The sequence below is a fragment of the Chironomus tepperi genome, unplaced genomic scaffold (assembly GCF_022539635.2).
Source record: "Chironomus tepperi strain 1889 unplaced genomic scaffold, CSIRO-AGI_Ctep_v1 contig_217, whole genome shotgun sequence".
Lineage (NCBI taxonomy): Eukaryota > Metazoa > Arthropoda > Insecta > Diptera > Chironomidae > Chironomus > Chironomus tepperi.
Window position 1 is genome coordinate 1,372,535 of NW_027226339.1, and position 487,587 is coordinate 1,860,121.

The 487,587-nt window shown below is 31.5% G+C and overlaps 85 protein-coding genes and 4 long non-coding RNA genes across 112 annotated transcripts; 51 read left to right on the plus strand and 38 right to left on the minus strand.

Moving 5' to 3' along the window:
- Window positions 1-30,277: 30,277 nt before the first annotated feature.
- On the plus strand, window positions 30,278-40,500 carry LOC139090343 (uncharacterized). The gene is made up of 11 exons (XM_070640108.1): window positions 30,278-30,685; window positions 31,762-31,874; window positions 32,131-32,222; window positions 32,284-32,985; window positions 33,043-33,260; window positions 33,330-33,624; window positions 33,972-34,064; window positions 36,399-36,467; window positions 37,370-38,458; window positions 38,882-39,397; window positions 39,903-40,500. The coding sequence occupies exons 1-11, from the start codon at window positions 30,278-30,280 to the stop codon at window positions 40,424-40,426; spliced, it is 4,119 nt and encodes a 1,372-aa protein (XP_070496209.1). The 3' UTR covers window positions 40,427-40,500.
- Window positions 40,501-40,665: 165 nt separating this feature from the next.
- LOC139090344 (tubulin glycylase 3B-like) lies at window positions 40,666-42,033 on the plus strand. The gene has a single exon (XM_070640109.1). It carries the CDS (start codon window positions 40,666-40,668, stop codon window positions 42,031-42,033), a length of 1,368 nt encoding a protein of 455 aa, XP_070496210.1.
- Window positions 42,034-42,701: 668 nt separating this feature from the next.
- Apoltp (Apolipoprotein lipid transfer particle) lies at window positions 42,702-58,165 on the minus strand. The gene is made up of 18 exons (XM_070639829.1): window positions 58,071-58,165; window positions 56,746-56,890; window positions 55,959-56,674; window positions 55,844-55,891; window positions 55,631-55,778; window positions 54,469-55,464; window positions 54,066-54,410; window positions 49,804-54,002; window positions 48,638-49,737; window positions 47,818-48,577; window positions 47,552-47,758; window positions 46,626-47,495; window positions 45,826-46,566; window positions 45,479-45,764; window positions 43,913-45,416; window positions 43,402-43,849; window positions 42,933-43,343; window positions 42,702-42,880 (listed from the first exon to the last, which is right to left on the minus strand). The coding sequence occupies exons 2-18, from the start codon at window positions 56,843-56,845 to the stop codon at window positions 42,815-42,817; spliced, it is 12,945 nt and encodes a 4,314-aa protein (XP_070495930.1). The 5' UTR covers window positions 56,846-56,890; window positions 58,071-58,165; the 3' UTR covers window positions 42,702-42,814.
- Window positions 58,166-58,471: 306 nt separating this feature from the next.
- On the minus strand, window positions 58,472-64,161 carry GlcAT-S (Glucuronyltransferase S). The gene is made up of 7 exons (XM_070639974.1): window positions 63,826-64,161; window positions 63,356-63,572; window positions 63,008-63,135; window positions 62,647-62,909; window positions 62,486-62,549; window positions 62,073-62,363; window positions 58,472-61,840 (listed from the first exon to the last, which is right to left on the minus strand). The coding sequence occupies exons 1-7, from the start codon at window positions 63,944-63,946 to the stop codon at window positions 61,773-61,775; spliced, it is 1,152 nt and encodes a 383-aa protein (XP_070496075.1). The 5' UTR covers window positions 63,947-64,161; the 3' UTR covers window positions 58,472-61,772.
- A 666-nt stretch (window positions 64,162-64,827) lies between these two features.
- LOC139090255 (arginine and glutamate-rich protein 1-like) lies at window positions 64,828-67,762 on the plus strand. Its single transcript, XM_070640001.1, has 6 exons — window positions 64,828-64,992; window positions 65,062-65,215; window positions 65,283-65,390; window positions 65,484-65,576; window positions 66,915-66,998; window positions 67,422-67,762. Exons 1-6 carry the CDS (start codon window positions 64,901-64,903, stop codon window positions 67,587-67,589), a joined length of 699 nt encoding a protein of 232 aa, XP_070496102.1. The 5' UTR covers window positions 64,828-64,900; the 3' UTR covers window positions 67,590-67,762.
- Window positions 67,763-68,799: 1,037 nt separating this feature from the next.
- On the plus strand, window positions 68,800-70,943 carry LOC139090254 (protein brambleberry-like). The gene is made up of 3 exons (XM_070640000.1): window positions 68,800-69,096; window positions 69,161-69,426; window positions 69,500-70,943. The coding sequence occupies exons 1-3, from the start codon at window positions 68,982-68,984 to the stop codon at window positions 70,790-70,792; spliced, it is 1,674 nt and encodes a 557-aa protein (XP_070496101.1). The 5' UTR covers window positions 68,800-68,981; the 3' UTR covers window positions 70,793-70,943.
- A 985-nt stretch (window positions 70,944-71,928) lies between these two features.
- Window positions 71,929-81,774, plus strand: LOC139090259 (uncharacterized). The gene is made up of 11 exons (XM_070640005.1): window positions 71,929-72,621; window positions 74,967-75,117; window positions 75,283-75,813; window positions 75,894-75,997; window positions 77,392-77,738; window positions 77,833-78,583; window positions 78,670-78,791; window positions 78,922-78,985; window positions 80,588-80,761; window positions 80,862-80,957; window positions 81,030-81,774. Exons 1-11 carry the CDS (start codon window positions 72,546-72,548, stop codon window positions 81,155-81,157), a joined length of 2,544 nt encoding a protein of 847 aa, XP_070496106.1. The 5' UTR covers window positions 71,929-72,545; the 3' UTR covers window positions 81,158-81,774.
- A 10,647-nt stretch (window positions 81,775-92,421) lies between these two features.
- On the minus strand, window positions 92,422-113,079 carry LOC139090206 (uncharacterized). Its single transcript, XM_070639947.1, has 2 exons — window positions 111,170-113,079; window positions 92,422-94,082 (listed from the first exon to the last, which is right to left on the minus strand). Exons 1-2 carry the CDS (start codon window positions 111,864-111,866, stop codon window positions 93,019-93,021), a joined length of 1,761 nt encoding a protein of 586 aa, XP_070496048.1. The 5' UTR covers window positions 111,867-113,079; the 3' UTR covers window positions 92,422-93,018.
- Window positions 113,080-117,581: 4,502 nt separating this feature from the next.
- LOC139090186 (histone-lysine N-methyltransferase PRDM9-like) lies at window positions 117,582-122,733 on the minus strand. Its single transcript, XM_070639920.1, has 7 exons — window positions 122,671-122,733; window positions 122,413-122,512; window positions 122,239-122,331; window positions 122,013-122,148; window positions 121,661-121,899; window positions 120,808-121,601; window positions 117,582-120,669 (listed from the first exon to the last, which is right to left on the minus strand). Exons 2-7 carry the CDS (start codon window positions 122,452-122,454, stop codon window positions 118,698-118,700), a joined length of 3,276 nt encoding a protein of 1,091 aa, XP_070496021.1. The 5' UTR covers window positions 122,455-122,512; window positions 122,671-122,733; the 3' UTR covers window positions 117,582-118,697.
- A 769-nt stretch (window positions 122,734-123,502) lies between these two features.
- Window positions 123,503-124,144, minus strand: LOC139090213 (putative uncharacterized transmembrane protein DDB_G0285049). The gene is made up of 2 exons (XM_070639955.1): window positions 123,977-124,144; window positions 123,503-123,919 (listed from the first exon to the last, which is right to left on the minus strand). The coding sequence occupies exons 1-2, from the start codon at window positions 124,094-124,096 to the stop codon at window positions 123,614-123,616; spliced, it is 426 nt and encodes a 141-aa protein (XP_070496056.1). The 5' UTR covers window positions 124,097-124,144; the 3' UTR covers window positions 123,503-123,613.
- A 1,417-nt stretch (window positions 124,145-125,561) lies between these two features.
- Window positions 125,562-127,555, plus strand: LOC139090230 (uncharacterized). The gene is made up of 3 exons (XM_070639973.1): window positions 125,562-126,354; window positions 126,447-126,875; window positions 126,936-127,555. Exons 1-3 carry the CDS (start codon window positions 126,258-126,260, stop codon window positions 127,220-127,222), a joined length of 813 nt encoding a protein of 270 aa, XP_070496074.1. The 5' UTR covers window positions 125,562-126,257; the 3' UTR covers window positions 127,223-127,555.
- A 2,265-nt stretch (window positions 127,556-129,820) lies between these two features.
- LOC139090410 (uncharacterized) lies at window positions 129,821-130,864 on the plus strand. Its single transcript, XR_011544375.1, has 2 exons — window positions 129,821-129,924; window positions 130,273-130,864. It is a non-coding gene; the product is annotated as an uncharacterized lncRNA (long non-coding RNA).
- On the minus strand, window positions 130,854-170,272 carry usp (retinoid X receptor ultraspiracle). The gene is made up of 7 exons (XM_070640190.1): window positions 169,533-170,272; window positions 147,851-148,358; window positions 140,976-141,174; window positions 140,745-140,921; window positions 140,510-140,680; window positions 139,333-139,561; window positions 130,854-139,263 (listed from the first exon to the last, which is right to left on the minus strand). The coding sequence occupies exons 1-7, from the start codon at window positions 169,651-169,653 to the stop codon at window positions 139,019-139,021; spliced, it is 1,650 nt and encodes a 549-aa protein (XP_070496291.1). The 5' UTR covers window positions 169,654-170,272; the 3' UTR covers window positions 130,854-139,018.
- A 14,268-nt stretch (window positions 170,273-184,540) lies between these two features.
- On the plus strand, window positions 184,541-186,387 carry LOC139090138 (dnaJ homolog subfamily B member 14). The gene is made up of 7 exons (XM_070639843.1): window positions 184,541-184,950; window positions 185,042-185,157; window positions 185,239-185,525; window positions 185,608-185,711; window positions 185,771-185,934; window positions 185,995-186,091; window positions 186,158-186,387. The coding sequence occupies exons 1-7, from the start codon at window positions 184,622-184,624 to the stop codon at window positions 186,186-186,188; spliced, it is 1,128 nt and encodes a 375-aa protein (XP_070495944.1). The 5' UTR covers window positions 184,541-184,621; the 3' UTR covers window positions 186,189-186,387.
- A 67-nt stretch (window positions 186,388-186,454) lies between these two features.
- On the plus strand, window positions 186,455-187,017 carry ND-B15 (NADH dehydrogenase (ubiquinone) B15 subunit). The gene is made up of 2 exons (XM_070639936.1): window positions 186,455-186,636; window positions 186,721-187,017. Exons 1-2 carry the CDS (start codon window positions 186,520-186,522, stop codon window positions 186,931-186,933), a joined length of 330 nt encoding a protein of 109 aa, XP_070496037.1. The 5' UTR covers window positions 186,455-186,519; the 3' UTR covers window positions 186,934-187,017.
- On the minus strand, window positions 187,002-187,730 carry Trs31 (trafficking protein particle complex subunit 31). The gene is made up of 2 exons (XM_070639935.1): window positions 187,375-187,730; window positions 187,002-187,314 (listed from the first exon to the last, which is right to left on the minus strand). The coding sequence occupies exons 1-2, from the start codon at window positions 187,657-187,659 to the stop codon at window positions 187,039-187,041; spliced, it is 561 nt and encodes a 186-aa protein (XP_070496036.1). The 5' UTR covers window positions 187,660-187,730; the 3' UTR covers window positions 187,002-187,038.
- Window positions 187,731-187,918: 188 nt separating this feature from the next.
- Pbp49 (proximal sequence element A Pbp49) lies at window positions 187,919-189,185 on the plus strand. Its single transcript, XM_070639882.1, has one exon. It carries the CDS (start codon window positions 187,971-187,973, stop codon window positions 189,108-189,110), a length of 1,140 nt encoding a protein of 379 aa, XP_070495983.1. The 5' UTR covers window positions 187,919-187,970; the 3' UTR covers window positions 189,111-189,185.
- A 14-nt stretch (window positions 189,186-189,199) lies between these two features.
- Window positions 189,200-191,217, plus strand: LOC139090156 (SET domain-containing protein SmydA-8-like). Its single transcript, XM_070639880.1, has 4 exons — window positions 189,200-189,463; window positions 189,529-189,811; window positions 189,869-190,034; window positions 190,088-191,217. The coding sequence occupies exons 1-4, from the start codon at window positions 189,326-189,328 to the stop codon at window positions 191,112-191,114; spliced, it is 1,614 nt and encodes a 537-aa protein (XP_070495981.1). The 5' UTR covers window positions 189,200-189,325; the 3' UTR covers window positions 191,115-191,217.
- A 1,352-nt stretch (window positions 191,218-192,569) lies between these two features.
- Window positions 192,570-194,492, plus strand: LOC139090157 (SET domain-containing protein SmydA-8-like). The gene is made up of 4 exons (XM_070639881.1): window positions 192,570-192,742; window positions 192,808-193,090; window positions 193,141-193,306; window positions 193,359-194,492. Exons 1-4 carry the CDS (start codon window positions 192,605-192,607, stop codon window positions 194,383-194,385), a joined length of 1,614 nt encoding a protein of 537 aa, XP_070495982.1. The 5' UTR covers window positions 192,570-192,604; the 3' UTR covers window positions 194,386-194,492.
- A 431-nt stretch (window positions 194,493-194,923) lies between these two features.
- LOC139090345 (helix-loop-helix protein 1-like) lies at window positions 194,924-195,471 on the minus strand. The gene is made up of 2 exons (XM_070640110.1): window positions 195,234-195,471; window positions 194,924-195,126 (listed from the first exon to the last, which is right to left on the minus strand). The coding sequence occupies exons 1-2, from the start codon at window positions 195,469-195,471 to the stop codon at window positions 194,924-194,926; spliced, it is 441 nt and encodes a 146-aa protein (XP_070496211.1).
- Window positions 195,472-196,131: 660 nt separating this feature from the next.
- LOC139090159 (uncharacterized) lies at window positions 196,132-199,959 on the plus strand. The gene is given in 4 exon segments (XM_070639883.1): window positions 196,132-196,466; window positions 198,360-199,609; window positions 199,612-199,689; window positions 199,817-199,959. Coding segments are annotated over 4 exon segments (1,479 nt in total). The 5' UTR covers window positions 196,132-196,430; the 3' UTR covers window positions 199,932-199,959.
- Window positions 199,960-200,001: 42 nt separating this feature from the next.
- Window positions 200,002-202,858, plus strand: LOC139090155 (uncharacterized). Its single transcript, XM_070639879.1, has 5 exons — window positions 200,002-200,497; window positions 200,754-201,244; window positions 201,304-201,877; window positions 201,941-202,428; window positions 202,485-202,858. Exons 1-5 carry the CDS (start codon window positions 200,492-200,494, stop codon window positions 202,813-202,815), a joined length of 1,890 nt encoding a protein of 629 aa, XP_070495980.1. The 5' UTR covers window positions 200,002-200,491; the 3' UTR covers window positions 202,816-202,858.
- Window positions 202,859-203,433: 575 nt separating this feature from the next.
- Window positions 203,434-204,097, plus strand: LOC139090299 (uncharacterized). Its single transcript, XR_011544364.1, has 2 exons — window positions 203,434-203,559; window positions 203,620-204,097. It is a non-coding gene; the product is annotated as an uncharacterized lncRNA (long non-coding RNA).
- Window positions 204,098-208,019: 3,922 nt separating this feature from the next.
- On the plus strand, window positions 208,020-211,020 carry LOC139090303 (pseudouridylate synthase TRUB2, mitochondrial). 2 transcript variants are annotated; one of them, XM_070640064.1, is made up of 6 exons: window positions 208,020-208,175; window positions 208,417-209,477; window positions 209,644-209,850; window positions 209,915-210,106; window positions 210,166-210,519; window positions 210,716-211,020. In XM_070640064.1, exons 3-6 carry the CDS (start codon window positions 209,703-209,705, stop codon window positions 211,000-211,002), a joined length of 981 nt encoding a protein of 326 aa, XP_070496165.1. In that variant the 5' UTR covers window positions 208,020-208,175; window positions 208,417-209,477; window positions 209,644-209,702; the 3' UTR covers window positions 211,003-211,020. The 2 variants fall into 2 exon arrangements, with proteins under 2 accessions (XP_070496165.1, XP_070496166.1); XM_070640065.1 differs by having other exon boundaries at window positions 208,022-208,086; window positions 208,147-208,175; window positions 208,417-209,850.
- Hsc70-4 (Heat shock protein 70 cognate 4) lies at window positions 211,006-214,488 on the minus strand. Its single transcript, XM_070640063.1, has 3 exons — window positions 214,334-214,488; window positions 213,412-213,616; window positions 211,006-213,104 (listed from the first exon to the last, which is right to left on the minus strand). Exons 2-3 carry the CDS (start codon window positions 213,614-213,616, stop codon window positions 211,357-211,359), a joined length of 1,953 nt encoding a protein of 650 aa, XP_070496164.1. The 5' UTR covers window positions 214,334-214,488; the 3' UTR covers window positions 211,006-211,356.
- Window positions 214,489-214,890: 402 nt separating this feature from the next.
- On the plus strand, window positions 214,891-216,780 carry mRpS30 (mitochondrial ribosomal protein S30). Its single transcript, XM_070639848.1, has 2 exons — window positions 214,891-215,333; window positions 215,388-216,780. Exons 1-2 carry the CDS (start codon window positions 214,906-214,908, stop codon window positions 216,715-216,717), a joined length of 1,758 nt encoding a protein of 585 aa, XP_070495949.1. The 5' UTR covers window positions 214,891-214,905; the 3' UTR covers window positions 216,718-216,780.
- Window positions 216,781-217,124: 344 nt separating this feature from the next.
- Window positions 217,125-219,090, plus strand: GluRS-m (putative glutamate--tRNA ligase, mitochondrial). The gene is made up of 4 exons (XM_070639844.1): window positions 217,125-217,302; window positions 217,392-217,755; window positions 217,811-218,637; window positions 218,755-219,090. Exons 1-4 carry the CDS (start codon window positions 217,182-217,184, stop codon window positions 218,991-218,993), a joined length of 1,551 nt encoding a protein of 516 aa, XP_070495945.1. The 5' UTR covers window positions 217,125-217,181; the 3' UTR covers window positions 218,994-219,090.
- Window positions 219,082-219,831, minus strand: LOC139090346 (uroporphyrinogen-III synthase-like). The gene has a single exon (XM_070640111.1). The coding sequence runs from the start codon at window positions 219,829-219,831 to the stop codon at window positions 219,082-219,084; it is 750 nt and encodes a 249-aa protein (XP_070496212.1).
- A 356-nt stretch (window positions 219,832-220,187) lies between these two features.
- dgo (ankyrin repeat domain containing protein 6 diego) lies at window positions 220,188-222,846 on the plus strand. The gene is made up of 2 exons (XM_070639834.1): window positions 220,188-220,522; window positions 220,588-222,846. Exons 1-2 carry the CDS (start codon window positions 220,403-220,405, stop codon window positions 222,730-222,732), a joined length of 2,265 nt encoding a protein of 754 aa, XP_070495935.1. The 5' UTR covers window positions 220,188-220,402; the 3' UTR covers window positions 222,733-222,846.
- On the minus strand, window positions 222,831-223,311 carry Pop5 (POP5 ribonuclease P/MRP subunit). The gene is made up of 2 exons (XM_070640112.1): window positions 223,292-223,311; window positions 222,831-223,233 (listed from the first exon to the last, which is right to left on the minus strand). The coding sequence occupies exons 1-2, from the start codon at window positions 223,309-223,311 to the stop codon at window positions 222,831-222,833; spliced, it is 423 nt and encodes a 140-aa protein (XP_070496213.1).
- A 220-nt stretch (window positions 223,312-223,531) lies between these two features.
- Window positions 223,532-227,135, plus strand: LOC139090134 (uncharacterized). Its single transcript, XR_011544356.1, has 3 exons — window positions 223,532-223,655; window positions 226,675-226,824; window positions 226,901-227,135. It is a non-coding gene; the product is annotated as an uncharacterized lncRNA (long non-coding RNA).
- Window positions 223,565-224,415, plus strand: LOC139090133 (UPF0488 protein CG14286). The gene is made up of 2 exons (XM_070639836.1): window positions 223,565-223,870; window positions 223,940-224,415. The coding sequence occupies exons 1-2, from the start codon at window positions 223,690-223,692 to the stop codon at window positions 224,242-224,244; spliced, it is 486 nt and encodes a 161-aa protein (XP_070495937.1). The 5' UTR covers window positions 223,565-223,689; the 3' UTR covers window positions 224,245-224,415.
- LOC139090132 (FGGY carbohydrate kinase domain-containing protein) lies at window positions 224,368-226,651 on the plus strand. Its single transcript, XM_070639835.1, has 2 exons — window positions 224,368-224,506; window positions 224,567-226,651. Exons 1-2 carry the CDS (start codon window positions 224,492-224,494, stop codon window positions 226,175-226,177), a joined length of 1,626 nt encoding a protein of 541 aa, XP_070495936.1. The 5' UTR covers window positions 224,368-224,491; the 3' UTR covers window positions 226,178-226,651.
- Window positions 227,136-227,889: 754 nt separating the features above from the next.
- LOC139090304 (allatostatin-A receptor-like) lies at window positions 227,890-233,570 on the minus strand. Its single transcript, XM_070640066.1, has 3 exons — window positions 232,810-233,570; window positions 229,698-230,372; window positions 227,890-229,627 (listed from the first exon to the last, which is right to left on the minus strand). Exons 1-3 carry the CDS (start codon window positions 233,074-233,076, stop codon window positions 229,541-229,543), a joined length of 1,029 nt encoding a protein of 342 aa, XP_070496167.1. The 5' UTR covers window positions 233,077-233,570; the 3' UTR covers window positions 227,890-229,540.
- Window positions 233,571-236,578: 3,008 nt separating this feature from the next.
- LOC139090235 (GTP-binding protein 2) lies at window positions 236,579-241,333 on the minus strand. The gene is made up of 3 exons (XM_070639978.1): window positions 241,220-241,333; window positions 238,160-239,701; window positions 236,579-237,492 (listed from the first exon to the last, which is right to left on the minus strand). Exons 2-3 carry the CDS (start codon window positions 239,618-239,620, stop codon window positions 237,223-237,225), a joined length of 1,731 nt encoding a protein of 576 aa, XP_070496079.1. The 5' UTR covers window positions 239,621-239,701; window positions 241,220-241,333; the 3' UTR covers window positions 236,579-237,222.
- A 48-nt stretch (window positions 241,334-241,381) lies between these two features.
- IntS8 (integrator complex subunit 8) lies at window positions 241,382-244,630 on the minus strand. The gene is made up of 3 exons (XM_070639884.1): window positions 244,116-244,630; window positions 243,241-244,054; window positions 241,382-243,177 (listed from the first exon to the last, which is right to left on the minus strand). The coding sequence occupies exons 1-3, from the start codon at window positions 244,574-244,576 to the stop codon at window positions 241,426-241,428; spliced, it is 3,027 nt and encodes a 1,008-aa protein (XP_070495985.1). The 5' UTR covers window positions 244,577-244,630; the 3' UTR covers window positions 241,382-241,425.
- Window positions 244,631-244,705: 75 nt separating this feature from the next.
- Window positions 244,706-249,592, minus strand: RecQ4 (RecQ4 helicase). Its single transcript, XM_070639944.1, has 4 exons — window positions 249,446-249,592; window positions 246,823-249,377; window positions 245,204-246,689; window positions 244,706-245,141 (listed from the first exon to the last, which is right to left on the minus strand). Exons 1-4 carry the CDS (start codon window positions 249,542-249,544, stop codon window positions 244,746-244,748), a joined length of 4,536 nt encoding a protein of 1,511 aa, XP_070496045.1. The 5' UTR covers window positions 249,545-249,592; the 3' UTR covers window positions 244,706-244,745.
- A 2,569-nt stretch (window positions 249,593-252,161) lies between these two features.
- Window positions 252,162-253,929, minus strand: LOC139090194 (pro-resilin-like). Its single transcript, XM_070639932.1, has 2 exons — window positions 253,751-253,929; window positions 252,162-253,517 (listed from the first exon to the last, which is right to left on the minus strand). The coding sequence occupies exons 1-2, from the start codon at window positions 253,766-253,768 to the stop codon at window positions 253,023-253,025; spliced, it is 513 nt and encodes a 170-aa protein (XP_070496033.1). The 5' UTR covers window positions 253,769-253,929; the 3' UTR covers window positions 252,162-253,022.
- Window positions 253,930-258,148: 4,219 nt separating this feature from the next.
- Window positions 258,149-261,492, minus strand: LOC139090125 (enolase-phosphatase E1-like). Its single transcript, XM_070639827.1, has 3 exons — window positions 261,314-261,492; window positions 259,264-260,644; window positions 258,149-259,172 (listed from the first exon to the last, which is right to left on the minus strand). The coding sequence occupies exons 1-3, from the start codon at window positions 261,380-261,382 to the stop codon at window positions 259,138-259,140; spliced, it is 1,485 nt and encodes a 494-aa protein (XP_070495928.1). The 5' UTR covers window positions 261,383-261,492; the 3' UTR covers window positions 258,149-259,137.
- Window positions 261,493-262,072: 580 nt separating this feature from the next.
- On the plus strand, window positions 262,073-263,577 carry CstF50 (cleavage stimulation factor subunit 1 Cst50). The gene is made up of 3 exons (XM_070639828.1): window positions 262,073-262,209; window positions 262,281-262,688; window positions 262,745-263,577. The coding sequence occupies exons 1-3, from the start codon at window positions 262,136-262,138 to the stop codon at window positions 263,544-263,546; spliced, it is 1,284 nt and encodes a 427-aa protein (XP_070495929.1). The 5' UTR covers window positions 262,073-262,135; the 3' UTR covers window positions 263,547-263,577.
- LOC139090124 (putative leucine-rich repeat-containing protein DDB_G0290503) lies at window positions 263,566-265,992 on the minus strand. Of its 2 annotated transcripts, XM_070639826.1 has the most exons (4): window positions 265,679-265,992; window positions 265,284-265,603; window positions 264,752-265,027; window positions 263,566-264,601 (listed from the first exon to the last, which is right to left on the minus strand). In XM_070639826.1, the coding sequence occupies exons 1-4, from the start codon at window positions 265,854-265,856 to the stop codon at window positions 263,948-263,950; spliced, it is 1,428 nt and encodes a 475-aa protein (XP_070495927.1). In that variant the 5' UTR covers window positions 265,857-265,992; the 3' UTR covers window positions 263,566-263,947. The 2 variants fall into 2 exon arrangements, with proteins under 2 accessions (XP_070495927.1, XP_070495926.1); XM_070639825.1 differs by having other exon boundaries at window positions 263,566-265,027.
- An 84-nt stretch (window positions 265,993-266,076) lies between these two features.
- On the minus strand, window positions 266,077-267,677 carry aurA (aurora A). The gene is made up of 4 exons (XM_070639819.1): window positions 267,076-267,677; window positions 266,836-267,015; window positions 266,629-266,775; window positions 266,077-266,567 (listed from the first exon to the last, which is right to left on the minus strand). The coding sequence occupies exons 1-4, from the start codon at window positions 267,575-267,577 to the stop codon at window positions 266,365-266,367; spliced, it is 1,032 nt and encodes a 343-aa protein (XP_070495920.1). The 5' UTR covers window positions 267,578-267,677; the 3' UTR covers window positions 266,077-266,364.
- A 92-nt stretch (window positions 267,678-267,769) lies between these two features.
- On the plus strand, window positions 267,770-270,307 carry bor (ATPase family AAA domain containing bor). The gene is made up of 4 exons (XM_070639818.1): window positions 267,770-268,098; window positions 268,161-269,018; window positions 269,080-269,720; window positions 269,786-270,307. Exons 1-4 carry the CDS (start codon window positions 267,906-267,908, stop codon window positions 269,867-269,869), a joined length of 1,776 nt encoding a protein of 591 aa, XP_070495919.1. The 5' UTR covers window positions 267,770-267,905; the 3' UTR covers window positions 269,870-270,307.
- On the minus strand, window positions 269,755-275,780 carry LOC139090117 (neprilysin-2-like). Its single transcript, XM_070639816.1, has 8 exons — window positions 275,646-275,780; window positions 273,547-273,662; window positions 273,288-273,329; window positions 272,693-272,938; window positions 272,447-272,625; window positions 272,108-272,284; window positions 271,257-272,046; window positions 269,755-271,187 (listed from the first exon to the last, which is right to left on the minus strand). The coding sequence occupies exons 1-8, from the start codon at window positions 275,696-275,698 to the stop codon at window positions 270,595-270,597; spliced, it is 2,196 nt and encodes a 731-aa protein (XP_070495917.1). The 5' UTR covers window positions 275,699-275,780; the 3' UTR covers window positions 269,755-270,594.
- A 1,604-nt stretch (window positions 275,781-277,384) lies between these two features.
- LOC139090123 (deoxynucleoside kinase-like) lies at window positions 277,385-278,297 on the minus strand. Its single transcript, XM_070639824.1, has 2 exons — window positions 278,090-278,297; window positions 277,385-278,022 (listed from the first exon to the last, which is right to left on the minus strand). Exons 1-2 carry the CDS (start codon window positions 278,228-278,230, stop codon window positions 277,519-277,521), a joined length of 645 nt encoding a protein of 214 aa, XP_070495925.1. The 5' UTR covers window positions 278,231-278,297; the 3' UTR covers window positions 277,385-277,518.
- A 272-nt stretch (window positions 278,298-278,569) lies between these two features.
- LOC139090122 (deoxynucleoside kinase-like) lies at window positions 278,570-280,389 on the minus strand. Of its 3 annotated transcripts, none has more exons than XM_070639823.1 (4): window positions 280,313-280,389; window positions 279,545-279,741; window positions 279,059-279,478; window positions 278,570-278,990 (listed from the first exon to the last, which is right to left on the minus strand). In XM_070639823.1, exons 2-4 carry the CDS (start codon window positions 279,695-279,697, stop codon window positions 278,838-278,840), a joined length of 726 nt encoding a protein of 241 aa, XP_070495924.1. In that variant the 5' UTR covers window positions 279,698-279,741; window positions 280,313-280,389; the 3' UTR covers window positions 278,570-278,837. The 3 variants fall into 3 exon arrangements, with proteins under 3 accessions (XP_070495924.1, XP_070495921.1, XP_070495923.1); XM_070639820.1 differs by lacking the exon at window positions 280,313-280,389 and adding an exon at window positions 280,083-280,217; XM_070639822.1 differs by lacking the exon at window positions 280,313-280,389 and adding an exon at window positions 279,831-279,957 and having other exon boundaries at window positions 278,571-278,990.
- Window positions 280,331-282,699, plus strand: LOC139090118 (nucleolar protein 11). Its single transcript, XM_070639817.1, has 2 exons — window positions 280,331-280,623; window positions 280,686-282,699. Exons 1-2 carry the CDS (start codon window positions 280,498-280,500, stop codon window positions 282,648-282,650), a joined length of 2,091 nt encoding a protein of 696 aa, XP_070495918.1. The 5' UTR covers window positions 280,331-280,497; the 3' UTR covers window positions 282,651-282,699.
- A 580-nt stretch (window positions 282,700-283,279) lies between these two features.
- On the plus strand, window positions 283,280-284,638 carry LOC139090201 (UPF0389 protein CG9231). 2 transcript variants are annotated; one of them, XM_070639940.1, is made up of 3 exons: window positions 283,280-283,478; window positions 283,824-284,080; window positions 284,256-284,638. In XM_070639940.1, the coding sequence occupies exons 2-3, from the start codon at window positions 283,845-283,847 to the stop codon at window positions 284,452-284,454; spliced, it is 435 nt and encodes a 144-aa protein (XP_070496041.1). In that variant the 5' UTR covers window positions 283,280-283,478; window positions 283,824-283,844; the 3' UTR covers window positions 284,455-284,638. The 2 variants fall into 2 exon arrangements, with proteins under 2 accessions (XP_070496041.1, XP_070496042.1); XM_070639941.1 differs by having other exon boundaries at window positions 283,289-283,433.
- LOC139090200 (uncharacterized) lies at window positions 284,620-286,394 on the minus strand. Of its 2 annotated transcripts, XM_070639938.1 has the most exons (3): window positions 286,250-286,394; window positions 286,019-286,142; window positions 284,620-285,835 (listed from the first exon to the last, which is right to left on the minus strand). In XM_070639938.1, the coding sequence occupies exons 2-3, from the start codon at window positions 286,087-286,089 to the stop codon at window positions 285,031-285,033; spliced, it is 876 nt and encodes a 291-aa protein (XP_070496039.1). In that variant the 5' UTR covers window positions 286,090-286,142; window positions 286,250-286,394; the 3' UTR covers window positions 284,620-285,030. The 2 variants fall into 2 exon arrangements, with proteins under 2 accessions (XP_070496039.1, XP_070496040.1); XM_070639939.1 differs by lacking the exon at window positions 286,019-286,142 and having other exon boundaries at window positions 286,250-286,393.
- A 359-nt stretch (window positions 286,395-286,753) lies between these two features.
- Window positions 286,754-287,384, plus strand: LOC139090290 (complex III assembly factor LYRM7). Its single transcript, XM_070640050.1, has 2 exons — window positions 286,754-286,979; window positions 287,094-287,384. Exons 1-2 carry the CDS (start codon window positions 286,809-286,811, stop codon window positions 287,271-287,273), a joined length of 351 nt encoding a protein of 116 aa, XP_070496151.1. The 5' UTR covers window positions 286,754-286,808; the 3' UTR covers window positions 287,274-287,384.
- Window positions 287,352-298,858, minus strand: Ltn1 (E3 ubiquitin-protein ligase listerin). Its single transcript, XM_070640046.1, has 9 exons — window positions 298,700-298,858; window positions 298,486-298,635; window positions 298,346-298,419; window positions 294,601-298,283; window positions 290,131-290,509; window positions 289,916-290,075; window positions 289,742-289,856; window positions 287,601-288,167; window positions 287,352-287,541 (listed from the first exon to the last, which is right to left on the minus strand). Exons 1-9 carry the CDS (start codon window positions 298,745-298,747, stop codon window positions 287,471-287,473), a joined length of 5,247 nt encoding a protein of 1,748 aa, XP_070496147.1. The 5' UTR covers window positions 298,748-298,858; the 3' UTR covers window positions 287,352-287,470.
- On the plus strand, window positions 291,290-293,191 carry LOC139090286 (leucine-rich repeat-containing protein 28-like). Its single transcript, XM_070640047.1, has 4 exons — window positions 291,290-291,757; window positions 291,821-292,187; window positions 292,710-292,997; window positions 293,074-293,191. Exons 1-4 carry the CDS (start codon window positions 291,421-291,423, stop codon window positions 293,180-293,182), a joined length of 1,101 nt encoding a protein of 366 aa, XP_070496148.1. The 5' UTR covers window positions 291,290-291,420; the 3' UTR covers window positions 293,183-293,191.
- LOC139090288 (chymotrypsin-1-like) lies at window positions 293,194-294,626 on the plus strand. Its single transcript, XM_070640048.1, has 5 exons — window positions 293,194-293,652; window positions 293,711-293,806; window positions 293,952-294,251; window positions 294,314-294,384; window positions 294,441-294,626. The coding sequence occupies exons 1-5, from the start codon at window positions 293,429-293,431 to the stop codon at window positions 294,512-294,514; spliced, it is 765 nt and encodes a 254-aa protein (XP_070496149.1). The 5' UTR covers window positions 293,194-293,428; the 3' UTR covers window positions 294,515-294,626.
- Window positions 298,859-299,294: 436 nt separating the features above from the next.
- LOC139090289 (chymotrypsin-1-like) lies at window positions 299,295-301,170 on the plus strand. The gene is made up of 6 exons (XM_070640049.1): window positions 299,295-299,548; window positions 299,625-300,203; window positions 300,262-300,357; window positions 300,503-300,802; window positions 300,866-300,936; window positions 300,993-301,170. The coding sequence occupies exons 2-6, from the start codon at window positions 299,980-299,982 to the stop codon at window positions 301,064-301,066; spliced, it is 765 nt and encodes a 254-aa protein (XP_070496150.1). The 5' UTR covers window positions 299,295-299,548; window positions 299,625-299,979; the 3' UTR covers window positions 301,067-301,170.
- A 598-nt stretch (window positions 301,171-301,768) lies between these two features.
- On the minus strand, window positions 301,769-302,760 carry LOC139090248 (uncharacterized). The gene is made up of 3 exons (XM_070639993.1): window positions 302,571-302,760; window positions 302,278-302,514; window positions 301,769-302,222 (listed from the first exon to the last, which is right to left on the minus strand). Exons 1-3 carry the CDS (start codon window positions 302,711-302,713, stop codon window positions 301,826-301,828), a joined length of 777 nt encoding a protein of 258 aa, XP_070496094.1. The 5' UTR covers window positions 302,714-302,760; the 3' UTR covers window positions 301,769-301,825.
- Window positions 302,761-303,468: 708 nt separating this feature from the next.
- On the plus strand, window positions 303,469-305,945 carry LOC139090174 (X-ray repair cross-complementing protein 5-like). The gene is made up of 4 exons (XM_070639903.1): window positions 303,469-303,617; window positions 303,675-304,024; window positions 304,080-304,202; window positions 304,260-305,945. The coding sequence occupies exons 1-4, from the start codon at window positions 303,600-303,602 to the stop codon at window positions 305,875-305,877; spliced, it is 2,109 nt and encodes a 702-aa protein (XP_070496004.1). The 5' UTR covers window positions 303,469-303,599; the 3' UTR covers window positions 305,878-305,945.
- Window positions 305,946-306,129: 184 nt separating this feature from the next.
- Window positions 306,130-307,854, plus strand: LOC139090301 (G2/M phase-specific E3 ubiquitin-protein ligase-like). 2 transcript variants are annotated; one of them, XM_070640062.1, is made up of 4 exons: window positions 306,130-306,227; window positions 306,286-306,424; window positions 306,491-307,233; window positions 307,781-307,854. In XM_070640062.1, the coding sequence occupies exons 1-4, from the start codon at window positions 306,225-306,227 to the stop codon at window positions 307,805-307,807; spliced, it is 912 nt and encodes a 303-aa protein (XP_070496163.1). In that variant the 5' UTR covers window positions 306,130-306,224; the 3' UTR covers window positions 307,808-307,854. The 2 variants fall into 2 exon arrangements, with proteins under 2 accessions (XP_070496163.1, XP_070496161.1); XM_070640060.1 differs by lacking the exon at window positions 307,781-307,854 and having other exon boundaries at window positions 306,491-307,725.
- Window positions 307,855-307,895: 41 nt separating this feature from the next.
- On the plus strand, window positions 307,896-309,821 carry pn (exopolyphosphatase prune). Its single transcript, XM_070639902.1, has 2 exons — window positions 307,896-308,060; window positions 308,121-309,821. Exons 1-2 carry the CDS (start codon window positions 307,943-307,945, stop codon window positions 309,143-309,145), a joined length of 1,143 nt encoding a protein of 380 aa, XP_070496003.1. The 5' UTR covers window positions 307,896-307,942; the 3' UTR covers window positions 309,146-309,821.
- Window positions 309,822-313,409: 3,588 nt separating this feature from the next.
- Spn (protein phosphatase 1 regulatory subunit spinophilin) lies at window positions 313,410-338,657 on the minus strand. 10 transcript variants are annotated; one of them, XM_070640028.1, is made up of 11 exons: window positions 338,182-338,657; window positions 330,523-330,667; window positions 324,549-325,571; window positions 319,322-320,186; window positions 318,565-318,585; window positions 317,172-318,453; window positions 316,928-316,981; window positions 316,613-316,822; window positions 315,508-316,555; window positions 314,254-314,492; window positions 313,410-314,189 (listed from the first exon to the last, which is right to left on the minus strand). In XM_070640028.1, the coding sequence occupies exons 3-11, from the start codon at window positions 325,522-325,524 to the stop codon at window positions 313,914-313,916; spliced, it is 4,971 nt and encodes a 1,656-aa protein (XP_070496129.1). In that variant the 5' UTR covers window positions 325,525-325,571; window positions 330,523-330,667; window positions 338,182-338,657; the 3' UTR covers window positions 313,410-313,913. The 10 variants fall into 10 exon arrangements, with proteins under 10 accessions (XP_070496129.1, XP_070496131.1, XP_070496130.1 ...); XM_070640030.1 differs by having other exon boundaries at window positions 314,254-314,456; window positions 338,182-338,656; XM_070640029.1 differs by lacking the exon at window positions 318,565-318,585.
- LOC139090280 (uncharacterized) lies at window positions 320,338-321,194 on the plus strand. The gene has a single exon (XM_070640039.1). The coding sequence runs from the start codon at window positions 320,405-320,407 to the stop codon at window positions 321,002-321,004; it is 600 nt and encodes a 199-aa protein (XP_070496140.1). The 5' UTR covers window positions 320,338-320,404; the 3' UTR covers window positions 321,005-321,194.
- Window positions 325,008-329,309, plus strand: LOC139090279 (uncharacterized). Its single transcript, XM_070640038.1, has 7 exons — window positions 325,008-325,977; window positions 327,272-327,367; window positions 327,512-327,623; window positions 327,874-328,142; window positions 328,608-328,779; window positions 328,906-328,982; window positions 329,041-329,309. The coding sequence occupies exons 1-7, from the start codon at window positions 325,782-325,784 to the stop codon at window positions 329,259-329,261; spliced, it is 1,143 nt and encodes a 380-aa protein (XP_070496139.1). The 5' UTR covers window positions 325,008-325,781; the 3' UTR covers window positions 329,262-329,309.
- Window positions 338,658-339,348: 691 nt separating the features above from the next.
- On the plus strand, window positions 339,349-344,654 carry bsd (back seat driver). Its single transcript, XM_070639904.1, has 4 exons — window positions 339,349-339,609; window positions 339,728-340,312; window positions 340,379-343,345; window positions 343,594-344,654. Exons 2-4 carry the CDS (start codon window positions 339,937-339,939, stop codon window positions 343,656-343,658), a joined length of 3,408 nt encoding a protein of 1,135 aa, XP_070496005.1. The 5' UTR covers window positions 339,349-339,609; window positions 339,728-339,936; the 3' UTR covers window positions 343,659-344,654.
- Window positions 344,655-345,662: 1,008 nt separating this feature from the next.
- snRNP-U1-70K (small ribonucleoprotein particle U1 subunit 70K) lies at window positions 345,663-348,792 on the minus strand. 2 transcript variants are annotated; one of them, XM_070639927.1, is made up of 7 exons: window positions 348,473-348,792; window positions 348,221-348,403; window positions 348,015-348,156; window positions 346,593-346,826; window positions 346,343-346,517; window positions 346,154-346,278; window positions 345,663-345,908 (listed from the first exon to the last, which is right to left on the minus strand). In XM_070639927.1, exons 1-7 carry the CDS (start codon window positions 348,614-348,616, stop codon window positions 345,784-345,786), a joined length of 1,128 nt encoding a protein of 375 aa, XP_070496028.1. In that variant the 5' UTR covers window positions 348,617-348,792; the 3' UTR covers window positions 345,663-345,783. The 2 variants fall into 2 exon arrangements, with proteins under 2 accessions (XP_070496028.1, XP_070496027.1); XM_070639926.1 differs by having other exon boundaries at window positions 346,343-346,521; window positions 346,591-346,826.
- Window positions 348,793-348,880: 88 nt separating this feature from the next.
- LOC139090364 (PR domain zinc finger protein 5-like) lies at window positions 348,881-351,192 on the minus strand. Its single transcript, XM_070640129.1, has 3 exons — window positions 349,586-351,192; window positions 349,197-349,499; window positions 348,881-349,138 (listed from the first exon to the last, which is right to left on the minus strand). Exons 1-3 carry the CDS (start codon window positions 351,126-351,128, stop codon window positions 348,951-348,953), a joined length of 2,034 nt encoding a protein of 677 aa, XP_070496230.1. The 5' UTR covers window positions 351,129-351,192; the 3' UTR covers window positions 348,881-348,950.
- Window positions 351,193-351,570: 378 nt separating this feature from the next.
- On the plus strand, window positions 351,571-352,670 carry LOC139090349 (RCC1 domain-containing protein 1). The gene is made up of 2 exons (XM_070640113.1): window positions 351,571-351,671; window positions 351,733-352,670. The coding sequence occupies exons 1-2, from the start codon at window positions 351,590-351,592 to the stop codon at window positions 352,668-352,670; spliced, it is 1,020 nt and encodes a 339-aa protein (XP_070496214.1). The 5' UTR covers window positions 351,571-351,589.
- Window positions 352,671-352,736: 66 nt separating this feature from the next.
- IntS9 (integrator complex subunit 9) lies at window positions 352,737-355,220 on the plus strand. The gene is made up of 5 exons (XM_070640130.1): window positions 352,737-352,811; window positions 352,873-352,948; window positions 353,015-353,773; window positions 353,841-354,154; window positions 354,219-355,220. Exons 1-5 carry the CDS (start codon window positions 352,803-352,805, stop codon window positions 355,044-355,046), a joined length of 1,986 nt encoding a protein of 661 aa, XP_070496231.1. The 5' UTR covers window positions 352,737-352,802; the 3' UTR covers window positions 355,047-355,220.
- nito (RNA-binding protein spenito) lies at window positions 353,811-359,828 on the minus strand. Its single transcript, XM_070640128.1, has 4 exons — window positions 359,774-359,828; window positions 358,258-359,272; window positions 357,045-358,194; window positions 353,811-356,861 (listed from the first exon to the last, which is right to left on the minus strand). Exons 2-4 carry the CDS (start codon window positions 359,191-359,193, stop codon window positions 356,731-356,733), a joined length of 2,217 nt encoding a protein of 738 aa, XP_070496229.1. The 5' UTR covers window positions 359,194-359,272; window positions 359,774-359,828; the 3' UTR covers window positions 353,811-356,730.
- Window positions 359,829-360,051: 223 nt separating this feature from the next.
- Window positions 360,052-361,897, plus strand: Orc1 (origin recognition complex subunit 1). Its single transcript, XM_070639976.1, is given in 3 exon segments — window positions 360,052-360,775; window positions 360,840-361,639; window positions 361,642-361,897. Coding segments are annotated over 3 exon segments (1,677 nt in total). The 5' UTR covers window positions 360,052-360,093; the 3' UTR covers window positions 361,837-361,897.
- A 267-nt stretch (window positions 361,898-362,164) lies between these two features.
- Window positions 362,165-364,769, minus strand: spz6 (Spaetzle domain-containing protein 6). Its single transcript, XM_070640059.1, has 6 exons — window positions 364,650-364,769; window positions 363,730-363,973; window positions 363,639-363,669; window positions 362,885-363,322; window positions 362,678-362,823; window positions 362,165-362,622 (listed from the first exon to the last, which is right to left on the minus strand). The coding sequence occupies exons 1-6, from the start codon at window positions 364,668-364,670 to the stop codon at window positions 362,258-362,260; spliced, it is 1,245 nt and encodes a 414-aa protein (XP_070496160.1). The 5' UTR covers window positions 364,671-364,769; the 3' UTR covers window positions 362,165-362,257.
- A 1,339-nt stretch (window positions 364,770-366,108) lies between these two features.
- On the minus strand, window positions 366,109-368,911 carry mei-218 (meiotic 218). Its single transcript, XM_070640077.1, has 6 exons — window positions 368,729-368,911; window positions 368,398-368,665; window positions 368,111-368,343; window positions 366,889-368,025; window positions 366,579-366,817; window positions 366,109-366,408 (listed from the first exon to the last, which is right to left on the minus strand). The coding sequence occupies exons 4-6, from the start codon at window positions 367,917-367,919 to the stop codon at window positions 366,137-366,139; spliced, it is 1,542 nt and encodes a 513-aa protein (XP_070496178.1). The 5' UTR covers window positions 367,920-368,025; window positions 368,111-368,343; window positions 368,398-368,665; window positions 368,729-368,911; the 3' UTR covers window positions 366,109-366,136.
- Window positions 368,912-369,126: 215 nt separating this feature from the next.
- mmm (missing minor mitochondria) lies at window positions 369,127-372,569 on the plus strand. The gene is made up of 4 exons (XM_070640114.1): window positions 369,127-369,317; window positions 369,368-370,043; window positions 370,101-371,914; window positions 372,011-372,569. Exons 1-4 carry the CDS (start codon window positions 369,127-369,129, stop codon window positions 372,567-372,569), a joined length of 3,240 nt encoding a protein of 1,079 aa, XP_070496215.1.
- Window positions 372,570-372,671: 102 nt separating this feature from the next.
- On the plus strand, window positions 372,672-376,145 carry Pi3K59F (phosphatidylinositol 3-kinase 59F). The gene is made up of 3 exons (XM_070640178.1): window positions 372,672-373,513; window positions 373,977-374,526; window positions 374,606-376,145. The coding sequence occupies exons 1-3, from the start codon at window positions 372,734-372,736 to the stop codon at window positions 376,060-376,062; spliced, it is 2,787 nt and encodes a 928-aa protein (XP_070496279.1). The 5' UTR covers window positions 372,672-372,733; the 3' UTR covers window positions 376,063-376,145.
- A 161-nt stretch (window positions 376,146-376,306) lies between these two features.
- On the plus strand, window positions 376,307-377,314 carry ND-23 (NADH dehydrogenase (ubiquinone) 23 kDa subunit). The gene is made up of 3 exons (XM_070640180.1): window positions 376,307-376,427; window positions 376,547-377,007; window positions 377,074-377,314. The coding sequence occupies exons 1-3, from the start codon at window positions 376,391-376,393 to the stop codon at window positions 377,233-377,235; spliced, it is 660 nt and encodes a 219-aa protein (XP_070496281.1). The 5' UTR covers window positions 376,307-376,390; the 3' UTR covers window positions 377,236-377,314.
- Window positions 377,315-377,459: 145 nt separating this feature from the next.
- LOC139090403 (uncharacterized) lies at window positions 377,460-378,231 on the plus strand. The gene is made up of 2 exons (XM_070640181.1): window positions 377,460-377,637; window positions 377,694-378,231. The coding sequence occupies exons 1-2, from the start codon at window positions 377,508-377,510 to the stop codon at window positions 378,128-378,130; spliced, it is 567 nt and encodes a 188-aa protein (XP_070496282.1). The 5' UTR covers window positions 377,460-377,507; the 3' UTR covers window positions 378,131-378,231.
- LOC139090400 (methylmalonic aciduria and homocystinuria type D homolog, mitochondrial) lies at window positions 378,163-379,217 on the minus strand. The gene is made up of 2 exons (XM_070640179.1): window positions 379,031-379,217; window positions 378,163-378,925 (listed from the first exon to the last, which is right to left on the minus strand). The coding sequence occupies exons 1-2, from the start codon at window positions 379,161-379,163 to the stop codon at window positions 378,279-378,281; spliced, it is 780 nt and encodes a 259-aa protein (XP_070496280.1). The 5' UTR covers window positions 379,164-379,217; the 3' UTR covers window positions 378,163-378,278.
- An 83-nt stretch (window positions 379,218-379,300) lies between these two features.
- On the minus strand, window positions 379,301-380,256 carry Arpc3A (Actin-related protein 2/3 complex, subunit 3A). Its single transcript, XM_070640182.1, has 3 exons — window positions 380,098-380,256; window positions 379,622-379,991; window positions 379,301-379,562 (listed from the first exon to the last, which is right to left on the minus strand). Exons 1-3 carry the CDS (start codon window positions 380,101-380,103, stop codon window positions 379,411-379,413), a joined length of 528 nt encoding a protein of 175 aa, XP_070496283.1. The 5' UTR covers window positions 380,104-380,256; the 3' UTR covers window positions 379,301-379,410.
- Window positions 380,257-380,548: 292 nt separating this feature from the next.
- S1P (membrane-bound transcription factor site-1 protease) lies at window positions 380,549-384,343 on the plus strand. The gene is made up of 6 exons (XM_070639967.1): window positions 380,549-380,960; window positions 381,019-381,487; window positions 381,559-381,573; window positions 381,633-382,198; window positions 382,288-383,833; window positions 383,905-384,343. Exons 1-6 carry the CDS (start codon window positions 380,712-380,714, stop codon window positions 384,093-384,095), a joined length of 3,036 nt encoding a protein of 1,011 aa, XP_070496068.1. The 5' UTR covers window positions 380,549-380,711; the 3' UTR covers window positions 384,096-384,343.
- Window positions 384,344-385,070: 727 nt separating this feature from the next.
- On the plus strand, window positions 385,071-387,095 carry LOC139090392 (solute carrier family 25 member 3-like). Its single transcript, XM_070640169.1, has 4 exons — window positions 385,071-385,186; window positions 385,795-385,935; window positions 386,005-386,087; window positions 386,141-387,095. Exons 2-4 carry the CDS (start codon window positions 385,797-385,799, stop codon window positions 386,981-386,983), a joined length of 1,065 nt encoding a protein of 354 aa, XP_070496270.1. The 5' UTR covers window positions 385,071-385,186; window positions 385,795-385,796; the 3' UTR covers window positions 386,984-387,095.
- On the minus strand, window positions 387,096-413,707 carry crb (cell polarity complex component crumbs). Of its 2 annotated transcripts, XM_070640163.1 has the most exons (15): window positions 413,520-413,707; window positions 405,862-406,029; window positions 394,599-395,651; window positions 393,389-393,523; window positions 392,623-393,198; window positions 392,105-392,382; window positions 391,836-392,046; window positions 391,659-391,765; window positions 389,127-391,586; window positions 388,947-389,060; window positions 388,661-388,874; window positions 388,290-388,601; window positions 388,141-388,230; window positions 387,943-388,079; window positions 387,096-387,881 (listed from the first exon to the last, which is right to left on the minus strand). In XM_070640163.1, exons 1-15 carry the CDS (start codon window positions 413,551-413,553, stop codon window positions 387,654-387,656), a joined length of 6,117 nt encoding a protein of 2,038 aa, XP_070496264.1. In that variant the 5' UTR covers window positions 413,554-413,707; the 3' UTR covers window positions 387,096-387,653. The 2 variants fall into 2 exon arrangements, with proteins under 2 accessions (XP_070496264.1, XP_070496265.1); XM_070640164.1 differs by lacking the exon at window positions 393,389-393,523.
- Window positions 413,708-414,887: 1,180 nt separating this feature from the next.
- Uck (Uridine-cytidine kinase) lies at window positions 414,888-419,138 on the minus strand. Of its 4 annotated transcripts, none has more exons than XM_070640170.1 (6): window positions 418,980-419,138; window positions 418,681-418,775; window positions 418,163-418,615; window positions 418,030-418,060; window positions 417,038-417,157; window positions 414,888-415,348 (listed from the first exon to the last, which is right to left on the minus strand). In XM_070640170.1, the coding sequence occupies exons 1-6, from the start codon at window positions 419,008-419,010 to the stop codon at window positions 415,260-415,262; spliced, it is 819 nt and encodes a 272-aa protein (XP_070496271.1). In that variant the 5' UTR covers window positions 419,011-419,138; the 3' UTR covers window positions 414,888-415,259. The 4 variants fall into 4 exon arrangements, with proteins under 4 accessions (XP_070496271.1, XP_070496273.1, XP_070496272.1 ...); XM_070640172.1 differs by lacking the exon at window positions 414,888-415,348 and adding an exon at window positions 415,413-415,664; XM_070640171.1 differs by lacking the exon at window positions 414,888-415,348 and adding an exon at window positions 415,671-416,902.
- A 334-nt stretch (window positions 419,139-419,472) lies between these two features.
- scu (hydroxysteroid 17-beta dehydrogenase 10) lies at window positions 419,473-420,828 on the plus strand. The gene is made up of 5 exons (XM_070640175.1): window positions 419,473-419,629; window positions 419,691-419,948; window positions 420,045-420,326; window positions 420,402-420,511; window positions 420,579-420,828. Exons 1-5 carry the CDS (start codon window positions 419,621-419,623, stop codon window positions 420,685-420,687), a joined length of 768 nt encoding a protein of 255 aa, XP_070496276.1. The 5' UTR covers window positions 419,473-419,620; the 3' UTR covers window positions 420,688-420,828.
- Window positions 420,829-421,487: 659 nt separating this feature from the next.
- Nab2 (Nuclear polyadenosine RNA-binding 2) lies at window positions 421,488-424,769 on the minus strand. The gene is made up of 6 exons (XM_070640165.1): window positions 424,617-424,769; window positions 424,356-424,512; window positions 424,228-424,293; window positions 422,355-424,166; window positions 422,005-422,274; window positions 421,488-421,939 (listed from the first exon to the last, which is right to left on the minus strand). The coding sequence occupies exons 1-6, from the start codon at window positions 424,650-424,652 to the stop codon at window positions 421,719-421,721; spliced, it is 2,562 nt and encodes an 853-aa protein (XP_070496266.1). The 5' UTR covers window positions 424,653-424,769; the 3' UTR covers window positions 421,488-421,718.
- Window positions 424,770-425,046: 277 nt separating this feature from the next.
- Window positions 425,047-427,059, plus strand: Mps1 (Monopolar spindle 1). Its single transcript, XM_070640168.1, has 4 exons — window positions 425,047-425,155; window positions 425,215-425,289; window positions 425,351-426,474; window positions 426,538-427,059. The coding sequence occupies exons 1-4, from the start codon at window positions 425,055-425,057 to the stop codon at window positions 426,996-426,998; spliced, it is 1,761 nt and encodes a 586-aa protein (XP_070496269.1). The 5' UTR covers window positions 425,047-425,054; the 3' UTR covers window positions 426,999-427,059.
- A 51-nt stretch (window positions 427,060-427,110) lies between these two features.
- On the plus strand, window positions 427,111-429,990 carry Gnf1 (germ line transcription factor 1). The gene is made up of 3 exons (XM_070640166.1): window positions 427,111-427,216; window positions 427,277-428,905; window positions 428,998-429,990. The coding sequence occupies exons 1-3, from the start codon at window positions 427,208-427,210 to the stop codon at window positions 429,910-429,912; spliced, it is 2,553 nt and encodes an 850-aa protein (XP_070496267.1). The 5' UTR covers window positions 427,111-427,207; the 3' UTR covers window positions 429,913-429,990.
- Window positions 429,991-429,995: 5 nt separating this feature from the next.
- LOC139090398 (uncharacterized) lies at window positions 429,996-432,458 on the minus strand. 3 transcript variants are annotated; one of them, XR_011544373.1, is made up of 6 exons: window positions 432,374-432,458; window positions 432,180-432,316; window positions 431,365-431,669; window positions 431,022-431,168; window positions 430,874-430,959; window positions 429,996-430,501 (listed from the first exon to the last, which is right to left on the minus strand). It is a non-coding gene; the product is annotated as an uncharacterized lncRNA (long non-coding RNA). The 3 variants fall into 3 exon arrangements; XR_011544374.1 differs by having other exon boundaries at window positions 432,176-432,316; XR_011544372.1 differs by having other exon boundaries at window positions 432,044-432,316.
- Window positions 432,459-433,558: 1,100 nt separating this feature from the next.
- LOC139090396 (zinc finger E-box-binding homeobox 1-like) lies at window positions 433,559-434,401 on the plus strand. Its single transcript, XM_070640176.1, has 2 exons — window positions 433,559-433,886; window positions 433,945-434,401. Exons 1-2 carry the CDS (start codon window positions 433,607-433,609, stop codon window positions 434,343-434,345), a joined length of 681 nt encoding a protein of 226 aa, XP_070496277.1. The 5' UTR covers window positions 433,559-433,606; the 3' UTR covers window positions 434,346-434,401.
- Window positions 434,402-434,496: 95 nt separating this feature from the next.
- On the plus strand, window positions 434,497-435,423 carry LOC139090397 (uncharacterized). The gene is made up of 3 exons (XM_070640177.1): window positions 434,497-434,630; window positions 434,713-435,069; window positions 435,215-435,423. Exons 2-3 carry the CDS (start codon window positions 434,718-434,720, stop codon window positions 435,292-435,294), a joined length of 432 nt encoding a protein of 143 aa, XP_070496278.1. The 5' UTR covers window positions 434,497-434,630; window positions 434,713-434,717; the 3' UTR covers window positions 435,295-435,423.
- On the plus strand, window positions 435,311-435,766 carry LOC139090351 (5,10-methylenetetrahydrofolate reductase). The gene has a single exon (XM_070640115.1). The coding sequence runs from the start codon at window positions 435,311-435,313 to the stop codon at window positions 435,764-435,766; it is 456 nt and encodes a 151-aa protein (XP_070496216.1).
- An 11,918-nt stretch (window positions 435,767-447,684) lies between these two features.
- opa (odd paired) lies at window positions 447,685-484,648 on the minus strand. The gene is made up of 5 exons (XM_070640167.1): window positions 483,257-484,648; window positions 482,330-482,397; window positions 482,064-482,085; window positions 449,403-449,572; window positions 447,685-448,631 (listed from the first exon to the last, which is right to left on the minus strand). Exons 1-5 carry the CDS (start codon window positions 484,254-484,256, stop codon window positions 448,020-448,022), a joined length of 1,872 nt encoding a protein of 623 aa, XP_070496268.1. The 5' UTR covers window positions 484,257-484,648; the 3' UTR covers window positions 447,685-448,019.
- Between the last annotated feature and the right edge of the window lie 2,939 nt (window positions 484,649-487,587).

Genomic DNA, 487,587 nt, shown 5'->3' on the forward strand with positions numbered 1-487,587 from the left:
ACGCAACAAGGGGAAACCAAGTGTGTAACCCAAAGTGAAGAAAGTTGTGGTTTGAACTGAACTCAAATATTTAAAAGGGAATATTTGAAATTTTCGTATGGAAAAATTGTAAAAAATTGAATAATTTTTTTCGAAAATACCCTTCAAACTCGTCTGTCAACAGCTTTGAGAGAACTCCGAGCTACCCACCCCCTCCCCTCTTCTGCGATTATCTTGAATTCAATCCAAGCTACAATACTTTTCTGTACTTCAACCACACAGTTGTTAGCCATAACATCCTTAGCCTGATTGTGGGGATGCAAACCTTAATACTAGGTGTTTCATAAAGGCTCTTGCTCTATCATTAAACGCATTTTTCCCGACACATAGCTCGGTTGCCTACGGTGTATTGAGCGATATCATTAAATACCACGAGAAGTTCTACACTTGACATTTAGTCAGCTTCGGAGTCAGAATTAGGCTTCCTCAATTCTCTAATTAATCCATGATTGTGCATAATAACGTAAATTTTTTGTGAAGTATTTTAAAATTTACTAAACTTGGTAATTGCGCTTCTAATCCCAATCCTAGTTGGCTCCATTACTGGATTGACTTTTTCTTCCACCCAAAAAAACACATCATAAAGATTAAGTCAATGAGAAAAAAAACGGTGTTTATTAATTAAAAAACTTTGTTTCACTTCTTATTCTTTACATCTTCGGCCTATCCCACTCTACCTATTTTTCCGGTTAAGATTCTCACTTACTTTCTGTGTTTAAGTTAATCTTCAGTTCCCACAGTTTTCTTAATTTTTCTTCTTCTTCCATCTATTAATAATTCCTTTAATACTAATTTTCATTCTCATACAACAATTTTATGTCTAATAATTCTTGACCAACAGTAACAATAAAAATTCTTATCGTATTCAATTGTTGTCTAAAATTTCATTGAGATTTCTTCTTTCTTTTCCCAGTGACTACTTTTATTGATTCTTTATGATTCAAGTCTATAAATGTCGATGAAATTTTTTAATTTTTTTAATTTTAATTTTTTATTGAAAGTGGACATTCAACTTTTTTGGTTCATTAATGCCAAATATATGAATTTGATGAATTTGTGTGGCTATTCGTGTCTCAAATGAACTCATATTTCTTCTTTTTTTAGCAATAATTAAGTGCAATTAGTATTGCCCATAAATGTTAATTTATTGAATATCTTTATAAACATATTCGCAAGGTCGCGGAACTCACCGTGAATATTAAATGATATTGCAGCTATTAAAATATTGTGAATGAATTTTCAGTCATCTTGAATGTTGCTGGATAAGGCATGTTAACTTGATGTATAGTTTAGGATCAGTAATATGATGAAAACAACTTTTTTAATTTAAATCTTACTTAAATTTGATCAAAATCCCCAAAAATTTGTCAAAAATACTATTTTCAATGTGCTCACTGAGATTTTCGATTTTAACGAATATTTGAAATTTAAATTTTATAGCAACTTTTCATAATTGATTTCCCCTTTTGTTTACACTTCCATTTTGAAATTTTAGAAAAAAACTCACGAAATTTTCTGTAAATTGATTATTTTAGATTCATTAATGTAAATTAAACTTATTGAAGTCAATATTAAGAAATCAAATTACGTGATAAATGTGATAAAATCAAAGTAAGCTAGTTCAATCAGTGAATGATTTGCAATAATTCTTAATATTTTGTGAAATTCAACATTTATTAGTATGATTTGTGAATTCTGGACAGCAATTTCGATAGTTATGGATGATATATTACGAATGAATAAGATTATTACTTCAGAAGACAAGATTTGTGAACAAAAATCCTTAAAAAGTTAGTTGGAACATAATAAACTCAAAAATCAGCTTACTACGTTCAATTTTCTTCACGACTCAACTCAAAAATGAATTTTCACCCAGTTAGGCATGCAACATCAGAAATTCACCGCGTTTACGAATCCTTAACTTCACATTGTCTTTCAATTTCAATCAAAACCCTTCGTTTTAGCAATATGTCTATTTGAAAAAGCTACAGTTATTTTGGCATATGTAAATATGAGGAACACATATTACAGAAAATCGTATGAGGCAAAGTTGACAAATCCAATATAAAGGAGAGAAAGACGCACATTAAATATTAAATTTCTTCATTATTTCTGTCACATATTCTCTCATTCTGGATTCTCATGTCGATGAGATGATGGTGATGATGATGTTTACATTGCGTCAAGAATAAGCGATAAGAGAGAGCGTGCAAGTAATAATGATCAGGAGTTGATTCGGGTGTATACATTTTTTTTTTTTGTATTGTAACACAAACTCATTTCATTGCTCGAAGCTGCTAATGCATTTTAGATTAGATGAGCTGCATTTCGTAACTCGTTATTATATATCGCTATATATATACATGTGCTCCTTCTCTTCTTAAGTAAACTTATGGCATCGAGTCAACAAAATTTCTCATACAGAACATTACTTGAACTGAACTCATTACATATTTCATATTGCATAGGCAGCAGTGCTCATTTATTAATATTAACATCAACAAAATGAAGAAGAAGAAGATATAAAAAAAAATTCCTCGACGAAGGCATTGTGAATAGCTAAAAAAATTATATACATGGCACGTTAGGAAATTTTTCAATATTTTTCCAGAAATTCTAACTTTTAGTGATTATGATAGACCCTTATGTCTAGTATATGAAACCGCAAAGAAAAAATTTTTTCAACCCATGGCTGACGAGATATAGGGTTTTGAAAATTGGAAAAGTGTATCGACCACTTTTACTAGAAATGCTCTAACTTTTTAAGGTTTATATAAATTTCATTCAAATAACTTTTATTTAGTAGATATAATTAGTAACTATATTTATAGCAACAATTTTGAAAATTTCAAGTTCCTTAGTGCCTCTAAAACTTAGATTTATTGAAAAAATGAGAATTGTTCATACTTACATTCACTTTTCTCAGGTCGTGCCAATAGTGCCGATTTTATTAAAAGTGATTTTGTGTGTTAGGTACTAACAATATCTACCAAAAATTATAAAAATTATTTTTTTCGACTCCGGTTTATGTAGACAAAAATGGACTTTTTCCTCAAAAAATAGCGTTTTTTCGACATTTTCGAGTATAGCTCTAAAATAAGGGTGCATGGTACGGTATATTATTGCAGTTTTGAATAGTTCGTATGTTATGCTACAAGATTATGGAAAAATATGTGCAACTTTATCTGCGCGTTTTCGAGAAAAATGACAAAGTATCTATTTTCTTGCAACATTTTTATAAAAAAATTATTCTAAAATCGCCTAATGACATTTTATGAGGTAATACATATGTTTATTCAACATTTTATGATAGAACTAGATTATATGATAATGATTCTATAAAAAATTTGGAGCTTTTTTCTAACCTATGCTGGTTGCTTAGCTCAGAAATCTATTATGTACTCAAACCTCTACTGTTCAGCACTGCTGCAATATTTTTTAATTTCTGTCTAAAATTATGTTCAGCTAAGGTCAAGAGCTTTCCAACGATATATAATACTTATATGTGTAGTCTTATATTAGTGGCTAAATAGTCAAAAGTTTAAAATTTCAATTTTTCGACCTCATTTTTTAAGTCAAATTTTCATTAATTGATGTTTGGGAAGGTTTTATAAGATAATATGTAATTCTTTTGGCTGCTTGTAACTTAAAATGATCAAAAGTAATGATAAAAATGTTTTGTGCTCATCCCATAGTGTAACTGTGGACTTTGGACCTACGGCCATTCTATGAACTGAAATTTTTTTTATATTCTCTTTCAGTCATTTTATGTCATATTCTGTCGAAAAAATTACATATTATCTTATAAAACCTTCCCAAACATCAATTAATGAAAATTTGACTTAAAAAATGAGGTCGAAAAATTGAAATTTTAAACTTTTGACTATTTAGCCACTAATATAAGACTACACATATAAGTATTATATATCGTTGGAAAGCTCTTGACCTTAGCTGAACATAATTTTAGACAGAAATTAAAAAATATTGCAGCAGTGCTGAACAGTAGAGGTTTGAGTACATAATAGATTTCTGAGCTAAGCAACCAGCATAGGTTAGAAAAAAGCTCCAAATTTTTTATAGAATCATTATCATATAATCTAGTTCTATCATAAAATGTTGAATAAACATATGTATTACCTCATAAAATGTCATTAGGCGATTTTAGAATAATTTTTTTATAAAAATGTTGCAAGAAAATAGATACTTTGTCATTTTTCTCGAAAACGCGCAGATAAAGTTGCACATATTTTTCCATAATCTTGTAGCATAACATACGAACTATTCAAAACTGCAATAATATACCGTACCATGCACCCTTATTTTAGAGCTATACTCGAAAATGTCGAAAAAACGCTATTTTTTGAGGAAAAAGTCCATTTTTGTCTACATAAACCGGAGTCGAAAAAAATAATTTTTATAATTTTTGGTAGATATTGTTAGTACCTAACACACAAAATCACTTTTAATAAAATCGGCACTATTCGACCTGAGAAAAGTGAATGTAAGTATGAACAATTCTCATTTTTTCAATAAATCTAAGTTTTAGAGGCACTAAGGAACTTGAAATTTTCAAAATTGTTGCTATAAATATAGTTACTAATTATATCTACTAAATAAAAGTTATTTGAATGAAATTTATATAAACCTTAAAAAGTTAGAGCATTTCTAGTAAAAGTGGTCGATACACTTTTCAATTTTCAAAACCCTATATCTCGTCAGCCATGGGTTGAAAAAATTTTTTCTTTGCGGTTTCATATACTAGACATAAGGGTCTATCATAATCACTAAAAGTTAGAATTTCTGGAAAAATATTGAAAAATTTCCTAACGTGCATGGAGTTAAAGTACACGAATGAAAGAAATATATGTAATATGCATAAATCATTATTAATGAGATGCCTTTTGTACCTTTTGTGTCATCCTTTCTTACTCACTCACAATCTCTTTTGCTATACATCTATATAAACGATTTTGAACTGCAAGTTAAGAAACTCCAGAACTACATCCAATAGCGCACATTCTTACGGAAATTCCATATTCTTATAGACAGCTCTGATCACAATTCCCTTCAATCAAAGGGAACATCTTGACATACTCATAAGGTATATCCATCCTTAACGTAAATACCAAAGTTCAATTGGATTTTTTCAACCTTTACGAATTAAATTAATCACACTTGTCATAAATATTCTCAAATTAATCGTGACTATGTAATTATTAAATCATCGATCTGCTCATTTTTTTTTTATGTGCTAGAGAATATTTTGATTAAGAACAGTTTGAGAATTTTTTGTTGTGTAATCGTTAATATATTTTATACTTCCTGGAGGAGGTTTGATGGATAGGAATTTTGTTATTTCATATAAAAAAAAAAGCTATTCAGATTTAGAATATCAAAAGCTGCGAAGGTCGTGCACTGCGATACGGCAAAAAATGACTCCCTGCACCCCTCTCAACTGGCCACGACTGATAATAGTATAACGAATGGGGATTCAATAAACCTTTTGCATCGATTGGCCTTTTGCATCGACAGAACTTACGCAGGAATTCTGCATAATTTTCACGCTTTATCAAAAAAAGTTCGCACATGCCAAGACTTTAACCCATGACCTCATGTTGCAATAACCTAAGCTATAACCATTGCGCCGCCAAGACATATCAATTCATATTTGAGTGATGGCAATTGTTGTCGAAAAAGTCACAATCCACCGTACCCAAACTTGAACCTACATTTTATATTATATTCGAGTTACGAGAGCTTCTCGAAGTCTCGTCCTCGACTGCTCTTCGGAATCGACACTGGGATCGAGACCACGAGAAATCATTAAGAACCACCAATTTGATGATGTTGCTATCTCTAGAAAAGAGTCGAATGCATACAGGCACAATTGGCAGGACTTTGGCAGTTCGAACTCCAAATGCCCAAAAAAGCATTTCCATCCCTTCGTGGGCAACTTTATACAAAAAGGAGATAGTCAATACCCGAACAGGCACGGAGCATCCTTATGAGTATGCTCACAGAACTGGGCATGCTCAATTATATTGATTGAGTATACTCAAGAGCATGCTCAATAAGGCTAGTATGCTCAATGTCTGACTAGAGAATCCAGAATCAAAACACCCAAAGTGCACCACAACAGCTTCCACTACATCCAAAAATTATAACCACTTACAAAAAAAAAAGTATTTTTGGTTGATGATTGTCGACGTGATATATGGCTAGTGTCATGGTTTAGACAGAAACTGGATCATCGACTCCTTTTGTAATTTCGAATTTGATAGATTGATGAATTAATGGTCGTTTTTATGGAAATTAATTCAGATTTTTTTTTTCTTGAAAATGTTTATATGATGACGATTATGGTCGTTAAGGTATACGATGTGGATAATAAAAATTAAGAATTAATTAGGCTGATCTTATTTATATATTAATTGCTCAGCCAATAAAGATCTTTTAATGATGATATTTTTGTTTATGTGATAAAAATTGCTTTTTTTGATTTCTTGCCGTGACTTGATTACTGATCATATCATTTTTATTTTGGGAGATTAGTCAATGACATAAAATCATTTCATGTGTTAAATATTTTATTAATATTCATAGTTTGTCAAATTCTAAGGACTGATGTAAGTCAAAGTATAATATTGTACAATGTGGGAAATACCTTATTACTTAACATTTTTAAGGAGGTCTGAAATTTTGTGATAATTTAAGCAATAAGAATTTTTGGAAAAAAAATAAGTTGCACTGCAATTATTATTTAAATTAAATAAATAAAAAAAAAAAAAAACGGATGTAAGGCTCACGGAAATTATCTGAATTAATTAACGAATAGGATTTGAACCTGAAAAAATTTCGTTGATTTTTAACTTGGCTAATTCTGTGAGTTTTCAAAATTGCAAAATGTTAATTTGAATGTTTATAGAAATTCATTCTCGGTATTATCGACATTCAAACAAAAGACTTTCAATTAATCAGATCATTGAGATCCAAAGTTAGGACGTTAGGGCGATTCACGGCTAGTTTGCGATTTATGAATGATCCCTTATCATATATACTAAACTATTCGAATCAATTCATTTAATTTCTCATTCAATCACAACAGAACCTAAAATAACACAAATATAGAGATGACGCAATGCTTAGAATGTCAGCTAATGACAGAACCTGAATATCAAATCTCAATTAACTTAAATCATTCAAAGATAATTTCCACCTCAATAATAATTCACCAGAAAAAGTCTAATTTTACAGGTTCTTGGTCTCATTTGTCTTTCGTTAAAAAATAATAAATCGTTAATTTATGCAGCATTAGTCTAAGATAAAGACGAATAATAATTTTCATGGAATTCTGGCAAAAAAAAAAAAAATTAAAAATAATCAGTCTATACGGAAGATTCTTTGGTTGTAAAACGAAAGTTAAAAAAAAAAAGAATCAGCATGAGAAATCATGTATAACAAGCTATAAGAGACTTTTAATAAAAAAATCATTCGTGTGTATAAATAATTTGTGTTGGTAAGCATCATTAGAGAGTTGATTTACGGGCTGTTATAATAATAAATAGTGTCTGATAAAAAAGCATACCGAAAAGGAGAAATAAATGCCGAAGAAGCGAGAGAAGGAATAAAAAAGTATCAAAACAACTCAATTTCAATTTCCTCTGCAGTGTTCGCCTATTGATTTATTTGATCACAAATGTTCAATAATAACGAAAAATTCATTTATGTAAATTTATTCTAATTTCAATCTTCCCCATTACATCAAAATTTCATTCCAATAAAACATAATAAAAAAAAAATCTAATCGCCGCGCGACGACAACCAAAAATTGAAATATTATGTCTCTAAAATTGAGCACGAGACCCTCACGTATCTAAATTACATTTTTTTTATATATTTTCTTTCAATTTAATTTGATTTCTTCTTCCTGTTCGAAATGTGATAGATATCTATAGAGACATTGCGGAACTAACAATTCCTCCTTTTTTTATTCAACATTCCATTACGAAATCGTATTTCATTTTTGTGGCTTCACGTAAATTTTTTAGAAGATGTTTTTCCATACATACATGCAGATATGAGGATGGAATTGGCATCATGATTCATGAATGATGACATAGCAGAGATTGCTCAAAAAAATAGTTTCAAGTTCACATCTTTTGCCGCATTACTTCATTTTCATTTCCAATTTCTCATCAATGTCTTCTCTCTCTCCCATTACTTCACTCTATTTCAATCATCATAGAATTCCGATGAATATTTCTCTTACATTACACACCACGTGCGTGAAATTAGCCTTTTTTATCTCGTATTTGATTTATTTCTTTTCTTCATTCTTTAACAACGAAATGAATGATAAAGAAAATAGTGAATTTCATTTCTAACCATGAGACATTCAGGTACTTGAACCTTGTCTTGAGACAGAGTGGATTTAGTGATTGTTGTTGAATTTTTATTTTAATTTAAAGTTATGTAGATTCTGTAGATGTAGATTCTGTAGACCTACTGAGCGCAAACTCACTCATTGAACCGTTACTAGTCGTGATCTATTCTAACTCTGGATCTCAACTCCAATGCTTTCTCGAATCCCCAAACTCCAATTACGAAAGCTAGAAAGATTGTGCTCAACCATCAAGTTTTTCATTGTAGCCAGGTAGCGGTCTTACGTCACTCCGAGTATCAATTTTTATGGCAGTTAACACGAAAATTGCCACTTGGTCGCCATATGGCAGCCACTTGGATGCTTATCGTGCAATGATCTGAATAACAAAAGGATTTTCTAACAATAAGGCATCTGTGGACAAGTGGTATCAGTGGATTAAATATGTGAGTAACTTCTTTAAGATTAACGATATGACAAGGATTCGTCAGTGTTCAAGGCACTACATTTCATAGTAAAGCTATAATTGTTGGGCTCCTTCTCCAAGGGATTACTATGAGCTCTTATGTTCAGAAAATATAATTGTCGAGCCTAGAATCACTTTATATCTCAATTTGCAAAGCATTTAACCTCACCTTTTAATTTAGCACCAAAATAACTTGACATACATAAACCTGTCAAATTTTTAGAAATATATGATAAATAAATAAAAATGAATAAAGCCAATGTTCATTGGCAAATTAGTCCAAATCATGAAAAACACGAATAAATTAGTCAAAACACAAGAACAAACCAATGGCAAGCCAATGGTATCCAACAGCCATACGTCAATAAAGCCTATGATTCAGTTCTTACATGAAAAAAATCATTTTAAATCTCAAGCTGTTTAATCTATTTAAAAAAATGAACGATGAATGGAATTATAAAAAAATTACAAGCATAATTTACAACTCTGTCTGTTGAAAAGTACTTACACGGTTCCCCATTCTTTTTATTTCCACTTTTTTTTAAGGTTATATTAAATTATTTTCTTACTTGGCTTACACACAAGTCAAAGGCATTATAAAATGTGAGACTAAATAATTGGACAGCAACATATGCGTAATTATATTTAAATGGTTCCCAGTCATAAAGACGATGCGTGAAAATAAAAAAAGGCGATAGATTTATCAGCATGTTAATCAGATAAAAAAAGAGTTCTTTTATGTGTCTAGAAAGAACAAAAGCAAAGACTGAGTGAGAAGGAAAGAATTTTAATGCTGAAGATTCATTAATTTTGCATTTTAAGTAACTTATTGCAGGTAATTAATTGTGTATAAACAGGAATTAGGAATTAAACCTGTCTTCACGAAAGATTTCATTCCGTATATTTACTTACAGACTTATTGTTCGGTCAATCATAAACATTGAGAGAGTATTTAGTTCTGGTAAATTTGAAAGTGTGCTCGCGAGTCAATTCAATTGTTATGATATTTTCAAGTTCATGAAACCGTGACAACAAAAATAAGCATTGTTATGATGGACAGAATGATAGGAATTCTTATATGATTGTTTTTCATTAGATCGCTTCGGTTCATAGATAGAAATGAGCAGCATAGACATTAAATTATACATTTATGATATGATTACGATCAAATTATGTTTGACTTTTCATTACATGACAATTTTGTGGTATTTGAATGGGGTTTGCTGGAATAAATGGGAAAATTGATTTGATTTTGGAAGTTCTGGATGAAGAAATTTTGACAAATCTTGTTAATTTGAAAAAACTGTCGTTATTTCTTAAATATTCAAATTTCCCGCCATTTTTTAGTATTGATTACAAAAATTTCGTCAATGTTTTGAGACTGCTTAAGCCTTCAAATTGAATAAATAAAGCTTTGCTCACACTCATACATCAATTTGCAATCATTTAATTAGTAAAAATCCATGAATTGATGCCAAATTTCATGATCAAAAACTTCAAGTGGAGAAATAATTTGTGCACGTGTTTTTAATTAAAAAAATTTGAATTTAAAAAGCAAAATGTCGTTAAATATCAAAATTCAAACAAAAAACTGCCAATAAATCAGCTCATGAATAATTTCGGACAATCCCAAAATGAAATGAAATTTATTAGCTTTGATTACCTTCTTTATGCGTATGCATGTCTTCGTACGCATATAATTTGTCGCTCAGAAATTCATCCTGTCTCGTGTTTACCTCAAAAATTACCTTTAACAATTGCAAGCAAAGTGAGTAGTTAATGAAAAGGAAATGAGTGTGCATATGAGGGCAATGTATATAGACATGGCACGAACTTCTAGCATTTTATGACAGACATGCAGACGGAAGTTGAAGCTCTTTAAAGGTTTTGAAATGAATAAAATTATGAAGAGATAAACTCGCTCACACATGCGATATGATTGTCGAGATGATTAACTAAAGATTCACTGAAATAATTTTTTAAATCAAAACGTCACGCCTTATATTCTGCTTAATGGCTTTAAAGCCAGCTTTAATCATTTACTTTCAGATGTAAAGCTCATAATCGCACGATATTATTCAATTTCTTACAGAATAAATCTTATAAAATACACATCAGCATATTAAAATAAGAATCATAGACTTCCAAACAAAAGAGTCTATCTCCGTCTATTTTGAATGAGTGTGGAACAAAATATACACAGTATTTAAGAAAACGAAAACTGTAACTCCAGCAAACAAGCCGAAGAAAAAGCTACAAAAAAAGCGATAACGAGGAGAATGGCTTAGAAATTCAAATTATTTTATGGACACATTTTATGAATTTTTTTTTAAACACACTTTTAAATTGAAAATCATGCGTGTCGAAATGACTTTTCATGTACATACATAATGGCACGTAGAGACCTAGAAAATGAGATTTGTTTCTCTCTCGCGCACACACAAATTCTTGATTTTTTAGGTATTTTACTCTCCTTTCGATTTTTTTTTATTTTTCAATCATTCGATCAGCCTTTTTGGCTTATTTTTGCTGCTGCTACATATTTGAATCTGTTTTGGAAATTTTGAAACGTTGAGTGAAATCTGATTTTGAGATTAGGAACTGATGGATTTTGTGACGGAATATTTGCTTGTGATTATGAATTTTTGAACTATATTTGACTATATTGAAATACTTTGAATGTTTTGAGATGAATTATGCTCAATTTTGTTTGAATTGTATTGAGATATCTAGCTGTTCATCTTGTTTTCAAATAGTAGTTCAAAAGATTATGACAAAAATCCATCTTTAGATCGACGTAAGTCTGGTCTAGTAACAAATTCGGTAAAATCAGACCTCTGATACACACCAACCATACCTTTAAGTTCATCACAGTGCAGAGATTGATCAACACTTGATATTATCAAATTTAGTTCAAATTTGAGCAATCAAACTGTCTTTACGGTAGCCAATTTGACAGTATATTTGGAACCAAATACAGTCTACTTATCGGTAGTAGCCAATTTGCAGTTACTTAATAATAGCCGCTTGGAATGAAGTTCCTAAGTTCTAATTAAACTTTCTAAGTTCTAGTTAAACAATGCTAGTTTTTAGTTGAACTGTCTGTTTGGCTCAATATGCAGGAAATATTTCAATGATTGCAGATCAAGATAAGACAAAAGGTTTGATTCTTGGTATTAGTGAATCTTAAGCCTTTTCAATGTAGTATTCCTTCCATGCTCATATTTACTAACATAAATAATCAAAATCCTGGTTTCCTAAAGTATCAAGCAAAGTGTGGTTTCTCACCTAATTCTTCAGTGACTTCTCGAATATCTCTTGAATATAGACCAGAGCAAACTTAACAAAATTGGCAGCTCTCAAAAGAATAAGAATCATTAACATTAGCCCCACATTCAGCATAGATTCAAGAATCTAATTATCTCTCTAATCGTGCAAACGCCTCACGATGAGATGAGTCAACAATACTCTGCTAAAAAATCCCTGTCCTAACATAATATTGCAACATCAACTCCGAATTAAAGCCACAAAAAAAGTATTTTAATTGAGTTCAATCAAATTACTGGGCCAAGAAGAAGGTAATTAGGTACCATCAAGTTTCATAGCATATACTTAACGAAAATCTGATATGGATAATTTCAAATTGGAGATCGAGAAAAAAAAGTGTCTAAATTATAATTAAACAGCAATCATTTTGCTGATTAGCTGTTATTAGTGTTTGTAACTAACGTTACAGGAACCGAGGCTTAATAAAAAAGTGCAAACTCATATTGAATCTGATATGAATGTGGTGATTAAATTTCTCATAATCGTGGAAAAAAAATATGTGGAACGTCAATAAAACTTTATATTATACTTATGAAAGAGACGAGAAATGAGCCTGAGCAAGCCCTTTTTTAACACGGAATCTATCGCCAATAGAATGAAAATTATAAAGGTAGAAAATATTGTCGGCACATAGCACAAAATTAAATTAAAGTCATACTGAATATATCTAGGATCAGACACTTCAATGCACACAACGATGTGCAGTACTGCATTGCACTGGACTCAAGGCTCTACTGTACTGGCTGTACTGGCTGTTTTGTCTGTACTGACTGTACTGACTGTACTGACTGTACTGACTGTACTGACTGTACTGACTGTACTGACTGTACTGACTGTACTGACTGTACTGACTGTACTGACTGTACTGACTGTACTGACTGTACTGACTGTACTGACTGTACTGACTGTACTGACTGTACTGACTGTACTGACTGTACTGACTATACTGACTGTACTGACTGCACTGACTCTACTGACTGGACTTAATGCATTTTGCTGTACTTGCTGTACTTACCGACTTACTGTCCTTACTTAGTTACTGTCCTTACTGTTCAATCAGCAAGTACTGCTGTACTTACTGTACTTTCACATAAATTCAATAAGTGCACCAAGTACAGTACTGCACTTTTGGAGTGTCTGACCCTTGAAAAATATTCAACTTTCCTAGACATGTTTCATTCCAAATATCAAAAGACTTGATCCGCAGGTTCGATTTTTTTTTTTTAATATTTCATGACGAACATATTTATTACATTTTAATATTTCGCTGGCTCATTGCGTTTTTTTTTTTCACTCCTTCAACTATCCGTGTGCCGTACACAAAAATAAAACTTTTTTTTGTGCTGTGTCAGTGTTAAGTTGTACAGACATTTAATTAAATGTTAAAAATACATATCTGGATAGATGGCAACCGATGGCATATTACATGTTAATGATATTTTAGAATTTCATTCTCAACTGTGCATGGACTTTATATCTGTGCTTTAAATATGAATTTGTTTATGAGAGAATTTGGAATGTGCTGTGTTTTGGTTTGGTCGAATTTTGATATTTGAACTACTTGTTTTAATTAGAATGCCATTTACAGCTGGCTAAACCTGTGTGAAACTAGTCTCTATTTGGCAACTATTTGGCAGCTATTTGGCCTTCAAAATTGTGTCGTTTTGGACCGATTACCGTCAGAGTACCCTTACGTCTTGCTGCCAAACGCTGCCAAATGCTGCCAAACGACGACAAAGCAGCTTTTATACTTAACTTACGCGATTGATACATATTTGTCTTCGCCACATCGCAGGCAAGTAGACAGCACAACCAGTAATCACTTGAAAACTACTTCAATGCTACTACAAAACGGACGGACATAGTTCTAATTATTTATAATTAAGTTAGTTCTAGTTAAAGTGTCCTTTCGAATTTTGTGCGGATTTTTAAGTGTTTGTCAATTAGATAACAAATAACGGTATCCATTTAACATAGCCCCAAGCTGACGTAACTTTGGCTTGATGCCGGATTCAGTTTAAATCCGGACTATGCCAGAGTCAAGCCTGCCATATGCCAAATTTTGAATTGATTAACCGTTGCTGTGCTATTTGAGTTAACTTCACAGTTTTGACAGTATCAACTTGCAAAATTGAAACTTAAATGTTGTCTAGAACAAGACAATTAGAATCTTCAATTGCCAAGCCTTCAAAAATCCCCTAAAAATCCAATATGATGCAATAAACTTATCAGACTACCAAATTCACTGTCAAAGTGTCTAAAATTCACAAAACAACTCATTTGCCAATTTAATCTACCAATTAAAATATATCGTACTGTGATCTATGCTTAAAGGCATATTTTTTTAATTATTGCGGCACCAAGGCAGCTCATCTATCGATTCCAGCTAGACAACAAATGTAAATATTATTTTTTTTTCTGCATGGAACATGAATTTACGTATTTTTGTGACCTCATGCCCCCTGAGGTTTAAAAATTTGATTTTTTTTGACTTCAAGTAAGTACTTAAATTGGAAATATCAGCAGACGGCATACGAATATGAATATGAGCATTTAACAGCAAAAAATTCTAATTTCGTCATACTTCACTCAAAGAATTTTATTTTAATTTTTTGCTACTTTATTTGCTTATATCCCATCCATTATCTCATATTTTCAATCAATGTATCATGTAAGCCTCGCAATTGAATGAACGTGCATAAAAAAAATTGTACTGTATGTCTCTGTCATTTCAAATTATATCATAAACGAGGCTTGTCGTGCTTTATTAATTTATTAATATGTTGTATTTTACAGCACATGTAAGAAGTTGCAAATTATAAATGATTCAAAATTTTTCTTCTCCTTTTTAATGCAGCATGTGTCTCTCTTGGGGTCGTTAGGGAATGAGGTCTGCCAGGAAAGTTAATTCTGGAATTAGAACCCAAGATGTTAAAAAAATCCATGGAAGGAAGCTGTTAACAGAGACAGTATTGAATTTTATATAGGAAATTGGCAAGCGGAAGTTAGCGATAGGGCCAGTTTCAGGCGATATCTGAGGGAGGCCATGAGCTATAGATGACAATTGATCTGGACGGCTGGATAGGTCACACACTCGAAGTAGACTAACGAGCTCATGGGATTGTTGTGTGAGCAACAATGCAAATGTGCAGGGAATTAAAAACTAGCAGAAGTTATCTAAAGATAGCTCTGGAGGAAGTAAGTAAGTAAGATCACAAACTTCGAAAGCGGAATAATGTTGTATCTGGATGAGAGACATAAGCGTGCTATGCTGACCTTGGTTGGAATTCACAAAGCAACAGGCATCCTGGTGCTTGAAGAGCAGGAAGGTAATGAAGGAATGTCATTTAGATGTCAAAACAGAGAATTTATACAAGCTTTGTGATTCGGCCAGCAAAAGAGTCAGATGGAAAGCATTTTGTATCAACCTAGGCTCCATGTCAGAGCAGATCATAGCTTGAGAAACTCTACATCATTTATGAATGACTCTCAATTTTTAAAAATTTCATTTTCTTATGTGTATGATATTTATTTATTCAACAGAGAAGATGTATATTTCATATTATGCAGCGATCAGTAGTCGATATCAAGCTGCGTTTATGTGGATGAAAAATAATAATAAATTGTAATGAAATCGATCTCTCACACTTTATCTCACTTTCATGTCTTTCTCTTTCGTTATTAAAAATAATATTCGCCACCGACAACAATTAACCTCAATGCAATCAAGAATCATCGAGTAATCATCCACAAAAAAAAAAAATACGGCAGAATGAGAGAGAGAGAACCCAAGCCAAGATGAAATATGTGAGAGATTTATGGGATCTTTTCTTTATCATCATCACGATCGCTCAGTGGTGGAAGTCGTCTATAATTTCAATTCGTTTTAGCGCAATTTTGTTGTGTATTCTTAAGAGAATAATTTGCATAAAGTCGGATGTGGTATGTGGGATGATTTGAAGTCATGGATTGATTTATTCATACTTGATGGTCGAGTTACTGAATTATTTTTTATGGCATTTAGCTTTGAGTCTAACAATGTGACTAATAAGAAGTAATCCTTTCTAGTTTCAATTTTGATCTTTTGGTCAATTTTGGTCTTTTAGTCAATTTTGGTCTTATTAATGAACCAATTTAATTTTTTGCTTTCAAAATGGATGTCATTAGGATACTTCCATGTCATTTAGACGTTTAGCTTCTAAAACAGAGCTGTAAAGTTACTCTAAGAATTACCCTGATTGTAGATATCCTAAGATGCAAACTTACCCTGACGGCAACTATAATCTACCATATTGTGATGATCGGCACATTCTATTTAGACCAGAGAATATCTACGGCTATAAAACAGCTATTTACCATTTAACTATCCAGATCATTGGAGATCTAGAACGATTCGTGGCTAATAACTGTTTACCGAGTGAGATTGCGCGCAGGATCACCGCAACTAGTGGACCAGAGAGCTTATATTGGAATCAGAAACCACTCTTTTGATGACATTACTGTCTATAGTCTCAAAAGAAAGGCTGTGGAACCGCAGTTCTACTACATATGATTCGAAAATGGACAAATGAAAAATTTGTCCTATATTGGTCGAGTCTCGAACCTACGATCGCTGGGTCGGTATTGCAATAATTTAGTACCGAACTACTAAACCATTCTGATATCAAGCCACTTCGATTCCTGCTTTTAAAACAGCAAAATTTGCTGTAATATTTAAAACTAGAGTATCGGGAGCGCCCGTGGCGCCCCATCTTCAGAATTTTCAACTTCACATAGCTTCACTTGGCATCACATTACACCCACATTCCCCCTGATACCCCTCTATTTTCGGCTTCACATGGCTTCACACGACTTCACATAACTTCACATAACACCCCCTATTCCCCCTGATACCCCTCAATTTTCGGCTTCACATGACTTCACAAAATGGCTTCACATGGCTTCCGTTCTTGTATCAGCAAAGGAATTGGGTGTTTATAATATAGATTCCATAAATACCTTAAATGCGTCAAAATCCCGTCTCCAAAACCACACAATAAAAAGCACACAATTACTTAACTTACATAGCAAGAAGACAGTTTCTGTGCGATTTAAAGATGTGACCTCACAAGTTGCGTTACATTTGCATAATATAAAAATTTTCATATTCTTCCCAGCAATTTTCAATCTCGTGAAGTTCCATATATTAATAATAATTTTTATTAGTATACATGTATACGTACTAGGTGCTTTTTATATCTCATAAATGCTATCTAATAACAGTGTGGAGTATCATATAACAATCACATCATCTACATAGGAGAAATGAGAGTCGAAAAGGGAAATAAAACAAATAAATTAAATGCCCCAGCAAGATAGAAGGTTAAAGACAGTCGGCAGAAATGATGGCAGCTCAGTCATAAGTTTTATTTTCATAAAATTTATTCAAAAAAAGAATATCTTTTTTCAGTGTCTGAATGTCTATATATCTTCTCATTCCCTAAACGATTTGTTTCGATAATAAAAATTCACATAACATCACACTCATAAGTTAATACGATAGCTACTGTATTTCCATTTCTTTCTTCTCATTCTATTCGTTATTTTTTTTTTTATTTTTGATTATTATTCTTCTTATTATTTTTGTTGTTGTTTATGGGCATTAATATACATGAAAACATGATACTTTGGTTAGCGCTAAATGACTTTTTTTTTCGCTTCCAAACCTAAAGTGCTTCTGGAATATTAGTGGCAATTAATATTACTCTATCTTCATATTTCCATCTATCCATAATGATACTTTTGCGTTTCCAACTCTCACTCCTTATAGACTCGACTCTTTTTTTTTATATTTGACTTACTGTGGGAATGTGAAAGAATGTTTGATAATTTTTTACGCCACTTGTGATTTGTCACAGCAAGGTAAAATTACATAAACGATTCCATCTCTCCGCTCAGATTAGTTACCGGTCTTTAAAGAAAATATTGCTATGTTTATATAATATTTATCAAAATTGTAGAAGATTTCTGAATTCTTAGAAATGAGGATGAATAACGCAGATATACACATATATTTGTAAATGTAAAGGCTGTGAGCCAATGGAATGAATTGTTGGATTTTTTAAGGCAATTTGTTTAATTTAACTAGTAAGCTTTGACATTTTTCGACAGATTTGCGCATAATTCTTGCAAATTTTCACAATTTTATGCATTATTGGTATGAATTTAATCAATTAGTTTACTTTTGCCACTTTTTTCTATCAATTTGAATGTTTAGGTTCTAATTTGAATCTTAATTGATTCAGAAAATTCAAAATTTAAACTTTAAGTGAAGAAAAAAATCACGTGAAATTTTTGAAAAAATTCAAAATTTTTAACAATTTGGATGTGAAACAATGATTAAAACTCAATTGAATTGCTCTTGCCACTTTTTTCTATCAGTTTCAGTATTTAAATCCTATTTTTAATCTGAATTGAGCTGAAAAGTTCATAATTAAAACTTCAAGCGATGAAAAAAACACGTGGTTTTCATTTAAGTTCAAATTTTTGATAAAATAACGTATTTTTTCTTTTATTTATTCTTTTATTCCGTTCAAAATTTTTAAAAATATCAATCCCATTGCTTTGAACTGCTTAAAATTAACAAAACTCTATTGAAAACTTACAAAAAACTGTTATTTCTACACATTTAAAGAATGTTGTCACCTGGCACACCCTAGAATCTCTCTCAATTGGATACTTAAACGACAAATATTCACATATTTCTGCAGAAAGAGTATTATACTTAATATAGTAAGCACATTAGGTAATGTAATTTGTCATTATTTAGTTGCTGTTTGTATTCAAATCGGAATCAAATTATGGGAAAAAATGCCACACACTCAAAGTTTTTACAGCCATCAGATTTGTTTGTTTGTAATTAGATTTACATTTTAGACATTAAAGCTTCAGATATTCTGGTTTAGATGTTCATTCAATACTAAACATAAATCAATTATTTACTAAATTAATTATAGCACACAATAATAGCAATAACCGCAAACATCAACTTAAAATGCAATTGAAAATCATGAAAATAAATAAAAATGTCAGTTCACAAGTTTATAAGTATTTTCGACACTTTTGCCTTAAATTTATGCACCCCTTTTATGCCTCAATATCCTGTGTACTATGTGCTTATGTACACGAACCCCTCGAAATATAATCATGTTAAGTTGAGGACAAACAATAATTGTGTGGGTGTTTCGCACTCAGATTGCATTTATAGTTTTCATCGAACCTTAATCAGACTGTAAAATTTAATTTATGTGAGTTTCTTTATTTCTTGTGTCATGACATAATGCAATCTATGCACATGGGAATTTTGATAAAAAGGGTGATTATGTTCATGATTTTGACCCCTTTTTATTATAATAGATATGCACATATATTGACTTTTGAACATATTTTCCATCAGATTTAAAATTTTAAAATAAATTGCCTGAATTACATAGTAAAATGAAGACATTTAAACTTTGTGACATAGACAGTAACTAGAAATACATCTCAATCAGATTAAGATAAAGTTCATGGAAGGCATGGATGGAATATGAAAATATAAATTAAAGGTACAGACAGAACTTCGGATATGATTCATTAATATTAATATTTGATTTAAATATTTATTAAGACATTACGGTAGTAAGTAGACGACCAAAGAAGGAAAATGTCATAAAGAGAATCATCGAGTCACTTTTTGTCTTCATCTTCATCTTCATCTTTACTTCTCATGCTATATGAAGCCATTGAGGGAGGGCACACATTTGTAATTCTAATTTAATTTATCTTAAATGATGATCATCACTTTTTATGAGTAAGTCACTCCATACTTATTTGTCTTAAAAAATAAATTATTTATGAAAGAGGACGGGATGGGGTTGGACGGAATTTTTGGGAATTTAGATGGAATTATGTGGGAATTCAGAAAATTAAGATGTGCAATAAATTTACCGTATATGGATTCTTCATTGCCACGAATCGATTAATTTTGATAGCATTATGGTTAAGTGTAAGCTTCCAATACAACGGTAGCGGGACGAGAATTTCCTGTCTCATCACGATCCCGTCCCATGTACCATAAATATTGCTGGACTAGGATACCTTGAAACTCAATCAAGGCTATATCCAAACAGCAACATGCGTCAAATTTCGATAGGGTACCTTTATGTTTTGGCATTTACACGGTTAAGTAGCGAGGTCCAAGCATTAATATTCCACTACTCATAATACATATAATTGACAGAACTAGCTCAAATCGTATGAATAGTTTGATACAGTGATGGGCAACCTGTGTAACGCAGTACACTAGTCTAATATCACAGTACTGGTCTAATATCTTACTCTAGGATTCAATATCCTACAGATCTATGACCTACCACAGGAGACGCCTAAAACTGGCTCTATCGTTAGCTTCCACTTATGAATTTCCAATGCCAAGCGAAATGCTTTCTCTATCGAAAGCTTTCTTCAAATATTTATTTGGTTCTTTGGATCCAATATACATAACAAAATATCCCTAAATAGCCTAAAAATGGACAATTGTACAAAAAACGACAACAACCACCTCACATATATTTTTTCTCAAAATAAATCGTGAGTCTATCGTCATGACATGAACATAAATCTATCTATAAACTTCCTAACTTGACACATATATAGACAACTCACATGCGTACCAAAACTTTCATGGATGAATATCAATCAGTCATCTAGAAAATTAATTAAATATTGAAGAAATTACGAGGCTATTTTTCAGCACCATCAGAAATGCGTCAAAATTAAATTACATGTTGTCTTACGCCCGTTTTTCATCTCTACCTTATTCACTTACACATACTGACTGTCTGATATCAGCCCTCAATCAAATCAATTGAAGAGAGAAATGGACAGGGCATATTCACATTTTTTTTTTCGTATATTCTCCTTTAACCATTCTTTCTCTTAATCATATTGTCGAGAGCATGAAATTATGAAATATTTAATAATATAATATAAGACGTCAATATTACAGTTTGTCAATTTTTCTGATATCTTCGATGGGATGTGACTTATCTCTCTCACTCACTCATTCACTCAGAAAAATAAAAATCTCTGACTGATCTGCTCTCGGCAAGCGTTCCGACTTCAAGTTCAAGAGGTGTTAAAAAATATGTATTTAAAGTAAGTGTAAGTGTAAAAAAAAAATGCTGGGGAGAAAGATCGGAGCAACAAACAAATTTTGCCGACATTTTTCTTTTCTTTCTGTCTTGAAACATTCATCATTCAAAAATATATAATATAATATTCATGAATGTGCAGTATTACCTGATGTAGAATAAATTACAATCATTCTTGAATATAATCGGTAACACTAATTTTTTATTTTTTTTTTTCTACGTGGTTATTTTTCTGTGTTAGCATTTTTGTGGCTAGAGAGGTACAATTGGTCTGATTTGGGTGTATTGTGAGAGTGACAAATGAATTAATGTGAATTTATGTAGATTATGTAATGAAATTTAGGGAAAAATTGGAATTTTTAAACAAACGAAATTTTGAATTTTAACGGATTTTTAATTTCTGAAAAATTTGCTTCCGAGATGATAGAATTTTTGAAATGAAATACCATGATGACAAAGTTTTGGCTTTAATTTGAATTTAATAACAATAACGGATTTAAATTTTTTGAAAAATTTTCTTCCGAGACGATACAATTTTTGAGAGATTACCAAGATGACAAAATTTTTGATATAATTTTGAATTTTGAAAATCGAAAAACAACGGTTTTGTAATTTTCAAAACAATAATCACCAAGATGACAAAATTCTAATAAATTCGAATTTTTAAATACCGTTAGAATAATAAAAATGAATAAAAAATCAATTCAAATGCGCCGCTATCGAACAACAATCACACAATAATAAAAAAAAACTGTCTCGCTTTCATTCAAGCATTTTGTAGAGTCATCGTGTTAAAATTGTAACCAAATAAAAATTAATTCCTTTAAATATATCTACAATAACATATATATAGGTATAGATATAATATGAAATGTTATAATATCGAACAGGCAAACTGGCGAGAGAGAGAGAAAATGAGAAGTAAGCCATGAAGTGTTATTAATGATTTGCAGAATTTATTTTTTTTATTTCTTTTTTCCTATGCGGCACAGTCATAAATATCTTGTAATTTTAATGTATCACATTATAAATTTCATGAATGGTTTATGAAAGGGAAAATCGGGCATGAAATAAAAAATTTATTTTTTTTTGTTGGTCATTCGCCGTGACATGTCGTGATATGGAACAACTTTTCATTATATCTACATATGTATGACAAATCACATGATCTGTTTTTTTAGGGACTATTTTGATGTAAACATAAAGTAAATTATTATCTTCCTTTTTAGATCTTCCTGAAGTACTTAACATTGTGGTTAAATTATAAAACATCCAATTGGCATCTGCAACAGCATGTACAATCTGACTGACATGTTATGACTTTCCTAAATTGAGCCCCAACTCAACTTATAATTTCCTAATTCTTAAGTGCAAAGATTCTCAGGAAGATTTTTTATGTCGAGAATGGAACGAACGAAAAAAAAAATTGATTCTAATAAGCTTGCGTGTGCAATCATAAAATCTGTTTCTAACATCAATTTCCTTTTCATTTCCGACAATAACTGACGATTCTTCTTCATTAAATGCCGATCAAAATTATATTTTTTTACTCAAGCTTGTTGTGTAATTTTATCGCACCATTTGAGGATGGCTACTATGTATCACGTCATAATAATAATAATTACTTGAAGATTTCATTATTCTTTATTATATTCAGGCAGAACTGTACTGATTATACATAAATTTGAGGAATAATATTCATGACTGGATGTAATTATCATCGTATCATATGGCAAGAGGATATTGACGTTTAAATGAGCAAATTTAATGTGTGCTAAAACTCTAATTAGTTACACTAGTTTGAATTTTCTTAAAAATGATCTAATTAAATTAATCAGGAACTATGAATATGTTCCATACATTGAACCAATGCCGTTCTTATCAACAAATAATTATTGAACTAATTTTCTAATAAACTAATTTACTTGTTGTAGACTGTACAATTGACTATATCTGAACATGTGTATAATTGGGATAAATTAAATACATTTTGTGAATTAAACAGGTTGTTATGGTTAGATTCTAGTGTTTTCAATCCCGGGATTACATAAATTTTGATCCCGGGATTGAAAACCCTATTAGATTCATACTAACTAAAAGTTTCTGATAATGAGAACAAGACATTCTAGTCTCGATATCAAGAATTTGTCAAAACTGAGGCTTCAAGTAGCACTAATACAAGCCATAGCGGCACATTGTTATAAATCTTAATTTGCTATTTTATAGTGTCATTAACCGAGTTCAAGGAACCAGGCAATAACACAAAAAGGTTACTGCAACCATGTTCCTATGTGAAGCTTAGGTTACAATAGAATGCTTTCCATCTGACACTGTTGCTGGCACAAACTCTCTGTTTTCACTTCCAATTGACATTATCGCACTATTGTTCTACGTCACGTTGCAAATCATATCTACAAAAGTCTATATAATCGGTAGAGAAATTGGTCTCGGATGGGAATCGAACCAACGTACTTAAAATTAGATCAATATAGATATCTGATTTGTTGCCTAACCATTCGACCGCAAAGGCTTAAATCTCGCACTGACAGAATCACCTATAAATAGCTCAATACCCAAGATTCTACTCTGCTTCAAAACCATACGGCACCATACCTAAAATGTCACCGCAATAAATTCCAAAAGACACCATTTTCAAACAACCTTGTCCATCACCATTGTCCAAAAAGATTCATTGTAATCCAAAACATCAGAAAAATCCCCAAAAAAAATCTTCATTCTTAGCTAGTCTATCCAATCCAATCTTCCAAACATGTATAATATGAAATTAATTAACACGATTTAATTACTATATACTGGACATAATTAATGTGATTACTATTATTAATAATAATTCCATTTTTATTATCATAAATACAATAATTTATAAAAGTCTGTGTACTCATGCATATAAAAGGAAGCAGAAAAAAAATATTAAATTATGAGCAGCAGTAAGTATATAGAGACAAACTCACGATGATGATGATGAGGCACATAAAATAAAATAAAAAATCATTGAGTGAAAAACCATTTATTTGTTAGTTAATTAATTCTTAATAGGAGATGATGTTAGGAGATTCTTTTTTTTTCTAATTACACATTATATCAACAAGACATTGCACTGCCCACAGCTAAATGATTTACATTTTTTTTTTATATATCCATCATGCTCGGCTTCAAAATGCCCGTTTTTTTAAAAAAATCATTTCGCTCTTTTTCCATCATATTTAGCATGAATCATCATTAGACAATAATTAATTTGAGAAATATGAAATGAGAAAATAAAAAGAGATATACACATCTTTTCATAATGAATGTTGATCGTTGGATGTCAAGAGTAAAAAAAAATGTCCGAATAACAATGAGCGGCGAGGAGGAGGAGGTGGGGAGGATGAGATGAGAGAAAGAGGAAAGGCAAGTGAATACCAAGTAAAGAGAATTAATATTCTTCTCGCTACCGTCATTATTCACGTATCCCGAGTCGGACAAGAACGGACAACTAATAAGAAAAATGTCCATGATGATATCGCAGATCTGCAAACAGAACAGTGAAACTGTGTAAATTCTGCAACATTAATATACGAGACCAACATTGTGACCCTTTATGCAGAGCTCGGTGTTAACTCATATTTAATATGAAAAAAATTGACTAGACTCTAATCAAAATCTAAAACTTCGAGCTCTGCCTTAAAAGTAAAAATTCCCGAACTATTGGTTTCTATGAATTTACGAGACTGAGACCGGGATTGAGATCGAGACTACTAAAGAATTGTTCGAAACCTTGGTCTCAAGAGCCGTTAGTTTACAGCCGTGTGGACACTATAGACAAAACTCCATAATGCTACCAGGAATCGAAAACGAAGTAAAAATTGCATATTTTTTGTCACTATTAAAGGATGAAGAGTGACCGAAGCCGTGGTCCATCTTTAAGACCTTAACATACAAAAAGCATTCTCACATTAAGGAAAGTACTCAAAGCGTGCTTTTTTCATACAAAGAGCATGCTCACAGAAATGAGTAAACTCAGGGTATGTTCTTTGTCTGTTAGGGAGACATAGACAGTAAAGTGCACCAAAAACTCGTTTGACCGCAAACCTTGCTCATTTTTTCAACAAAAAACTGTGGCAAATTGAAGACATTTTGCAGTAAAACGGACGGGGGAGGAGGTTCGACCAACAAAAAACCCCTGCCTTAATATCGTTTTGATGGCGAAAACATGTGTGTGTCTCATATTCTCAAATAGCACAAATCTGTTAATTGATCAAAAATCCGGCACAAGACTGGTATGGCTCTAACTTGGCTCCAAATTTGATTCAAATCCTGCATCACCCAAAAGTCACTTAGCCTTGGTGTTGGATTTTGGAGCAATTAACCGACTCCTGCCTTTCGGGAATATCAACATAAAATTAACTTACGCTGCTCGGGTTCATAAATATACAAATACCCCTACACACACACAAAGAGCATGAAGGAATATATCTCAATTTATGTCAATTTAGTTAGCGAAAAAATTCTCGTACAGCACAACAGAGAAGGAAAAAGGAAGGTTAATTTAATTATATTTTTGTGCCTCAACCGCAAAACTATTGCATGAACTGCAATAAATATACAAAGTTTATGTAGCTTCAAGCGAAAAACGAAAAAAATGAGAGAAGTCTTACGAGCGATGTGACATGATTTATGATACCGCCGGTGAATTTATAGTCCAAATTCACAAATAGATTTTGCACGGCAGCATCTGATCTGATGGTTATTTGATGAGTTTAACTAATAATTTTAAAAATTTTATGGGATTTTGCTTCTGTTTTATGCTTCCATCGGTGGCTTCATACTTTTATTTTTATTATAAACATTAAATTTCCTTTTAAAGATTTCTTCGTTGCGGTGAATGTACATCAATTATTTTGGTTATTGCTTTATGCATAAATGGTGTGCAATATAGAATTCTACTGTACTGCCTTCAATATTTGGAATTATTGACTTTAATGTTACGTGAACAAATTAGTTCTGTGTTGAGAAATTTTTTTTGGTATTTTTCATAACGGTTTTGAAATTTTTGAATAAATTTGAGCTTTTTTCTAGCAGTTTGAATTTTAGCCGTTATGAAGCTTTTGAGGGTGCTTTTGCAAGAAGGAATAAAAGCAGTAAAATGAATGTTTTGATTTTCTTTAAAATTTATGAGGTTGTTGATAATGAATGTATTGCATTTATTTCCTTGATTTGCTAGTCATCGATATTAATTGTGATTTATGAACTTTCTAAAATGAAGTCCTTTTTCAATTTCTAATAGGAAGCTCAATACTGTCTTAAGGAAGCTATTGATTTTAATGAGTTCTTCAGCCACTCTCGTGATCTGATGCCATCTAAAAAGCCAAATTAATAAACCATAATTAATGGAGCTTTAACAGTTATTCTATGCCCTGCTCATAGAAACCTATTGACATCAATTATCGATTCATATTGAGAATTAGCAATCAATACCCAGCGAAAAAGGCAAATAATCTGCCGGGACATCCAAGCAAGAAAGTAAATCCGTATGAATTTCTGTCAAGTCACTCTCTCGGATAGCACAAATCGGTTCAAAGTCAGAGTGACGTCGGCCTGGTGCTGGATTTTGGACCCATTAACAAACTTGTGCTTATCGGGTATTAATCTGACTAATCTTCAACTTAAAAATCTTCTTACCGTGCTTTGTGGGAGATTATTCTAGTTTTTAGATAAAATTTCAGATTTAAGAAGATGAATGACTCCGTTTTATACCCAAGAAAGTAAATTATTTCAAATATTTAGCAAACATAATTAATCTGCAGTGTCTTTTTTATGAGAATGTGAGCTAACACACTTGGTGTAACTTATCAAGAATACTCAAAGACACATTTGAGGCACATAGCTTGAGAAAGTCGGAAAATACAGACGTAACTCTGGCTTCGAGTCAGAATCGTCAAAATCCAGCACACGCTAGGACAGTTTCTTACGATTTTAGCAAGGAATGTTCTTTTGCAGGATAGCTAAGCATGCATTGGAAAGGAAAATAAATTAAGATAAAGAATCACTAAGCTTTTTAAGGCTTAAATTCATTGTCAAATTAGTTAATAGCCACTTACACTACACACAAAATAATTTATGATCCCAAAAATTTCATTTGCATCCAAAAAAGCTTTTAATCAAAAAAATCTAAATTCTTTGTGCCTGCAAAAAATATGCATCGCAATTCGCATAATTCAGTATTTGCAAAACACCCACTATAAATAATTTCAGACATGTTAAAATATATTGTTCATTTATCCTTGTCTGTAACTGAGTATAGCACACACAGAAAAAAAAGCATTTATCACCTAGACATTTGTTGTTTATTTTGTTGACCTTGGCCCAAACAGAATCACAGCTATTAAAATTGTGAAAATCCAAAAAAAAAAGGAGGTAGGAAGGGGTGTAAGCAGCAGTTCAATAATCTGAAAATGCAGTACGAAGGGCAAAGAAATTTTTATGAATGAAACTTTACGGTTTGTTATGAATGTAGACAATGTGGAAGCTAACGTAAATAAAGTTCTTTTGTATCCATGATACACAATAAAAAAAGATTGTAAAAAAAGACTTTTCATGTCTGGCATAAATGATTCATACAGTCAGTATCGAGTTGATCGTTGAAGTGTTGAGATAGGAATAAGAAAAGGCTTGCTGTGACTGTTAAAGATTTGAAATAGTTATTAAGTCCTAATTTTTTGTGGTATGAATTGTGAATATTACTTAATCTTATGGCTGTTGAGTGCTAGGATTGGAAATTGATAGAAATTTAAAGGAATTTAAGAATTTTACTAGAACTGCTTAAAGCTGTTATGTAATTTGTGAATTGAGGTTCCTCAAAATTGTCATCAAATTTCATTATATTTCAAAAGTTTTTAATGCCTGAACTTACAAACAGCAATCAGTAAACCTATTTTGGATATAGGAATTCCACTTTATTAGATCCAAAACTTAGTCAAACTGTGCTTTTTATGTATTAAGAACATTAATTAGGTCAGGTATTTTGATGTATCGATTTTTTTGGATATGATAAATTCATAAATATTGAATGTTAAATTAATCACGGAATCAACGATGAGCAGCTCCTTCAGGCTTGAAAGCAATCACATTAGGGTCAATTAATCCGGCATATATATCAATTTTTTTGGAATTCCTTTGCTTGATAAGAAGGAAAATATCGTTTTATGAATGAAATTTATTTATTTATTTTAGCTCGCTAGCGATAGTCCGGGATATCTCGCGCATATATACCGAAATAAAACTAGAATACCAAAACATTTTATGTTGCCATCGATACGTCACCAATCATAGTGTAAAGGAATTTCTCATTTTTTAATGTGTTATATATTTTATTTACTATTTATTACGATATAAGGCACAGAAATGCTGGGGAAAAAAAATTTAAATTTTATCACAAACTTGTTGGTTTTTCTTGAAACTTTCTTGGTGGTTTGGGAAGTAATTTTTAATGGAAATTAGAGATTTTTATGCAGTTTGTCTTGGTGTAGAGTTTTAATTTTTGAAATGAATTTTATAAGTTGTGCAGAGTCATGATGGATTTTACAAATTTTGAAATTAAATATCGAGGATTCCTCTTCATTACTTATCTTAATATTAAATTTTCAACCCAATTTTAAAAGTGTTCTTTTTTTTCAAATCGTTTAAGTTTCTAAGAGAATAAACATCCGAGATTCATTTATACCTCTCTCCAATTTCACTACAAATCTTATTCTTAACCGATAATGAGCACTGTCATATGATTCAATCACTGAACCATTTGACATCACGCAGTGTCTGTTAAGGCTTTTCAATATAATGCTAGATATGGAAATTATTTTTAAAAATCATCTTGAAGGAGTTTTTTCGATTTCGTCATAGCTCCATAATTTATAAAGGATTTTAAATTAAGCTGGTCTTTTAAGGATTTTCCATGCTTCAAATCAAAACAATACTCCCAGCAATATTTAGCACTAATCAATCTTTAATCGATTAAAGTCGACTATGGCCGATTTCCACCTCTGCCCCTAATATAACTGAGCATATTTAATTTATTATGAGCATTTTGATGCACTTAAATTTTGAGAATTCATAAGAAATATGTACAAATTAAGGTCAATTTTTAAACCAAGTGGAAATAGGTTAAGTTTTTGCAATTTAGAACTAAACCAAACCATTCTCGATAGGAAATGTTATTTAAAAACTTGAAAAGTATATAGTGAGGGTTCGAATCCTACACATAACGAAGTATTTCAATTGCTTAACTTAATGATTTTTTTTTACTTTTTATTCATTTAAATCTTGTGTTGAAGAATACTCAGAGTCTAAAAATCCAAAAACTGTTTTTAATAAGCCATCCGATCAACCTCATTTTCAAAGAAAACTGCGCTAAATATCTTCAAGTTCCTGTCAACTTTCACCCAACCCACCATAAAAAAAAGCTTCAAGAAAAACTTTTACCTACAACTCAAATCAGCATAATTTGACCTACATTCTCAATAAATTTTTGTGCACTCACTTTTGATCCAACAATAAAAAAATTTGCACATCGAGCATGTGATAATGAAATTCGTACACTGATGTGGTTAGTACCTCAAAACATAGAAAGAGAATGTGGGATGAATGTGCATAATTGAAAGTGAAATTTATAAAAAAAAGGCATAAATAAATTATATGCTCCCCTCGCTTATTTGCTATAATCCATAAAAACTATATATTTTCTTTCTTCCTTACCTATTGACACACATTCGGCACTTATGCTTATTGTCTATATTATCATTTATTTCTTTCGTTTCTTCTTGATATTGCATAATCTATTAAATCCTCACCTACATAAAAAAAATTATCAACATATATACACACAGTGATTATCACATGAACAACAGCAACAGTAATAATAATAATACTAACAATAGTAAACAGCAAAATGCTACCGAACATAATAATGAGAGTATTAAGAAAGAAAAAGAAAAGAAGAAGGAGGATGAAGAAAAGCATATCCAAGAAAAGTTGCATGCCCACGCAATGCAAAAGCTACAAAAGGAAAATGAGAATTTAATTCTTATGACTCAAAATTATCAACGAATGTTTGAGAATACATGTGAATGCAGTACAATAGCTGTTCCATCGAAAATACTCAATAATGCGAAAACAAATTGGATGTCTTCTGAGAAGCTCAATGAATTACGTAAAAAGGCTCACGATGCTGTAAAGAATCATAAAGTTTTCATATTGAAAGGATATTTTCATACCGTACGAAAAGCTTTGATGGATCGTGGATGGGTGAGTTTTGATAAAATTTTAGGGATTGACTAATTTTAGAACTGGGTTGGGATTTTTGTCAGGAAGATGCTTGATTTGTCGACAAATTTCTGATTTAATGACATTGCTAAATCATGTCCTATACTCAAAACCTACTTGAACTTTATATGGAATTGAGTCAATTCGAAAAAATTTTTATATTTGAATACAGAATCCGAGTCGACTTTGAGCTCTGGTCATGTCTAACTCATATGTTAATTCATAAAGTCTGTATTTTTCAACCCGAGTTAACAATGTTTATTTTCCTGTTAACTGTTCTAAGCTGTATGTATACTCGTAAAGCTGATTCTTAAAGCCTTGCAGCATAGAAAAGGCGTACAATGTGGTCTTAGGCCAGCGTAATTCTGGGGTTGAATTAGATTTTAACGAACCCATTATCACTTCTGTCTTAAGCTACATTTTTCATTTTTCAACACCGTCTGCCTTCCGGGAATATCTTTGTGATATGACTGTCTATTCTATGTCCATTTGCCACCAAATGGTTAAAAAACGTATTTTTGTCCATTCTGTTTACTTCCAAATTATGAGTCGACTTCGAGCTCAAACTTACGCAAGCTATATTATTCGACACAAAAGTACTGAACCTTAAAAACATATCGAATAAAAATACCGAAGAAAAATATCAAGGCATTAAATTAAGTTTAGTCATAACTCTTCAATCAAAAATGTCATAACTATGAACACGACATCATAAAGACTTAATAATGTGTGTCATATTTTGACAATAGAAAATTAGTAAATCTAAAAATATTCCTAAATGGATGAATTATAGATTTTCTTGTGTGACACAGAGCCACAGCTAGACGTCGACCCAGATTTTGTATGGAATTGTTGAACTGAGTGTACTTTGATCTCTGCTAAAGGCTAAACCTTACAATTTCTAAATTATATTCACGTTTCCTAACTAACAATGAGCATTCTTATGCTAGATCTAGCATGCTTTTGAGTATACTCAATCAATATTATGGACCATGATAGATTTTGGATGATACTCATGTTCGGGTTGCACATATCTTACTAAATTTACTTCATTGTAGGTTGAAAAGATTGATGTTCACAAAGCGAGAGGAGTTACAAGTAATTCTGGATATCTCCTTGAGGATTTAATTCAAGCTCTACCGCAAAGAAGACCTGGTGAATCAAAGAAAGCGTAAGTATCAAATTTAGGTCAGAGTCATCAAGACTCAATTTTATGATAGAACGGAAGAAGCATTCAAACTGAATTTGCAATTGGCAAAACACCGTCAAATATCATCTAACATAGGCAGTCGATGGCAAAGTTGACCTGCTGTCTTAGACACTTGCTATCGGCCGCCGTTGACTGCCGATTATATGTAAAAGACATCCAGTTACTCTACAATCCTCATTTTTGAACAATACCTTAACTAACTTTGAATCATTTCCAGTCATATCCAGAAATGTGAACGAAGTATCATGTCCCGCTTTCTTGAGCATTCACCAATCGACCTGTTATGGTGTGTACGTCGTGACAAGTCAGGTAAGTATGACTCAAACTAACTACACAGATTAATTCAAATTTTAAAGTTCTTTGACTACAGATTGGACTCATTTGACTAAGAATCAAAACATTCTCATCAATCGCTTCAATAAATCTCCATTTACATCAAAAGAAGGCTTGTGTTCCGCATTAAAGGATTTCCATTGGTACTACGAAGAAGGAAAATCGGAAGCATATTTTCCAAGATGTTTTAATGTGTTCAACCCAGAAGAACTGACAGAATTCGTTGAGAATTTCCGTACGACAGCCTGTATAAGTCTATTGAGATGGCTTGTTGAGCAGCACGAAGAAAAAGGTTCATTTTATTTAATATCCGATGACGGTCGTGTCTCAACAAATTGCATACAATTTGCAATAAACAGATGCAAAGATTTTATTGATTATTGTGTCCACAATGACATTGATGTGGAAGGAGAAGTGAAAATTTGGGAACATGATTGGGATGTCTTCTTAACTCATCATTATCTACTCACTCACGAGAACTTAAAGTTTCAAATGATTGAGGATCCTTATGCATCACTCGATGCCTACGTTGATCAAGCAAAACGAATACTCGAAAAAGTCAAAGTACTTTGGCCTCAATCGTCAATTGACGGCACGCTTAACATTTGGATTATAAAACCCGGAAATAAATGTCGGGGCAGAGGAATTATGCTGATGAATAACATAAAGCAAATAATTCAAACGGTAAATCCGCCAATTTGTGCATCGAAAACGCGATATGTCGTTCAAAAGTATATCGGTAAGAAGCAACAGCCCTGACATTAAACTTTTTTATATCCTATTTCTATTTTTATAGAACGACCTTTGATAATTCATAAAACAAAGTTCGATATACGTCAATGGTTCTTGATAACATCAGTTCAGCCATTGATTATTTGGTTCTATAAGGAAAGCTATTTACGATTCAGCTCACAACAATTCAATTTACAAAATTATCATGAATCAGTTCATTTGACAAATCACGCAATACAGAAGAAATATGCAAATGGAATTAGGGATGAACGACTGCCAGTTGTAAGACTTCCTTTAAAAGAATTTTTACAAATTGATATTGGAATTTCCATTTTTTTTATTCATCCATAGGAAAATATGTGGGATTGTCACACATTTCAAGCTTATTTAAAGCAAATTGGAAAGTATGAGATGTGGAGTGAAAGAATTTATCCTGGAATGCAGCGTGCAATTATCGGAACTATGCTCGCATGTCAAGATAATATGGATAGACGACCAAATACTTTTGAGCTTTACGGAGCTGACTTTATGATTTCTGAAGACTTTTATCCGTGGTTGATTGAGATTAATGCTTCACCTGATTTAGCACCTAGTACAAGTGTTACTGCACGTTTATGTCCTCAGGCTGTTGAGGATACTATTAAAGGTAAGGTTGGTTCTGTCTCGAGCAGCACAATGTAATTACAAGAGTACCTCTACCTTGCTGCATAGATTGCAGTACGTGAGGGTGCCTGAAGTCTACAACATGGCTGATTTCGGATGTAGACATTGTGCTGATTGGTTGACTAAGAGCAGTGGTGGACAACCTGTGTGTCGCGGCCGACTATTGTGCTGCCGAATTTCTTGAAAATGCCACGAACCGCATACCTTGAGTAGCTTTAGTCGAGGCTAACCAACAAGGTGTGCTGCAAAAAATAAAAGGTTGTCCACCACTGACTTATACTTAATCTTCTAGTATCCTTACTTAAATCCTCAATCTCTCTCTACTTCCAGTTGTTATTGATAGAAAAATTGATCAAAATGCGGATACTGGATTCTTCGACATGATATACAAGCAAGTGATTCCGAAGACACCAGCTTATATGGGTAATATAACATTTTATCCTATCCATGACAAACTCATCATCCCTCAAAATTAAAGAATTGCTTAAAAATTCTATTTCGTCAGAAAAATATTGGAACTAAACTGAAAATTTCACAATAGTCCTCGACTAGCTGCGCTGCAAACATGCTGTCACTAAAATTTTCTAGTCTTCTAGACACTTTTTGGTCACAGTGCAGAAATCTCAATAAATTTTATTTATAAACTTATATCTTCACGCGATAATTGGACTTCCATTCATCCTTTAAACTATTTTATAATTTTGCTTTGATATCCAACATGCATGCATGATGGATGATAGCACTAGTTTAAAATACTCACAAATGCACACAATTCATTCATATCATTTAGGTCTAAACTTGTCACTCAAAGGACAGCGGATTGTTCCCAAATTGTCTAAGAAGGTTGAGCCACGTTGTGAACGGACGGAAAATAAATCTATTCAGTCAATTTATACTCTGGCAAGATTAGCATCGTCATCAAATAGGATAAGAAGAAGTGTTGCTGCAGGACCTACGGTACGTTTGAATTTTTAAAGTAGATAGTTGGTAATGTTGTGAACATTGTGGGAATGCTTTTTATAACGACATTCCTCAATTCAATGATTGATAGATCGATCTCTGGTGGGAATCGAACCCACAGACTCACTAAAGAGTGACACAGATATCTAATCTGTTGCCTAATCACTCGACCACATAGGCTTTACTCTAGCACTGGTCGACTCGTTTATATGACTCGATACTCCAGATACTGCTCTAGTCAAATACCACAATACTGGGATATTAGTTTGTTCTCAAATGCTTCCTTTAGTGAGTCGCTCTCTGAAAAGTTTGAGAAACACTGAAGTAGAAGCTTTAGGACTTATACAGTGGGTTGCCTTTTGGATCACTAAAATTTAGAATGAGTGACAATAGTTGATAAGACAAGGGGATACCGAGGGTGCGACTGAGAGTTAAACTAATAACTGAGTGCTCTCTAAGAGAATACTACCTGGGAACTAAGACTGACCTCAATTCCAAAACTTATTATAGCCAAATTCCATTAATTCATTTTAGATAATGGACTTCATGCAGTGCATAAACTTCAAATCCCGCTTAGATCGTGAACGCGAAATGATTCGACGTAAAATTCGTTCATCCACACTTTACAGAAAGCCAAGTTTCAGTAAGTCAGCATTCAACATCTACAATGTAAATGGTGAAGTCGCAAAAGTCTCGTGCATCACAAAGAACTTAAAAATCAACGAGTACAAAGATGAGCCGATAAGAAAAGTCAAGTCACCATTGCTCGTCAATGATGAGCAGGAAGATGAATGCACGAATGAGGAAAAATCAATTTTATGTATCGGCAGTAAATACCTAGACCTAACATCAAACTTAATGGCTCCACCATTGATAAAATCTGTATCAACATCAACGATCAACTTGAATTCACAAGACATGTCAAATGACATCAAGCCCATCCAACAAGATTCAGATTTTGAGCGTGCAATATCACAGTCACATCTATCACCATCGTCGCCATCAATAATGATTAATGGAAATCATCTGTCATCGAGTAAAAAGACGCTAAGTGAAAATAGTATACAGGAAAATTTAAAGAAACACAAAACTGATGTTTTACATTCAGACAACGACAAAACTTCCGAAAACGAAGAAGACGAACTCACAGAAAATAAACGTAAAAATCACAATAATAACTTAATTAAAGCTATTAACCATAATGATACAAGTAAAATTTTCAAAAAAAGTGCACAAACTATTTATTGTGGTGCTGTTGGTCATAATGTCGGTAAATATAGTGATGCTCAAAAGACAGAAGTTGTTCTTGACGACTTATCCAATAGCATTGTAGAACAATCTAATAATATTACAATTAAATATGATCTAATTAATAATAATATAAGTAATAATAAATTATCACATAATTCCACCAATACAGTCACATCAAATGCAACTAGTACGAGTAAGACTGTAAAGAAAAGTGCTGCATCTATGACACGAAAAAAGTCTAAACGATCAGACACAATAAAATGTGAATCTGTAAAGTCATCAACAATGAGAAAACCGGAAAGTTCACAAATAACTTGATCTTATTACTAGTTTTACTATTTAATACCTACTTCCTATTTTTAATCATCATTTAAATCCATCATTTTTGCAAAATCTATTCAGTAATGCAAAAGAAAAGTTGATTAAATCTCATCGCATGCCATCATTTTCATCTATTTTTTGAAATTCTTATATTTACTTAATAAATAAGAACAAATCCCCTTTACAAATCATAAATTTAAACGACTGTATATAACAACGAACTAGATATTGATAGCTCTGACGAACGGGATAGTGAATCGGACATTGAATTGCCTAATATTATCGATATTGAAGGTAAGTTTGAATATTAAGTTTTTTTTTTGGGAAGGTATCTGAACTCTGATTGGTTAATTTGTTGGGGATATACTTGTGGAACTGTTGAGTTACATTATCTTGTGACTTAGACTTAGACTTATACTTATCTGTTCTAAGAGGCACCCTAAGTACCCTAAGAGGCAAAGAGCATGCTTTCATTATACATAAATACCACTAAGGTACCTAAAAGTGATCTCTTTGTCTGTTAGGGTTATTAGTTTACTATTAACATGCCTTGTTCTTAGTAAGGATTCTAGAAAACGAGACCAAGACTTCCCGGTAAGGGTCCTCAATGCCGAGACATAGACTTCCCGGATATAATTACTAGAATTTTTCGAGATCGAGACTTTGACATACTTAAGTTCAAAAGAAGGCTAATCCCATCTAGACGGTATCGAACCGACTTATGTAAGTCGTCCTTGGAATTACTCATGTTGGTCGCAGAGACTCGATGGCGTAGTGGTTTCATTATTGGGGATGTAATTATTATACACCATTAGCCAGGCAGGGTCGAATTGGCAGAAGTTATCGAAAGATAGAGCTGTCTACAAATGTTCATTAAACGCGGCAATGGGCCTCCGTGCACCCCAGCCAAATAAGTAAGTAAGTAAGTACACCCTTAGCTATCATGGGTTCGGGACACAACATTGGAAATTTTTCAGCTTTTTAAAGCCAGTCGAATGTTAACATTAGCTAATTAGTTAGTTTTAGATAGGGTACAGCTAGTCAACAGTAAGTCATAGTTAATTCGGTTATAAATATGTATACCAAAACCCATAATAGTTACAAACTCAACAATCCCCAATTAAAATTCCAAATACTTCCAAGAGTTCAGATGCCTTCCACCTTCAAATCAATAACTCTATTCCTAATTTCTATAGGATATAGTTTAGCTCGTCAAAAAATGGAAAGGAAACGTCTGTTTCGCTCAAAGAAACAACGCAGTAAGGAGCACAAGGAAGGAAAGAAACCACAAATTGATTTCATCAAAAATCCAGTTTTCACCGATGACAAGAATTGTGAAATATTCAAGGAACTTGAGACAAGAGCACGCGAAGCCGTAAACAATAAAAAGATTTTTACAATTATTGGTGGATATGACATCATAAGACAAAGTTTGATAGAAAGGGGCTGGATAGAGAAGTTGCTTGATATTGAGGCTAATAAATGCACCGTAAATGAGAAGCTTATAAGTGAGACAGTATGTGATTATGATGCTAGACGTATAGTTCTGTCGCATCTTGTCAAGTCAAGTCCAACATACTTCATTTGGCAACCAAAGCATTTTGATGGAATTTCATATAAAGGAAGTAATCCTTATAGGAACCGAATTAATCGGATGAGGACATTGGATTATACAGTCAAAGAAGGCTTACATAATATAACAGAGAATATCCAATGGCACATAATTGAGGACTTAACGGAACTTAATTATCCAAGGTCATATCTATTAATGGATCCGTACCAACGAGAATACTTCCAACAGGAATTTCGACGGTCACTAATTGCAAGCTTCATACTTTTTGTCAATGATAATTTCGATACTGTTTTTAGTGAAACTGCTCCTATAGCCAGTGAAGTGATTTTCATATCTTTAAGTCGAATGGAAAAATACATCAAAATTAAGCAAGACTTGTACATTGGATTCGATAAATTACCACATAGCGTTACATTCACCGAATTAATGAAGGATGTCCATCAAGTAATTTATCATGAAAAGAAAATTAAATTTCCTGAATTTTATGATGAAGTTTCCATGGTCAAATTAAAGACAAATATTCAGCTCATGGCAACAGACATAAATATTTATTGGCCGGAAACTAAATACGATGGATATTACAATATTTGGATTTTAAAGCCAATTAATAGATCGAGAGGATTTGGTGTGCTTCTGTTTAAGGAAATTGAGAAGCTTTTCGAGCATGTATTGAAGCATACGGAGAATAAATACATCGTTCAGAAGTATGTCGGTAAGTAGTGGTTGCTTATTGTAAATGTTTAGTTATAGTTCAATGGTTATGTATGCAGGAATCACTTTTAAAAAAAAAGGTTCAGCTTTAAACCGCAGGTCTTCGCTTCCTGCATTTTAGAAGCGCAGTACAGCAGTTTTTAGCTGTACCATATAGTTCGTTTAATGATGCAGGCCTACAGTTTTGAACGAACCCTACTTTAATGCTTTAGATCAGTGATGGACAACCTATGAGTCACGGAACGTTAGTGTGTCACCGAACACTTTTAGACTGCAATGAACTATTTGTCGTGTGCGGTTTCGATCGAGGCTTACCATCAGGATGTGCCACGGTACACAGGTGGTCCACCACTGTCTTAAATGCTGCAGACCTACAAAATGAAGTAAAATCTTAACTAACAACAATCTATTTCTCTCATTCCAGAACGTCCATTGCTTGTCCACAACACCAAGTTTGACATCCGTCAATATTTCCTAACAGTTGTCACTAAGAATAGTGTAAACATTTGGTGCTACAAGGATTGCTACATTAAGTTCTCATCACAAGAATTTTCACTTAAAAATCTCCATGAGTCCATCCATTTAACAAATAATTCAATTCAAAGATTTTATGCAAATGGTGAGAGAAATGATGCCCTTCCTGAACACAACATGTGGCTATTGAAGGAATTTCAGAAGTATCTGCGATCAATTGGAAAGCAGAATGAATGGCCGAATGAAATTTATCCACAAATTAAGAAGAATTTATTAGCAATAGTTTTGGCAAGTTTAGAAGACACAGATTTAGAAGAAAATACATTTGAACTTAATGGAGCTGATTTAATGATCGGAAATGATTTTCAGCCGATTTTATTAGAAATAAATGGAAATCCTGATTTGTCGTATACTACGAAGACAACGCGTGATATTTGTCCACGTGTGATGGAAGATGTTGTTAAAGGTGAGATTAAAGTATTGACTAGATTTGGATTTTTGGAAGGATTTTCTTGATGATTCCTTGGAAATTAGGTTTTTCCTGAGCTTTTCCGACCAAAACATGAGCACAAATTTATCTAATTTCAAGGAATCACTAAATTTGACACTAGATTCATATATCTTGGTGAAATGGACGTGTGCCATTCTAACTTGACGACCGCCAAAAAAATCTTTTTGGTTGATCACTTCCTCTGCTGAAAATAGCTAAAAAACTTCTTGAAGTGGAGCTTACGTAAACATTACGTACGTATTTCTACATAAACATTACGTACGAATTTTTACGTCAATGTTAAAAAGCTTCAAAATTAATTTCACCGTTGTAGATTCATACGATTCTGTTAGTGCAAATTCTCTTTTGTCAATCAATAGTGACCACATTTATACTGCTTTGTTTTTGAATGATTCTTCCACTAGATTTATTCTTAGAATCTATTCAAACTTTCCATAATAAGAGCTTATTTTCATTTCAGTTGTTATAGATTTAGCCAACGATCCATTCTCCCCAACCGGTGAATTTGAATTAATATATGAATGTCAAATAGCACGACTGACCCCACCCCACACTCAAAAAATCCAACTAAACGTCGACGGAAAGAAAATAATGCCACCACTTCGTGCTCCACGTCAATTTTTCCCACTCAAAAATATAACAGAACTTGTTATTCAAGGTGAAAAGATGTTAAATCCATTAAAGACTAAATACTGCCGTCCACAATTGCTCAAAAGTCATAATAAAGTATCAAATGAACCAGATGACGACGACGATGAGGAAGGTTCAAAGCAAAAAAATTCAAAGAAAAATAAGAAATTATTTAAGCCGACAAGATTATATCGTAGTCCACACAAAACCCGTAATATATTTCAAAAAGTTGTTGTTAAGCCTTACTCAAATGATTTTGTTAGTTATGTTAAAAAGCTTCCCACAATATTACAATCAACCAATCGAAGATTTATTAACTTAAATGATTTAATGAGATACTTAAAAGTAGAATAAAATAACAAATATTACATACTGTGATATTGTTAAGGCACTGCCGCGATGTTAGTTCATTTTAATTCTAGACAAAAAATAAATAAATAAATGCAATGTTTATGAAGTAAAATTTAATTAAAGTAGGCTTTGGGAAATTTTATTATTTAGTAAATTTTTGGCATCAAAATTTCCAGTGAACATCAACATCTTTCGGAATGGCTTTTAGATCAGCAAAATTGACAAAACATCAAGACCTAAACATGAAAATAATCGAGGAAAAAGTCAGAAAAGCAAAAGCTGAAAAGAAAATCTTTATAATTATAGGAAAATATGAAGCCATTCGAAAAGGACTAATTGATCGTGGATGGTTGGAAAAGGTTCTTGAGAATCAGATGATGTACATCCTGCCTTCATCAGAACGACTGTTGATAGCTTCATTCTTGAAGAATTCAGACTACAATTTCATTTGGCAGCCAAAGTTACGTCCAATTAAGACAGATGAAGCTAAGAAGCACATTGTTAATTCAATTATTAGACAAAGGATTTATGACTTTACAACTAAGGATGGACTAAAGAACTGCGTTGATTCATTTCCTTGGAATTGTATTTCAGGTGTTACTGAACTTAATTATTATCCACGGACTCATATCCTAATTGATAAATCCGAAAAAGATGACTTTTTTGAAGACTTCAGGCAAATTGCTTTTATAAGCTTCATCAAGTTCCTTAATTCTTTTGAAAATATCTCCGAACTATTCTCAATCGCCGGAAGTATTCCTCTCGAGTCCATTGACTTTGCAATACAAAAGATTGAACTTTTGTTTAAAATTGAAGAACATGAAGACATCGACATGTCAAGGATATTTGATGCTTGTGCCAAATATCCCAAAGATCAACGGAAAGTCCTCAACCATATCCATCAAATGATCAATGGAAATAGAAAATTTATTCTTGTAGATCAATCAATTATTGAACAGTACACAATTGACATAAAAAGTTGTGCAATCGAGATTGAGCAACGATGGCCACATTTAAAGTATGATGGATATACTAATACCTGGATTTTTAAACCTATTGGCAGTTCTAGTGGGAATGGCATTATTTTAGAGAATAATGTCCATAGAATGCGAGAATTTCTATCCACAAATGCTTACAAGACCTTCCTAATTCAAAAGTATATTGAGAGACCTATGCTGATACACGGCAAGAAATTCGACATTAGAATCTACTTGTTAACAACAATACAGAATGGATCTGTGCATGTCTGGCTATACAAGGATTGTTATGTAAAATTCGCGACAAAAAACTTTAAGCTCAACGATCTTCATAAGTCCATTCATGTCACAAATTATGCTGTACAAAAGCATTATATGAATGATCAAGATGCTGTGCCATATGCAGTCGAAAACATGTGGACATTAAGACAATTGATTGAATATTTTGGAACAATAGAACAGCCAAGACTGTGGGAAGCAAAAATATATCCAGCCATTAAGAAAATCTTATTGGCTGTAATAATTCCGAGCCTGGAAGTTACTAAAATTGAAAACAACAATTTTGAACTGAATGGCGCAGACTTCATGGTAATTTGTATCCAAAATTTGATATTTGTTGCAGGAATTAATTGAAGTTTTTATAGATCACTTGTGATTATGAGCCGACGTTGATTGAAGTCAATGCTGTTCCAGCGTTGTTTTTCTCAAAAACTATAGTAGAAATGATGACGAATAAACTTCTGGATGATATAATTAAAGGTATGACAATAGATATTAGACCAGGAGTGGGCAACCTTTTAACTTTTGTGGTATGCCTTGGTAGTAAGCCTTGAGCGAAACCACACACGGCATACGATTCATAGCATTTCCAAAAATTTACAACACACTAGTGTGCCGCAGCACACAGGTTATCCACCACTGCATAGATATTAAGCATACTCACCTAAATGTGGGTGCTCATGGATATACTCAATCAATACAATTGAGCATGCTCTTTGTTTATTCATGGACATTATTACTGATAAATTTAGACTAAATGCCTCACAAAATGAGCCTAGACACAACATTTAATAACCTATCTAAACTAACTTCTCATCTTCTCTAGTCGTCGTCGACCATGCAAGAGACTCAAGTGCATATACAGGAGATTTTGAACTTATTTACTCTCAGTATATGCCAAGACAAGAAAATTTAACTGACTTAACAATTGTGGGCAGAAAAATCAATCGTAATATAATCAGAAGCGGAACTATAACGAGACAAGGCATAGATGTAAAGACGAATACAAAAACAATCGAAGCTTATAAGAAAATAGCTGATAGATTTGTTTATTTGCAGCAAACTTAAAAACAATTAAGAAAGTAATAATTAAAAAATGTATAAAAAATGCTTAAAATTAATCATGAGCTTTAATTTAACTATTTTCGTCGTCATAGTCACTTTCGTCATCTAGATCTAATCCATCATATCCATTCATGCTCTGAAAAATCAAATTATTAGCTTAAATTTAGCAATATAATTCATCTACTCACTTCAATGTCCTTAAATGGCAAATTTTCACAGCTCACACAAGTCAAATAAGCTGTTCCAGAGTTATGTCCCTCACATTCACAAATATGGCAAGGTTTAACATGGACATTTGCAATTCTCTTAGCAAAGACATTGGCTAATATCTTCAAATCATTCACGTTGGATCTTCCTCCGGTTAAAAATATCGATCCTTCTGTTTCATAAGTAAGTGATTCGCATTCACTTATAGCTTTGGGTATCTTGACAGTCTTCCTTAATGTTTCATTACCAGTAAGCTTCGCTTGATCTTTTCTAAGATACGCTTTTGAATTGTCAATTCCTAAAACCTTCTTTGAATTCAAAGCTTCATTTGACAGAATGTGCAGGATGATGTCATTTTCACGTAGGAGTTGTCCAATCGATTTGAAGTCAAACTGTTGAAAGATATAAATTTTTAAGGACATGACTATAGAAGAAAAGAATCAATTTTACCTTCAATGTATCAATTTCACAATTTCCACACAAAGATAGAACGAAGATTTTCAGTGCGCCTGGTCTGAAGATAAGCTTTGAAGCTTTTGTAATAGCTGTAAGAACGTCCATTGTACTTTGATTGCTAGCTTTAATATGATCAAAATATGAATAAATATCTTGAGCTGTAGTGAAGATTTTTCCATTGGAAGTAACGATTTCCGGATGCATAAATTCGTTTGCTCCACCAAATGACATAAGAGCAAACTGAACATCATCGATTGAATTATGCTTAAATTCAGTTGTCATGGAAGATACCAACGTTTTGAGCATACTCTTCTTGAAGGTGTCTGTGTTGCATTCTTTAGCTTCCGCTAGGAAAACTACATCAGCTGTAGGATTGAATGATTCATCCTTTAGCTTTACAAAGGTTCCTTCACTCACATGAGTATCGTTTGGTAGGTTGCAGCTGAAAAAAATACCAAAATTAATTAAATTTAGATCTTCAAGTTATATAATTAAATGTCCTTACTATATGCAGGCATCAGGAATCCTCAGTGGAATATTCTGAATCGAACAAGCTTCAATATACGAGATTACAGAAGTACAAGCAGCCTTTTCAATGCTTTTAGATGATAGTTGATATCTTGGTAAAGTTCCCAAATTAAGGCACATCTCATAGAATGCAGTTGGTTCAATGACACTAAAGCAACTGGCCACATAAGAAGTCTTACGTTTGAAGAATAAATTACACTTTTCCTTAAGGTCTTCATAAAGGTCACTTGAGTTTCCAGCTTGAGAATTTTCAATGCTTTCACAACCTCTTGTTGTTCTCCAACTTTCAATAAAGTCATTCTGATCATTTGTGATTTCATTGTCTGATTTTGTAAGATCATCGAAATTTTCATTGTTCATGGTTCCCAAAATGCCTCCAATTTTTCCAAAATACCAACCACTCAGTTCTATTAGACATACATCAAACTCCAAGTTGCAAGTGACTGCGAAGCCATTCCTTGATTTTACAGTAACAACATTATGATCTCGAGTTACAAGCATATCTCCGCTTTGTTTTGGCAATATTGTCATCAGTTTGTCTCCAATTTTGATTTCTCCTCCTGGATTTCCAAGTTCTATTTCCACTTTAGAATTTTTGGATTTTATTAAAAGAGATTTGGACATGAACTTTTGATCTTTTTCTGTTATTAACGCTGGTTTGAGGATAATTGAGAATCTTTCATCAACAAAATCGTGTGCTAGTAAATAAGAGCATTGATCATTTAGAGCTTCAGAGTTTGATGCATATTCTCCGAATTCAGAAGCATTGATTTCGATGTTCAATTTGTCATAAGTGAAAATGTGTCTGGATCCAATAAGAAGCGCAAATGATTTGAAAGGTGGAACGAAATTTTGCGGTTCACTCAACATCAGTCCATAAAAGAAGTTGAATGATGAGTTTTTACTTGTGAAGAAGAAATCTTGAGTATCAAGGACGAACTTATATTCAGGAATTTCTTCAAACTGCGGTGTTTCATTGAATGCATGCCATGCTACTGGAAGCTTTTGTTCCCATTCTATAACTCCTGTATGTGGATCAAAAATGAACTTAGTCTTAGCTTCTCTGTAAATATCTTCAGTTTCTAATGCACTTTGGGTTATTCGGTTAAGCTTCTTTTTGAGGATCTCAAATAGAGCACCCAGTCGTTTCTCCAGTTGGAACTCATTTATTAACCATTTTATGTTTGCTTCAATTTCATCGAGATGATCAAAGTATTCCTTAACAAACTCAATTTGTTTGATTTCCTTGTAAGCAACAGAAATGTCCTCTGAGATGATTCTTACTTCTTTTCCAAATGGCATAACGCGAAGGATTTTCTCCTTTAAGAATTTGTACATGATTGTCGAATATTTCCTAAAGTTAGTAAACATATCATTTCTCTGAATATCTTGATACAGCACATCCAAGTCATGTGTGATATTTGAAACTTTCACAAAGTATGGAGATTCCATGAACTCATTTGTACGATTGTACATGAAATCTGTTGAAAAGAGAAGAATCTTAATCAAATCACTTAAATAAAGGAAATTGTGCTGTACATACCGAAAATTTCTGCGCTAACTGACCATAAAGTAGTTTCGACATAATGAATACTTCTCAAGATTTGAGGTTCGATGCTCTCCAATATTCTATTCCAATAATTCGACATTGCTTGCGCCATATTATCCCACATTGCTTCAATCGAATTCATAAATGTTATGTGTAGGTTCTTAACAAATCGATCGTAATTCTCAATGATGTTATTGAGGAATTGAGTAACATAATCTGTGAGATTGCCATGAATGAGTTTGTTGAATGTATCGACTGTATCCTTGTATGATGTCTTCATCTATGGAAGAAAGAAATATTTAATAAGAGAAGCTAAAATTATTTAAAACTTCATCTCATACCAAGTTGATGATCCAAAACACAGACTTCTTTAAAGCATCACTTGATTCGTCCAATGCTTCCCATATTTCCTTAAATATCTTTGGAATGCCTGAAATATGATTGGTTATCGACAACTCATCAAGAACAGCAAACGTGTAGTTCATCAATGACTGAACATAGAAGTCATCATTGGAGTAAGATTCGTTTAAGAAATTCTTGAATTTCAATAAATCCTCATCGATGTCTTTCAAAGCAGCCAAATCTTCACGGAATGGAATCAAGTAATCTTTTGTCTCAGCAAAAACTCCAGTAATTGTGTCCTTAGTTTCAGTGTAGTATGTTTTGACCCAATATTCAATTTCTTCGGCTATCGCAAGATATCGAGAGACTATAAAGTTCTTTGTATTTGTTTTTAGTTCCTTTTTCAGTTTCGGTCTCCACAACAGTTTACTAGTGATCAGTCTTGAATGGTTCATTTGAATGAAGTACGACATATCGTCAATCCTAATGTCATCATAATCTCTCCAAATATTTAATGTTGCACTTCGAGTATCTGGAATTATTCCTCGAATCTGGAACTTTTGTGTTTCATCGGCTGAAAGCTTTACATCACTATTAACAGTCTTCTTCTTCAAATCAATTACGAAATCTCCAGCCATTTCATATTCAGGACTATCTATGTAAATTCCTTCAATAGTATATTTTGGGAAGTTTGGCTTCGCAATTGTGTAGATGTCGATGTCTTTGTTTGGTGTGTGACGCTGTATATAAAATTAATTTATAACATATGTTAAGCTATTAAACCTAAAGCAATACTTACATAAAACTTAATTTCCTTCTGATTAAGATCAAGGAAACTCAAAAGTTCAAGTTCCATATCAGGAAGATATCCACGTTTATAATTTCCAGTAGCTTCCATTTTGTAATAATTCTTCTGAAGTCCTAAAGATCCATCCAAGAATAAATTCAGCTCAGATGCTTCATGATTTCCATTAACATGAACTGTATAGTTTTTATATCCAACTTTCTCACTTAGGTTTTCAACAATCGAAACGAATTTGGCATGATGACTTTCATCTTCAGTATAGTCTACATCAATTTCGATTTTTCCAAGTATTTCCTTATTTCTTAAATAACTTCCTTGAACAGTTACATCTTTCTCGAATTTCGGATGTTTCAGGGCAAAAATGACAAACTGATGATTATCACTTGATGAGTTTGAAAGATCATTCCATTGGAAAGATCCCTCAACGGTCTTAAATTCTGATTCTTCTTCCTCTTCATCTTCATTATTCTCATCACTTGGTTTCTTATCCCATTGCAAGTTTACATTCGTTTTTAAAGAATCAGACTTAGTTTCGTAATTGGCACGAGCAGAAACTTTCCTTCCTGGATATGATATAGCAAAACTGACTTGTTGACCGTCTGAATCACCATCAGTTAAGTTTGATAAATTAAAATCATATTCCAACCAAACATCTTCTGAAAGTTCAATTTTAGATCGTTGTTGCGTGCTAGATGTGAGTGATGTATAGTCGGAAGTCCAAGTTATTGTTCGGTTTGGATGAATAGCGACAAATTTATATTTCTGCTTATTATCTCGTATTTCCACCGTAAACTCACTTGTAATATTAAACCTTGCCACATTGTTCTCTTTACTCAGATCAAAGAACTCGAGTCGTTTCATGCTCTGTAAAAATATTACAATAATCATACAAAATTTCTACGGTAAAATGCTTAACTTACATAATCGAGTTTCTCATTTGGATTTTTGTTCAATTCATGTGTATAGTGAATTCCAAGTGGACGCTTTTCATTTTCTAAGCTTAAATCAATAATTTCCTTATTATGGTTTGCAGAAATTTTTTCCGTTTTGCATGTATAGTGGCTGTTAAGGATATTTCTTGAATTGTAATCCACAGTAGCATCTCCAGTTGTTATTAAAGGTTTTTCCTGTAAAGCGTGAAACATTTAAGAAACAAATTTCGGCAATAAAAAATATTCAACCACACCTCTAATCCATAAATCACTTGAATATTGTGCTTAGATTGAAGCGGAATTTCAGCTTTAATTGTTCCCTTCCACTCCTTATGTTTTCCTGCTTCAAGATAAGTGCTTTTAGAATCAATTAAAGCGTGATTATCAGGCCATGTAGCTTTGATAAATTTCGTTGTCTCGCTATCCTGACTGTCAAAATCGAAATCAAAATTAAACCATGAAACATTAAATATTGGAAGAGATGAGTTGATTGCTCCTTTGGTATTTTGCATATCCGTAAAGAGTACATCAGCTATTGTTACTCGTTTTGATTCAGGGTAATTAATATCAGTGTGTATGACTTTAAATACATCCTGCTTAGCATAATTGGCATTGACTATTAAAGTTTTCTCATTCTTATACGATGGAGTCTCCAGTTCCCATTTATAAAACGTTTTGTCATTCTTCTTCGAAACAGTAAAGTCGCTTCCAATCTGATTACGTTCACTTGAATCACCCCATTCTAAATTTATTTCATTGGTCATGTTCGAATAAGAATCAATATCGCCTTTAAATTTCATTTTAGCATTCAATGCTTGATTTGAATAGGTAATAAACCAGTCAGTATTTGATTTCTCTTTAAGTTGTGGAGGGAAATTATTTCCCTTGTAGCGTGCCTCAATTTTATGATTGCCTTCAATTGGTTTCGGAAGACTCAAGTCATAAATAATTGACATGTCTTGTATATTAGCTGATTGATCTTTAACTAAGTTGTATTTTGCGCCGGTGCTTAGTCTTTATTGGAAACGGAATGTTAATTAATTATAGTTAATATTAAATAATGCATATACTTACTTCCACAAGGAATTGATATCAATGAAAAATGATACATCTGCGGGAGCTTTTTGTGGATTGAGGAATGAAAATTCTGTGTTGAAGTGTTTTCCGGTGTCATTGGACTTAACTAAAAGCTTTAATTCGTAATTCTGCTTCTGTTGTTTATCTAGCCATTTCCATGAATATTCGCTATTTCCAGAATGTTGTGATACTACGTAAAATAACTTTGCATTTCCTTCAGCAGGATTCAAATTCACTACAGATGATACGTTTATTTTATCAACTGAATAATCCTTCCACGGCGATGTCATTTCAAATGATGCTTCATATTGATTTTTAGGGATTGGTGTAAGTGATGTAGACAGTTTCATTTCATTTATGTCTTTATGGGATGAAATAACTTTGATGTTATAAGCCCAATCTAGCAGGTCTTGGACAAAAAGTTCACTTTCAAAGTTCACAAAGTCACTGTCCTTTGACAAATTTGCTTTAATTGATCTCTTAAAATCATCCACTGAAATGATGTAATTGAGCTTCGATTGGACATTGTCATTTGTGAAAGTCAAATCTGCATGATGAGGGAAATTACGCTGCAAAACGACATCACCCTCAAAGTCATAGTTTATAGCATCCTTAAAAAGTTTTCCTTTTGCTTTGTATGCTCCTGGTTGTGAATCTTCAATTAAATTACCAACAAAGCTGATTGTTTTCAATTCCTTAAACGGCGTAAGAGCTTCGCCTTCAAATGAGCTTCCATTCTTGCTTATCAAAAATTTAATCTGATTCATAGTTTTATGTTCACATCCATATTGTATTTGAACATCAAATTTAGGTTTAATACCTTCTGATATGTAGACTGATGTGTTGAATTTTTCAATAGGGTATATATTCGATGTGACTGATAAATAACCGTCAATAACATGATTCGAGTCTAATCGATAGAATAAATCAGTATCGAATTTATTTTCAATTCCATCGTCGATGTATAGGAATCCAACATTAATTTGATTGTCTTTCAAAACAGTTGTTTTTTGTGCATATGAACTCAAAACATAATTATTCAAAATAGGCGAGTTAAGCTTCACATTAAAACCAGAATCAAAGTTTTTATCAGTTTTCTGTAAAAAAGGGGGAAAATAATAATTAATGAAATATTCAGCCTAATTATCAAAACAAAATATTACATCAAAAAATCCTGACATGTCTAATCGAGTATTAAATCCATCAAGTGTAAAGTTTGCTTGTTTCAATCCCTTCTTTGATAGTTCTAACCTTGTATTTACATTAATTTTTGATGTATTCATTAAAGGATATAGAATTATTAATGACACGTCATGTATTCTTGATTGCAAAGACTTTGGTAATGCATAATTCAATTTAAACCCGTAATTCTTCCACTTTGCTTTGTTTTTGATTCCTACATCAAATCTAGCAGTTATTCCACCCTCGCTCGGTACTTTTAGTTTGAAATTTGAATTTACGGATTCATATTGCTGTATAGGAGTATCGATTTTAAGACGGTTCATGAAATCTGTTGTGGATTTTATGACTAGTTTATTTGTAACTGTCACGACTCCTTTTGGAATAAATATTGATGCTTCACTGTGATAAGTATCATCAATTTGTTGAATATCATAACGACCAGTGATTGGACTCCAAACTATGGTACACATCTCAAAGTTTCCTGATAAGCTATAATATTTATCCAAGTCTATATCAATTTTGGTTTCATCATTTTCCTCACTATCAAGCTCATCAGTCGATGTCAAATCTTCTCGTATGTATGATGCTTTTTGTAATCCCAATTGAGTAATTAACTGTTTCTTTGGCTCACCAAAACCTTTAATGCCAAGCTTGTGTTTTCCTAATTTAAATGATGCTTCAACGTCAAAGTTCTGAATATCGTCAGCAATAAACTTCATAACTATTCCATTTGTCTCGAAATTTTGAAGCGGTGTAAATACCTGATATGAATATTCAAAATCACTAACATCCGTGAAATGTGAGACTCTTCTGAAACCCAAAGTTACTTTATTCCAAGCACCTTCTATATGCATGATGTTATCTCTTATTTTTCCAATTGCAAGAATTTTCTCTAATGATGGTTGCGGAGTAGCTGCATAAAATTTCATATCAAAGTTTGTTATTGATACAAAGTCAAACAAAACTTCAATTCCAAGTGATTTATTTGGAGTTTTTAAATCAGCAATGAAATACTTTTTATGCTCAACAATTCCAAATTTACCAAGCAGTGATGGAAACGTTTCAATTGGTGTAGAAACATTGAATGATATCATATTGTCGAAAAACTTTTTCAAATATCCTTCAACTGAGAAAGAATACAACCTTGTATCGATGTCCATGTCAATCACTCCATACAAAGATCTATCTTTTGTTAAGGAGAACTTTGTAACTAAAGCACCAGATGTGTAGTTTGAATATGGACTCATAAAGAGCACAGTACCAGATATGTTTCTGTATGTAAGGTCATAATTCCGTTTCCATGCAGATTTCATTGAGTATGTTTGAAACTCGGAATTATTTTTCAAATTCTTGTGCTTAAGCAGAATAACTGTATCTAAATCATCAGTCGTTTGATTGTATTTCAAATTAGCAATGATTGCGGGAATATCAGCTAATGTACTTTGAACTGAAGCACGAAGTTCACATGAAATTTCCTTATCATTCAGTAGGTAGTCATTGAAAAATTCTAATGCAATATTTTGATTCTCAGCCCAGACAGTTCCAAGATTTGCGGAAAATAAATTGCCTTGTTGGAAGATTGTGCCATTAATATTATTGCTCTTCCAGCCAGGGAATGGTGTGTTTATTTGTACAACAGCCCACAACTTATTATAATCCTTAAAGTCAACTCCGATAGAATAACTTGTGTCAATAATTTCATCTGAGCTCCAAGAAATCTTCATTTTTCCATTGTAAGGTCCTTTATTAGATATGTGAATATCTCCATTAACAGTTCTTTCTGGATAGCTCATAAGAATATTTGCAACATAAACGTCTTCTTCAGGTCTATCAACTTGATAACTGCAAATAAATCTTTGTGTCGGATCTCTGTTTGCATCCCACTTGAACTCAATTCCAGCATTTTTGCTAAATGTCTTTGCCATACCCCACATTTCAATATGAACATCGCGAAGTCTATCCAAATGAATTTCAATTTTAGTTCTGCCGCTATCCTTTGAACTCGAATTTGAGTTTATTGAAAATTTCTTATCGTCCCAATTCAGTTCAGTTTTGAAAATCAATATTAATGGCTCGGGTTCTGTTGATTCCAATAAAAATGAATAATTTGCATCATTATATTCTGTTTTGACGTCAATTTTTAGCTCCCGTGTATCCCTAGAATATCGCAGTAGAATATTAACGTCACTAAATTGATTACTGCTGATGATTGCTTTCACTTTATAAAATTGTTTTACATTAGATGTACGATCCTGATAAGACCCCAGGAATTTTATTGATTCATTGCTAAACCATTTTCCTTGAACATCAATCAAATAATTCTTCTGCATTCTTTCTTGAACCTTAATAGACGATGAGCAGGTACCCAAATCCGGAACAGTAAGCAAGAATGTTGCATCAAATCCAAACAAATTTCCCTTTGGTATAAAAACTGAAACTTTTGTTACAATTTCCTTATTTGTGCTATATCGTACAAGAACCACTGCAGTATGCTCTGTTCCATTTTTGTATAGCTCATCATATTTTACATAGAATTTCAAATCAATATCACTCAAAGGTCGTGTAATTTCAATAGCAAATGTTGTTTCCGACACGAGATCAGTGTTTCTAGCTAATGTAATTTTAGTAGACAGCGTATGAGCGGGATTCACAAAATCAGGTGCATTATTGTAATCAACTCGCAATTCCGCATGACCCATTGAAGAAATAAAGGATGAGTTGGAATAGAAGTTGAAGTTTTTGTAAGCTGAAGATTCAAACTTCAGAGATCCAATGTATTCAGTAAGCCGTTGACTTCTGTTTGCCAGTTCCATCAAAATATCGACAGTCTCTTGTTTCTGACCAGCAAACTTATATTGTAATTCAGTATTCAACCGCATTGAAACATCAGTTACAGTTAATGTTCCACTTGCACCTGACTGGATCTTCTTTGTTTCACAATTCAGCTCAAAATCATATTGACGGACGTCATTTTTGTCTAAAACTTCAATAACTCCTTTCATTCCAGCTAGTTTCTGTCCTTGAATTGTAAGGAGGAACTGTGGAACCAACTTTCGTCTTGATTTCGAGATGATTTCTCGTTCCATGCTCATTGCTAGTGACAGATGCTTCTGACCATTTTGTGAGATTGAGAAATCTAATGAGCTCAACTCAGGAGTGTTTTTGTACAGTCCCAAGAACTTCTGAATGTTCTTGCCATTTACAAGCTTCATTGTAAAGTTAGAATCTGTTGGATTCATCAGTACTACTGCTGACAATTTTCTAGGAATTTTCGAATTTGGTGTTTCAAAAATAATTGATCCTTCCGACTTATCCTTCGATGATTTCCAGTTATAGTCAAATGTAAATATTTTCGCACTTAGATCTGCTTTGTCAAGATGTATGTCAAAGATAATTGGTCCACTTAAGATCAAACTTGGATAATTTTTTGATTGATCACTAACATCCGGCAAACTGTAATCAATACACATTTTTAACCCTACAGTTTCATCAATTGTTGGCCAAGTGCAGGAAGAGTTGACAAATCGATTATTGATGCCATTCAAAAAGCTATCACGTCCTTCAATTTTGCTTATAAGCTCAGTTCTTATGCTGAAAATATCATTACGATCTTGTGGTACTTCAACCTTTAATGATGCGTATGTGTAATCCTTAATTTTCAAATTTGAGTCAAGTGCATAATTAGAATACACATTTGACTTGAATTTAACTTCAGTTGTACTATAGAATAAATCCATTTGCATATTCGCGTTCAGTTCCAACGATAAACTTGGTCTCAATTTTCCAGTGAAATCGAGCATTTTATTTTCCCAAACATTGTCATTATTAATTGAAGCAAAGTATGTTATATCCAATGAGTATGCACCAAAACCATTAAGAACAATCGGAAATCCAGTTGAAGACGGCACAGTGTAGGAAACATCAACAAATATTCCACTGTCAATGAAAACTTCCTTTCTGTTTGAGAAAATGTTCTTAACTCTTTCAATTGGCACCAACTTTTGTATCAAATCACTAAGTTCATCTAATCCTTCAAAGCGATAGAAGTTGATATCGTTGCCAAAAATTTTGTGCTCAAAATATCCTTTTGGCTTGTTAAACTCATAATTTGGCTTGAATGAAAATCCTTCTATTTGATTATCTGTTGATCGTCGTGTTCTTAGAATAGCGCCAATAATGTCTGCAAGGAAATGTGATAGCAGATTAATAAGGAATAAATTGAGTATTGTGATCTAAACATTACCTTCGTCTATGTCAATAAAACTTTTGAATTTATCATAGATAAACTTGAAGTTCTGTACCAACTTCTCGAAATTCAAAGGTGCATCAATTCCGAAAATTGATTCAATATAGTTTTCCAATCCTTGCAGTCTTATGTTGAATTCAAAAGGATTCATCGATCCACCGAAAAGATTAACAGTTCCATTAAATGAAATTGATCTCGGGATATACGATTCAATCCCAAAAATGACATTCGATTCTCCAGTTATGCCAAAATTGTATTCATCGAAGAATAAGCTTTGTTCATAATTCTTTGAGAATTTTCGGAAGTCCATTCGGAATTTGTCATTAATTTGGTCTTCATCGACTGTAAAGAATGAAGATGTTAGTTACTATAGTAATCCATAAAATTGATATCAATTTACCCAACAAAGCTTGCAATTCAATTTTTTGCGGAGATGATGTTTTTGCTACATTCATCAAATGCGACCAGACAAATGAACCCACTTGATTCACTTGCTCCTCATATTTCAAAAATGATTTGACATTTTTAATTGTCAAGTATGATGGGCACTGCATCATTTGTAAATATGAAGCAATACGAACTTCTACTGACTGTGTAAAATTCTTGTAAATATCCTTAAAATAATCCCGAGTTCTTTCGCATTCTGCTTTTCTGAATAATTGAATAGCTTGAAGCTTAACATCGTCGCTATATGACTCATCTATCATGATACCCAGCATTTCCTTTTCCAAGTCATCAGAGAAAATTCCAATATTTCCCAGACCTTTCATGGCAACAATTAATTTCTCATAATTTGCCTTATTTGTGAGATCGCCAGCAATATTATTAAAGACCATCTTTTCAAGGTACTTGATAATGTTTTGTATCACATAATTTCCCAAGCAATCGTGTTGATTTTCACAGTATGTATGCGCTACGGATGATGGTATGAGAATATACATCGGATTCGGTTCCTGCTCATAAAACTGAATCAAGCTGAACATTGTCTCAATGATTTTATCGTCAGGTCTTGGCAAATAAAACATCGATATCATCCAAGATTCTTTTATTTCATTCGTCAGTTCCTTAGATTTAATTGTTCCCGTCAATATATTCTTCATTAATTCCACAGATGCTGAACTTTCAATGTATGGTAAACTTTCAAGGACATGCTTTCGTCCATTCTTGCAAATTCCACCAGCACGAGCTAACAATTGAGTCAATCCCTTTTCGCTGAGTTGCTTGGTAGCAGTCAAAAATTTGACAAATTTATCAGGAAATTCTCTTTGGATGTTTGGAAATCCGAGGGTACACATTTGTCTTAAATATTCTCTTGATAATTTTATATCGTTATGCACGGGTTTGGGTGATACTGAATGGTCATACAGCAATGTTCGTCTTGTCTCGATGTAAACGTCTAATGAAAGGTAAAGCAGTTAGTTAAAGTGCTTGAAAATTAAGATCAATGATGTATTCTGGGTAATACAATGGTTTATGCTAGCTTAAAGTACAAGTAAGCCCTAAATCAACACCTCTCGATTGTACACCTCAAGTATAAAAATAAGGAATTCAATTATTATTACCGTCATTATTAGTTGCATTATGTTCGCCTATTAATTTCATTCTCATATAACTTTTGGAAACAGCACCATTGTACTCATTAGAAAATGGAATCAAAACATGACGTTCGTGACATTCGATATTATTGTAAACATAATTATCAATTGAAAGCTGTAAGCATAGGAAAAATTCTTTCAAAGATTGATCTACATAAACATAATTAATTAAGTACATACTTCACAGAAACTTGATGAATTATAAATGGGCCACCAGGATATTCCACTCTGAAAAGCCAAAGAAAATAATTTTTATGTAAATAATATTTATGAATCCATGTTGAGAATGCGATACCTTTCTAAATTCATAAGGTGTTGTTTGAATAATTGATTTGAATTTGTTACGATTTTGACACGACGAAATATCTTTGGTCTTGTTAATCTTGATGCTTGTGCTCACAGCTCCAACAAATTCGTATTTTACATCACATTTTCCTGATACGTCAATCTCATTTGACTTTTGATCCAAATCAAGTCGATACATAGTATTTTGAAGGGCAGACAATACGCCTCGTTTGAAGTTAGTCACCCACACTGACTCCTCATTATCAGGACATATTTCTTGTATAAGACCATCTTGGAAATCAAATCTAATTGCATATTTTTCAAGATCCTTATTAAAGTCAGATGATCTTGAATGTAGGACATTTTTTGCATCTACTTGACTATTTTCATCTTGTTTAATAGATTCTTCCTGTTCTGGTGAGTTGTCTTCATATTCATAATCTCCAGTCTGATGGACATTATTACTAACGGTTAAATTAAAATATTTCAGTTGTGCTGACGAAACCTTCAATAATCCTTGACATTTTGATGGAAATGAAAGCTCTAAATTTGCACTTATATGTAATTCTGATGCCGGATCATTACTATCAGTTCCGTCAAACATTGTATGAAATGATGATTCATACAAGTATTTGTAAACAGTATTAGGGAGATAATGAAACTTTTCATTTTCATTATCAATGTCGCACGTCGGAATTCCGCAAACTGTTGGATCTTTTAATGGGTCTATGAGGTCAATAAAATGATTTTGTTTTAATCATCAACTGTAGCTAATTAATATATTTTTTTTTACTCACTTATCGCATCAATGCCGATACGGCTCGTAAATATTATCACCAAACAAAACGTGACGAAAAGCATTTTGAGTCTACTTCTCATGACACTTAACATGCTCATTATCGGTATTTTCTTTTATTTTTTTGTATGTTTACTCATGTGAATCTATTTGTCATACGAATAAGAAGATAATAAATAATCAATCTCGTCGCCTATACACATTCTGTTTGTTTATTTTATTTAGCACATTGTTAGTAAAATTGAGTCATTTTCAGTCATTGTCCTTTTGAATATGAACAAAAAGTGTGGATTACGATTTTTCTGTAATGATGATGAATTTTCTAGTGTTGACTTTTGAGATGTGATTTATTGACAGATCGCATCGAATTGAGAGTAATACGTATAACTAATGAGAATATATGAATAAGAAAAATAATTTTCAAAACTAGATTTCGAATAAATTTAGGCTCTCGATTCGATCTTCAATTGTCAAAACATGATACTTTCTGGTCTATTCAATCAATCTTCTATTCATAAAATAATCTCTAGACATAGACACCGGATAATTGTCCCGGATGAAATTTCTATTGTTTTTTCATCGGAATTATCTTGCCCATGGCAATCTTGGAGCATTTTTTAAACACTCTATTATATTTCTGTATTTCATGAATAACAATTCAATTTTAGGACACCTAGCCAAAGGCTATTACAACTTAACTTGGAGACGTTCTGATTTCCCAAAATCTGCACCCTTCATGACCCAGGGTATATCAAATGTACTTAACCGTAATTTGTAAAAGCACTCGAGTTCAACTAGAGTTCCACTGGGATCGAGCCCACTTAAAGCTGAAGACTATTTAAAGATAAAGACCTACAATAATTTGATCTAATATCTGTTACACGATTATTTTGTAGGAAAACTCCGCAATTTTCACCCAAATAGCACAAGTCGCCAATTGATCAAAAATCCTGCTCTAGTCCGGATGTGACTATGGCATGGTGCCAGAATTAAACCTAAACTGGCACCAAGTCAGATTCTAGCCGGCATAGGACCGGATTTTTGATCGATTCTATGACTTCGAGTAAATCATATTAATAATCGTTAGAATCCAATAGTTCATGGAAAAATCAACCCGTGATCAATATCATCACTAATCTCTTCAATAGCCTTTATTTGTTTTCATGATCATCTTCACTTTCAAGTTCTAGAATTTTTTTCTCGTCATCATTACAAATTTCATTTCCACTTAATCGATGAGTTGACTCAATCCTTATCAGTCATCTCATGAATAATTTCATTCATTTCTTATTCTCTCCACCGATCACATGATCTTGTATAACTTACACATAATTTTATGGACTTTTGGTGAACTTTACGATGAAATGCTTTCTAAAAAATTTTCACTGACACTAAAACTTATCACTTTATATAATTTTTCCGAGAAAATTCGAAGAAAATTAATGAAAATTAGCAAAATTAAAGAATTTTACATTTTTTACGTCCGATCAGAACGAAAGAAGAGACTAAAATGATGAATTTGAGTAAAAATTCTCAAAAAATGCTCCTTATCAGCACTTGCAGGTCAAAGGTGATTCAGCACTTAGGATTGCATGATGAGAGATTTTAAAAATTTTCTATGATTTATTCTATAAAAAATATCAATCAATAAGACAACACAAATAACTCTACAAGCTGAATATTGCTGAAATAAAATTAATTATATAAAATTTTAATTTCTTAATCTTAATTTCAATTTTATTTTTGCAATTTTTATCCAAAATGATATTATTTTACATCGTAATTTTTTTTTTGTAATTGTCAATGGCAGACAGTATATAGCTCTACTAAGCTCCATATTTTATCCCAGTTTCTCTATCGATTATTATTAAATTTCAAATAAATTAGATTTTTTTTCTTTTCTTTTTTTAAAAATTTCGAGACTAAAAAGTTTTTACTAGCACGAACCAAATATATAAAGTCATAAAATGTTAAACATAAAGTACTACATTAACTACGTAATTGCGTTCTTTAATATCAAAAATGAACTAAATGTTTTTTTTTTTACTTCTTTATCACAGGAAACACCGGGATTCGAGAAAGGATTCTTTATATTTAATTTAATTTGCATCATTCATTCATCATTCATCTCATAATTTTTAATTTGATTTTCTTTTTTTTTTATTATTCGCATAAATTAATGCACTTTCAGAGATTTATCTCTAACTAAAGACTATTTAAATTATGATGAAGGAGTAATATCATTCATTGAGTTTAATTATTTTTATTATTTATTATTATTATCATTGATTATAAATTTTTTTCATGTCTTTTGTGCTTAACACGTTTATTACTTAAGCCAATGACTGGCAAAAAAATCCTCTTTACTGCATTTTTGCATTACTTTTGTGTCCTTTTTCTATATGCATCCATTAATCAACATTGTTTATATTGTTAGATTTTTATCATAAGTATAGAATGGCATGTATTGAAGTACCTAACATAGGCCAATACTTCAATTGTAGACACAAATATAGAGAAATATCAATCAAATGACAGGTTTGAATGTCGTAGGTTATACATTTGAGTTAAGTTCACTATTCTATAGATATGCACAATATATTTTATTTATAAAATTAAATTAAATTAAAGCTTTTTTGGGGTAAATGACTGAAAACTGTTCGATCATAGAATGATTATTAAATATCCAGAATTATTCATAAACTAGTGTATTGGGTAGAAACCCAATCCGGATATATTCACACCGTACCTTTAAAAGTCTCGCGGGTAGGCCAAGCTTACCTAATTCTAGAAATTATTGTGGGCAAAATGGTTTTGTTCTATATTAACCTGCTAACGAGCAGATAAAGTAGTCCAAATGCAATGTGTCCTTTACTGTGGCGTATTCAAACCACTAACCCCTTCTTTCTTCTTTTTTAGGGTTTGTCAAAACCACCTCTAAAGAATTTTAAAAGAAAAAGTTACTCTTGTAATTTGTGACGGCAAACTTATTACATTCCAGCTTTTATGGTATTAAAAGCTTTCATCAGTCTTGAGCGCCGTGCCGCATTATCTCCCGGAAAAAAATGGATTGAAATTAGCCATCACAAAATTATTATGGAAGCCTCGCGTCTTAACCCTAAAACGGCGATGTAGAGGCTTTACGACCCACAATTCAAAACTTTAATAATTTAAGCTGTAGAAATGCAATACTTCCAAACACCCCTTCAAATTTTGAATGACTATAATTTCAAGTAATACTCCACTACGGAAATATTTTATGAACAGATATGAACAGCTCTGATTATAAGGCAATAAATAGATATCATGATCTATAGAAAATGCAACAATGACATATTACAACTCCATAATGACTTTAATTATATGTTTGTTACTTCACGTAAGCAGTATAACAGGAAAATTGCAGTTTTGAATTTAATTCTGGCATGATTCAAACGTATGCAAATTATATTATCAGTAATCTATGTATTTATGTTGATTTTCGTGCAGATTCTTCAGGATTTTCTTGATTATTATTGAATATTTGAGATCCTTAAACAACTTCTTTGTTCGCAAATTACATAATACTAAAAATAGGGATTTTATACTTCCTTCCCCCCACCGTAACTGTTTTGGCCAAAGAAGTAACCGAATGGCCAGGAACATAAACCTGTTCAATCGCTTTATTAACACCCTACGATTCACAGTAAATCAATAGGATCTAATTATCATCAACATAATTTTAAATCCCCTCCCCTTCTCCGTAATTTCCGAATATTCTCTTAATTAAAGTTGTAGTTTGTAGTTGTAAAATATAGCTGCCATTTACAATGACTAGTTATTAAATGAAATTTGATCGTATCGTATCACTTGACAACATTTAAATAATTCAAGTTCAATTCTAAAATCCATAAAGAGCTGTGTACAGCAGAACAGTTGTTTACACAGTTAATACAACCTTGAAACTTTCTATTTGACTGTGACTTTTTGACAAATTTCCAAATTTACCCCAAAAATGATTTTCATAGTGACTTTATGATTGACATTTCTCTTCAGTATCAGCAATGCAAAGATGCTTTCTTATCAGACTTGTTTATGGATTTTTATGCCATCTTATCACTCTCACTTTACTCGTTTAAGTACCCAACCCTTCATTCTACATAAAATTTGCAAATTATTATATTTTTAATGCTCAATTTTGTTGTTATTGTTGTTTTTTTAAAAGCTTTGGTATATGAAATTTGTGTTTATAAAACTATCTAAAGATCTATTGTTAGTTATTACATATTATCGCCATTATTTCAGAAAAAAAAAGTATTGTGCAAAATTAAATCTGTGCCAATCTGTTGCCTGTCAACATGTTAATTTGTTCTATAAATTTATGAAATTTTTGACAAGGCAGCAGGATAGGTGATTATGAAAATTCAAAAACAAATTATTTTGTGCAAATTTTATGCATTTTTTGTTTAAAAAAACTAAATCTGGTATGATTTTAAAAAATATAGGATTTAAAAAATATTTCACTTCCTTTAGAATCTCAATTTAAAATAAAAATAATAAAATAAATTTGTTTTTATCACTTGTACTTGCCAATTACCTTTGTATGACATGCTTCTTTTTTCGATAAATTTTCTATCGTGTCGTAAAAATAGTGATATTAAAAATTAATTGAACTAAATCAAAAAGGTCATTTATGGGGGCAATGCTTGGGTTTCATAAAATTTATAAAAAAAAATTATAAAAGTTGGATTTAAAAAATGCGTTTCTTGTAACTGCTAAGTCATTTCTAATGAAAACTGTGACATAAAAAATTAATTATAATTAAAAAATTCTTAAAGAATTTTCAAAATTTCTTAAAGATTTTTAAAAAATCTGCCTAAGTTCCTCCTTATTTCTTTTGAAGACTAAGTATATTAATTTCAAGCAAATTCAAAAGGTTTTTTTTTGTATAAAGACTCATATTTGCTTCTATGAAGCAGATTTTTAAGGTCTTTATGATAAGGAAACTACCTAAGGAATGAGATATAAAAAATTAACGGGTAATTTGAGCTACTGTGACTTTACCCAATACACTAGCGACTTTGACTTTCCATCTCTACTTACGGAAGCTTTTGCGCCTATTGGAAATTGAATAAAAAATAAATGAAATTTTTTTAATTAAAGACAAGGTTGAATAAATCGATTTAAGGCAGTGGTGGATAATTTTTGTGCTGCGACACACTTTAGTTGTAAGCGGCGACCACAACTGCACGCGACATTTCATTTCATGACGTCACACTAATGTGTCACGCAACACAAGTTTTCCACCACTGATTTTAAAGTAATACAATTAAAAAAATTTTAATTTACCTGCTGCAGGCGATGTATGACTAACGCCCATCTCATCTAAAAATTTCATAAGTGTGTTTAAATTCGTATTCGAATTTTCTAATACATCATTTGCAATTTTAATTAATGGTGCTTTAGTTTTTGTTGTTTGTGTATGCCAAACATAAACTTCTGTACAGTCATTTGCTTTAGGTTCAATATTATCAATTTTCAGTTCAATACTTCTCAAAAAGGCATCCTCTTCATAACCAGCTTTATATGGCATCGTAGCATTTGGATATTTTCTCAAATAGCTTAAATTTATAGCAAAACCTGTTGTCAAAATAAAAACAAAAATATTGGACAGACATGTAATCAAAATCCAGAAAAAATATAATCATGAATATTTTACAACATGTAGCATGTCGTTTGAAATCAATGAATTGTAAACTAACCTGCCATATCAACAGGCCATTTTCTCTTCGCAGGCCACGAGTCGAAAAACGCAACGACTTTTCCCTATGAATTAATGATAGAGGTTTAGGAGGGTAGGGAAGAAAATAAGGAAATAAGAATATTTAATTAAATAAATGTATAAATTTTAAGACAATCTTACATGCTTGACAATTGGAGTACTAATTGAATAATCACCAATAAGGCCAACGGGAAACATTGAAACTCGTTGCGTGTAGCGAATCTCAGAGAATAATCGCAAATCAAACGTATTATCATCATCGCCGAAATAGAGGACGCCATCCTTAATGTTATTATTTTTAATCCACGCTAATGCCGCTCGACGATTTGAGACCCCTCTTGGTATTGTCTTTTGCGATCGATACAAGTATGGCATAGGCGATGATAAGTGTACATATGGGATTCCTGTAGATGATTACATGATGTCGTTACAAGTCAAAATAAGGGTGTGTGTTACACATTATACGATTATATATGAAACATTAATGATTACTCATTCTTACCGAAATTATCAAGTAGTTTATCCAAACGTGCGTTACATACTTCGGAATCATCAGCCACTATCCAAAATAGATTTTGTACGTGCATAAGAGTCTGACCAAGTCGTGTCAATTCGGCTATTTGTTCACGTCTGTAACATATAATAACACAGATAGTCTTTCTTATTTCTTAGTTCTTACAATATATCTCAAAACATTTTGATTTCTTGGCCAAAATTTTTTATGACAATATTTTTTTTTCCTACTTCTTCTTCCTCTTTGTTTCGGTTCTTTCTATGTCTCATGTTATTTTTTTCTTTCTTTTTCTTATTTCTTATTACTGGATCAAGCAAGACAAAACTTTCTACTTACCGTGGATAAGTTGGTGTTACGAAATAGATTATTGGGAGCTTCCCGTTATGACTTTGACTAGATTGCGTTGTTGTTGTGGATGTTGTTGATGTTGTAGGCAATTGTGATGATGCCTCTGATGACGACAAAACAAAGGCTCGTTTATCTCGCTTATTTTCATTGCAAACAGTAAGCGTATCATTCTCAATTAATGATGCAAATTCTTTATTTATTTCATCTACATAAAAATAAAGAGATATAAAATATGACAAAATTGTGTATAAAAGCGAGAAGGAAAACAGCAATTGAATAATATTAAAAAAAAAAACGACGATGAAAAATACAGACAATTAATTATGCATGAATATTATTGCACATTGAATAGAAAATAGGCAATAGTCGAGGCGAGAGAGATATGATAATTATACAATGAACGTCTTATGCTGTTTAATATAAAAATTAACACTTCTTTTTTTTAATAAAATAATCACCTGAAGCGTAAGTGACATAAAGATATAGCATAAAACCAAAACATATGAGGACAATAAACAATTTTCTCGGATGGAGCAGCATTAAAATAGATTTTTTGTGATGTTTTAAAGCAATTTTCATTTCACAAAAATTTTTCCACGGGAAGTTAAACACTATTTCTCGGCGATTTTACATTCACTATCTATTTTTTGTGCACAAACTCATTGAGATTCATTATTAGTTAATTAATACATTATATTTAAAGGTAAATTAATTAATATTTATCCACAGATCCTCAAAAACCTTAAATGACCGAAAATCACTATTTTTCTGATAACTTGACTCTCTTCTTAGCACATTTTAGTAAATTTACTCCATATGCGCTACTGTGGCCACTTTGTCCGTCATGCGAACTTATTTCCGGCTGGCAGTGACTGCTTTACATTACCTAATCGACATGGAATTCAGGATTTCGATTCTTTTGTTTTCCATGATTATGTTGCAGTTATATTTTTGGTCTATACCTGTACAATACACTGATAATCATAAATGCGCTGTCGTACATACACAAACCAAATACTTCTTATTTATTTTCGCAAAGTCTCTGTTTAACGAATTTTTAAGTTTGAATCAAATTTTGCCGGTAATTCATTTTCCAATTTCCCGCCTTCTGAGATTTATTTTGATAACTTAAATGGTTTTTTTGAGTAAATAATTGTTGGTTAATGTCTTAATTGTGTTTACACCTGCTCAAATTAATTAATTTTTGATGTTTAGAAGTAAAATTTCTTTAGGAGTAAGGAATTTGAATTTTAGAAAAACGTTAACCGTTTCACTAAAATCTTTGATTCTTTTGTAATTAACTTAGCAAACCTATTAATTCCAGTTACTTTCAACTTGCTAATCATAAAAAGTTTCAAGATACTTATTATTTAATTAGGTTATAGCTTTAAAATCCAAAAAAGTATTAACACCTTTTAACGGACAAAATTCAAAAAAGTTTTAATGTCTTCCCCTGTATTTAACTTTTAAGCATCAGTCAACTGTGAGCAAAAAAAAATTAAAATTTTAATTTTAAACACAGAAAAACACACAATGGGCCGATCCAGATCACGTAGTAAATCGCCGAGACGTAAGCACAAAAGTAAAAAACATAAATCAAGACGAGATAATAGGGAATATTCAAGGTAAATTAAAAATTAGTAAATTTTCATGTCCTTTTTCTGGTTCTAAACATTGAAAAAAATTATTTTTAGTAATTCCAGACGAAGATCACGCTCATATTCCTCAAGCAATAGTGACGATTCACTGGATCATCGTAGAAACAATAAAAGATCCAGAAAATTAGACGAGGTCGAAAGACTTGCGGAAATTGAGAGATTAAGAAAACAGAGGGAAATTGAGGAAAAGGTAATATAAACAAATTTACAAACATCCAGTAAAGGATAATTTTTAATGAAATTTTATTTTAATCCAGATTGTAGAAGAGGAATCACAAAAAAGAATAGAATTATTAATTAAGAAACGTGTCGATACTATATTAGAAATGAGGAAACAAGAGATTGAGAGTGAGATTAAACAAAGGGTAAGTTTGTGTCTAACTGGATGTTATTAAGTCATTAGCATTTTCCACCCCAAAAACACATTTGAATATGCATTAATTAATTATATACCCTAGGTGGAAATAGCAAAGCAAGAAATGGAACGTGAGTTAATGAAAGAGCTGGAAAAGCGGCGAGAAGAAAGATTGAACGAGGAAAAACGACGCGAGGTATGTAGTGGACTGATCATTAAGCTTAGAATGAGAAGATATGATTACACTTTAGTTTAATTTTGTTTACACAATTATCAAATTCACCAAAAAAAATACAAATGATTCCATATATAAATATGCTTGAGTTATTACTTATTATTATTAGGAATGGATGGAAATTGTACATCGATTTGCATTTTGTCATTAATAATTAATTCAGTCTCAAGCAATGTTGAAGCTTTATTTTTTTACCAATTTTTCCTTTATATTTATACCTAATTAATCAAATTTAATTCAAACTTTTTCAAAACACATTTCACACTGCTCTTTTGAGTTCTAATTTAAAAACCTTTATTTTGGTACCAAAAAAAACCATTTGTCGAACTATAATTAACTACTGCATTGTTAATGAATGGAAGTTCTGAATGTGATAAAGATGGATCCTGGAAGATGATTTTGTAGACATTAGTGTATGTGTGCGTGTCCATTAAAAAGTATCTAGTAACAATGCTTTCAAATATATGAAAGCTTGAAGCAAATATTGGCTATAAAATATGCAGTTGCTAAGAAAGATTTGAATGAAAAAAAAAAGAAAAATGAAAAATAAGAAGGAAAATATTTATCCATAAAAAGAAGACATGAGACATGATGGATTATTGGAAGAGTGAGTTCCTTCAGATGTAGCGAATAACTGTGTTCGGTAAATTTTCTATAGCATCAATCCAAGGTATTCGTTATATTTTTAGTAGTAACATTATTTTTTTTTTTAATTCCTTTTCAAAAACCAAAAAAACTATCAAAATTGGCATATAATCAATTTCTTTTATCCATGTAGCTGAAACATTATCATTTTTACTTATCATTCATGTTTATTATGCTTTATAATTTATACTTTTTTTATTATTTTTAACTTATTCTCTTTTTATTTGTTCAACGTGTAACATTATTTTTAATTATATACATACTCTTTGTATATAAACAAATCTCAAATATTATATAGCTATATACAGATCAATTAATGTATAAATTTTAATGCTAAAAACTACTCTACACAAAAAACTTAACACTAGTTTTTAGCTGGAAAATTTTTTTGTATCTTATATTGTTAAAAAAAAAATGAAAAAAATCAAAAAAATGCTCTATTTTAAGATAATTAAAACTAATAAAACTTATTTTTTTCAGTTTATTGTTATAGAGAAACTCATTACTTATTTATGTAAAGACCAGTTCTATTAGCAGTTTATTATGTCGATCAAAAAAAATTCTTGCAAAAAAAAAAATAATTTTCTTTCATTATAATACAATTGAATGAATGCCTACGATGCATATTAATATTGATATCAAACATTTTTATAGGAAGAAGAAAAGAAAAAAAGAGAAGAACTTGAGCTAATACTTGCAGAGAATAATAGAAAAATTGAAGAGGCACAAAAGAAATTGGTGAGTTGAACATTTATTTATTTATTTTATCAAGTCTCGATGGATTGACTACAAATTGAGTATGCGGCATTCTTTGCAGGCATATCTCAAAATTGCGATTTTTAACGATCAAATTTGAATTAATTTTAAGATTAAATCCTGAGATTAACCTAATCTCAAGATTAAATACTAGTCGTTCAGTAATTCCGTCAATTTCATTTTGGTTCAGTTCAGTTTAAGTTCAGAATACTCATTTCAAATTTTTGAAAGCCGTTAAATTTTGATTGTGCGAAAATTCAAAATTTTGAATTCCGGTAAAATTGAACTTGAAGAATTTTTTGAACCTGATTGAACCGATCAATTATGATTTTTCAAATTTTTGAAAATCGTTAAGTTTTAAATTAAATTCCCAATTAATCCTTAATTTCTCCTCCAATTCAACAGGCTGAAGAAAGGTTACTTATAATAGAAGAACAAAGACGCATGGATGAGGAAAAGCTGAAAATGAAAAAGGAACAAGAAAAGCGACTAAAAGCTGAACAAAAAATGATTCTAGGGAAAGGTAATACAAGACCGAAATTGTCTTTTTCTATAAAACCCGGACTTTCATAATTCGTGGCTTTCCATTAATTTATTTAAGGATTGATAAAAAAAAAAATTTAATTATCTTTAATCATTAAGAGAAAAGCCACATTTCATTTTTCAAATGTGCTAAAAAAAGCTTAAATACTTTAAATTGTTTTTCGAAACTCCTGAAGCATTAAAATAAAAATAACTAGAATAGTTAGTATTTAAACATACAAAAAAACGTCTTTATTCCTTGGTGTAATTACATTTTCAGAAACTTCGTACATCTTCTCCTGCCTTCGTTGTTATAACTTCCCTAATTTCATCTTCCACGATTTTATTGTTACGTACAAGCTTGATTCTCTTACTGGGATTTTCTTCTATTGATGCATTCGACGAATTTAAACTTGTGTCCCTGCTATGGTCTTCGATGCATTTTACGGATAAAAATTCAAACTTTATTAAAGTCAGGATGTCATTTACAATTTTCCGGAATGATGCTTTTTCACTGGACCGCATTTCATCGGATAACATTTGCTTACGCAGTAGTTTTCTGATATTAATGAAAAGTTCTTCATCTTTTTGAGTCAAAATAAACTTGATATTTAAATAGTCATAATCAATAGCACGTGTCAGTATATCCTCAAGCTTCTCAAAATCTTTCTTAGAAATGTAATCTTTTGCCTCAGTATTTAAAATGCTGTTAACAACAGAAATGACATTTTTACATCCATCACTGTTGAGATTAGTATCCATAATATCGTCCGTTTCGTATCCACGGTGACGAAGACATTCAATTTTAAAGACCATTTTTCTCATTTCAATAATTTCCGTAAACTTCAATAACTCTAACTTTGCCTTGAAATAATCATCAAAAAATTCTGCGTAATGATCACAGGTTACAAAGTTCTCGTATTCATCATTGTAAATTGGATGGCATGCTGGACTTGTATGGTATAATTCATACTTTTCAGAAATTGCTTTCTCCTGGATCTGACAACTTGCTTTATATTTTTCCCACAATGTGCTTTCACCTTGATTTTCCTAGTAAATTATTATTACTGTTAGCTTAACTAGAGTTTAACATAGTAATTTATTTACTTACAGTTTTAATAGTTAAGTTATTTAAAATTTTTGATTTTTCAGCCTCCATTTTTGTTGATCTAATTTGATTTCCTTTGAATTTTTAACGACTTTTTAAAATTTAAATTTTTTTTAAACGGTTCAATCAATTCTTAAAATTTGAACTCGAGAATTTTCCCGCAAAAAATTCACGTGGAAAATTTTTGTTTTAGAGAAATCTAAAAAAAAAAGCATTTTCAGCTGTGACTTTAAATATATAAATGTTTAGAGATAAAAATAGATTGAAAAACATACTGAATTCGACGAGAAAACTTATATCTTATTAGTGCGAAAGTAAACCTTGAAAAGAATACAATGAAAATTATTCGGTTAATATTTTTAATAATTTCTGTACTTACTATTACTTCTGATTGTTCATTGATCAATGATTTCTTTGCGGGAGCAAAGAATCTATGGCCAAAACCCAAAGGTATGTAGCAACAAGTCAAATTTTCATAGAAAGTTATTGTTATCAATAAAAACATAAATTTCAGACATAAGCAGCACAAGTCAATTAAATGATTTACCATCATTGCAATTTGAGTTTCCTAAAGAGAATGATGCATTTTTAAAGGAAGGATTAGAACTAATAAATGCACCAAAGGAAACATTTGATTTATGTACACACCAAGTCATACTATCATTGAAGAAAAACTGTAATACATTAAGTTCAGAGGAAATTGGAAAATTGGCAATTATGTTGATGAATTGTCAGTTACGGACTGAAGGAAGATCCATTTATCCTTGCACACCTGAAATGGTAAGTTTCTATTCAAAATCAATCAAGTTTTTGAATACTCTTGAATATGTCAATAAATTTTGATGAATTACAGACATTAGCACAATGTACGATGGGTTTTGACAACTCAATATACCAACTATATAATATTTTGACAAATCGTGCACTATCAATATGCTCAGCCATAAAACAACAACAATATCGAATGTTTACAGAGATTGCTGTGAATCGTTTAATGCATGCTGCTCAAAAACAGGCATTAACAATTCATGATGCACTGCAAAATCAAAAGAGAATCAATGAAATGGGAATTCAAAACATACAAGAATACAAAGAAAATTTTGATAAGATAAAGGAGACACAAGAACTTAATATGGACTTTTTGGTCAATGCAAAGGAACAAATATCGGAACTAAATACTGATTTACATCGTCAATTGGAAATTCACCAACAATCAGAACAAAAACTAATTAAAATTGAACGTTCTGCAGATGAAATAGCTAGACAACTTGAAAGTACAAATGTGAAGATTGTACAGCACTACAATGAAGCTTTAGCATTTTTGGAACATTTTAAGAATATCATGCAAATGATTGCTGTAGTTATGACAACAATTGAACAGGTTTTTGGAAAGATTAAAGAGATAATGAATGAAATTGGGATAGAATTGACATATGAGATGGCCATAACATTAATCTTCAACTTAATTTACTTCACATGCGGAATGATTTTCATAATTTTCGTTAATCTTCAACAAAAGTACAAGAAAGTTCTGATTTTTATGTTCATGTTCAACTGCCTTGCTGCTTTTTATCAATCACAAATTCATTTGCTGGCAACCAACATCTTCGTATGGCTTTCATTGATCGGATATTATCTGGCACAAAAAATTAAGGCAAAACTATTTTCACAGAATTTTAAGCTACTTGGATTTATGAGGCTGAATAATGATGATGATGACGAAGAGTCTAATTCAGGAGATAAAAGCCGAAGTGTATCTAGAGCTCGATCAAAAACTCCATTCTCAAAGCCACCACCGTCCAAAAAGGTATCAGAAAAAGTTCCTAGTAATAAGAACACTGAGGAAGAAGATGCTGAATTGGCAGACCTGTGTGAACGTGAAATGATAAAAATCCAAAAAAACATTCCGCAAACTTCAAATGTAATACTTGTTCAACGACCAGATACGCCAAATAATCGTCCAATGACTCCAACAATAGCTCGCGTAATGAGAACAGATGGTGTCGATGTTAATCGTGCAGGAACGCCTTTTTCTCCGGCAATGTCCGGTCGAATTCAGTGCCAAGCATTTACAAAATTAGGAGCACAATGTCGCAATGCAGCTCTAATTGGCTATGCAAAATGTAAAGTACATAACTATGATTGAGACTTTAATTAATTATTTTTGTTAAGTAAGTTTATGAAATAACAGGAACATTTATTCATAATATTAAGATTTTTTTTGTTTTTTGAAAGACAAGTTTATAGATTTTTAAGACATTTAATAATTAATAATTTCTAAATTTATTTATTTTTATTCCGATGAAGATCATAAAATATTATATATGGAATAAAATCACTTTGAAGACAGACTACATAGATCGTAAAATTTGTAACAAATCTTTGATTGCTTACGATGAATTTTTAGTGGATTGATTTCAGAGCTTAGTTATCATGAGTCGATCAAGTTGTAAAAATTTTAATTTTCCATCGGATTAAAAATAAATCCTTAGGATTTAAAAAATTATTTTCAAAATTCCGAAATATTAAAAGGGTTACTGGTCAAGAATTATTCAGCTAGTCACAAATCAGTGGAAAGTCATCAGCATATTAAAAATGCAACAATAACAATGAAGTCCCATCATAGAAGTTTGGGACGTGCTGTTCATTTATGATTCCAAATGGGTTTTTGTGAGTTAATTTTTGACCTTTTTCGAAAGTCATAAGTGAACGATTCATGAGAAGTGAACATCATTGTTATACCAGGATTGTTCAATAATCCGTTAAACAAATGTTTTAGATTTAAATTCAATTTAAAACGACCCTTAAAGAACTTGATTTAAAATTAATCCTTGAATTTTAAACATAGTATGACACAAATAGACAACCTGATATCGCATTAGATCACAAGCATCCAATGTGACCAATCATATCTAAGGATTTCACCATACCGCAACATCCAAAATCTAGCTATATTTAGAGACGATATATATTTTAATGAATGAATTTCAGTCTTTCTCAACCTCAGTTATTGATACTTCATTTATATTGAATGAACCTGTTTGCTTTGTTTATGCTTCCCTTTAAAGTTTATATATATCAAGCATAACGTGTTTGTGTACACATTCGCTCAAAAAAAATATATATAATAGTATCGCATGCGCACGTTGAGGGTGAATATTTTCTTTATCCCCTAACATTTTTTTTTCTTCTTTGCTTATTTCCTCGCTCACTCTCAATTTTATATTCGACATATTTTATGTTTCTCACATTCTATCGTGAGCCTTTCTAGCGTTTAGAGTTGCAAAAAAAAAATTATTTTACACACGAAAAGATGTAATTTTATAAAATTTATTAATATATATTTCTGCCAAGTTTAAAGTGCTTCTTTGAGTAATTAGAAATGATAGAAAATTCACAAATGGTGCACTAAAATTATTAAAAAGTTTCAAAAAAATTTCGCAAGCGATAGAAGTGATTATTCGCAAAAGTGGTTCAAGGTTTTTCATGTGAAAATAATAAGAAGGCAATGATGAAGTGAAATGTTAAGAAGAAGTACATCCTTCAGTGTTTTCTTCTGCGTGTGTACGGAAAGCATTAACTTCTTCTTCTCTGCTGATATTTCGTAATATACATAAAAAAAATCTAAGGACGATCCATAAGATTATGAATAGAACATAGCCGTGAATATAAAAACGTGATAATGATTGAACATGCGACCACAAAAAGGAAGACATGCCATTGTTATTATCGAACAAATACAAACTTGAAATGAAAGAGAAAGTGAAATAATATTTAAGCATATCAAATGAGTTCAAACAACATAAATAAGAACTAATTTGCAGTTCATTTACGACGTATTTATATTTGTGAATGAAAAAAAAAGTTCATTAAAGGTGAAATTAGATACGTTAAGGAAGATGATCGATAAGAGACAATTTGGTATTGTTATTATTGCTTTTAGACTGTTTACATGTTATGCTGCTATATCTACAGGTAACTAATCCGTCAACTTTATAGTTTTCCCTATTCATACCCTTGAAACAACTGCGTGCGCTGTATACATTTACAAAGATTTTTTCATTTTCATTTATAAATGTCATTTGCATACATACCGTCATACCTGAAAACTTATGCGAAAGAATTTTTCTATAATCACTAAAACGAGAAATGTAGCATGAAAAATTGTGTAATTTGTTGGTTTATCGTTTGTGATTTCTCAACATAGTTGAAGGACTTTTAAGGTGCGTCAAACTTATTCTGCATGATTCTGAGATTTAGGAAGATTGATTAGTGTAGAGAACATTCAAAATTAATGCCGAAAAAAATCAAAATACATAATAGAAAGGTTCTTATGTACATATGTATAAGGAAATTGGGGTAAATGGACGGTATTGATTTCATTACAGGCAACGTCTGTATGAACTAGTTAAAGGAAATGTGCTGCAAAATCTGTGGCAGTGGTTTTTTTCTTCTCTTCTTTTATGGGGAAGAATATACTCAATGATATGGGTACTCTTCTTTTATCTATGATAATGTCATTAGCAAACACAGCTTGGAAATTAATAATTTATCTTTCCAGACCAGGAATTGGTACTTCATCAATTTTGGATTATTTGAGTATTGCGGAGATATTATAAGAATTTATTGAGACACGTACTAATTCCTGCTTTCTTAATCGCTGATTACCGATTGCCAATTACCGATTCCAAGTGTGTTACTATCTCTATCGGCAGTTTCTTCCATGAGCTATCTTTGGTCATCAACCCCTACATTAGACATTAATCTCCTAGAAATCAATGAGTCGTTCTATTATTTCTAGAGCATACCTGCTACATTTACTGACATACATTCTGTGACATTTAGATGAATGACATTAATAGTCAGTAGCAATATTCCTTAAGAGCTACATAATACAATGTATTAGTTAGTTTTAATAAGTATAATGTATTAAGGAATGTAATTCTTCAACCGTAAACAATTAAGATTGAACTAATGTGTCTTAACAAATTTTCTTATCAGCATAAAATGTAAAAGCCGACATTTTTCGTGGCACAGTTTTATTTTATTGGATGTGACACATGGCTCGTTCTACTGTCGCGTTAATGAATAATAATAATAAAGTTCAAGGATAAAGCTGTCGTAAAAAAATATAAATTAAAATCTGAAATTATATGTTGTGAGTTTTCCTAGTCATATCCCCGAGCGGTACGGACCAATTTTGTTGTTGTTGACCAAACAGATGAATTACTATTCATGACCTTTCTTAAATGGAGCCTAGAGCATGTATCTATCGATAGCTTCTATAATCACAACATTCTCCCTAGAAAGAGCTGTCAGCTATCAAAAGATTTTATGGCAAAGAAATTAGATCTGATGCAGTGTACCACACAGGATCGAACATCCTTGATTGTGATTTTAGAAACATTATTTAAATCAGTGTCAAATTATCCAAACAAGTCGTACTTTTTAAAATCTTCTGATATTTTAATGCACTCCCACTCTAATTGACCGCTGATTATGGTTATTCCTATCAGACAAAGATACCGCTTTTAACTAGTGGTTTTTCTGTACAATGAAAACATACTCTTTGTCTTTTAGGGTATGTCGTGAGCATATCGGCAACGCTAAAAGTATGTAATGATTAAAAGATCAGTCTTTGATGGGTGCCAAACCCGTTGTCGTACAAATGAAAAGGTTACGGATTGTTACTCGAACAGAAAAGGACCATTCTCATGAGTATGCTCACAAAATTGAGCATTCTCAATTATATTGATTGAGTTCCGGACAAAAGTACGTTATAACTAGTTGGTTGCATGTTAATAGCCATCTGATGACAAGTTCTTTGTTAGTTTTTTGCCACTTAGGAGTATACTCATAAGCACGGTCATTATGGTGATTATGGTGATTGTCCGTTGTTAGGGAGAGTCTGTTGCCTAGCCACTTGATCACATTGTCCTTATGCTCACACTAGCATAGTAGTCTACATAACATAAAATCTACTCCAACACAATAACTAACGAATTTGCAATTCTACGCAAATAAAATAGCTTTGACATTGAAACTTGCAGAATAACAAATTTTTGATTTATAGAAATTTCAACTCAATTTCCTTTCTAATCAGCACAAAGTCAGTAAATAGTAATGTAATATTATACAGCTCATGAAAGTCAAATAAAAATCAAATTTTATTTCCGTACTTCCAAACAAACAAACACAAAAAAGTAATAAAAAGTGAAAATTTGCAAATCAACGCAAAAAAAAGAATCAAGCATACAGCACAGCAGTGAATTAATGAAATAAAAAAATTACATAATTCTATAACTTCTTATTCGATACAGAATTAGTTGAGGAATGGGGTTGTTACGATAGCGAATTTAAGTTGACATGCAATGATATAGATTCAAAAGTTGGGATATTAGAAGCAACATTTACACCACACTGTGAGAATCAAACTGGCAATCAAAAATGTTTATATTATGATGAGGACAGGTGAGTGAAATTTTTTACAGTTGTTCCTATAAACATAATTTATGGCCACATATATATTATTGTTTGAAATAATAATTTGACGCATTTCACGGGTAGCATAAAGGCTGAATAGAAATTATTTTTTATGGTAGCTAATTTGCTTGTTCCTTCCTTTTTCATTGCCAGTATTATGAAAATTATTGCTCAATCATTGAGCAGAAAAGCGGATACGTATGAAGAAGAATATGCGGCACGAAAGTTGTTGGATGTCTTACGGAATGCGCGATTGAGAGAACAAGAGAGACATGAGACGGAGGAAGCAGAGGCAATCACTAGCGAGTATCGATCTGAGCATCTACAAAGCACAGCCGTTTATGATCCATCAACAATTAATGAACATGCAGAGAATGTGTCGCTGGATTATGATGGTTCTTTAAGAAATGATAAGCAGGTCTTAAGGGATTCTTTAGAAAAATTAATTAGTCTATATCTAACGAAACTCAAAGAGGATAGTATCGAATACAACCTTGATGACAATCATATAAGGCATAGGCGTGATTTGAGCATTTTATTGCCTCATAAGCGTAACAAATTAGAACCAGGGAAATGTACGTCGATGAGACGACGAGTCGGAACTCTCGACCGATTTGAATTGGAAGGAGCCCTTAGAAATCTGACCAATACGGAATTCAACATCCGTAAATTACTTAATTATAGGTCAGTAATTGTCATAAATATCAATTGAGTATATGACATAATAATTTCTCATTCCCATGCTTATTTACGTTCTCATCTAGGTGTTCGGGAAAGAACCACTGCTCATTTATATTCAGTAATGATCATCCATATAGTACATTCTGGGATGAGGGTACTGTACACATTAAATACATTTGTATGGATAGTAAGTATTGATTCCTGAATTAGTAGAATAAAATGTAGCAGTCCATTAAATTATTTGACACACGGCATTCTCGATCTATCTCACTATCTTTAATTTATATTCCATGTGTATGGATTCATTTGAAAATTACGTCATCAGATAATAATAATTGATAACTTATATGCTAACCCCTCCTTCGCTTCCAATATGAGCATTTAAATTTACGATCTGTCATTAAGTTAAATGCAATCAATACCTAATGTGCTGCATACACGAGAAAAAAAATGATATTTTGAGGTTGAAGAATGCAATTGGCGTGATGCAATAGAAATCCTATAAAGAGGGTGGAAACAGCAATTGCTGCATGTTATTCTAATATGAGATAATATTTGGCTTTAATATTAAGCTATAGTAATATTTTTTTTTCTGAGAACCAAACGTGTGTTTATTTGACACAACAATCAAAACAGATGCATGCATTTTTAAATAGCATATTCAGCACATATCCTAACTGCATTTTAACGTAAAAACATATTTTGTGTGACCGTCACGGGGAAGAAGAAGCAATTTTGTTCTCCTTTTGTTTTACGATCTGATAACATGTTATAGACATTAAAAAATTTCAGCTATATGCACTTCCCCTACCATTCATTATAAAATTTCTACCCTTATCGGTGACATAAGCAAGAACATCTCTAAATTTTTAAATAGGTAGACACACCGTGTAAAGAAAAACAATGCAAAGTGCATTAATTCAACTGCATAGTAGTGAAAGACGTGCAGATGAGAATGTTCAAAAGTAGTTCAAGTGGAAGATTAAAGCGCATGTTTAGTGTCTTAGTCATTAACCTGAAAAGTGTCGCATTGAATAATTGATTTGACATATTTAACGTATATTTGAAATTTAAATTTTTTGAACTGAAATGAGATGAAGTTGAATTACTGAACAGTCAAAATACAGGAATTTTATTAAACTTAAATTGCTCAAATAATCAAGTCAAGCAGCATATCAAGTCAAAATGAACATACAAAACCACAGTAACATTGCTAAAATTGCATTTGAAAAATTGCATAATGCGGCAGAGAGAACTGAAAAGAATTTTAAAGAGGGTTGGAGTTGAATAGTGCTTGAATGTTTTGATGATAAATTGCAGTTATGAAAGCAAAACATGTACATGCCGTGAACCTCGAACATAAACACACATCTGAGTCTAATATTTTTGCCAGTTTTTTTTTGACCATATTGCTCATTTAATTCGATGAACTCACAAAGGACAAATAAAGATAGAAAGAGAGTACATAACATAAAAATGAAATTGAATGCTATTTTGTGGGCTAGCTGAAAAATTGCAATTGAGAATTGTACTCTCACATGTTAAATGGGCTGTAATGTATGTTTATAATCTATTTAACAGACTTTCGGGTCAACAAATATTGCGGTGAACTACTTCAAGTTGGCAACGAAGATTGGGATTTAAGGAAGAATATCAACTGGACGGAAATTATTAATAATAAGAAAGATGATGAGGAAGAAGATGAAATTGAGTTAAATGGTCCGAGAACGGCAGCACTACGACATAATAATGATATGAATTTCTATCAAGTAAAGAGTGTAAAAATCTTGAAAGCAGCCAAGAATGAAACCCCAACGGCAGCACCTCAGGCAATCAATCAGACAGAAATGAATTTGAAAATATCCAAGCCAGAAATGATTCCGATTGAAAGGGAAAAGGATAAGGTGAAAAGTAAAGTCTACTCGCAGGTAATTTAAAACGTATTTATATTATTATTACTTTTTTTGCGAATGCCATGTCACTTCCTCCTGTATGCTAACATAATATTTCCATTTCCAACAGGATTTCAGAATATTGAAAATTTTGCCAAATGAAAAGCCAAAACCAGAAATTGAAAAATCAATAAAAACAGAGGAAAGTGAAATGAAAAAACAGACAGAGTTTGAGGAATTAACTACACATCAGATTGATGCGGCAATCGAAACGAATGAGATTGATTCAGTATTATTGACTTCCACTACGAAACCCCAGACAACAAAAATAACGTCAAGTATTATTACACCAACATTGGATATTTTCACAACAGCTCCTGCTATTGCTACTGGCAGTAATGAAGAAATAACGTTTACACAGAAGGTCAATACCGAACAAAGTGCAACTATTATTGTAACAGATGACGATGTGATGATAACAGAATATAAAGACTTGGAGAAGACTGTGACACAGCATGCTACATTGGATATGGATATTCAAACTGATATTATTGATGTTACAAAAAGTGAAAATGATATTGAAATAGTAAATAATACGATAAAGAGTATTGATTCACCAGAAAAGGAGAAGTACGGTGAAGAAGAAGAAAAGAGTGCTGAGAGATCCGATTTTGAGGATTATGATACAGAAACAGAACCATCAAATGTTAAACATAGAGCACATCAACATACACTGCCAAGCAGTACACTTTTACATGGATTTATTGCCAATCCTGGCTATCCATCATATTATATTGGAAGTGATAGGGACTGTAAATGGAAGATAATTATAGCAAAAGGACAGAAAATGATGTTGACTATTCTAGATCTACATTTACGTGGTAAGTAAATAAGAATCTTAATTGAATCAATGCCAAAATCAATAACAATCCAATTGTATCCTTTTCTTCTCATATATGTCATGCAGTAGATGAATATTGCAAAGATACTCTTGAAATAATCGATCTCGAGTACAAAAAGAGCTTGTGGAGAGGATGTTCAGAACTAACACGACCCATACAGCTACAGTCCCTGTCTCATCAAATTGAAGTAAGTTATGGAATTTTTCCGTCTAAATGCCTTCATATTTGAAAAATTTTCCTTTGTATTTTCCCCCTTTTTCAACATCCGCAAAACTTTTTGTGCCATCAACAAATGTGACTGACTGAATCGTGCGTAGATTGTACTCAAAACTAAGTCAAAAAATATTTATCCAAAGAGGGGATTCCTTATTCATTACAAAGGTAAAAAAAAAAAACGCATTGAATTCTTTATTATGGATATAAATTTTTGTTTAAGGAACCGAAAAGAATTCTCTAGAGATTTCTTCAAAGATGTTTACTTCTGTTTGGAGAATAAGACGAAGGAATTAATTTTTCTGTTTTTTTCCTCATTCTCTCTTTTATGCTCTGATTCTATCGACCATACATATCGACGCCAATGAGCGTTCTATTGCCGCAATTCGGCTATGTTGAGTAAAATTTTCAAGGCCTTCACGTTATAAATATAAAAATATTTTTATGAAACTGACTTTCTTTTCTTTTTTATCTCAGCCATTAACTACTATGAAAGAATATATTATATTTTTGCTATGTCAATTTCTACATGCTTGTCGGAAAATGAGGCAAAAAAAAATTTCAAAAAACTGAAAATTATGAGAGTAAAGGAAAAGAAAACATTAAATAGGCAGAAGATGTATGATTATATTTCCTCAACAACCCCACATAAACGTGCTTCATGCTTCCAAGTGTTGTTTCTATTTTTTTCCTCTTTTCATGTGGCAATGACTCGTTCTCAAAAATAAAGTATCTTTTTTTTTGAAATTTGTGAAACATGAGAGAAAATTTATACTTTTTGAGACTATAATTATTGACTGTTGTCTGTCATTACTTTTGTAGTCCTTGGAAGAAACAACAGATAATTAAATTCTTAAATTCAAAGTAACTCATGAATGGTTTAAACCGAGATTTAAATTTAAATCATTGGATTTATTTAAAATCAAAACATTTTTAACCCTATCAGACAAAAAACATGTTTTCATGGTACAGAAATACCAATACGGTACCTAAAAGCAGCATCTTTTTCTGTTAGGGTAAGCTCAATCCTGAGATTACGACCTTGGATTTGAAATGCATCATTCTGTTAGAGTTAAATTATTCAAAATTAATCCAATTTTTCCAAAAAATTAAATCCTTGGATTAAAATTCAAATTTCATCAAAATCCTCACAATTTAAAATGATCACAGCAATCAAAGCAAAAATGAACAAAATTAAGTAAGAATATTCGTTTTAATAAATCATGCGATAGTAAAGTAAGGCACTTAGAAACACAACGAGCACAAAATTCATTTCCGTCAAACTCTCCATATCATGTTCAATAGTATTATGTTTAGCTAAAAGGAAGAAACAGTTTATGTGCAATGCACGAAGAGAGAGAGAAAATTTCACAAATAATATTGCGCTCGAAAACGTTCTTTTTTGGAAGGGGTGACTAGCGGCAACTCAGTCTACATACCTAGACATCCAGAAGTGTATAAAATTATGATAAGTTATTCACTTAATTTGCTTTTTATGATCATAAATTAAATTCTTATCACTTTTATTATTATTCATTGTTGTACAAATGAGTTGAAGTCACACACTAGTCACCAAGACATCTGCTGAAAATAATTGAGAGCAAGTGAGAGAAACGCAGAACAAATAATTCTCAATTATATAAAAAAAATATAAAAATTTTATCTGAAATCTTCAGAAGAAATCTTTCCGGCATAAAACTTTGTTTACTACTTTTGTTCCTTTATGTCTATCAGTTTACTAATATAAATTAATTTGTTTACTGAAATTAGCAATTGGATGTTTAGTTCCACAAATACCTGAGCACGTTAAATTAGTGAATCGCTTGGAAAATCTATTAAGATATACTTGTGAAGAAAACCACGTTTTCCCAGATACGTCGCAAAGCGACCGAACGTTAATCTGCATTAACGAATCTTGGAACGATACATTAACTAAGTGTGTTGGTAAGTTTGATGTGATTAAGTTATCAATTGCTTGATAACAGCACTCTGATTTATAAACTTATTTCTAGTAACTAATTACTTTGTAAAATTGTGATTTCAGCTGTGCACGAAACATTTGGAAGGCATATTAGTCTAGTGAATGAGCAATTAAGAAGAGAAGGAGCAAAAATGACAGCCGAAAATGATATGTTTAGTGGTATGTCCAAATAATCAATCGTCAATATCGATTTTTACATTAATTTATCATATTCTTCTTCCTTCTTTGTAGATATTCTCGTACCAGTTTTTATAATCTCTGGGCTTTTCATCCTCAATGCCATTGTCTTCATTATTATACTTAGATATCGCAAACAACGACGTGATGATAATTTTGATCGGGAATTAGCCGAGTTGTAAGATGTGAAATTTGTGGATGGATACCTAATAACTAGTAAAAACAAACACTTTTCATTCCTCGCTTGATTGAGATGATATTGAATAATAATAGCTATAAACATTGTGAGAAAGCCTTTACGTCTTTTCTCAAATAATTTACGTCTCTTTTAAAATTCACTCTCAATGTCCAATGTATTGAATATTTAGACACAAATTTATCGCTTCTCAAACAAAAAAATATATAATGCATGCAGGCGGGCAAGCAAGAACAAAATTTACACAATTAATAAATAAAAGAAACAACTTGTTAAAGCATTGAATGATCTATATAAGAAAAAAAACTAAAAAGTCACATCTAAATATTTTTGCCATTTATATATTAAATATATTGAATAATAAACACATAGCAATATAGAGAATGAAACTATTGATCAAGAAACTACTGTAGTAGAGGAAGAAATGATATTTACAGCATATTCAAGTGAACTAAAAAAGAAACTGTATTGATAAGGTAGAAATTCAGATTATGAAGAATCTTTTATTTTTTATTGCAATTAAATTTGCTGATATTATAAAATGAAATAAAGAATACATATTCTCAGACATAGCATTTGGGAATCTGTTGCTTCAATTAGACATTTGTCACGTGTTTTAATTATTTTGTCAATTTAAGGAGGATTTTGTTGCAGGATCAAGGATATTTTTCGCTATAATGCAGATGATTCTATAAATATCACGAATTTCATCTCATCACATCCATAACTTTTGTTATTAGAAGCTTACAAGCTGACAAAAACGAATTTTTAATCTGACTTAGTCGGTAAAATTAATAAAATTAATCCACCTGAAAAAAATTTGTTTTTTCCATAACGGTCAAAAAATTTTTGAACTGAAATTTTATTTTGAATTTTTCAAAACCGTTAACATTATTTTGAACACCGACAATAATTATCAGTTAGTTCAAGAGATTACTGCAAGATTTATTGAATTAAAACTTAATCGAGCATGAAATGTTCTTAACTAGGTGATTAATGTCTTTGTTTTCGAATAAAAAATCTAAATTTTTTTTGGAATAATTCTCTCGGGTTACTTAGGTTAAGTTATTTATAGTAAGTTAGCTATTTTTAGGAAATCAGACATTTTTGGTGATATTTCTTTTGAATTTTTTGGGAAATTTTGTTGAATTTTTGGAGGTTTCATGATGAGGGTTTTGATACCAGAGAGGGGTAGGAGGGTGGATTGATCTAAAAACCCTTATTTGGGTACACATTTGCTTCTCATCGTCTATTTGCTTACTTGCTTCGTTGACCGTACATCAATTGTGATTCATGGCCTCCTTTACATATAGGCTCTATCGCTGGCTTCCGTCTGCCAATTGCCAATACCAAATGCTGTATTTATCGACTGCTTCCTTCTAGAAGTTTTTTAATCTTCCACGAGCCCTTTTATCACTACTAGCTTCTCATCATAATTGTCTGCAGTTGGAACTTGAATGGTTATTGACTAATGACACCCAAACTTCAGAGGGAATGAGAAGGCCATAAACAACAGACCTTATATTTCTGGATTCTGAGTGCGCAGGTCTAGAGTTTTCGATAGTACCTTATAGCTCGTAAAATGTTGCAGACCTGGAGTTTCGGATGAACCCTACTTACGAACGATCCCTAAAATATTGCGAACTTTTAACCATCAAATTGACATTGATTACACAAAGATCACTTGATTTTAATGACAATTCATAAATTGATCAACACAATAAAAATTAACAAGACATCCTCAACTTAATAGTGATACAACTAAATTTTGCAAATAATAAAAAAGCACCAAATCATGCATTAAAGTCAAATTTCTCATCGTAAACGTCAAGAAGTAAGATGAAATCGTCAGTGAATATTTTGCAACAAGACACATCAAATCAGCCTTTATGAGGCTTATAAAATAGATTCCATTTAAAATTTTTATAAATTATTTTTTCATAACATCCGTTAAACTCACGACACATTTTCCTCTCGGCTTTATTCTCATCTCATCTCTCTTTCATCATCATCATCACCTTTATTAATAATTTCATTAAAGAAGTGCGTTATTATTGCACAATGTTGCTATGTACAAGACACAACAGATAGATAGACGATTGATTCATCAACAATCACGAGGGAAGTGTCTAATTTATCTAGCATTTACAGCATAATGTCACTTAATTGAGAGCGAAAGATACTGTATGTTGTTGAGGTGCAAGACACTGTGGAATGGATATAAAATAAGTTCAATATCTTATTATTTGAAGAAAAAAAAGAGAATGTTAGGTGAGCGGTATTTATAGTATTTGATAATCTGTTAGTTTTTTTTCTTTCAATGAAATATTAAATAAGTAATGATTCAGATGTACACAACACAATCAACATCTTTATTGATCTTACAATGGTGTTATTCTTGATTTCTTTTGCTTCCATATTTAACACACAAGAAAAATTCATGCCAGAGACTGAAAGTTAAAAATGTGGATATTCTTCAAAGGTTTAATTCGTTTATGACGTTCTGAATGTCATGGAATATGTGATTTGAAGCAATTTTGGTTTTGTAACGTTCATTAAGATTTGAATTAAAATAAAAGTAATTTCATAGTTATTTCCCTTTGAGTTTAGATTTCATAGTTTCAATCCCCTTGATATTCAAATAGGTTAATATTTGGTAAAATTGTTCATTTTTTCGTCAAATTTTATTCAAGTAAGTTGTCATAAGTAAGTATTCCTAAATCATTACTAGATCTTGTAAAAAACCTTCTTTTTCTTGATCTTATAGAATATCATCTCACCAATATAATTTTCTAATTTTTCAGATTTTTGGAATTCTTTTAAAATGCTTTTAATTAATAAAGGAAACACTATTAAATGTGTTGCTACGTCTATTTAACTTTCATCACATTGAAGAGCTGTTTGCTGAGCACATGTCAAGAATTTGAGAACTTGAATTTAATATCGCAAAGTTTGCTGGATAAATAAGTGATTTTGAACTGAGCAGGACTTTGATTTCATTTAGTGGCAATGATGTATTCAATATTGAACTTACTCTACTTCACTGAAAGCATGACTACTTTGATTGACATCACTTCTAAAGTCACCTCAAGATGATCAATGAAACACTTCTTCTGCCTACTTAGATAAAATTCTTAAAGTAATTACATTTATTCATCAATGGATGCTGAGATTTAATACGTTTGACATTTCTTGGAAATGTATTTTAAGGCAAGCCAAAAAACAATTTATTCCATACTCTATTGATGATCTTTTAGTAAACTATTCCAATATACAGAAATAATAATAGCAATATTCCTTTCAAATCTTACAGCTACTTACCTAGATTTTTTACGAGTTAGGAAATTCATACAATGCATAAATAAATGCAACACATCTCTTACTGAAATAATTTAATGGCATTCTTATAGAGATTGAATATAATGGGAAGATTTGTATCGAAATGTTAGAAAGGTATGAAGCACTTGAAATCAATATCATGTAATAAGAATGCCCTTGTCTATCTCTTGACATAACAAGAGCTTTATTTCACACTGATGAGAAGTGTAAGAATTGGAAATAGAAGATGAAAATCTTCAAATGTGGAACTTTCATTATTTTATTACTTTTTGTGCTTAGTAGAATTGCAAGCACTGGATATCTTAGTCCGTTAGAGAGTCCGAGTAACACAAGGTGTTCGTTAGTTAACTTATTGATTGTCGTATTGGCGTAATACACAGAGCTGCTTGACGGCATTGCGATGACTGGTTTTGATTCATTTTTACGGCAAAAAATGCAGTTCTCCGAACTGTGCTGCTCGGGATGAATACCTGCAACTGCAATTTTATGGTAAATTTGAAGCACCGACTAGAAACTTTGCTTGAAATTTCATATCCATCCTCAAAAATTGCTAGAAAATCGATAACAATTGAATCTTTGATGTCTGTACACATCTTCGATATTTTTATGACTCGTGATTAATGTTTCAACACCAGAATGAAATGAAATTATTTAAGATGAACCGAAGAAATACTTAAGATGATGTATTAAACGTCTATTATTAGATGTTATGCTCATTCTCTCTCTTTTATGTTATTTTATATTTTTTTTCTTTGATTTTGTTAGTCATTTTCAGGCATAAATGTTGCAACGAGTTTGTCGGCGATGGAAGAATTTCATGGAATGCTGATTATTTCTAGTTCTCAATTCGTCCAATCTTTTACGGCCATTGAAAAATAAAGTTGAAACACGGAATAAAAAAAAATAAATAAAATAATTCCGAGAAATTTTTAGTGTAATCATCATATGTATATGGACGACTACTCGCCGTAGTGGATCAGGTTGTTTTACAAGCTGTAAGTGGAACTGGTAAGAAAGTCTCTTGTCTCGTTTTGTAATATGATATTACAAACTTGTCATATTTATTTCATTTATTGTTTTAACGGTTTTTAAAAATTTGAATTTTGAACTAGAAAGTTTGGAAAATTTTTGAACTTATTTTGAATTTTGAATCAAAGTAAACAAAGCTAAATTCTAATCCAATCGAGTAAACCTTCAAATTTCTTGAAATCGGATACTAGCCAGCGGTAGTCAGCGAAAGAAGTCACATCTATGGAAGGCCATGGATCAAAATTTATCGAAGTAAGTAAGAAAACATTTTAACCACAGTCCATGACGTCATACTAAAGATCCAGTCAACCAAACTGATCCACATCAACTCATTTCCATTACAATAAACATATTTAAACATTAAGAAATGTGATAGCAATGATCTGAAACTGAAAAATCAGGTTGAAATAGACTTCACATATATAGAGAGTCGATATTATTTCATGACGAAAAAAGTCAACATGCTTCTCATACTCTTTTCAAGCCTTTCTCTCACCTATCTCTCGATTTCGTGTATGAACAGCACGATGCTGTCGATGATAAGCGGAATCTAAAAAAGAAATAGAAGAAGCAACATTTACATATTTTATGGTATTCAAATTAATCAGACTTTGTGCATCCCAAAACTAGAAAATGACAGTATTAAGCTGAATCTGGAAACATCTGGTCGTTTCTGAACTTAAAGCTTAAGTTTATTTTAAAAGTAGAAAATGTCAAACATCCAGCACCAAAATAGACACGATAAAAAAGTCGATTCCATTTCAACGACATCATTTTCGTTGTTTCTATATGCTAAATAGATGTAGTCGGTACCGAAAGAAGCTATTCTTTGTCGCATATTTATGTATATATATTCAGCCTAAACATCCATTCCATTCCACATTCAACATGAAAATATGCTATTTAATTTAATTCAATTTTCCCACATCAAGAACTGCTTCCCATAATTAGCATTTTAATTATCTACCTTCAAAATATATTAAGTTACTTGTGTACACAGAGTAGATATCACGAGAGACAGAGAGAGGAAAATAGCAACCGCAATGGAATGAGCATTCACAAAACAGAACCAAGATTTTTATCTTGAACGTGCAATAAACAGTATTTACAAGTTAAAAGCACTGCTTGCTGTTACGTTCATTTCTTCTACTTTTAAACATCTTGATGTTTGCTAAATTATAATGTTGGACTTACTACCATTGCGTGTCTTTGAACTTGAGCCTAAATTTGATCTTTTCGCGAGTGTGTGTCATTAATGGAAATAATGCTGAATAGAAAGGTTCTCTAAATATTTTTTTTCGTAGCCTGCGTCACAAAATATTCATGAATGTTGTGAGACATGACCGAACAACACACTGAGGTCGCTAGGCTACCACTACGTTGCTGTATTGATGGCAAGACGCGAAGTTTACCTTACTAATTCATGACGGTCGATTTTGGTCCATTTTTAAGGCAAATAATGCAATTTGCCGCATTGTGCTACTCGGGATGCGAGCAAAGCCGTCAGAAAGCATTAAAAGACTTGAAAAAGAAGCCGAAATTCGTAGAGTTCGCTTGTAGAAATATTATGTGCAAATTATTCAGGAATGAATTTTTAATAATATTTTTATAGACGTATAGGATAATAACCTTTTAAGACGTATACGAGATCATTAAATTAGTTGTACTTTAGATCCATTTCAACTACATAAAGCTAAGTTTATGATTCAATTTAGCAAAATCAATGAAATTTAACGGTTTAATTAGTTTTGAAAATTTAACGGTCAAAATAAATTTGAAAATTTAACGGTCAAAATAGTTTTAAAAATTTAAAGGACAAAATTAGTTTGAAAATTTAACGGTAAAAATATTTTTGAAAATTACTTACTTTTGGTAGACAGACAAACAAGACATTTTATTCTTTCCTTCAAAAATTGTGCTAAAAAGAAATGAAATAATTTTAAAAGTTGAAAACTTAACATTTACCTTTTTAATATTGCCATTTATTATAACTTCGATTATTAGCTAGTGACAGTAGATATTAAGAAACCAAACAGACGCGAAGAAGCGGAGTCCAAAAGTAAGACTTTGGTAAATTACTATTTGTCATTTCTCGTTTTCCATAATTATTGCAACAAATAATTCTCATTTTATTGCCTAATCCACACCAGCAAATGACATGGATATGAAGTAATGCAAAAATTTACGTCTGAAAATCTCATGACCGCAATATAGTTTCATTTAATATTTTCATTGCAACAAATATGTAAACTAAACTTTTTGTCTGCATATTACTTTATGGCATGAGAATGAACAATGAATTAGAGTTAGATGGTATGATGATAAAAGAATTCTTTGCAAAATATAAATGATCATAACCTCAAAATGCCTTTTTTTCTGATTAATAATTAATTATGAATTCCATATGTGTACATGAATCTTAAATTCCATGCATGGGAATCAAAACACTTTTAATGAAGATGAATGATTTGAATTATGAAAATGTTAGGCTCTTTATTCTTAAAATGTAATAAATTCTCGATAAGGCTAATATACTGTACGGTTATATTAAAGCACCATTACCTGATTTTCTCATTTCATGATTCTAATTGAACAGAATCTTCATGTAAAAGTATTGATTGCTCACTTAACTTCTGTTCTATTAAGCCCGATCGGCGAGAATTATTCATGGTAGTCAAGTAGCTGTAGGGTTTCTGGAAGCGGTTTTCCTAAAACCGCAAAACCGCACTTTTTGACCCTAAAATGCGGTTTTTTAAAAACCGCGGTTTTGAAAGAAAAAACCGCAGTTTTAGAACTTTGTATGGAAAAATTCACTTAAATCCTCAAAATTGAAATTTTCAAAGATAATTTTTCAAAAATAAATTTAAATTTTCTATTAACTTGAAAAATTGGACTAAAATCTTACAAACTGCTAAGAACAACTTTAATTTCAAAAGTTTTTATAACCGATAATTTTAAGACTATTTTATCAACCAATTTGAAACTAAATCTAAATAAAATGGAGAAAATTAGAAAGATTTAACACTTTTATGCATAAAACTCCAAATTTTATTTTTTAAAAAAATTTCATACATTTGTATGAAAATTGAAAACCGCAAAAAACCGCAAAACCGCGGTTTTTGAAATTTTAGAAAACCGCAAAACCGCGGTTTTGAAAAAACGCGGTTTTTCAGAAACCCTAAGTAGCTGCCATATGCTGTCTAAGTGGCGATTTTCATGATACAAGTTACTTACTTCGGTGACTGTACAGATCAATTGTTCTCCGGGTAAATCGTTTGAGATGGGGCTAGTCATGTATATAGGTGCCCACAGGATGCCTCAATACTTATGGATTCAGGATCGCACTTTGTGGATGCTAATAAATATCGAAGAGGATTCAATAAGATTCTTGGATTGGATGAGTAGAAAATGATGCTAAACTCCTTAACATTCCAAACTAGCAGAACTTCGCGAAGGATAGAGACGGCTTCAAACGTTCTCTCCACGCGGTAATGAGCCCATGAGAGCCCTAGCCAAGGAAGTAAGTAGTAAGTACAGATCAATTATGACCCATGGTCTCTCTCAAAAGTCACCTAAAACTGGCGTTATTGCTGGACGTTCTCACCGCGCGGCTATTGCTGACTACCGCTTGCCAAACCAAATACACTACTGTCTCTGTCATCTGCTTCTTTCCATGAATTAATTGGCTGTACTCATGCCTTATTTGATAACAGTCATGAAAATTGCTAATTGCATTCCATGGGACCACCACTTGGATGCCATATGGTCAACACTTGATATGGCAATTTGAGTTCCATGACAAACTTGTGCTGACCGGTAGACATTCTCTCTACTCAAAATTAAACGAAACAGCATATGGACATAAAACAGGAAATACGAAATATTTGCAGACTTTGCCAATTTTTTAAAGATTAAAGCTTAAAAAGCTCCAATTCTACCTGATTTAAACAACAAGCGTCCTTGTCTTGTTACTATAGTAATTATCTAGTTGTACACATGATTGCTACTCACAGTAAGCATCAACTTCCTGATTAAGAAATTGTATAGCGTTGTGGTATGCAAAAAATATACATTTACAAGATGTCCAATATACAAAGACACATATTATCGTCATGTTCAAATGTTGTTTATTAGTAACGGTATTGACCATCATCATTGCCGCATTTTCTCTTCATTTCTTCGTTGCTGCTTTCCATTCGAATAATAATTTTACTGTAAATTAAACACGTCTTTTTTCATTCATATGTTCGTTGACTTGTTATATTTGACATTATTCGTATACATCATAAACGTATGATTAATACCGCTTAATAAACCTTGTAGACATCTTCAAGATAATTTTAGACTAAAGTTGGTAAATCCTATAAATGTCAAAATGTTGAACGTTATGCCGAAAATAACTTGAAATCGAGTGCCAAGTCTGGCAATTGATGGAGTAATTGCTGTCAATCTGTTTGTCAATATTATACAGAATTTATGATTGCTTACAAGGAGGTAAATATAATAAATTTTCGATTTTATAACATGTTACCTATTAGGGGATTCTTTTTAACCATTTTACCCCTGCAGTTACGAAGATCGTTTCGGGAAGTGGGTGCAGTTTTGAGGCTTTTAGCTCAAAATTTGTCTCGATTGTTAGGAGTATCGACAATGATATACTAGTATCTGGATGATTATCTTGAATCTTACGCACACGAATTGCAACTAGTTGCATTGTAAGGCACATCTGACTGAGCATCTTATGACGCATTCGTGTTCTTGTAATATGTTAAGTTACCAGGTCGTTCGGATTAAAATTTAAAATGTAGGTCAATAGGATGTGATCGCTTCTTTGGTCGCAGACCCTTTAGCTCGTAAGGCTGAACCTCTCAAGGTAATCTGAGAATCCTTGGAATGTAAGAAATGTGAACTGACATTAATTTAAGAAGAACTGTGCTTTTGTAGATAGTCTTAATGATCAATCATTTATAGGATTTGTGAAACTGGATTTCATTCGGCAGATTCTCAAACAACAGCTTGTTAAACATTTTCAATTTTTAGCGAGAAGGAGAATCTGGCCGAGAATGTAGGGTTGGATATTTATAAGATTCAAGAGACAGACTCAATCAGCACAAATTATAAATGGAACACGTCCATTGGGCAAAACCAGTCATCACGACTAAACCATCAGCTCGACAAAAAATAAATGGAACTGGATGGAAGCTTTATGGCAACTTTTTAGGTTCGCAATGTGGCGTTCAAGTGGCAATGTTTTGCTACCAAAATTGCAACTTGGATGCCATGTGACCGCAATCCGACAGCCATAAAGTTCATGTGTCGATTGAGAGAAGATGAAGTCTAGAAATCTTAATTTTCAACACACGGCATTTGTTTACAAACCTTTGATCATTGAAGATGAAAGCGAAATTTCTCTTAAAAATATCAAGCTTAGGTTTCATCACAAATCTAAGCTTTAAATGGGGACATCTGAAATTAACGAAATTTTCTGAAAATTATTATTATTATAAGATTTTGTCATATTCCATACTAATTATTAGTATGATGATGTCTTCTCAAGCATTATCGACAGCAGAGCACATCGCATGCGTGTATGGCAAATGGCAAAAATCATTCAGTATGTTTAATCATGTAAGACTTAAGAAAAGCCAATTATCCATTTGAACGAGTGAAATTACTTCATTGGAATTTAATTCAATGTACATCCAATGGTAGAAAGCTGAAAGCATGTAATCATTATTTGTCAAGTAGTTCCAAAATAAGAGACGCATTGGATATGAATTGTAACATATATTTTTGCATTTTATTTTACAAAATTGGATTTTTTGCAACATTTTTTTTTTTTATTTTTTGTTAATTTCATAACGATATTTTACTTCCATTTGTTAATCCATAAAACCCAAGATTATGATTTTATGCAACAATAAACTTTTAGAATTACATTATGTCACTTTTTTATTTATTTAAATTTTTTTTATTTATCAATAATTTTTTTCATAATTCTTTTTCTTGTTTCACTAATAAGGCACATAAACTTGTTTAACCATTTCTTATTCTTCATTTTCCTCCTTTTTTTACATTAATTAATTTTCTTTGCAATAAATCTACATATTTTTAATTATAACAATATTTCTTATATATCTGATTCTGATTATATAACAATATTTTAAGTGAATTTTTTTAACTTTATTAAATAATTCGAGCCGTAGGCGAATATTTCATAAATGTGACAACTAATTTTAGAGACAAAAATTAGATAAGATTAACATATATTTGGACTGATATGGATTTGAATGATGAACTAAGATATTTAAAAATTTATTATTAGACTTTACAATGTGTGGTTATGGAAGATTTAATTACTGTCATTATTGACAGTAATGATGATTTAACATGATCGCTTGGCTACTTTGATTTCATTGAAAATTGTTAAATTAATTGTTTGAAATTTAACTGATTTTTCAGAATTGAAAAATACATTTTAACGAAGTTTAACTGACAAAATTTTGAAATTAAAATTTTAAGGTTAAAAATTCTCAGAAAATTTATCAATTTTTAGGTTAGGCGAAACTTTCAAATTTGATAAATTACATTTAACGAAGATTTAACGACAAAACTTTGAAATTTGACGAAATTTTCAAATCAAATTTTTACGTTAAAATTCTCAAAACTAAACTAATTTTTTGAAATCAAACGAATTTTTTAAATTTGAAAAAATTCATTTAACGGAAGTTTAACGACAAAATTTTGAAATTTAACGAATCTTTCAAATCAAATTTATACAAATTCTCGAAATGAAACTAATCTTTTGAAATTTAACGGACATTTTAAATTTGAAAAAAAATTCGTTAGAATTCTCAAAACAAAATCAAAGTATCCACAATCTGAAGACCTAAAATGAACTGATTACTGGAAAGAAAATAACGATAATAATAAAATATAAACATTTATACAATATCATATAATTGTGTCAATCTACTAATTAATTGTAACAATCAATTAATCATGTGTGTAAATCGTCAACTCTTAAAACAACAATAATTAAGCTGATGGATCATTTCATGTCAATTCACATAAAAAAGTATGTTTAATTCCAATTTTTAACCTCAACCCATCAATGCTTACTCAGACTAAAATAATAGCGCGCTTCAATATAATTTTTTATGGTACAAAATTAAACTTTTAAAGTCGATGATGCCATTAAAGTAGGCAGTAACTTTATATATTATTAAATAAGTATTTTACTTATCTTTTTTACCCAATTTTATGCTTTCATTTAATTATATCTATTTTATTACATATCCCATAATGGACACATTTGTGATGTCTATGAACTCTGGACATAAAATTTAGACTTTTTTTTGTGACTATTCAAAAGAATTTTGACACTAAAAATTCCTCTCACGTACAATAAAGTCAACACCTTAAATAATTATTTATGCTTCATTCCCTAAAAATGATATTTTCAATAATAATAATAATTTATCTTCGTGGCTTTCCAAATGTGCCCGTTGAACCAGCTGACATTTCACGATTACGTCTTAATGTTGAATCATCATTTATATCCAATGCTGATACCATTTGAATTATTTCACGTTCTTTCTTCATATCTGGTGGATTAAATTGGAGACTGGCCAATGATCCATGACTACGTGATCGATGCTCTTGACGTATGGAATAACTAAATGCACGTTCATTTAAATGACCCTTTCGTCTGTAAATTCCCGTACCGCAAGGCGATTCAGCACCTGAATTTCCAGAGTCATCGAGTGCAGCTGTTGATTGTGCTAATTTTCTACTTCTATTGCTTAGTCCTTGAGGTGATTCCGTTCTGTGCATCATATTTGGATTTGTTGCTGAAGGTGGTGGATAGAACATTGGAGGCACAATTGGCATGGCAACTGGAATCATTTTATCCTTTTTATTCTTCTTTTTGCCTTTCATTGACTGTATTGTCGCATATTGAGGTGGTAGCATGAGTTGCATTTGTTGCATCTGTTGCATTTGCTGCATTTGTGGCATTTGCATCATTTGATGTGGTGGAGGATTTCCTCTATGATGACCAATTGTATGAAATCGTCCATTCATTTGTGGATGTGGCATTGGCATCATTGGAGCCATTGGATTTCCCATTATATGAGGATTTGGCGGACCGTACATCATATGAGGTGGATGTGGTGGTGGACCTCGACCAACAGGATGTATTGGACGCGGTCTTATAAGAGTTCCTGATAAACTTTGACTTCCGACTGATTTTGATGATGACTTTTTACTTTCCTTCTTCTTTTTTATTAGCTCTTCTTTTGGTGGTGGCGGTACAGGAATTGGTGCAGTAATTTGCCGTTGACGACTTGGACGACCTAAAGTGGATGTTCCATTAACAACACCATTTGAATAAAAGTCATAATGATTCTCTCCATTCTGTAGTCCATTAACTCCATTTAATTGCTCATGCGAACCCGTCCAAATTTTGTGATTCTCATCTCCATTATATAAAGAGCTTTCACCATCATCTGTGACATCCAAATCTGCGCTACTAGCATACACTAAAGAAATAGACAAAAGAAGTAAAATTGTTAATGAAATTGAAACTATTACATTGATTATCAATAATAAATGTGAATAGAAATTTACTTCCATTGCATGATCAACAACAAAAGATCGCATAACAAAAGGAATATGCTCAATAAAAATTTAATTTATTTCTAATTTGGGTATAAATGACAAGATGGTGTGCATGTGATGGTCAATTGATTTTCATTTCTTTTGATAATTTAATAAACAACAAAATTTTTGATTAGCATTTGTTTTGATTTATGTAAATTTATTTTGATAATCGGATATTGAATTTTGGAAGTGAAAAGTTTTGAGATTCGAATGATAAAAATTTGAATTTCGAAAGTTAAACATTTGAATTTTGAAGATTAAAAATTCAAATTTTGAAAGTTTAAAGTTCAAAGATGAATTTCAATAATTACAAATTCATGGTTCAAAACTTGAAATTTCAAATTTTTGAAAGTCGTAAATTGAAATTTTGAAAATTGAAAACTCAAATTTTGAAAAATGGAAATTTAAAATTTAAAAGTTGAAAATTCAGATTTTCGAAAGATGAAAGTTTAATTTTTAAATTTAATGTCAAAAGTCAAAATTTTTAATTTCAAAAGTAGAAAATTCAAATTCCGAAAGTTCAAGATTCAAATTTTGAGATTTAAAAATTCAAATTTTGAATGTTGAGTAATAAAATATCTGAAGTTGAAAATTCAAATTTTTAAAATAGAAAATAAAAATTTAAATTTTGAAAATTAATTTTCAACATGTTAGATTCGAATTTTGAAGTTTGAAAAATTAAATTTAAAAATATGAAAATTTGCGTTTCGAAACTAAGATACCTTTGAAAATAGCCATAATTCAGAAATAAATTGCTCGTTAAAATCTTAAATAAATCCTAGAAAATATTCCATAATTCAAAAAACGTCAATAAAACAAGTTATTAAGCGGAATAAAGAACATAAAAGTGTCAAAGATTGTTAGTAAGCTTTCATGTTTTTCGTAATGTCAATACATTATTTACATATTTATGCGATTTCCATTAAACATTCCGTTGTATTATTTTGTATATTTACAAAGGCGCAGCAGAAAAAAATATTTTCACACGATGACATAAAAAAAAGGCAGAATGAATGTGATGATGTTAAGCAAATTATAAATTTTTGGAACGTGCTTCACGTGGCTGCCATCAAAGATTGTTGATGGTAAAGAAAAGCATACAAGAAATTTTTTTCACTTCTCTGAATGAGTCCACTTCAGGCCAGAGATTAACGGTTAATTTTCATCATTTTATCTCTCTATCTCACTCTCTTATCCACTCACTCTTCATAACTTTTTTTTTTGCTTACTTCTTTCAGTTTCATTCTGGTTTCTTTTTCTTTATTCATAAAATTGTAATGTGTTTCCAGCATTATGTATACATAATATTCACAATAAGACTTGGTAGACAACAATTCGAGTTATTAAGCCCAACATTCCAATATAACATTCTTTTTGTTCATACACTAATATGAATTTTTCGAAAATGAAATATCATTGCATTTCACCTGTTTATTTTCGATTGATCTACATACTTTGAATGGATTTTTATTTTTTTGGTTGTTGCGGTACTTTTAGTGCTAATTGTACATTTCATTAAGCATTTTTACAATAAACACATATAATTCAGTCCACATTACATCGACCGCTGGGGTTACTATGATATGCTTAAATACTACTAATGCTATGGCCATTAGTAAGATAAATGGAAAGTTGTAAAATTAAAATTAATTCACATTATTAGTTTTCGATTATTTTTCCCTTTCATCTATTGAACTTGAAAATGCTTGAGTGACTGATTTATTGCAACGTTTCAAAGTCATTAAAACTTGAAGCAATTATGAACGCATGCAAATTGCTTTTAAATGAATATTTTGTTTCTAACGGTCATTTTGAATTCAAATAATATTCATTTCATCATAGTTACTTGCCCCTTGATTACAAGATTTTCAGTCTTTTAAAGAATTCCGAAGAGTAAACATTGCTTTTACTACATCTTGCTGAAAAACTGTTATTTAAATTAGTGCTTTGTATAAAATTAACAATTCACAGCATCAATCGGCTGAGAACTACAAAATTTAAATAGATTAATGGTATTACATCAACAAATAAGAATATTCAGTACAAATTTTTCAACAAAACCAGAGAAATCACCCAAAGTGACCTAGAAAACCCACAAGTTCGTCATTATAGCTTTAAAATACAATTATGTGCTGCTCAATATGCCGCCTATAATACCAAAATTGACGAAGTCAACCAATACACATTTCCATTGTATATTAAAAGTTTTTCTAGGTTAATTAAACTTGCTAATTTATGAAAATAGATTAATGAAATATACATGCATGTTTAGAGAATGTCTCAAATTGGAAGTACATTCCATTGACTACCATCATATTAAAATAATTTATTGCTCCTGTCTTAAATGTCATTAACAAAACATGCATTTAAGATTTACATGTAAATATTCTCTAATTCTATCATAGTGTGACACCCTGTAAGATGTAAATTATTTCGGGTGAGTGTGTGGCTTTCCATAACAAAGTTTACTTCTATTTTCTGGTCAATTAGCTTACTTGAGAGTTTTAAAAATTTATAACAAATACTTTTTAGGAATCAAAGAAATTTTATGGAACTGCAGAAGCAAGAAAACATCGAAATTAATGACTATAACTTGTGCAAAATAAGCACAACGGTACCAAACAAAATTCTTCTTCTATTTTTAGTAAAAAATTATTATTAAACCTCACACATTGTTATTCTCTGTTTTGTAATTCACTGTTGGATTCTTCTTTAAATATTATTGAGTATGATTTTAGCTTAAAAATATGCGAAAATACTTGAATTATTGAAAGACTCAACGTGAAGTTTTCGAGAAATTTTTTTTAAGAATACCTTTTTGTTCTCTTCCATAAATATCATAAAACTGAGACGCAGATCGAATGATGTATAAGCAAGTTCATTTGCATATGAATACATGAGACTCACTTGTATGTTATAAGGTGTTTTATATCATAATGAATTGACACTTGGAATTTACATAACACAAAAAGGTTAGGAATTTTCACAATGTGAACTTTATGGATGGTGGAATTCCAGCTATAAAATGGTGCGATTTTAATAATAAATATTGAGAGATTTAATTTAGAAGTACCCCTCTGAGAAATTAGCAAAGGTTCCTTTGAGCTTATAATGACCGAATTTATAATATTGCAATTTAAGTCAAATATGGATCGTTATCAATTTATTCCAAAGAATCAGAATGACTTAGGTTGACAGAATGACTAAGAGTCTCAGTACCTAATGCAATGTCGACCCTGCGATCATTGGTTAGAGCTTCAACAGGAGAAACTTTTCATTTGTCCTTTTTCAAATCATGGAGTTGAAATGTGGTTTACAATCCTTGATATGTATGCTTACATGTAGTAATGTCATCAAAGGAGAAGTTCTTATCCCATTTTAAACTGTAGGTCTACAGAGTGCAGAGGTCTGGCGCACCCTCACTTATTAAGAAATTGTCAACCGCAAATCGCCTCAATTAAATCTCTGATCCAGAATGATCTGAATAGTCAAAAGGTACATTTTTTCAAGGACGACTAATTGTCATTCAATCTCAGCACTGCTCATATAATCTTATACATTTCCAAAACCAAACATTCAACAAACACTTTACCCACTTCCGTCCACACAATTCTCTTTCATTTAAATCCGTTTCCAATTCATTGCATTTAGTAAATCAAACTATTTCTTTATAGGCAGTAATTAACTGCTTATTTTGGATACTATATCAGGCATCGTGACAAGTAAAAATTTGTCAAGCCATTTGTATTAATAAAGTTGAGGCTTTAAAAATACTATTAACGCTTACTTAAGCCAAAGATTAAATTGATATCCATTTTACAACGTCACTAAGCCACTTATGCTTATCTATTTTCTTAATTACGCATTTTTAATGAAAATATAGAGGAACATTAAAATACTTAAGAACAATGTCAGTCGTTTCACAGAAATAATGAGCAGCACTAACACTAATAGCTGAAGAATTTTATTAAGTTCTTGCAAAATGCAAATTTAAGCTTAAAAATCCTTGACTTTTACTAGTCATTGACTGTGAATTTTTAGAATTTTTTTTCCGATTTCATGACGACTGGCAGTTAAACTTGAACACAGCAAGAAGGATTTTAAGCGCAAAAAAATCGCATGTTAATGCAAATTGGCATGGAAACAGCAAGTTTCCATAATTAACTTAACTATTTTTATTATCATCTGAAATTTTTGTGCTTATGTCATAAAATACTTTTTTCATTAAGAATGTATATTCAGTGAGAACAACAACAATGTTGAGATTCTTGTATTTTTTCCCAACTCGATCGAGAGTTGCCACTCCATTATTGGAATTCTCAGTTTTTCCTTCAGAATCACAATATATATAGAAATACTTTTAACTTGAATTGTATATTATATGAGGTGTGCTAGTGGATGCTTGCTTTAAAATGAAATACAAGGCTAAATGGGTAATGTTCTATACATTTTTTTCAAAGATCAAGCATGGAATTTCTAGAAATTCTGTTGCAAATTGAACTATATTGAGATTTGTCCGGATTCCATAAGAACTTAATAGATGCAAGATCAATCATTTAGAGGTCGATAACTAAAGCAGTCAAAGATTCGCGGAACTCTAAGAGCCATTTAGAACACGATTCTCCATTTCTGACTTGATGGATGAATGAACAACTCAGAATCTATTTCTTAGATTTTGGCATGGCTCTATACCAGTGTTGTCTAAATTGTGTGCAGCCGAAATTGTTTGGAAATGCCATGAACTGCATGTTGTGTGTAGTTTCGGATGTGGTTTACCACCAAGGTGTGCCATGGACAACACTGTTCTATACCTTACTAATTGTTCTATTCCACTGTTTAGTATGATTCCATTAGGCTGCTCAAGTGATCAGCAATAGATTCAGGTGGAAGGCCTTTTGTAATAACCTAGACTCCAAGTCGGAGCATGGTTCGAATAAGTAAGTAAGTATTGCTTGGCATGATTCCACTAAGCTGCTCGAAAAGCGAAATTATACCGAACCATGCCATACCAGAGAAATTGGCAACTGCATAAGCATTTAGTATATTACATTACAGTTTTGCAGCGATTTCAATGAAAGTAAAGGATGGCGAACACATGGCTTTAAGTCAAACTGGTTTAATAAATATGGTTTTAGTCATCAAGTGAGACAAATACCTCACAATTCTCCCATTTCCATTGGCACACACTGGACAACTTAACAATACACATGAAAAAAATGTAATAATAGTACACCAAAATAAGTTGCGGCATGAAGGTTCGTTTGTTCAATAAAATAGCATTACAATGGCTTATAAAAAAGTCAGAAATAAGAATACGAACAGGCTGTTGCAATACTGCTCTGTCTGACGAATAATTTTCCTTTTTTTCTATTATTTTATTTTTCATCTCTCAATTCAGCCATTTATTATTAGTCAACCTTGATTCTATCATTCGCGCTTGATCACAAACAATTTCAAAGTTCGATTTCTTCTGACAAAAAAAGTCAGTTGCATAACAAATTAAATAGACTTTTTGGTATTTCATTGGACGTGTGAAAAATCTAGTTGAAATTGAAGACAGCAAAAAATCACGTTTGGGTTTAATTTGAGGCATGAAATTATCAACGAGCATTTTTTTGGGTAGGAATTGAAATCTGCCTATAGATATGTGGTGGACAACTTGTGTGGTGTGGCATGGAAATGCCATGAAACGAATGCTTTGTGTTCTAGTCGGATTCGGGTGCTCTAGTCGGATTCGGGCAAGATTCGGGTGGTTCTAGACTAGAAGCTAGACTAGAAGTTCTAGTCGGATTCGTGTGTTTCTAGTCAGATTCGGGTGCTTTTTCGCTGTTTCTAGTCACATCAACTAAGTTTGTGTATTCGCGACATACAAATTGTAACTAGGTGCATTGCAACTGTTTGCCACGGCCATGCCACTGTGCAGAGGTGGTTGTCATTTTTGACAAACCATCAAAAAAAAGTTTGTCCTCTTCGGTTTCAGTCGAGGCTCACTACCAAGGTGTGCCACAAAAACTAAAAGGTTCCCAACCACTGCCTATAGATTATAAGATGGCAACAAAACAAAGAATCGTGATTTTTTTGGATATTACAAATAAATTTCATAACATTCAGCCTGCACACTTGTCATCAATTTTTTGTGGGCATTGGATGCGATGTCACGTCACTCAATCAAATTTGATGATGTTCATAAAAATAAACATAAAGACTTACACTTAACTATTGTCTAATTTCAGTAATGTCTTTATGTCTACAATATAAAATTTATGTGTCGAAATTGCCTCTTTGGATGTGTGGGACAACTTAATAGACTTTGCAAATGTCTCGATACCCCGCTTAACTATTAATGCACAAAACATTTAGCAACTATTTTTTTGACGATTTCGTCTTAGACGTGAAGGACAACAAATCAATTACGCGGTGGAGGAATAATTAATTTAATAAATGTAGACATGTGGCTGTACAGCAAAGCACATGGCATTCACTGTCTGCTAAGTTTTTTTTAATGCTCAATTATCAGGCACATAAAATTAGTTAAGTGTCAGTAATTGTGTAGAATATAATTAACTTTAATTTCTTGAAATCAAAACAAGATCACAAGCAGTATGTCAGGTGGCATATTTTAAAGTTCCATGACTTTATGCCTCATTTATGTGCATAGATTATTTTATTGCCGCATTATTCTGTTCATATTCATTATTACAAGATACGTGTGTTGCTTTTCAAAATTATTAGACATGTATGAGAAGAAATCGACACAGTCAGTAGCTGGTAAATTATGAAGAGATGATGGATAATGATCTTGATTCTCTAATCGAATTTTGATGAATGTGAGTTCTCATTTGAATGTAAATTATCTCAAATTTGGTTTAGCAATTTTTTACTATCTGCCCGGGAAAATTTGGTTATGATTATTATATTGGAACGAATTGGAACTAAGTAGTTCTTGCTGTGAAATTTGTGGTGGTTATCTTAATTTTTATCTAGATTACTTGACGAGTTTTGTGTGTCAAATTATGTGAAAATTATATTAGAAATTACTTTGGATATTCTTGGGTTCATGAATGATGTCTAATGCTTTTGTATGAGGCAGTGAAAAATAGACTCTGTATCTTTCCTTGCTTTCCGGTAAGTAACAAGTTAGTACTGAACAGACATCGAAATTGGCTAGAAATTTATATGAAGTCGAGACAACTTTTCCATTCAAATTCTGAGCCTACTTCGAACTCCGGCATAGAAGCTTAAAACTCAAGGAAAGAAATGAGTAATTTTATCACAGCATGAGTTTCTCGGAATAAAGTGGAATCTTGAGTTTCGAACAGTATGCAGCTGAGTGGTTTGCCGATAACCGAATAGTTGTGCAACTCGTTCGTGAAAACGTAAGTTCGATTCGCAACAGAGACAGCCATCTCTCAATCATCACAAAAATTGTTATCAATATTTAAGGATTGCAAAGAACTCATATCAAAGAAACTGTCAATCGAGATAGTATTGCAATTGGAATTGAGAATTGGAAACCCTAACAGGCAAATATAATGCTTTCATGGTACAGAAATACCACTACGACACCTTAAAGCGGTTTTTTTGTTCGTTAGGAAAAGCGATAGCCAACGACAGAGCAAGTTTTAAGTGACATCTATGGGAGGTCATATATTACATTTAGTATGTACAGTCAGCGAAGTAATTAAGTAAGTATGACAAGGATTCGTACAATGCTTACAATGTTACACTAGATTATAGTCAATAATTTGTAGAGATTCAATTTTATTAAGGGAAGATATCCTAAGCTAGCTGAAAAATGAGCTATTTAAAAAGACACAATTTTAAAAAGAATTCAATTTCCCTTAATTAACATAACTTCTTCGAATCTCTACCAAAATAGATCTTTTATAGACATAAAACCTACAAAAAATGTTTATGTCTTATTAATTAAATTCCACTGACTGCAGAAAAATTCTTTGTGAAACTTAATTTAATGAATTAAATTTTCCTGTTTATTCACAAACCTCCGAGTCAGCAACATTAACTGAATTGTTTATTAAATGAACAAGTAAATTGTAGTTTAAGTCGTTCAACCTTTTTTCACATTTTTTTGTCATTGGTCTCGTATTTATGCTGTATTTTTCATGTCACAAATTCATGTCATTCCATTTTCGATGTGAGTAAAAGTTTTTTTCATACTTTAAAGCGTCAAATTTAGGAAATTTAAAATTTTTTTGTGCTTCATTTCCAATTAGACAGACTTCCTCGATAATACAGTGCACATATGTGCATGTTAGAAAATTGCCAGCTTTCTTTTTACACAAAAAATCGTTACATAAAAATATTTATGGAAGCAATGACTGAGGTAGAAAGTGAATTAATTTAGTTCCAATTGCAATTTTCTTACCCTCAAGTGATAGAACTAATAGGAAATGGATGTCTGCAGCTGGTTTGACTTAAGATACAGACTTTCAAGATTTACAGTAAAAAGTTCAAAGCTTTTGAGTTCATTTGCGGCATTTTTACATTGTTCGTCGTTACACCGCTTTGTCTGTGAATGTTGCAGAGTTTGGATCTTGGTGTTGTCTTGGTTTTTGTATTGACAGAGGATGTTGAAACATCCAGAGACTCTTGCTTTAATAATTCAGTGAAAATTTTAATCAAATTCTTTACCTGAACTAACTGTATATTGGTAAATAACTGTACCAAATCCCTAGAATAACACTCTACTTGAAAATGTCACAAAAAGTGATCGTAAGCCATCGTGATTCCAGCATAAAGAAGAATTTGGTCAAATCAGACTCGAAGTCAGAGTTACGCCTGACTATGGACACTTTTTCTCACCTTTTTACGCAATATGCTTTAATTTCTATAAGAATTTAAGCATAAATGCAACCAAATCATCTAAATTGCCCAAAACATACAAATCTGCCTACCTTAATCACCTAAAATACAAGCGATCGAAGTCAACTCAGATTTTGTATGGAAAAGTCAACTAGAGTCGACTTTGAGCTCTGCTAAACATCAACTCTGTAATTCCATACAGTCTACTTCTCTCCAAACAATCCATTCACATTTTCGGTACAATTTTAATGCACAATTTAACGTGTTTATTGTGTATTTTATCACTCTCCACTGATCTTGACACATCAAATATAAATAGAAGCCACATTTAAGCTCCAATTTGAATATATTTGAATGAGAAAGAAAAAGCTTTATGGATCGTTAAGTATATTAAGTAAATATCTCACTCAATCATACAGCAGTCAGACAACAGATACATTTTGTGCACATCTGACACGCGCCTGTCACTCTTGTCAATTTAATGTTGTGCTGAGTATATTTGAAATTATCGGAATATTATGAAGATTTGCACTACATAACACTTTCCATTTAGTCATTTAACACTTTAAAAATTTGATCAGCAAATGCTGAACTCTATTTCTCATCATTTTCGGATGGGAATAAGGCATCAAACAGAAAGTTGAATTAAAATGAAATGAAAATTATGTCGTATGACTTTCTATCTATATCATTTCATATTAATGAGAGAGAAAACATTTTTTTTTCTTAATTTTATTACAATGTTGTTGTTGTTGCAATCTGTAAGAAGCCCTTCTTGTATTACAAATGTGCGCTACGTCGTGATCGTGGAAATGAAATTTCTTTTTTTTTATTATTTTCATTCATTTTTTTCTCCTTTTTATTTCGCATCCGATTTCTGTGAAACTTTTGATTTGATATTTTTTTATTTTGTGCTGTTTGTGACTCTAGGCAGACTATTAAAAATTTATTAGTGCACATTGTGCTTTAATTTAGTTTGGATACAATCTTTTGGAAAGTCATTGAACTTTTTATTGCTTTTTAAATCGCAAGTTTAATAAGTTATATAAATTACTATTGAAGAATGTGTATTCAAAGAGCCGTTTTGAGGCTGCACTTAAGGATCGTCAGTTAAACTCGTTTTAGGGTAAGGAGTAAATGTTCACGGAATACCCTAGGGGTATGTTCAAAAACACAGAAGGCACTAATCAAGTTTTATCATTAGACATGTCACTGCATGGCATATTAGCTATGTATTTCTTAAAGTAGAGCTCGAATTCAACCTCAATTTTACATGAAAAAGTCGACTAGACTCCATATAATATTTGAGTTCACTTCGAGCTCTGTCTTAAAGACATTCCCATTTATACCCGAATAGTAATCTAGCGAATATGTAAATCCAATTTTCTATTGCACCATTGGAATAGAACTGTCTTCAGATATTCCTTCCGCGCGGCAATGGGCCCTCGTGCGCCCCAGCCAAGGAAGTAAGTAAGTAGTATTGATTACGTCATTGAAAGTGTTCACTCTCAGAAAAGTTTGAGAATCTCTGCACTCATATTTTGCAAATCCCCAGCAATAACCAGACTCGAATAAAACTCAACATAATCTGAACATTGTCAAAGGCATACATTAAATAATTCCCACGTTTTATAAGGTCATCGACTTGTTCCTTAATTGTTCATTGTCTCAAATAGGATTTTCAGAGTCGGGAACTGAATTGTATTATGCAAAGATGCTCAGTTCCGTCACTGCATAAATTTTTCCATTAATATTGAAAGGGTAAGTGTTGGCAGCCTGTGCATACTAGTATGCCGACGAAATATTTTGGAAATGTCGAGAATCACATGCTGAGTACGGCTTTAGTTCTATATTTCCATCAAGGTATACCGTGAATCAAAAATGGCTTACTATCCCAAGGATCAAATTTTTTTAGAACTGCCATGAACCGTATTCCATGTGCGATTTTGGTCGAGACTTACCACCAAGGTGTGTCGCAAAAAGATTGCCCACCGCTGCTTAAGGGATTTACAACTCAATCGATTATACAACAGTCAAGTATTGATGTATGAGTAAAGTAACAAGCCTAGACTTTGACTTAATTTTAATAAAATCATTATTCAATTTAAATAATCATAACCAGACCATTCACCTTGAACTGCAGACAATGTTATAAAAACCATAATTAATATTAAGTACAGTAATAATCGAACAACATCCATTTCCTCAATATCTTTAACTCAGTAATAAAATGCACTAATTAGATTAAGCGCTTTTAACGCAAAATGAGGGTCAAATATATTCAAGAAAAAGAGCAAACATAATTTTAAATCAAGAATTCATACTTAATATAAAATGTGAGAAATTCCATTAAAGCTTCATTGTAAAACACAAGCTAGACATAGACTCGGAAAGAGACAATGGATGAATTAAAAAAAAATTTCTCATGAATTTGTTGACGTCGTTGCTAGACGTGGGCACTCGTGACCGACTGGCGGATTGAAAACTTAAGGGAATTTTTGAAAAAAGTTAATTTAATTAACCTTCCGGCGAATCGATCAATTTGGATTTTTGGCAGTCGCCTATCTATACCAAAGCTTAAACTGAAGGAATAGTTGAGTAGCAGATGTACAGACTGACGGACAGACAGACAGACAAAACGCGGACATTATCGTCCCTTTGGGTAAATGCTGCTAAAAATAAATCCAGATGAATCATAAAGGTTTTAAGCCAATTCGTTATGATAAGCATTTTGTAAGACACTAATTCGTTTGGCATAAAAATTGTGACATTTAATCTCTATTAGAAAAGAATGTATTGTTAAGCAATAAAAAGAGATCAACATAAAAGGTTAAGCAGAAATTGAAAAAAATAAGGCAATGGAGATAGTAAATAATTCTAGTTTACAGTTTTGCTATGAGCACGTTCTGCTTATAAAAAAAAGATCTGTGTGCATGAATTGACTACATGAATGCTATGCTATGATTCATGCTTTTTTGCGTTCTGTGCATTAAAACATTTCCTTGATTATTGTAATTTTGTGGTACGAATGTGCTTGTGAATTTTTTTTTATTATTTCTTTCCATTTCTTTGTTTAAACAATTTCGTATACAGTCATACACAGACATACAACCACATGAAGTAGATCAAATTATATTTTGACATAAGAGAATATAGTTATACACATGGGAATACAAGATTAAGAATGTGAGCATGTAAAGTAAATAATAAACATCCAATATTTATATAGGCTTCCGCTTATATAAGGCGCCAAGCTTTAGAACCACTAACAAATCCACCTTCAATGATCCCATTCATCTAGTATATAAATATAAATAAAGTAAGCAGCAGTACATGCATCATCGTAGGATATTGTCAATGAAAATATAGCTATGAATGAATATATTGTGTTACAGCCATACGTGCTCATTTTCTTGTTTACTTAAGCTTTATATTTTGTACACGAAAAATTCCAACCATGCTGACAGTCAGTGTTGTTATCTTGATGAATTAATTTGGGTTTGGTATATTCTGAAGCTGATTTATCTGTGATACGTAAACTATGACCTAGAAGGCTATTTTAAGAGATATATAGTCAGATCTGTCATAGGCTTTTTTAAGAGATATACAGTAAGATCTGTCATAGATCTTTAAGTTAGGCATTTTAAAATGTCTGATTTTAATCTGGATATCTGATTTACTCCATAATTAATTCAGTCATTAAAACAAAGCTTCAATTTTAGACCAATTGAGTGGTAGTTTGCCTGATACACACCCTACTGCACCCATAGCATATAAGAAGACTATTAAAGGAAGTTTAGGAGGTATAAAGACACCAATAAGGCAATCACGGATCCGAGTGGCTCTACATAGCCACAAAGCCAACGCCATATCGTCGACAGAATGTCAAAGTGTTCTGATAATGCCGTGATAGCTGTTTCTAATCGATTTGACGGTCAACAACCCTAACAAACAATGCATACTCAACTAAATGGGCATGATCTTGAGTATATTCAATCAGTACAATCGACAATGCTCAATTTTGTGAGGAAACTCAAAAATACGCTCCATGTCTGCTCGAGCAACAGCAATTTGTCACAACATACCACTATGGACGGACTTAAATCAACAACTCTGTTTTTCCAACTGACGAAGAACTTTCATTCATAAAGGAATTGATTATTCAAGCAATTATTTCTACTTAGCCTTTTATGATTGTGCTAAATTTTACCCATATTTGAGAGTCTTTCACTTGATTATTTACATGCATGATTTTTTTATTATAATTCCATACAGGTATTCAATTTACATACGATAGAAGCCACATAAACGCGGGAAGTTTTCTCAACATGCATACTTATGTAGATATACAATTTTTTAATCTTCTTTTATGCCAATTTATATGGCTGTTCATACAGCATGATTCATTCTCATGTTCGTGCTTAATCTTTAATTTCTTTTGTCTTTTCTTTTAACATGCTGGATAGACGATAAAAAGTGGAAAAGCCGAATTTAATGCTTAATAATTGAGATTTCTTCATCACTGAGTTTTAACATAATTATCACCGAAAGAAATCCAATAAATTCAATTTCTATTAACAGACACCAACATCTAGTCAGTCAGTCAGTCAGTCATGAGTTTCTAGTAAACACAATTGTTGTTGTTGCTGAAAAATCTGGCACATTGTATCGTGAGGAAATTATATGCGGAAAACAATTATAAATACACGATAATAACTTATTTTATGAAGCTTTTATTTTTGAGGAAATTGAGCAATAATGCATGAGTATAAATAAAGCTAAAAAGCATATTCAATGCTATGAATTAATGGAGTGGAAAATGCATTTCATCATCAATATGTTCAAGAAAAATTATTCAATGTACTTAGTAAGTACTTTACGAACAATTGAAGAATAGATCTCATGTATGGACTTGAAAAATAATTAAGGCATTGAAAGTCAATTTGAGGCCTTAAAGTTCACATGATAATTATTATGGAATATTAACGCATTAAAGTTATTGAACAGTGCTAATTACTAATATAAGTACCAAGTATCTGACCCTTTAGTTCAGTGGTAAGCTCCCACTTATTTTTCGCGGGAAACCTTGGTGGAAAGCCTCAAATAGAACTGCATACTGTTGCCATGATTTCCAGAAAATAAAGGATACCCACCACTGTTTTAGTCCATGTACCTAACAAGATTTCAACGAATATTTAAATTTTGAAAAAATGAGGAATTGTAGGGTTTTAAAATGAATTTTGTAGAAATTGAAGGGTTTTTGCAGAAATTTTCAAATTCTACAAAACCGTAAAAATTTTAAAAATAGCCGAACTACCTGAACAGACATAAAACATGCCCGAACATGCTCATGAGTATGTACAATTACATTGACTGAGGATATATGCTCATGAGTGCGGCCATTTAGGTAAGTTTCCCCGCTGTCTGTTTGGGTTAAAATCAATAAACGTAATTCTAGATAAATTTCAACTTAATCGATCCACAACTACTCAATACTTTGAAACTACACAGCACAGATAGGCATAAATACATCTACATTTACAGCGATAAACAAATGTGTCGAAAGCATAAACGAAACACAATAATTATAGTATTGATCCAAAAAGCGAAATCTTTTAATAAATGAGATCTAAATTAACACCCAATCAGCATAAGCTGCTTTTATATGAGAGTAATTCTTTGCATTAAGAAAATGACGTCATTCTCATTGTCTATAAGAGTTAAAAACCATTCCTATGTCTCTATTGTAGACATAATAAATTGATGTAATTTCTCTTCGTGATTTACTCTCGTATATATGCGTACACACCTTAGAATTGACTATACAGCGAAGGAATAAATATTTATTAGCTAACATAAACAGCATAGTTAAAGCCGATAGGCATTATTAGGACATTTAAAACATTCCAACATACATAATAATCACAATTATTGCGTAGATTTGTTAAATGCGTGTAATTGCAAAAAAAAATACTTTTTTCATGTCTTTCACTTTTGGGCGTGCGAAATACACATATATGGATGGTAAAATGAGAACATAACAGGAAACCGCGTATAAATATGATCAAATTACGATTTAATCATGTCGACAATTTAAAAAAGTTATTTAATTTAATCATCTCATCCTCCTGCCTACTAATCATGTGATGAAATCGGAAATTGTTTTGGTTACGTCTAGGGAAGTTCCTCAAATATTTTTCATCGAATTACTTCACTAAATGACTTTTAAGTCTTATTGTCAAGAATACAAAATAAGCAATTAACGATTTTAATGGCTTATCATCATTGCGCGCATTAAAGTCTTTTGATTTGCTTATTTTCTTTATGGATTTTTATTCCATTTAAAAAAATTTATTCCAAAGTCGTAAATAAGAGACGAAAAGTAAGAATGTCTGTATAGAATGGCGATTTAAGTCGACTTTAATGATTTAAAGCTTTTTGCTGTATAAAAATCTCATTTCATTCACATTCTAATGATGAGAGATTAGCTGGATGATGCAAGCAATTGTTTGATGCCTTTCGTTATTGTTCTTTATAGCATGTCGAGATGCAATCAAATGCAATTAATTCCCTTCATTCATTTAAGCCATTTTTCATTAGAAACCCTTCAAAAAAATATTTTGCATGACTTGAATTTCGCTTGATGATGATGATTGAGACAAGAAGCAAAATGAATAAAAAATTTCGTGATGATGTCATCAAGCAGTCAGTCAGTAACAGCTTTTATTTTTGCACTTTTGCCCTTGAAAATTTGATCTTTTCTTTATTTCGTTGTTTTTTTTTTTCGATACTTTTAAGAAGTAAATACGTATTATAATTATTGAACGATGAAAAGTAGTAATTGTGTGAGTCATACAGACTTAATGACAATTGTTGCAAAATCTCTCAAGTTTCTTACTTATTGAACTTTGGTTTTGAGTACTCGATAGATTTATTATACCTTACTAACTGCTTGAATTATTGTTAGACTTTTTTCTTGAGTTGTTTATTTATCTCTATAGAATTGAGATATTGCTTCCATTTTTAACATGAATGATTCACGAAATTTTCATCACTGTGTAATGTCTGTGTTTAAATACTCAATAGAAGTAGCTTTAAGTATTTATTGAATGAAGAAATTTTGGATTGAAAGAATTCATTGTTGCGAATTTTTATAGTTAAAACGTTTCTTTTTGGAACTGATCAGAAGTGATTATAACTTAGGTACAAGTTACGCCTTAAGTTAGTTTGGAATTTGAGTTTAATTCACATTTTTAAGTCATTTAAAGTTTGTTGAAAACTGAGAAATGATAAATTTTGCAATTTTAGTCAATTTTGATGCTGGATCTGGCACTGGATCTGTTAATTTGCTGAATTCTTGATCATATACCTTTGAAATATCAAAACTATAGCTAGAATTCGACTAAATTATTTGAAAAATTCAAAAATTTCAAATCAAAACAAATTGTAAACAAAGATCTTAACCTCAAACTAATTATATCCATCAAGAGTCCAAAAATTATGACATCAATCCATTCAGATCATAGCTCAGTCTAATTGAGTGCTAAATAGCATCTAGTTTAATAAAACAACAACACTGATTTCTACATTCACAGATTCTAATTATTCAAATTTTTAAATCTACAGCATCTAGCACGTTCCCAATAGCATCATTAATTGTTCTTTTCATCAGATTGTTTTGTTTTTCTTTGGGTGGCATTAATTATCTAATTGTTTTTGTGAGTCGATATATATCCACTGTTTTTTTCTTAACTTTCCGACTCAAGATCAATTGAAATAAATTAATTAAATCTCGTTTTACTTGTTCAATTCATTATAATTCCATTAACATGCAGTCACAGACATTAAGTAATTCATGCGTATTTAATTTTAATATTGACATAAAATCAATTTTTTTTTTCGATTTCCGTTATAACTTTGTAAGAAACACAGAAAGTAGTCATGTATGGCATAAAAAAGTATGTCTATAAAAAATCAGATCTGTTGCATGATTATATGAGAGAAGAAAATCAATTTTATATCATATGCACACGTAGTCAGCATGTCATGAAAGAGAAGTGATAATTAGTCCAATTAGCACTAGAATATAAAAATCTTTGTGGATGTGCGCTGGTACTAATATGTAGTAAGAATTGTTACTTACTGTTTTTAACAGTATAGGATTCATCGATTCCATTTCCATTTCCATTTGTTTGATGACGTCCCATACTGTTGAGTGTAGTGGTGCTTCCTGCACGTGATCTCCATCCGTTTGTTACTTCACCATTTGTCATTGTTGACTTTCCGCCTAAAGTTCCATAAACACTACCCGGCGTACTGCCATTTTCAATTTGTTTAGCATATGAATTATCAGCATAAGCATGAAAACAGCATCGGACTAGAGCATTTGCAGCTGCTTCACGTTTACAAATAAATGTATGACATTCTAAAACTTTAATGCCCGTCGTACGTCTTAAAATGGCCGCAAAAATTGGCGGATGTTGTGCACGTGGTGATCGAGCAAAGGGCGAATCAAGTGGTAAGAACTTGGGTTCCGGATGTGCATTACCACGTTCTGGAATTAATACTTGACGTACGGCTGCACAATAATGTAACGATTCAATTGGAAAGAATCTTGTGACTTGCTTTCGATTTTCATCAACATTTTCCAATAAAATTCCATTTGACCAAACACTCAGCCAACTATCAATTCCTTTAAGATTCTCGCCTGCACCTTCAATTGGATACAAACTACGCAATGGCTCTTGAATACCTTGCAATCCATCTTTGCTTTGACGCGGAACTGCACTCCCTAAATATAGCACACGACAACGACAAATGGGCGTTGAATCTGACATCATGGTGCTTTATTAATAGATTTATATTTGGGACTCAAAGGTTCTCTTTGGATATTTATTCAAAGCTATTTTTATTGATAAATCTAGCCTATCAATTTATATATATATGGTATGTAAGTCCTCTTTTCTTTTTTTATGTGTCTTTTATTTTCAACATATACACAAATGACACAAGTCCAACATTCCGATCACGTTCATCGATAATAAATTGAATTTTTATTTTATTTTATTCCTTCTTTTACACACTTTCTTTCTATTCACTTAACTTTTTTTTTTTATTTTTTGGTTGAAGATTATGGCCAGCACTAACACAAGCATAAAAGAACGAAGAAGAAACTAAAGTTGGCTAAACTTGTATTAACATTTTTACTTCTCTTACAATCTCTTTTTTCTTATTCTATATGTAACTTTTTTTTTTTCTCGTCGTCTTCTTATTCCACCTTCTTCTCGTGTATTCTTTTCTGTTCTTTCCTTCTTATTCCTCTTTTTTTCTTACTCGCTTGCTTGGCTTGTTGCTGCTGCTTTATCCCGTTTCTTGAGACTCTTTTTTTTTTTGCTTTTTTTTTTATTTTTTTCACATTTATATATAAATATGGATATACGGCATATGTATATAATATATAAAAAATGATGATTTTTCTTCTCTTTTCTGCTTTGCTTTCAGAATGGAGACTTTCAAGTTCTTCTTTTTTTTAGGTCTTTTTAACTCTTCTTCTGTGTGACTTTTTTTTTTTTGAACAGATTTTTTTATATCAGAATCTTCTTTTTATGTTCGGACGATGAATTTTGCGCACTAAATGCTCCTTAGTTGCAAAATTTACAAAAACCGTATAAAATATGTCTGACTACACGATCTTTCCGCGAATAATAATCGATTCTTAATTTAATACCACGTCAATATATAAATTTTTTTTTTATTTCACTTCTTTTCTTAATTTCTTTGCCTTATTTTACTTAATTTTTATCTATTTTTTTGCACAGAGAATAACACACAAATTCGTTACACTTCCCAGACTCGACCTCTTTCTTTTTTTGCTCTTTGATAATTTTTTTTTATTATTATTATTATTTTCCTTCTTCTTTACTTTTCATTCCACATTGGAATTTTTCTCATTTTCTCTGCATGGGAAAAATTTAATATGGATATGTGAAAAATTGCACGACTTTACACGGCACAGGTTGACTCAAGAATGGATTTTTAATGAATCGCTGCTTAAAGCTGTGAATGTGAACTGTATGAAGTTGAGAAATGTTGCTGAGCAAGTTTTCAAAATCTCCAAGACACCTTTACTCTCCATCCACGAGTGCTGTATACTTATTCATAAGAAACTTCGGCTTTTATGCTTGTGTACGTAAGTTGTGCATTTCTAGACGATCGTGGGCTCGATTAATGCTTAAGACACACAAATACACTTGCGATTATGTATCGACACATTGAAACAGGTAAACTCAACAGGTATCTTTACATTGTGCATGTATTTACCATAAATATTTACCGTGGAATCTTCAAACTGATTAGAAATTTTTCGCATTTTTTCAATTATTTCATTCGCCCGTGATTATTTGTTGAATTATTTTGTAATACTTTTGAGTAAATTTTTCATAATCTATGTAACTAGATCAACATTTTTGCACAACAAGCTTATCATTGCAATTATTTCAAGAAATGGGAGCACTGATGATCATCTACATGTGTGGGTGTAGAGAGAAATGATTAAATTCCTTTACATTTTGCAAAAAAAAAAATCTTGTTTTACCTGCCATTCAGTAACAGTTGTTTTGTAATAACATAAAATGCACTTTGCGTCCATCAATGCCACCCAATAAACTAAATAATAAATAAATAAATTAATCGTTTTGAAATAAAATGAAAGTGTGAATGGAAAGTGCATATCAATAGCCCTGAAAAAAACGGCAGCATATCGTTTCAAAATTCTTTTTTGAGAGACGGCATTCACTGTGCGAATCCGTAATTCAAATTTTTTCGTCATATTTAGATTGATTTTCCTTTCTTCGAAGCCGTAGACAATGTAATTTTTGCGAATATGTCATATAATGGTCAATTGTTGACTGAGCACCTGTTTTTCCATTTATATTGTTGCTGTGAATATTGGAAGGAATGTTGAATGTTAATTTAAATTGAATATTTCTTACCTTTTTTTGGCGATGTTTATTGCTTGAACTTTCAAATCAAAATGATTTGTTTACGAAATTTTTGATCCTTTTATAGTCGAAATTTCCCGCCAAAAATTCCAACCTTTGTTTACCTTTTTTAATTTCTAAGTTCCTAATGCTTATGACCATAACAAATCACATCTACAACTCCAATTAGTCATCAATTTGTAGCAAAGATAATAGCTTCTAATATGTCAACTAATTAAGCTTACATATTTGTCATATTGAGTAGGTTTAATGGAAATGTGCTAAAATTTGTTTATTAATGAAGAGAGAAAAATTAAATAGGCTGGAAGAAGAATGTTGGCGTGTATCTGAAATGAAACTTAAAACTAGAAACAAAATTGAGGACATGAATATTTTAAGTGCTTACCCGGATTCCCTCAATTTTGAAGTAAATTATTGTAAACAAAAACACAAAATTTGATTTAGTTCATTGACTAATTTTTGTGGATTGCATGCACAACATCAACATGTCGCTTATTATAGCTATTTACATGCATTGATACACTTCATTGCAAAATCAAATCAATAAAGTAGCTCTCTTTAAAGTCATAAAAATTTTGCATTTCATGCAGCGTACAATTTCATCATATTTAGTGCTGTAACCACACGAAATACAGAAAAGTCAAGTGATCAGAAGTCTTGTTATTAACAATTTTATACAACTGCGTTAAAATTGTAGTCAGCTACTTCAACCGAATTTTTTTTGGGTATGATAAGAAGAAGAGACAATTTCTACAGTTTTTGACATTATTTTTTGCAGCATTGTTGCTGGTTAAAGAATTCATGGAAATAAAAACTAGGTGATAATAAGTTGTCAGATGATTTGAGGGCATATTTGGGTTATTCTTTGCTAAAAATTGTACATAATTTAAGTTTAATGGACTGTTGAGAAGGTTGTTGACCTTAAAGTCTTCTGTGCTTATCTAGAATTGTTCCAATTCGAGGTTAAGTGAAATTTAATGCTTAAAACTCCTCTGACTTTTAATTTAACGATCGACTTTTATACACCTGCAGAGATTTAAAAATTATGTGACAGTAAACTTTTTGCAACTCTTGTAAAACTCATTCCGAGCTGCACAACTTGTTGGATATCACCACGTTGATAACAAGACCTGAGGGCACCCTGTCAGCTACGTGTCAGGATTTTGACCCATGACTTTTGCATACAAAATTCGAGTCGACTTCGAGCTCTGGGATCAAGAATATGAAGAATTCGAAACGTCGACCAGCAAGTTACCATAGGGGCCGTTCACTAATTACGTGATGCAAAAAAACAATTTCTAGGCCCCCCCTTCCCCTTGTCACAAAATGTCCATGCAAAAAAAATTTTGGCTTAGACTATAACAAAATCCTAAACCGCCCCTCCCCCTTAAAAAGCGAACGGCCCATACTAAATTTAAGCCAAGCGCTTGTCCGTTAATCAATTCCAGAATTTTCTCAAGGCTTCCTTATCGTGTTACAACATGTCCAATTTTATGTAAGAGAACTTTCTTGCTGTAACCTTTCTTCTATGTGGAACTTAGATTAAAACAAACCGCTTTCCATCTACCACTTAGAAATTCTTTCATCACTGTTCTGCGTAATGTAGCTTTTGGAGCTCCAGGAAGTCTTTTCCTTTGCGGATTCCAACCTAAAGCGGTGTAACAAACATGTTCATTTGTCTTGTTGACCTACTAATTAAAGAAGCTTCTAGGAACAACCGAAGAAGAAAATTTTAAACGTTATTGCAAATATTAAATTTATTGCAAAAAATGAAATTTGCCTCATCAAGAACAGCAAGAGTCAGTAATTACTTCCTAAATTTACAATAAATTGAAAAAAAAAATAGTGAATTTACTTTAATAGTTTTTAGAATTACTTTATTGTTACTTATTCCTTCATAAAAATTTAAAAAGAATCAAGATAAAATTCAGTTATGATATAATTAAATAAATTGATTTAATTTTTTTCATTTCTTTTACTTCTTCTTGTTATAAACAATAATTAATAATAAAAAAAAACTCAACACTCGAAAAAGAAGAAAATTTTTTGTTTGTTTATTGTGACTATAAATTCATAAAACATTTTGATTTAGTTAGTTTTAAAAAAAAAACGTTTGTTTTAATTAGTCTCGTACTTAAAAATATTAATCTTTTCATATTTCTTTCATGGAAAATTCAATTTTCCTTATCTCTGAAAATATATAATTCATCTCTAATTGAAAGTTTATTTCTTTAAGGACACTTGACATAGTATAAAAATTTTATATCAAATATTTTCTTTTTATGCACCATTTTTTGGAGCTAATGTCAAATATAGAAAAGAAAAAAATTATAATTTTGTACCACTATGTATAATCATATCAGAAATTCCTAAACTTTTTTTCTTCTCTCTTTTTTGTTTCTCATGATAAAATGCAAATCTAAAAAAATTAAAGCTTTCTTATTCAAATTTTGCTAGCCTATTTTTTTTGTTGTGTGTGGACTGAGACAATGAAATTTTATGAGAGCTATGGTAAGGTAAATTCACTATATCAATATCTGTTCAAACTGTGTTTAATTATTAGACTTTTATGATTAAGTAGACATTTTTTTAATTATCTGTGATGTAAATTATGTAGGTAATTCTGTCGGACAGAATATAATAAAAGCATCCAAAAATGACTAGAACACTTTTTTATTGTTTTGGGTAACATCAGTGATTGTATGAATTTTTTAAACATTTAATATGAGAAATACTTTTAGCGGAATTATTAAATTTAACGGACTTTTTGGAATTTAAATGAATTTAAATATTTTTGAAGTGTTGATTCAACCGACTTTTTAAATTCAAATGGAATATAGTACGCTTCAAGAACTATACAATTCCAAATGAAACATTTGTACGGTTTTCAGACATTTTTCATACAATATTTGAAATTTCAATGTTTGCTTGGAATTTAAACTGGATGTGGTTACTTTCAGAACCTTCCAAATTCTCAATTATCATTTGTACGGTTATTGTATTTAAAATTTTTCAAAAAATGAAGATTTCTTGAATTTCAACGTATAATTATAATTTAAATTGGATATAAATGTTTCAGAAATCTACAATTCCAAGTGAAACATTTGTACGATTTTTAATTCTCAAATTTTGCACAAATTTAACGGTTTTTTGAAATTTCAACAGATTTCAACAGAAATTTCTGTAGTACGGCAATAAATTCAAATTAAATATGTAACGTATTTTAACAAATTTTTTAAGTAGTGACTCTGAGAACCACATGGCATCATCTTTCCCAACATATTTTTAATTTCCCTTTACAATCTCTCATTAATTAAATTTAATTTATGCTCTACTTTCTATTGATTGATTTTAATCAGACAATAATTATCAGTTCCTCATTATTATGTTCGACCAGATATGGATATATTGAATAATAAAGGGAAGAAAATAAAAAAAAATGAATGAATGCATCAACTAATGCAACTGAATCAAATAAATAATTGCGTGTGTGTATGTAATGTGATTAATGGTGAGTTAAATTAAAAAAACAAAAAAAAAAAACAAAAACGAGAATGTGTTATGTATAATTATAAAAAATAAATTAATGATTATGCAATATAATTAAAACAAACAATTAAAAGGACTTAAACTAATTAATTAAAATCAATGGACCCTCATTCTCATCAGGAATATATTATTCGAGGGGGAGGCTGCGCACACATTTGATAAAATATAAAATCTATTTTTCATATTTTTTTGCTACTTTTCATCTCCTTTTCATTTGGTTTGAATGATAACTTTATGTTATTCGCACATAATTCATAAAATTTGATTATGAATAAAAAAAACTTTATACTTATGAGATAATTTGAGCTTATAAAAATGTTCAGCCATAATAATGGCTCTTATAGAAAATAAAAAATGTTAAGGCACTCGAAAGAAAAAAATTAATCATTTAGTAGATAATAAAATTAAGAGATGAACTTATGAATTGAATTATTTATGTATAAAATATGAAAAAAATTTGTAGTTTCCTTTTTTTTTTAATTCTTACATTTATGGCACTTTGGTTACAACAATTCGATTGTTCTCATATTATTAAAAAAGAAATTCTGATTCCTTTCATGAAGATTAGTGTCAATTATTAACCGTAATTGTATATGATATGAAAAAACACTCTTTTGGTAATCAATAGTTATAAAAAACATTTTCTTTTGTTTCCTTAATAGATCATGTACGAATATAATTCTCACTGTTTACAAGACACAGTGGCTATTGTGGACTTTTTGTAGATTTATTGCTTTTAAATTTGATTTTTCCTAAAAAAGTTTAATTTTTTAATCCGATGGATTTAATTTTAATCCTCGGATTTATTTTTAATTTTAGGATCGACCTTCAATCATTGATCCTCAGTTTAGAGCCACAGTTACTGGCTTTGCTAAAGGCTAAGGTTCCCCAAATTCTCGGCATTGGGAAGTCCTTGCTAAAGGCACACACATTTTATGTCAACGAAATTTTCACTAATAACAAAACTTATAAAGTATCCCCAAAATGTCCACAAAAGCCATCGAATCTTGATGTTAAATTTCTTTATGTATTTAATGTATAAATAGTATGAATATGCCTCATAGAAGTGATGAATGAAGAAAGTCTTTCTTTGGTAAATATTGAAGCACTAAGTTTACTAGTTCATGTCAGCATAAAGCCATTTTTTTGTTTGCTCAATGTTTTTCCAATATCTGATGCTGATAAATTGGATGTACTTTGTGAGGATATAACCGACGATGAGTCATCAAGCTCATCACTCCATTTAATCATTTGATCATTATTAAATTCCAAATCAGCATCCAATTTCTCTTGAATTTCATCAAATGAGCTCTTAAAATTACTAAATTCCGACATTTCATAGCTTTCAATTGATCCTGTATGAGTCATATTCACAACACTCGATTCACCATTATGTCCATTCATGATAAAATCATCTTCACCAGCTAATGTATATTTTATCAGATTATTTTCCTCATCGAGTGTTATGGGATCAAGGAAGAGATTACTTAAAATAATTTGTTGCTGCTGATGTGATGTATCATCGGTATCGATACTTACTTGTGGTAATGGTTGATCATTAATAATTTCACAATGATTATTATTATCTATACTTGATGTCATGTCATTTGATTCAATAATCAATTTTTCCTTCTTTTTCTTACCAACTGTTTCCTTCTTTATGCTGCTTGCTTTTTTATTTTTCTTTGTACTACTGTCTGTTTGAGATTCGTGACTAGATTTCTTAATTTTCTCATACTTTTTTAATAATGTTGACATGAAATTTGACGCTTGCCATGTATCTTGATGTTCCGGATGATCTTTGATGAAATGCTTTCTTAATGAACTACGAGCTTTGACTGGTGCACGCTTACAGAAGGGACAAAAATAGAAGAGATTTTCATGAATTTCTTGATGACGTTTAAGTTGATATTTTTTCTGGAAGACTTTTTCACATTCAGGACATTGATGATGTTCACTGTTATTATCGTCTGGTGTTGTTGATGGTTTCGGTGGTTTTTGAGCCTTTTCGCCTCCTTTATCAATTATAAAAACTTTTGGTGATGTATTTGGAAATTTATCTGTAATAATTTCATTATTATTATTATTGCTGGATGTGATGTCATTACAATTATTATCCTTGGATGTGATGTTCTCAAATGTTGTTTGAGTAGTCGTTTTAAGACCTGAAATTGGGACGAGTTTTGGTAATGCAACTGTATTAGCCTGAAAGTTTGTGAATGTATAACCGTTTGTCGTTGCTGGATTTAATTCAACATTCGAGATTATTATGATTGTGTTGCCATTTTCCATGTGTGATGTTTTGTCTGTCGAAATTGGAGTTAATGTACTTCCATTCCATGATGCTTCACTTACTATCGCTTGGACATTCTGAGTTGTGTAATGAGAATTTAATTCAATTTGTGGAGCTGTTAATGTTACCGATGTTGTTGGCTGCTGTTGTTGTTGTTGTTGTTGTTGTTGCTGTTCGGTATTGTGTTGTTGCTGATTCTTCTTATTTAATTTCGATACGAGAGCTTTTGCGACATTTTCTTTAATTGGCTTTTTATTAAGAACAATTCGACGATATTCTGATGACTTTTTAATGCTCGTGGTCAATTCTGGACGAATTATATGAGCTGTATGGACATTTCGTAGGTGCTTGTCTAATGAATTTGGATTTTTAAATACGCGAGCACAGACAATGCATTTATCGTAATTCTGTCCCATATGTCTCATGTCATCTGATTGCTGCATAGATTGATTTAGCATTTGCTGCTGTATTGAGTTGATTTCATCCTGTTTCATTTCATTTTGCTGAAATTGATCAGTTATATCGTCTGACTGATTAAGATCTTCGAATGGATAGCTTGGTGGCAAATCATCGTGATGTTGAGATAATGAATCTTCTAAAGGCCACGATTGTACATCCAGAGGATCAGAGACATTCAAAAAATTTGTAATAACATCATTGTCATCAGATATATTGTCGGTCTGTTTATCAATATCATTTGACATTTCGCAATTTGATTCTATTGTATACAACTCTGGTTCTTGAATCATTAAAGTCTGAGATGTAACAGCTGATAGTATTTCGTCAGAAACTTCATCAGATCTACAATGAAAGTAAAAATGAGTGAATTTGAAATTAACGGTTTTCAAAAATTTGAATTTTATCGGTTCAAAATAAAAAAATAAACTGAAATGAATTGAACATTGAACTGAATTGAATTGAATAAAGCTATTGACTTACTTTTCTTGAGAGCTTGTATCGGGTGTCATCGTGACATTTCTGTGAATTTTCATGTGTCGATTTAACGACCAAGAATTGCTGAGGACTTTCCAACAGATTCCACAATGGAAGAGAGACTTTTTATTTGATGACGATTTCTGCTTGAAGCAATCGTGCTCTTTTAGTTCTTCGGGATTTTGAAACATTTTCATGCAAACGACGCACATGAATAAATCATGGGAGCGCATATGCTTCTCCAAATTTGATTTAGTTATATATTTTCGAGCACACAACTCACATGCATATTTTTGTGTTTCAGTTTCATGCATTTCAGTAAACTTAATTGGCTTTGTTGACGACGATGAGGTTTGACTCATTTTATCTACATCGCTTACTGACGAAGACAATTGATAGTTATCCATATAATCCATTTGATAATTCATATTTGACATTTGCTGTTCATTTTTGGCCATTAAAATGAGATTATCGAAATCGATACTATAGCTTGGTGATGACATATTTTGATTCTTCATTAAACTATTCACTGGCGGTAGAGATATTTCCGATGAAGGCGATGATGTAGTCGGTGCTATTGCAAGATAATTATTATTTGTGATATCTGAGTCTTTATCATCATTTAATTTAATTCCACAATCAAAGGACACTTGACGTACATTTGTACATATATTTGGATCATTTGATGACTCTAATAAGCTTACACCCATGCGACTAGCATATGACGGTGAATACCAAACTTTAAGAATGTCACCCAACTCTATATCACGTGTAGATGTGTAATATATTTGATCATTTTCCTAAAATATAAAGTTTAGTCATTAAAGTTATAAAAGGATTTATATGCTGTATATAATACCTGATATGCCATTAAATTCTGTTCATTAGAATATTTTGAAATGTCAACATGAATCATCCAGTTACATTTATTTTCATCACTTGTATCCAAATAATAATTGCGTACATTAAATAATTCCTTAATGTCATCAGAGAGATCGTCAATAAATGGATCGCCATGCCAAATTTCATTGAAAATGACCAACGGAAATTTGTTTGGACGTGATGGAGGCACATAACTTTTGGGAGCAAGCACTGGACCTGAGAATTATAATACAATTACTCGTGACCTACTTTTTCATCTTTCTAATACACTGGATGTAGTATGTAATGTAATGTGATGTAAAAAAAAGTAGAAAAATAAGAAAACTTACCAAAACGAGTTCCTTTTGCAAACTTTTGAGCAGTTATCACCATAGTATTTTTCATTTCCTCACCACAATCAATAATTAGTAATCCATCAGGCACTGAATATCGCGACAAATTGTCTATATGTGGCTTGTCTGGTATCTAATTTAATACAATTTATTATTTTGAAATGGAGAAATAAAAGGTTTTAAAAACTGGAATTAAACTAGATTTGATCACTTAAAAACTTACAATTTTGTCTGATAGAGCATTACATAAACCAGTGTAATGAGATAAACTGCATATTCCACAAACATTTGGTACTGATTGTGCAAAATTGCTGCTCTGTATTTTCAATTTTTGGTCAAAGAAAAATGGAATCTCTTGTTAATATTAATGAATGTTAATTTAATTAAATTATCATACCTGATTAAAAGGAATCATTAAATTTGCCATCGTTATATCCATTTTGCTTGCATTTATTTAAATTTTTAATTATATTATAGTGTTTAATGCATTACATGTCCTTTGAAAGAAAATTAAAAAAATCCAGATGAGAAATTTTGTAAATTTCATTAACATCACATTAAACTTGATTATTAACTAATCTATTAATTATTTCATATTGTTAGGCACTTGTTTAACATAATCACAATAATTAATATACTTAAAATAATAAAATACCTAGCAATTAATTAATTTTCTATGTTTTCATGAAAAAACTCGTCTAAATGATTTTCGTCTAATTTTCTCGTCGATTTTTGGTAAACATTTTGACTAATTAATTCCTTTATTTCCTTGTGCGACTTAGTTTAATTAAATTTTCCCATTTTCATGGAAATTTTTTGGAATTTTCAAATTTTTAGAATCAAATTTTGAACTAAATTTGGGATTTAAAATCATATTATAAAGCAAGCAATGACTTTTATTCACATAATGATCAGGCACGATCGTGAAAATGGATGGTAATCATACAAAATGAAAATGGTAGGGAAATTGGGAAAATTATTTAATAAAAATCCGTTAAAATTTATTTCATTGTCACGTGTATTGCTGATTTACCTTTTTATTCACTGGATCTTCTCCAGAATTACTTTTTTGATGAAATTCATGTTTTAATGCTCATGGATGTATGTTATATGATTAAGGATATTCTATTTAATACATAATAAGCTTCTGATAACCATAAGGATCAAGCTAACTCTAATTAATACGAATATGCTCAGAACTTGTTGCTCTTATACAATTATATGAATTTCCATACCAAAAAAGGAATTGAGAGTAATGTTGACTAGGATTCTCAAAATACACAATCATTTATCATCATTCCTCAATTAGCAGAATGAAATGATCATTAATGACTTGGTCAAGATCAGTTTCTGAAATCGTCTAAAATTAAATTCCTTGCTCAATTCGCTCAAAAATAAACGATTTAAAATTTAAATGTCCGTTATTTTTAGACGATAACTTCAGCTGTTGTGAATTGTCAATTAATATCCAGCACTAAGCCATAATATTTCTCAAAAATGCAGTATCATGCGATAAATTTTATTAAAACAAATGAAATACAAATCTTCCAAAAAAAAGAGGATATAACTCATAATCCAGACAGTAAAAATCGTATCATTTATTCAGCTCTATATCTTTTGGCATCGCCATATCGATTGTCACGACTGTCACGACTATCGCGGTTATCACGGTCATAATGATTTCTACTCTGATGATTGTAATTTCTATTACGATTTTGTTGATGATAATTTCCACGATTTTGGTGATGATGATTTCCGCGATGTTTATATTGATTTCTATTAAATCCACGATTATTATTCCGGAAAAAGTTATCAAATGGATAGACGATTATAGGAGGCCTAGGCTTTAGCTTACAAAAGTTCATAAATTCCTCATCCCTTTCAGTAAATCGGTCTTTGAATTCCTAGAAGATCAATGAGTCATGAGTATCTAAATAGCCTGTGCATCAAACTATACTTACTTCCTCGAATTCTTTGACCAACTGGACATGCTCTTCATTCAAGACGTCTTCTTCTGATGATGAAGAAGAATCCTCGTCCGATTGCAAGTCAATATTGATTTTACGATTTGGATCAACCATTTTTCGTTAACTAGAGTTTGCTTCGACACACAGAGACAATTTAATTAATTAATTAATTCTGTAAAATTTTATCTAACATCAAAAGTGAATCAGCGTCTGAAAAAGACATGACATGTAATTAATATATTGATAAATAATATTTATAAATGCTGTTCATTTTACATGATTCAGATATAACAGAGTCAAGGATAATTCCGTAAAAGCCTGATTCGCCGGGAAAGATTGGATTGTACTTGAGGACTAAGTCAGTAAGTTCAAACATCCATCCAATGTGTGTTTTACACGAAGGACACTGGCACAGTTTCCACGAATAATTATCAAACCAGCTTCCTCCTACATTTTTATATCAATTAATAACTACTTAATTTAATTAAGACATATCGAACTTACCAGAATACCAACCACCTTTAGTTTTAAAGCAGTTTGCCTTCTTGGTTAGTACAACTTTGAATTTTATTCCTAAAGGATTTGTCAGTTCTTGTACAATAATCGATTTATTGCTCACAGTGAGATTATGAACATTTACAGCCTGCTCACTAATTCGGTTATTGATAATTAAATTTAAAACACTTTCATCGGCTCCGCAACTTTTACACAATAAGTACCCTATATGCATGCAATTATTATCAGTTACATTTTATCATAATGTTTAATTCCACTTCTCTTACCTTCAATTTGTGTCGTGTCTTTCGAATTATCCTCTTCTATAGAAAAATTAATTAAAACTGCAAAAATTATCAAAAGTTGACATTTCATCGATGATTATTTAATGATAAAACAATGATTTCTTTGAATTAAAATGATTTATTTGCTTTTACAAATTTTTATGCAGTTCAATTAGCTTTAATTTAATTAAATTAACTTGCTATGAAGAGATTTTGAAAACAAATTGCAGGGGTTTTCAATTTAAATAATTGTGTAAATTTCGAAATTTCTGATAAAATTGAATAATTTCAATTTGAGGACCCCCAGTAGTTGGTTAAATCTGCATGTTTTGAGACCCCGTTTGTCAGACTGTCACTTTTTTGAATTTTCCGTTGTAAAAGAATTGATTTCAATGAAATTTTGGAAGGAGTTAAATTAATTATCCTCCTAATATCAATCCTGAATGTCTATAATTAAAGAATTATTAGAGAAACCACGGAAAACCAGAAGAAAATACAATTCATGAAGCTACAGAGGTAGCAAAGCAAACAGGTTGCACAAGAAAATAAACAAGAGAGAAAAATCTCAATGAAAAATTTAATTAAACTAGTTTTAAGGTGAGGAAAGTCACGTAAAAGTGAATTTTAAGACTAGTGAGGATAAGCAATATTAAAAGTATTAATTTGTGAAGCAGGAATCGTGCTAAAATGTGATAAAATAAAGATATCAACTGCATTGATTTTTGTGGTGAAAAAAAATTTAAAATATTCAAATTTCCATAAAATTAGGAAGTTAACAAGGTAAGCAAAGTAATCCAATTAACAAAATCAACAAGAATGAAACCTAAATAAGTGATTCCGTAAATCCAATGAAGCCATTAAAGTTTGTTTAGATTTGCTTTATCTAAATTGCTGTATGTTCGAAATAATTCATGCAAAATACAATGTTTAATCACGTGAACGGCTAACTAACAAGCACCGATAGGTCCCCCCATCCATTCAATAATTCTCACAGCAATCATAAAAGAAAATGAAACAATGAATAAAAAAAAATCTATTGTTGTATGCGAAAGTTACTATTTTTGGATGGAAGTAAGCAATAATTCATTTACTAGCATTGCCTGCTTAGTTGTTTAGTGTATTTCCGATCGTTTAAACGTTCTCCATTTACTGTGTGATAATATAAATAATAAAATATTACATTGTGGTCACTGATAACGCTGTATTATTATTATTGTGTCCATGTCAAACAATACAGTTGTCCATTAATAAGGAATGGATGTCAATGCTATCATAAATGATGACTGAAAGATTATAATAATAATTAAAAGTCTGTTTTACGTTCGTTAAGAAAACACACAAAAAAAGTATGAATATTCAATAAAAAATAGCAGTTGAACATATCGATTGAGTCGCGATATACAGGCAAGAACGTACATTGTAGGGAAATAAAGTAGAAACAAAATTGAGTTAATAACGTGATATGTCAAATAATACACGATAAATTTCTTTTATGAATGGAGAAAAGTACATCAAATGAAAACTTTCCGAAAGTATCAGAAGTTGACTTTGGATACAATCATGTGAATGATGGAACGCGTGTTGTATATCCAGGTCTTAACATAAATACATAATTGCATTATTATTGTTATTTATAAGCATTCATGTTTAAAATCCTTCATTTAAATTTTTTGATCTAATTTAAGGCGTTGAGGACTCAACAAGTACAAAGTTTGCTAATGGAGACTTCATAAATCATCGATCGACAGTTACGCTTGTTGTCAAAGGAAGTGGATCAAATAATACATTACCATTTCTAAGTTGGATACTCATTCTTGTGCTTTTATTCTCGATTATTGTTTCAATCGTTGTTATCCTTTGTGTCTGCATTAAGGCTAAAAGTACACGACGTAAACAAGAAAGTAGAATTGCTACGCATATCAACGGCTTTGCATCGCCTGTAAACAACCTTCATTATTCTAATCATCCACGTCATTCCATCGAAATGTTACCAAAATATGTCCCATCACCAGCTCAAAGCTATTCAACACAAAAGCTTTATCAGTGGTGTCAACAACGTGAATTACAGCAACAATATAAATCGTTGTGGACTGTCAATCCACAAAATGACACAGGTATGCATGACATCATTATAAAGCTGTAATGAAGTTAACTTACTTATGCAAATATTTTAGAACAAATACACACAGTGGAACCAAGCGAGAATCCAAATGCCTACAAAACAAGATCTCTACCGTCGAAGAATAAGCAACGTCCTGTGAGTTCCATTGAAGATTTGGATGAGCTTTACAGTAAAGTTAACTTTAGTAAAAAATTGCGAAATCGCATGACCAATAATGAGGCGAAAATCATAGCTTTTTGTCGATCTCGTTCACAAAATTTATCTCAATATTCAGGCAGTAGTGGCGGTGTGGCAAAGGAAGAAGCGTTTGTGGTTTACGACGAAAGAACCGCATTGTAATTAAATATTTGAAATGATGTAATCTTTGATCTTTCAATATTGTCTCATGAATAATGTCGCATTTTTCAATCAGGAAGTGAGTTTTGTGGTTTCTTTTGCTGGAACTAACCAGAAATGATAAAAAGATTTTGTAACGGTTTTTGAAAAATTTGAAATTTTTTGAATTTTAGAGAAAATATTTTGACCGCAACATTTTAATTTTTTTTTAACCGTTTTAAGTCGTTGAAACGCAGTTAAATAATTTTCAACAAATTAAGCGATGCCCAGTAATAGCACCGACGTGGAATAATGTCGAATCGCGAGTCGGGAATAATGTCGAAGTTTTATTTTGCACCGGGCGGTAATAATTTCTCAAAATGTAAGTGAAGTTATTCCGGCACCACGACGGAATAAATTCACCTGTAAAATATAAGTGAAGTTATTACCGCAATATTGGGTTTCTTTAATATAATGAAAAAATTGTTGTTATCATTCTTGCGAAGTGCGGTAATAACTTCACTTATATATTTCAAGTGAAGTTATTCCTTCGCCGCGTCGGATTAAATAATCAAAATTTTTATTTTCGATATTATTCCATCATGGTGTAGGAATAACTTCACTTGGAATTTTTCAGGATTTCGATGGTTTTAACAAGTTTTTAATTATTTTTGTTTCTCCAAAGTATGATTTGTTGATTTTGTAAAGTGTTTTTGAAAATTTCTCAATCTTTTTGAAGCATGTCTGTGAAGAACGTGGGAATAGGTTGTTAGACCTCCATGAAGCTTGGCCAAAATTGCATTCATATTACGTTCATTTACGTCTTGCATTTAAATATTTTCATCCTCTCTCAGACAGAAGATGTGATTTCTCAAAGTAATTACTGTGTGCAGGCCATAATAAAGCCTGCCCTATCGTTGACTACCGTTTGGCAATTTCCGATTCCTAATACAATACTTTATTGATTGTCTTTTCTTTCCATTAGTTCTAACGTCGTCCACGTGACATTTTACTATCTACAAAGTCTGCCTTTAAGGCCTTATTTACTTGAGCTACCACAATACCGAAATGATTATTGATAACAGCCCCAAGTTAGACAAAGTCATTAATTCACCTTTGTCTTGTCTTCATTGACTCGAAGCCCGATTTTATTGGACTCTTAAAGTTCAAGACCAGATCTCCTGAATACTCCTTCCAGCAGGATTTTGAAAAACATGACATTGTGCCTTGGACCTTTACACCAAACAGGACTGTCGCATAAGTCGCTTTGAGCAGTCTAATCAGCTTATATATAAATATAGTCTCATCTCAAAGCTCTTCAGGACAACTTGTCTGAGGCGAAATAATTAATTCAAAGTTGATCGAATGATATTCACGCAAGAAAATGATCAAATGCAGTTTCAAATGGACTTAAAAAAACTTTAGCTATATAGATTATTGAGATCTAGAGTTTCGTCAGGGCATTTAGCAGCTAATGCGGCTAATGATTGTTTAACGAGTGAGGGTGCGCTATACCTGCACACTCAATAGACCTTTCGTTTATAATGGGATCAGAACCACTCTTTTTATGACTGCATTGTCAACCTTTTGTCTCTGGTGTTCAAAGAAAAGCTGTGATCTGCGTTTTCACTGCATTTGATTTTAAAAATGAAAGATGAAAAATTTTCACAGACATGCTTCAATAATGTTTGAGAAATTTTCAAAATCACCAAATCATACTTTGGAGAAACAAAAATAATTAAAAACTTGTTACAATTAAGTTATTCCTACACCAATTAGGAAAATAGGGAATAAGAGTTTTAAGCTTCTGTTACAAATTTAGAATAACTTCACTTACATTTTGTAGGTGAAATTATTACCGCCCGGTGCAAAATAAAATTTCGACATTATTCCCGACTCGCGATTACCTCTCCAAGTGAAGTTATTCCACGTCGGTGCTATTACTGGGCATCAATTAAGCATGTAATTAGCTAATCATTTTCATGAGACGAGATTGAAAGATCGACCAGAGCCTTAATTTTAATGGTTTTTGTATCATTATGTTTCCGCTATTTAATAGTGTTTTTCTAGTCAACAAAATATTAAAACAAATTTATGTATTTTTGTCGTTTAATGTTCAAAGAAGTAGCATAGAAGGTGTGATGGACAAGATGATTTTTTTAGGATAACAAGAAAAGTTTTTCACAATTCGAGTGTTTTTCTTCCAAAGACTGAGTTGGTGCATTTTCCAAAGAATAGACGAAACTGTAAAGTAATTAATTCCCGAGTATTCATAGAATGACATTGCATCCATAATTTCATTAATTTCATATTCATCATTAGAATCAAATATTCATTAACATTAATCCTATGAAAATTTTACATCCATTGGAACTAGCTAATAAAGGTGAATTAATTTAATGAAATTATGCTGCAATGACTTCCAGACAAATCACAGAAATTGTTACATAGAATAATTCAATACTTTTTCTCGAATAAAGTCAGTACCTAGATGAATAAAATTGAAATTTTGAGATTATCACTTCCTTTACTTTTCAGAAACTTTTTCGATTGAAATAATTGTTAACGTATACTGAATATTTGAAATTTATCAAATTTTGATCTTTTTGAAAAGTAACCTTGGAAATTTCTTTTCATTGAAATTGTGAGAATTACGTCGTGGAAATTTTATTAATTTGTGCAGCACATACGAAGACATATCAAGGAAAAATCCGGAGCATTTGCAGGTAAGGAGATAGTAATTATAGAATAGAGAAAATGTGATTTGAACAAATTTCTAAAACAATTCAGAAATTGATAATTGCTGAATCATCAAGATTAAGTTACAGGAACTATCCTTATTGCCAAGCGTATCAATAACCTAAACGTTTACTAAACAATTTATAGCTGACTTAATCAAACTTTACTTTAAAAAGAGTGATTTTGCAATTTTAGTTCCTGTATTTGAGTTATTACTTTGTCGTGAATGAGCAGCTACTAAGGCAGTTACTGATTGTGTGCTTTGAAGTTTAGTCTGTCATGTTTTGACATTCCGAACTAGTTCAGGATTTATTATTATTTTACAAAATTTTCAGCATTAGATAGAAGCAATGGACTTAATAAACAACAACGGCACGGCCAATGGTGGTCAAGGTCCATCAATTTCGAAATCAGATGATTTGTCGATAATTGATATTCTTACACCTGATGAGGAACTGGAACTGAAAGAAAAATTGAAGAAGCTTTTTGCAAATAAGGAAATATCAAAGGAAGATAAGCTGAAAATTATGCAGGATACTCATAACATCATCAATGAAGAAATCTTGGCGCTTAGAAGAGAATTGGATGAAAAATTTGAAACTACTAGACTCTATATGAAAAGCTTTGCTTCGATTTCGAACCCTCGAGATGCCAAGAGATTGCTGGAAGAAGTGGACAATAGAAGAAAACTGAAGTTAAGTGCTAAAAAATGAGGAATTAAGTCAAACAAGCTTTCTTTTCTTGAAATATAATAGAGCTTTTTTATTTTTACTTTCTATGCATCTTTTTCATTCTTTCTTTCAATATATAATTTAATAATATACTTCATTCTTCAATCATATTACAGTAAAGTGTATCTGTGTATGTGGTTTAAAGTAATTTAAATTTGGATCATGGATTTATTTATACAAACGCATTTATTTTTTATTATCATTTTTTTTATTAACTTCTCTTCTTATTTTCTATTCATATATTATTTTAACTTCTTTCTGTTAGTGATTTTAAGGATTTAATTAAACTCTTTTTCATGCTTTTTTTATTCCTTTACCATTCGGATGTATTTTGTTTTTATATGTTTGACAAAAATTAAAATAATGTTTATGTCTTGCCAGAGTTTGTTTATAGAAATGCATAATTAAAGACGAGGAAAGGATAAGAAAATAATATTTGAAAGATTCAGAAGGAAAAAACCTTAATTAATTTAATTTTTTTTTTATTCATAAAATTTTCTCATTAAAGCATTTTTTTCGGTTCTTTTTAGAATTGTTAAAGAAAAAATTTCTCAGTTTAAAATCGTTTTTGAGTCTCCTGTGCGTTGCCAAACACGAGCATCATCAATGATTAATGATTCTATATCCTTTGCTGATGCTCATATTCGATATAAAATAATTTTTTTTAAAAAATGTTTTACAATTCTTTCAGTCTTATAATCAAGAAACATCTTTTTTTTGTTTGCTTTAAAGTGCTGCCAATTTCCTACAATTTTAATTCATTTAATTTTTATTATTTTTGAATGTAAGAAAAATTTTTGTGTGAGACATTTAGGATGCTACGCAAGGGAGAACAATTATTTTTTGCTGGACATTAACATTGGATACTATAGTTGTAAAAGTTTTATAGGCAGTGTCAATTGTGTCACAAATTATTTATTATTTTTTATTATTATTAAATAGTCTAATTTCCGAATACAAACTATTCTATTTCCTTTTAATTTTCTGAAAGTCTCGCTTTTATAAATTGATACCCAAAATTTACTGCCTTTAATTTGTTCAGTTTTATCGATCGATCGTTAAGTATTTTAGAGAAAATTCCGTTATGAACTTTTTTGAATTTTGAGTTCTTCATAGTTTCGTTAAAAAATATTCAAAATTTTGAAAGACGTTATAATTCGTTAAATTTTGAACTTCAATGAATTCGTTAAATTTGAAATTCAAAAAATTCGCTAAAGAATTCGTTAAATTTCGAATTTCAATTATTCTATCAAAATTCAACGTCTTTCTAAAATTTAAATTCCTTTTAACAAAATTAAAGTAGAACTCTTAATAACATCAATTTTCTCATTATTGTTCCCCCGTTTTGCAATTTTATTCTTATTGGTTTTCATTCTAATGAAGTCAATTGTGAGCATAATTCAAAGTTAAAGTTGTTCAATTGAAATTTAAATATCAATTGTTGATATTTTCTGATGATTTGCTGAAGGATAGAGTTTTGTGGTCGATTGAAAAAGTTTCTAGACTTTGCTTTGTGAGTCTTTTGTACTGTATTTAACTAAAAGTACTTTAAAGTTCTATTAAATTGAAGAGTAAGCAATGAAAAAATAACGGAAATTTTAAATTCAAAAATATTTTTGAGAGGGGCTTGCAATTTGTTCGTTAAAAAATTCAAATTTTTTTCGACCGTTAAAAATTTAAAAATTAATTTCCAACTATGCAATATTAATTTCAATAACTCTATCCAATGTCTAATGCAAATCATACAATTTTATGCTTTTGTGTTGCTTCAGTCATGTTATGATCTTTCAATATTTTTTTTTGTTCAACCATTGTTACGTCCACTTATGATTCTAATAATAAAAATTCTTTTATAATCATTAATAATTTTAATATTTTTTTAAACTCGTAGTAATACTTCGATTAATTTTCTTCATCCAATAATTTTTTTTAAATTTTTTAATTTTTTTTTTTTTTCAAGATTATAAACTCCTGTAATGCAATGTAATTTAGTGTATTACTATCAACTACTTTTAAAATTCAAATTTTTTTATACAAGTGAATTTTTTTAAAAAAAAAATTTTAATGGAAATAAGGATCTTTTTGTCTCATTTAAAAGTCAGAATCTCTAAGGCATAACACTTTTTTTTCTCATATTACAAAAAGAGAGATCTGGCCACATTTACCCATCATGGTCAGTTCTGGTCAACTGATTAAATTTTCTTTAACATATAATTTTTTTGATATAAAAAAAGTTATAACCGAAATGTAAAATTTGAGTTAAAATTGATTAAAATTTGAGATTTTCGCTCCAAAAAAGGTTCGACAAGTTTGTGATGGAAGTGATGTAAATTTATAGGAATTTTGGGACTTATTAATGAATTTTTTGAGTACAAAAATTTTAAATTTTGTGCGTGAAATTTTCCAATTGTCTTTTTAAGCTTAAAAAAAGGTACGAACAGCATTTATCCAATAAACATGAAATTAAGGATGTAAATTTACATCACTTCCATTACAATCGAGTCATGTCACATATTCACAATTTTTTTGGGGGTCCTCGATTTGAAAATTTTCAATTAAAATCAACATTTTTCAAACCTGAGACCCCCTTAAATTTTTTTAATAAAAATCTCTACACATAAAGTATTAAGAAATTTTACTCGAATTTTTTTATATCATAATTCCTAACAAATATTTGTTTTTAGTTAGTTTAGAAAACTTTTAAATTGCCTAAAAATGATTTTTTTTTACTTTAATTTAAAAAAATTTCTTCTCCGTCAGTTTATTAATAATCTTTGATACGTTGCACATAATTTACCATCGGATTTGATTTTATAAATAAACAAAAAAAAATTCAATAAATACACGAATTTTTGTTATTTTGGTTCAGTGGTGGGCAACCTGTTGTGTTTTTCGCGAGACACCTTGCCTCGACCGAAACCGTACACAATATATGGTTCATGGCATTTCGAGACACATTTTTGTTGCAAGCCTCGACTAAAACTGTACACGATAAACGGCTCATGGTATTTCGAGGCACACCTCGACCAAAACCGTACAATTTCTTGAAAATGTGTATGGTTTTGTAAGAAAAACCATACAAATTATCAAGAAATTGTACGGTTTTTGCCTGTGTCAGGTGCCTGTTTGGCAATTCTGCTCATGTCATTTCCGGCACACTAGTATGTCGCACCACATAGGTTGCCCACCACTGATTTCCTCGCATGTCACACAGTAATGAATGCACTAAGGAGAGTTAAAAGGAAAAGGTAAAGAATGTTAAAAAAATGAAAATAAAGTTGAGAATATGAAAAATTTGTTAGTAGTTTATGGAATGATTCTTGCATGATCTCATATCATTTGTTGTATTAATTCTCTGGCTAATCTTTTGTCATATTTATTTTAATTTGAATTATCATTATTTTCTCAACCATAAATTAACTCTTAGCCAATATTGATTAAAAGTATTTTTTTTTTCTCATATTTTTATTTAAAAAAAAGTTTTTTTTTGCACCATAAATTTTAATAATAAACCTTATTCGCTTGAAGGTAAGTCAAGGATGCTGTACTGACTTTTATTGCTGGGGATGTTGTTAAACAATTTTTTTCAAGTATTTATCTGGAAATGTTGTGTATGTTTGTAATTTTTTATTGATATGAGCTATAAAATATTCATGTCAGTTGATTTATGACTTGGAAAATCCAATGTGATTGACATATTCAAGGCTTTAATATTTTGAATTGATAATAACTGATATTTCAAATTTGAACTTTTAAAACATTTGAATGGTTTTGAATATTTTGAAATTTGTAAGGTTTTGAAAAGGATTTAATAACATTTTTAAGGTTTTAGACGAAAGTTTAAGAACATTTGTAGGGTTTTTGAATAGAATTTTCAAAATTTGTAAGGTTTTGAACAGAATGTAGGATAATTTGTAGAGTTTTGAAGTATAATTTTTGAGGTTTTACACATTTTTGAATTTTTCAAATCTTTTACGATCGTTAAAAATTCAATTTGTTGAAATTTTGACAATCTTTAATATTCTAAGCCTAGATAACCTTAAATTGTTATTTCCAAAGAATATATAAACACAAAGAAGTCATAAAGGACTTCACTTTCCAGAAAATGACTTGAAAAAATGTTTTTCATCCACTTTTTTAATTTATAAATTTCCATAAAAAAAATTTTCTCGCTTATTTTTTCCATTTCAATGGCATTTTTATATCCATTGAAAATATAATAAAAATAAGAAATAAACAGAAAGCTTTTTTTTTTTTTCAATAATTGTTCTTCTTTCCAGATTCCTCAGCTTAATAGAGAAGAAAAATAAAGTAAATTTAAATTTTTTGTAATTTTGCCTTTAAATTTGATTTATCATCAACAAATATTTTCTAAAATCTGAACTAAACTAACTTTTTTCTCATTCATCCGTAAATAGTTAATCATTAATAATATGGTGATCAAACATCAGGCAATTTATAATCACAACAGAAATTATTTTTTCATCTTTTTTATTAATCATATTTAATGAGTGTCGAATTCATTACTTCCTTTTTAATTAATATTAATTAATAATTAGTTATATTCATTATATTTATAGTTTTTGCATGTCTATCACCATTTTCATAATATTTTTTCTTTTTTTTTTATCATGAATATCCTTAACATATAATTGAAACTGCTTAAAACCTAGCAAAAAAAGATTTTTTTTTATTATTTTCTCTCTTTGAATTAATTCTAAAGATCTAATGTTGCAAGATTTTGGATTGGGGGGAAAATAGAAAAAGAATGCTACAAAAAATTTATGCTACAGATTTAAAAACATGTAAAGAGAAAAAAATCATTGGATTTAAATAAATTTCACCCTAAGAACCCTTCTTTTGCAACAAATGAAAAATGATAAACTTATCGAATTAATTCAATAATTATTAATCTAAAAACAACAACATATTTCCTTTATAAAAAGTTAATGGAGAAAAATTTTGTTTAGATTCAAGCTTATGGGCTGTACAGTCATTAACTTCTGTTACAACAATTACATTGAAGATTGATGACGAAACATTTGTTCTTTAATACTTGGAGTTGATTGAACTTTTCTGATATAATTCTATTTTTGTCCTTTAATCGGTTATTTGGAATCTTGTTTAACTTGTTGGACTTTAATGGAATTAAAGTTTTTATGAATTAATCTACAACTCTGAATTAATCTAGCTCAGCACTCAGCTAGATGAACTGATCAAGTTCAAAATTAAAGCTTTATCTGAAGTAATCTGGTGTTAAGATTGGAATCTAGGGTAACAAACTTGATTGCTACATAAAGCTTATCTTTTCAATCATGACATAAAGTGTTATTGACATATTACATATTAATGATCTAGATTGAATTCTATGTATTGGAAAAGTTTTTTTAACTTAGCTTTTTGACTTGGTCATTACTAAAAATCTAAGTTTACTTGATTTTCATATGAAATCAAATTGAGTTTTTGAAACAAAATCCGATTCGACTTTCAAATTTTAATTGAATGGAAATGAATTCCATTTGAACGACTTAAGGATCCAATGCAACCAGAATGTTACATTAAATTAATTCCTTAGGAACCTCAATGTATACATATGGAACATTTTAGTTACATGGAATAGATTTGATGCAAATTTAATGTAAATTAGTATCAACCCGATGCAATTTCTAATTTCCATTATCATCTAATTTATAGATCTTTTGATTTTAAATTATAGAGTATTTTGTTAAAGACTAGCCTAATCAAGTGAGATTTGATCTTCTTACAGAAATTTTGGAATCCAAGTTTTCTGCCAGATGATCGAACTTCTCACTAATTTAAAGTATTTGTCATTTTTGGATAAGCTTTCGCAAAATCCCGGTCTCGGAAGATTTTCGTAACTTTTCTGGAATTTCCCGGTCCCGATATCGAGAAAGCATATTTTTGGGTAATTTAAAAGTCTAAAGTTTTGTAGATAAAGCTTCAATAATTGTAAAACATAAAGTTATACCAGTAACAATTGTGTGGAACTAACTCGAATAAGACATCGGATATTTGATCAAAAATCCGGTCCCAGATCGACAAGACTCTGACTTGATGCCAGATTCGGTTTAGTCCTGATGCCGAAATTAGGATCGATTTGGTTTTCAAGAGCTCAAAGTCCGAATTTTGAATGGAAAAGTCAACTAAAGTTGACTCGACTTTATATAAGATTTGAGTAAACTTGGAATTTTGAATTATTCGAGTGATCAAAATGTTGAAAATCTGACAAATCAGTTCCACACCCTTAATCAAAAACATTCAAAAACCATATTCATGTTCCATCAAATCAATCAACAATCTCCTTCATCTGATCATGTAATTATTCCATTCAGTAAATCTCCATACAGCCCTTAAGCTTGAAGTAAGTATAAGATATAGATTTTTCTTCATTCATCCGTTCATTCGAATATAGTCAATACTTTAAACTGCATTATTGATACAATTTTTTTTTAATTTATTTGTCTTATACATTAGCTGTGTATCTCAAAAATGAAAGATTTGAGTAAGAAGTTCTGTGCATGTTCTATTTTTCTATGAAAACTTGATTTCATCTCTTTTTTTTTTACAATATAAATGTGTTGTGAAACTTTAGGTAAAAAAATTAAGTGCATTTTATAGTGTGAATTTCCATAATTTTCTCTTAAAATTTTCTGTCCAGTAATTCTGTATTAACAAATAATGTTATGTCTGAATCTGCTAATAGTTATGTAGATAATATTTATTATTTTTTTTTTTCTTTTTTATTTCATGCCATTATTACATTTATTAGGTTTTTTGTAACTGTATTTGCACTTTATTTTGTACTTTTCGAAGGATTCAAGAAAGTCAGTTTGGTTGCTGAAAATAGGAAGAAACCTTTTTTGAGCAGCCTTGTGACATTCCTAGACATCCTCAAGTTCCCGAGCAAATTTTTTATTTATTTTTCATACTTTTCAATCATTTAAAAAAAATTAATTTTGTTCAAAAATTTCGATAATTTTTTTGAAAGGGGCGTTCAACTTGAAATTTTTGTTAAATTTGACATACTTTGATTATTTGCTATCTTATGTTGTGATTAACGACAGCAAAGTTATAATCTGTGATAAAACTTTAATCAGGTTGAATCACAGTCATATCTGTGAATCGTTTAGTCAGATCTGTTACTGGTGTTGCTCTAGTTTTAACAACTTAGCTGGGCAACATCTGGGACTGGTTCGTCATCAGGTTGTGCAATGACTTGTTCTAAGAGAACGTTCGGAAATTACGTAATTCTTAATAAGCCCTTTCCTTAAATTGTTTAAATCGTAACAAAATGTCGATCCCCTCCCTAAGGGCGTTATTATAGATTCCGTCGGGAGGGGAACCGGAGGCTTCCTTTTCAGCGTTTCATAATTTCCGAATGTCCCCTATGCGTATTGTCTTTTGGATCATATCTAATAACTACGCTTAGAATTACGTAACGTTGACAATATCCTTTTTAATCCCTCCCATTGTTCCCTGTCGTAAACTTCCTCGTGGGTATGCTCACAAAATTGAGCATAATCAGTTATGTTTCCTGAGGAAACTCATAAACATGCTTATTTATGTAAGTATGCTCATTGTATATTAGGGCTGAAGATTCAAAAGCACACTAGTGTAATTTATAATTCAACATCTCAAAAATACGTATGGTTCGGTCTGGTACTGTATTATTTTAGATACCTGCTTTTTGGACGAATCCTAGATTTTATCTTAAGATAGTTGCTTAGAATAGACACAAAACTGAGTATAACCCCAAAATTTCAACGAATCTTGACATCAAAGTAAGCAATATTTTCCCAAAAAAAGCTTCCAAGTTGATTGCCCCGCTCGATATTTTTTTCATTGTTAAGAGAAGGAAAATTTCATAAAAATAATAAATTAAGATCAAGAGCTAAAAATATATATATATTGTATATGTAAAATAAAAAAACAAAAAAGGGTCCAGTCTCAATCATTTACTAAAAGTTTTAGAGGTGATGAAAAAGTCAATTTTTCAACCTCTCATCATTCAAATATCCTTCAATAATTTTTCCTTTAAATTACCAATTACACTAAAGCCCGCAGTCAAAGAAGAATAAAAATAAATGATTTTTTTGTCTAATTAATATCGATAGTTTTTGTTTAGAAAATTTAGAGTTAATTCTTGTATTTAATATAATTAATTAAAAAAAAATTTGCAATAAACGATACGAATCATTGTAAGCGTAAAGAAATTAAACACGATATTTCATCATTGGCTGCCTCAAACATGTACACAATATTAAAATACATGAGTTTTTACTCCCTTCTGTTCCTATATATAACTGCTTGCTTGTCCATCTTAACCATATTAATTAAGTCTATGGAATTCCTCAATAACTGAATTTTCAACATTCTTGTCGTCGATCAATTGGAAATAAAACAAATGATCTAAGCACTTCAGACTAATGGAACGGAGGGCGGGCAGTCGCAATAACAGTTGAGCGAAGCGTCCATCTTCATTCGGATGTTTTTGTCGACAATAATCATCTAATGATGCGTAGATTTTTGATCGAAGTAAATCAATACTTTTTCGATCATCAAGTGTTCGTACATCTGTGAATGCATAGCAAATTCATTAGTGATATCATGCATATATTTTTGTCAATTGTTATGGCTAATTACCTGGGTTAAAGACAACTATAGATTTAAGTAAACATAATTCAGTAGCATCCAGATCCAATCGTTTCATTTTAACACTTAATTCCGATAAGATTCTATCAAATATTTGCACAACACCCGCTTGAACGGCCATATTACGGCCAAGTGTATAATTACGTGTGAGACACATTTGCTGTGAAATTTGCCGCCTCTCGAGTGATCCGTCAGCGTTCCGTCGATCAGGCTCAACATACTGTTTGGAGGAGAAATTAAGAGGTTATGACTTAGAATTGGTACAATTTAAGGTAGGAACAGTGTTTCTCAAAATTTTTAGATGACAGCACACTAAACCGTCTATTCAGTGATGAACAACCTATTCTGTGCTACGGCACATCTTGAAGTAAGTCTTGACCAAAACCACATATGGTTCATGGCATTTTCAAACATTTTTCGTGTCACATTAATGTGCCACAGCATACAAGTTGCTCAATACTAAACTAGAGTGTCACGGCACACAGGATGCACTGTTGCAACAGTGTGTCGCGGCACACAGGATTCGCTACTGCACTAGTGTGTCGTGGCACACAGGTTGCCCATTACTGCTCTAGTATGACACAGCACAGGTTGCCTACGACTGTCACTAGTGTGTCGCGACACACAAGTTGCCCACCACTGATTAAGTGTGTTGCCATCCTTTAACAACTGTTCAGTGTCTCGTGAGACAAAGTTTGAGAATCATCAAGGTAAAGATTTTCAAAGGAAATTCCCGTCCCGATCGGAGCATGCTGCGATTAGTTAATCTCATGTTTATCTGATTACAAACTTGACATTTGTGGAAATTACCATGAAATGTCAAGTTATTTACAAAACATAAGATCAATTAATCATAGCCTATTCCATTCGGGCGCTGTCCTGGTCTTGACATTCTTTTAAGATTGAGTCATTCCTGTCAGTAATCATGATATCATCTTTGACCTTAACATTTGGAATTTACTATCACTAGATGACGAGATCAAGTTACTCTGAGGGAATCTCAATCTCGATATCAGGAATCAACCAGAAACCTAAACAGACAATGAGCATGCATTTAATCTTCAAATTGAGTATGCTCAATTGTATTAGTACAAGAGCAACCTCATTAAGATGAGTATGCTTATTTTCTGTCAGGAATCAACCCAATATCTTAGCAATCACAACTTACTTGAATACTCATGTAAGCTATATTAAGTATCAGCAACTCATTTAAACTTTGTTTCAGAAGATACATCTGATCATTGTGAGGTAATTTCGTGAAATGAGGCAGTCTTCGACAGAAATCCATATGTTGAAAAACTTGTTTATTAATCATTGCACATATCGCTGAAACAGGCGCCTGGACAAAAAGATGGATATTAGATTAGTATTTGCAAGTTGTCATTATGGATTGTGGATCTTACCCGGTATTCAGGTGGAATCATTGTGTTTGTCGCAGATACTCGTAAATATTGTATAGACTTATCACCACATCTTGTTTCACTCATTTGATCAGCTTCCATCAATCGTTCAACTGTGATGTCACGTCCAGGTCCATTATTTACAAGTGATTGTGTTGACGATATACTCATGTCATCTCCCTGTGAATGGAATCAAGTTAGAATTGGACACAAAGAGTATCAAGTTGATCTTACCTTGTGTGATTTTCCTCCCCTCTGCCTCTCTTCCTGTACAGCTTCACGCTTCATCCCACAATTAAGACATTTCTGGTAACGACAATATTGACAACGATTCCTCTGCTTCTTATCAATCACACAGTTCCTCTCCTCTCGACATGCATATGATAGATCTTTACGTACTGTGCGCTTAAAGAATCCTTTACATCCCTCACAACTATATCGGATATAAATAGAAATAATATAGAAATTAAGTTACATATGTAAAGTCATTCTCATGTGACTATGAATCAAATTGTCATCAACAGTACATAATAGAATGGAATATAGTGCCAGAGTTGTAAAACAGGCAAAAACCGTACAATTTCTTGATAATTTGTATGGTTTTGTAAGAAAACAGACAAAACCATACAATTTCCCATTTTTTTTTGATAATTTGTATGGTTTTGAAAGAATTTTTGTAGGAAAACATACAAAAACTGTACATTTTTTGATAATTTGTATGGTTTTGTAAACAAAATAGGCAAAAACCGTACAATATCTTGATAATTTGTAAGGTTTTATAAGTGGCTTTATAAATTTGCCTTTGACAGGTGCCAATTCAGCAACTCTGCCCTAGTGCGTGTGCATTAATTAAATTCAACACCATAGCAATTATGAAAATGAAGAAAGAATTACTCAACAACTTTTTTTTTTGGCTATGATGATGAATTAAGTTCGAAATAGTGAGGAAGATAGAGAGATGGAAACGTGTAGAGGGCAACGTTCCGAAACAAACACACGAAACGAAACAAAAAAATAATAAAACGTCAAAACACACACTTTTGTTGCCCCGGTGTCCTTGAAAAATCTTTTTTTTTTTCAAATGCTTCCACAGTGTGACTACTTATTAGAGGGAAATATATAAAGCCGGAAGAATGAATGGAAATTTATTTTTTCTGTCAACTATATTTTCAATTGCTATCAAGAGTCATTCTTTCTTATGGATATACCCATATTTACATCGGGTAAATAAATATGTTTTAAAATATAATGATAAGTGTAAGCAATTCTATTATTTGAATACCTAAAAAAATGTTCAGGTGTGTGTTGAGAACGCAAAAGAACAAAAAAAGTTAATTCTGCACGTTTTTAGAGGGTTTAATAGATGTATTTTTTTTTATTATTGTATAATAATAATCAGAGGCATAACAACTGAAATTTTATGGTTTATGAAAACAGATGAATAATGAATATACATTTTTATATGACGATAAAATCATTTATTTACGGCATTTATCAGCGTGGAACTGAATTAAAACTAATGGATGATCGGGAACTAATTACTTTGTCTATTTGCTGTGGATTGATGTTCTATCCCGAAAGAGCACACGATGTGAATAAATTGTAAAATAGTGTTCCTAAGCCCACGAGACGGCTAAACAGACTTCGTGTCAGATTCGGTAAAATTCGGCTCAACGAAAGAGAAACGCTCGATTGGCACATATTGAAACATTGCCACTACCGTCAACGAGGCGACAACATGGTGTGAGAAAGTCGGAAATTAGTGTCCCTGGGCCGTCAAGACGACTTAACTAAGATTGTGAGTCGACGTCAAGATTCGGTAAGATCTGGTTCAACGCCAAAGTCACGCTCGATCGGCACATTTCGAAATGTTCCAACAACCTCGGCGAGGTGGCAACATATTGAGAAACAGCCGTAAAATAGTATCCCTAGGCCGGAGTGAGGACTTAAATAGGCTTCGAGTCGGATTCGGTACAATTCGGCTCAACGACAGGGTCACGCTCGATTGGCACATATTAAAATGTTGACAATACCGCGACGAAGCAACAGTATACATGGAACCAGCCAGCTGGTGAAATTAACTGAATTTGCCAAGAGGATCTAAGTATGCTGTTACTTCGTCTCCATGGTGACAACATTTCAAACTATGCCGATCGAGCGTGACTCAGCGTTGAATCGGATTTAACTGAATCTGACTCAAAACTTGATTCACGCCGGTTTAAGGACAACGACCATGTGCTTTATTTTTTTTTTATCACGCCATGTGCTTTTCAGGTATGTTCAAAAATATCTTGAATAATTCAAAAAATTACTGCCAAATTAAATTTGAATTTCTAGGTTAAAAAATTCAAAAATTAAATTTAACAGTCAATTTGAAGCATTTCAAAATTTTTAACAATTTCATTAAAATACTGGGAATTCCCTTAAGCATTTCATCTCTACGCAATAATATTCAAAAGAATTTAAAATATGCGTCAGTTCTAAAACCTTCAGCATGAAAAAATAGTCACATAAATTATGATGTAACAGACCATAAACTAGTCAAGTCCAATATATAAATGGATCTAGTCTAAATATAAAAAATACACAAATGCCCATGACGTCATAAATTATGAAAATGTGAATTGAACGAGATGAGGGAGTGAGTGAGAAACAAAATTAATAAATCGATTGACTACAAACACTACAACAACAATGTATAAAAATGCCGACTGACCAGTTGAATTATTTCACGGGTACTTGAACTTTAACTACTATAATATTTCCATACACAACAAATCTACAGTGTATTTATAATAGAAATATAGTAATTTTAAATGTATTTTCATATTTTTCATTGCCAAACACATCGACTTCATCGTGACGACTTTTTTTTTTGTAGACAGATAGACAGTAAATTAGTCGCAACTTCTGATGAACTTAATGGAAACTTGTCTATATTTATTCTCATCAACATCACAGTCATGCATAAACATTTATTCTTTAAGCTGAAAAAGTGCGTGGTTGACTTTCTTCGGCTTCTTAAAAATCCTCCCTTTATTTTTAAAGGGGATGTTCTTAAGTGACGTCAATTTTAGATTTGGAGCGTTAGGTTTACGTGTTTCAAGTCATGACGAAGGGTACATAATACTGAAACCGAGACTTCCCGATGCCGAGACCGAGATTTCCCGAAGCTGAGAACGAGACTTCCCGATGCCGAAGTCAAGACTTCTCGGGGAGTCGAAAATTTGTCTTGAAGCCGAGACTTCGAGGAACCCTAGTCATGGGTTCAACCCCAGGTCATGTGTAATTTTCATAGATCTTTTTCCATTTCCCTGTTCTATTTACTAAGCTTAGTTCATGTATTGGATGCAGTTTTGGGGTCTCAGACGCATAAAGTGTCTTCTTGCAAGGTTAATCCACAAGTTACATTGTAGCGTGCATCGGGTCTTATGATGTACTCGTGCACTTGCAATGTGCAAAGCTTACAAGTGGTTAGAATACCAATATAAACTTTTGATCTTAAGCAGTGGTATCCAAACTTTTTTGCGCCATGGTACACCTTGCTGGTAATATTGACATAAATTGGACACGGCATACTGCTCATGGCATTTCGTCATAGGGCGCACCCTAGTGAGCCACGGTCCACATGTTGCCACTTTATTACCCTAATCTAGTTAATGACCAAAACCTGATATCTATATTCATCTGCTTTACTAAACCACAGATCCCCCCGCCCGTAACTGTTGAACAAATCCCTCATCTCACCAAGACAATTTTTTTTCTTCATATCTGCCTGCCTGTCATGATTGAACTAAAGTTTTTTTTTCTATTTCATTTGCAATGCCCACGAAAAAAATGGAAATTGAGACAATATTTACGCGCCTGTCACTATGAAGAATAGAAGAAAATAATGATGATGAATTTTGACATATCCAAGATGTCAAGCACAAGCGAGAAAGCTTCGATATGGTAAAGGTTTGAGTGCCTGCTGTTTATCACATATAATAAACAATTTAATATTAAATAAACAAAAAAAGAAGCATAAAAAAGAAAGAAAATGTGTCTTGTATCTATGACCGAGTGACTTCATTCAGCCTGCATGTTTTTATATACATATTCTATGTTTCTCTATTTTATTTTCTTCTCATCTCTCAAAATTTGCATCTATCTTTTCTCTATGTATTGTACACATGTTATCATTTCTCTCTCTTTCTTTTGCCTTACTTTCGAGCATTAGAAATTGTTTGTTTTCATTTTTTTCATGTGTTCTTTTGGCATGTTACTCAATTTTAAAGTTTCACTATCATTAGAGGTGTGGAGCTAAATGAGAAAATGTTTATTCATGAACAGAGATTGTGGAAGGAAATAGTTTGTCCGATATTCGGTTTTGTTCTTTAAATATTTATAGGTTAGATCAAATATTTAAAGTTTGAAGAACTTTATCTGCTGATAATCTATGAATGACAAGTATTTAAGCATTTTAAAGGAGGATTTCCCGAAGTTTCGGTATTGACAAAACACGAGACCAAGACCGAATCCGGGAAGTCTCGTTCAGATATCAAGGAACTCTTGCTTCAAAGGCATATACCAAAGATTAAAGGGATAAACGATGATGGACAACTTATGTGTCGCAGTACACTAGTGTGTCTCCAAAATTTTTTGGAATGCTATGAACCGTAGGTCGTGTATGGTTTCGATCGAGGCTTTTCACCAAGGTGTGCCATGAATAATAAATAGTTGTCCACCAATGTCCCAAAATCAAAGTATTTTAGGAATCCAACCGGCATGTTATGACAGTTTGGGATTTTACATGTGCTCGAATCGAAGGAAGCGCAATCGAATATATGGTATAGGTTGGTATACATACTATGAGCCAGTATTGTTGGAGTATCGTTCCTTGCAGTTTCAACTTCGAGTTTTTCGACATTCGATTGTCGAAAAATTCGAACATTTCGAACTCAACTCATTTTAAAAATCAAAATTTACGGCAATTTATGACAGTAAAATTTTTTGGCTTGATAACTGAGCTTACTCTACGGCACACCAGTATGTCGCGGCACACAGTTTAGACAATACTGCTCTAGCTATATCCCACAAAATTATTCTTACAACGAATTTAATTTCCGAATTTTCAATGCAACCCTTTCCATATCAACACAATGTATTCGTGAGAGCACAGCTACGAACTCTATTAACGGTAACACGCTAACTTGTCCTGAAGGCAACGTGACGAAGGGGTTTCGACCCATTTTTCCTAGGAAATTGTATCGCTTGAGTTTGAAGCCTAGACTAACTTTCCAATTAGCAATTCTTAGTTAATTATTGAATTGAAGCTACAAAATCTGAGCAATTTGAAGAAATAACATCAGATTTAAACTTTATTCATCATTCCAAGCATTTAAATCATTAGAGTCTCATTAAAAATACTTTTTTTTTGTTATGCAAATTCTATTTTATGAGTCATTAGACTAGAATCAACATACTTAGTAACTTAAAGTTATTAGAACAATTTCCTGTATTTTTCCTGTTTCCTCAAACATGAAAGCATTATGAAATTCCGTCTATATATCATCATCATTATCACCTACCGTAATATTGAGCGTGACATTAAGTAAACTATATTTTTTTTTTCCTCGTACGACAATGTTGATGTGCTGATTTTGCAAATTAATAAGTTTTTACTATTTGTGAAAAAAATATGAAAATTGAGCTGCTTAAAATCGGGCAATCTCAGCATTATTTCGAAATATTTCCATGCATTTTAAGTATATTCTATTTCTCAATTTCATTATTATTCCTTTAACTTTTTTCCACATTTGTTTACCCAACTCTATATATTTTATTTTATACTTTTTATAGATATATTAATAGCTTCAATTTTCAAGGTTATGTGAACGGTTAAGGTAATAAAATAACAAAAAAAAAAAAAAAAAGAATTCAATATCATGGCTTTAAATCGAGACACGATAGCATGGAAATAAAAAGATTGCAAATAGTTTACGCTTGCACATGCAGTATTAGTCTTATTACCGGTTTTCTTGCCTGTTATTTAATAAGTTTGTGCACTATATATAATGTCGTATATAACTCACGACGTAGTGCTGAATGAACAAGTTCTTCGTTACTTAAATAATGAAATAGCGCTTATTTATTTTATATTTACATACGTATGGTGATATTTAGTATAAAACTCGTGTATAATACACAAGCATTTATTATTTAAAAACGCAATAAGCCCAGTATATATATTATATTTATGTGATTCACGTTCTTAGCATGATATGATTTAATGGATTCCTTTTGTTTAAGTGCTTAAATTTTAATTCTTATCACCATATACTCCCACGTAAACATGACCTTAAAAGAATCTTGACATTTCTACACGTTCTTACTTTAAAACCTTTTTGAAATAACAAGTCAATAATCATTAAAATGTGAATAGCTCAGGTTACTTAATGCATTTTTTCTCCCATTCGATTAATAGAAGCGTCAATGTATGATCTCATTTATGACTTAGATCTTCTAAGTTCTCTTGAATTTATTGATAGTTGCTGAGAATATATTAACGGCCATTTAAAATTTAATATGAGTTTTCAACTACACTTAGTTGAATGCCCTTTCATAGTTGTATGCCCTTTCTTTGGAATACGATAATCGGTTAATCGATCAAAAATCCAGCACAGGTTGACGTGAATTTGACTTAATGCTAGATTCGGTTTAAATCTGGCACAACTCAGCCATAGTTTAAATCTGGCACAACTCAGCCATAATTTAAATCTGGCACAACTCAGTCATAATTAAAATCTGGCATGACTGACATAGTTTAAATCTGACATTACTCAGCCATAGTTTTAAGCTTGTATGATTCCGCCATAGTTTGAATCTGGCATGACTCAGCCATAGTGCCAGATTTATACCGATTCTTGCATTAAGTCAGAGCCACTCCTGTTGTTGGATTATGGATCGATTAACCGATCTTTACTATTCGGGTCATCTTGTTCTCTTAGACTCTTCTTAAAAACACACAATTACGCCACGTTCCAATTGTTTCTCGTCTAGTCTTTCTCAATATTTTGCATCAAAAAATATTAAACATAATTTAATCATCAACATGATTGAATTCTTACCTGTAAACCCCGTAATGTTTGCCACTAGCCCGATCACCACATATAGAACAGAGATGTTTTGATCCACTTAACGGATGATTGGGCGGATATTGACTTTGTTTACCATTTGCTGTACCACCATTACCCATTCCCAGAATATTATTTGCATTTGTTGCTGGAGGTGTTGTTGTTAGAGGTCCACTGAGTGTTGATGAGGATGATGCGTTTGAGGGAGACGGTGACTGTAGTTTGATCTGATTAAATGTACATATCGTACCACTCCCATTACCAATTGAACTGAGCGGACTACTTGGTCCATTATTGTTCAGAGATTGTATTGGCGAGAATGTATTCGCACCAAGAACTGGTATGGGTGATGTATTGTGATGATTTAAGTTATTATGACTACTGTTACTATTATTATTATTTGTGTTATTATTATTATTATTGCAATTCAAAAGTGAAATGTCTGGTTTAAGATCTGGCGGAGATAGAGGACCCATATGTCCTAATAATGATGAATCTATGCCTGTAAAGACAGAAAAAGAAAAGAAAGGTCAGAAATTAATTACCATAAAAAATTGTATGATATTAAATTAAATTGTTCTACATGTGATGCGAATTATTTCATGTGTGGGTTTTGTTAGACTTGAACAACAGAGGAAGGAATCAACGATTTGTGAGATTTATAATTTTTTCTCCAGATGTCGAAAAAAGGTAATGTAAAATGATTGCAAGAAAAGTAACAAAGAAATAAAAGCTAGTAAGAGATGTTAAAATTAATTCGAACTGAGTCACATACATTCATTATTTAACTCATGACTTGACGGCTTGACTTGTCTTTGCTTCTTTTTGTGGATGAAAATAACAAGAGTATAGAGAGAGTAAAGGCAATCAAAATCGATTTTTGCCACCGCCATAAAAGGATGTGAACTTTAAATCTTTTAAAAGATTGTGAAAAATTATTGATCATAAATAATTTGCATCGCCGACTTTAACCAAATAAACTTTCATTCTGTTATATTATCACATATATGCATGTCTCACAATATTCCACGAATGGAATGCTGAGGAAATATGAGAGTATCATACAAAAAAAAAAGTCCAAGATCATGCACAGTCCATGAATCAACTGATTGACTCGTACACGAGCAAACAAGTGAATAAGAAGGTTGGAATTAGAATTGTGGGACAAGTTCGTAAATTACGGTTGAAAAATTTTTAAGATTCCTCGGTGTAGAACAGCAACTTTTGTGATGGAATCCCCAAATGAGGTCTACAATACTATTTTATATAGACGTCTGAAAGAATAATGAATCCGGAGTGGGACTTGAACCCTCAACCTACGATTTTCAATCGCATGCTCTTACCACTGAGCTATCGAGTGTTAGTCGACTATATGACAAAGTGCCATTTATAAACTATACCTCCTCTATTTCCCCCTAACTACTGAACTTCTAATGCGAATTATTACGATTATCATGACTAATGGGGCAAACGTACCATTGGGTAAAAAGCCAGTGAGCAAAAGTATAAGTGGACAATCAAAACCAAATCCTTCCGAATAATATACCGTCGAAAGACCATTGACAGGAATTTTTTTCTCAAATTTGCACGATTCATGACCCACGGTATATTAATGCAACGTACCTAACCACAATTTGTGTGTCGCGAATACACAAACCGAGTTGACGTGACTAAAACAAGGAAAAAGCACTCGAATCCGACTAGTCTTTCTCTGGGATCGAACCCGCGTCGTCAGAATAATAGGCCGATACTCTAACCACTACGTCAATGCTTATTTTTTGCTGCTTATTGACAGAAATCCAATCGCACCACATCATTCATCAACAACCCCAACAACCATTCAAACCTAGAATTTTTAAGTCACCTTCTCATGTCAAAAGGAGAAAAAATAAAGCTTCAAATTGAAATATCGAGATTATTATAATTCTAATATTGAGACTATTGTTGTATAGAATAGAATAGAATCTATCAACATCACGCCATTAAAAGAACAAGCAGAATCAATTACGAACCGAGAAATATTTATATATTCGCGAAATATTTGAATAGAACGCCGAGAGAAGTCATCACGTGTTGTAAATGGATTGTGGATGCAAAAAACAACAATTTCTAGCAGTGTTAATGATCTCAAATTTCCTTTTCCTTTTTTTGGTGTGCTGCATTATAAATCAGGCTGTTTGGGATTGTTCATTAGGCATCTTGTATTTGGAAGACATAATTTGAGGTAAATTAATGGATGCAACAAAGTGACCTTCCGAAATTAAAATTTATTCTTTGACAACTGTCTGGAAAATCAGCATGAAACAGACTTGCTAAAAATAAATAAAAAATTCTACATTTATTCCATCGCAGCTAATCCAACTGAGGCCAAAAGGTTCTCAGTCGTTCTTCTTTCCTACATTTATAATGAGCACACACACTCAATATAAATTCATAAATTTTTCAACAACTCTTTGTCGAATATTTTAAGTAACAAGAGAGAAGAAAATATAAAGTCTGAAATCCCCCCTTAATCTCTCATCCCGAATCTCCAGACATATGAGGCAGAATTTTGTTACTTTTTTTTTTGTTATTTTCGTATGCAGTTCTTATTTTTACATCTTGTGCTGTTTGTCTTTTTTTTTGAAGCACTTTTCTGTCTTCTTCATCTTTCCCCCTCATCATTTTGAAGTCAAAATCCATTATCAAAATTCACAAAATCTTCCAACTTTTTTTGTCGTACATTTTCAATTCCATATGAAAATTTATAGTGATTGACATAATTTTCCATTTTCACATTTCTAAGTTAATTTCAATGTTTTCTTGAGTTTAATATTTTTCATCACGCATTTTCACTAAAAAATGAAAAGTGTCTGAAAAACTATTCCTTAACTATCAGAAATTAAATTTTTAAAGCTCATATATAAATTTCTTGATAATATTAATAATTATAATAATAATATCAAATAATTACTTTTTATTAATATTATAAATTGCCACTTGAAAAATATAATTAATATGCCGTGGTGGTGTAATGGTTAAGTTGACTAATAAACAAGATCAAGCCTAGGTATGAGTGGTTTCCTTTTTTAGCATTTTCTTTTTTTTGATAATATTGTGTTCGTTCATAAAATTTAAATGATTCTGTACAGGATTCTGTCCGGCCATGATCTAACTTAGTTCTTTAAACTTATGCCAAACAAAGCTTGGTTTTTATTTGGAAAATTAGTGACATAATTACTTTTAATGCTACTTATTGAACAGAAATAAATCTCAGATTTACAAAAATCCATTTCAAAACAATCAGCGTGGAGTTAAATGGACTCCGACACTACTCTGACCTAATAACAGTCGGGCGAACGAAGCGAAGCGAAGTGGAGTCCGACATTACTGTGACCTAAAAACAGTCGGGCGAACTCGAAGCAGTCCGAAACTGTGACCTAATAACAGTCGAAGCAGTGGAGTCCGACATTACTGTGACCTAATAAGAGTGAACGAAGAAGCGAAGTGGAGTCCGACATTACTGTGACCTAATAACAGTCGGGCGAACGAAAATGGAGTCCGACATTACTGTGACCTAAAACACTCGGGCGAACGAATCGAAGCGAGTGGAGTCCGACATTACTGTACCTAATAACAGTCGGGCGAAAAGCGAAGCTTTTATGTGACCTTCAGTCGGGCGAACGAAAACGAAGTATTACTGTGACCTAATAACAGTCGGGCTAACGAAGCGAAGCGAAGTGGAGTCCGACACTACTGTGACCTAATAACAGTCGGGCGAACGAAGCGAAAAAAAGTCCGACATTACTGTGACCTAATAACAGTCGGGGAAGCGGAGCGAAGTGGAGTCCGACACTACTGTGACCTAATACGAACGAAGCGAAGCGAAGTGGAGTCCGACATTACTGTGACCTAATAACAGTCGGGCGAACGAAGCGAAGCGAAGTGGAGTCCGACATTACTGTGACCTAATAACAGTCGGGCGAACGAAGCGAAGCGAAGTGGAGTCCGACATTACTGTGACCTAATAACAGTCGGGGCGAACGAAGCGAAGCGAAGTGGAGTCCGACATTACTGTGACCTAATAACAGTCGGGCGAACGAAGCGGAGCGAAGTGGAGTCCGACATTACTGTGACCTAATAACAGTCGGGCGAACGAAGCGAAGTGGAGTCCGACATTACTGTGACCTAATAACAGTCGGGCGAACGAAGCGAAGCGAAGTGGAGTCCGACACTACTGTGACCTAATAACAGTCGGGCGAACGAAGCGAAGCGAAGTGGAGTCCGACATTACTGTGACCTAATAACAGTCGGGCGAACGAAGCGGAGCGAAGTGGAGTCCGACACTACTGTGACCTAATAACAGTCGGGCGAACGAAGCGAAGCGAAGTGGAGTCCGACATTACTGTGATCTAATTCGAGCGAAGCTCGAACATTAACAGTTCGAACGCAGTTCGGCCTTAGTTGAGCGAAGCTCACAAATTTTTATGACCTGAACGGAGCGAAGCGAGTGAAGGCGTGAAAATTTTCCGCACCCGTTACAACACTACGATTTATGAGATAATGCTATGCTAATCGAGCTAATCGTAAAAGACTGAATGAAAATCAAAATAACATATCAATTTGTTTGGACTAAAAAGTTGAAAATAAAATACTTTATAAAAAAAACTTTTTAAAAAATCATCGTTTTTCGCGTGGACTAAAAAGTAAAAAATAACTTTTATTTTGTGCTGTAGAGAAATTGGTTTGAAAAGACCACCCATGAATTACAAACATGCACCTTGACTTTATCGTAAAGTTCTACAACAAAAAACGAGGGCGCGAATCTTTGATGAAGTTTTGATACCAGGCGCCCTCGTTTTTTTGTTGTAGAACTATACGATAAAGTCAAGGTGCATGTTTGTAATTCATGGGTGGTCTCAACTTTCAAACCAATTTCTCTACAGCACAAAATAAAAGTTATTTTTTACTTTTTAGTCCACGCGAAAAACGATGATTTTTTAAAAAGTTTTTTTTATAAAGTATTTACATCTTGTGCTTTTTTTTTGAAGCACTTTTCTGTCTTCTTCATCTTTCCCCCCTCATCATTTTGAAGTCAAAATCCATTATCAAAATTCACAAAATCTTCGCCTCCATTTTTTGTGTTCTCAATTTCAATTCCATATGAAAGACTGCACATTTTCACATTTCTTTTCACTTTTTTTTTGTTTTGCATTATTTTAATACATAAATCATCTAGAAATGCAAGTGCCCATGAAAAATGTGTACATATCTCTGTCTTTAAACACATACAGGAGAATGACGGTTGAGAGGCATAAGAATTATTTTCCTCCACCAAATGTTTCCAGTTGACGTCAAGAATGAAAGAGAAAAACAAAAAAAAATCGGCGCGGTAAAAGCTGAATCAGAAGAATGTAAATAACATGAAACATCTTTTATTTGTTCTAAACATATTATCAAACGGACAAAAAAAGAACATGACTAAAACAGGGGCAATTTAGAAATGATGGGCAATTGAAGTGTTGAATTGAGTAAACTTACTGCATCTCTATTGCATGTTAGGTCAAGTAGTTTAGTGATGTTATTGATTTATTGGAAAATTGGGATGAAAGCTTGTCATTTATCGTATCATAAGAACTAGACTTATAGATCCTTAGCCTATAATCCCAAACTACAACGATCATGCTCATAGCAGTGCTATCCAGCTCTGAGAAGTCATTTCACTGTCTGTCTGTCGAACTTGAAGAATTTAATCAAAAATGTCACAAATGACTCCAATCTCAATTTAAACCATTAGTATCAGCCGCAAGGGGCAAATTCACCTTGAATTCGCTTTAGTGCGATAAAACCGATTGAAATTTGTATCAAATCTAATACTTCACAAGAAGATGTGGAAAAAATTCCATACAACTTTGAATTGATTTTTGAACAAACTGAAGCAAATTCAAGTTGACATCTGTTGGAACTGGATTTCTAGTGATGGACTTTCAACTTAGTACTTCGTCATATAGTCGAGTGTTAGATCCCCAGTAGCGCAGTGGTAGAAGAGACCAGAAATAGTAGAACTTCTGATCCAATCAAGATCTGTTTTACTATTTCTGTTAGGCCAACAACATTGATACTTCTGATCAAGTACATCAAATGTCCCAATTACATCATAACCTCAAAAATATCAAACATCACATCAGAACAACTCCCATAGAAGTGAAAAGAATGAAGAAAACAGCAAAGCAATTTGAAGCAACAAAAAAAAATGCAATTTTGTGCAATAATAACACATGCATGTGTATAATAGATGGAAAGAAAGACAGCAGTGAAATGTGTGGATAAAAAAGGGTAGAAAGATAAGACGCAGAAAATGAGTGTGTTGCATCATGATATCCAATTTCATCTTTCTGTGAATCTCTTGGTTCTGTTTTAGCAAGAATATGTATTTATGCTGAATTCTAACGAAGTATGTGTGATGCACATGCATTATCTTTTAGAACGAAAGTGTTTTATACTCTAAAAAATTGTAAATCCTTCTTATTAAAATGTACTGTAGATCTAAATCTTATCATGTATTAGAAGTAAGAATCCATTGTACATATAATTAATTTTGCTAATTACAGTGAAAATGTGCAATTTTAAAGAAGGGGGAACTAGCTACGATTAAAATTGAAAGGAAAATCTCACAACCGGCATGAGAGAATGGCAAACAAAAAGAAGAAGAAGGCACGAAAGAAAAAAAAAATCAAGGTCACCTTATTCTTCATCGAGCTATTCCTACACAATAAACATATTCTTCGTTCAATTTTAAAACCTCTATGGACATTCTTATTCTGTGTTCATTCTTACTTCGTTTTACATACGCTTTTATAGCATCATAGAATTGCTATAGTTATAGTGGTGGTTGTGTAGATCAGCAAAGTAGTTAAATTTTTTTTATATTTTTTTATATTCATGGAGGTAACTAAGGGGTTGTTTAGTTGTTACGTCCTTCAAAATATGGAATTTTAGATTCATATCCTCTTCCTATTTAACTGTTAAATTATCACAGTTAGACATTTGATTTGAAATTTAAATCGCAGAGCTCTTCATCTGTTTCTTGATGTATTATGAATTCAATGTAATGCCGTGAGTTTCGTACGATTCCTTACCATACCGAGGATAATTTATTGAATTTTATAGTTGAGTGATCGACTTCTCTAGGGAATATTTCAAGAATATTTATTATTCGTACTCTAGGAAAGGCCTGAATATTTTCAATCTGCTGTTCAACTTTTCAGTAATAGATGCAATACTTGCTGAATGAATATTTTGCACTGAAAGATTCTTTAATAGCTGCTGTCATTGCATACTACGTATTAATAATAAGCTCTGTATTTAGCTAAATAATATTCGATGTTTATTGTTCGGAATTTAAAATAAACTAAATGTTTGTATGAAAAAGGGGATTTCAACTATGCACAAAAAATATTTTTCAAATCTCAAATGAACGTTAAAACAGATTTGCATACAAACGATGCAATTCCTCTAAATTCATCCTTTTAGACTAAATAGAAGCTTAAGATATTCTTAAATTCATTAAAAACATTACAAAGAATATCCAGAAAACAGAATATTCGCTTAAAAATGTCACAATGCAACAGAAGCGTTCATAATCATAAGTATTGCCACTTGACTTGATAAGTAGATAAGACGCCAATTTTTAAAACGATAAAACCTATCCAAAAAAATGCATTAAGAGTATTATTGTTGTGGTTTAGATACTAAATGCAGTAATTTTCCGATTGCGACCTTAATGATGTCATGCACAAGTACATTAGTAAATGTAATGGATTTCAAATGATCAAAATAACTTGAAAGTTGTGACTGACAGCTAAGTCCCACGTTTTAAGAGAAAAAAAGAATCTTAAGTCGTCAAGAATTCAGAACAAATTTAATGCAACAGAATGAATAAGAATACAAATATAATTTCTTCAGTTCCCAATGTGATTTATATTATTTTTGACTTCTTCTTTCATGACTTCTCACAATGTGCAAAAATTCTAATTCTCCAAGATGAGCAATAAGAAGAACTGTTTTTTGTAAATCGATCCAAAAGGAATTCCTCAACACGAGCAGAATTTTGCAGGAAAAACACAGCACAAATATAAAATCTTTCTTATTTTTTTGTTGTTTGCTAAGCATTAAGAAGTTCACAGTGTGTAATAAATTTTATTTCAAATATTCTTCTTTTTTGCATCTCTTTTGACTGTGCTGTGTACAATAAAAAATGCAGAGAAATTTTAAGCAATTTAATACAATTTTTTTCTTTTATTTTGTTTTGTTTTTTTTTTCGCTCTTATAATTTTTATTCGTTCTTCTTGCTTTACACAACTTGTGCAGCAGATTTAATTAATACATTTCGACGAAATGATTTAAAAATGTTTGAGTCCACAAAAGAAGGGAAAAGAGATATTTTACTTAAAAATAATGTTTAAAGTCCTTGTTGTTATTATTAGAGGAACTTTGGCGCATTTTTGTCCAGCAATCAGTATTAGGATTGCAAAAAGTATACAATAAATAGAATTCGCAACAAAAATTTCATGAAAAATAACGGTCAAAATATTTTTGAAAATTAACGGTCAAAGAAAATTCAAATTGTTGTCGAAGGGGAAATTTTCAAAGTGTTTTGTAAATAAATCAGAAAAATCATTAATTAAAGCATTTTGCAATATTTTTAAGATAGAAAGCCAAACGATAAGCAAGGAATTCAATAGTACTGAGCTAATACTTCAAACCCGAGGTCTCAACGATCCCTTGTTGCTAAGAACTCACGCCTCACCCAGCCACCCAACCAGCTAATCAAAGTGAAATTATAAAACTCATCATTTCTCTTCAAAAATGCACTAAAAAATCATAAAGCAACAGCATTCAGTAATACAATATATATGACGACTAAAAATTGCATTCAATTAGGGTTGTGTAATAATGAATTAATGGATATTTTTTTCAAGTGACAACACAAGTTTATCATTCATTGATACTTGAATCATCAGGGTCGAAATCCTTGATAGTTCAATAAACTTTACCTATCTGCACAACTTTCTTCACAAACACAAACGCGTCATCGCTTTAAAATATGTGCATCACATTTCATCATCAGCATAACACAAATTCCAGGTATGGACTTAAGCATTCATTGTTAAAATTAAAATTTACAACGTGAACTTTATACGAAGAATTGCACGAATGCACATCGTGTGACCCCCAAATTTTTTATTATTTATTAACAGTCAGTCGATCACACAAAACAAATGAAAAATAAAAAGAAACGGGCATGAAACACACAATTTTTTTTCAGTGACGTCCATTGACTCTTTTACCTTCATTTAAATCAACGACTTTTCGGAATATTTTTTTCTACACATCAAAAAAAAAATGAAATCATAAATAAATAAGCAAGTTTTTTTTACATAACACAGACAGCAATACAGCGAGAACGGAGCACATCGGAAATCGGTGAGTCACTTAACACACAAAAAATGAGTTTTTTTGAAATTGAAATAAAATAAAAATTAAGTGAACAGCAGTTCAACTAATGAGCTGTGAATGTCACATTTACGCATGTGATTTGAGGAACTTGGCACCTGATACTTTATTATTATTCTGTATTATTCTTATAAACACATCACAAGCAACATTCGCATGTTACAAAATACCATCTCCCGAACGACACAAATGAGGAAGGCTTTGTTGTGGAACTATTAAGGCTCCGAGCGATATGAACATTGTGAGTCGTGGTGGCTCGGTGGCGGAATGGTTTCGTACTTCGGCATCTAATTATTGTGATATCGACCAAGCGGACATGGGTTTGAGACTCGGCAAGAGCAACTTTCTTCTTGTCCTTTTTCGAATTATATGCAGTTGGAATTGCAACTCACAGCCTCCATTTGTAATCACATGCATCAAGCAACATATGGTGTAGGACGGTAATGAAGGAGAATACCAGTTAGATGTCAAAACTAAGAATTTGTAGAAGCTTTTAAGCCAGCAAAATAGTCAGATGGAAAGCATTTTGTGGCAACCAAGGCTCCAAGTCGGAGCATGGTTCCGGAATGGAAGTAAGCCGGAAAACGCACTAGCACAGCTTTGGGATCATCTATGATCGGAATAGCAAAAGGTGATTAATATGGACGTTAAACAGACTCACATATATGACGCCTTCTACATATATGTCATTCGGGTCTCGAGCGTCAATCTATGTGAAAATTGCTGAATAGAGACACAAATTTTTTCACATTGTAATAAAGTCATAAATTTGATCATCATCAATGTCATTGAAAGATGCTTGTGCCTTGCTTGTAATCGTGAATAAAATATTAAATTTCGCATTTTATACAACAAAAAAGCGATCATTTCATCAATCATAATAAATGATAATGATTTTCATATTTTTTTAAAAAGGAACAAGCAATCAAATTATCTGTGCCTTAAGCCTGTTTGTTGTTGTTACCGCTCATTTCTCTTTTACTTCCATCAAAACACATTTTTGCCAAAAATTCATTCTTTTTTTGTTGTTGGGTTGTGTCTATCTATTTTTGGATTCTCACTCGCTTAACAACAATAGGAAAATAATTTTCTAAACAGCAATAATATTAAGGAGATTCTAGTTCTTCTTCGTGCGGCTTGTTTATGGAATTTTTTATATATTATGTATAATATATTTAGGAATATCCACATTCACTTTATGGTTGTGGTAAGATGAGATCAAAGATTAAGAATTTTTTGATATCTAGTAATCACTTCTAGTCTAACAATGTAATACAAATAATAAGAAGCATGTCAAAAAAGAGTTGTAATTCGTTGACGTAATTGTATGTAATGTAACATTATATTAATAGTAACAGATAGTATGACATCATTTTTGCATGCATATATATTGTACATGCACTTTTGCAGCTATGAAAATTATCAGCCTTGAACTCTTTTTTTTTTCGTATTTATTTTACTGTGTATAAACGTAAATTAAATTAAACTTAACTAGCGTACCTCTTATTTCATTCATTTAAGTCGCACGATTGTCTGATTAAATAATGCAAACTATTGCGGAAAAGTCATTAAAAACATCTTAATATGGATTCAAGATGAAGATTTCAATTAAATTTATCCATTTTTGGGGATTCATTAAGGAATGGGGATTGTTTAAAAGTTATGTCTGCTACTATATTGTAGAATTTATTAACTGGGATACACAGAAGTATTGAGGATTCTTTAATTACATCAAATTTAATGAATTTTGGTTTTTGTGCTTAAATTACCCAAACAAGTTACTATGAAGAGCTTATTCTACTTAAATATACTATTAAGTATGCTCGCGAGCGCTACTCTAACCTTACTCTGCGTTTAGCTCTACCATGCTCTCTGCCTTCTTGGGTTAATTACTAGTAAGGTGCAGCAAATGAATAATGAAAGTTTGATAAGTGAGATTTATAAGAATTCATCCTTATTATACAATTTTAAGTCGAATCTTTAGCTAATTGAGTTTCAACTAACCCTACCCAAGGTATACGCCTACACCTACCCTCGCCCCAAGGCATACCACCCTAGAGTATTAACTAATAGAAGAAGTTTATTAAGAAACCGGATCTAGATCACTTTTAGAACTATCAGAAATGACATTTACTTATCTTAATAATAAACACACCAACCCAACCAGTTAGACACAATAAATAAATAATCCCCCAAAATTCAAAATTTATCACTTCAATATTCACGAAAACAAATTTATTGTTATTATGATGTATTTATGCATGCATATTAATAACATCAAATAAGAAGATGAGAACGAATATTTGATAATCGAAAATAAAGTCAAGAAGAATTGGCATTGTTGCCAAATTTCATGTGTTTGAAAGTCTCATAATATTCTGTATTCAGTATTCTATAAAGCTTCTCTCTATAAATCGTTTTACTTCTTCATTCTCGCTTCTCAGCTAGCTAGTGACCAAGCAACACAAGACTTTTTTTTTAGTATTCTCATTCAAGTTTGTTTCAACACATAGAATAAGAACATCAAAAAAAAGAGCTATTCTACATGGTAGGAAAACAATATTATTATAAATTTCATCTCACTCACTCAATATTATATTATATATATTATTTTGCGCTTCAAGGTTAGCAACATTTGTTGTGATTTTTATGTATACACCTTTTTTAATGGAAGCAGCAACAGCAACAACAACACAAAAAAATGAGAGACACTACATGGAGAATTAACTAGAATATTATGCGGGGTGGTCAGCTGTGAAGAATGGAATGAATAAACAGCTTTGTTAAATTTTAAATTTTACATTGAGATTAAGATATGAGCAATTGTTTGTGTAAAAGATTTTTACTGAATTAAAAATGAAGGAATAAGAATTCAAATTTAAAGATAAAATTTTATTATTCATAAATTAATTCATGAATTGATTTATCACAAATCTTTTTCCTTCATTGCATATTAAATTATTGTTGAATGCCTTTGATATTCAGGAAGATTATTGCGTGACTTTTGGTTGTGGAATATGTCAACGGTCAATTTATTTTTAAAATTTGTTTCAGTTGCTAAAATTAGTTCGTAGTTGAACTCCCCTTTTGTTATTGTCAAATTTAGTAAATTTTGAAACTTTTAAGTGCTAACATTGTTATCAAGCCGTACGGAAGCTACACATAAATATTCATCAAACAAAGAATCTCAAATGCTCTTTAATTAGGCATAAAGGAGGCAATTTAATTTAGAAAAGATAAGATAAATAATTTATTAACCGGGAAATGCTCTTTGTTTTACATACAATGTCCAATCATTGTAATTTTAATTGTGAAAACAAATTTTTGCAACATATTAAGCCATATTTTGCTAGATTCATCATCAAAGGAAATAGGAAAACTTTCCATCACGTAGTAAGTTACTAAATTTGAAGGTTCTTTCAAAGAAAAATTTTCCATCGAAAATATTTTGTAAAAAAATACACATTTTCCCTCGTCCACGTCTTTACTCAGCCTCTGTCTTCAATAATGTCGACTTTTCTGTATGTGTTTGCATTATTTAGTCTAAAACTAACTGAGAAATAGTTTCATCAGTCAATGATTAATGGTCTAAAGTTTGAATTCGGAATTAGTTTTTGCCTATGATATCTAAAAATCTCATTTATGAATATCCTTAAACAGTTTAAAGAACTCTTGACATTTATAAAAGCTTACAGGAAACGAAATCGCATTATAGATCAACAGGAATATATATTTAATAAATTGGACAGGTCTTATGGCACTTATGAAATACGCAAAATGTCAAAAACAGGTAAAATTGGAAATTCAAATAGGAACCTTTTCGCAAACGAGTTGGAGGCTGTCATGTGACACCGAAAATAAAATCCCAGGATAGTTAAATGTCGATGGACTATTTTGGACATGATTAACTAGAATATTTTATATTCAGATGCACACGCGCAACATTTTATGCATAAAAAATAAGAAATTATCATTCTAAATATCGAATGCCATATGCGCGACTCAAAAATTTTCTTCAATAAAAGAAGAAAGAAATTGAATATTAAGTACATTGAAGCGGATCGATCGTATACTTCGTCATGCTCCATTTAATAAATATCAACATTTTTTATTTTATTTGCATCTTCTGCAATAAGCTATTTTATAAATAACGAGTGTGAATTTAATAATATTAAACACATCTCTTGACAATTTTTTGAGGTTAAAAAAATCTAGCGATGTCAATCGTGACAAAAAGACACATATTAATATTTCCTTACTCAATTGCTAATTAATTATTCAAATATTTAAAATATCAATGCTCAAATTTTGCTAAATGTCTCAAGATTGAATGAAAAATAAGTCATGATTTCTCTCTATTTAAGGAAGAGGCTTTTTTAATTCTGATGTAGGCTTGACAATGTCAAAATGAGAACGCTGATGGGGATTGTAAAAATATAAGATTACTTTATAATGACTATTGGAGTTAAGAGGGAGAGATTTATCATTTACTGGATCTCAGAGGTTGAAGTCGACTTAGCTTTTGATTTAAAATGATTTCGAGCTCTACTGGATCATGTTGGAAATTATGAAATTGTACCCGGAAAGAACTTGACGTAGAATTACCGAATATCATACTTAAGTCCAGCGTGACTCTAACCTCAAGCCAGATTCGATGAAATTCGGTCTCAGGTCAGAGTCACCGTGTGCTTTTCGGATTAGATTACTGATAATTGAATGCTAACGAAAAACTTAGTTTTATATGGAACTTAGAGAACAATAAAGTACAAGGGCGCCCAAAAGAACTCTTGGGGAGAGTCTTGATAGAGACAGTGAAGCATTCATTATTGTAAATTGTCTTACGACAACTAGCTATAGACCCAGTTTTAGACACCAACTGAAAGAAGCCATGAATCACAGATGATCTGTACGACCAGCGAAGTAAGAAGTAAATATTATAGAACTAATCAAAATAGACCGGATCTACAATCAAATGATCATTTGTAATCATGTTTACAATCCAATTCTCATCAAATTCAATGAAATTTTAGAAAATATTCCCTAAGCATTAGTCAAACTCTGAATTAAACATTAAAAAAATCTACAAGCTTAACCCACAAAACACGACAATCTCAAACTAATCTCAACCAGAAAAAAATGCGTCCCATTAATCATTTCTCAGGTAATGCCAAAACAACTTCTTCATGTTTTTTACTAAATATTTCAAAATCTCGTTGTGTCGTAGGTGGAAAGAACCGAGTGAGTTTGATGGATTTTGATGTTTCGCAGACTGGTTGATGTTCCTTTCAGATAGATAAATAGAGAGGGCTTACCACAAAAACGCCAGCTTATAGATTTTTTTTGCCATGAGATTCCTCGTTCATATTTACTTACAGTCAAGAAGAAACAGAAAAAGATGATTTTTTTTTTTTGGCTCAGATATTTTTATCCAATTCGTGCAGATGAAGAAAAAAAAAATTCTTCAATTTTTCATTTTCATCTGTGATCACATCGAGGACTTTCGACACACAATCAGGGCTTTCAAAAAAATAAAAGAATTAATCAGCATGTTGTACGAAAATAATAATGAAATACGCAAAATGTCACATCATCCATGCTCATCCTCAACTTTTTTTTAATGTCTCTGTATTGAATGACACAATTCTCTCGTTTATTATAAATATAAAATGATGTTACCCACACCCTGCACTTGCAAATGTCGTGAAATTCTTATTTTTAAGAGACAAGCAATAAAAAAAAAACAACAAATTTCATCATCAGAGTTGGAAAAATCAAAAATATTGTCAATGGTCATGGTATAAAAATATAAAAATATTTGTAAAATGCGCTACCAAAAAAAAGAGAAAATACATTCTCTCACATATACCCTATACAGTAGTAAAAAGACAGGCAAAGAGAAAGAATATCAAAAATATTTCTGTTCTCTTTCTAATCGCGGTTTAGCTAGATTAGACATATACATAAATATAAAATTTTTTAGCATATATACATAAGTCTGTGCAGAGCAAAAATCCGTTTATGTATAGGATTTACTATTTTCGGCATTTATGTGATACACAAAGTTCATTAGTTTCGAGGGCAACAGACTGACAACTCTATTCGAAAGTAAACCGCCGTCTGACTCAATAAACTACTTTTTTTTTGTCTATTCGCTCATAGAGAAATGAAGAAAAGATTATTATTACTATTATGTGAGCGTGTATAAATACCGGCATTTGACGCTCGACAGGCCTACTTTTTCTACATTTACATGTTAATTTTTCATAATAATAATTTCACGATCAATCAATGCAAATGCAATTCAGTGCACTTGATGCACAAACACAATGGCGCAGTGTCGATCGATAATGAAAAGCATCTAAAAAGCGACGCTTATGGAAGGTTATGGATTAATAGCAAAAAAAAATTCAAAGTTACATCATGAAAATGAAAACATTATACATAGAAAGGAATAGCGTTGGTGCAAATTGTAGAGTGAGCAAGATTGTCGAAAGGGAAACTCTTATGTGCAAGATGAATGCAAGAATCAAAAAGACGAAAATAAAGAAGAAAAGCACCAGTCGTGCCAATATATTTTTTTGAGCTTTTGTGCATGCGCAATATTAGTAAATGCTTATGCACTTATACATGCAACGATCAGCACATAAAGAATAAGAAAGCAAAGCCATTTCATTCAACCCACTCTCCCTTTCCGTAAGAATTTCTCCCATATATAATTTACAGTTAATGTATTTTTTTTACCATTAAACATGGAGAAGTCATCATGGCTTCTAGGAGACACTAGAACTTCTATATCCATGAAAATATCAACCATCATCATCAACTTTCAAGGATGAATTGGATGAAATGAATCGAAATTAAATGGCGTCAGTTGAACGTGATAGAATTGCAACATTGTGCATCAATGTTTTTTCAATGCCATGACTCAGATGGAATTTTTTTTTCTTCATTAAATTAATTGAATAAAATGCATGATGGTAAATAAACTTTAAAAAATATAAATCCTTAAAAGGAGCTCCAACCATCCACCATTCCCCCTTCATGTATTGGGTTCTTATTTTTATGATTCTCATTTTTTTTATCGACAACCCCAAAAAGGCATCGTCCTTGTGCTACTCTTGCAGAATATATATACGTATCGTACATTGATACAATGAACGAAACGAAGCGAAGCACAACCATATTCCATGATGGCTCAAGTTCTTTGTCCTTATCCAAGGTTATAAAAAGGACGACCCAATTTTTTTTCATTTTTTTCATTTTTTTTTCACTTTTAAAACATACAAATACAGTAAAAAAGAAGAGAAATAAAGACTTTCATGGAGAAAATACAGACGAATAACTGATGAGTGACTGAATGAGTAACAAAAAAAAATATGATAAAGCTGAGCAAACAAGATGAAAGTAAAAAGTTTAATCTGACGCTTTTGGCATGAACTGAATAGAGATTTTGGGTATAGAATCATTAATGATTAATAGGGGTCTTTGATTTGAATAGAGTTTTGGGACTTGAATCATAACAAGACACAATGCATTATCGTAATTAACATACATACACAAATGAGCGATAAACAATATGCAAGCTTTATGTATGCAATGAGACAGTGGTGGGAAAACTTTTATTAATTTGTGGGATATCTTGTTGGTAAGCCTTAATCGAAACCGCACAAGGCATACGATTTATCTCATTTGCATACCTCGGGGGTGTGCCCTGGGAAATTGGGGAAGTCAAAGTCTGACTCCGAAGCTGATCAAGTGTTTATCATCTCGCGGTGTTCCCTGATATCACTAAATACTCTGTTTGCTACCGAGTTATTTGTCAAAATGAGGACATTTAAAGGATAGAATAAAAGCCTATCCAAAGCACCTTGTCAAAAGGGTGGTACCTCCAAAAGCAGTCAAGTAAGGCTTAGAGCTTTTTTCAAAAACAACTTGAACAAAGAAAGCAACATAAGATAAACAGAACTGGACTAAAAACGAAGATCCAGTTTAAACTAGTATGCCTCAACAAACATGTTGCCCACAACTGCAATAAAATATTTATTTATTTATATATAAAAAATCATGTAAAAAATAATTTTTTTCACTTCACACAACCATAGGAGGAACAACAATGGATGATTAAACGACATAAGTGCAAGTAGTTGTCATAACAAACAAAGGGAATAATAATAATAAATTAAAAATGTGTACAAGCAAAATATTGTGGTAGGTAATGGAGACGCCCAATAAATATTTTTTTTTTCGTACGTATTTTTTCGGTATGTCTGACATAAATGGGATATATTTTGATAAATTTATATTTTTTTTTCAAAAGATTCACAATAAAGACAATATTATTTTTACATCAAGCAAGAAGCAAGATGAGAAGAGATGAAAAATTACTCGTGTAGCTTTCATTACAAGGACACATCTTCGCATATAATCATTATGTACACACATTCGGGCTATAAAGAAGAAAAAAATGTATTCACTCACACATATTTTCATCGTCATCATCATTTTTTTTATATTTTTAATTTTCAATGCTAAATTGTGGGGTTCAGCGCCATTTGCAGAGTCAATAATCTTTTGTACGACTTTTTTTCTCACTCGCTCTTTCTGAGTACTGTTTTGTATCGTTCTGTTTTTTTTTATTACTGCAAATAGCATTAAGTGACCTTCCAACTCGTTCATTGATTATTATGCATATAATGCTTTTAGCTTTATCTGTCATATTTTTTTTATGAAAATATGTCGAAATTCCTCGTGCTCGATAAGAGCGAGTTAATTGCATTTTTTGTCTAGCGATCAGTAATTGATTGACAAGTAACTTTGTAACAAAAAGCTTTTAGCAAAAATAACGATCAAATTTTATTTTAGAAAATAACGGTCAAAAAATATTCAAATCTTTGACGAGGGGCAAATTTCCGAAAGATTTTGTAAATCAAATGTAAAAATCGAGGAAAAATCATTAATTAAAGCATTTAGAGATAGTTTTAAGCTAGCAAACTAAGCTTTAAGCCAGGAACTTGATAAAACAAAGCGAATTCTTCAAATCCTGACTCTCTAGTATGTCTGGTTGCCGAGATATCACGCCTCACCCAGATACCCAGCCCAAACTGAAATCACAAGCCTCATTTTTATCAAAAACTGCGTTCCTTTTTATCAATCAGTGATATGAGACACGACTGGAAATAAGTAGAACAGTAGTAAATATGTGCGACAACATGCGTTTGTGTACACAAAAGAAATAACTTCGTTTTTTTTGTAAAGTAAAAAGTATTAACGCATCCACGACCTTTCTCAACGCAGAAAAAAGAGTACAGGCAACGCTGCGCTCAACTGAAAATTGAATTAAATGAAAGAAAAAAGAAATTTTTCATTCTTCTTCTTATTAACTTTTTTTTTTCGTTTGTTCAATTTTACATGCAATGTACTGAAAACATAAATTATCTGACTGCTTTTTATTACAGCACAACTACATTCCATTTTATATATATTCAGTATTTTTTTACACTCATACATTGTGCTGTGCACTTTCATTGACGCCCTGCCTCAACTTCAGAATTGTTCTACTCCACACTCACTCGTCAATAACTTTATTGCCGTTTTTTTTTCGCTTACATACTTGCCACATCATGCCATGTCTTTCAAATATTAAGTCCCTTGTACATTAAATCAGTGATGGGCAAGTTGTGTGACGCGGCACACTAATGAGTCGCCAAAGATCTTTTGGAACCGTATACCGTATAGGGTTCTGGTCGAGACATTTCACGAAGGTGTCGGGGCACACTAGAGTTTTGCCAAAAATTATTTTGGAACCGTATACCGTGTAGGGTTTCGGTCGAGGCATACCTCCAAGGTGTGTAGCGGAACAAGCGTGTCGCCAAACATGTTTTGGAACCGCATACTGTGTAAGGTTTCGGTCGAGGTGTGCCATGCCACATAGTTTGGACAACACTTCATTAACTGAATAATAAGAACAGAGTAGCAAAAAAAACTTCTTTTTTTTTCGCACCATCAAGTGTGTTCCAATTTTTTTACACACACAATATTTTTTGTGTATTTCAATTCATTTCTCATCGGAACAGTTGTAACGCAGAAAGAGAAAGAAAGAAAAAAAAAATTAAATGAAATGAAAGTAAACAAAAAAAAAATTTGTAATCGAATACGACGTCGACATTTTTCAGACATCACAGTTGTCTGATCGCAATTTTTTTTATATATATTTGCGCTTGGTGTGTTGTTTTTTAGGGCAATGCATTCAATCAATGAAAGAGAGGCACATTTGCAATGTCATGTCATTAAATTGGACTTATTCATACAGAAGAAAAGAATTATTTGTAATACACATTTTATGTAGAACGATGTGTCGCTGTTTAAGCATGTTTGATTCATAGATAACAGAAATACTTGAACTTTAAGAATGAAATATTTCTAGATGATATTGTCGTATGCCTACCATATGGATATAATTAATATTTCATTCATAATCTCTAACTAAATATCATGACATTATGCAAAAAAGATGTGGATAGGCTATAATTCTAGGCTAGTTGATGCTAAACATTCATAAGCACACGAGTTATGATAGTTCAAGGTTATTATCATTTTCATAAAAAACTATACTTTAAGACTCGACTCATCCGTTTAACATTTGCAAAAAAAAAAAAAAACAATAAAGCTAGTTTTGTTCGTGATGATCTTGCATTCTGCCTTTAAACATTCAAATGACTACTTCTGAGAGCTTTGCAAAAAAACTATTTTTTAAAAAACACATAAAAATGTCAAGGACAATTAAATGTCATATATACACACCCACACTATTGTTCTCCCTTTATATATATTCTCTCTTTTTTTTCCATGCAATAAATAAATAATTGTGCATGTACATAGCATTACTGCAACAAAAAAAGAAGCTATCGTCGTTGAACGCTCAACAAAAATAAAATTGAGTTTTTCGCATTTCGAAGAAAGTTGGCTTTAGAGTGAGATGGAATGAATACATAGAATTATCCTCTATTTCACCCCTAACAGCAAAGGTACATCCAACATATACACACATACAACTCCCCATAACCAACCCACATCAAACAGTAAAACTTCGTAATGATGAGTAAGACGAGAGGGAGTCGAATAAAAGTTCAAGGAACTTTAAGGACGAAAAGAAGACATCGACGAAAATAATAAAATGTATAAATACTTCAAATGGGAAAATTTTTACTCATTCCAATTTTCAGTAGAAAAAAAAAAATCAACTCAGTCACCTCCTTTTACGACCCACTATAAAAATGATGATGCGTCTACATAGACGACTTTTATAATAAAATAAAATACCTCAACATTTCACCCAGTAAAAATCGAATGTGCAAGAGCTTATAGCATGGAACTTTATTCTCAATGGAAATCTTATTAACTGAGGTTATGGAACCGTCTTGCATGCTCGAAAATGTGTAATTTGACTGTATGTGTAAGAGAATTTCCCTTTTCATATTTCAGTTCTTTTTTGTTTCTGTCGAAATGAAATTGAGACCATCATATGACAAATGAAATTTATATTACAGTCAGTTAGTCAGTCACTCATACACACACACACAAATGCAGGGCATATATTAAAGAATTTTGAATCATGTGCACATAATTGGATTATTATTGTAACTATATGTCCATATACATTAACAAGAAACAATTTTCCTCTCATTCCTCAAGTTCAAAGAACTTGGTTGTGCAAATAAAAAATCGATCAAAGATGATGTAAAAGGAATGAATTGTTATGACAATTATAGAACTGCAGTAAGATAATAATAGAGTTGCTGTAAACATTTTTCTCAAAGATAAAAGAAGGGTCATTCTTTTATGATGTCCAATATTGCGGGGGATATGTGGGTAGTTCGGGTTGAGTGATATCCAAACCATGATCTTACGTCATACCCCGTCAAGCCAAGTATTGCTGACAAGACATGATTCGAAAAGTACTCAACCAAAAGTATGACTGGATAGGTCATGAAAAATTGTCAATTCGATGTAAAAACAGACAATTTGCACAAAGTTTGTAATATAAACAGCAAAAGAGTCAGATGCATATAACCTACATAGACTCCAACTCAGAACATGGTTCCAGAAAGTAATGAAACAAGTGCGTCATAATTGAACGACCCAAAAAAGAAAGATAATTAATAATAAAGAAAGTAATATTTACAGTATGATCCTTGAAATTGCAAACTTCGACTGTTGTAAACAAGCGGATGATCCATCCATCGATTCTGTGCTTGCTCAATTATGGCAGCAACAGTCATCATCGGTTTCTCCTTTTTTAACATTGTTTCTGTTTAATTTTTTTTCGTTTACTTCTTTGATTATTGTTGTTTTCTTAATTGTGAAATCCTCGCTGATGATTAAGATTTCGCGCCTCAAGTGAGATTCACGTATGTACTTTTTTTTATTTTTTTTGATTATTTAGTTAATGCAAGTGAAAGAAAAGAAAAACTTTCTTTATACTTGCTGATGTTTTTATTATGAAATCACAAGAAATCTGATAATAATAAATTTAACTGCTGTTGCGTTAATCAGTGTTCCACTTATAAATTCAATTACAATTTAAAGCCATTCAAGTATATAGCACAAGCACTTTTATATTGCAACAATTCATTGGATAAAAATACGTAAAGTTATTTAATTATGAACAGTTAATCTCACTATATTCATCAATCTTATATCCTGTTTGTTGATTGACTTGTGACTTATTTTTTTGGATCCTTTTGTCCACAGTACATCCATTAACATCGAACAAACAAATCTACTTATATGTCTTTTTTTATTGTAATTACACAAAATGTCCCTCAGATATTCAATGGCTATTATAAGAGCCGTCAATCAATTTGCGAATATGTGTATACATAATTTTCTAAGTTTAGTCTATATTATTTGTTATTATTTTCACTGTATGGAAAGGAAGAAAAGAAAAAGTTATTATTTTTTTTTCTCTATCTCGTGTTTCCTTTTTTTCTCATACTAGAGTATAGCACTGTTTGTTTAATATTAAATTCGTTAGTCTAATGAAATGTTTACATTGAATCGTACTACTCATTCAAGTTTATTAAACTCTCTCGCACGCTTCACGAGTCCTACATCATCCCTACCCGACATAACATTGAAACGCAATTGCAAATTTTGAAATTACAAGATGTGATGATATTTTAATACAGCCCAAGATTTTCACACAAATTTGAACTTGTTAGATTCAATTAAAGCCTTTTTTTTACTTTTTTCACAGCTCCTCTTTCTTTTAATTCACATCTTTTAATTCTTATTTCTCTTTCTCTATCGTCCTCATCGGTTGAATCCAAAAGCGCGACTAAAAATATATACTTTCAATGCACACATTTCATTTCGTTTTCTTTTCTTTCTTTTTTTTTTTTTGATTTACTCAAAGTAAGAAATGGAAAAAAAAAATATTCCTTTTTATCAGACCAACAACAAAAAGTGTATATATTTTAATATTATTTAAAACGTTTTGTTCGCTTCGACGTTCATATCACCAATGCAAGAAAATATGAACGAAAAATGTGTATTAAATACAATACAATTTTTTTTTTTTTGATGTTTGTTTGTACAATGCTTTTTATATATATATATATTTTTCATCGCATTCCATAATGACGACTTCTTTTTCTCTACTGTTTCTCTCAAAAAAAAAGACTCTCTTCTGACAGCAGCAGCAGTGTCGGTTTATATAAAGTGTGAGTGAAAAAGATGAAACAGCACAAAAAAAAACTGCAGTTTCGTTTCGATAAAAAAAAAATAAAACAATTTTTTTTGCGATCATGTGAAAGTGAGATAGAATAAGAATAGCGCACACGAAAATGCACGAGTATATACATATATGTGTCTGATAACAGACGACATCGACGCTTTTGATGTTGTTGTTGTTCATTGTCATATTATTTTATGTATTTGAAAAGAAAAAAAATTCTAAAATGTATATTCGTTTCGGGGGAATTGTTGACAAATTTTGTGCATCCAAAATTGGAACGTTTAGACTCTTCTTTTCTCTGACTAACTGAGTTTCAGACAATTCTTAATAATTTACAGACTGTCTTCTACAAATTTGCAATAAATTGAGTTTTCTAATTGTATTAAATGTAGTTTAATTAAATAATTACTTAAATTTAATGTTTATTCTTCAAAGTTCAATAACAAACTAAGCTTTTGTATGAAAAAGGGGTTTTCAACTATTTGCAATACATATTATTCAAATCTCAAATGGCCGTTATAACAAGAAGCTTTTTAAAAATTGAATTTTTCGCTTGACGTAACTCATGAAGCAACCCCAAATTGAGTATATAATGTACTGTAAGCGAATGCATTCACGAAAATGAAGCTCAGAATTTAAAATATTATGGCTAACGAGATGGAGAGTTGTTTTGAAGAAATTACTCGAATGACATTGAGGCAAAATAACTTTTAATTTCATCAGTCTAAATAACAAATTCTCGACAAGTCTTTAAATGCATGATAACAATTTGTTTCATTTCTGGTCGAATGCAATTTTGATGATTATGAACTGATAAGGCGTGAATTTAATTCTAGTTAAAAATGAAATTTTCCACTTTTTTCAAGTCACTAATACAAGAAAGTCTATTTTTGAAATCCACTTTAAATATTTACTTATAATTCCACATCATTATTCGATTGATGATGTTGATAGTACATTTTTTTTGTGTCTGTATTTGCATTTCAAATGCACATTGAATTACAATATATAATTTTCATTTTTTTGGGATGTCTTATCACAGAATAAATAGAGGAAGGAAACTAACGAAGAAAAAAAAAATGAGCACGTGTAGCTTCACTGTGCCATATTTGCGTTCTAATATGAAATGCATCACTTCCTTTTAAATATTTGCAACAAAATCAAATGCTCTATAGAGGATACACAGACAGTGTAGACAATACACTCGAATCGGCAAAACTGATACATTTGTACTTGAATACTCTTTTTTTTTCGCGTATATATAATAATCTTAAAAACGTGTCTTTACTTTTTATTATTAGATTACGATAGAAAGAAATGAATTCACTATCGGTCACTGATAAACCTGACACCACTCTATGGCTGTCTCTTTTTTGGTATATTTATTTTGTTCTCTCGCTTTTTTTTTTGGTTTGTGCTATTTTCATTCATAAAGTACTATCAAAGATTTATTTCTTGTTAATGCTCCGATTAGAAATTTATTTCAATGTTAAAGGTTCATTGTAACGAACGAAAACATTCTTAGCCTAATTTTTGAGAGCTTGTGCGCCCTGATTGATTCAGTTTGTGCTTTTATGGGGAGAGATTAGATAAAGCACTTGTGAGAATCGAATGGGGGTATAGAGAGGGGCTTGACACTTCTCAAGAAGGGGTGTAATCAGAAAATTTTGAAAGGGGGGCATGACACTTCTTAATGAGGGGTGTAGTAAGGAGTCGGGGATTGAATTTTTTAGTTCGGATCCCCGTATGAATTCCTGCATTTTTTTTAAGAAAAACAGTTGCAAATTGAAGGTGGAGAAGGGAGAGGGTGTGAGTGACCCTCTGAATACGCTCTCCGCTTCTCCTACATCAATGAATCATTAAACAGAACGACAAACGAGCAGACAGAGAGTCAGAATATTTTGAACACGTGGGAAAATCCAAGGGAGTGTTCAGAAGGCTTTTCCAAGTCCTAAATCAATGAAACTTCCATTTAACAACCTATAGAAGGCTAGCAGGCAATAGCGAAATCTCAAGAGCAGAGCAAGGTGAGAGTGCCGCTCATGACTATGCCCAACTATCTCTTGAAAGCATGTTCTTTGCCTCTCAATCAACCAAAGCCCTCTCTTCCCTCTCTGAAGCCCCTAATCCTCCCCTGATTAAAAAATAATTCCCTAACTACATCCCAGACAAGCACATGACACATCTCTCAAGCAAACATTTTAAAATAATTTTATAACTGATGAAAACTGAGACTTTTCTTCCATCTATAAAAAAAGGGGTGAAAGTAAGACGCGAAAAATGCAAAATATAATTTGTAAAATTTCTCATAAATACTAAAATAAATATTTGTTAAATGCTCAAGAAATGATGAATTTATTGTACGGTGGGTATGGTTCAGGGTCGATTGTTTTTTTAATTTCCGAGTGAGAGTAAAAATAAATATATATAACAGGACTATCGCATTTTGGTATGTCGACATGCACTTTTGGAAATCACATCACTGATAAGACTGCTGTCGACGAGTTTTCTGTCTAATTTGCGAAATATTTCGTGTACGGTGTGCATTGCACACAAAACAATATTTGATATTGACATACAAAAAAAAGTTATTATAGACAATATTCTTATGTATACTGATTTTTGTTTGGTGTTATCACTAATAAATCGCGCTGAGCTCACTAGAAAAAATTTGAAAATCAAAATCATGAGTACGATTAAGGTTTTAAAATAAATAGCACAGTGATCGCGTCACATTATGAACTGCTGCCAATGCAAAAAATCGGCAACTATGTAGTGTAATATTGAAAAACAAAATTATACTAAATTTTAAAATACTATGTATGTAATTTTGTTTATTTGAAAAACTGTAGCGAATTCAGAAATTTTTTGATAACCCTTTGAATGACAGATTAATTAGCGAGCTAAGGTATTGAATAAAAGGCGAGAAATTGTTCATGAAAACGTGAAATTAGATTTGGATTTGATTATAAATGATGACTATAAGGAAGTGATGATTGGCTGTGGTTATCTTGAATTTTATAGGAGGGTGTGATTGTCATTACCTTTATGAATCTCAGAGCTCATATGCGTTTTGGGTTAACATCAAGATTGGAATTCACTAGAACTCGAAGTTGACTCGGATTTTGTTTGGAAAAATCGACTCAAATTGACTCGAATTCATATGAAATCCGTGTCAACTACAAGATCTGAATTGAATCCTATGCTTGATATCAACCCGGAAAGCACATGTCGCACCATTATCAAAAAATCCACCGTCAGATCAGCGTGATTCTAGTCTGAAATCAAATTAGGTCAAATCCGGCCTCAAATCAACCTCACACAAGCCTAATCTCGAATTTTTCCAGCATTTAATGTCATGTGCTTTCCAGGTATTACGCTACCCACATTAAAATTACAGATTTCGCTATTCATATTAATATGAATCTGTTAAAGACCTTAAACTCAATTAAGCATGTCATCGTAGTTAAACTCTAAATTCAAGTTAACTGATACTTATCAAAAATGACATCAAACTAGCTAAGTACAAGTTTGAACAAGTAAAAAAAACTTTAATTACTTAATTATCAGTGTTTGTTCTGCCCATAAAATAAATATTCAAAAGTCAATGTCTCATAACGATTATCAAACCTATGAAATCTTAGCTATTCAATATTAATGAATACAGAGCATGATCGTGTATGATTATTGAAAGTAATTAAAAGGCTGCAAGCAAAATACATACATAGATAGATAGAGATGCTTTCACATATAAACTAGAAACATAGTGAGCATAACATATGTGGCTTTGAACTAATTCTTCAATAAATTTAATTACAAAGATGCATATTCTCTTTACATGAGTAAGAAAATGAATAAGAAGCTGTAATGCAATTCTGTTTTTTACTGCAGTAAACCACATTAATCGCGCTTTCCATTTGACCAATTTTCTCGTACATTAAAAAACATTTTCTTTTCTTTTACCGAAGAAAAACACAAAAAAAAAAATGATTTTTTTGTCTATTAAAAAGTAATGAAATAGTGTCCCGGGCAGCACAATGTGTGGAACTATAGGAAAGAGACGAAGTCAGTCGTCATGATGGTGTCAGTGCAACCTCGCGCCTCACCGTCAATACTACGACCAAGATTTATAGATCAGAACATTCAGAGCAGAGTTTAAAGTCGACTTGAATTTTGTATGGAGTTGAGTCAACTGTCCCATATCAAATCCATGTCAACTTAGAGCTCTGATACAGAGTATACTCGACCATACGCGACTATACGGAATTTCGTATGGAAATGTAAACAATAACATTTGCAAAATTGCATTTTCTAGAATTTTTATTCAAATATCAATTGGTATATTATTTTTCAACTTTAGATTGTTAGATTAGTGAATAATAATGCAGTAGACATGCTTCTGTACTAACAGAATTCAAATGAAAGTAGAAAATTTTGCAAATTAAAGTTTTTTCCATAATATTAATGTTTACTAAAAATTCAAATATTAAAAAACCGTTAAATTCAAATTTTAAAATACCGTTGAATACAAATTATCAAAAACCGTTAAAATCGTATTAAACATTTTTGTAAAAGAGCAGATATATAACTTGGCTACAATTTAGCGATGTCCTTGAGAACACGTTGTGCTGCTCGGCATTTCTGTTCCATCTTTCACTCACAAATTTATAACATTCTGCCGCTTTTCAAATTGAGAAACAGTAGAAAATAAGAAAATAACAAAAAAAAAATTTAAAAATATACTAACCAAAGAACAAAATAAAAAAATAAGTTTGCGACGAAATTAGCAAACAAAATGCAGTATAAAATGTATTAAAAAATAAAAAATCGATGTCTCAAAAACAGAATGAAAAAAAAAATGTATTTTGTTTCACAAAAAAAATATATAAAATTGCACAATCAGAAGACGCATTGAGAATTCTTTCTGCTTATACTTTTTTTTTGTGTTCTTTTATTTTCAAGTTCTCAAATTTAAAGTCAGCCGACAAGCTTCGATTTTCACACAGTGAGGAAATAATTGTATATATATTTATATATTTAGTTTTTCCTTTTCACAGAACAATAATGAAAAAAGGTTTACACATGGAAAATATTGTCATTTGAAAAAAATAAATAGTCTATAATCTATTACATTGTCGTGCACTTTTTAGTTTAACTTCCATATACAATGCCGGATGAATTTAATATTTAGTTTTTACAATATTATATTTCCCATCCGATTGTGACAATTGATTATTTAAGTAAGCATTTTTTTAAAATCACACTTTTAATTCAACGACACAAAAAAAAATATTAAATTTTTTTTCACTTTATAAAAATTATTATAAAGATTTTTTTTTTTCATATATATTTCAAAAGAAAAAAATAAAATATCGGCGCTCAAATTACACGCGAAAAAAAAATTATCGCGGCCTTCTCAACTAACAATTTATTTGCGACTGAAATATTCTGTGGCATCTATATAAAAAATATATATTTTTTTTTCTTTTCTTCATGTATAATTTTCAAACTCGTTCGCTGTATTGTTGTTGTTTTTAGCGAATGTGAGCGAATTTTAAAGAGCTTGAAAATCGACGACATAATAATTCTTTTTTTTTCTTTCTTGTTTGTGTTGCCAGATCTATCTGCACGTTCATCAAGGATTTGTTTGGATATTACGTCGAAGTTTTGTAGGGAATTAGAGAGGAATTCAGGATTTTATACTTGATTAATCTTTTTATTTCTAAAGGTTCCCTTAATGGGAAGAAGAGAACGCTTCCAAGAGCTTGCTCTACCTAATCATACTAGTTACTCGCTCTCACGAGCGTGATTCTGGCTTACTCTGCTCTTTATAAATTGCTCGTTTTTTTGCTAGGGTTTATATATCTGATTAGCACAAATTGGTTAATTGATCAAAAACCCGGCACAGACTGGCGTGATTTTGACTTATCGCCGTATTCAGTTTGAATCCAGTAAAATGCCAGGGTCTAGCTGCCTTGATGGCAGATTTCTGATCGATTAACCGATTTTTCTGTGGGTCAATGGCGGATTGGTTTAGTACCCAATATCAACCTTGGGATCATGGGTTCGAAACTTGGTAGTAGAAATTTTTTGAAATAATATACGATGGCAACGCGGTTTATAACCTTACCTTGAAGAATCTAGGCAAAATACCATCAAAGGAGCAATTTTAATCCCACTTTAAACTGTTGATCTACTGATCAGGAGCTCCAAAACCTAATTGGCGCACAACAGTGATAAAAGAATGTCAGCTAAATGTGCGAACAGACAATTTGTACAAACTAGGTGACCAGAGCCAGCAACAGAATTATATGGAAAGTCTTTAGTTATTACCTAAACTCAAAGTCTATAAGAAGATGGTTAGAGTAAGTACATCCAAATTCCATTACCAGAAAGCACATGATGTGACCTAATATCCAAACTCCCCCTAAGCAGCCAAGAAATAAGCAATTTTTCACTACATTTATGCATTTTATTTCAACAATACTTTTTCGCATATTAAATGAATCTCAAATCTAAGGATTTTATATTCTCTATTTATTCAGTAGTGACCAGTGTAAACACTAATCTACAAAAATTCTCAGAGAACTAAAACCGAGCGAGAGATTGAGAGTAAAAAATGAGCGAATCTAAAAAAAATATCCAACCAATACAAATTTAGAGACGAAAAGAGTATTGCGAGCATTAACTTCCACATGTTGGTGATTTTAGCTATATGGAGCTTCAATATTAAAGAAGAACAAAATTTTAAGAATAAAATAAGCAATAACAAGAAGAGTTAAGGAAAAAAGAGTTAGTTAGGTAATTTGAATTTCAATAAGAACGTGAAGGAAAACAAAAAAAGAACGAAATAAAAAAAAATGTGGAAATAAATTCTTACACAAGCAACCGCCAAAAGAGGAGCGTCGTCTGTTAGTTTGGGGGCTCAAAATAAGCAAAAATAAAAACACAGCAAAAAAGCACACACGAAAAAAAAAGCCTCAGGAAACAAACAAAGTCGCATACGAAATTTATTATCGACCAATTGCCTTCTTTCCTGTTCTTCATTCACCTTCCTTGTTATTCTTGTTTAAAGTACACATTAGAAAAAAAAACATACAGTAACTAGCAACAAAGTCATCGGGGACGTGATCAATGAAGAAGCTTTTTGTTATTAGACGAGATTAGAATGAAATGCATCAACATTTCGAATTTAATTATCTTGTGGGTTTTAATTGGATATGCTACGTGATAACTTTACATAGTTAATATGAATTTGATAACATTGTAATAGCTTGAGTTGCTATTAAGAACTCTTGTATTTAGATATTGATCTATTTTACATTCTATGGATATAGGGGATTGATGAACTATATTTTAAATTTCATATAAAATGATTAAACCAGTCGTGGGCAACGTGTGTGCTGCGACACGCTAATATGCTAACAATATTTTGGAAATGTCATTTTGGAATCGCATGCCGTATGCGGAAGCTTACCACCAAGGTGTGCTGTCGCACAAGAATTATTGTCTGCCACTGAATTAATCAGAACATCATTTGAATAATCCTGAGTAATTTGAATGAATCAATTAACATTTAATTTAAGCAGCCTCTATTTGGCAGCCATAAGGGAGCCACACGGAGACGACTTGCAGTTGGTATCAATAGAAGACATTTCACAGAGGCGTAAGATTTCCAAGAGGAGCCTTCTTCATTTATGTTGCTCGGGAATGCATTTCTTGAATTAATCTTTAGAGTAAAACTTTGTTCACCTCATAAGGCTATCCATTCAGTAAATTACAATATATTCATGTCTGTTCCAGTAAAAATTCTCCATGGGGAATTTACAGCTCTCATGTGATTCAAGGCCTCTCTCAGTCGCATTAAGCTGGTTCTATCCCTGGCTACCGCTTGCCAATAGCCAATTAAACTGAACTGCCAAGATATTACTGCCAAAGTAAACTTCCGAAATATTACTGGGCTGATGGAGGGATTCGAACCCGGGAGTTCAAATTCAACACCAACTTTTGAAACCCACACCTTGAAAAGTGAGTTATCAAGGTATTATTGTTTCCTTAGTAGTTACTACATTAAACTATCTAGTAGTTTAAATATTTATGATTATCGCTTCCTTTAGTCGTAAAGGAATACTTTAATATCGGTTATTTCAATATTTCTTAACATTTAATGACCAAAGTAGCTCAAATGTACGTGATCATGAATTGTATAGTCAATCAATATAATTGAGAGTCCTGAATTGTGTGAGCATACTTAAGACCATGCTCCTTGTCTATTTGGGATTTCAATCATTAGGTCTAGTTCCGATCTCATACTTCTAAATCCAGAAACCCATTTTCATCTAAATACAAATATTTTATTAAATTGACCAATTCCTTAATAGATCTGAAGTTATATTAACAACTCTGCATTTTTACCATTAAAAGAATAGCAATACAGCCCACTATTTCATCCACAAATGACATTATATCCTTAACAAGTGAATATAACTGTCACAATAAAATAGACAAAATGAGAAAATTTAAATGCAATTTTTGTCATAAAGAATGCAATAAAATGAAGAACCAAAAAAAAAAAAAAAAATGAAATAGTTAATATAAGCACAAATATACACACATATACTTTTTGCACATGCCGTGAATATTGAAATTGAAATTTTTTTCAAAAAAAAAAAAAAAAAATTGAGTAGGAAAAGAAGAATCAGCAGTAAAAAGCTGAAGAAGGAAAATTTGTCTGAATAAGCAGAAAAATTATTTATCTTGGCACGAAATCTTCTGATATTCATTATAACTTCATGAAAAAAGAAACTTTTGGCCATGTTACCATTCTATCCAAAAAAAACTAAAAAAATCTTCTCCTTCCTCGTTTATGGAAGTAGAAATAAAATAAGTTCTTTTTATGCAAAGTAAATCATCCAAGAAAATAATATTAAAACATAGGCTGGAAAACTGAGAGTTACGAAAATAAAAATTGACCTTGAAACGATGTGCAAAGTCTCGTATGAAAAAAAAAAAATGAGAAGTTAAAAATGTAAAAGAAATGAGTGTGTGGAAAAAATGGTTCTTTCGTATACTCCTTGTACATTATTCGTTCTTTCATATTTTTTTAACCATTCAGTTGTATTTGTTCATGTTCATTTGTATGATGCCTTTAATAAGTCAAATCTTATGATCATCATGTTTCTGTTCTTTTTATGTTTATAATATAAACAACTGAACACTTCTCATGTTATATTTCAATTTATGCTGCTGCTACCCATAACATACTTCACTCTCTCTCTAGTTCTAAAATTTCTCTTCTTTCCGTCACTCTTTTGTGATTATTACGATTTAGCTACAATGTTGTAGTTGCATCAATCTCGCGCGTTTAGCTCCTATTACTTAGTTGTTTACTATACTAAGAAGGTGATCTAATAGCATAATATGATAGTAACATAAATTACATTTTAAATGGGAGCTACTAGCTAATGCCACACATGATCAAATGGTAATGGAGACATGTGTATCATTTTATTACATGAAATTTTTTTAGAAGCTAATAAAAAAAAATTCCAAATAGAAAATTAGTTGAAAATATTTGTACAGGTTTATTGGATATACCAAAACATCCCTTACAACAGTGCTGTCCAAACTGTGTGCCACGACACAATGGCATGTAAATTACATGAACCACATGCCGTGTACGTTTCCGGTCGTGGCTTGAAACCAGTGTCCTTTGATAAACATCCCTTACAACAGTGCTGTTCAAACTGTGTGACGCGACACAATGACATGTAAATGACAGGAAATGACATAAATCGCATGTCGTCTGCGGTTTCTGTAGTGGCTTACAACCAAAATATCCCATGCCACATAGAAATCTGGACAACACTGCCCGATACTTAAAAAAATATTTATAGCATCTTGTGATGAAACATTTAGAATATTATCTGTCAGAGGTGTGTTCAACCAAATTAAAAGAAAAGAATTCAAAAAAGATTTCGGTCCGAAGCTATATCTTTGTTATTTTGTTAACCAAAAATCAACCAAACTTGGTCAGTAGAACACGAATATATTAAATTCTTTTGGTCAATTCTGTAGTCAGATTTTCAAATACGCTTGAGGGTATGCCGGTTATTGTAAGATTACTGCCATTCATAGCTTGTTCAAAATTGGAGCCGATTTTTTCGATAGTAGTTCCATACCGGACCACTAATGTGGGGCAGGTATACCACACCACGTTACCATAGCAGGTGTATCAGCGGTGTGGCTGTACCATACTGTCCCGTCCCACAACCGGAGAAATCGACGCCAGATTTATAACATTATTAATGAACAGAAACCTATTAATAAAAGCAGCAAACTTACCGTGTCGTCCAACAAGCTTTTCATTGCAAATTAAATAATATTCTAAGTCCAACATGTAGCAGGTTTTAAAAACAAGAATATAATAAGTTAAAAAGATTCTTCCAACTCACCGGTTGTGTAGAATCAAAACGAAAGCTCATTTTTGTATATAGTGTTGCACTAAGCATCTTACTATATTTTCTTCTTCATTCAAGTAAGAAGGAAAAGTAAGAACATTTAAGAATAAAAGTAAGCTGATGTTGAAATAACCTTGAAAAGCAGCACCAACATTGTAAAAAAAAACTTTAACCACTGATTCTCCTTCTCTCTACATCACAATTTCGCTTTACAAAAATGAAAACGAGTTTTCTTGTCGTGATAGGCAGTGAGGCTTAGCAGCAAAAAAAAATATCATTATTTCAATTTCATCTTGTCATTTTTTTTCCACAAAGGTTATTAAATATGTCTCTGTTGTAGGAATAGAAATATTCTAACAAATGATTAACATTGTTAACACTATGAGGCAGTGATGGGCAACTTATGTGGCTTGGCACATTTGTGTTGTGGCAACCTATGTGTCGTGGTAATCTATGTGGCTTGGCACATATGTCACTCGACCCATATTTGCCGTGGCGTATCAATCGAGGCTTATCTACAAGATGTTTTGCCAATACGTAAAGGTTGCCCATAACTGTTATGAGAAGAATCACATCACTTATGAATAAAGTGCAAATAAAAACATTTTCTTTTATCCGATCGCCTTGGTAAATGCTAAAAAGCAGCATTAATCAGTGGCGAAAAAAAAAATATCACAGAATATTATCATATATTAAAAATGATCCGGTAGAATATGTTGATGACCGGCAGTTGTGCAATCGTTAAATAAAATTCAAATAACACACAAAAATAAAAGGTTAAAAATTGAATAAATTAAAAAGAGTAAAAAAGATTATCGAGAATGTCATTTATGGCAAGGAAAGAATATATATATTGGAGTGATGTAAGTTACGGAAGTATGACTCGTTTATTTTTGGCACAGAAACATTATTCTTCTTTTTTTGGGGCTGACCGTAAGACTTAAGAATTGGATGTTTTTCCTTGTCGCAAAAATGGCAAAAAATAAAACTAATCTTGAATGTCAAAGCAACCATTTAATTTGAAAATTGATTTATTGTCACGATTTTGATGATGAAAAAAAAGATGTTTAGAGAAATAATATGCGAAATATGAATAAATCTGGGTAGGAATTGATGAGTTGGTATGGTATACATGTACATACTAATAATATATGAAGAAGAAGTTAGCAGCCGAAGATGATTTAGTGCCAGAAATGTTTGTTTTATTTTTAAAATCGGCAATCATCATCATTAGAAATAATTTATTTTTTTTTATTCGTAAATTTTCCCAATCATCCTTTAACTCGTGTACATAATGTTGTAAATTGCTCTATAGCGATTCCTCGTAGTTAGCCAGCATGTATGTTTTGTATGTTTGTGGCCTAATCAAATAATTACATTATATTATATCATCCCAAAAGAAATAGGAAAAACAAATTATTAATGAGTTTTAGTGGGTGTCATTGACATGGAAGTAATTTTCTTTATATTCTTCTTCTAATTTTATGGAAGCAGGAAATTCAAATTCCTTACAGTGTGCATGGCGCAATTCTTTCTTCTTATTAAATTCAGTCGAATATTTCTCAACATAAAGTTCCTTATTACCTATGTTTCTTTTATGATCACTTTCGGCTTTTTTTTTCTTCAAAAAAACACTTTTTTGAGGAGAAAATCGAGGCTAAAGAGAAAGTGAGAAATCAGTCGAAAGACGAAGAAAAAATGACTTTTTTCTGTACAAAACTACCTATTAAAATTTAACATTTAATTTTGACGATAGTTTTAATGTGGGAGAGCATTCTTTATCAACATAAATCTCAGCATAAATATTACATCACATTTGCAAAGAACAATTTATCAATAAATGTGTAAATTTAATTCAAATTAAATAGGCATTTTCATGTTCCGTACTCACCATTAGGATCCATAACTTTTTTATGTTTTGTTTTTGCTTGCGCTGATTTTTTTTTTTTAATATTTTTTTTCTTCCTCTTTCTATTTTGGATTTAACTTTATTTTTTAGATGCGTTTTTTGCACTTCATCAAATGTTAACCATGTAAATAACACAACAGATATTTGTGCTTATTTTGTGCATTTTGTATATATTTTAAATTTATTATTTTAAAGTGTTTTTCCAATCTTTTTTTTTCCTTAAGAAAAAATTTCACTTTCAGAAAAAAATTCCGATACAATTTCTCACTTTTCTTACAAGTTAACTATCATAATCCATGTGTATTTCATACATCTTCATCTTATCTATCCATTCTACTTTTATTTTTTTGATTATATTGTGAAAAAACTTAATATTTTTATTTTCTTTTTTTAAAGAAGATTTTTTTAAATTTTTAAAACCTTACTAAGTTGTACGATTTTGTGCTCAATACGGTTTTGAATTTTATGTGAACGTTGACTAATGCAGGAAATCATACTAAGTCAACTTAAAAGGCAGGTATACTTTTTGTGAATATTCACACCGAATAGTGTTTAGTTTGTATCTAATGCAAAATTCAACTTGTTCATTGATGTTTCACTATCGCTTTTGGATGCTATTCTTAATTCAATCCACTTACCTAGGTCTTGTTTAGCTGACGGCCTACACGCAAATGATATTTTTAGAATAAATTTTCAATTTCTTTGATTTAAGAGCCAAAAATATTCTAATTCGCTTTAAAGTGAGACAAAAGAAGCTATGAATTTGCCTGCACTTAAATTTGAACATTTTAAAACCAGTTACAAAATCGTTAAATTTGGCTTTCACTACACATTCGATTAACTTTCTTTGTATCTTAAATCAGTCTCAATTATCACTTTATTAATTAAGCTAACAAATGAATAGGTGTGAATTTTAAAAAAAATTTCAGTGATATCCTGATTTCTAAATTGTTTTGTTTTTAAATCGCAAATTGTTGTTCAGACCCTAAAATACATCACAAGTAAATCACAAAGCAGCTTCATTACTCATTAATGACGATATTCATAGTTTAATTAATGTAAATATACTTTGATCCGGACTAAAATTCAATCCGACCAAAAACCTCACAAATAGTACGGTTCTTCTTCATTTTCCTTCATAGTGAAAATTTAGAAAATTTGATAAAATGACGATAATAGAAGGAAATGTTGATGCATCTGAGCAATGCGTTGATTTAGCCAGCAAAGAAATATCCAATGGAAATTTAGAAAAAGCAGAAAAGTTGCTTTTAAAGGCTCTAAAATTATATCCATCAAATAAGAAGGCAGAATTAATATTGGAAAAATTGAAGGCAGGAAAATTCAACGACAGATCACAGGCCAAAAGTAGTGCAAAGACAACAACTGATGGGGTGCATCAAAGAAGAAGACCTACAACTGCTCCAAAACAAGAGGAGCCTAAATTAGGTGAAGATTACACACAGGAACAATTGGAAACTGTTCAAAAGATAAAGAAGTAAGTTTGTTGTGAAATTCGTGATAATGACCACGTAAGGTCATATTGTTATAGTAATCATATGCCTAAAATTGGTGTCAAATTTCTTTAGATGTAAAGATTATTATGAAGTTTTGGGGATCACCAAAGAATCAACAGATTCAGAAATTAAAAAGGCATACAAAAAATTAGCCTTGCAATTACATCCAGATAAGAACAAAGCACCAGGTAATTTAATTAATTATTCATGACAACTCTTCAAATATTTACAAATGTATGTTTGTTTTAAAAACAATTGTGGATAATTAGGGTCGGTTGAAGCATTCAAAGCTATCGGTAATGCTGTTGCTGTCTTAACTGATGCCGAAAAGAGAAAGAATTATGACTTGTACGGTAAAGATGAGCAGAATATCCGTCGTACGAACAGCTTTAATACATATAATGGATTCAGGACACATGAATATGCTTACGCGAGAGGTTTCGAATCAGAATTTACAGCAGAAGAGCTGTTTAATATGTTTTTCGGTGGTGGATTTCCCCAACAAGCTACCCAAACACGTTATCGTCGGTATCAACATCAACATGAAGCCCAATCAGTGAGTCATTATTGTTTATTTATAGGATAATTTTAGTCACGTGAATTGTTCGTTAATTGGATATACGCATTACTTTTTTCAGGGACAATCAAGTCTTGCTTTCGGTTTAATTCTCTTATTCATCATCGTATCAATGTTATCAACTTTCTTTCAATCGGATCCAATGTATAACTTATCACCAAGCTCGTATGTATTACTTCTTAGAAAACTATTGACAAATATGATAAGGATTTATTTCATTACAGTAAATATCCAGTTGAACGTAAAACACTCAATCATCGTATTCCTTACTATGTAAAGGAGAACTTCGGTACAGAGTATCAAGGGTCGCTGGGAAGACTTGAAAGTGCGGTCGAAGAAGAGTATATAATGAATATGAAGCGGGCGTGCTTTAGTGAAAAGAACTATCGTAAGATTATTGATTATACAGCATGACAATGTATTTATTATATTTTTTTAATCTTTGTAGGAGAAGCAATGATGTCAAGGGCACGAAGTTTCGGAAGTAGGACTCAATATGCTCAAGCTCAAGCGCTTAAAACGCCTTCTTGCGATGCGCTTTATAGGTTCGACATAAAAGTTTAGTTTGCATATATGCAATAAATAATGATAAAAATAATAATATATTGCAGGCTGGGAGTCTCGGGTAGAACGGCATATTAGAAAGATTACCTTGATCTCAATATATTTATTTAAACTCAAAAAAATCACTTTTTATTGCATTACTGGTAAAATCACCGAGGTTTTAGACAATTCCCCTTTATTTCCAAGATATGTATTATCTTCTCTTTGTTATGGCTTGATATATTTTATGTGTTGTAAATTTCTTAGCATCCTTAATAAATAATCCTAAAAGTTAAAATCATTTTAAATTTTTTTCATCTAAGTAACGGTTTTTAAATTTTTGAAAAAATCTCACAACCCTGACATTTGTACGGTTCGTTTTTTCACAACCAATTCTTGAGGACTCAAATATTTTTAATTCACATTAAAAATGGCAGTTCCGGACGGTTTATCAGGACAACAGAGGCGAGTCCTTGAGCTTCGAGAGGAATTCTTAAGGAAGTCGTTAAATCCATATCGGCATGCTACAATGGAAGGCGGTCATGTCGTAAGTAAAATAATAAATTACGATTAGATAATTCATTTCCATTCCATTTGTTTACATCCAATTTCCTTTCACAATTAATTTCAGTTCGATCCAGCATTTTACCGATTCCAAGCTATGCGTTCGACACAATGGGACAACTTTAAGCCAACACCAAAAAATTTCCGATTTGGATTCTTAGCTGTCGTTTTGCCTGTCGCAGTTTTCTACTATTTAATTAAAAATGAACGAGATACAAAGGAGCAAAAGTTCAGAACCGGTCAAGTTGCTTATAAAGATCGCAACTTTAAATTTGTCTAAATCATATATCTAGTGTACTGCAAATATATAGAAGTTCAATTTCTTGAATAAAAAAAATACAGCAAATGTTTAATGGATTATAAATACGAATTTATTAATGTCATTTTAGTCTAATTGCTTATCACGGGATATAACATAATCTTCAAATTTGCACATATATGTAGTTCCTTTATGGTAATGTGCAGTGACTTTACATGGAAATCCAGACAATGTTAAGAATGATTCGATAATTCCAGCAACAAAAATCGATGGATTAAGAGATCCTTTATCTTTTGGAACTGATATATACTTATTAATTACTGCATCTGTTTCAATTATATAGTATGTCTTCTCATCATCATTTGCATGCTCCAATTTATCAATCTCTTTACCGAATAGTGTCTAAAATAAAGAATAAAATTTTATTACTGTAAGTCTCACTGGATATTCTGTATCTTTTACCTTCCACAATGTTGTTTTGATGAATAATAGCATATTAATCAATTTGGTTTCTCTTTTGGAATTCTTCTCTCTAAATACATAAAGATCCAACAGTCTAGATCCAACATCCATACCTAATTTATGCAGCTTATCACTCAAATCAGCAACAGAATTGCAATTTTTCTGTGAATATTGAACTATCTCCGAAAACAAAAGGGCAAATATGCTTAATGATACTTCCGATTTGCCCTTATTAATTGCTTTATCCAGCACAGAACTTTTAGGTCGTAGATTTGCAAGATTCATTGTGTTTTAGGAAATTTTAAGGAATTAAATGAATTTTTATGTTGAAAACACGGGGCATGCAACTTTTTCAAGGCATGGACACTGTTGATTTTATAAAATCCTTAATTATAGCAAATGTCTTTAACAACCTGACTGTATGTGGTATAAATGTCAGTAAGGATATTAACAGCATCCTTAGAATCACCGAAATAAAATATATTAATGTTTCTAATAAGCATGCTTCGAGTGTCCATCCCTATTTTTTGTAAATAAAGTGGCGGTAAACATTGAAAATCACAAATCTTAAAATATTAATTAAACAGTGAATTAAAATGGATCATGTATATCCAACAAAAGATTACGCAGAATATGTGATCAAAGAATCAATAAATAATTTAAAAGACGTAGTAATCAACAGTGGAATGCCAAAAACATTCGATGAAATTGCTCAAACATTAAATATCACAGAAGAGGAATTAAGATCCAAGTCATTAGAAATATGCAAGCTATACGAGGATTATGGAAAAGATAAACCTTGTGAATCTGGTGACGAATTTGCAGACTTTCCGGAAGATGCACTGGAACTGAATTGTGTTAAATTTTTGCGGAAGGAAAGTTTGAATTTTAAGGAAGTTCGTTGTAAGGAAAGTAATTTAATATCAAAGAGGAAGGAAATTGATGTTGAAAATGCAGATATTGAGCCATATCATGATTCAATAATAACAATTAGGTTTTATGAGACCTTCAAATACACACCGTGCGTAAAAAATCATCCAAGATTTCACATGGAATATCAAGTTTTAGGATCAAACTTGTTAACAGAACTTAGAGACATAATTTATTGTCAGTGCAATTTTGGTCCGTTCTTTGACATCAGTGAGTATCCAACAGCAAAAATCATTCAAGATGAGAACGCACCAAATCCTGGATTTTTCTTCATCCACGACACATTCTTTAATGACACAAGAAATCACAAAAATCCAGACTATTCCAGCAGCATCATCAAATGGATGAAAAAGTTTCATTACACAAGAGATTTCACAACTGCCAATATGCAGGATACACACTTTGAAGATCTGAAAATAAGAATCGGATATCCAAACGTTTATCAGCATCATGGAGCATGTGAGCATCTTTTTTGTATTACAAGTGTGGATCTTATTGACTCATCAGAAAGCTTGACTAGATCAGAATATCCAAAAATATCGTTATGCAGCAACAAACGGACAATATCATGTGACATATGCAATAAAACCGAGGCTGAATATATCGTTACAAATTGTCCACTACATGTTCGGGATCCAACAAGACTTTGTGAGAACTGCTTCTTCTCATTCCATTACATCGATCGTACCACAAAAACCTGTGAGTTTAATGCTTACAAAATGTACAGTCCAAATCCAGGAAATGTAGAAAATTTCACGGAAACAAAGGAAGAGCTTGAAGTTATTGATGATCCATCTGTAATGTAAATTTGGGTATGCAAGTGGTCACAACATTCTCACAATGTACAGTCTAAAAATAAATGAAGATTATAATAGCATGCATGGTCCATGTTTTCTTTAATACCTTGAGAGAAAATTGAGAAAATCGAATTTTCTTTTCATTTGTACATGAAAATAATTTTCTTTTAGTCTTTCGGAAAATTTTCACCTACTAAGATCAATTTAAAGTTTAAATCGTCAAAATGGATTCTGAAAAATGTGGAAAATGCGGTAAAGCGGCAACGTCATTATGCATCAACTGCAAAAGTGCATTTTATTGTTCTCGTGAATGCCAAAAGTCTGACTGGAAGTCCCATAAAAATCAATGTCGATCATTTGAGGTTTGGATTTTCATGAAAATTTTCTCAGCATAATTTTCTCTCATTTAATCAATTTGCTCTTTCAGATCGTTAATGATGAGAAAGTTGGGAGATTGTTGAGAGCAAGCAGAGATATTTCAGCCGGCAATGTTTTGATCTCCGAAACTCCTGTTATCATCGGACCTAAATGGACATTAGATCAAGATGAAGAAATGCTCAAATTTACTTGTGTTGGATGTTTTGAAACAATTAAGACGTTGTACCATAAGTGTCCTTCATGCAATTGGCCAGCTTGCTCTACGGAATGTATCGGTCTTTTAAATACTGAATTGCATGACATTGAATGTCAATTTCTTAAGTGCGGAAAAGGTATTTAAATACTTATTGGCACTGACAAACCTCATTCATAATCATAAAATATTTTAGGTCCAGAAGACAAAACGAATATAAAGTCCATCAAGGACTATTTCAGAATGGACACAATGTTGGCTCTTAAAATTCTTCTATTGCAAAGGAAAAATCCCAAAAGATTCAAAACAATCATGGATATGATAAGCAATGAAAAGAACAGGCTTTTGACATCGAATTTCAAGTTAGTTTGCAAATGACATTATTTTAGGAAAAGACTTAATGGTTTTTTATTAGGGAAGCTGAAGAGAAGATAATATTCCTTGAAGAAAACTTCTTGAAACCTTTAGAAAAGGCAGAAGAAAAAAGTGGTCAAATACTTTTACCTTTAAAGGATCGGAAAACACTTCATAAAATCTTCGGTATCATTGAAACAAATGCAATTTATATCAATCTCCAAACAGGCACAGAAATTTGTGGACTATATCCATCAGCAGTTTTTTTACAGCACTCATGTTTGCCAAATATCACATATAAATTTGATATGAAAAATGGTTTTAAAATATCTGTTAAAGCTGCTAGAGACTTGAAAAAAGGAGAAGTTTTGACAACATCCTTCACTCATGTCCTATGGCCTACTTCCGTGAGACAACAACATTTAATGGATACAAAATATTTCAATTGTAATTGTGAACGTTGCATCGACCCAACTGAATTAGGCACAAATTTCGCTACTTTAAGATGTATTGGAAGTGACGAAGAGCCTTGCAATGGCTTCCAGACCCAAACATCAAAAGATGAATATTCTTGCAACAAGTGCCCGATCAAAGTGTCAATGGAGCACGTGAACATGATCACAGAAAGAATGAATGAAGAAGTCGACAATCTTCTTGCTATGAGTCCAAATCCAGGAACTATTGAAGATTTGATTGACAAATTAAGTCCATTTTTGCATCCAAATCATTATCTCCTTTTCAATCTGAAACATACATTAGTTCAACTTTATGGCAATCACAAAGATTATCCTTATGATTCATTGAGCATTGATACCTTTAAAAGAAAACTCAATATGTGTGAAGAGATGCTCAAAGTTGTAATTGCTTTGGATCCTTTATCCATCAGAATTTCATTTTACACCAGCATCCTGTTCTACGAAAAGGCAATGTGTATGCTCGAAATGCATAAGCGTAAATATGACAATATTGACTTAAATGAACTCAAGAAATGTCTTGAAGATGCTCAGAAAATTATATCTGTAGAAGAGGATTTGATGGAAGGAAAGCAACTTTTGCAGAAAATTGAAAATGCACTTATTAAGTTTTAGAAGCTTGCTATCGACAATCATATTTTTCATTTTTAAAGAGGATTTGTGTTTTTAAACATTTTCAGTTGTTTTTTACTCAATAAATAATTTTTTTAAGCTTTTAGTTGTTTGACTTTTATTTAAATGTTTTGGCAGGCAAATCAAAATGTTTACATTTTTTCTGCGTTACGTAGTTATTCAATGGGAACTCTATTAATCGTAAAATCTGAATAATATATGAAGTGAGTTCATACTTACTTACTTCAATTGCTGGGGCGCACGGGGGCCTATTGCCGTATTTTAAGAACATCTGTGGACATCTCTATCTTTCGATAACGTCTGCCAATTCGGGATATTGAGAAGTGAGTTCATACACAACAAAATTTTAAAGATCTGCTGATTTTGAATATTTATTGATTTTTCCATTTGAAATCAGTACGAAATCTAAGTAAGCCTTTTTTTATTTTAATAATTAAACTACTGGAATAAATATTATTCCAGAGATTTTGCTCCACTTAAGTACTTAAACGACATTCATTTAGCCGGTTTAATTTTCTTTTCGAATCACGTTAAGCAATTTGCTACTTTTCAAAAAAGCGGCCTTGTGTGTCAAAATTAAAATTTAGATAGAAACAAAAATAGCTTCGGCAGGTGAAGTTAAATTAGAACATTTTGTCTTTTGAAAACTTTAAGAGTCAAAAAACTTTGATAACCTTCAATTACCTAATATTAAGATTGATGCACTAAATTAAATTATAAAGTTAATCCATACAAAAATATTCAAGCAAGTCGGTCAAAATCATCACTAAATTTCCGTAAAGTAAATATATATCTTCCACGATCCAAAAAAAAAATGAGAACTGTGAGAACCGCTTTTTCTCCTTCCTATACATTTATCGCACTGAGAACTGAATGATTATAAAATGGAGATCCCAAATTATTAAAATGTAAAAAAATATTACGGAAACAACTGAAGAATTTGAAAATTGTAGACTCATATGCTACGTAACGCTTTTGTCACTGTATTCGAAGATTCTCACATTTTGGGTCACATCCCGAGCGACACAAAGGAGGAAGGCTTTGCCGTGGAGCTTATAGGGGTACGGTAAACCTCTTATTAACACCAAAGGGAAGCCGTCTTCTTGTGGAAGTCATTTGATAGTCATTTAGATGATACATGGAGGAGGATGCGATATGAAAGCAATTTGGATGTCACATAGAGGCGGCTTCCATTTGGTGTTAATAATAGAGGTATTCCTTGATAGCACCATGGACTTCTTCATTTGTGCTACTCGGGCAAGTGGTTGAAGCATTCTCAAAACATATGTACGGTCTAAAAATAAAAAAGATTTTATAAGCATGCATGGTCTATGGTTTTTTATTTTTAATTCCTTATGAGAAAACTGAGAAAAGAGAAATTAATTTTTTTATTTCTTTCTCAAATGAAAATTTTTTTAGTCTATCGAAAATTTTTCACTTGTTAAGACCGTTCAAAATTCAAATCGTCAAAAATGGATTCTAAAAATTGTGGAAAATGCGGAAAAACTGCATCTGCAATGTGCATTAATTGCAAAAATGCATTTTATTGTTCTCGTGAATGTCAAAAGTCTGACTGGAAGTGCCATAAAAATCAGTGTCGATCGTTTGAGGTTTGAATTTTCATGAAAATTTCCTTAATATAAGGTTCTAAGACTTGCTTCCTTTGTTCTTTCAGGTTGTTATTGATGAAAAAATTGGAAGAACGCTGAGAGCAAGCAGAGATATTTCTGCTGGAACTGTTCTGATTTCTGAAACTCCTGCTATCATCGGACCAAAATGGACATTAGATGAAGATGAGGAAATGCCTAAATTCAATTGTGTTGGATGCTTCGAAACAATTAGAACGTTATACCATAAATGTCCTTCATGCAATTGGCCAGCCTGCTCGTCGGAATGTATCGGTCTTTTAAATATTGAACTGCATGACATTGAATGTCAATTTCTTAAGCTTGGAAAAGGTATTACACAGCTTCAATGTAAAGAGATCACTAATCATGAAATCTTTCAGGTCCAAAAAATAGTAGGGACATAAAATCCATCAAGGAATATTTCAGAATGGACACAATGTTGGCTCTTAAAATACTTCTTTTGCAAAGGAAAAATCCCAAAAGATTCAAAACAATCATGGAAATGGAAAGCAATGAAAAGAACAGACTATTGACTTCAAATTATAAGTAAGTTCAAAACATATTAAAAATGTATATAGGCTTAATGATTTTTAAACAGGGAAGCTGAAGAGAAGATAATATACCTTGAAGATAACTTCTTAAATCCACTAGAAAAGGCAGAAGAAAAGAATGGCCACACAATTTTACCTTTAAAGGATCGAAAAACACTTCATAAAATCTTCGGTATCATCGAAACAAATGCAATGTACATTAATCTCCAAACAGGCACAGAAATTTGTGGCCTATTCCCATCAGCTGCTTTATTAGAGCACTCATGCTTGCCAAATATCACATATAAATTTGATATGAAAAGTGGATTCAAAATTTCTGTCAAGGCTGCTAAGGATATCCAAAAAGGAGAAGCATTGTCGACATCCTATACTCATGTCCTATGGCCTACTTCCGTGAGACAACAACATTTAATGGACACAAAATATTTCAATTGTAATTGTGAACGTTGCAACGATCCAACTGAATTAGGCACAAATTTCGCTACTTTGAGATGTATTGGAAGTGACGAAGAGCCTTGCCATGGCTTCCAGACCCAAACATCAAAAGATGAATATTCTTGCAACAAGTGCCCAATCAAAGTGTCAATGGAGCACGTGAACATGATCACAGAAAGAATGAATGAAGAAGTCGACAATCTTCTAGCTATGAGTCCAAATCCAGGAACAATTGAAGATTTAATTGAAAAATTAAGTCCATTTTTGCATCCAAATCATTATCTCCTTTTCAACTTGAAGCATACATTAGTTCAACTTTATGGCAATCACAAAGACTCTCCTTATGATTCATTGAGCATTGATACCTTTAAAAGAAAACTCAACATGTGTGAAGAGATGCTCAAAGTTGTACTTGTTTTGGATCCTTATTCTATAAGAATTGCATTTTACACCAGCATCCTGCTCTATGAAAAGGCAATGTGTATGTTCGAAATGCATAAACGTAAATATGACAATATTGACTTGAATGAAGTCAAAAAGTGTCTTGAAGATGCTCAGAAAATTATATCCGTAGAAGAGGATTTGATGGAAGGAAAGCAGCTCTTGCAGAAAATTGAAAATGCCCTCATTATGTGTTAGGGCTTGCTGATGAGCATCAGATGTTAATTTTATATAGATCTATTTTTTTGTCACTTCTGAAAAGGAAGTTCTTGACTATAATAGCCAAATTTTATACTTTTTATATCCGTTGCTTATTCACTAAATAAAGAATTTTTTTATTATGTTAGATGTATGACTTTTATTGGAATCATTTGACTTGTTAGGATATCTATTCTGCACAGATTTAAAAGTTCTTAAACTTAAAAATTCAACATCTTTAAAGACATTCACATTTAGGTATTGAATAATTTCCACTTCTCTCAACACACATACTCCAATTCATTCCAATGTCCTCAGGTGCACTTTTTACACTGCCATAACAATTTTCCACAAATTACGGGGATAGCAGATGGGTCCTTTGTTGATTCTCTCCCCAAAACTTTTTTTTCTCTCGTAAAGAGTAAGCTATTGCAGCACATACAAATAATTTTTTTATAATCAATAAATACTTAAGTACACAAAGTTAACTCAAATAAATAAAATATCCAATGAAATGGAATTAACAATTATCGTCTTGTCAGGGAGCTTCCAATACGTGATTCAGATATGAGATATAGCAAATTGCCAATTTGAGGATTTCGATTTTTGATAGCTTTTTATCTGGTGGTAAAGTTGGAAGTAGCTTTCTTAGGTCGGAAAATGCCACATTAAATGCTTCCACTCGGATTCTTTCACGAGTTGCATGGGCTGTTCGATATTTTTGTGTTGCTCTGCGTCTTCCTGTTAAATTAGGAGTTTGTTAGTGTTTTGTTTACTTAAAATTGAGGTTATTCTAGCTTCTTAGACCCAAATCAAGCCTAGATTCTCCCAAAACTAATAAAACTTACTTCTCCTTTCCTCCCTTGTTAATCCACTCAAATCAATATTGCATCCATCGGCCGAAATTACATTATTTGAGTTTCTTTTTCTTCCACTTGTAGAATTAGTTGTCGTGGATATTTGTGGATGAATTAAATTAGCACTGTTGAAATTCTCACATGTAACACCACTAAAATCATCCCTTCTTATACATGTTGGTGTGGATGTCTGATATGACATTCCATGATTTTCTATACCGTATACCATATTTTTTATTTTATAACTTATCAAAAATTTGCGACTAGACTGAAATGAAGATTGTGCTAAACTGATACGATTCAGAGATTTTTTAATCATCTGCAAAGCTTCCGAAAAAAGGACACGCCTTCTTAACTGTCTAGTTCATTGTGGAATACAGTCTGTTGTTTTGTCGGACTGAGTGGAATTATTAAAGGAACTAACCCTTATTGAAATTATTCTCAACTTGCTCAATCAACCAATCACAGCGCTTGAAATCTTTTTGTGCATGGCATACTTATGTTGAGGATTTTGCGTATAATATTGAATTTTATATGCCTGCTTGATTATGACTTAATTTTTATTGTTTCTTTGGTTGTGTCAAGTCTTCTTGGATATTGTTGTGGACTTTAAACATTCTCTGGATTGATTTGGGATTGACTCTAATTAAAAATGGACAATTGTTACCAATATACCAATAGTCTCTGTATCAATGTTGTTGAAACTGTGTAGCACACAATAGTGGTCCGTCGAAATTAATTGGATTTGCCATAAATCGTATTCCGTGAGCGGTTTCTGTCGATGCTTAACACCATGGTGTGCATTGGATCAAGTTCAGACCAGAGTTTGTTCAACACTGCTCTATACCAATCCGTTCAAAATCTTACAAAATTCCATTCATTACGGGTCATTAACCGAAGTTACCGCATCATGCATGCAAATAAAGCATGGTCTATAAATAAAGAACATTCTAGAATCATCAGGTTGTTCCACAACCACTGTCAACAATGTAAAATTTCCCCTCAATTTTAATTACTCTGTTGCTTCAGCTTGAAACTTGATCGATAATCAGTCGGTTGCCATTGGAAACATTTTGCCAAATTTCTTCAGTTTACCATAGTAAAACTATTTAGTTCACGTCAACATTTCAATGGATTAAGTTGAATTATTTCTGGAATCTTGAATTAAAGTTTGGTTTTTTGAGAAAAATGTCAAAAAACTCTGCTGGAAGTGACAGAAAAAGTGTGAGTATTGTAATTTGGAAGTTAATTAAGCTTATGATTAGTGAATTCTGTCGGGAATCTTACGGAAATAAGATTTTTAAGCACCAATTGAGTTTCATTGTCTGAAAAACCTTGTCCTAGATTTATTGAACTAATTCATTTGACATACCAGGCACAGTGAACAGTAAATCATCAGAATTTACAGATAATAGCTTAAAATAAATCATTAAGTTCATGAACTTTTCGCAACAACTGTAAAGTTACTTGAAAACAATTCGAACAAACTTTCCATTTGACGTTTCCGTGGTGCGATTCACGTTCCTATCTATCGATTTCCCATTTCATTGTTGCAAACATAAAGAAGCAGTCTATAAAAGAGTGAAAATCACATCATGAATTATGAAAATTTCGATCAAATTCTTGTGCAGTTCCAATCAATGCCTATAAAATATATCTCGTATTAAAAATATGAACACTTGTCTAATAGCCCTTTAGGATCATAAAAGGGGTTTGTGACGAAAATACACAAACAGAACAAAAAAGTTAATCTCAATTACTGGAAATCGTATTAAATCATATGATTTATGGCTGTGGATCACTTGAGATAACAATAAAAGGAACAATTGGAATATTAAAACAAACAAGTCGCAGTCCTTTTGGTACAATCAAATATTTATTTTGACGTCCTTTAATATTTAAAGACCCAAAACATGAAATTGACAAAACATATGATGGAATAAACAGCACTTGCTGTGTTATTGGCTTTATTTGACTAAGGCTTAATTGAATGATAAATGAAGCATTTATAGCAACCACGACATCCATCCCCTCTTCACCAATTACATGTAAATTTATAAAATAAAATTGTAATTGAAATTGAGCTCGAAAAGAAATCATTTTTTAAAACTAAATTATGATAATCCTGTGACTATAGAGCATCACTTTAATTGCCACCTCACGATAATCTTCTTCAGTGATAAATTGCTCTCAAGGGTACCAAACAGAAGTATCCCTCCCCTTGTTTATATATATGTGACAATATTCAATGTATGCAAAACATGCAGCTGCACAATAAACACACAAAACATTACAATAGGAATCAAAATCTTGTTAAACACTGTATTCACAAAGAAGGGGTTCCGACTTTAATTTTTTCAACACTTGCTACAATGGAATACACGTGACATTACAAATTTATATAATACAGCAGGCGTGAATTATGCTGTGCATACCTATCATTTTCACTTTTGATACAATGCAGAAAATTATTAAATATTTAAATTTTTTGATGGATCATGTAATGACTTCATCACCAATCCACGTGTCCATTATCATTTTCTTACTTAACAAATTATAAAAATCAAATTAAATTTATTCACTCCATAAACCATCGTGACCAATAAGCGTGTTAAAGAAAATTAGATATGGGAAATGGAAAATTCTCAATTTCATTTCAAGTATTATTCAATTGTCGTTCTTCTCGCCTGCTGCATTTTATTTTTATGTTTACTTGAGGATTAAAATGTAATTTTTTATGCATTTTTTAAGGAAGGGATGTAGATTTATTGTTTCTATGACTGCCTGCTTTACTAGTTTGATTAGTTTTCATGTAAATTTAGAGATTACTAGATTGAAATGACTTTAAAATCAAAGTAAACAATGAAATTTAGTCAAAAGTCGTTCAGTAATTCAAAGTTCATTTTCGTTCAGTTCATTTGAATTTTCATAACAATAAAATAATTGAAATTGATGTTATTGCTTAATTCTATTGAAAATCTATTAAAGCGCTTAGATTACAGCATTCAGTAAGCATTATCTAACTGAATCCTATTATACGCCCATTTGTCTTGTAACATATCCCTTTAGAATTAAGAAAGAATCAATAAAATAAAATACAATTTAATTCTATTTTAGCCTGGATATGTTCCTGGTGACATTGCAAGTTTTATTAATCAGCATCCAAATCGTAGTGACTTATTCGACAAGCAAAATAGTGAGGAACAATTGGAATCTGTTAAGAATGATGCACAACACTTAACATCAGGAATAAATAAAATTAATTTGGAACCGATAACATCTCCAATTGAAAGAACTGCATCAAGAACAAGTTCATCAAAAATTCGTAATGATCGAGCTAAATCAGCATTTGCAGCAGCATTTCATAATTTTCAAACTGCTAAGAAAATGGCTCAAGATAATCTTGATCATCAGCCACTTCCAGATGCCATCATTTTGGATAAAAAGTTTTCGGAACTTGATGATTCTTTAGATTTTGCACGTGTCACTGGTGTTGGATATAAAGGCTATAAAGTTGGACCGACTCAATGTACAAAATTAAAAGTTTATCGTCCCAAAACTTGTGGAGTAATTCCAAAAAATGTCGACAAGAGTACAATGAGTGACCTGGATGATGAAAGTCGATTAAAACTTGATCCTAAATTGGGTCAAATGGATTTAGCAATTCGTTGGGACTATCGACCGAAGAAAGGAAGAGAGCCAAAGTTGCCTAGACATATTGATGGATCGAATGATGTTGTTGGATCCATTTTTACTAAAGTTAAGGAAATTCAGGGTGAAAAGGAGAACAATATTCCACAGTTTGAACGTGCTGAAGGAGTTTTTCATAATACTCAAGGTGAAATTGACTTTTTTGATCGAGATTTAATATTAAAGAGACGAGATTATCAGCAGAAATATGAAAAGGAAAGAGAATGTACATGTGGAACAGATGTCGCCAGTTTTAAAGATATTCCAGGAAGTGCAAGTGTCATAAATAAAAATCGTCCAAAAACTACAAAGTCAGATTCTGGACTCTTTGTTGGTTCCGCTCAAAATCGTAGATGTAAAAGCTCTCCAAATCTTTCAGTCGTTGCTAATCCAAGAAGTAATGTAGACATTGAGAGCATCACAACTCCATTCGTTGATGATACTAGAAAATTACTAGTCACACAACTTCCAAAGGAAACAGAACAACAAAAGAGAATTGTTAAACAGCCAAGATATGCACATCAAACTATCCCTAAACTTTGTGAGCAAATGAAGCAAGACTACGAGAAAATCATGAAGAAATACTTTTTGTCACAAGAACTTGTCAAATTAGATGAAAACAACAATGACCCTCATTCTGCATCGATAAACCAGTGTCAAAAAATAAGAAGCCTTTAGTACGTGTCCCAAAGCCAAAGCAACCATACAAAAAGAGGAATTATCATATTGATAGCTTAGCTCCACCATTCAGCAGCTGGTGAGTTATTGAATTTATATGGTTTGGTCAGATTTGTAGGTCTGCAGACTTGCGAACTCTCAACCACCAACCCCTATAACTTTATCATTATTGAGGTCTTTACTTAATAAAGAATGAACAATTTTAGGTCCGGTCGAGGTGATGAGTATCCAAACAGCTGGCGTCTGTCAAGCATCTACCAGCAAGCATACAAACCAGTTGAATCTCGAAAGAGACCATTCCTTCAATCTATTTATCGCTAAAATGTTTACAATAGCTTTTATCAGTGGTGGGCAACCTGTGTGCTGCGGCACGCTCATGTGTTACCAAAATTTTTTGGAAATGCCAAGAACCGAAATTCGTATACGGTTTTGATCAAGGTTAACCATCAAAGTGTGCCGCGAAAAATGAAAAGTTGCCCACGACTACTTTATATAGAAGTAATATGTCGAAAATAAGTAACAGGGATAGTGAGAATGAATGATCATAGACATGTTATGGAAAAAAAAATTATCTCAGATTATTCTCAGCAACTTTATTAATTAAAAAAATCTCTCACAATATTTTTTACATAATCTTAGTGCACGCAAATTGCAATTTGAGAATAAGATTTGAAATCTGATTTAGTAGCTTGCTAGAAGTGGAATTAGTTGCACGCTTAAAAAGAAGAAAAAGGAAAGAAAAACAGTGCACGTAGATAGTAAAACGCAAATAACATTGCATTACATCGATTTTTTTAATAGTATTAAAGAAGAATATTCTAAAAAGTAAATAAAGGAGATCAAGTTTAAAGTGCATTAATTGTATTTTCTTCAGACATCCAATGAAGGTATTCAAGAATTTATTCCAAGAATTCGAATTATAAATATAAACAGTTCAATAAATTTTTAATTGAGTCATTTATAAATATGACAGTTGTGCATATATTATAGAATGTTTAAAGCAGCTACTTGAGCAGCTATTAATTTTGAAGTAAATGAGTGTTCATTTGCTGCTAAAAACATGTAATTGTTTACAAAATAATTCTTTTTAATTATATTATCAATTAATCATCTTCTCATTGTGCAAACTCATTACTTTCACAGGGAAATTTCATACTTTATACAGTGCTAGTTGCTAGTATCTTCTATGAAAGTGTAAAATGTCAAAGAAAAGTATCTCCATGTCCTTCAGTTTTTTCATATGACACAGATGATGATGACATTTGGCATGGAACATTACGATTATCAAGTACAGTTCCACTTTATGGAGTCAATATAGATGTGATTTTTGATAGAAAAGTTAGTGGATTTGGTGCATATCATTTTAATGAAGCAACGACTAGTAACTACTTAGAATTCCGACTAGAGAATAAAAATTTCAAATTAGATCCTGGACGAACGCTTGTGATGAATATTTATGTGAGATATCAAGGCAGTAGTCCATTACTTAAACAAATACGACTTAATGGACAGAATGTATGTACAGACATTCCGGCAATATCAGCTGTTCAACCAGTTTATAGTGCTGCAACACCCAGTAATTCACAATTTGATTTTGATACAACCAGAAAACCAACAGCACGGGAAATCCCCAAGTATGAATGAAATTGAAACTTTATTTGCATAAATAATCAAATCATCTTTTTTTATATAGCTTTGAATCCAATTATGACACAACTACTCGTCGAAACAATAATAATAAAAATTCACAGACAACTACGCAGTCTTGGAACGATGATGGAAATAATTTCAATAATAGACAGACTACTACATCTAGATCGGTAGTAAATAACAATCCTTACAATAAAAATAGTAATAACAACAACAATGTTGCAAGAACAACAACGACTACTCAACGTCCTTATAGCTCCCATGACCAAAGATCTTCAAATAACAATGACCGAAGAACATCAAATTCGGATGACCGAAGAACATCTAACTCTGATGACCACAGAACATCAAATTCTGATGGCCGTAGAACATCCAATTCTGATGACCGAATTTACTATGAAAATACAGATTTTAATCCTCAAATGAATAAAGGAACTGATTATTCATATGGCGGTGAACCTTCAAATAATCAAAATGATCCAGTAACACTCCGTCCATATGAACAAAGACTATCGACAACAACTAGAAGATCCAATACGAGAAGCACAACCAATTCATACACAACAAAACAAAATTATTTTCCTGGTGACCTTCCGTTCTTTAATACTGAGACAACTGTAAGTTATATTAATATAATTTATTATTGACAGAAGATTCATACTTGTTTTTGCTATTTACAGACACATTCAATTCTCAGTTCCGACAGTGAAAATGATTGTGGAAGTGTTATACCTAAAGCTAATCCTTTAATTATTCATGGACTTGAAACATATCCTGGAAATTTCCCGTGGCATGCAGCGTTATATTTTAGTGAAATTGGAAGTTTAAAATATATTTGTGGTGGATCCTTAATATCAATGAGTTCCGTACTTACTGCTGCACATTGTATCACGAAATCAAAGACAAAACATCCAATAAGTACAGACAGTTTGTTGGTGTATTTAGGAAAGCATAATTTACAAAAGTGGACAGGACAAGAGCAGGATGGAAAGGTCGTTGACATTATTGTAAATGATGAATACGATCCTGAAAGGTTTTACAGTGATATTGCTATTCTTAAGTTGAAGGATCCTTTCAGAAGGACAAATTATGTTAGGCCTGTCTGTTTGTGGACTTTTGATTCAGATCTAAAGCATATTGTCGATAAATTAGGATCGGTTCCAGGATGGTAAGTCATTCGACGCTCATTAATCACTAGATTATAATGAAAATTCATCATTTTAGGGGATACAACGAGAACGGATTAGTCAGTGAAGACCTAACTTACATAAAAATGCCAGTTGTTACACACGAGACATGCATTTGGAGTAATCGCGACTTCTTCAGCAAAGTTACCTCAGAAAAGTCATTTTGTGCTGGCTTTAGGAACGGAACTAGTATATGTAACGGAGATTCTGGCGGTGGTATGGTCTTTAAACAAGCCAACAAGTGGTACATCCGAGGTGTTGTGTCTGTATCGATAGCCTTACAGAACACATTAAGATGTGATCCCGAACATTTCTCAGTTTTTGTTGATGCTGCAAAATACATTTCGTGGATAAAGCAGAATATATAGGATTAAGGAAGAAGTTGTTTTATGGAATTAGACAGAGCTCAAAGATGACTTGAATTTTGTATGGAGTCAAGTTGACATTTCTAAACAAATTTCGAGTCTACTTCGAGCTCTGGAATTAGAAGACTAATAAAAATTTTAGGTTATATTCAAATTTCAAACTTGGCTGCTTTTCTGATTAATCAGTTGTTATGTTAGTTAACTGCTACGTGTTTGCCAATCTGAGCGACACAATGAAGCGAACCTCCAAGAAGCAATCAAGCAACTTTTTTCTTATCGTTAATACGTTGACGAAGCGATGCCTCAGCGAACATTGTGTGCTATTCGGGGCATGTTCTTTTGTGAATCTTAGGTGCAGCTAGCTAATCGTCTTCTTCTGGTTCTGGACATTTTTTTTACAATTTCTCGAGATTCCTTTATATTTCTAAAAATCAACTGTTATTTACAGCACTTTTTTGACATTAGTGGTATGCCTCAATCAGATCGCACACGGCATACGGTTCATGGCATTTCCAAAAATCAGTCTAATTTGATCATGAAAATTTTCAAGCGCACTTAACACCATCTATGCTGAAATGAATCATCTTTACGACACAGCTTATGAGTTTAGCAATACACAATGATTCATAAATTAGCTTGCTTAAAAAACTTGAGGTTAACCATTCTGAACTCTCTAAGACTCATCATTTTTCACAAACTAATTTTCATGTTCACTCAGATGCTTTTTAGAGCTAGAACGGAAATGAAGTGAGTAGTGACATTTTTAAGTTTTATTATTTATGTCTCATAATGTACATAACATTACAGCAAGCTAATTCTCGCAACTTTCGTCATTCTCGCTTGTTCCTTACAAGCAGCACATTGTGGAGTATGGAATGAGCTTGAAAGTGACACTGTGTATGAAGTGATTCATAATTTTCTTGAGGATAAGTATGGAGATTCACCTGAGACAGCTGATTGCTTAACGAAGCAATTCAAAACTATTGATCTATCCAGAAAAGTTGACAGACCTGCCATTCTTGTGGACAAAGATATCTTAGATGATTTTCTCAAGCCTTATATTGATGATGCTCTATCTAAGTGTAGAATTGAGGATGTCATGAAGTTAGATGTAGATGACAAGCTTATTCCTATGCTTCCTAGTCATGCATTTAAGGAATTGTGTGACATACCACAGGAAGATTTTGAAAAATTTAATCTTGCACGAAAAATTCTCTTTGCTATTAATTGCAAGGAAAAGGTTTTGGTATATTTTGATGAATAAAAGTATTTGTTACCTAAATCAGTGACTGAATCTTTTAATTACTTACTGTAACCATATTCTGTTCGTACTTTGAAGTTTAAATGTAATTAAGAAGTCAATACGATGTTTATTCTTCAGAGTTCAAATGCAGACTGAACTTTTGTTTGATAAGGGGCTTTCAACTATGTAGAATAGATATTATTCAAATCTCAAATGAACGTTATATTATATTTCCATTTTGTATTGCGATTTTGTAATGGATTAAGCAAAGGAACTATCTATCTAGAATATAAGAAATAAGAAATAAACCATACACGTGAATCTGAAAAATAATTCTAACTATAAATTCCTTGCAAAATACTCCAAATCCCAAGTACTTGGGATTCGGGGATAGAATCGACACCCCTATGCAATATATATCTGAATCAAAATAAAATTTGCAATCATTTTAATACTCTCCATCATACGAATATGAAGTAAGTGCAAGTGACAGTCAAGATTCATACAATAATTTAAGAACTGTTGATTAAATTTGATTCTTTTTTCTTTTCAGCAAAGTAATTTTCATCACTTTTGTCATCGTCTGCTCGTCGGCTGTTGGACAGAGTGATATATTCAAACAATTTACAGACGATACATTTTATCTCGCCATTCACAATGTCCTCAAGATTGAATATCCTCATGAAACAGACAAAACTGACTGTTTGATGGAAGAATTCAGGCGAAATAACGTATCTGACCTGTATTACTCTCCAGACTTATTAGTCGACCAGGATGAATTATTAAAAGTAATCCAACCATTAATTGATGAAGCAGATCCGAAATGTACACCGTCCACTTCTTCCAATGTGGATTAGTTACTGTGTTCAGATTGCTATATATTAGCATCGTTTATTCTTATTCAATTATTAATGAATAAAAGAAGTTTTTATTATATTCGAATTTTGTTAAGTGTCATTTAGTTATTTCAGGAAGCGAAGCGGGTATTTGATTAACAAATAAATACGAATCGGAATTTCCCGATTTATCAAACAAGATCCAGTAAGATCTAAGTCAATTCATTGACTTAAAATAACAGGTCAGGAATGAAAAATCCCATACAGATCAATCGTGGGCTTCCTCAGGTGCCGCCTGTGACTTTCTCTTATCACTGGCTTCCGCTTGCTAATTTCTAGGATTTAAATGCAATACTGTCTCTGTCAACAAAATAGTTTCATGAATTATTTGGACGTACTCGTGATCTTTTGTCATCTACAAAGTCAGACTTGAAGACCTTACTATGCATTATAAGTCAGTAACTTGAAAGCTTAAATTAAGCTCCTTTACAATTTAAAGAAGATATTTTACAATGAAAACTAGACGGTAAGCGGTTAAACGTGACTCAATTTGAAAATAACGGTTATTTTTTGAATTTTTATTCACCACAACGGATAATATTTGCTGGATATTCTAGCTTGTTTACATTGCTTATTAGCTCTATTAATTATTTATAGTTAAATATTTATTCTTGCGTGAATTTTATGGATCCGCTGCGAAATATAATCGGTGACTTACACGAACTAATATTTCAACACCTCAATACTAATGAAATAATCGAGTATTCAACTGTGTCAAGATATTGGTATGATAAAATTGGAAATTCGAGACAATGTATGAAGAAGATTCGGCTAGCGCTAAAATTTTGGAGAAGTACGGCAAAAGAGCAACAAATTGAAGAGAAATTAAAAATACTGAAAAGCATTAGCCGAAGATATCAGAATATATCCATTGACTGCAGATTTGACAAGAGAGTATCTGCAGAATTTTGGAATTTATTGTCTGTACTAGCTGATCATATTGTCAATTTAAAGATTAAAAGCATTAATATCATTATTGACAGTAGTAAGCCATTATTTAAATTAAGAAAGCTTGAGGAACTGAAAATTGTTTATGTTCCTGTAAATGTCAGAAATATAATCCTCACTTCCTGTAATCCAGCGAAGCTTAAATTGAAATTAGTCTCGCCACTAAATTGGAACAAGACCAATAAAACAGACAATGAATCTCTTTTATGTATAAGACATTTTATGACAACGAATGAACGACTTAAAGATGTCGAAATTTATGGTGCTGTACAGTACCGATTTTTCTTCGATGAAGATTACTCAAAATTAATTAAGTTCCGCCTTAACTCATTAAAAATTAAGAATGACTTGAGATTATCATTGATACCTGAAGAATGTGAACGAAATTTGATTGACTTCCTGGCAACACAGCATGAGTCACTCGAAAAAATCTTTATAGATGTTTGTAGACCTGCTGTAATCAGGCAAGTCTTTAATAACATGAAAAACCTCACATTAATTCACATTGAGACTGTGGTCATGACTGATTTTAAAGTTAGAGACTTGAATCTACAGCTTAATGAAAATGTGGTCGATTTGCGGATTCCGTACATAACAAACAATCAAGATATCAAGGAAATACTCCAATATACACCAAACTTAACGTCTCTGTTTGTAGCACATTTAAGTATTGAGACGATGGAGTTTGTGGCATGGAACATGAAGAAATTAACAATATTAAAGTATAGATACGATGAAATTGATTGTGAAACACTTTATGAGAGACTTAGAGCCGAGAATGTAGATGTTAATCAAAATATAGAAATGATTGTTGACTATGAATACACATAAAATTTTTAATAAATATGCAGCATATGCCTACATAAAGTCATTACAGACACTTAATACAATTTTCTTATTAATTTCTGGATTTTCATTCTTCATGTTGTCGTATAGCCGTTGACACCCCCCAGCACAGTCATCATAACGATAAATTAATGACTCTAATTGAAGTAAATTTGTTGTAGCATAATCTATGACTCGTGGGACTACATGACTTATTAATAAATGCTTGACATTTGGCATCAAATTTAAATAATCTTGTAGATCGTCAAATAATTTAACGTACGGAAGCTCAAACTTGGAGATCTTTTCACATACTTGTAGATTCAGTTCTTTGACATCAAAACGATTTGGTTCTTGTAAATCGATGTCAAAACGAATACTTTGTAGCTGTGGTAATTTACTGAATATAAACTCGAGTATGCTTTTCCCACACACATCAACATATATGTGTTCTAATGACTCAGCTTGTGTACTTAAGAACTTGAGAAAATTTTCCTCTTGCGATTCCGTTAATAGCTGTGGTGACATTTCGATCTTAAGTGTGAATTTCTTTAACTGACACTTTACATAGCTTGATATGTCTTGGTGGAAAAATGAATAGAAATTTGCTCTTCCTTGTATTTCCAGCTCTTCCAAGTGTTGGTTATTCAACATAAATTGTCTGACACATTCGATTGTCGCGTCCGTTGGTAGATAATTTAAATTGTCGTAGCTTAAAGGCACTTCGTTCCATAAAATCACCTTTTTGAAGTTGGTACTTGATGATAAGAATCTATTGATTACTTCCCTTGGAATGAACATTAATTTTAATGATTCTAATTTCGGCAATGACAATTCATCATATTGATCAAATTTATCCTGATCAACTTTAATACTTCGTACATTTAAGGATTCTAAGGAACTGCATGTTTTAAGAAATTCATAAAATCCAAGAGAAATATTCTCATTGAGAAGACAATTGGATTTGATGTGGACATACTTTCTAGCATCCTTCTTGCTCATCCATTCCAATGACTCAATCCTTTCCTTAAAATCAGTTCTCCTTTTTGCCCGTAAATTTAATTTAACTTTTTCCATACAAACACTTGATTTTCCAATTATTTCGTACCATTTCTTACTCACTAAGGATAACTTGAACAGGATCTCATTGATGTCAATGTGCCTTAAAATCCCGTCAAAGATTTCTTCTGGTAATTTTTCAAAAGGATCCATTTTTTACTATGCTTGCTATACACAAAAGTATATTCACATGACCTGTCTAATTCACCACAAGCTGTGGTGAATTTTGGAATAAAAAATTAGAGACATACAGTCAAACAAAGTTCATTCAATATACATCATTTTTAAAAGCTTCACAAATAGGCGAGTCTCTCGAATTTAATTTGACGTTTTTAATTTAATTTCTGTATTAATTTGTCTCAGAAGTAATCAGGAGGTCTCATAAACATGAAGTGAGTGCAAATAACATATTATAATAATTAATTAGTGCTGTTAAAGTGGAAAATTTTGCAATAAATTACTTTCACTTTCGGAATTGTTGTTGGTTTTACAAACACTTGCAACATACATCCATTGAGTAATTGACTTTACAGAAGAAAAAAAATTGTGAATCATTGTCACACAGAGAGTGCAACATTACATAAAATTTATGTTAACATAATATTGACTGAGTGTTTAACTTATTATTTTCAGTAAAATCATTTTCATCACTTTCGTCATCGTCTGCTCTTCGGCAGTTGCACAAAGTGGAATATTCAAAGGTTTCGTGGATGATACAATTTATGGCGCCATTCATGTCGTTCTTAAGAACCAATATCCCCATGAACCCGAAAAAACTGACTGTATGATTGCAGACTTCAGACGAAATAAGGTAGCTGACAAATTCTATACACCAGACTTACTTGTGGACCAGGATAAATTATCAAGAGAAATCCAGCCATTCATCGATGAAGCAAATCTGAAATGTACACTCATTCAGTTCTTCCAATCACCATTAGGTATCTGTGTTCTAATTGCTTTATTCCTTCTTGCCATTAGTATCATTTGCTGCTTAATTCGTTGCATTTGCTGTTAAGTTAACTTAACAAATCATTTCAAATGATCTAAAAGAAGTAATAATAATTATTATTAAACAAGAGAAGTAAAAAAAACACAGCAGTAAGCAACACAAAAAATTATCGACCTTGGGTACGTTTTGTATTCATGGAATATCGTATATTAAAGCTCGTGCCTATAAATGCGTGAATCTCGGGGGCATTGAAAAAAATTTAAATTTTTTTTACACTAATTATAGTAATGTATTTTTCTGAAACTTTTACATTCCATCTATCATTTCCATTATGTCTCTAATTAAACTTTTTTAATCATATTATCTTTATACAAGAACAAGAAATCATCTAAATGTAGTAACTATATGCGGCTAGCTATTTGATGCTGATCAAAAATTTTCATTCAGCTATTTAAGACATCTAAATTATCTATTCCATTAAAATTACTAATTAAGACGGAAGCTCATTATAACCTTTATTTTTGCTAGTATTATAGCTTCATGCATTCCTTATAATTTTGATTTCTTATCATTGAACTTTTGTGTAAAAATAAAGAGTTTACAAAAATAAAGAATATAAGTGATAAGCACATACATTCATTCATGAAGTCATTGTTATAATTTTGGCATGTTATCATCCAGTTTTATTTGCAGTTCCTTGATACATCATTTATTCTCATTAACTCGTTAATATTGTAACAAGCAAGCAAGTATTATTAGAATTAACTATAAATCATTGACATAAATTTTATATTCAAAGTTGTTTTATGCATAAATTATTATCATGTAACCTTCCCGAGCTGTACAATCTTATAAGATTTTTTATGTAGCTCGGGTTTAACGGACAAATTTTTTTGAATAAAGTATTGTAGTCAACTTCAGGTTATACAAATGTAAATAACAAGCATATTACTTAATTCACGGAAAAATCATGATTTCTGCTAGGAAAAACAGCCTACGAGTCGTTTCAGATGCACAGAAAATATGGCCTTATCTCAATGGAGTGTTTTGTATTTATAAACCAAGCAATTTAACAGTAAATCAGACGAGATTAACATTGATATCGAATATTTGTAGAGGTGAGAAACTGAAAAACAATTAAAATTCAATGAATTAACTAATTAAAGCAATAATGATTTGTAGATTTGAACGAATTAAGCGTCAGACCGCCAAGGAAACGTGTGCTGATTGAACCTTCAACTGACTGCAAATATTTAGTTAAAACTCAGAATGATTTATCTGATCACGTACTTGTTGTTGGAGAAAGGTATCAGAACTGCGATATTATCATGAGCGGAAGTAATAATTTGGGCAAGCTTACTAGCGGTGTGATGAGTAAGTTGTGCAAATAATTTATTTTGCAGTCATAATTCTCACACAATAATTATTTTTAGCATTCGGCATAAATCGTGGAGCAAAAATTGCAGGAAAAATAAGAGATAACAGACCGATAAGAGTTTATCATGTGACGGGCAAACTAGGCAAATCAACGGAATCGCATTTCTATGACTCGCCTACAACAGCAAAAGCCACATTTGATCATGTCCAATTAGGCAAATTAAATTCACTCTTAACATCCTTACAAGCATCACATCAGAGGAAAATGTATGAAATGTGTGGAGTAGATATGCAGTCACAATCAGCATATGAATTAGCTGTAAAAGGACCAATTCGTCCTGCAGTATCAAATATTCCTTTAATTTACAGTATTCGTTGTATTGAGTATAAGCGGCCATTTTTCACTTTAGGTAATTATCCATGACTTATTCTTGACCTGAATGATCAATGACGTAAATCGATTAAGGTGCTTGGCTTCAATATAAATTTTACGATTATTCTAGATTTACATATTTTTGGACTTTATTGAGTCAGCTCATTGGTCATAAAAGTTCAATAATGATGACTCAACTTAATTAACATTTTTTATCATTCGATTCTTTCCAGAAATCCATGCCTGCAATGAGTCAGAGAATTACTTGGGAATTTTAGTCCACGAAATCGGAATTGAATTAAAGTCATTAGCATATTGTTCACAAATTAGATGTATAAGAGAATCACATTTTACATTAGAAGACGCTTTAATCAAAAGACATTGGAATGTTGAGGCTTTAATAGGGAACCTGAAGAGATGCAGAGACATCCTTAATAAACATCCTGAAATTATAGCACAAACTAATCCAATTCTGGAAAATATGAATGAAAATAGTAATAAAGAAGAACAAAGTCAGTAAAAATTTTTGTTTAATCAACTTGAATTGTTTTTATTTTTGCTTTAAGTTGCTTCCAGTTCTTGCTGTTTTTTTTTTTTAATTATTCTCATATCATGGGTCACTTTTATTTTATTTCAAAGATTCGGAATGAAATATAAGTTAATAATTATATTGTACGAAAAAGGAGAATAAAAATACTGAATAATTATGAAATAAATTTGCGTTGTTGGTTATTACTTCAAGCTTTAAGTAAGTAAGTTCATGTGAAAATTTGAAACAAAATTAAGAAAAAAACAAGTTGTTGTTAAATGAAGCGTATCAAGTTGCAAACAAGCCATTTTTGGGGCGTTTGTTTAGGTCCGTCCGGAGAATGATTTAATCGACTTCTTCGATGGTTGGTCCACTGCCTGATCCTGCGCCTGGAGCAGCTCCTGCACCGGCACCTGGGGCTCCTGGGAAGTTTGGCATACCGCCTGGTGCACCACCAGCACCTTGGTATAATTTGGTGATGATTGGACTGCAAATACCTTCCAATTCCTTTTGACGGTGTTCATATTCTTCCTTGTCTCCCAATTGATTGGCATCGAGCCATTTGATGGTTTCATTACACTTATCCAAGATTGTCTTCTTATCAGACTCTGAGATCTTATCCTTTAACTTTTCATCTTCCATTGTTGACTTCATGTTAAAGCAGTATGATTCTAAACCGTTCTTGGCAGCAATTCTGTCCTTTTGAAGATCATCTTCATTACGGTACTTTTCGGCTTCATTGACCATACGTTCAATATCTTCCTTGCTCAAACGTCCCTTATCGTTTGTAATTGTGATCTTATTTTCCTTGTTTGTTGATTTTTCCAAGGCTGTGACATTCAAAATACCGTTGGCATCAATATCGAATGTAACTTCAATTTGTGGGACACCTCTTGGTGCTGGTGGAATTCCAGCCAATTCGAATTTTCCGAGCAAGTTATTGTCCTTAGTCATAGCACGTTCACCTTCAAAGACTTGAATCAAGACTCCTGGTTGGTTATCAGAGTATGTTGTGAAGGTTTGAGTTTGTTTTGTTGGGATTGTTGTATTTCTCTTGATGAGAACACTCATAACTCCACCAGCTGTTTCAATACCCAATGACAATGGTGTAACATCCAACAAGAGTAAATCTTGTACTTCTTCTGACTTGTCACCGTGTAAGATGGCAGCTTGTACAGCAGCACCATAGGCAACAGCTTCATCAGGATTGATTGACTTGTTCAATTCCTTGCCGTTGAAGAAATCTTGCAAAAGTTTTTGAACCTTTGGAATACGTGTTGATCCACCAACAAGAACAATATCGTGAATTGCTGCCTTATCCATCTTGGCGTCACGAATGGCCTTTTCGACTGGCTCCATTGTTGAACGGAAAAGATCAGCATTCAATTCTTCGAAACGAGCTCTTGTAATTGAAGTATAGAAGTCAATACCTTCGAATAAAGAGTCGATCTCAATGCTAGCTTGAGTTGATGATGACAAAGTTCTCTTTGCACGTTCGCATGCTGTTCTCAAACGACGAAGTGCTCTCTTGTTAGAAGTCAAATCCTTCTTGTGCTTACGCTTGAATTCTTGAGCGAAATGATTGACTAAACGATTATCAAAATCTTCTCCGCCCAAATGAGTGTCTCCGGCTGTTGACTTGACTTCAAAGATTCCATCATCAATTGACAAAATGGAAACATCGAAGGTACCGCCACCCAAATCGAAAATCAAAACATTACGTTCGCCTACAGCTTTCTTATCGAGACCGTAAGCAATAGCGGCGGCTGTTGGTTCGTTAATAATACGTAAAACATTCAATCCAGAGATAGTTCCTGAATCTTTTGTGGCTTGACGTTGTGAGTCATTGAAATAAGCTGGGACTGTAATGACAGCATTTGTAACAGTCTTTCCCAAGTAAGCTTCGGCTGTTTCCTTCATCTTTGTCAACACCATTGAGCTAATTTCTTCTGGGAAGAAGTTCTTGGCTTCATCCTTGTACATAACTTGGATTTTTGGTTTTCCTTCAGCACTAATAACCTCGAATGGCCAGTGCTTCATGTCAGATTGAACTGCTGGGTCATCGAATTTACGTCCAATCAAACGCTTAGCATCTATAAATTAAAATAAATGATTTTATTATTTAATTTCTGTATCATTGCATTTGAGAAGCTTGCATTTCTAACGACATTGAGTGATAATTTTATTTTTAAAAAGTCCGTCATGAACATTACTGATGTTGAGTTGCGCTCTGTGATTATATCAGTTCAATGTACGTAATATGAAACTTATACAGTCAGTCTGAATGTATTACATACATATAAAGTGGAGAAAAGAGTTCAATGTCGCATGAATCTACGCTAGTAGTATTCGCAAGCAATAAAATATTAAGTATGTAAAATAGTAAAGATAATAACTTACCAAAAATGGTGTTTGTTGGATTCATAGCAACTTGATTCTTAGCGGCATCACCAATTAATCTTTCGGTGTCAGTGAATGCGACATAAGATGGAGTTGTACGATTACCTTGGTCATTGGCAATAATTTCAACCTTTCCGTGTTGGAAAACACCGACACATGAATAGGTTGTACCTAAATCGATACCGACTGCTGGAGCTTTAGCCATCTGTACAAAAAAGGAAAAGAAGGAAGAATAAGACATAAGAAATAATGCATTAACGGAAACTAACATCTGTCATGTTCTTTCACGCAAGTACAATGCGGAAAAAGGTGAAAGAAATAATGCAGATGTAAAATGATGAAATCAATAACGATTGCAAGCAAAATGTACAATCCAAAGCGTTATGACTCATGCTTGATATAGGGAATTAAAAAGAAGAAATGACTAACACATGAGCCATGAAAAAAAGTTCTCGAAAATTCTTGAATGCTATTAGAATACACTAGAAGCACACATAAAATTACACGCTTAGTAACCGACTAACACGTTGAGTGACAACCATTTTGAATGGATTAATTTTATTATGAAATCTTTTTTAAAAATTTTCATTTGATATAACATTTTTATCGATTTTATGCTTATCATGAAATAATTATGAGGAAAATTTAGAGCATGAATCGAGGTTAATTCGACAATTCTAGAAAAAGCACATGGAGATCGCACCATAAAATCTAATTATAGAATATTAATACATTCGCTGACCACTTTTCTCAAATAATATTAATATTCTGGCTATTTTAAGATTATGAAATCTGCGATATGTGCAAATTTATGCTATTAAAAACGGAAATTCGAGAAATTTCTTTGCCGCATTTTCTCATGAAAAATTTATGAAAATTTTCTTTGTCCTAATTTAAAGATAAAATCGATATTTTTTCTTACCTTTTGTTCTTTATTTAATGTTTTAGATTATGAACTAACTTTTTTAATCACTTTAAAGTGTATAAATTAAGGATTTGAGATCTAATTAACTATTTTTAAACTAGCGCACTTTAGTCTTGTTTGACTTGTATTCTTCAATTGAGGGGAAAATCAACTCATGGCCTGCTTTTATAGTTGATTTTCCCCGAGACGACCGAGTTTTTAGAGCGCTTTTTAAGTACGAAATGTTCATAACTCAAAAACTGTCTAGTTGTCCGCTGCAGAACTTTGACACATAAAAGATGCCTTATTTTATCCTTATTTTTTGTGATAATTCAATTAATATTCTATGAATATAATTAATTAACTATAAAATTAATTTGTTTTCTCATGGATAATCTGATGAATCATTGACAAAGGATTTCAAAATTTCAAATTTGAAAATTCCGTTAAGTTTTGTTTACCTACATTTGCTGTATTTTCAATAAAAATTAATTTTTTAAATTTCCATTTAAAAATCACTAAAATAATAAATTGCGCCTTAATTTGGAGTATACCTAAAACTTGCTAGTTATAACACCGAGAAGAGCAAAATGATTACTCGTGTGTTGTTGAAAAATAAAAATTTTAAGTTTTCTAGACTCTTCTCGACTGTCGTGCAGCAAGAAGTTGCTAGAAGCGATGCAGTTGAATATCCTGTGATAGAGGATGTATCAACAGAAGCGAAAAGAATCAAGAAGAAGCTCGAATGGCGTGAAAAAATAAAGCGGGTTCCGACAATTGAGGAAAAAATTATAGAATTAAATATTCCTCGTTATTATGGCTATAAATGTCTAATGCTTGAAAATAATGACTTTCCGTACAACTCTATGCCATTTATACAATATGTCACTAAGACAGAATTTGAGCAACTTCCAGAGAGCATTAAGGACGAAAAAGAAGCAAAGAAAATTGATGGATTTTTAGAGCTCATTAAGTCAGACATCCAAGATGCACTCGAATTTGAAATTGATGCTTACAAGTAAGTCATGCTGCTTATTTCATAACATTATCTAACTTTCACACATTTTTCTAGAAATTCATTTGAAATTGATGGAGCTCAAAAGCTGACAAAGGAACAAATTGAAAGAGCAAAAGTTAGTCGTTTAGTCAAGCAACTTAATCGAGTTATAGTTAATGCTCTTGGTGCTGATAATCGTCATTTGTATGAAGCTGATGTTGACATTGATCCAAGAATTGAAGCATTTTGGTTTGTTGGAAAATTCATTCCTCCTTTAAATGTCCAGCGATTCAGAAAACCCCGACCACATTTAAAAGATTATGTAAATGATCCAGTTGACAGACCAATTCAGTATGTGGGAAATCCCTTGTTAACAATGCGACATCAATATCCATTAGAGTCATTTGAAGATATTAATTTTGATGCAATGACTAAGCAAAATGAGAATATACCAATGGAATCAATTTACTCTGTTGATCCTTTAGCACATGGATACCATACCTTCCATAGACACGGTGTTTCTGTTCCTGGATTTTGGCCTGGAAATGTTCGTGAATATGGATTATTGTCATATCACGATAGAACTCATTTAATTAAGAGATCACACGTTCTAGGCATTAAGGATGACATTGATGCCCTCCATTCTCAAGGAATTTTATCATCATTTGCATGGACTTATGCTCAATCGTGTTATCAAGGATTTTCAACATATAATGATATGACTTATCCATTAACAACACAAACAGTCATTACTGATGGTCAGCATTGGTCATTCTATAAATATCAATTAAATACAACAATTACACATACAGAACTAGATACTCCAAATTACAAATACAATAAATGCTGGGGAACTAACGAGATGAAATTGTATGAGCATATAGATGAGAATGGAAAAATTCATGGAATGAATGATGAAGTCCTTAAACAACTATTAAGGCTTTACATTAATGAGCCAAAATCACGTAATTACGAAATGAAGCCTTATCTCGATCCAAAAGAAAAGAAAATTGCAGATATTGAAGATGTAGACAGGCGACAATGGTTAGAGACAATTTACAAATATCTAGTCTCAAATAGACCTCGTCAATACCTTGTACCTGAAATCTATCACTGGGAGAACATTTATAAAATCAAATTTCAAACGATGCCATTGGACAAAAAGCTTCGATTCTTTGAATATGGAATTAATCCATTCCAAAGACAACTTAATGAGCATATTCCTGAATATATTCCAAGAGATTTGCGTGCAAATGGTCCACACGACAAGAAAAAGAGACGTGCTACTTATTATCCATTAGATCACTGTTCAAATGATCCACGAATAATGTCACACTCGGAATATGGTGCTGCTAAGGATGGCATTAGAAAGAAATATGATAGATTTAAGAAGACCTTTAAATAAATAGTTTAAGGCGAATTGATGCTTAGCAATGAAATAAAAATAACGGAATTTTATAATTTAAAATTATTGTGTCGTTTATTCGTCTTCATTTGTTTTCCATGTTACACATTTGTTTACTATGCTGCAACTTAAGCGCATTTTCTTATTTATTTCAGATTTTAATAATTTTATGTTTTATGTCTTTAAGTGTTTAAAAATTTCAAATCTAACGGTTTTCAAAAATTTAAATGAACTGAACTGAAATGAACTTTTTATGATTACTGAACAGTTTATTCGTTAAAATATTCAAATTTTCCAAATACGTTTTTTGCACCTAAGTAGGTATTGAGTGCTGTGATACAATTACCTGCAATTACCAAATAATTAGATAATTGTGCAAGACAGACAGAATAAAGTCAATAGTGCATGTGCTATAGAAAATTTTGCGCAAAAAGTATGTAGTAAAGAAAACAAAAGTTACGAAAATGCTAAATTTTTGCATGAAAAGAGGAATTAAAGGATTGTTAAATGAAAATGTATACAAATTTAGCAAGAGTTACTGTACGAAAAAGGAAGTACGAGTGAGATTTGCTCCGTCACCAACAGGTACTCGATTTAATTGCGTTTTTCATAAAATTTTTGTGCTAAAAAAAGATCAGGAATGATAATCGAAAATATTCATTAATACATTTTAGGATTTCTACATCTTGGTGGATTACGGACAGCATTATTTAACTATCTATTCGCGAAAGCACATAATGGGAAATTTATATTGCGAATAGAAGATACCGATCAAAATAGACTCGTCGATGGTGCGGTTGAACAAATGATTGAGGATTTAGAATGGGCTGGAATGAAAGCAGACGAAGGCCCATTCTATGGAGGAAATTTCGGACCTTATATACAAAGTCAGAGATTAGATGTTTACCAAAAATACATTAAACAACTTCTTGAAAGTGGACATGCTTATCATTGCTTTTGTACAGAAAGAAGATTAGAATTGCTTAGAAAAGAAGCGATAAAGACAAGACAAATTCCAAAATATGATAACAGATGCAGGTAGGCTCAATTATTAGTCATTTAAACTTTTTATTCCTAATATAAATCTTTATAGACATCTAACACCAGTTCAGATAGCCGAAAAAATAGCAAGAGGAGATCAATATTGCATCAGATTTAAGTTGAATGATACAGGAGAAGCATACAATGACTTGGTTTATGGAAATTTCGTCTATTATGTTGCACAAAACGAAGGAGACCCTGTCATACTCAAAGCAGATGGATTTCCTACCTATCATTTTGCCAATGTCGTCGATGATCATTTAATGGAAGTTACTCACGTACTGAGAGGAGTTGAATGGCAAATTTCAACACCAAAGCACTTAATGTTGTATAGAGCCTTTAATTGGACACCACCTTCTTTTGCACACTTACCATTAATTATGAATGCTGACGGAAGTAAACTTAGTAAACGACAAAATGACATTAAACTTCAATATTATAGGGAACGAGGAATATTTCCAGAAGCATTAATTAATTACATCACACAAGCTGGTGGCGGCTTTAATCGTGATCCAAATGAAAGATTGTACTGCTATAATACGAAGGAATTGACTGAGAAATTTGATATCGGACGAATTAATTCTAATTCAACGCGACTGAATCCTGAACTTTTAAAGGATCTCAATAGACTTGAATTAATAAATAAACTTGACAATATAGAGAGCCGGAATTTACTTATACAGCAGGTGCGAGCTTTAATTAAAGAGAAATATCCTCTAAATGCAGATGAATTAGACTTGGATGATGAACATATTTATAACGTACTAAAATGGTCAACGAAACGCATAAGTAGCATCAATGAATTAGCCGAAGAGAATTTGTCGTTTTTGTGGGTGCTACCGAAATTAACTAAAGATAAGGAAGTAGAGATAAACGAAGGTAATTGACTTAGATTCTGATTATCATTTTTAAAAAACGAATTCTGAAATTAGATTTAATTTTAATCCACGGATTTAATTTTTAATCCTAAAAATTTAACTCAAACTTTACTTCCAGAAATAATCGATTCATTGGTTGAGGAACTTAAGGATGAAAACTTTACGAAAACAAATCTTCAGAACATCTTGAAGGAATTTTCAGGCGAGAAACAGTTGATATTTGCTAATTTCATGAAAAATCTACGAAAAATGCTTAGTGGATTAAAGGAAGGTCCAGGTGTTGCTGAAATGATGGAGATTCTAGGAAAAGAAAGTACATTAGAAAGAATTATACGCTTGAAAAGAACAAAGCAATGATTTTATTAGAAAATTAGTCACGCTGTTCATATTTTAATAAAAAAATTAATTATGTTTAATGTAATAGTAAAAAAATATATCTAGTTCCTTATACACAGTTTTTAATGGAATTTAATAGACCTTCTGGTGTTGGGTTTTCACAGACTTGAGATTTGATGTTATAACTTGCTAGACATTTTTCAGTTGATGGACCAATGGCAATGACTTTTGCAGAACTTATGTCTATTTTGTACTGTCTTATGAGTGGCAGGGAGAAGAAAACTGCCGATGGGCTAAAGAACACTATAAATTGCACATTATTCACATCCTTAATATAAAAGTCTAAATTTGGATGCTGGATCGTTTCATAAACTTCAATCACGTCCAATGCAATGCCTTTGTCTTTGAGATTCTTTTCTAACATATCTTGTTTCATATTTCCGCACGCAAAAAGTAACCTCTTTCTACCAGCTCTGTAGCCGTAATCATTAGCAATAATTGTTGACAATTTCAATGCATTTCCAGCTTCTCTTCCTTTAGTTTTCATTTTCAGAAGCTTATCAACTATCATATACGTGCCTTCACCGACACTATAATTAAATTCTTTCACGATCCAGTGACGGACAACTGTCAAATCAGTTTGTTCAATTGCATTTGCTACCGCATGTACAGCTCTTGGACTTGTGAAGATTATTCCATCATAATTTTTGTGGTGTCTAAGCATATCACCTAATTGATCTAGATTCTTGTATTGAGAGCCAATTGAAGGAATTGCCCTCACATAATAATCATTCTTTTGTAGTTCCTCTACGAATCTATCACGTACGCCACTTTCTGATTTTATTAAAACAACATTCATAGTTACACTATTTAATTAAAATATACAGAATCACAGAAGATTAACAGAGATATTAAATTAATTTTAAATTTCCATGCACAATTTGTTTATGTCTTTGGTTTTGTACCCGTCAGGCATGTCCAAGAAGGGTGTTTTATGTTGATAATCAAAAGGTCATTTATGGATGTTAGACAGCAGTTTTCTTAATATTTTGTCAGATCCAAGATCAATGAATAAAGATGAAAGTAGTAAGCAGGTAAGAGTCAAATGACAGACAAGTGAACAAAACTATAGGACACATCCAACAAGTTGAGAACAATGGAACGGAATTTAGCGCGGTTTTCTCAGAATCAACAGTTGAGCTCGTTTATGTCGAAAAAGTAAAAAGTCAAAAGTTAAAAATTAGTGAAATTAATTAAAAATATCAAGTTTTCATGGAAAATAATTAGCTAAAAAGTGAAAAGAAGACATAATAACATTAGAAATAACAGAATGACATTGAAGTTGACTGATTTTATGTTATAATTAACGAGAAATTGAAAGTAGAACAAGTGTATCAAAAAATTAGAAAGAAAACAATGCAAAATAATTAATGGATCTGAGGAGAAGCAATAATAGAACATTATTTGAAGTAATTTCTGAAGGAGACGATGTGGCTTTACAGAGATTATTGTTGGAAGGAAAGGAGGAGAGAAATGTTGCAACATTAGCTGTAAGTTTTATGCTTAAAAAGTTGCCCTAATTATTTTGTTCAATATCCAATAAATTTGTTTACAGCACGGAAATACACTTTTACACGAAGCAGCTTGGAAAGGGTATAGTCGATGCGTAAAGATATTGTGTAATGTATATCCAAAAGATGTTGATGAGAATTGCAACAAAGAGAAGCTTCTTAAAAAGAAACAGCAGTTTATCAATCGTCCAAATTTCTGTGGATTTACAGCACTACATTTAGCAAGTCAAAATGGACACAATCAATGTACAAGAGAATTATTATATGCTGGATGTTCAACAACCATTCAAAATGATTATGGAGATTCTCCATTACACACATCAGTAAGATACGGTCATGCAGGAGTTTTAAGGATATTAATATCTGCAAAATGTGATGTTGATGCTTTTAATCATAATCATGATACTCCATTACACATAAGTGCTGCAATTGGACGAAGAAAGTTGACAAAATTGCTAGTTGAGGCAGGTGCAATGCAGTTCCGAAATAATCAAAATGAAACGCCTCGCGACATTGCAAAACGAAAGAATTTTCAAGAGATATTAGAAATCATCGATACTCAAGCAGATAAAATTGACAAGAAATTAATCCGTGATAGTTTAAGGAAAAGTAAATCCAGTCCGAATCATCAATGCTTGCCACATAATATTAGTAACGACAAAAGTAATTCTAAGCATAAAAGTAGTGATAAAGACATTCCAGCACTTACGTCTCCTTATGGATGTCATTATTATCCTGATTTGCGCAAATTTCCATCCCCAAAATTACAAACATTACCGAAAGAACCTTTACAAACTGGTGAAATTTATTACCTGGATCTCGCTGGAAATATACGGAAAGGAGCTTTAGGTATCAATCGTTGTAGTTGTGCACCATATTCAAAAGAGGCCATGATTGAACATTGTAAGAACATCCAGAAATATGTCGATAAAGCAAATGACAAGCTGAATAAGAAGATTGTTGAGCTTACGACAAAAATCGAAAAGACTGATCGGAAATATCATCAGCGTGAAAAGAGTAAGGATAGAGACAAAGATCCATTATATCCATTACTTAAAATTGTTGGAGATAAGAATAAACAAATTCATTTAGAAAAATGGCTTCATAAAGTCTATCCGGAAGCAAGATCTGATTTACAAAGTCCACAAAGTAGTGAATTTGTCACAAAGGAAATTCCAGTTGATGTCCATAGATCTGATCATCAATCTTCGGAGAGTCAAAGAGCTGGTCGTCGTGAAACAATTAAGGTACTAAGAGCTAGTTCAAGAAGACATGATGACAGTAAGAGCCAAAATACAATCGATGCTGAATTAGAAAATGATGACAGCTATACAGACATCAGTAATGACGATGACGATGATGATGATGATGGATCAATGAGCAATAATGATAATCCATTATACGATGAAGCATTTATGAGGAAATTCCAACAACAACAGCAATTTGCTCAATATGCAAACGACTCTGTAACGTCACCGAGCATCAATAGCAATCAAAATATTGAAATGGAAATGGAGAAAATTGCCAAATCACTTCTGGCAAGCGAGGAAGGCGTTATGATAAGTTCGCATAATCCTGATGTCATTAAAGATCATGTGAATGTATCACACAGTGCCAAAAGAAGTACAAAGAAAATTAAAAGTGCCATCACTAAGCCAACTTCTGTGCTATCGTCTGGAGACATGTATGTCAATAGTTTCTTTAATAACGATAGCAGTGATGGACATAGAAATAGATATCGAAATTCACAATCAGATATTGACGAAGTTGATTCGTTTGAAATTGATCGGATTGTTTCGAAAGTTCAAGAAACTATTTTAAGCTCTAACTATACATCTGATCAATATTCGCACCATGACATAAATGGCAATGAGAATAGAGTTTTATGGAATCGTGTGGGACGTAATAGAAATGCCATCGCGATTGATACGGAACTAACATATGATATTGAAAACTATGCTGACAATTTATTCAAAACTCAACCGGACGAAGAGGATGGTGACTTAAAGGTACAAAATAATATCAGTGACAATAACTTTATATTGCTGGATAAGCTGCTTAAAGCACGAAAGCAATTAAATCAAACTTATCATCAACATTTACATTCCATGGGCAATAACAATAGTACTGATGAAAATGGAAACTCTAATAATACTAATAATTACATTCCCAGTTCTTCCTTAGTCTAAGCCTTACTACTTACTCGTTTACATTATTTATTATAATAAACGAATATATTTTTTTATGAGATTTTTATATTTTTATTAATAAAATTATACTTAATTAATTAATTATCTAATGAATTGGTCACTTCTTCAATGAATTCCTTCGTTTCAGCCTCGCTATTAAAGGTTCCAATGATCTTTCTTAATACATTATTGTTGTAATTTAGCACAAACTTTTTACATTGTCTTATTGTTGCTCCTACATAAAGAACTCTCAATTGTGCTAATTCTTTTCCAGCTTTATTGATTAATGGCAATATGCTTGTTATAAATCTATGAGGTCCATGAGATATTCGAACTATTGCCAATTTCCGTTTGTCATAGAATAATTTTACATTTAAGTTGTTGACAGAAGCTAATCCAAAATCTCCATAAAATTTGTGTGCTGATTTTTTCAATGTGTCGGCTAGTTCCGCAGCTGTCAGCTTCAAGTTCTTTTCGGACTTGACTTGGATTAAAATATATCTAAAAATGACATTAATTAATGATTGAATTCTTTTGAAATTAATTAAAATGTTTTTACCTATTTTTGAAGCGTACCATGCTTTATTTGTAAACAAAAGAGACTTACAGCGTCGCACCGTAATGAGCAAAATGTGTTTGAGATTTTTTTCAGTCCTTAAAGTGTTGAATTAATTAATTTATGAATGTCTGTAAAATTTTGAATTTTTGATCAGAAATATAAACAAAATTTAACGGTTTTCAAAAATTCAAATTGGTAATTTTGAAAATTTTGAATTTTTCAAAAACAAAAATTTGAACAATTTTAAAGGCAAAAGTCAGCTAAATTATTGTGGAACTAAGGATTCAGCCTAAACAAATCAAACAGCACGGTGTGAATATATAGTAACATTGTTTATATCCATTAATATTGTGCAGTTGTGTATGTAAGTATAGAATTCACATGCTTAGAAATAAACAATGCCTCCAAAAAGGAATATTAAGCCTAATAAGTCAAAGCCACCTCAATTACCTCAAGTGAATAGTGAAAATAGCACTGCTGAATCTATAGAATTAGAATTAAAGTTTGATCAAGAAGTTCTTTGGTGTATAACACAATTTGAAAAGATAATCAGTTCCGGAAAGTTAAATGATGCAAAAAGTGAGTAATTATGACTGAATCTAAGGATTACTGGAAGTGATATAAACTATTATTCAATTAAACTTGCAGAACATGAAAGTATGAAGGCAATAAATACACTCAGGAAGCCAAATGTCACTAAAATAGAAAAGATCCAGCTGATGAAAAGTTACTTTAAGGATTACAAGGCAAAAATGGCAAAGGATGAAGAGGAACTTAAGAAAAATACTAATGTTGATTTTGAAGCTGAAAGTAAATCAAGTGGAAAATTCCTTAAAAAGAAAATTGAGCAAAACAGCAATCAACCTGAATCAAAAGGATTTTTCTTTAATTTTAATGCTAATGACAATGGAAGTAACATAAGTGAAGAAATAAATAAATTAAATTTAAGCTAAACAAAGTGAAATTTTGAATGTGTAAATATATACATACCTGTTTCCCTATACAAAGACATAATCCACAACAAAAGTTTATGTACCTATATGTCAATAACTACCCAATATATTTGTATGCTTATCTCCAAGACAATAATAAATATTTGAGTAGCAATTTTTTTCGTAAATTAAGAGCGCTGATAAGATTAACTTGCTGACCGTGTCTGTCAATTAGTTTGAAGAGAGCATTTGTGTAGACAGGAACGGAATGTACTTCATTGGTGTAAAATATAAACATAATTAAATTATCATTAAGCTTTACAAAAATATATTTTTGATTTAGGTTGACGTTGGAACTTCATCGGTGCGGGCAGGTCTTGTTAAAAAAGTCGACAATGGTGGCGGAAAGCTATTAAAATATCATTCAGAACCAATTACTATTTTTAAGCCAAAGTCAAGCTATTTTGAGCAATCATCAAAAAACATATGGGACAAGGTCTGTGAATGTATCAAGAATGTCACGGCCGATATAATTGACAAATCTGAAATCAAGGGAATTGGTTTCGATGCTACATGTTCGTTAGTACTACTTGACAAGAATCACGAGCCGTTGACTGCAAGTCCAACAAACAATAATGACCAGAACATTATAATGTGGCTAGATCATAGAGCCGAAAAGGAAGCAGATTTCATTAATTCTCTAGGACATGATTGTTTGAAATATGTTGGCGGAAAAGTGTCTTTAGAAATGGAAATACCAAAACTTTTATGGCTTAAAAAGAACATGCCTGATTCATACAATAATATTCATTACGCATTCGATTTGCCTGATTTCCTCACTTTCAAAGCAACTGGAAATGCCTCAAGGTCAATTTGTTCACTGACATGTAAATGGAACTACGATGCGGTTAGAGAACAATTTCCACAAGATTATTTTGAATCAATCGGATTAAAGGAACTGACTGAAGGCAATTATTCAAAAATTGGCAGTGACATTTTATTTCCGGGTGATTTTGCTGGCAAACTAACTCAGGATGCTGCAAAAGATATGAATTTAATTGCTGGAATTGCTGTTGGAACATCGATGATTGATGCTCATGCTGGGGCACTCGGATTAATTGGATCAACAACAGATGAATTAAGTGACGTAGATTTAACATCAAAATTAGTATTAATAGCTGGAACGTCATCATGTCACATGTCAATTACGGAAAATATTTTATTCACAAAAGGTGTTTGGGGACCATACAAAAATGCTCTCATACCTAATTACTTCCTCGCCGAAGGTGGTCAATCTGCGTCAGGCGTGTTGATTGACTACATTTTAAGTACACATCCTGACTATCAAAAAATATTAAATGACTTGAATGGAACTAACATTCATGATTATTTATATGATGAAATTTTAAAGCTATCGACCGCAGCTAATTTAAAGACATTCCACGAGTTGACTAAAGATTTTCATATTTATCCTGACTTTCATGGCAATCGAAGCCCTGTAGCTGACAGCACATTAACAGGAATGATTTGTGGTCTGACTATGCACGATTCAATATTTATATCTTATTTGGCAGTGATTCAAGCACTATCGTACAGCACTAAGCACATCATCGAATCCCTCTATAAAGCCGGACGTAATGAGTTTAAATCAATTCTAATTTGTGGTGGGCTCTCAAAAAATAAACTTTTTATCCAAACAACCGCAGATGTTTGCAGCATTCCAGTTTTAATATCCGATGAGCCAGAAAGTGTCTTATTAGGTGCTGCAATTTTAGGTGCAACTGCCAGTAAAATATTTCCAGACTTAAAAACGGCTATAAATGAATTAAAAAATGATGCTTATCAGATTAAAGCTGACGTAAATTCATTTGACTATCATTCTCGAAAATATCGCGTATTCCTGAAAATGCTTGATGATCAGCAGTCCTATAAAAATATTATGAATGGGAAATAAGAGCGATTATATTTGTTTTTGGAGGCATTTTATTGAACTTTATTCAATATATTTTATTATTTCTTGATAAGATTATGGTTTGATAGGTTTCTGAGAGATTTGGCGAAAGCTATTGCTAGACGAGTTTACTCTGTGACTAACGAAAAACGTTATAAAATATTTGAATTTTTAACGTATTTTGAATATTTGAAAATTTTGCTGTTATACCGTTTTCAATTGATTCTTGCTGTTGTACAGCTTTTGAACTCTTAATATTCTGTTGTATGGATTTTAATTCTCACAAATGCTGTTGTACGGTTCTAAAGTTCAACTCAAGTAAATTGCTTTTAAAATCTACCACATTCCATACCTATCAATACCAAAACATTATAAAGACATAAAAATCTTGTTACACAACTTGAGCACATTCCTAATCAGCTGTGTTTTTGTTATTTTTCTCGTCAATAAATAAAAGCTTTTTTTTTACAAAATAAATTGTGAAATAATTAATTTTTCAGTTAAAATGACTGCTGAACAGAATGACAACGACTGCTTAGGTTGTAGATTAGCATCAGCGGGTGGTCTTTTCATTGCAAGTGTATACATTTATCGACAGTCACTGGGTAAGACAAGATTGAATAGAAATGGAATGCTCTTAATATCGACCGGTAAGATTTAATATATTGCATAAACATGTGTCAAAAATGTTTGAAATTTAAAGATGATTATAATTTATTTAAACAGCATTTGGATTAATAGGAACAGCTCGTTTATTTAATTTATATCCAATAAGAAAACAACAGACGAGAGTGAATAAAGGCATTGATGATAGTTGATGATAAAAAGGAGGAACAAAAAAGCGACTTAAGAAAAATTCCTCATGTCATTTATATTATTGATAAAGTGTTTACATAGCTCTATTATTAGCAATTAAGATCTCAATAAAGGATATGATCAATCAGTTCCTTCCTCTTTGGAATTTTTACCTCTCCTTCTTTCGTTTCCTTCATATTTTTTCAGCTTTAGAGATGAAAAGAATTGTTTTTGGAGATTTTTCATTGTGGATTGTGAATGGAACGCATTGCTGAAGTTGTTCATGATCCAGTGATGATAAACGTTACCAATTTGAATTTTGTGCTTTAAAATTTGCAAATTTTGTTATAACGTTCATTTGAGATTTGAATAATATTGATTGTACATAGTTGAACACCCCTTTTTATCCAAATGTTCAGTTTGTAATTGAACTCTGAAGAATAAACAATGTAAATTTATGAATTCCGTAAGGAAGTCGTTTTAATTAAACTACATTCACCACAGTTACATTGCTTCCATTATTCTAGTTATGCTGGCGATAGTTCACTGGATTTTGATTAATTACAACTAAATTATGCAGACTGAAAACTGAATATTTTATAAATAAACCTATTTGAAGGTTAATTCCTGTAAATAAGCAATAATTGTTTTGTCTTCTTTAAAAGCAACAATCAGAATCAAGTCAGCAGGTCAAAATCAGTGCAATGCCAGACTCATTGTAAAAAGAAACTGCAATAAAAATAATTTTACGAGAATTTTTGCGCTTAAAATAAAAGCTGGAATTTACCTTAAAAAAATTTCATCCTTTGTAGTTGCTGCTTTACGTTGTTTGAGAATGAGAGTAAAATTCTCAGATTATATAAACAAAAGATTAACGTCAACTTTAATTACATGTTTGTTAATTAAATATTGTTGCAATGCTAGTTAAACCAACATTTCTTTTTATTCATAGCAAATTTTTCCATTTTCTAGTTTTTCCTTCTATCATAGTGGTGTTCATACATTTTTCTTGGTCATTAACATTGTTAACATTAATATGGATTTTTCTCACGTAAGTGTTTTTAAACTGTCAATTGTGTCAACATGTTCATTATTTTGGAAATTTATTATACCTGTATAGTTTTTTTTTCGTACAAAAATAATCCACTTTTAACTTTTTGAAAACCATACAAATGCTTTTATGATCAAAACCATACACTTCTGTGTTTTAAAACCATATAAATTCCACTTCAATTGACAATTGTATGGTTTTCTATAAAAACATTTGAATGGTTTTTCATAAATTCTAAATTCTTAACATTCAAATCTATAAAATTCGTTACATTTTTCATTGTACACAAATATAATTTTTCACACAATAACTGACGTGCACATTAATGATAATGACAATTTTAAACATGAGGGTAGCTTGAACTCAATAATCTTGTAAAACTAAACAATGCTTAATGAAACAAAATACAAATTTAATTAATGTAATGTTTAAGTAATACAGCGATAAGATTGTTTATTGATTAAATGAAAAATTTCCAGTGAATATGGATAGCATTCACCTTTCTGGGGTTAAATATCTGTACTTTTAGTGATGATATTGAGCTTTTAAGAATAAGAATATGATTTTTATGGTCTTTTAATAAATCAGATTAAATTTATGACTTTTGGCGCAATTTTAAATGTGGAAATATAATTGAAAAGTTACGGATGAATTTATATCCATTTCCTGGAAAAGCTATAAAATTATAATCAATCGTAAAATGCTGCATTTATTTTATGGCAATATGACTAGATAAGTGAAATCGGTTTTTAATCAAATTTAATTAAGATGAAAAAATATTATGCGCAAACAATAGAATCGAGGAAAATGTGATACGCGAGGAATAAAAAATACTGTTTATAATCATGAACTGCATGTTTTTTTTTATATTTTATATATTTTTCCTCATTCTCTCTTTTACAGATAACAGAGATGAATTGAGAGTGGTTGGAAAAAAAGGAGGAAATAATGTGTCTATGTATAAAAATAAATATAATGAAGGAAGAAAAAGCTGTCAATCAATCAATTATCACACTCTTTTTTTCATGATAAATAAAAAGCATTTAAGATTTACAGATGCGTAGAGTTTACATAAAATTTTTCACATAATTACATTTTACTTAATCTTTTTTATTATTATACTGTTTTTCGGCGCACTTTTCTTGTTTTTCATGGTTCTGATTTAATCATTATTTAAGTATATTAAAGCTTTTATTAACGACTTTGAGAAAGTTAAATATTAACGACTTTTACGAATTTAAATTTAGGTTCAAAATTTTTGAACTTTGTTAAAATTCAAATTTTTGAAAACCGTTAAAACATGTTACTATTCAATATTCAAATTTTTGAAAACCGTTAAGATTTGATCCCTTACAATATTCTAATTTTTAAAAACCGTTAATATTCAAATTTCTCAAAACCGTTGATGTTTAATTAAATTATAAATCAGGATAAAATGCGTCTACTTCACCAGATCAATCGTAACCAAACTACCAGATAATTGTTTATTTTGAACGTTCTGTTAACGCGTGGCTGCCATTTCATGTATTACCTGAAGTGCCAGTAGCTGTGAATTTTGTAGCTGTTGGAAGGTATCGTGAATGACTCGACGGATGGCAGTATATTATCTGTGAAAAAAATTTAACGATGTGTGACATGATATAAAATATTAAGCAAGAAAATTTTTAATTTTATTACCTTTCTGAAAGATTTCCGGAAATTTTCACTAAGAAAAGCGTATAGAAGTGGATTGACGCAAGACGATGCATAAGCCAATATATGGGCACATATTTGGAAAGCAATTGTCCAATGAGTTTGTGCTTTATAATAATCTAGACTCTTTAAAAGCAAAATTAGTTGAATAGGAAACCAAAGGATAGCAAAACAGGCGACAATAACAATTACTAATCGTGTCACCCTTTTCTTCCCTCGTTTCGATTCTGCTGATTGTGCTAAATTACTTTTCCATAGACGCAATAACATTAGGATGTATAAAAATGATATAAAGAATAACGGCATACAGTAACTGCTTGTGAAGAACGATATGTGAAATGTACTCCAAGTCATAAAATCATCGTTCGTGAATGTACATGATGTTAAATTTCTTCCATTATCCGTATACTCGAAAATACCGTGTGCATTAAATACTGGTATACATGCAGCAAGTACTATACCCCATATTAAAATTATAGATAGAATTGTATTCCGTTCCGATCTAATTCGATTGACTGGAAAACACACAGCAAGATACCTATCCAATGACATCAGTACAAGCGTGTAAATTGAAATATAGGCTGTGCATATGATTAAATATTGTACAGTTTTACACCAAAAATTTCCAAATGGCCAGAATGAAAGAGAATAATCTGCTCCCTATTCGAGTTGAAATAAATGAAAAGAAAAAGAAAGAAAAAAAAAACAATAAAGTTTACTGGGAGTTTATTTAACTTAGCTCTGCACTCAAATGTTTGTAGAAAAAAAAATTATATTATAACTAAAACAAAATATTAAAGAAAAAATTATGAAAAATCTACTAAGTAATTGTCCAGCGTGTGCCAATGAATTTTCTCGCAAAGTTTTCTTTTGAGGAGTGGTTCTTAGCAACCATATTTTACTCAACTTTAGTCTATTAATCGTTAAACACATCAATTAAATGACTAAGAAGATTACTGAGCAGTAAATCGCTTTTTTCCCCCACAAATTCTTGGCGGTGAATTTTTGAGTATTGAAATTTGCATGATCTGTGCTGTGGAAAATGTTTCTGAAATCCACGAGACTTCATAATTGTTATTCCTCTAGACATTCGATATTGTTTCCTGTTTCTCCTTAATAAACCATAGTGACGAGAAGCTTTGACTCTTTTACTACATAAAAGCACTCCTTAATTTGACTTTGTTACTATAATTCTTGGTAAATGTAAAAATTTACTCTTTTTCGTCTCTAATTATTCGTTAATTATAATTTCCTTTCAATTTGACCTTTATTAATTTCTACTTTAGATGTTGCTTCTTTGAGATTTCAAACCAAAATGATTTTTTCTCCCAAAAATTTCTCGTTTTATACTAAAATTTCGCGCCAGAACTTTGAACTTTAATTTGAACTTCAGTTATCTGTTTGAATTTTTGACTTAAATTTCAATTTTCAACATTAAAACCACAACGTAACATTCTCTAATGATTATTTAGTGCCATCCAAAAAGTTTAAGTGACACTGCTCTAGCTGTCAACAAGGAAATTACTTGATTCATAAAAGTTTTTGTATAAAATCCATTGCAATGAAAAAGAGGATTGTAATTTAAGTGATAAATACCTACACGTAGTAGCTGTGATGTACCATATTTATCAATTAGATACAAAAAGAATTAAATCTGCATTGATGTGGATTGGATTAGTTGAAGAGCAGTGATATGTAATTTGTAACATAATACATCCTCTATGATAAAGTCATAGTGTATTGAAAATCAGAATTTTTTCAGGCATTATTTGCAAAAAAGTAATCCTTTTAAAGGTTACAAGCAGAGTAGTTCAGCTAGTGTCGGAAAATATTAAATTATTTGATAATTGACAGTAATTATGTAGCATTATTTGAATTAACAAAAGTCAACATTGTAATCAAATAGTGTAATACTTATGAACAATATAGGTAATATTGTCAATATTTGTTTATTAGAATAAGAACCTGATCATGAAAATTCTACAAAATTTTCTGAAACAAATTTTTAACGTTAATTTGAAATCAAATTATGTGTAACAAAGTTGTTTACCCCTTTTTGAACAAATGTAATTTTTAAAAAACCGATTAAAATTTGCATGGAAATTTTTTCTGTTGGTTCTTGTGAAGTATAACATTTTATACAAATTTTATCGGTTCAATTTTTTTTCCTGCTGGTATTTGTGAAGTATAACGTTTCATACAAATTTGGTTCAATTTGCATTCGACTTATAGTCGGATGTATAAAATGTTATACTTCACAAGTGGCAGCAGAAAAAAATTCCATACAAATTTCAATCGGTTCATAACGAGCCACAGTAAACTCAATTCGACTTCGACTTCTGATTCAGTCTGTGCTTAAACTTAGAATAATTTATAGCAATGGATAGAATTTATGTATTATTTTAAGTCGTTAACGTTATAAAAATATGAAATTTATATATTTACTCGATCTGTTTATCCTCCTTTTTTCCACAAAAATATGTGCCTCATAAAATATTCCAGATGCAGAACAGAAATGTTAACACATAATAGCTTTACAGATATTTAAATATTTAATAGATTAAAGTGAAGCACATCCAAAGAGGTCATCTGCTATTTACATCCATTAAAAAGGTAAGGATGTCCAAAAATTATGCCATTCTAGAATGGCTTGTAGCCCCAAAAATATTCAATAAATTTCAATTATGCATCAATTCCTTATCTTAATTACCAAAATTTATTCACTAATGATACTTGATAAATCCAGTAAATTCCAATATAATCAAGTATAGCTCTTCAAATTTAAATAAATTAAATGATAAGAAGTAGGAATGCAGCAAGTCTTAATGAATAGCCAGAAACTCAATTTAATTCAGTCAATTAAAGCACAAAATCATAAAATTTTATGGAATTAACCCAGCAAGATCTTTTTAAATAATCCACAAGGCATAGTCGAGTCAAACTTAGCATATCTTTCAATTCCTCTAGTTAAAAAAATCCACGCAAAAAAGTTATTTCAAGATGTCTCTCAATAAAATGTCGATTACGCTTCATTGGCACTCCCTGGGAAATTATAATTGCTGGAAAAATAGGAAAAATAAGGTATATATTTACTCACAGTAAATGGAATGCAGAAGCATATAAATAGTAGGTCGGCAAATGAAAGATTTAAAATTAATAAATTTGTTGTATTTCTCATTTGTTGATTAAACACTACGGTAATTATAACTAAGAGATTTCCAATAAATCCAGTAATTCCGATTAATGAGAAAAATATTGGCACAACAATTGATACAATATGCTCAAGCCGCTCATATCCTTCCAATTCTTCGGGGCTTGGCCGTGATGTTGATATAAAGTCATCAGGAAATTGTAATTCACTCATAATTGTTCACACCTATCAACACTTCCTTTATCACTATTTGTTATTATTCCTATATCCACAATCGATCTTTAACTTGTTGCTCCTTAACTGTCACTTTAATAGCGTCTTTTGTTCCATAATAATCATTAATTAAATTTCATGTCTTTCACTTGACAATTTTTTTTTTTTTATGTAAAAAAAAAGAAAACTTTTTTCATTAGCATCGAATAGGCTTCAATGCCTCCCTTATCTTTTGTAAATTCATCAATCAACAACCAAAAAAAAAAATATTTCAACGTTGATAATTAATTTGCAATAATTATATCTTATCTTTTGATCTTCGACATAGACAGCCGTACTAGAATTGACGATAATTTTTCGTTATATATACTGTGTCTCCGTCTCACTCACTCACTTAATTTCACTTTTTGGGTACGATACTTTAATTTCTTGTTGTGCGTGGTATACGACGACGACGATGAGCGAGATGGAGAGATCCTTTACCGATAAAAGCACACGAGCGACTGAGAAAATTTTAATCGAATTTTTGGATTTTATTTCAATGACGATGAGAGAAGTAAGCATAGCAAAAAGGAAAGCGAAGGAAAAAAAAATGTTTTTCTTCTCATCTAGTTTTTTACACTTTACTTCCAATAAAAACTGATGAAATAATTACACGGTATCGTGAGGAAAAAACGTGTCCATTCCATACATACTAGTCAGTCACACATTATGTCTGTTTCTTTTAGTAAGCATACCGTACATCAATGAATAACATCTTCATAATAATATCAATATTATTTTTCACCTTATATCTATAATATATCCTATATCAAGCTACTCATTCAACCCACAATTATATCATATGCGAATGAACAAGTTGTGAATCAAAAAGCAGATAAAACAGCAGGAGTTATTATAGTCATAAGAACTGACCAATAAAATTCGTATATTATTTAATGAAAATGGTGCTTAAATTAAAGTGTCTTAATTGTTTTATAGAAAATTAAAGGAAATCACTTTCTTACTATAAGCTGTTAAGCACATGTGTGAATGAGAAATTTTCTTTCTTTTTTTAAGATTTAAAGAGTTGGCGCGTTTTAAAGACCATCTTTTGAGATTTATAAAATTAGTGTAGAAACTGTTTTTAAAAATTCAAATTTTAACGGTTTTAAAATTTCAAAATTTATGCTTATTTTGTGCAGTATAAAATTTGAATTTTTGAAAACCGTTGAAATGTAAAATTTTGAATTTTAAACAGTTAAATTTGAATTTTTCAAAAAACGTTTTGAATTTAAAAGTTTTTGACTACGGTGAAAACCTGGTTGAATTTTGAAAATTTTTACTTGAATAATCCGTGTTCTTTAAAAGAATTTCCAAACTGACATTTAATTCAGTGACACTTCAAGAATACCAGATAAACAATTTACTTTAATATTTTTGAAAGCCGTTAATTAAAATTTTGATTTTAAAAAATTGTTTTTTGAAAAACTTTTTTTCCAATGAGAATTTTTAATAATTTTAGCTTAAAGCTTGGTTTTTTAAACAACATAAGATGTATTAGATAAGGAACCAACGATTAGACTGAAGCTTTTAAACTTTAAAAGTCGTTAAACTTTTAAAATTATACTAGATGAAAAACCGTTTAAATCTATTTTTTATATGGATGTTGAACTTTGTGCTGCTAAAAAGAGACCAACCTTTACAAGAATGGAATCATTCAATCGTTATTTCATGCAAATTTTACAATAAATAACAAAGAATGCACAATGAATCAAAACGAAAGCATTTTATATACTCGAGCAGAAAATGCTGATGATACGAATTTTGATGAAATAATGGAAGGAAAATCTTTATGAAAACATGCCATTCATAAATTATTTTCAAATTAAAATTCTCATATCAAAACATTTTTTTAATAAATTTCATTAGGAAATCGAGTCTGACATTTTCTGTACTTATCATACAAAGATAACTTTTTTTTTGTTTTATGTGACTAGATCAACTTTTTAATTTTATCATCTACACCTTTTGAAAACGTTAAAACTGATTAAAATCCTTTGACCTTTATTTCCACCTTATTTGACCGGTTCCTTAAAAGACTAGATTTTGAAAATGTTCAATTTAATGTTGTTTAATTGATTGAAACACCTTTTGGCCATTCATAAGCACAATTGACTGCTTTAGATTTTAGAGATAGATGTACATGAACAAAGCGAAAATGAACTCATCAATATCATTCATTGTTGCTTAAATATCTACATTGGAAAAATAAATTTATACACACGACCGATTAAACTTTTAATTGTTTAACTAAAGCACAAAAAATAATGTTTACATTTGGGTATTATTTCAATGTGAAAATCATTTCCATCTCTGCTCTCTTTCTATGTGTGCATGCTTATATGTCAAACGAATTTTAACACAAATTTTTAATTAAAGAAATCACTCATAGTGAATCTGAGTTAAATCACATTGCCATTCCGACTTTAAAATAATATATGTATATCCCCTAGTGAAATTAATTGTAATAACAATTCCAGGTTAAGCTTATTTGTTTTAAATTCTTCTTTTCTCAATGTTTAGGATAAAAGGTTTAATTAATGATGACTAAAAGAGTTATTAATTGTTTAGGTTTATCAATTTACTGGAAGTTTAGATAGAAAATTATTGAAATTAAATGGATAGAGCGCATTTTGTAGTTATTTTACTTGTAAAGAAATTTAAAGATGTTTCAGGTGATTGAAAATTTTTAAATAGATATTATCAATGGCCTTAGCCATCAATCAAGAACTGTAAACATAGACATCCTTGAAGATAGTCTTAGAATTGACAATAATATCCCTTGTGAATGAATTTAATCAAAGTTATCTATGAATTTTTCTGAGATTTGAATTTTATCAGTCAAAAAATAATTGAAAAATTTAACGGTCGAAAAGTTTTTGAAATTTTTAACGGTTCAATTTTTTTTTTGAAATTTTAAAGAATTTAAAAAAAATTTTTAACGATTAACAAGTCATTTGAAATTTTTAACAATCAAAAATTTTTACGGTTTAAAAGTTTTTTAAATTTTTACGGATCAAAATTTTTGAAATTTTTACGGTTTAAAAGTTTTTTAAATTTTTAACGGTCAAAATAAATTTAAAATTGTGTCGATCAAAAATTATAAAATTTAAAAAAAAATAATGATTTTTTTGAGATTGCCGCAGTCTGATTTCGAAAAAATCCAAAACGTGCACGTGAGTTACATTTTTAATTAAAAGCAGGCTAAAAAGATAAGAGAAAAAGTTACTGTAAACAAAAAAAGTAAAAAATTTAAGGATGTTTCTCATTAAATTCTTAAATTTTTCTTGAATTTTACTTTTTTTTCTTTTTATTTATTTATTTTTTCTTCCTTTCTTTCATTATTAGCATAATTATAATTATAATAGATTTATTTTATTATTATTTCTTCTCTCACAAGATTCTTAATAAAACAACGAAAAAAAAATCAATTTTATCACAAGGAAAAAAATCCCTTTAAATATGTATGTACACAGCTAAAATCTAATCAAAAATTGTATGTGTATAGAACGAAAGAAGCACGTCCAGCGTCAATTTTTTTTTTGTATTTTTTTAAATTAAATTAAGTTATCTTTTTTTTATCTCATTTTAATTTACTAATAAAATAAGGAGAAGGAAAGCAATTAATAAGAAATATTCATTATGTCATCATAATAATGACTTTTCAGCTCTATTATTTACAACAAATATTCATTGAGATAGAAATTCGTTTAATTATATTTCTTTTTTTGTCGTCATCATTCGAGGGATGGCTTCATACAATTTATTTGTACATCAAATATTCACTAAAAGCTTGTAAAATTTTCTTCCCATTTCCCATCATTACATCATTTTAGTCGCTTAATTTTCTTCTATCGCGTTTTCATTCTATTTAGTTGGCTTCAATAAATATTTACAATCACTTTAAATATAATCATTGTTATAGCTTTAATGTAGTTTTTTTCTCTCACTACAAATTTAAGATCTTTCTACCTACATTGTAATGTTTATTCATTTCTTCCTTCATTAATCAAAAAAAATTATTTAGAGAAAATTGAGTAAAATTTCGGTGCGATTAAAATTTTTTTTTACTTTAGTGCTAAAAAAATCCAAAAAATTCAAGCTTTAATCGTCATGTAGTGGAAAAATCTGAGTAACAACACCGACACCTTTTGTTTTTCCATCGCGGAAGAGCAGTGACATTCCTACCTTGACGAATTCAGGTCGTATTAAGAATCGAAATAGACACGAACCAGTTTCATTTGCTTTTAACGAATCACGACCAAATATGCCTTCCACAACAGCTGTTTGACGAATACTGCCCATGTGTACTGTCGTTTGAAATCCCTTCTTTATTCCTCGTAGACTTGAATGTTGTATAACGGCAATTGTCGCCTGAAAATAGAATGGAATTACAATAAAAAGAGTCATTAATTTTATTATCAATAATTTCTAGCGCATTTTACTCTATTCACAAAACAAACATGTTAGTGTTCATTGTGCAAATTTGTTATTGAATAATCTGTCGTGACACTGTAATTGAGTTAACTAACGTTCGTTTATATTCTCCTCGCAACGAAGCATTTTCTGATTGAGTCGACTTTTTAACGAATTTTTCAGATTTGATTTTTTAACGGAAATTTTTGATTTGAATTTTTAACGAAATTTTTGAATTCAAAACTGAACTGAACCCGAATGAAGTGAACTGAATCGAAATGAAGTTTGATTTTGAACGACAAAAATACGTTATTAATTGTCATCAATTTATATTCAGTAATTCATCTGCAGTAACACCCCAAATTAATTAAAATGAAATCAAACACCTCCATTTCATGAAGTATGTAAGATAAATTTTGTAAATAGATTGAATGATATAAAAGAAAAAGTGTACTTGGAATTTAATTATTCTTCAACTAGTACCTGACATCGTCAATAATATAAATAAATAAAATCAAATCTGATACATATTGACTGTTGTCTAACTAATTAAGAGAAATTTCACCAACAGTGAACGATAACAAATTTGTCATAGAAATAAAGTACGAAAAGTCAAAATACATACTTGAAAGAAAACACTAGACATTTCGCTTTCGTCATTGTCAGCAATCAATACCATACCGCTTCGTAGAATTGGCAACTTTTCCTTAGAGTTCAATGCCAAACAAATTGATGCGCTTTGATTCGGTCGAATATTCTTACAAGGAAATTTATTGCGATGTATTGATTTGATGATTCCTTTGTAAAATTCACCATTTGGTCCTGGTCCACATTTGACTTTCATCCGTTCATATATTACACCCTTCACAAGTAGTCCGCCAATAATTGTTCCAACGCCTTGTACTCGGAAAATTTCATCAATATGAAATTCAGGACTTTCCTTCTCTAATCGTTGTCGCTCACTTTCATTAATATTTGGCGTAAGCATATACAAATACTTTTGTACTAAATCGAGTCCAACGCCTGTCACATTTGATACGCAAAATATTGGGATATATTTATTACCATTTACATTGTCTAACAGCCGAAAATTGTCAGGTGCTGTTATGACTAGAGGAATTTTCTTATTATCAACTTCATTGAGTAGTTGAATCAATTGCTTTAAAGTTCCTGAATCGTCAGGTGATACAAGATCACATTTTGTCAATATTACAAAGAAAGGAATCTTAAAAGCCTTAATAATTTGTATATTTTCAATCGTCATTTGATTAAGATTGCCACAAGCAATTACAAGTGCAATAAAATGTGGTGCATATCCACTCACTGCTTGAACTGTCGTTTTCATATATCGTCGATGACCCGCCAAGTCCATTAAACTAATTAATTTTGATGATCTCTCTCCAATCTTCTCAGCCGTCATCATTTCATTATATTTGTAATTGATTACATTACCGCACTCATCGAAGCCAAGAACCTCGTGAGAGACACAAGACGTTCTGCCAGACTTAATTTCGTGAAAGTGACGAAACATATTTAGTCTAGCTTTACCACGTCCATTATCGAGTTCACCTTGTGTCAAAACACCAATTAATGAACTTTTTCCAGCATCAACACTTCCCATCACACTAATTCTAATTTCTTCTATATTCTTTGTATCCGACATCTTTCGTACAAGAACTTCACAGCATGTTCGTCCATTATTCAGATGCTTACGCTTAAGTATCGACATTGTTGCGCCCAATTGACAAGCCATTACTTTTAATGTTTTTAAAGATAAATTCATATCGTCATTTGATAATCCATTTAAGACTCCATTATCAGACACGCCAATTTGATAAAAACATTCACCACTTCCTTCTTGCAATCTCCATTTCATCTGTGTCACAAGATGATCCAATCTTTGCTTTGAAGGATTTATAAGCTTCAACTTATACTCAATATTTCCATATTCCGGCTCTGGTGGAAGCTTCGTATCTGGAATTAATTTATCAATCGATTCTGTGTCACTACTGCTAAACGTCTCAGTCTCATCCGTATCATCCGTCTGCGTCTCATCGGATGGATCAAAAAGGCTCAGAAAATCCATTTCTATTCAGTTCGTCTTCTATTCTCTTAATTCTCTTTCTAACTTGTTTCAAACAATCTATTAATCCAGTCAATCAATCAGCTGTAATAAACAGAAATATAACAAAGATAATTAGTGAAGTATCAACAACACGATTTTAAAGTTCAAGTAACTCTTTGTTGCTTATACACATTGATACACTTATAACTGTTTAAGTGAATTTACTTAGAGAGAAATAGACGCTATTGTTCACACTTTGTCTGTTTGTTTTTAGATCATAAAATGAATTCCGTACAGCAAAAATGCGCCTTTGCCTAACACAAGTGTCCAAATCTAAACAAGCTTTTTTTATTTTTCGTGATACGGCTGTTTACTAGTAAATAAGTCGCGCGATCTAATAAATATCTGGTCTTCACACGTGCAAAGATAGTTGTGACAATTATATATGATGTACATAATACAAAGAAATCTAATTTTGTTTCCTTGTGTGAATATATCAAGGCCACATAAACTAATGTAATGTATAAATGCATGAGCATATTTATGATGCAATCTTTGTTTGTAAGTGAAAGTAATCATGAAGAAATAAACAGACACACTTTTATTGGTAAACTAGAGCGCGAACCATACCTAAGAAGGCCTTTACTGTACTAAGTAGCTGTATTAATTTTAAAAATCATTTTATATTCAAATATTTCATTATAAATGAAATCAGAAAATGGATTTCAGTGGATTGTCAATATTATTGTGTGTATTATGCGTCATCAATGATCCAGTAAAGAAAGAATGATGAAACTTTAAGAAATCATTGTTGATAGAAAGCTTTTCACGCGCAAACATTTTTCAATTATAATTAAAAACCCGTGAACTAACTAAAAATAGACTCTCAAACGTGGCAATGTTCTCTAATGACCTTCAGATTTTTTAAACTTTGGCAGAATTTCATAAATAATTTCCCTTTCTCGAGTTTCGTTTACCGTTTTGAAATATTTTTGGCGGAAAATCAGATAAATATAAACAAAATACGGATTTTAATACATTCTTTCGTCATCTATATTTGTTGATTTCTTCTTTATTTTGTTTACTTCCATTTCCTCTCTTTTTCAACAATTTTTAACGACTATACCTAACAGCAAATGACGTTATTGTCCGAGTTTTGTCTGTTTGTCCGTCCTAATGTCTGCAGTTTGTAACGCAACTCCACTTCCAGTTTAAGTTCTTTTGATCCGGTCTCTTCGGTCACTGATTCAAGTCTCAAATTTGTCAATATTTATTTCTCGTACTTTTATGAATTCATATGTTCTGGTTGCGTAGTGGTTACACTACAGGTACTTTTAACTAAGAGGTCACTGATTCAATGGTCACTTGATGAAGTCAAGTTCTTTTTCATATTTTTTTTGATAGAATTGGATTTCTTCAATCATGACTTTTAATGTTTTGATTCTGTACGCGGTAAATGCGCTTTGGTCTACGTGCCACGATTGACCACGTCTATACTAGTTTTCAGAGTCTATTTTTATACAAAAAAACTTACAGCTGATTTTATATTGAAAATTTTAAAATTCACTTTTTTCACCTTAATCGATTACTTTACACTTGAACTTGATATTTTATACTTACTTTAACCCACAATTTATCCTTTTATATGTGTATTATCATCTTTTAAGTTGATTTAAGCTATTGATTATCAATTTTTTTACACTATTGAATATTTTTGTTTCTGCAGAATAAATCAACTGAGGGGAAATTTTTTTCGTTTCACAAAAATAGAAGAAATTCAAATTCTTAAAATACGTTATTTTTATTCGTAATTTTTCTTAATTGTATTACAAATATTGATTCGCTAAGGATCTCAAAAACTTGCTTTTTCTCACCGATGCAGCCTTTTGTTTTACTTCCTCACTATTGTTTGCATTCAACTCTAATTGTCGGATATAGGAAATTGCTTGTAGCCGACGTTTATGTTCGCCTTTTTTGGCATGCAAATTGATTATGTACTCAAGAAGTGTTGTATCCCATATTAGTGAATAATAGCTATCCATTGCATCTTGAAAATTGCTACTTTTCTCTTGAAGAAGTTTAAATGCAAGCGTATAGTCAACATCCTCAATAAATTGACATAAAACTGCAGCCTGTAAATAACATCCAAGATTGGAACTGCATTTGATCATTTTCTTAATTATATTCTCGTCAATTACTGGACGTTGAATTGGTAATGCACAATATTCTGTTGATATTATCAATGACTGAACATAATACTTCATCGCTGCTTCATTATTTCCATTTACATACTCTAGATCGCCTTGCATTCGAATCCATGCTGCATTTGTTGGATATATCTTGATTGCCATTTTTAAGAGTTGTGACAATGACTCAGCAATTGTTTTAATATTATATCCATTTACATTACTGATACTTAAAGGCCATAAATGGAGATTCTCAATGACCAGATCAACACTTGTGTCATCCTTAATTAAATTGTGCATTTTTGCGAACATTGACAGAAGAATTGAAATTATGAATGGATCTCTCATCTTATCCAAAAACTGCTTTAAAATGGATATGCTCATTGCACCCATTAGGAATCTAGCAGGCGAATCACTTGATCGTCTATTTTGTTGATTCCTTTTCATGCTTGTTTGTTGCTGTTGATTACTCATATTGAAAATTGGCAATAAAAAGTCCCAGACATCGCGTTTACGAGGAATTGTATTCTTAATCTTTGCGTCAAGTTGAATATCAATCATTGTCTTGGCAAACAGCACAGAAAGTTCACTCATTGAACTTCGTTTCGCATCAAATGTGACACAATTTTCCCAATCATTTAAATTAAGCAGCATAATTAAACAATTCTCGACAATATCAAGTCGTGGCATTTCATTTGTTATTGTTTTGGTCAATTGAATAAATTTTACTGTCCATTGTTCTCGTAAAGTCGGTGGCTTTTTTGGCCATGCTGAGTCTAGTCGCATTAAAATTTGAATATTGGTTTTTTCCCATTCAAGTAGCTTTCCAAGCTTGATGACAATTGGGTCACTTGACCATTCAGCTCTTTTTGCTTCATTCTTTAGTTCCGAAATGAGTGCATATGCTGATACAAAGTCTTTCTTCAAAACCATTTCATTGACTTTACCGAGAAGGATGTACGAAAAATCTTGAAGGAATCCTCTTTTTAAATTCAGAACTACGACTCTTAAGTCATTTGGTAAATACCAGTTACGATTTATCGACCACAATGATTGCTGTGGATTAAATTTTGCAAGTTCTACGAGATATTTCCTGACTTGCTTACTTGTCGTGCTTGCAACAAGTTTCCTCTCAAAATCTGCAACTCTAATTCTCTGAATTTTTGAATCAGCAGGAATAATCCATTCATGCTGTAAGCCAATTGATGCCAAATCAATTTTACTGTCAATAGTCTTCTGCCTTTTCAGGAGGTCAATTTCATCTTTAGTAAAGAGCTTTGAATCTTTTATTTCTATTTCAATTGGCGGGAAACGGATCAAGAAGTTGGTCAAGTAAGTTTTTATCTTGTTCTTATCCGATAATGACATTTTCGGGATTATCTCATTTGAATACTGAAAAATAATGAATTTAAGGATTAGATAGAAATTAAAAGGTACAAGATTGTGGTATATTACCTGGATGAAATATTTCAGCAATAAGCTCCTCTGGACGTTATTTTTGAGAACCAAAAAAGGAATGTCATTTGTGATTATATTAGAGCTATCTAGGATATAGCGGATTGAATTTAATGCTAAGATTTTAATAAATTCATTAGAAGATGGATCTAGATCTCCTTCAAATGCTCTTCGATGAATAAATGGAATCTCCTTCTTATAGTTATCCTCGTTTAGGATAATTTCGATATTTTTAAGCTCATTCAATGTGCATTCATTAAAACGTTGAAATAATGATGGATTTCCTTCCTGTAAAATTCCACATGCCAACAGATATCCTTTAAGATTCTCATCAGTTAAAGTACAGAATCGAGCTTTTGTTGACTTTTCCTTTAGTTCTATTTGAAGCTTTTCAAAGTTACTTCTACAAAGTGTTGCCATTTCCTTAGCCGAGTCATACTTCTTAGTAAAAATGTAGTAAGAGCATAGATCGAAATAAATTTGTGCCTTTAATTCAGTTTTGCCGATAATGGCAAATTTATCAAACTTTTGTCCATTACAGATATCATTTCTGCTGATTGATGTCTCTTCCAGTGGAACGAATGACTCGAAAATTGGCATTTTAAATTGTTCCGAATCTGCTATGATCCCATTCAGGAACTCAATGCTGGTTGTTGTGAATGATTCTAATCCAGAAATAAATTTATCGTCTGAATTTGCACAAATATTCGGATCCTGTGGAGTCAAAACTGCTTGGTATGGCTTCATTTTCACAGCTGATCCTTTCAAAACTTGAGCTCTTAGAAGCCATCGATGGTATATAGTTAATGCAAAGCTATAATTAAAGAACTTATGTTTTAAAGAGCTGAATACCGGCCGAATATTTGATTACATACCTTAATGCACTTTTTGATCCATCATTCGATACTGGAACTTCATGAACTAATGAAAGTGGTAAATTGACCAAACGTCCAGAAGTTATACTGCATAAATCACTCAATAATTGAACTTGCTTTGAAATCGGCAGATATTTTTCAATAACATCCAAGTTCCAATGGATATAATCACAGGAAGCTATTTTCAATTCCAGAATCTTAATAGCCAACTGCTTACGACCAAATTTGTTTGTTAAGCTCTCTATTTTTGACAGAGAATCAGAATCCGGTGAATTAATATCATTAGTTTGTTGTCCATTTTCTGGAGGAATTATGTTTAAGAATTCAGACATGATTTCTAATGCTTTTGTCTGATTTGTCATTTGCTTCTCAAGTAATTCAGGTTTCAATAGAAACTCGAACCAAAGAGTCGTTTCCTCACAAACTGGATCTATTTCCATCATCTTGTCTGCACTAATCATGCCTTAATTTAATTTAATTGATATTTTTCTCGGTAAAATATTGTTTTGTTTTGATTTTCGGGGATTTTTTTGAAAATTTTGACACCAGAAAAAGATTTGAATTTAAAATGACGGTTATTCAAAAATCTAATATTTTATTAAAAGTAACAATAAGAATTCAACAATATAATTAATTTAATCGATATTTAACTATTTCACGATTACCAATTCTAACGAGACGATGAAAACTAACCATAAGATGAGCTCTCCAGTACTTGCATCTTCCCCAAATGACAGCAGGATAAACAGGACTCGAAATTCCATGAAAAATTCTCGCAAGTGATCGTCCACTAAAGTTATTCTCAGGATACATATGAATCATTTGTCGAATATCACTGACTATCTGATCATCAGCTGTCTCATCATTCTTTTCAGTTATTTCCACATCCATTGGCAAATTTGTTGAGAAGTATTTCCTAATTGTACTTTTCAATTCATCTGATTCCTTATACTCAGTCTTGTTCTCGGAACATTTTGAAAAATTAGGATATGCCATCGAATTAAATGAATCATAAATCACCTGGAGCTGTAAGTATATTATTTATCATTAGTTATTTTACAGTAGATAGTTAAAGAATCATCAATTACCTGAACAACTTGAGTCCTTTCCTGCGATTGAGTACGAAATTCTAAAGAATCTAGAGCTTGATCCAACTCTGTATCACTCAAATCGCCTGGTGATCGAATGCGAAATCCGAGATCTGAAAATGAAACAGTTAGAGGCGATCGTCGCTTTGATCCGTTAACAACTGTCCATTCTAATTGCTTTAATTGATATTTAACAACTCCACTATCCCATCCAATAGACGATGCAACATCAACAACTGAAAACTCAATACAACTTAATTCTTCTTGATTCTTTCCATTTTTAAGTTCAAGTGCTATTGCCATTGCTAATGGTGGACATGATTTTGCCATTTGCTTCATATAATTAATTCCGCTATAAGATATTATTTTGCACATTGTGTATGCATTTCCTAAAACCTTAATATATCGATCTTCGTGTAATTCTAAGTAGCATAACAGAGTCTCAATATTTTCTGCAGGTATATCCAAAGCTTGAACAGTTTGTTCTTTTGAAAAGCATACTTCATGTCCTGGACAGACTCGTTTCTTATTGTCTTCATTTTCAGTGCTAGTTGAGTGACTTCGTTGTTTACAGGAACAAGGAACGAAGACTTTCTGAAGTAATTTACGAATCACATGACGATCAATAGAATTAGCATAAATATGTCTTCTTAATTCTGATAAATCACCGCCTTTAGCATCAAGGAAAACATGACAATGAGCAATTTTCCCATCTCTTCCAGCACGACCAACTTCCTGGACATAACTTTCAAAATTCTTCGGCATATTATAATGAATAATTCCACGAATATCAGACTTGTTAATACCCATACCAAAAGCAATTGTTGCCACGACAATTTTCAAGTCACCGCCCATAAATGCATTCTGAACTGTTCGTCGTCTAGATGCAGGCATACCAGCATGATAGAATTCAGCAACCCATTTTGTTCTCTTTCTCTTATTAGTCTTTGTTTCCTCAATCTTTTTATTCTCATCTTGTAGACATGTCCGTAAATATCCAGCAATTCTTTCACATTCATCACGTCGTGTACAGTAGATGATAATTGACTTAAGGGAATTGAACCTTTCACTTCGAAGTAATTGAAGTAATCCTTTATCACGATTTTCGTCTTTTGATACAGTCAATATTAAATTGTCAGGAAGTGGAATATCACTAACCACACCATGTAATCCATCCGGAATTGAAAGATGCTTAATTATACTATTTCTAGTTTGTAAAGTTGCTGTTGCTGTCAATCCTAAAACTGTTTTTACACCCAATTTTTCTCTCAACACTCTACAAATCATTAAATATGATGGACGGAAATTGTGACTCCATTGACTGACACAATGCGCTTCATCGATACAAGCAAAAGCAATTGGTGGTAATTGATTCAAAAGAGACCCAAATCCTGTTGATTTTTCACCAGCCACGACAGCTTCTGGAGATACTAAAAGAATTTCTACATTTCCATTTTTAATCTCTTCCATAACTTTTTCACGTTGTCTGTAAAGTAAATTATTAAATTTATTAAATTATAACGGTTTTCAAAAATTTAAAAAGTTTCAATGGTTTTCAAAAATTCAAAAAATTTGAATAATTTTTGACAGTTGAAATTTTAGAAAATTATCATGCTTACTTTGGTGTTTGATTCGTGTGCAAGCACTGAGCATTAATGAAATCTGGAATTCCATGAACTTGATCTTCCATCAACGACACTAATGGTGAAATTACTAATGTAATACAGTGATACTTTTGACGATATAAATAAGCTGGAAGTTGATAACACAAAGATTTTCCACTTCCAGTGCTCAAAGTCACTAATGTCGATTGACCACAAAGAATACGCATAATTGCCTTGTCCTGTCCTTTTCTGAAATCTTTATGGCCAAAACTTTCAAGTACTTTGTACACTTCTTTAGGAATTTCAGACGGTACAGTTCCATTTTCATCAAGTTCATAGTAAGGTTTGATTTCATCCTTGTTTGCTGTATTAGCATTAAAGTAATCACATTTCTTAAGAAAGTCATCTGGAACTTTATGTCCAATGTAATTTGAAGTATAAGGCTCATTGACAACATTTGTATTCTCATTTTCCTTATTTACTTCCTCTCTCAACTCTCGTTCAATTAAGTCTATGTCATCATCAAGATCCATTTCCTCATCAAGACCAATTTCCTCATCAGTTACATTTTCCTTCCAAATTTCATTTGATGTTGACGGAATGGAAGTAGGTTTATTCGCATGTGCCAATAATTTTTGATCATTTGCCATATCTGCAGCTTGTTGAAGAGTCGGCAATGATGATTCATCATCAATATGAGCATCAACTGGAAGTAAACTGTCACCTTTCTGTTTACATTGCTGAGCAAAATGACCAACACCGCCGCAGCTAAAACATTTCAAGACACCTCCATCGCATCCTCTCATGTCATTCAAATCTGCTGCTTTATTCTTCTTCCATAAAGTCTTTTTATAGCGACTAAAGTTGAATGCCTTTTTGCCACGGACGAAAATCTTTTTCTTCAGATTTACTCGTACGTAATTGTCATTTAATGTACCAGATGCTATTTTCTTCTTTAATAAATCCTTCTTTGTCTTTATTTTCAAGTCAAACGATGGATTTTCAGCACTTTTAGTTCCTCCCATATCATGTTGCAATGCAAACTGTCCAAAAAGTTTCTCAGTTGCTTTAAGCTCTTTTTCTGAAACTCTTGGGATGTTTTCAATGCTGCTGATCTCTGTGTCCACGAAAAAGTTAATTTGTTCTTCTTCCTCTTCTTCATTTTCGTCAGTCTGTTCTTGTTTAGTCTTATTTCTAGTCAATAACTTAGTAGCCTTTTTAGTGACTTTATTGATTCCTTCCTTCGATCGTTTGATTAAGCTCTTCTTCCTTTTCATCACAACTGGTTCTGGTGAGTCTTCTCGTTCCTTAACATTCTGTACACCTTCATATGTTGGATCTTTGTCGGAATCGTCGTCAGTTTCAAAGTGCGTTCCTTTAACTGTCTTTTCTTCCTCAATGTCTTGCATAATTTTAGATTTATTCTGTATAGTTTTCCTTTTCGGTTTTTGTGGAATTTTCTTGACTTCTGGTTCCTTGACATTTTCAATTTTCTCAATTAATACTACATTTTCAGCTGACTTAGTGTCGACAGACAATCGACGTTTCTTTGAAATCGGCAAAATTTTTGTCTTTAATTTTTCATGAGATTCTAGGTATTCGCTGTCTGACAAATCAGCTGTGTGATATTTAGCCTCAACATTTGATTCCGTTTTAGTGAATGAATTTGAGGAATCAAATGGGAAACTAGCTGTAAAATTCCCACTGTCTACTTCTATTGGTTTTGAATTGAATTTATTAACTTCTAATTTGTGACTACTTTCTGACTCCAAACTTTGTCCTGATATATTTAATGTGGAACTGTCCATTTTCATAGACATTGAGGAATCATATGACTTTAGATTTAAATTTGACAAACCAAAACTTGATGTTGAGAAATTGGCTGTTAAATTCCCACTGTCGCTAGCATTTGATGGAGCATTTCTATTGAGCCACTCACTGTCGATTGATGTCTTTATTTCCACTTCTGTTGGTTTCGGCTCTACTTTTTTAACTTCCACAGGTTTTGCTGATCGTGACTTTTCTAATAAAATTGTCTCTAAATCTGGGAGTGTATCTAATTTTTGACTGTTTTCTGATTCCAAACTTTGTGCTGAAAATGTCTTCGAAAGTGCCTTTCTTGGATTTCTTGGTGCTTTTAATGTGGCAACATCCATTTTTAATGTGAATGACTCTCTTGACCTTTTGAGTGGGTCTGGTTTTTTCATCACTTCTACTTTTTTGACAGGAACACGTTTGTTAAGCGATTTGTTCCATACATCTTCATTATTTGCATCGTGACTAACTGCTTCAAATTCCTGACTTGTTTGTTTAGTCACTTTATTTGTATAATCTGGAAGTTTTCTGTTTGGGTCTAAAAGCTCGTGAATTGAATCTGATATTGAATTTTCCATAGACTCCATAAAGGATGCATTATTATACGATATTTCCAGAAAATCTGCAGAACTCTGTTCTTCTTGATTATCATCATTTAAAATATCCGTGAGGGTATCATTCAAATATGAAGTTTTCATTCTATAATACATCTTATATGCTTGCTTGACATTATATGGAGCATCTTTGATATCCAACTGTAAGTAAATGGAATTAAATTTTTATTTATCTCGAATATTATTGATAAAATGTTAAAATTACTTACTTTTGAGGGTATTCGATGATTCTTTTTCTTGAACTCATACTCCCAAATCTTGACAGTCTTTTTATATTTTTCATACTTTTCCTTCCATTCATTATCCATTCTTTTTATTCACTTTAATTAATGTTATTATTGCTTAAATGTGATCGAACAATTTTGGCCTTTTAAACTCACCATAAGATAAGGTGAACTTATTTCGCGCTTCTTTTCAAATTTTTCAAATCCGTTAACATTTTGGTGAAATATTTCTTCAATATACTTGCCAATACTTTGCTTTTATCACAGCATTCAAGTGCTGCTTCTTAAAATTTCCATAATCAAACGCACAAGTTCTTTCGAAAATAATTTTGGCAGCTTCAAATACTTCCTGAAATCACTTGATAAGCATGACATTGTCTGCTCTTTTAACAACTGTTAACAGCTATTATTTAATTAACAGAAGCTTCATTTACGTGAGAAAATAGCAATTTATTCATGCGAACTATGATCATACAAGACTTTACGTACTTCTCACATAAATTTCATATTGCAATTTGAATTAATTTCGCACTTTAAATGTGGGTTGATTTGAATATTTAGAAATAATTACAGCATGAAAAGTAATTTGTAGCATTAATTATGTTATTTTACAATAGGTATTAGGTCTATTGCATGTTCAGTTCATGATATTCAAGAGATATGAAGAATGTATCTGAAGTATAAAAATTGGGATTAAATAAATCCATGGATTAAAAGATTGGCTTAAATAAATCCAGCGATTAAACTAAACCCAACGATTCAAAGTAAGGTTCGACCTAAAAAATATTAACTTACCCAATCATGACGGTGAAAATAATAAGTAATAAATGTTGAAAGATGTCCAACAAATCGAAAAACAAAGTATAAGATACAAAAAAGTAATTTTCCGCATGATCAGCATAGACATTGCATTATGTAATTTTCAACATCCACGATCATCCACATGCTGCAGAATAAACGTCATCATAATGACTAGAATGGAAAAAGTAAAAGTTTTTATTAATTAAATTATCTACAAATTGCATGTGTGCATCATCATCTTCATTGCAATAGTCGCGCGACATTCGAAATGAATTATTACATGAATGTCAGTTCCATTAAATCTGAAGATTTTTACCTGATTTCGTAGCCTTTTTTTAGGCCACTATGAACTTTATATTTTGTCATTAACTAATTAAGTCTTTTCAATCAATCGGATTGCTGCCTGCTTGTTTTCAGCCTTGAAAACACATCCCAACCTATACCTTATTACCAAATTAAATTCATATACAATTAGCTATATTTGTGAATGTAAAGTATCAATGGCATTTCATATAATCAGTCATCGATCACGATTAATATCAATGAAAGTGTGAAGTCTTCTTCTCTGATTATAGAGAATTAGTAATAGCCTTGGTCCAATTTTTTTGCATCTGTTGTCTTCATTATCGTCATTGAGGTGCAAAATTTAAATTAAGGCTGTTTTCCTATGGCTGTTGACGGTATTCACATGTTACATTTTAATACATGCAGCAAAATCTGATTTTACATAAAAATAAAATTGAAAGCAACAGTGATTTTAGTGTTCACATAACATGACCAGGCACAAAAAAAGAAAGAAAGATGACATACATTAAGTGGATAATTATTTTTATTGCATATATTTTGTTTTATTATTGCATCAAACTGGCAGTCACAACATACACAATAATTCATCAAAAAATCGTTCGCGGCATGCGACAAATAGAAATGTTGAGCACGGACGGAAAAAAATTAAATTTTAACGGTTGAGTTTTTTTTGAAAATTTTTTGACAGAATTTTTTCAAATCTTGCTGAAAAAATTTCAATTTTGACTCAAAATAAACCTTCTGAGAAGAAATTCTTAATTCTGGTTGCTTTAAATGTTAAAATATATGCTACAAGATTGAGCAGCTTTAAATACTTATCTGAATAGATTTTCATTCGAGAAAAATTTTGAACTTTCATTTTGAAATTTTGAAAATCGTTAAGTGTGAAAATGTTGAAAAAAGTGAAATTTTGACAGTTAAATTTTAAAATTTTGAAAAACGTTAAATTTTGAATTTTAAAAATTACGTACATAGATTTTAAAATTTTGAAAATCGTTAATTTCTTCAAAAATCGCAATCTTACAGACCAGCATGCAAATTCCAGCAAATCCCATTGAAAATTCGTGTGAACAACATTAATACAATGTATTAACGAAACAAAACAGTAGAAAAACCTTTTATGCACTACAAGATGGTTACATTAATATCATTAAGAAATTTTGCCGTCTCGATGGTGTCGATATAACTTTTCTTACTGTCTTTGTTGTTTATTTCTATTTTTTTAGCGCGATCCTTTCACTTTTTTTTCTGTCACATTTTGTGATTCCATAAACGGAAATAGATAACCGAATAATTAGCTGTCTATCGAGACTAAATCAATAAAAAATCGCATATGCACATTTCTTATATTTTCTCAAAAATTTACATAATTTTGGGAGTTGCTCCTGCTAATGACTGCAGATTTTTGAGGATGAGGCAATGTCTGTGTTGAAAGTGAAATGTTAATGATTCACATGGAGACGCCACTCCAACTGATAGTGACAGTGAATCCATTAACTCACTATGATATTATACAATAAAACTGCAAATAAACACTTTTTGACTGGAGATCAATAACAATAAATGTGATAAATGATAATAGTAAGCATGGAAATTTTTTTTTCAAACGGTGACAAAATTATTTTTTTTTATTCATTTAATTATATTAACATGAAGAATTCTATTTACAAAAGGTATCAAAATTGCATTAAATTCATCTCACAAAAGAGAAATAGAAGTGAGTGGAATTATGCAATTTTTATGTACTTTATCTGATTCCGGTTCACTAGGTCCATTGTAACTCTTCAAGTCGTTTGGTTTAAAGCCGTCATTTGAGGTTTGAAAAATGATTTTCGATTAGCAAGTAAAGCCTCTTGTTTGTTTATTGTGCATTATATTGACCCGTTTAATATGACTTTATTGGATGTTCACGATGTAAACTTGCTAGTTGAGAATCATTCTTGATATTTTCGTTATGAAAATCTCTCTCACTTTATTTATACTTCTTGTTGTTGCTGTTCATAGTTTTTTTGTTTTGTTCATTTTAAGTAGATTAGGGCGATCTGATGGTCGCATGTTGAGATGTAATAGTTGTCGAAGTTATGTGATCAGAAATGAATGATCACTTTTTTTTTGCTCAAGGAAATTAATTTGGGTTTTGGCCAATTAGCATTTCAATATCTTTTTTTGCAAGGCTTATTAAGATTCATTTGAATATTCAAGAGATATCCAATGAAATGATGATAAGTCTTCCATGCCGTATTCTCTCTAAATATTAGATGAGATTGATGGCATGCAAAATTCATATAGTAAAAGTAGCATTAACTAAAATTTGTTTGTTTTTTTAGGGAGAATGTGAATATCAATATGTGACCGATGATATTGCAGAATTTTATAATTCATTCATTGTCATTGTCATATGTGCTATCTAGTTGTCAATGTTTCGCTTTTAGGAATGAATAGATTATTGAATTGCTTAATATCTTCTTGATGGTGGGCCATATGAGCTTGATGGTGCGACTCCGAAGCTTGATGCTGGATATCCGCCTGATGATGCTGAGTAACCGCCTGCTGATGCTTCTTGTGATTGTGCACGTAATTGAGCGACTTGGATGGCTGGGATTGTGTTTTCAAAGTCAATTCCTACAATACGGGCTTGTTGTTGAGCAGGTGGGCCATATTGAGCTTGTGGGGCACCATATTGAGTTGATGGAGCACCACCGGCACCGCCAGCACCTGCACCAGCTTTGCTTTCTTCATTCAAAATGATTTGCTTAATTTGTTCTAACAATGCTGGATCGACGGTAAGTCCTTCTTGAGTTCCTTGTTCAATTGCTACTTGTTCATAGTTTCCACCGCTTGAAAGGGAATTTCCTCCAGCAGAAACTCCACCTCCGAATGATGGGCGATTGTAATTATATCCAGAAGGTGGTTCGCAGCTAACAATTGTTGCCAAGGCGAATACAGCAAACTGTTAAATGATGAGATAAAAAGAATTATGTGTAAATAATATGGCAACATCTCACACGTTCGCAATTAAGGCTCGTTATAGTGTAATTAAATGTAAATTATTTCACACTTTCGTTAATCCTTTAAGCCATAAAAATTGTCACTATTAATTATCATTATGCTTTTCTTTCAACACAATATTTTTTTAATCCACAATGTAGCTATGCTGGATGCATGTTACTGCATTTTACTTACCATTACATAGGAGTTCATCTTTCTTGAATTTTTTTATATTTTAGTGAAGGAAAAAAGGTAGCGAGTTTCGCTGTCTTACAAAGTTTACAAATGACTGTTAGTCCATTCATAGAACTCGACTTTTATATAGCCATGCAACAGCAATAATGCAAATTATCTTTTTGGCTTTTTTTTTCTTTTTCAACATCTTCATACAAAAAAAAAATACACCGCTTCGGGTTTATTAGATTCAGCTCTTTCGCGACGGTGCCATCAGATTTTTTTTGTTGTTTTTGCTTTTCATTACGTTATGCTGTATTTTTTTTGCTCAAAAGTCTTTATAGTGGGGCTCTATCGAAAGAGAGCTTCTTCTTCATTTATGTCATTGATCTCTCTCTCATATAGGTTTATAAAATATTTATAGTAAATTTTTCTTCATACTCGATACTGAAGGTACATATCGATGCTTTGTCTGCAGTAGATCCTCAATATTTTGTTTAATTGCAGCAATTTTTCCACGTTTTTCTTAATTTAAGGAAAATTTATTTTTAACGAAAGTCCGTTCAGTAAAACTTTGTTCAAATTTGTTCAATTCATTTCAGTTTATTCAAAAACCAAATTTTTTAAATTTCAAAAGTACGTTAAATTTAGTAAACAAAAAATGCTGCATTTTTAAACTTTCTACTGTACAAAGGATTTAAAATTGCATTCCATAAGCTTCATAGCCTAAGATGGAACAGAAAAAGAGCGCCTCATTATTGTCATCATGCAGATTTTTCAGATAAATTCTTTTGTTGCTCATATATATTATAGGTTATTAAAAATCAGGTAATAGGTAGTACTAACTGCACTCTCTATAATGCATTTCTCCTTTTCGTTGATAGTCAGTAGAAATAATCGTGGCATTAAAGTCGTGCTTGTTCAATTTTATCTTCAACTTTCGATTTCTTTTGGGATGGATGGCATTTCGGATGTACTTCAATCGGTTTGGTTTATTGGATAAGCAGCATGCTTATTTAGGAATACGAATAAAATATGCTCATTCTCGTTACTTCCTGAATTACAGAATACATGCTGCATTCATACAAATCAATGATGCATGTTAGAGAACATAAATTATCGAGATACGGCCAAAGTTCAGCAAGATGTGCACAGGCAGTCTCATTAGATTGTTCAATCCATCTTTTGCTTGCTTCTTCCGCGAATATTATATCGCGATTTTGAATAAAGAAGCAGTCAACGAAAACAAACACTTGACTCATCTGTAGGAATTATATAATTAGGTATTATATTGAGAGAAGTGATAAAAAGTTTTATTAGCTATGTTTTCTTAGAGTTTAATTGGTGCGGAAACCTTTTCAGACATTTATAGATGCATTAAAATAAGACGAATCGTGCTTTCTGTCATATTTACATGTGAAATAAAAGTGCATCCAAAAATTGATGTTATGCTTATCAATAGACATAATCTACGATAAATGAAAGTAATGAAGGTCTGTATAATGAGAAAAATGGAACTGAACACCGAAAGATCTATTTTCTGAGAATTCAAAATACGCCTGGATCTTCTTAATTAACATCCAGTCAATAAACAAACAATCATAACAAATCAAAACAATCCTATAAGGAAGCGATGACTTTTAGAAGTGCCAAAATAGTCAAAGCAATCATTCTGTAGTGATTTGATCATCAGCATCATAATTATGCTGCTTTTAAGCTTACACTTGAAAAAAAATTTGAAGATCATTCAATAAAGCATTTCAATTGCTACTTATTTGTGGATTAAATTGTTTGGCATTACTCAATCAAAAAATTCAAGTGCCAAAAAAAAAGCCGAATCGATGATAATCTTTGAGGAAGCATGTATATGTTTCAAATAATGATCAAAAAAATCTGAAAATCATGATGAGTATGGATTTAATTATGATTTATTTATGAACCTGCTTACACATATATCCAAGAAGAAGATTCACTTGATTTTTATGTGGGAACTTCTTCTAATAACTACATTTGATGATTGTATCAATATATCTAGCATATTGCAGACGTGCATATTTCACGAAAGCACATTTCATCATTCAATCGAACAGTATTTTTTGTAATTGAAAAAATCTTCATCTTTTTACATAGAGACATCAACGCAATAAGTGATCGTGAGTGGCTAATTCAAAAAAAAAGTATATGAAACAAGTATTTTGCAATTTAATAAGCGGACAGATAGAAGTGAAAGAGAATGCAATGAAAATTGCATCATCCGCTATGCTGATGATGATATCTGAAAAGTGAATACGAAATATTCTCACAGCATATCAATGTTATTGAGAGGAAGAGATGGGAGCATAGACATTATAATGCAACTTTACGTGTGCATTCACACCGTTTTGTAAATTATTTTCTTTCTCTTTTCTCCATATATTCATTACAACGATCATATTATTCAAGGCATCAAATCACCAAAACACGAAGTGTGTGCTTTTACTGACCTAATTACTATTTTTAGTGATTTATTAAAAATTGCCTTTCAAAAAATTTATACGGTTTTTAAAAACTTGAAATTCAAAAAAATTATTCTTTTCAAAATTTAAACGGGTTTTCAAAAATTTGAATTTTGAAACTGAACTCAGTCAAAAAATTGTTTTGAAAATTTCAACGGTTTTCAAAAATTTAAATTTAATGAAATTTTAAAAAATAAAAAACGGTTGCAAAGAAATTTAATCAAAATGTGCAAATTACACATTAATCCTCTATAATTCTGCTAATAATTGCACTTATAGGTCTTATTTATTCATCGTAGCTCTTATAAAAGATAATTTCATACAAAAAATTATCCGACTGTTAATTTTTTGGCATTTGTCAAGCATAAACTTGAATGGTATTAAGCGATTTAACGTTACCCCATCCATACAAACGCCTTTATATTGTTCAAGATTATGATCTTTAAGTGAGATTTCAATTGAAAAAACAAAAAAAAAAAATTTAAATGACTCAAAATCATCATTGACCATGAAAGAAATGATTGGTAAGTAAGTTACTTAACTAATCTTCATAAAACCATCAATCTTATTTATCCACCTATTTCTTTTTGACATAACAACCATGACCCATGTTAACAACGATGTTGTCTTCGACTGTCACTTTGTGTTTCGCAAAATATTTACGGATATCAGACATGATATAAACATTCAAAAGTTGAGTTAGAAAGGAAGACACATGTAATTAACTTCTTTTTTTTTCTCGTCTTGTTCACACCGAAACCTTGATCTTAACAACTTTTACAGTCGGTCCCCGTGAGCAATTAATTGAAATTATTATATTTTGAAAATGCTACTTCATTTATTACAGCCAGCCATTCAATGAACGTCCTTGCCATACCTACTTCATATTCGCGATATATTATAACATGTTGTGCATCTATTATCTCATCTAAAAATAGCACATTTAAACCGAATAGACCATAAATGCGTACCAAAAGAGAAAGAGAAATTTAAAATATTGTTATATTTATTATATCACAAAATTCGACAGATGAACTTGTTATGATGTAAAATTAGCAAGATGATAACGATTTAGTTTGATATAAAAATCGTTCCTTCACCCGGATGATCATCTAATTAGTGTTAAAAAGTCCTTTATTTAAATTTATTAGACAACTAGCACATAAAAATGTCTATCCGTTCACGAACGTTCAGCATTTAAATGTGTTTTGGTCTCAATCATAAAGTTACGAAGAAGCAGATGCAGCCAAATTTCATTAAATATACAAATGTCCTCTGAAATTAATTATTACAGCCGAAAAAATTGCAAAAGATCAAAAAAGAGTTGGAGCTGAAAATGGAAATTTGATTTGATTTTATGTTCCTAATGATGACTATTGGATATTGATGAAAATTATAGTTTTATCATGTGATTCATGAACATTTAAATAATTTTGTTATTTAGTCAAATTAAACTAATGAGTTGATATTGTTCGGGCATGTCAGTCAAATGTAATTAATACTCATACTCTCCTTAGAGCTGCATAATATCAGCTGTTGTAAGAAAGTCGTTTGATGATTAGCATTTCCAGTTTAAGAAAGTGATGGGATTTAAATTTTTAATCCGAGGAGTTAAATTTTTAATCCAAGGGTTTAAATTTGAATTTTAGGTTAATTTTGACTCCGATATTGCAAACTTTTTTAATCCAACGGTTAAATTTTGAATTTCGACTTAATTTTTTAATCCGAGTTTTAAATTTTGAATCTTAAACCAAATAGTCAATGATATCATAATTGAACGCTTGCGGAATTCTTTACCGCCAAACTTCTTTCAACAAGTGTTTTCGTACATTTTCTGTTGTATGCCTGTTATCAAGAATAGGTATGATGTCATTGACCTCTGTATAAATTTTTATACAGTCAAAAAAGAAATATTTTCGTTTTTTTTTCTTGAATCCCTTTTTATTACTCAGCGAATTGTTTTAATATACAGGTTTTTTATTTATTTACTTAACTTCTCTGTAATATAACTGCTTACAATAGAAAAAAACAAAAATCTTTTTCCTGTCTGTAAATCATTATATCCAAGGTGGAGAGTCACGTTAGACTCAAAAGTAAAAATGTGAGGATCTTTGTTTTTAAATGTCCATATATTATTATTATTAATAGTTATTATTATTGATAAAATTTTATTAACACCTAATTTGAAACCCATTTAATCATTCTCTTTATTTTTGTTTTTCCTCTGTGATAAAAATCATTGTTTTTTTTTTTTTGTTTTTGCTTTAAAATATTGTACAACGTTTCATTTTCGATAGTAAAAGATGACTTACATATTAAATATCAAAAAATATTGGTTGTTAGGGGAAAATTTCGCACTAAATTTAATCTATTATTCTTTCAATATCTCATAATTTTCTATGCTTTAAACTGTGTATCTTTTTTGTTAACTAAATTATTAGATTATTATTATTATTGATGATTGTTTGAAGAGTGTTAAATGATGAGAAATAAAGGTTACTTTCCGGTGTTCTACGACAGTTTTAGGATCATCAATTAACAAGCATTTTACTTCTTACAATTACTACCGGATTCATTCATGAAAATTACCTTATGTTATTTACAACATATAACATAATTTTCTAATAACTAATTAAACTGTTTATGGCAAAAAAAAACTTTTCTCTTCTTAAACTGAACAATTTTTCAAAATATTTTCGTCGAAATTTTCTTCTTTCATTTTCATTAAATTTAATTTGGCGATTTTCCTCGTTTTAAAGTCTGCTGAAATTTGATATGATTGTTTTTGTTTTCTTTTTTTTCTCAATGTAATTTAATGTTATTTTAGGTAGGTTCTTATTATTTTCACGGGTTTTTATGTAGAATATCGTTCTATTGCAACAAGTTATGAGTTCTATGAGATGCGACGTGATTCTATTCAGCAGTTTCAGTTGCAATTTTCGGCTCATCTGTAATTAATGAATGATTTTTTGGGTTGCTAATTATCATTGCTAAACTACCTTTTATTTTAATTCGTTGTTATTGATTCAGCATCCTCACCTTGTTGTGATGTTTCAATTTTTGTCTCATTTGACGATGAAATTGTTTCCACTGGTTCCTTTTCTGCGACAGGAAGTTTTATTGACTCTTCTTGTGCTGCTGGCTCTGCTGCTTTTTCGATGGCATTAACTTGATTGTCCTCTGTAACAGTTTCATTTTCTTTTGGAGTTTCCTTTACCGATTCGTCTGGTTTTACTTCTTTATCGTCTGTAGTTGTGGTTGTTGTTGAGCTTTCAGGTTCTGTTGGTTTTTCTTCAGCCGCTACTGCTGGTTCTATTGTCGTGCTTTCAATTTGATTAACTTGTTCTTCAACAGGACTTGATTCAGACACAACAGCTTCTTTTTGTTCAGGTAATTCTTCTGATTGAACGGGTTCTTCCTTCTTTTCTGTCGATTCTTCAATACTAGACGAAGCTACCTTATCGTCAACTTTATCTTCCTCTTTTGTGTCTGATGATACAGCACTCTCAAGATCTTTTGTCTCAACAACTTCATTGCTGGATTCAACAGTTTCAGGTTTCTTAGTTTCTTCGCTAACAACTGGGGCAGACGATGAATCTACTTCCATAGCTTCAACAGGTGGTTGTTCAACTGGTTTTTCTGGCTCTTTTGAAGCAACTTCAGCTTCATTCTCTTCGGATTTTTCGGGCAGTGATTCTTTATTTTCAACAACAGGTTCTGGTTCTTGTACTTTTTCAGTTGATGCTTCTTCGCTTGTACTTTCAGCAACTTCTGCGGGCTTTTCTTCCTCTTTTAGAGCAGGTTTTTCTTCCTCTTTTGGAGCAGGTTTTTCTTCAGCAACAGGCTCATCAACTTCCATTTTCTCCTCCTCGACGGCTTTCTCTTCTTTTGGTGCCTCAGATGCATCAACTTCATCCTTTTTCTCATCTGCAACGACTTCTTTTGCCGCCGTTGATGATTCGACCTTTTCTGGCTCCTCAACCTTTTCATTTACACTTTCTGGAGTCACAGGTTTTTCATCAACTTTGCTATCGTTTTCAGATTTAGTTTCAGCAGATTCATTGACTTCATTGTCCTCTGTCGTAGCTTTTTCTTCTTCTTCTTTAATTGTTTCAGAAAGCTTTTGTCGCTTTCGTGGAGGTACTTTTGGTGACGATTGTTCTGAACTTTCCACATTATTTTCAGTAGTTGCCGGTTCTTCTTTCTTTCGTCCGCGTCTCGATGAATTCGGAGTTGTTGGTGTTCTCTTTGGAGTTGGCGGCGTAACAGGAGTTGGAGGTGTTTGTTTAGTACTAGAACGTGTTCGTCGACTTGAGCGTGAATCAGCCAATTCTTCAACTCCCATATTCTTCAACAACTCTTTACTCTCTTCCTGAATACGCTCAATATGACTCTTGCGTTTTGATGGCGTTCGCTTTGTCTAAAAATGAAATATAATACTTATTTTATAATTGTCTAGGTATGTATGATGAAATTTGTTTGCATAATAATAATAATAATGTAGCGCACATGTTTGTATGTTCTGTTATCATACACAACGAAAAAAGAAAAAGTAAAATTCTTGAATTTACCAACAAGTGAACGTAACAGGCAACGATTTACATGAATAATGTGTGACATTATATGAATGGTATGTGTGTCGTGGTCAGATATTTAAAAAGAAAACGGATAAAAACAATCTTGCAATGTAGAAAGCGCCAAAAGTGAGAACGAGAACATGACACAACACAAAAATAATGTAAACGAACAGAACATCCAAACTTCCAATATGGAAGTAAAAGAATTACATAGGTGCGTGGTTGTGTATGTAAACGGTTTATGTGTATAACATAAAATAAAAATTGCACTCATTATTACTTCATAATTTTGCGCTACTTTTTACACTTTATGCATCCACAATGCACTATTGTCTTTTTAGGCTATTTCATTGTCTTACGAAATTAATACTTTACATCTATATCTAATACTATGCGCATAATCTTTTGCTCACTAAAGGTTATTATTTGAGCATTTTAGAATGCCGATTTCCAAGTTTTTTTTTCGAGCGTCCTCTTTTATCATTTTAGCTTTTTTTCAAGCAACAACTTACCGGAGTGTCTTTATTTTGATTTTCATCTTGTGATGAGCTAGTTGTAGTTGGTGAAACTTGTTCAGACATGATTTAAATTACTGTTTAATGCTATTTTTAATTAATTTCGTGAATTTACTGATTACTATGAGCGCGATGTTCACTGTTTAGCAAATTTTCTTACAACACTGTGCTTTACCGCCTCTTTTGACTGACTGACTGAAATTTTGAAAATGATGCGACTCAAAAATTTTAAGATCTCTAGATTGTAACTGCGACTTTATAGGAATGAATTTTAATCTAAAATCTCGTTAATAATTGATTGAATTCAATTAATTAACGAAATATTAATTAACATAGCAAACATGAGTGACAATGGAAAATTTCATTTTTTCACGGATGCAATTTAAATTCAAAAAAAGCCGTTGAAAAAATTTTAATGAAATGTTCAAAATGTCCTATAATTAAATATATGGCATGGTATAAGCGAGGTAAATGCGCTGTTAAATGTTCATATGATGCCTTTAACTTGATTTTTGCGTCTCTATTAATGATGCAAACGTTTATGTGCGTATTAGTGCCGTATTGTTTGTCAGAGTTGGTTCGATGAGTATTTTTATAAAAATTCATTTAAGAAATCAGGCATTGAATGGCGTTAATTCTTGAATCGCACTTATTATTATAGATTAGACGATTAAAAGGCTTCTTTAAACATTAACATAACTATCCTAAATTAACTCAAAATACTATATTCGTCAAGCTAAGCATTAAGACAACAACTCTGGCTAAGAAAAACATTGACAAACTTTTATCAAATTTTTTGAGAATATAATTGAATTAAAAATGAAGGATATTGAGATATTGGATCCGAACAATACGACCAAGAATCGAGAGATTCTTCATCGACTGATAATCAGGTAATGTATTAAGTATATCATGTGATTATTGGAACCGGCAAAATAATTTATTTTCTTTCCAATAAAAATAGTCAGCTATTTTATGATGGGTTTGCTGCTATTGCCGCGGAACTAGCCAACAGTCTTCGTACAGATCCACCATGCCCACCGAGTAATAAATTATACCAAATAATGATCAATGGACTACAGAATGATAAGAAAGAAGTTGATTTTGATGAAAATCCAGGCATAGATCTAGAATTTCAAGCTGAAGGAACTGCAAATTCTCCGGAACCAGCTACTTACGAAACAGCATATGTAACAAGTCACAAACAAGCTTGTAGATCTGGATCATTCAGTTTTGATGGACAATTAGTTGCGACTGGATCAGTTGATGCTTCCATAAAAATCTTGGATGTTGACAGAATGTTGGCAAAATCAGCACCAGACGAAAACAGTGAACAGCCTGGAAGAGAACAACAAGGACATCCAGTCATTCGGTAATAATATTAATTATTGATGTTGAATTTGTCACTAACATTTTCATTTCATTCAGAACATTGTATGATCATACAGAGGAAGTAGCATATCTCGAGTTTCATCCATCGTTACAAATTTTAGCTAGTGGATCTCGAGATTGCACAGTAAAGTTCTTTGATATCAGCAAGCCAAGTGTAAAGAAAGCTCACAAAACATTCAGTGACTGTGAAGGTGTAAGATGCTTATCATTTCATCCATCTGGTGACTTTATTGCTGTTGGAACTGATCATCATTTGTTAAGAGTTTATGACGTCAATACAGGCCAATGCTTTGTAAGCGCAATTCCTGCACAGCATCACAAAGGAGCTATAAATTGTGTCAAATATGCAGCAACTGGTAAATTGTATGCAACAGGCAGTACTGATGGATCAATTAAAGTTTGGGACGGAATTAGTGGACGATGTATTAATACTTTTGCTGATGCTCATAATGGACAAGATATTTATTCGATATCATTCTCAAGGAATGGCAAATATTTGCTTAGTTCTGGAAAGGATTCACTTGTAAAACTTTGGGAATTAAGTACAAGTCGTGCATTAATTGCTTATACTGGAGCTGGTTCGACAGGAAAGCAAGAGCATAGCACACAAGCAGTTTTTAATCATACAGAAGATTATGTCCTGTTTCCAGACGAAGCTACAACATCACTTTGTGCTTGGAATTCACGAAATGCAAGTCGATGCCATTTAATGAGTTTAGGACATAATGGACCAGTTAGATATCTAATTCATTCACCTGTTGCACCAGCTTTCTTGACATGTTCCGATGATTTCAGAGCTCGATTCTGGGTTAGAAGAACTGCTGTTAATAACTATTAAGTGAGAATAAAATGCTAAGTTCTTGTAAAAATCTTCTTTTATTCCTTTAAATTCAGATAATAATCATAACATTTGTTCACAACTAAAAATATCATATTCTCTTCTCACAGTTATTCCTATATACCTAGCATTTTTCTTTTTTTTTTTGTTGCCAATGATAATTAAATGAGAAAATAATAAATGAAAATGAAATTCTCGTGTATGAAAAGTACTTGGATCTGTAAGCATAAGTCTACTATCTATGTATATATATAAAAAAAAATATTACACGTAAACGTTGAACAACAAGTGAACGAGTAGTAAAAGATATAGCTTAAGTTCAATTGGTGATTGAGATCACATTAAAAAAAATGCGTTAAAAATTTCCTAAGGAATTAATTATTCGATATTTTTTATGTACTTTAATTTCGTTCCGCTATGCCTTGATTCTTAAGTGCATTTGGATCATCATATTCTCCAATATCACCTAAATCTTCATCTTGTTGCTCTAAATGTAAGTCTTCTTCTGCGTAAGCTTCCTCCTTTCCATGATCATTAGCTATCTCATCCTTTAATTTATCCTTAACATTTCCACCATTTGCTGGTCGATTGATAATTTCCAAATCCATCTCCTCATTGCCTAGTGACTTCTTTTCAGCTGGTTTATGTACATCAAACTCCTCAGCTGCATTATTCACCATATTCTTATCTGGATCCATATTATCAAAATTCCTTTGATTCTTCTCCTCAATATTAAAGTCATTGTCATTGATCTCATGTGCGCCATTCTCAATATCATTGATGTCCTCATTTTGTGGCTTATTTAATGTCTCGTCGAGTATTTGCTTCTTATCCTCTTTCACTGGTTCCTTTGGTGCCTCACTTTCATCATTCTTGATGTCAGGTATTGGTAGAACAAATTTAGGAAGCTTCCTCGACGATTTTGTTGTTGTACTTTCTTTCTTCTTATTACTATTATTATTTAAGATTGATGTCGGTGTTGTTGTCGTTGATTTTCCTAGTAGTGCTGGTTGTTGAAGGACATTCTTTGAATCGACCACAGGCTCTGGAATTATCTGAAAATTTTCTACGGAATTAATAATGCCTTTACCACTACTACTTTTCTTAATGTTAATAGAAGAAGAAGAGGAAGTTTCCTTCACCAGAACTACATTTTTAGATTTGTTTCGTATGTTAATTGGAATTTTGTAATGATCATCACTCACTGGAATTTGCTCTTGAAAGCTTTTATCTATGGCTTTATTATTAATCTCAGGTGCAGGAACTTGTCTATGTTCCTCATTATTCTCATTATTGATATGAAGTTTCTTCTTTAAATCTTTTATCTCTTGTTCGAGTTGATAATTCTTATACTTTAATTGAATTAATTGCTGATGTTCATCAGCATTCTCGGATCCCACACTATTTGCATTGTTTCCATTATTAATATTCAGTAATCCCTGAAGTTTCTCTTTCTCGCTCTTTTCATTCTCATATTTCATCTAAAATTAAAAGTTTTAACGAATTTTTAATAATTTGAATTATAACGACTTTTTGAAATTCAAAAATGTGAACTGAAATGAATTGAAATTTGAACTTCTGAACGGCTATTTAAATTTTAGCCGTTAATCAAAAAGTTAATTTTAGAATGTGTAGCACAAACAGAAGCAAACATAGTAGCCAATAAGAAAATGTGATAATGAAATACAGTAGGAATTAAATTATGTGATAATAAAAGTACTATATAGCGTCCAATACCTTCCAAACTGTGATGTCGTTATCTTTTGATGTTTGTATTTTCGAGTTTTGTGCCTGAATATGATCAAGTTTCCGCTTTAACTCGTCATTTTCAGTCGACAGATCTTTCTGGACTTGTGTGCAATGCTGATCAAGATCATCATGTTTAGTCACTAAAATTTTATATTGTTGCTGTAATGAATTAAATCTTAATTGAGATTGATGATTCTCCTTATCATTAATTTCCTTCTGTTCCCTTAATTTTTGATTCAATTCCTTCTTCGTTTTCTCATATAATTGTCTCTCAGCTGATAATCTTTGATGTTGTTGTTCTTTTTCAACTAATAATCATGTATTATTTCATGTGAGAAAAATGTTAGAATATTTACTTAAATCATTATCCTCATGTTAATTACCTTCAACCTGTTTGTTCATTGCCTCATTTTGCAGTTCAAGTTTCTCAATTTTTTGTATTAAATCATTTTCGTGTGTTTGGAAATTAGTTAAAGCAATAAAGAATATTGAAAGGAATATGATGATGCCAAGTAAAAAGAAAAACTTATTTCTTAGTAAGCTTATTCTCGTTTGTATCATTGCTCAGAATTTTAATAAAATAAATATCAATAGAATATAACTTAATTAATTGCTTTTTGATTCCTTCATTTTCAAAATTGATTCCACAAAAATTTATTTCGTGACACTTTTTTTTTCTCTAATGTTTTTCTTTTATTTTGACTTCAGCACTACGTGTTTTATGTAAGAATTTATGCTGTATATAAACTTTTTCGACCGTTAAAAAAACTTGTTCCTTTATTACCTAATTAATTATTTATTTATAAATTTGACAAAAAATAATTCACTTCTTTCTCATCTATCGACAAATGTCTGAGTAAATGCTTACTGCATGTTAAATTAGCTACAAAAATGTTTAAAACTTAATATGGCTTATTAATTGTATTAGAGACGATTATTTTAAAGGAATTAGTTGTATATAAAGAAAGATAATGAGAGGATTAGAATGCACTTTTAAGCTTCAGTTGCTATCCTTATCGATTTTCAACCAATATTGGCAGTTGATTAACATTTGAGCTAGACTAATTTATTACTTTACATTGGATGTAAACCATGGATGTATTGCAACCTGATCCAACGGCATTCGCTTTTCTGGATTAAATACTAGGAGATTTTTAATTAAATGACCAGCTGCTTTGCTAATATATTGTGGTAAGGCATATTCTACACGCATTATCTTCTGGTACGTCTTGTCATAATTCTCATGATGGAACGGTGCTGATCCAACGAGTACTGTGGAATTTATATAAAATCATTAATAATCTTTTAAGTTCTAATTATGTGCTTATCTTACATTCATAGGCTAATACTCCAATACTCCATAAATCGACAGTCTTTGTATGTGGCTTCCCTTGAACCATTTCTGGACTTAAATAATCCATTGTTCCACACAATGTTGTACGTTGAGAATTTGGCTCATGGACAGACCATCCGAAATCAGCTAAACATTATCAATTATTAGTAAGTTCAAGTTATGAATGAAAATGATCAAAGATCTTACCAATTTTTAATTGATCATCATTCCCAAGCAATAAGTTTTCAGGCTTAATATCACGATGAATGACATTTCTTTCGTGCAAGTAGATTAAGGCAGAAACAAGACATTTGATATACTTTGCAGATTTCTTTTCATCAAATCTATGATTCGGTTGGGATTTTAATGCATTAAAAAGAGTTCCACCTATATAATTATATTTTATTAATGTTAAGTCTATTTAGGTAGATAATGATAAGAGTTTACCTGGAGCATATTCTAGAATCAAATAGATACGTGCTTCGTCATGAAAGAATCCATACATTCTCAAAATATTTGGATGTCTCAAATGACTTTGGATCTCAATTTCTCGTCTGACTTGATGTTCAATCCCCTGATCAGATATTTGTTTTTTGAATAGTACTTTTAAAGCAATCACAAATTTAGTTTCTTTTTCTCGTGCTAGATAGACATTTCCAAACTTTCCACGACCAAGAGGTCTTCCAATATCAAAATTAACTAATGACCATGCCTTTTTATTCGGTTGAGTTTGTCCCATCTGATGTTGACCAAGCTGTTGCGGTTGTTGTGGATTATCATTTGATGTCTTTTGAACAGGAACCTTAATGTTCAAATGATTTGGATTCTTAATTACATTTTTTGATTGATTACTTGTTAAAACAGCCGATTTGAATTGCTGTTGAGATGAAATTTCTTTCTTTCTATCCACAGGATTTTCCTTGTTAAACTGCACCTTATTTGTGTTCATTTTCTCATAAAATACTAATTTACTGATTATCAAAGGCACCAAATGTGTGTAACTTAATTAAATCACAAAGAAATAATAAAAATAAAATTCTGCTCAAAAGTTCGTTCACGACTATTTTCAAATAAAAAAATAACGACAAAAGTTCTAACGACAGATTGCATAGTTGATTACCCTGACGACCCCTGAATTTAAAACTCGTGTTGATTAGGAAAAAATTGAATAAAAAAATTTATTGTAAATTTACAGTAAATACTTTAATTAACTAGAATTTTAAATAATAAAGTTAAACACTAATTAATAAGGAACAGAAAACGCGAGTTGCCGAAAGATGTCGTGGTTATTTGGAGTGAAAAAACAGCCTGTTCCTGAAATGCCTCAAGAAGGTTCAGTAAATACAGCAGGACAGGCTTCTGGGGATCAGCAACTGACTAAAGCTGAAAAGAAGGCAATGGAAGCTTATCGTTTTGATTCAAGTGCTTTGGAAAGAGCAGCAGAAGCAGCTAGAACTTTAGAGAGATCAAGTAAGTCTATACATAAAATGATGTAACAGATAGCAATAACATTGAAATTTTATAATTTGTAGAAAATGCAAAGGAGGCACTGGAATTATCTAAATTACAGGAAGTAACGAGACAAAATGAATACCTAGTTAAAGTTAAAGAATATGAAGCTGCTATGGAACAAGCAAAGGTCGATCAAAGACGTATTGATCATGAAGAAAAGAGAAAGACATTAGCGGAAGAGACAAAACAACAAGCTCAACGTGCACAATATCAAGATCAGTTGGCTAGAAAACGTTATGAGGATCAACTTGCACAACAACAAAGGGCAAACGATGAAAATCTTCGTAAGCAGGAAGAATCAGTACAGAAACAAGAAGCAATGAGACGGTCCACAATTGAGCATGAAATGGAAATGCGAGAGAAAAACAAGTTAAAATTACTGGAAGCTGAAATGAGGGCAAAGGCTAAAGTCGAGAGAGAGAATAGAGATTTGACATTAGAACAAATAAGATTGAAGGCACAAGAGAGTAGAATAACAATATTGGAAGGAATTAAAACAGCTGGAACTGTAATTGGTGCCGGAGCTGAAGCTATGTTAACGGATTGGAGTAAAGTTATGACTGCTGCCGGTGGTTTATCATTATTAGCTTTGGGTATTTATACTGCTAAGGGTGCTACTGGAGTTACTGCTCGTTATGTTGAAGCTAGAATAGGCAAACCTTCACTCATTAACGAGACATCTCGATTCTCTATTTTGGAAGCATTAAAACATCCAATTCAGACTGTAAAGAAATTCCAACGAAAGCCACTCGATGCACTTCAAGGAGTCGTCTTGAGACCTAAACTCGAAGAGAGACTCCGTGACATTGCCATTGCCACTAAGAATACAAAACAAAATCAAGGATTGTATAGAAATATTTTGATGCACGGTCCACCAGGTCAGACATTAATTTTCATTTATCTTAAGAATCATTACTAAATTAATTTAATTAATTTCAGGAACGGGTAAGACTATGTTTGTAAAGAAATTAGCACAACATTCAGGAATGGACTATGCTATCATGACTGGAGGTGATGTTCTTCCAACTGGACGTGAAGCAGTCACAGAAATTCATAAAGTTTTCGATTGGGCAACAACATCACGTCGTGGTCTTCTATTGTTTATCGATGAAGCTGATGCATTTTTAAGAAAGAGATCAAGTGAAAAGATCTCTGAAGATTTACGTGCAGCTCTTAATGCTTTCCTCTACAGAACTGGTGAACAAAATCCAAAGTTTATGCTTGTTCTTGCCAGTAATACACCAGAACAATTTGATTATGCCATTAATGATCGTTTGGATGAAATGGTTGAATTCTCTTTACCTGGACCTGAAGAACGTGATCGTCTTATGCGCCTTTACTTTGACAAATATGTTCTTCAGCCAGCAGCAGAAGGCAAGAAACGATTCAAGGTCGAACAATGGGATTATGGTGCAGTCTGTAATAAAATGGCTAAAATGTGTGAAGGCATGTCTGGTCGTGAAATTTCAAAATTGGGAGTTGCATGGCAAGCTGCTGTTTATGCTTCAGAAAATGGTGTTCTTACTGAAAAGATGGTTCTTGATAGATGCGAATCTGCTGTATATCAACATAAACAAAAGGTAAAATTATTTTATTTAATTAAATTATGTGCTTTATTTCTAAATCCTATAAATTCTTATCATAGATGGCATGGTTATCAGAACAAGAGAAATTGGATCATAAAACAATTAGTGCACAAGGTGGAAACTACGATAATAATAATAAGTAAATTTAGGAACTAAGGTAATACTGGATATGTAGCAATACATTTAAAAATGTACATTTTTAATAGGAATCAATCAAAGAAATAATTTATGAATCTTAATGTTTAAAAAAATTGTGATTATATTTTTTAAATATGAAAAGTAACCAGGAAATTTTGATTGATTCTATGCTGTTGATGAATCGAGGACATACAATTTTCATTATGTTGTATACAAATCGACAAGTCAAATGTGTTCCTTTACTCATTGCGAATGAAATCACAGAAATCTTTTCTAATTTTTAAAATTATGGAAATGATATCACCAAAAATTAAAATCATGATTTTAAGCATAAAACATAAATAAGGAACATTTATCATTTTTTATATAAAGTAAAAAAATTAGTTTTTTTTTGTTTCTTAAGAATTAAAATATAGTAATTATAATTAATAACTGCCGTTGTATGGGTTTAATTTTTTCAATAAAAAATCTCCCGATTATGTTAATTTAGGAGAATTTTTACATAAAAATTAAGAATCACTACTTCTAATTTCTAGTCATGGGATCATTTACTTATGATGTCTAGCATTTTTAGTAAAGCAAACATTACAAATCAGTGGAAAGTCATCAACAAAGTTAGTGAAACAGTAACACGAAAACGTAGCTATTTGACATCATTGATCAATGACTCCCTTCATACATTTAATACATAAAAATCTTTGGTATTCTTACTTAACATCTAGTTGCCTTCCTACCAAACTTCACATTTGTTGATAGGATTCATTGGCGTACCTAACTCACAATTAAAATCTCTTGCAAATTCTTCAGAGTTGCTGAGTGTTCCTATAACTCTAAATTCAGACGGAGCATGATTATCAGTGAGAATGAGAATTTTCTTGACTTCTGGACGTTCAACACTGCACCAAGTTTGAGCTGCTGATAACCAGAATAATTGTTCAGGACTATAAGCTAGTCCTGGCAATATTGGATCTCTAGTCTTTAATTTCTTCATAGCAGAGATGTATGCTCTATATGCGAGTTTCAATCCAGCTGAATCTGCAATATTTTCACCCTGACTTGCTACTCCGTTTAGGCTCATATTAGTTGCTTTGTCTGTATAATTTCCAAATTGGTCAATAAAGCATTGCTTCTTTTCTTTAAAAGCTTCTGTAGTCTCTGGATCCCACCAGTTCATCAAGTTACCTTCCGCATCATACAACCGTCCATTATCGTCAAATGCATGAGTTATTTCATGTCCAATAACATATCCAATTGATGCATAATTCATATAATATGGACGATCTGGTGCATAGAAGTGACCCTGAAGTATAGCTGCAATTATTTCTGAAAATAAATAAGCACAATGGTCAATTAAGACAGTTCAAAGAGTATAGGCACACCCCAAATACTTACGAATGCTATTAGATTTTCCATGATAATTTGCATTGACATAAATTGTTGATGCTTGATCAATCCATTCATTTCTTTTAGCTGCTTGATGGAATCTCTTGAAAAGATAATTCTTGTTGTGCCTGTCAATCTGAATAGCTGATTGCAAAAAGTTTGTCTCGTTAAGTTTCAAGTCGTGATAGAAGTTGTCAATCAGTGTGTCATTAAAAAGCTCATCTGGATATGCAATATTTGAGTTCATCGCGTGGAGCTTTTTCAAAGCTTCATCCTTTGTCTGCTCGTCCATCCATGAATTTTGATGCAAAAGCTTTTCAAACTCGATAGAAATTTCACCAACAATTTCTCCAATGTCATGCTTAATTCTTTTGTCTTTGAAATGCTCGCGAACGTACATTGAACTTACTGCAATGTTTAGCATTCCTGACACAGTTTTAATGCAATCACTCCATCGAGCTTGCTTAACTGACCGACCAGTGAATGTTTTGTAAAACTCAAATTCCATTTCACGCAAGTCATTCGTTAAGAATGAAATATATTCAGCAAATTCACGCCACATGATGTGATTTGCAATTGTCCTTTTATCAGTTCTGTTCAGCACAGCCTCTAATTGTTCATAATAACTTGGTGCTTGTAGAATTACTCGTTCATTTTCGTCAAAAGTCAAGCCTTCTCCGAGCTTTGAGTTAATGTAATTAATCCAGTCGATGTATGGATATCTATCAATCAGTTCTTTAATTGTCATTGGATGGTAAAGTTTGTTGGAATCTCTAAGTTCTTCCTTACGCATTGAGATCTAGATGAAGAAATTTTTGCATGATTTTTGAGTCAAATGAAAGATTAATTAAGGAACTTACATTAGCCAAGTTCATTTCAAAGAGAATGACATCCGCAAAGTCTTTTTCAGCCTGTGTTTTATTAGCTCCAAAATGGACACTAACGCTTACCATAAAATTGTGATACTTTTGTACTATTTTGTCTTCAAAGCCATTTAAAAGCATATCTCTGCTCAGTCCAATGCTCCCTTCTCCGATCTGTAATGATATGAATAATTTAGTATGTGCCGTAAATCATTATGATGCATGACTTCTGACTTTTCGGGTAGTATTCACAAACCAATTTAAATAAATCCTAGGATTAAAATTAATCTTAGGATTTAAAAATGCATTAACTTATTTTCTAAGTATCAAACTTACATAGAGTGTCCTCCTCGATGTATTCTTTTGATCAGTATCGATGAAAAAGTTAACATTATATCGATGAAACTCAGTATTATTCCATAAATCTTCAGTCCATTCGTCCGACAGAACCGGCCACATTGTAGTCAAATTCATTTTTGTCTTTACAAACTCCAATCCAGTCTTTTCAATTTGTGCTAAGACAAGTGAAAGAAAATATTATTAAGCAACAGCTACAACAAAAAAGCACATTGCAAAACTTACAGGTATTCATACACTGTCTGTAAAATTGCTTAACAAGTTTAAATGGCCGTAAATCTTTATCGCGAATCTCATTATTGAGTAGCGTATGTAATTGTCCAATGACTCTTCCTTCAATCAAATTTATCGTATTGACACTTCCCGCATCATCAGGTATGATTGTTGTCTTTTCAAAACGTCCGCATGCAAACCGATAGAAATCTTCGCATGGATTTACTGTGCTGTTCATTTTAGACTGAAATACTGAGGCTGTAAAGAACATTTAAGAAATCCATTAGTAACAAACTATTTTATGGGCAATAGAGGCTTGAAAATTGAAAGTTAATTTTAGAAGCATGTTGACTTTGACATAGAAAAAAAAAGAACCGACTTATTGCACTTGAGATTTTTCATGCTATTTATGTAAAAAGTTGTGGATGAACAGAAAGAGTCGATAAAGCAGCCCAATCATCATAATACTGTCAATGGACTTGAAAGCTTCATTCATGCATGCACATATGGTATTTAATCGGATGATGTATCTACTTATTAATTCGCTAATATTCGGTACTTAGTGCCTATGTCAAGCTGATAATTAAATTAATAATCACATATTTACCTAAATATCTAGCACCGATTTTGCTGAATGTGTCATTTGCCGCTGTAAATGAATAATTAAAAAGATATCATTAGGCATTAATATAGACATAAAAAGCTTCTTCTTTACACTCAATTGAGCTTTCATTAAATGTCAGTAATTTGCAATTATGAAAGTTGATTGAACTTTATTAATTGGTAATTAAGACTTCTTGACTATTTGTTAATTTACTTGACTAGATTGTGCAAAAAACTATGCGATCGCTTATCGAAATACTTACGTAAATTTTCAGCTTGAATCTTGTAATAGAATACAGCGCCGGTTAGTAATCCAATGATTGAAATGCAAATAATTAAAGTTATCCATAAAGATTTCTCAACCAACCCACGACGTAGTCTGTAGAAAAAAAGATTATTTCATATATTAATAAGGGCCAAAGTGCATGTTTATTTGGAGATGTGATTCAACAACACTTTAAAAAGTTATTTAGGCTTAGAAAGTTCTAACTGTTTTGAAAAATTTGAATTTTACCGGTTTTCAAAAATTCAAAATACTTGAACTGAGTTGAGTTCAAATTTTTGAAAACCGTTACATTTTTAATTTCTAAAGTCCATTAAAGTGTCACAACCTCATAAATTTCTAAACCTGTTCTAGCTGTCCAATTGAGCTCTTTGAAGCGTAAAAATGACAATCAAAAATTTTTACCAAAATGTAATGATTAAATTTGATTGAAATCATTTATTTGTGTGCGGGTCAGTGAATACTTTTTACCTTAATGTTTTTATATTTCATTGTCAAGTTAAGCAGTCGGTTAATATTTTTATTATTATTTTATTTTTAAAAGTTATGACAATAGAACTGTATATTATTTCTATGGATTGTAAAATAAAGATTACAAACTTTAATTAATTGTTAATGCATTCACACTGTCGATAATTTTAAGAATAAATGCATGCAAAATTGACTCCGTACTTTTTCAACATTTAAGATATTATAATGAACAAAATCACGTGTTTGCAGCATAAACGTGTTTAAATTAATACAATATTAAGAAATAATTATTTTGTGACATTACAAATTACATAAAAAGACGTGACATTTCTATGCATTTTGTAAGCTTTTTTTTATGATCAAATTGCAAGGTCTGCATTAATCATGAAATCTCTATTTTCACACTTATCAATTGTTTATATACAATTCTAATGCTTATTTCTCATTCGTCATGCAAAAGTACAAATTGATGCGTTAATAAAGATTTATGGAATCTCATGATTATTATGATCCCGGTTAACAAGGCTGACTGACATCTCAGATATTTATACAAATTATTAACCAAACGCAGTTCCGAGAGTGAGAGACATGGAGGATGCAACTTTTTATAGATTAACTCATTTTAATCATTACTTTAATTTTATTCAATGCACGACAATTACAGAGAAGCGTGCTATGATCTTACTATCGGTGATCAATGTGATTCCGTGTTTGTAACTGACATAATTTAAATAAATTCTTAGAAAATTTTTGAACTAGTTTTGAACTTTAGATTTTCAAATTAATTTAGGCCGTTAAAACTTTCGAAATTCATAACTTGGTCAAAAGAAAAGAATCTCAAATAAGCTGCCTACATCCTGTTTTGTAAACAAATGACGTTAATAAGAACGGTTCAACAACATAATTGGGAGAAATCTGAATGACTTTCACAATCTTTTTGAAGATCATATTGAAAGAACCTGCTGTGTAACTGTCAGTCAGTCGAATCTGTCAGAGGTTCTGATGTCTTTATTGATGACTTTAATTGTGAATAGAAAATTTCCCAATTGTTTTGTTGTTGTTACAGGTAGGCATAGTACTTCAACTTAATGTGCTTGTTAAATTAATAACATTTTTTTAAAGCAAACAGTGTAGTCGGTGCTTGTTGTAGGTTTGGTGATCTTGAACTAGAAATTGTCGATTCTTATCATGATGACACTTTTGGATAAGAGGTGTTCTTGAGCTCAGGCAATGCCATAGCTTTAGGGAAATGCCGCAAAGGAACTCTTGAGTATTATACCGACTTGAGCAAGTGTTTGCAGCATATTGAAACATTCCATTATCACTTTTTTTCATGAATGATAGTGCTTATTACGAGGAATAAGATAAATTCTATGAAAAACTCGTCACTTTCACTGTTAGACAATAATTCATCATTGTTGTGACTATGTTCATTATCATTCGTAATATACGTAAGAATAATGTCTCTTGTTAACAGTTGTTCAAATATTATGGCTTTAGATATGAATTTTTTAATTATTTTTGGATGATTCACAACTTTTTAGTCCACAAAACTTTTTTAAGCATTTTTTATCACATTTGCAAATAAATTGAATTAAATTATATTACTTCATCAAGTCTGGATGACTCGAGTCTAGAATCTTTGTCTGTTTCAGAAACATTGTGCCTTAATCTCTTCCTATGCAATTAAATTTGAAAGCTTTTTTTTCACTCCTTTCACGATATATTGTATTTGAACGTAAGATATTAACTGACTTGGGTACTCAAAGCACATTGTATTTTATAGATTTTATGAAAAAAGCTACGTTTATTACGTACATACAGTCAAGCACGAGAGAGTGAGAGGAGAATAATGTTCTATAGAGATGTATTGCAATTTTTTTTTTTGTCTGATCGCTTGTACGCTCTATTTCGTTAGATATTCTCAAAATAAATAATTCAGTCAATATTTATAGATACTTACTCTTTTTCCACATCCTTTACTTCCTCAACTCATCGGAATGCGAGAAAATCCGGAAGTTGGGAATAACTGCCAAAATATACTTAAATTTTATGTCAACTTTTTGTTTTCTTCTTTGAATTTTTTTGATTCTTGATTTTAAAGTTTAATGAGGTATGTCTGCTTGCTTTACCTTAGCTAAGCAATATGAGCTTTTGTATGCCTTCAGTTTTATCTAGTTTTATTGTACAGGAAAATCGTGAATTGAAAGTTTGATTACAGGAAAATCTAGATGACATATTAGAATTTCAACTCTTCGTTAAGAGAAATTCATTTTTTGTGGAAAAAACTAATTTTCGAAATTCTTCGGAATCTAAGCATGATTAGATTTAAAAATAAAAAAGTCGTTAAAATTTGAATTTTTTTTTATTGATTTTAATACAATGGTGACGTGATATTTTTCGAGAAGGGACTTTTCAAGGACTCTAATTTCAATGTACCTACTTAGAAATATACTGTTTAATATTGTAATAATTTATTTAAATTACCCAAATCGCATCACATTTTTCGAATCACGATTAATGTCGTCTATATAGTCAAATTCAATGACAATTTTTACAATTTGCGTTTGTATCTTCTTTTTTTGCGAAAATAAACACAAGTGCATGATTAGAATATTAATTCATTTAAAATATTTGCTGTACCTTCAAAAATTGGGTTCCATGCCGGCATGGCATGTAAATATGCAGTATGCCGTGATTAACTGATCATTGATAAATTCTAACAAATTCCTTTAACCCTAAGGAGATTGCATTTTAGAGATGAATTAATGTTCTAAGCATGACAGAATAAATTCTCAAACAAGATTCCATAGAACTTCGTGGCTTTCGTCATGCATACCCGATTAGTCATAAAACTGTCAATACCTGTCAAAAATGCTTTTGTATCGAAAAATTTACTAAACAAATAAGGTGAATGTGGATTACTCACTGTTTCGTCTGAAAAATAATAAATACATTTTTGGCCGGTATTGTACATAAGCAGAAGATACAAAAAATAATTGTGATAATTTTAATAGAAAACAAAGTTGTAAATTTTTAATCCGACTGGTTTAATTTAATCCAGCGGATTAGTTTAATCCATTCATAAGATTTCCTTTGATAAGGTATCACAGACCTAATGACGCCGTAAATGGGGATTCCCTCAAAAATGTGTACACGAAAAGAAGATGCTGAGTTCTATTTTGAGTACAAAGGTGAACGAAAAGAGAAAAGACAAAAATAAAAACTTTATTTGAGCATATATCAAGCAATTGATGATGAGTAATTATCAAGGAATGGTAAATCAATTTCCAATTATTCAAAATATGCAAGATCACCATGAAAATAAATAAATAAAGACATATTGATTCATTTAAACAGTACTGTATCTTGAATTTAGAAAAAATTTATTCTTGTTCTGAAATTTAAAATTTTTTTACGTATACTAAAAGTAAGGAATCATGGAAAAAGTACCAGTAATATTCTAAGAACATTACTTGATTCACAAACTTAAGATCCTCTTTTCAATTTTCTTATATTCCTCCATTAAGTCTGATTCATCAATGTTCCCATCGATCACGAGAACTTCAGCAGGCAAACGTGCTGAATCGTCTACAAATACGTTTTCATGCAGTTTGTGAATAGTCTTTAAATAATCGAGTGTTATTCCAGTCTCTTCTTTCCGTCCCCTTTCTTTAATTCTTTTAAATGCAACTTCCGGATTAGTTTGAATGTAAATGATTAAGTCACACGGGATCTTGTGATATTCATCAATATAGTCGTACCACTCTTCTAATACATAATACATCCCCTCATGCAGTAAATTAAGCATCTTCTGGGCTTTAACAAAACAGTGCCTTGCACTAATTAACGATCTTTCCATTACTTTTACTGGCTTTGCTGTATCTTTTAAATGTTGTCTCAATCGAGTCAAAGTGGCCATACTTTGGAATGGAAAATTAAAATAGTCCGGATCCTTAAATTTTAAGTCCAATAAATTAAATCCCTAAAAAGAAATATCATACGCAAATTAATTTATTAATTTAGTAAACAAAGCTATCTTATCAATTTACATGAAAATTCGTCCAAACTTCTACGTCTTCTTTGAGCACGCAAACATCTTCAAGTTTTTCTAAATGATTTAGTAATGAAGTCTTTCCAGATCCAACGTTTCCTTCAATGAAAACAGTGAATGGCTTCTTTATTAACGACATTTTTAATATAAATACTATTTTATCACGAAAAGCGCGCCAAATGACTCAATAAAAAATACTAGCGAAGCGATAGGTCATGCACAGCGCGAAACAGTATGATCTGGTTGGTTGAAGTCACGTGAATGACATAAATTCAAAACATAATCCAGATGGATTTGATTTTAATCCTGAGATTAATTTAAAACCAGATTTTTAATTCAATTGTGTAATAGCTGTTTGACAGACATAACATCACGAACTATATAAACCTGTAAAGCATGTGTGAATAAAATCATGAACAGACATGTTACTTTTCCGTTTGTTCGCAAAAATGTATTGCCAATTTTTCATATTTTATTCATAGAAAAAAAAAGATTGCAGTCATGAATGAATAACACTCAGTCATTACATACGACATTATTAACTTATAAAAGAACGAAAATTATGCTGATTACTGGAAATGTTTTGCTAAGAATTGATTTGTATAAAAGAAATCATATTACATAGAAGTGATCACACAACAAAACAAAACTGCATAATTAAATGCTGACTAAAGCTAGTGTAAAAGAAATTATATAGTAAATTGGATAAATGTGATGACGAGCACCTTCTCCTTTATCTATCATAGTTAATACATGTTTCTTTCACGTTTACTCGGTGAGGCCAATATGCTTACTTGATTCGTATTCTCAATTACTATAGGACGTAAAATGCTGGTTTCTGATCTTTGGTATTCGCCAATTATGTTATCTAAGTCTAGATTAGCATCTAGAACGAGCACCTATTTATAGACAAAAGCATGAATTTTAATTAGGTTAATAGAGCATAGTCAAAAAATGTAAATATTACTTGTGCTGGCCGATAATAATGTCCATGAATTAGCCAATTTTCATGAAGATCATGCAAGTCTTTTAAGTATTGGTAAGGAACGCAGCTTTCTTCACTTCTTGCACGTTCCTTCATTCGCTCGTATACAACTTCTGGAGATGTTCTTAAGTAAACGATGAGATCGCATTGGATTTTGTGGTGATCATAAATAAAGTTATACCATTCTTGCAAGACATGGTACATTCCAGGCTGTATCATTCCACTTGATAGCATCTTCTCAACAAAACAGTATCTGGCACTGAATATTGATCTTTCCATAAGTTTAACTGGGTTCTCTGTCTGTTTAATGTGATTTTTCAACATCGTCAATGTTACATAGTTTTGAAAGGTCATAGCCCACATATCAGGATTCTTATACATAAGGTCGAGTAAATTTACCCCCTAAACAGAACACAGAAATGATTTCGTGACATTATGTTAATTATATTAACAGTTAGAATATCTTACATTTAAGTTTCTCCAGTTATCGACTGGCTCAGTCATAAGACAAACATCTTGGAACTGTTTAAAGTGATTAAGGAACGTCGTTTTTCCACTTCCAATGTTGCCTTCGACTAAAACTGTGTACGGAGCCTTGTTGTTTGTTGTAAATGAAGCCATTCTGATTGTGAAATTGTTAATTATATTTGATGATATGAAGCGTCCTTAGATGAAAAAGTAGAAAAAATTAATTAAACTTAATTAAATTGTATGAACTTCGCAATTTTTGATAACTCAAGAACGACTTATGTACTTAGTGACTGTTTTGTGCTATTTTTACGTCTAAATTAATGTCAAATTAACTAAAAAAATTAAAATACGTCCAGAAAAACTCAATTAAGGTCACAGAAAGGCGCCAAATATGATTTGAGCGGAAAATTTGAATCGAAGAAGCAAATTGTTGACTTTTTCGCGTCAATTAATTTTATAAAAACAACAAATAATTTCACAATAATTTAAATAACACTTTTTTGATCACTAACTTAGTTAATTCTTCATGACTTACTTAGGGAATATTTAAATACTGCCATATCTATTGATTCATTCTAAATTTACAATCTTTGAGATTTCTATTAATCTAATACAATTTAATTACAGTAGAGAGAATTTTTATTCGCGTTTTATTTACTTTTTTTGCGTCTTTTCCCGATCTGCACACTTTCTGATGTCATCGACATAGTAACCATGTAAACAAATTATGATCTCTGAATCATGAGATAGTAATATGCTACATACCTGAAAACAGCTCCAAAGTATTGTCATATAATCCAGATCTGCCTTAAACAGTTCAGTCCCTAAAACACCCGCAGACATCATTCAAAAGTTTACTGGTCGGTATTTTTCGCTTCAATTTTAAAACTTTTTCGCATCTTGTAAATAGAAACAACGTGAAAAATCAGCCGAGATAAAAATAATTAAAAATGTCCAAGTTACTGTCGCTTTACAAGCTCTGTCCGATTAATAATGACATACTGGGTGTGTCAGCTGATGCTCAAAAGACGTCCGTGATCTGTACATTAGGCAAAAAGATTGTCTACATCATTGAGGTAACTTATTGAGAAGATCCAGTATACTTTATGACTTTTAATTAAATAAATGATTTTTTCAGCTATCAACACAGAAACAGATCAAGTCGTGGAGTTCATTTGATAACTTTTCATCAAAAGTATTATATGACTTTAACAGGAAGCAGTATGTTGGAGTATTTTCAGGAATTTATGTCAAATTTTGGGATCTTGATACAGAAGATATCAACAAAGTGAAGAAAATCAAGTTCCACAAGCCAATTTCTGAAATAATAAATGTAGCAAATAATATCATATTAGTTGTTTATGAGGATGGATCATGTGAATCACTGGATTCTGCATTGGAAACAAGAAAATTAGAAAAGTCACAACGAGAAAGTCTCAAAGCTGAGTTTAAGATAGAGAATCCACAAATTGGCAACAACATCTTCAGTTATGTTAAGAAAATTAATAACGAGAAAGTCTTGTCATTCGCAATTATTGATCCAGTTAGTTTAAAGCCATTGACTGAATTCCAGGAAATCAAATTGGAAAGAACTGGTCAAAATGTAAAATTGATGGGAATGACGATGATTTATTCAAGCAATGGACAAACAAGTTTAATTACAATTTGGTCCGATAAGCGAATCTTTAAGCAAAATCTTCAAATAAGCAGCGATAATCTTTCAATTGGAACTCTTCATTCAATTATTGACTACATTAATGCACGTAATGATATAGCAGTGCAAACAATCAGTGAAAATTGTATAGCAATTTATGCTAGCAAGCCAAAGGACGACGGAAGTAACATCATCCTTTACAACATCAAATACAAAATCATCCAGTCGAAAATTCCATTTAAAGTCTATCTCTCAAATTTCAAGCTATGGTCTGTAAATGAGAATTTATATCTATCAATGGGTCAGAATTTGTCAGTTATTCCATTCGTCGTGACTACAGACAAGTTGAGTTCAATGGTTGGTTCCCAAATTGATGCAACAGATAATGTAGTAGAAAATGAAAATATTTATGAGGATGGTTTATATGAAGAGGCATTAGAATTTGATGAAAATCAAGATCCAGTTGAAGGCATGGAATTTATTCCAAATGAAGCTCACATCAAGCAGAAGAAAAAGTTATTGTCAGGTGCTAAAGGAGTTGCTGATAGTTCTGTAGTTAAGGATTATTTAGATGAAATTTATAGAGGCGATTTGCAGATTGAATTATGTAGAATTGAAGACCAGCCAGATGATACAGCATATGTAAAACTAATTAATAATGTTGATGAATCAAATCCTTTATTGTCTGAGAATTTTGAATTTTACTGCTCGAGTTTAGAGCGACAAGGATGCAGCGAAATAGAAATCACCAACAAAGTAGTTCCAATACTCTTAAAAACAAACAGGACAGAAGATATTGGACTTTTAATGAAACGCTACAATCATTTTTCTGAAAGAATGTTAGTTCAAATCATTAAGTATCTTATAAGTTGTCCAAAACTACATGATAATGACGACAATGATAACTCTGAGATGTCAATAGAAAAAGATGAAAACTCGGGCAGACAGAATCAAACAGAGAAAATCAGAAACGCAAATATTTTCTTAAGCACAAATCAAAATGAAATTCGTGATGTACTTTCGATAGCTTTATGCTGCTCATTCGACTCAACGACGATATCAAAATATATTAATAGTGACATAACATTAACGGAAATGATTCAATTAATGGACCATCTCTATAAATTGCTTACATTAAATATGCTTGAGGACCGTTTTGATATGCGAGGGAACTTGGTGGAAGGAGATGATTTTGACTTGGATACAAAATTATTTGAATGGTTCAAATTGTTGCTTGATTCTCACTACCAACAAATTTTATTAAGTAAAGACGAAGAACTCGTAAATAAATTACAGTCGTGGATAGAGCTCGTGGATGAACACATAGACATATTGTCACAAATGAACGACTTGAGACATACACTGTTGACAATTGCTAACAAAAAGCCAGTACAACTCTCAAGAGAATGCAATCAATGGTACACAATTGAAAAATTGGAATTATATTAATTGAAAAATTCATGAGAAATAAAAAAAACTTTTTGTTACGATAAATAAATCAGATGTTGATCATTTTTAGTCATGTGTGTGCTTTCTCCTCTTCTTATTCTATATTTTGTATTTGTATTTTTTGAAATAAACAATATTTTGGACTTTATTTATAAACCAGTAAGGAAATTTCTAAATATTTTGAAACTTAAAAGCTTTCTTGTAGCTTTCTTAAAACCAAAGTTAAGTAACAGTTTCAAAAATTTGAATTCAGAAGATGAAGCGGTTTTCAAAAATTTAAATTCAAAAAAATTTACCGGTTTTCAAAAATTTGAATTCAGAAAAATTTAACGGTTTTAAAAATTTCTAAGAATTAAAATTTCATATTTTTGCATTTTAATCTTATTAAATCAATAGCTACTGAAACAGAACATATCCACAAATAATCTCCTATACCATACAAAAGGAATGAGTTTAATCCAGTAAACAAAAATCAGCTGTTTAGTGAGTTATGACAAAGTGAGTTGAACGACTCATTTACTGTTTCAAAAAGTCATCGGAAAATTTTGAGAGAATTCATTTATTTACGGACTTTGTGTTTGTGTGATAAGTGAACATTTTCTCTTCATTTGTTGAGGTCTATTTTAAAGCTCTTTGACAAAAACACGTTCAGTCGGCAATTGTAATTCTTGTGGATCATTTTAATAAAAAAGATTTTGTCTTAAAATATATCAGAAGTTTGATAATTGTTTTTCATTGTGGAAAATCAATTTTCTAAATCATTACAACATAAATCAGTTTGAAGTTAGTTAATTTCATACGTTCTTCATCGATTTTTATGCAAATAAGGTAATACGGAATATTTTTCATTGCCAAAAAGCAATAAAAACATTTCATAATTCGCGGATTTTTCTCATCATATTTATTAATTAATTATTAGATAATCATATTTAATAAGCATCTACACACGCCTGAAAATAATTCGATAAGTAAATTACTTGGTACCTACTTATCTAAAATGTGTTTTTCCTGTATCAGAGAGTTTTTCTTTTTCTTCCACTTACCTAAAGTTCACAAATATTTTTATGACCTCTATATTCTCAACATACATAAGAACTACAGCATGTGCAGCAATTAACTTTAAAACATGTCCTTGGTTCTTGTTTTATAACATTCTCTTTATTCTCATTTTAGATTTTAAAAAGAGGAACAACAATGTCATTGTCGCTAATCTCACGTCGTAATACAGTACTCATCAATCTCTTTAGACAGAGTATTCGTCCATTATGTACTCCAGTTCAAAGTTCTTCACAAAATTCATCAGCGATTGATCCAAAAAGCCGAGGAACACACAGACCTAACAACTTTGAGAAGAAATTATTAGTCTGGAGTGGAAAATTCAAGACAACTGAGGAAATTCCCGGCTATGTTAGTGAAGAATCTGTTGAAAGGTAATTTGTTATGCTTATGCTAATTGGCTGGATAATTTATGGCAAAATGTTGTAATCTTGATTTAGATTTAATTTTTTAATCCGAAGGATTTAATTTTTAATCCGCCAATTTCTTAAACCATATTTAAAATCACAGAATACGTTTAATCAATAATTAATTTTTTAACAATTTTAGAGCTAGAAACAAGTTCCGAATCAGAGCCGCTAACATTATGATGATTTTAACTTTCATCGGATGTGGAATAATGATATTCAGTGGTCGTAAAGCAGCTGAAAGAGGAGAATCAGTCCAGAAGATGAATCAAGAATGGCACAAAGAGTATAATGAAAAGGCACAAGCTGAGGCATTAGCAAAAGCTAAGGAACAGAAGTAGTGATTATTTATCCATCAAGATAATTATATGTTAATAAGCATGGATCACATTTCGAGCAGTTGCTTGCCGAATGTATAGTTGAGATGTCCAAAAAAAAATTATTTTAATTTGTTATCTACGAAAAAATTGTCAGCCTATACCTTAATAAAGTTCTATTTACAGTGGTTTCGAATGCAACAATAAATTTTTTATTAAAATCGTTCTTGTAAAAAAATTTGGAAGGTATATATGATTCTTATTTTTCCAGACAAAAAAAACCGAAAAATTCCTTCGAGTATATAATGATTAAAACTCATCAATGTTAAGATCCATAGTTTCGTACACAATTAAAACATATTTTACACTTTATAAAAATGTCTTTACCGAAAATCGTCATCTACTTCTACAAATCAAAATATAATAACTGTTAATACTATTACTTTAAAAGAATTGGAAAGTTAAAATATATGTTTCGGACTGCGTGATTAATTTAAGTATAGTGGATATTGTAAAAGAAAAAAATTTTGAAGTATTTCACAGATTGGATATACTGAAAAATATAAGTAAACAAAAAATAATTTAGAAATAAAAACATTTTTACATAGAAGTAGGAGAAAAAATATTCATTTCGCGATAAGGATGAGGATTAGGTTTCATTTGGCGATTGCTGTTACTTTCCTGCTGCTGTTGTTGTTGCTGCTTCTGCTTATCACCGCCATTAAACATTGAAGCATTCGTGTTGGCTTCGTATCGTTGAGCAAGATTTGCTTGTGCTTCTTTCGGCTTTACTGCTGATAATCCAAAAAGATTTGCTAAGAAAGATATACTATTATCTGGTCTGGATGATTCTTGTTTTGTAACTGTAAAATATGGATTGTGAGTAACTGGTCCTTGAGTTTTTCGTTCCATTCTTGGCGATGCTGGTAAAGATTGTGAATCTCGTCTAATTCCGTGTTTTTGTCTATAAAATTCCATACGACTCTGTTCGTTCATTAATGAAAGTTCGGCATCAAAGTCATCGTCACAAATTTCACTAGCAGAACCCAAAAAATCTTTTTTTGTCATAAGTTTCTCGCATGCCTTTAAAAGATTCTTTGAGCAAACAGCAGATTTAAAATGATCGTCAGTTCCAAGAGATTTGTTTGATTTGACTGGAATTTCACTTGTTTCTATATATCTTTTGCACGTATCGTCTAGTTGATTTGCTTCTGGCACTTTAAATTTTTTCGTGAGGCTAATATCTTTCTTTTCTGTTACTATTGTTGTTGTTGTTGTTTTTGTTACTGATGATGACGATGTCTTATCTTCTTTCTTAGTTAATGATGTCTGAGTGTTTACTGTTTTTGGATAACGAGCTAGCCAACTATCTGGAGGCGGTGTAAAAGCAGTCATATCCTGAAAGCTGTAACGAAAATTTTCATTATGTAAACGAAATGATTATGAGAAATGACTACTATGTTTATCTAATGAATATATATAATGATGAGATATGATGGAGAAAGAAGTCATTATGACTTGAGAATGATGACATGGTTTGTGTAAATGAATTAAGTAATTGCGATTTTTCAATCATGAAGTAACTTACGCGTCTACCGAGTCTCTGCTAAATGGAACAGAATGACCGCCAGATATTGATCTCTGATCAGACGATGCCATTATTAAAAATTGCTATATTTATTTAATATTTTGATACTTAAAGATGTGAATTTCTAAAGAAAACAAAAGCCAGAATCATAATTCCATTTTTGTCAACACGCAGAAACAAAAAACACGTAAATTTAGTTACTTCTATTAATAATTTTATATTTATTCTTACCTTCGCCTAGAATATATTCTCCCGAATCATATTAAATGATTTAATTAATGATTTAAACCCAAGAAAAACAAAAATATTTTTTTCTTTCTGTCTGCTGTCCAAGTTATAGACTGACAGATTGTCTGTGAATTATTTGGGGGATATCCATGACGTAATGAATTTAAATTTTATCCAGCCGTTTAAGAAAATTCATTCTTTTGTGGTGAATTTTGTTTAGGTTATGTTGAATAATCTTATTGGATTTTTATGCTGCACTATCTGAATCACATGACATGCTTGTTATTTTGTTAATTATGCCATAAATAATGTGAAAATTATCTTAGTAATCCATGTCATTCAAAATTTATCCACAAAAAAAAAGTTTTCTAAATAAAATTCAAATTCAAAAAGTTCGTTAATTTTGGATTCAGTTCAGTCACTTTGTTAGCTGGAAAATAACAAAGTAAATAAATTAAAAGTTTATTAAAATAATTAAATTTACAACATATCCAATTCGGCATATTGTTCATTCGAGTAGTCAGCACCCTTATTTTGATAATACTCGCAAGTATCACATAAAATGTCTAGCAGAAAAACTGTGCTGGAACTATATAAAAACCTCAACAAAATAGCAAAGGAAGTGTTTGATAAAGATGTGAGGGCATTAAAGCAGGCACAGGAAAAAATCCGAATAGAATTTCGGAAAAATAAGGATCTTGAAAGTCAAGACGAAATAGATCAAAAAATTAAGGTAAATAAGTCACTTTACACCTCCACAAAAAGAAAACGCATACAAATTTTTGGCACATAAGCAAGTATTCTATGGATAATTGTTTATCTTTTCAATTCTTATGTATTAATTCAGATCGGCGTAGATGTTGGAGAAATTTTAAAAAAGCAAGTCGTCCAAATTGTAAAGAAACCCGAGGTCAATGTTTATGAACTGAAGCTAAGGAAGTCAACAGAGAAATTAGAGAATACTATATTTCAACCAAATGCTGTACTTCCACCACCAAGAAGTAAGAAGTGTAAAGAACCAAGCTGAGCAAAATGAATCACTTTTTTGTCTAGCATTATCTTTTGCAAACATTAGTTTATAAATAAATAAAAGAGGAGAAAAGTGTTGCTGCTTACTGCATAGTTCATCAAAAAATAATCTTGAAATTTTTATTCAATTCTTCTTTGTTATTTTCTTATGAGCCATAACTTATTATTCTCAGGATATATTAGGTATTATGGAATTTAAAATGGATTTCTGCATAAAGGACATGTTGACTTATTAGATGATGTAAACCAGCGATATAGACAGGATGCTGTGAAAGAGAAAAAGTCATTAGTTATAAGGTACAATAATGTAATTTGAGTAACTTACAGTGGAACTTCTTTTTGCAAGTTTTGCATGTAATTCTTGGTAACTGAAGATTTTCTTGATGAATGACTGAATAGCATACATAACATTCCTCAACGCCTTCATACTTTCCATCAAGATTTCTCTTCCAAATAAATATTCCATCATACAGCCTTCCGTTCTGATGTGTTAAGTAAATTGACAACTGCTTAACAATTTCTCTAGCTTGAAACTTTCCACCAATGTGCTTTTTACAGTCAACCTTTATGGCACCTAATGGATAATTTGGCGGCAAACAAACGACCAGTTCCATTTTTGCTTCTTCTAATGAATATGTAGCTATAACTTCACGTGCCTGCATTAATACTCGAATGTTCATGCTGTTTCGTCCTTCTCGTTCCTTCATATTTGTCAATACAGTCAAGTCTTCATTGCATAAAATTGGTGATACATAATTTGCTGTCAATTTATCTATAATTTGTGCTTGTCGTGGACTACATGCATGCCACCATTTACGCACAATAGCTGGAACAACTCGAAGACTTTCGCCATACAAAAATGCTGAATATCGTTCAATGTCAATTTTTGATTCTAAAATGAGAATTAATTAATAAAAATTAGATCAAAGGAGTCATTGAAATTTAATTAACATTCTTAGTCATTGAATCGATTCAAATTTTTCGGCATAAATTGCAATAATGTCAAAATCCGAAGTGAACCTTACAAAAAAATTCAATATATCAAAGCTGACGTCTGAAACTGCTTTACCGTCATTAAAATCGTCAATTGATCGAGGAAGGAAGCTTAATAGCGTCAGATGTCAAAGTAAAATTGAGACAATTGACGCAGCTGAATTCAAGCCAAAAAAAGTAAAACCGACAAATTTGTACGTCTGCAGATTAGTCTATCCACGTGAGAATTCATATCCGTCATGTGATCATCAAAATGACATTGTAGTCGACAGAGATTCCTTTGACAAGGAAGAATATTTAAAGTTTCTAGCACAGCCCAAAAAGGTAGGATTAGATTTAATTTTAATCCTAGGATTTATTTATAATATTATTTCCAAATCTAGTTCTACCAAAAGCCGCTTCCAAAATGGGTTCGAAGGAACATTCCACCATGTACAGTTCATCTAAACAAGCTCTCACAGCCAAAGAAATTAAATTTATTAACAACATTAAATGAGCATCGTTATCATTTGGCATTTAGTCAAGTTGAGAATCTCATCAACCGCCTCAATTTCGGCGATCATCAAACACCACGAGAAGTTATGCAGACAATAATGCAACAATTAAGTGACGGAAATTATAAAATAAGGCAACAAAAATGCGAAATCAAGAAACTCAAATTGGAAATCGCTAAATCCAAGAAGTTCGAGGATGTATCAAGTCATATTATCAATAAGCTTCGTCAAATGGTACAATGTGATGGTCCAATGTATATTAATGATGACTGTAAAAAACTCGCTGACTTAATTCTACCAAAATTATGTCAAATGACGGGTCATAAAGTTCCAAATAAGAATTCAACAAACACAATTGATAAGGCACACATTAAGCTTGCCAATAAATTTGCCGTTTGTGTCTATGACTACATAAAGAACAATTCCAATAGATGTCAACAAAACATGCCCGACAGTGACTGCTTGAAGAGATTCAAAAATCTGTGCCTCCCAATAGACAGCTATTATCCAGAAGTGTTGACAAAGAGCAAACATGATGAAAAATCTGAATCACATGATGAATCTGATGATGACGACGAAGATATTAGCGTTGATGGCACAAAAATAGCGTCAAATGAGACATTAACAACAAAACAATCATTTTTGAGATCTTCACTAATTAATATAACTTTAGAAGAATGTGAAAAGGCTATGGAAGCAATAAATGCCGAATTAAAGAAGACTGCTGAGAAGAAAGCACAAAAGGATATACGTAGAGCTGAACGAGCAGAACGTGAAAAAGTTTTAGCAAGAGAAAAAGCCGAGAGGGAAGCAGCACGCATAGCACAAGAGAAGGCAGAAGCAAGGGCAAGAAAACGTGCTCGTCGACGAAAGGGTCGTGGACTTTGCTTTGGAAATTTGAATCCATTGCCACAATGGCAAGTTGAGTTTAAAGATGCAGTTCAAAGTGAATTCTGTAAGCCAACAACATCAAACTCACCTTGAATCTCTTTCCAATCTAATGTTGAGAATGCCGTGTGTCCAAGTTTTGTGGATATATCGGGATTCTTGAGAATTTCTCGTGGCATCATTTTGAATATTGACAGCAAGAAGACCTGTATGGATAAAAAAATTTAATTAATTAATTAATAAAGTACATTTTTGATCAACTTACTTCCTCGTATCTGTTCATTGATATCCATTTGGCATAAACAGTCCTTAATTCTGGTCGTGCCTTTGAACAGAAGTTTAAGATACAGTGCCAAAGCAGGAGATACGGCATTGCTACTTCAAATGGAATTTTAATGTCGTCATCCATATCGTTAGCTTTAAAGCTGTAGGGAAGATTCAAATTAAGGATTGAAGGAATTAAAATTTTGTTGAATTTACCTGAAGTCTTCTGCCAAGTCTTTCATAATTTCCTGATAACTTTCCAGCGTGTCTCTAAATGACTCTAAAATGTGCCATCTATAATTTTCTAAATTCTCTTCATCATCACCACTTTCATTGTATTCCTCGCCACTCTTCTTATTCAATGTCTCTAAATCCATCTTTAAGAATCCATCAGTCAATTGCCTAATGATCGTTGCTGCTGTTACACTAATTCCATTATGCTTGCTTGATAAATTTTCCAATGAAAATTCCACCAAATTATCCAGTGAGAATGTATGATCAATTTTCTTTCCATGCAGCACATAACTGAAATCTATATATTCAATGTGTGGACATAAAGCATCAACAAATACTTCGTGATGTTTTGAACTGTAGTCTGTAAACAAAAATTAAATTTAAATCATTGATTAATTATGTAAACTGTTTATGCGGAATTTAAATAAAATATTCGACTTAGAGATTGAAAATGTTTATCGTTGGGATATTGATAGAGGAACTGATTGGTTAGAGATTTGTATGAAAATACAAAGGATATTTGAAATTAAAAATAATAATTTTTTCAAAATTTTTCTGAAAAAACCAACGGTCAAATTTATTTTGAAAAATAACGATCAATATATCCTTGAAAAATAACTGTCAATTTTTTTTGAAAAATTAGTCAAAATTTTTTTGAAAGCATAAAATTCAAAATTTAACGGTCAGTTTATTTTTCGGCGAAATAAAACCGAGACGTAGAATCGCCAGGATCTAGTCAGTCAGTACGAAATAATCAAAACTCGCACAAATCTCACACAATACCTTGAAGTCTATGAGAGTAAATCGTTTATCTATTTTGGCTCAGATCGTATGTTGTTGTTATTTTCTCTAAAACTTGTGTATTATAATAGAGGAACTAACTCGATCAATGCATAGGTACAAACAAAAAAACAGCACATGTGAAGGAACAGAAAATAGTATAATATTAAAAATATACATTAGTAAATATTGTTGAGGATGTGTCAGATGAGAGTGATGATGACGTCACATTAGAAAAAAGAGGTCAACATCTACAGACTCAATCTTTGTCCTCAATGATCGTGAAAATTTTTCTTTTCATGAAGGAATATTATTTTCTTTTTGAGAGAGAGGCACAGCGCGCCAAAAAAATTTTCATCATCTAATTTTAGTTTAAATCTGAATCTCATCACGTAAAAATTCATTCTTGTGTATAAAGGAAAGGGAATTTATTGAAAATTTCCATATCAAATTTCAAGTGTAAAAGAAGGCAATAAAAAAAGAATTTTTTCAATGTCAATTGCATTGCATTATAGTTTTCGGAAGATTGACTATGAAAAGTTTTGTGATGATAATGAAATACCAAAGGAATCGGTCGAGCAAGTTTATCTCAAAGCATGTGATTTAATAAAATTTCCAGATTGGCTTATGAGATTAAAAAATTTAACACACATTAATATATCGTGTAATGCCATTGAAAATGTTCCTGTCGATATTAATACACTCGAAAATTTAAATTATCTTGATTTGTCTGATAATCAATTGATGGAACTACCGCCTACATTTTTTGAATTAGTACAATTAAAATATTTAGATTTATCAGGCAATTATCTTGATTGTATAGTCCCAGGTTAGGAAAAAAGATGAAATGTATAAATAGCATTAAAATTTATGTTCCTCAACATTCTTTCAGCCATAAAAAATTTCAAAAATCTCGAACTATTAAACTTTGATCGAAATTTTCTAATGGAAATACCGCAAGAGCTTACGCAGTGTACGAAGATTTTTCAACTCTCATTTGACGAATGCTCGCGACTATTTACACTCCCAAAAAATTTATTTACAATGCCAATGCTTGTCAGTGCATCCTTTAGAGGATGTAATTTAATAACAATACCCGCAGTTGTTGCATCAAATTTATGTCATTTGTCACTGTTTGGGAATCAACTGTTAAATTGTGTTCCACATGATATATACATTAAGTTTATACCAGCCACCACAAGTGCTTCAGATTTTTACATGATCGATGAGGATAATTTGAATAATTTACATGATGCAAGGTAATGTGTCAAAAATAAGTACAAAGGAATTAAAACATTTTTGATCTTAACTACAATTGTGATCATGTGATTACATGGATAAGTGAGAAAGAATGCATTTATGTGCTCGAAACTAGTTATTTGAAAAGTAACGGTCAAAAAATATTTAAAAAATAACGATCAAAATAATTTTGAAAAATAACGGTTAAAAATAGTTTGAAAAAAATATTCGGTTCAATTTAAATCTCCGGTTCAAAAAGATCGTTGAAATGTCCTTCAAAATTGTAATTTTGACCCAAAACTTCATATTGAACGATCACCAATAAATGACTTATTAGACTTAGTTTCAAAAGTTTCTTCACTAATGTTTTCTCTAGAGGAAGTAACCGAACAGAAATAACATTGTCTGTGGCCTAGTATGTCACATAAAAGTTGAAAATCTCCAACGCATTTAAAATTAAAAAGATCAAAAATGTTTCAACCTTGAATTTTAAGTCTTAATGAAATATCCAATAATATCAATCTCTTCCCTCACAATTTAAGAACGGAATTCATTACAAATAGCTCAAATTCAATAAATCACATCACATTACCCAATGGAAATATTGCAAATTTACCTCAAGACCTCACAAAATTATTCTACTCTAACTCATCATCCAGTATAGTGTCATTAAGAGAACTTTGTATGAGGAAAATAATGTCAAATAATCAGTTAAAATCCGACCTTGAATATCTTCCGTATAATCTAAGGAGCATTATAGCACATCCAACAGCAATTTGCCAGTGTCGATCTTTAATTTTTGCCGAAGCACATTCTGTATTTTTTTACGAGTAAGTTTCGTGTGACTATAATTAACGTGAAATATTCATGACTCATTGATTCTCTTTTCTTTCCCACATTTTCCAGGAAAATTAATCGAAATCCATTTTTGAGCATTGTCAAATTTTTCTGCTCCTTCAATTGTTTAAGTACATTTTGTGAAGAAAATAAAAAGAAAATTGTTGTTATTGCTTAAGACAATCCAGCCTTAATGTTTTTTAATCCTATGTTATGGTCAAGACATACTTTAACACAACTCCACTTAATACGTGAATAGTCATACTATTAATTTTATTCCTCTATTGATAAGGTCTGGTATTGATAAGGTTCTTTTTGTTCTAGTCATGCTGTATATTCACACTACTTTTCAACTTAGGTATAAAATAATGAAAATTTCTATAGCAAATATCAGTTCCAGTGAATACTGAGGATAAAAAACAACATGTTCTTACTAAAAGCAATAGTTCTTGTTAGTGTCTTCTATTTAGGAGCAGCAAAATATGCCAATTTTGACGATATGCAATCAAACATTGTTGGAGGTTCCGATGCAAAACAAGGATCTGCACCTTATCAAGTCTCACTTCAGCTTGGAAAAGGAAGACATAATTGTGGTGGAGCAATTATAGATTCTCGATTCATTCTAACTGCTGCTCACTGCCTTGAGAAGTAAACACTTATAACTAATTCTATTCATAAATGTTAGAATAATCTGATAAATTTTTAGACACAAGCCAAATGACTACGTAATAATGGCCGGAAGCAATAAAATCTCTGAAGGAAGTGTATACTACACTCCAGAAAAATTCATCATTCACAATAGGTAAGCTACAAATTATCAATTTTTAACGACTTTTTTCAAATTCAAAATTTAGCTGTTTCAAAAAATTCGAAATGAACTGAATTGAAATGAACTTAAAGTATTACTGAATAATTATTTAAAATCTAAATTTAACGGTAATTTTCAGTTATGACATGCCAGAGTACCACAATGATATTGCACTGATTCGATTGAAAGAAAAGATCCAATTTACTGACAATATTCAACAAATAGAATATGAATCGAGTGAAGTTCCTGTTGATGAAAAAATCACACTTACAGGATGGGGAAGACTCAATAAAGATGGTCCTGGATCTGATAATTTACAAGAAATTCAACTGACTCACATATCTTATGAGAAATGTAAGGAATCGCACAAAGATGCTGTTGGTGATGGACATTTGTGTACATACAATAAAGTTGGTGAAGGAACTTGCAATGCTGATTCGTAAGTTAACTAAGAATATAATACCAATTTTTGGGTATTAAATTTATGCTTACTAATTCTAGTGGCAGTCCTTTAACTTATAAGGGAAAACTCGTAGCTGTTGTCAATTTTGGAACAAGTGTGTGTGCACTTGGTATGTGCTGAGCTTTAATTTCAAGACTTTAATAATTTACATAAGATTATTTTTAGGAATTCCTGACGCTCATGCCAAAATCGCTTATTATAACGAATGGATTCGTACTAATATGGAAAACAATCAGTAAATTTCAAGCAATTCTTTACATTCCAACGATGACATAATTTCAGATATAATGGTATAATTAATAAAGAATCCGATTTTTGTACTTACCAATATTTTTAACGATGTAAATAAATGACTTAATCAGCACTAAATTGACGTCTTTTGCAAATACATTTTCCCATTCTTCGATCATGTTTGAGAGAAATTCAGTTGAGCTTTTTGTCTTTTCAGTCACAATGAACTTTTGAAGTGATGCATTTAGTCTGAATATAGCAACAATAAAGTTCTTGACAATTTCGTTGTTGAACTTCTCGCAACTTTTGGATACTGACAAGATCCAGCTACTTAAAGCGATCCGTATGAAATCCCATCGCTTAACATCAATTTCAGTTGGAAAGTATAAAAGACATTCACTTAAGAAATTAGCAATTGCCGAGACGGTCAGAACATTCTTTGGATCTTCAAGTGACACATCCTTGTTGTACAGTAGGAATGGATTTTCCTTATTTTTAACAATTATCTCATTCATTAATATCAATCCATGTCCAATAATCTTTCGGTCAATAAGCTCATTAAAATCCGAGACATTCAAGTGATTCCTTATAATAACGCTAGCTGCAGACACTTTGAGTAAATAATTAAAGCATTTTTCAGCAAGATTAGATGTAATTGACATAAACTTTGTATCCAATAGTCTCTCGAATGTTTGTAGTATATTAATATAAGTAAGCGATACTTCATCACTGTTTACCAGACTGAGAATCTCATTATACAGTAAAACCTTTCCATTATCATTATTATATGCTTTGGTGTTGAGTAAAAGAGGTAAGCAATCAACATAAAATTCACCTTTTGTCATAATTCTGGCAAAAAGTTCATCCTTAATTTCATTTTGAATTGATTCTGGTAAATTTTCAATGAGAATTTTCAAGCGTTCCTGTGTATAGATGATCCAATTTTCAAGATTAGGATTCATCTTTCTGATATGTAGTAAAAATGTATTAAGAATTGCTTCTGTACTGATTGAAATATCAAAGAATTTGTCCATAACAACTTCCTTCCATTCCTTCAATAAATTCTCATTCAAGTCACAATAATCCTCAGTTATTTCTTCATCCTGCATTTCTTGTTTCTTCATTTCCGCATACTCTATTTCATCATTGTCAATTTCACTGTCATCGTCGTCAAAGCTGTTTTTGTCTTGTTGTTGCTTTTTCTTCACATTACAGCTAAGCATTAAAATGACATTTAAGCTAAAGATTTTATATTTAAGCTGCGAATCTAAAGCATCAATAAAATTGACATTGCTGTTATATGAAGCAGTTCGTTCTTCGAAAGTCATATCTCCACGAATAGACTTGATGCTCATGCATAAATCCTCTAAATATCTTTCATGAATACTTTCTTGATCAAGTAGCACCTTTAGCATAGAATTAATAGCTTCATCTCTTTCATTGCCTTGTTTATCTTCATTCGAACACTGCACAAGTTTAGACACTAGTTCCGAAAACCTTTCGACACTCTCAATACTTTCATCTGCTATTGTTAAGTTGTTAAGTTTCAGACTTATGACTTCACTGCAATGTCTTAAGAGCTCATCATTCATCTCTAAATCACCACTTGACAGAGCATCTTGCCATGCTGTTGAAATTTCCCACATTGTGTCTTCCGAAAAGTTATCTGACACTTCCTTTGTGATTGAAAAGTCAAATAAGCTTAAAAATATTTTCAGCTGGATGTCTTTTTTGCTTGGATCGGAACAAATTGTTGAGAATATTTGGGCCAAAAAGCTTGCACATTGATCAACTTGATTAATTTTAGTGGAATCGGTTAATGTCTTGCAAATAATATCAATGATGCTTGCACATGTCGTATTGTCAATAAGGATGTCACCATTCTCAGTTTGGAAAAAGCATTTTTGTAAAATTATTAAATTATCCTTATAACTTCCATTAGAGACATTAGTGGCACATTCTGATAGATAATCCGTAACTTCCTTCATTTTAAGGAATTTAGTAATGCCTGCATCACAGCACAATGGATAACTTAAAGCTCTCATAATAAGCCAATTCTTCTGGATTGTTGGAATGCGGATCCAACGATTTAATAAATCAATTTTTTCTGACGGTTCCAAGTACTTGTAAAGTGCCAAAATTATCTCAATGACTGCCTCACATTTAAGTTCTTCATTTTGCAGCCATTCAGCAAATGTATCGTAAAGTGAACAGATGCTTTTGTCTTCTTGATTGCTTGCTAAATGCTTGAAAAGTTCTTTTGATTGATATTCCTTAATCATTATGTCCAAATTCTCAACTAAATTCCTGTCAAGTGTCGTATTAATCTTCTCAACATAACTCAAACTCAATTTATAGACTAATTCACATAGTGGTTCATCAAATGAAATATCCTTGACTTTTTCAGTTATTACAGCAACTTCCGATTTCTCAACTGGATCATCTTCAACCTTAATTTTAACGCCTTTTGGTTTTGATGTTGTCTTTAAGTTTTTAATTAGTTCTACATGACCATTAGAAATTTGTTGTAAATTGGTGTTTTCAAGACTTCCTTCAAGCACTTGATAAAGTTCAATCCAAAATCTATTAAATATTTTTCCATAAATTTCCTTTGATGCTACATTCTTGGACCAATGCTTAATTATCTCAGATATCTTACTGAACACAACTTTTCCAAATGAACTATCAGAATTAATGCACCAATAGATTACAGCAATTATGTGATCATCAACAAGACTATTGACTTTTGCCAATTTTTCTTCTTCATTCTGTTCTGTATCATTGATAATTTGTATGATAGTGTATTGAAGGATCTCAAAATATGTCGAGACAACAACTGATAGTTCCGATTTACTCAATTGGACGCTTCTTAATCCTTCGTTGATGTTTTCAAAGAATTTCGAGTAAAAGCTTTGAAGTTGATCGTCAGGTAAAATTGACTTGTTGAATTTTGATACCAAAGGAAGTAAATTTGGGTAAATAATGCATGGATATAGGCAAGTTCGAAGAATCTTCCATAATTTTGGTAATAACATCTTATTGATATTAATGTGACTATGCCAATTATCAACTTTTAATTGTACAAGTAAAATGCTTGTCCAAATGTGTGACAAAACTGATGGTTCACTTTCATCCAGCATTTTAAAGACAGTTGATGTTAATTGTGGCTCAAGATTCTTCATTAAAAATGATGCATGTTGTAAAATTGCAGATAATGCTTCAAAGAATGCAGCTCGTACGTATGGTGACTTGCTTTTATGAAAACTCCAGAATTTGTCGTGTGCAACAAGATTTAGGTTCCTTTCCAATGACTTCTCTATCTTATCGGACGAAATCTTCTCAAGATAATTAATATATCCTCTTAAACTTCCTATCACAACTCGCTCATATTTTGCCTCACACTCTTCACTCGAGTAGACTTTACTATTACATATTGTTTGTGGATTTAACACAGTCAGGTTCTTGATGAAATTGTCTAAAATTTCCGATTCACAAAATGAAAAAACTTCACTAACTTTGTTTGGTGGAAATGCCTTATTAAAGCTATTCTTTGCTATACTAGCTGCTGTTGGATGAGTATCATATTGTGCGCAGATCCAAGATGGAAAAATTTGCTTTAAAATCGTAGCAAGATTCTTTCCAATCTTATTGACAATTGTAAGCAGGGAACTTTGACAACTTTCACGAACACGGGCATCGACTTCTGTTGACAATTGATTATAGATTTTTGCGTACATCTGTATTGCTGTAAGTACGACATCAAGGTCTGACTCATTCCTAAAATATTCATTAGTAGAATTAAGTAATTGCTATGCATAGAAAAATTTCATGCAACTCACGTTAGGTCAATAAACTCTTTTAATGCTTTGATTTTTGTTGTTGGATCCTTTTTGCTCATTTTTCTCAAGACAACCTGCAGAATTGAATATCAATTAAGATCCATTACAAAATAATATGTATGACGTTTGCATTTATTTACCTGAAAATTCTGATCTATATTTGGATCAATTTCAACGATTTCTTCAACATTAAATCCAGCGACAAGAGACGATTGAAGTAAACCGGAATCGAGTGGCGTAAAATTAAGCAGTGCTGCTGGCTCAGTATTGAAATTACTGGATTTTGCAGGCTATAATAAATTGAAATTTAAATAAATTACAAAATTATCACTAAATTATGTGAAAACAACTAACTTTTAGATTCCCTTTGGTTCGTTGTGCTTGTTTTGGCTTTCCTCCCATGATTTTAATTAAGCTTATCTGCTCAAATCACTAATTAATTGAAGAATTTTTAAAAATTTAATTTTCAAAGTCTTGAAAATAACAAAAAGAATTTTTTCACCACAAATCGATTTTTGAATTTTAAAAGTTCGTTAAAAAGTTTTGGTCAATTTATTAAAATTAAATTAGATATTATTTTACATCATTAATTACTTTCTGCTTCATATTGCTCAATCTCATAATTACTTAAAATGGAATTAATATCCCGTTTCGCTCTTGCTCGATTGATTTTTGTAAGTTTAAGCAATGATGCTTTTATGGACGTAAGCCATACATCAATATCATCTAAAGTACTTTTTGCAGGCATTTCTGTTGGTTCTTGTATACTAAAATCGTGACAACTCTCCACTTCTTCATGGCATATATTCGATTCTGTTTCAATTTCATCTGTTTGTTCAATGCTTCTATCCTCTCCTCGTCCTCATTCCTTTCAGCATATACCTCTACCAAATATTCGACTTCTTGTGATTCTATAGAATAAATTACAGATTATTTTTTTATCAATCCTGGAAGTTATAAATACTTGAATAATGAATTTATGTTAATAATTTTGTTTATTACTTGCAAATTTACCTCAACATCTCACACCTGTATAGAGTCATTAAGAGAACTTTGTATGAGGAAAATAATGTCAAATAATCAGTTAAAATCCGACCTTGAATACCTTCCGTATAATCTAAGGAGCATTATAGCACATTCAACAGCAATTTGCCAGTGTCGATCTTTAATTTTTGCCGAAGCACATTCTGTATTTTTTTACGAGTAAGTTTCGTGTGACTATAATTAACGTGAAATATTCATGACTCATTGATTCTCTTTTCTTTTCCACATTTTCCAGGAAAATTAATCGAAATCCATTTTTGAGCATTGTCAAATTTTTCTGCTCCTTCAATTGTTTAAGTACATTTTGTGAAGAAAATAAAAAGAAAATTGTTGTTATTGCTTAAGACAATCCAGCCTTAATGTTTTTTAATCCTATGTTATGGTCAAGACATACTTTAACACAACTCCACTTAATACGTGAATAGTCATACTATTAATTTTATTCCTCTATTGATAAGGTCTGGTATTGATAAGGTTCTTTTTGTTCTAGTCATGCTGTATATTCACACTACTTTTCAACTTAGGTATAAAATAATGAAAATTTCTATAGCAAATATCAGTTCCAGTGAATACTGAGGATAAAAAACAACATGTTCTTACTAAAAGCAATAGTTCTTGTTAGTGTCTTCTATTTAGGAGCAGCAAAATATGCCAATTTTGACGATATGCAATCAAACATTGTTGGAGGTTCCGATGCAAAACAAGGATCTGCACCTTATCAAGTCTCACTTCAGCTTGGAAAAGGAAGACATAATTGTGGTGGAGCAATTATAGATTCTCGATTCATTCTAACTGCTGCTCACTGCCTTGAGAAGTAAACACTTATAACTAATTCTATTCATAAATGTTAGAATAATCTGATAAATTTTTAGACGCAAGCCAAGTGACTACGTAATAATGGCTGGAAGCAATAAAATCTCTGAAGGAAGTGTATACTACACTCCAGAAAAATTCATCATTCACAATAGGTAAGCAACAAATTATCAATTTTTAACGACTTTTTTCAAATTCAAAATTTAACTGTTTCAAAAAATTCGAAATGAACTGAATTGAAATGAACTTAAAGTATTACTGAATAATTATTTAAAATCTAAATTTAACGGTAATTTTCAGTTATGACATGCCAGAGTACCACAATGATATTGCACTGATTCGATTGAAAGAGGAGATCCAATTTACTGACAATATTCAAAAAATAGAATATGAATCGAGTGAAGTTCCTGTTGATGAAAAAATCACACTTACAGGATGGGGAAGACTCAATACAAATGGTCCCGTTCCTGATAATTTACAAGAAATTCAACTGACTCACATATCTTATGAGAAATGTAAGGAATCGCACGGAGATGCTGTTGGTGATGGACATTTGTGTACATACAATAAAGTTGGTGAAGGAATTTGCGATGCTGATTCGTAAGTTAACAAAGTACACAATGTGAATTTTTGGTAATGAAAATTTATGTTGAATAATTCTAGTGGCAGTCCTTTAACTTATAAGGGAAAACTCGTAGCTGTTGTCAATTTTGGAACAAGTGTGTGTGCACTTGGTATGTGCTGAACTTTAATTTCAAGACTTTAATAATTTACATAAGATTATTTTTAGGAATTCCTGACGCTCATGCCAAAATTGCTTACTATCATGATTGGATTCGTACTAATATGGAAAACAATCAGTAAATTTCAAGCAATTCTTTACATTCCAACGATGACATAATTTCAGAAATAATGGTATAATTAATAAAGAATCCGATTTTAGTACTTACCAATATTTTTAACGATGTAAATAAATGACTTAATCAGCACTAGATTAACGTCTTTTGCAAATACATTTTCCCATTCTTCGATCATGTTTAATAATATAGTGGAGCTTTTTGTCTTTTCAGTCACAATGCACTTTTGAAGTGATGCATTTAGTCTGAATATAGCAACAATAAAGTTCTTGACAATTTCGTTGTTGAACTTCTCGCAACTTTTCGATACTGACAATATCCAGCTACTTCAAGTGAGTTGGAAAGTATGAAATACATTCACTTAGGAAATTAGCAATTGCTGAGACGTTCAGAATCTGGTAAATTAGAATGGTGTGGCGTAAAATTAGGCAGTGCTACTGGTTCAGTATTGAAATTACTGGATTTTGCAGACTATAAAAAATGAAATTTAAATAATTTACAAAATTATCACTAAATTATGTGAAAACAACTAACTTTTAGATTTCCTTTGGTTCGTTGTGCTTGTTTTGGTTTTCCTCCCATGATTTTAATTAAGCTTATCTGCTCAAATCACTAATTAATTGAAGAATTTTTAAAAATTTAATTTTCAAAGTCTTGAAAATAACAAAAAGAATTTTTTCACCACAAATCGATTTTTGAATTATAAAAGTTCGTTAAAAAGTTTTGGTCAATTTATTAAAATTAAATTAGATATTATTTTACATCATTAATTACTTTCTGCTTCATATTGCTCAATCTCATAATTACTTAAAATGGAATTAATATCCCGTTTCGCTCTTGCTCGATTGATTTTTGTAAGTTTAAGCAATGATGCTTTTATGGACGTAAGCCATACATCAATATCATCTAAAGTACTTTTTGCAGGCATTTCTGTTGGTTCTTGTATACTAAAATCGTGACAACTCTCTACTTCTTCATAGCATATATTCGATTCTGTTTCAATTTCATCTGTTTGTTCAATGTCATCTTCATTATTTTCTTTGTAAACTATCGCTTCTATCCTCTCCTCTTCATCATTCCTTTCTGCATATACACTGTCCTCTACCAAATATTCGACTTCTTGTGATTCAATAGCATAAATTACAGATTCTTTTTTATCATTCCTGAAAGTTAAAAATACTTTAATAATGAATTTATGTTAATAATTTAATTTATTACTTTTCGGATTTACTGTCCTCAGTCTCTTCATATACTTTGGTTTTTCTTCTTTTCGATGGAATATCGGCAAGAATATGCGGCAGTAGAAAGGACATTTTGTGTTCATGTCGGTACGGATGATATTTACTCAATTGTCCTACTTCCTCTAGATCCCGTTTATATTTCATAGCTTTTTGATAGCTGTCTCTTAGGTTTCTCCATTTCTGTTTTAGCTTTCCTGGATCATCTTCGTTTAATCTACAAAAATCAGCTTTTGTTATGCACTCAAGTTTATTTTGATGCTAATTTTTTACCTTTTTGCAATTTCCGCCCAAACTTGATTCTTCTCATTGTTGTTAACAGATCCAGAAAGAGCTCCTGGTTTGCTGTATATTATTGGATATTCTTTAACTATGTCTATAAATTGTTCTATTTCCGAATTAAGTTTTTTATTCATTTTTGGAGCAATTATTTACAAACTAATTGACATTCGGACACAATTAATTTTGACTCAAACAAATACATTTACTAAAAATTTAAGCTAACATTTTAAAACATAAATATTTAGTAAATAAACTGAAAAAATGTCGAAAAGAAAGAATCTCCACAATAAAGAAGTATTTCAACGCATTAATTATCTTCATCAAGCATCAACAATCATAGCTAGTAAGAATAAAACATTGTCATGCTATTATGGAAGCATTTTAAAGGATTTAAGAAATAAAGCTGTAATTAAATTGTAAGTAAACAATTTTATTGTATGTTAATATATTTAACCAACTTTAATTTTGCAGAGATCCATCAATTAAGAGAAATTTATGCAAAAGATGTTCCATTTCATTCAATACAGAGACGTGCACATCAATTTCTCATAGCGATTCATTAGTAGAAATTGTATGTAACAAATGTGGATTCCGAAAAAATTATCCCGTTAATGACAGTCACAAGCTATGGATTGACAGCAAGGAAGCAGTAATTGAAACAATCGAATTCAATGATGTAGCAAGCTAACGTTTTTCTGTAATTCAAAAATTATGTTTAAATTTTAGTTATTTATGCTAAGTTACAGGAAATCCATGTTAAATAAACAATTTTAATGCATAAAGTCTACCTGGTTTAAAGTTTAATTAATTTGTTGTTTTCTTAAAGAAATTTTCTTTGATTGGAAATAACCGTCATTAAAAATTTGAAAATATTTGTTAACAAAAAAGTTATTTTGCCGCAATTTTTGTGCATACACAAAAATTTAATAAATTTAAGGATTTACGGATTGATTAAACACAAAAAAGAGTGGAAATCAATTATAAATACCTATTTATTCATTAAATATCGAAAACAGCAAGATGTCTCGAGTAGATAAGGTAAATTACTTAAAATTGTGAAATACATGAAAATCTGATCTTTGTATAAACATTTAGGAAGCTGTTGTAATATGCTTGGATGTTGGCAAAAATGCATCCGAAATGTCAGAGAAGAGCGGAAAGACATTTTTACAGAGATCACTAGATTGCGTTAAGAAAATCATCACAAGAAAAATATTTGCAAAGCCATATGATGAAATTGGAATCATTTTGTTTGGAACTGACGATACCAAGAATGATTTGAACGACAAAAATTTTGGATATGATAACATCGTTGAAATGGACACATTGAAGATGCCTTCATGGACAATGCTTGAAGAAGTTTGTAAAATTAAGCCAGGAAATGCTTTAGTTGGATGGAGTGACGGACTACTTGTTGCTATGAACTATATGAGTACTGAAACAGAGTAAGTCTTATTATTAAAATTTGTTCCTTAATTAATGATAATTTACTATTTACAGAGCAAAGAAATTTTCACATTTGCGAATAATTTTATTCAGCAATTTCATGACATCAACGAACGATCAAGACTTAGACGTGATTACATCCAATATCTCCAATTTAGAAATTGAACTGATCGGAGTGTAAGATAGTTAAAGAATTTTTGTGTTTGAAAAACGATTAATTGATTAATATTACAGATCAGACACAGTTTGTCATGAAACAGATGCACCAAGTTGGCAGTTTAGCCAAAATCCACAAAAGAAGGACAGTCAACGAGAAAGTGAACAAATTTTTCAAAAAATGATTAAAGAAATTGAAGGAGCAAATTTATGTCACATCGATTATGTTGAGTCAGAACTAGTTTATTTCCAGAAGAAAACTAATAGAGGAAATCCTTGGAATGTACCACTTAAAATTGGAAACGAATTGTCAATGAACGTCAGTGCATATGTATATGTCCAAAAGTCATCACTAGTTTCATTCAAGACAGAATGTACTGAATTTAATACAGTAACTAAAATGGTCACAGAATATACCAAGAATAATGAGAAGATCGAAAAGCCAACTGAAGACGATATTGTCAAGGCTTTTCATTATGGATCGAAATTAAATGCTTGTGATGATTCTGGCATTGCTTATGATAGCGGGGACAAGTGCTTACTTACTTTAGCATTTTGTAAACGCAAGCGATGTGCTTCTAATTTATTTGCTGGAACTGGATGTCACATTATTGTACCACAAAAGGATTGTCCTAAAAGTGCAAAATTGTTCTCTGCTCTCGTTAGAAATTTACTGCAAAAGGATTATTTTTTGCTTGCACGAAAAGTTTACAGAAAAGGAACAAAACCATTGGTGGTTGGATTGTTTCCACAAAAGAAGGATGACGGTTTATGCTTGGTGATGATTGAAATGCCATTTGAAGACAATATTCAGCGCTGTCGATTTGAAAAGCTTCGTTTAAAGAAATCAACAAAACCAAGTGATGAACAAATGGAAGCTATGGAAAAACTTGTTAATGCTATGGATCTTACTAATGCTATAGATGATGAATCTGGAATTACTGAAGCATTTACAGTTGAGACATCTTTAAATCCATTCCAACAACATATCTGTCGTACTATTTCCAGACGTGCTTTAAATCCAAATGCTCCATTGCCTACATTCGATAATGAATTAAAGAAGATGATTGATGTTCCAGAAAAGATTGCCAATGAAGCTGCAGACATAATAAAGGAAATTGAGAATTTGTTTCCACTTGAAATTATTCATCGTAAAGAAAAGAAAGTATTTGGACAAAAGGAAGTCGATGACATCGATGATAATTTGGAAGATGAGGAGATATTGGATGTGACACAAGCTGAATCAAATGAACGGTTAATTGTTGCAGTTGGCACTGTAACTCCAGCTGAAGACTTTTTGTACTTAATTAATAAGAAAACTGAACGATTTGGTGTCGTATGTGATCAGATTCAAAGTGTCATTCACGAATTGTTATTCAAATCAACTGTTGATCATGGTGATAAAATTAAAGAAGCACTTGTGGCTTACAGAGATGTTGCAAAAATCCATGGACCATTTAATTACAATACATGGATAAAGGAACTGAAGAAATTGATGGTCAGGCGTAACAAAATTGATGAATGGTATAAATATATCGTCACAGAAGGAGTTGGATTAATTACAATCAATGAATCTCCTGTCTCGACAGTCACAATGGAAGAAAATCTCGAGTTCTATGAGATAATTTCGAAGGAAACATCGAATGTTACTTCCAATATCAATCCTGAAGATGATGAGCTTGAAAATTTGTTATAAGCACTTGTTTTATATGATGTATTTTATTAACTATATGCTATACATAATAAACTTTATTAAACATTGATTTAAAACTGCAAATGCCTACTATTTTAATTAAAGAATGAATAAAAGAAAAATGACCGTTATTTAAATTTTTCAAATTTCCCGCCAACCGATTCGAAATTCAAATTTATTTTTTAGACGGTTTGTTGAACAAGTTTTTGGATGAAAATAAAAATTTTTTATTAAAAATGAATGAAAATAGTAAAAAAGAATGCTGTATATTATGTAAAACTAAAATTATTGATGAATTGAATTATGGTCCGTTGTATTCGGACGATAATAATGCTGCACACCTGTTCTGTATGGTAAGAAATTTAAATTTTATTAATTCAATGTTTTGTTATTAATTATTTGAATTTCCAGTTATTTGCTCCTGGATTGTTACAAAATGGATCGGATAATGATGGTTTTGGTGGATTTCTGCATGAGGATATAAGAGCTGAAGCCATTAGAATTAGACCATTGAGATGCAAATACTGCAATAAAAAAGGAGCAAATTTGGGTAAGATTTGAATATTTTCACCTTTTTAAAGTCAATTACATACTAATTAACGTCATTGATTACTAGGTTGTTGTATAAGAAGATGTCCATTTGCGTATCACACTCACTGTGCCATTGAAAATGATTTAGTGTTTGAATTTACATCAAAATATCACACATACTGCCACAGACATAAGAGAATTAAGCAAACAGACAAAAAGAATCTTGAACCAGAATGCGGAATGTGTTACGAATCCTTAACTAAAGAATATCCAGATGCTATACTCTCACCTTGCTGTAAAAATTCATGGTTTCACAAAAAATGCATGCAAAAATTTGCTGTTACATCAGCATTACTATTTAAATGTCCTCTTTGTGCCAGTAAGAAGACTGAAGAATGGACAAAATTAGGTATATTTTTCCCAATTAGAGATGCTGCATGGGAGCTGGAAGAGAATGCATTTCAAGAATTTTATGAGCCAATTAAATTGTCATGTGAAAATAAGAAATGTAAGGACAAATGTTTGCATGCTGGAGAAATGCATATGTGGCGTCTATGTCAATTCTGTGGAGCTTGTGGAATCCACGAGGATTGTTTTCAAGGATCTCCTAATGACAAATATACATGCTTAGGATGTGAGGAAATTTTAAATCGTACAAAAACTGGGACAGCAAGCGAATCTGAGAATCATGAGAGTACAGATTCAGTTAAAAGCATAGGAACTGATCATGGACAAGAAGAATCTGACGATGACAATAAAGAAAATGTATCGGAAAATAGTAAAGAAAATCCAAAGCCATCTGCTGCAACAATATTCGGTGAATCTGACGTGAGTAGCGATGACGACATCTGGAAGTTAAGTCCTGTGAATATGAAAAATTGCCAATCAAGAAGGAAGAAGTATAGAATTATTAGGGATGATTCTGACAATTCTGACGGAGAAAATCAACCTCCACTTAAAAAAGCTAAGTCTAAAATTAAGAAGCATAGAATTATTAGGGATGATTCTGATTGTTCTGACGGAGGAAATCAACCTCCACTTAAAAAAGTTAAGTCTAAAATTAAGGAACTGCCAAAACAAAAATCACTTGCAAGTATCATGTTAGGAGAGTCTGATGCATCTGATGAGAGTGATTTAGATTGTACATTAATTATTTTATAGTGAATAATTTGAGGAACCAAAACATTTATTATTGGTGGTTGATTTTATAAGTACATGCTGTGAACATTTAATTAAGTTATTTTTTGATAAAAACCTTAGTAAACGTGATACATATTTGTTAATAATTTTAAGTGCGCATTATAAATTGATCCTTTATATGTAGACCTAATTAGTCCTGTATTCGGTCCTAAAGTTATATTCTATACATCCACAGATTAAAAGCATCCCACTTTTGCCCTAGTTTGATCGATAAACCTATAGTTTTAATAATCAGACACTAGAAGCAAGTATAACGGCTTATCAAATTTGAATCTCAAGGAACTGGTTTATAGACATAAACAAAAACAAAAACAAAGAATGTTGTAGGAGTTAAGTTATGATTATTAAGCTACTAAGAATGAATACTTACTTGAAAAATGTTAAAAGTGCGTCCAAAAATGTCACGGACATTCTAGCTGTAATGGGAAATGAGAGTGTCGACTTGGATTCAGCAGGTAATTGTTTTTAGTTCCAACGCATATTAAGAATGCCGACTAAAGAAATTTATCTTACAGTTTCGTCAATTTCTCTTGCTTATCATTTAAATAAGTTCGGAACTAACTCAAGATTACTTCCAAATGATAAAAGACGTAAGAGCTATAGCATCCTTCCAATCATCAACTGTAAAAAGGAACATTTACCATTGAAAACTGAAGTAACTTACTGGCTAAAGGAACATGGAATAGAACTTGACAGTTTGATATGCAAAGATGAGATAAATATAGATGCTGGTGTCGAAAACTTTATATTGGTTGATCATCATGTGTCACCTTATCACGAAAAAGTTGTGTCAGTTCTGGATCATCGACCTTATGATGAGAAATCATTGTTGGAAGATGAGTGCATTGTGAATATTCAGGAAGTTGGATCTTGTGCTTCTTTAGTTCTTGAGGCTATTAAAACAGATCTTGGTATTGAAGATATCAAAAAAGAAGAAAGTCTGCTGCATTTCCTCTATGGACCGATAATCTTGGACACGATTAATTACAGTATTGATGCTGATAAAGTTCGTGAATTGGATTTTGAGATGACTGCTATAATTGAAAGAGCTTTAAAAATTGAGGACACAGAAAGCACAAGACAAGGCATTTTTAAAGCATTAGTTGATGCTAGAGCTGATGTGAGCAGCCTGAATTCACTCCAAATTCTTTCAAAAGACCTGAAAATAGTCTCAAATAAGGATTCGACAGTAAAAATTGCTATGTCTGGTCTTCATGTTTTTGAATATCCATTTATAGATGCTGCTGCTGAAAATATCAAGATATTTGCTGAACAAGAAAATATCGATGTCGTCATGTTTATGGGAATGAAACCAGTTAACGATTCCGTTGAAAGACATCTTGCTGTTATTGACATTAAAAATAAGAACTTGTATGATGACATCATAAAAACTGTTGAGTCTATGAAAAATCCCGATTTAAAGCTTGTGTTAAATGATGACATAAAGTTTCTCGATGGAAAATTTTATAATCAAGGTAATGTTAAGGCAAGCCGCAAACAAATACTGCCAGTCATTAAAGACTTATTACAAACTTATTGAACGTTCTTCTGGCTCATCTACTGTAACTCCAAGCTCTTCAGCCTTTCGTTTTAAGTCAATTAGCTTTAAATTAACATGAAATGCCTCATAAAATAGTGACGAATAAAGGAGAACGAGCTGTAATGGATGTTAATTGTAATAATAAATTAAAGCCGTACAACAGCATTTTTAAAAACCATACAATTCCTTCGTTAAATTAGAACATTTGTATGGTTTTCAAAGAGTTGTAGTTGCTCACCCCATTAATATTTGAATTATCGTAGTAAATGATCCCAAGGACATTAATATAATTCATTGGTTGCTGAGATATTTGTGATGAAAACAACTTAACGACTTCGACTAATTGCGAATCATTGATAGCATTTTGTGCTATTTGATGAATTAAGCCTGATATTTTGAGTCCTTTTGTATGAATTTTTGTACTTACAATGAAGAAGCATACTGTGAAAATGTTCAGCAATATGAAGTATAGAATAATTTCCAATAAATTTTCATAAAGTTTCTTCTCTAAAATTGAGTATTTGACATAGTAGAACATGACATACATCAGCTGACCAATATATCCAATGTAATAAATTAACAAAATTAATCCAGACAGTTGTAAAATGTGTTCCTGTATAAGCCAGCAACGGTAATAAACTTCTTTGAGGATCATAATTTGATTATATGGCGAAAATTTCTTTGTATTTCTCTTTTTGACGAGTTCATTAATCATAAAGCAGCTGTTAGATTTAATTTGGTAGTCAAGAATGTCCTTTAGACATAATCTTATGACTTCCAAACGGACTGTTAATATTCCAAATAAATATATATATTTCAGGATGTTAAAGTGAACCAAGAATGACCTGGAAAATTGATAGCAAAGTCAAGAATTTGTCTAACCTCGAAAGTTCTGAAAGTTAAAGCTTATTTTTCAATTTTTGTGTATTTACAAATTATTACTAGTCAAAAAGCAGCTTATCAACAAAACTAGTCAAACAGTAAAAGTATGGAAGAAACTCAAAAAGTTGCAAATTCAAGTCAAAATTTCAATTGTTTACAAAATTAAATCTTAAAAAAGACAAAAAGAGCAAGCATAATTAACTTAACTTACCACGAGATGATCCTGAATAGCGCATCAAAGAATCGCGTTGAAAGTTTATTCAATACCAGCTGTTTAACAGGATAATACATCAAAGCAGTACTGTAAAGAATCATTTTGATTTTAATCTTTCGATGTAAGTCCAAATTAACATTTCGAAGCCTGTCTCTCATTCGCAATTCCGTTTCAATCTTTTGATCAATTTCTCCAAGAACCTTTAACATCTTTGCATGCGTTTTTCCCATACATCGAGTGTAAATTTGATCAACAAGCAGTGTGAAAATATCCAGAAAAAATAAAACGATGAATTGCTGTTCATTGGGAAGTAAGAAGCATCTCAAAAGAACGAGACTAACAAGAAAGATGAAAAGACTGATTGAAGCATTTCTGCCTAAATTGCCTTCGTTAGTCTTCAACTTGAATGGAAAGAAACCGAGAATTTGAAAAATCTTTAAAAATTTAAGATTTTCAGCTGTCAAATTGTAAATGTTTTCACTTTGTGGTATATCCATAGCTAGAACTTGTACTGACTGAATCATACTCACTGTGGTGCTTTTTAAAGGATTTCCGTAATGATGAGAGGAAGTTTAGCTTTATGAGCCCCAAAAGAGGAATTAAAGTTTAATGGTAGGAACCTGAAAGAACAGTAATTTAAGGAACAACACAGTCAACTGGTACTTTTGATTGAATAATTTACGTTTATTTTTATGACCTTATTAACTGTTGATTTTTTTTGTCTCTAGAGATGAATTTGTCTCTCTTTTTTATGAAAAATTTGTGATTTTTCATTCTTTTATGGATGGGTTAATTATTTGGCAAAATATAAAATTTACAAGAATCATCGTTTATGTCTCAAAAAACTAGTTAATTAGAGCAAATAGTTATATAAAAAAAAAAACAGTAGTAAGCTTAAAGCTCTCAAGGAAATAAAATCTTTGGAGAAATTTTTCTTAATTTAACGATTTTCAAAACAAAAATTAATTTCATAATACGGATAATGCCGGCGATTAGGCCTATCTAAATCTGTGAAAAATTGCCGAATTTTTCGTATAACTTTTTTTGTTCTCATCAATTCATTAAAAGTTGATGATTTCGTCTAATAGGTTTTCACAATACATAACAAAAATGGTGTTTTTGGACTTTAAATTTATCATGAATTAGGACTTAATTGTTAAATTCTTGCACTAATATTTTGCTTTAATTATTTTTCAACTACAATTTTTTTTTTTTTATCATGTTTCAAACAACTACATTGGATATAATTTTTTTTATCTGTTTATCCATTACTACATTAATTTCCATCATTATTTCACGGGGATTCTTCATATTATTATATATTAGGTTCTGTTTTGTGTATGAATTATCGTAATCAAAATGGTAAAAAAATTATTTTTTCTTTTTCTTCTTTGTATCGTACTCATCGGTTTCAGAATGACTTGGACAAAGGAGGAATTTTTCAGTTCAAGGGATAGTTGTAAGCAGAGTTCAAAGTCGACTCGGATTTTGCAACTCGATTTTATACAAAATTCATGTCGACTTCAAACTCAAGAAGTGAGAGTCAAGTGATCTGTAATTTTCATACTTTTTCATTCAATAATTAAACAAAATTTGATAAATTCGATAGAACTAGTTTCAGGCTACATCATGGAATATGGGGGATCATGGAACACAATTGATCTGTACGGCCAGTAATAATCCGATCTGAAGATGAAAAATTATCTCCCAAGACAAGTTATTTCCTATCATATTCTAAGACATCCTTAAATTGCCTTAAAGGTACAATCGTGTATAATCATTACAATTAGATGAAAAACCAAGAACATCCATGTAATTCCTCCCCAATTCATTACAGAATAAGAAGCAGCTTTAATTAAACCTGAGAAGATATACCCGAGGTCCAACAATCGAAGGATGTTCGAATTGGGTATGGAATCTTCGGACTTATCCGAACTTCTTTTGAATTACGTCCCTGGTTCTACATATTAAAAGGATGAACTTGGAATGAACTATGTGTAGGAGGATATTTAAGGCAAAAAGAAAGGGGTTGATTCCGAGCGGCACAAAGCGGCGAACCGCCGGTGTCATCATAACAATTTCGATTCTTAACGTTGATACGGCGATGCAGCGCTACCCTACAGTAATGCACCCTTTGTTACAATAGTTGAAAACTACTAAATATTGAGCCTAAATTACTAAATCATTTGAGCAAGCAAAGTTTGAACATTTTAACGTCAATTCTCAACACATAAATCTGTTCAAACAGGAAATTTAATACATAACAAAGACAATAACAAGAACCACAAGAAAAAGTATGAAAACTTCAGATCACTATCGAGTGTGGAAAGGATATAATCAATATATTGCAGAGATAGCTAGTATAAAAATTGGAAATGGTAAGTCGGGAAACCATCGATTCCTTTTTTTGTAAACAGTAGTAAAAAATTGTTCATATTCTTCATTCTGACCATTATTTAAAGAATATCATTTTCATTTTTGACACATTTTAATAAATTCATGGATAATTTTTTTCTTCCTTAATATGAGTTATAGATTAATAAAATTAAACGTTAGACAAGTGCTTCGTCCTCAAGTACTTTCGTAAATTTGAAAAAAGGAATTGTCATTATGTATTTATGTTGTATATCATAGTTTGTAGCATAAATATTTTTTTTTGATTAAAAACGTCCTCACAATGAGGTTCCTTTCATGTTCAAACACACTACAGAGAAATAGGATAATCGTAATATTAAATTGGTTAGTTATCTCATTATTTTTTTTTGTTAATTTTTATACTCATTTTTGTTTTTAAAAACATCAATGTTTTGCAGTTAGTTTTTTTTTTGTTTACTTTCCTTAATATCTATGTAACCGTATAAAAAATGCAATCGAAATTAAAGTCGAAAAAATTGACTTAAAAATTCATTGTAAAATTTGCAGTCGTTAAGAACTAACATGTTTTTTTGCTTCCATTTCCTTTCATTCCATAGCTTTTTTTTTAAATGTAAAAAAAAATAATAATGAGTCAAAAATTTCGCAATCATAATGCATAAAAATACCTTATCGAGTGACTTTAGCGCATTTTTGTTTCAGCGATCATGTAACGGTATTTTAAAATTTAAATTTTATAACGGTTGTTAAAAATTTAAATTCATTTAAAGCAACGCTTTAAAAAAATGATTTTCTTGTTTTTGAAATGAAAAATCATTAATTAAAGCATTTAGCAACAGTTTTAGGTTAGCAAACTTAGCAATATGCCAATAACTCGACAGTACTAAGCGAATGCTTCAAACTAGAGCTTTCTCGTCCCTAACCAAAGTGTATTATTAATCGCCCTTCTTTTCAAAAATGCGCCAAAAATTGTCTAAAATAAAGTCATACACAACTCAAAAAAACATACACGATCTTCAGTACATTATATACAAATTATATAAATACTTAAATAATTAACTAATAAAATCAATCGAAATTCGTACTATACAATAAAACTTAGTAGTCTGAATAATAAAGTAATAATAAATAAAGACGAGGAAGAAGGTAGAAATTACTTTTTTTTGTTTTGTTTTTGTGAGTAATGATGATGAAAAGTCGATAAATATAAACTAGTCTACAATAGTGTTATTAAAGTAATTAATAGCATCTGACTGAGAGAGAGTCGAGTCCCTAATATATTCATGTCTTTTCCATTGTTTACTTCTTTTTCTTCTCCTTTTCAGCTTTTTTCTCAGCCTTCTTGATCATTTTTTCGCGCTCCTTACGATCCTTTTCCGTTTGCCTTCTCTCCTTCTCGTTCAATCGCTTCAACTCCTTAATGTTCTTCTTCATTAACTTCTTGTCATCACCACAAACATTCAAGATTTTAAAATCGCGTGAATCTAATTGCAATAAAGCGCCACCTTCAACGCCATGCTCAATGAATTTCGGCACATGATGTTCCATATTTATACCTAACAGCCAGTGACATACCTAAACGGAAGTTAACATAATATTAAGCAAATAATCTTTCTGATAGATAATCAGGAAGACGAACCTGTTCATTGTTCCATTGCTCGACGGGTCCACTCTTCCATTGATGTGAAGAAGCAGATATTTTGGCACGATCGCTTGAGAAGCTTGTCGATGATCCTGATAAATCTAAAGTACGACTTGGAGAATAAGCGGGCGACGAATCAGACGATGCTGATAAATTATCGTCACTAGATTGTGTTTGGTGTTTCCATGGCGGAGATGAACCTAACGGAGATATTGTTGAGGGAGGTACATGTTTTACTGTTTATATATGGTCATTTTATTGTCATAGCATATTTTAGTTAATTTTTTTATTAGATTTTTTTGGTTAGATTTTCAAAAAAGAAAAAGAAAAACAAAGAAAGAAAAAAACCGCAAAAGTGGAACCAAAGTGAATTTTACTAGAATTTTTTATTCTCAAGTTTTAATAATAGCAAATAACAATCGGACACACACATGATACACACACAGCACATTCCACTTTGTCTACCGTTTTCACATTCCTAATTATCTTATCTCTGTCCTTACATTCAGAGTTGCAAAACAGGAACTAACGACAGGCAAAAACCGTACAAATTCTCGATAATTTGTATGGTTTTGTAAGAAAATCATACAAATTATCAATAATTTGTACGGTTTTTACCTGTCACAGGTTCCTGTTTTACAACTCTGCTTACATTTAATACTGGCCTACATGCAAACAAACATCAGATTTTTTTTGTAAAGGAAGTAATTTTAAATCTTTATTGAAGCATTTATAATTGTTTAATTTTAAAAATAAGCTACGATGGATCTTCTATCGTCTAAATCAGTGATGAGCAACCATTTACTATTCACGGCACACTTTGATGGAAAGCAGAGTTCCAAAACAGGCACCTGTACCAGATAAAAACCGTACAAATTCTTGATAATTTGTATGGTTTTTCTTACAAATTATCAAGAATTTGTACGGTTTTGGCCTGTCAAAGATGCCTGTTTTGCAACTCTGATGGAAAGCCTCAATCGAAACCATACAAATCGTACGGTTCATGACATTCCCAAGCATTTTGTGTGCCACACTAGCATACAGGTTGTCCACCACTGATCTAAATATCCTCAAAATGTATTTGTCGTCTTAATACGATAATTGAGAAATTTATGCCTAACTGCTATTTTTGAACATTTAATATAAGTAACTTTTAATTGTATGAGACAATAAACTCGTCCATACGATATAAACACAAGCAGACAAACAATTACAAGCAGGCAAGCATACTTAGACATCATCATTCCTTACCTTTTCCAACGTTTTCGTTGACAGCCTTTTTAATTTCACATAATAAATTTTGTGAAATCCTCTCAGCTGGATTTTGTGAATGATTGAGATCAGTAAAGTCGTCACTGCTATCGCGTGATGATCCATCTTCCACCGTCTTTTTGCCTTCACGTTCGGCAAGTCTTTCTTTCAATTGCTCGGCAAGTGATGGTGGATTGATGCCTTTTAATCCTTTTGGTCGTCGACTTGGATAAATCCATGTGTCGGGTGATTGATCATCAAGCTTATCATTCGATGATCCCATGTCACTTTCATAAGATGATGCATTCAAGTCACTTCCGTAACTGGAACTGCTAATTTTACCACCAACATTATCACGGAATATATTTGGTATAGTTGTGTGTTGTTGTTTCATATTAAATGCTTGGACGGGTGAGGTTGCATCATTTTTCTCTTTATGAACGCTTGCATATAAAGGAACAGATGGTGGAACCACTGGTTTATTTACTATTGGTGTGGAATAATGAACTCCATTTGTGAATGTTGGATTATTATTAGCATCATCGATATTTTGTTCTTCTTCACTTTCATCTAATGTACCGTTGGAACTGCTATTACTATTTCCCAACTTTTTTGGCAATTGACGATTAGCCAATGCACCACGGGATACCAAATCACTTTTACTCTTATTAACTGACGAGTCGAGTAGTTCATGCTTTGGAATGGCTGTATCGAATTCATCTTTTACTGGAATCTTTCTCTCAACTGTTGCTGTCTTTCCATCCTCACCCTCACCATCTGGTGATAAGTCTGATATTTCAAGGTCGGAGTATTCACCTTCAATTTTCTTTTGGAACAATGGCTTCGGCGGCTGCTTTCTCGTCATTTGTGGGGTTAATTTAAGACTAGTATTATCGTACGGCAAGCACACTGGCAATCCAGCTCGTTTTTGTGTATCTTGTAATTCCTGTTCCAATGAAATTACACGATCCTTCAACTTCTTGACTAAAGCATTATATTCTGTGTCCTTTTCTTGTAAATGTTGCAGGTAATACTCTTGAAATTGTATCTATGGATATAAATGGATTAATAAGCAGGAACAACAATGGAATACAGTAGCTCTTACCATATCACGATCACGCTGCTGGAAGTCTCGTAATATCTTTTTAACTTTTGAATATTTTCGTTCGAGTGTTGCATATTGTGTCTGTGATTGCTGCAACATATTTTGGTAATTGTTAGCCTCTTTACGAATATCCGTCAAATCTCTCTCATTCTGCTTTAATTTTTCGCATAGAATTTCGGTTTCGTTCGATATTGCTTGGTATCGAATTAGCTGTTGACGATATTAAATTGGTTATTATGGGATATACATATTAATGATCAGGAAATGATATAGTAAACTGAGAAAAAGACACAAAAACAGCAAAGATTCTCTTACCATCTTTTTCATATTCATTATCTCTCCTTCATGCATAGCAATCGTTTTCGTTTTCTTTAGTTTTTTATGTCATGTGTGGTTAATTGTATTTTATGCAAGACACAAATATATAAATGTAGTAAGACAATGCAAAGAGAAACAAACAAAGCAATAAATGAGTTATTTAATTTGAATGAGATGAATGAGTTAATTAATCAACAAAATCATTCACAAATAAGATATGACATAATAGTATAGAACTTACTTCTTGAAGGAGTCGCTTGAGTGATTCTACGTCACCCGAATTTCCACCATACTCGATGCCATCGGCAAATGGTGAATCGGCTGCAATTTGTGTTGGTGACAATGGACCTTCTGATAGACTTGAATTAGCTGAGACGGGAAGTGTTGAATCTTCAGATGTTCGTCGGAAGTACTCTTCCTGCTGCCGTCTGATTCTTTCTTCCTTATCCTTATCAGCTTGTAGACTCTGTCGAATGAGTTGTGCAACTTCCGAATTGTCTGGATCTTTTTCACGTCCAATTTGGAATTTAACTAGACCTGATGTGTTTCTTAATACTGACGCAGCATAAGCTTGTGTAACACCAACTAATGACTTTCCATCAACCTCAATGATTTGATCGTTTACTTGAATACGTCCATCTCGAGCTGCTGCACCGTTCTCAGTAATTGTTTTGACAAAAATGCCGAGTTTCTCAAGTCCCGAATCAGCTCCAACTCCCATACCAATAATACTTAATCCAAGACCTTCACTTCCTTTCATTAATTGTACTGGAAAGACGTCCATTTTTTCAACTCTCTTTTCAAGTTCATATTCAGCGGAAGCAGCAACTGGATCAACATCTTCATTACGTCGATCATAATCATTAATTGAGAATGTCGAAAAGACTTGTATTGGTGCTGTACTAAATTTAATTTTGGTATTTTTCTTAACTGGAATGTGTTGCTCCTCATCATCATCACGATCATTTTCCAATAATCCAGGAACTTCCATCCAAAAGTTACCGTCCTCAAAGAAATGTACTCCATCTTGATTAACAAATACTTCCTTTGCCTGAACGGGTGGATATTCCATTTGAAATGATTCATCACCAGACTCATCAGCCTCTACAAGTGATGTCGCTGAGCTAATTATAGATCCATCTCGATTTGATTCAACCTTACTTAAATTAATACTATCAGAAGTTGTTGTATTTGTTGTTGTCACAATACTCTCATTGGCACTTTGATTCGATTCTACAGATACAAGTGAATCTTGTAGAAATGCATTCGCTGAATTGTCACCCAATAATATTGTTTGATTGAGCACATTATTTTGGTCTGTGGATTTATCATTCAAAAATTCGGATTTATTTGATGTTGTTGTGCTAAGTACATCTTGTAACCAATCTGGTTCATCATCCTCAACAATTGTTTTCTCCTTAATATTTTCCTTATTATTCTCTACTGGTAATGGTGGAAGCTCTTTATTTGCAAGTATAGCTTCAACTTCGCGAGCCTGCTCATCGGATAATAATGACTGTTGTCTATAAAAAGATAATTAAAAGTGTTTTTGTTATGGATTGGATATAATGGAGGTTAAATGCATCATATTAACATGAGTTATTATGCACAATAAAATGTGTGTCTTAATTTACCTAATTTTGCTTTCCAAAATCCTAAAGTAATGATTCAAATCAAAAAATAGTGTATGATTGGCAGTAACAAAAACAGTAGCAAGCACATGATTATGAAAATGATTTTTTTTTTGGTGAGCAAAGGATGACAAAAATAATCCAAATATAATGTTGATGAATGATTTGAGTGGTTTATTAATGTGTGAAGATAGCAATTAAGCAAAAATTACGTGTATTTGTGTACAGCGTACAATATTTGTATAAATTGATGATTCAGTTGTATGATTATTTTGACAGTAATTCGGTTTTTTTGTAGAAAATTGTATGAAAAAAAAAATAAAGAAATAAAAGTGTTGAATGAGGGAAATTGCACTACATGTAAGAAAATAATAACGTATACAGGAGGCGTTCAAAAATTAATTTTTCGTATATAAAGCCTACTTTGATTTACAATTTACTCTACAGCGGGGCCTGTCACTTATTACGTTTCAAAATAACGATCTTTTTTCAAATTTAAACAATGGAATTCTTGGAATTTTCATGAAATTCTTGGAATATCAATGGAACTCTTGGAATTTTCAGAGAATTCTTGGAATTTCCATTGTCTACACCAAACTTCCCCACCTTACCTAATAAGTGAATAGCCCCTTGTACGTAATAAGTAAATGTCCCAACAACAAAAGCTGAATAAATGACCTAAGATGCCTTTGAAATTTACAAAAATAAATTCTTGGACGCCCCTTATAGCAAAGTAGCAATGTATGAGAATTTGACAAACCTTGAACTCAACAGCCTCTCAGCCTCATCGTGTGTCATGGCATCAGGTATGATTTCATCATTGGTATTAGTTTTATTATTATTGTTAACATTAATTTTCAAATCTTCTTCCGAATCGCTTGCATCAGCAAATTCAACATCCTGAAGATCTAATGGTGAATTTAACTCGGGAATTGGTGGAGGTACTTTCTTAGCTGACATTGGTTGTATTGGCGGTGCTACTTCATCCTCTTCAGTCTCTGTTTCGGAGCCGCATAAAGGTATAGGCGGTAATTTCTTATTAAATAAGTCTTCAATGTCTTTATCATCATGTAATTTTGTACATGTCGGATCGAGTATTTTTTGTGGACTAACATAGCCTCTATCAGTAACATCTGGTTGCACTATCTTAATATCATCCGTTTCATCCTCATCCAAAATATTCTCTTTCTCATAAATCATTTCTTTTACAGGCATTTCCGTTTTAATTGTTGCATAAACAACCTTTTCCTTCTTTAACTCACAAACATTATCAGCCTTACGTTTATACGACTCATTCTCATCATACGATTGATCACTTTCGATTCCTTCAGGTTGTACACGATGTGCGAGATCAACATATGTTACATTATTCAAGACATCGGGATGTGATGACATTTGTGAATCAATGACAACTTGATCATAATCATAGACCGTTTGTAAGGCCTTAATTTCGGGTGATGGCTCATTAAATCCACCTTCATCGTTAATCGAACTATGAATACTAGCTGGACGATTACCTAAACCAGCAGCCGGTAAATTAATACAAATACTAGACACTTTCTTTGACGATCTCCGATGAGCCTTATCATCATCGTCATCATCATCATCATTTGAACGATTTTTACCTAGAAATAAAATTAATTTTCTGGTTACTTTATACTCTACATTTTTTGTTTATAAGACTTGATGAGATTTAGTTAGTTCATTTTGTTTTTCATCACAGTTGGCTTAATTTATTTTTGTTACAAAAAAGTTGAAAAGAAGTTTTTTTTTTTCTTTTGAGCATCTTCAAAATTATTAATAATATCAAGACTTTTTTTAATTGAGCATAGATAAAGTAACGATGGAAGCATCATCATCTAAATCAATATCCGATTTAACACCCGAACAGAGATTAATAAATCGATTGGATGATGATTTCTTATATTTATTACAATTTGCTAATAATCCAATGAAAAATTTAACAAAGAGGAAGCAAGATCTTGCTAAGGAATGGATATTGAAGTTGAGTACGTCGTGTGACGAGCAAAATATAACCGCAAAAATGAAAAGAAATGATTATATTACAAAATTATTGAGTTGTATACAAACTGCTACATTCTCGGAACCATTCAATCAATCACCACCAATTAAAGATTTGCCACATTTGGAATTTGATTTTAGTCAAATCATTCATGACTTTCCGGAATGGATAAATGAATTAAGAGATCGTGAAGAGAAAGATATTAAAATTGGTGGACGTGGCTTTGAGACCTATTTCTCGTCAAAATTTCTTGACAATGGTGCTTGTGCGTATCTTGCCGTTTCCGTACAAAATGAGGGTGATCGTAGTGCATGGACGAAAATTGTACCGAATAAAATTAACAGTGATCAAATTGATAAAATATTTACGAAAGAATTTCGTGACACAACATATACAAACAGCAAGCAAGAAGAGGAATGAATGAACAAGAGTAATAAATTATTTCATTTCGAACCTTTACACTCGCTACAGAATCTTCGGATATTTAGGCACAACACATTCATGATTATCTTTAATTCACAAATTTGTCCACTAAATGATTTTTGGCATTCTCGATTTCATTCATCTACAAATTCAGTCGTGTAATAAAAGTCACTGACTAATAAAATATTTCTTGTGTATAACTGCTCACTGAACTTATTAATCATTCACAACACAGAAAATAATCAATCAATTCATCGTAAGGATTTAAATTTTAAATGATTGTGACATTTTTTTTGTGGTATGTCAGCAACATTGTGTCCATATCAAGTGCTAGGCCGTACATCAATGTGCACATTGAAATTCACTCACTAATTTTTATTGTTCTTTATTTTTTTTTGTACAGTCTTGAAAACAAGTTGAGTGTCTCTTTACATTCGCGTGTGATTAACATTTCTTTCAGGGTTGACAATCAGGAATCTGATGACAATCTGACTCAGATGTTGGTTGATTGCAGACAGAACTCAAAGTTGACTCAGATTTTGTATGAAATTCATATAAAATTAGAGTCAAGTGCAAGTTTTGACTGCAGATAATTCACACAAAGCTTTTCTCACTTTAGATCTAAGAATATCACAGATAAATGCTCAAAAGTTTGTATATTTCCGACTATCTTTAGTATTTCAAGGATATTTGACAAATTCAAAGCAAAAGTCAGTACAATTTTCAATTTAAACGTGCTTTTTCTAAGTAAACAGAGCAAGAAGTTCTTATATTTGCAACAGAACACGTCCCAGATCAGACCTTATTCAAGATTCTTCACTTTTGTTATTGTTTATTAATAATAAGCATCACTTTCCGGTTATTTGTAGTCTTGAGATGTTTATTCTTTGGAGTTCAAATGGAAACTGAACTTTTGTATGAAAAGGGGTGTTCAACTATGTGCAATAAATATTATTCAAATCTCAAATGAACGTTTAACATTGATTATTGAATTTAATCTGTGAATTCGTAATTATCAAGATTTGGCTGACGATTGTGACTGTTTCTACGATTCATTAAGCAATAATAATAAAGATCGTGCACTTTTGTAAAAGGTTAATTAATTGATTTTAAGTAAGAAAAGCTTGATGTGCTTGCAATTTTACATGAGTCATATTATCCTCAGATCACTAGTTTACCAACCCTGATTGTTTCTGCATTTATTTATTATTACATTTCAATCCATCCCACACTTGAAATGGAATTTTTGATTCTTTTTTTTCTCAACTTTTTTTATTGAGTCAAAAGAGACACAATTGTGGATTCTCTACTTGATTGTGGACATTTTTGGTATGGTCATAACAAATAATATTTTATTTAAGGCAACAACTCAACACAACCACTGGAATAAATATATTCTAATCACCACAGTGTAATGTGCCACTTCGTATTCCAGTAAGAGAAGAAGTTAAACTAACTGAGAAGATTTATGTCTATTTAATTTATTTTTTTTATATTGATTCTTATTTCTTCCATGAATATGCTGAATGTATTAAAAGTTTTATTCTCATATTGCAAGTTGTGCATGTATTATTTAGTTCCTTTACACTCTTTTTTTAATTTTCACACTAATGTGGACTGTTCACAGTTTTTCCATCCACTAACTATAATGTAGGAATTAGTAATAAAAATGAAAATGACACAATGTACATCCACATTTCAATCTCATCTTATGTGTATCAACAACCAAGAAAAAAATGTATCTTTTCTCTTATTTTTTTCAATTTTTAAGATGAGAATTATTTATAGAATTACGGAAATATTTTTAGAACAGACAATTTCCTTTATATTCTTCATCATAGCTCTCTCTGCTTAGACATTATTATTTTTTTATTTTTTTCGTGACTTCTTCTTCCACAAACTTTTTTATATAAATTTCTTTAGAATTGCTCATTTAATTCACAATTATTTAGTTAAAATTCATAATGTGGATATCCAACAAAACAATTTAAAGGTTCACAATGCACTGCGAGAATTAATGAGATTAAGGCACAACAACACAACACAACGAGTCACAAAATAGGGGGAGAATAAGATCAATTAATGAAAAACTTCAGCACATTAAGTATAGATACACAGTATAGGAAGCAGAAGAGAAAAGAGAGAATTTTTTTTGTATTTCTTTTTTAATTCACGATCACAGGCACACAAGAGGAGGAAAAGAGTAAATTCACTACATGGAATCACGATCGCGACTGATGATGATTATCCGCGAGCCGCTCATTCACTTCTTTTTTTCATTTTTTTTTGTTTTATTATTATTAAAAGAAAAGAAAAAAGGAAGACTGCTGTGTTGCGAGACATGAATGTGTAGATACACAATTATGAGTATCTACTGCTGATATATTAAATCCATTTTTTTTGTTCGTCGTCATCAAAATTATTTGTTTTGTCTTAAGCTTACTCTCTTTAGTCAATTTAAAGTTGAGAGAATCAGGCATTAATGAAAATATGACTTTTTGAATGTTTTGTTGATATGTTTATACAATGCGCTATTAATGTTGTTTGAGTATGGTCGGAAATTGTTATTTTTTTTGTTTATTTCTTATTTCTCTTTCTTGTGCAAATTACTAAGCCAACGTATACTTTCATTAAATGGTGATGATGCATTCATGGATATTTCCAAATATATTTATTGCCAAATTTTGAAGCAATGTTAGTTTTTGATTGGGGTCGTTTAGAAATGATGTCTGTCAAAAATTGAGATTGTTGTGCTTTTTTAAAAAATTTGCTTAAACAGCAACAATAAGCAGCTGTGCAATGAGCAGTGCACGGAGTAAATCGATTAAGTGAGCATTGTGTCACAATTCCTATCAACCCCCAGTAGATCAGAAGGTAAGAACACTTTACTTATGTTTTAGTCTTCTAGAACCTTACCCGAAAAGCACACGACGTCTCAAACCAAATTCGTTTCAAACACGAAACCTGAATTAGCAGGACTAGGACAACTATTCTCCGACTATTTCACATCGTGTATCTTAAGGGCTGGGAGCAGTAAGGTTCCGAACACTTGAACCTTTCAATGACAAAGATAAATCTATCCTAGAAAGCCTTCAGCTGAGCTACTTGGATCAGTTCAAACTATAATTTCCATGGATTCATCTTAATAATTCTTGATCAGACCCGCTTATTTGGTGTGTTCTATGATTCCAATTATCTTGTATCAATCTATCCGGAAAGTACCCCGAGTAGAAATGGCCGAAAATTGGGCCCAAGTTCTATTTGACTCAGGACTAAAGTCGGATTTCTTTGAATCAAGCCTGACACTAGAGTTACGCTGACCTGGAGTCAGATTTTCGGACATTTCTACACCGAGTGCATTTAAGGACAATAAGTCTAATCTTTAAAAGCACCTAAACCAAAGAATTTAAATACAAAATGACCCCGTCCCCTCCTACATCGAATATCTACATCAAATCTCCAAAATGCCAGATATCATAAGTAAACGACCCCAAATTCATCATCATCGTGTAGGTAAAAAAATAAATGTGTTTTGACTTACCATCATCGAGAGTAGAAACCATATCAGTCTTTTCATTGGACTCATTTTCTTGCTTTTCATCTTCCGTGTGAACGGGACTTGACGGACCTGACGAGCTTGCTGCGGGTGATGGTGTTGAACAAATTATATGTGCCGGTGATGCTACACTCGACTCTTTGTCACTACTAAGTCTTCGATTGTCTACAGAATTGTTATTTGAATTGGAATGTATCTGCTGTTGGTCGTTAAAGTCTAAAGATTTCTTTCTTATTGATGACTGATTCTCATCAACTTTTATTACATCAGGTAATTTTTGTGGGCTTGTTATAGAATTGGAGCGTGACGTTGTTCTAGGCTTTATTTCTGGTGGTGTTGATATCGATTGTCTTTTTGATGGACTTGGTGGTGATGCTGATTCAATTGATGCTGATCTTGTTGACTTGATTATCTCTTTGACTGGTTCAGGTGTCTTAATTACTTCAGCATTATAGCCGGGAACAGCTCGTATTATATCACATCGTGCTGATGCTGATGATGATGTCACTGATTTAGATTTTGTAAAATGTGATGTCCAGTTCTTCTGCTTCTCGATTAATTCTTTTGAATTGAATTTTCTCTCGGGCTTTTCTGGTTTTTCAGGTTTCTCTGACTTTATCCTCGATACATTTTGAATAATTCCAACTCCTTCAATCTTTCCAATACCATTAAATTTCTTCGGCGATGGCGATCGCTGTCTTTCTGGACTTGGATCTTTTAAATTATCGTCTTTACTTGTGGAATGTTTAATGCTGAATGAATTAGGTCGATTAATACGACCTTCTCCCAGTCTTTCAAAAAGTGCTCTGGCATTATTAAAGCGTGCAGCATGTGATTCAGTTCGTACAACAGGTGTGGCTGCATCTTTATGATCTTCACTTAATGCTTTACGTTGAAATATATTTGCAATTTGTGATACTTTTTGACCATGATTTTGACCATTTTGACTTGATTTATCCATGATTGTGTGTGACTTTATTTGCTGTTTTTTCTAAAGCAGTGATGTTACTACAAATTCAAAATAAACAAAGTGATATAAAATAATTAATAAATTTGTCTGTGAACTAAAATAAATCGGAAACAAAAAGTTATCAAGGTACACAAAAGACAATCACTATCAGCTTGTGAACATGCAATTCTTTAAATGATAAATACAAAAAAATTATATTCAGTAGTATTTGGTCAGAAATTCAATAAATAGCACAAGTGGAACTAAAAATGTGGCTTATTTTGTGGATTCTTATTGAATTAATATCTAGATCGATTGTTCATTCATCACTAATTGATTATAGATTATGTCAAAAAATGTTCAACTGCTCTACAAATTTACAACCACAAGACTGTCCGGCTGGTAGATATCTTGATGTAAATATGGGCAGTGGGAAGTGCTGTCATGGATGTAGAAGTGGATATGGTAAAGAGAGAACTCAATTTATATTTTAAGCATGCAATGGGATGTTCCATTAATGATGTCTATGGGAAGTTGAGTTTTGTATGCTTGACATCCAGTCAATGATTTTTAGGATTTGTAGCTATCACCACAGATATCAAGATTCTGAGCTTAGTTTGCCATATGGCAAGAAATCCTTAATCCTAACTACTTTCAACTCATTTTCAAGGAGATTTGCTTATTTAAATACGAAATTTCTTAAAATTTTCGATGTAATGTTTATTTGCTCTGGAAGTTATTAGCAATAATAAAATCATAACTTTGAACTGTAAACTTGCAGAAGATCAGTTATTTGATAAGAAACTCTGGTTGAAAAAGCTATAAAATGTCATTTAAATTTTGTAAACAAATGCTCAAAAATTTGAAATTTTTAACAGAGTTTGAAGATCGAAAAAATCTTTGATTTTAATGGACAAAATCATTTTTTACGATCTTGAGAGTTGTAAGGCAAGGTCAAATTATGTTAATGAACAACTTGCTCATTGACCAACAGCATTTTTAGATGATTATTAAGTCGTTTTGAATCTTTTTCACTACTTTAAGTACTAAAATTAGCTGAATTTTCATTCAAAGTGATATGCTCTGGATCATATTTTTAGTTAAATTAATCGCTTAAAAAGGTTTGATTCAATTTTACTTGATAATTCTGAAATCTCTATCTAGAATTTATTTACACAGTTTTAGGTGCTTAATGTAACTAAATATAATATCACTTTGAATGAAAATTGCTAATTTTAGTACTTAAAGTAGTGTAAAAAGTCAAAACGACTTAATAATCATCTATGCTGTAGAAACAAATCATGCTAAGTATTAATGTACTAATGAGCATAGTTGTTCATTCATAATTTGTAAACAAAATGATTTTACGTAGAAAAGATCATTTTGAAAATGATCTTCGTTACGTAAAAAAATCATACGTAATGATTTACGTAAGATCGAAAAAATCATGATTTTTTTAGATCACAAAAAAAATGATTTTGGAAAATCAAAGATTTTTTCGATCTTCACGAACTCTGCTCTTGAGAGTTTTAAGGCATTTAAGTTTTAAGATTCCTGACCAACCTTCACGTAGGCAAAACCAACCAACACGGCTTTATTTACCAAATAATATTGATGTTTATTGTTCGAAATTCTAATACATACTAAATATTTTGTATGAAACGGGGTAGACAACTATGTTACATTCAAATTACAAATGACCGTTATAATAACTGATTAACATCATTCAACTAATCCCTAACAATTTATTTACTTTTAGAATGGGGCAGCAGTGGATGCAGTCGAACAGTATCAAGAAAACTCTGTGCACCAGGACTAACATGCGATCAAGACAATTATTGTATTCTCAAACGAAGTAAATTTGGCCTTGAACATTTATTTGCGCCAGTAAATAAGCATTTAATGGATTTACTCATTCATAAAAATGCTCATAACAATTCTACATAACATCCATTATGTTATTATTCTTTTGTTTTCTTATCCATCCTTTCACTTTCAGATTCATGTTTACACACAATGCATTTAGATAATATGATTGGATGGAAGCCAAGTTGTGAAATTGATGGTTCATATTCACCAAAGCAATGTCGTGGTGATAACGTAACTGGACGGTTTGTGATTCTTTGTCGCATTATTTTAATCTTTTTTTTGTCATATATGGATAGGAGATATTTATAGAAAAAAAGCAAAATCAATAACAATTTACTATATTATAGACACATGGGTTTGGTATTAAATGTCAAAGGAGCTTGCTTGTAACGAAAATGTCAAAAGATTTCGCATGTCGTTTAAATTTACCAAAATATGCCTTTTTGAAACCTAATATATTCGTCAATAATCGGAAATAAATAATATTTTTAGGTGTTTTTGCTATTCAGAGACTGGTGAAAAGATTTTCGGATGGGACTGGTGGAAGAATTCAGACAAAATGTCATGCGCTTGTAGTCGCCAAAGATTTCAAGCCGAAAAAAATGGTCGGATGGATGTGACATTGCATTGTTTAGATAATGGAAACTTTGAGAGATTACAATGTGATTCAGGCATATGCTGGTGTGCTGAAGAAGAGACTGGATATATTGAACTTGACACAGTTGCTGTGCCAGAAAGTTTATGGACATTTTTACCGTGCTGTAAGTTTCGCTAATTTTTATTGACTTGTTGACACAATTTGAATCAGTGGTGGACAACCTGTGTGATGCGACACATTGATGTGACACGACACACTGATGTGACACAACACACTGATGTGAAGCGACACACTGTTGTGCCGCGAAGATTTTAATCAGACTAGAGAGTGCTGTTGCACAAGAAAGGCTGTTCACCACTGATCTAAATGTTTAGACCAGTGCTATCTAAATTTTTTTTGTGCCATGACACACATTAGTAGTAAGTCATGACCAAAATCGCACACGGCATCCTGTTTATGACATTTCCTAAACACATTAGTGTGCCATGACACACAGGTTGTCCACCACTGCTTTAGACCCCCAACAAATCAACACCATTATTCGCAAGAATTACGATTGAAAGGGAAAAGCCTGTTAATAGCCATTACGATAATCATTATAGCTTGTTTATTGTCCATTCATTTATAGATAACTCAAGCGAGCATGGCGATCAGTATTTAAGAAAATGCGAGAGTGCTGCTTATTCACAAAGGCAGATACAAAAGAAACTAATCAATCGAGGTGCGATCAATGCTGTTCCAAATCAAATTCGATGTAACTATGACGGCACATATGCTGAAATCATTATAGAAAATCCATTGTAGGTTAAAAAACTCAATCAAATTGACCTTAATTATCTTTTATTGCCTTCATGTCTGTGTTGTACTCTTTTCGATTAAGCCTTTATCTATTCAAATTTTTAACATTGTTATTCTTTTCATCCAAGTGCGTTTTGTCAAATGCCTGATGGAACTAAATTGAGTTACGCTACACCTTCAAGGTTAGCTGCTGATATGAATTGCAGTAAGTAACAACAACATAATATGCAATAAATCTTTCCTTAATGGTTTAATTTAACTAGATTGTGCACGAGATGAGAGAGCTTTTAAAAAAGCCGGCATCAGCTTTAATTTGCGATGTAAAGATAATGGAAATTATGAGCCAACTCAAGAGCAAAATGGGAGAATTTTTTGCGTTGATCGTGATGGCTTTGCTGTATCAAGCTTTATGATGCCGAGTGCAGATATTGATTGCAATCAATTTATATACTATGCACAGGAGGATTTATTTATGGATTATTGATTAAAGACACCTTACTTAATTAGCAATAAATTTAATTTATCAACAACATGTTGCTGTGTTTGCATGTATAGTAGGGATGTATCTAGGGATTTGATGATGGGGCTGAGAAACGCGATTCAAGAGTTGCAATGTTATAATGCAGATAATGCCGATTGACAATTATTTTGCTACTATTGTGTGCGAACACACAAACCGAGTTGGTGTGAATTGATCAGCGAAAAAGCACCCGAAGCTGATTAGACTTTTCCTGTGATCGAACTCGGGTTGTTAGAATGTTAGGCCGACACTCTAATCACTACGCCACGACTGCTTTATCCCTGCCTAAGGCGGCTTCCATTATAAAGAAGTCCGTTTAAGAGGTTAATCACAGCCTCCTTTACTTGTGCCGCTGGGGACGGTATATTATTGAGAATAAGTGAGAGAGTAAATGAGGTACAGAAAATGTATGAGTATAATTTTTATGTGTTACTTTGCCATATAGTCGAATATCACCTGATAGAACAGGTGGTAGGAGTATACGAATGAAAATCCTAGGACGTAGGTTCAAATTCCACTCGCGGAAACCCATCATTCGGAATTATAACTTTATCTGTTAGATTCAACAGCTATACTTTCGGCGATCGCATTTACAGAACCAAACGGCAGTCGGTTGATAAACAAGTCCAAATGGCACATAGTCAGTGTGCCACTGGCATGGAGTAAGATTCATTAAAATCCAATATTTAAAAAGCCAATGTACGGCGACTTGAAATTATTTTGGTTATTTTCAAGTTATTTCTAAACGGTGTGTCTTTCGGGAATCGAACCCAAAATACGTTCAAATCTGTTTGGTCTTAAGCATGCTGTCTGTTCGGTTGTCATGAAGACAACAGGTTAATTTTCGGTAAAAATGAAAGAAATGTTCAAGACTAAAAATGGCAATTGATCTCTGACCCCTTAAATTCCCACCTAGATACATCTCTGATGTACCATGTGATGATATTTATTTTTATAAATAAATAATGTGAATTCTTCACTCAAATGGCTTCATTTGTACAAAAATCTTTTCTCAATGTGACTTTTAATATCGAATTACAGTTAGTCTATCATGTGCTTTGTCTTTCAATTTTCTCGTACCTAGTAAAGATTTCATAGGAAATTTAATACAATCTTTTTTTTCTCTTCTATATTACTAATTAAAATAAAAACAGAAGTAAAAATCATCTTGCATGCTTCTTAAGAGATGAGATTGAAACAATGCAGGAATAAAAAGAGAACTCACCTGAATTGTTTAAAAATTATCTACAGCCGTGATGTTTTCTTTCCGTTTTTGAATATTTGATTATTTTTTTCATTAAATGCGCATGCAATGTTTGCAAGCCATTTCAATTTAAAGAAGGCAGTTATCAGATGCGGGCTTTAAAATTCTGAAATTAACATACAAATAATATATGAGAAAATTGTTGAACAAAGTGTTGAAAATAAATATTTATTTTTTTGCTTATTAGTTTACTTTTTGCCGAATGAAATTTATAAAATTTATGACGTTAGCTAGAATGTCATGTTGAAGCAGTAATGGGGAAATAATACAAATGTTGGTTAACTGAGACAAACAAAAGCGCCTTTTCTTAACTTCAATGAGAATTGAATTAATCAGATTTTGAACTTGACATTGTCAGTCCTTCTCAAACTTTGTACAGCGCCTCACTAGTGGCTACACTCCTGCCCAAAGGATAAATGAATAATCAAAAACACACCTATTAAGACAGACAGACAAACAAAGAAATATCTCCCCTTTTAAATAAATTGAACTAAAATTCAAGTCTACTTAGATTCTTCGTAAAGAAATCAGCATTCTTGAATGAATGAAGCAGAATGAAGTTTTATTTGAAGTTTTTTCCGTTTCTTTTATTTTCTTAATGGGAGGAAGTATGGCATAAAAGTGGGTGATCTATATATCACTCGATCATTCATGTGTAGCTTCGAGGTACACTAAAAATTTATATCAAATTAAATCGAAGATTTATTGATTTGAAAGTGTACCAATTAAATTGTTATTGATTTCTAACAATAAAAAACCCAATTTAAAGACTTTAAAATAATGTTGTATATGTATGAATCACTACTGCACTGGAAACATGCTGTAGCATACTCAATTTTCTATTGTTTAAACATTTCTCATTCTCTCTCTATTTCAATATGGTTTTAATTAAGTCAACGCAAAGATCTGTATGAATCACAAGTGTTTCTTCATGTGATATTTGCATTTGCGACTACACGACCTCCTCTATGATCAGACACTTGAATATTTGTTTGATACTAAAACGCTTAATAGAAATGTCAATTATTCGTGGAATCTTGTAAAGAAAATCAATTGTAACAATACTTGTATTGAGCAATCACTTATGGCTTATAACAGTATATGATTAAGTAGAATGCATGGATACAATGTTGAGAAGAGAAAAATAAAAAATCTTTATGTCAGCAGAAATATTTTAGAAAAAGAAAGCTGGCATAAAAAAATATATGAATCTATTGGACATGCTATAAATATCTAACAGCATTGCATTTCTTCATGTTTTTTACTGTTTTTATTCTCATTATCTTTTACTTATGTATATCCCATACACATTATATTCCCTTTTCACTTACATAACATACTGTCTGGAATTATTCTCTTCTGTTCTCAAACAACAAAAAGCCAGAACTTTGAGAGACTTTCCACACTTACATTGTTATATTATATTCTGACATCAGAACATAATGACAATTAATGACTGTACACACAGTAAAAAGTGTTGAATTGTTTTACTGTTTGCCTTTAATTTATACTCCTATTCTGTTCTCGTTTCAGACAGCTAACTAAAATATTACACATTCTCGGTATGAACTTGAATCACAAATGAAAATATTGCCTTGCAACATGATTTGGCAGGGTTGATGTTTTTGTACTAAAGTCTGGTTTAGATTCAGAAAGCAAATGGCAGAGAAATGGTCAATAATCCGACCACAGGCTGATCTGACTCTAGTAAGTCACGCAGGACTGGATAAGAATTTGATGATTCAGTCCTGCGTAACTAACCATAGTCAAGTCGGCATGAAACCGAATTTTTCGCCTATTTCTACGAAAATTTCATCAAAAATTCGAATTTTCATCCAAATTAAATATAATTTATTAATGAATTCTTAGGGATTCTCTAGATTGGCACTGAAATTACCCGAGAATTATAAATATAACTAAAGAATTTCCTACTGGACTTAAGAAATGACGATGTTTATTCTTCGGATTTTAAAAACAAACTAAATATTTACATGAAAGGGTCTACAACTATAAAAGGGGAGAATCAACTAATTGTAGTTGCAAATATAATTTGAATATTAAACGACAGTTGGCATATTCTCAACAAACTAGCTGTTTAAATCTATTCTTAATAGATTCCCAAAACATATTGTCTGATGACAACAAATAAAACTGCTCAAGTGTGCTAATCGAGTAGACATGACGGATTACGTCACCTGAGTTTCACTTTATAGTCAAACATTTTGTGCTGCACTAACAGATATTGTCAAGGTGAAAGATGACATTTGTCAATAAATATGCAAATGTTTTCAGCCATCTGTTTCACCAACACTGTATTTTACGAGAAGCCGGTTAGTTATTTTTGTACAGAAACCAAATGAAAACATTGAAATTTTTCGACTTTCGCGTATTTTTAAGTGAAAGTTAAGTTTTTTAAAAAATATCCTACATTTCTCTTTTGACTCTGATTCTTTCAAAAAATATTCATCGATCTTTATTAAAACAGGACTATCCCGTTATGAGTAAGCAATTGCGACTGAACGACTAATAAACATTCAAGTGTGATTCCTTTATCCGTTCATTCCGTTCGTTCGTCAATAAAATTTATGAATGAAATAAAAATTCTCGTACGATGAAGGAAGTGAATAAAGAGGAATAAAAAAAATCGATAAAAAACTGCATCCAGTGTGTGTATGTGTACATGCATCTACACAGTTCTTTATTCCTTCTTATCTCATTCACTTTCATCCGCTTTTTATTATGTGATATTAATGCATAGAAGTTTTTTAAGAACATCCGTTCATTGTCACTTGAAATAAAATTCTAAAAATTGACATCTATGCGGCAGTTAATAAAGTAATTTCGATGATAGCAAAAATTTTCTTCGTATTTCCAGCACATATCAAGCTGATTACAGATATCTACGTCTTTTTTTTAAGTCAAATATTGATAAGAATCAGTTGTTTACAGTTCAACGTAATTTAACGTTTTTATTTCAACAATCAAGCAACCATTTCTAGTTCAATTAAATAGAAATTACACTCAATTTCATCCATGACTTCGAAGAATGTCAAGCTTAATTATATTAACGATACTAATAATGCCCACATAATTTTTGTATTCCATTTCAGTCCGTAAATGAAATCTTTACCAAATAAAATGTTAATCTAATTAATTGCTTTATCACTGTATTTATAAGATGAAATCTACACGGCATGTAGATCTCTTTACACTTCACATACATGCTTCTTTTTTTGCTCTAACGGTATTTACTTTAGCAAGGTCATTTTACGAAGAGAATTTAACATACTTATTACTTACACGAAGTAAAAGGCACAAAGTAACAAGTGAAATGACTAAATATCACACTTAAGTCCAATATGAGTAATACTGTTCGATATCAGTATCCAAACTTCTTAAAAAAGTATGCATGAAATGAATACGTGTGAGTAAAAACGATAATAAAAGTGGAAAGAAAGAGCAAATGAATGATTTGTTACAATCATTTCCATTCTTATCTAGTTCATTCATTCATTCATATAATCGTCATCGCATTTCATTTCCTTTCAGTTTTGGACATAAGATTTCGTATTTCTCGGTTGAATTCATTCAAGAATTCTTAGCAAATAATAAAGAAACATCAGCTAAGAATCAATTAAAGATGCTGTAATTACTTTCTCTTACAAAGAGAAAACTTTTTGTTAAAGAATGTTTGGCATAGCGGGAATTTAAAGCTATAGCTTGTAATTTATACTTTTTTCATTCATATTATTACAAAATTTAGCTCATCTTCAAAGCGGTTTTTTGTTAAAAAATAATATAATTTTACATTAACATCTACAATATCTCGAACGGATTTGTGGCTCGCACAAAAACATACTGTCCAGTGTTACTGACTGACGCAGATGGTGCTTAGCGATTCTAAATTATAGACATTTGTGTATGAAAATTGTGTCTTAATTAGAGATCTGAATTCTGTCTTTTTTGGGGTTGTATCATTTCTGTATTCGTCTAATCTTCTTTAAATTGTCCTTCCTAATATCTCAAAAGTGTCATTTCAGGTCCTCATTTTGGGGATATTCGAATGTAGGATAAAGACTGTATTGTCCATGATGCTAGAAACTTACTATTGACAACTAATGGAGATAATGAATTGAATTGTAAGACAAGCTATTGAATGAATAAAAACATTCAACGGATAATATTTGAATTTTTAGTACATGTCATAGTTTCTTCCCCCTCTTTTTAACGGTCAATTTCAAATTAGACATCAAAGATATTTTGACAAAAAAAAAATAAAAGTTTGGTAAAAGTTCAAATAATTAATTTAGGCAAGTTAACTTCATCTTCAATGTATTTAGATGGGCATATCATGTACAATCAAACCATTTAAACTTGCTGCATAACTTTTTTTAATTGGCCTCCTGAGATTAAAAATTATGGAAAAATGTAGGACTGAGAAAAAGTTTTACAGAGATTACTAACATCTGTTTCGAATTTTTTTCGAAATCATTTTCGTTTTTTTTTTTCGAAAGCAATTTCGAACCTTTTTCGAAATCAATTTCGAATTATTTTTCGAAATTAATTTCGATTTTTTTCGAAGTCAATTTCGAATTTTTCGATATTATATTCAAAAAAATTTTTGTTTACAAACAAATTAAATTGAATCTTAGAAAATACATCAATTTGGTTTCTAATTGGACAAAGTATTAAATTCTAGAACAATTGTCAATACTATGTAAAAAGTCATAAAACAAAGAATCCAGGGAAATTTCATCACAAATTAAATTATTCATCTAACGCTTGTTTTTCGAAATGTTGGATGTCTGGTTTTACTTATTATGCTATAACACATTGAGAATATGAAAATAAACAAATACAGTCATCATAAACATAACTCTAGAATTGAAAAAAACACCATGACAAATCCATTGGACTTTAAACTTTGCATAGAAGCGAACAATGTTTGATTTGATCCCTTAAATAATGATTTCCCTAGATACAATTCCGAACAATCAAATCATATCTTCATTACAGCCTAGTCCTACTCAAATTTTATGTAAACCAAGCCTATTTCGATTGAGTTACATGACTTTTTAGATACCAAGAATCTCTTAAATGCTAAGCGAATTAGGAAACGATTAAATATAGAAAATCAAGAGTCTAACATCTAGGAATTAGATATTTATTATGCTGGTTAATGCATTAAAGATCCAATTAGTAGATTTTTTGCTTCCATTAACATTTATGCGAACTTGAAAAAATAAATTAAAGGTGCTTTAGATTGAACCTCTTCTTGTTCACTCTCGTGCACGGTTCCATGCTTTCTGAATTTGATGATCGCTTATGTGCCCGTGATTAGACAAACTTGCTCTTTCACGTTCTTTAATAATTAAAATTTTAGGCATTATTATTTTAAAGAATAAACTCATATATGGAATAATGTGATGGTTGAGTTAATTTAACTGAACTCTCATTGAATCTCATTTTTTTGAGAATAAACAGTAAGTAATCATGTATTTTGCTCAAATTAAATCAGCAGAAATTATTCTGAATGAATTGTGCAAAACGTGTGGCTTATTAAGAGAATTAATTAATAAATGAACAGATGTAATTTTAGGTTTTAGATTTGGATTGATAGAATTTGAATAAGACCGGAAGAGGTCGGTCCAGAAAATGTTTTGGTACGTGTTGTTTGGGGTTTTAGACCAAAGGTCAACCATTTTGTACTATGACACACTTTGACTCTAGGGGAATTGGAGCAACCGAAGTCTGACTCCAAAGTAGACCGAATGTCTGCGGCCTATTTGCCGGGATTAGTAAATTAAAGGACACAGTAAAACCCTATCCAAAGCACCTTGTATGAAGGAAGGGCAACAGCCCACATTCAGACTAGGTTTGGTAAGGCTTACAACCAACCATTTCCAAAATCAACTTGTACAAAGAAAGGAACTTAAGGTAAACAGAATTGGTCACTTCAACTCTGAAGATCCTCACTGATACACCAGGGTATCGCGACACACAGGTTGCTCTTAACTGTATTATAATTGCGAAGTTTTTCAACACATTAGTAATGTCTAAATTACAGTGTCAAGGGCAAATCGAGCATTTGAATAGAGTTTTAGGTAATATTACCAAAATAATTGCTTGCGAGTGGACAGATTGACATAAAGTCTAGTAACTAACTAGCGAATCGTTCCGGAGAAAATGTTTTTAGCTCTAAAATAGAATGAGCATTCTAATGCTCTTGTCTGTTCGGGTAGTCAACCATAAATCTAGTTATCAAGTGGTCCATTCGTGTTAGCATCGGTACTTAACACTAACGCTGCTTACAATTTGATCCCAATGATGAAAACTCAGCTTTTGAGTGTCAAAAATAATCCCCGTTTGATGAGAAATCAAATTTTTCACAGACCACAATATTAATCAAGTTTGGAAGTTTTGATGAGACGATGACAACAGACATCAGAACTTATAACAGTAAAGCTAGATGTGAACATAAATTATACAACCAAAAAAAGTTATTCATTCAATATTTAATTATGAAATAATGAAAGAAGTTATTCGAATATTTTGCGAGCTTCCATTACATTGTTTCTAGAGGCTTGTATACACGTCAGTTTTACGAAAACAGCCAATTACGCTATAATATTATAAATTTATTAAATTCAAAGCCATCTAAAAGCTTATAAATAATTTTCGGATGTCACCTATTGTGTGATGATTATTTGTGACACTCTTTGACTCCTCTTCTTATTTTCAACATTTGTCTTTAACCTACATACTACTCGGACAGAGAAATCTTGCAAAATTCCTTCATAGCACCCAAATTCCCTGATTATAACACTTTATCGTAATCGTGTATTTATTCATAAGAGTACAATAAACATAAAGTACAGCAATTAGTGATATAAGTTAAGGTATCACGCAATAACTCATCATTACTCAAAACCGATGAATGTATGGCAAGCAGGCATTCGTAATAGGTTGCAAAAATATTATTGACATTTATTGATTTAAAGAATGACATAAAGAATTGGAACTGATTGTATACAATATTTTATTTTTAGTGCATTCAGGAATTGTCTCTTATGTATTCAGTTGTGACATGAGTTTATACTGTTGATGTCATAACGAATTGAAGACTTAGAAACAATGAACAGAGCTAATATACATAAATTATGTTAATGACGTGAACTTTATGCGCTCAATTTATAATTTGATGTAGAAGCTACGAAATTAATTATAGTTCTGTATGAGAGATGAGATGCTACTAAAAATAATGCATTTTTGAATTTTGGTTGCGCTCGAGTTGGGCAAGAGGAAATACGAAAAAATAAAGTTAAATATAATATGCATGCTGAAGAATCAACATCAGAATATTATAAAAATAACAGAGACTTTTTCCTAGATTTTTCTTCTTTCAATAAGAGATGAGAAGCTTTTTTCATGACCTGCGTAGTGGATCTTTACATCCATCCAAATGCTTGAAAAAAAAAGTTCCTTTAATGTCTGAAGTTGAGGTGTGTCAGAAAATTTTATTCGGCAATTTTCAACAAAAAGCTTTTAATGAATTTTCTATTATTATGACCTAGCTAGCCATTTACAGCCATAGGTGTTATAATAATCAATAATAATTACATTCACAAATATATTCTGTTGGAAATGCAGCTGCTCCTTTCTCTTAATTTTTTCGTTTTTTTTTCTTTCGTCAACGATTTTTTTTTGTTCCTTGTTTTTTTGGTGTTTCTTTTTTTCTTTACTGATCTTTTCAATAATTTTGACTCTTTTCTACATTAATCACTGCTCTATGTCAATTATTGTTATCTCACTTGTCGCGTATTACTCTAATCAAAGCTATTTAGACGACTTTTCGTGCACTTTTTGCAAAATTACATTTTTGTCAACTTTTTTTTTTGGTGACTTTTTTTACTCAGCAAACATTGACTTTATTTTTCACAAGTTTTTAACGCACTTTTGAGCATATTTGCAATCTTTTTGTCACCAAACAACTCGATTAAACTTAAATTTATAATAAATTTAGATCCGCACTACCATCTAGCATTATTAATTTGAAAAACAAGACTATTCAAAAATCTTTTGTAACTTTACGATTTCCAATTTTGTAGGGTTCTACAATTTGTGTTTGTATTAGTGCATATTCATTAATTACTTGGATTGATTTGTTTAACTATCTAATGAGTGGATTTATGTGGGAAATTGCATAAAAAATCATTAATTGATCAATATTCCTGATAATTCATCATCATCATACATTGTCTAAGTTTGTCTGTTGTTCTAAATTGAATGTTCTGTTTTTGTTTTGATTCGGTATGTTGTGAAGAGTGAATGTTTCGAAAAATTCGAAATAAATAAAAAACAAGAGAAACTTTTTAAATTGCACTCTTTTAAGGTGTCTGGTAAATTGTTTGTAAAACTTTGGATATAAACATTGTGATTATTGTATAAACTTTATTGATTAGGCTGTTTATTTACATAAATTGTTGTTGGATTAACAACTTTTGAAGTGAAAAACATTGAAAATTTCAAAATTCATGAAATTGTTTTGTTAAAAAGTTAATTAAACTATTATTCAGGTAACATTCGGAACCATCCAGAAGGACAGCATCTCCTGATTACCTGATTAAATCCTAATTTAAATACATTCATTGAAAATCGAATTTCCATTCAACATACAAGATCTGATGAAATCAAAAGTGGTCGAAAAATCGATTCGACAAACAACTACATCCAAACAATAACAAAAGTATAAGCAGCACAAAAGTGTTTAATAAAGTTCGAAAAATCTCCATATTACGAAAACTTTATTATTTTAAAAAGTATAATTAAGGAGTGAAAGAAGCATAATTGATTAGTTAATAGTTTTGAAAATTAGTTATAAACATCTACTGCCTCAACAGTAATAGTTAGTTACATGAAAAAGCTTGGATTAAGAAAGTTAGGAGAAAATTTTGTAATGGCCATTAAAATTTAAATCGAAAATTTTTATTAAAATATCAATTCGACAAAGTCGTCTAAAAAGAAGCATAAATTTTGCATAAACCAAAGGTAAGTGACTTACTTAATACTAAATAATCTAAATAGATCAAGCATCTTAGTAGTCTAATAAATAGAAATCCATAAATCTTTCAATTTCATATATATATATATATTTTTTTTCATTCAGAGTCTTCTACAATAGTGTGCATTTCTATCGATCATAAACTAACCGTTGACTGACTTACTGAAAAAAAAATAGAAGGAAGGAAAAAAAAAACATAGCAAATGTCCAAATAAAAAAATTACTCAATGTTGAATTCATCGTAAACTATAGAAACAAATTAATATCATTATAAATAATCCCTGCTTACTGTTCATTTTGAGAATACATCGACAATGAAAAGAAAACGTATTCAGAATGAAGAGAGCAATAACAATAGCAATTCGGATAAAAAAGTGCGCGTAAGTGATGAAGGAAATGAAAGCAAAAGTGATCATGCTGAGCTAGACAATTCGATAATTGAGAGGAAGGAGTTTGTTTTGACACGAGAAGTTGCTGATAATTCAATATTATGTGATATCACAGGCAGTCAATGGCGAATCGGAGCTCCAGTCGGTGCCGGATCGTTTGGTGAAATCTATTTAGCATCCAATGATATTTCAAAGCCAGTCGACAGATATAATGCTAATTTTGTTACTAAAATAGAACCGCATTCAAATGGTCCACTTTTCGTTGAAATTCATTGTTTATTAAATGTTAACAAAGAAGATGGTAATGTTACTAACAAGCTTATTTGTGTCTGTTTTCAAATTAATTTATGTCATTTTTTAATTTTAGCTCTGGAAAATGAAGATGAGAATGAGGAAGTTGAACAAAAACCAACAATTCATGTTGGTATACCAAAATATATTGCATCAGGCTCACATTACTTCAATGAGAGCCGTTATCGATTTTTAATTATGCCAAGATACAAAGCGGATCTACATTCCATTACATCAAAAAAAGGACGTCTCAGTCATAAGCATTTTCTTATCATTGCAAGTCAAACAATTGACGTTTTGCAGCATCTCCATGAAAAGTATTATGTTCATTCAGACATCAAGGCTCAAAATATTATGATTGGACAGTTTGATACAAGCATTAATGGTTATAATAATTCCTATTACACAAATAATCAAAATAATCAGCAAAAACAGCCAATAGATGGTAAAAAGATGTCAAGAAGATCATCTGTACAATATAGTGGCTCGAATCCATTACGTACATGTCGTATAAAGGAAGATTCAGATGATAAGTCACATCATACTGTCTATAATGATATGGTCCGGTCACATTATTTAAGACCTGGACGAACTGTGGATTATTCCATTAAAGATGATGTCTCACGAAGCTCTCATGCATTAGAAAGTGAATCAAGTGATGATTCCGATGAGGATGAAGATTTTGAAATTGGTTCCAATAAAAAGAAAGGTCGACGTAACAATGGCAATAAAACAAAACGTGAAAGAAAAACTTTAAAATCGCCTTTAAAGAATAACACAATAAGTAATAACGTCAATACTCCACAAGCTCAATCAATTCCGAAAGCAGCAGCTGATGATGAAGACGATCACGTTTATATTATTGATTATGGATTAGCAACTAAGTTTGTAGACACGAATGGTGAGCATAGACCATTTTGTATGGATCAAAGACGTGCTCATGATGGAACCATTGAGTTTACATCAAGAGATGCACATTTTGGTGCACATTCACGTCGTAGTGATCTTGAATGTTTTGGATATAATTTAATTTATTGGAGTCAAGGATACTTGCCATGGAAAGATGAAAAGTTAAAGGATCAACCGGAAATTGTTCATCGTTTAAAGGAAATCTTCATGACTGACGTTAAAGAAATGTTGAAGCTTTTATACGGAAAGGATGTTCCAAAGTATTTGGGTGACTTTATGCATTATGTAGGCCAATTAGAATTTGATGAGGAGCCCAACTACTCATATTTAAAAGGACTATTTGAAAAAGAATTTTTAAAATTGGGCTTTAAGAAGTCTGATATGAAATTAAATTTAAATGAAGTACGGGATGAATGTGAGCCCGTTGATAAGACATTATCCGAGCATGACTTGATGATGTCTAATATCACTGATTTGAAGACTGTAACCAAATTGGGCTTTTTGGTTGCCACAACTGATAGTGTTGATGGTAATGAAACGTTAGTTAAGCCAAAAGAATCGATGAATATGACATTGTCATGTAAAGCATCGCCAAAAAATTTACGTTCGAAAGAAAAAGGCGCAAAAGGTAAAAGGCCAAAAAGACAACGTAAAACATTAACCGAGAAGGAGATAATAAGTGAAAAAATGGCAAAAGGAAAGAAATTGTCAATTCAAGAAATAGCAACACTTGATCCAGAACAGATTGCAAGAGATCGTGCTGAAAAAGAATATGAAAAATTAGATGAGAAAGCTTACTATCAAACACCACAACGTTATAAAGGCAATCCAACTTATGCAATATTAGAAATTGAGAATAGACTTAGAAGTAAGCAAAATGGATCGGCTGTTGTAGCACAGACTAATACAGTTACAACAAATCATGACATTGAACCAATTAAAGGATATACAAAACCAATGATGGATGTCCTCAAGAAACAACAAATGATTGTGGAACAGCAAATAATTGTTGAACAAACATCGCCGATATCCACTTATCAGAAACGTAATCGTGAGGGACTAAGAAATGTGATAAAACATACACAGAAGAATATAACTTATCAGAATGAAGTTAATTCCAAGAAAGAAGGTAAAAAGACACCGAAGAAGCGAACGACAAGACGGGAAGTACGAACTAGAATTAACAGGAAGTTACTTGATGAAATTGAGAATGATGATGAAAATGCAGCACAACCATCAACACCTAAAAAGGTTAAAAGAAAGCCAGGACGTCCTGCTAGATCGAAACCAATTGAAACTGCTCCAATTAATATTCAAGAAACAATTCCTGAAGGTATCGAGGATGAACATACTGAACATAATTCAGTTAGTGAAACCACAGAGGAACCAATTGTTGAAAAGAAACGACGAGGACGTAAACCAACTAAAACGGCAGCTAAAATTGAAATACATCCAGAAACGGAAGAAGATTCTGTCTATTATGATATTCCAGGTGAAGGATCAAATGATGGAATCACTCACAGTTCAGATGTTGAAGAGAGTAACGTTAATAACGACAGCAGCGATGATGATGAGCCACTTCAAAAGCGAATACGCAGAAAGACTATTTCTGGTGATGAGAATTCAAATCATAGTGCTGCATCAAGTAATACAAATATTCCAAAACGACAACGCGGTCGGTATTACAATGATGAGGACTTTGAAGTATATACAGATGAGGCATCAAATCAATCGTCAGCATCGCATGTGACGAAATCATCTGCTTCATTCAAACCAATTAGACGTGTCAAAAATAATGCAATTCAGCCAGAAACTGGAAAGACTACTCGCCAAAAAACAAAAAGTCGCTCAACAAGTCGATCAGCTGCTGTTGCTCCTAATCAATTATCTGATCATTCTGAAGACGAAGAGGATGAGGAAGAAGGTTCTGAATTTGAACTTGATGAGTCCGTTAATGAGTCTGATGGAATGGAATTCGATCAGGATATATCTGAAGAAGAGAATGACGATGATGAGGAAATTGGCACCGAGAGTGAATTAGACGATGATGATGATTCTGATTCAATTGACTTTAAATACAGTCCAATTAAAACAAGACATGCACGAAGTGGCTTCAGTATGAAGCAAATAAGAGGTGAGATATCATGTAAAATATCTTATTAAGAGACGAGGAACTCCTGAGTTGATTGAAATTGGCATTAAGAATTGATTTAACGGTTTTGTAAAATTCAAAAAATAACAATTTTTTTAAACTTTAAAAAATGAACTGAACTGAAATGAATTTTACGATGAATTACTGAATGACTTGAGGATCAAAAGATCAATCAATTCTGGACCGAATCATTCTTGACTAAATTCGTTAATGATTGGATTTCTCGATAGGTCGTAGAGTTAATATGCTGAATGAAGATGTTCGCAACTTTCGATTAGTATCAACTCGCGGATAAATCGTCTGCAATATATTTGAATGTAAATACTAAACGTCAACAAATAAGATAACAAATTTATATAGCAAGTTGTATCTACGATATTTTCAATAAGTGGCTTACTTGAGTTTTATCTGGTTTTATCTACTAAATGTAATTTTTCTCCATTTAAAATTATCATATTCGACTGAATTATTAGATGCTCAGCCAATTCACATACAACAAAAATCAAGCTAAATTTGGAAAATTTTGTCAAAATTTTCAGTGATTTTCTTTCTCAAATCTTTTCTTTTAAAACAATGAAATTAAAACAAAAAAATAGAATGAATGTGGTAGGAAATAAATTAAATGAATTAAACTAAACTAATGATATAGATGAAGGTATGAAAAAATCTCAAGATGGAAGAAATTTTAAGGAAAATTTCTATAAAATGGAATTAATTTCTTTGAAAGAGAATTTAAAATAAATACAAAAAAAAGATGAAAATTTTATGATTTTTATGTAAAACTATGGATAGAAAATATTTAAAATGATGGACATGTTCACTATTAAGACAATTTTTTAATTTAATAAAATTCATTTTGATCGTTTCCATTGATATCATACATACATAACATTATATATACTTTATGGCGTAATGTGCAACATGAAAATCAACATGATAAATTGAATTACGTTATTTTGAATGCAGGTAATATTTCCAATTAACCAATTTTAGAGCATTACACCTAAACTATGAAAATTTTCATTATAATGTAAGGGAGCATAATATATAGTTATAATAGATATATTAAATTGTGAAGACAAACTTCTGATGATAAGAAAAATGAACAAAAAAATGAAGGTGTAAATGATCTAAAGTCGAAGATTTTCTCTTTTTTTCTGAAACAGATTAGTATTACACATCAATTTATTATGAATTAGACTATAAAAAACATCCTTAACACTGACCGTAAAAAATTGTACATTTAAATGAAAAGGAAAATTATGGAAAAAAATGATATAAGAATTATTAAATTTTATCGTTTGTAGCTTTTCTGTTTAGTTTTTATTTTTAAAAATGCTTTCAAAATGATGAATATTAAGAATAAAAATTGATTAAAAATTAAAAACTCTTTGTTTTGATTTTTAGTATTTTCAGGTTTTCAGACCCCCTCCCCTCCCCACTCGTTACAAAATGTCAAGGAAAAAATTTTTTTTTGTTTAGGCTGTTACCCCTAACTCATTCAAGCAATTTTGATTCTTAAAATTTAACTATTGATAATAATCGAATCTCAAAACCATACAAATGTTTCAATGTGCATAAATTTAAATTTTCATTGGTCGTTAAATTTTAACACGAATTCAGAAACAATTGTATGGTTCTTAATTAGAATTCAGTTTGAAAGTGCTGAATTTCCGTACAAAATCACTTATTTTTTTTATAGTCGTCTATTTTTCAATTAATTGTGCTTCCTTAGTTTGTTTAATTCCATATCTTCTGCTTTACTTACAGTGAAAATTCTCAAAATTAACAAATTCTTTTTCCTTAAAATTCGAACGAAAAAAAGCTTGTTATTCACTATTGTCCAATTATCCATGCTAGTAAGATTGCAAAGTTCTTTGTAGTGTTTTAAAATTTGAATTTTGTTTGATCGTTAAGATTTAAAACGATTTCAAGAACATTTGTATATAGATCAATTGTGATCCATGGCCTTCTTCAGATGCCGCTTGAAATTTTCCCTATTGTTGGCTTCCGCTTGCCATATTCTAATACCAAATGCAATACTGTCTGTGACAACAAATTTCTTCCATGAATTCTTTGGTCGTCCTTGTGAACAAGTGACCATAACAAAGTCAGGCTTGAAGACCTTATTTAAAAGACCTTCTTACAACATAAACACCCCATCAAACTCCATTTACTTATTGTGATAAATTGAAGAACCTGAAATAAATTAATAAAAACAATTTTTTTCAGCGAATTATACCTACTTGAAGTGCTTTATTAGGAATCAATTATTACACAACGTTAGAAACATATTAAATGAGTTTTTATACGAATTACCATGAAGATTATTATTCTCTTAATTAAAAAAATGTGAAAAATAAAAAAAGAAAATTCCGAAGACGATTTAAATAAAATGAAAAAGAAGGGAGTTAAAAGCTTCAACGATAGCTATATCCATTGTCTTGATCCTGTTCACTAGGTCTATATTTTTGTTCATCACCAGACTCATACTTAACTTGTCCAGCATATTGCGAATAGTCGTTTTGACTGTAATCGGGATAATCTGAAAATGGAATTGATTGATTAATATTGGAATCTATGGATATATCTAAGATTCAGGAATAAGTAGATCTGTTTGAAATTTATACAACTAATTGGAAGAGGCTCAAATATTCCATTAGTCCTGGAATTTCTCTTAAATTTGATTTCTATAGCAAAATTTGACTTTTCTCGACAAAACTTCAAAATAGCTTCGACAAAGAAAAGTAGTTTGCAGGCAGTAGTAAGATAATAATTTCAGTTGCTTACCATCAATTGGTTCTTCCTTAATTTTGATATCAAAATCAGGTTTACGTTCCTTCTTGTCCTTATCGCGTCTTCTGTCACGAGATCTAGAACGATCACGTTTGTCACGCTTGCGTTCAGATCGTTCCCTAAAATTATAAGAACAGAATGGTCAGTAACTTGAATGTGCTGAAAGTATTTATCATGACTTACTTCTCTCTGGATTTTGATCGTCCTTCACGACGTCTTTTTCTTTCGCGTGACTTTTCTCTTCGTTCTCTTTTTTCATAACGTTCTGGTTGTTCCTCCTCACCACGTGATCTATACCTACGTCTTTCCTTTGATCTTGATCGCTTATCTCGCGAACGAGATCGTTTCCTCTCAAATCCTACACATAAAATTAGAAAATGGGTTTTTGATTCATTAATATCATGTCAGGTAGTTTCTATATCATAATACTTACTTCGGTCATCACGTCGTTCCTCACGTTCACGTTCCATACGATATCTCTCTTTCTCACGTACATTATCTTCTCGTCCACTGTGCTTAATATTAACTTCATTTCCACCACGTCTTGTTCCTCCCAATCCACCACCTAAACGTCGTGGCAACCATCCTTTTACTGTACGAGCCCTTTCAACATCTACTAGAACTCTTCTTCCATCAATCTTCTTACCGTCAGCGTGTTTGTAGGCAGCTGATTTTTATAGTTTTTAATTTTTGAACGTGCACACATTTTTTTGACATTTGCAAAATATTTTCAAGCAATGAAAAATTTTGATTTAGTCAATGGATGATGAAGCAGAAAATGAAAGTAAAATGTGAATAAATAGGAAGTGTTTTTTGGAATCAATCAAGTGTGTAGAATTATTGAATATCTTTACGTTTCTTTCTTGAATACTGGAACCTAACATGAGAACTTGCTTGAAGAATTTCTTAGGGCTTTATAGCTTTTTTTCCATTGATTTTTTGGTTTACCTTAATCTTGGTTGGGTGTCATTTAAAAAATTTATATACCTTCAACTTACAGTTCGTTCAGATCGAAATAACAAAAAGTTTTTAATTAAACCATGAACTTGTGAAATACCTACCCAACCAATAAAATCATTCATGTATGTTAATACCTACATATTTGTTTTAAAACATTGAATAAAATTACATTAACTCTTTTCTTACATTATTCAACCTGTTCGTTCAAGACTCGAAGTTTCTTGTGTGCTTTACATGTGTATTAAATGGCTTATCCGCAAAACCGGTGATTACCTGGGCGCATAAATACTTACGTACTTGCGCATATATATCATATCACTTTTTTTTTTTGTTAAATTTTGAAATTATAAAAAATTTCTAAGTATGTACCATAAAGTTACATCAAATATCATGATCGATATCAGTCTCAAAATCATAATATTCGCAATACAGGCATGAAAAATAAACGGAATAATTTTTGTGTATTGGTTTTAAAAAATCATTTTGAAGATTAATAGATTAAAAAAAGTTCTTACCAAAAACACAATACAAACCTAAAGCACGGCTTAACAATTTTTTCATACTACAGATTTTCTTTTTTTTTCTTTAGAGATATTTTTGAGTCTTTCATTAATTTTACGTAATGTTCTGGTTCTTTTACATAGTTCTGAGTTATGCTGCATTTTAGATTAATGCACACGAAGAGAAATAAACTTACAAGAGACCCATCATTCAAACTACCTTAGATGAAGTTCTTCGATTTTTTGCATCAGTTACGAAAAGTTTGGAACAACATAAATTTATGTTATAGACTTTATGTCCAATACATCAATCCCAAAAAATATTTTCCATACTTTTCTTTGACACACTATATAGGATTATTTGGCGATATTTCTTTTTTAAATCATTTACTTACAGTGCATATCTCTTTCATGTTCATACTCAATAAAAGCATAACCTCTTGCCCGATTATTTTCATTATGTATCAGTATAATTTTTTTAATTGGTCCATATACTTCAAACTCTCTTCGCAGCTTCGATTCTGATGTGTCATAGTTCTGAAAATTATAAATTAATATTAGACATACTTTGTATTTGAGGATATAAATAAAACTGTCTTACAATACGAGCTACAAATAGAGTTTTGAATGGATCTTCTGTTGTATTTTCTATACTATTGGGATCCCATAACGCAATTTCTCTTTCTAATTTATAAGCAACTTGTTCGGCCTTTTCACGACGTCTTCTTTCTATTCTTTCTTCTTTTGTTTCGACTCTTGTTGGTGGTGGAGTATCTTTTGGATCCTACATCAAACACAAACATCCAGTTAAAACGCAATTATTCAAAAATAATCAATTAAGCTATAAAATTACCTCAAATTGGTCCAAAAATGCTCCAACGCCAACATACCCTCTAGTTTTCTTCTCGTGCGGTAACTTATCAGGCGGTGGAAGGTATTTTATTGGTTCTCTAGCCGCAAATAATGCAAGTAAATTAGCTGGCAAGAATTGTGTCATTTCTTCGACGTTCTTACAGCTATATTTATGTTAAAAAATTTCGTTGCTTGTCGATCTAACGATCTATCCACTTTAAAATAATTCTTATCTACGTTTAATTAGTTTATTTCATGAAAAATCAAAATATGAAAAAGTTTGTTTAGCTGTAAAGTTTCGCTATTTTTTCCGCAAGGCGGCGCTTTTTCTAAATTTTTTGAATTAAATTTTTCCGTTAAAATTAACCGATTGGATTGAAAAAAGATTTTGTTAATTAAACTACATCAATTACAGGTATCTAAGTCTAAATAATTTTATTTATTGTATAATCAGATTAAATTAAACTATGACAAAAATTTCATGCCTTATAATGAATGGCTTCATGCAAGCGCAATTCCGCTTTTAAACGGAACGATTCTCCGCAATTTTCATATTTGCAGAAGTGAACTCTGTCGTGTCCATAATGCTGTCTTAAATGCTTAAACAAGTCATTTGACTGAGAAAATGCACGATCACATCCTTCAAAAGTACATTCGTGTGGCTTGACTGAAAGTAAAATTTTAATTAATGAATGGGAACCAATTTTCAAGTTAATTAAGCTTACTTTTAGTGTGAGTGAGCATGTGACGCTTGAGGCCGTCATTTTTCAGGAACTTCTTGCCACATCCTTCAAAGCTGCAGTGATATTTGTAGTTCAATTTAGTAGGATCGTGAAATACTTTATGTCGCAAGAGATTCCTCTTTGCCTTGAAGATTTTCGGACATCCAGGGAAATCGCAAGGAAAAGTATACTCATTAGAATGCACTGACTGATGGTTTCGCAAATGTGATGGTATTCTGAATGTCATTGGACACAGGTTGCACTTGTACAGTTTGTTCTCAGTTTCATGGACATTTGTAATGTGATCTAATTGGAAAGGTAGTAAGATATTAAATTCAGATTAAATAAATCCCAGGATTAAAATTAAATCCAAGGATTAAATTAATACTTACTCTTTAAACTAGCTCGTTCACTGAAGGATGTCCCGCAAATTTGACAAAGATGTAAAACAACATTTTCATGCTTATGCTTAACGTGAATATCCAATGAATACTTTTCTAATGTAGAGAAGTTGCAATCAGAATGTGGACATCTTAAAAGGGTGGATTCGTCGTGTCTCATTAAATGCTTTAATAATTTTGAGCCCATAGCAAATTTCTTGTTACATTTTAAGCATTCATGTGTTAAATATTCATTATGATCGCCAGTATGTGAGTGTAGACATTCAAAGTTCTTAACAACAGTATTGCAGTTAATGCACACAATTAATCGTTCATCCTGATCAAAATCTTTAGTGTGGAAAGGAAGATGGTCGTAAAGTTCATTTTGATCGTATGTATAGAATGAACAGAGAATGCATTCAAATTTCACTGGATCTCTATTTTCAGCTAGATAGTCACAATGCAAATACTGATGAAGATTAAATTCACGTTTTGTTGAAAATTCAGCATTACAGATGTTACAAATTTTAGGCAAAACACCATGAACATCCTTTCTGTGACGTCTCAAGCGATACTCATTTGTGAATGTCTCAAAGCATTTATTGCACGAGTATGTTCGTTTCTCATTCTTGTGGACAATTTCATAATGTTTCCTGACTGAATCTTCATCATCATATGTTTCCATGCAAATAGAACATGACTTATTCTTTACATCCGAATCCCTCAAGTGATCCAGTACAATGTGATGCTCAATTTTCGACTTTGTCTTGAACTTTTCCACACAAATTTCACATTCATAATTATTCTTTTCCTGTTTCACTCGCATCGCATAATCCAACACTTCTTCTGAGTTTAACTCAATTTGATGCTCCAAAAATACATGTTTTGAGAATAAATCCTCTTCGAGGAACCTTTTATTGCATTCTTTACATCCAAACTGTAACTTTTTATCATCATGCTCAAAATCGTAGTGATATCTCAAGAGATTATTGGATATAAATGATTTCCTGCAATACAGACATGCTTTCTCTTTTTCTTTCTTAATTCCCCTCCTGCTGGATGTTTCTCTTCTGTATACTTCTTCTTCATCCATCGATTCATCGCTGTATTCTTGTTTTGTTTGTACAGCTCTTCTAGCTGCTCTTTTCTCAGATCTACTGCGTCTTGAAGATTTATTATGTTCAATAAATGGCTGATCGTCGTTGTCTGAAAGTCTTTCAATAACAACTGATACATTTTGTAGATGAAAATGGTCATAATCCTCAACATCAGATTCTTCCTTTTCAATTTTTATATTCTGTAAAATTGGCTTCTTGTCAATTCGTTGACTTTTATTGTTGTCAATGCTAAATCTACGCAATTCAATTGCTTTTACAATAACTTCAAAGCAGTCATAACACACAAAACAGCTCACTTGATCATTAAATTCACAAATCACTTCCTTCAATTCCGGAATTATTTCTACAATCATCTCCGATATTAATCTTTTGTTCTTGTATTCATATATATAAAATAAGTTCTCTGAATTCTTTAAACACAACCTACACCCTTCCATTTTGCCAAAATCCTGATTTTAATTAATTTTAATAATTTTTCTAATTTTAAATGTTTGTTTATAACCGATCCACGACTTAATTGTAGTTAGCATTAAATATCTGTTTTTTTTTATGTTTTGTAGATAAAGCTTACTTTAGTATTAAATAAACAGATTTGATATGAAAGCGCAATTGAAATACAATAGGTTGAAATACAAATTATGAGGAATAAAGTCATAAGAAAAGATTTACTATTTTAATGCTGATTGTTGTCAAGTATTTGGACCGATTCGACTTTAGCGCTTTATTACAAAACACTTGTTTACTTTGATCAGCTTAGTCTTAAAAAATTGTCGTTTTTAATTTAATTAATTTCACATGAATTAACGTTTAATTCAACAAATTGTGCCATAGATCCTCAAAGTAATACTATAAGTTATCATTTTTGTGTGATGACAAGTTTAATTACTGTGTATTTGCAATGAAAAACGTATTAAAAGTAGCCGGCTTTAACTTCAACAAATTGGACAGTCCTGAAGACTTGAAACTTCTACAATTTACAGGTATTAAAGACATAAAATTTGCAAAATACTCATTATTCTAATACTGTAATTATATTTTCAGATGTAAAAGTTCGAGACAGCAAGAATTTCCTGGTTTCTTCAGGTCCATTCTATGAAATAATTATCTATAATGACTTAATGGAACTAGACGTAAAATCCAGCATCCTTAAAGAAATTGAAAATATAGTAAAAATAGAATCCAAAGTTAAACAAGTGATATGCTCAGAGGATAATTGTTACTTGCTACATTTCGATGGAAAAGTTTCGCAGTACAATGTGATGTCTAAATTATCCCATCCAATAGAATTAAGTCTTAAGACATCAAGTGAGTTAATCACTCAAATATCAGCCACTTCAAAAGCCTTATTTGGAATTTCAAGCACAAATAGTCTTTATAAAATTCTACCAACAGTTGATTTAATTCATGAATTTCAAAAGCATCAAAAAATCAAGAAAATGGAAAGTGGATTGGAGCATACTTTAATTTTAACAAGTAACGGCGATGTCTACAGTTTTGGATGTTGTCTGAGAGGACAGTTAGGTTTAGGAACTATGAGTGTTGATGAACCAGTAAAATTAATTGATGCACTTGGTGGAATCAAGATAATTGACATCAGCTGCTCAGCATTTTGTTCGATAGCAGTTTCGTCATTTGGGGATGTTTATTCATTTGGATGGAATACAAATGGACAGCTTGGAATTAAAAAGGTCACTGATAGATGCAAACAAGTCTATTCACTTCCAGAAATTGTCGAAAGTATAGAAAATGAATTAGATCCAATAATTAGTGTTAGCTGTGGATATAAGCATACAATTTTAAGAACCGAGAAGCATAAATTATATGCGTCAGGACTAAATAATTATGGACAGTTAGGAATTAATAAAGAACTAAATGAAATTGACGAATTTAGAGAGATTAATGTTGAAGGAATTGATAAAAATACAATTTTATGCTGTGGATATTGGACAACATATTTAATAAATTATGTTCAGAATTAACGAAATTTATAAATTTGAAATGTTTTCATTGAGTTGCTAGTGCGGTGCCCTTAAAAACATTTTTCAGGCTGTTAATCCCCTGGTCGGCATTTAATAAACAAAACAGAAAATAATAATTTTAAGTGAATTAAAATGAAGTTTGTGAGTATTTTATAGCTTATTAGTGTTCTTCAATTTATTCAACATCATTTCTCTTTAATAGTATTGCCTTAGCAATGATCCTGTGCATGCTTGCTACGTTCTTTCATTCAAGGAATTGATGATTATGCTGGATTGTGGTATGTTGCCTTTTATACAATAATTAATGACTTTTATAATAAATTGACTTAATTTTCCAATAATAGGACTTGTTATGGAGACAGTTTTGAACTTCCTTCCTTTGCCGCTAGTCCAGAGCTCAAAATTTTCAAATTGCTCAAATTGGAATAATTCAAAACTAAATGATGGTGAATTAAAGAAAGCAGGCAATAACATCTTTATAGACTCGTCACCAGAATTCCAGCCTCCGCTCGCAAAAATCATAGATTTCTCTGAAATAGACGTGATTCTGATCTCAAATTACATGAATATGTTGGCACTTCCATATATCACTGAAAAAACAAATTTCAAAGGAATCGTTTATGCAACAGAACCAACACTCCAGATTGCAAGATTCTTTCTGGAGGAGCTTGTTGAGTATATTGATACAACACCGAAACCAAATCAGGCAACAAAATGGAAAGAATTCTCTGAATTCCACAACTTGAATAATCTCAATTTAGAGCTACATCCTTTAAAATGGAAGAAGCTCTTTACATTAGATGAAGTCCATAAGTCCTTGTCTCGAGTACAAATTGCTGGATTTGATCAAAAGATTGATGTATTTGGAGCACTGGAAGTAAAACCTGTAAGTTCTGGATATTGCTTAGGAAGTGCCAATTTTGTTTTATCAACTGGACTTGAAAAGATTTGCTACATTAGTGGATCATCAACATTGACAACACAAGCTAAACCAATTAATCAAAATGCCCTGAAAAATTCCGATGTTATAATCATGTCTGGACTTACACAAGCACCTCATATTAATCCTGATGCTATTCTTGGGGATTTATGCTTAAATGTTGGTAAGAATAAAACAACAAAAATTTTTATTTTTAATTCTTTTATTATTAACTAAATTAAATCTTACAGTTTTGACACTCAGAAACAATGGAACAGTATTGATTCCATGCTATCCAAGTGGAGTGATTTATGACTTGTTTGAGATTTTGTCACAAAAGTTGGACGATAGTGGATTATCAACTATTCCAATGTACTTTATTTCACCTGTTGCTGAGAATTCTTTAGCTTATTCCAACATATTGGCTGAATGGCTGTCAAGTACAAAGCAAAATAAGGTCTATATTCCTGACGAGCCATTTCCTCATGCCAATTTAGTCAAGAATAATCGCCTCAAATTCTTCAAGCACATTTATTCAGAGGGATTTAGTGCTGAATTTCGACAGGTATGGACTGAACTAAATGATAAATAAAGGAACTTGTTAATATATAATTAATTTACCTTTCTAGCCATGCGTCATCTTCTGTGGTCATCCAAGTCTACGATTTGGCGATATTGCACATCTAATTGAACAATACGGAAGTAACTCAAATCATACAATTATCTTTACGGAACCAGATTTTCCATTTCTTCAAGCACTTGCACCATATCATCCACTAAACATGAAAGTCGTTTATTGTCCAATAGAAACGTCACTTAATTTTCAACAAGCGAATAAGTTAATTAAGGATTTAAAAACTGAAGTGTTAGTTATTCCAAAAGTATACACAAGTCCTCCAAATATTGCACCTAATCGTGATGATTTAGTGATTGATAGACAAATTGCAAAACAAATAATTACATTCAAGTGCGGTGATTGCATTAAACTTCCATTAAAACGTAAAAAGAATCAAGTTTTTGTTGATCCTGATGTTGCATTGTCTGTAATTCCACAAGAAGTGCTGAATGGAGTGAAATTGGCACCACTTTCTGGTATATTGGATGTTAAGGATAATGTCTATAATATACGTAGTGTTGACATGCTGAATGTTGAAGGAGTTCCAAAGCAGTTACTAAATAGTTTATTTAAGAAGCAAGTGTCTTATGAGTATGGAACAATGAATCAAATGGATATCGATATGTTTCTCAATAAATTGAAGCAGGAAGGAATTACAGACATTAAGACATTACAGACAAATGAAAGTGATGGAGTTTTAACGACAAAAATTAAGTTAGTTAATGAAGATATTTCTATTGACATATCCGACAAAGGCACTCACATTCATTGCGGTGAAGGCAAGCAAAATTTGAGAATTAAAATACGCGATGCACTAATGTCTTGCCTCAATAAATTCTAAATCATCATCATCACTGAAATCACAACAACTGTAAATATTTACACAATTAACCGACCACAGACACTCAATCAATTCTTTTAATTAATTATTTTTGAATAAATTTATTAGAAATGTTGCTTTAAAGTCACAATATGTGGAATAAATTTCTTGTTTTTTATTTTTTTTTTGAGTACATTAATTAGTGTCAGATTTAACTTTCTTGTTTTGTCTGAATTCACTTACGTTATTTTTATTTTTATTGTATGTAGGTTCGAGCATAAAGCTCCTCAAACTCATACGTTATTTATGAACAAAATGCACATTCAATTTACTTTTTAAAAACTATTTCATTTAACTGTATTTTCAAAACTACTTTTTTTTGAGAGGAACTTACTCACTTCTTTATTACTGTGGTCATTCAAGAATCTACATAGGGAGCATTAATGAGCATCCCTGGAAACATTTTATAGTTCCACAAAACACTCAATAAACCTCCAATTTTTGATTTTTCACAGTGTGCATCAAACAACCACAATTTCCAACTTTTTTTATCATTTCCTTTACATTTTCAGATTGATTAGAACAAAGAACTGGATTTTTCACATTTGATACATTTTCACGAAATTTTTCTATTTTCCCATTTTCCTCTTCGAGTATTACTTCTCTTTTTTTGGATATATATGCACAACTATTTTTTTTTATATCTGAAACATGCCACAATTTTCATCAAGAATGAAGTTACATGACCACAAAACTATTTTTTAACCACTTATGATAAAATTTGACGACTCTATGACACAAAGCCTTTTTTAACGGTTATTATAGGTTTAAATTTTATTTTGTTTACATAAAAGCACTAAACTTTTTCATAGTTATTGACCCAAATCCTTCTTTAACTTCTTTAGAAAACTTAATTTGTTCTGTTAACTAGGCACATATTTTAAACTTCATAATGACTCGATCAACAGCACCGTGTCCACAGAAGTTTGCTCGATGAGCATTGAAAAGGGGCAAATCACCATGTAAGAGCTTAGCGCTTTTATGCAAAACTTATTCAATTTTAAAAAACAAATGACCGTTATAAACGACTTTATAGCACTATTATTTTTTTCTTGCAATATACTTTAGTTTATTTCACAAAATGCCTAGATATCTATTTATATATTATTATTTTTTTCAGTAAGCCCTACACATAATTAGTTTCCAAATAATTAAATTGATTGTTATTAAATCACAATCATCAGAATGACAATTTTACTTCTTTTTTCTCGGTATTTTTTGAACCAATAATCAAACAGTGTGATAAATTTTCATACATAACATATCATTACACTGACACTTCCATATTACTTTTTTAAATTTCTTTTTTTTAAAACTTGCACTGTTTTGTAAAACCAAGAACAGAACTTTTGTATGAATAAAAAAACAAAATTATGTTTTTTTGATTAAAAATTTCGCGTGTGTCACACAATTTGTCATCAATTCTATTTCCTACCTAAAAATAAAATCTTATTAGTTATGTCCTCCAAGAGATTTACCTTAAACTCTCGATTTGAAGGATCAAAAAAAAGTTTAATGAATTGTTATGAATGATTTATGTGTGTAATATATGTTGCAAATTGAATGGTTTTTAAAGAAAATTCTTTCTTTTTTTCGTGGAAAATTATGGAGCATCACCATACAATACCAAACGAAAATTCCCATTTTAAGCTGTTCCTCCACGGACAACTACAATAACTAAATGATCTTCTTTGAGACCTTCTTCTGAAAGTCCAGAGCAAGTGCGCTTCAACAATTCTGTTGAAAATTCGCAAGGTGGAAAGACATACAAGACTCCTGCAAGAAATAAAGCATGAAATTAATAATTGAATAAAGCAGCATTAAAAAAAACCTAGGAATAAAATTGAATCTTAGGAGCAATCGTCAGATTTAATTTAAATCCTAAGATTAAACTCAGATTTAAATTAAATCCGTCCACAATTGCAGACAGTTACAGTAACAATAGAAAAGGTAGTTTACCTGTTGCTTCAGTTTCTTTGTTCAATAATGAAATGACGCCAGCTGCCTCTTTTTGTTTCAAGTAGGATACTAAATTGCGTAAAGGACGTGTTTGAATGTTTGCATCGTCACTGTTAATTGTTGGTCCTGATAAGCCGACGAATATTGCCATTGAGGAAGAACTATTGATTCTCTTTTGAACATCTTCTAATTTAGGCTGATCTAAGCGTAATCTTTGAGTAATGCGAAGATTCTTTGTGCCATTTTCATCTCTCATTAAACTTTCAACAATATCAACATCTCCGTCAGTCAAATGGAACTTTGCAGGAAATAGAGAGCTTTTTAAGATCAAAGCACCTTCCCATTTTGTCGATGATTTTCTTGCAACTTCACTGAGTGTTCTCAATGATCCCAAATTTCCATTTCTCTTCATACCAGAATCTGAATCCGAATCTAAGCTACGACGTTTTGGAGATCTAGAGCGTGATCTTTCAATTCCACCTGGCAAACGTGCTGGTGATCGTCGTAAACGATAAGGATCATAATCCATATCATTTGGAGGACGTCCTCTCCATTCATCATCATGCGGTGGTGGGAATCTTTCAGCTGAATGATGTGAATGATAAGATCCACGGAAAGTGCCGCGACCGCGATAAATGCCTCTACCTCTATATGGTCTTGAATAACCAGAATTATATGGATGATGATGATTGTGCGAATAATGTGGTTCCTCATACGGTGCGCTATTTCCTTCATATTCATAATCTTTACGATATTCAGTACCAAAATCTTTTGGTTTGAATGTTTGTGGCGGAATTGGCTCACCATTATCAGCAAAATCAACTCTTAAACGCTTATCAGGTCCACCAAGAGGAAATCCTCTCATTTCTTTAACAGCAGCTTGTGCTGCATCGATTGTCTCATATTGAATGTATGCATTAGCATCTCCTTTTGTATATTCAATCTTCTTAATTGCTCCAAATCTATCAAATTCACCTTCCAATTGAACAGATGAAGTCCATGCACCCAATCCTCCTACCCAAATCTTAGTCGAAGCTGTTGCCTTTCCATAACCAATCTTACATTGGAATTTACCAATATATTGTCCTGATAATTCAACTTTTGCACGATGTGCCATGTCCAAATTTTGATAACGCACAAACGCAAATGCCTGCATGAATAGTAATAAAATGAATTATTATAATGAAATTAATTAAGTTAATCATCATCTTACATTTCCTGTGCCTGGCGGTGGTCTTTTGATGTCAATATCTTCAACAATACCGTATTTACCGAAAATACGCTTAAGTTCATCGTCAGAAATATTAATTTCCAAATTTCCAGCAAATAAAGTTCTTGTTGCTAAAGGATCATCTTCTGGCTGAACATGATGCAAATAGTTGGGAAATTTATCCTTTTTATTCTCAGGCTTTTCGTATGGAATACGAGGGCGTGGGATATAAGGTCTTGGAGCATAATGAGGTGCTGGATGCATTCCATGATGATGATGCATAGGCGGTGGTCGAGGTGAATTAATGTATTCAGAATGCATGACTGGACGATATTCAGGATGATGCATTGAATTTGATGGATATCGTTCATATGGCTCTGGATGATGAGCAGGACGACGTCGTTCAGGCGATCCACGAGAATAATAACGATCAAATTCTGGTGCCGGTGGACTTGCTGATCGTTGACGTCTTACACTTTCATAAACCGGCTCAACAATAGCAATTTTCTCATAAACCATAACTCTTGGTTTTGCGGCTTTTGCAGCTCGGGCATCATCAGCGGTTCTAAAGCATACATACGCAATTCTCTCACGATTCTCATCCAATGATAAACGAACACTAAAGTCACCAAACTTTTTAAATTCACGATAAAGAGTTTCCCGAATATATTCATCCGTAGCTTTTGGATGCAATGCACTAACACATAGCACCTTATAAGTATGAGCAATTGGCGCATACTTTTCTCTTGGTGGTGATGCATAACGAGGAAGAGGACTTCCATGACGTCTTCTCATTCTATCAGGAGACATTCGTTCATCAGAACTTCCATCATATCTTCCTAATGATGCACGACGCTTGCGAATTGGTGGCGATTCTCGGGATGTTGATCGTTTCATTTTGTTTGGCACTCGTACTGTAATTCGTTCGGTACTACTCATCAATTTTCACTCTTATTTCTAGGAATTTTCTTTATTAGTTTTTTTAGTTTTTATTTAATAACTGGATTCGATTGTCTGTCTATAAAGATCAGAAGAAGAAATATAAACACAAAAAAATTTAATTCATTTTATTTACAAAAATGTAGGCAATCATATAAACAGGTACAAAATGTTTCGAAAATAAGACGAAAGAGAAATGCGACTGAAAGTTCTACATCTTCAACGGGAAAAAAGTACAGTCAACAAATCCAATATGGACGATTCCTATACAATTTATTAAAATCTCTTAATTACACTAAAACCGGCATTTAGCACAAAACTATACATTTTAATCAATTATTAACCACAAACTGAACATTTTAATTGATAATAAACTTCATTTAAGGAACAATTTAGATCACCAAACAATTTTTATACAGGCACACATTAATTATCATTTTTATGGAAATATTACAATTTAGGAACTAAAACTTTATATTCACAATGATTATTAGTAGACAATTAACAAAATTAAACCATTATTTGTACAATATATCACTTAATTACACCCAAAAAATTAATTAATAAAATTTTCACTCACTTTTACACAGTCAATACTCGTCAAGCTTTTTGAACTGGACATTTTCTGAACGCACACCAACTACGTGTGTTCTACACATTCTTTAAGTTTCCCAAGTATTTGATACAACTACCAGCATCTTTGATTTTCGCATTTACAGGATGCTCCTTGATGTACAAGGTTACTTTAATTAATTAAAGACAAAAATTAATTTAATATTCAAATCAGAAAACAGATCGTTGATCGTTGCACCAAAGGTTACCTGTCAACTTAACGCACATTAGTTTTCGCGGGAAACCTAGACGAAGAAAATATCAATAAATATAAATTATTAAATTAAAATGTCAAAGAGGTCTAAAGAAAATACTTTAAAGCGCACAAGCTCTAGTGAGACATTAAAGGTAGTGTTTAAACGTGTCGATGAGCCTGCACTAGATCCAAAAAGCCCTGGAAAATGGAGTGTAAAATTAAATCGTATAGATGAGAATGATGGAACATTATTAAACGCAATTGAAAACATCCAGACACCAGATATTAATGAGGCTACTCCAAAGAAAAGATCAGAATCGACACATACACCACGACGATCGAGGATTCTCAATAAAATAGACGAGGAACAAAATATTGAAGTTTCGCCACCAAAAAGAACAAGAAGAACATCAATTTTGGTTATTGAAAATAATGCAGATCCATGTACACCGACGACGAAAGGAATTCCAGCAAGACGGAAAAGTATATTAAAGACACCGACTGTCCAAAAATCTAATACACCAAGACGTAGTATTCAATTTAGAGAAAATGTTGAAGAATATGGATATGTTAAGAAAAGTGCAAAGGACAAGGTAGAAGTTGAAGACGAAGAAGATTTATCGGATATTGCTTTAACAAGAAAGAGGCTTCACGTATCAGCAGTTCCAAATAGCTTACCATGTCGCGAGAAAGAATATCTGGAAATCTACTCATTCTTGGAAGGAAGTTTAGTTGACAAGATCGGTGGATGTATTTATGTCAGTGGAGTTCCAGGTAATTTATAATTAAGTCATACTGTTCCAGATTTTTTTCTAACATATTGTTTATTATTAATTAGGTACCGGCAAAACAGCTACAACGACTGCAGTCATTCGTGCATTAAAAGCCGAGTCGGAAAAAGGAAGAATTAACAAGTTTGATTTTGTAGAGATTAATGGCATGAGAATAACAGAACCAAGAAAGGCATATGTTGAGATTCATCGTCAGTTAACAGGAAAAACAGTAACAGCAGAACAAGCATACAATTTACTAGATAAACGCTTTTCAACACAAAAAAATAATAAACGCGGCAATAATCTCACAATTTTGTTGGTCGACGAATTGGACATTTTGTGTAATAAGCGACAAGATGTTGTTTATAATTTACTCAATTGGCCTAATATGACTTCCTCTCAACTTATCGTCGTGACAATTGCAAACACAATGGATTTGCCCGAAAGAATATTAATGGGAAAAGTCACTTCACGTCTTGGTCTGACAAGATTAACATTTCAACCATATTCGCATAAACAGCTTCAAGAAATTGTAGCTTCACGGCTTAGTGGCTTAGATTGCTTTAACAATGATGCTATTCAATTAGTTGCCCGAAAAGTCGCGGCATTATCAGGAGATGCTAGACGTGCACTTGATATTTGTCGTAGATCGTCGGAAATAGCTGAAACAGAATCAAAAGAAGATAATAAGAAAGCAATGGTATCAATGTTGCATGTACAGAAAGCATTAGGTGAAATGATCTCATGTACGAAAGTTAAGGCTGTTAAAGCATGTTCTAAATATGAAAAATATTTTCTGCAAGCAGTATGTATGGAAGTCGAGCGAACCGGCATAGAAGAAGTTACTTTTTATGGAGTGTATACAGGCAATTGAAAACAGTTACAGCATTGCAAGGTTTTCCGATTCCAACAACTGAAAAAGCACTCGGAATCTCGACTCGATTGGGAGCATCTCGTTTAATAATATCAGAACATGCGAGGAAAGATGTCCATCAGAAAATATTACTTAATATAAGTGCCGATGATTTTTATTATGCAACACAATTAAACGCTGAAGAATGAATGAACATTTACAGTAACTAGTTATTATGACAAGTTTAATGAGTCTTTTAATTTTTGTGTTTTTTTTATTGAGAATTAAGAAAATTATAAATAAATTAAATTAAGTCTTATAAATAATAGTTGTTTTTAAATAGTTAGTTTGTATTGAGTGATTGAATGGTTCTGATGAAAATTTTCATAATTGCATTAACAGTTTTAACTTGTTATGACTCGAATGAAGATAAATAGATCAATCGACTGGATTTTGATGTAAGGTGAATTTTGTGGTGAATATATCAACGGTCATTTAATATTTAAATTTTATAAAAATAATTAGTTGAAGGCCCCTTTCATAGAAAAGTTTTGAGAATTTTTCGAGTCAAAGCAAGCTTAATCAGGTAACATAATTAAGAAATTTTTCACCAAAAACACTCAAATTAATTTACAGCTCAGGTGTTACTGGACGTTTCTTAACGTACTTCGCGAAATAGTCAGGTCTCCAGCACTTACATGATCCCGGAATCAAGAACCAATCGTAATATAGTCTTATCTGGAAGCAACCGATCTCGTCAGTTCCATCACAAATTTGTGGTTGTTGCTTCCTTTTCTGAGCATTATTGTTTCTATGATCAAAGTATGAGTCATTTGTGGCTACTCCTGCTCGCTTCTGAAGATATTCTTGATAATTTTGGAAGTCTTGTAGTGGAGGTGCTGTACTTGCTTGATACTCGTTGCTCTCTGAGTTTGGATAGAAGATTTCAGCAACAAGCATTGATACCCATCTTGGTGACGAGAGACATCCACCATCTGTATGAATTATTTGTTAATTGGATATCCAAGTAGAGAATTGAGGCAGACTTACCTAAGTAATGACATTTGGTCTGCAAGCATCTCGTCACTTCAACTGTTTGGGTGAAATATCCTTCATATGGAATCTGCACAACATATCGCCAACTTCCTTGGAAATTCTTTGCAAATACAGGTGTCACATACTCTACTTTTGCCGGACTAATTAATATAAATTGTTAGTTAATAAGTATGAAGGAATCAATAGCAATTAATGACATACCAAGGCGTTGGAGGTCCCTCGTATCTAGGAAGATTTGGATTGACAGTTTCTTCACGTCTCTCAGCAATCAATTGACTGTTAATTGGTTCACCTTGTATAGCACGATATAATGCACAAAATACACCGCCACCATCGCAGAATTTTCTCGATCTTTGTGCTCGATTATTTGGCATCTCACGCTTTTGTCTTGATCTGGTTTCTTCTTCAAACTTTTCATATTTCTCAGGCTCTGTCTCATCATGATGAATGTCTTCGTCCGCTAAATCATGAATACCTTCTACATCTTCATCTTCAAATGTTCTCTTACTAAGATTGTCATCGCTTAGGTCATTATAATTCTTTTCGACTATCTGTGTCACTTTCGGTAGTGTGTCATCAGCTTTTAATATTGGCAACGTCTTAGAGAGAAATTTTAGTGTCTGGTTTCTTATTAACTCGCTATTTATGGTAAATTATGGACAGATGTAAAGAAGATAAGAGTCATTAGAATTTATCTTACAATGTCGGTGACACATATCGAAGATGTAACGGAATAAATTTGAATAATGTCTTGAGAACCTTATAAATGTTGTAAAATTGTAGGATTTGTAAGGTTTTAATCATTTGAGCAAATTTTAAATGCTTGAAAACTCTACAATTTCAACAAATTTAGAACATTTGAAAGGTTTTTATGAACTTTTGTATGGTTTTGATAACATGTTCAAAATTTTCCGTTAAGAACGCACATGTGTGATTAAATAAGTTATTGACTTACAATGGATAAGTTTCCTGCATTACATTTTGCCCTGTGAATTAAATAATATGTTATAAATTTCACACCAATCTGCGAAAAAAACGTGATTTACCCATAGGATTTCTGGGAATTTTTCCCTTATTCAGATCTCCACATAGATTATTCGGTGATACAATTGGCTTATTGTTCTTATAGTCTATACAATCTCTATTAATTGACTGATACGGTGGTGGTTTTACTGTAGGAGGAAATGATGAAGGAGACTGTATGAACGCATAATAGCCTTCAGGAGTGTCATTTTCGCCCGATTCGACCTCATTATCTGCTTTTACGTTCGATAACAGTAAAATGATATTCTGCAAAAAAGAAACGGGAACAACAACAAGTCAGTCAGTTGTGTGTTAATATTGACATATGAAGATTCTTTCTCAATTAGCGGATTACTCGCTTGAACAAATATGTAAATTTTTTATGATAAAATGTTCTTCGGAAAGAACATCAACGGAAGTAGGTCAAGGTAAAAATTTCTTTGAAATTGAATTAAAATGAAATGAAAGTTTAAAGCCATAAAGCCACTCTTTTTATTGCTGTTATTGTTATTAAAAAATGTTAAAGGTAGTTCTATTTTTTTTCCCTTTTAATTTAATGCTTCGAAGTCAGTAGGTCTATAGCATAGCATAGAAAAACTTGTTTACAGCACAAAAGTATATAATTCCATAATGGAACACGAACGAAATGGGCAAAAGAAAAAGAGATCAAGAATTTCTATTAATATTATTATTATCTAAGCTGGTATAGTTTTAATGTTTGATTACAGTTATTTTGCGCACATTCAGAACGTCCATTAAAATAATGAAAAATAAGAGTTTCATTAAAGGTATTTCACCATTAAGCACATTGACAATGAAAAATTTGACACATTTCTTTTGAATTCCACCCACGTTCTAGTTTTTATTAAACCTTTTTTTAACCGTTACATATTTAAATTAGTTCCAATATCAACTAAAACTAGTCAGAATGTCCATCACATACCACAAAGTATAGAAATTTCATAATCTTTTTTTTTCAGTTTTAATCCTTTAATTTGCTTAATATTCTCTTCAGAAATAATTTCACGATAAATACACAACACACGTCTTCATTCGATTACTTAATCTGAAATACTGTAGATGCTTCTGATTTTTTTTCCTGCTCAATTCGTTTGACTGACTGGAAGAAGAAAAAACTGTTATTTCTCTTGGTGTTGGTTTCTTCGACCTCTATACTATGTTTACATTCTGATTCTTTTAGTTTAACCACAAGAGTGAGAGAAGAAAAGAGAGAAATGGAAGGAATGAAAGCACGTAGAGTTTGCCATAAATTCTTTCAGCATTAGTAATGGTATCAACGGATTTTGGTATGCCACAATAAAATCTACATATTTTGATATCTCATTGATGAATAATTTGAGCATTTGGTGGATGTCTGTCGTCATCAAGATGGGTATCAATTCTTGTTGAAGAAATCTTCTTTAGAAACTTAGACATCAATGACTATCAAGCAAGTTCAGCACCGCCACTTCAAAAGTTCCAAAACTATCAAGAATATTAACAGAATCGAGTAGAAATAGCTTCAAATGACACATGATTTGATCATAAACAGCCATTATTCAAAAAAAATTCAACGGTTTTCAATAATTCAAATTTTGCTACATTTTGTTCAAAAAATTTTAATGTTTACAAAAATTTCAAACATCAAAAATTGCCCCTAAATTCATAACAACTTTGACTGGATCTTGATTACAACATTAATAATAATTTACTCTATCCAATTTTGCTTTCAGTTTTGAAATTCAACGCTAATTAGCTCCAGATTTCCAATAAACAAAACTTTGCAATTTATTTGCTTGTGTTAGTATAATTCATCAAAACATAAAATTCAAATTTTTTAATACCGTTAAATTTTTAAATGTTTTATAACCGTTAAACAAAACTTCCTTCATTTATCGTCCATATCCACAAATGAGTATGAATGAAAGACTTAAACGAACAATGCAGAAAGAAATTTACTGTCTTTTAACGAAAATACTTACTTCCATTTCTACATTAATGGGAAAAGAGTGAGTACATTAAGAAGAAAAGCATTCAAATTTGCGATCTAAAGAAATTCCATGTCAAACAAAAGCGAAATTACGAAAAAATAAAAAATTTCTTTCTTGCATGTCAACATGTTCCAGAATATAGGAATGGCATAAATGTGTAGTGTGAAATACAATAATGAATGATATCACATTCAATAAAAATAAAAAAAAATTATCGTTTCGCACAATGTTATTTCACACTCACTTACGGCTGTCTACATAATGAGGAATAACTATATTATGTTTAAAATAATCATAACGGTCACTCAGTTCTTGTGCATTTAATAAATTTTATGTGTAGTAGGTTAATTCATAAATTTATTTCAATTCTTCATATTCTGTTAGATACAATGTTCTGTACATAATGCATGAAGTAATTAATAAATTAAGCGGAAAAATTTCACAATTTCTCCAATATATCTTTCGTGAAATTTAAGTACCATTCATACAAGTCGTTCATGTACATGTCATAGTAGTCAATCGAGGCTGATGATGATGCTGAAAATACTGGAGATGAATACGAGTCTGTTTCAAAGAATTCCTTGATAAATTTCTCAGCTATGCTAATTGCAACAAGAACATCTTGACGTGATACAATCCTTCGTAAACTCAATTTTGCATGTGATTCAGCCATAATTTTTAATGTCTCATATCCCTTTTCTGAAAGTGCATCTACAAGATAATAATTACAGTTATTTCTGATCCATATCATATTTCATGAGATAAATTGGTGCATGTAAAGTAATTGGGATAGATTTAATCTTTGAATTAAATCCAGGGATTAAAAAAATTAATCCGAGGATTTAAAAGATCGAGTTAAGGAACAATGTCAAGCAATTTACCTGGTCGAATCATTTTCGTCGCCATAAAATAGTTTTTAAGCATGACAATAGCACGAGAATCGAATGCGACAGTCAAGCTTTGTGTATAATTAATATACATATGAAAATCATAGTCGGAAATTTGAAAATCTTTTGATCGATCAATTGGCTTTGTTGCTACTTGATTAAGAAGATCATCAATTATCTCTTTTCTTTCTTCGCTATAAACTTCATCGATGATAATTGGAATTCCGAAAACGCTAAAAAAGAACAAAGAAAAAGAAAATAGAAATTAGTTTTGACTCATTCATTAATTTAATCGAGCTCATACTTAATAAATTGACTAATTGATGCTAAATCTTTCTTAATCTTTGTAGTGTGATTCCAATAAGCCCATATTGTTGTCTCCAGTGGATAATTTCCTTGAATTTTATCAACTAAGATTGTTTTTGTCTCAATTTCACGTAAAAGTTTCAATGTCGATTTTGGTGGAATTCTTTGCCAATTTCCAAGAAAGGCAACGCCATTCGTCGCCAAAATGATTCCTCCACCTTCAATCACGCTGTTATTATTTACAGTTATTCCATCAAAGTTTGATGTCACGCGTAAAAATCGTTGAGCAAATTTTCCGATAGAGCTCATAATCATGCTTGCATGTGCTACATCTTGTCCCACTCCCATAATATGCAATTTATTCTCACGAGATGTAACGAGACTCATCAGTAAAGGCATTTTTAAATTACCATATGCGTTCGATGGAAATTTATCTGAACATAATTGACCAGCAATGATTGATGTAAATGTAAAGTCTGAATAATTTTCATTGATTCCTTTATACAACTCAATTATCGATTCCGGTAAAGTTGTCAAATCTTCATTGCCAAAATTTGGCACATTTAAAGTTAAAGGTTGAAATGTTTGAATGGGTTCTTGACTTTCAGGTGACTTTATGGAAGAACTAACTTCCATCTCTGCTTCCATCTGAATTTCGTCATCAGATTTGTGGACATTCTCTTGATTTTCGTCAAAAAAGTCGTCTGAGTCATTATTTCCACCAAATAATAGCTGTGAATTGTCACTTAAATTATGAATTTGTTCGAGTTGTGTTGATTGGCTTCTAATTTTATCATAATTTTCGTTGAAAGTCGATAGAATATGGTTGTTCGTTTGTTTCTGCGAATTTAGAGAATTAGCAGGAAAATAAATGTCTTTTAATGTATTTTGGACACTAGGAAATGTGAATTTAAAACTTGGTAAATCTTGTGACGATGAAGTTGCAAAAAAGTCTTGAGAATCGTCATCGAAGAAAGATTTTGGTGATTCCTGATTTGGTGATGACGATGATTGATCGAAATGGGACATGATTAAGTTAACAACAAACTGTAGACGTTGTAAAATTTGTTTAAAACTTCGTATTTCCCAATGACAAGATATTCTTGACCTATTTTCAGCTCCTGACACAAATCGTCTGAAAAATGCACAAGATAATAAAATTAATTAAGCTTGTTAATATGTTGCAGGATTTAATTTGTGTTAAACTGCAAACAACTTACCAAATAGTCTTAATTCTAATGTAGTAATTGTACGATATTCTCGATAATTTATAATACAGTCAGCTTCAAAAACGTAAGCTGAGCAAAAGTCAGAAGTAACACGATTTTCAGGCAATTCTATGCACGGCTTTAAGCATCGCTTACACTTAGGTGGTTTGTGAGTCACAGTTCGATTCCGAACAATAATTGGTAATGAATTATAGCAGCTGTAGCACTTCCAAGTTGATTGTCGTCTGAAATGATTCTGTTTAGTACTTATTGATGAAGATAAAGGAAGTAAGCCTTACATGTATTTTACTACTGGATCTGATCGTTGAATAATGCAACGAAAAGTTGACAAACTGCAATTAATATGACTGACACGAAGACTGAATTTGTACAGTTCTAATGGCAAATCAAAGAACCGGAAATTGCAGATAATTTCGTCACTGGATATGTTAATTAAGTTACTGTTTCCACTTTGTTGATCAAAAAACGATTTCACCAAAAAATGCAAGATTTCTCGAACTGTTTCCAGGAAAAAGTCAGTTTCTCGTGTTATAAAGTTAAGTAAAGCTACAAAGAAATGAAAAACTCTGTAAGTAATAAATTAATTAAGTATTTTAAGCTCAAACTTACATTCTTTCTGAATTTCGTGATAACTTATTTTTAATGTGAAAATTATCGGTGAAATTTCCTTCTTTTTCCTGTTATTTTCCAAGTGAACACTGCACTGTTGCTTTATTTCCTTCAGAAAATCTTTGGATTCCAAAAAATTCAATATTAAGTCCTTTAGTTCAACTAAATTAATTAATGTTTTAATTTCTGCCATTTGAGCATTTTTGCTGTCAAAAAAATACGTTACAAAATATTTTCAAAAAAGTTTTTTGAACGTTAGAAATTCAAAAATAAAATGAAAACGTGATTCTCATTTTTAACGACTTTTCGTAATCATAGCAACCAAAAATATTGTTGATTAACAATTTCTTAACAACGAGTTCATTTGATCAAGTCGGTTAATTATTTTAACATTAACAATGGATAAAAGAAGATTAACAAACACTCCAATTCCGATTCCACCGCCAACATTTCCTCCAGATTTTGCATTAACAGATTCTGACTTGGAATGCAGTGATGAGGATGATTTTGACTTACTAATCGGCTTCGACCCGGAAAAGGCATTGAGGGGATTGTATGAAATGCAGAATAGCATCATTCTGCCAATATCGTAAGTTCAATTAATTTGTTAATTAAGTTAAATTAATTAAATTACATACTTTGCAGTATCGAGCAGCAACGTGACATGTTCATTGAAGTCGGCGTCAATTTGAGTATGGAGAATCCATGGAAACAGATAAGTAAACAATTCCTTGAAGATCACTTGTCAACAGACACATATGAAATGTCAATTCTGAAGGATAGACTAAAGGAAATTGATGATGATCCATTGCTTCTCATTGGATATGTCCCACACTTGTCTGATGAGACTAAAGATGTTTTCATAATTTATCTCGATGAAGCAACATGCACAGAAGTCGGTGAAAATATTAAGCGACTGGAAGCATGTGAACGACGTAAAATAATGAAATCAATTGAGAAATATCCTCGACCATATAAATCTATGGGAAGTGAGAAGACAGTCGATTCCTACGTGAATGTCAAGCGAGGAAATACCATTGATGTTGAATTACAAAGCGTCTATCCAATGCGCTACTCACATGTCAGTTTCCAGTACCGATTTTCTGATGATGTTCGCGACGGATATGTTGAACTTTTGCCTGACAAAAAGGTACATTTTGATAATGTCTACAAAAAGATGATTGACAGATCAGTTCAGTCAGCATCAAGAATGATAACTGAGGAACAACAGACAGACCCGACATTCCCAACCAATGCATGGTCACAATATCTTTATGAATTGGAAGAAGCAAAGCCTGAAGATACAGAAACAATTGTAAGTGAAGAAAAGAAGGAAGAAGAAGAGGTTCCATTAATGCTTCGTAGAAAGAAGAGTAAGGAAGAAGTTCCAGTTGAAGATGTCAAGTCAACGGAACCAGCTGTTTCTAAGCAAGTTGAAGATTTAATTCAAATATTGGAATTCAATCAAATTGACATGTACAGGAATGATTACAAGTTTATAGGCAAGAATGAAGTGTCCAAGTATCAGACACCATATTTGGAAGAAGTTTGTTGCTTTGCAGACATTTCAAAATGTAAAGGACGTCATATTATCTCGATGGATTGGCATCCTGAATTAAGTGGAATTTGTGTGACTGCATATGGATTTAATTTAAAGTCTAAAATCATAAACGACTCAATTGATGTGGATACAGTAAAGCAAACAATCATAGAAGGCAATCCCAATTTAGTATGGAGCTTCAATGATCCACTTTTTCCTAAATTACAATTGGAATCTCTTAGAGAAATTTCTTGCATTTCGTTCTGTCCATATGATGGTAATATTATTGTTGGTGGAACTATAAATGGACAGATTATAATCTGGGATATAAAAAATCGACTTGAGAGTTGTGAGGCAGATACAGTTTTAACTCCACAACAACAAAAGCATAGAAATGAAATAGGTGAATATCTTAAATGGACAAAAATAGATGCTTCAAATAACATTATACAACCAGCTGCGATTAGTTCCATTGATAAATCTCATCAAGATACAGTAACATCTATCAAATGGTTGCCTAGAAGCTATAAATGCGATCCAAATGGGATGATTAAGGAAGATCGACAGCGAAAAACTTTATATCGTCATTTTGTGACTACTTCTTTGGATGGCAAGATATACTTTTGGGATCTAGACTGGCAACCTGATGAAAAGTCCAAAATTGTTCAAGCTGATCGGAAATTTGTGCTGCCTGATGAATTGAGGGAAGAATCGTCGCCATTTAAAAGTATCGATAAACTTTTTACACCACATTATTCCTTAATTCCGCCAAATCCCAACTGTTCGTCCATAATTACATTTACATTCAATGAGGGTGATTATGAGTATGAAGCAGTAAGCAAGCCAAGCCAATTTGATCTATCATCAAGAGTAAAATATCGAGTTGTTCCTATCGCTAAAGATTCATTCAATCCAAAAATGGTTGTTGGAACTAACATTGGTGAATTGTCTTTATGTTTTTGGGATGGAAATGACTTCTCACAAGGAGCTCCAATTGATCAAAAAAGCATGAATCAAGAGCCATTTGCAGATGTTCATGACGGTCCAATAATATCAGTCGAAAGGAATAAATTCATGACTGATTGCTTCATATCCATTGGTGGATATATTTTTGCTTTTTGGAATGATGAGTATAAGGACGGTCCAATTTTTTGGAGACGACGTGAAAGTCACATAACTGATGTCCAATGGAGTCTTGACAGACCTTCCGTTTTCTTCTTGACATTTGAGGATGGAACATTAGAAATTTGGGATTTACATAGTCGAATTGATGTTCCGTCACTAACTGAATCACTTGGTGGATATATTCTGTCCAAAATTTCTCAACATAAGTTGCCATTACCACGTTATCGAGTTCTAGCTGTTGCTGATCATAATTCAAATTTGAGAATTTTTAAGGTTCCAACAGCATTTACTGCTTATAAATATCAAGAAAAGGAATGGTTCATTAAATTCATCAAAGATGAAATTCAAAGGAAAGTCGATCAAGATAAATGGAAAGTGGACTGGTTTGAATCTAATAAAGACATTGTCGATGCCAAAAAAGATGTTGAACAACAAATGACGGATGATACTGAACGAAAAGAGAGGGCACGAAAAGAGATTGAAGATAAACGTGCTCAAATGGCTGAGGCTGAAGCTAAAAAGTACGGTCCTTGATTCTGAGGATTAATTTAATCCTAGGATTAAAAATATTAAATCCTGAGATTAAATTTAATTTCTCAACATTTTTACATTTTCAGACAAGCAAAGAAGAATGCTCGAAAGCAGACATACGATTTACCAGAACGTCTACAAAAGAAATGGAAGGAACAGAACTACAAGCGTCTCCTGAAAGTCATTATGGAACGTAAGAAAGTCGATAGGGAATTGCTGGAAAAGCAGACGAAGATATTAAAGGATCGAATTCGTTATGATGAGGAGAAGAAAGTAGCCATAAAACAGAGTATATCACGGATCGAGGAAGACTTATCGACAATCCGTAGCAGATTGATTCCAGTTGAGGAATATAAATCAACACGTGAAGAATTAGTCATCGAGAATGTTGACATTATGTATCCAAGACAGCTTAATTTTCATCAGATTGAAATGGATGCATTGGAAAGCATGAAAGATCAACCAGAACTTAAACCCATGACAATGTCAGATATACTTAGACGATGTCAATCAAATCGTAACATAATCAATCAGAGTCTTGGGGGATACAATAATGCAAAATTCGCTAAATTTAAGAGTGAACGTCAACAGTCACATAGTCGTTATAGTAGCACCAGTCAAGTAAATGAACAACAAAGGACTTAATTATATTTTTGAGATTTGTTTTTCTGCACTGTGATTTTTGAAACTTTTGTGTGAAACTTTTTAACGGTCAAATAAAATTTGAATGCAAAATCAAAACAAAAGAGAAAAAAAATAAAGAAAAATATTTGGATTTAAATATATTTAGTGAATTAGTAGGCTTAGAGATGGAAGACAACATATTTAGATATGTCTACAGTTGTTCCTTAGAACAAAGAGTTCAAATAAAAATCGGGTCATTAGATGGAACACCGAAAAAGCCAGATTTTAGGACATTATTTTCAGATCCACTATTAAGTCATTCAGGACTTTATTCTGAAGAAAATTGTGCATCATTTCTAGTGAAAATTCAATGTTTTAATAATGGTAAGGCATTTGGATTGCCTGTAACAACATCATATAAAGCATTCACAAAGAGATGGAACTGGAATGAGTGGGTTACGTTACCGTTTAGTTATTGTGATTTACCAAGAACAGCTATTTTGTGCTTCACAATATACGATTGTATTGGAGCTGGCAAAATGTCTGTAATTGGAGGAACTTCCATATCAGTATTTGGAAAGCATGGAATATTTCGTGAAGGAATGTTTGATTTAAAAGTATGGCCAAATAATGAAGCAGATCCAGTAGAAACACCTGGAAAAACGAAAGATTCTGATGACACAGATCATCAGATGCAACGACTAGCAAAGCTAGCTAAAAAGCATAGAAATGGTCAAATAGAGAAAGTCGACTGGATCGACAGATTAACATTTAGAGAAATTGAGTTAATTAATGAGCGAGAAAAACGAGAATCCAATTATTTATATTTAATGATCGAATTTCCAACTGTATCATATAATGATAAGAATTATGCTGTTGTATACTATGAATTAACTGGAGACAAAAAGTTTGCATTCGTCTCAAGACCAAAATTAGTGATGATTCCAGACTCGGAGATTTTGCAGGTAAGAATTTGATTTAATGAATGAGTAATTGAGAGATTTTGTGTGCTTATCAGCGAGTTATTTAATACTTATGCTCGGAGAAAATCTAATTAGTATAAAATCTCATCTCATGTAATTGCATACACATCAAAATATTTTGTTGCCCGCTCATCTTCTTATCAGTTAAATATTTTACTGAACCACAAATCATAATAATTTGTCAGGAATGAGCAGCATCATTCAGTGCTTGATATAAAAGTGATGCATAATGTCATCAGAAAAGAAAAAGTTTTTTGATGATATATTGAAGTTAGTGATCACATTTCTTCACAAGGTATTTCCTGAATATTTTGAACGGAAGAAAAAATCGAAATCGCACTCGAATCGCTCATACTTTCATAAGCACATAATTGATGTAATGATAAGGAACAACTAATTATTAACATCGTAATGAATTAATCTATTTTTTCTTTGTTCCTAATAGGAGAATCTCGTGGAACGCAAGCATCATAGACTAGCTCGTTCAGCTAGATCTGGGTTATCAGACCGTGATGCCAAACCAACGGCTCATATTAGAGATCAACTGCATTCTATTGTCTATAGATATCCACCAACATTCCAATTGAATAGTGAGGAACAAGATTTAATATGGAAATATCGATTCTACTTGAGTACGCATAAAAAGGCATTAACAAAATTCTTGAAATGTATCAATTGGCAAACGACAACGGAAGTAAGGCAGGCATTGAATTTATTAGATTTATGGACACCAATGGATGTTGAGGATGCTTTAGAATTATTAAGTCCTAGTTTCCAACATCCAGCAGTAAGACGATATGCAATAACTCGTTTAAAGCAGGCACAGGATGATGATTTGGTGCTTTATTTACTTCAACTTGTTCAAGCCTTAAAATATGAGAACTTTGATGACATCTTTGAATGCTATCGTCGAATTATGGATGAAAAGGAAATTCTCAAATCAATCGACGATAATTCAACGAATAATGACCATAGTTCTGCGACAGACTCGATGGGTAAGTTGTCTATAGTTTATTATTTTAGGATTAATTATTAAAAGTTGTATCCACTAAATTCTAAACCTAATTAATACAGCGCAATCAATGTCATCGCAGCAGCTTATGAGTGAAAATGAGGATGCCATAACAGTTCCGCCAATCAATCAACAACCAATCATGTCAAGTTCAATATTCTACGATCAGCCTGATAATGATGAGAATCAAATAGACGAATCAAATGATGGAGCTTCAGATATCTCAAATACATTAATGAACTCAAAATCATCATATGTCTGTGATTTAGCAACATTTTTAATTCAACGTGCATGCAAGAATTCTACATTGGCTAATTATTTATACTGGTACTTATCAATTGAATGCGAAGATCATGAAACAACAATCAGAAAACAAGATGATAGGGTACGGGAGATGTATGTAACAGTACTAAAAATATTCCTACGAACGTTATCTACAGGAAGCACGGATTTAAAAATCATTCATGCAAATTTAAAGAAACAGCAGTGCTTTATTGAGAATTTGGTCAAGCTCGTTAAACTTGTTGCAAAAGACTCTGGAAATAGGAAGAAGAAGACGGAAAGATTTCAACAGCTGCTATGTGATACGGATGAATTTAAAATAAATTTTACAAATTTTGAGCCAAGACCACTTCCTTTAGATCCTGATGTCTTCATTAAAGGAATTGTTCCATCAAAAGTTTCATTATTTAAAAGTGCATTAATGCCTTCAAAACTCACATTTTTAACGACAAATGATACTGAGTATATCACGATATTTAAGCATGGTGATGATTTGAGACAAGATCAATTGATTCTTCAAATGATTACACTTATGGACAAGTTGTTAAGGAAGGAAAATTTAGATTTAAAATTGACACCTTATCGTGCTTTAGCAACATCCAAGAAACATGGATTTGTGCAGTATATAGATTCAGTAACTGTAGCGGAAGCATTGGCAACTGAGGGATCTATATTGAACTTCTTTAAGAAATATAATCCTTGTGAAAATTCTCCATTTGGTGTTAATTCTGAAACTATGGATTGTTATTTGAAATCTTGTGCTGGATATTGTGTTATAACTTATTTATTAGGCGTTGGAGATAGACATTTAGACAATTTGTTGTTGACAAAGAATGGAAATTTATTCCATATTGATTTTGGATATATTCTTGGACGAGACCCAAAACCATTGCCTGCACCGATTCGTCTAACTAAGGAAATGGTCGATGCAATGGGCGGAATGAATTCAGAGCATTATCATGAATTTAGAAAGCAATGTTATACTGCATTTCTACATCTTAGACGGCATGCAAATGTCATGCTTAATCTCTTCTCGCTCATGACAGATGCATCCGTACCAGATATTGCACTAGAACCTGACAAAGCAGTAAAGAAAGTTGAAGATAATTTGAAGCTGAATTTATCGGACGAGGAAGCTGTTCAACATTTACAGAATCTACTTGATATATCATTATCTGCAATAATGCCGGCAATCGCAGATCAGTTCCACAAGATAGCCCAATATTGGAGAAAATAATTAACTTTATATTGTGTATGATATTATGTACCTATTTTGACTAAAAAATAACGAACAAATAAAATTCAAAAATTAAAATTCTATCTAGGGTGTGTTCATAAGTGATGTGTATCTTGATATTGTCCCTGATGACCCCTCCTCTCTTATCTCTATTTCAAAATCTTGTAAAAAGCACGATCTTATGAAATCCAATGGATAATTTAAAGCTGTCCAAATGTTAATATAGTATCCACTAATCATTGGACGTAACTTGTGAACGGCCCCCTTCGAATGTCTGTCGAAAAAATTTTGCATAACATTTTATTTTTCAATAATAAAAATCACTAAAATGTCGGCAATAAGGATCTTTACTGCCTGCAAATATGGTAAGTTTATAAAAATCATAAAGGACAATTGGTATACAGTCGATTCGGCAAGAAACATCAAGAAATAGTGATGAAAAATTGGAATTAAAATAAATTTTTCTTAATTCATTAATTTAAAGGAAAACAAGCTTTCCGACCAACAATTAGATTTTCATCGACAGCAGTTTCCGAGACGAAAGATCAACACGGAGCATTAAAAGCTCAACATGGTGGATATATTTATGTCAATGATAAGGAACCATCAATGGATTTTAAGGATGTGACCGATAGAGCAGCACAGACAATGTTTATCACAGAAATATTCAGAGGATTGGGTGTTACTCTTGGTACGATCTTTAAAGAACCTGCAACTATTAATTACCCATTCGAAAAGGGACCTTTAAGTCCAAGATTCCGTGGTGAGCATGCATTGAGAAGATATCCATCAGGTGAAGAACGTTGTATTGCATGCAAGTTGTGTGAGGCTATTTGTCCAGCACAGGCTATTACTATTGAAGCTGAAGAGCGTGCTGATGGAAGCAGACGTACAACAAGATACGATATTGATATGACCAAATGCATCTATTGCGGATTTTGTCAGGTAAAGTCTCTACTTTCTTTTAAGTCTGTTTGATGCTAAAGGAATTATGTTGTTTTGTAATTCCAGGAAGCATGTCCTGTTGACGCAATCGTTGAAGGTCCAAACTTTGAGTTTTCAACCGAAACCCATGAAGAATTATTGTACAATAAAGAGAAACTCCTTGGTAATGGAGACAAGTGGGAGTCTGAAATTGCATCAAACATTCATGCTGATCACCTGTATCGTTAAATCTCTTAATTCTGTTAATAAAATTTAATTGGTGATCATAGAGAAAGAAACTATCTAAAAATAAAAATATGAAGATAAATTATCGTAGATATTTGTTCCTTTTAATATCAAGTATGTCCAAAAACTTATCAGCTGATTCAATACTGGATATTCCAATGTTGCTTATGGACGAAACATGGACCAAACTTTTCGAATGTATTTTTATTTGGAATGTACTTTGTGGATACGATAAGGAATAAATAACATTAGTAATTTTTGAAAATTAAGCATAAATGGATCTGCCTTTTCAATTAGCTAGTGAGGCTGTGGAAGGATTAAACTTCCTTAATGACACTATCGATGAAGAAATCACAAGAAAAGTCATAGTAAATGCTGTGAAGCAGATACTAGTAAATGGACCAGGTAAATAAAAATTTATGCTGAATTTTATGCTCAATTTATGACAACATTAATTTCAGCATTGCCGGCACGGTCTGATATTTATGAAAATGATGTGAAATTGAATGTTAAGAAAGCTGAGTATGGAATATCCTGCACATTAGTTTGTGCTGCTCAACATGGAGTTGATTCGTTGCAGTTGAAGGAAGTCCTGTCATTCTATAAAATTAATAAGAAGACAACAAGTCAGTTGATGGAATCTTATGAGAAATTCAAGGATGATCTAACAAACAAATTAATGAAATATGGAAGTTCCCATAAAATTGAAACTTTAACGGACATAGATTATGAGATACAGCAACAATACATTCCAAATGGAGACATCCTATTCAAATTGACATTAAAGTCATTTGATCATGAAAAAGGCGAGGATAAGATTATTGATGTGATCAATTGTAATCAAGAGGAACTGCAACTACTGATTGCTAAAGTTGAAAGACATCGAAAGGCACTGTGAACGAATCAGTAAACTAGAATAACACTAGCATCTCAATGATTATTATTATTAATTATATTTAATCACGTTAAAATAAATTTTTCTATTCATCATAAATCATATATATTCATCATGTATTAAGGAACTAGTCATAAAGGTATATTCACATTTATTTAATTTCGTCTTCCTCCAAAACAAGTTCCTTGAACATTTCGATCGATGGTAAATTAGTGAATACACTTCCGGAGAACTTCGGAGATTTATCCTCAGAAATGAGCAGGCATGAATCCTTATTTCCAAATCCTTTGATACTTTCCAATTTCATACATAGTCCTCGGAAGCGTTCGTCATTCTTGTACAGAGATTTTTGATGATATGAGAAGAATGCCTTTCCCGAGAATGGATTAAGGAAGTCAGCCCAGTAACCATGGAGACGTAATCTTTGACATATTTCTCTAGCCGCAAATATGAACTTGATAGCAGCTTTTTCATGCTCCAAATAGTTTGAAGGTTGACTTAATATAATTAATGACAAGCTGCTTGTCTCAGTAATCACTTCTGGTGCTGGAAACATTTCCTGTAAATTCTTCCTGATCAACATTGGACATTTTTGAAATGAAAGGTGCAATTTTGTCTTGTCTTTGTTGTCTAAATCAATTAGTTCGTCTAATTCCGTTGTTGCTGTATGGGTTGATAAGCTATTCAAGTAGGCAGGTCCAACACTTCCTTTACCCAAGAAAAATCTATTGTTTTTGGCACCAAAAAGTTCCCAATTGGCTCCATTTTCATGAACTAGCATATTATTATTGGAATCATCTGCAAAAAAAGTGAAATTAAAGATTTTTCAATGTCATTAACAAGAAACGCAATAAAATTTGCTAATAAGATGACGAAATAATATTGATCAAGTGAAAAACTTACTTTTAATTCTTGCCTGGACTATTTTGTAAGGAGACTTTGAGTTACTCGAATTCCTCGAATAAGAAGCTAACGAAATAACTGCTTTATTTCCTCTCAAAAGTCTTCTTTGTACGAAAATTAAGCTTATGTTCATTTCAAAGAAATAAATATACACATTAAATTTTTTTCAATCTAGTAGTCGTCCCCCTGACAAAAACAAATATCAAAGAGATTCTTTAAAGGCTTATTATAAGCCACAAATGACACGGTGGGAAATACCAAAAATATGCATTTAATGTAATAGATAGTGAATTTTATTATATGCAGTACCATATTTTGTTCAAGAATAAAAAATGAAAAATACTTTTAAGAAAAAATAAATCGGAAGTGACACACATCCTTTAATAAGCACCGAGGCTCTTTTCCATAAACTTCTTCTTTGAGAAGCACATCCAAAATTTATTTGGGCGACCGTCTTCTGTAGCGAAAACTTTCTCACAAATTCTATTTCCAGTCTCTTGACGAAGTTGTTGAAGATAATTACGCATTGTGTCTAAAATAAACAGGACAAAATTAAGTCAAGGATTTAATGAATGTATAAATATAAATTACCAGCTTCAGCCTGTGTTTGTGGCCGTGCATAAACAGAGTTTAGAGGAAATCCAGCCTCTCCGGGAATGTCAAATTTGCTAATGGCAAGTGAATACATTTCTTGCATCCCTTGATTCTTATTTGGGCATCTTTGGAGCTTCTTTAAGCATTCTGGGATGTATAGTGTCACATAAATCAACACACGGTCTATCTCATTCTTAACTTCATAAGTTCTGAAGAAGATATTTGCTTTAAAATAATAAATTGCTTCATCAATAATATCCTGCTCAATATTTGATTGTGGTGCTGGTCCACGGAATTGCGTTCGTAATGGAAGTAAAGCCATGTTGGCCACTGATGAATTAAAATCCTTTATTTGAGAATGATAAGCCTGGAAAATAGATTAAAAAGATTCATGAATCATCTTTGATATCAAAACACACCCAATTCACTATTTTTCCACTTTTCTTATGTTCTTTGTGGATTTACTGACTTACCGGCATCTTTGTTGTCTTAATTAACTAAAATATATCAAGTAGAATATGCAAAAAGTAGTTAATAAGCTTGGAAAACTATTTAATTTAAGAAATCCCCCAAATTGCACAGAAAAATACAGACGAAAAATCAGGGGTTTGGTATCGTGACTTTATGTGCTGTACATGCATTGTTTTTGTGTTCATAATATTATGATGGTCTATTTATAAACAAAGAATATATGAAAAGCATCAATTATTTAATGATTTTCATATTTTGTTTTAAAATTTAACGTATTTTTGAAATTCAAATTCTATGCTTTTTTGTTGACAATCCAAAAAATTTAAAAATTTGGATCCAGAAAATTGAAAAAAAGTGAATAATTATAAAATAACAAAGAAAACAACAATAATGGATATTACAGCCATGAAAGCAGCATAATTTTCGAACATTAATTCGAAAACTTCAAAGCTAGGTTTTAAGAAACACAACAAATTGCATAAAAATTGATATTATTTTATTTATTCCAAGAAAAACATCACATTTTATGGAAAGAAAGCATATTAAATGATAATAAGGACACTGCCCAAACAAAGAAGGCATTTAAATACAACGATATTTAAGAAATGAAAGTGAAATGACAAGAAAAAGTTTCATAATTTTCTTTATGTTCATAGCAATTAATTTATTAAATTGTGATAAGTCTCTACAGAATAAAGATGATAAAGAGGAGGAAGTTAGCACTAATTCAACTAAACCTAATCAAAGAATAGTAGTGGAATTCACAACTAGTATTGTACAACATGAATATATAATTCATTTTAAAAATTATTATAAGAAAAGCACGAGAAGGAACTACATCACATCGGCACTTGATAATCCAGAGGTAAAAGTCATATTAACGGATGTAATGTTTTCATACTGATAACACATATATTTTATAGATCAAAAATTGGACTATAGTAGAAAGACAAAATCCAGCAAGTGATTATCCGAGTGATTTCGATGTAATTGATTTATATGAGAAAACACCATTAACCGGATTGGAATTGCTGCAAAATCATCCATTAATTAAAAGTGTTACGCCGCAACGACTTGTTCATCGAACACTTAAATTTGTTGATACAGAAGAAGAATATCCAACAAATGAAGTTGTTAGGGAAAAGAAAGCAGAAGATGAAGATGACATAATCAATTACATTTCAAAGCATCTAAAACTTGACCCAAAAACGGTCAACCATGATTGTTGTGTGCCTGAATTTCAAAACTTTCGGCGAGGGCTTTCGTCGTCAACAGACACGACACAGCAACAACAATCTTTGGTTGGAAATTCTAATGCGCACTCGAATAGGCGACTTTTGAGGGCAGTTCCAAGACAAATAACCAGCACATTAAAAGCTGATGTTTTATGGAGTAAGTAGTAATTTAAACTTCAATTTTATTACGTCTTATTAATTATCTATGGCCTTTCATTAAATATTTAGCTATGGGAATAACAGGTGAGTTTTTAAGTCTAATATTGACACATGCTGAATTACTCATAAATGAATTTCTTTAGGAAAGGGAGTCAATGTAGCTGTTTTCGATACCGGATTGAGTAAATCACATCCACATTTTAAGAAAATCAAGGAACGAACGAATTGGACGAATGAAAAGTCACTAAATGATGGAATTTCCCACGGCACCTTTGTATCTGGAATTATCGGATCTTCAAAGGAGTGTTTGGGTTTTGCACCTGATGCTGACCTTCACATTTATCGTGTTTTTACCAGCAATCAAGTTTCGTACACGTCATGGTTTCTCGATGCATTTAACTACGCAATATTGAAGAAGATTAATGTTATTAATTTGAGTATTGGTGGACCAGATTTTATGGATCGTCCATTTGTCGATAAAGTACAAGAATTATCAGCTAATAAAGTCATCATGGTATCTGCAATTGGAAATGACGGTCCACTTTATGGAACTTTGAATAATCCAGGAGATCAGATGGATGTAATTGGTGTCGGTGGAATGAATTTTGAGGAAAAAATTGCTAAATTTTCATCTCGTGGAATGACTACTTGGGAACTGCCTCTCGGATATGGCCGGTTGAAGCCTGATATTGTTACTTATGGTGCACAGGTAAATCTATGACCGTTATTTTTCAAAAAATTTGAAATTTTGAAATCATATTTTTTGAATATATTTTAACCGTTAAATATTCTTTGTAGGTAAAAGGATCAAATTTGAAAGGAGGATGTCGATCATTATCTGGAACTAGTGTAGCTAGTCCCGTTGTTGCTGGTGCTGTCACATTGATTATTTCGGGAGCTCTTAAACGAATGGATTATATTAATCCATCGTCGGTAAAGCAGGCTCTTATTGAAGGTGCAACACGACTAAATGATAATAATATGTTTGAGCAAGGTCATGGTAAATTGAATATTTTGAAATCCATAAAAATATTATCAGAATATCAGCCACGAATCACGTTGTCGCCGACACATTTAGATATGACTGACGATTATATGTTTCCATACAGCTCACAACCGATTTATTACACAATGCAGCCAATAATCGCGAACGTCACAATTCTAAATGGAATATCAGTTACAGGACATATAACAGAAGCTCAATGGTATCCATATATGAATGAAAATGGCAATATGCTAAATGTATCAATTTCATATAGTGAAATTTTATGGCCTTGGAGTGGATGGATGAGTATACACATTGCAGTCAATGAATATGGACAAAGTTTTGAAGGTCAAGCACTTGGTCACGTGTCAGTGACAGTTGAAACACCGTCACCAAAAGATCCAAGTGAAAAAATCAATTCCACAGTAACTTTCTCAATTAGATGCAAAATAATTCCAAAGCCTCCTAAACAAAAACGAATTCTTTGGGATCAATATCATAATCTTCGTTATCCGCCAGGATACTTGCCAAGAGATTCACTGAAGATTAAACAAGATCCACTGGATTGGCGAGGAGATCACATTCATACAAATTTTAAGGATATGTATACACATTTGAGGTCTTCCGGATATTATATTGAGGTTCTTGGAGAACCATTTACATGCTTTAATGCTTCAAATTATGGAACATTGTTGATCGTTGATCCTGAAGAGGAATATTTTGAAGTTGAAATTGAAAAGCTTTATGATGACGTCATGAATAAGAATCTTAGTGTAATTATATTTGCTGATTGGTATAATACAACAGTAATGAAGCATATGAAGTTTTATGATCAAAATACACGACAATGGTGGGTTCCAGATACAGGAGGTGCAAATATTCCAGCTTTAAATGAATTACTAAATGTTTTTGGTATAGAATTTGGTGATAAGGTTCTTGAAGGATATTTTCAAATGGGAGAACATCATGATATGTACTATGCAAGTGGAACAAGTATCGTGAAATTCCCAAAAACAAATCAAACGGTGCTGATTGAACGTGATTTAGTTGATCAAGGTTCAGAGATCTTAAAACATCCACAAAACGGAAGTCAACAAAAAGATTTGCCTGAAATTGATCTGAAAAATGTGAGAGTGAAGTATAAAGAAGTAATTTTGGGCATGCTTCAAACAATTGCAGCATCAAATAGTAGAAAAGGTGGAAGAATTGCTGTATATGGCGATAGTAATTGCCTTGATTCGACTCACATGGAGAAAGCTTGTTTTTGGCTCTTGGACGCCTTATTGGAATATTCGATGACGAGTCATATAAGCGGGCTGCTTAAAAGTATGAATAGAGTGCAATATATAGATTTTTCAGGTATGTGCTAAGCATTAATGTCAATATTTGACTAGTTATATTATTTTCACGCAATATCTATGTATTTACAGACAAGACAAAACCTCAGAGATTATTACACAATAATTTGCATTCGTACTCAAAAATCTTGAGTCCAAATGATCGTGACTTGAAGAGACCAGTTCAAAAATGTCAAAAAATAAAATGGGAATTTCCATATTACTTGAATATCACCAGATCATACATCAATGAAGCAGACCGTATCGAAAGTAATATGATTTAAGTAATAGAATCATTCGACTTAAAAATGTGATTTTAATGGTAAGGACTACAAAAAGTTTAAAGTACTATTTGAAAGGATTTGTTATGTACCAGTAGAGAGCTCGATAGAATTTTTATTTTTTAATTTAATATGACGATAATTAATTATTTGTACCTCAAATTTTAAACAAATTGGTTCCACTAATAATGTAAGACAAATTTTTATCATAAATGCAATAAAAAAAATATGAAAAACTTTCTTCTTCTTAATTTGAGTGTTTTAATGCAAGTGCATAGTGATTATGGACAGGTCATCAAAGAGCTCAGGATTTATTTTAATCGCACTTTTAATCTTTGGATTTAAGTTTTCCGTTATGATTTTATTTGAATTTTCAAAGTCAAAATTTGAACTTCACTTTTCGTTAAATTTGAACTTAGATTTGTCGTTGAAAATTTGAATTTCAGCTTTCCGTTAAAAATTTGAACTTCATTTTTCCGTTGGAATTTTGAACTTTACTATTTTTCAATTTTTGAAATTTATCTTTCCGTTAAAAATTTGAACTTCATTTTTCTGTTATAAATTTGAAATTATTTTGTCGTTAATTTTGAACTACTTTTCTCTAAATTTTTGAATTTTATTTTTCCGTTAAATTTTAAACTTCCGAATACATCATTTATTAAGTTTCTAAGCTCGTTTTCACTACAAATATTGTATCACAGATCGAAACCTTGTATGTCACTTCCAATATGCAACAAAAAGTAATTCCTTTTCAGAACAAAATTCTCTAAAAATATTCACGTGAAGTATTTTTAACAAGACTGAATACTCCAACACGTGTTACTTTCAAAAAGTAAATTTAGTGAGTATCGTGAAGCACACAGGGTGAATCAAATCTCAAAGATGATCATCGTCAATCGTGAAAATTCGTTAAGTTTATTTTCGGTACGGAACAAGAAGAAAAATTGAATAATTTTGTGAGAAAATCTTTTGAGATGAGATTTTTCACATTCAGTGCTTATTGAACTCGACCAGCAACTCGACATAAAAATAAGATCGAATAAAAGAACCAAGAGTCTTTTGATAAAAATTTAAGAATATATCTAACGAATAAAGTAAGTTGAAAGTGGAAAACTTTAGTGATAAATTTTTGGTGATAAAAAAGTCAAGTTGAGGAAGTCCATAAAAATATTCAGCATGGAAATAGGAATGAGAATCTTTAGGTTATGCAACCATAAGCTTAATAATCTTCATAAATTTCTCATTACATAATTATGAATCTTAAGAATCAATCAATTTAGTTTTTCAAGAACATGCTGGCCATGAAATCAAAAAGTCACAAAAGGCACACAAGGTTGCCAAACTTTGTTACGTGAAATTTCGCTGATAAAATAGAACTTTTTTTTATTTTTAATTAGATAAGTCAAGTGTGTGGATCTTCTTTACATCCAATAAAGAGAACAATGTCTCATTTTCCTTACAATTTTCACTCAGCTACGAGGAATTTTTCCTCTCAATTCGCGTCTCACTTGACCACGAAAATAAATTTTCATTTGACTTTGTCTCATCACATGTTAAGGATGACGTATTCTTTTCATTGAACTACATACTCAATATGTGTTGGCATGGCGTCAATTGAAAATGAATTATAGTTTGTTATGTGATCAAAATTCACTTTCTATTCTGTACCTGTGTCCTTAATATCTCTTAATCTTTTTATTAGTCATGCTGTTTGAAAAGTTTCAATCAAATCCTTTCGAGGCAAAGTGCGAAAGCGCTCAAGTAAACAAGTATGAGACATCACTTGTTCCTGGTAGAGAAATAGCTGCTGCTGCTGCAGTCTCAAATGTCATTCTTCCAGGAGGTGAGATCTGCAATATTTATCCATATCCCAAACCCTCTTACTAATTGCTATCCCATTTCCATCATCTAGATTCATGTGCATTTGGATCCACCAAATATTTCCTCTTATGCGGTCTTGGAGGTATCATCAGTTGTGGTACAACACACACAATGGTAATGACTCACTATCCATCCACAAAACATTCACTAATCATATCAATCTCTAGGTCGTTCCATTGGATTTAGTCAAATGTCGTATCCAAGTCGATCCAGCAAAATACAAGTCAGTCTTCAATGGATTCAGAGTTACACTCGCTGAAGACGGTGCACGTGGTTTAGCCAAGGGTTGGGCACCAACATTCTTCGGTTATTCAGCACAAGGTCTCTGCAAATTTGGACTTTATGAAGTCTTCAAAGTCCTCTACTCTGACATTATTGGCGAGGAGAACTCATACTTGTGGAGAACATCCTTGTATTTGGCATCATCAGCATCAGCTGAATTCTTTGCTGATATTGCTTTGTCACCATTTGAAGCTGCAAAGGTAAAGATCCAAACAATGCCAGGATTTGCAAATACATTGCGTGAAGCTTTACCAAAGATGTTGAAGGATGAAGGTATTAATGCATTCTACAAAGGTTTAGTTCCACTTTGGATGCGTCAAATTCCATACACAATGATGAAGTTCTCATGCTTTGAACGTACATTGGAATTACTTTACTTGTATGTTGTACCAAAACCAAGAGCTGACTGCACAAAGGGAGAACAACTTATTGTTACATTTGCTGCTGGTTATATTGCTGGTGTCTTCTGTGCTATTGTTTCACATCCAGCTGATACAGTTGTATCAAAACTTAATCAAGCTAAGGGTGCATCTGCATTGGATGTTGCCAAGAAACTCGGATGGGGTGGTATGTGGGGAGGTCTCGTACCACGTATTGTTATGATTGGTACACTTACAGCTGCACAATGGTTCATTTATGATGGTGTTAAGGTTGCCTTCTCAATGCCACGTCCACCACCCCCAGAAATGCCTTTGAGTCTTAAGAAGAAGCTTGGACTCGCTGAATAAATTAAATTAACTTAAATTCGAATTATTTGTTGCTGGTCGTCGCTTTACATCTGTTTTTTAGATGAGGTTAAAGAATTGATTAAAGTATAAGATATAAAAGAAACACTCGAAATTAATGGATTTTTTTGTTATTAATCAGGTTTTATTTCTGATCTTACAGGATTTGTCTTCTTTTGTTTATTTTGAAAAAATGCCACATTGGATTTCCTTAAATTTCTCACAATAATCTATCTAATCTTGATTATTTAATTAATTAATTGTTCATAAGTTCATTCCTTATAATTATCATTGCGGACGGTAATTGCTTTCGATAGATTTAAATCTCTTTGATGATTGTTTTTTGATTCTATTTTGTAAACATTTTTTAATATTCTCTATCCTAAGAATACAGTAATAGTGTTAAAGGCCACATTGATGTCTTTTTTTGCTTAACAAGTCTTATCTCTTAATAACTAAATAGTATTTTACAAAGTACAAAATTTCAATTCTTCCTTCATTTCAAATCGTGAAATCTTCTTTTAGTGTCTTTCTCTTTTGTTTGTATCACATAAGAACTAATTATCCATTCATACCGATCCATAAATGCAAAACAACTAATACCAAAAAACACATTCAGGCACATCAGTCACAAAAAAAAAATTTAATTTAATATAAATTAATTTAAATATCCTTAAATTAATCGTTCTTCTGGTGGAGGTTTCAGCACATTGTCCATTTCTAGTCGTGGATTACAGTATTCTTGAGCTGAGGGACTGTATGTTCCTCTTGTTGCTCGCTTATTTCTAGCCATTACTAGGAATGTTGCAAGAATTATGCCACATATTGCTAATAATCCAATTATTATTGGAACTACAATGATTGCGATGTCACCGATTGTCGTGCTTGACATGGCAATTACCTGTGGGATGAAACATTATTATAAGATCTCATAGAGGATGTTATAGCTAGTCACAACTTACTTCTTCTGAACAATTCTTTCCAGTAAATCCATCCAAACATTGGCATCTATAGTCTGCGAATTCAACACAAGCTTCTAAGCACATTCCATTATTCATACACGGCGACTCACTCTCAAAGCAAGGATCAATGTGATTACCTATAGAATAGTTTAAGTATTAATTGAACAGTTCATTAGTTTAGTGACTTTATATCCTTACAATCTGATCCACACATTCCCTCATTGCATTGACATTTGTAAGATCCTCTCGTATTGATGCAAGTTCCTTGTCCGCCACATGATATGTTTTCTAAATAAGGATATACATTGTAATTAAATACATTTGACATAAAAACATTCAGTAACTACCTTCAAGACATTCATCGATATCAATTTCACAGTTGCCTCCGGTGAATCCAGTTCTGTTACAGTCACATCTGTAATCAGCTACAAGGTCAATACAAGTTGCATTGTTTTGGCATGGCGTCGATGCACATTCATCGATATCAATTTCACAATATTTTCCGGTATATCCAGGTGAGCATTTACATTCGGGTGTTTCTGATGTCAGACAGATTCCATCATTTCTGCAAGGTTCAACTAAGCAATAAGCATGATCACAAAGAGCACCTTCAAATCCATCTTTGCATATGCATGTAAAGTTATTTCCTGTCGTTACATCTATAAAAGTAAGGCAATAATGAGTATGACATTAAAGGTCATTAACATGATCAACTTACTATGTCCATCTTGACATGTAGATCCTAAACGACATGGTGAGTTCTCACAGGTCACTAAACGCAAGACATCGCATTGCTTTCCAGCATAACTCTCATCACAATCACATCTAAAATCAGCCAATAAATCGGTACAATTTCCTCCATTATGGCAAGGCTGAGATGCACACTCATCAATTTCTTCTTCACAGAACCATCCTGTATATCCATTTAAGCACTATAAAGCCATTAAAAAGTAAATAAATGCTTTAATTAAATTATATCCATATTTAAATTGTGGTAAACGTACCGTGCATGTATAATTTCCAATACCATCTACACATGTTGAATTGTTTATACATTTAGACTGTAGACATTCGTCAATATTTTGCGAACAATCATCTTTTTCGTATCCAGTTGGGCACTAATAAAAAGTAAATCAATTTCATGAAGTTTAAGTATGAATTTTTCTGGATTAAATGTTAATTACCTGGCATGAGTAATTTGCTTTTGGATCTTTACATATTCCACCATTTTGACAGTCTTGTTCAAAGCACAGAATACAACCTTCATCGACATTTGTGGAATTGAGTTCATAATGTGATCTTGGTGTTAAATTTTCAGAATAAAGTTCAGCTTGTGAGAAGAATGGAAGTAACAATTCTCCGATTCTGACTTCACCGATGCATCCTTTGAATGTTGATCCTTTGGAATTGAGTCCTTTAATTGAGTTTGTGTTTGTTGGATTGACGCCACCGAGTGAGATTGGATATTTTCCAGAGAATAAGTATTCAAATGCTTTCATGTCAATATGAGTTGATAGAGGAGGTTGGACATCATTATTATTTTCCCATCCTTTCCATCCAGCCTCAATCTTATTGTCGGATACTCTCAAGTACAGATTACTCCAATCATACTTGGCAGAATTGTCTGCTGAATTAAATCGATGGACATCTGGCAGTTCTGTTGATAATCTCCATTGGATTGTTAGTTGATCTTTATAGGATGCAATTCCAAAGTACATGTCCTGTTCATCCTCAACATACAGTAAAGTTCCACCAATTTTAGTTCTATATGCAATTTCTATTGTTTTGGTATAAAGTTTCGACTTTTCTTGTTCATCTACTCCTTCCAGGACATAATGATAAACCAGTGGACTGTCTTCATTTCCACGGAATGTAACATTAGTGATACAGTCATATCCATTATCGAGATTTTTACATGTACCATTTCCTGGACATTTATGAAGTTCACAAAATTGAATATCTTGACAGAGTTTTCCTTTATATCCTTTTGTGCATTCACAGAAGAAGTCATTCCATGTGTTATGACATGTAGCACCATGCATACATGGCATATTACGGCACAAATCATCAGACACTTCTCCTTCTAATACTGAAGTCCGATCTATATCTACAATACCAAATGGTGGCGGTAAATTCAGTTCCTCTTCATTCGTTGTATCCAGTGGATATAACTCGACACTCATCGCATGAGATCCATTTGAAACTTGTACATCTTGTATTATTCCTTTAAAGTAGTCAATATCTTTGACATTCTTACTATCAATATTATCATCTGGATTATTGGATGGAGCTGGTGCTCCTAATATTAATACTTGAGCATTCAATTGACCTGATGTTGATAATGTCTTTCTGAAATATTCCGTTCCATTAAGTTTAACTTGCACTAATGTCGAGTTCCTAATGACTTCAATTAAGTGATTATATCCATCATCAAGTTGTTTCCCGCCTACAGCATAACTTTCTGGAGTTCCATTAAAGCGCATATTTACCAACAACTCTCCTTTCGACAGAGTAGCTGAAATTGATGTTTGTTCTCTCAATTCACCATTTGGTCCGTAATTTTGATTTGGATCTGATCCTAAATAAAAGACTTGACCGGTTGACTGCCTTGTCCTAATAAACATTGATATATCCAACACACTTCTAATCGCACGTCTTGCTGAGTCACTAACATTCACTTGCACAGCTGTTTTTGTCGTATTTTCATGTCCGAATGTTGCAGCAATAATACTATATTTGCATGTTGGTCCCAAATGAGGACGTTGACATTCGCATGAAAATTTATACCATAAATCAGTACATAAGCCATTCGAGTGACATGGATTAGGTTTACATTGTTCATCACGTTTACATCCAATTTCAATATTTGTCAAATTAACCGAATCATCATCATTATTATCAGGCAGTACCCATTGATTATTAATAACAACATCTTCCATACATCCAATAAAGGCCGTAGGTTTCACATGGTTGGCAATATGTCTCAAATAAAATAATGTATCAGTATATCCACCTAAATACGTTAACGGAAAGCTAACATGGCTTGCATTTGTATTCTCGTACGAGTTGAAGTTGATAGGATAGATTGTTTGTTCATCATTTGCCGACAAAACCAGATGTGATGAATTTATAGCAACAAATACTTTATGCCACTTACTATCATTCAATTGTGATCCAATAAAAACGCCCTCCCATTTATTCAGCAGTGATGAATGCAAGTTTAGACGACCATTAACTAGTTCTAGTATGTAGCTGCCTGCTTTATCGAATGATGTTCCAAAAGCTACAACTCCATTCGGCAATGTCGTACGGAATCGTAATTGAATGTCATATCCTTCCTCACGACTCGTTTGGACAATAATTGAGCTTTTATTGACAAGCGACATAGTGCTTACAATCTCACATGTTCTTCCATAAAAGCCGTTCTTGCACGTACAATTAAATAAATGCTCAGTTTCATCTTGAAGATCCAAATATGGTATGCATGAGCCATCATTTTTACATGGTGATGAAACACATCCAGTTAATTCAACAGAACAATTCTTTCCGCCATAATTTAAGTCACAATCGCAATCATAATTGTTTCTTCTGTCTATGCATGTACCATGCATGCATGGCTTCATCATGCACTCATCAATGTCTGTCTGTTATTTGTTGTAATTACAAAATGATTAGTTTTGATAAGTCAATTAAAGTTTTGTTGATCCTTAACTCACCTCACAATGTATACCTTCAAAGCCTGGTTCACATTCGCATGTATATGTTCCAATTCCATCGACACATGTTCCATATTTGCATGGATTATTTTCACATTCATTAATATCTAAATTATAAATAATAATTGGAATTGAAAGCATAAAATAATAACTTAAATTAATTTTGTGGTAACTTACTGATGTCACAATTGCGACCTTTTGTACCCGTTACACAAATGCACTCATATCCACTTGCATTTTCATATGTAAATTTGCCTCTGAATACAGATGCTTGCAATAATTTCAAGTCATTTTTTTCTTGTGGCGATAAACTGTATATCGTTTGATTAGATTTTTCTAAGCACATACTGTGATATTGACATGGATTTGGTTCACATTCATTTGTATCCTACATAAATGTAGATTAATAGTAAGTATTGATTTGAGTTTAATAAAGAGAAACTTACTTTTTCACAATTTTTGCCTTCATAGCCGGGGAAGCAGTGGCAATCATAATCATTTACTTTATCTTGACATGTTGCGCCATTTATACAGGGATTTGATTCGCACTCATTGATGTTAAGTTGACATACTGCTCCTGTAAATCCAGTGTTTGTACAATCACATTTATACCCGCCAAGTTGATCAATACAATTGCCACCATTATGACATGGCTGTGGTGCACAATCGTCAATGTCAATTTCACAGTTTCGTCCAGTCATTCCAGGAATACATGAGCAGCTATCTGTTGTGGTTTAGAATTAAAACATTAGTGTAAGCAATGAAATGAGTGTGCCTGTCTCAAAATCGACCGTTAATTTTTTTTAAAAAAAATATTGTCGTAAAAATTCAAATTCTGTTTGACCGATAATTTTACTTTTCTTCGTAACGTAAATTTTTATTTTGAAATAAGTAGTTCGAAATGTTCGAATGCCGAAAAACTCGAATTTGAGACGCCCACGCTCTGAATATGATTATGACTTACAATTAGCAACCAAGTCCATACAGGTTGATCCTTTACTACATGGATTCGATTTACATTCATCAATATCAGTATCACACTGTTTGCCTTCATAGCCAGGTGCACACATACATTCAAAGTCATTAATTTTGTCTCTACATGTTGCGCCATTCTTGCAAGGTATAGAAAGGCATTCGTCAACATCCTTCTCGCAATTCTTTTCCGTATATCCTGGACGACAGAAACATTCATAAGATCCAGGTGTGTTGATGCAAATACCATTGTTACAAATGTCTGGCTTTAATTTGCATTCATCAATATCTTCACAGTTCTCTCCATGATAGCCTGACATACAAGAGCAAGTGTATTCCATAGTTGTTCCTGGTTTCGGATGACATGTAGCATTTCCAGTACAAGGATTCGATAAACATGCACAGTTTCCATCGGTACAATCTGATCGTTCGCTGATTTCACACTTCTTTCCTGAATATCCATCTAAGCAGATGCATTCATTTGTATCTGATGCACATGAGCCTCCATTATAACAGTCACAGTCTTTGTCTTGATAAGGCAATGCAATTGGTGTTTCGCATCTTATACCTAGTGATGATTGAGAATATTTTAGTTATGTCCATCAAATTTTCATGCATTTTAGAAATTTTGAAAATTAATGAAACTCAAAGTAAGCAAAGGAATTTACAGAACTGACTGTGTCTCATTAATTTACAATATACTAAGATGGATATTAAAGCTAGACTTAAGACTAGATATAAAATAATAATTTTCAAACCTCCAAAACCCGAGGAGCATAAACATGTTACATTTGAATCTTTGCCTAAACAAGTAGCACCGTTTAAACAATAACTTGAGCATGCATTGGTACGAGCAGATTTTTTGTTACTGCTAGGCAATGATGTCGAACATCCTATAATAATTTTGAATTTTTTTTTACATACGCGAATGGGAAATTGACTTATTAATATTTAAAAAATTTATAAAGTAAGGTAAATAAGGACATGTAGAGTGTGAAGACAATGAGGAAGTAAATATCACATAAAAATTAATGGAAATGAGAGTGCCAAAAGTGAGGAAAGAGATAAAATGTTTGCTCAAATTGCCAGTAGAATCATCAATTCTTCTCGGTTATTATCACATGTGCATTTAAAGGCTGAGTAAAGTCACCAGAAGTAAAGTAAGTTCAGGGGGATAACATGTTGTAAAATTCATTATTTTGTTAATTTACTTATAGTTTGGTATAATCATTTGCAAATGTTGTCTTCACGACAGCCATGCAGACAGTATTCCAGTGGTGGACAACCTCCTTCAGTGGCATACCTTGGCTGTAAACCTCGACCAAAACAGTACACATTATATGGTTCACACTAGCGCATATTGGTTGCCCATAACTGCAATATTCGACTAGAACCAAGTGGCGACAAGGAGAAGCTAATTGGATCATCATTTGAGAACTTGAGCAGTGCTGGTCAACCAGTGTGCTTCCAATTATTTTTGGAAATGTCATGAACCGTATACCATGTGCGGTTTCGGTCGAAATTGCTTATCACTGTTTTAACGAATACTGATCGGTGAAGGCAGAGGAAGGCATGCAAAGTCAAAATTTTTGTGTCTAATTTTATGACAATTTCTATACAATTTTGCCAATTCTGATCTAGAAACTAAGTAGAATCCGAGACACCTAATATTCAATATTTTACAACATGTTATCCCCCAAGTGAACATTTAGATCAGTTGCAAGTTTTCATCATTGAATTAAGCTTTTTTTTACATTTAATAGCTATGGATAATGTGTGGCTAATATGTTAATTTACTATGCTTAATGTGAACAATTCTATAATTAAATGGTGTTAGATAGCTTTGAAATTAGTTACAGATTGCAGGCGACAAGAGTCATTACCTGTTGTCTCCGCTTATCAAAATCAAGCGGAATTAAAGAATTGTGACTAAAATGAATTACTGTATGATGAAAAAATTAAGCTTACCTTTGTCTTGATCGGTACATTCACTGACAATTTGTTCACAATTGTCTCCGGTAAATCCACTTCGGCAGTCACAAGTATATGATCCATAATTATCAAAACAAACTCCATTATTTTGGCATGGATTACGTGCGCATTCGTCAATATTTTTTTGACATAAATTTCCAGTATATCCAGTATTCTTGCAGTCACATGTGAATCCTCCAATTTCATCTGTACAACGACCGCCGTTTAGGCATGGCTGAGACTCACAATCATTATAATTTGTTTCACAGCGATAGCCAACAAAGCCTTCCTGACAGATACACTCAAATTTGGAGCTATTAGGTTGTACTCTGCATGTTCCATTATTATAACATGGATTCTTATCGCATAATGGATGAGACTCAATACGCGTTTCACAATTCTTTCCAGTATAGTCACTGGGACAATAGCACTTGTAATTTCCAATCCGATCTTCTTCGCACGTTCCAAGATTTTTACATGGATTTTTATCACATTGTGGTCCATTATCTTTATCACAATTACGTCCACCATACCGTGTTGGACAATGACATTCATATGAATCAGTTCTCGATATACATTGTCCATGCATACATGGGAAATTTAAACAATGGTCGACTGGTTCTCTTATCAAAATATCATGATCTGAATTGCATAAACCTGGTGCTAATGGACATGAGCCGAACAAGACACCTTCAACTGTAATCTCACTGTTATTAAACATTAGACCTGGTCCATGTAAAAGACATCCAGAATATTGACGTCCCAATATCAACACAGCTGCTTCATTCTTAATTTCTTGATCACTCAGTAGCTCACGATTGTATGTTGAGTTAGCAATGACAAATGTATTTCGATCTATAATAAGATTTAATATGCCTAATCGATAAATAAATTGAATTGTATGCCATTGATTGTCTAGTAGCCGTGCTGGTATTAAAGCCTCTACGCGTGGATTTTGTTGTGGAAGATTAAGAGCAATAGCAATGCCGTCTTTTGACACGGTTACCGTCAGTTCATGTCTCATATAAGTTTGTGACAGTAGTTCGCCGCCTATAGATGATAAAAACAGAGAAATAAAAATATTATTAAGCTATAAATAAAAAGAAATAAAAAAAGTCGATCGTGTTGCTTTAGAAAATTAGAAAATAATTTCGATTCCTTCTCATTAATGTCTATAATTTATCTACACCGATCAATTGTTATATTATTAGACCGTAAAGAAGAAAAGAATAAGAAATCGAAAAAGTATGTACAAATAGACACAATATGATGTAATAATTTTCACTCTACATCGCATGTTTACAATGGAATGGAAGTAATATTCAAGTTTATGAGTACATATGTATTTACTTGTTGTGTACTTGTATGTACTCCATACTATACTCATTGAATGAATGAATAAAGAATGTTAGATTAGCCGGTATTTATTTTCTTTTCAGCGCGTCACATACATGAAAGTAAGTATAACCTGGTAAATGAGGTGAATGAAGGCACAAAATACTCGTGATGAATTTTGAAAAATTTTCTGTTTTGAGAGATGAATAAAGGTATTCATTCTGCTCTATCGCATTTCATAGACAATGAAAAATCATAGAGATTATGACTTAGAGGCATAAATTGGATAAATAAATGAAAGTTCGTTTATTCTCGTCCCAATTTCCTCGATGTGATTTTTCTTGATCGAACCAGCTGTTCTGGATGGTATTATGTACCATACATGGACTTATGTGTAATTTGCTGTATTTTGATCAATGCGTTGTTCACGAATGATGTGTATCTAATGATGTATTAAACTAATTCCGGAAAAATAATATTCAATGTTTACTATTTGAAGTTCAATAACAAACTGAACTTTTGTATGAAAAGGGGGTTTCAACTATGTACAATAAATATTATTCAAATCTCAAATGAACGTTATAAAAATCGTTCACTTATTAGGCTAATCTCGTACTTTATAACACTTTATGACAGGAAGATTGATTGGCCACTTGATTTATATTGGAGAAAGGTACTTAAAATTGTTGGTCAGCACATAATGCTTAATGTAGATATTTATTTTGAATTCAACTAAGGTTTCTAACATCTATTGATACTTAGAGTTGTATGGACGTCATTTAAGAACTTTCCTAGATTAAATTACCTTTCAGCAGCAATATTTGAGTGTAATTTTAATGTGAAAGAAATCAATGAGTTCTAGATGGAAATAAAAAAATTATACTCGTGTGCTTAGATTTGACATTTTCAGACATTCAATTTTATGAAATGAGGATATTAATAAATTATGGATATTTGGACAAAAAGTACTGAAGAATAATGACTGTTCCAATTTAGCTATAAGGCTTTACATTCACAATAATAATGAGCCTTTGTGGGTTTGGCTAAATAAATAAATTTTCATGCATTAGAATTCATAAATTATCAATAGAAAGTATGTTTTAAAAATGATGATTTCCTATTTCAGAATTATGGATGTCTTTTCGTCACAACAATGCACGTTGCTATTGTCTGACTTAGCGGGAAAATATTTAAAACATCTACGCAATCTAATTATTCAAACAATTCCAAAAATGAACAAAATAATTGTTCAGATTAAAGCTTAAAAGCTTGATAAATTGAATCTAATTATTAAAACAATAAGCTTACTGAGCGCGAAAGTGTATTTTCATTAACAAAACATAAGCAATGCGTACTGTGTATGAATTTTTCGCTTTGCAAGACCATTTTTCATTTTCATCTCAATAAGTGGATCAAATTTCAACATTTTTCATGGCATTTTTTTCTCATAAAGGCATCTGATGGCGAAATTTGCAAGAAATACGGGTAATTGGAACACAAAGAAACAACAAATGTATGCAAATCAATATGTAACGAAGGCATTTTTTTTACTTCCATTGATTACAAAATTGTAGGAAGTGCACTTGTTATTATTACACAGTATTTACATACAATGAACGTGCGTTTGGGTCAGAGGCGACATCGGGGATTGAGGAATTAACAAATACTTTAAATCCTCATCCAAATATCATGAATTTGAAGGATTCTGGATCTGAAATCCAGGAAGAACCTTCAAATATTCCTAATTACAGCCCTGTTCTAGGTCAAAATCATTACATAGAAATAGAAGAGTTCTCATTCCCTCCGTACTTTTTACACATGACAGAATTTATGTTATTTATCAGGTTCCATCCTCAACGAAACATGACGCATACACTTCACCTGTCCAAATTATTCATTTTCGTTGTGTTTTCATTTTTCATTCTATGCTCACTTTTTGTTCCCATACATACAGTGCAGAGAAAGAAGAGAGCAAGAATGCACACAGTTCCAACCTATATTTTTCGTATGATCACGTTCATTAAGTATGCAATTCTATTGTGTCGTCATATGTACGTATGTGTACATCCTATACAAATTCCCGCTTTCCTCAGTTTAAAGAAAACAAAAAATTATTTATATTTGTTGCTGTTGAGTGTTGAACTTGGCAACAATGTACTTGGTATATTCGCATCAGTAATTTCTATGGAAAAATCGTATCTATACATTAATGACTTTTTGAATCGTACATTAATTTCAATAAACTTTTAATGTTGCAGCATATACGAGAAATCGTGAATTATGATCAAATTATCTTGACGATTATTTAATTGAAGTTAAATTTGTGGCAAGCACCTCATCATTAGTCTTGTGCTTTGAGTTATGGATGTGAAATTGAATTTGAAAATTTAATTTTTATTAAATTATGAAAGAAAAAAGGTGTGGATATTAATTTATTTGGGATCGAAGAGTGCTTTGCCCCATCACAATGATGTATTTAACAATGACGTCCAAATATCGAAAGTGGGTATAACCCCTGAATGAAATGATGTTCAATATTCCAACTGGATGTAATCTCTAAATGATATTATGAAATTTATAGACATTCTAGGCAATTCTTAACATGTGATCTTCGTGCGTTAATACGAAAATCTACGTATAATCATCCTGCTTATCATTTTTGACAATGAATAATTTAGCTTGATTTTGCATAAAATCTTTCCAGGAATTGTTTTGATAGCATTTTTAAGTGATTTTCTTAATGTTGTGAATAACTTTATACAGCTTTTCAAAAGATTACTTTTCCTGCTACGATAAGAATTGCGCTCTTTTTTAATTGAGTTCTTGATTAATAAATTGTTCTGTAAAAGTAGAAACTAGTTAGTTAAATTGCTTAATTTCTTTTTTAATAGCTTACATAAATTTCTGTGAAATTTCCTGTTCAAAATTGAGTGGATAAGTAAATGGAAACACGGGGTTTGCAACTTTCAACAAAGGTGGGAAAAGTTTTAAATTTTTAAAGTTCGATAAATTTTAAATGTGAAAAAATTGTTAATTCAGTTCACTTTTTGCTTTTTCAAGGCTTGCTAGGATTTATCGAGACAAAAATCCAAAATCCCCAGATTTCTACTACATCCACCCCCGCAATTTAGTAGACTTTAATTCAGTTTTATCCGTATATGTACATATCACAAAAGACATTGATTGACAGTCAACCACACTTAAAAATGCAATTCATTGACAGACGTTACTAACGAATGACCCACTAGACCCCATAGTAATCGCAACATTAAATCGATTGAATAATTTGTTTTATTGACACTCATGTTACCCAACATATGAGTATTACTCATTATAAAAATATTTTCCATCATTGTACTTGAGCTTTGCTTATGTCTGAAGCATATTGGTAAATATGTGTGTTTTATGGAATATAAATTCCACTTTTATGTGCCTCCATTCTTCATTTAAAAAATTGTGTAATGAGATTGATTTTAATCGTTGCTATTTTGGCAAAATGATGTTTTTGTGTTTCGTCACTCTTGCTTAAGCTTTCTACGGAAATGAACAATTATAAAAGCGTCAATCTGCACCAAATGTTTCCATTGTCTGGTCACGATATGCTTTAATTTTAATTTTTTTTTATTATTTATCATTTTTCATGTAAAAGTGAAAATGCACCGGCAAGAAAACTTTAAAGTAACAAGATCATTTAACACCGGCACTTGTCATAATTATTTTTATTATATTTTCTATTCATCTATTATCATTTTTGCAGCACTTTTACTTTCTATTATGTACACAAAATAGTTTGTGGTTTTGGAAATTTGCGGCATGTCTTAGAAAGGAAAGGAGAAAAGCTCCATGGAGAATAGTTTATCGTGATAAAATAAGCAAAACAGTTCATGACAGCAGCTTGAATAAATCTAATTGATTTTCAGTTCTTTTACCTTACACAACAGCACTGCTGTGGCTGTTGAAGACCATAATTTTGCTGTGAAAATGACTTTCGATTATGATCTCAAAGGAAAATGGAACTTGGATGAATGTATGTCTGTCTGACTAACATAATTCATCAATTTAAGCTTTTTACAGTCATTGCACTGTGTGATATTGGTTATCTCTGGATCATGTGACATGGTTGACATGGAATAGCGGTTCTCAAACGTTAACAGGAAGAACAGACATACGAGTGGAATATAACAGTCATACGAGACTTGCTGGAACTTTGAATTAAAAGATAAAATACTCTAGAGATCCAGTCCAGGATCCAGTAAGTTTCAAACATTAACTCCTTGATGTTTGTAGTCGTGTGTCTTAAGCTTATCTTGTTCCAAACCAGCCATGTGACATCTTGGGAAGCTTATCGATCGTTATAGCGTTAAACTAAGGAATTCCAGTTTAGCATAATCAACGCTCGAATTCAACTTGAATTTCATGTTAAATCAAGTCAACTTTTCAATTCAAAATCCGAGTAGACTTCGCGCTGTGAGCATAACTTTAAAAACTGGAAAATGCGCTCCTCTGGATCACAGCAGACCATATGTACATTCATACTTTAATCAATATTCTCTTGTTTATACAAATGATAATTACAGGTATGTATCCGATAACAGAACATGAGCCTTTTGCATATCATTCAATACAGAGCGATGTGAGGAGAACATGACAAACGTTTGTGCACTGTGACTGGACATAACAAAAGTAAAATTTTTACCTTCACAGTAACGGTTCTTTAATTGCCAATTGATTTTTTACCTTCTCACTTACTCAATTTGTGCATTCAAAATTCTTTATGCATCACAGACTTTGGTAATTGATAGTTGTCATGCTTTTTGGCACTCTTGATTTTGAGTTGATGATAAAGTTTCAACATCGACAGTACTCAATGTTTATTTCTTAATTCTTCCGCTGGAAAAAGTTGATTTAATGAGCTGTCATTCAGGGATTTTGAGTACTTTAAATATTGAGAGTTATTGAGTACTTATGGATCTTTCGAAATCATCGAAGTGGGTAGACTTAACATTGTTGGGCTGAATATTAATATTGAATTAACCAAATTACTTTTACTTTGTTGCTACACATTCTTAAAACAGGATTCCCGCTTCAAATGCTCCGACTTTAAATCGATTGTTAACTATTAGTATACATTGTAATCACTCGTGAGTGTCGTGGAATGTCGACCAAGAAGAAGAAGCGCCAACGCGGCGATAACAGTCTGCCAGTAAGCCCAACAAGAGAAGATCCAATGAAAAAAGCCAAAACTCTAAAAGACCTAGAATTATCTCAAAAGGCCCCGCTACATCCAGCAGAGTCCATCAATATCATCAATAAGGCTATTAAGCCAATCGTCACCAAGGCCAGCCTTGTAATAATCAGAGATGTGGTCAGTAAGTTGAAATTATCGCTAAAACCTTTTTTTAAGGTTATAAATAACAATTCAACGCACATCCATGTTCAACACTGGAAGATAAAAAAATCATCATTGAGGCTCTCAAAAACAGACTGATCAATCATCACACTTATCTAGAGCCGTACTTAAAGGATTCTACGATATCAATCCGGCAGAACTGCTGGTATCCTAAATGCTCACAATGTTTAAGAACGAAAGTGCTCTTTAAAAGTGTGTACCACACGCTTTATTTAGTAAGCTTCAAACAGGCAAAAATTAACTGCAACATTCTTAATCATCGTCTGATTGAAGACATTGCAGTAAAATGGGAGCCCATGAAAAACAAAAACAAAGCACCATTACAGTGCCACCGATGTCAGCGTTGGGGCCACTCCGCTGCTGGTTGTGGCTTTCAATATCGCTGTATTAAATGTACGGAAGATCATCCAATCGGTGACTGTGACAAGAAAGACAAGATAAGGCAGCCCCAAGTGTAAAAATTTCGTGGTGACCACGCTGCAAATCACCGACAGTGTGAAGCCTTCAAATCATATGAAAAGTGGTCTACTAAAAATAAGGAAACCAAGGTCCATCACAAGAATCTGATTCAACACCGACTACGAACAGAGGAATTTCCAGCACTCATCAACACAACAAAACACTCAACTCCGCAATCAAAATCACCTCCGACCTGTGAAACACCAACCTACTCACAAACCCTGTTATCACAACCACAAGTAAGTGCTTCATATCCTAGTGATTTACGATTTTGTAAACCAATTTTTAGGTAATCCACAAATTCAAAATACACTCATGATGTTCAAAAACTTGATTGAACAACTCAATATAATTAGTGGAATCCTTGTCAATCGTCAGTCTCCAGCTGACACCCAATTCAAATAATGGATTATAATCTCATGATATGGAATGCCCATTCATTGAGGAATAAAATTCCTGAATTTCCAATTTTATACATTCACACAACATAGATATTGCTCTTATATCCGAATCTTGGCTCAATGAGAAAGATTCATTCTATTTAAATTTTAATGTTTTAGAGCCGACCGGAACAAAGGTGGCTCATTAATCCTTATCAAATCCAACATTGCACAATTCCTTAATTAAAATTCAAATGAATTTTGCCGAAGCTGTCACTATAGATGTGCGGCTAAATAATAGTTATGACTTCCATTTATATTTCTAGAAAACAGTCTGAAACGTTCTTCTCGAAAGTACTCAACATTTCCGGACAACACCTTATAGCTGGCGACTTCAATTGTAGACACATTGCGTGGAATAATACATCCAATTTAAAAGTCGATCTCTTTAATCTCACAAAGTCATATGGGTTTGAAGTACTGGAACTTACAGTTCATATCGCGTACCACGGAGATGTGTCCACAATTGACTTTGCTCTAAATAAATCCCAGCTTAGCTGGTCTAATCTGAGCACAATTAATGAACTCTCTTCGGACCATTTACCGATCTGCTTTTCGCTTCTTTCCAACCTACGCATCCCCAACAATATTGATGGCTTTAACTTTGCGAAAGCAAATTGGAAAAGATTAAGATCTTTACTACGAAATCCGTAGTAAAAACATCATCCTGAACTCTCAAGCGACATTGACAACACTATCGATTCATTAAATTGTAATTTTCTCAGGAACAAAAATTCATTCCTCGTAAGAGTAAAGACTGTCATTTAAGGTACCCCTTTTCCAGTAATATCAAAATCTAATTAAGTATAGAAACAACTTTAGAAACCTTTTCCAAAGAACATCTAATCCAGCTTATAAATCCTCATTCAACCAACTGAATCGCATGATCAGGGTTCTGTCCAACTTGAGAAGCAAATTAATCTAAAAACTAAATTAGGAAATTTGTCATCAATTGACTATTCTCTTTTTAGAATACGAAATCATGAAGAACAAAAAACGTCACTATCCCCCCATTTCTGCTGGAAACACTACGGCCTATTCCGATAAAATAAAGCTGTACTTGCTGAGACATTTAATTGTCCACACCACCTCATTCAATTCAGTTTCCCGCTTTGAGACTTTAGTCTCTGACAGCGTAGAGCAAATAAATTCTCAGACATGTGATGAAATTGATAAGATCTCGAAAGAGGAAGTCACTTCGATCATGAATAACTTAAATCCAAAAAAATCTGCAGGACCTGATATGATTCCGAATAGTGTCCTCAATTCTCAGCTCTTCTCCTACTCAACGTTTCACAGCCATCAATGCTTCTTAGAGCTATTTTCCGTCATCATGGAAAATAGCCAAGATAGTTCCTATCCCCAAATCTTATCCTGCGTCTATAAATCCTTCTGAATATAGACCTATCTCTTTATTATCTGTGATTGGTAAAGTCTTTGAAAGACTAGTTCTAATCCGTTTAACCATACATGAAGAAAATAATAACATAATGATAAAGCAGCAATGGCTTCAAATCTAACCACTCAACGATCCAGCAAGTCTATGAGAATAACTGAAAAAGCAGCTTTAGCTTTTAACCACAATAAGAGTCTCGGTCTTGTCCTTCTCGATCTGAAGAAAGCGTACGATGCCGTCTGGCATGAAGCGCTCATCCATAAAATGAGTAAGTTTAATTTATCTTATCAAATTAATAACGTCGTTTCTGCTTTTGTAGCCCTGAACGAGTCCCAATCCTTCATATTCAAGATCCTTGCTGGAGTTCCGCAGGGCTCGGTCATGGCTCCCCATTTATTTAAGTCTATATCAATGACATTCCACTGCCAAATGTTGGTGAACTTGCTTTGTTTGCTGACGATACTGCCTTTTTCGTTGAATGATTCTCGTAAATTTTGTTCATCAAGCAAAAATTGATCTCTGCTGTAAATTCTTTCCGAATTTTTTGAAGACTGGAAAATCACCTTAAATGACAGTAAAACTGAATTCATTATATTCACTAAATCTACGAAGTTGTCAAAAAATGCCAAAATGACCAAATTACTTTGGAAATATTTCCTTTAACTGGAAAAATCATGCCGGTATCTTGGAGTCCACTTAGATATAAAACTCCTATTTAAATATCATATCAACACGGTGTTAAGTAAGGCTAAAGGAGTAGCTTATTCATCTCTCTACTCAATACTAAAAAAGAATTTTTACTGATTCGAAACTCACAATCTATAAAACAATAATTCGCCCAATTTTAGCTTACGCCTGTCCGATATTCATCAATGTGCTAAATCCAACTTCATGAAAATTCAAACGTTTCAAAACAGTTTATCTGGACAACTTCTTAATATCAAATGGGACGATTTTATCACCAACGAAACTTGTCCATGCTCAAGCTAAAATCCCTACATTTAACGAATTCTCATTAAAGCTAACGAATAGGTTTTACAGCAGATGTATATCACACACTAATGACCTGATTTCCAATTTAGGTCAATACAATTACGACTCACTAGACTTTCGTATGAAGCACAGACTTCCTAAACCCATTGTACAATAATACTTTATTTACTTTTTTTTTTCTAGTTCTATTTTTTTCCTTATACTTTAATCAAAAAAAAAACCATGTAGGATCTTTTTTCCACTTTTTTTATCCGATTACATCATTAAACCCATCTAACTCATATTAATTAATCATTAAGTCTCACCATGCATTTAAATTAAAACCGAATAGGTTGGTGTTAAAAAAAAAAAATAACCATTAATGTCAATTACTCTATAACTTTAGTTCACAATAAAACAGATTATTATTATCTTAAAATATTGATTTATTCTTCTTTATATCTGCATACTTGCTAATAAGAATTTCTATTTTGGATGTCGTGACTTTCCAAAAGTAGAATATAGCAATTCCTTAAGAGAAATACATTTTTAAAATTTGTTGAGTCTTGATAATCGCAACATCGTAGCTGAAACAGTTAAGTACTGACAAATATATGTTAATTTTTATGGAAAAGCTTGGAACATTGGAACTTTAAAATGATTTTCTGAAATAAGTCTTATGTTAGAGCAGCAAGAAGGTTTACTAGTTTTCTGGATAATTTCATTTTTCAGTCAGATTTGTGAGAAAACCAAACGACACAAAAGAATTCTACGTCATTGTTGCTTTTACGTTTCTTAATGAGACATAGAATTCAAAGATGACTCAGATTTTGCATGAAAAATGGAATCGAGTTGAAGACAGCGAAAAAGCATACAAAATCCGTGTCGAGAATGAGTTCTAGCACAAATTGAGTTTAAGTCACTCAAATTCTATCAACAACTCAAAACTCACTGATTGCTTACAAAAACTCGCTGATTTATGAACAAAGTTACCTATGACAATCAATAAATCAAGATAAAAAGTTCCTCGTGCAAAAATAAAAATCCCAATCGCAGTTACCCAGAAATATGAATAAAATTGCAAATTTATTCATAATTCTCCCATCAAAATCACATGACTTTTCTCAATAAGAACCAAACAAAATTCAGGTTTTTGTCAAAAAGCTATCAAGTTTCTTACTTCCAACACTTCTAAAGCCCTGATCGATAATTTATTCATGATTTACAATATAAAAATTTCAAACTTACCTCGACAAGTTCTGAAGCTTAATGCTGAATGACCCCATAAGCTCATGGGATTTTTAAGTCGCAGGTATGCAGATCCATTAAAGTATGCTTCTCGTGGCTCAACACTCAGCGCATATGATAGCGATGATTTTTCACATATTTGCAATAATATCACAAAGACATTGAATGCTGGAAGGAAGATATGGGATTTTTTTATAAACATGACAATTTTTTGAGGTCACTTCTGATTTATCAGCACTTCCAACATTGAAAATAATGATTCATTTTGAAGGTTTTCACTTAGATTATTATTATGATCGTCATTCCGGTGATATTTTTTAGGTCACAGAAACATTTTTTTTCGGGAACCACACAGCATATATGCTGTGCTGTTCAAAATAGTTGTCAAACAACATAACAGTTCTCTCAGAACCAAGTAGCATTTTTTTGTATGTCAGTGTCATTTTGTTGTTAAAACTGAATCTGTACAGTTCAAAGATGAATACAATTTTAGTAATAATGTTGTTAGTGATCAAAATAATGACAGTAAATAGTGACGAATTAGATCCTTACGTTGAAAATGTCAAGTTCTATGTGTTCAACAACATGTGAGTTAAACTGGTTCATTCATGCATTTAAATCTTTATATTTATTTATACATTCATGATTTTTGCGCAGCACAAATGAGTCACACATCTCGACATTCAATGAAAGTCTGACAAAGTTTAATTGCGATCCGTACGGTAAATTTGCCTTTGTGATTCATGGTTGGATGGAAGGAATCGATACGGAATGGGTTAATGATACAATAAGAAATTTAACATATTATCGTGGTGGATGTGTGATATTCATGGATTACTCAGTTTATTCCAAGAGGGATTATTTTTTTGGACTTGTGCCGCATTTTAATCAGCTTGCAAAGCTACTGGCTGAGAGAATACGTCAAGCTACTTCATTCTTTGAAAATGTATTTATGTTTGGATTTAGTTTTGGCGCGCGATTGTGTTTAGATGCAGGCGCGAAAATTGGATATAATTTAATTGATCATATTCAAGTTTGCGATCCGGCTGGTCCGGGATTTGACAATGATCCAAGGTCAATTGATCCAAAATTGTCTGCAAAATTTGTTTACTGTATAAATACAAGTACCGAATATGGAACACATTACTATAATTGCCATATCAATTTCCGTATGGGAATTTGTGGAGAACGACAAATTGGTGCTACTGTTAGACCATGTAGATCTCATGGACTGTGTGTAAGATAATAAAGAATTATTAAGTCATTCGTGATTTAATTTTCTGTTCCATTTTTAAGCCCTATTTCTTCAATTCTGCTTTTGAGAATGAGTTTATGCCTAACAACTTTTACAACTGTAAGTCACCTCGAATGGCCCAAAACATTCCAAATGATTTTCGAATGGGTTATATGGAAACGAGAAGATCGTGAGTCTCATCAATATTCAAGAACTACATTTAATCTGCAATAATATACTTTTTATAGGTATCTATATGATGGTGATGTATTCGTTCCTACTGCAAAGACCCGTCCATGGAATGTCATGAATTCGAGTAGCTTGGAATGATTTGAGTCGGTCATTGAACTGTGGGGTTGTTTATAAATGACGTACATATTGTTCTATGTAGAATTGTCAGGCAAGGGACTTGATCCAGCTCCGAAATTCATGCATAGAACCAAATTCTGACTCAACCCATTCTTGGACGTCATTTATGAATAACCCCGATTTAGTTTTTAATCATTATAATTTTAAATAATTTTGTTACAAATTGTCACAAAGCATGCCATGATTATTGTTTTAAGAATTTTGTAAGGAATTTATGTCTAAGACTTTACAAATCATTTCCCAGTTAATAACCTTAGAAATTCACACACCGAATCGTAAGAAAATTTATTTAAATTGACTTTAAATTGTTCTTATTTATTATCCGTATTAAGTCAAAAGTGATCTATATAAATCTTAATAAAACTAAAAGCAGGTAATGTAATGGTCGAGTGACTTTTCTAATGATTCTATTTCTTTTTATTATACAATTCAGCTGCTTTGTTCCTGTTTGAATGGCTTTTTTTTTTTGGAGAATTTTAATGAGCTTCCAGGATGTTTACCTTATTCTTATCTTATACAGTGTCAACACACATTATTTAGAGAAAAATGACGTTGAATGTGAGACTGTGAATTTTTATCGTTGAATGACTGAATAAAGAATAAGAGTTTGGGTATATCAACAATGATTTCATATTCAAATTATCTACGCAACTTCAATTAGTTGATTTTCCCCTTTTTGAGTTGTTAGTTCCCTTAAATATGAATATTTAGTCTGTTTTCAATTGTCAAACAATAAACATCTTTTATACATTTTCATAGTTGTTCACAGTGTTGTGCAGCATCCATAACAAACCCAAACATAGTCTATCTGCCATTTGTGTGCAGCATCACCTTAATTTATATAATTAATTAGTTAAACATTTCCAAATTTACCAAAAAAAGTGCTCTCCACAGCCAAGAGTCTACTTTTGTAATAGCATCGTCACGCTTCCATGCATTCTCATCCGCAAATAACAAACAAATGCCAGAAAACGATGAGAGAAGTTAAAAAGTTTTATTAAGTTTTGAAATCTCACGACGCTTGCTTTAATTGTATTTTATCTTTTTGAATGGATTGGAATTTCATATTTCTTTGCAGATCGGATTAAAAGCTGTCATAGCTTTCAACAGTTTACGCAATCTTATCTATGGATTGCATCAGGAGAAGAGGAAAGACTTTTGTTATTGTTAACTCAACTTTGGGGAGGATGATTAGGGATGGCTTGAAGAGTTTATCTACAGACGCTTGTCTACTATGCCACACCTTCTCTATCATCAGTTTATTGTTAAACCCACAGCTCCAAACCTAAACATTACTTAGTAGTCTTTTACTGCAGCTTAGTTAAAGGAGAAAATTTAAGAAAAAGTGTTTTAAAAGACGCGAAAGTTTGCATCAAATTGATTGTAATGATGCGAAAAGAGCATCTTTATCTCCTCTATTGACGCAAACGTTTTGCTCTACATAATCAATGATGCAAATTTTACAAATTGATGCAAATGTTCTGCCTCAATTTGAACCGAAAATATTCAGATTTGACTGTAAAAATCAACCTTTTAGTTACGTTAGCACACCTTAAGATGGATATTTGTTCTTAATATTTGTAAATAATTAATAAAATTTAGCGCCAATTTAAATATGATGAGATCATACACCTTAGATATGAAGCTTTAAATCAATAACAAAATAGTCACAAAGACAAAATTTTAATCTCACAAGTTATCCCTCATTATGGATATATCTACAGTTTTTTTGCTATTTACTCTCACGATTTGTTTAGCCAAAAAAGAACAGAAAAAATAATATTCGCGACCATGAAGCGAAGAGAATTTTGTGTACGAAAAAGTAATGGAAAGCAAAAATCGCAATTCTTTGAGTCTAAATTGCGAGAATAAAAGATTTCTCCATTGCTTTGATTGTTAATGCACGAAGCATTAATTTACTGAGCTGTTCTTATTGTATTTCTGTTTCTTCTTCTCTTTAAACCTGACTCTTTTGTTATAAATTCTATAATTTATGAATCATATTGTACACAATTGCTATGGTTCTTTAACTGTTTCTTATCTTCTTGTCCCTCATTTACAAATTAGAATCGCGATGCTAGATTTAATCAGTTTAAATGCTGTTATTTAGATTTTAATCCACGATCATTTCAAGGATCATTAAAAATTTTATTTTTTCGACACTGAAAACATCGCTAAATGTCAACAAATGTAGCTTCGAAAATCACATGGCTATAAGTTCACGTGTGTGAAGGTCGGATATTATTGTTAAACTTTTTTTATCAGTCGTTTTACTCATGAGAAAATGTGTTTACTGTTTATTATAGATAGTATCGAAAACACACTTACTTCATCATTTCATCATCGTGTGTTTGCTGATGGGTATCGTCGAAATAAATAGGAAGTTTTCGTTCTTAAACTGTACATTTCTATTATCAAAAGTATTACTATGGATGAATCTTGGATAGATATCAAGAAATATAACCAAATCGGCACACTGTGGAAATTAAATAATTCGTCGTCAAGGTGTTTCTGAACCATCCAGGACAAGGGTATCCAATCTATGCTCTCCGACATTCAGCGGGAGTGTCATGAAAAGCTTGACGATACACTAAATTAACACCAGACATAATTTGCTTAAGAAAACTTAACATTTACTGTTTAATCTTGATCGTCTGATCAGTTTGTCGCACTTTCAAATGTTAGTTCTAAGGAATGGAAAGTAACAGATCATTGTGGAGCTTTATCATGAGAAGATTGACTAAAACATCTTGTAGGATTGACTACGAAACACATTCGAATTACTCAAACTTTTACATTTATTTTTTGGGATAAGGTTTGGTATTATGGAGTTGCTCCATTTCAAGGCGAAGTTTGTTTACATGTCCGCATATTGAATTTACGTTTCTCGAATATTGAATATTGAGTTCTTTTCTACAACAATGTTGAGTCACTCTACTTATAAATATCAAGTTTGAATAAATTAATTATCAATATCTACATTCAAGTCTAAGTTTCGCAGGAATCAACAGTTTTGCTAGATTCTGATCAAACACAGACTCCTCTTCGTAAGAATGCTAAGCATCAGCATAAGAATATGTTTATACAAAATCTGTCCATATCCAACCTTTTTCCTAATCAAGTGTGCTTTATGGCGTGTGTGTTTATTCAATATGATATCAATAAAATGATAAGAATACTATTCTAGCTGCCATGTATAACTTGATAACAATTCAATAAAAATAAACAGTTTAGCAAGTAAAAAATCAACAACCAGGAAAATAATGAAATTAATGTGTGTGACAACAGCGATTATTAAAAATGCCTGGGCTATAATAAATTGCACTTAACACTATCAACATCGTATATCACTTGCTGAAAAGATCAACAACCTAGATTTAAAGATCATATTTAACAAAAATTTTATGGATGTATGTAAAAAGAAATTTTTTTATTCTTAAAGATATGGAAAGGTATAAAGAATGCCGGTTTACACTGTCGACTATGAATAAGAAGTAAAGACGAAACAAAAAATATGAAAGAGAAAAGCCTGAAAGCAGAGAGAAGAAAGAAGAACGCTAAATGTGTGAAGTACGTCCAAAATAAATGTGTCAATCGGTTAAATTCACAATCAATAATGGATTCTTTACTGTATCAAGATTGTACTATTCAATGCTAGTAACGGGATCATTATGGAATTTCTGCAAGATTACTTAAATTAAAGACACTAGAAAAGCCATTTCCTAGACCGGAATTGCCATGTCATTTAAATTTATTAAGGAATAATGTCAGCACAATAATTTTGAGTATATTTAAATTTCATATTTGCTGACATGAATTTCTCGGTAGTTATTACTCTCTTGTTCATATGCTGATTATTATTTATTTTTGGAAAGTCTTTGTTTCTAAGATTTCTGTCGATTTGCCAAATTCGAACGTTAAATAACGGAAAAAATTTGAAATTTATTGTTTCATTGTTTTTAACGAATGTTTTAATTTGCTGTTGAATGGTTTTTGATGACTGTTGAATGGTTTTTAACGAATGTTTTTGTTTATTGTTAAATTTAATTTGTGCACGTCTTAGAATGCTGTGAAAAATTATTCTGTCAGCCATAAAGAATTGTTTAATTACAGCACATACTTCATTACCGCAATGAATTTGCATAACTTAGATTAAACTTAACTAACGTAAAGGTTTGAGTAGGTTAATAATAGAAAAAAATCAATATGAATTACAGTAAACAAATTCAATGCCATTGTTTCGAAAAAACTAACTAAATAAGTGAGAATAAATTCTTTTTGGGCAGTTATTAATTATATTTACTGACACCTAGCAAGTCTGAACGTAAGTAAGAAGTAAATCTGTCATGTATTATGAAATTACGTATTTATTTGATATAAAATAAATTTTATGTAGAAATGTTGAGTGACTCACAAGACTTGTAATCGAATTATAAGTGCATGTTGGCATTTGCTAGATATTATGAATTAGACAGCGAATTGTGAAAGTGTATAATATTTATAGAATTTCGTTCACACGACCATGTGTTACTTTAGTTAACGAAAATGGATGTTTCATCAATATCTATACCTTGACCTACCAGAAAGTTTTCTAAAAATGCACGTAGGGGTCATAACACACTAAAACCATAAAATTCTCATTAGACTACCCAGACGAGAATGAAAAAATCATGTAGGAATAAAAATAAAAGACAGAAATTAAATCACTCGACGTTAATGCGTCGGCGAGAGGTAAAGAGAAAATTGTTGTGTAAAAGAAATAATCGACATGAGAATAATTTTTCAATTGTAAGGCACAAAAAGGAAGAAATGAGAAAGAAGAATATTTAGAACTAGAAGAAGGGCAATGTGGAAGAAAGGAAACAGGTATGCTTTTCATAAATAAATATAGACGAGGGTCAGGTAGAGTTATTTTTGTCGTTTTCGTGTTGTATAAGCACAAATCTAGTCATAAAAACACGAATCTACAAACACAATTCAATTTTTGGATAGCAAGGCACAGAACATTTTCTTAAAAAAATTCCATCTCCACACGTTACGTACGTAACTCAATAAAATACTTATATGTGGACGATGGCGGTTAAAAAATAAGAGATAAAACTCGCGAAAATTTTCTCTGGTTCCATTGTTTGTCCAGATGTGTATGTATAGGCACACAAATGTGTGTGTTTTTGTGATTTCTTGTTTCTGATTCTTGCGAAAAAAAATAAAATAAAAACTGAGAAACTAGTTATTTAGCATAAAATTAATATCTTGCAGCAAAGGAAATTTTGATGGTTAAGCTTCTTCTCACTTCCTGGATATTTGTTTATTTTGAAAACCTTACAACAACATTGAGATCCAGTAGATAATCCAGTTCTACATTTGATCACTTAATTGCCAATTGCAGACATACACGACGACTATTAAGGCTTAGCATTTCACATAACATTAAGTATTCTATGGCTGAATATAAACATCCAGAACGACAAACTGTATTCTCAAAATTCAACCTTAATTAAGGGTTGCGAATCATTTCTAACTGTCCAAAAAATTCTTACACGTGCTAGAATCAAACACGGAAAACAATAAACTTATTAATATTACTGTTGTGTCAATATAGAATGTCTTTAAAATAATGGAAATTAATAGTCAGTATTTTTTCACATAATTTCTCATGTTTCAATTAGACATAAAGCCGATCGGGCAACACATAAAAATTTCAGGTGTATTGTCTATGAGAGACACACATAACACATATACAAACTTGATATTTTACATTCTTTGTGAAATATTCACTTAAATTTTTTTTTATATATTCCATACATTTGAGCTTATTTGACGCTTTCAATCAAGATATTTTGTTCCTTGATAAAAATGCCACAATTTTTCATATTAAAAATGGCATTTTTCTTATTAAAACACAAAACTTGAATTATGAGGGCACTTAATGATTGCAGCACATATAATAAAATATCCACATTCTTTCAAGTATTAGGAAGTGATGATGAATCATTATTTTCTGAGACGTTGAGGCTTTCATTTTGACACAAACACATCAATTATCAACACCTACCACACACTAAACTTGCTTTAATATCAAATTTCATGTTTCTTATCACTAAAGCCGCACGATAATCATTGATATATTCAAAAATAATTGATTTAAAGAACTTAAAAATTGAGAATAAAATTAATAATTTTTTATTTAAACACAAAGTAAGAAACTTAAGTCCGTCTACATTTACGTTCTGATCGCTTTAATGTCCAACGCTCAACTGAGAGGTGGAATGAATATTTTTGAGTAAGAGAGCTTCCATGAAGTCAAACCAACACTATGGAACAAGTGTATAGGTAATAAATGCAATGGGAATGAAGGAATTGAAGAAAAACAACAATACAAATTTACCTGTAACACGTTGCTGTTTGCCGCACATGATTTTTTTTATTTATTTAATTGTTTTGAAACGTGATTTTTTTTTGTACTGGAATCAATAAAAAAATACACTATAATTATGCTTTTTGGTTTGATAAGAAAATATCCATCTGGTTTTTTTTATTATTATTTTTTTTAAAACAATCTTTCAATACATCAGCAGTAAGTAATTACACCCCATCACATGTACTCTTTTCTCATCAAAAATTTAACTACAATTGGATTTTTTTTTATTCATCAACAACCTATATGTATGTATATTACTTCTCTTTTTTTCGTCATTAATTTGTCAAGGAAAAGATATACATAAGTACTTATGAGTCATTTTATTACTTCTTTTACATCTTATTAAGGTATTCACTTTCTAAATGGCAATCATGACTTTTGATTATTAAATAATGAGATGAATTGCATTAAAATCGATCAATGGATATCTATAAGAATGTGCAACCCTAGCGGACAATGAGCATACTCAACTTAAATGAGCGTGTACATTTGTAAAGCATATGATTTAGAATGCTCAATCATGAGCATGCTCTTTGTCTGTTAGGGTATATTTAATAAATATTGTGCATTTTTTGTTTATTTTTTATTCTAAAGGATTAAGGCCATGAATTAGTATGAATCAAATTAATTTCTAACGGTTTTCTGAAATTTAAATAAGCTTTGAAAAATTATTTAGCTCATTGAAATTTAGAAAACCGTTGAATTTTAACGAAATTAATAACGGCTAGCAACGGTTTTCCAAATTTCAAATGACTAATCTTTAAATAAAAATTGAATTTTTGAAAATCGTTGAAACTTTTGTTTTGAAACAAAGGTTTTCTGAAATTCAAATTATCTTTTAAAATTTGTAAGTCATTTGAAATTTTGAAAACCGTTAAATTTTGAACAAAATTTTTAAATGAAAATGCTCGAAAACCTTCCAATTTCTTTGAGAAGAATTTGTAAGGTTCTCGAGACAAATTCCTATTTTGATCGATTTTAAGCAGTTTATTTTTAAAAAAGATATTTTTAATAAATTCAAATTTTTGAACTAACGGCTATCTAATGATGGATAATTTAGTTTAGTGCCATTTATATAATGAATATCTCAACTAAGTTTTTGCTTCTTTTTTGGTATTTATTCTATTAAATATAAATTCTTTGATAACTTTTTTTTCTTTGCAAATGTTCAAAACAAGAAAATAAGGAACTTAAAACAGAAGACATCATCAATTGATGATTTTCTACTATAATTATTGCCAAAAAAATATAATTTTAAAGCATAAATGATAAATTCGATAAACTTTTTATGTATTATTATTAATAATATGTTGCATTGTCTCAACGTAGTGTCACACTGTGTACATTAGATTGAATATTGTCACAACAGTTGAATTAAATATGTCTATCATAGAGTATCGTAAAAAGTTTACGATTGATAACAGATGATGAGAGTCTTCTCAATGCCATGTGTAGTAGTTCATCTTAATAGATTTTTTGTTTTTTAAATAAAGCATAAAGCACGTACAAAATAAAGAAATTTAATTTAATTTAATTTGTGTCATATTAAACATTAAAAAAATTAAAAACATCTTGTTCTGTCCTTAATAACAAAAGTTAGATTAGATAAAGAAAAAAATACATAAAAGCATTCACATAACATTTATGTCTTGTAGCCTTACATGCTAATTAATAGCTTATTAATCAGTAACTGTTTTTATTTTATTTTTTGGTAATTTTTTTTTCTTTATGCTGTTGATCAATGCTGCATCGTTTAATGCAAGCTGACATAAAAATTGACTAGATAAAATTAAATATGAAAGAAAAAGTTCATTAGAAATTGGATTTTAACGGAAATGTTAAAATTCTGCTCAACTTTGATTGCTTATTTATTTATTTTTTTTGGTATTTGTTAGGTGATGCTCGATGGTGATGTACTTATAGCATAAAGTTTCAATCTATATCATATTATTACATTAAGAATTTTAAGCGTTTACTATTTCTCAACAATGATTTGTAAATTATGGTTAAAAGAAACAATATGCTGTATCTTCTCATACAAGGATTACTTCCTTTACATACTATGTGATGCATTAAATGTCCAGAAATTGTTTTTTAAAAGATCCTGTTAAGGATAATTACCTAAATTCTGTTAAACCAAATTTATAAAAGTGCTCTATAATAGAGCTTCTGTCACTAGATCAGTAGATTCAGCAAAATTCTATGCAAACAACACATAACTCCCAATTTTATATCCTAAAATTAATGCAATACTTACAAGCATTAACCAAAATTATACTATGACTATATTTAGTACGTTTCATAATGGCACAAAATTAATAATTAGCTGGTAATCGATAATACCTATGTGTGGCTATAAATTGCTCAAAAGTCTAAAAATTAATTAAAACATTTCAACGGTTTTTACAAATTTAAATTTTTCACCAAAAACAAATTTTTTGTCAACAAATTGAAAAATCATCAAAAAATCCCTCAAAGCTACTCTTGAGCAATTGATATGTTTGTTACTGCATAATTGCAAGCTTGCTATTTATAACTAAACTATTTGACTTGCATTTAAATGTTAAATTACTAAGAATTTTGTGAAAATTCAAAATAATTTTCAATTCATTTGTTTGTGTTAGTGTGGTGAGTTCAGCATAAAATTCAAAATAATTTTTTCCGTTAAATTGAACTCAGACTATAATATTTTTTGTTATAATTGATTCCTCGATAACTTGCATGAGAAGACACGCGACACATTGGGTTAAACTACTTAAATTACTTTTACAGCAACAATAACTTTGTTAGATTAATAAATAAAAGCACAAAATAATTTATAAACATGATGAATATAACTGAACATGAAATAAATGAGTTAAAAATGTCCTTAAAATTAGCAACTAAATTAATCTATGGTCAACATTAATTCTAGTTATTTGATATAATGATTTTTTCTGTTTTTTTTTTTTTTCTTTTCTCATATAATCGATCGATGATTTATGGAGAGATATACTCCGTGCGAGCAAAAACTTTGGCTTTTTCGGTGTTAATTAAAGAAAAAAGTAAAAATATAGTTATATATTTTAATAAGGATGAATTTCGCAAGGTGAGCGCAACATAAATAGTTTAGTGTGGTCTTTTTGGATCGCCGTTAAAACGAAATTTCTTACCTCCACGGGATCCATTCATTGTGTTATTTAATGCTGGTGTCGTGGTCGGTGAGAGAGTCATTTCCGATACACGATCACTAAGAAAGTCTCTCAAGTGCTGAACAATCAAATCAATAGCGACTGTAAATGTATAAAAAAAGTAAAAAACGACATTAAGTATGCAATTTTTGTGTTATGAATTCAGTTCTTCCCATTTTCCTTTAATTTCTTCTTTTTTTTGTGAAAAGGCTCTGTTCATCATTTTAAAAAAATCAATACAAAACATTTCATTTTAAGTAACATTAGTATTACAATTATGTGGCACATAGACATATATGTATGATATAAAAAAATCATTAGACACAATAGTAAGTAATTTTGCTGATATTAAGATATAGAGGTATAAAAAGGAGACACTTTATGCTTATTAGCTCAGAAACTTTAAAAAACTTTTTTTTCTTTTCATTTTTCTTTTGATAGGAATGTAAATCCAATTTGTATGTTCTATGTCTGTCTCTAAAATAGCTAACATTTTGAGGAATGCAAATACACAAATTTTGTGCTCAAAAATTGTTAATTCTTATTTTTTTCACTTTTGGAATCTTAAAAAAAATCATTCATGTTTGTATATTAAATGTGATGGAATCATGGCGTAATCGTTGTAAGTTCATCGTTCAGTTTTTAGCACCCATCGAATTGTGATTGATTACAAATACATAGATCCATTATTGTAATGACCGTTCACTCCGTTTGTCACAGTGCTTGGATGTAAGATTTCTTGCACATGATGAACAATCAGGTTTATAGCAACTGAAAATGGAGATATCATTTTACACTTCGATGTTGATTTAAACACTTAAAGTTTAGGTATAAACACGAGCTTATTTTTTTGGTAAACATAAAAATTATAAACGATATACCAGAGCCTCTCAAAAAAAATATAGTCTTTTTTTTATAATGAGAAGAAACATTAATCCCGTTAAGAAACATATTAAATGATTTAATCAACTCACCAGTATTGTCAGCGCCTCTTGGAATTATGACCTAAAATTAAACATTTAGGAATGAGAAACCGAAGCAGAAAATTTGATATATTGAGTAAAGACTATAAATAGTAATAATAATGTATCATGTTTTGTTCCTTACATCAGCATATTTCTTTGTGGGTGAGCAAAATTCCTCGAATGCAGGCTTAACAAACATCATGTATTGATTCAATACTTGATCCAAATCTCTTCCACGTTCCTTAATATCGCGTGGAACGCGACGTGCTAATCTAGTATCACTGTCAGTATCAACAAATAGCTTCATATGAAAGAGTTCTCTAATTTCGGGAAAGTAAAATACTAAAATTCCCTCAAATAAGACAACGTCAGCTGGATATATTGTAATTTGATCTTCCGGAGATAATGAATTTGTACGATAATTATAGGAATTGATTGTAACCTTTTTTCCTTGCAAAATATCCTTCATCGTTTGATACATAAGCTTCTCATCGAATGCATCTGGATGATCGAAATTAAATTTGCCATTTTGCGCTTTAGCTTTCTCTGCTTCCGACAGTTCACGATAAAAACTATCTTGGCTAATCGATACAACCTAAAATAACCATTTACAATGTGCTTAAAATAGCCGAAAATGATCTTATTCTGTTTATAACTTACCTGTCTTTGTCGTTCATTGATATCTGCTTGTCCTAACTTTTCAATAATTCTTTTACAGACAGTTGATTTTCCAGAGGCAGTTCCTCCAGCAACTCCTGTAAATACATTAATTTATGTTGTTAATTAATAATGTTATCAGAAAATAAACAAAAAAATATGTTGGATAATAAATATAATGCGACGTTTTAGAGACATATTTGTTCAATATTTTAAATCAATAAATTCATTGATATATTTCAAAGATATCTCAATAATTCGTGCCTTACTTCATTTAATTTAATTATATTAACAATACTTACCAATTAAAAAAGGTTTCTTTGCCTCGTCCATATTTTAAAAAGCGCAGAATGTAAGAAAAAAATTATTCCTATTTGAGATTACGTTTTCGAAAAAAGATTAGCACATCACAGTTGGATATATAGCTGAACATGCTGCACTTTGGATGTTTTGATCCAATTTCTGAGCACATTTTGGACTTTTGTAATTTTTACCATCTTTTTTCGAATTTTTATACTATTCTTGATACTTACTGTAATTAAACAACAAACTTTTATCGTCTCTCATTGTGAAAAGGATATTTAATTAAGTAAATCTAGTAAAATTCACAAAAAACAGACAGGATTAAAATTCACAAATTTCTTTGTTTACAAGACAATGGAGAAAACAATGAAAACATCCAGAAAAACATTGGTTACTTCAGCATTCAAAACATCCTGAAAAACATTCTGTAAATTGATCTGAAACATCATTGTTCAAGAATCAGCCACAAATATTCGCTTTAAGCACACTGTTACTTCCTTTAAAATAAGGTTTTCAACTTTTTCGACGGTTCGACAGCCCGAAGATCTTCTTATATCACGCGTACAGACTACTAGCCACATACATAATCAGTTTGTTTTCGACTCGAAGATAATAGCATCAAATATTTTTGAAAAGCAAAATGTTTAAGGTAGCTTTCTTCTTAATGTCTACCGTAATTGATTATCTAATAAATTTTATACTTCATATAGAATTCTGTTGCACTTGTTACCGGCGGAGGTAGTGGATTAGGACGTGCTGTTGTTGAACGTTTTGTGAGATCCGGTTCTAAAGTTGTTATTGGTGATTTAAAAACATCTCCAGGTGATCAATTAGCCAAAGATATTGGCAATGATACTGTATTCGTACCAATGGATGTCACTTCCGAGCAAGACGTTAATGAAGCTCTTAATGTAGCCAAAAGTAAATTTGGACGTTTAGATGTTGCCGTCAATTGCGCAGGAATCGCCGTAAGTATTATTGGATTAATTTATTCACGCATACAGTTGCAAAAGATCACCAAAATAAACGAAATGAATATTGTAAATACCGATTACGTTTAACAGGTTGCTATCAAAACTTATAACTTCAATAAGAAAACCGCACACAGTTTAGAAGCATTTAGCAAAGTTATTCAGGTCAACACTATCGGTTCCTTCAATGTCATTCGTTTAGCCGCTGGATTAATGGGACAAAATGAAGGTGACAAGGATGGCCAGCGTGGAGTTATCATTAATACAGCATCTGTTGCTGCTTACGACGGTCAAATCGGTCAAGCTGCATATGCTGCTTCTAAAGCCGCCGTCGTTGGTATGACATTGCCAATTGCTAGAGATTTATCAACACAGGTACTATTTATAGGAATTTTTATTTTGGGATGTGCTTACTAATTATCACACATATCCAAATATGATTTAATGTAGGGAATTAGAGTTTGCACAATCGCACCAGGATTGTTCGATACACCAATGTTACAGGCTTTACCAGACAAAGTTCGTGCATTTTTAGCTAAGACTGTTCCATTCCCACAACGGTTAGACTAATTAACATAAACTGCTTGACATTTTGTGTATTTAATGTTATTCATGTTTTTTGAACAGCCTCGGTGACCCTGATGAATTTGCTCAGTTGGTAGAATCGATTGTCAATAATCCAATGTTGAACGGTGAAGTTATTCGTTTGGATGGAGCATTGAGAATGATGCCATAAACTTGACTCGAAAGGAATTTTAATTTATCTCTGTCATTAGACAGTTTTACGTGCATTTACTTAATGTCTTTTAAAGATGATGATATTGTTTTAAACAGTTTTAAACAGCTGCCTCAAATAAAAAGTCGTACAAAATTTTAACCGTCGTTTTTAATTCAAATTTTTTTCTTATTAGACTTATCAGGGGACATCAACTGTGCTTGATAAAAAAATAAGTTTTGAACAAAAAATTTAGAAGAAATTAAATTAAACAGGAAGGAACAATGGATTTAACAAATTTATCAGGAGCTCAAAAGGATGAGCTTATGAACCAAGTGAGACAACAGATGATCATTGCCAACACTCAAGAATTACTTGGAAAAATCACTGAAAAATGCTTCAAAAAGTGTGTAAATAAGCCAGGTCAAGAATTAGACAATTCCGAACAAAAGTGCATTGCAATGTGCATGGACAGGTAAATTTAATTAATATTGACCGCATACTTTGATTATTATGATTAAAAAGTATTGCACAAAAACTGACGAAATTTCTGTAATTTTAGATATATGGATTCCTACAATTTAATCAGCCGAGCATATACTAGAAGATTAGCAAGAGAATCACAGCGATAGGCATAAATTTAATAAATCCAATGTAGAATGTAACAATTATCATTTAATCAAGAAATACAGTGAACCGAAAAAAGTGAAGAAATTAGATCCATTTTAACTTGACTGGACTTAACCAAAAAAATATAGTTCGATTGAGCTGAAAGATTAAGGAATAGAAATACAACAGTAAAAATTTGTTAATTCAAAAAAAACTGTATTAATTTAATTGATCAAGCCACAAAAGAACTGTGAGTGATGTTGATACAAGTCATACAACGACAATCCCTTAAAAATCATTTTATGATTATTTACATAAATTTTTATGCTTTATCGACTCTTAGAATTACTTTCATAAAGTAAGGACAATTTATTCAATATTAAAAATCTCTATAGTTCTAGTAAGTTTTCGAATTCATTCATTCATCTCTTCTAATATATATCTTATGATGCTGATGATACCCATCTAAATTTGCTCTTACTTGCTGTCTCAAAATGATAAAAGTTGCATTCAAACTTATTCGCACAGGCTTTTCCAAATTTACAGACTTTTGGATGCTGATAAATGCAATTTGTGTTGGTACAATTCGGGAAAAATTTGCATAATTGCATCGTCGGCGTCAGTGTTATCGACTTGTAATTCTGAACTGGAACAATCGAGGATGCTAAAAGAATAGACAGACATGAAATACATTATTTCAGGAATTATAAAGGCATGACTAATTATTACCTATGACTGGCGTTGTTGCAGGTAAAATTGCTACTGAATGAGTATAATTACAGTCTCCACGGTGACAAGATTTATCAAACTTGCATGGTGGATGAGTGTAAGCACAAGAGTCACCAAACTTGCAATTAGGAAATGCTTTGCAAGGAAGTGTGGGATGGTAATAAATGCAGTTTGTATTGGAGCAATTTGGATAGAATTTGCATCGATCTTTCGATTTTGTCACAACTGGTTTTGAACTTTCAGGAACTGGAACCGCAATTGAGCTTAGTACTGAAATAATAAGAAATAAGGATTAGGATTAAAATAAATCTCAGGATTAAACGGTGGGATTAAATAAATTTTCAATTTACATGCTGGAACGTGATCAAAGCTTCGACTAGCTTCCAATTTGATTCGCTTTGTATGCTCTTCTCCATTATGATCAGAATCATTCTTTGAGATTGACGATTTCTTTTCAGATGGATCCCGTGAGCTGCTTCGAGATATACGACCATCTTCTTCGTCAGTAAGATCAAATTTAATTGGCGATACGCGAGTCTTTTTGACTTTGTTATAGGCTCTCTGTGCTTCACTTTCTTCAACTTCCATTTCTGGTTCCTGGTGCTGTCGCTTTCGTGGACGATGTTCATATTCCTTATTAGTTCTTTCTGAATTTCTATTGTTACTGACTCGATCGCCAATTCTATCCTTTACAGGCGTCCTTTTATTCCTTTTAATTACCTTTGGTGGCGTTGGTGAGTGCGATTTAGATTTATCTCGATTGACTGTGCCTAAGTCCTTATTATCTAATGTTACTATGAATTTTGGACTTGGTTTTGGCATTTCATTATTGTCATCTAAATCGTCTAAGTCAACGTCATCATTATTATTTAAATAAATTACATCCTCGTCGTCTTCACCACCATCTTGATTTTTGACATACGATGGATGATATTCAGCCTCAGATTCTGAATGTCCTGAAATTGATTCAGGAACATATTCCTCATCATTCAAATGAGATTGATTCCGTTTTTCATTTTTGACTTGTACCGTTATATTCTCACGTTGCCTCTTTTTTGCATCTGATGAAGCTTGTGTTGAACGTTGAGCATCTGCCATTGCTCTCAACAGCATACTTTTCCCAGCATGACTCGAAATTGTACTACTCAAAGCTGGTCTTGATTTTACTTTGAAATTTCCATCAGGTCCTTCAGGTGTCTTGCTATGTTTTCTATTAATTATTGACGATGTTGTTGCTGACGATTGAATTTTATCGCCAATCCTGTCTCTAATACTCAAACGAGATCTACTGTCATGTGATTTAATTGGACTTCTTGATCGTGATCGTCTTCTAAATCTATCAACTCGATCAGTTCTATTTCTATGTCGATCACGAGAATTTGATCGTGAACGTCTTTCTCGTCGACCATAATTTCTTGATGCATTTGAATCATGTCTATTGTTCCTTACTGATCTATAATCATCGACTTTTCTCTCATTATCTTCTTTTTGTTTAACGACAATCTTCTTTAGAAATTCCGTTTCCGATCGTCGAATTGCCGATAAACTAATAATATTTCCCGATTTGCTATTATTAGTGACTTCTGTTGGTTTTGCACCTAATCTTGATTTTACACCTCCTTTATCTTTTTGACTTGTATTATTTTCTGGAGATGCTTCTTCATGCATTTCTTCATCTTCATCTGACAATTCCTTATCTTTTTGTTTATTGTTACTTTCAGGACCCGAAATAGCCCGGCGATTTCTCTTTAGTTCCTGTATTTTCTTCTCAGTACTCTGAAGATCACCAAGTTCTTTTTTGTGCAAAAGATTGCTACTGTTACTTTTATTTAATCTTATTTCACTAAGTGTTGGGATATTAAGATCATCATCACTCTTATTACTGCTTCTTGGTTCTGAAGAACTGACTGCTGTTTGTGGCTGTTTATCAATTCTTTCCGAACTACTATTATTAATTAGTGGAGCAGGTGGAGGCGACGGAGTTCTAGATTTTTCAGTTTTTTCACATTTCACTTTCGGGTCAATAGTCTTTTTGGCCTTTTCCATTAGTTCCACAGCAATTACATCAGTTATCGATGGCTCTTTTGGATGTTTCTTTTTATCTTTCTTCTTATCCTTCTTACTTGACGATTCACTGATTTTCTTCTTTGCTTTTGTTGCCACTAATGGATGTGATTATTAATTAATTAATTCTCATATTATCAATGAAATTAATAAACTTACAATTTGTTGGTAATGTGACTTCTTGTAGCTTTTGTAATACTTGATGCAGCCAATTTACAAACGTTTCTATGAGTAATGGAAATTGGATAAAGTATGTAGGAGATAAAACTATTGACTATGAAATTTACCTGTATTGGAACCAAGAAATAAGTTCAAATCCACCAACATTTGTTGTTTTGGACGTTTATTTGCTACCATAATCATAACATAATCGGGAAGTTCATCATCTATATATCCCGTTGAACTAGCATTGCCTAATTCTACCAATTTGGCCTTAATTGCAGACTAAATTTTCATTCGAGAAAAATAGAATGTATGAGAAAATTTTGAAAATCGATTATTGACATAAATCACATGAAATTCACAACATTAACGTGCTTTCAACTTACCCGCATTTTCTTTCCGACTTCACCCAACGAATCCATTGTTATTATTAATTTCTGTACGCTAATTAAATGGATATCTTGAGGAAAATCAAAAGATTTACTTTTCTGATATTTTCTTCTTAGTATGTACTAAAATTGCTTCCAAGGATTGGTTACTTCCAGTTGGACATAATAAAATCTAGAAATTATCTTGCTGCATCCATCACTTGACAATATTTTAATTAATATGCATCTACTTGTTATCCAAAACAAATTTAATTCAATACTAAACAATAAAATCATGAAAAAATTGCCTGCTTTGATTTGATTCAAAAGTGCCCCATCCTTTAGTACAAAATCTCAGTTCTAAAAAAGTTTTTGAATATCAACGGTCTTTGTTTACAAATAAAAGTTATTTAAATTCATTTAAATGTCCTTTAAACAAGTCATAACGTTATAGAAATGGCATCACATAGACCTAAGAGAATAAGTGAATTGGCGTCAGTGGATTCAGACATTGAAACGCCTGAGAAAAGTAGTAAAAATAGTCATTACAGCAAAAGGTAACGTCTTAAAAATTATTCACGGTAAATAAAGTTTATTAATTGTATTATACCTGTAGTTATGGAATGTTTCCGAAGCGAATTGCTGATTTTGATATCCAAGAATACGATTCAGATGATGATAGGAACGATAAGTAAGTTTTAAACAAATATCTATTTTAAACAATTAAACTAATCACTGTATCTTTATTGTAGGCTGAATTGTGCAATTCTGAATGATTCGTTTGTACTTAGTCCAACGAAAGAATTGGACATACCGTCAACACCGGCACCAAGCAAAGATTCAGCAAAAAAATCAAAAGTCCAGGAAGAAAATAATAAAAATGTGATGAATCAAAATATCAAGTCAGCAGATGACAGTGGCTTTATATCACGAATCTCTACACTCAAAGTTCGCTCACCTGAAGTAATTAAATTGAATCCAGTAGTTGTAGAAGAAAATTCAAAAGCAAATCGGAGGAAATCTCGTACACAATTATTTCCGACAGAACCGCCTCCATTATCCACGCCAAAAGTATTTCAAAGTAGCACCAAAAATGCAAATAGTAAGATTGAGGAACAAAAGAAGGAAGAAGAGCCAGTAAGGATCCAAGTTCCTGCACCTCGCCTGCCTTTAACATCAAAAAAGGATGTTGAATCAAGTTCACATGAGACTCCATATAAGAAAACTGATCAACAGATCTTTGTAACTCCTTCTGCACGTCCACTTCAGGCAGCAAAAAATTCATCGAGTGTCTCGACATGTGAACGTGATTTGAATAAACGACCGAAAATTTTATTCACAACGCCAGTTGCACGACCATTTCCTGGTTCTAATTTAGCGACTCCAATTGATTCAAGGCAAACATCACAAAGAAAGCTATCGCCTATTAAGGAGCCATCTGAAGAAAAGGAAAAACCAAGTGAAAATATTTTGATAGTCAACCAAATCGAGTATGAGATTGATAAGAAAATAGGATCAGGAGGATCAAGTTCAGTATATTTAGCGAAAGGACGTAAGTCTGGTAAGGAATGTGCTATAAAGCTTGTTGATCTAGATGGAGATCCCTCAGTCGTTGAAGGATATCTCAATGAAACAAAATTGTTGGCAAAGTTGCAGGGCAACATTAATGTCGTAGCTTTATATGATTATTGTCACATACCTGAAAAGAATATACTTTATATGGTCATGGAAAAAGGAGATTCCGATTTACATAAAATACTTCAAAGATATACTACGCACATACCACTTTATGCCTTAACTAATTATTGGTATCAGATGCTGCAAGCTGTCAATTACATTCATCAAAATGGGGTCATTCATTCGGATTTGAAGCCAGGTAAGGAATTGCTTTCCAATGATTCATTTTTTATTTACTTATGGGTGTACCTTTCAATTACAGCAAACTTCCTGATGATTAATGGTCGTCTAAAACTGATAGACTTTGGAATCGCTTCCAATATTGCAATTGATTCAACCTCAATCATTAAGTTTTCACAAGCTGGCACATTCAATTATATTTCTCCAGAGGCACTTATCGACACATCATCTGGAGACAGTCCATCGACTCATCATCAGCCTAGAATACGCCTGTCCACAAAATCTGATGTTTGGTCACTTGGATGCATTCTTTATTTATTACTCTATAAGAAAACTCCATTCTCACATATTAAAGTAATTCATCAGAAGATGATGACATTAACAAACCCGAAAACAGTCATAGAATATCCAGAACTGCCTAATTTCTATCCACCAATTTTTACTGAGATGCTCAAGAAATGTCTCGTCTATAACCCGAAAGAAAGATCGTCTGTCGCCGATTTATTAAAGTATCCATTTGACATGATTATTTCTGTTGATTAACATTATTTTATAAATCTATATCCATGTCTATATATTTAATTTTATGTATAATTTTTTTAAGAAAATAAATGAGCATAAAAATAACGGAAAAAATATTTTTGAATTTAGTGTAAAGGAATCAACCCTATGAAAATAGCGCTAAAATCCACTTACAGTGTCAAAATATTAAAAGTTAGCTATATTAAGCCTTACATAAATTAATCAGGAAAATGTCTAGAGTAAGTAATTAAATAATATGAATCTGTAGAGTTTTAGCTTAAAATTGACAATATTTTCAGGATATAAGATCGTTTTTCAAGATTGACAGCTCAAATAAGAGAAAAAATGAAAATGAACATACAAGCTCCGTGTCTAAGCATAACAAAATTGACGACGAAAAGTCTGAACAAAAGAATATTAAGAAAAAGAGGAGAATCGTTGATTCCGATGATGAAACTGAAGAAGTTCATCAGAAAAAGTCCACATCCAAGAAAATTAAGGAATCAAAACCTGAAAAGTCGCCAAATGAAGTTAAAAACATTAAGGATCTATTCGGTGGTCCAATAGTTAGAAAAGAGAGACCAAAGGAAGTCAAGACATCGCCGAAAGAGGATTTAAATGCGTCAGTTATAAGTGGCACTGATGACGAATTGGCGATTGTTGATAAAATTGAAAACAAGTTGCATGAAACTAAACCAGTTATTTCGCCGGGCAAGGAAAATCACAAGACTAATGGAACTAAAGAAAAGTCTCCAGCACCAATCGTAAATAGTATTAAGACTGAAGAAAAGAAAGATCCAGGCGTTAAAGATCGTAAAAGTGGCTCAAGCAGCAAAGAGCCAAAAGTTGAGCCAGATCAGAAAACGGAATCAAGTAATAAGGACCAAAAATCAAAGGACATAACTGTGAAAGACACTAAACATGATCATAGTAGCAAGCATAGTCCGAAAAAAGAAAGAAGGAGCAAAGATGCAGAAGCAATTAAACCAAAAGTAGAATTAAACAAGTCATCGTCATCATCACAGCCAACAACTTCGAATAAATCGACCGAAGGTACTGTAAAATCCACGAAGTCTGAGACCATAACAAAATCACCTTCGAAAACAGTACCACAGCCAATTTCTGCACCACCGTCTTATTCCTTTGTAGATAAATACAAGCCAACGAATGTCAAGCAGATTATTGGGCAGCAAGGACCACAAAGTAATGCTAATAAATTACAAAATTGGCTACTTCAATGGCATAAAAATCACGGAGATCCAGCAAATAAGAATAAAAAGAAAGCAAATCCATTTGCAAGAGATAATGATGGAAGTTCATTTAGGGCTGCTTTACTGTCTGGACCACCTGGAATCGGTAAAACGACAACAGCTCATTTAGTCTGTAAGGAACTTCTTTTTGATGCTGTCGAATTTAATGCATCAGATACAAGAAGTAAGAGATTATTAAAAGAGGAAGTAACTCAATTATTATCAAACAAGTCTTTAAAGGGCTATTTGACTGGCGATGACAAAACTGTATCCAAAAGGCATGTGTTAATTATGGATGAAGTTGATGGTATGGCTGGAAATGAGGATCGTGGTGGTGTTGCTGAATTAATTGCATTAATTAAGGAATCTCACATTCCAATAATCTGTATGTGTAATGATCGTTCACATCCAAAAATGCGGTCATTAGTAAATTATTGCTTTGATCTTAGATTCAATAAGCCGTCAGTAAATCAAATTCGAAGCGCTATGATGAGTGTATGCTTCAAGGAAGGAATAAAATTAGATGCTGGTGCGATGGATGCGATTATTAATGGAACTGGAAATGATGTAAGGCAAACATTGAATCATTTAGCAATGTACAGTGCCTCAAAGGATACTAGAGTGAATAGTGACAAGGCTAAGAAGAATGCTCAGATGTCTGAGAAGGATATCAAAATTGTAAGTTATGTCCACCAAATCTATTAATCCTAAAATTCACTTTTTAATCCGAAGATTTAATATTAATCTCTCAAAACCACTTTAATTCACAGGGTCCATGGGATGTGATTCGCAAAGTCTTCTCAGCAGAAGAGCATAAAACAATGTCGCTGAATGATAAAAGTGATTTATTCTTTTATGACTACAGTATAGCACCGCTGTTTGTTCAGGAAAATTATTTGCATGTTAAGCCGAGTTGTAAGGATTCGGAGATTTTGGAACGAATTGCTAAAACAGCTGATTCAATTAGTCTAGGAGATAATGTTGATAAGAGAATTAGATCTAATATGGCATGGTCTTTACTTCCAACACAAGCAATGTTTGCTTCAGTAATACCAGGAGAATTCATGGCAGGATCTTTCAAGTCACCGCCAAATTTCCCAGCGTGGCTTGGAAAAAATTCAAAGGCACAAAAGCGCAAGAGAATGGCTCAAGAACTTCACGATCATACTCGAACAGCTACATCAGGTTCTCGATCGTCAGTTCGATTAGATTATGCTCAGTTTATAGTTCAGGCCATTATTAGACCATTAAAGGAAAAAGGCACAGAAGGTGTTAAAGATGCATTGGAAGTTCTTAAGGAATATCGTTTATTACGTGAAGATATTGAGTCACTTTTGGAACTAACAACTTGGGGATCATCCAAAAATCCATGGGATCAAGTTGACAGCAAGACAAAAGCAGCATTGACTCGAGCATATAATAAGGAAGTTCAAGCATATACATATTCGGCTCAAGCTGGTGTCAAAAAGAAGAAGAGTGCAGCTGGAAGTGATGAAATGTATGGTGAAGAAGATGATGAGAATGTCCAAGAATCTGAGGATGAGGAAGACGACTCGTTGGAGAAAAATTCCATGATTAAAGTCAAGAAAGTCACCACAAAACAGGAAAAGGAACCAAAAGCAGGGACATCAAAAAGTACGGCTGCTAAATCAAAACCAGCAGCTAAACCAAGAGCTAAGAAATAAATTCATTAACATTTTTGTATCTTTTCCTTTATGCTTAATTTTCTTATAAATTCTAAAGTTCAATAAACAATAAAAATGTTCAGTTTCTTATACATTACATTCCTTATAATCCTTCTCAGAATTGTGCAACAATAATTGATTAATTTTTTCATCATATTTTTAAACTGTTTCAGATGTCCATAAACTTTTACCTATGATTAATGATGTGTGTATCTGAAATTATTCAATTTTTTTTTCTTTCTTTTTCTTCTTCTCGGGAATTTTTTTAAAATAAAAAAGAGATAGATCTAGGCAGGCATTTAATCATTGATAGGTGATATATCATTCATATTTTTGTATATCAACACATGAAAGCAGGTGTATTCAATTTTTAATGTCCATTTTGATGTCCATTGCTAATATTCGGATGAGTTTTGCTCTTTAATGATGTGTAGAGAGACTGTATGCTGATGAAAAAATATATTCCTAAAACCGTGAACAATAGCACGGGTATTAGAGCTATAAATGGGAATCGAAAGAGCATCAGGAAGAATGAGATGATTAGGACGACTGTCATGATTTGATGAAGAATCAGGAATTTGTATTTTTGCTGTAAAGATGTGAAAATTAGTTAGACTTTGATGGATTTGGCTAGATTAGCATTCAGACCAAATGGTCAGCAAAACATAAAGCTATGCTGTTATGGTTGAATGCTAGGTCCAAATTTTTAATCTCAGGATTTAAATATTCTTGGATTAAATTTTGACCGCTGTTATTCAAATATTTTTTGACTGTTAATTTTCAAATATTTTTTAGCCGTTATTTTTCAAATTCTTTTCGACCGTTAATTTTGAACACTCATATTCAACTTTGATTCCTGAATCAAATCCAAAATCCAAAATCCAAATTTAATCTTTGAATCTTTGGGTTAAATTTTTAATCTTAAGATAATAATCTTCAAAGTGACTAAATCAGAACTTACAAAGAATGTCCCAAGAATAACCAGCACACCAGCAGCAAGCAGCAAAATAAAGTACGACACAGTCAATCCATAATATGTGAGCATCACTAAAAATAAAAATAACACAAACTAAAAACATCCAGTAGATAACAAAATTCACGGAACTTACTTAACATAATATTACTAAGTGCATCTTGGTCAGATTCATTAAATGAATTGTACAGAATCAATAGTTGCGTGATATAAATCGATGGTAATGTGATCATAGCAATGCTAATTAATAAGCATATTCCACCTATGACATATCCACCGATTTCTAAAGGAAAATAAAATAAAAATTTATCCACTTTTGGAACCTTCATGTCTTTATCACTATTAAGGCACAACTAGACAAAAATTTGCTTTTTCGTAATCTGTTTATCGTAAAAAATCAAATTACGTGGACATATTATCTTATCATGTTTACGGATCTGATTCACTACCGGCAAAAAAAGAAGTTCCCGTCAACTTACTTAAGTGTAGACATAGATTAAGCTGATATGCACTAAAATTTAGGAATGCCTTAGTATGTGCTGATAACAAGTTCCCATGGTCACATTGCATTGCCAAAAAAGATTTGGAAGTGATGCGCAGTAAAAAAATAAATATTTAATTAAAAAAGGAAGACAAAATTATGATTTATGTAACGTACATCCACTGCTTAAGCGTTTGCGGTTGAAGTCACATTATTCCTATCATAATCGTGTGCCACGTGCTTCATAAGTCATGTTGCTGTTTTCATTGTTGCATGCTGTATTGGAATATTACTGATTGAGGACTGTAAGTGAAGAGGAGATTCTCATAATGAGTCGGAAATATTTTTTGAGGATCGTACAAAGGCACAGGAAGGATGTAAAGCATTATCAAGCGAGGGAATGAGAAATCGGAAATTCGCGTAATTTATTGGTGACAACAGACAATGACTGACGATGAGGAATAACCGGATGCTTGGTTTTGAATGCAAAAAAAGTTATAATTAGGCATGAAAAATTAAAATCGCATTATTGATGTCATTGTAAATAGAATTAAATTTTTTAAGGCAACATAAACCGAGACTTTGTATTCTATGTGCTGAATATCCCCTTTCAAGTTAAATGCAATGAATTTAATTTTATTCTATTATTATTATTGCTGTTTACGTAATGATTTTACCCTTGATCAATCTGTTGGCAACGACTGACTTTAATCGGAGGGTTGGAATGGATGGAAAATGTCTCTAATGAACTTCTCCCTCACGCTCTTTCTTTTCACTTTTCACTGTGTGTCTTAACATACATAACATACATACTTGCTTGGTGATTTGATTTGTGGAACGAAATTTAATTTTGTCATCATATTATACTTAATGCCATCATGATACAGAGCTACTGCATAATCGATGTGTAAACACATATTGTGGAAAATCTGATTTGATCTTTAATGAGTCTGAAAAATAGTTATATAATGAAATTATAATGTCAAGTCATTCTAATGCTTATCTACTCTGATTTTGTTTGTTGTTTGACGTATTAGTTAGGCAATTTATTTGGAATTATGCTGCTCGATTTTAATTTAAACTGGAATTTTTTGTTTTTTAAATTGAATTTCCCGCTCTTTTTTAATCCAATGAGTTTTTTGATGGACATGATTTGATACTTTTTGTGATATTATTAAAAGGATAGTGTTTTTTAAGCTATCAGCTATGCTGACATGTAATACATATGCTGTAATAATTAATAAAAACTACATGAGATTGAAAATACAGCAGAAATTGGAGAAATTTTGAAATTAATTAAAATTTTACTAAGCTGATTGACTTTGGATTATATAAAATATTCAAAAATTCAAAAATCCGTTGATTTATGTTTATAATTTACAACATAATTTCATGCTTTCTACCTAAAACTAAGTGCGTTTACATCCTTTAAGCATCAAATGCAGACAAAATTTCGAAGAAAAATTCCTTTAATCACATCTTGTGTGACAAATTATTTTTTATGCTGTGATTTATGTTCTTTTTTGCATAAAAAAACGTATGTCGTTAAAATAAAAGATTAAAGAAAGTTGACGAAAAAAGAAGGAGGAAGGAAAAAAAATCGTAATTTAAAAATCTAATTAACGTGGAAGGAAATTGTAAGCGGAAAATTTATGTAAAGCCTTTTTTACTGCTGAAAAATAAAATGTTGTTTGATGAAATGTTTTAGAATGTATGCCTTTATGTACCTTACTGTGTATCGAGCATACTTGACATGGAGGAATATGAAATTTCTGTTTCATTTGCAACTGTCAGAAACAGAAAATAAGATATCAGCCCCTAAAATTTTTGTATCTAAATTGATTTGCCATGAAAATTTTTCTCTCTTTTCTTTTGAAACAGTAGCAAATCTGAAAATTATCATCTTATCAATGCAGGCAGTGCATTGGAAGGGATGTTTATGTAGTGAAAATGATTGAATAACCCTCTTCAAATATTATTCATACATCTGACAATAACATGATGATTATAAGGTGAAGGCATGATTGCCTAAAAATCAATTTATGCTGCATACTGCCGAGATTTATCCCAAAAAAAGATCTATTTTGTTGTTGTAAAAATAATTTTTTGAATTTTTAACGGTCATTTTCGTCATCAAAGGAACCTTGCATTTTGTATGGAGTAAAATGGTCAGTTGATTCTTGAACGTCAAATTGATTAGAACAATTAAAATTCGGAAGCTGAATTTTACGCGAAAAAACATGGAATTTTTGCCTACACCTGAGGAAACAATGAGAACAAACTTTCGGAATGTAATTACGTTATTGGAAGTGCTATATAAACGAGTTATTGAGCAGGAAATCATCTTAAATGATATAAAAATTTTCCTTGCAAATCGCAATCAAAAGTCTGAGGAACAAAATTCATTTAATCCGCTTGATTTCTTAATACAATCGGACAATGAGGATTCTCATCAGGATGTTAGTGAAGAATCGTCATCAACGACTGTTAATAAGGATGATTTTACTGAAAATTCTATGGGTAAGTAATGAAAAAATTTTGATAAAGGAAATGACTAACATCCAGTATAAACTTCCAGAAATAGCATGCTTTGATTGTATGCAAGTTTTTAAACGAGGAACGGGAGCATTCACGCGCCATTTACATACCACGCCATGCAAGCCTTATAAATGTGATATATGTGCTAAATTATTTAAGAAGAAGTCTAATATGATGACACACAAATTAACACATTCTGAGGATATACTATCATGTGATTTATGCCCAGCTACATTCAAGTGCCGCAAATATTTGGACAATCATCGCAATCGTAAGCATAAAATTGTTAAAACAGAGAATGTTAAGTATGTAAATCGTGAAATTAAGGAAGAAACAGTTGATTATAATGGAAATTATGAATTGGAACCGCCAAAAAAGAGAGTTAGGTATGAAATCAACTCTGAGGATTTTGACCAGTTTTTGTCAAGGCATTTGCATTAATTATTTTTTATTAAGTTTTTTTCTGTACTATAATTAATTATTTTTTAGAAGATAGTGCTGAGGATATATCTTCTTGCTAAGTCGGTTAGTCTTAAATTTTTTAATATTAATTATTTAGTATAGAACATCTTGTTTACATCTCTTTGTCTATTTTTGATACGATTACTTTATATTATTAATAAAGAATTTATAAGACTTTTGAATTTACTGTATTAGTGATTGTTTTAATCAGTTGACTGTGCATTTAGTGATCATTAAGGATACTAATTATTACTTCTAATTTAGGTATGAATCTATTGATTTTAAATCGATCTAATTTTCCATAAATGTAGCTCTATAGATGGCGCTTCTCTTGAATTATTCGCAGTCGTTATGCAGAAGATGATGATGTCGAAAGTTCCTATCAAGAAGCTGATCTGTGAAAAATTCACAAAGGAAACTGGAAAAATTTTCTATTCCTTTGAAGTTACTGCCAAAAAGAATTTCGTCCTTGACACATCACAACTTCATGTTAATCCTTTATTTATCGACATTACATGGATATCTGATTTTAATTTAAAGCATGAAAGCATCCTTTCATCGCCAGCATTTATTTTGAAGAAGGAATTAGAGAAAAATTTTAATGTTATTAATACAATTACTTGTTATCATCTGGAAGATAAGCATGTAGATGAGCTATTGAATGACGATGATCCAGTTAAGAACTTTGTTGTTATTCGCGGAGGTAAGTAATGCTTTCTCATTCCTTTTATTTCATCCTGTCTGTGTACTGGATCTTATAATCCGATTTTTAATCTCAGGATTTAATTTAATCCTAGGATTTATTTAAACCCAAGTTAATTAAATTAATTTTTTTGATATATTCACAGATAACATTAGTGGCACACAAAAGTTCAAATATGCAGGAGATTTAGTTAAAGAACTTCGTCGTCGAACTCAACACAATTAAGGATAATGTCACAATTATGGGTGCTTGCTATCCAAATGTTCATCCAGAAATGACTGACTACAAAGCTGACATGCAGAATTTGAAGAGGAAGGTGGATGAAGGAGTTGATGTCTTGTTGACGCAGTCAATCTTTTGCTCAAAGATATTTTGTGAATTTGTCAAGAATTGCAGAAATGAAGGCATTAATGTTCCGATTATTCCCGGAATTTATATCCCCTATACATATGAGGAATTAAAAGCTATTATAAGAACAACACAAGTATCAGTGCCAACAGAATTAGCTCGACAATACAAAGAAGTTTCCAAAGACAAAGAAAAGTTTCAAGAACTGAGCTTAAATAGTACAAAAACAATGATACAAGAAATACAAGATCACTGTATCGACCATATTCCTGGTTATCATTTCTTCTCTATGAACAATATGACCATGATAAACAAGTTATTAAAAGTCATCAATTTTTCTGATGTTTAATAACATGTGTCATTTCGTCTTCGACTAATTATCATTAGAATTAAGCGAAAACGCATGTGAAGAATGAAACGCTAACAAATTAATAAAACAAATGAGTAGGAAAGTCATTTGAGGACGATCATATTGATTAGATTCGCCTGCCTACATAGACATTTTAACGGTTTTTTGTAGTTCAAATTTTTAGTACAATTAAAACGGTTTTGTAGAATTTGAAGTTTTAAACGGTTTTGTAAAATTTGAAGTTTTAAACGGTTTTGTTGAATTTGAAATTTAACGGTTTTGTAAAATTTGAATTATAAATAGTTTAGAATGAATTTGACTTTTTAACGATTTTGTAGATTTTGAAATTTTAAAATAGTTTTGTAGATATTGAATTATTAACGGTTTTTTTACTTGAAAATTTAAATGATATTAATTTGTAATCCTGATATCTGTTGACTATTTAGTAACTGTTGAATCATAAATTACCAAAGTGAATAAAAATATCCAAAATTAAAATAACTTTATTTAATGTAATCTGAACTTTTTAAAGATCCAGTGAGGCATACTGCTACCATAGTGCACAAGCTATCATAACCACCTCCATAATGATAATGTTTGTTATTAATTATTTTCTTGTGCTGCATGATAACGTTCATAAAGTGCATATACTGAAAATGGAAGGAAGAAAACCCTTAAAAAGATACAATGAGTGGTTGGCATGATGCATTATTACACATAATTGGAATTTCTACTTCAACCATAAAAGAATTCACGTCAAAATATATTAAAAACTTTCTGTAACAAGCATAAATATGAAATAAAAAAAAAACAAGAGATGCCGGAATAAAAGAATTGAGAAATGACTCTCTGTTTTATGATAAAGGCATGATACATAAACAATCCTTTTTTGTGTCCAGAGCATGTCATATATAAAAAATATGAGAATTGATTATATCACCTGCATTAATGATTTTGTTCAAAGAAACCCCTTTCACTCGATTAAGCGCTGAACATAAGAAGGTAGGCAGATATAAAAAACATAAAATAAATTCTCACACAAAAGGACGCATCTATTTTATTTATTGTCTTCTTTTGAGAAATAGATAAAAGGGACTTTTTTAATACACAAAAAAAAATGAATAACAATAAAATAAAGCAATCAATTATGCCTGAAAGAAAGAGGAACGAAGAGCAAAGTGTTGCGACAGTTTTTTTGGGGATGAATAATGTGTGTGGATCTAACATATTTGTTACCATCGTGCGAAGCATCAATGTAAGATAAAAATCTGCCGTTAACACATTAACATTAGCTTTTCTCATAAGATAATTCAAATGAAAATTTGCTTCTTTAATCCCAGTTTTAAGGTTAAAAGTTAATTAACATTTTTTTTTCGCCTTCATTGCTCGTGCCTTTATTTGAGTATAAAATTTAATTTTCATTATTAGCATATTTCATACATTTAATTATGAATTTTTTGTGAATAAAAAATTATGTTGATGGCGGTGGAAAACATTTTGGTGTGATTAGGATGCGAGATTGTGATTTGAACGCATTTCTTGCTTCCATATGAAAAGGTTTAACGGCTTTTTTAATTTTGAAATTTGAAATTTTAACGATTTTTTGAGTTTTGAAAATTAACGGCTTTTAGAGATTTGAAAATTAACATTTTCTGAGATTTAAAATAACGGCTTTTAGAGATTTGAAAATTAACATTTTCTGAGATTTAAAATAACGGCTTTTAGAGATTTGAAAATTAACGGATATTCAATATTTGAAATTCAAATTTTAACGAAATTTAAATTCAAATTTAACGGTTTTGTAATATTTCAATTTTAACGAAAGCTTTTTGAACTTCAGTTTGAACGACGTTTTTGAATTCAAATTCTAACGGATTTTGATGATTAAATTGTAAAGACTTTTTGAATTTTTTTCAATTCTATCATGAAGTGGAACATTTAGGTGAGGTAGGAGTGTGCATTAAAGTGTAAAAATGAATATTTTAAACAAAATTTTCACTTTTACTTTTCTCTACCCACTCGGACAGTCAAAGTAAACGAAAATATTTCCATTTTCCTCCCAATAATGCATGAATAAACTGTATGTCTTCCAAAAAAATTTTTCACCCATCCACGTCCCTACCTCCAAAAAAAACACACAAAAATCGACTCTTTTTTAAACAATTTTCACCATTTTTTTAACTTTCATTATTGTATACATTTTTTTGTAACATTTAATTAAGACATTTATTACATTTTATGGGTTTTATTTTTAATCCATGACAACAATCGATAGCTTCTCTCCTTCACACCACCATCCGCATACCCGAAATGTTAATGAAAGGAAAAGTAAATGCTTTTTTAATGAAATGCAAAAAAAATTTATGTGTTTAACATTCAAATAAAGTCCTTCCATTGCCACGATAGTAAAAAAAAGGAATGGAAATTTAATTTTAACATAAAAATTCATGTTAGGGACATGCTTGATTTAAGGTTCCAAAAACTAAATCGTTTGCCTTTTTAAAAAAACAAGATCCAGTCACTTTATCAAAGAAATAAGTAGGATGAGCTGCTGATGATAATGAAATCGATTCAATAAATGAGAAAAACAGAATGAAAATGTTGAAGTAAATAAAGATTTAAATTAATTTTCAGTGATGAGGAAAAGTCAGCATGATATTTTGCAACTTGCTTCATTTTAAATTAATTTTTGTTGTACTTATGATACAAATTCCTTCATTTGGCTTCTATGACAATTAAGTTAATTTTGCAACATGTTCATTTCATTAAGATGAAATTGAGAAGCGAGAGGAATTGGAAGTGTGTAGGTAGGTGAAGGCGCTTCTGAATAATTATCAATTTTAAATTGTAACGGATTTTTGGATTTGAAAGTAACGGTTTTTTGAGATTTAAAAGCAACGATTTTTTAATATTTGAAAAGTAACGGTTTTTATAGATTTGAAAACTAAATTTTTTAGGTATAAAAATTAACGAATTTTTTAAATTCGAATATTAGCAGCTTCTGAATTTTCAAAAAGATTCAAAAATAATTTTTCAATTTTTAATACTAACGGCTTCAAGATTTTCAAAAAATAACGATTGTTTCAAATTTGAAATGTAACGACTTTTTAAGATTCAAAAGTTAACGACTTCTCTAGATTTGAAAATCAACGGTTTTCGAAGATTTCGTTGAGCTGAAATGAAACGAACTCAGAATTACTGAACGAATTTTATTTATTTGCATCAATTTAAATCTTAAAAGTCCGTTAATTATGCAGACTGATGCAAGCAATCAATAACTACGTCATTGTCTAGTCTTGCAATATTTAATTAATTTTATAAGCAGTGAATTTACATAATGAGCGAAAATTACAGATGAAAGTAACTGAGTCAGACGTCTACTTGCCTTATATCTCTTATTTCTGTTATTAAATAAATAAAAGGAAGCAAGGCAAAAACCTTTACATAACAAAATGATTGTCAAGTTCCTTAGATAGACTTAAATGATTTCTTTTTGATTTATAGAGACTGAATTGATTAAATTTAAAATTCACTTTTGAGTATAAAAAAAGTTCTTCTTTTAGAGAAATCATGAAAAATTATTAATTTGTGCATTTTTTTTCCTCTTTACGATTCGCAATAAAGTTAAGAAAAAAATTCCAATCGTTTTATAATTTATGAAGTTGATATTTGATATTGTGGCATTTTTTCATCCTTTTTCAGATGCTCCAAATATAATTCTCCGCACGCTTTAAAAGAAGAATCTTAATTTTTTGTGCCCATTAATGATCATTTTTTCAGCATTTTTAATATTTGCCATTCATTCCATATGGTCAGTGATAGGAACCAGTCATTAGAGTCATTTGACTATGATAATTGATAAAAAATTAAATCCTTAATGATGATGATTATTATTAAATTAAATAATGCTTCTTACTAGCGTGTGACCACCTCCACATGTCCGTAAGATGTTATTAATTTAATTTTTTTTAATGCCTACTAGACGAATGAGCATGAAGAAATGGAGAGAATGAGAAAATAATATAAACACATTTGTTAGCTGCCAACAAACATGAGTTTTGTATGATTTATCTTTAAATATCAATCTATAGCCATACTTGTGCTGTTTATTTCATAATTTTCATAACACAAACAATGAAAAAAAGAATTAATAAGAAATGGCTTTCATAGGAGCTTTTCAATTCATACAAGAAACCTCAATAAATCAATTTATGTTAAATTAATTTGATTGAGTTGAATGTTGTTGGATATTTACTGTCTGATAGTTGGCAAGTTAGGAATTTCTTTGAATTGTCAAATTATGGCAGCTTATTTGAATACTCTCTTTAACAGTTTTGTTAAATTCAAATTTTTAAACGGATTTGTAAAATTTAAATTTTAATCGGTTTTAGAAAATTCAAATTTTGTAACGGATTTGTAAATTTTAAATTTCAACCGGTTCTGTAAAACTTAAATTTTAAAACGGATTTGTAAAATTTGAATTTCAATCGGATTTGAAAAATTTGAATTTCAATCGGATTTGTAAAATTTGAATTTCAATCGGTTTTGTAAAATTCAAATTTTGTAACACATTTCTAAAATTAAAATTTTTATCGGTTTTGTAAAGCTCAAATTTCGTAACTGATTTGTAAAATTTGAATTTTAATAGGTTTTGTGAAACTCAAAATTTGTAACGAATTTGTAATATTTGACTTTTAATCGGTTTCATAAAGATCAAATTTTATAACGGATTTGTAAATTTTAAATTTCAATCGCTTTTAGCAAAACTGAAACTTTGTAACGAATTTTTAATATTTAAATTTTAATCGGTTCTCAAATTTTGTAAAATTTAAATTTCAATCGGTTTTATGAAATACAAATTTTTTAACGGTTTTTTAAAAACTCAAAATTTGAAAATTCTTTAATTTCAAATTCAAATTTGTTCAGAGGTCAAATTCAACCCAAAATGACAACTCAATTTCCATCAAAATCAGCTTTAAACCACATTCGTTCCTACTTCTCATATATTTCACTTTCCTCGACCATACATGATATTTATGTATAACATCATACATGCTTCAAATTGAATTAAATTCGCCGAATTTTTTATAGCTATTCAAGATACATAAAAAGCTCAAAAATGCGTAATGAAATAAAAAAAGAAAGAATAATTGTAAATTGACGATGATCAACGATGATGTGTGGCGCCAATGAATCAAATAAAGAATTCATATCAATCTTTCCATTTTTTATTCACTTAACTTATAAGAATCCTTGTTCCAAGAAAATAAATTCAATAAAGATTATAACAAAAAAGTTGGAATATTTTTTGTCGTCATCGATCAATTTTGAGACATGATCGTGGACTATTTTTTTGTCTCTAAATCAAATTCAATGTTGCATTTTAATGCAAGCGAACTAAAGAGAGCAAAAAAGGCCAAAGAATTATTGAATGAATAAATTGCGCGCATTCCAGTTCCATGTAAATCACCCCAGATGTCTCAATAAAAGAAATGGGCATCATATTTCAAGAAACTGATTCAATTGCGATAAGTTATTGGAAGATCGTGTGAGAGTTTTAAATAAAAATTGCGAAATGTATGCATGGATATGTTTTTGCCTGCACATCCAACTACGAGATTCTGATGCCTTTTTTTATCTTTGTGCCGTAGATAATTAAATTTAATTGAAAATGTGTCAATATATTTATGATGGTGTGAAGGAAGGAGATTATTTTCCTCTCATTCGGGTGATGTATGCAAGGTTCTTTTTTTTGCATATAAACTCTCCCCTTCTCTCCACACATATTTCAATCGTTGATGCGAGAGTAGCACTAGAATAATTTAATTTATTATCGTAACTTGATATTTATTGAATCAAGAAATATCAGTCGATTATTCATATTTTCTTTTTAGAATTGTTTAATGGATGTGGAAATGGTTTATCTACATGAATTGAATCTTAATTTCCATGAAGTGGTTGCGAAACTTTTGATGCTTTTGATGCGTGCTATTAAAGATTTTACTGAGCTTTTCTTGATTCTACACTATTTGAAAATAAGGAAAATTTTAACGGTTTTTTGAATTTCAAAAATGTAACGGAAATTTGGATTTTGAATTTTCTTTCTTTGAATGGTTTCAAAATTGAAAATTTGAATTTTTGAAATCAGTTAAAAACACTTTTTTCACTTAATTTTCTGATTGAACAGAACAGTTGTGATTCATGGTCTCTCTTGGATGGAACTTGAATATTTGGGCTCTATATTTGGCTAATACATACTTCAATTCATGAGTTCTTTGTTTTTCATTAATAAAGCTAACAGTCGAATAATCCCAAAAGATCAATCGAAAAAAGTCAAAGATTGCTTCTTTGCAAAAGCAAATTGAAGTTTTTGCTTTTCAAATGCTTTTGGAAAAGTCAAAAAATATGAAGGAAAATCCACATCAACACTGATATGAACATAAGCCAAATTTGAGCACCACAGTTCACTAAGAACCAATTTAAATTTGTATAAAATGTTATACTTCACAAGTGCTGGCAGAAAAAAATACATGCAAATTTTATTCGGTTTTTAGCAAATCGGAGCGAATTCAAGCCGACTTTGACTTCTAGTAAGCATTTAACATTTGAAATCAAAAATTTCTTTAAAAGTTCACTTATTTTCGCTTTTTAACTGATTTTGTAACATCACAAGCATTTAAATTCGTTTTTTTTCAACGGCCCCTTCAAAATTTAAATTTTCAATTCAAAAAACGTTCAAAATTAAAATTTTAAATTTTCAAAGACCGTTAAATTTTGAAAATTCTTCAACAATGTTTCTTGATGATCATGAAGCACAAGCAAGTACAAAACATATATAATTAAAAAGATTCTGTACACTCGATAATGTAATTCCATTTCTCTTATTTTGATATATCAATTTCATATAAATTTCTCACTTTGTTCCACATCATAAATTCATGACAGGACAGAACGAACGTGAATTTACCGCATAAATTTGTGATTCTGCAAGACTTAAAAAGAAAAGAAAAAAAACAGCATTAATAATTGCTTTAACGACAAAATGAAATTGAATCAACAGTATTTATCATTTTTTACACCTCACAAATGATCATGTACCATACATACATCCAATCGACCACCAACGTAAGTGCGTGAATTGTTCATCATCACTTTCGAGTATTGTATAGTAAAAAAAATTTGTTGAAAAGTCATAAATCTCCAACAAATATCAATTAATCAAGAGAGTAAGGTGGAAGATCATGAGCAATAATGAAATGTAAGAAAATATGTTGAATATAAATTAGTTAATTAGTTAGTGTAGATTATAGACAACAATTTTTCGTTAGTCTTAGAATGAAAAGAAGAAAAATTGAAAATTTTCAGTCGAGATTTTTCATTTTATTTACGAATAAAATCGTAGCATTTTTATCGCACATCATAAATTAAAGCGTAAGTTACATTCTCGAGTGGTATTTTCAATTATTTCACAATTTTCTCCCGCGCACACGCTGAAATTCTTCAATTAATTTCTCGTGACTGGACTTCCGGACTTTCGCAATCTACGCATTTATAATTAGTCTCTTTTATCATCGTCTACATCAAATTATAAATACGTAGTGTAAATTTGTAGTAAAATTATATATATGGTAGCAAATGTCCACGCGATGGCATGCAATCTTTAGTTGAGTGCCCTAAATTATTTTAGTTTGGGTGATTTTTGAGATTAAATGACTCAAGAAATTAAAGAATACTGAATTTTAACAATAATCGAGATAGTATTGAAAAATTTTGTTAGCAATGATCAAACTGAATGTATTCTTACAATCTCGATAGATTGCAATTATGTCTGTTAAAAAAGCTTTCAATAAAGTTCAAAATTCAATTCTTTGTTTACTTTTGAAAATTTTTGGATTTTCTCAAAATTTATAAGTCTTTTTAAACATAATTTCTTATCATGCACTTTCGATATTGTGGTTGAAGTTTGCAGCTTGAAGTTTGCTTATTACAAAGAAAATTTGTACTAAATGATGCAATAAGTTTAATTAAATAGACTTCTCGATTGAATTTAATTATTCAAAATGATGTTTATTCTTAATGGAGTTTAAAAACACGACTAAACTTTTACATGAAAGGGATAGCAACTATAAAAAGGGGAAAAGCAACTATTCCTAAATGCAAATATAATTCAAATTTTGAACGACAGTTGTCAACTTTAAAATTCTGAAAATAAATTTGTGTATTTATCATGCTAAATGATTTGGAAAATCACTTTGAAATGTCTACTTAAATTGGCATTCTCAAATTTTTTATCTTAACAAATGCTTTTATTGACATTTTATACACCATAACAGGCTAGAAGACCATGTTTAGGTACCTTTGAGTTGTTTCTGTACCATGAAAGCATGATTATTACCTGTTAGGAATAATAATAATTTTAGTCATTTGTGCTTGTTCTGAAAGTTATTACAATGTTAAAATTACAACTTTAAACTGCGAACTTACCGAAGATCAGTTGCTGGACAAGCAAAATTGCGTACGAGTACTTAAATTTGCAAAATTCTAATTTCAAAATTTGTAAGCAAATGTTAAAAATTTGAAATTTTATCATTTTTGAAAGGTTTTTTTACAGGCAAACTTTTCTTGACAGTAATAACAGTGTCCAAAATCTCTTTAGACTCAATTAGTCAACCAGACAAACCAAAAACAGTCTCCAGAAATAATAAGTAAAACTTGGAAATTGACAGAGCTTTCTGGAACTTTGTGCATCATCAAAAAGAACAAAAGTCATTCATAACAAAATGAAGTAATTTGTCACGCAATCAGTTAAATTTTGACCTAAATTAGAAGTTGAAGTTCCTCAAAGTAAAGAAAAAAATAAAAATGGAGCGAGAGGCATGGCAAGAAAATTATGAAAAATATTTGCTACCATAAATCAAGTTCATTTTTGATCCAAAACTTTTATACACACAAAAAATAAAAGAAACAAAAAAAAATTAATAAGCACAGAAATTAATTTTACCGGTCGCCATTTCCATATCCAAATAAATATTTTTTCCTTAGTTAAAGTTCTTTCTCATGAAATTATTATTTTTTTTTTCTCAAAAAAATATAACGAAAAAAAGTAAAAAAAAAAATTATTAATGATGTTTTATCACGAATACGTTAGAATTTGCTATGGCCAACCAAGCACCAAATTTACATTTTATTCACTTCAAGGTTTTTTAACAAAAATTGTTGCAAATAATAAAATTCATCTACAAATTATTACCAAAAGGTTGCTTTGATGATAAATTGATGCAGTTAAGATCATTATGAGTTCATTTTCGCGTATGCAAATATGAATTTTTGGAAAGGTCACTTTAGGATTGGATGGGTGATCCTCGATCATTTGATATTAATTTATGCAGGAAATTAACAAGCATAATTCTCTTTTTTTAAGCGGTGAAGACTTGTTGTCGACAGATTATGCAAATCATCTCAGCAACCGGTAAGGAATTCGACTGACTTGGGTTTTGGTAGACTGCATTGATTAGAAAATCTTAAATTTCAGTGTTGCATGATCAAGTTATTATGTTGATCTTTACGGCTGTACATCATCCTAAACTTCATTTCTTGAAAATGTTATTTATTTGAAATTAATCGATAGACGGATTTGTACCTTTTTGGTATCGTTTTATATGAAAATTAGCACAAAACCTAATTTTAAAAGTCACAGACAGGAATGTCGATGATATACTGATTTGGATCTTTTTATCAGCTAATAATGTCAAAATGATATTCGCTGAATCTTCAACAACCATGAATTAGGCTTAAATGTGAATCATTTGCAATTGTCAGACGAAAGCCTGCGATAGAGCCATGAAATCATCATGAGAGAGACCATGGATAACAGTTGATCTGTACGGCAGCGGCAAAGGAAGTAATGCTTCACTTGCAGTCTAAAGATGAAATAATCATGATTTTGATGCAAATTATAGCTTCTGTGCATTTTGCGTCATAACGGTCAGTTATAATTCAAATAATATTTGATTGAACATAGTTGATTTCCCCTTGTCATTGAAATTGTCTGTCTCAAATTGAATTTTGAAGAATAAACATTGCGAATTTAACAAAATAATTCAATTTATTGTGCTTCTCATCAATTCTAGAAGTTAAGGACTTGTTTATTGTATCATCAAAGTGTATAATATCAAAGCAATTGAATTTTCTTTAAGAATCTAAATCAAAATTGCTAAAATTCCAATGAAAATATAGTTTGCTTCAAAAATCAGTTCCAGTGGACAAAAATACGATTTAAATAGTTGGAGGCAACATAATGTCCAGCTAATGACCAGTTCCAACGTCACTTGAATAGCCTAAAAGTAAACAAAACCAAAAAATCCGAACCAAAACACCATAAAACTTATCAAAAAAAGCATGAAAAAGCATTCTTTAATTAAAAATACATCCAGTGTGCCACAATTGTTTAATTTTTATCAATTATATAAACGAACAAAATGAATTGAAAAAACAACAAAGCAAGCAAGCCAGGAAAAATGTGAATGGAATAATTCAATTAATTAGTTTGACAAATTTTATTACGCTTGTTTTAATTTATATTTTTTTATTTTCTACAACCTGAAATGTGAGAAAAAGTTGGAATGAGGCAAAAAAAGAAGAACTAAATTAATTTATTTGCATTATTCAGAAGTTTTTCATTTTTTTTATTATTTTTCTATCATCAAATAAATCATTTTTGAGAGTGTTTTTTTGTTGATTCGATTACAATAGGTAGGTTGATGCAGCTTTAATCTCCAATAGTTTAATTAATTAATATATATATAGAATTTTTTTTTCTTTCACTTGAAATACAATATAATATATCTGCAGCTATTCCTTAAAGCGAATTAATTAATCTACAATGATAATTATCATAATATAAGTATTATAAGCTACCTGCTTCTTTACGACTAAGATTAAGATTTTTTTTTTCTTTTTTAAATAAATTACAGAATATAATTATTTCAAAAATTACACTTTTTTTTACGTCCAATTTCTACAATTTTAATTGTTTTTTTTCATCATTAAGTAACTGAAACTAATTGTTTGTATGTGTTTGTGTATTATCCATTGTTAAGATACCGAGTAAGGGAAAATTATGAGCCGTCAATCAAAAGTTTTACACAAAAAAAGAGGAGGAGACCAAAGAGTTCTGTTTTTGAGATTTAATTGAGTTAAAAAAGAGTTCCACAATTAATTTGGTCTTTGCCAAGATACAACGTGCCATTGTATTAACACAATCATAGTTAATTAACAAATTTATATCATGTTTATTCCTCTTAATTGAACCGATAAATTGGCAATTAATTCCGCTTTTCATAAAAATTATAATTTTTTTATTAACATTATTTTATCACACTGAAATTTAATTTTTTTTTATTTCTTAATGAAAATGATCTGATGCCAAATTTATGGGATGGGGTTGGGGACAAGATTATTATAAAGTTTTAGAATACTTCACTTCTTATTCACAAATATGTCATCATTGTCATGGATGGAAAAATTTTTTCATTTTTTTATATTGGAAAATTAAAATATTTTTTTATATTTTGAGAAAAGCTTATTTAGAGGCACACAATGGTTATAGAAATAATCCTTTCAACTTCCTATATGTTTTTATATTTCTGAGTGACTTCATCTTCTTTGGCTCGCGAAAGGCTTCGGAAGAATATTTTGTAGGTGGTTTATTCAAGTTAATTCCATAAATAATTGCATTGAAAAATGTACATAAATAGAATTTGAATCATTTGATATTCAAAAATGTTTAAAATTTAACGGATTTTTCAATTTTGAATTTTTCTTATCGTTCATTTCTTTACGTTTTACGTACGTAAATTCAAATTATTTCCGTTAAACAAAATTCTTTACGTTTTACGTACGTAAATTCAAAATTAAACAAAATTCTATACAAACGGATTTTTAATTTTTGAATTTTTTTAACGTTCTTTTCTTTACGTTTTACGTACGTAAATTCAAATTAATACCGTTAAATACAAATTATACAATAAATAATCCTGCCCATGTCAACAGCAGTTCTGAGCACAATTTCCTTTACAAAATAATGGACAGTCAACATCTTTAAATATCAAACAATTCATGAAGTATCCTTAATGAGGTTCTTATGGGTAGAATTTATTATACTATACACAACTATATCATTCCTTCAGCTAACACAAAAAATAAGGTCCAACTAATAACTTCAAACATACAAATCATCTAAATACATTGATTCTCAATAGGCTGTCGTTGGACCATGATGAACTAAATGATGATGATGATGACTAAAATGATTTAAATGATTCATAGTCTCATGTGATGTTGGTGTTGTTGGATGATACCAATCATTTGGATGTTGCGGATGATATAATAAATGATGATTATGATGACCAGCAACAAGCATTGATGCAGTAGCTGTTTGTGATGGTGAATTTGAATTAAGGGCAGGAGATGGTGCACTTGATGATGAATTTGGTGTTGTTGATGGTTGAGGTGGTGCCAATTGATTTGTATTTTGATGTATATGATGTGAATGCAAATGATGTGGATTTGCATGTGAAAGTGCATGCGGATGTGTAAGATGTGAGTGATGATGATAGGACGAATGTTGACCTGTTGCCGAGATATCTGTAAATCTATTTGATGCTGCTGGCGATTTTGTATTGTTGTTGTTGTTGTTATTTGCAGTTGTCTCATTGTTATTATTATTATTGTATTTTAAGTCATGCTGTAAACGTGATGGTGGCGTTTGTGTTCCACCTGTTACAATACTTGACGCACTCGATTCTTCACCATCACTTTCATATTGATGAACTGGTGATTTCTCATCGACTATACTTCCATGAACCTGCAATACAGAATAAAAGATTGAAAATTTTATTATTTACTATGAATTAATCAATTTATGCTGACATATTTCATCTTATGTTATGGTAAATTCAAAATATGAAGCACTTATGACACGAATAATAATTATTATGGCAGTTCTCATACACTTTCATAAATTCAAAGGTATGGAAACAAAATTGATATTAAATTACGATAAGGAATAAAAAGTGTTCATTTTTTATGCTACATAAATTTTATAAAAAGGTACGAATGGAGAAAATAAAAGAAACTGAAATGTCATCATTCAATTTCAAACTTGCCATAACTTGCATACATAATATAAAAAATGTATTATGAATATGGTGAACTACAACTATTGGGTGGCGACGAAAAAAGTCGGAAATCTTGTTGCTGTGATTTGAATTTTACAAAACCGTTAAAATTTTATCGAATTCGAATTTTACAAAACCGTTAAATTTTAATTAACAATTCAAATTTTTAGAAAATCGTTAAATTTTGAAAAATAATTCAAATTTTACAAAAACGGTTGAAATTTAACGAAGAATTCAAATTTTACAAAACCGTTAAAATTTTAACGAACAATTCAAAATATTGAAAGTCGTTAGATTCTTAACGAAAAATTCGAAATTAAAAATGCCGTTAAATTTTTAACGAATCTAATTGCCATAATGCAAGACATAAAAGACAGCAATTGACTCAATTTCGTCCACACCCTCATGTAAATTGAAGCATCGACTAGTCAAGAATAAATGTTGTATTTCTCTCATACCTTCATATGTTTCCTTAGCGATGATGGATGCGTGTAAGATTTATCGCAACCTGCCACTCGACAATTGTACGGCTTATCCGATGTATGTACGTGTGAATGTTTTTTCCTATCTGATGAATTAGCAAAACGCCTATCACAACCCTCGTGTTCGCATTTAAATGGTTTTTCACCTGTAAAATGAAAGAAAAAGAAAGAAAAAGAATTAAATAAATGGCTGAATGGAAGCGAGAAAAATTTGTAATTCAAATTTATTAATTATATATTCATTTCGGTCATTTTTCACAAATTTATATGCATGGATTTATGATATGAATTAATTATCTGAAGGTGACATATGAAAAGAAAATAATCTGTTATTGTATACAAGTGAAAGCATTACAATCGATCAATTTGCCAGACTTTTCTCGCCATAATAAAGAAGACCAAACAAAGAATTAATTTCCATATGTTTTGATTCATGTAATTTAGCATATAAACTGGTTATAAACATTATGTATGCTATGTCTCATTCCACTCTTTTTACCTCTTCTTCGTCTCATATTTAAATTTACATATCATTTTCTGTATATAGTGTTACATTCTCAATGTTTCAGTTCCTTTAAGTCTGTAGATACATGAAAATTTGTAAAACTTGTAATTTTAATTGTTTTATGGATGTTATATTTCTTCGAATCCCATACCCAAAATCTTCACAGAACATAGCAATAAAGAAGAAGCAGAGAATTAACTTTTGGCCAAATGTGCGATTTTTGGCAATAATGAGGAAGTCAAATTCTAAAAGTCAACTACAATGTCGTAAAACAGACGTCCTTCGTGTCTTGTTTTCTTATGAAAGGATACTTTTCTCTTTGTGCTTGAAATTCTTGTTAGTTCCAATATTGATTTATTGCTGTACATGTTGTAAAACAATTGATTTTTATTGGTACTGTTCAGATGAATTTCTGGTTTCATAAAAATTAACTTTTCTGCATAAAAGGACTTTATGGATTTGAATATTATGGTCAATTACTTTGCGAAACATATGCAGGTATACGAAGATTGCTTTTATTGCAAGGATACAGCTATATTTTATGGCTAATTTAAGATTTATTGGTGATTTTGAATTTTAGCGGGAAAATTATTGTTTACATTTCTAAAAATTGACTTTTTACATCTTTATGAAGGCTGTACAGGATGAATTAGTCATCTACTCATAGAATATCATTCGTAGTAACGTTCCCAAAGCAATTTAACAGAACATCATAAAGATCAATTCATAAATTGATCAATTTTCTCTAATATCATTGGCACACCCAAAGCACATCCATAAACCATTCATCCAATGCTCCTCAAGTTCCTTAATTCATAAGAAAAGAAGTAAAAGTATCAAAAAACTCAATGAAAAAAAAAGAGAAACAAAAAGAAAAAAATATTTGTAAAATGTCAAAAATTTATGAGTTGTCCAATTTTCTCGAAATGATGATATTTATAATATTCTAATGTAACAGGCAAATGATTTCAGTCTTGGAATAAATTTTTATATTTTATTGCCCTGGAGTCTCGAGACGATATTCTGTGTCTGAATATTCAAACGAAGAGAAAAAGAGAGAAAATACAATTTTATGTGTTATATCAGTAAATGTATCTCGATACGATACTGAAGACAGTCAAGTGAGTGAGTGAGATGAACTTCAACATTCCATAAATTTGTAAATGATAATATTTTACGGCACGCGTATTAATTATAGTTGTATATTTAATATGGTTTCTTCGATCTTCTTCAACTTTTTTTCTTTTGTGTCTTTTCTGCTCGAGATGTGCTCTTATAATTGGAATATATCAAGTTTTCCACTCAAAAAATCTCCTTTTTTTATTAATTGCATTTAATTAGAATTTTATGGATGAATACAAAAATGTCCATGCAATCTTAAATGACATGGACACCCGAGAATGTCAATGTGCAGGTGACTATAAAAATTAAGTCTAGAATTTAAGTGGAATTTAAATATCTCGTGATTCATCTGTCACCAGACAGTATAAAATAAACAAAAACGAGACAAATAATGCGCTATAAAATCTAAACAAATTTGTATTTTCCCTTAGCTATAAGCAGTGATATTAGTTGACTATCACAGTATAAGATTAATAGTTGTCTGATAAGATTAAAATTTATTATAGAAATTATCTCGCTGTAATGATTTCTCTATCTAATTTCGTGTCTAATTGTGGCGTCTAATATTCAAATTTTTTTTAATTCTGTTTTCTTCTAAGCCTTCTTGATTTATTCAAGCGATATTAATTGTACGCATGTTTAGAAAATGAAAATGAATGAGAGAAAATTCTTGTGGTCTGTCCATCTATTTAAAACACATACAGTTTAGTCGTGCACATATAAATTCAACTTCTGGACTAAGAATATACAATTTCAAGAAGAAGGAATACAAGATTATTATCTTGAATTTTTATTGCTTGTTCTCTTATGTTTCATTCCCCATTCCCTCCTCCTCACTTACGTATTAAAAGTCCACCACACAAAAAATATTTGATTTTAATTAAAACGAAATCCAACTATTGGATTTATTGAAAAGACATAAATGAATATTTAAGAACCAATTTTTACTTCTTCCTTCGATCTCATTTCGAGAAATTTTTTGATGAATTTGTGTATAATTAACAACATAATAATCACAAAACGTCCAATTGTATTGTCAGGAAGTTGTTAAACTTGATACAACAAATCAATCTCTATCCTTCGCTGCTTGATATGTGGAAAAATCAATTGAATTGACATTAAAATATCTGATCATCTTGATTTTCTCACAGTCATTGATGTCTTTCTGTGCTTTATGTGTTTTAAGAGTTCTAATAATTAAATTAAGGCAAATTTTGCTGATCTTTATCGATTTTATTATGAAACAATAATCAAAGTAAACATTGCAGAAAGGGTGTGCAACTAAGAACGGTATTAAATATTCAAATAATAATTACACGTTGAGAAGTCATTTGCGCAATAATTCCCACAGAAATGCTAGTTTGAAGCAAACCCAAATCAGAATGTTTGACAGAAGAACAAGGAATCATGCAAAAAGTCGTTAATCATTTAACATTTCTTTATGATTAAAATCTGTATTTTTTGTATCTGTTCATATTTATAAGTCAAATTGATTTTATCAATCCTCAATTCCTAATGAATTTAAAATCCGAAAGAGCTCATTAATCAAAAACAATATTCTGTGTTTTTTTTTATATAAGTCACGACATTTGCAATACACAGAACAACAAGCTATGGTAAGAAGAATTGATTTAAATGTTTCCCGAATGTGCTTAATCGTACAGAAAATAATAAAAAAAAATATTATTTTTTTCACTTTTCAATTCTTCCCTGCCAAAGCAAGTCAGTCAAGTCAGTGCATGTCGCTCATCTCCGCCTTCATATTTCACATGAATATTTGGTACACACTGTCTGCTGGATGTATGGTTTTGAAAAATAATAATTAAATGAATCATTTCGACAACAACGTCGACGACGAAGTCTCTTTTTTTTTCGTCGTCGCTTATACAATAACAGTAATGCATGAATACAAATCAAGTACACTCGCTTGTATACCGTTGTAGAATATATATAGTCTCGCTACCCTTACACATCCTCGCTCTCATTTACAATAACATTATGTTGAGGGCGACATAAACCATAAAACATATTTATGATAAACTTCAAATAAACAATTTAATAATCCACACCGTAAAACATTATTAATATTCTCATTACAATTTCATATATATTTATATTGGGGGATGATTGTTGAACGAGCGTATGCACTGGATTTTGTCGCACTTTTGTCTTTATCTCTCTGTTTTCGGTATATGTGTAATGTTAATAATGCGGAACAGATTTTATTTGAGTTTTTCATACTTTTTAGCTCGTTTTGTCTAATGAATTGTAATTGAATCAAGTTTAGTGATTGATTGAATGCTCGGCAAACTAGATTTGATCAGGAATTGAATTTAATTAAAAATGTAAACAAAAGAAAAATGGTGTGAAACTACGAATTTTAGTTATTTTGAACTTTAAGAGAGCAAAGGGTATGAAACTATGAATTCTAGTTATTTTGAACTTTAAGATAGTAAAGGGTGTGAAACTACGAATTTCAATTATTCAAAATTCAAAGTTCCAAAAGATCGTTAAATTTTCAATTTTTTTGATTCAAATATTCCTTCAGGCAAAACGCGCTACCCATAAAATAACAGCAACTTAAACACACGTATCAATACTCTTATTTAGTATAATTTTCCTCTCGGTCTCACTCTCTCGGGACATTTTAATTTGAAAAGTTTTTCCGAGCAATAATAACATAGCTGCAGTAGATGTCAGAGAGCAATAGCAAAAAAAAAATGAGGGTGGCAGTACGCCTCGGAAAAATCCCTGCTCTTGTCATTGAAATTGTTTGGTGGAAATTTAAATAAAATATTAAAGTCATATATCATAAATTTTCTCTTCTTTTTTTTCTCGATCCCATTCATGGCATTCGCCCTCGAAAGAGTCAACTGCGAATGAAAGGGAAAATTTTCTCGCTTTTTATTATGTCTTTTTTGATAGTGTTATGCGGTTCAATGAAATGAAATTATTTTATACATAATATACCATGAATGAGAGACTCTATTGTCAATGTCATTGAAATAGAAATTAAAAAATGATCAATTTTTAAATTTATAGCTCGAAAGGATAACACGAGAAAGAAGGAAGGTCAGCATCGTCATCATCAAGTAAAGATCAATCACGTAAGATATTGAATGTGAGTGAAAAAGTGATTAAAAAACAAGCAACATCATCCAGTCATCTGATTATTATTAAGAAGAATGAAAAATGAAAATGATGGATTACAAGACAGGTTACTAGGTTAGAATAACTTCATTGCCTTTATTATTGAATTCTTACACTCAACAAATCTGCCTCATAATAGCTAATTTTATGAGATTTTTTTTTTATAAACATTACAGATTATTGTCAAATCATCGTTACGAAATTCTTCTTTTCATTTCTTCAGATGTGATTGTTGCATAAGAAGAAGATCGATTAAAAAGGAATAAAACTGGTTAATTGTCATTGAAAATTGAATAACCGCAATTAACATTCGCAAAAACTTGAATAATTCAGGTTTATCTGAGATCCAGAAATGGATTTTAGCTTTAAATTGAGTTATTATTGAAATTCAGTTGTCTGGTTGATGTAAATAGATGAATTTAATGCTTGCAATGATGTTGGTTATGCTGTTGTTGGTCTACAACATTGGTAAGTTGCTAATAATTAAATTAAGGTATGATATTGAATTGAATTGAGAATATGAACTAAAAATCAAAACAAAAGGGGTGAGAAACTAAGTAAATGAATGAAATTCAAATCTATTTTGACCGTTAAAATACTAAAAAAGTTATTTCAATGCAAACTTGATCAAGAAGAAAAGAGTATCAAAACCGAAAGTGGATATATGAGATTTTAACTTTCAATTTCTCTAAAAGGTCACCAAAATAAAATAAAAAGTGAGAATAGAAAGAGAAATAGATCTGGGATAATAAAATATCATCTCCGACCCCTCAATTAAAACTGTCTTCTCCTTGATCTTTATTCTTTATAAGCTCTTAAATGACTAATAATTTATTACATGATCCACCTTTCTTTTTCTCATTTTTTGAAATAAAATATAAATAAAAAATTATTTTATATGGACAGAAAGAATCATGAGAGTTTACGATTATATTCTTTTAATAAAAATTTCAATCGTATCGTTTTTCAATAAATTTTTTTTAAAAAAATCATTATAATTCCTTCAATTGACTGTAAATGGGCTTTTATTCAAATTTTAGAATAAGAATGCATCGATGCATAAATTTATTCATCCCTCAAAAAAATATATAATTAACAGTTAAATTCATAATTCGAAGGTGTTTTTCAAATATTTTTATATTCTCCACCTTTTTTTTTGTGTCCATAATTTTAAAAGGAAAATGATTGCACAAAAGGGTTGTTTATGAACACATTTCTGTTGTGTTGATGTAAACGAATCCTTTTTTTGCCTTATTGTTTCTTGTTATTCTATTGTAAATGATACATAGATTGTATATAGGAACAGACACAAAACACAAAAGTTTCTCTTTTGTCGAAAATCATTTCCAAGAAAAGTTTGCTTTGTCTTCACTTTTTTTCTACCTTCATATTCTAAGGGTTATATGCTTTAACTGACTTTTTGACTTATTTTATGTTATGTGTGGGTCCCAATTCCTAGGTAAAGATATTTGTTATTGTTACATGATATGTTAAATGAGATAAAAAGCTAATCAGAATAGAATATGAGACCCTCAACTTTGATAGATGATGGGAATTTAACTAACTTAATAGCATCAAGTGGATGTTATTTTGTTGTTGTTGTTTATCTGCTCCTCTTATGTTATGTTTATCTTTATTTGTTGCCATGTTAGAACGATCAAAAGACCATTAAACATGAATTGATTTTACACCTGTGCCTTTTACATTTTCTTACTGTCGATTCCTTTATGGATGATTATTTTCTGATTAACTAATGAGATTTGCATAAATTTGTTGATGTTCTTTGAATATCAATGAGGAGGATTCTTTTCTATGTCTATTTTTTTGTGCTAATCCAAAACTTCCTGTTACGTCTTCACTTTTTTGTTGTTGAGAATCTTTACTCTTTTTATTATTATTTATTTCAATGCTTTCTAAGAATAGTGAAAATGTTGATCCAACATTTTTTATTTCCAGATAAAATTGGCGATTAATAATCAATGATTTAAAGTCATAATGAAATTTTTAGAGAATTTTTTATACTTTTCACAAGGGTCTGTCAATGAATTAAGTCACAAGAAATGTGTTTTTGTGTTCTGTAATCCTGAATGTTTATTATTATTGTGTACAGTCGTTAAACATGTTGAATATTGTGTACCTTGCAATGATATTGATTTAATATTCATAATTAATGAATTTCCATATCGAGAATGCTTACTTGGATTGAAATAATGAGCAAATTACTGAAGTTTTTGATAAAATTGTTGATTTTAAATTGCACTTTGTTTATGAAATTTTGTTATAAATTTCAAGTCGAAATTGCCATAAAATTTGAAATATTTGTGACCGTTAATATTTTTTGCTATAAAATTTGAATATTTTTTGACCGTTAACTTTTTGTTTTAAAATTTGAATATTTTTTGATCGTTAATCTATTTTGCTATAAAATTTGAATATTTTTTGACCGTTAAAGTAAATTTCGACCAAAAAAGTTGTCAAAACTGTCGCAAATCCACCGCCAAATATGAGATAATTTGGCGAAAAAGAATAAACAGACAAAAATATTAAATAAAACATCGCTATAAATATTTGAATAATTTCTCACTAAACGAGGTAAAAGAAAGACGAGGAAAAAAAAAATTAATGAAAAAAATTCTCGATGCTAACGAGCGTCATTGACAACTTTAACATGTTTATTTTGTGGTTTTACTGAACAAGACGAGGAACGAAAAGAAAAAAAAATTGAGAGAAATATTTACACGAATATAAATCAAAAATTTTATTAAAAAGCTAAAAATTTTATTAATGGAATTTCACTAGCAAACAAAAGAAGGAACGAAAGAGGCAAGCAAAATCAATCGAAAATGGCCCTCACATGTGCTAAGACTGAACGTGTTGAGATTTATCAATTATTATCTCCAAAATAAAATCGATTCAGCAGTTGAATTCGTAAAAATTATGAGTAAAAGCATGAACGGCAAGGATGGAATCGATTTGACAAAAAGTAGGATGTGTTACAAAACAATAGACAACATCCAACACGTCATCAACAGATAAACAACAATCATCAGGGAAAAAAAGTATCTGCTGGAACATTGTCCCTTTTATACCATTTGCTATAAAAATTGTACTTTTTTTCCCTTCTTATGCGCAAAATAGAGATGTTACGCTACATTTTATTGAGGGGTTGGAAAAATATCTTGTTTCCACCATATTGTTTTTTCTTTTCTATTTTTTGATTTCTATCATTTCATGAATGGATATTATTATTCCTCTTGTTGCTTACTTTACCCTTCTCTTCTATATGCTACATGCATTCATGAACGAAAGTTCTAGTTATTTTTTGTTGAAAAACGGCGAAAACGACTTTATTGTCGGTGTAATCTACTCATCTACACATATTTCTCTTACTGTTGTTGCTGTTCAATATCTCTACATAAACATTATATAAACTGAGTATAGACTAAATGGGATTTAGATTGTCAGAGGAGCTTTCTTATTTTTCTTTATTGTTTTTGCCCGTATTTTCCACTAAAAGGAGGATTTTAGCGCGTTTTTTGTGTATGCTGTGACTGTCTTTGGATGATTTGTGAGTCAGAAGGCTTTGCAATGTCTGAATTGCTGCAAATTTTGTGAAATTTATTGAATTTATTGAAAATCTTGTTTAAGATTTTATAGCAAAAATGTCAATGCTTGATTCAAATTTTAGAAAGCTGTTAAATTGTTTGAATACTAAATTTGAATTTTAAAAAAACCGTTAAATTTGCTATAATTCATTTCTCAATTATTTATGCGCTACAAAAGCAGTCTATTGACTTTTCTTGATTTAATGCTGTTCAACATCGAGTTAGGAAAAAGCTTGAAGAAGGGATGGAAAATTTATGGTCGTTGTCGTCGTCGTTTTCCATTCAGAGAGGCTTTAAAGAGATTTTGATGAGCGTTAAATTACATTTTTGTGTGCCTTATTGATTTTTCCTCTCTGTGTATCAAAACAACAGCATCAAAATCAGATGATTCCCTTCTATTTACAAGTGCGAGTCCACATAAAGAGCGATTCGAGTTCGGAATATTATTAGGCGCCCCGGACGCGCGACGATGATAAAGAAAAATATAAATACAGAGTTAAAAAAAATTAAAGCTTGATCAAATTTTGATAATCGGAGTCCAATTAGGCCAATTTGTGTAAAATTCTCTATCCTGATAATCATCTAAAGACATTAATATTTCTCATTTTTTATTTCGAAAGGCACCAAAAAACATTTTGTCTCTCGTAAAAAGTCCAAATGATAATAAAATGTTAATAAAACCAAGATATAAAAATTAAATGGGGAAACAGAGAGAGACAGCAGTGAAAATGAGTAAAAAAGAAAGATTGTTTTATGGAAGGTCTCGATAGTCCCTGAATAGTAACTCTAAATAGTAATTATGTGAAAATTAATTCCCTCAGTTGAATCTATAATTATTATCCCTGATTAATTATACCATAACATCTAGATCTCTCAAATTTAATTCTTTCGTCACTTTATTATCTTTTTCTGGTTGGAGCAACAGTGTTGAGAGTATAAATTTTCTGCGACTTTTATATCTGAGAATTTTCATATTTTATGTTAGAACTGTGATTAGGCTTTATTTTAATTGGTTTTAATTTCTTTGAGGGGTTATTATAGCTTGTAGTGTCAGGTATCATATTTAAATGGGAATTCTTTAGATGATTTATATTAATTAAATGGGAATTTTTGGTGACGTTGGCTTTAAGAATGAGATATTTCCATTATTCAGCACTTTATGGCGGGAATTCAGCACTTTATGGCTCAAATTCAGCACTATTCAGCAACTTATGGCTCAAATTCAGCACAATTCAGCATTTTATGACCGAAATTTATATTCAGTATTTAATGGCTCAAATTTAACAATTTATGGCATTCAAAAGTTTAAGGCACAAAGTCAGCACTTTTCTGTAACTTATGGCTAAAATTCAGCACTTTTCAATAAATTTTGGTTGAATTCAATATTATTCAACAATTTATGGCTAAAATTCAACAATATTTAGAAATTCAGCATTTTATGGCTTAAATTCGACACTATTCAGCAACTTATGGCTCAAATTCAGCACTTTATGGCTGAAGTTCAGCACACATCATCAAATCTGCGCTGTTTTATCAAGTCATTTCCAACTCTGCTCACCGAAAAACTAATGTATAAAATTAAAAATTAAAGAAGCAATTCCAGTTGACACAAAGAGCAGACAGAAGAAAATTATGTTGTTGTCGTCCGAAACGGAGATAAAAAAAAAATTTAAACGCACGACAATACTTGCTATCATGAATGTTACATCTAAATGTCATTAATCGACTCCTTTTGCTTACCCACAAAAAATATAGAGATAATTTTATTGTGTGGATGGAGGTAAAGGAGAAGTGGAAAGGTAAAATTAATGAGCTCTAATAAGTTTCTTTATTGGTGACAATTTGTAACAAAAAGTTGAACAATAACATCACGGCATGCAAATGAAGCATGAAATTTGCCAGTAAAATGATATTTTGCGTACCACTGAATGTGGTGAATTATTGCATGTAATTTATACGCATTATTTATCATTCATGTAATATAAAGAAGATGAGGTTGAAGGAACAAGAAGAAAAATGTGCATTATAAGCACGAGCAATGAGTTTTGTGGCAAATAGAGATATGTGCCTCACAGTTTTTATGCACTAAATGCTCTCAATCACCATTTCAGGTAAAGTAATTGAATATCTTTAGAGATGAACATACATAAAGTTTATATGATTTTGTGTCTAGTCACAAAGATTCATTAATTATGTTGCTCAATCACTATAGGATATTTCACTTCGAAATTATATTTGTTTTATCCATCCAGACACTTTACAGTGACGACGACGTCACATCCATCGAAAAAAATGAACTTTTCACTCGCTCGTATTGTGGCATTTACATGGAATCGGGGATGGAACATTCCATCAGGCCAAAACCAATTATTAGAACACATTCCACATTGGGTTTTTCGGAGTATAATAGTCGAATGATCTTGATGATGATGAAACAGAATCGGAGATGGTATTGTCTACGGAATATGTCACATACAACCATTTCAATCTCATACTGAAAAGATTCTTTCATTCTTAATTATCATTTCTGACATAACTTCTCTTCATTTCTTTAGTAGAAGTATGCGGAAGTGGCCGAAATGCAGTTGATTGTGGGAATTGGGGTGATTTTTTGAATTATTTTTTTTAACGGTTTTTTGAGATTTGAATCATTTTTGTTGTAATTTTGTATGAATTTCAGGAATTTTTGAGGAATTTCATGAATTTTGGAGTCATTTAGACATGAATTTGATGCCAAAACAATCTCTGGACGTAACTAATACTTGAATTTAAGGAGCAAATGAATAAAACTTCTTTAATCAATAAAAAAGATAAAATTGAGAAAAAACCCAAAAAAGGGGCACAAAACTACAAATTCAATAATTTTTAAATTCCAAAAATCCGTTAAAATCAAAAATTCCCACAATTCTCAGTCAAAACTCTCGAAAAACATTTGTTCAAGAACATAAAAAATTGAACGTTTTACTGCTTTAATGATTAATGATATTTTATATATATTCCCAATGTCTGTATCTCGACCAGAATGTATGTTTATAAATAAAAAAATCAGAATCATTCTCATCACAATATAAGTATATTAATAAGAATAATAAACGACTTATTGCTTAAATGTTTTTACATATTTCGTCTAAATGTGCTACAAAAGGGAGTTGAGAACGAATCAAGATACATGTTAATAAAATAATTGAACAAAAAAGTTTTTGAATTTATTTGCCACAATTTACAATTTATATTATTATGCCTTAAATATATTCATCGCTGAGTAATCAGATTATGAAATGTTTTCTTCTCTCTTCTTTACTTATTTAGTGCTACATAGTACATAGTACATAAGGTACATGTTAAAAATTCCCGAAACCAACAACAGCAGCAGCAACAGTAACACGAGAAATGGAAATAAATAAAATGTGGAATGATGAAGGAGAAAAATGTTGGACATGGCATGATTGGCATTTTCATACAGCACATACAAAAAAAAAAAAATAAAGTTAATATCGCGTAAAATAATTTGATTTGAGTTGGCAAACGAATTTTGTTTTACATTTATTCCTTTTCGTTTAGTTTTTCTTTATTGCTATGAAATCAAAAGTCTTTTCTTATTCTGCTTTTGTTTATTTGTAAATATCAGTTCATGTACGTTTCTCAGTCTGATCGTACACGTGATGATGTTTTGATATTTAATTTGATAAAGCATTTCAAATAAATTGTGGGAGCTGAATGTTTAACACGATCATTTAGCAGTGTAACGGTTGGTTTGAATTTGAAATTTGTTTCTGTTTTGTGTTTGTGGGCTGAATTTTGCTGAATAGATGCTGAATTGTGGTGAATAAAGATTGAATTCTACGAATTTGAAGATGAATTCAGATGAATAAATCCTGAATTTAGCTGAATACATGCTGAATTTAGATCAAAAGTGCTAAATTCAGCTGAATTCATCTAAGTAAACATCAAATTCAGATAAATTTTTTCAAATTCAACTGAATTTAGAAAATACTGAATACGTTTTGAATTTAGCTGAATAATGGCTAAATTTAGCTGAATTCAGATGAATAAGTTTTAAAATTATCTGAATTATGATAAATAAATGCTAAATTCAGCTGAATAAACACAGAATTCTACAATATCAAAGCTGAATTCAATCAAATTATTAAAAATTCATCAACAAAGCCTCTAAAATTCAATTGTTCCACCAACATTCCAACAAATCTCCTCCGTCCACAAAGACAATTCAACAATGAGAGCATATAAATGCTTGGCAATTGCTAATAATGAATTATTCACTGCAAATACACTTCAATTGATATGAATTCCGTTACATAAATTACAATAAATGCACAATAAGGGAAGAGAATAAACTAAAATCTATGGCAGACTATCTGACTGCAGCATATAACAAAAAAATAAATCGAGACAAATTTTTTGCCATACAGTTCATCCGAAATATAATAAAAAACAATTGACTCTGAAGTATATAAAGATCATGATAAAAAAATATATATTTTTCATATAATTTATTATCTTTATTTACATGCAACAAGAACATAGAGCATACAAACAACATATCTGAGAAGAATGATCTTTTTTCGTGTATGAATTGAATGTTGTAGCATAAAACGTATGTATCGTATTTTTTGCTTATGCTGCACATTTGTTCAAATCCAAAACGTTGCTTATTTTGGGGAAATAACTTCTAGACAGTCTAGAGTCACCAATGTTTGTCAATCATGATATTAAAGATACAGAAAAAGGACGAGCACGTGATGCTAGTAAAAAATTCAAGAAATTCCCATACCGTACATATTTTTATTGCCATTGCCATTTGGCCATATTATTCTCATTCTCATCTTTCGCTTCCAGCCATATTCAAAACATATTTATGCAAAAAAAGAAATAAAAGGCACGATTTTTCTCAGGAAAAAGTTCCCAATCAGACCAACAACAACAACAACAACAACATAGGTGCATAAGAGCGCGATTGAGAGGAAGAAATGTATACTTTTTTATAACATTTCATCTTATTGAACCAAATATCATTGTGGAAGATGAAGACAAAGACATAAAAAAAATAACATTTTCGGAAATGTTTAACAACAAGTTCTCGGTTCTGCAATACTTTCCTTTACCTTTCACATGAGCATAAAATGTAATTGAAAGCATCGCAATCGACAGAAAACAAAGAGAAAAAAAAAGTTATTATAAATTATTTTTCCACCTTCTCATGAAATTGTGAGGGATTTTCGTTCATTTTTTATTGCTTTAACACGTTGCCAAAAAAAAAAAAAATCCACGTTGATTTCTCAGAGCATTATTATGTTTTATTATTTTCTACATTATGTTGAATGAAGGTGAAGAAGAAATGAAGAGACTGAAATGAATGAGTCATGCATGGGGATGAGCCAATGAAATGAATGTTTGTTATTGATTTATCTGTGCTAGAATTGGAAGAAGTTTACTTTGTTGTGCTTTATGTTTTTTGAGTTCTCAATATTCTGCGTTTTAGCTGAATAAATCCTGAAGCGAGCTGAATTAAACTGAATACTTGCTGAATTGTTACTGAATTAAACTGGAAAAGTTGCTGAATTAATGCAAAAAGTTGACAAATTAGCCGAATAATTCTGAATTGTGCTGAAAATTGACTGATTTTAATTGAATAGTTGCTGAATTGAGCTAAATTGTTGCTGAATTAAACTGAAAAAAGAGTAAATTGAGCTGAATTGTAACCTAATTGAATTGAACTGAGCTGAATTGTTACTGAATTAAGCTGATCTGAACTGAATTGAACTGAATAATAACAGAATTAAGCTAAATAATAGCAGAATTGAGCTAACCAATAGCAAAATTAAGCTGAATATCTCCTGAATTCTCCTAAATAGACTCTCAATTCCTTAAATTTTGTATAAATTGACCCAAAAGATCAGAAACAAATTCACAAAACTTCTTCACGTGCATTCCATATTGATTTTTTCTAGAACTTTAACTTTAACATTTCCATACATTTTTTTATTGCCTTTAATAATTTGCCTTGCTAATGACTATTGATTCCTACAAAAAAAAAGAACCCAAATCAAATTATTCGAAATGTCTGCAAAAGCATTGATTTTATTTTTGTGTGTTTCAAATGTGACAGAAACATCAAGAAAAAGAAATGCCTTATTTACATCAAAAGATGAAAGTAAGTAGTTATGTACTGATTCTTATATAAATAGGAGGGTCAAGGTGCTCTCCAAGAAATCAAAATGAATAGGCAACAACTTTAAAATTCCATCTTGTTTTACACTTGAATGAGTAAGAGAGTACAGACTGAGGTATAAACAAACAAGACTTACCGCAATTTACAACAACAATAACAACTGGAATTGAAATTTATGTGTAAATTGAGAATTATTGAAGCATCAATTTCAGTCAGTCAGCACACAGAACTGAAATTCGCAGGTGAAACAATTTTACAATAAAACTGTAGGGTATTGCGCGTAAGTGTTATATACGTGAAATGTTTACTAATTAAAAGCCACTTGATTGCCAAACAAAAGCATGTGTTAATGTGTACAGGAAGGCAGTCGAGAAATTAAAATTCTTTACGTACATGCTCGACCTTATCACAACACAAAACAACTACTTAAGAAGTCTTTGCATTGAAATTCTTTTATTTGACAACATTTTTGCCAATATCGAATTTCATTACGCGTTCCACCTTCGACTGCTTCTGGACACACGAAAAAAAAAAAATTCTTTTTAATCGCTTAATCTCGTTCATCCAAAAAAACAGCAGCAGCACCGAATGAAGAGGGAGCAAAACAGAAATTGAAATTGAATATTTTTTTCGGGTATGTACGTTAAGGTATTTTATTGATGAATCAGCATTTGGCGAAATTATATTCCAAAAAATAAGCCAGCCTAGCTATTCCAAACATTTATGGGAAATATTTCACTATCAGCCGTCATAACATTTACAATAAATCGTTTTCAACAGAAACTGACAAATTGTTTCATGTTAATTTCTTTTTTTGGGATTTTTTGAACATGACATGACATGAGCTTTAATGGTAAACTGACCCATCATCCACTCTGACTCTTTAACATGAATTTAAATTCTTGTATGTTTACGTTAAATTTTGAAATTATTCAGGTTTTTATTGTGAGGAATTTGTGTGTGGATCTTTAAGATGTTTTATTGCCTGAATGCCATTGGCAATGTAGAGCTCCAGATTTCCATAATTCATAATTCTTTTATGGCAGTGGTGGGTAATAGCAATCCTTATCGAATGAGACGTAGTTGAGCATTTTCAGGAACACACAAAACAATACAGGATGGAATAGATAAATGTTATAACATAACAGTCAATAGCACGTGTAGGATGGAAGATTACATTTCTATCATATCCATAAACAGTCCCTGTATATGACTTCTTTTTTGAAATTTAATCAGAAAGAAGTTTTATTAATCGTCAATCATTTTCGCTTGGTTTTTTCTATTCAGTTGCCTCACAGGAATTTGTTTTATGCTTGCATATATATACCTAACTGACACATTTCATATATACTTTTATGAGAATATCTACATTCTTTCGTGTCATGAGAGGTCTTGAAATAATATTTTATAAAAAATATCACGCATACTCCTTTTTTTAAGTCTATAAAATGTGATGTTTAAGTGATAGTTTGTTGTCTATTTGTTTTATTTTATAGCCAACACAGCTAAATTTCTTTTTATTTCATCATTTAATATGATATTAACCATAGCAAAGATGTAAGAATTTGTCGATAAAATTTCGCAGAACAAATTTATTATTTGTGGAATATAAAACGATACTTTAGCACGCTTTTCATGTGGCTAATGATGTTCACAAGTCACTTTAGGTATGGATTAGTCTTTTATTATTGAATTTTTCTCTTAATTTTCACAATTTATTGTAATGTAAACAAACTAAACTGTTCAGTAAGTCAATTAGTTCAATTCATTTCAGTTCATTTGAATTTCAAAAAGTCGTTAAAATGAGTAATGATGATAAAGAAAGTTGTTCAGTAATCCAATTTGTTCAATTCATTCTAGTTGACTTCATTCAAATTTTAAAAATCCGTTAAAATGCGCTTTAAACTTGAAATCCCATTTATTCTCACCATTCGCTTTCGATTTCTGTTTTCAACATTTTATAATAAATGATGTGGTCCAAAATATGCGAATATAAATTTTTCGATGTAAAAAAAAATATTATTAATTTATTAGATTTCGTTTTGTTCACATTTTTATGTCTTTAGAAGAATTTTTTTTTCTTCTGTCTTTTTCCTTTTATTTTCTTCCTTTGGCAAAAAAAAGGCAGAAGATCGCATTCGCATTGTTGTCGAAACAAAAAAGTCTTATGTGAAGAGAATGGTAAGATAAAGGAAAAGATACACACAATGAAGGAGGAGGAATTGTTCGGTTTTTGATGTGGAAAATTGAGACGAAATTTATGAAAAACACCTGTCTTAAACAGGAAAATAATATTGAAATGATATAGATTACATAGAAATTGAGATTATTGTATGGGAGGTAAAGATAAAAAAATGTGTAAATATGAAGAAATCAAGCCACAAGTCGTTAAAAAAATTGTAGAAAATATCTGTAGATCGTAAATTTTAATTTATTGGACCATTCTGATCATACCTTTTAATTGCTTTGGGATAATCGTTAAAAAATACTGAATTTTTTGACCTGATTAAAAAAGCATTTTTTTGTTATTTATTCGATAAAAATCATCATTAATGATGATGATAATGACCTTCATATTGAATGAATATCCGCAAATTCGCTCATCATATTATAGTGTAGGAATAAAAGCAAATAAAGCATCAGGAACCAAACTTGAATTACAATAATAAAATTATTATTATTATTGCTATTATTTTAAAAAATACAGCAATAAATTCATAAATTAATTTCTGTTGTGTATACACGAAATTCATAAGAACTTTATATGAGAATTGTATATTTCTTGTACATTCCCTTGAAGGCAAATTTGTGGCAATTTTTATTATGCATATTAAACTTTTTTTTTAGTGTGCGACTCGCGATTTATGGTTCCATGCACCTCATTTTTGTGAGAAAAGAAATGATGTTGTTTGGAACAATAAGAATTATATTAGTCAATAATTTTCAAATGACATTTTACATTTTTATGTTATTAACATGGAATTTGCACTTTTTATTGTGAATTCTGTGATTTATATTGACGATTAACAAGTTTATGATCTGGACTTGAGCTTTAGAATACTTACTGTGGTCTAATAATTAAATTAAAGTAATTTTTCTTTGTTTATTCTTCGAAATGTAAATTTTGATTTGCAAAACACAAAGGGCTTGCAACTATGATTATTTCAAAATAATTTTGACCGTTAAATTTGTAATTCAAATTATAAGCTTAAAAATGCAATGTTTGGGTATCATCTGTTACAATTCCATTGTTAAAAGCATTTTGTAATTCAATTTCATCATTAACTAAACTAATATTCATGAAACCAATAGTAGACAGGAACAAAAATGCATGAGTAATGATGCTAAAGGTGTTTACATTTCGTCCCTTCCATTTTTATATTCCTGCACTATCCTACGATTGATGATAATCTCTTCGCCATTATAGTTCCTACTTCCATATGATGATGATAATAACAATACAAATATGCTCATGTATGTGTACATTAATAATGTTTCGAGTCATTTCAAGAAGATTAGGATCACATCTTTATTGCTCTATATTATAATTATTCAATTCATCCCTTTTTTTATTTTATTATTAAAAAATTCTTTGTATCTGTTCTCGTCTCTAGCCTATTGTGTTGAATGAGGTGATCATCACTCTATCAGGAAATACAGCAAGCAAGCAAGTATGAAGGAAGAAGTTTTTTGTATATAAAAAGTGTTAAAAACCGTGAAATTGTGAAGATATATATGAAATTTTCACGGAGGGGTGAACATCTAATCCTGAACTATAGATACAATGACTACTCAAAATGCAATGGGCTCATAAGTATGGCAATAACAGCAAAGAATTTTTTTTAACCATTCACGCGAGGCAATAAAAGGAATTTTTTGCATAATTTCTCAATTACGTGGTAAAAAAAATATTGTGAATTATACGCAGCAACAGTAAGTTATGGAAAAACTTTTTTATCGCAAAAAATCCTTTTGTTTTATCTCACTTAAAGCAGTGAGTGTGAATACAAATAAAATAAAAAAATGGATGATAATAAAGTTGCACCATTTCATTGAGATCCCTTTCACTTTCCACTGTAAAACAAAGAAAAATTCTCACATTTTTCTTTATCATCCCCATAAAAATGTTAAATTCAGAATATTTTCTTTCTGCTTTATTCACTCGTTTCTGCTTTACTTTTGAATCCCTCAGCATCATGAATAAATTACACATTTCATCGCACATACTTTTTAGCTTGAATTTGAACTGGTTTGGTTGCATTTGGTTGCTCAGTTTGACTGAGAATTCAATTTTGAATTGCTGAATTTAGCTGAATTATTGCTGAATTGTGCTGAATATTTGTTGAATTGAACTAAATTGTACTGAATAGTTGCTAAATTTAGCTGAACTGAACAATTGCTGAATAAGTACAATTCAGCTTAATAATGCTGACTTCAACACAATATTAGCTGAATTCGGCTAAATTCTACTGAATTTTTTTTTCTAAATTCAGCAAAAACATTATTCAACTTTACTTTGAATTCAACAAAACTAGTAAATTGTGCTGAATTCAGCAAGAATGTTATATAATTGTGTAAAATTCAGCACAATTATATATTCAGCACAAAAATGTTACTGAATTGTGCTAAATCAGTAAAACAAAATTGTTGAAATTTACTGAATTCAGCAAAAAGTTATTGTATTTAGCAAGAATGTTGCAAACTTATGCTGAATTCAGCAAAAACATTGCAAAATTGTGCTGAATTCAGCAAAAATATTTGAGTCTATTGACTGCAGTTTTGACATAGAATATCAAAAAGACGTCACATCCACCCATCACAAATGCTCCAAATCAACCTTTTTCCTATTGCCTTACTAGGATTTACATTGAAAGTGAATGCGAATGAAGCAACAGCAAGTCACGACCTAATAAACACTGATGTGAATTATTAGCAATGTAACACAGAAACAAAAAAAAGAAGCTGGCAAGGGGATATTAAAAGGTATTTCACAAAAATTCCTCATCTTCTCCCAAAATTTTAAACTTCCATGAATCTGTTGTTCAACTTACAAAATAGCATCAAGCAGAAGCACCAATAATAACAACAACAACAAACAAACAGTAAATATAATAAAATTGTTTTGAGAATTATTTGCAAAACGATCATAATAAAAATAAATGAAGCATTTCTAAACATCTCTACTTTATATGTTCACATGTTAAAGTGTCCTCTTTTGTGATTCTGGGAGAATTTTTTTTTTTCTACATTTAGGGAGGATTTTTATGAGGGCTGTTGATACTGATGTTGCAATAAGTATACGAAGAACTAAACTGGAAGGGAATATAGGACATAATATTGAATAGATGCGACACTTAGCTCTCTTTATTCCTTTTTTTCCATTCATTCATTCAATACACCTAGTTATTTATTATTTTTCGGTTCCTGAAACAGGATGACTGTATTAAGGAAGGATTAAGTCTCAATGTCTCTTTTCATTTCTGCTTTTTTTTTATTTTATTACACCAACCATAACTATTACTATAACTATTATTATATAGAGCAATACATAACTTGATGACAGCCAGTTTAGAAAAAATTATGATCCATAGCTGCAGTTGGGAGGGAAAATCGATAAAGACACATTGAAAGCGAGATCTGTATTTAATAAATGCGACTCAATTCAGATGCAGTTATGCAGTTGCGGTGTAGAATAAATTGAATTGAATGATTTTGAGTTGGGTTGTATTAAAGCTTTCATATTTTTCAATTGAATTCAACATTATTCAGCTGAATTCAACAGCTGTATTCAGCTTTGATAAGTTAAATTCAACAATTGTTCAACTGAATTCAGCAATTTTCTGCACAATTCAGCAAAAATTTAGAAGAATTAAGCAACTTTTGAACTGAATTCAGCACAATTCAGCGCATTTGTTTACAAATTTCCAAAAATTCAGCTCATTGCCTGCTGCAAAAGCACTTTTCATTGCAGAAAAACGATGAAAAACTTTATTGGAATTGAGATTTCATTTATTTATGCTTTTTTATGTATCTCAGCTGTATCTTATCTAGATTGCAATAAAAGAGCAGCACAGCATCGAGCAAAAGAGACAGAAGGATGTGCATAAATTACTTTATTTACATTTTTTGACTTTTTTTTTCGTACATCGTAAATGCTTTTTACTTCTTCTCCAGAAATTGTGCTATTCACATGAAAATGGGATTGGAATGAAGATATAGAAATGAAAAGAAAAGAGTATTTATTGGGTGCTGTATAAAAAAAATTTTTTATGCTGTTATTTATGATTTTATTGAGCTGTAAGGGAGCATAAAATAAAATCACACACAGAATATTACTTTTTTTTCTATGAATCGTAAAAGATTCAATGGAAGTAAAGCAAATAATAGTATAAGAAGGTTGTGAGACATACAAGGCTACTGGTCATTAAAGTTAGCTTGTTACTTCCAATAAAACGCAAAAGTCAATAAAAAAAAGTTGTGTGTATTTACTTATTTATTCAAGATATTCAAGATCGAATGGGAGAATGTGAAAGATCTATGGATATAGATATGAATAAGTTATTTACTATTTATGAAAGAATTTTCAAGAAATTGCAGTTATAAAATGGGTGATGATGATGATGATGATCGTGTAAGTCTATTGTTGTAATTAAGAAGTCCAAACTGGATTTAAATGTATTCACAATGATGTTTATTCTTTGGAATTTAATGACAAAATGAAGTTTTGTATGAAAAGGGGTTTCAAACTATGAATATGTAAATATTGCTCAAATCTCAAATGGCCGTTAAAAAAGGGGTGTCAAACTATGAACAATAAGTAATATTCAAATCTTAAATGAACGTTAAAGTAGGCTTTTCAACTTTGAACAATGAATATTATTCAAATCTCAAATGAACGTTATATTATCTATTTTATTGCATACATCATCATCATCCTCACATTTTGAGGTGTTGTTAAGACAAAGAGAGATAAAATTCTTGATGTCTTCTTCTTGGACTCTTTTTTTTGTCTTAAAACATTCAAAATATATTTTTAAACAAAATATCTGAAGAAATATTTCAAGCCATCATAATTTTTTTTATATATACACAATATAAAGGTTACTCAACAACAACAAAAAACACACATTCATTCCTTCTTCAACTTGTATATATAAATATTTTTTACCTTCTCTTTCTCTTCTTAACATGCGTCCGTAATGTGTGTATACCTGATTTTTCGTGGAATTTCAGTTGTTCAATGTTAAACAACAGAACAGAAAAATATGTTTCTGCATAATTTTTCAACTTATATTTTTATTTTTATATTTTCTGCTTCAGTAAGACACAATTTTTTTTTTTCTGTATGGAATTAGGAGAAGGTCTCAACACATTCGACATAAGAATTATTGCATTTTAATTCAAATTTTCTTTTCTCATTCGATCTAAATTCAGTTTTTCTTTTTGTTTAGGGTATCTTGTGTTGAAAATATGGTTGAGGAGCCACTTTGGTGGATGATTTAGACGCATTTGTGCCTGCTGGGCATTTAAATTTCCATAAATTAATATTTTAGGTAATAATTTTATGAATTTTTGAATAACGGTTTTTTGAAATTTGAATTAATTTGTTAAAATTCAAATGAACTGGATTGAAATGAAGTGTTGAATTACTGAACGACTTGATCAGTTTTTTCGGATTTATTTGCATTATTTCAATTATTTGTGGTTTTTAAGTAATTTAAATACACTGGAAGTGCTAGACAGAATTCAAAAGGTAAGTCTGAATACATTTCAATAGATCCAGTAACTTAAATGCTTCAAAATGAGCAAAAATTTCAATATTTTACAAGTCACAAAGACAAAATCAACAACATAAGCTCTTTCCAAAGTCGATGCTAAAAATTAGAATGATATATTAATTTTATGGAATTCCTCAGCATATAATAATTATACTCCATCCAGCTAGTGATAAAATATTGTCCATTAATGATGAGTTATTCTTTTTTAGCACACACAACACAAAAAAATGTCTATAAAGAATTGTTTTGGGATGATCGAAACTGAAAAGGATCTTGTGTGTTATTCATGCAATTCTTTCCATTCTCAAGAGGGTATACAGATACTTCATCTATTCAAGTGAGTGTTCTAATCGCAAAAAGTCTTTCACCGCATTCATGTAAAGAGATTCCCTCAGATGGATTTTATTTTAAAGCAAACAATGAGAAATGTGAAGTATTTATGTTACACATAATCCTCAACCGATAATCCTTAAGTCGTTTACACTCGAATGGTATGGAAAGATGAGATGAGAGATTTAGTAGAACTGTAACTACTGATGAACATATTACTGTTATGTTGCCAACATGAGATTAATTTAATAAGTGCCAATCTTTTACATGAAATCTTATCTTACAATAACTGAGTTTAAAAGCCAAACCAAGAAGCCCACACATTCACAATTGGAATCTTAATTCCAACCGAACAATTCAGATTTGAATGTGGCGATAGCAATTGCCAGAAAGCAAAAAAAAAATTAATTAATTTAAACAATTTTTTTTTGTTTCTCTTCATTTTCAAGCTTAAATTCACATCTCCACGGCGATTTCTCATTTGTTGGAAATGAAAAGAAAGAGAAGAATGAACAAAAAAAAAAAAAAAAAAAATTAAAATTTACGCCATTTTTTTTCAATTTTTCATACTCTGTGGCATAATACAAATGATTATTTCTTCTACTCAGCGTAATAAAAATACAATTTTCCTATTCATTTATCATTTTCTGCCCATTCATCTCGATGACTGTATGTGTGTGTCTATATTCGAGTGAGATCTTCCTTTGTTGTATATTTATCTATATAACAATAATTTTTTCAATAATTCTCTTCTTTTTTTACTATAAATAATCAATTGAATACAGAGGAAGAGTAATTTTTTAACGATGAAAACAACAACAGCATCAATTCAGTGGTGGAAGACCAAGAATATCATCTGTTGTTCGACAATTTATTCATCATACGTTCGTGATATAAACAACAATAAAGCACATATATACACAATAGATGTGATTCCTGATTCTGACCCTCAATATTTTGGATACAGTTTTTATTTTCAATCTCATTGTTTAGATGTGAAATCCTTACACAATCCTTGAATATTTGTTGGAGTGAGAGAAAGAAAAATTGATTTTGTTTGCACAACAAAGGAAGAAAAACTTGAGGGTTAAAAAGATTCAATTGAATAAAGGTTTAATCAAAGGTCTCTGCACTTTGTTTGGATTTTCATACCTAATTTAAGATTCTAGAGTTTTTAATTTGAGTGTTGAATTCAGTTCAAATATGTAGAATTGGCTGAATTGAGATAAATTTGCTGAATTCGGTGCAATTTTCTGAATTTGACCAAATTCAACAAAGTATGCTGAATTGATTGAATTTAGTTTAAATTGCTAAATTTAGCTTAATATGCTGAATTGACTGTATTCAGTTCAATTGGCTTATTTAGCTGAATTCAGCTCAATTTAATGAATTTATTAAATTCAGCTTAACTTGATAAATTGGCTGAATTCAGCTTAAATTGGTAAATTAACTGAATTCAGCTCAACTTGATGAATTTGCTGAATTTACCTTAATGTTGATAAATTGGTTGAATTCAGCTCAACTTTATAAATTCACTGAATTCAGCTCAATTTACTGAATTAAGCTTATTCAGCTAAATCCAACAAAACCTCAGCAAACTATTTTACCTCATAAATTCCACATCCATTAACAAAAATTCACAACACAACATTTAATTCATAATTTTTGTACCTTAATTAATTCGAATTGCTTGTTATTCATATCATAAAGAAGAAGAAAAACAACAAAGTTGTAAGCTATGAATGAAATAAATTTATGGCAGTGCTTTAAATTTGAATATTTTTTTAGTAGAAGAAAGAATCTTGTACGGTAGAAGAACTGAATGCTTATTAAAACTCGCTGTTCCATAACGTTGGCTTAACTAGCATATTTTTCTGTGGGAGATTTTAACACTCGCTTTTTTTTGGGTAAAATTGAAGGAAATTTCATTGTGTCAAGGAACCCCTCAAAATATACTAAAGGAGATAGTTTCTCACCAAAGTAAGCAAGTGGAAAATTCAAAATGGAGGGAAAATCATCATAACTGAAAATGAAAAGGAAAAAAAGAGATTCAATTGCCTAAAATGCCATTGCCACACATAAATTTAATAAGAGAAGGGGAAATTCTCTTTTTTTTTGGCGAAAATGACACAAGAAAGAAGCTATACACTGCCTACCACGCAATATTTTTCCATATCATCATCATCAACATAAGAGAAAAAAATATTCAAAAAGTTATAAAGATGAAGGGAGGAAAAATGAAAAGCATATAATAAGAAAAAAAAACATATTTTCCTCCTCATTTCCTTCCATAGCTACTGCCATTTGAAAGGATGTCAAAAGCAGGCATTCTCAACTGACTCCAACAAAAAAAAAGCGACACACAAAACGTGGATCCTTGGCACAAATATAATGTGAAGCATTGAATGGCAAAAAAAGAAGGAAATATGAAGAAGATGATGGAAATTGTAAGGAAGAGAAAACCATTATTTCCCATTTAAATGGGTATGGAATATAACAAGCCTTATTGTTTATCTGCAATGTGCGTTATTCCGCAAAAAAAATATGTATGTACATTCTTTTGACTATATGTAAGAGCATAAACATGTATTTGTTTTTTGTTGAGGACAAAGTAGCAAGATATGTAGACATAAAATTCTCATTAGTTCCTTTTTTGCCTTCTTTACCAGAAAATTGGCATGAAATTCTTGATGGATAGGTGGTTGAGGTGCACTTAGGGGATTAATTTGTCAAGAAGGCACTCAAAAAGGATCATAATTTGATGGGATTAGGAAGTTTGAATTTAACGGTTTTCAAAAATTTAAATTTGATCTCTTTTCAAAATTAACATTTCAACGATTTTCGAAAATTCAAATTTCAACGGTTTTTAAAAATCCAAATTTTACTGCTTTTGAGAATTTAAAACTCATCGGTTTTCAAGACTTCAAAATTAACCGTTTTCAAATATTCAAATCTCAACGATTTTCAAAAATCAAAGTTTGCTTGTTTTCTTAAATCTTAGGTTTTCAAAATTCAAATTTTAACAGTTTTCAAAAATTCAAATTGAACATTTTTCAAAATTTCAAATTTAATCAGGTTTCAGCCATTCAAAACTCAACGACATTCAAAAATTCATATTAACGGTTTTCAAAATTTCAAATTTCAACAATTGCTAAATTTTGAAATCTAAACATTTAGCAATACAAATTGAACTTTAAAACACATGTAAGACAAACTGCATGCCCATAAATTCAATCCCATTTGTCAGTAATTGCACAAAAAATACATAAAAATTATTCTGAAGGTTAAGGATTTCTCTTTATTTCTTTCAAAAAAATTCGTCTTTAAGGATGCATGAAATGAATTATAGTCAAAGATGTGACTAATAGTTTTTGTATGCTTCTTCCATGCATCGTCTGCTACGACGAGTACAAAAGAAATAGAAAAAAAGATAAAGAACTTAGGTATATGGCACAACAATTTCATACAATTCACTTATATAATAGCACTTTAATAGTTAAAAACTAGTTTTTTTTCAAAAATTTTCTCTTTTATTCCATTGAACCGAGAAGGATCCTTATGCTTCTTTATGTGCCATTCTACCTCAATATTTCTCTGGTATTTTTTGTGAATCTTAAGGACAATATTACGTGAAATCTTTTGAAAAATCATCTTCAAATGCTGAATGTATTGCGTGTAAGAATCTCAAGAATTGTTGACATAAAGGCATAAGAATGGAATCGAATATAAATAGATATTGCCAATGTGTATTTAATTCAACTCCAATTGATACAAAATAATAATAACAATAGATTTTGAAGTTATGAGGAGGAACAGCATGATGTATTTAAAGGATTGAATCAATCGTCATTGTTTTGGTGGTGCTCCAAATATTATCAAGGCACATACATACACACATGCAGACTATAAATGATGACATGGTCTAGCGAAAGAGAACAACAACAATGCGCTTACGGGAATCTATAATTTAACAATTATTTTCACAGCAGTACGCCCCATACCTTTACCAAACCATTCGCCAAAAAAAAAAATAACAAGAAATTATAGCAATACGAATCTTTGTTTCTACAGTAAAAAGGCTGCTACTGTTTAAATGCTTTATGCCTGCTTGAAGTATTCTCACTTAAGCCATTTAAATAATAATCAACATCATGATCATCATCATTGTCCGGTTGTTTGTGTATAAAAAGGAGAGCGAGAGAAGGCTTGGATAGATTGCCTGAAGTGTGCATTTATTTTAATGCTGTTGAAACATAACTTTAAGGCTTTTTTTTGTAAGACAAAAAGGCAAGTTTCTTGTGTTAATTGATTATATTCCGCTCGTTTTCGCCTTTTTAAACATTGCAATTTTCTTGTAACATTCTCAATTCCTTCTTTCATTTTTATTTTCTTAAACGCCCACTTATCACGCCCTTTCTACTGCTCTTTTTTTGCTGTTTATTTGCTTTTTCTCTTTACTTTATGTCGATTTTTCATCAGTGATAATAACAAATCTTGAGACAATCACGAGAAAAACGAGTTAAGATGTTAAGTCGAGTATGAGACATATTGAGTGTGTAAGCCAATTATCGATTCCTTCGAGCAATTTCCATTTTTCTTTACTTTTTACTTTGTTATATCTTATTTGGAATCTTCGAATGTGTTAATTTTATGACAAATCACTTCCTGTTTGCTTTATTTGCTAACAACAATGTATTGAGGAGCATTAAATGCATGAAAAGTATGTAAAATTGCTATTTCTTTCAATGTAAACAGACTTATGCTGAATTTAGTACTTTAACTGGATGAAAGAGCTGAATTCAGCACTGAATTGGATTAATATGCGAAAGTATAATCTAAAGTTGCTTAAATTGCTGAATTATCTAAAAAGCTGAATTGACTAAATGCTTAAATTGCTAAATTCTAAGCTGTAATTGACTAAATTCTGACTAAATTCTAAGCTGAATTGATTAAATAAGATTGACTAAATTCAGATAAACCAGCTGAATTGAAGGTAATTGCTGACAAAAAGCTAAATGAGTGAATTCAGTTGAAAAACTAGCTGAATAACTGAATTCAGCTTAATAACTATAAAAATCTATTCAGCATATCATTTATCACAATAAAAAGCAAACAAAGGAAGAAAATCAATCAAATAGAAATAATATATGCATGCTATATTGGCGATATGACGATGTTAATCTTGTTCATCATCCCATACATGAAGCAATCGACAAAGTAAGAAGTGAAACACAGTCTTTGATATATCACAATGAATTTACATGACACTTCACTTTAACGCCTTTTAAAAATTGCTTTTCATGATATCATTTTTCATATGACACACACGAAAAGCACAGCAAATATTATAAGGAGACTGCCTTATTTCTCTTGAAAGACACAAAAAGATATAGGTATGAGATTACTAGCTGCTGATGAGAAAAAAAAAATTGATTCTGCATTGACATTTTTTTAAAAAAGAGACGAGAGACAAGTGTTATCTCCCACTGTTTACCCGATTCAACTTTAATAAATTTATTTTCTAGTGTCAACTTCTAGTTATGAACTCTCAGTGAGGTGTGAAAATTTGCCTCTTTTCTTTGATGTGTAGTGGCATTGAGTGATTTGCATTTGGAGTAATTAAAGCACCAATAATCAAGCAGCCTTCTTTGTAGGAAAACGTTTTGTATTTCATTTTTTGCAGTCTTTTGTGTTTTGAGTTTTAAATTGAACAGCGGTCGGCTGAGGATTCTGAGAATTTCGCTTTTTTGTGTCAAATTTAGTCAATAGAGTGTGAATTGGTGTTAATTTTGGATAGAAGTTTGTTTAAATTGATGAATTGTCTTTTTGAACTTTTGAGCTGAATTGTTTGTTTAGTTCAAATTTTACAAAACCGTTGAATTTTTTGAATTCTGCCAAATTTCAAAAACAAACTTACAAAGCCGTTAAATTTTTTTCAAAAAAATTTACAAAGCCGTTAAATTTCCAAATCCCACAAAACCGATAAATTTTTAAAATTTACAAAGCCGTTGTAATCCAGACTAAGTTTCATTAAATATTCAATTTAAGTTCCTTTCAACTTCTCCCATTATGATCAAGAGAATCCACAAGATCTCATTAACATCAACTTTTTATCCACTCATTTTCATTCTATCCGTTTTCCTAAGAGTGCAATAAAATATTTGCATAACAATTTAATGGCTTGTTAATTATGATGAGCATAGTTTGCATATTAAATGACTTCCTTCTTGCTTCTAGACTATCGCATAGAGCAGCACAGAAAGTGTTCAAGTCATTAATGACTAATTTGCTTTTATATTAAAAATCCCTTTTTCATGTAAATTGCTCCATAAGCATCCCGAAATGGCTCTTTTGTTCTATGTACGGAGTTATGTGTGAACAAAAGTACTTTATGCTTTACAAAGCGCTAATTGAAAGGCATATTCTCAACATGAAACTTAATAGTGTGACACATGCCAAAATTGATCTTTTTTGAACCTTTTTCCTTCTATGACGTGTGTACATGCATAGTAAGGAATAATAATAATATGTCAAAAATCAATTAGGCAATTAACAGCAATGCACGCGAGGGAAATTAACAAGTGTAAACAAAAAAAATTTTCATTTCATGTAATATGACACAAAAATGTGATGTGTGTGATGTTAAAAGTTGTAAAGTCATCAACATGATACAGATACATCTCATGTTTATTCCTCAATCTTGCCTTAAATTGTTTTATGTGTCGAAAGATTCTCAAATAACTTTCAAAACAAAAAAAGAACTCAAAAAATATTTTTAGAAAAAAAATTCTTGAACATCTGGAACATGAAAAAAATGTTTGTTGGATGGGCCTGGATGGTCGATCCATATTTAATTATAGGTATGATATCACTCAAAAAAAGGGTTATGTTTACCAAGAACGGCCGACAATAAATAACAATAATATGATTAATAGATAATGTTCTGTGTATCTAATTTAATTTTGGTCATAAAGAGACATTACAGGATATTGAGGGTGTTGTTGAGAATCTGAAAATGTCTCTCAAGAGACAATAGTCACAATAGTTAAATCTGATTTTGTATTTAACCCTCAAGTAGCAATTCTCATCCCTTGTTATACATACAAAACAATCACAGTCAATGATTAGGAAGCGTGCGGTACACACTCACTCAACTGCTAATTTGATTATACATCAGAACAAAAATCTTTGAAATTTCTACCGTAAATAATGTGAAAATATTGAATAATCATAGACTTTTTTTGGAGTGTGCACTTGAGAAATCAACAAAAAGGAAGGCAAAGAATCGAAGAACAACAGCTTAATGATCCTCCAACGTTCGATTGATGAAGGGCAGAATAAAAAAAGACGTAAGTCTTAATGATATGGTAAATTAGAGCGTTGATTCCCATTTTTTCTTCTTCATCCTCAAGTGCAACACATCAATTTACAAGATGTTTATCATCATCAAATCAACTGTGTGTTCCCTTAACGTGTAAATATCTCAATATATTTAAAAAGAAATTAGAGTAAAACACGTGTCAAATGATTTCGAGCAATTATTGATGGCAATGCTTTGGGTAGATGTGAATTGATTGGTTCAGTTTGTCTGTTTTGTGAAGATTTATTGAGATTTAATCGTTTTAAGTTTAAAATAAGCTGAATTGAAGTTTAAATGCACTGAATTCAGCAAAATTGTACTAGAATAAGTTGAATTCAGCAAAATTGTACTGAATAGAATTGAATTCAGCAAAATTGTACTGAATAGAATTGAATTCAGCAAAATTGTACCAAAATAGAATTGAATTCAGCAAAATTGTACTGAACAGAATTGAATTCAGCGAAATTGAACTGAATAGAGTTGAATTCAGCAAAATTACACTAATTTAAGTTAAATCCATCACAAAAATCTCTCAAAATGCGCTCATAAATCTATCACACAACATTTAAACCAAATTTCTTCCAGCAATATTCCCATTCCAATATTAAGAGTGATGATGATGAGATTTGTTTATTTATTTTTTCTAACAAGGGCTAAGTTAGTAAAGAAAAGTAAACGAATTAAGTAAAATAGACTTAACGTTTTTGGAACTGTATCAAATTTTGTAGAGTTAGTCAGTTGAGGATGATGATTAAAATTTTCATCAATTTAATTTCAATGAGTGTGAATAACACCAAAAATCTCATATATGTTTAATGTTTATTATATATTTTTGAAAAGTGAAAATGAACTGGATATTCCTTCTCTCTCTCTCTTATTCTGATTCTCGTCTAATTTATATGAGAAAATCCAGAGGAGATATTCTTCGCAATGGGGAGAAGTTAAGAAAAAAAAAAATCTCAATTTGACATTTTAATTAATTTTCACTCACACTTTAAATAGGCTTTGATAGATGCTTCATTCCTCTATCTTTTTGGCTTGCTTCTTATTCAACAAGATTTAAATAATCTTTTTTGGAACAGACAAGAATATGTTCCTCCTCACTATTTTCAATCATTTGAGGCTGTTATTTACTTAAACTATGTTATTGTTTTTCAAATATTTTTCTCACTGATTGATTTATTGAATTTTAAACATTTACCAATATCTGTACAGTTTGATAGGGAACTAGAAACAGATTTTCAATGAACTCTGAATGAAAATATACTCGATTGAGGATTGAATATTTTTGTTACAGTCGATGGATTTTTCGCAGCAGTTTAAGAGGTGCTAAAAGTGATAAATGAGATCATTTTCGGTTGTGAATATAAATATTGAAAATTATTTGAATTTTTGAGTTCATTTTCAGTGATTTGTGGAAGAATGTTACAAAATTCAGCACAATTCAGCTAAATCTAATGTGTTTTTTGGTAATGTTCAGCATAATTCAGTAGATGTTTGTTATTTTTTGATTATTATTGAATAATATTGATAAGTTATTAGGCACAATTCAGTTTGTAGCTAAATTAAGCTTACAATTAGTTAAATTTAGCATTAAATCAGCAAAATTCAACAAAAAGTAACTGAATTTAGTAAAATTAGCAACAAAATAGCTGAATTCAGCAAACAAAAAGCTGACTTCAATCAAATTTCATTAAATAAATGAAATATCATTACAATTTACTCTAAATTCATACATTTCAGCCATCAAACATCAAATTAAGACTAAACAGAAAATGTATAAAGCTATTAAAGAAATTTAATTAATGAATATCACAAGTTAAGTCAATAAATCATTTACAGTAAATAAAGTCATTCAGATTTAAATAAAAAGGTAATCATTTAATGAAGTCATATGTAAGTAAGGCAAGGACTTGGCACTGAAAATGACAGATTTTCAATAATTAAAAGAGATTTTTGGTCGATTGATTAATGTTGAATGTTTATAGACTTGGAATTGCTGAATCTGTTGCACCAAGGAATCATTGGCACAAGAAATAAGCAATAAAAAATGTATCAGGATATTCAATAGAATATAAAGTTATTCAATCTGTTTCCTTTTACCATAATACATAAATGACATCTTTAAATTTATCCATAAATTTTCTGCACGAGTTTTTCCTTCTTTATTCCTTACTCTTTTGTTGTGAAAAAAGGAAAAAGAAAAAAAATCTGCGAGATATTGCAATAATAAAAAAGGAACTGAATGAAAAAAGGCGAGGGTGACAAAAAAAGTTAAATGTTTTGACAATAAAAATTGAACCCCGAAGTTGATGACAAAATAATATGAATGTCAAGAATTGTTGGATGGAGCAGCAGAACTTGAGAATTTTTAAAAAAGGCTCACAATTTTAATGATTTTTTCACATGAATTTATCGTCACATTTTCTTCTAATTTTCCACACAATAAAGTCTTTTCAGCCACAAATGAGAAGAAAGGAAGCTTTAATGTGAGTTGCGCAATAAAAAAAATAAGGAAAAATGACCGACGGATACAAATATAATAATTTGAGTTCTGGTCGATGAGAATATGATACAAAATAAGTGGATGTACTCACCAGTATGCGTACGTTTGTGAATCTAAATAAGGTAATGAAAAAAAGAATTCAAAATTAATTTTAGAATTGGAGAGAAAAAATTGAAATTTTTCGATATCAAAAAAAGGATTTTTTCAAGTTTTTTTTTTATAAAAATTATTAAATTAACAATTTAAATATCAAGTTTGTAATCAAAATTAGCAAATTAAATATCAAATTTATTTTAATTAGCTTTAACCGCCAGATTGGTATCGAATTTCATCACAATTATTGAAAATTAAACTTACCTTTAAATTTTCAGATCGAGCAAAAACTTTCCCGCAAGCAGGAAATGGGCATGGGAATGGCTTTTCACCTATAAATGGATGGATGGAATGAGTTGTTGATATTTAATTGAATTTTAATTTTCAACTTTTTTTTGCAAGATTATTTTAAAATTAAATTGGTTACTTTGATTGGTTTTTGGAATGGTTTTTGAAGATGAAATTGAAAAATTTATTGAAAGTAATTTTTTGTCTTAAAAGAATTTAAAGTTTTTAAAATTTTAGATTCAAGTTTTTAAAAATTCAAATTTGAAATTCAAAAATTTTCAATCTTAAAATCTCAAATTTTCAATTTAAAATTTTAAAATCAATTTTAATTTAATCTTTCAAATTCAAATCTCAATTTCAGAAATTTAAATTCAAAATTTCAAAATTCAAGATTTTCGGATTTGAATTTCCATTTTAAAATTTCAAAACTTTCAATGTTCAATTTCAATTTTAAATTCTAAAATTTCAAAATTTTAATTTCAAATTTAAAATTTTCAATTTTTAATTCAATTCTCAATTCAAATTTCTATTTTCAAATTTTAAAATTCATAAGAATTCTAATTTAAAAATTTATAAAAGAACTTTAAATATTTTTGAATTCTTCAATAGAATTCAAATAAGAACTGCCGTCCGAAAACTGCGCTTTATACCCAAACCTTCATCCTATCCTTAATAACTCTTTACATTTCTCAATTTACTTTCAAAAACTTTCCACAAACCAAATTACACAAGTAGTTCCATAACATTTACTCGAGTCTCTTTTTTCCGTTCCTATATGTACATAATTCTACACTCGAGTATCATAAATATCACAAAAAAATCACTATAAAGTCACAACAACAACAAATATATGAAAAAAAGTCCTCGAGTAAATGTTGATCAATTTCAGTCACACTTAATCACCTGTATGCACTCGAATATGATTAACAAGCTTATATTTTGCTTTAAATGGACGTCCATTGCGGGAGCATGCTAACCAGTAGCAGCAATGAGATGTAATTTCAGGTCCACCAACATGATCAACTGTCAAATGTGTTACAATTTCTTGCATTGAATTGAAAATTTTGTTGCATGTTTTACGATTTGAATTGGAACAGATTGGTTGACCGACTGGATGTGGACCATCTAAATCAACCCACAAGCATTGCATCTCTTGTTTAATTGCTGGTGGATGTCTCATATATCGGAAAAATGCACCAGATGTTCCATGATTAACTGGTAAATTGGCAAGATTATGATGATGTACCGACGGATAGTTTGACTGATGATAATGATGAGAATAATCAGGTGTGATACCCATACGCATTTGATGCTGATGAAAATGATGATTTGCCAATGGTGCAGCTGATGCTGCTGCATGATGATTTAAATTATCATGAATTGATGTATGATGATAAAGTGATGGATCAGCTGATGGATTTGACTGTGGTCCACCCGTAGCTGTTGGTGTCATGTAATCATTTTCACGTTTAAAAAGGAAATCTTTAGCACTATACGATGGAATCTGATTAATTTGTCCCATATGTGTAGGTGGTATATAGTGTGATGTTGGATATCCATTGCTTGTTTGAGCACTCGAGTATGGATTATGAGCAACTGCAGCAGTCGACATGTCAGTAAGGGAATTACCACTACCATGTAACATGGATGTGTGATCATTTGCTAGCGAATTACTTCGTGTCTCATTTTGATTTGGTGACATTTTTAAGCCAAATGATGCAAGATGTGAGTGCTGTTGAACTGCACTATCATGATTTGGTGACATCTTCAATCCAAAGCTGGCAAGATGTGAATGTTGTTGACTTAATGAACTGCTTGCATCATGATTTGGTGACATCTTTAATCCAAACGATGCCAAATGTGTGTACGGCGAGGATGTGTCCATAAAACCATTCATCATCATTTTTGTGTCTTATTTTAATTTTTTTAAATTTATTAAATTGTCAATTTTTTAAATGTTTTTAAATTTATTTCACAAATTAATTTTCACTTTTTTCACAATTTTTTCCACTTTTTTTAAAATTTATTTTTTCAATCACAAAGTTTAAATTTTCTCATTTTTTTACAATTTTTTAACAATTTTTTAATTTAATTTTTCTTTTAAAATTCCTGAATTTATTTATTTTTTTAAATATTTTTTAAAATTCACAAAAATTTATTTTTTTATTTTTTAAAAATTTCCCTCGGAACGAATTTTTTGAGCCACAAAACCGATGTGTAAAACTTTTCAAACTGAAATGTCTAGGCGCAAAAAAATCAGCATGCTCTACGGATCAACGACATACGCAGCGGGAATACAACTAACGACTAAAACTCTAAAAAAATTCTATCAAGATTGACCCCGGTCTCTCAACAGGAATCGTTGTGTTCACAGTGAGTAAAGCTAGTGGTGCTCTGTTGGTAGGCAAATCGGATAAAAGTTCCCACCTACTTCAAGCTATTTCAACTCGTATATATCATGCTATCTCATACGTATACACATCGTGTGTTAGAGTGAAACAGCATGAGTGTCGTTCATGTGGTAAGGAAAAAACATGCGTAGAAATTGTGAAAAGGGGGAAATTTCATGTCTCATGCCATTTCCAAAAGTTACAAATTTCTTTTCTTTTTTTCTATTTCATTTCGGGAGGAAAAATTTAATTAATTCAATATTCTCTCTTTCTCTCTCACTATCTTTCTCTCGCCAATTTTCAATCCTCAAGTCATTGTTTAATCTGTTTGTTATTGTATTATTTGTACATGAGAGACATAGCAAGCATATGCATGAAATAAAAATTAATCAAAAATATTTTTTGACATATTTTTGTCATTGTTTGCTTTGTTGTTGTCGTTGGATACACCGAAAGAGAAAGAATGAATATAAAATAAATATTAGGACTGATCTCGTCACACATAAAGGCGGAAGAAGAGGAACGAAATGAAAGAGAAGAAAGAAAAAAATTTGTCAAAGGCGCCTTTTCATCTTCTCGACATTCAGAAATGATATTTATTGAAATAATCTTTTTGCACTCACGGCTGGACGTCTTTATTGTCACACTCTTAGATCTCAATTTATCATCTAATTCACGTCAAATTACTGTGATTATGTTACTACTAATAGTGTGGCTCCTTTCATCTTATATCAATTAATAAAACTTTTAAAACTCTTTTTCTCAATGCTTACTTGATAAACAAATTATAAATTTTAATAATAATACCAGAATTCTATTAAAATAACTTTAGTGCCGCTATTTAAACACTCTTTAGGAGTAAAATTAATAAGTGAAGCTATTAAATAGCAACAAAAACATCTTTTAACAAGAATATTAAGTGAAACAATGTTTACTTAACAATCTTTGCAATGTAATATAAATAATTGTGCATAGCAACCTTAATACAACAATGTTTTGAGTCTAATAATTAAATTAAAGTAGATTTTGTTGATTTTCTGCATACCAACCTTAATACAACATTGTTTGATGTCTAATAATTAAATTAAAGTAGATTTTGTTGATTTTCTCTGTTTAAAAGCTGAAATTGGAATGAAAACAACAAGGGTGTGCAACTAAATGAAAGATTTAAGAAAATTTGAATTAAATTTGTCCGTTAAATTAGATTTTATGGGAAATTTGATTTTATTTCATTTTAAATTCAAAAGAACAAAGTTACTTTGATCAAATTTGATAGAATCAAAGATAACTTGATTAAAATATTAAGATTGCAGCAAGAATTATTGAGAAATAAACAGAAATTATGATAATAACTTGACTTACCCTAAGTTATATCAAGATACAAGCTAATTACCACCAAAAAAAATTATTAACCCAGAAATATAAATCTTTACAAATGACGCACAAAAATCAACATACATAAAAGCATTAGATTATCATGCTCATTAAATATTTTTTTCGGGTTTACCTGAAAATTGCCAATTAATACAGCCTATACTGTAATCCCATTAATCTGTTCATTGTTTTAAGTCAGTAATGTGACATTTTTATGTACATTTTGTGTGTTTTTTATAATATTTTATTAATCCCCTCCAATCATATCCAATAAAGTATATAGCTATGAATGTCATGATACGAAATCATTACTTTTAGCTCCATTTAATTGCTTGATTAAACGCAAAATCGTAAAAATAAATTGTCAAGTTGTTAATAGCTCTCGCGATAGGAATGGATTTTATTATTATTTCTCGTTTAGTATGCATGATTGTGTGTATAGCAAGCGGCGTTAAATAGGCAAAAATTCAATGATCTTCGAAGATTCTTCTAATAAATTCCAAGAGACTTTTTTTTTACGACTTTTTTGAGACATTAAAAAAAAATTATTAAATATCGAGAGATTATTTATAGCATGCCATGTGTCAGCACATTAAGGGAAGAGCTGGACAAGGCGAGGCAGTAAAATTCATGAATGTCTCGTTGTCTATCACCAAAAAAATACTGAAAAGATGAAGAAGAGTCAATGATAATAAATGTAACCGACTCATCATTCCTATATCTCGTTATATCTATCCATAATCACATTATGATCGTAATTCGATGATTATTTATTTGTTTATATTTATTTATGCAAATTAAAAACACTTAATTGTTTCATTCTTTCATTTTTTTACTTCTTCACGTCTGTCTTCTTCTTCATTCTCAATTCCTCTACACTGTCGTTGTTGTTGTTGGACGGAGATCTGAAGAGATGATAAATGCTTCCAAAATTTCTCTCACTGAGATGAGATAGAATGAGAATATGAGTGAGATAACATGATGTAGCACTGCCACACACACACAGACACATGTGAGTCAACACGCATTGGTTGCACGGCATATCGTCGTTACACAACACATAGTCATACTCGATCAACGATCCGAGACGAAGCAAAGAGAAAAGAACATGAAAAAAATGGGCGCGTCTGAATAAATTTTTTTTGAGCATGCTCTCTTGATGAGGAATGAGAAGAAGAGAAAGAAAAAAGGAAGAAACAAAAAAGCAGTTCTTCTAAGAAGCAGCGATCCTAGGTAATCAAAATTGATTGTCAGGTCAAGAAAGAAGTTAGAAAAAATAAATAAATAAATTTTTATGTATACATGTAAGCATAATTAAACCATAAAATGGCTTAGCAATCTTCTGTATGTTCATCTTCGGCATTAACTTTTTAATACTTTATGGTTAATCCTTTTACTAAAACACATAAAAGTTACGTTTATCATCAAGAACAAATACAGTGAGAGGCACAAAATCCCCATCGATAAATC

What these genes read in the sequence shown, in the direction of transcription:
- LOC139090174 (XM_070639903.1), top strand. An exon ending in TATATGAGTACTGAAACAGA is followed by an intron (nt 304,025 to 304,079) that starts GTAAGTCTTATT and finishes TACTATTTACAG; the next exon opens with AGCAAAGAAATTTTCACATT. An exon ending in GAAATTGAACTGATCGGAGT is followed by an intron (nt 304,203 to 304,259) that starts GTAAGATAGTTA and finishes TTAATATTACAG; the next exon opens with ATCAGACACAGTTTGTCATG.
- Pbp49 (XM_070639882.1), top strand. Translation starts at nt 187,971, where the DNA reads ATGGATCATGTATATCCAACAAAAGATTACGCAGAATATGTGATCAAA.
- LOC139090156 (XM_070639880.1), top strand. Translation starts at nt 189,326, where the DNA reads ATGGATTCTGAAAAATGTGGAAAATGCGGTAAAGCGGCAACGTCATTA. An exon ending in ATCAATGTCGATCATTTGAG is followed by an intron (nt 189,464 to 189,528) that starts GTTTGGATTTTC and finishes TTGCTCTTTCAG; the next exon opens with ATCGTTAATGATGAGAAAGT. An exon ending in ATTTCTTAAGTGCGGAAAAG is followed by an intron (nt 189,812 to 189,868) that starts GTATTTAAATAC and finishes AAAATATTTTAG; the next exon opens with GTCCAGAAGACAAAACGAAT.
- LOC139090301 (XM_070640060.1), top strand. An exon ending in TAAAAAAGGAGCAAATTTGG is followed by an intron (nt 306,425 to 306,490) that starts GTAAGATTTGAA and finishes ATTGATTACTAG; the next exon opens with GTTGTTGTATAAGAAGATGT.
- ND-23 (XM_070640180.1), top strand. Translation starts at nt 376,391, where the DNA reads ATGTCGGCAATAAGGATCTTTACTGCCTGCAAATATG. An exon ending in CTTTACTGCCTGCAAATATG is followed by an intron (nt 376,428 to 376,546) that starts GTAAGTTTATAA and finishes ATTAATTTAAAG; the next exon opens with GAAAACAAGCTTTCCGACCA. An exon ending in TCTATTGCGGATTTTGTCAG is followed by an intron (nt 377,008 to 377,073) that starts GTAAAGTCTCTA and finishes TTGTAATTCCAG; the next exon opens with GAAGCATGTCCTGTTGACGC.
- LOC139090133 (XM_070639836.1), top strand. Translation starts at nt 223,690, where the DNA reads ATGCCTCCAAAAAGGAATATTAAGCCTAATAAGTCAAAGCCACCTCAA. An exon ending in AAAGTTAAATGATGCAAAAA is followed by an intron (nt 223,871 to 223,939) that starts GTGAGTAATTAT and finishes TTAAACTTGCAG; the next exon opens with AACATGAAAGTATGAAGGCA.
- LOC139090349 (XM_070640113.1), top strand. Translation starts at nt 351,590, where the DNA reads ATGAAAAACGTATTAAAAGTAGCCGGCTTTAACTTCAACAAATTGGAC. An exon ending in GAAACTTCTACAATTTACAG is followed by an intron (nt 351,672 to 351,732) that starts GTATTAAAGACA and finishes TTATATTTTCAG; the next exon opens with ATGTAAAAGTTCGAGACAGC.
- LOC139090400 (XM_070640179.1), bottom strand. Translation starts at nt 379,163, where the DNA reads ATGAACATAAGCTTAATTTTCGTACAAAGAAGACTTTTGAGAGGAAAT. An exon ending in AGTCCAGGCAAGAATTAAAA is followed by an intron (nt 378,926 to 379,030) that starts GTAAGTTTTTCA and finishes CTTTTTTTGCAG; the next exon opens with ATGATTCCAATAATAATATG.
- crb (XM_070640163.1), bottom strand. Translation starts at nt 413,553, where the DNA reads ATGAAATTTGATATTAAAGCAAGTTTAGTGTGTG. An exon ending in AGGTCGCAATTGTGACATCA is followed by an intron (nt 391,766 to 391,835) that starts GTAAGTTACCAC and finishes TTTATAATTTAG; the next exon opens with ATATTAATGAATGTGAAAAT. An exon ending in GGGAATGTGTGGATCAGATT is followed by an intron (nt 388,080 to 388,140) that starts GTAAGGATATAA and finishes ACTATTCTATAG; the next exon opens with GTAATCACATTGATCCTTGC.
- LOC139090122 (XM_070639820.1), bottom strand. Translation starts at nt 280,107, where the DNA reads ATGGCAGTATTTAAATATTCCCTAA. An exon ending in AGTATTTAAATATTCCCTAA is followed by an intron (nt 279,742 to 280,082) that starts GTAAGTCATGAA and finishes TTTTCATCTAAG; the next exon opens with GACGCTTCATATCATCAAAT. An exon ending in ATTATTATCGGCCAGCACAA is followed by an intron (nt 278,991 to 279,058) that starts GTAATATTTACA and finishes GTCTATAAATAG; the next exon opens with GTGCTCGTTCTAGATGCTAA.
- IntS9 (XM_070640130.1), top strand. An exon ending in GATGATTATGCTGGATTGTG is followed by an intron (nt 352,949 to 353,014) that starts GTATGTTGCCTT and finishes TTCCAATAATAG; the next exon opens with GACTTGTTATGGAGACAGTT. An exon ending in TTAGTGCTGAATTTCGACAG is followed by an intron (nt 354,155 to 354,218) that starts GTATGGACTGAA and finishes TTACCTTTCTAG; the next exon opens with CCATGCGTCATCTTCTGTGG.
- Pop5 (XM_070640112.1), bottom strand. Translation starts at nt 223,311, where the DNA reads ATGGTACGCTTCAAAAATAG. An exon ending in ATGGTACGCTTCAAAAATAG is followed by an intron (nt 223,234 to 223,291) that starts GTAAAAACATTT and finishes TGTCATTTTTAG; the next exon opens with ATATATTTTAATCCAAGTCA.
- Hsc70-4 (XM_070640063.1), bottom strand. Translation starts at nt 213,616, where the DNA reads ATGGCTAAAGCTCCAGCAGTCGGTATCGATTTAGGTACAACCTATTCA. An exon ending in TCCAACAAACACCATTTTTG is followed by an intron (nt 213,105 to 213,411) that starts GTAAGTTATTAT and finishes TTTAATTTATAG; the next exon opens with ATGCTAAGCGTTTGATTGGA.
- LOC139090259 (XM_070640005.1), top strand. Translation starts at nt 72,546, where the DNA reads ATGATCGATAAGAGACAATTTGGTATTGTTATTATTGCTTTTAGACTG. An exon ending in TCTAGATCTACATTTACGTG is followed by an intron (nt 78,584 to 78,669) that starts GTAAGTAAATAA and finishes TATGTCATGCAG; the next exon opens with TAGATGAATATTGCAAAGAT. An exon ending in CCCTGTCTCATCAAATTGAA is followed by an intron (nt 78,792 to 78,921) that starts GTAAGTTATGGA and finishes AATCGTGCGTAG; the next exon opens with ATTGTACTCAAAACTAAGTC.
- LOC139090213 (XM_070639955.1), bottom strand. Translation starts at nt 124,096, where the DNA reads ATGGTTGATCCAAATCGTAAAATCAATATTGACTTGCAATCGGACGAG. An exon ending in TGGTCAAAGAATTCGAGGAA is followed by an intron (nt 123,920 to 123,976) that starts GTAAGTATAGTT and finishes TTGATCTTCTAG; the next exon opens with GAATTCAAAGACCGATTTAC.
- LOC139090289 (XM_070640049.1), top strand. Translation starts at nt 299,980, where the DNA reads ATGTTCTTACTAAAAGCAATAGTTCTTGTTAGTGTCTTCTATTTAGGA. An exon ending in GCTGCTCACTGCCTTGAGAA is followed by an intron (nt 300,204 to 300,261) that starts GTAAACACTTAT and finishes ATAAATTTTTAG; the next exon opens with ACGCAAGCCAAGTGACTACG. An exon ending in GGAATTTGCGATGCTGATTC is followed by an intron (nt 300,803 to 300,865) that starts GTAAGTTAACAA and finishes GAATAATTCTAG; the next exon opens with TGGCAGTCCTTTAACTTATA.
- LOC139090304 (XM_070640066.1), bottom strand. Translation starts at nt 233,076, where the DNA reads ATGAGTGAATTACAATTTCCTGATGACTTTATATCAACATCACGGCCA. An exon ending in GCTTCTGCATTCCATTTACT is followed by an intron (nt 230,373 to 232,809) that starts GTGAGTAAATAT and finishes CAACTCGAATAG; the next exon opens with GGAGCAGATTATTCTCTTTC. An exon ending in TCCGGAAATCTTTCAGAAAG is followed by an intron (nt 229,628 to 229,697) that starts GTAATAAAATTA and finishes TTTTTTTCACAG; the next exon opens with ATAATATACTGCCATCCGTC.
- LOC139090118 (XM_070639817.1), top strand. Translation starts at nt 280,498, where the DNA reads ATGTCCAAGTTACTGTCGCTTTACAAGCTCTGTCCGATTAATAATGAC. An exon ending in AGATTGTCTACATCATTGAG is followed by an intron (nt 280,624 to 280,685) that starts GTAACTTATTGA and finishes TGATTTTTTCAG; the next exon opens with CTATCAACACAGAAACAGAT.
- LOC139090117 (XM_070639816.1), bottom strand. Translation starts at nt 275,698, where the DNA reads ATGTTTCTGAAACAGACAAAGATTCTAGACTCGAGTCATCCAGACTTG. An exon ending in AGTCATCCAGACTTGATGAA is followed by an intron (nt 273,663 to 275,645) that starts GTAATATAATTT and finishes TTTTTTCTACAG; the next exon opens with ACTACGTCGTGGGTTGGTTG. An exon ending in TTGAAATGAACTTGGCTAAT is followed by an intron (nt 272,047 to 272,107) that starts GTAAGTTCCTTA and finishes TTCTTCATCTAG; the next exon opens with ATCTCAATGCGTAAGGAAGA.
- Mps1 (XM_070640168.1), top strand. Translation starts at nt 425,055, where the DNA reads ATGGCATCACATAGACCTAAGAGAATAAGTGAATTGGCGTCAGTGGAT. An exon ending in AATAGTCATTACAGCAAAAG is followed by an intron (nt 425,156 to 425,214) that starts GTAACGTCTTAA and finishes TTATACCTGTAG; the next exon opens with TTATGGAATGTTTCCGAAGC. An exon ending in GATGATGATAGGAACGATAA is followed by an intron (nt 425,290 to 425,350) that starts GTAAGTTTTAAA and finishes TCTTTATTGTAG; the next exon opens with GCTGAATTGTGCAATTCTGA.
- LOC139090345 (XM_070640110.1), bottom strand. Translation starts at nt 195,471, where the DNA reads ATGGTATACGGTATAGAAAATCATGGAATGTCATATCAGACATCCACA. An exon ending in AACAAGGGAGGAAAGGAGAA is followed by an intron (nt 195,127 to 195,233) that starts GTAAGTTTTATT and finishes CTAATTTAACAG; the next exon opens with GAAGACGCAGAGCAACACAA.
- Uck (XM_070640170.1), bottom strand. Translation starts at nt 419,010, where the DNA reads ATGGACGAGGCAAAGAAACCTTTTTTAATTG. An exon ending in TCAATGAACGACAAAGACAG is followed by an intron (nt 418,616 to 418,680) that starts GTAAGTTATAAA and finishes TGGTTATTTTAG; the next exon opens with GTTGTATCGATTAGCCAAGA. An exon ending in AATGAATGGATCCCGTGGAG is followed by an intron (nt 415,349 to 417,037) that starts GTAAGAAATTTC and finishes AAATCTATTAAG; the next exon opens with ATGAACTACTACACATGGCA.
- LOC139090201 (XM_070639940.1), top strand. Translation starts at nt 283,845, where the DNA reads ATGTCATTGTCGCTAATCTCACGTCGTAATACAGTACTCATCAATCTC. An exon ending in AGTGAAGAATCTGTTGAAAG is followed by an intron (nt 284,081 to 284,255) that starts GTAATTTGTTAT and finishes TAACAATTTTAG; the next exon opens with AGCTAGAAACAAGTTCCGAA.
- LOC139090286 (XM_070640047.1), top strand. Translation starts at nt 291,421, where the DNA reads ATGTCAATTGCATTGCATTATAGTTTTCGGAAGATTGACTATGAAAAG. An exon ending in AATAATTTACATGATGCAAG is followed by an intron (nt 292,188 to 292,709) that starts GTAATGTGTCAA and finishes TCACAATTTAAG; the next exon opens with AACGGAATTCATTACAAATA. An exon ending in CATTCTGTATTTTTTTACGA is followed by an intron (nt 292,998 to 293,073) that starts GTAAGTTTCGTG and finishes CACATTTTCCAG; the next exon opens with GAAAATTAATCGAAATCCAT.
- GlcAT-S (XM_070639974.1), bottom strand. Translation starts at nt 63,946, where the DNA reads ATGAAAATTGCTTTAAAACATCACAAAAAATCTATTTTAATGCTGCTC. An exon ending in TTATGTCACTTACGCTTCAG is followed by an intron (nt 63,573 to 63,825) that starts GTGATTATTTTA and finishes ATTTTTATGTAG; the next exon opens with ATGAAATAAATAAAGAATTT. An exon ending in TCATACATCGCCTGCAGCAG is followed by an intron (nt 61,841 to 62,072) that starts GTAAATTAAAAT and finishes AATTTCCAATAG; the next exon opens with GCGCAAAAGCTTCCGTAAGT.
- usp (XM_070640190.1), bottom strand. Translation starts at nt 169,653, where the DNA reads ATGTTAAAAAAGGAGAAACCGATGATGACTGTTGCTGCCATAATTGAG. An exon ending in TGATTCCACCTGAATACCGG is followed by an intron (nt 140,681 to 140,744) that starts GTAAGATCCACA and finishes CTTTTTGTCCAG; the next exon opens with GCGCCTGTTTCAGCGATATG. An exon ending in TAGCTTACATGAGTATTCAA is followed by an intron (nt 139,562 to 140,509) that starts GTAAGTTGTGAT and finishes TCCTCCAAACAG; the next exon opens with TATGTTGAGCCTGATCGACG.
- Arpc3A (XM_070640182.1), bottom strand. An exon ending in ACAAACACAGGCTGAAGCTG is followed by an intron (nt 379,563 to 379,621) that starts GTAATTTATATT and finishes TGTTTATTTTAG; the next exon opens with ACACAATGCGTAATTATCTT.
- Gnf1 (XM_070640166.1), top strand. An exon ending in CTGAGAAGGATATCAAAATT is followed by an intron (nt 428,906 to 428,997) that starts GTAAGTTATGTC and finishes TTTAATTCACAG; the next exon opens with GGTCCATGGGATGTGATTCG.
- spz6 (XM_070640059.1), bottom strand. Translation starts at nt 364,670, where the DNA reads ATGAAATTTCTATACTTTGTG. An exon ending in TGAAATTTCTATACTTTGTG is followed by an intron (nt 363,974 to 364,649) that starts GTATGTGATGGA and finishes TCTTTTTTGCAG; the next exon opens with AATATCATTTTACTGTTATC. An exon ending in GACCAAATGTCATTACTTAG is followed by an intron (nt 362,623 to 362,677) that starts GTAAGTCTGCCT and finishes TAATTCATACAG; the next exon opens with ATGGTGGATGTCTCTCGTCA.
- scu (XM_070640175.1), top strand. An exon ending in TCAATTGCGCAGGAATCGCC is followed by an intron (nt 419,949 to 420,044) that starts GTAAGTATTATT and finishes TACGTTTAACAG; the next exon opens with GTTGCTATCAAAACTTATAA. An exon ending in CTAGAGATTTATCAACACAG is followed by an intron (nt 420,327 to 420,401) that starts GTACTATTTATA and finishes GATTTAATGTAG; the next exon opens with GGAATTAGAGTTTGCACAAT.
- LOC139090403 (XM_070640181.1), top strand. Translation starts at nt 377,508, where the DNA reads ATGGATCTGCCTTTTCAATTAGCTAGTGAGGCTGTGGAAGGATTAAAC. An exon ending in GATACTAGTAAATGGACCAG is followed by an intron (nt 377,638 to 377,693) that starts GTAAATAAAAAT and finishes CATTAATTTCAG; the next exon opens with CATTGCCGGCACGGTCTGAT.
- dgo (XM_070639834.1), top strand. Translation starts at nt 220,403, where the DNA reads ATGGATCTGAGGAGAAGCAATAATAGAACATTATTTGAAGTAATTTCT. An exon ending in GAAATGTTGCAACATTAGCT is followed by an intron (nt 220,523 to 220,587) that starts GTAAGTTTTATG and finishes ATTTGTTTACAG; the next exon opens with CACGGAAATACACTTTTACA.
- LOC139090255 (XM_070640001.1), top strand. Translation starts at nt 64,901, where the DNA reads ATGGGCCGATCCAGATCACGTAGTAAATCGCCGAGACGTAAGCACAAA. An exon ending in AGAGTGAGATTAAACAAAGG is followed by an intron (nt 65,391 to 65,483) that starts GTAAGTTTGTGT and finishes TATATACCCTAG; the next exon opens with GTGGAAATAGCAAAGCAAGA. An exon ending in AAGAGGCACAAAAGAAATTG is followed by an intron (nt 66,999 to 67,421) that starts GTGAGTTGAACA and finishes CCAATTCAACAG; the next exon opens with GCTGAAGAAAGGTTACTTAT.
- nito (XM_070640128.1), bottom strand. Translation starts at nt 359,193, where the DNA reads ATGAGTAGTACCGAACGAATTACAGTACGAGTGCCAAACAAAATGAAA. An exon ending in CACCGCCAGGCACAGGAAAT is followed by an intron (nt 358,195 to 358,257) that starts GTAAGATGATGA and finishes CTATTCATGCAG; the next exon opens with GCATTTGCGTTTGTGCGTTA. An exon ending in CAAAGAAACTGAAGCAACAG is followed by an intron (nt 356,862 to 357,044) that starts GTAAACTACCTT and finishes TATTTCTTGCAG; the next exon opens with GAGTCTTGTATGTCTTTCCA.
- Spn (XM_070640028.1), bottom strand. Translation starts at nt 325,524, where the DNA reads ATGGATAAATCAAGTCAAAATGGTCAAAATCATGGTCAAAAAGTATCA. An exon ending in ATTTTGGAAAGCAAAATTAG is followed by an intron (nt 318,454 to 318,564) that starts GTAAATTAAGAC and finishes ATCTTTTTATAG; the next exon opens with ACAACAGTCATTATTATCCG. An exon ending in AGCAATGGAACAATGAACAG is followed by an intron (nt 314,190 to 314,253) that starts GTTCGTCTTCCT and finishes ACTTCCGTTTAG; the next exon opens with GTATGTCACTGGCTGTTAGG.
- LOC139090123 (XM_070639824.1), bottom strand. Translation starts at nt 278,230, where the DNA reads ATGTCGTTAATAAAGAAGCCATTCACTGTTTTCATTGAAGGAAACGTT. An exon ending in AAGTTTGGACGAATTTTCAT is followed by an intron (nt 278,023 to 278,089) that starts GTAAATTGATAA and finishes ATTTCTTTTTAG; the next exon opens with GGATTTAATTTATTGGACTT.
- Apoltp (XM_070639829.1), bottom strand. Translation starts at nt 56,845, where the DNA reads ATGAGCATGTTAAGTGTCATGAGAAGTAGACTCAAAATGCTTTTCGTC. An exon ending in ATTCATCAAGTTTCTGTGAA is followed by an intron (nt 55,779 to 55,843) that starts GTATGTACTTAA and finishes CTATGCTTACAG; the next exon opens with CTTTCAATTGATAATTATGT. An exon ending in TTTTATTGACATAGACGAAG is followed by an intron (nt 54,003 to 54,065) that starts GTAATGTTTAGA and finishes ATTTCCTTGCAG; the next exon opens with ACATTATTGGCGCTATTCTA.
- LOC139090279 (XM_070640038.1), top strand. Translation starts at nt 325,782, where the DNA reads ATGTGGCTTATTTTGTGGATTCTTATTGAATTAATATCTAGATCGATT. An exon ending in TTATTGTATTCTCAAACGAA is followed by an intron (nt 327,368 to 327,511) that starts GTAAATTTGGCC and finishes TTTCACTTTCAG; the next exon opens with ATTCATGTTTACACACAATG. An exon ending in AGCTGCTGATATGAATTGCA is followed by an intron (nt 328,983 to 329,040) that starts GTAAGTAACAAC and finishes TAATTTAACTAG; the next exon opens with ATTGTGCACGAGATGAGAGA.
- Trs31 (XM_070639935.1), bottom strand. Translation starts at nt 187,659, where the DNA reads ATGAATCTTGCAAATCTACGACCTAAAAGTTCTGTGCTGGATAAAGCA. An exon ending in TCAAAACAACATTGTGGAAG is followed by an intron (nt 187,315 to 187,374) that starts GTAAAAGATACA and finishes TCTTTATTTTAG; the next exon opens with ACACTATTCGGTAAAGAGAT.
- LOC139090230 (XM_070639973.1), top strand. Translation starts at nt 126,258, where the DNA reads ATGGAGAAAAGTACATCAAATGAAAACTTTCCGAAAGTATCAGAAGTT. An exon ending in AACGCGTGTTGTATATCCAG is followed by an intron (nt 126,355 to 126,446) that starts GTCTTAACATAA and finishes ATCTAATTTAAG; the next exon opens with GCGTTGAGGACTCAACAAGT. An exon ending in CAATCCACAAAATGACACAG is followed by an intron (nt 126,876 to 126,935) that starts GTATGCATGACA and finishes CAAATATTTTAG; the next exon opens with AACAAATACACACAGTGGAA.
- LOC139090397 (XM_070640177.1), top strand. Translation starts at nt 434,718, where the DNA reads ATGCAGAAGATGATGATGTCGAAAGTTCCTATCAAGAAGCTGATCTGT. An exon ending in CTTTGTTGTTATTCGCGGAG is followed by an intron (nt 435,070 to 435,214) that starts GTAAGTAATGCT and finishes ATATATTCACAG; the next exon opens with ATAACATTAGTGGCACACAA.
- LOC139090290 (XM_070640050.1), top strand. Translation starts at nt 286,809, where the DNA reads ATGTCTAGCAGAAAAACTGTGCTGGAACTATATAAAAACCTCAACAAA. An exon ending in AAATAGATCAAAAAATTAAG is followed by an intron (nt 286,980 to 287,093) that starts GTAAATAAGTCA and finishes GTATTAATTCAG; the next exon opens with ATCGGCGTAGATGTTGGAGA.
- LOC139090155 (XM_070639879.1), top strand. An exon ending in ACAGCACGGGAAATCCCCAA is followed by an intron (nt 201,245 to 201,303) that starts GTATGAATGAAA and finishes TTTTTTATATAG; the next exon opens with CTTTGAATCCAATTATGACA. An exon ending in TTAGGATCGGTTCCAGGATG is followed by an intron (nt 202,429 to 202,484) that starts GTAAGTCATTCG and finishes TCATCATTTTAG; the next exon opens with GGGATACAACGAGAACGGAT.
- LOC139090157 (XM_070639881.1), top strand. Translation starts at nt 192,605, where the DNA reads ATGGATTCTAAAAATTGTGGAAAATGCGGAAAAACTGCATCTGCAATG. An exon ending in ATCAGTGTCGATCGTTTGAG is followed by an intron (nt 192,743 to 192,807) that starts GTTTGAATTTTC and finishes TTGTTCTTTCAG; the next exon opens with GTTGTTATTGATGAAAAAAT. An exon ending in ATTTCTTAAGCTTGGAAAAG is followed by an intron (nt 193,091 to 193,140) that starts GTATTACACAGC and finishes GAAATCTTTCAG; the next exon opens with GTCCAAAAAATAGTAGGGAC.
- LOC139090364 (XM_070640129.1), bottom strand. Translation starts at nt 351,128, where the DNA reads ATGGAAGGGTGTAGGTTGTGTTTAAAGAATTCAGAGAACTTATTTTAT. An exon ending in TGAACGAGCTAGTTTAAAGA is followed by an intron (nt 349,500 to 349,585) that starts GTAAGTATTAAT and finishes CTTTCCAATTAG; the next exon opens with ATCACATTACAAATGTCCAT. An exon ending in CATGCTCACTCACACTAAAA is followed by an intron (nt 349,139 to 349,196) that starts GTAAGCTTAATT and finishes TTTTACTTTCAG; the next exon opens with TCAAGCCACACGAATGTACT.
- LOC139090396 (XM_070640176.1), top strand. Translation starts at nt 433,607, where the DNA reads ATGGAATTTTTGCCTACACCTGAGGAAACAATGAGAACAAACTTTCGG. An exon ending in TTTTACTGAAAATTCTATGG is followed by an intron (nt 433,887 to 433,944) that starts GTAAGTAATGAA and finishes ATAAACTTCCAG; the next exon opens with AAATAGCATGCTTTGATTGT.
- LOC139090200 (XM_070639938.1), bottom strand. Translation starts at nt 286,089, where the DNA reads ATGGCATCGTCTGATCAGAGATCAATATCTGGCGGTCATTCTGTTCCA. An exon ending in AGCAGAGACTCGGTAGACGC is followed by an intron (nt 285,836 to 286,018) that starts GTAAGTTACTTC and finishes TTTTCGTTACAG; the next exon opens with CTTTCAGGATATGACTGCTT.
- LOC139090186 (XM_070639920.1), bottom strand. Translation starts at nt 122,454, where the DNA reads ATGGATATAACGATGGCAAATTTAATGATTCCTTTTAATCAG. An exon ending in ATGCTCTATCAGACAAAATT is followed by an intron (nt 122,149 to 122,238) that starts GTAAGTTTTTAA and finishes GTATTAAATTAG; the next exon opens with ATACCAGACAAGCCACATAT. An exon ending in GATACAAGCTCTCAAGAAAA is followed by an intron (nt 120,670 to 120,807) that starts GTAAGTCAATAG and finishes CTTTCATTGTAG; the next exon opens with ATCTGATGAAGTTTCTGACG.
- Nab2 (XM_070640165.1), bottom strand. Translation starts at nt 424,652, where the DNA reads ATGGATTCGTTGGGTGAAGTCGGAAAGAAAATGCGG. An exon ending in ATTTCTTGGTTCCAATACAG is followed by an intron (nt 424,294 to 424,355) that starts GTAAATTTCATA and finishes CATTACTCATAG; the next exon opens with AAACGTTTGTAAATTGGCTG. An exon ending in CTTTGATCACGTTCCAGCAT is followed by an intron (nt 422,275 to 422,354) that starts GTAAATTGAAAA and finishes TTATTATTTCAG; the next exon opens with TACTAAGCTCAATTGCGGTT.
- opa (XM_070640167.1), bottom strand. Translation starts at nt 484,256, where the DNA reads ATGATGATGAATGGTTTTATGGACACATCCTCGCCGTACACACATTTG. An exon ending in TCATATTCGAGTGCATACAG is followed by an intron (nt 482,398 to 483,256) that starts GTGATTAAGTGT and finishes ATCCATTTATAG; the next exon opens with GTGAAAAGCCATTCCCATGC. An exon ending in CTCGATCTGAAAATTTAAAG is followed by an intron (nt 482,086 to 482,329) that starts GTAAGTTTAATT and finishes TACCTTATTTAG; the next exon opens with ATTCACAAACGTACGCATAC.
- LOC139090392 (XM_070640169.1), top strand. Translation starts at nt 385,797, where the DNA reads ATGCTGTTTGAAAAGTTTCAATCAAATCCTTTCGAGGCAAAGTGCGAA. An exon ending in AAATGTCATTCTTCCAGGAG is followed by an intron (nt 385,936 to 386,004) that starts GTGAGATCTGCA and finishes TCCATCATCTAG; the next exon opens with ATTCATGTGCATTTGGATCC. An exon ending in GTGGTACAACACACACAATG is followed by an intron (nt 386,088 to 386,140) that starts GTAATGACTCAC and finishes ATCAATCTCTAG; the next exon opens with GTCGTTCCATTGGATTTAGT.
- Ltn1 (XM_070640046.1), bottom strand. Translation starts at nt 298,747, where the DNA reads ATGGGAGGAAAGCCAAAACAAGCACAACGAACCAAAGGGAATCTAAAA. An exon ending in GACTTGGCAGAAGACTTCAG is followed by an intron (nt 290,076 to 290,130) that starts GTAAATTCAACA and finishes TCTTCCCTACAG; the next exon opens with CTTTAAAGCTAACGATATGG. An exon ending in AGATTGGAAAGAGATTCAAG is followed by an intron (nt 288,168 to 289,741) that starts GTGAGTTTGATG and finishes TTCTCATTTTAG; the next exon opens with AATCAAAAATTGACATTGAA.
- LOC139090346 (XM_070640111.1), bottom strand. Translation starts at nt 219,831, where the DNA reads ATGAATGTTGTTTTAATAAAATCAGAAAGTGGCGTACGTGATAGATTC.
- RecQ4 (XM_070639944.1), bottom strand. Translation starts at nt 249,544, where the DNA reads ATGGATAATGAATGGAAGGAAAAGTATGAAAAATATAAAAAGACTGTC. An exon ending in ATCATCGAATACCCTCAAAA is followed by an intron (nt 249,378 to 249,445) that starts GTAAGTAATTTT and finishes ATTTACTTACAG; the next exon opens with TTGGATATCAAAGATGCTCC. An exon ending in AAAGGACTCAAGTTGTTCAG is followed by an intron (nt 245,142 to 245,203) that starts GTAATTGATGAT and finishes ATATACTTACAG; the next exon opens with CTCCAGGTGATTTATGATTC.
- LOC139090344 (XM_070640109.1), top strand. Translation starts at nt 40,666, where the DNA reads ATGAAAATAATCGAGGAAAAAGTCAGAAAAGCAAAAGCTGAAAAGAAA.
- pn (XM_070639902.1), top strand. Translation starts at nt 307,943, where the DNA reads ATGATTATTAAGCTACTAAGAATGAATACTTACTTGAAAAATGTTAAA. An exon ending in TGTCGACTTGGATTCAGCAG is followed by an intron (nt 308,061 to 308,120) that starts GTAATTGTTTTT and finishes TTTATCTTACAG; the next exon opens with TTTCGTCAATTTCTCTTGCT.
- ND-B15 (XM_070639936.1), top strand. Translation starts at nt 186,520, where the DNA reads ATGGCAGTTCCGGACGGTTTATCAGGACAACAGAGGCGAGTCCTTGAG. An exon ending in CAATGGAAGGCGGTCATGTC is followed by an intron (nt 186,637 to 186,720) that starts GTAAGTAAAATA and finishes AATTAATTTCAG; the next exon opens with TTCGATCCAGCATTTTACCG.
- Pi3K59F (XM_070640178.1), top strand. Translation starts at nt 372,734, where the DNA reads ATGGAAGACAACATATTTAGATATGTCTACAGTTGTTCCTTAGAACAA. An exon ending in CAGACTCGGAGATTTTGCAG is followed by an intron (nt 373,514 to 373,976) that starts GTAAGAATTTGA and finishes TGTTCCTAATAG; the next exon opens with GAGAATCTCGTGGAACGCAA. An exon ending in TTCTGCGACAGACTCGATGG is followed by an intron (nt 374,527 to 374,605) that starts GTAAGTTGTCTA and finishes TAATTAATACAG; the next exon opens with CGCAATCAATGTCATCGCAG.
- GluRS-m (XM_070639844.1), top strand. Translation starts at nt 217,182, where the DNA reads ATGCTAAATTTTTGCATGAAAAGAGGAATTAAAGGATTGTTAAATGAA. An exon ending in ATTTGCTCCGTCACCAACAG is followed by an intron (nt 217,303 to 217,391) that starts GTACTCGATTTA and finishes AATACATTTTAG; the next exon opens with GATTTCTACATCTTGGTGGA. An exon ending in AAATATGATAACAGATGCAG is followed by an intron (nt 217,756 to 217,810) that starts GTAGGCTCAATT and finishes AAATCTTTATAG; the next exon opens with ACATCTAACACCAGTTCAGA.
- LOC139090125 (XM_070639827.1), bottom strand. Translation starts at nt 261,382, where the DNA reads ATGTCTGAACAAGTTTCACCAACTACAACTAGCTCATCACAAGATGAA. An exon ending in ATCAAAATAAAGACACTCCG is followed by an intron (nt 260,645 to 261,313) that starts GTAAGTTGTTGC and finishes TTTCATTTTTAG; the next exon opens with ACAAAGCGAACGCCATCAAA. An exon ending in AATTGAAACATCACAACAAG is followed by an intron (nt 259,173 to 259,263) that starts GTGAGGATGCTG and finishes CATTAATTACAG; the next exon opens with ATGAGCCGAAAATTGCAACT.
- S1P (XM_070639967.1), top strand. Translation starts at nt 380,712, where the DNA reads ATGACAAGAAAAAGTTTCATAATTTTCTTTATGTTCATAGCAATTAAT. An exon ending in CGGCACTTGATAATCCAGAG is followed by an intron (nt 380,961 to 381,018) that starts GTAAAAGTCATA and finishes TATATTTTATAG; the next exon opens with ATCAAAAATTGGACTATAGT. An exon ending in GCAATATATAGATTTTTCAG is followed by an intron (nt 383,834 to 383,904) that starts GTATGTGCTAAG and finishes ATGTATTTACAG; the next exon opens with ACAAGACAAAACCTCAGAGA.
- LOC139090351 (XM_070640115.1), top strand. Translation starts at nt 435,311, where the DNA reads ATGGGTGCTTGCTATCCAAATGTTCATCCAGAAATGACTGACTACAAA.
- snRNP-U1-70K (XM_070639926.1), bottom strand. Translation starts at nt 348,616, where the DNA reads ATGACACAATTCTTGCCAGCTAATTTACTTGCATTATTTGCGGCTAGA. An exon ending in CATTTTTGGACCAATTTGAG is followed by an intron (nt 348,404 to 348,472) that starts GTAATTTTATAG and finishes TGTTTGATGTAG; the next exon opens with GATCCAAAAGATACTCCACC. An exon ending in ACATGAAAGAGATATGCACT is followed by an intron (nt 346,827 to 348,014) that starts GTAAGTAAATGA and finishes TATAAAAATCAG; the next exon opens with CTGCCTACAAACACGCTGAC.
- LOC139090206 (XM_070639947.1), bottom strand. Translation starts at nt 111,866, where the DNA reads ATGATGTCAGATTCAACGCCCATTTGTCGTTGTCGTGTGCTATATTTA. An exon ending in ATCCTATACTGTTAAAAACA is followed by an intron (nt 94,083 to 111,169) that starts GTAAGTAACAAT and finishes CTATTTCTTTAG; the next exon opens with TGTATGCTAGTAGCGCAGAT.
- aurA (XM_070639819.1), bottom strand. Translation starts at nt 267,577, where the DNA reads ATGAACACAAATAAGGTGCAGTTTAACAAGGAAAATCCTGTGGATAGA. An exon ending in GATTCTAGAATATGCTCCAG is followed by an intron (nt 267,016 to 267,075) that starts GTAAACTCTTAT and finishes ATAATTATATAG; the next exon opens with GTGGAACTCTTTTTAATGCA. An exon ending in TGATGATCAATTAAAAATTG is followed by an intron (nt 266,776 to 266,835) that starts GTAAGATCTTTG and finishes GATAATGTTTAG; the next exon opens with CTGATTTCGGATGGTCTGTC.
- LOC139090138 (XM_070639843.1), top strand. Translation starts at nt 184,622, where the DNA reads ATGACGATAATAGAAGGAAATGTTGATGCATCTGAGCAATGCGTTGAT. An exon ending in ATCAACATGAAGCCCAATCA is followed by an intron (nt 185,526 to 185,607) that starts GTGAGTCATTAT and finishes TACTTTTTTCAG; the next exon opens with GGACAATCAAGTCTTGCTTT. An exon ending in TATAACTTATCACCAAGCTC is followed by an intron (nt 185,712 to 185,770) that starts GTATGTATTACT and finishes ATTTCATTACAG; the next exon opens with TAAATATCCAGTTGAACGTA.
- LOC139090254 (XM_070640000.1), top strand. Translation starts at nt 68,982, where the DNA reads ATGAAAATTATTCGGTTAATATTTTTAATAATTTCTGTACTTACTATT. An exon ending in TCTATGGCCAAAACCCAAAG is followed by an intron (nt 69,097 to 69,160) that starts GTATGTAGCAAC and finishes CATAAATTTCAG; the next exon opens with ACATAAGCAGCACAAGTCAA. An exon ending in ATCCTTGCACACCTGAAATG is followed by an intron (nt 69,427 to 69,499) that starts GTAAGTTTCTAT and finishes GATGAATTACAG; the next exon opens with ACATTAGCACAATGTACGAT.
- IntS8 (XM_070639884.1), bottom strand. Translation starts at nt 244,576, where the DNA reads ATGATTAGTGCAGACAAGATGATGGAAATAGATCCAGTTTGTGAGGAA. An exon ending in GGATCAAAAAGTGCATTAAG is followed by an intron (nt 244,055 to 244,115) that starts GTATGTAATCAA and finishes CTTTAATTATAG; the next exon opens with CTTTGCATTAACTATATACC. An exon ending in TGCTGAAATATTTCATCCAG is followed by an intron (nt 243,178 to 243,240) that starts GTAATATACCAC and finishes ATTATTTTTCAG; the next exon opens with TATTCAAATGAGATAATCCC.
- LOC139090235 (XM_070639978.1), bottom strand. Translation starts at nt 239,620, where the DNA reads ATGGATTTTCTGAGCCTTTTTGATCCATCCGATGAGACGCAGACGGAT. An exon ending in TGTCTAGTGTTTTCTTTCAA is followed by an intron (nt 237,493 to 238,159) that starts GTATGTATTTTG and finishes TTCTATTTTCAG; the next exon opens with GCGACAATTGCCGTTATACA.
- mmm (XM_070640114.1), top strand. Translation starts at nt 369,127, where the DNA reads ATGGATAAAAGAAGATTAACAAACACTCCAATTCCGATTCCACCGCCA. An exon ending in AGCATCATTCTGCCAATATC is followed by an intron (nt 369,318 to 369,367) that starts GTAAGTTCAATT and finishes AAATTACATACT; the next exon opens with TTGCAGTATCGAGCAGCAAC. An exon ending in GCTGAGGCTGAAGCTAAAAA is followed by an intron (nt 371,915 to 372,010) that starts GTACGGTCCTTG and finishes TTACATTTTCAG; the next exon opens with ACAAGCAAAGAAGAATGCTC.
- bor (XM_070639818.1), top strand. Translation starts at nt 267,906, where the DNA reads ATGTCGTGGTTATTTGGAGTGAAAAAACAGCCTGTTCCTGAAATGCCT. An exon ending in TAGAACTTTAGAGAGATCAA is followed by an intron (nt 268,099 to 268,160) that starts GTAAGTCTATAC and finishes TATAATTTGTAG; the next exon opens with AAAATGCAAAGGAGGCACTG. An exon ending in TTTGATGCACGGTCCACCAG is followed by an intron (nt 269,019 to 269,079) that starts GTCAGACATTAA and finishes AATTAATTTCAG; the next exon opens with GAACGGGTAAGACTATGTTT.
- LOC139090124 (XM_070639825.1), bottom strand. Translation starts at nt 265,856, where the DNA reads ATGATACAAACGAGAATAAGCTTACTAAGAAATAAGTTTTTCTTTTTA. An exon ending in AATGAACAAACAGGTTGAAG is followed by an intron (nt 265,604 to 265,678) that starts GTAATTAACATG and finishes CATGATTATTAG; the next exon opens with TTGAAAAAGAACAACAACAT. An exon ending in ACGACATCACAGTTTGGAAG is followed by an intron (nt 265,028 to 265,283) that starts GTATTGGACGCT and finishes TTTTAATTTTAG; the next exon opens with ATGAAATATGAGAATGAAAA.
- LOC139090280 (XM_070640039.1), top strand. Translation starts at nt 320,405, where the DNA reads ATGGAAGCATCATCATCTAAATCAATATCCGATTTAACACCCGAACAG.
- LOC139090303 (XM_070640064.1), top strand. Translation starts at nt 209,703, where the DNA reads ATGATTTCTGCTAGGAAAAACAGCCTACGAGTCGTTTCAGATGCACAG. An exon ending in GCTTACTAGCGGTGTGATGA is followed by an intron (nt 210,107 to 210,165) that starts GTAAGTTGTGCA and finishes AATTATTTTTAG; the next exon opens with CATTCGGCATAAATCGTGGA. An exon ending in GCGGCCATTTTTCACTTTAG is followed by an intron (nt 210,520 to 210,715) that starts GTAATTATCCAT and finishes GATTCTTTCCAG; the next exon opens with AAATCCATGCCTGCAATGAG.
- mei-218 (XM_070640077.1), bottom strand. Translation starts at nt 367,919, where the DNA reads ATGTCCCATTTCGATCAATCATCGTCATCACCAAATCAGGAATCACCA. An exon ending in TCAATTAGTCAATTTATTAA is followed by an intron (nt 366,818 to 366,888) that starts GTATGAGCTCGA and finishes GTTCTTTTTTAG; the next exon opens with CGTTTTCGGAATTCCAATTA. An exon ending in GACGAAAATGATTCGACCAG is followed by an intron (nt 366,409 to 366,578) that starts GTAAATTGCTTG and finishes ATTATCTTGTAG; the next exon opens with ATGCACTTTCAGAAAAGGGA.
- mRpS30 (XM_070639848.1), top strand. Translation starts at nt 214,906, where the DNA reads ATGATTACTCGTGTGTTGTTGAAAAATAAAAATTTTAAGTTTTCTAGA. An exon ending in TTTGAAATTGATGCTTACAA is followed by an intron (nt 215,334 to 215,387) that starts GTAAGTCATGCT and finishes ACATTTTTCTAG; the next exon opens with AAATTCATTTGAAATTGATG.
- CstF50 (XM_070639828.1), top strand. Translation starts at nt 262,136, where the DNA reads ATGAAGGATATTGAGATATTGGATCCGAACAATACGACCAAGAATCGA. An exon ending in CTTCATCGACTGATAATCAG is followed by an intron (nt 262,210 to 262,280) that starts GTAATGTATTAA and finishes CAATAAAAATAG; the next exon opens with TCAGCTATTTTATGATGGGT. An exon ending in CAAGGACATCCAGTCATTCG is followed by an intron (nt 262,689 to 262,744) that starts GTAATAATATTA and finishes CATTTCATTCAG; the next exon opens with AACATTGTATGATCATACAG.
- LOC139090343 (XM_070640108.1), top strand. Translation starts at nt 30,278, where the DNA reads ATGAACAACAGCAACAGTAATAATAATAATACTAACAATAGTAAACAG. An exon ending in CTTTGATGGATCGTGGATGG is followed by an intron (nt 30,686 to 31,761) that starts GTGAGTTTTGAT and finishes ACTTCATTGTAG; the next exon opens with GTTGAAAAGATTGATGTTCA. An exon ending in GAAGACACCAGCTTATATGG is followed by an intron (nt 34,065 to 36,398) that starts GTAATATAACAT and finishes ACAACGAACTAG; the next exon opens with ATATTGATAGCTCTGACGAA.
- bsd (XM_070639904.1), top strand. Translation starts at nt 339,937, where the DNA reads ATGAAAAGAAAACGTATTCAGAATGAAGAGAGCAATAACAATAGCAAT. An exon ending in AAATGTTAACAAAGAAGATG is followed by an intron (nt 340,313 to 340,378) that starts GTAATGTTACTA and finishes TTTTAATTTTAG; the next exon opens with CTCTGGAAAATGAAGATGAG. An exon ending in CAGTATGAAGCAAATAAGAG is followed by an intron (nt 343,346 to 343,593) that starts GTGAGATATCAT and finishes ATTTCTCGATAG; the next exon opens with GTCGTAGAGTTAATATGCTG.
- LOC139090248 (XM_070639993.1), bottom strand. Translation starts at nt 302,713, where the DNA reads ATGAATAAAAAACTTAATTCGGAAATAGAACAATTTATAGACATAGTT. An exon ending in TGGGCGGAAATTGCAAAAAG is followed by an intron (nt 302,515 to 302,570) that starts GTAAAAAATTAG and finishes TGATTTTTGTAG; the next exon opens with ATTAAACGAAGATGATCCAG. An exon ending in GAGGACAGTAAATCCGAAAA is followed by an intron (nt 302,223 to 302,277) that starts GTAATAAATTAA and finishes TTTAACTTTCAG; the next exon opens with GAATGATAAAAAAGAATCTG.
- LOC139090288 (XM_070640048.1), top strand. Translation starts at nt 293,429, where the DNA reads ATGTTCTTACTAAAAGCAATAGTTCTTGTTAGTGTCTTCTATTTAGGA. An exon ending in GCTGCTCACTGCCTTGAGAA is followed by an intron (nt 293,653 to 293,710) that starts GTAAACACTTAT and finishes ATAAATTTTTAG; the next exon opens with ACACAAGCCAAATGACTACG. An exon ending in AACAAGTGTGTGTGCACTTG is followed by an intron (nt 294,385 to 294,440) that starts GTATGTGCTGAG and finishes GATTATTTTTAG; the next exon opens with GAATTCCTGACGCTCATGCC.